The following is a 576716-nucleotide window of genomic DNA, read 5'->3' as shown; positions in this document are numbered from 1 at the left end:
TGCCACACTTGAGGGTCATTGTGTGAGATAATAATTTCTATTTAACAGTTTATAGTTGATTTTGTTTGTTAAAACAAAATGCAATAATATATTAAATTGTTTCATGTATGCGTGGTGTTCCTTAACATGTTAACTTCCTTAACGTCGAGATCTGGGTCACGTGTTGCAAGTTGTTTAACGTTCAAACTAAAACTGTAGATGTAATTTACCATAACGACCACATGATGTCAGCATAGAGCCATTTACTCATGGTTAAAGTGCCTCTCCAAGTTCTCTGAGTTAAGAGTCATCTCTTTTGTAACTATAAAAAAATTAATTACAAGAATAGCTGTGCTGGGAGTGATAATTCTGATTCTGGACCATCTGAAATCTTTTTTTTTCCCTCTTATCTTAAGACTGTCAAGGGTCTTATTCATTCCCGAACTCACAGTGCTTTAATGAAGGGTAATTAATGCATTAGATTGCAGAAAATTGTCAAGTAGTTGTTCCTCATTATTCCTTGGACATGTAAAATGATGAACCTCTATTATATTTTCAATCATTACAGCCAATGTTTGCATGAATGAGACTGCACTGGGTGCTGATAAAGGTCAGGGAGAAGTACAGTAGAGCACATGGGAATATTCATTAAAAGATGCTTAGGCAGCCAGTATTGCAGTGCAGAAACAAACCTTTGACCTTTGAGAAAATATGCCTATCAGCAAGATACAAAGGATACAGGTATTCCTTTCCAGTCATAATTAGTTATCACAGATGAAACAAACATTTTTCTGTTGTATGGTAGTTGTATACCATAGGCCATACAATGTGACAGAAGCCCCTTGGTTATTTTACCCCTGTCTTTTCCAGTTGTCTGAACCAGTAAATATACTATGGGCCTGTAGCTGTCTTTCAAAAGCATAATGACAGTAATGGACTGCTTCCTACAAAATAAAAAAAAATTGGAGCATGTGTATGAAAAAATACTTTAAGAAATGGTCAGTGAGCACTGTGTAGGATGTCTTACTGATGTAAAACAGCATCTGTGTTAGTCGGTTTGGGCGTGGAGAATGACTTTTTGTGTTGGCTGCCCTCCAGAGAGGCAGCGCTGTGGAGTCAGACTACCCACAATGAGAGTCCCCCGTGTGAGCTGTGCCAACCAGACAGACTAGGAGGAGATGGGGCTTGTCTGTGCCTGCAGACTAAACCGTATTACACACCCACTTGGAAAGTACCATTATCCAATATCCAATAAGAAACTGCTTAAGGATAATTTTTGTGATACTGAATGAGGCTAAAGCTGCATCATAATGCCTGTGTTGGTTTCTATACTAGCCAGCTCAACATTCCAGTTCAAATGAAACTGAAAGCATTTAATTTATCCTTTACAGCAGTTAGATGCCATGTTGTATTACAGCACTCCCAGGCAGGACTTTGATATTTCCAGATTATAAGTCAAGAGGAAAAGAACCATGGAACAATGATATGAGAAGTAGCATACATTCCCGGGGGGGAAAGGGCCAGTGGCAGATCCATTGGGGCACGTCAGTTTCCATGGTAACCTCTGATCACACAGACAGGATAAATGAAAAGAGGCAATCACTCCATTGAACCCTGCCAGCAGTTTGACAACAGTGATAATGAACTGATCTACCCAAAACTTGCCAAGAGGACAGCCATACTTTGAGCAATTCTATATCTCTATGCCAGCTCTATTAAGAGTTCCTGAACGCTACTTTTTTGTCTCATTAGGATATTCTAATTCATTGTGCCACTGTTGTCTGTTTATCACTTTCTGATCCGGGGACCAGCATGAGGGAATTCTTGTTGCTATGTTGTACACTCATAGTAATTAAGTACACTGCAGGAAATAAGTGTTAAGAGCCATAGCAAAATCTGAAAACCATGGTGTAATGATAAGCTGATGAGTGGATCTGACTCATCAGTTTGCCATATTGTGCTTCCTATACAAGCGTAAACAAAGTGCTATAAATATATATACATGCAATTAATGGGTAGGTTATTCCTCAAACAACTATGCTGTTGCAGATTCACTGCTGATAAAATCAATACTGCTGCTTCCTGTTGTGTTTGTAATAGCAGTGGTAGAAGACATACAATGTAGTGGATTTTGGTGTTGTTTATTTCTGTGTACTGTAAGGGAAAAATCTGCAGTCTTTGATAACACATTCTTTTCTTTTTGCTTCAAGTCATTTTGCATGGTGTGCCTATTTTAGTCAGCACAAGATTTAACTGGGCAACAACTAAATTATTCATGAAGGTGAATTGTTACTTTGGAAAAAGTTCAGAGATGATCTCATGGGGGAACTACTACCCTTTGGAAATGATGAAAGGCTTTAGAATACATTTCACCACAAGTTGTTTTATATTTACCCCAATTATTTCACACCATCACTGATGTAGTAAAACCCATTGATACCACATCCTGTAATTGCTAATTATAGGCTCATTTGTACCACTTTTCTACATGACATTATCTTTCTCCTGAATGAATGCTTCCTATATATTTGTGTTACTCATGGTGCCTCTAATCTGAATATTACACCAAACCATGCCCTACGTAAACACTAGTGAACAGTGTCTGCCATTTGTAAATATAATTTCACACAGCAGGGTTTTTGTAAGGTGAATGTCCGTCAGGCCTCACTCGCCCTCCACTGCCAGTCTGACAGACAACAATGGATGGCTGACCTACAGAAGACACTTGGCTTGTGACGAATCAGCAGTCACAGCCTGGACAATGGCAAATTACAAGCCACACAGCCAGTGGTTCACTGTCAAATGACTTTCTAGCCTATTTGTGGGTGGCAACATATGGTGCTTGTGCCTAGAGACTGCAGCTGTATTCACCCAGGGCCTAGCACTAGGTCTTAAAAAATTGTGACACTGGGGATGGATGGTGCAGCACTTCTCAACCTGCAAATTAATGGAAAAATCTGAAGTGTGCAAGGTTTCAAAACAAGCTTTGTGGACCAGCAGCAGGAGAATATAATTGGAAGTGGCTTGCCTCAGTGTTCTACATGGTCTTGCAAAGTGTCATGTGCAGTGCCACCGATGCAATTATTGCAGTGACAATCAGTTTGCTCATGGTTTCCCACTGTAAGTCGGACCACCATTTCTCAAAGCACATTTTTCACTCTACGTGGGCTTTCCAATCAAAACCGATAAGTCTATAACTGCTATGAAGCCTGAGGGACAAAACCTTGACCCCCGGCAGATTAAAGGATATTGTGAAGTTCCATAAAAGGAAAAGGTGCCTGGTAGCTCTTTTTGTTGGTTTCATTTTGTCTCTTTGAGGGCAGATGGTTTAAACTGTGTGCAGTGGCATATGGGGTAAAATGCAGAGGCTGAAGCAGCGACAGCACTCTATTTAGTGTTTTGCACTAGTGGATTATTCTCTGAGACAGGGCAGTAATGGTTTATATGGACAATGAGTAAGCCCTGCAACTGTGCTCCATGGGTACATGTGTATGGGACACAGCAGGAGTAAGAGGGAGTGAGTGAGAGAGAGAGAGAGAGAGAGAGAGAGAGAGAGAGAGAGAGAGAGAGAGAGAGAGAGAGAGAGAGAGAGAGAGAGAGAGAGAGAGAGAGAGAGAGAGAGAGAGACGAACCACTGCAGAGGACAGAGAGATGCAGCTCCTGCCGTGAGACCTGGATTAGGCCCTGGACACTGGATGATGCTGCTGCCGCTGCTGCTGCTGCTGCTGCTCCTACTGCTGTTTTTCAAATTGCTTTAAATTCTAAGAGATTAAGGGAAATGAATGAATGAACTGTGACATGATTTTCAAAACAACCATGCCATATCCAAGCAAACATGCTTAAAAGGCAGTGTACTGTACATTGGCATGTGTCCTGTTTGTCAGTGCTTGAATTCAACTTCAGACATCATGACTATTGTACACTTTAGCTGACTCATATATGCTGTACTGAAAAATAGGTAGAACATTTTTTAGAGATTTTAAATACCTTTTAAATGTATATTAATATAAATACTATGACACTTTGTTGATAGCTTTTCAGAAATTCTCTTTCTCCTTTCTCCCCTCAATGACCAGCAGGTATCTACAGTATCATTGTGGTATCCTTTGGAATCACACAAAGATGAAACTCTTGACCTGAGGGGCCAATTGATATTCCTACAGCACCTGAATAATTATTTATTCACATATATATATTTAATGTATGTATGGTCCAGTATCTTGTGTGAGATTTATCATTTGGAGATGATAATTCAAGCACCATGTGATTAAAGAAATTGCTCCCTTAATTTCAACAGATTAAGACCTGGACAGTATGGGTTAGTGGTATCGCTCTTTGAGTTCATGATTCATAGCAGGACAGGATCCTATCTGCTCATCGGCTTTCTGAACCCAACATCCTATCCTCTTTACTCTAAATTGCACAACTCACTTCTCAGATAAAGTCGTTACAGCCGTCTCTGACCATTACATCATATACTTTTATCACATGAAAAAAACTGCTTTGAACATCCAGTGCATTTCTAATCAGAACTTACAGTAGCAAGCAGTTAAAGAGGTTAGATCAGTACTAGTAGATGAGATCCCACTCCATGTCAAGGTTTGCTCTTTTTTCTTCTGTGGTTGACCAATTAATGATAGCAATAGAGCTCTTGTAGAGAAAAAAATACTTAATTCAAGTCTATTTAATACTCATGGGGTATGCTTTGTGAGATGAGCAAGCATGCTGGAGTAGTTGTATTTCTATACCCAAGGGCACATAGGCCTCCATGGGAAACTGCTTCCCTTGTGTGGTGTTTTCAAATGAGGTCAGTAAATATCACCCCTCACCCACCCATTGCTTCCCTTTGCTTTTAACACACAGCATATTAATCAATATAATTCTTGAGGTGTCTTGTATACAATAATATTTCTCACATCAGCCGTAATACTGTAATTCAACTTGAAAATAGATAATTATTAAAGAAAAAAATAGAGGACAGAGAACACATGCCACAGTTTACTCCTAACATGATTGTTCGTGAGTAATGGCTGTCCTCTGAAAGGTTCAACTGTAGCTGCGTTGTGAGTAATGGATGAGAGCTACAGATTGGCTTAATGCAACGGTGATTTAATCAAATCCAGCAGACAAAGTACTGTGGCCTGGGGAGGTCTGTGTTTGTGGGTACAAGAGGAAAAACACTCCAGGATTATCTTTCATATTTCTTGCAAAGCCCCAAAGTTGCCATCCCAGCTGAGATAAGGCTTGTGTAAGAACAAGAGAGCACCTACTGCCACAAGTTTTTGTCCTGATCTTCTAAATTTAGACTGGAAAAAACAGCAAGAAATCCTAGATTTTTTTTTTTTTTTTTTTTTTTTTTTTGGTTTTTTGTTTTTTCACCCGAAGCCACACACCTGCAGCCCCACACAAGCTCAGAGGAAGTAGTGAGACAAGAAAATATCACACCAGCCCTGGGCCACAGCCGGCTTCTGTACTTTCTGACCTAAAATACAGTTCGCCACCAGCATAAAGTTAAATTGAGATCTGTGTGAGAACTGTCTAAACTAATAATTCAAAATGCCTTGTACAACTAAGCATTGCAAACAGTTTTAGCTTTTGAGACTTCTATTATAATGATCAGGCAACATTTAATCTAATACAAATTTTAATCCTATGATGCCAACCACAACTTTGCATGTTGGGGAAAAAAGTAACTTAGTGTGCTACTAGAAATTGAAGAGATTCATTCCAAGATAAGATATACATTATTATACAAAAATCTGAGTATTCTGATTATTCTAGATGATTGATGGTATGAAGCTAAAGTTTTATTTCTGTGTGTATGATACCGTGTCATTTCAATGACACGGTATCATACAAATGTAAATATCAGCTGTTTTGATCCACGATCGATGATCTTCTCTCTAAAATTGATAGGTCTGATCCATTTAGATTAAAACATTCCAGTGTGCCACAGTTTTGGGTGATATTTGTTGAATTATAATCATTATTTAAATCGTGTTGTGTATTGTAATAACAACAGGTCCTAAAAGAAGCTACTATTCACTGATATTCGGGGAGAATGCATGATCTCTTTATATGATCTATGTTTATATCTTTTGCTTTCATTCAACCTGTTTTCTCAATGGGCCAGATGGATGATGAGCTCCTGCTGAAATACTGGGGCAGATGTTCCAGCACTGTAAGTAGGGTTTTGCATTATGCACACATTTTCATTTTTTACACCGCCTGGCTGTAGGCTGCAGTCTGCAGAGATTAACTGAATTTATACATCTCTGGGTCGTACCCATTCATCAATATATCATGAATGATTGAGGGAAAACAATCTACGAGGCAGAAGCATTTTAATGCACACGCAAGTAGGCGACTGTACATTCACTGAAGTATTGTTTCCCAGCTCCCAAAGAGAATAGTAAGTAGTACTGAAACTTCAGCACCACGGACAGCGCCACATTCAGTTCATCTCATATGGTAAATATTTTGTGTGAATTGAGGGATCCAGCAGGTAACGTTACAAGATAAAGAATATAACAGTCCACGGGATTTTTTTTTATTTTTTATTTTTTTTATTTAGCGAAGTCATTCTTGACATAAAATGCGCAGCAGATTACACTGAACAAAATTCGAAATACACCTTTGATTATGAGGATTTGAGGATTATGACATATCTTCCTACACAAGGCTGGGAATTAACCTTACCCGAGGTGGAAGAAACTAAGCCCCCAGAGAGTAACGTCACTCCCCTTGACATATCAGCCCCTGTCCGCTGTGCGCGTCCAACACACGACTACGGAGGACGTCAAGATCGCATCCATCTTCAACGAGAAATGGTTTGCGAACTGGATCTGACCCAAGCAATCCTCCCCGATTCCATGCGTTTCGGTGAGGAGGCATTTAAATGCTCCGGAGCACATGCGGGCTGAAGAACTCCCTTGCGAAACTAGGAAAGGTCATTTAAAGTGGAAACAGTGCTTGCCGCCGAGTATGGTTTGTTTTAAAGGAAATATCTCAAAGAGTCAACAACAGTAACTTCGGGATTTACTTGTAAAGGCGCTTTTACTGAAGGTCGTGGGATACTCCGTGCCCAAATATGCCTGTACGAAGAGGTCACGTTGCCCCCCAAAACACATTCCTTGGAATAATAATTCGCAAATTCGAGGGTCAGAGTAAGTATTTCCATGATAGCTACCTATGACTGCTAATAGACCTATGACTGCTAGTAGATAAGGGCATGCCACGAAATGAATTTGTTTTATATATATATATATATATGTTTATATATATGTGTGTGTGTGTATATATATATAGATAGATAGATAGATAGATAGATAGATAGATAGATAGATAGATAGATAGATAGATAGATAGATAGATAGATATGATGTATATAGTGATAATAATAGTTAGTGATAATATAGTGAAATGAGAATGAAATTATTTTTAACTTCAAACTTCAAAAATGCTTAATTTGTAATTTGTTCCCTCAAAAAAACTTTAAACATGGAAACATTTTCTTGGTAGACAAAAGCAAGACTGAGTTATTGAGTTACTGCTTTGCATTATATAATGTTTGCCTAACAAAATTATTGTACAGCTTCACTTGCAAGACATTGATGGTGCCCAGCCAGTACAGTAAGCAGTCTGCATTCAAAAATTGTGAAATTTTTTGTGTCTCCATGCAGATCGGAAATTTGTGATAGCCAATGCCAGGGTGCAGAACTGTGCAATCATATACTGCAATGACGGCTTCTGTGAGATGACAGGCTTCTCAAGACCAGATATCATGCAGAAGCCATGCACTTGTGACTTCCTCCATGGCCAGCTGACTGACAAACATGCCATCAGCCAGGTGGCCCAGGCTGTGCTGGGATCAGAGGAGCGCAAGGTGGAGATCACCTACCACCGTAAGGATGGTGAGTCAATGACCTGGCACAACATTGCAACTGTCACAGCATACCCTACAGCAGAGGGGGGTCTTTGTGACATGCTGTCCCTGAGAGAGTACCTACCTCAGCTCCTCAATATGTCCATTCCATAACGTGGCCTGTCAGTCTGATACTGACCAGCCAGAATCAGTTACAAGATGAGGGGTAGACATTGCCCTTGACAGAGGAAACAATATGGGCAGTCAGCTCAAAAATGACTCCATTAAGCATATTTATTGATGGTGCAATTGCTGAATGGATGTGAAATGTCCATTATTCATGTGCTTTGCAAAAATAAACATTTATCTTTGATCCTCCCTTAAATTAGAATAACATTTTTTTTGTATAAGAGATTCCCTACATAGTAAATGTTAGCAGTGATGGATAACCCATGCTGCAGCATATCCCTATTCATATTATTATGGAACTGGTAGAGGAGGTAACGGGAATAGATCACTAAATAGCCACTGCATGACTTATTGTGTCAGATATAACAGCTGCACATAACAACTTATTAAGACTTGACAGGCATGGAATTACAGTAAGGTGCTGTTGTTTTTGGCAGCTCGCATAAACCCAAATAAACAGCTGCTGAAATGTTGTTTTGTACCTGCTCTTGGTGTTGTGATATACAACAAAGAGCAGATCATGCCAAACAGACTGAGGAGGTGAGGTGCTATGACAACGTGATGCACAGTTTATTTTGTATTGACGGGCTGAGTGAGAGACTGTAGTAGAGACACAGGGAGTTAATTTGAGTCCAAAACTCACCTGCTGCCCTGTCAACCTGCTTTAAGGAGAACATGTATTTTACTGTGTACACAATTGCTGTACACTTCTCAAATAAAACAAAGTCACCATGTATTTAAAATGTGATATTTGTGGCTGAATACATCATGCATTCAGCCATTTTATAGTATGCAGTAAAAGAGAGATCACTAGAATAAAAATGGATCAGTTTGCTTATCTAACCATTGTTGAATTACATAAGTGTATCAATAATTCAGACGGTATTTGAAATACAGCTCAGTCAAGTTTGCCCAAAAATATTCTGTCTTTAAAGCAAACCATTTAGGTCATTTTTGGCCAAATCCTGGTCTTGGTATGAATGGTGTACAGCAGATGCAGCAATCCTGAGTCAGAGAGAATTAGAATGATGTTACTGCTCAGTGACATAAATCCTCAGATTGACTGCCACCTCCTGCCATCTTCCCCTAGCGTTCTTTATGGTCAGCATGATATAGCCCTTCAAAGTAAATGTGATGTATTTATCTTGTAGAACAGGACAAAAGGAATATGCTGTTTTTTTATTATTATTTTTATTTTGGAACTGTTTTTAGGCTATCATTTTAGAAGCAAATGCTGCTGCTTTGGTGAAATTTTTGCTTTGAAGTAACATTTGAAATCATAGAATATCTCTATTTTGGTAATGTCCAATGCATCCTGAAGGGTATGGAGAGGCTATCCCAGAAAAAAGAGCCATAGGGTTTTATTTAATCATAGAAAAAGATCCAGCGCTTAAATTTTTCATTGTGAGTTTGATGAAATTCTAGGCCATGGATGCATGTTTAATCTACCATCAGCAGCCATCAGCCAAGGCATTTTTCTGCTAATCAGGAGGAAACCATAAGCCAGCTGTTACACTGCTAGAATAGATTGTTTCAGAAAACTGCAAGACAAATACAGTACTCTGGGGTCTGCTCTGGGGACTGCTGGTGAGGAGTAGATTTTTAAGGGAACTTCACTTAGTCTTCTGTCCTGCCATCCTCCATGTGCTGTACTCTGTCTAAACTTCATATATCTATACTGTTTAAAGCATGGCAGACTAAGGAGCCACAGAAACCTTCCAACATAATCATTGCTCTCTGTCTCTTCCCAATCCTCCCTGGTGTGCATCAAGGCTTCAAGACATGACTCTTAATACTCCTCAGAGGGATCTACAGTGAGCGGCTGTGCTCATGAATAAAGATGTCAGGGCTGACAGCGTGGTGACTAGGAATGAGCAGCTTACAGAGTAAATGCATTAAACTGGTATGGAGGACACAATCCACACGCTCCCAAAGCTATAGGGGAAAGCAAATGAAACATTTATGGCATCCTTGAGAGCAATGGCCCTATTGATTCAGGTCCGTTGTTTACAAATTGGAGCTGATGGGGTGGAAAGTGGATGTGTTCCCTGTCTCTTTTATTAACTGCATTTCAAGTTATCAGTGCCCATGCAAATCAGTTAATCCCTCATATTAAACTGGTCTTTTTGCTAAAGCCCTGCATTTTCCTCACATCTACTCTACATTACAAATCACACTGCAATATTAAAAGAAAACAGAAAATAAACCAGCATTGGTTATGATGAGTTGAATATGTAATTCAATATTAATCAGTATTACATCATGTGTAGCAATTCTCTATTTCTGTCTCTCTGTCTTTGTCTCTCAGATGCAGTCGTGGAAACTATTGTCTCTGTTATAATATGCTGATGTTCCTTAAATGCCATTGTTTGCAAAAGTGACATAGTTTGTTTTAGCCCTCCTGTCTATAGCCATAGTTGGAAATCTTGAAAAGCACTGTCAGGATTTGAGGAAGCCTGGTGACATCAGGAGCAACAAAGCTTTGGCTCTTTGCTCTGCAAAGGCAAAAAGTTAAGCTGCTTATGCGTATGCTTAGAAATTAAAAGCACTGGGACAATGGGGAGCATTGGAGCACAGCACAGGCCTTCATGACAAGGGCATTTAGTTTTATTTTTGTGTTACCTTGTATTTGAACAACCAAAAAAGGTCGTGGGAGAAGACACCACACATGCCTTCTGCTCTCAAAGATAATGCATAATCAATGAGATAAATGCTTTCCCTTGATGGCTTTGTAAAACTATCCTATTCCACGGGGTGTAATAATACTTTGTAACTGAATGAGTCTTAACAAAAGGAAGCTGACACCATGCAGTGCAGGGAAGTTAAATGGATAATGGCTACATAACAGCGGCAGCTTAGCTAACCGTGCTGAATGATCTGGGACATGTGGTATGCGTGGGTGCAGGGTTTCATAGGTGACTCCCCACTGAGGGGACTGAAGGGCTCTCTACCCCTAGTGAGGGTTTAGTAGCAGGGGAGTGAAAGGACAGGGGACGCAGAGTGCCTACAGTGCACAAGGTGTGCTGCAGTAGACTTGGATAGCTGCCCTCTAAAAGAGCACATCCATTTTTCATCATTCTCAGCCCTCTTTGGTTTCTCACGGTATGTGGTGAAACACATCCAGAGCTCTCCTCCATTACATTCAGGGAATTTATTACAGTGAAATCAGTCTGTGCAAGTTATATTCACAAATAAATAAATAAAAGTAGTTCAGGTTTTCACTGTGGAAAATGTAAATTGCATACTGTAACTTTAGTTTGTGGTATAACGAAATGAGAGTACTTATAAATATCAAGTTAATTATGGGAAAATAAATATAATGAATGTAATTTATTAAACAAAGGGATGGTTTGCTAGAATGTCTGTGCATAATTGGTCTGTGAAACAAAGTTTATTAGGGAGGAGGAGCAGATGGAGCTTTGAACAACATAACAATACAGATCTCACTTTTCATACGATAGGAATTTTCATCCATGGGCTATTTTCATCTCATGGGATGTTTATACTGGAGGAGGTAATCTGATAGTCCTTTCCAAACCATCTGTTTTTTGCTTTTAATCAGTTTCTGTGTGCTAATAAGATATTTTAATAGCCACTGCATCCAGCCTGTCTGACAACATTTGTGCTGAATTAAATAGTAAGATCATGGAGCACAATATCATGCATTGATAACTGGAAACATAAATGAGATGCTCTTTGAGCTAGAGCTCCTAGTTATCCCTGATGGCTTTGGAGACACTGATTGAAGATGAAATTAGGCCAGGCTGTGTAGCTTACAGCAGTCTCACTGAGGCGAGATATTGCCACAAGGCCAAAAGACTCTAAACAAAGGGTTAGCTTGCATGCCCTCTTCCTACATGCCCCAGTCTCAATTGGCCATGCCCCAGTGAAGTTGCGTATTGGCTTAAGCAAAATAGCCCTAAACAGCAAACATGTCACATTTCATTATACAGGACTACTACCAGGCAGTAGTGTGGGGCTGTACTCTTTAAAAGATGTAGCTGTGGATAGTGCACTCGTTGCAAGCTGCAAAAACAAAAATTAGGGCTCAACAATATTACTCATGTTTCTCCCTAAAGCACATGAGTGTATTCAGATTAATGTGAAGCTCCAATACACCAATACTAAAAAAAAAGAGAGAGAGAGAGAGAGAGAAAAAAAAAGCACAAATTTGCAATAGGCAAAATGGTGTGTGTGATCTGGGTGTGTGTGTGTGTGTGTGTGTGTGTGTGCGTGCGTGTGTGTGTGCGTGCGTGTGTGTCTTCCTACAAAGTTTGGCCACATTATATGAATTTGTTTAGAAGTTATATGCCTTTTTGTAACAGGCCTTTCCCATTGCCATGCACCTTTTTAGCCTATTGGCCTTAGCACAAACTCACACTTTCACATGCACACACACACTTTAGCTCAATGCCAAATTTCAGCCCCCTAGGGCGAGGATTGTGACCACCAAAGGTTGGGAAAATTTTTGTGGACCACTCGACAAAGTGAACTGTTGAGGTGCTGGTTGCAGCTAAAGTTTGTTCAAGGTTCATATAAGAAATTTCTTTTTTTTTTAAATTATGTTTCAAAATGAGTCATGATAATACTTACATTGTACTTTACAGTCAATTTTGCTGTTTTAAATCCAACTTACCATGCAATCCAATAAAGACTCCTGCTTGATCTGTGAGTCATCATTATAATACAGCGCCTAGAGGATCGCTTGATTAAGCAGCAATGTTTTAATAATTGATCATGGAAATAGAATCTTCTGTAATGAAATTTCCATCATGAAAAGGGATCTAGTTAATGCACTGTCCATTCATTGCCACAGGTGTAAATAATGCTGCTTGGCTAGCAGGGTAACTGTCTGCGTGTTATTACTGGTCACAGGATGAATGGACATTACCTCTTTCATTGATACAAAACTGCTGCACTGTTGAGGATGTTAACCGTGTCTGGCATGTTTATCCAGTGGCTTACATACACTGCAGCACACATTCATTCGTGTTCACCAGTGCCAGACTCTCAACATGTCAAATGCAAAGGGAAAGGAGTCTAAAGATAGTTATCCTGCCAGGCGATTGAAAGAGGGGTATGGAGCGTGTGGACAGGCCTTGTAAAAATGACACAAGCAGTGAAACTACAAAGGACACTGATGGCAGATATAAAAACACTGATGTATATTATCATTCTTACTCTGTTCTCCCGTCAGGTCCAATTTTGTGAATTTATATATAAAAGAATAACTGGAGCACACTGGTATTCTTAATATAAATGCGTATGTGGGAAAAACACATTTCAAGGCAACGGACCTTCTTTGTATAGGACATGAGTGATGCCCAATATGGTAAGGATGAGAAGCAAGGCATCAAATAAAACAGCAAGAAGACAAGGAATGCTAAGGCTCCCAGTAATACAACTTTACTAATGTGACAGAACAGACATGAAGTAGACAGACATGAAGTAACAAATGAGCATGAGCCTAAAATTCACTTCTGTTACATTAACTCTATTGCATTCACAGAATAGAAAAATTAACTATACAATGATGACTTAAAAAGGTTTTACTCTTTATATCCCCATGCTTTATGATATGCATATTTACAAATGAATAATCATATTTAATTTTCTACATTATGATCTTTTTTGAAAGCCTTATGAGCAATTACTTGGAATCAGACTTCACATTTATGTCTTATAACCCACATATAGGTCAAGTCAGATAAAACTACAGTTTACCACTGAATCTGCAAAAGGCCAGATAGCCTGTCATAAAACTGACTGAATCCCATAATAATTTGTCCATCATGAAACTTATGTAGATGTTAAATACTTGCCAGTAAGAAACCAGGGCAATTTAACATCTGTCAACAAGAGGAACCACTAACACTAGAAAATTACATTGCTTCATCTGGTGTATTCAAATCTAATCATTACAGAGCAGTATTGATTAGTGAGTCAAAGTTTGGTTTTGATTCTAGCAAGTGAATGTGGCCTATCGTGTCATTTGAATTTGGGCCATCATTATAAACATTGTTTGCACATCATATTGAACATATTTATTAAAAAATGCACATTTTACAATGGCTCATATGACCAAAATTGTTTGAATGAACAAAAAAGTGTTTTTTTTTTTTTTCACAATAACTGCCACATCAATCAGTGTAAATAAATAAATAATATTTATTTCAGGATTAACCTAATAACTTAAATGATGTTCAAAATGTGGAAAAAAACGGACTCAGATTGTGGTTGATATATTTTTCCCCACAAGTAGAATACTTGTCCCTTGTTAGAGGCCAAGCAGGAAATAAATAGCACAGTTGTATTCAATCACTGTCAGAGGCTGTCTGCCCTAACAATCCCTCCTAATGACCACAGCAGGTCATGAATAGTTCTGCTGATCTGCTCCCATGGCCATGACCCTGCCACTGATTTGAGGGAAGGGAAAGCAAAGATTTCACAGTTTCATTCTCAAACAGGTCTTCCCATCTACAAGTAATTAGCTTGCAAGGTAATAAGGAATATAGTGGTCACATAGGAAAAACTGTGGTAATCTGAATTCTGCTGATTTAGCATTGCAGGTACAAAACACAAAGGCCTTCCTTTGATCCATTTTGGTAGAGGTGACATTCAGCAGGAGACCAGATGAGAGGAGACCCCCGTGGCTTAGCCTTTAAGCATGGTATTGTTGTTCCATCTGCTAAGGTAAACTCCAGCCCAGAAATACTTCTGCTGACTTCACCACTTTGGTTTCCTTCTATGCACATTCTCGATGTACTTCAGTGTCGCCTGATAAATCAATTACATCACCACTGAAAACTCTTGTGCGCAGTATTGAGTTGTCTATAACAGGATCCTTATAGTTCTCTTTAAGAAGATGAAGGGCAGTCATTTAAGCATGTAACTACAGGGAAACCCTCGCAATATTAACACAGAAACAATATCTAATTCATGCAGTGTGCTTATTGCTTTATTCAGAGAACTTCCAAAACAATTAATATTTAATGCAGAGCTTATTGCTCCATTTAGAAAACGTGAAAAAAAAAAACATCATTTCCACCTGTTCCCCCACAAATTAATTTAGGAGGAGCACAGTTAAGACTTCGCACTCTCATTTTTTATTCCCACATATGGACAACTTGTTCAATCTCCTCCTCGCTCTGCCTTTCAGTTAGAGCAATGATTGATAGCTCAAGGGAGGGAGGTGTCACATCTTGTAAAATTACCTGGAATTTAGATATACAAGGCAAAAAAAAACAAAAAAAAAAACACCTTGTCTTCATCTGCAAGTATGTGTAAACCCTGCAGATGAAGAATATTATAGCTATAACATTAGCTTATTTTCAGTCATAAAGGGAAAACTATTTTTGTTTCCTCACATGATTCTCTCACATCATCATACGTGAATACAAATGTGCTCACCTCAAATGGCCTCAAATTTCTAACAACAGATTCTTTTATTTAGATTTCTCTTATCTTAGTTAACACCCAAAATAAGTATTTTGTTTAAAACTGTTGTCTGTATATTTGTTGGTGATTCTATCATGAAAATATGAGAGGCCATTGAAAAGGGCCATGCATGGTATTGCCCCCTTTTTATATAAATTACATCATCTGAATCAAGATGAAGTGTGACCATTATATCCATAAAGTCAGAAGCCTGACATGTGGAGGCTTCAGTGTGCAATATTTTTATAGGTTTGCTTTAGACTGGAAAAAGTGGATATTTGATGTATCACTGGGAACCACAGTTTTTGTAAGATTTTCAGATATTAAAAGTCATTAATACCAAATGACTCTCTCTCTTGCTCTCTCTCTCTCTCTCTCTCTCTTGCTCTCTCTCTCTCTCTCTCCCTCTCTCTCTCTCTCTCTCTCTCTCTCTCTCTCTCTCTCTCTCTCTCTCTCTCTCTCTCTCTCTCTCTCTCTCTCTCTCTCGCTTTCGCATTTAATCAGCTGGAGCAAAACCAAAGCAAAAAATGTTCCCTTTTACAGAAAATGGTGCAGAATTACTAGGAAGTGCAGGAAAGTGGGATTTAGGAAAAAAGGATTTTCTAGGGAAGGACTCACAGATCGCGAGCTCTCTTTACCATTGCCCTCCCATTTTACAGCACACTGTAACTAAGATCCTATGACACCAGACTAGAGGGGTGTGCAAGTTTTCACTGTTGGATGCATTATTTACATACATACACTTAAGTATCGTATTTAATCAAATCAGTTCTCATGATACTGCCCAAGTGTCTCAAATTCTAAATTTTGATATTTTTGGTTTATTTCATCTCTTCATCAGACCACTTGGGGAATATTTGTCTGTGGTTACAACTGGGGCTCACTTCATGGAGGTTTGATGCAAAATCCCTCCAATAGTATCTTGGCATGTTGAGGCAGACCAAGCTTGTTATATTTAGTCAGACAGCAAGCCTACTGCTAATGAATGCTGCTGGCAGGGTGTCTGTGGGCCGTGAGGAGATTACTGTGAACACTGGTAATGTGTGTCCTCTGTGAGTTCACAGGAAGCAAGACAACAAGCAAGACAGAAAGACAGACAGGCATACATCCACAGAAACAAATGGACACAAAAACAGAATGACATTTACGTTGACTGGACTGGGGATCCCATTTTATTCCTTTTTTATGTATTTGTGTATTAATGGAGAGCAATAGGAAACACAATCAAAATGAAAAACAGAAGATTTCACAAGGGAGCCAAGAGGCCAAATGCGTTGTTTTGTGGAACTTCACCTGCAAACAAATAAAATGGCAAACACCACAAGTTTCTGTTTGTGTCAGCTGTGGGAATAACATAGTGGCCTAGAAAAAAAAAATCCAATAAGAGACCAATACATTTCTTGTAAATAAGTTTCTGAAGTATATTAACACAGGCCCAGATAACTTTGGTATTGTTTCTGCTGATTGAATGCACAAATAATACACAAATTCTGTTTTCATCTCTGCGACTGGCTGCACTGTGATATTAGAAATTTAGGAATTTAAAAAAAAATCATGATCTGATAGGTAGATGTGATGTAATTTTATAATGGACACATACATGGATGTTTGCATGGATGGATGGATGGATGGATGGATGACGGGCAGATTATCAGTCAAATAATTGAAAAGAACTGTCCAATCATCTGATCACTGGTTTACCTTCATTTTTTTTCTTTTTTAAATGCTGCTCACTTCAGAAGGCCTACATACATATCTAAAATCCTCTGTAAATCCTTGTAAATATCAAGTGTGGTTCTAGGTTATGTTTGTCAAGAAATTCATAGAGTGGTGTGAATTGCAACTTAGCTGCATTTCCTTCAGTACCTTGAAATGCACAGATATTTCCAGCTCAGGAGATAGTCATTGTGAAATGTCACTGCAATAGCTCTGCAATAGCTTTTGAATTGCTAGATAAGTTTTCCTATCAGTGAGAGTCTCTGGTGGTTAGTCGGTATTATTGGTGGGCAGTCATATGTGCAGGGACGGGGGCTTTTGTTGACCCAGCAGGCAAAGGCACTCTAGAAACTGCTATATTTTGCACTCAAGACAAAGTTTAGATCATGGATTGGTTTTCATCTCCATTGCATGGGGTGTTCAGTTCTCGTGACTACTTGTATGAACACATTTCAATCCTCCAAATTGGCTGTAATCTGACCTGCCTGATTAATCTGTTGTGCTGATTAATCTGCTGTCTGTGCTACATTGTGGCTCTCATGTCATGTCCGTCTCACCTCTGCAAGCTATCTCAGTTTTCAGCTATCTTTTGCTCATTAATATACAGAAATACATGCACGCACACACACACACACACACACACACACACACACACACACACACACACACGCACACACAGTTACCAGGTTTAACCCCTGGGCTTATTTCTTTTATCTCTTAATGGGTACCACTTCACATATTCTGACATGACCAGGCATTGACCTTTAAATCACATCAACTTCCCTTTGCTCTTCTAAATATCCATTATGTGCACAAGGTGTTAGTCATGTTTCACTTCGATATAATGAATGTTCCCAAATAATAGCCTTTAAAACTACTAGCCGACTGTGATAGTAGTTTATTTTTGGTATTAAACTTAGCAAAATAGATATTTTTTAGTCTTTGGATGAAAAAAAGTCAACCTGGGACATGCTGTCCCTTTTGGAGACATTTCAATCAGCGGCCGTAAATAAAATTAAACAGCTGAAGGATATATTATGTCATAAACTGTTTGTTTCTCTTCCAGGGTCAGACTTTCAGTGCAACACTCACATAATTCCGGTGAAGAACGAGGAAGGTGTGGTGATGATGTTTATCCTAAATTTTGACTACATCGTGGATGAAGGAAGTGATGATTCCACAGAGAAGATAAACCACACATCCCCCACAAAGTCTGATCAAAGTGAGTACACTATTCAACACAAACATTCACTAGTAGGAGATTTATTTTATTTCATCATAATAAAATATATTACCTACGATCAATGTTTGGCCATTTTCTTTGATATTTATACATTTTTAGCCATTTTGCACTTATTTATCATCACCACATCGAATTCCAAGATATCTAAAAATCAGAGGCTTCGGACACCAAAAGCAACCACATCTGATGAAAATTCCATTAAAAGTCTAAGATATATCTTTATTTGAAAAGTTCCTCCATATCAGTATTTTCTGGGCAAGAGCTTATTCCACCTCCAGAACTTAGTTATGGCACAACACACTATCATTTCAGAAAAGTGACAAATTTAGCACTGCATCTGTTGTGCGTTTGTCACCTTTTTCTTAGATTCTTCAAACGAGACTTGTGCCTGTTTTGTGGGATCTTAGACTCTCCTCCTCAGTAGAAGGACAATTACATAAGTGAATGGCTCTGATTCAGATTATTCATGCAGAATTTCCTCTATATCCAATACACACTCATTAAGTAAGCACCTCAGATTCCAAATCAAGTCCTTTTAATGCTTAGTGTATTTAGGGGTCCAAGCACCAAAGATGCTGGATCCCTTTTGTTATTGGTCAGATTATTATTAGGGGTCCAAGCTGCTGGAGCCCTGTTATGGTTGTTCAGATGATTGATTACTACTTTACATTCTTCTCTGCTAAAAGTATCTCAATCTATAAAAAAAAGAAAGAAAAAGAAAGAAATGTAAGACGTACAGTGTCCAAAGTTAAGTCTAAAATCTCACCCACTATTCAGGCAGCAGAAATGATACCAATTGTCCCAGTGGTGGCGCTGTAATGACATATTTATGGGCCAACATTTGGGCCATACAGTCAGCTGCAGGAATTTGACGTTTTCCAAATGTTCTCAGGTCACATCCAATTCATTGTATATAATTTTGTCATGACTGGCAAAAATGGGTGTGCTCAAGTATAAACACATTTTCATGAAAATTGCAGTCCACACTCCAAAAAAATCATAACCAATCCTAAAATCAGCAGAACGAGGTGTGATTTTTTTTTTTTTTTTTTTTTTTTTTCCAGAATTTTGTCACTAACTTTTTCATTGTTGTGAACATTTGAAGTTCAAACTGTACGGCTGCCATACCAGACTCGATGGCATTTGACCAAAAGGGGGTGCTGTTTTAACCTAATAATTTAAAATAGCCATCATCAGCTATCGTATGTCTAGCTCAGTCAGTAGCTGCATTTACATGGACCTTAATATTCCACTAATAATGAGAATAATAGCCCAATCAGCATAAAAATGCCTCATGTAACCACTTCAATAAGAAGAGATGGACCTGATTTGGCCTGATCAGAAGGAATTTTCAATCGGGTTGAACGGAGTGATGAAAACCTTTCATTATCTGTTAAATAGGATAATATTAGCACCTACAACCATGTAAACACTATATCTAATTGTTTTTCTAAGGCTGGAATAAATAAATTCTTTCTGTGCATGTTTTACCCCACAAAATGGCAAAAGTGGTTCCAACCCAGTCGGTTTTAATATTTACAGTCTTATGGATGATTTGATGGGAGAGCAACCATTGGCAAACATAACTTAGCTAACATTCTATTTATATTCCCAGCAGATGAGACACTTGACAGCAGGCAGACATACTTTGCACATCTAAAAAAAAAATCTTATATTCTGAGTGAATGCTTTGGGGCATGTAAACGCACATCTTATCGGGTCACTTTATTTAGTGTCCATGTAAAGAGTTCCACTGGAATCTGTAATCAGATCATGATTTCAGTTGAAGAAATACTGTCCATGTAGCTGCAGGTACTGTGGACGATACAAGCTCATTTCCAGATTGAAAAGATTCTGAATGGTATACAACTGTAAGCTCATTCTGATATTGACTTTTAAAAGCCACTGTGGTGTTTGGAGCCTTATGCACTTCCATTGCATCAACAACTTGACCATCATCTACTTAAACGCCATTCTGACAATAATGCCCAGTAACGATAATAATAATATAATGCCCCATCATAATGCATTAATGTCAGTCAGCTGTCTCTGGACCCCAAGGGTCATGGATTAAACCTCACCACACCAAAATTTCAAAATGTTTCAGATATGATATCCTCTTTTGAGTCTCAGTTGATCTCCTCTGACCTCATTATTGTACAGTCTTCATGGAGGTGCTCCCAAAAGCGACACAGTAATTCTTTAGATGCTAGATATCACATGTCAACTGGTGTTGACATGTGATATCTAGCTCTAGTACATTCCGAGAACAGCATTAGCTTAATGGTATAGTTGGATGTTTCCGTACCACAGGGTCAATGGTTCAAGTCTTGCCTTGTCTCATTTTCAAGCTGTATTAAACCTGAGGTCCTATCTTGATCAGTGACCTCCTCTGACTTCATTATTAAAAAGCAAGGTTGGTTATCTTTCTTACTTTAGGCAGTACATTTTAAGACATATTTTTGGTATACAATGTCTGCTTGTCCTTCCATCCAAAACAAATGACTTAAGATTTGTGATTCTTCTCTCTAAATCATAGACAGCTGAATTGCACTGATGGTGCTTGGATGCCTCAACTTACCACTTCTGGCTATATTTTATTAAAATGTTTACAACTTCTGATTCCTTTATTTGGGTTGCCAGTACATTACACTTTATACAGTATATACTTCACAGTAAAATGAATTATGTCAACATAGAGTACTGTTGGTATAACCCAGCCTTTATTGTTGAAAAACAGTTAATTTTTTGGCATTATGACTTTTTCACTTTGGGAGACCAGCATACACTCCACATTCTTACATTCCTCGGTTTATTTGTCTTAGTCTATATGTCAGGAGGCGTAAATGTCAATGAGAGATTCCTGCTCCTTTCTGATTGGAGGTACTAAGCATCTCTTCTCCCTGAGCACAGCACAGCTATATCCACTTCACTCGCCATGAATTTCTCTAAGGCACTGGCGTTCTGTATGTGTGTGTGTGCGTGCGTGTGTGTGTGTGTGTGTGTGTGTGTGTGTGTGCTGCTAACATTACTAATCAGAGTTGATTGCTTGTGTCCATGCTTCACTGAGGGGACCTGTGGCTAGATGAGGCAGATAAACATATGATGTGACTGAGCAGCAGGCTGAGTCCTGACCACATGCACAAATCACACGTAAAGTATGACCTTGTTGTTGTCTTTTGCACATGAGGAGCAGCCTTTAGATAGCACTAGATACACAAGTCTAATTTTAATTGGGTCTTTGAACATAGATGGTGATATTTTTTGTGCTGAAGCTGCCAGTATTCTTTATCTTTTAATGTGACCATGTTAATGCAAAACAATTGATGTGTTCAGCATTTCTCTTTGCGTTTTATTCTTGGAAACGTGTAAAAACTCTCCGAAACCATTTTGACCATCATGCAAAAAACAAAACAAAACAAAACAAAAAAACTCTCCAGTGAACCCCATATAAACAAAATTCCTTTCAGATTTTGAGCTCTTTAAAGGAGGATGACAGACGCTTGCTACTAAATGGTAGTGGGGAGAATCTGGGATACATTACTGCTTTTAAATGAAACCATTAACACACTGCACTGACAGTCCAATGCTTGATATTTATTGCAAAAACAGCCAACCAATATACTGCCCAAACTCAAATTTTACTGTACTGGACTGGTGTGAAATGTGATTTTTGGGACGATGGGTAACTAATTATAATCCCTTGTTGATAGTAGGCTAAACGCCTACAGGTATCATAGCAACTAGCACAATAGAGAGAGCCTGGAGGAGAGTAATCCCTGTTTTTTCGAGCTGGCATCCTGAACACAGCATTCAGCAGTTTAAACGTGCCACCAAGCCCTGAAACCAGATGCAATAGTTACAAATCACCTGGTGGTCTGCCTTTCATTTATGGAGAAGTGAATGCATATCTTTCTCATCCACATGGCAATGCAATCAGTGACATTAATTTAGAGCTTCCATTGCCAGAAAAATTAACTGTGTGTAGCCAAAGCGCTTCACTCTCATTATGCATCCTTTCTTTGAACCATTTATTTCTAATTTCATACTGAGTTATTCCAACAGATTAATAGCTGCTGCATGGGATGGAAAATGAATGTTTTAAGAGTCAATGACTCCTGGAAGACTTAATGGCACAAATCAGTCAGAGAGAGCTAGCTTCCTTTACAGTAGGAACAGCTACAGGGCAAATACAGAAAACTTGCTGGCTTGGCTTGGCTTTATCTGTGTTTTCCTGAGAATAGATTACAATTTAGGGCCTTGTATCTGTTTTTGATTAGCTTTGCTCCGGTTCAGGGCCGGGTCTAGCCAGGCATGTATGAGGGGGCAGCCGCAAATGTTGAGGGGGCATTGTGCTCCAGCACCTTTTACCATGTCTAACTGAATATATTTTAGGGGATTTAGTTTGAGGGGGCACAACATTTATTTGAGGGGGCCAGGCCCCCTCTTGCCCCTGCGTAGACCCGGCCCTGCTCCGGTTTTTATTTAATTTCACTTGATTGACTGGACTGCGCTTGACTGGTGACCTGTCCAGGGTGTTTCCTTGCCTTCCACCCAATGAGCGCTGGTATAGGCTCCAGCAACCCCCCATGACCCTTGCGAGGATAAGTGGTTTGGAAAATGAATGAATGAACGAATGAATGATTGACTGGATATGAGTTGAACTAATAATTGGCTTGGATGGGGGCGTCCGTCTCTCTGTGATTCTTCCTACGATTTCCTCCATTTTCCTCCCTTTGAGCTTTTAGTTTTTTTTTCCTCTCTGTTATGAGGGCTCAGTCCGGACAGGGGGGTGGTAGTGGTGGGGAAGGGGGCAGGGGGTCCTTTTATTTTTTATGACGTGTGAGCTTGAAAAGTCCTTTGAAACTGCAGAGGCTATAAATAAACTTTAACTTGGACTTGGTAATTATTAGGCTCTAAAGGCCCTAAAAAAATGCCCTAAAAACTCATGATCTTAAAGTAGTTATTCCTATACCTAAAAAGTTGAGACCTCTATATCCCTATTTTGGACCTATACATATTTATAAGGTGAACAGTGACAAGTATTGTCAGTGTGACCAGCTGAGACGCTGGATTCAGAATATCTATCTATCAGAATATCTGTCAGTGTACAATACTAAAATAACTGAACCACCTTACTGCTTGGTTGACTCCTAATTTGGTCAGCTAGAAGAAAATCTTGGCATTTGTTATTGACTAAAGCTAAAAATACTAAAATATCTCATACAGGCATGAAGTAAGCTTAGTCAGCAAAATAGTGTAGATAATCCTTAGCATGGATAAGAATCGCTGCCTGCACAGAAGGGGCACACTGGGGAGGTAGTCATCTTCTCCTGCCAGGCCCGGACATCATCAAGTTCCTGTCCCGGAAACTTGTAGAGTGTCATTTCTCCTTTGTAAGCTAAGGTTGTTGTAACATCAGCGTATGTTGCCAGGGAATGGAAACAGATGGCAATGACATGATGTAAGGAGGGTGCTGATGGATGGCTGCCTCATATTTACGAGTGAGACAGGGTTCACTTTCACCCTCTTTCTATTGTTAATGAGCCAAAAGTACCACCCTATCCCAATGGGCCATTAACATGCTCCTCTGTCCACTCTGAAGATGTTACTGCACATGAAAATCAGGCTGCTGTCTCAAACCAATGAAGCAGAATAAACAGATCATGCAATCTGCTCTTTCCCTCAAGCTATGCAACATTGACTGGAGATGTGTTACAATATGGCAAGATCAAACCTCCATCACATATCCTTCCAAATTTTATTGCCCTGGTCTTTAAAAAGACAGGAAAGCACTAGAGCATACAATAAGTTTGAGTTTACTTTCTGTTTCAATTAAAACATCTAAAACTTCAGAATGCAGACTAAAGAGATTATTGCATAATCAGAAGTTACCCCCTGTTCTTCCTGCATTTGATCAGGGCACATGACGCATGGAAATCCAATAATACAATACCATATAATCAGGGAAATGAGAGTGTGACTCTCTGCTGGCTCCACTGTAATGACCTTTTGCATTTGCTGGAAATGGGTCTGAATCACCATGATTTAGGTATGATATCAGTTCCCACTGAGCGAGCATTAGATCTTTTAAACGGCATTTTCCACTTTTCCCTCTCTGTTTCTGGCTGAAGAAAGATCTTTTTATCGAGCTATGAATTTTACTTTCTTTAATGTAAAAAAATAGGCAGATATCTTTTTTCTTGATTATTTATTTTTATTTCCAAGTGCTGCATGCTGACTAATAAAGACAACAATAATAATAATAAAAATTTGTCCTTGATGTGTAGGGAGAAGCAGATTCTTCCGATTCCGCCAGGCAGCTTTGAGCCTAATGGGCACCAACAAGCAGTCTCTTCCACAAGAGGACCCGGATGCTGTGATGGTAGATTCCCCCAAAGAGAATGAGGACTCTGTGCCTCTGAGGAGCTTCCCCTCACCCACCAAGGGCAGCTGCAGCCCCACTGAGGCAAATGACACACACGCCCTCATTGGATCAAGCCACCACTCATCCCAGGTCAGCGTGGGCCCAGAACCGCTCGACCACTCATCCCCTAAAGAGCCATGGCAGAAGCTGTACCAGATGGAGCAACACCAGTCCTCTACTTCCCTGTCAAACACCTTCCCAAGAGGCAGCATCAGCAGCATGAGGCGAGCCTCCTCTGTCCATGACATTGAGGGCTTTAGCTCCAATTCCAAAAGCCAGTTCAGGAACCGCCATGCAAGTGAAGGTATGATGGCCTCCTCTGTCAGTACAGGTTCTCCTCCAAGCAACCTGTTCAGTTAACAACTGTTCATCTTGATTTTACTGCTCATACTGCCCTTTCTTGCAGTATGTTTTTTCGATTCAAACTGAATCCAATCTGCAGCAATATTGTCTACATCCACAGTTTTGTTTCTCTTTTATCTGCTTGGGCCACAAAATGCTGCTTTTAGACAATGGTCGCCATATCAGAGGTAACAATGTGTTGCTTCATGCTTCCAGTGCTAAGCACTGCTTTGAAGCATGAAGTTCAAGCAAGGCAATCAACATAACTGCTCATCAAAGATCCACTTTTGGTGGAGTAGGTTACATGGGCATACTTCATTTACTACCATGTCATGAATGTACACTTAGTCTGCTGTGATGATTTTGTCATGTCAACAGTCTCAAAAATCCTATAATGTATGCACATCCTGAGATGAAGCTTGCTGCCTGCACTCATCAACTACTTATCAGAAGCATTCCTTTAAATACACTACTTGCATGAAGAAAACGGCTGTAACTGAATGAGCAAAATGCATCTTAATGAATATGTCTCTACTTGTCATGGCTTGGGATATTGACAAAATGTCTTTACCTCCTCCGATTAGTCTGTTATAATTTTATTCAGGTATTGTATTGACAAGAACTCTGGTGCACTATTAACATTTTAAAGTACATTCTATTAAATTAAGTTACAGTTGTCCTTTTAAAAAATGCATTCTCATGAACACAATGACTCAAGAGTAATAAATTATATAAGCATGACGCTATGCTTACGCCACGGGTTTCCAAGTCTGATTAGGTTTCGGAGCACCTTGCTGCATGATTTACATATTCATGAGCAGGAAATTATTTTCTAGAAACTGCAACTCCTTAATGCTTTAGTATACAGAGTTCATATTAATGCCTGTCATATGCAGGCAAGCATGTTGCCATACAAATATTTGCTAATTAATGTATTACCTACTGCTTAAATAATGACCTCAGACCACATTAGAGTAAACAGTAAGGTCTAGTAATAAAGATACTTGGCAGCTTAAGTGTCTTGTTTAACTACATTCATCCCATATTTAAACAACATTTATATTCATAAAGGTGGGATTCTGAGGATGCCGAAGCCACTCAAAGCCAATGGATGATGTCCGCTTTGGCATTGGCTGTGTACTAAAACCTTCCATGAACAGATACTTTTGAAATTTGAAATACTGTGCAAGATCTTACAGAATATTGTATATTTTGCCAAGATTGCTGGTATTTTACAGTAACTATCATTTTTCCCAACCCAACAGGGCCTTTAAATCACCTGAAGTCCAGTCTGCTTGGCTCTACCTCTGACTCAAACATCAATAAGTATAGCACCATCAACAAGATCCCTCTGATTGCACTCAACTTCTCTGAGGGGACTGAAAAGAAAACTCACTCTCCACCAACATCTGAGAAACCCATCATAGCACCGAAGGTCAAAGACAGAACTCACAACGTCACAGAAAAAGTCACACAGGTGAGTTGATAAACTAGTGTGGTATTTACTGGGGAGTGCACTCACCTTTGAAAATGAAGAAAATTAATAATGTAGATGTTAAAATCTATTGGATCACTGTTCCAAATGCAAAATGTCAAAACATACATTGGGGTTCAAATGTCTAAGGGCTATTTTGTTCCATCATTAATCAATAATTAATATACCTTGTTAGTTATATTTTAATTATATTTTAGTGATATCTCTCTTTCTCTTGGTATGCCCACGATTTGTTGTAATCACAGCTTACACCCAGACTGCCATCAATTCTATGTTTTTTGCAGATTTTGAGAATTCAAGTTTTTCTGCAGCCACATGCTCACATAACCTGTGGTGCAAAGTTCAAACTCTGACCCATATTTTAAAAAAAAAAAAAAAAAAAAAAAAAGCATTTCCCTCAGTCATCAGTGGAACAGTAGTATTGTGCATCCCTTGTTAAATCTTTAAACTTATAGTCAAAGAGGTAATTTGGAGGCTGCTACTGCTATTTTTTACTGTACTTTTACTAACTGGACTAGGTCGCTCTGTGTTCAGCTGGTTTTGTATCTTGGATGCAGATGCATTTCTGTCTCTTAACTTGATATTCTAGTCATCAGATGGCATATTCACTTTGAGGTATTGCTCTGGATAAAAATGACTTGGTTTGTGAAAATCTCTCCAGTTGTACTGCCCCTTAATTAGGAACTGCAGATGGCTCAGGAGAAAAATTGGGCCTCAAACTGCTTTGCTAAGCTCTTTTGACATTGTTTCAATTTTTCAACCAAAGTCCTCTTTCGAAGTCGAAGTTCAGCACTAGCAGGGATGATGCAATATCTAGTATTAGTTAAAATAATTTTTTTTTTAAATTCACACTGTATATTAGAAGGAATTGTGCTCATTTTTTAATGTATTGCTGTATATAATGTGACAACAATTTGAGAAAACTTTACCAAATGTGGTGCGAACAAAATATCCACTTTCATATAAGCTTTTCTCAAAGATGTACCAGTTTTGTTTTTTTTGTTTTGTTTTGTTTTGTTTTGTTTTTTGTGTGTATTCTTAAGTGCCAACTGCATTTAAAAATACTCTGTAAGAGAAAATATATTCTGACAGTGAAGGCAGATTTTTAGGCTGTGAAAGTGAATAATTTTGACACGACACATAAGTATTTATTCAGTGAACAGAAATAACCATGCAGTGCAAATTTGTAAACTCTGTGAAAGTCTCACCTCTGGAGCAAAACAGTGCTGCCAGTATCCTCTACACAATGTCAGCAAGCACAGGAGGAGCCCAGAAAGCTTATATTTAAACTTCTCTCAACAAGATGAGTCATCTTGACAGCAGTAAAACAGTCAAAGGATAAAACTCTCATTCATAAATGAAGACCCACCATCATCATAATTAAATGTTCTGCCTCCCTGCTGACTGTCAGTACTTTGGAGACATCGCTGAACATCGCATCTACTTCCTGACTGCCAACATGGTGAAATCTATAATTCATAGAGCAAAGATAGAGGAATGTGCTGAAATCACACAAAACAAAGAGATTTTGCCCTTTTCCTCATTGCTGCACTATTTCCTGCCATAAGACAGCCTTCACTTCTACAGGATAATTCATACAAATGTTTGCTTAGCAACATGTCTTATTTTTGAGTTAAGAACTGATTACTAAATCTAATTTTTTAATAGCGCACATACAGTTTTTTTTTTCCTGTCTTCCCTACACTAAAGTGCTGTCAGTTCCACCACGAGCACACACCGTCAGGTTTTGCAGATACAGAGCAAGTCAGTGACAATCACATCATTCATGGTACCAGGACATAGGCAATCTTCCTGTCTGTCATACTGGAGGGGTGGCTTTGCCCTAATACCGTTTGACTGTGGAGCACTCACTCCCAGGTTTGCTAAATCATAGCTGCTGTCAGATCCTTCAGCAGGGTATATTACCCAGAAGGCTTCAGCAGTAACCAGCTTATGAGCTGAGTGCACCTGATCAAACTGTCAAATGGATGATCACCAGTTGGGCTGTTCTTTTTTTTCCCTCAAAGAGAAACAAAGTTAAAATCAGAGATACAAGTGGTGGCGACTAAATCTTTCCTGTTATCAGTGCTCTAAGGCAGCTTGAGACTAAGAGGGTAACTGCAATGCAGATGATGTGAAACTTGACATAATGTAATCAAAGTGGAGCAGCACAATGAGGTGCTGTGCTTTGCAGGTCTTTATGCAGCTTGTAATTTGCATCCCTCTCTTATGACTCCTTCAAGGTACTGTCACTCGGTGCTGATGTGTTGCCAGAGTACAAACTCCAGACTACCCGCATTGACAAGTTCACCATCCTCCACTACAGCCCCTTCAAAGCTGTGTGGGACTGGCTGATCCTGTTGCTGGTCATCTACACAGCAATCCTCACTCCCTACTCTGCTGCTTTTCTTCTCAATGACCAAGAGGAGCAGAAGAGGCGTGAATGTGGATACTCCTGCAGCCCACTTAATGTAGTGGATTTAATAGTGGATATCATGTTCATTATTGACATCCTCATAAACTTCAGGACCACCTACGTTAACCAGAACGAGGAGGTGGTCAGCCATCCTGCAAAGATAGCAATCCACTATTTTAAAGGCTGGTTCCTTATAGACATGGTGGCAGCGATCCCCTTTGACCTCCTTATCTTTGGCTCAGGATCAGATGAGGTATGTTATCTCTAATTTGTGTCTTTTTCACGTGTTGTTCTCTCTCAGGGAGCTTTACAGCACATCACTCCAGCCATGCTCGCGCTCTTATCCATTTACAAAGTCCAGACTTGTGCCCCTGGGCTACTACTTAGAGCCTGAATCTTTCTGTCTCGGCTCTGAAAGGATTACTTTAAATTGCATGTTGTTGTGTTTTCTTTTTTTCTCTCTTTTTTTCTGAATGGTCCTCGTTCTAGAATCCATTTACACGGATTAATGGCTTACCAAATGGCAATCAATGATGCATTTATGTGAGGAGCAAGCCAACAGGGCTGTGTGCACAGCTTACATGCAGATGTGAGATGGCCATTGGTAGGCTGGCCGCCAGGCTCGCTGGCTTGTTTGTTAGTAGGATATGTCCCCTCAGGCTCTGGATCCACTTCAGCGCTTTATCGTGCTTTGTAGGCACTCCATTACACCAGAAAAGCTCCTGATTATAAACCATAATCATCTTTTCCACCGCTGCTGCTACTGCTGAGTCAGTGCAGTGACTGACAGCAAACCAGAAAGAAACAACTTCAGTTTCACTCACAGAATAGTCCAACATTTTTCACAATAGACTGTTATTATATATAATTAATTGCAAATAAAGCATATAATCTTTCACCACAAGGAAAAAAATACAAGCCATGACTGCATGACAGCATATCTATGATTGTTATGAAATAAAAACACCCCAACCCACCCCCACAGTAAACAGGATGACATATACTGTACTGTAATCACATGCTGATATAATTGTATCTAGTAGTCAAAGCTTTCCAGTTTGGTTTATAATTTCTAGGTTGACCAAGCAAATCCCCTCTCGCTGCATTCTGACTTAGAAAATAAAAGCAACTGAGGCATTAGCGGATGGTATTCTCGAGGCTCTTTTGATTTTTGCCTTAATAAGGAGGTTTTACTTCACAAGTGCTTATGCAATATTTTGATTAGAGTAGCCAATATATGTTAAATAGAATGTAATCAATGTCTTGTGGCTTTCAAAACAGCATACTTTCTTGACAATTAAACACACTGTGAGAAGCACTCATACAAAATCGACATCATGTGGTGTTAATAATGATGGAGTAATTATAATAATAGAATTATTTTCAAGCTGTTTCATAGTGGGTATAGTGGGACAGAGGTTGAGTGTTTTGACTTAACCCTTGAAGGGCTGTGCCCCTTTGTATTTCTGTGTAAGAGGAGGTTTAGGGTGCAGAGCACAACAGTGTACATTTAGGGTTGAATTCAGCTTTGATTAGATTGCAGATTACAATGTACACACTGCATACGTTACCTAGATGAGAGAAGCCTTACATTGCCCGTTGACACTGGCTTCCCATTAGCTTAGAATGCCTAAAATATACTGCAGTGCAACAGACTCTATGTCTTAACAAGTGCTGTTTTAATCATGGATTCCCTCTAAAGATAAATTTTGTAGAAATAAGTCAAAATATCCCAGTGGGGAAAAGGGTTGTTCTTAACTAACAAACTGAACTCAACTTGAAATTTTGCTGATATACTTGAAATTGCCTTGAGACAACTGGAGTGGTCTACTTCATTTCAAAATATTGTTGCTTGTTTCGGGGAAATTCTTACAGCAACTGAATCAATAGACTGAATGAGGAAAAAATATCTCACTCTATTCTTGGATTTCTTTTGTTTCACACTGTTTAGACTGAATAGAGGATTAATTGACTGGTTAAGAATGCTGTTTGTAGACATTATCTCCACTTTCCAAGGCAATTATATAACTGTCAGGTAAATTAATTACCACTCTACCATGGTAGATGTTGCTGAAGCCCTTCTTGATGAGACAGAACAAGTAGCAAACTCCCTGGGACTCATTCAGGGTGTGTTACTGCATGTTCTGTCTTTAATGACTGAGGATTTATCTGTAGACTCCAAGTGTCTTCACTTCACTGTTAATTTAGCTTCGACCAAAGAGCCATGGGGAGTTTCTAAGATAGAGCCGATTTAGTCAGCTGCTGAGGAAACCTATTACCTTCGTCTGTGCATGGCTGGGGGAGATCTGCAACAAAATGAAGACTTGCTTAACAGATGAAAAGTGCAACGTATTATGATAACTTATAGGTTGGTGTATTGTAAAGAGGAAATTGATGCTTTGCTTTTCAGAACATTTAAAATTCAACTTAACTAATTTTTTATGTGGTTAAATTACTGAAGCACTATGGTTATTCTAACATACTACCATACAAGTTACTATTACTAATAAAATGCCTTATTGTACATTGTGTTTAGACAACCACTCTGATTGGCCTGTTGAAGACAGCTAGGCTCCTGCGATTGGTGCGTGTAGCCAGGAAGTTGGACCGCTACTCTGAGTATGGAGCTGCAGTCCTTATGTTGCTCATGTGCATCTTTGCCCTCATTGCCCACTGGCTAGCCTGTATATGGTATGCTATTGGAAATGTGGAGAAGCCGTACTTGGAACACAAGATTGGCTGGCTAGACAATCTGGGCGTGTCCATAGGAAAGAGGTACAACTACAGTGATCCTAGCTCTGGACCCTCTATCAAGGACAAGTATGTCACAGCACTTTACTTCACCTTCAGCAGTCTGACCAGTGTGGGCTTTGGAAATGTCTCCCCCAACACCAATTCTGAGAAGATCTTTTCTATTTGTGTCATGTTGATTGGGTGTAAGTATGCTACAGTCTTCTGTTTACCATCAGCATTAAGAACTTAATTCTGTGTTTATCCATTTGTATTAGGGGATGCATGATATATATAGGCATGTCATCGATATATTGGTATTGGCTTGAAACCAAAAATTTTTGCAAATATGACAAACAGATAAGATGACACTTTATGTCTGATTGCTTGATGCTTCAGTGAATATGAGTACATTTTTAAAAGTATTTTATTTTATACTATGTGGACAAAAGTATTGGGCCACCTACACATTTCACCTACAGGAGCTTTTCTTACATCTTATTCTAAACCCATAGGCATTAATATGGAGTTGGTCCCCCCCTTTGCAGTTATAACAGCTTCCATTCTTCTGGAAAGGCTTTTCATAAGATTTTAGAGTGTGTCTCTGGGAATTTTTTTTCACTGATCCAGAGGAGCATTTGTGAGGTCAGACACTGATGTTGGACCAGAGGGCCTGGCTCGCAATCTCCATTCTAGTTCATGCCAAATGTGTTGGATGGGGTTGAGGTTAGGGCTCTGTGCCGGCCAGTCAAGTTCCTCCACACCAAACTCACCCAACCATGCCTTTATGGAGCTGCTTTGTGCACCTGGGCACAGTCATGCTAGAACAGAAAAGGGATTTCCCCAAACTGTTCTCACGAAATTGGAAGCAAAGAGTTGTCCAAAATGTCTTGGTGAGCTGAAGCATTAAGATTTCCCTTCATTGGAAGTAAGGGGTCTGAGCCAATCCCAGAAAACAAGGCCACAGCATTATCCCTCCTCGAGCAAACTTTACAGTCAGCACAATGCAGTCAGACAGGGAACATTCTCCTGGCATTCACCAAACTCAGACCCGTCCATCAGACCGCCAGATAGAGAAGCATAATTGGTCACTCCACAGAACACGTTTCCACCGCTCCAGAGTCCAGTGGCAGCGTGCTTTAAACCGCTCCATCCAACACTTGACATTGTGCTTATTGATGTAAGGCTTGCATGCAGCTGTTCCACCATGGAAACACATGCCATGAAGGTCCCGGTGCACAGTTTTTGTGCTGATGTTAATGCCAGAGGACTGCAGTTATTGAGTCAGCAGAGGTAATAGTAATGTAATAGGCTTCAGCGGTGGCATCCTATTACATTGTTATTACAATACCACACTGGAATTCAGTGAGTTCTTTAGAATGACCCATTCTTTCACAAATGTTTGTAAAGGCAAACTGCATGACAAGGTGCTTTGTTTTATACACCTGTGGCAATGGGACTGTATGAAAAACCTGAATCCAGTGATTAAGAGGTGTGTCCCAATACGTTTGTCCATATAGTATATATGGACACAACAAGAGTAGGCATAATAATGTAAATTCAACAACAGGAGAGACTTGATGTTCTCTGCAATTAAGTGGAAAAAAATATGTGCATTTATTGGTATTGGCATCAGCAATCAGCCAAAAGAGTTGGAAGATATCAGCATTTTGGATATTGGCAAACAATCCAATATTGTGTCTCCTTAATATGCGTAGTACTTGCAATGGTAAATATGATGAACCTATTCCTGTGTGATCACAGATTGTCTGTGCTCATAATAGCATTTACTCACATTCACAGTTCATAGTGTTACTGAGGTAAATATGACTCATCTCATGTCTAGGTCATTGTCTGTATTTCAGCCCTCATGTATGCCAGTATATTCGGGAATGTCTCTGCCATCATCCAAAGGTTGTACTCAGGCACAGCCCGCTACCATGCTCAAATGTTGCGGGTCAAGGAGTTCATCCGCTTTCATCAAATACCCAACCCGCTGAGGCAGAGGTTGGAGGAGTACTTCCAACACTCCTGGGCCTACACCAATGGCATTGACATGAACACGGTAAGCAACAATGGATATTTGCTAAATTAACTGTGCTCAATATGTGATCATCACAATATGTATGCAAAATACTAAAAACAGCTTTTCTCTCTTGTCTGCTTTTCACCTGGATGAACATCTCTTCATTGGTAAGAGCAGGAGGTACATATTTAAATTTGTTACAATTTTCATGACTTAATGTGTCATTTTTCCAGTACTGTCCTTATGGTATTGGTATTACAAATTTAAAGAATTTCTGCATGATCCCTTGATGTATCACTGTTTACTTTTCTTTTCATTTCACTGTTATAGCGCATTTACATATCTTAAACTAAAGAACATGTGAAAGTGAATTTTATTGCAAAGTTGTCTCAGATAAGACTCCCTTGGTCAGCATGAAACAGGGGGAATGATTTCAAACATTGAGATGGCACACAGATAATGATGGCTTTTGTAATTTTACTTTTTTGGTAACATCCTTGAATTAGGTTTTTATCAAGTACATGCATAAGTAATAAATTTATTAAATGCAACATAATTACTATTAAACTGTTTTTTTTTTATTTATAAAGCACAGTTGAATTACTCCTAATTCAACTGTAGTACCAGAGTACCTCCTCTGGTACTACTTGTCAGTTCAAGTAATACAGATTTTTCTAGGCTTAAATTCATAGATATTTGGCTACAGTTTGTTAGAAACCTCTTGGCCCTTCTGAACATTTACATATCCAATTACCTACAAATATTTTAATCAAGAAATAGTATGGTGTCTGTCAAAACTGGTCTACAGATACATGCAGCACTGTACCAACTATGTATCACTCAGTAAACAGTTTGTTTTCACACAATCTCCTCAGTTGCAAGCTTAATTCCATCTTCTCATTGTAAACTACATTCACCGTAAGGCAATTGGGGATTTGTTATACCGCACAGCTTAAGTGGTCTTGGCTGAATGCTTTCCTGTATGCATCTCACTCAAGGATATCAAATTTAGTTTTGTGTGCATCTTGCTCATGGATTATCTCTGCATCATAGGTTTTAAAAGGCTTTCCTGAGTGCCTCCAGGCAGATATCTGCCTCCATCTAAACAGGAATCTGCTACAGAACTGCAAAGCGTTCCATGGAGCCACCAAGGGCTGCCTGAGGGCTTTGGCCATGCGCTTCCAGTCCACCCATTCCCCTCCGGGAGACACCCTGGTCCACAGCGGTGATGTCCTCACTGCTCTCTACTTTCTGTCCCGTGGCTCTATTGAGATCCTGAAAGATGATACTGTGGTAGCCATCCTTGGTAAAGACAACCTCTTGTTGATCAATTGATTGTTACTGCCACGGTAGCGTAAGATCCCAGGGCATTTACTAAACTGTTGCATGAAGTATGATCATGGCCAACTTCTATCTGTTGGTATGCTACTCTCAGTCTTCAACAAAAAAAATACATTAACAAAGGTGATCAAGGTCTGTAGCAGTATAACAACAAAAACGTCTGTCTCATTTATATAACAAGCAGTTTTTAGGGAAAGTAGAATCTATCCTGTCAGACAGCACCCACGCCCTGTACCTAGAGTGTCAGATCTTGCCATCTTCCCTTTCAAATACCCACAAGCCAAAACCAACAGATATTAACATGTAAACTCCAACAGTAAAAGTAAAATCAGCTCAACCAGCCAACCACACCCTGAGCGCTTTGCCTTGTTGTTGTTTTTTTTGTTTTGTTTGTTTTGTTTTGTTTTTTGTTTTTTTGTTTTTTTTTTTTTGTTTATTTGTTTTTTTGTTTGTTTTGTTTGTTTGTTTGTTTTTTGATATTGTGTGAAGATTGCATGTTTTTACTGCTGCCCAACCAATTGCCCCTCTTGGGACAAATAAACTGCTCCTTGACTTGACTTGAACTGGGGTAGCAGAAGTCAAAGACAAAAAAGGTAAACTGTAATGTATGTGCTTTATAAAACCTGAGAAGATTTCAAGTTTGCACACAAACTTAAATTTAGTACAAAACCCATGGATTCTCTGCATTATGCTTTGACAGCTTCCAGTGCATAGTGCCGTTCCCTGTCACCCCACTGCTGGGAAATGTATTATTTAGATCTTGTGACAAGGATCAGCCATATCTGCCAAATAAGCAGCTGTGGATTTTGAGGTTATAAATTATTTATATATGTAATGTTTGTTATGATTAATTAGCAAATTACCCAAATACAGCTGAAGTCAACCTCTCTATATAAAGAAAGTCAGATTATATCATTAAAGCTTTGAAAGTAAGGGCACAAAATGGATGGTGAGCCTCTTCCTACCCTAATGATAACAGAATAAGCATATTTGAATAATCTTGGTCCCTCTGCAAAGAATAGGTTTAATTAGAGTCCAGACTGAAAATAAAATCGTGAACCACTCAGAGTACAGTCTTACATTTGCTCTACTGTTTTTTCATCTGCTCATACAGCTGTAACAGTGTATTGTACTCATTATTAGTGCCAGTAAAATGAATGCAAAAGTATTCTTTCAGTGACAGTGAAGCACATTGGAAAGATTTCTCTGTGTCCTTTGCCTCAAGATAGGCTCCTTTTTTGTTTGACCTTTTGCCAGTTTCTGTCAACAGTATCATCAATTTAAATGCCAGTGGTCTTACCCTATAGTTCCCAACCTCTCAAGAGCCAAAAACCGAGAGGTGTCAATAATTTTATCAGATACAGTACATCCCTTTTGAATAGAATATCTGTCAGTTGAATGTGTGTTAAATGTCAGCATTACACCCTGATCCCTCTGCTTATGGTCATGTTTGATTTAAAAAAAAAAAAAAAAAAAAAAATTAAAAAAAAAAACAGATTTAAGTGAGTTAGTAAGCTACTGTCATCTGAATACTAGTTACTGACCAGATATATCACACAGGCTTTGTCCTCTACCAAAATTATATTGGCTTAGCCACTCATGTAGTTGCTAAGGATGGCATTATCTCATTTGCCATTCACTAAGTACTGCCCAACCTGCCCCGGCCTCATCATCGCTATAGATCCCACCTTTGTTTTAGGTGTGTCTGCTCTGAGAATACTCTGGCTCTGAGAAATGCTCTGGAGATCCACCAGTGTGTTAAATGCCTAACTCTGGCATCAGTGAGGCACAGCATTGGAAGCACGTCCAGTATTCCACAGAGTTGCACTTGTGTACCTCGCGGCTCTCCTGAGGCCTGCCATTCTGCCCTATTTCCTGAGATCCATAGCTGCTGGCCAACTCCACCCCTGCTGAGACAAATGACCCACTGCTGCTAGAGTAAAACAAGGTCAATGACCTCTTATCTTTCTCTGCTCAAGCAGCATCGTATACCTATGCGTAGGACCAGTTGGATCTGATATCCCTGATCCAGATATAGACATATGAACCACCACACCATGGGATTGCTACTGTTGTTTGCTATGCTATGGCCCTATCCAAAGTCAGTGTGTGGCATACATGATGGAGCATGACCACCATTCAATAGAAGGACAAGGACTACTGTCTAAAGGTTTGTTTGGAGCATCCATCTCCCTTATCATTCCACACTTCCAGCATCTGGAGGACAGGAATACCCTGCCGAGACACCATCTACCATTGTCATCTACTACCTGCCATCTGTCCTCTAGCTACCATGCACCTACCATCTACCAATTGTTTGACTATAGCCTGCAAGTCAGCAGGCTGCTGGAAAATAATGCTGCTCTCCTCATAACTCTGCTGTCCAGCTGACAGTGATACCACTGAGAACTGTCTTTCTGACTCCAGCACTGCTATGAAGCAGCATGTGGATGTACTAGGGGATGGACTGCTGGATGTGGAGGAAGGTCAACAAATACACAAAATGTATTCATTGGTCACCTTGTATGACAAATGCTTTCAATTCTGCCCATTTTGTGCAGAGAAGATCCATATCATATACAAAGGCGTTCTTCACCACTCCACAACTGGCATCTCACAAGGTTCTGTTGGAAAGCGGACAAAAGGCCATTGGGCAGGTGGTTTAACAAATTAGAAAAGAACAGCAAGTCAAGGCAGTATACAGTAGTGTCATCTGCCTTCCTGGCCTCTTATCAGCAACTCAGTATGTTGTTCTTCTGGGGCTGAGACATCTGCAGACACAGATGACATCTGCAGAAGTGGTTTGTCAAGCATGGTTGGATCCAAGACGGCACAAATGGCACCTGGTGACCATTCCCCAATAGCCATGTCCTAATATGCCTCCCACACAGGGTGGGAAGTGGAGGGGCTTCCTTGCAAAGTGACTAGGTGGTGTGTGGTGTTCAGAGGAAACCATCACATCAACCTACTGCAACTGAGAGCAGTTTTGTTGGTCATGCAACGTTTCAGACTACATTTAAGGGAAAAAAATGTGTTAGCCTTGAAAGCTCCTTACATCAATGGGCAGAGCCCTAGTGGACAAGTGGAGCGCCTTGACACACTGAGGGGCAAATTCACAAAGAGTGGATTGCAGCCACTGACAGCATCATGAATTGCACATCGCTTGTGACAACTATTGGACACATCTCAAGGTCTGATTCACAAGATATTGCCCTAATGATGTTACGGTGCAAACACACCCATGTTTTGCAGCTGAGTGCAATTTTCCCTTGTCTTGAGTCTGACTGTAATTATCCATGTGGCAAAAGTATAAATGTTGCCTTTGTGCCAAAATCACTGTGGGCAGGCTAAATATCATCGTTATGTCATCAAGTAAAACAAGAACTTTACCTAGCAACATGTATCTGCAAATATTTTCAATCTCAGTTAAATCAGAAAAGATATTCTCCTTCGAAATGTCCGTTCTTGAGCACACCTGGCATGACGATGCCTTCACCTGGATACAATTATGGGACACCCCTCATAAATGCACTTCAGTTACCATCAATTCTCTGAAGACACTAATAATTATTCTCTAACTGCATGTGGCTATTAGTGCCGGTCTTTGTGTTTTTACAAGTTTGCATAGAAAGGGGCCAATTTTGCACCAAATGTATTCACATTACCTAATTTAAATATGCGCAAATAGCGAAGGTATACTATGACACTATTTGCTTGGCAGCAGACTTAGCGGTCAGACTTAGTGCTCTTACATTTCAACCTTTGTGGATGGTTTGTCAATTACACAGTTTCTTTTTGTCTTATTTGCACAGATCTAGTGGCCAAAAAAGCTGCAATTCACCCCTGAGGAGAGCACACTGATTATCTGTAAATGAAAATACATGTGAAAGTGACAAATACATGTGAAAGTGACTTGACATGTAAAAGTTGTTTTCACATGTGAAACAACTGTCATGCGTGATGTTTGGTGAAAATGTGGGGAAATGATATGATTTAATCTTAAAAACTAAAAAAAAAAAAAAAAAACATGACATGATGAAAACATGACAACATGAAAACCAACATAGATATTCAAAGCAAATGTATTTTTAATGTACCTGTGAATTCTCACACGTGATTTCTGTAATATACTGAAATCTGATGTTTTTGTTTTGTTTGTTGAATTATTATTTTTAAAAACTGCACGTCAGTACAATATGTTATGTCCTCTTTGAGGTTTTCGCAACTGAACAATGTGTTTTAAATTTAAACCAGTGATCTAAACCACATCATGGTCACACATTTTGACAGTAATGTTAAGATATACAGTGCAGAGCAGTTTTCCAAAGGCATCAGGGCTGTTCATCTGACAGACATGAGACTGACATTTCTGTTATGTGGCTTTGCAGAAGACTGGCAACTTTAAAGAGCAGAGTGAAATGGATGTCATAGTATTGCTTTACCACTTACTTAACAGCACGGAGAGATGAGTTAAAGCTGCAAAAAAAGGGATTATGGCAGAGGGCATTAAGAGGCAGTTCTGTGTAAAACAATCGTCAACTCTAAATCTGAAATAATGTTTTGTCTCTGTAATATAATGATACTGAATAGTCATTATTCTTATTAGTGATAATGTTTTTCTTCACTGGTGAACCACAACCAGGTGCTACAGGCCAAGCCTGGATTAAACTTGCCATTATTCATGAGATGAATGCTCTCCAAAGCTGCACCTGACAGAATGGGGTCTGAGCTTAGCAAAAGCTGCAGCATCATACCCAACCCACTATTAACAAATGCATTGCAAAAGTAACTGATCTCAAATATCAGCTCATTTATATTTGATTTAAAAAAAAAAAAAAAGACATAATGGCCAATCAGCACCATTTTGCACCAATTTGTTTCAGAAATTGTATGTTATTTGCCTGTTATCATTTACAATGAAGTCTCAGTCTATTTTAAAAGGGTAGTTGTTAGTGTTTAGCACTACAGATTGTTTTTTGAAAGTTTAGGAAAAATAACTGTGTATAAGAAAGTGTATTGGTTGGATTCCATCGAAGGTCAGTAGCATTGTTCCAGAGGTGAGGAATTAGTCGCTTACGCCACCATCGGAGCCAATGACCTTCTACATCTTTGTGGTGTGAGCTGTTTGTGAGAAATAGATAGTACAACTCTCTGTGTGACGCTGTCTTCTGTTGTAGAGAGGCGTCCGGTGCCTGCTGTGATAGGCACACTGGAGACCAACATATCATATCTCTTTCACATGAACCCCTGCTCACAGTGTTGGCATTTAGTGAACCCTGGCACCAACAAAGGCCTTTTTCATGATGCCCTTTAAACTATACTTCTAGTCCTTTGCAAAATGGACCTCCATTTCAATATACAGTTTAGAAGAAAGAGCTTTCATTCTCAAGTTTCAAACCTAAGCTTGTGAGACATTTTATGATTTCTTATAAGTTTGCTTAAGATCTATCTTCATTGTGTGGTAGCCATTATCTATAGAAATATTCCCTTTGAAGCGCACAACTATATCAATCATAATGAAACCCTTTTCTCTCAACATCAAAGATGCTTTGAGTTGGCAGTTATTCCTCAGCATAAATAATGGATCAGAGATAGCAAGACAACTGATGGATAGACCTGGGGAGAGTATCCATACAGAGAGAAAAGGCCCTCTGATTTCCATAATCCACAAAAACAAACAGTCATGTTTGCTGCCCTTTCAGTCAGAGAGGGATGAATTGTTATATAAGTCCGCATAGAAGACATGACAGCCCAATAGCATTGTGTACCACTTTCCTACAGATGTAATTGTACCTAAATTTTGCATGTTTTCCCCAACTGTCGGTAAATAATTTGACAAGGTGTGCTATCTGTGTCATTAATAGGAAAAAATGACATCTTTGGAGAGATGATTCATCTATACGCCAAGCCTGGGAAGTCCAATGCAGACGTGCGAGCTCTGAGTTACTGTGACTTGCACACCATTCAGAGAGAAGATCTACTGGAGGTGCTAGACAAATACCCAGAGTTTGCTGACTACTTCTTCAACAACCTGGAACTGACCTTCAACCTCAGAGATGAGAATGCCAAGGTCGATAGTATTACAGCAGTATGTTTGTTTTTAATCAGATGCAGTATTTACATTAGCATGATTAGGGATTTTACATCCCAAACACTCTTTACAATAAACACTTAATATGCACTGGGTAAAATTACTGCAGGTTGATTTAAGTAATGACCGTTTAGACTCAAGCAATTTATCAGTGTGTTGAGCAGATGACACAAACCATGTAGATTCAGCTACTATGTTTGTTTGTTTGTTTGTTTGTTTGTTTGTCAACTGAGTGTAAATGGTCCTCACTTAAATGAGCCCTTTGAAAATTGGGACATCAACATAAAATCAAATTTTATTTGTATTATACAAAATTCCAAATTAACAAATTAAATAATGCCCACTAATATTTGTATTAATTAATTAATTCCACCACTCACACTGGTACAGGCCACCTGTTCCCAAGGCGGTGATTCAGATGGTGATGGCACCAAGAGCAGGAGACGGATCTCCTTCACACCAGATCTGTCTACAGGTGAGCAGCAACGAATCTGCACAGGCTCAGCACATCTTCCTCTGCTGTTATTTTGTGGATGTGAAATTGTTCTTTGTTATTGTGCAGTGAGTAGCTAGTGTTGCTGGTGGAAGCATATTCTCTTGGGGGCAGCTGTACAGTGTGTTCCAGTGACTCCTGTTGATTGCAATTCCACAGGAGAAAACAACAAGGGAGTGGAGAAAGACGCAGGCAGGGAGAAGGAGTCTAACTCGTGCCTAAAGAGAGGTTCAGAAGAACGCAAGAACTCAGGAAAAGATGAGCTGCGGTCTCTGGGCTCAGCAGTCCTGGGTTACTCCTCAGCTGATGCCTCAGTCCTAGGCCTAGACTCAAATGTCACTGGACACATCCCAGCCAGAGACAGCTTGGAGAGAAGTCCATCTTTTGAAGGTAGTACACTTGGTCCTCTTCTCTGAAAATATGTACATAATCTCAAGTATTTTGACCGAAACACTTAAAAACTGGTTGCGTTGGTGGTTGAGTTGGATCTTATCCACAGCCCTATGCTAATCCTCAGTTAAACCTAAACTCAAACCAACAGGTGGTTATCTGTTTCTGAAGGACCGGGCAGATTGATTTCCCTTGATTTCCCAAACCCTGAGGCCAGGATGGAACAGTCCCTCAGTGTTCACACAGAAATTACATCATAGCAGCTGGAACATGAAAAAGGCCGCTGCTGCAAATATCCCCTTTAAGAGGATCATGATGAACATCATCCAATTATTCCAGCGTCATAGTCATTTCACTATAGTAGGAAAATGGGTCTATGGATTGGCTGTTGAGTCAGTTGGTGGCTGATATATATTTGATTAAGTGGTCCAAAAGAATCTCGTCGCAGAAAACTCCAATAGACAGTTACACCTTTATGAGTAGAGCAAGCCTAAATGACAAAAAATAGCACATTCATCAAGACATACTCATAGTAAATCCCTGATTAAAGCTTTATATTTGATTTCTACAAAATTTGCCATATACCTACATATCACATCCATATTGAATCCAACCTGCTTATATTTTCTCTAAGAATACATTCACTTACAGATATAGAAAACCCTTAGAAAACTGCACATCAATGGTCAATAGCAATTTTACCTCCATCCAAACCTGATTTGAAAGCTACAGTGTACTATATGTGTTTTTCTAGATCACTCGCACATCTTCTTAATAAGATTCAGCTGTCAGCCAAATACACCATATCAAGGACAGTTGGGGTTATGGAGGTAACATGTGTAAACTGCTCAAGGACATGCCAGATTGATGATTTCCACTGTTCCACTGTATTGACAATAAGGCTTCTCGAGAGCAAATACCATTCACTGGGGTGGCACACAACAGAGCCAGCAAGGGTCATCGCATCTATACAGCACATCATAGTATCCTCTCTGAGTTGTACAAAGCCACCCGTACAGACTGCTGCACCAGATAATGTAATCACACAGAGCTAACCATCACTCTGTTTAAAATCACAAAAGGAGCTCAACACAAATCAGTACGCAGGGAGCTGACTGCTAACAGGTGCCCAGTAGAGATAACAGCAGGGTTAGATTGCTAGCTGGGTGGAAAAACATTGCGTTAGCAATTCTCTTGTAACAAGGGCTTGATAAATTACGCCAAAGAACCAACACGCAGCTCTCCTGAAGAGATTAATTACATTCTATTTCGGTGTTTTCTTTCTTTTTTTGTTTAGTGATTACCTTGCTCTGACCCACATATGAGGTTGTAAAGTATGTGTGTTGGTTTTGCTCTCCAGATCTGTGCTGTGATAAATGGGCCTGTAAGGGACCCACAGACTACCTGGATGAGTCAGCACAGTTGCAGGACCTCAGAGAGGAGGACAATTCTGCGAGTGAAATCACGTACGGAGAGGTGGAACAGCGCTTAGGTCAGCTGCAAGAGCACTTGAACAGGTACATGTTTTAAGAGTCAACATACAGATGGTTGATTTTCATTTAATTGTCATAAACCATACACTACCAGAACTTAATTACCTACCTCAGCAGAAAGTCAGTTTTAAAGTTTAATGTTAGCTGCCTGTCTAGTGTTAGCACATGACTTGTTTTCCTCTGTTGTGAGATACTGTTATAAGCCCCTAATGATTTCTTTAGGCGATTAGCACAGTTTGCATTTCTTTCTTTTTCTTCTTTCCCCCTCTTTTCCTTTTTCAGAGTTTAATAATTTGGATGAGGAAGTCTAAAATGAGACATTTGACTATTGTATATTCTCAAGAATACAGATAATTATAACATCTGAAGAGGGTAAAGAGCTAAATAACTACTGTGGCTTTTTCACTTCCTTGTCATTGCAATTATCCAAGTATTACATTGTGTGTAGTGTTGGATGAAGTAAGACTGTTATTCTGAATAGCTCTCATTACTGAAAATAATCACCAACTCTCAACTAGACAACTGAGAGCAGATCTCTTGAAACAATAACAAGATGACAGAAGATAGCCTGTTCTCTAGCTAAATGTAGTCTGATTTTCACATCACAATATGTAAATAGGCTACTTGTCCAGCATCAATACATTTGATTCTCATTATTTCCTGCGGGGCATAAACACGATGAGCACAGCAGTAATAACACACCTGCAGCCAGCAGACCACCTGACACAGACAGACAGACAAACAGCAGGTGGTATTTTTAGCAGGAATTATCACAGAGAACGAAACAGTACTGGAGGGCTCCTGCATCACGGGCTGGGTTCACATTTTTTTTTTTAAATCTCAAATAAAACATTTTATGATTGCACCGCTTTTCCGCAAACAGGAGCTGTCTGAATTCCTCTGCCATTTGAGCTCAATTTAAGTGGTTTTAGTCCACTGACTGCAATTAAATATATGACAAGAAAGAAAAAATATGTTGGTAGAGCATTCTGCACTGAATGCCTACTGTATGTCTGTATTTACTGTATCTCTCATTAATCATGCCCTACTAAACAAATGTTGCACGCACTGCTACAGCAGCACAGCAAACCAGGAACAAAATTAATCTGACAGTGTCCTTATATATATTAGATAGGAGCTATGGGTAATTAAAAGATTATTCAGCATTAACCCATTTCGTCTAATGTCCTAAATATAGCCATAATTAGACTGAGTGAAGGAGTGTGATTCAGTCATTTCCACAGTAAATGCTGAATTCACACCTCCCACTGAATGCTCATTATCACTCCTCGCAAGAGCAGCAGAAATCGTCTACTACGCTGACAAAATGTGTTTCCAAACCTGTACTACCCCTTCATTTGTCCACTGTCAAAAAGCACTAGCTCCACCTAGTGCTCAACTTTCTCCTCACATTCATCATACATGTCCTCTCTCTCTCCCAGGCTGGAGTCTCAGATGATGTCAGATATTCAGGCCATCCTGCAGCTGCTGCAGAGGCAGTCCACCCTGGGACCCCCAGCCTACAGCACTGTGACTGGCAGCCCAGACTATCACAGACCTGCTGTGAAGGTCCAGCCCGTTGCTCTGACTGCCAGCCATCACTTCAGCCATACAGCAACTCATGTAAGGAGGCTCACTCACTTCATCCAGTTGATATAGATTCTGTTACTCTGTTTTTTAGCTAGATGGTTTGGGTTTGCCACAGTAAGTGCCAGAATGTTTAGACAATGATGAACTATTTTCACATAATTTTCATTTGTTTTCTGTTCATTTATTTTACCGGACATCATTTGATTTTTATTGATGTGGTTAGACCACCCATCTGGTAATCCATAAAGGCTAAAATAACTACTGTAGGGTTTTTTTTGTTTTGTTTTGTTTTGTTTTTTTTGGTGTACCATTGGTTTCTGGTCTGAAATGTTGACTTAGCTTAGGCTTAGCTTTTGTAATGAGAAAATTATCAATGAACACTGTTATGAAAGCCCTGAGTTTCTTTCTTACATTAAAATCCTTTAATTTATTTGCTGAAAAAATATGTAACCTGGATTGTTAATTCCTTCTAAAGCATAGGTTAACATTATGAAAGTTTTCATTTGGTCATGATAGTAGCACTTGTGTATATGTATGAATAAACTATATTAGCTTTTGTGGTCAATACAAATTATTGTATGGTATGTTGGGTTTGAGACGGCTGCAAAGCAGTATATATTTTATGTAACTTTTTCTTTTTCAGGGTCCCAACCATAAACTGGAGAGGACCCATCAGGAATCCAAAGACTCTCTTTCGAGCTTGGCTCACATGAATGCACCCATAGGAGACAGCCTTACAGCGCTGCTTGTACAAAGACATACACAGCCACAACAGCAGCAACAACAACAACAACAACAACAGCAACAGCAGCAACAGAGCAAAGGACATCAGCAGGCTGAATTGATCCTTCTTCCAGTTGAAACCACCTCCTCCTCTTCCTCTTCCTCCTCCTCTTCCTCCTCCCCCTCTGACACCAACCTCAACACCATGGGACTCCACAGACCTGCCTCAGACCCAGGATTTCCAAGGCCATAAATCCCTCAGCGGTACACATTCAAGTGTTCTTATATCTGGGTCGTAATGCTGTAATTACTGAAGTAGCAGCATTTTATTAGCATGCTGGCACAGACATCTTTATTCTTGATTTGCAGTTGCTTGATAATAGAGTTGTTTCATTTTAATCATCACATATGGATTAAGGACTGTTGTCTGCAGTTATCAGTGTAATAACAGCATTATAATGCAGGTGTGTGAACAATTCGCTGATCCTTTTGCCTGTCTTCTCTGAAGTGTGACTCAGGGGTTACAGACTATTGCACTGCAATATATGAAGTATACTGTAGTTTTTTTCCTATGTGCATTATTACAGTAATCAGACATGCACCCTTGATGTTTCAGCCAACAGAACACAACATACCTGCTTGTCCAGGCAGATTAAATAACATGCAGGTTGGGGACTGTTCTGCTGCATGTTTTCCTAGAGCTATATAGGCCTCTGACAAGCAAGTATGATGCAAACATTTCTACAAGGCAGTGCATGTGGTTTTATATCAATATATTTACTCTTTTGCACTGCTTATTATAGGGCCCAAACAGTAGCACGTTATAACATAAAATGATGTCCAAATACTATTTCTCTCTCTTTTATTTAGGATGCACTTTGGGGGGTGGGGGTGAAGTAATTTGGGAGTGGTGGGTGGGAGTGATTCACCATTAATACTAGATAGGCTTTTGGGCCTAAAATTAAATACAAATACAAAAATGTAAAGATAACAAGAAAATCTCTTGTTTCCTATATTGTTTTCATAGAGAATTTACAGTAATGATAATGATAATGTAATGTACATGTTGTAATATGGCCAGAATGGGGGGGGGGGGGGGGGGGGGGGGGGGGAGTATTTTTTGTAATCAAGTAAATTATATGACAACCTGGGAATATACTCAAATTACAGCACATACGTTTGTTTTGAAGCTGTGGCAGCAATAAAGTGAAAATACACTTTAGGGGATATGATTTGAGTGGCTTAAACCTTTTTTTCCAAAGAGTTCCCACATACTATGATGAAAAAAAGACATGTTTTCAACTGAAAAACTGTAGCTCATCATATGATGTGCTAACCTCAAAGTAAATGAGGTCACTTAGACATGCTGTTCCAATACAAAGCTATGAAGTGAGAGAACGCTTTGTTGCAAAGCAAGGGTTCAAAATAAACATTATTTTAGAATAATTTGAATTTAAAAAAAAAAAAGTATAATTTGTATTGTAGCCCGCAGAGATTGAAAATATGCATAATAGAGATGACCAGGAAACTATTCTTGTTTTCTTCCCTCATAACAAAGAAGTAAGCCTGATCCTATGATCAATCTTGTAGTCCCATAATCCTTACAGGAATATTACCAGTATACTCACTATATCTAGAGCTTAACAGTGTCATTGATGACACCTAGTGGCGAGTTTTATATAGCTACTTTTAATTCCAGAGAAACGAAAGTGAAATACTTTCAGTTTCCCCAGTTAAACTGGGAGAGCTGCCCTGTGTTTGTCAGTTCACTGGAGGCAGCCTATAGTTTAAAGACGTGATAAGCGCTATCACAGCTCGGCTATAGGGGAGAAGAATGGCATCCGACGATACTGAAAGAGTGATTGTCATTGAAAGCGTCAGGCAAAGGTTGCGACATCTTATTTTGGTCGACCAGGTCCTGGATCTTATTCATTCTATTGGCAATGACCAAAAGGAGCTGATCAGAAACAAAGCAAGGAATGAGAGCAACACGGCGGCAGTGGACCTGCTCATCAATACAGTCATTAAGACGCCACATCATGACGGCTGGTTCATGGAGTTTGTTGACGCGCTGAAAAACGGAGGCTGTCAGCATGCAGCTGACTATGTGGAGGCCAAGTTCCCAGATCCCACTGAGGAGGCAGACAACGATGCCTGCGTCCTCTTCATTCAGCTCATGTCCCCTAGTCTCTTGGACCGTCTGAAGACCTCTGACGTGTGTGCCCACTGTTTCTCTGAAGGAATTATCAGCAAAGAGGATAAGGAAAATGTAAGTACAGTAATGTTGAACACAAATCCAGTCCCATCAAACAAATTCATCAATATGTTCATCATTAGCACTTTGCTGTGTGTGATCTGACACAAATGTCACATAATTAATGAAACTGACAAAGAAAGAAACGAAAGAAGGAAGAGAGGAAGAGAAAAAAAATGTCATGTAGGATCAATACCGTCCTCCAGTGGTCACCAGTGTGCATTAGAAAAAAGTTTATAATCCCAACAGTGACCTTGCCAACACATCAAAAGTGGGGTTGGAAAGTACCAACAAAATCCTGCTGAAGTTTGGTCACTAGTCCGGGGTTTTCATCCTGCCTGTGGAAAACTTGTGGGCATACAAAGCCCTTCTGAGGCGGTAAACAGTGAGCTTTAAATAACCTTGAACTTGAACTGCTATGCTGAAAGTTACCTGTGTAAAAATGCATTAAGTGAATTAGTCTGTAACTTTTAAGAAAAGAGCACTGTTGCATGTGATTTGAAAATCTTAATGGAGGAGAGGACATAGTTCACACCAAATTCTTATAACTGTAACATTTGGAAATTATAAAATAAAGTGCACTAACAAAGCCATTAACTCACTGTGAATGGCTCCACAACCTGGCAGCTCACATCCATGGATCTTCTGTTGCATACTATGTAAAGCCCACAAAATTTGCACTCTGTAATGGATGTGATTTGAAATTGGAACTAAATAAATTGTATCTACTTAATGACCTGAAAAAAACACCCCAAAAGTACAAAGTACACTAAAAGACACTCATTAACTAGAGTAAATGTAATGCAATCAAAAGTTAGTCCCCTGGCACAGTCTAGGCTACAGTGACTCATCTTTTTTTTTCCCCCCTTAGTCTTTACAGCCATTGACCAGAAGATGGCAGGATCAGCCTGACACTGCACTCATCCAAGTTCCATAGCACTGCCTTTTCCCCTGCTTGTATAACCAACTCACTCCATTCATTATGTACATGTTGTAGATTGAAGCTGAAGAAAAAAACAGCGGAAACAGGAAAGGAGCTCGTGCACTTCTGACAAGAATTGTGAGAGGTCGACCCGGGTGGTTCTCCACATTTCTGAAGGTCCTGCGAGACACAGAATGCTGGCCGGTGTACTACGAACTGACAGGAGAAACACAAGACAATGGCAAAGAAGGTTACTAACTTAATGGAAGTCTTACTAGGAATTCTCTTACATTATTGTTAAGGGATAAAAACAACGATTGTATACACTGTAATGTACACCAAACACAGACATTGTATAAACTTCTACATCAAAATCACCATTACATAAGTTATAACATTGCTATACTATAGTACACTATAATGTACTGAGGTATAGTGTAGTGCAGTAAACTACTGTAAAATCTTTTTCAAATCAGTTCCAGCTATGGGAAATTGTAATGGATGGTCACTAATACAGATTAAGCTGTTTTGCTTATAGTGTATGCCCATTTTTGTATAATTAAGGAGTGTTACATTAAGGAGTGTCAGAAAAAAAAACAAGCACTGAATGTTTGTGTTTTCTTATATACAGAAACACCTGCTATGTTTGAGTGTTTGTTAAGTAGCACAATGTGGCCTCAACATGTCTTTGTGTGTGTGGCTTGGTGAGACTGATGGCCTGCCTCCACTGACAGATGAACCTGCAGGGAGTGATGTCACCGCAGAGGAAGGACCAGCAGGAGCACAGGCCCCTGATAACCTGGAGTGTCTGGACAGCAGCGTGACAGAAGAGACGGGGGATGAGGCCACAGGTTGAACACGACACCGCTCTTCTATTATATGAGCAAACTTCTGTATATACTTAATGGTAAAGTTGCTAATGATATTAGCTGACAGCAGAGAAGTGGGATCCTAGTTATGTCGGTAAATATTTGCTACTTAATATGAAAAGACAAAAAGACAAATGAAGCCAGAGAACTTAATTCGGACGTTCATCCAATGTGCATTTTAAGACATTTCATATCATATACTGTCTGATAATGCTTCACCTGTTTATTTTATACCTTGGTTGATGTATTTGCAGATTTATACAATGAAGAAAGTGTTGAACTCCAACAACTGCCAAATGACTTGGATCCCTTCTCAACAAGTAAGACTGTGTTTAATTGATTTGGGTTTCCACTGTTCAGGGAGGAGTACAATGTCTGTACACAGTGATAATGTAAAACATGTTAGTAATGTAGATACTGCAGATTTTTCTCCCTGTGACCCTTTGTCGCTTACCAGCCATGCTCCAATAGGATTAGCAGTTTAAGTCAAATTGAAATCAAAGCAGGCCTAGAGATGACTTATAGTGTGAGGAACAAATGAGTGTTAAGTGGAACGTTCCTGAGGCCTGCCTGCTTAACTCCGCACAATATGTTCCACATGTGAACCATGATCTACCACACAGAGGTTATAGATCCTAGCAGAGCCTAGCAAGTGTTTTAAACTGCAAATACATGCTGGTTTTATATTGGCGAACTAAGAACTAATGTAAAGGAAAAGTTTAATACCACCTCATTTGATTCTGTATTTCAGCACAACATGTTGTATGAATGCTGATGTCAAATGCAAAGACTTGGGTCTTTTTTATCCCTGTGAGCAGCGCCATGCAGTTTGCTACAAAACAACTGTAGATGCTGTGTTCATTCAGTCCTCATGCTGGTGTTTCACTCTTCACATGTAAAGATCTTGGTGCCTCTCCAAAATTGTGCTGATATCAGAGATGTCGTCTTTTGGCACAGTCAAACAAGAAAAGATTATTTGGCATAAAAATAATTACATGTGGATTAACGTGGCAACTGGAAAACCAAGAGGACAAACAGAGCAGAAGGTTGATGTCATGAGCAGGCCTTGCATCAGTGTGCATATTTATATGAGTGTTTGTTTGTCTGTTTGTTCTCCTGTTCTTTCTCAGTTCTACTTTTTGTTATCTTTAGGCTTACTAAAAACAACACAATCAAAGTGTTATGAAGCAAGACAACTATAATGCACCAACATTCCAACATTTACCTCATTATCTTGATTTTCTGTGCTCCCAAAGCTTTGGTGGTCTACAGTGATCTGCTGGAAGAGTAATGCTGTCTTCATGTACTCCATTTCAGCTAATACTCTGGGGTTTTGCAGCTGTACAGTAAAGACAACTCTTTGGGAACTATTTTAGAAACCCAGTGCGGCAGAGCTTCTTTATACTCCAAATCCAGAATGATGAGGATAATATTTGCATCATTTTTTGCCAATGATATTTTGATAGGTTTACTGGCTACAAATTGTTATGCTTGGCACCTCAGATGAAGAGGGAGAATCTGGCTTTCCTGTTTAAATTTACCACTTCATTAGGTCATTCCAGCATGCTCTATTTCTGACATCATTTGTAGACATCTGCTCTCTACTGTATGTGGAAAATCTAAGAAATAATGAGGCTTGAAGCCACAGTTCAATCAGTTTCAGAATACTTGGAAAATGCTCTTTGGTGCAAATTAATACTTTTTTTTTTGGAAACTCTTAAGAGATGGTCACAATTCACTCCAGTTGTTGTGGAGCAAAGCCAGCTAAGTCACTACACTGACACTCAAACTTTTTTAGCTGGCACGAGAGTAAGTCAATAATGACTTTTTTTTCTTTTCTTTTTTTTTTTAACTATTCCTTTAAAATCAGGGCACAGTTTGTCTCACTTTTTGAGTAACATCATGAAACTCATTGTGGCTGATTAGAGTGCATGGTGCAAGCACAGTCCATTATATCAAGGATTGGTAGGCCGGCCCATAAAACCAGTCACACATGTGTTCTGTTATTTTAAGATACTTGTGGGTCTTCACTTAAACATAAGGAATTTTAGTTTGCTGGATCAAGTGGAAAAACAGCCCCTGTGGGTTTTTGTCTTATTGGAATGGTATTAAGCGGGGCTAATGGCTGATTTCCTCTCTAATACGTTTAGTCTGGGAACTGCTAATAAATGACCAAGTGACCAGAAATGCCACTGTTTACTTCCACTGTTGTTTTACTGCCTCATTTCTTCATGTCCATGGTCTTGTATCACATAAGTGTAATTTAATAACTTCCTTGAGACAGCACTTCAACTTCTAGCATACCAAGTCTAAGTAGGAGACTTAAAATATGTCTGCTTTGAAAAACATTTTTGCATTTTGAACTCATTACTGAGGCCACATTTTCCTCAGCCCCCTTCCCTCAGTTCTTAGGGAAAGGGGCTATATGCACACTGTGCGGTGTCATGTTTTGCCCCCAAACTAGACACATCAAATGAGCCACAGCCTGCTAGCCTGGCAGACTCTATCTTGTCTAACTTGCTGGGCTGACAGTTTGTACGAAGTGACCACAAACCTGCTGCTATTGCAAGAGAGAAAATAATACAAACTTCAGTAATTCCAAAATAACACCAAAATAACACCATTGCATTAACCTGTGAATGAAAATACCCAGTGGAAGTGAAAGAAATGGCTAACAGATGACCAAAGCTGCTTGAATATGAAAAGTAGGAAAAAGTGTGTTATATCTAACTTGAGGTGATGTCGAATCACCTCTGAGGTGATGAATTTGAGAGGTCATCATGATCGACCTGCACATGTAGATGCTAGCCTGTGCGAAGAGAAACAATGGATGACTTTTATCTTGTGTATTTTAGAAAATTAGAGGCAATTAAATGAGTTCACATCTGTGTTTTAACATGATCTCAAAGTTTATTTTGCAATGATGCTGCAAAAGGCCAGATTCCATCTACTCATTTGCGCTTGTACTATGACATCAGACATGTGTCATCCATATTGGCCTGCTTTCTGTACCGTTTTCACTTAAAGTTGTTGGACTTTATGGCTTGGACATGGCAAAGATTGTGCAACAGTGCCACCCAGTGACATAATTTAAAGTACACAGTGTTCATGTCTGACCTGACTAACACAGCTCTTTATGTTCTAGTCAAACACCACTGTGTTAATATTCGTGTTCTGCAGGGGGTTCATTTGATGGGCTGCAAGGTTTTAATGTTTGCAAATTAGCAATGAAACACATAATAAACATCTAAATGCCTGGTGTTTACATTTCACACATGTAGGACTTTCCAGAAATTTGGTGTGTCTGAACAGTCGATGTTATTTTAATAGTAAGATTTAGGAGACATTTCACTACAAGACCAAAAACCCAAACAATGACAAGCAGAGCCTTTCTTTGCTGGGAATGCAGTAACTATTGCCTGTAATTGCAAGTTTCTGTTGTGAACAGCAGTTTTATGTGAACCTTTGCTCTGCTTTACAGATGGAACTGACATGGCAGCAGCTGGAGGCCCCAAAAGAGCTGACATTGTTCTTCGAGATTATCAGATGGACGCTGCTAGACCTGCCCTGGAGGGGAAAAACATCATCGTATGCCTCCCTACAGGAAGTGGTAAAACCAGAGTTGCAGTCTATATTACTAGAGAACATCTGGACAGCAGGAGGAGAGAGGGGCGATCTGGGAAAGTTGTTGTCCTGGTGAACAAGGTATATGGTTCAAAGTCTTCCACTCTTGACCTGCAGCTATACACTATGATGTTGGCCTACTTTTGTCCTCTTGAAGATCCAAAGAAAGTTCTGTGTTTCAGTCAGTTTATACATGTGGGTCAACTCACCACAAATTACATGCCTTAGGGTTTACATATCCCCTTTACTTTGTTACCATTTGGCACAGAAGTGTGGGGCTCTGCTTTGGAAAAATCACCGTCATCACTTATCCTATTTCATACTATATTTTTTTTTCCCTACTACAAACTCTGCTGTATGACTGAGAGTTAAAAGACTGTCTTGGAGCCACCATCTTAGAAATATCCTTATGACTGAAATGGATCTTTGTGCTTTGTTATTCATTACTGGAAAGAATTGTATAATAACTTTGTAGTAGAGTCTCAGTAGAAAAGGGAGTGTTTCCCTGAACCTCCCTAAATCATTAGCAAATATTCCAAAATTGGTGCACAGCCAATTTGAAACCCTGCCTTAAACAATAACAAACTAAATGAATACTGTCTTACAGATATGCATCTGTGCTAAACTGTTGTCAGGACAGTCCTAACACTGCAATTACTAAGATAAACAAAGGCATATTTAAACTAAGAGCTAAGAGCATGAATGTAATGCCAATTATTTCCATTTGCTGTTTTTTTTTTTTTTTTTTTTTTTTTTTTTTTTTTTTTTTTAAACCATTGCTTGCAGTGACATTTCTTTGAATGTGCTGTACTATCCTGTAGGTGCCTCTGGTTGAGCAGCATTTTTCCACAGAGTTCCGGCCATTTCTGAAGCATGCATATAAAGTGGAGAGAGTCAGCGGAGACTCACCGCTGAAAATCTCCTTCACAGAGATTGTGAAGAAAAATGATGTTATCATATGCACAGCCCAGATTCTAGAAAACTTCTTGGACAACAAAGATGATGAGGGAGTTCAGCTGAGTGGTATGTTGCCAAATTTTCTCTCCATGAGCTAATGGCCACTGTAGCAAAAAGAATATAGTACAACACATCACAATGCAACAGATGGATTGAGCATACATAATGTTACTTTTTCCTTGAGTGAAAAATTTCTTTAAGGTTTCAGCTGGCTTTATAAACATAAAAAATCAGATAAGGCCACAGCACCTCCACTTGTTAACAAATTTTCTTAAAGCCTAAAGTTACGACCTGTGCAGGCCTCAGCCGCAGACTTTGACAGGTTTTGGAATAGGAAGCCACTAGCAGCATCTCCCCTGATGATACCTGACAGGTTCCTGTCAAAGTCTTCCGGCTCTGCTATGCGCTCGCTGGCACTCACCGGTCCAAGGTGGAATAGCCACCTCAGTGGAACATATGCTGTTTGTTGAAATGCCTGAGGGCTTACTTTTTTTTCTATCTGCTGGTTTCCTGGCCACACGTCTGTTCAAGCCATCAGTGTGTAGCTGATCAAATTCACATGAGAGCCTCTATCACCTACATCAAGCTGCCCGTTCCACTCCCACACTTTTCTCCTCTAGGGACATATTTGTATTATTGTGGTTTAACTTGTACATCTGAATGGTTATATTTCACCATTTTGCTCATATTGTTGTGAAATCCACATTTTAATACGTTCTTGAAGGAATCATTTCCGGTAACTGTGGTTGTGTGGGTAAAACTGCCGTGTCAAGCTCCAAGAAAAGAGCTGGTTTTTCTGGGGAAAGCTCTCATACAGAGATGCTGTAATTTGTGAGTAAAAATCAAATGCACCACTTTATTTTTAAAAACTAGAGAAAATATGGAGTTTTTTACATGTAAGTAATTATGCCTCTTGAAAATAGTATTACACTGAGACAAGCATGAGTATAAACAATCAGAGAACCACTGGGTTGGATGTGTTTTACTGTTATTCTCAAGTATTTGCTCTTCCCATTTTGGCTTCACAGTCTTGGCACTGTAAACGCCTTTGTTCCTCTGTGTTTTCAATGTTGAGCATATTGTCCAATGTTAGTCATTAGTTTGTACAGCCAAAGCACACACCTAATGCAAGTACCAGATTGGATCACCCAGATGCATTTATTTGTTCATGTCCTCTGCTTTTTTTGTAGATTTGACACTGATTGTAATAGATGAGTGTCACCACACTAAAAAGGGAGAAGTCTACAACCACATAATGATGCGCTACCTGAAGCAGAAGCACAAGAATGTGCAGCTTAAGAAGGAGCAGAAAAAAACAGTGCCCATCCCTCAGATCCTGGGTCTGACTGCCTCACCAGGTGTTGGGGGAGCCACAAAAATGGATAAAGCTGAGGAGCACATTTTACAAGTAAATACTGTTGTAGCCTTTTTGTCTTGCACTGTATGCTCAGACAACAGCTAACATCCCCAGTCTCATTCCTTCGGTTCCACACTTTGATTCAGCAGTTTCACCTCTTTGGTTGGGTTAAATCCTGCCCCACCCTCCCTGCCTCATTCATTTAATACCCTGCTCACCCTGCCAAGCTGTTTCTAATGTTCCACATGGCCCCTGCATACTGGGCAGCCATAAAGCTTACTATGCCTATCATACTATTACCACAGTGGGGGAAAAAAATTGAAAACAGCCTTTTGGTTTTAACCCTTTGTTGGACATGCTGGAACTGAGTATAATAGTGGATTTTCCTTAGATACAATAGCCTCTTTATTGAACATACTGAAATTGAGCACAATAGTGGATTTTCCTTAGATAGAGGTGATTTAAATTAATTTGATTCAGTCTGATACCGTAAATCTTTGTGTTTCCCTTGGTAGATTTGTGCAAACTTGGATGCCTATAAAATCATGACCAAGGACAATGGGCAACACAAAAAGGACCCGTACAAGCAAATTGCTTCTGTTGAAGCCCGACAAGAGGTATACTTGTTTCGACTTTTTTTTTTTTTTTCTTAAGGAAAATGCCTCTGTTATTATTTTCACTGGAACTTGTCCTATCTATCAAAGGAATACAATTAAGAATGATACATATTTGTGCATCCAAACACAATCTCTTTCAGGATCCTTTTGGGGATGTAATCAAGAAAATAATGAATGCCATTCATATCCATGCCAGTCTGAGCCCTACATGTGACCTGGGGTCTCAAAACTATGAACAATGGGTGGTTCAAAAAGAGCGAAAAGGTGAGCACAACTTTTACCATGCTCAGTTGCCCCTGTCTAAAGTTTGTTCATTTCTTGCTGATGTAAAACAGCCTGGCTTGCATAGATCTGAGGAATGATCTTCTCTCATAGCTGTTAAAGACGAAGACCATAAAGTGCGGGTTTGTGTTGAACATCTTCGAAAGTACAACGAGGGTCTACAACTGAGCAACACCATACGCATGTGGGATGCCTTTGGATTTCTTAACAAATACCAAGAGGAAGAAATGAAGAAAAAAGTGGCCCCAGAGGAGGATGAGCCCATACAAATAACAGACACTGAGAGATTCCTCTTCAATTTGTTCAAAGGTATTTAAGCATTGTCAGTACTCCCAATTAATTCCACTTGTACCATTAAAAGATAAATGTAAGAGTTCTTCACACTTGTTGCCTTGGTCATTAATGCCCTTGCATATTCTGTAGCATTTCAGCACCGTGTTTTTGGTTAATTCTTTGAAATGCATGCCCTACAGAGAACAAAAAGGAGCTGCAGACACTTGCAGGACAACCACAATTTGAAAACAAAAGCCTATCGGAACTGAGAAGGATTATTCTTCATGAGTTCACCAGCAGAGACAGCGCCAGAGGGATCATTTTCACCAGAACACGTTGCAGTGCCATGGCCTTAAGTCAGTGGATACAGGAAAACTCCAAGTTTTCAGATGTCGGAGTGAAAGCTTCCTATGTGATTGGAGGAGGAGACCAGAGTAATGTCAAACCAATGACAGCTGTAAGAGCACACATCTGTAAAAAGTACAGTGATTGCATTTTCTTTTGGCATCCTGTGCACATCCCATGCTACTTAATCAACGCTGATTTCATTCACATTATTGTTTTACTTAGGCAGAGCAAAAGGATGTTTTGAACAAATTCCGGAATGGGGAAGTCAACTTGCTGATTGCTACCACAGTGGCAGAGGAAGGTTTAGACATACCACAATGCAATTTTGTCATCCGATATGGCCTTGTGACCAATGAGATCGCTATGATTCAGGTCAGTGGTCAAATGACTGTAGCTGGAACTATGAAAGCTGGAACTTTGGTCTGTGTTAAGCAGCAATAGCTGTAAAATCCACTAATTAAAACCATAGGAAAGTGTCACACCATTTGCTTACCATTTCCCCTGACGTTGACCTTTTTAGGCTGAGGGCCGAGCAAGAGCTGAGGACAGCAGTTACACTCTGGTTGAGGTGAAAGGCTCCGCAGTGGCTGAAAAAGAGAGCATCAATGAGTATCGCAAGGATATGATGAGCAAGGCCATTGCCAAAATCAAGAGTCTGAGTCAAGACGACTATGACAAACGGGTGTGTTCCTCTATCATTTACTTTACTCTTTTCCATTTTAACTGTTTCAAATTGTAAAAATTGAGCTAAGAAGGGTACTAACAGACTTCAGGTAAATGTTGCTGATAAATCCCGCATTGCCAGGACCATTTTCTGAAGCTGTTTTCCTCCATCAGATCATGACGCTTCAGTTCCAGGCTATAATGGAGGAGAGGGTGCGAAAGACTAAGAAGAAGCAGAAAGACAGGAAGAGCAGCAGCCCGTCTGAAGTGAAGTTTACTTGCAGAGGCTGCAGCAGCCATGTCTGCAATGGTGACGACATCCAAATCATTGAAAACATGCACAGAGTCAACGTGTCGCCACACTTTGGGTATGAATACAGTTCACTCAGAGCTGACTTATAAATGATTTCAACCTGTCCTGTAGGTTTACTAGTGTATGTACTTAAAAGAGCACTCTAGTCTTGTGTCAGTCTGGGTTAACTGGAAAAGGATATTTTGCCCAAAACATTGGAGTACTCCTTTAATGTTTCTCTTTTGAAATGAAACCCTGATGCTGAATAATACTGCCTTGGTTGGGCAGTCGGAGAATAACAACTCACTGTTTTTCAGAAAACTTTTCATCCGAAAAGAAAACACCTCTCTTCAGGAGCGGCTTCTGGACTATGAGACCAATGTCTTCATAGCATGCAAGATCTGTGGTCAGGTAAGCGTTTGTGTTGTCTGGGCTTCTCAGTCTTTGAGGTAAACCTTTTTTTCCCTGTGAGAGTTGGATTACTCGTGTTTGTTTGGTGAAAAGAGCTAATCTTATGATTCATCTTGTGTATTTGGTGCGGTAATGAACACCAGAGGCAGGGCAGTATTCACAGTTCACAGACTCAGAGGAGCCAACCATTGTCGTCTACAACTGTTTTCAAACAGAATCAAAAACGGGAGGGGAAAAGAAGATCTGAATGGTCTTAGAGGTCTTAAACACTATTAAATAAGAAGCATAAATTGTTCAAAACAAATTGTTAGAGAATCACAGCTCCCACATGTCAGCTTATTGGCATAAGTTAATGCACTCTATTTGTGTTATTGTTGTTTTGAAATCAAAGTCTGGCAAGTATATACATTGCATTACAAACTCTGTGCTGAAGCACTGAGATTAACCCCTTGGCCACTCAAGGATGTATCTACATACTGTATTAATTCAGAAGTGGGTCCACTTATGTCAGTCCTCTTTATGTCCTCTATTGCAGAGATGGGGTTCAATGATGCTCTTCCATGGGCTCGAGTTTCCCTGCCTCCATGTGAAAAACTTTGTGGTGGCATACAATGGAAAGAAGATTAGCAATTGTACCAGATGGAATGAACTTGCCATCCAGTTTCCTGCCTTGGACTATGTTCACCATGCAAGCCAAGTGGTGCAGAGCTCAGACGACGAAGACACACAATGAATTACAACCAGTACTCGAGTTGAGGGGGGATGAGGGTGGATGGCATCCCCCCTGAAATAAAAACGGTCAGAATCATCCACCCTGTAAAACTGCCATCCTCCCTTTTCATCAAGTGAAAAAAATTGACCATCCCCCCTGAATTTTTTTTTACAACTCGACTACTGATTACAACAACACAGAAGAATTACAAATAATGATGCATCCTATTCTGATTTTAAGTGTGTCTTGTACAGTTTGAATTATCAACAGCACTCTGAAAGCACTGCTTCCTTTGAGTCCTATACTGCCATAATGGTAAAGAGCCATGTTGAACTGGAAAAACACAGCCTCTATGTTATAGTGCTAGACTACAGTGTATTCATGACTTACTTTGTCTCTGGTTGTCAGTGAGGTGGGTTTTTTTGTGCATTAGTCATATGCATATAATGTTTCTGCTAAAGCAAGGGCAATGGTTAAATTTTTAGGTGAAAATAATCAGGAAATATACTTAAACCACGTATCTCCGGTAGACCTGGATCTGGATCAAAATAAAAATAAATTACCTCCCACACCCCTGAGGTCCCATGGGACAGGAGCCTCAGAGCCTGTGGTAACGTCTCAGCAGAGTGCACCTGTCAGCACACACGCTAACAAACAGGTGCTGGTAATTTTCCATTAAACCCAGCTGTTTGTGAATTAATCATAATCCTGTTTCAAACATGATTTATGTCCATTCGCATGCTATCTGTTAGATTATATTGCCTGAAAAATGGTGTTACACAATCCGTAATGGCTGGGTTCACTTCATAAGAGAGGGTATTAAGGGGCTTGAGTGTGGAAGTATGTATCAACACTGCTGGTCTTTAAGTTTTCTGTGATAGTGGGATGACTTTCTGCCTGGTTGTGGGTGTTTATTGTGTACATGCAGTATGAATCAAGAATAAAATGGAGCACCAACTGTCTCTTTCTCCAGCTTGTAATCTACAAGTCTACAAGAGGGCTGTTATTAGTGGCTATTCTCACAGCTGGACGGAATGCTGAATTTATCAGGAGAAACATGCACTGATTTTCAAATCTGTTGACTGTGTGATGTGCGGCCGGTGATAAAGCCACTTCCTAAATCCTTGCTCACAAGTTGTGCGCTCTCGGAAAGTTATGTGGGCTGCTGACTTCGAGGAGACATCCCTGTCTGCTCGGAGACTCCTCACCACTGCATCTGGAGCTATGGAGTGAGGAGCCGGACTTTAGTTGTCCTGAGAGTCAAACTGAGGCACAGTTTATTAGTAGTGTTAATTATCACAGCCTTCCTATGAGTAAATCTGCTTGTATGTCCACGAAGTGAACTTTAACTTGAAGTCAGCGACCTTATTTGAGGATTTTTAAAAGCTTGAGAGCCGCACATCCACCCGCCGTTGAATGTCGAGCACTTCATCTGGATCATGGTCAGTAAATCGATCAATATCCGAATGAGATTCAGCTGCGCAAAGTAACTTTTTGAACTGAAAAAGGAAAGCTGTAAACGCACTGTTAGGCTGCTTACCTGGCAGTAGGCGCCTGTGTAACTGGTGGAATGACTGGAGAAATGAGCTAGAAAAGGAGACAGCCTGTTGCACAAGAGTTGCTCAGTCAAAGAAGAAGTTTGTTTCGACTTTTGTTTTGTGTCCCCCTCACCTTTCACAGGGCTGCAGCAAGGTGCTATGGGGGGTGGTAGGGGCGGCTGCCGTCATCACGTTAATAGCTGTCCCAGTGGCAGTTCATTTGAAAAGTAAGTTGCTTCAGAGTAGACCTACTGTATATGTATTTATTTATTGTCCTCTTTCTGTGTGTTTGGTATCTGTTGTTACACTTAAATACATTTGATCAATCACTATTTTTGATAATGTATTGTTGTTGGTGCTTGATACTTTTTTCAGTAAGTTTAAGCAACCTTCTCATCTAATAAGCTGCACCATATGAAGTTTATTATGATATACATTTTGATCTGCTAGTCTGTTCATTCGTATGTATTCTTAGTTATTATCTTATTATTGCCTATTGTATGGAAAACTGATGAGAGTGTATTTTGTTAATCACTGCACCAAGATCATTAGTGCCATAGTGAGCCATTGGGTAGCAGGCGGTTGTTCAAATGGCGCCACCATGTGATGGAAGGATGGATGAATGTCTCAGCCCTCTCATATCTGTTAGATTCAACAGGAGTCAAAATCACTCAGTAACTGTATTGTTATTGGTGAAAACCCCAGAAATGCAGTGTTATGTTTATCTGAACTGACAGGAGCTGGTGGTGCCAAAAGAACTTACACCCTTGCAGATTATTTCAATGACACCATTAGGTGGAAGGGATACAACTTTGGATGGATATCAGGTATCACTTTCAGTCTAATCATCATGCAGTCATTCTCTGCAGCACAGCATAACGTGATGATTTGAACGCTGATCCTCTTGCATGTCTCACAAAAGGCCCTGTCTTCCTCACTCTGCAGACAATGAGTATGTGCATAAAACAAGCGAAGGACATGTCTTCCTCCACAATGCTGAAACGAAGGAGGAGTCACTATACTTGAGCAATTCAACCTTTGTAATTTTTTTTTTTCCAAAATACACACAATTTTGAAACAAACACATTTGCCAGTGTTGATATTATTTGACTTTGTACTGATATTTCCATGAACATTTGCACTGTAGGCCCAAGTGGATGCCACAACTTATTACCTCTCAGGAGATAACAAGTTTGTCTGCTTTGAAAGCAACTACTCAAAGGTGAGAAATAAACCCTGCAAACATTCTCAGGTTGCTTTGTATGCATTGGTCATGTTTTCCAGTGGTTGCACTGGAAATATCATCTTAATTTGGAGATACAGCTTGACGAGAAAGGTCAGAAACATCTAATTAATGACAGTAATGTGCTGACAATCCAACAGCAATGGAGACATTCTTACACAGCCTCATACTCCATCTATGATATGGAGAGTTCGTAAGTGTCTGATTTATTAAACTGTTTTCACTCTTTCATAAGTTGACCTTGTTATGCAGGATTTTACACTCTCTAAAGAAATGTTTGTGGATAATTCTGACTCTGGTCAAACATTGACTGTTTCCATAGTGACATTTCATTCATACAGACAGACATATCAGCCTAAAAGACAGTGATGGATTTATGTTTCATTACAGAGCATTTGTCACTTCGGCGAGGTTTCCAGAAGTTGTGCAGTACTTTTCCTGGGCACCAACAGGGAACAAATATGTGAGTGTAGAACAATTTAAAATACATCAATACATCACTGTGGCTGGTGGCTGAACCCTTAATATGCAAACATTTATTAACATGGTTAATAGCTAATACATGACATCAATTTACTTCTTTTTTTTTTTTAAATGAATGATAGTGTAGCCACTTCAGTACAACAATGTAAGTATTAAAGTGTATTGGCTTGATAGAAAACATGCAAAGCACCGTGGGGCTGGTTGCACTTGAAAAACAAAATGTCAGGTCAGGCATGACTGTTGCAAAACATCCCATTGCTGTCAACCTGAAAATAGATTTGTAGTATATTTGTAATAAAAATCAATAAAAAAAAAAAAAAATAGAACTCTGCACATAACCAGAATCTCTTCTCTAGGCTTACATCTCAGATTTCAACATTTATTTGAAATCAGATGTCACCGCTGAAACAGTACAAGTGACCCACAATGGGAAAAAGAATGAGATCCTTAATGGTGTCCCAGACTGGGTCTATGAGGGTAAGTAGCATTCACTGTGTTAATGTGTTAGTGGTGCAGGGTGTGGCAGATGTGCACATTTTGTGTGTGTCTCTGTGGTCATTGGTTTGTCGTATGTGCCAGGAGGTAACTGAAAATTTGTTTTCACTCACAATTTCAGAGGAGGTGTTCGCATCAGATCGGGCAGTGTGGTGGTCATCAACTGGAAAATTCTTGGCCTACATAGAGTTGAATGACACGGACGTTCAGAAAGTGGAGTTCTCTTGGTATGGATCTGACCAGTACCCCCAAACAGTGACTGTTCCATACCCAAAGGTGGGATGCTCAATTATGTGCCCTTCTCAAGCATTAAATCTAATATTAGAGTAATACCAGACAAAATACTATACTTATGAAATGAGGCACAAAACAATGCACACAATGAATAGAAACTGATTATTGTATACTCTTTATTTTCTCTATTTGTCACATTGCTGCATGCTTAATTCTGCTTGATTCAGCTTTTGATTGTGTTCCTCACAGAATGCATTCTCCAATGAATCATTACTCAGCGAGATGGCTATTGTATTATTAATATTTTAAAAATTTTATTATTATTATTACTATTATCAGGCTGGGTCTGAGATTCCAAAGGTGAAGCTCTTTGTTGTTGATACAGAAAATCCATCGAGCCGCACACAGGTGCTTGCCCCCACTTCCATTGCTTCTGGGTCTGTATAATCTTTGGGTTTATGTCATCAGCTAAAAATATACCACAGTGATATTGCCATGGTCTACCCTATGTGAAAAACTTGTCACTCTCGATTGGTTTTATTCAGTGATCACTTTTTGAGCTCAGTGACCTGGGTTACGGACGAGCGCATCGCAGTGCAGTGGATCACAAGGAAACAGAATTATGTGCTTGCACAGATCTATGACTTTGATGGAGGCAGCTGGAAAGAGAAGCAGGTAGGTGTCACTTACCTCCCCAGTTGAGGAAATCCAATTTTATGAGCATTACGAGCAATGTAATGACTGAATGCACATATGTGATGAGTAAATGCTATGAATATATCTACTCTTTATAGAAATTTGAGCAAACGAGCAAGACAGGCTGGGTCGGTCATGTAAGTTCTACTAAACAAATACCACCACTGACCTGATTAATTGTTCCTTGGTGTTAGATTAGAATAATAACCATAAAATAATTACTTTTTTCCAGTATAATCCCCTGCCTCTTTTCTTTGCTGAGGATAACCTTAGTTTCTACAAAGTGATGAGTGACACTTATGGCTACAAGCATATACATTATGTAAAAGATGTAAGTATTTCCAAGCACTGTTATGTAAAATATAGCTGTCCTCATATCTTGAGTGTGGAGTGTTGTACTCACAGAAGGTTTTCCCTATAGGGCAAAGCAACACCTATTACCTCAGGCAAGTGGGAAGTTATCTACATATCCAAATTAACAAAAGATGCCATGTAAGTAATGGTGCAGTATGAGAAAATTGTTTATGAAATGTCATATCATTTAAAGAATATCTTTTTTAAAAAATCAAGTAAAGCTCCTTCAATTATTTTTCACAGATATTATGTAAGTAATGAATACCAAGGAAGACCTGGCCAGAGAAATCTTTACAAGTAAGGAGGGCCTCCTCTCTGTTTGACGAATCAGAAATGCAGTTTAATCCATCCTGCCGAAAAGGATGTAAGCTGACTGCTGGTTGTTTGTTTATCAGGATTGTGATCGGAAGCGGCCACTCTGCCCCCCAGTGCCTCACCTGCGGCCTGTATAAGGACAGGTGTCAGTACTACTATGCTTACTTCAGTTATGATGCCTCCTACTACCAGTTGGGCTGTTATGGTTAGTTACCCCTCCAACACACTACATTTACCCATGAGCATGAACTCATCCATGGTCAATGTATAGGGTTATCTATGCTGGGGAATGAACTGTGTGCAATAAATAAGTCCAGACAGATATGACATAACTCATACAGAGAGTTCTGAGTGTAATAAACTGCACTCTATTTTTGTTTTGTCCCAGGCCCAGAAATGCCCTTCTTTACCCTCAGGGACAACAGAGGCTCAGGTGCAGGTATATGTATGAAATTTTCAAGTTTATTGGATTAACCCCAAGACAATGCTCCTAGATCTTAGAAAGTTCTCGGTCTGTCCATTAATATCCTATATGCCACAGTATGTTGTGATAAAACAAGCATTATTAACATCTGGCTTTGCACATAGCAACATTGTATTGCCCAACATTACACAACTTATTGATAAGTTAATAAATTAATAAAATATAAAATAGTGCCTTTACATAGGCTGTTCCTCATGGTTGATTGCAGTCATCATTAATATTGCCCTCGAAACTCGATCAGATCGTGTTCCTTCAGCAAACCTGATAAAAAATCAAATTGTTCCACCTCAACATCAATTATTCAAAGTCTATATTGATATAGTCCAGTTAATATGTAATGTTTTCTGTGCACATTAGTAGTCAGTATACATGCACTTGCTATTCTGTTATGTTTTTCAGAGCTTGCCGTTCTTGAAGAAAACAAGGAGCTGAAAAATATCCTCAGCGAATTTCAAATGCCGACCATGAAGCGTGGTACTTTGAGGATCGCGGGTTTTGGTGAGAGATTAAATATTTTAAACAAGTGAATTTTCTTCTCATTTACGATAGTCTTTTTCTGTGTTATTCAGCATTTCATAATTCTTTTTTTTTCATCAACAGATCTTTGGTATCAAATGATGTTACCACCAAATTTCAAGAAATCTAAAAAATATCCCCTTCTTATTGATGTGTAAGAAAGCGCTTCATCAGATTTCAACTCATCCATTGACAGTAAAGTTATGGTTGTGCACTGTTGACGATACACTGCCGTCCTGTGTAGGTATGCCGGCCCCTGTAGTCAGAGGGTGGACTTCCGCTACAGACTGAACTGGGGCTCATACCTCTCCAGCACAGAGGGCATCATTTATGCCAGTTTTGATGGAAGGGGAAGTGGTTACCAAGGTGATAAAATAATGCATTCAATCTACCAGCGTCTTGGCACATATGAAGTGGAGGATCAAATAACAGCTGTGAGGTAAAAAGCACTTGAACATCAACATTGCTTGTATGCTGTCACATGTATAAGGTGACATAGAATGTGTAGGCTGCTGATTTCAGAGATAAAATAAATGTTTTTTTCCTCAAATATTTTTATGCTTTTCATTGGAAATCTTTGTGTGTGTGTGTGTGTGTGTGTGTGTGTGTGTGTGTGTGTGTGTGTGTGTGTTTCAAGGAAATTCATCGACATGGGCTTTATTGACAAAGACAGAATAGCTATATGGGGCTGGGTAAGTTCGATCCTGTCTTGTTGCTTTCTGTAATTTCTGTATGATTTTAGTCAAAATTGTTTCTGTTTTCCTTCAAACTCCTAATGATGATTTCCAGTCATATGGGGGTTATGTCACCTCAATGGTCTTGGGTGCTGGAACTGGACTCTTCAAGTGTGGGATAGCAGTTGCCCCGGTGGCAAAGTGGGAATATTATGGTAGGTGCATCTTTCTATGTTTGTCATTCGTAAAACCATCTGTAAAAGGTTTTCTGATGTTGTTTGATTGTTTTTAAATACATTTCCAATTTGTTTTTTGTCTGTCTGTATTCAAATCTCTGTCTAATTGTAGTGATTACTGCAACAAAATGTTTTAATTTGTCTTGTTGCCTGATATATTTTCATAATTGACGTTTGCTGGGTTTTGTTTTGCAGATGCAGTGTACACAGAACGATACATGAGCAAACCCACAGAGAATTCTGAGGCTTATAAGGTAAAGATCAAAAATGGAAACACTTTATATCATATTAAATGTCATCAACCCTCAAGCAACCAGCATGTTTTGTCCAACTGGGCTCAGATCAAACCCCAGTTTAACATGAATGAAAAAGAAGCTCCTTTCAATTCAAAAATATCTTTTTTCATTAAGTATGTCATTAGACATGGAAAAAAAATACACACACACACGTACTTTGTTAGAATTATAGTGTATATTATAGTGTTTCAAAACTAAAAACAAAAAAAAGCTTCAACCAGATTAGTGTTAAAATGTTTGTTTATGATGATGACAACAATGCAGAATTACTACAATATCGCTGACTGACAAGTTGATTATACATATAAGCATAATCATTTTGATTTGGAGCACGATTTTACCTGGCAAACAATTTCTCCAGGAAGACGAGTGGACCTTCTGGGAGCTCTGTGTCAGCGGCTGAACTGCCTGTCTTCTCAAAAATCACATAGACAACTCCCCCTCCCCCTTCTGTGGATATGTGTCACTTGATATCTTGTCCCTAGAGAAACCTGGATTTTTACAAAGATTAGTTTGATCAGGGTAGATAAGCTGTTGCTTTTGACTGGGGTCACACGTAAGACCCCAGCATGATGTGTTAAAACAATAATCCCATCACTCCTGATAAAGGCAGAAACCTGAAACAATGGTATGAATTAATTGGGGACAAAGTAAAGAAATTTTTGAAGAATCAAAGAAATAACCTTTAGAATATGAATAAAAATATATGCCTGGGTCAGGTGACCCCAGTTGGTCGCTTGAGGGTTAAGATAGCTTTTTCATATTCTGCATTTATGGTTTTACAAATGTGTTATAACAGTGAAAGTTTTCTATTCAACAGAACTCCACGGTGACAGGCAGGGCAAAAAACTTCACATCAGTAGACTATCTCTTGGTTCATGGCACAGCTGACGGTAGGTTAAGTCACTTCATGTCCCAGTTGTTCCTCATCCGATGTGAGGGTCTAAGGACAGAGGATGTTGTACTTTCTGTAAAGCCCTTTGAGACGAATTTGTAATTTGTGATCCTGGGCTATATAAATAAATAAAATTGAATTGAATTGAATTGAATTGAATGTCCGCCTGAACATTTGGCAGCTCACTAGCTAATCAATATGGCAGGCAGCACAGGCAAATGGATGCTCCTGGCTTCATGGAAACTTTAGACCAGTAGGTAAGCACTGATGTTCAGTCAGGTAGTACAAACATTTTTTTTTTCTTTCCTGTAGACAATGTTCATTTCCAGCAAGCAGCACAGATCTCCAAAGCTCTGGTTGACGAGAAAGTGGACTTTGAGGCAATGGTAAATATTGGCTCAGGGAAGAGGACTAATATGGGCCTTAATGGTGTTGATTGAATCAGGAGAACAAATGGACAAATGGACTAAAAACTACCTTGTTGTCCTTAAACTGGTGTTAATTTAAAATATGTATAATATGACAATATACCACAAAACTTTGAATGGTCAGTTTACCTGACAGGCTTCACGTTTTCCTCTTCCCCATCACAAACTATGAAGACAAATTATCTCAAATGGGACAGTATTTTTTTGTATGAACTCTAATTTCATTTTCTGGGCTCATTTCAGTGGTACGCTGACAAGGACCACAGTCTTGGAGGATCAGCCTTTCGGCACTTATACACCCTCATGAGCAACTTCCTGCAGAAATGCCTCGTCAGTCCCAAATAGATGTGAAGAATATGAGATCATTTATACTGTATACAACCACTATATAAGATTTTTTTTTTTTCATTTCATGTACTTTTTGATATTCTGGACTGTAAGATTATGCCAGTTCAGTGTCTGTACATTTGTTAACAGTTATAATGTGCAGTGTATATTGGATTGCTCATACTCGAGTGTTTATATTTTATGTGGAATAATGGAACAATGTGACATTTAAAACTTGTAAAAGCCATTGTATGCATGTATGTTCAAACGCCTTCTTATGTGAGGATGATCTGAGTGATAGTTGTAACATAAAATAGATACACTTAATTGCACTGAATTTGTGAAGTGTTCAAATTTGTAGTCCACTCATGGTATAATGAAACTGTTTTGAAATGTTTACAGATTTTAATGTTTCATCATGTATTACAAGTAAAATGATTTTCATTGTTTTATGCAAGTGAATTTTCCATACCTGCTTATTCTATAAACCAGCATTGCAATTAAATAACTAGCACAGAGTAGTAATTACTAGGCAACATACAGTATCATGTTCCCTTTTATGAAAACACAACCATCTGTGAAATAGTCACAACACCCAGTGTGCTGTCAATATTTGGTATCACAATAAGAATGGTCATTTCAAGAATTGCAGCCTGCCAAGTATACAAAATAAAGCCTTGAACACATGAAACACACTGAACAGAGTGTTATTCCTGCCTAAAAAAAAAAAAAAAATTACTTCCATTACCTTTTGATTAAAGTATTCATGGTGTGCTTCAGTCATAGATGGATTTGTAATCGTCATGAATGGACATTGAAATCTTCCAGTTCACTTTAAATTCGAGTGGTGTATTAAATCCAGTGAATATCCTTTTGTCTATTTTCTGTGCTTCATGTTGACAGTCTAAAATGAAAAGTGATGTAACTGTTCAGTCTAAAAATCAGTGGTTTAGTTTGTCTGATGCTGTGAGACCAGTGATCTGAACACACAGGTAGGCACCGGTATCTGAATCTGTTTGTCAGGGTAATGGTCATGTTTGATTTTGACACCTGAGGAAACAGCATTCACCTCTCAGATATTCCCACTTTTTTTTTTTTTTTTTTTTTTTTTTTTACAAAGTCAAATACACCCAGCAGACTGCCACGGAAGCTGACTAATGGACTGAGAGTAACAGAGGATGTGCAGAGGTTTCTGTGATAGGGGGGCCACCTGAGAGACTCCCACCCAGCTCAACTATAAAAGACTCGGCAGACCAAGAAGGGACCATGAAACCGCTCCAGGAAGCCAAGGAGGAGAAGCACACCAAGAAATCTACGCACTTTACATCCCACCTCCTAGACGCTCGCCAGACAGGAGTGCAGGTGAGAATCTCAGAACATCTGCGAGCTCTAGTTCAGATTTTATTCACCTCAGAACGCTGCTTTACTCAAACTGTGACGTTCCTCCAGTGTCTAACTTGCTGTCATGCTTTTCATTTTTCAGAAAGTCAAACAATGAAAAGCGCCCACTCTTTGGCTGGACTCCTGCTCCTGATCATCGTTCAAAGCAGCTGGCAGGTCCCTGACCAGGACACAGAGAGAAGCTCTATGTAAGATCCCCTCCAGGCTTTCTGTCTTTCACTTAAAGCCTTCTTTTTACCCCTGCATAATAGCATCTTTTAAGCATTCAATTAGGTATCTTTTTGTAGTCTATCAGCAGAAAACTCCTTGTTCAACGAACCCAATGAGCTCCCAAACATGAAGAGACACTCAGAGGGAACTTTTTCCAATGACTACAGTAAATACCTGGAGACAAGGAGAGCACAAGACTTTGTGCAATGGCTAAAGAACTCAAAAAGAAATGGGTGAGTGTGATTCTCTCTTTACTTTGATACTAAACTATATTTTAATACATTTCAGCTCTGTAGTATAATGAAAAAAGGATTTCTCTGCATCTAAAATAGTATCTATAGGTTGCTATAGCATGCAGTATTTTGTTTTGTGTTTCAGAGGAATGTGTATTTTGCTTGTTTTGAATTAATAGAAGAAATGCATAGTTGTAAAATTCCTTATCATTCTGAAGATGACTGCACTGCAACCAAGTGTTTTTGAATGGGTCATTTAAACGTGTCTGATTTTGCAGTGGTTTCATTAGACGCCATGCGGACGGCACCTACACCAGTGATGTGAGCTCCTACCTGCAGGACGAGGCAGCAAAGGAGTTTGTGTCCTGGCTGAAGACTGGCCGAGGCAGACGAGAGTAACCAAAGGCCGCCACCATCTCTCGACACCTCAAAATAAAGCAACAAGTCATCAGATTTCACACTGCCTTTGTGCCATTATCTGTTTTACAACTTGTGCTACACTTTTCCTTGGTCATTAAACCCCCCTCGTAAGAATCTCTTTGTTGGTCCTCAGTGGTTAAAGGAAGTATTGTCGTCACAAGGCAAAAAAAAAAAAAAAAAAAAGCTGAAATGTGCACAACCTATCAGTGCTGTGTGACGTATCACCAAGGATTCAGAATGGTGTTACCATGATTTGTTTTTTCCCATTTCACATCTTGGTATTTTTATCTTCCATCACACCTAAATATGTAACCTTCAGCAATTGATCTGTGTCTGCAACTTGGATGGTTACTTCTGTAGATAGTCGGTATCTTTCCTATTATTCATATCAAGCCAGATTTAGTTTTCAATAAAGAAATGTGGACAATCTATGGGGTTCCCTCTTTTACAAATGTAATCCATTTTTACATATTGGCTTACACAGGATGCTTTTATAACAAAGCATCAGCTCTACTGTAAAATATACAGCAGGAATTGATGATCGACAAAAGAAGCAGCAGTTAACATCCACCAAGAATGCAATACAATTGGAGGTCAAATATAATGGCTAGAAAGAGAAGTTTAAAGAAAGAAGAGTTGCTGCACACTCAGCTCTGATGTACAGATTTATTAAATCAAAAAACAGTGTTTCAGCAGTGCATACCGCCTTCACCAGGGTTAACACTGAAAGCAGCATGGTGTGTGTATGTGTATGTGTGTGTATGTGTGTGTGTGTGACAACTCTTCTCTCTTGAAGTTTGATTGAGCCCTGCTGGCCAGCGCCTCACTAATGCAAGTGTATGTGTTTCATCTTTTTGAGACAGACAAGGCCATTTCCGTCTAAAACAATAAAAGTTTTAAAATGGAAGTGCTTTTTTTTTTTCTTTTTTTTTTTTTTACTCAGTCCATTTCTAAATCATGGTGCACAATTAAATCGGTGTCGCATAAAATCTGATGTCTTTCAACGTTACAATTAGTATCAACATTGAGCCAGGAAACGTGATTCTTAATTGTGTACCACTGGTTTGCTGTATTTCACCTGAAATGTGTTATCCTCTGTTGGAATTCCTCTGCTCACAGAGGTGGAACAGAAATCAACAAACATGTCACTCTCCACGGGAAAATGCTCGCTGGGATCTCTATCAGATAGCAGAGAGATGTGTTTCACCTGTCAGCTGTGCACCAGAAAAAGATTTCCCAATGAGGCGCTGACAGCAGGCCGAGGAGGGTTACGTTAAATGAAAGGAGGAAGAAATCGTGTCAATCAACACGGATTGTTTGGGATCAGTGATTGGGTTAACATTGTTCAGTTCTGCCTGGCATGGAGACAAAACAATAATTCACATGAGCCAGCCACTTGACATGCTTTGGGATGTGCTACCTCTCTTAGCTGTCATCCGTGGAGCATCAAACCATCTGTTGAGTACAAAAACCTCTGCTAGCTCCAATCTATTTATAGGCTAATTCTCTGAGGGTCACATGTTGGGCATTTATCCTTAACAAATCTCGCCTATTTAGTGTCTAGGTAGATATCAAAAGTATGCATCACCAATAGTGTATTTCTATAAGTGTATACCTAAATAAACATTTGAAAGCCCCTCTGAAATATTAGTTGTAATGTAATAATATTGAATGAGTTTGTTTTATACTGTGAAAGGGTTCGACTGATCAAGCACTGGCAGATGAAAATCTTTTTTGTTGAACATTTGATGCACAGCTGCACGGTAACAAGTCCATGTATGATGATAACAAAGGAAGCAGGACTGCTTATAGAAATTTATTAAGGTAAATTCACATTAACAAGGTATGCATATTTCATAAAGTTGTATTTAAGGATTTTCAGCAGGATGTTTGAAACCCCATGGCTCTTCCTCTGTTTTTAAACCTCAACTATAATATTGTCTATTGCACATCTCAAAGATCAGTAACAACAACAGGAATACAAACTGTCAATTTTGGTGAAAAGTCTTTATCATGGAGCTTATTAAATATTTCTGTGTCACTAAACTTCATACAAACATTAATAAATATGAGACCATTAAAATTAAAATTTAACTTTACAGGCGACACACAGACATCAAGCAGCAAATTATAATATCTCTTAGGCTACAAGGCATCCTGTAGCAAATAAAATATGAGGAACATGTCGTATAGGTTTTATCCTTCAAAGTAAACATAGCTAAATATTTTCTATAAATATGCTATTGCCATTTCTGTAAAAAAGTGCTATTGCATTTGGTTCTTAAGTGATGCATATTGCCCTTAGGAAACACTTTCCTTTCCACTTTCTTTTAAATGAAATGCAAAATGATCCCCTCTCAAAACATACTGTCAGAAATATTCATTTTACAGATAAGAGAATTTGCACAGGTTTTAAGTCTTCATTTTCAACAATATAACCCTCTTGGCTGGTCCAACGTCTGTTACGGCCAAGAGTGAACTAAAGCTTTTATTACTGTACATGTATTTGACATCTTATTTAATTACAAGCTATAATCAAAGTTTACACATTGCTTAAGATTAAATAAAGCATTAAATATGGTAGCAACACTGAATAAATGAATGATAATTGCAAACATAAAGAGTTTTCTACCCGCATCACTGACATGACTTTGTGCTGACTCCTATACAAGCTAATCAATACAACAAGGAATACCTATAGTCATTACCAGCAATACTGAGCAACGCTATTGAAACAGATGTTTTATAAATAGGTAATGAACCCAGGTTGATACTGATAAAATGAGCTTTCAAAATACAAAATATACAAAATACATACAAACAGATTCAACACAAAAAAATACTTTGAAAATATTTTCTTTGCATTTCCAGCCGCTCATCCCTTGACATTCTTTTAGGTCACATTCAGTGAAACAATGCTTTGTCAGAATTTTCTGTTACAATTAAATGCTAACAACACAAGAATATTACAAAAAAACAAAAACAAAAAGTATCACAGGTTGCATTGGTTCATGAGGAGGCAGAGTATTTCAGACACATCAAATAAATACGGTTAATGTTTAATGCACATACATTTACAGGGCTAAAGTCAAAGGGGTTGATTGATTGCAGCACACGATATTGTTATTATTTTTTTTATATATAACACAATGAAAAGACAAAAACTGACTACCCGGTCCATATTGCCCTCCATCCTCTTCGCCTCCTGCTTCTCATCTTGTACTTCAGTGCTGTGGGGAAAAAACAGGATATCAGAGCAAAATGTCAAATGATAGCTGTAATAATATACAACTGTCTGTCACGTAATCCTGCTCAGACAGGATGAAAACAATTATATTAATTTTTTTTTTCCAGCTAAGGCAGGAATTCAGTGGCATTTCATTCTCTGACAGCTAAGTGGTGTTTCAGCTGATGATGGGTCACAACCTCACTCAAGTCTCATGCAGCTCTACTGCACGAGAAGGATGTCGGTGGAATATGCTAAGATGCTGCATGCTTAAAAATACCCTTTATCACCCTGAGTGACTGGCTGTGGACGTGTTAATGTGGGCTAATTAAAGGATAATTCCAGTTATTTTCGACCTGGGCTTTATTTCCCTAGTTTTTGCCGTCATGATGATTGACTGTGTTCAGATTGTCATCACCTACTACACGGCAGAGTTTGACGTAGCTTCAGTTTGCTGGGTGTGCTGCTATTAAGCACACACCCACTGGGCAAACACTCTCTGAAGTTAAGTCAAACTGCACAGTGGTGACATTTTGAACACAGACAATTAGCCCGGCTGACACCCTCTGCATCAGTCGGCAAGGAGCTGTCTCAAGTGTCATGATGACAAAAACTAGTAAAATAAGAAGTCTCAAAGACGGAGAGAGTTTTAGCATGGACTGTTGCAACTGTTAATGCAAAATAATGCAACATTAATGTAACAGAACCAATGAAACAATGTTTTATAGTTAATAATCTTGTTTCTATTATGTATTCACAGATGTGGTTGTTGATGAAGATTCACAAAATTTGAAAATAAAAGGGAAGAAAATCCACTCTGGTTATTGCAGTTCAGTTATTATGTTTTTTCCTTCTAGTGAAAAAAAAAAAGATGTAATAATTATTACACTAACAAGAAAAAAGTTGTACATGGCACATGCTGTGTTAGTTTTTATATGGTAGGAAACTTTTATTGCAGCAAGGTTATTATACTGTTGCTGCAAAATGTTATAACAGTGGTTCTCAGACTTTTTTAATAATGTACCCCCCTTTGAAACCCCAACCCAGCTCCATCAGTGTCTGAAACAACAAGCTGATACTGACAATGTTCTGTCAGCTTTGCTTCTTTTTCACTTCTTTCCCCTTGTTTCCAGCTGTATCGCTGCTGCGTTTCAACCACTAATCCATTTACTTGATTTTTGTCTCGGCTTTCCGGTCACAGTGAACAAATGTCCTCACTTGATGACCACGGCACCAGATTTAAACCACAAACACATACATTTAACACCTTCGGGAAACCCGTAGGGAATACTGGATGCAAAATGTGATTTATCAAACTTAAATTAACATTTTTTATTGAACTTATTATAGCACAGGATAATCATTTTACCCAGTTTCCCCTCAGAGATCAACAAAGTATTTCTAATTCAGATTCTGATTCTGATTATTTTATGAATTATGCATAACTGATACATTTTAAATTAACATTTTAAAAAAATCTCACGTACCCCCTGCAGTACTCTAACGTACCCCTAGAGGTACATGCACCCTCATCTGATTTATTATGTTATTGGGAAGCTATTAACAGTTGCATCAGTGGAGTCACTTTTTAAAACAAGAGCCCACTAACTTCATTTATGGCTGACAGACTCGGACCACATGCTAAAAAGTAGTGATGATTTAATAGACAGAGAGGGGCAGTATTTTAATTAAATGCATTTGGGATACATACAGTTTGTAATTACTTTTAGTCTGGGAGCAGCATCCCATGACAGATATATAACTAAAGTATGTCAAAGGAACAGCTTCATCAGCCAAAATTTGTGTCATTTCTGACAAAAGTCCACATGGACATGTAACCAATTATTTAATTAGCTGAAGGCAACTAACCTAAAGGGTAATTACTAGCACCATCATCTGTATTATTAACTTCTTACTGGTAAGCTCCACTTCACCTAATCTTATTTGTGTCCACTCATAACACAGATTCATTCAAAAGCTGCTCAAATACATAAAATATGGTTTCTGGAATTTGAGAAAATGTTAAGTTAAAAGGAAGCTATATTTGTTATTTTTAACAAGACTGACTCTAAATAAAGTCCTACCGTGATTTCTGAGGTCTTGTTTCTTGCTGAAGTTTTAGTCTTAAAAGTTGGAATTCCAGGTATTCCCAAAAGAACCTTTGGACATTTCATCTGTGATGTTGATGATGGGTGTCACACCTCTGCGAAAAGAACAGACAGGTGACAATTCACACTTCCATCATCATGCAACAAGTGAGAATGCCCATGAAATATCATTTACGCAAAATATTACTTGTTAAATTTCACAGGTATAACATATTGCACATTAACTTACTTGTACCCTTCTAATGGCACTGCTCTCTCATCCTCTGCTAGCATGCTCTGCTCCTCTTCCTGTTAATTAAACAGTGAACAAGAGCATGACAATAATAAGCAAAATAACATTTGATATCCATGTAGTGGTGAAGCAGGCAGTGATACATGATGGAGAAGCAGGGCTAAGCAGGAAAACAAGACAGGATAAATGCATTTCAGTCTTCTGATGTCCAGAATTTGACTGTCTGCATTTATCGTCACTTAAAAAATTTCTTTGGCTGAATTTATATTAATAAATTAATATTTATAAGAAAAACAGACCTCTTCAGCAGAATCCTCAAGCGTTTTTTTCTTGCTCTCTGGCATGAGGTCATCGAGCCAGCTCAACTCTCTCTTGGTGAAGATACAGTCCATTAACTTCCTAATAAACACCAGCGCCAACACCTGTAGGATGGACACACATGTATGAGTCAGTCAACATTTGTATACTTCAAAATGTGTATTAAGTCATATTATAAAAATATTATAGCATATTTCCCATTCAGTCAACTTGGGCATTTCACATTCATTTCCATAATTAATTTTCAAAGTCTGGTAATGTCAGGGAAAACACTGCTTTCTGTCTGTGTGTGCATGTGTCTGTCTGCAGCTAATCCAAACCTCTGAAAACCAGTTTTATACCACAATTGAGTGCTAGCACCTCAGCTGTCTGTTTGCTCAGGTCCGAGCAGCAGAGAAGGGGAGATATGCAGACAGTGCCTCCATAGTTTCCCTTCTCCCAGTAGGCAAAAAAGGGCTGGTTTGTTGCCTAAGACCAAGTACCAGAGAAGCTGAGCTACACCTGGAGAAGATCTGCAATCTACTGAGTGCACTCTTCTAGTTTCATTTCATGGACTAAATTTGTTCTCGGGGAAGTGCCCCCCATCAAGGATATTTTACTGAATTTGGCCCACAACACCTTAACTTGGCTCAACGTACATTAGCATTCCAGGCACACACATCCCTTAAGCCCAGAATCAACACTCAGTATCAAGACACTGATATCAATAATGATGGGTAAATGGCTTACTTAGCAGTTCAGAAACTGAATTCTCTTACCAAATCATGCTAAAGTCAACCATAGCATGAGAATGGTGTGTAACCACTCACTGCCTCGGCCACGACCATGCCATCACATGATATCTAACTCTTCTCTTACTTATAGGATAGTTTGAAGCCGAACTTTATTTCTTTTCAACCAGAGCCACTGGCTGCTCTTTTAGGCTGCTTCCAAAGCTCATCAAAAGAGAAAAGGGACAAATAGGTCTGTAATTATCTCCACCAAGGTGAGGCATGATTTGGTGTGGTCAAGTAAAACACATTACATCAAGACTGAACATTACCTGAATTACACATTAGTCTTTGGATTTATAATCTCATGGTTAGGGCATCTCAAGACACAAGAAGAAAGACTGTCAGGAATTTCCAGCCCATCTGCAGTACCTAATGTGTTTTGACATTTATGATGAAAAGCTGTCCGTTTTTTTTTTTTTTTTTTTTAAAAATGGTGTCAACAAAATAAGAATTAATGACTGAGCTCCTGAACACATTTCAGGGCTAAACATGTTTTTTTTTCCAATGTTGTTTTCACTGAAGACACTTTAAAGCAGGATTAGGCTTAATCTGAGTTTTAATCTTGTGAAACCATTGCAAAAAAGGAATCAAGATCCCAAATGATATTGATGGCGTGACGAGGCTGTTTACACACCATCATGGGAAAGACAATGGCAGCTCTGGATGTCTTGATGACCCAGAGCATGACCAAACAGCTGAGCTGGATGATGGTGAAGAGGTGGACCTTCCTCAGCGGCACATGACGCAGGTAGATGAGGTCTGGCTGGTGCTTGGCTGGCATACCAAACAGCTTCAGGCGGTCAAAGAACTGGAGAGAACAGACGATAAACTATTCTTAAAGTTTTGCCCCAAAATTATATTTTCACCATTTTCGGAAAGTTATACTTACACCTACAAAATGATTGATAGCAAAAATATTGCTAGTTTTTTGAAGAATGGCAGGTGAGCGTGGTAGCTGCTGATAAAATGATGACACTTTAACAAAGTGCAATAGTGGTGAATGTCAGGTAAAGATATTTTTACCCCAAATAATTATTAAATTAAATTTCACATTTCAGAAGCAAAGTTAAAAAGTGCTTCATAGAAACAAAATGGGAGGATGAAATAACAGAAATAAGAGATGTACTGTAAGACTGGGGACAGTTAAAACCATATTTGGTCACCCCAATAATTAGGAGATAAATCCCTACTCTGAGGTTTGGCTGGGACTGATGGTTCATGCAGATTATCAGTGTGAGGAGTTCACAATTCAGATGTATGGGAATTACATGTTCATTCCCAAAGTGGAGATCACTTATGGCCACTGAGAACCAAGTGGTGAGGCAAAAGGGTTGTACTCAAAAGCAATATGAATGATATTATAATTAATTATAATAATGTGAGGAATCACAATTTTAGAACTCCTGTCCTATAATGAATTCATTCTACAGTACTAACTGTTACTTCTCCTCCAATGAAGCCAAACACCTCCACAGCACTCAGCTTTACTTAAATTCTCTTTTTGTGTTTTATCCCTGGTTTTGCATTGCATATGAAGACATGTGGCAATAATTTACACTTGTTGGATCAAGTTTCCATGCGATTAGGGGGCATTATGTCACTGTCATTTCAGAAGTCAGCAGGATAATCTCATCTGAGTGATAATCTGTCCTTGCCTTGTAATCTAGTGTGACTATATTTAACACTGAGACTAAACAGTCTTCGAAATATATCATTATGGGTGTGATGCAATGCCTTTTCAAAACTGGTTGAGTCCTCTAGTGTGTCCCCAGCCGAAGACAGAAACACTTTCAACTACAGAACTCAGTCACATCAAAGGTTATGTCTGCAAATCCTTGATGAATAAAATGTCAGTAACAGAAAGTGCATGAGTTTACCTGTATACCCCTCAGAGACGATGCTCCCATATAAAGGAATACTCCATACAACACAGGCATGGGAATAAACTAAAAGACAATAGAGACATTTTAGGAGATCAAAACCTGGAGAAAAAAAATAGACTAAAAATAACCTACTGCACTTAAAACTAAATCTAAGAGTAAGATGTAAGTGTAACATAAAGCACTCAGAAAGATACATGGATACTGTAATTGCAGAGGGATACTCAGTGTTGCATTCAACAATATTTTTTTTATAATATGTCCTTAAAACATGGGCCCCAGGGACAGTAACTGTACATGGACCAAACAGACAAATGAACAAATAGACACTGTCTGACCTTAAGCACAGATGTCATGAAGACGGAGCAGCCCATGAGGGTGAAGATCATGAGGCCAGTAAAGCGCTGCTCTCTGATGCCAAGGAACTTGGGCTGCTCACCAGGAGCTGAGCACTCTGACTCAAGCTTCAAGCTGTTGACGTGGGAGATAGAGAGGACGGTCGCTGCTACAAACCATGGCAGGCCCATCAAAGAGCACACACCAAGCATCAATCCCACCATGAACAGATCCAGGTGGTAACCACAACCTTTCTGAAGAGGGAGACATCAGTGAAATCAAACGATGAACAGAATTTGACTTGAAAACAAGTTGCTGTTAAGATGCAGTACAATGCAGTCGGACAGAACATATTACAACCTAGGCTAGGTACCTTAAGTTTGTGTTCCTTCCTGTTGATTATGACTGCAGTGATCTGCTGGTCCATGAAAATGAGGATGGTACAAAGTAGAGCTGGGACGACCGATATGACCACTGTCCACCAGGGGTTCGTGCCCACTGGGCTGATGAACCACCCACGATCATCTCTGGTTGGCTGTTAAGAGAAGATTGTTGTTGGTTGTTCAAAATGTTGTTTGTTGAAAACCCCTGAATATGTTATTTGGCAGCTTGTTGATAATCAGTTTAATACTTAACTACAGTTGTATAGTTAATAGTTATACTGCACAACTCACCTTAAACACACTGGGAACCTTTAGTTTTGGAGATGGAATCCCTAAGGCATAGTCAATCATGACCATGGTAAAGATGGTAATGAAAACAGCAAAGTCGCTGATAATGGATCTCACCTAACAGAGAGGAAGACTTGTGAAAATAATTCCAAAAGCCCTTGAAATGTTCTGTTTAGTAGAAACATGATTTGTGGGTCTTCAAAGTTTTCTAATCACACAGTACCTGTATATGACCACTAGAGTTCCCCACTGCACTGTGTTATACAACCAAAGCCCAGAAAAGCTCTGTTACTGTAGGCAGACACAGAGCTTCGTCTGCAACACACTGGGGTAATGATGATGCCCGATATGCAGTACCTTTGTAGGAAAGTAGCTGCTGAACTTGAACTCCTTGAGGAACGCAGACATGAAGACAGTTGAGAAGAAGAGGATTACACACCAGAAGAGAACATCAGGAACGTAGGGTCCATGAGGGCCGCATGCGCTGCCCACGAACTCCCCTTGCTTTTCAATACAAGCCTGCAACAACAGGTAGAGGGCAGAGTTAAGTCCATCAACTCACCTTGGGATTAGCTTTACACAACAGACTCAAGGTTGCCACAGACTTTAAGAGCATCTTTGTACAAAAAACTTAACTGAGTACAAAAATGTGCTTTTATGGTGATTTGCTATTAGTAATCCAATGTAATCCAGTCCACATGTCCTTAATCTCCTCCCTTGGGTCTACTCCATCTGGAGAGCATGCCACTTAAAGGGAAACAACCTAAATATGTTTTTTCAGCCTGTCCACCTCTGTCTAAACAAATAATTTCCGCTGTCCTGTGCATAAAAAAGTAAAAGGATGACTGACAGATCCTTTTTTATTAATCAAAGGGAGATTGTTTGATACCTTGACCTCCAGTGCCTCCCAGTAGATCTCTGAGGCAGTGATGTTGTTGGTCTCCCAGTACTTCAGGGTGCTATTGCTGGGGTCAGAAGGCTCAACACACGAACATCTGTGGAAGCACATGAACATCTGGGCCACAAAATAATCCCTCATCTGTCAGAGATTTACCTCCAAGAAACGTACTTAGTTATTATTCATAATTTTTTCCAGTTTTTTCACAGTTATCTTACAAAAACTACTAGATGAGCAAATTCATCTCTAAGTTGTCCTAATTTGTGTGTGAGGATAAGTGTCCACATACGAGTAAAGGGTGAGTTTCTCCAGGTTGTTTTTCTTGTTAAAGGGAAAGTGTTCCCCCAGGTGCATAAGTTTCTCCAAGGCCTCATAAATGAAGATGATGCAGATGAGTGAGGCAAAGGCCTCCTCTGTAAAGCGTGTGATATAACAAACCAGGGAACTGGCATCTGTGGCCACCAGTGTAATGCAAAGGAGGCCAGTCCACAAGCCAATACAGGCTCTCAGTGAGAGATATGACAAGCCATACTCCCTGTATGGAGACACAAAAGCAAAAATGAACATCACTGTGGAGCAGAGACCTATTCCATAATAAACCACATTATGTGTGTATTATTTACTGTTTGTAGTGTTGTGGATTAGAAGAGGCCATTATGACGATGAAATAGATTTTCATTCTTTTTTGTCCATATAATCATAACATTAAAAGGTCTATCAGAAGCCGGATGTTAGAGAGAGGATACACCCATTTCCTCGGGATCTCTCCAACTGCATAAGCATGATACAATGTAATTATAAACTGTGACAAATATAGGATGTACAGATGAAATGTAGTGCAGGCTTTCAACAGTCAATGAGCTGTATGCCATTTAGTGAGATGACTTATCATGTGGATAAATAAAGCCTGTGCTTGTTGGCTGTATACAGTGGGATGAAAATATACAAGACAAAAGAAAACATACTTGCAGAATTTGAATAATATCTTTTCAAATACAAGCACCGGCCCTGTGCTGCCCAGAATGGTGAGGGGCTGGCCGGCAAACAGGGAATATGCTATTCCTGTCATTGAGGCTCCAAACAGCGACTCAATTGCACTCTGGGGGTGAGACAGGACAGAGAGGTTATTGGTTGAAGGTTGCCTAAAAAATCCTCATGGTACTGAAATAGAGCTATCAGTGTCTGCTTGAATGGCCGAGTGTTGACAGTAATTACTCAGTCAAGACCAAAGCAGTGGAGAAATAGCATTTGCAGCACACTATGCACATTAAGAGGAAAAGGCTGGTGTCTTACTATGCGCCCTTCTGTTGCTTCGCCCAGTAGTCCTCCAAAGGTAATGACAGGGGACATGCAGGCGCAGTAGAGGAACAGGAAAGAGGCCAGACACTGCAAACTAAAGCCGTCAGTGTAGTCAGATATGTAGTGAGGTGCCTTGCGCTTTATGTCCAGAAAGAAACCCCCAAACAGCCTGGGAAATAGAATAAAAGAATGCAGAGTTTGCCATTCGTGTTCACACTAAAGTAAGCATTGCAGTCATTTTCAAAGAGATAAAGGACATTGCTCATACATTATACCATAAAAGAAATCTGTGGTGAAACTATGCTGTTTCCAAAAGGCAAACACAGATCTTTTATACCTAAACAGTTACAGGTTTCAGCCTTACAACTTTAGTTTTAAACATTTTTTGGCTATTTTTTCTTTTTCTTATTGCTGATTTGATTATTCTTCCACTGTAATCTGTGAGGTATTCAACTTTTGAGCATGGTTTCTCATGATGTGTCCCTGTGACAGAAACGTCTAGCTGCAAATAGAGAGCTCACTGCAGTGTGTTGCTATGGAAACCACTTTATGGCTACAACTGCTGCTGAGGCTGAAACAGGCAAAGTTTAACCAGAAATAGCCGAACTGCATTCTTCTCCTTGCAGGGCACAAAGGCACACACTCCAGAACATTTGGAGTTATGCATTCATTTACATCAAATAAACTTACAAAAAAATTTACATTCTTTCAAACAATGCAACCTTAAAGACTCTTCAGTTTTTTTTTGTTTTTTTTTACTAAAGCTCATAAATAGTCCCCGTGTCATCCCTATGCTCCACACCTGCATGAGTATATATTTGTGAGAGAACACACCTAAGGAACATCTCACTCACTGGCATTGAGCATATAAGAGTTAACCTTTTAAATCATTCTGTATCTGAAGAAGCACAGTTATGTCAGCCATCACACAGCTCCATATCTAACTATATAACAGAGCAAAATGGGTACATCACAATGCAAAACTACTTTTGTTTGCTGAAAAGTGAAGAAATGTCCCGTTCTACAACAGAGCGACATATCCATATAGGCACATAAAATCCATCCTACTTAACCTTTATCCCGGCATAAAGTCTTTCACAGGGCAACTGGCTGATCAGTATTCACTACAACCAAAAACAGTGCACTCTGTTGTCTTTTGACTCCCACACCTTCCAGTGCGCTGCAGTTCTGGACCTCCATGGCCATCGTGCTCCTCTTCGTCTCCAACCTCTGCTATTCCATTAGGTAAACCGCTACTTTTCTTTCTCTTCTCCTGTACGACAAACAATACACAGCAGTTGGATTCATTTCAACTGAAAAGCCAATTAGGGTTGTCATATACATTTAGAAAATCTAGGATCTGAAAAACCGTTGCCCCCAGAAAGAAAGTGTTCAAACTCACCTGAGAAGGTACATTTTTTGGTGGCTCTATTCTTATGGATGGGTCCCATTCCCCTGGAGGCAGGACGGTCACTTGGTCAAGGAACTCGTCAATCCCAGCAATTAGATCATTACGGTCTTTAGCTTTGTAGGCAACATCATGGAAAACCTGGAAATTAAAAAAAAAAAAAAAGCTCTCATGGAAGGCTAACATTTAGATGCGGATTCAAGCTGATTTTCCACTGGTGTTCTCCCTTCTTCATGCACTCAAAACCCATAAGGTATGTTCCCATCAGTGTCACGGTGTAAAGCAAGAAATGTACATACAAGTAAATGTTGAAGACTTCAAACGAAACATTAATTGCTGAGTCACAAAACTTGAAGGAAATGGATATGGCTGTGCCAAGCAGTGGATTGGTTTATCAACGTTTGGACGATATTCAAAGCAATTTGAACACTCTCTACAACTAAGCAAACAAGATGTGTCCTGCTGTCTACGTGCCAAGACATCGAAGGAACACATTAGAGCTTGGAGTGTACAAGAACAAAGTAAGAATAGTAAAAAAACACAATTTCAGAGTCTATTAAATTGGTGTGTGAAGAAGGTGTGGTCATAAGAAACATTCATGCAAGTGGCTCGTTGGTTGAGAATGTGACTCCACAACCTGCTAATCTGAATGGGAATAAGATCAAATATGTATATCTAATTTACATAGCTTTACTACTCTGACTCATACTAGTATATGTATATGCATATGCTTGTAGTATTACTGCAATAACAATAAAAGGAAGGGAGCACCAGCATTTTAAATAGCTTAAGATTTTAACACTGTAAAACACATAAGCATTGATATCAAATCAGTTCAGTTAAATAGTAAATAATACATTCTGGACTGTGTCAAAGCCTTTCCTTTATTCCGTTTTGACAGAGATGGCAGTCTGAGTCCCTGACAAAAAGGAGGACATGAGGGCTGACTAATCGCCAAATGTATGTCATTAAAGCCTTGAGTTATGTTTCATCACTTGAGGAATTTGATGAGATCGGCTGGACTGTGAAGTTATGCAAGCTGCCTCGACTCAATCAACTGTGGAGAATCTGAATATGACATGTGGTTGACATTCAAACCAAATGCAACCGCTTTGCCAAAACGTTAATGAATAAATAACCCCCACAGCGTGTTGACCCGGTAACAGAATGCTTATTGGTGAGCATTCTTACCTCATCTGTCATTAGTGTTCCAATGGACCGTCCAATCTCATGATACTGGGGCCCTTTTCCCATGGGGCCGAGGATGATGAACAAGAACCTGAAGGCAAAAAGAAATCAATGAATATGTAGCACGTTTTGCTGTATTAATCTATTTATATGGTGGGATATGGGCCAATCACATCTATTCAAAGGAACAGTTCATACAAAATACAGAAAGCTGTGTACTCCAAACTACTAATATCTATCCACCTCTAATTTGTACTCATTGTTGGTGGATAGATACAGTATGCTGGTGTTCTTCAGCAGGAAGTAGTTCCCAAAATCACTCTTCACCCTCCAAAATTGTGGATCGTGCTGGGTACTTATGTCATTGTTTTTGGAAACAGCTGCTGCTGCAGAATTTTTCCACATGCACATTTTTGCAAGTTTGAGCTCCACAAAACAGTGCACTTCCACATCTTTTGTACTGTGCTGCTGAGAGAAAGGAAAGTAAAAGCAGACTGTAAACCTCACCAAATCACACAGAAACTACAGCATCCGGATGCATAAATTACACTCAGGTTAAGTATGAACATATCTCTTTTTTTTTTTTTTTTTTTTTTTTTTTTTGGTATTTTGGGTGAGCTGTTCCTTTAACACTGTTGATCAAGAAGAATGAGGGAAGGGAACAATCAAAATAAAATCATGCCCAATAAAGTTGCAGTTTTAAGTGTTAGATAGTATTCAAAGTAGCATTCAGTTTCAGATTTATTTAAGGACCAAAATGTCAGTTTAGAGTCTCAAGGGGCTTTACAGGCCCTCGAGTTTACAACAAACAAAACAGGACAACTCCTGACTGAACCCACAGTTAAGTCAGAGGGGGATTCAAAATATCTTCCCAGAGTTGAGGAGATGTATTTCTAATGATCAGGTTTTAGCATTTTTGATTGACTTAAACCAAAATGTGCAGTAACCTTGTGGAGATGGGGACCTCAGTCAGCCCATTGAGCAGGACCGCCGGGGAGAGACGGACAAATGCCACCACCGGCTTGTTTAGAAACTCGAGCTCTCCCACCAGCACGTTACAAGCCTCGGCCCCTGGTGGGATCTTCTTCATGAAATGAAGGTCTATCTAAAAAGGACACCAAATACATTACAGATCATCATGGAAAGGGCTTAGACACCTTTTTCCTCCAGGCTTTATAAAAGCGGCTTGGACTGAGAGGATAAATGGAGAAAGGGGGAAAAAAATCATTCAAGTTCATAAGTGCATTCTATAAATAAGTGATTATATCTACTGTTTATCCTCACCGTACATTTCTAATGAAACTGTCCGGTTTGTGGGCTAAATTGACCACAGGACATCCAGGCTTTGTGTGTCATAACACATAATACTCACGACTGTACAGATGAACTGCGATGAAATAATTTAAAAGATTATTGTGTATAAATGACTGCTATGATTTCCTACATAATATTTATACGGTATGTGTTATCTTTTGTGACCCCACAATGCAAATGCAAGCTGACAGCAAATGATAAGCTAACACAGTACATCAAACTGCACTGTACAGCAGTGTGAGTAAGTGTTGATTTTTTTAGTGACAATTATTTTCAGGTGACAAAAATGTTGACTGGGCTTGTCTGTTCACTCATGCAGCTAACAGAGCTCAAAACTGTCAGAAGAGTTGTATTAACTCTGATGTGTGTGAGTTTACGTGGCATATGGTTGACATGACAGTCATAGTTAAAATAACACTGATGATTTTGCTCAATGCATCAAAGAGTTTTTCAGGCACCAATGGCCCAGATATGTTTAAGTTGTGAATGCACAAGGCTACATCGGCACTCATACCGCGTTCTTAGCTGATAAAAGGATGCTATGGAAGGTTTGACAGTATCTGAAATGAACAATGCACATTTATCTCCTCTCCAAATAATGCCTTTCATTTGCAACTGTCTTGAAACTCAGTATGTCACAATGCAAAAATGTTACAATACCGCTCGTGGGGCAGAAAAAAAAATTGCAGCATTTTATTCTGCCGTAGTCGTCTCAATTTAAAAAGGCCTCCATCGAAATATATCATTGTACTTTGTAAAGAATTTGTAAATACATTTTTTGAACCGTTTACATTCAAGGAAGCCAGTGCCACTGCTGGAAAAACATATGGCTAAAATACATATATACTGTAAATTGTGACTTTTCATTTACAATATACTGTTTAATTATATTTGTATCAGATTGCCAACTTCATATCATGCATTCAGTCATATTGTGAAATGTATTAAATCTCCTCCCTGGTGCAGAGTGCAATGTACATTTTATAAATGTTTCAGCCAACAGGACAATGTACATTAGTTTGAAAATGCTGTACAGTAGGACTTGAACAAAAGGTTGGGGTCATATGCAAGGATTTTATCTGTTTTAGCTGTGTACAGTTGTCATATAGTTGTCTTCATGGTGAATGGTGGCGGACGGATGACATGTAATCCTAATCCCCTAATAGAGGAATTTTCCATTAAAAATACCAGCTAGGACTTATTGTTTGCTATCCCAAACATATAATAAAAAATACTCTGTTGATATTCCGCTAAATGTGAGTGTCCAGAAGTCACTATTAACAAGAATTACATTTGCTTCTGCTGACTGTTGCACGTGCTACTGCATATAACTCACGTGTATATTATGATCCTCATTCTGATCATATTTCAATCAGTCCCATTTGCTCTTCAGAGGCATAACTAAAATGTATGTTTTCTGCTATTCATATAAAACATGAGGAAAGCGATATATGTTGTATGTTCTATAGGTACTATACCTTGCTGAAGTCCACAGCACTGTTTTCTCTACTGACATCCGCTTTTCCGTCCGGCCCCGCTAAATGAGACTGGGAGGACATCAGCTGACCTGGAAAATTCACATAAGAGAAGTGACAGATTAGTTTAAAAAAAAAATCTTTGACTGAGAACAAATTCTGTGTCCACAACTTCATGATCCGTTTTCACAGGCTACTTTGAGAGTGACTAAGCATAAATCACCGGGGAGAACAAAAGTGTGAAGATTGCTGAGAGATCATGACAGACAGCGACAACCATTGTGAAAGTTAATAAAGCTCGTTCACCTGGTTTTGCAGCAATGCTGTCCCAGAAAACCGAGGCAAATGTAAACATGATAATTAGTCTCAAGCATGACGGGACTGCAGGGATTTGGGAATTGTTGTGATCATTTAACAAGTGGGTCAAAATTTAATATTAATTACTTTGTTTAACATGTTCCCAAAGCATGACGTGGAGCTTATTGGCTATTATTGTTTTGAAATTAACTTGAGGATTGCCTCACTTGTGAAATTAACATGCCTCTCGATGTGTCACTCACAATTCCAGTAAACCACAAAATACTTTTTTTTTTTTAATGTAGAATGCTGGCATACTTTACACATACAAAACATGTTTGGCAATGCAAAAGGCAATTAATCATTCTAATTATTAGTCCAGATGTCCTGAAATTAATTTAGCCCAGAATACAAACAAACAGTTCCATCACCATGAAGATTAACAGTAAATATGCTCACATATTTATAGAACATGGATTAGAATATGGATTTTTCTTTTTTCTTTTCAGCTCACTCTCCTAATCCAAGCCACTCAGATGATGGTATATTTGCATTATGTGTCCTTAAAAAAAAGACATTTCCTTCATGAAGAAAATCCCACCCTGCATGCTGGCAAAAGAGCTGGAGTTTCTAAACAAGCCAGATTGCAGGATTATGACTTTCAGCTGAATGCACACCAGTTACATGTTATGATGTGTAATGATCTGAGATTACTGTGATCCCATATATGACTGTCTTATGTGTCTTGCCCTGCAGCTGCAGTGAACTTGCAGAAACAAGGAGAGAAAACTCAGCAGGACAACATTGTGTTCCTGTTCATTTTGTATTTCTATTTTTGTCTGCATGTGTACTGTGTGCACCCACCACTAGGTCAAAATACCTTGTACAAGCTGTTGACACATTGATACATTTCTGCTTCCAACTCGATTACCTTCCAGAAACATCTTCCAGTGGCTCTTCTATAATCATTTTCATTATCAACAACCTCTTGATCAAAAGCTCAAAATACAAAAACAGAACCTTTTGCCAACCAGTTGCCAATATATATTGACACACATGATGAGATTGCCCCCTCTGGCAGTTATGTTTCATGGGCAAGGAGTGGGTGGTGGATGGTTCTGGGAATGCAGAGGAGATGAGAGGAGCAGAGCTGTCAAAGGGTGTGTAATGTAGCTGATTCTCACTCTGAGAGTCAGCTGCCCCAAATAAAAAGAGATGGGGAGCCTCCCACTGCACCACCTGCCATAAGCAAACACAACACATACCCACCTACTTACATATAGACTACTACATACATATAGACACAAAAATGCATTTTTTTTTTGTTCACACACAAAAAAATGCAGACAAAAAGATACATAAGGACATTCATACAAAACCAGACACAGTAAGAGGAAGATATGAGAACAAACTCTAACTGAGACAGCAATGATTAATTGCTGTCTCAGTTAGAGTTAATGATTAATTAGATATTATTGCATTGAGCTGTATGTCAATAAGCAAACACTGCAAAACTTCATTCCGTTATTCCATTTTAAAAAGTCTTTTAGTGTCATATTCAGTGTTACAATCCTGTTTTTCTTTAAAAAGTGAAAACATCTGCAAGTAGAATGAGGTAATCCAAAATGCACACAAGCTGATTAGCACTGGACAGAGGTGGCATTTTGTCAACCCACTGGTAGTTTTCTTGACTTCTTTTGAGAAAAAAAAAAAAAAAGATTTTAACACACACTATAAAATACTTGTTAGGATGGATTTTTCAGTGAAATATACAGGGTGTCCACAAACTCTCTTTACAATTTAAAAAATCTATTACAAAATTGATGAGATCACTGATGCCATTGCTACCATTGATGAGGCTATGCTACAGCGAACATGGCAAGAAATAGAGTACCGTCTTGATGTGCTTCGTGCAACTAATGGTGCCCATATAGAGGTGTATTAAATGAGACAAAAAACTTCAATATCTACTCCTCGTTTTGTTATTATTTCCACAGATTTGTCTATTCATTTGCTTTTGTAATAAATTTGTTAAATTGTAAAGAGACTTTATGGACACCCTGTACAACACATCATGCACCTTCAGGATCCATCTACAATATTCAACTGCATCCTGATCACAGTGGTAGTAAGGAATCCAAAAGCCATCTGTATCAAAGTCGTTCAGTTTCCTCACCATTCTTGTCCAGGTGGAGCTCAGAGGCGCGTCGTCCCATGTCAGCAAAGGAGCGTACGATCGGCAAGCGGTTAGCCAGCTTCTTCTGGTTCTGGTGATGGTGCTGCTTCAGCAGTGTTTCATGCACTTTCTTCCTGAGTTCATCCCCTAGAGGAGAGTACAGCTCCTGGTGGTCTAAGACCATGTCTGTGAAAGACATAGGCAAAACTGTACAGCACAGCATCCACAGCATCCAGACAACAGGTATAACAACTATTCCCAGGTAAAAGTTAGTTAAACAGTTGAAAGGTTTCATCCTAGATGACATGAATGTTGTTGGGGCCAAAAATGAGATTTAAGCTAAAACAGATTTCTTCTTGTGCCTCAAAGGTAAAATCTGCTTGGGCTACCAAGAAGCATGACTGTTTGTTTTATACAGCAAACAGACAACAATGATCCCCAAAGCAAACTCATGGGACAGCAGTTTAGAAAGGAAGCCAATTACTCAGTTCATTTATTTCTGCCAAGTGCTCGGTTGAAATAACTGGGCTTGTGGTGCAGTTTAGGGCAAACAAAAAGAAACAAGTCTGCCTCCTGCTTGCATTGTGCCCCCCACAGTATTACCTGCAATCTCTTCAAGGGTATTGGCCCTCATGTCCAACAGCACAGTGCTATTGATAATGCAGCTGCGCAGCTCAAACAGGCTGTGCAGAGAGAGGGTGGCGACATAGGGTTTACTCCACCGCTCCCCTCCATCTTCCACGTCCTCTTCAAACTTCAGCCACCTGTAATTTTGTCAAATTGTTAGCAAACGATATCTCAGTATCTTTCTAAAATATGGGTCAATGAAGAAAGAGACAAAGAAGTAACAAAAAGTTCATATTCCAGAAAATTCAACAATGACATTACTTTAGAGTAAACTGAAGCGCTGATGTCAGACACATATCCACGTCTCTAATCACTATAAGTGGGATCACCAGCGTTACTGGCCCATTCAATCAAAGCTTTTAGTAATGACATGTCTAAGTCCTCACTGGGTGAAGAGGTGATGTGTAATCACATGACACTGCACAGTACCTGGCGCTTTCCCTCCAGTCAGAATCTTCTCCATCTTTCAGGAAGATCTCATCCATCTCGGTGAAAAGGTCATGAGGAATGTGTTCTTCATCGTCATCCTCGCAGCCCAGCAGGAACTGCACTCTCTGTGAGGGAGTGTCTGCAAGCACACAGGGAACTGAGGTGAGTGGTCAAATCCAGTGAGTCGAACCATTTATCTTAAGTGAGTAAGCTTAATCAAATTAATAGGAGTATAATTCCACTATGATTGTAATTTCAGCAGACATGCTCTGAGCCCCAGTTTCCAGTCACAGAAGCACAATAAAGAGCAACAAACCAAATTGGAAAGGCAGAGAACAAGGGCGTAAGCATGTTGGTGTTATAATGCAGGCGAATCTGTCTTACTCATGCTAGAGGAATGTGGCCAATACCATAAACAGGAGACTCTCTGCCCTCCGCCAAGGCAAAGTCTCGATCCCTGCTCCTCCTCCTGTGTTTGTGTCCATGATGGCGATGCCTGCGATGGCTGCGGTGTCTGGTGCTGCCCAAGGGGACGTGAACCCCAATGTAGAGGGTCCTGTGGCCTGGGGACACATCCCATACATGGTAGAGGAGGATCAACTACAATGTGTGTGCATGTGTTTTGAAAAGCTTAACAGACAATCATAAGGATTTTAATTATCATGGTTAAGCATTACTCTCCAGGACTCTCCAGATAAGCTCTCCATTATATTTCACGGATTTCTGCCTGATCCTGGCAGAAACTGTGTCAAAGTGCATTGCTCAGACAGATAATACATAATAACGTAATGCTTACTGAAGCTAGCATCAAGTCAATACCACCTGTTATGGTTATGCAATAAAACATTGTCAGAATTACCTACACTGCATGAAAAATAATGTTATTTATAAGGTTACAACATTTTTGCAGCCAGAGTATCCTTTTAGTAAAAGTGTAGGGCAGATAATCTTGAGGATAAACGGTTCTTTGAAATTTTTTTTTTTTTTCTGGAAGATTCAGAGATTAAGAGACTGATATATTCTTTCATACTTCATCTACACCACCATCATCATCATTATTATTATTATTATTATTGTTGTTGTTGTTATCAGTCGTTGTTGTAGTAGTGGTAGTAATAGTAGTAGTAGTTATTATTATTACTGTTAGCACGCATTATTTTGGTGATTCAACATATATTTTTGCGTGATGCTGTATCAGCGTTCAATGCAGTTCAGCAAAAACATGTCAACAGCAATCTATAGACACATCCTGTGCACCGCCATAACTGCTGAAAGGGCTATACGGTTCATTCCAACAACAGGGGTTCTTCTACAGAGAAAGCTGTTCCTTAGATAAAAATGTACATTACCAAACAATTATCTGGACCTCACCCATTTACAATGGCAGTCCAAACTGATAACAATTGCCAACTTTGTCACATTTCTCTACAATTAACCATAGCCTAATCCTCCCTCTTATCTATCATCACTATAATTTTGCTGATATAAAAGCTCTTTTAGTGTTTAAATATAACATCTAACAGAGAAGATAATCCCCTGCTACATATGGTAGCATGAAAAATGTGTTCTGAAATTACTGACCAACCTGTTAAATACATACAAACATGCTTTACTGAGAGTGAGCAGAGGTCAAATCCACGGAAAAAGTAATATTAATGTGCACAATGTACAGCTGCCAAGAGTCGAGAGAAGCAAGCCCTCTCTAGTCCAGGGGTGAATAACTAACTTGCCATGCGGGCCAGAAGAAGTTAAAGAGATGTTTCAGAGGGCCACAAATTTTATTCTCAAAATAGCTTCTTTAACTAGTTATCTATTTTTGCACAAACACAAAAAATATGTGAATTTGGCACTGATATACATTCAAATCAACTATAATGTCAGTGTAATATAATGATTTCTCAAAATTTACTATTTGAATACGACAATGAAATGCTTCATTACTGTTTTGCCGCTGCCTCTTCCAGTGTTTGTTCGGCTTATTGGGATTCATGTGGAATTTATGCCACTTACATTTCAATCAAGTTGTTTTCTCCACCCTTGCCACTATGTAATAAGTGGCACACCGACACAACCCGGTGGAGCACACCCAATTTGGGACTTGTATTAATGTCACGTGACCAATCAAAATGCAGCTGGAACTGATTAATATCACCTGTAGTCAACTGTTGATATCTGAAGTTTTGCAAGAGAGCAAGTAAGAGAGACAAGGTTTGTCTGTAGTTAGAGATACATAAGGGCACATTGATAATGTAATCAAATTAGTAATTATCATTCCTGTTGCGGGTCAGATTTGACTGGCCTCCAGGACATATGTTGTGCATGCCTCCTCTAGACTGAACCTGCAAAAAACTTGGAATAAGCAAAGAATTTGATGTTTGAGTCTGCACAGTTCTCATTTTCACTGGTCACTTATATAAAGAGGGGACTGAAAATATTTGTATTAATAAGATAAGATGAAACTTTAACAAGGCCTGTGGGAAGACAGTTTTTGGTTTGTATGTGCTGTGTGTTTGTTAGCTGCTTTGCATCTATGCACAGTTTGTCTGCCTGTTTGTAAGTGCTTGATAATTTGTGTATCCTTGCTTTTTGAATTCAATAGGAAAACTGTCACTCACTGTCTGCTTAAGCAGAAATTTGTGAGTCAAAGAGAGAGAGAGAGAGAGAGAGAGAGAGAGAGAGAGAGAGAGAGAGAGAGAGAGAGAGAGAGAGAGAGATAGGACGAGCACCTCTGTGTGTGCACTCCCATGTATTCTTCTGTTTTGTTGTCCATGGAAAGTGACTCATCCTACTCACACCTCATTATACTGTGAAATGAAGGTTCAGACAACCACTGCACACACAGTAAAATGCTGTCCAAAGTGACTGGTTAGGTTATACCAATATGCTGCATGTATACACTACACAATAAGCTGAACAAATTCTGTGCTTGGAAATATGAAAAATACTGCAGTCTTCCATTTAAAAATGAAATAAACTAAAAAAAAAAAAAAAACAAAGCATTTCCAATGTGTGATAACACCTTATTTAAAAAAAAAAATTATCTCACTTCCTGACAGCCTTTCTTGAAAACCAGACTCAAGTGTTTTCTCAGCATGCCTAAAAAATTAACTAACTTTAATATCACTGCATTCTGTGAAGCCTGGCATATACAGTTTCATATTTTTACACGCATTTTGCTGCATCTCAGTGGGATTTTGGTTATGTGTCAGGATGGTTTTTACTTGACCATATTGTAGTGTGAACTGTGCTCTGTTTCTGTTTTGTTTTGTTTTTTGACATTTCTGCTTTGTTTGATATCAACAGTTGAGAGAGACAGGAGGGGACAAAGGGCTCGGTCCAGAATCAAACCAGGGTCGCTGCAGTACAGACTTAGCCCTGATATGTGGTGGTACCAGGTGAGCCATCGGGGTATCACTGCAGTCTAAAATTGCAGTTTACAAATTGACTGAAAAATTGACTGTATTACAACTTTCCAAAGAGTCATGGTAAATTCTGCATGCTGCCTTGGCCTTCCATTTGCCTTCCAGTATGTGTTTTCAGTTGCACCGTATAAATCTATCATATATATCTATTATCTAATGTCCTCAGCCTGAATGTTCCCAGGTCTAGCAGCCCTATTAGCACATGGTTGAGCATGACAGAGCCACTACTCTGAAAGATCCTGGATACCCACCCTAAACACATGATTTCAACACTGTCATGCCATACATAGTCACAGGTAACCAGGCATTAGGGACAGCACAAAATTTGCAAGCTGAACACACAACAGTTGCTCAAGATTTCCCTTAAGACAATTTAAGACAGAACAGCTGATGTCAGAGTGATATGCAGCTGAAAAATGAAGCACATATTGTTATCTGTGCCGGTCCATCCGAAGAATTACACTGGATCCTTGTTTTATTTGTCCCTGTTTTGCAGCGATTATGAAATTGCTGATGCAGAAGCATCTCACCCACAGTTTCTACCTCCCACTCTGCTCTTATCTTCTGGGAAATATGGAAAAGCTGTCAAGAGGAAGCCGTCTTTCGAAGGGCAGCGTAGGTGGGCTCTGCTGCGGTAGCCTTTTTCTGTGCTCGAGCCCTTCCTGCATTCTAATTATCAATATGTCTGTCCACATACCTTCAAGATCTTCCTGCTCAAAGTTGGTTTTCACCTGGGAACGAGTCCCCCCCCTGTCCACCACAGCCTCGTCATCATGCCTCTGTTGGACACATGCACACACACACACACACACACATACACACAGTGATGTCAGAATACATATGATCAGACTTTGCTCACCTTTGCTGTTGCCTTTATAAAAACAAGTTTCCTGTGCACAGTTATGACAACACTGCAAACTGTACCTCCTGGAAATAGTTTGTATCTTGTAATATAGTATCCATCTTCTATCAAAGCTGAACATGAAATTCAGTGTTTGTTGACCCGGGTGTTCCCTCACAGTAGTGGGCTTTATGAACAAACACATTATCCAACTGAACAACACAGTTTCCATGGAAACTAATTGCAAGTCCCCTCGTCTTGGAGAGGAAAAAGGATCATCTCAGTCCACACAGAAAGCATTTCATAACAGAGCAACAAATCACCTTCCCAAGACTGAACTTTACTTTCAGCTCTTTTTACTGTGTTTATGAATGAGACTTTGCTTCCATAACATCATAAACCCAAAATGTGAATCAATGCTTAAACATGACTCTCTTAAAAGAAATATTGCTCTCAGTGAGCCTGGAGGATAGCCTCTTTAACAACTTTCCGATAACCCCACTGTCATATTAACATTGGCTCCCATAAAAAAATATCAATATGTCTATCATCAATCAGTGTTTTCCAAAGTTATAAAAATATAAGAGAGAGAACAATCTATTAAATTTATAGCCGTACTGTACCTAGCATTCAACCTGCATGTTCTCTGTTGCCTGTGACTGAGCTTCATCAAGTCACCAGGCCACATAAACATTTAAACAAAGAAGTGACACTGCCAAACACTGCCAAAAAGAATTTAATCCCGAGCATAGGGCTTTTATCAGATTACAAAAGGGAATACGAATGATCTCAGAAAATGCCATTACTAAGGCAGGATTTTGCGAAGTTCCCATGGATTTTCCTGTCCTAAAGCACCACCAGGTTATGATAACCCCGCTTTAAAGTGTTTGTGGTCACCCATTTCCCATCTCATTAAACTTAATGCAGTTGCCACATCCACTTACAATGTCTGACACCTCAACACAGAAACATGCAGCAGGAGTGTGTGAGTGGTGGGCCTCGGTACTGAAAAAGGCTTAGAGGGCTTAGAGCACTTAGATCTGGTTTATTAGAGTCAAATCAGCGGTGTTCATGAGAGCTGACAGCTTGAATATTTGCCTGCTTATGTAACTCCCAGGAAAGAAAATGACAAGGAGGATAGGTGCAAAGTGAAGCCAACAGAATTCCCTCTGAATCAATATCTATAACTGAGCAGGTCTTGTCAGGATAAAATGCCCTTACGAAGCAGCTCTCGCTCTCCTGCTTTTACTTAGCTCCTGCAGATAATTCTGTGTCTTACACTGAAGTCAGAAATGCTGCAAGTTTTCAGCAATGAACCACAGACACCTCTGAATCTGACCGCCAACACACTATCACAACTCAGCGAGAGCATTCACAGCTAAATTGTTTACATGTTTTATCAGATGGGCTACAGCCAAATACAGTAAACTGGAATGCTAATGAGCGCACGAGGCAGCATGGAGGTGACATAACCAGTGCTGTCAGTGGACTGCAATTTTGCAATGAGGTAGACTGAGGTGATTGGCCACTACTGTACTTGTACAGGCTGGAGGCACAACTACAAAAAGCAAATCAATCAATCAATCAATCAGTATTTGAAATAATAAAATAAAAAACACGATCCAAAAGAGCAAGTTCCAGGAGATAACACAGAAGAAGAGCAAAAGCAGAGAAATCTAGAAAACAGCTGAGAAGAGAAAACATCCATCAAAAAATAATTTTGGACAAATATGTGCTTTTGTATATGTTCCACGAAGATGCTCGCTACACTTCAGTATAATCTGGTTAGAATGAGAATAAATCTTAGGAAGTTTATGCCTAAACAACCAGGGTGATTTCTTCACTTGGTAAAATAAAACGTATTGCGTTTGAATTTCATCTCATATTTTAGGAATTTCGCTGACGCCCTTAACAAGAGAAATTTGCAAAGAGTGCATCAGTACATGCTTACATTCCTTGATCATCACCATTATTGCAGGAATCAGTCATCACACAATACAGCTGCTAAATGTTAACCGAACAATCTTCTACACAAATATGTGACATAACTTATTAATTACACTTAACACAGAAAAATGTAAATATTTAGACAGTAGAGTAATTCCTAGAGTTGTGTTGTAACTAAGTGTACCAGTTGTATAGAGTTAGTGTAAAACTCATTTGATACAGCTACTTACTGTAAACCCAAGCAGCACTTAAACCTCATATCACTGTACAGCAATCAACTAGAGCTAAGAAGCCCACCTAACAAACACACAACACTGTATTTAATAAGGGCTGCAGGATGTTCTTCAGGATGCACACAACGTGGCTCTTCCTCACCACAGATTCATTTCAGAAACATTTATTACAGTACCCAACTTCACAGATTTTGTTATTAAAATATCGTGAGCTTACACGTTATTAATAGCTCTCCCCTGACCCATCTTGACCACCCGTTGACCATCAAGGCATTATAATAATGAAGAGCACCGCTGTTCCCAGCTGCACTGCCACATGGGCTGGACAGGCTGGTGAGGCCATGCTGCTGTGTTACTAATCTGAGTGAGTCCCTGCTCTGATTAAAATGCCGATATTTGTTGCTAAAATCAAAGAGCATATTAACCCACAGTGAATATGCCCTGAGTTCACACACAATATGCATGCTTCTGAAAACTGTCCAGCACATAAGCTTCAGACTGCAACTTTACTCGCTCTGTATCTGTCGAGTTGGGCTCACCTGCTCTACCTTCACACCCTGGTCAACATATCAGCTCTGATCTCTCCAAACAGCAGTAAGAGGCAGGTGTGAAGCAACTGTGTGAAGTAACCCACAAAGCTGTCTTGAAAACACACTCTTGTGCTGTGCGAAAACAATTTAATCTGACAATACATTATGCTATGATATTAAGATGTCAGATCATCCATCTAATGTCTTGTACTGTCTGTCATTATCTGATATCTCCAAATATCCAGAGATCAATACAAGATAAGTCCTGAACCCTGGTGATAAAAAGGCAACACAAGAAAAGTTGAAATGTAGTCTAATTTATCCCTGGAAAAATCTACATCCAAGCAACATCTGCCACCTTTTAGACTATTAATAACCTATTCACAAGCAAAATCATATTAGAGCAGAAGCCTGCCATTCAAACTGTGGCAGCTTAAGTGATATCACAGGATATGTGGCGCACACTACAGATGGCAGTGGCCATTTTGGAACCATCATTAGAAGCAATATCATTAACTACACAGGCTTTCATGTAGCATAAAATGCTCTGTAATCCTTAAATGTTTTTGCCATAAACTTAGACTTCCCTGTAAAAGAAGGGCACATTAGTCCTAAGTCCATTTTTTTTTCAGAGCTGCCATTTAAGAAGGTTTGCAGACTTGAGCCCTCATTTGAGCAGAATTAGTGTCTGCATCCATCTCTGCACTCATCAATGATCTCAGCAGGAAAGGCTTTCACTTTGCACGGAGCCTGTCAGTGCAGGCTTCATGCAAACATCCTGACCCAGCTTCACCCCGTCCATGCCTGCAGGAAGCATCACTTACCCTGTCAGTTTTTTCAAATGATGATTTGTGATAGAGAACCTACACACCTCCCAGCCCCACATGGGATTGCAACAGCTGCCCTGCTTCATGTCAGAGATGAAGCTGGTGACAAGCCACTGAGCCTCATTGCTCTCTCCCTCTAACAAATGTTATAGCTAAGCATGGCACATCACACTGCAGCAAATCCTCTTGAAAACACTGGGAGCATTTCCAGAAGCTGCCACTTGGCCACTGAACCCATCCAATCCTTACTTATTAATTCATAGAACTGGATCTATGAAAAGTCAATAACCTGAAAGATTCTGGTTCTCATATACAAGCCATATTCTATTCAGTTAATTATATTAAAAATGCTGGGAATGTTATATAACTCACCAAACTTCTGCGCCCAACAGATGGAAAAGAAGGGTGGGCCTGAAAGACAATAAATCATCACATAAGTTTAACATGTATAAGAGTTTGTGAGTATTCATGGCACACAAGAGCATCAAACAGGGATATGTCACTCAAAACATTTCCTAGCATGCCTCATCAAGTATATCTCAAAATATATTGGATATATTTAAAATGTTTTGTTCCAAAACCTTTCTGATATGTTGTTTGCAAGATTCTGGTGTGTGATTTGGTCAGGTTGTTCCCTCTCATCACAGTATTCTGAAATTAGTGTGATCTGTATGAGACACTGACAACCTCAGCAGAGAAAGCCCACAGCTTGTCAGCTGACAAGAGTTAAACTAAATGGAAAATGTTTTGATGTAAACTGCAAATGGATAATGAAAACAAACCTCTGAAAAAAATTATTAGAGAGGTGTGGTGAGCGTATGCACAGGAACAGACTTCATTTTCTTTCATCTTGATTCATTTTCAAACATCGGCTACAGAGGTCATGTTGTAATTGTCACAGAATGTTAAAAAGGGATTTTGTGTGCAGTTATGCTTGTCTGCAAATCTTTCCGCTTGCATTTAACGTGTTTACATGTTAAAGCATCCTCCTCCTATCATGCATTTGCTGCATTTTATAAATGTAAACCATAATCTGTTGCCCAACTTATATAACATAACGAGAGGTCACCTGTGTCAATTTACTGGATGAGTAGGGCATCTGTCAGAATGACTTCTACGAAAATAAAGCATTAAGTAACATGACATAGGTTGTGAAAACATAATGTGCAGCATATCATCTCAGTGAAACATGACAGAGGAAGAAGAACAAGAGGATAAAAGTTTTCTACTCAGGGGTTTTCAAAGTCTGAGACTGTGGACCTTCCCTCAGACAACTTAAAAAAAAAACACCCCTTAGCTTAGCTCAATTCCTGGATGTCTATGGGATCATGTAGCCGCTCTCTGATCCCATAGACACTCAACAATTTAACACTGGTAGCCTAATACTGCATTTGAACACAACCTCAGACACAGAACACATAAAAATGTCTGGACTTCGAATACACCTATCAGTTTGTCTGACTGTGGAAAAGCAGGAAAAGCAGCAAAATTCTCCAGAACTATCCTAACTACTACCTTAACCAAGCAACAGATATTTAGGCTATTCTACAGAACTATCTCCTATTGATAACTTATTCGTTAGTTCTCCTGTTGATAATTTATAAGTTATCAAAAGAAGAGGAACATGTTTAGAGATCCCTCATGAGCATCTTTTCCACCTTCAGTCTGTGAGCCTGCCATCACACTGTGTGCAGTCACCGGGGAGGGCCACCTCCCACTGTCAAAACTCCTAGTCAAGTCATTAGTAACCTACTGCTGTTAAGTTATAATGTTTCACTTCATTTTACATTTTTTTACATTACATTTTTTATACTATAGAGACAAACCTGCAGAGCACATGAAGATGAGGTCACCTTGCTCACCACATGAGCAGCTTAATTGCACTCTCCTTCCCTGGCCTCTGTAATTACATTTAGTTAATCAGACGAAGCCTTTCAGCTGCAAGTCAGTAAATCTGTTGGAGCGCTCCTGCTCAGAACTCCTCAGGTAGTTGTGTCACTCAGACCTCCACTCGATGGACGAAAAGACTGTATCGCCATTTTAACACCAGTTTCCACACAGCACTACATGACTAGCCCTGTGATACAGAAATGGGATTGTGGCTGAACTGAAAAAGCGCAATCGGAAAACATACATAATTAAATCATTGCAGTAAAACAGCAGTGAGTGCTCTTTACCGGCGGCTGCAGCGACTCTGTATGAGGAGTTTGGTCCTTCGGCTCCATCTTCACCTCGGGTAGGAGTGACAGCAGAGCCGTCCGGCGCGTCTGCTTGGCAGGTGAAGCTGTGTGAGCGCACACACTGAGCTCACATGTTTATATAGCCGCCGGACAGCTTGCTCGGTGATCAGCACCGGCGCAGCTCACATGCAATCCCTGTTGATACAAACATGCGCATTTCTGTTGCTGCTGACGCGGCACACTTCAATTTCTAATCTTTATTTCAGGCTCAAAAGTGAAATGCTTGGCGTGCTACTAGAACCAAGGCCATTGAATACGGTTGAATGGATTAAATAACAGGCATTTTCCCCAGAAGTGTTTAATGTCCGAAGAATTATGGTGTAGAAGTATTTCATTTTAGATTTAATTTGGCTCGGCGGGTGTCTTACTCACCGAGTCTGTTTTAGTGGGAATAGCTGCCGCCTACACCTCTGGTCTGCTGTCTCTTTGGCTGTCTAAATTTCTGTAAACTTCGCTATAATTTGATGGAAATTCAGCTTCCAAGAACTGCCAAGGTAGTACACTGTAAAAAAAAAAAAAAAAAAAAATCTCCATCTAACCAAGTCATTAGCCTCATATTCAGTCTTAAAATCTTGTTTCTCTCAAACAAGTGGGGGAAAAAATCTGCCAGTGAGGTTATATAACCCTACATGTTTTCAATGCGGAGCAACTTTTTTTCAAGAATTTTCTTGAATAATGCATAAATTTCCTGATCCTAGAGAGCTGATCTGCCTGATTCTGTTTTGTTTCAACATTCAGGCTCTTCCTGTTCCCTGAAACAGGCCTAACCCTGAAACAAGGGAAACTGCACTGCAAACAAGTGGGATTGTCTCATCACAATGGCAGATTATTTCACATAATGGAGAAAAAAATTAAGGCTGAATACAACAACAACAATAATACAATAACAAAACAATATGAGACAAACAATAATAATATGAGATAAAGGGCCTGTTAAAATTGAGATATTTTTGCACTGTAAAACACTTTCTGGGCACTTAATGACACCAGTTAAATGTGTCTATTGCTAGTGCAACAGAGTCTTCATACACTGTGTTCAAAGCATTTTTGTGTGCAGTGATAAATTCTCAGAGTTGCAAACATCACAGCACTGGAGACATTTCCTATAGGCTGACACACTGCTGCCTCTTAATTGGAGTCAGTAAGGAGGAGGCCTAGTTATGTTATATGACCTAGTAGCCTATATCTTAAGTAATATGTTTGCTGACAACCTCCTATGATGCATAGAGTAACCTCTAAATGAACTGAAGTAAGGACAGCAGCCACCGCTTACGAAATGCATTACGTCCATATCATGCCTTGAAAAGAGGGCAGTCTGTGGAACTCGGTGTAAAGGCAGGAGCTCAAGGATTACTGCTCGTCTGTGAAACATGAGCTAATGACCAAGTCAAATCATCTTATCTACTCAGCCAGGTCCTTTCTAGATGGTCTGCCATGGTTGGTGGAGTGGCTGGGCATGAGGTGGACTAGCTGTGACATTAATAGAGCAACAGAGAGCCTTTCCAAAGGGTTATACCCAAAGTTGTGTGTTGGATCACGCACTATCCCTGATCGCTGCAGGCTGGCAGGGTGGCCCGGGTCAAGGCCTGGCAAGCATGCATCCACCTCTCTGAAGCTCCCTTAACTCTCTACCAGTTCCTGGGTCGTTGCTCTATCTGTCCTGTAGATGACCCCATGCCCTGACCTCCCAAGAGGAGAGCAAATAAAATGAAAAAGTCCCCAAGGATCAATATAGAATCACATTGTTATTATTATTATTGACATTTTGCAGTGTCTGTGTGAAAGCATAACTGAACTTTACACAGGTCCCTTTACATGGTCAGTCAGAGATGGCGAAAGCATGAAGGGAACCAGCCACCCAACCACAGCCCAACTTATAACACAGGATCAGGTTGTATAGTGCACGGAGAGGAGTTAGTTATTTCCTCTGATGTGGGCTGTTTGAGTGATTTGCTTCCTTTGTTGGTTTTCTTTTGTTTCACTTTTCTTTGTTGCTTTTTTCTTGTCTTCCCAGTAGCTTTCTGTCTTGGAAAAAAGTTCACTAACTTCTTTGTGGTGCTCAGCAGAGTCTGAGCATTTCATATCTGAAATGTTAACATCTCTGCTCTGCTGCACCACAGTTTTGAGTCTTGTTAACATTAACTGGCACTGGCAGAGCAGGGGGACGCTGCTGTGGTGTGGCTGGTGTGGCTGTAGTTAAGTCTTTATCGCCATCTGGTGTTTATACTTGGGAAGGTCTAACACTGACTGTCAGTGAGTATTTACATAAAGACACACACATGCACACACGCACGCACTCACACACACACACACACCACACACACACACACTGAGTTGGATTTAAAATATATTTACACCCCCTGAATTTACATTGACAGTGGTTCAGTATAATTTTTTGATTTAGGCACACACCAGTTCAGCCTAAATTACAGTAATCATGTAAAATGATTATTCTTAACTTCATTGATAACTGCATCTCAATTTGACATAAGCTATTGAACTTCAAATTCCATGATTATGAAGTAAATCCAATCATGAGGTGGAAGGAAAAATCCAACTATATGCAGCAAAAGCAGTTGCAAAGCAAATATTTTTACACAAAATTATGTTTTGTGTAGTTCATGCCAGAATTCACCCTGATCTGAGTCATTTCCTGTCTTTAGTGGACTAGTTATATTTTGGACCTTGCTGGAGAACCACGTCTAGGCGAGGCTTGTTTTGCTGTGTCACTTTCTTTGGCCACCAACCAAACAGAAAACTTACAACTTCACAATTAGTCTGGGTGGAACTATGACCAAAAAAAAAAAAAAAAAACTTTCAAGTCTTCACCCTCCTCCTTGGCAGAAAAAATGGCAATTCCATTCCAACCAAATGTTTGTAATTTTATCATGCAGTGAACACTGTTGGCCACCACAGGCCTTATTGTTGAGTCAGAAATGCACCACAAAGAAGAGTATCAATTTATCAGTTTAGTGAGGTATGTGACTTGGTAAACTGTTGCTTATAATTATTTGCATCACTTTCAGTAGGCAATTTATATAAAACATAATTAAAAATATAAAGCATTTTTGTTTCACCTATTATCCATTATCAGTCTCTACGGCTTTTTGTGTTCTCTTTATCTGACCTTTATGTGGTGCATTTGCCACTTTGAATTCTCATAATAAAATGGCATTTGTATCCGCATTGTTTAAGGTAGGGCTTTTCTCTCTCTCTCTCTCTCTCTCTCTCTCTCTCTCTCTCTCTCTCTCTCTCTCTCTCTCTCTCTCTCTCTCTCTCCTTTTCTCTCCTTTGCTTTTCTTCCATCCACCAATTTGATAAGATTTTTCAGGGACCTGTTTCCTGTTGTTCCTGATGAATATTTGCTCTGTAAAGGGTATACTGCACTGTTTAGAGAGATTTTTAAAATAAATAAATAAATAAATAAATAAAAAAGATTAGAGGATTCATTCTTATCCTCTAATTGGGATCATTTTCTTAATTAAATTACAGTTGGATTAACCTATTCCTCATTTTGACAGGTACCACTGAAGCCCTCTCCAGCACGACTGGGGGTTCCTGGGTTTGTTTTACAGCACCGTCACATAACCTGCCCTCTTTAAACCCCTAAGTTTCTCACGAAATGACGAAAGGAAACGTTAACCTACTTTAATTAAGACAATTAAAATTCAAATTGGATTTTAATATGATACTGAATAACGACATTCTCAGGGCAATGCCCTGATGCTAACATCTTTTATTATGTTTCAATCACATTACAGCAGATACAGAAGTTTGCACAAACAGCATAGGTAGGCTATGAAAAATAACCAGTTCAAATAAAAATGATGCTAAGTCTACATTATCAACATTGATAAATTCTTTAACCACATCTATTATGAATTTAGAACTGATCATATTATGGTTATGTCGTCAACTTTAACATTTGGGTAGCCTACAACTGTGATAAAGTACAAAATACATTTTTTTTCACTGACAGAGATTATTATGCCAGTATATGCTACACAAGGACATATTATGTATAGATTCTCAATATCTTTTTACTAACATTTTAGGCTACTTAACAGAATAGGGTTTGCGTCTTCAACACTATCAAATAAGTCGTAGATCTACTTAGAAATCAAATTCAATGCAGTTGTGTACATCCATTCACTATCACCAAATGGTAAATATTATGTACATTATATTCATAATTACAGCGTTTTCTGACTAAAAAGTATAGAACCAATAAAGAGTCCAAACTCCCAGCTGATTAGTCAGTGGTGGAAGAATTTACACTTTGGCCATGAACCGTGAAGATGACAGTCCATTCCTTTTTTTTTGTTTTTGAATGATAGATAGATAGATAGATAGATAGATAGATAGATAGATAGATAGATAGACAGATAGATAGAAAGTCAGACAGACAGTTTCACACCGTTTCTTTAACTGTGAGGATAGAAACTATAGTAACCAATGTCCTTTGTGCAATTTTTCTCACACTCCCTCGGTGCCAACATCTCAGATTTTAGCGGGGACACAGTCTCTGAAACCGGCGTGGCAGACGGCGAGATTCTTCTCCTTTTCGCTTGTTCAAAGATACCAGAATCGCTTGAATCGATTGACTTTATGGAGGACGGCGTCTCTATCCAGCTCGACTCTGTCAGGTCTTTTGGTTTGGTCTCCTCTGAGCCGCCGATCGGAGACCTCTCTGTAGGGATAGCGTCTCCCTCCTCGGCAAGGTAGTTGGTGCCTGCTCTGCCGCCGACAGAGTTAGCGGGCCAGCAGGAAAAGACCGAGCTCGATTTACTATTTACACTACAGTACTGCGGCGGCGTGCGTCCTCCCCAGCCTGACGGGTCTGCGTAATAGCCAAGAGGCCGGTTGGAGCAGCCTGCAGCCGGCAGGGGAAGAGCCTTCACTCCGGCCGCTGCGTAGGACAGCAAGGTGGCCGCGTTACCGGCGAAATCGGCGGCGTCGTATGCCGAGGCAGCAAAGTCCAGTCGGTTGTTGGCAGGGGTGACAAACCATCGCTGTGGGGGGGTGGCAACAGTGGGCTCCTCGGTTTGCTGCGGGGATAGCAAGCTGTTGCCGAGTGGGACGCTGCGCTCCGTGCCAGGACCAGTCCCCACGCCAGGGTGAAAGCGAGATTTGGCGTAAGTGCTGACAAATTGGTCCTGCAGGAAAGAGCTAGGCATGGCATATCTCGCACCCGGCACGATCTGTGAACGCGGAGAGTCACCCGGTGATGGAGTTAGGCGGTCGATGTCGCAACCTGTGTAGACACTGAAAAGATGGAGAGGAAACACAATTTACAAACGTAGGCTCCGCTCCACTATATAGCCAGTTCACCAAAAAGGCAAAGCCAATCTGCAAAAAAGCCAATCGCCCTAAATTATCTAGAACCCAGTGTGAAGTAAAATTAAAACCCAGTAAAATTTGGTGTTTCGTCTCATTGGGGTGGGATAATTCAGAAGAAAAATGAATCAGGTAGAAAAAAAAAATCTTGACAGCATGTAGCCACCTGTTTCCCATAAAATTATTCGAAACAGGTGAAAATGCATCGCAAACAAGTTAAATATAATGGTGCATTAGCATTTTCCAATTCCAATAAAAAATCAGAACTCTGCTAAATTAAATAACCCCTTAAGATGGACATTTCTGTAGGAGGCTATATGACAATCACTAAAACAAGAAAAAGGCCCAAAGAACGAAACTCTATGGTCGCTGAAAAAAATAATTTGAATTGATTATTGTAGCATTTTTATTAGGCCTATATGTGATAAAACAATTATAATCTACCAACTGTAAATTTGAAAGTTCCCTGTTGCTATTTCAAAGGCATATAAACTCCATTATGTTAGGCCTCTTCTATTTTTCACTTGAGTTGTCCAATTATTCAGCAGTGTGATAATGAGATGCTTCTTTGGAAATTAAGCAATGCGCGCAATGTCATATTTTGATGATTAATATCGAAAGAATATCTAAAAATCCTGAACACAGAAAAAAACATGGCTTACGTGTCATAGTTGTCCCGAAATCCTTTTGCAAATGGATTGTGGTCAATTTTCAGTTGCGTTATCTGTGGAAAAATTACGCATTGATTTTAGAGCGACAGTATGTGTCTGGAGCTCCAAACACAAACAATAAGCAATCCACTACTGAGTCTTAAATGTTCATTTTTACTGTAAGAAATTGTTAATTCTTCCAGTGGAATGAGATAATTTCCAACGCGTATCAACTTGTTGGATTTACAACGAGAATGGAGTCAGTTTATTAAGTCGTTTTCTTCAGTGATCCATTTTATTCTGCCTTGTTTCAAGAGATGGACTCAGATAACTGACATTCTCTAAAAACAAATGACAAAATGAGCCTATCTCACCCACTGGGCAGAATTTTGTCTTGTTTGGAGAATATCAGGATCTCAACATTGGATTTGAGACTACGTGACTTTGTAAAGCTGGACATGTTTTTGTGGTTAAATGTTAAAGTGTTAAATTGTCTTACGTCGGTATTCTGGTAAGCTGTAACGGCGATGAATTGTGTTTCTGAGAAGGTGAAAGTCTGTACTCTTCCTGGTTGGCTGGTGTCCTCTGTCCCATCCTCGTTTACTTCCACCACATGGAGTCTGGGCTGGTACTTGTGGAGAGACTGTAGGACCACCATCTGGAGATGAAAAAAAAAAAATCAAGCATTTCACAAATCACACATTCTTACTTCGAACTACTCAATAAAGCAAGACACAATGATAAGTCAATAAATCCATCATTCAAGTAAAATATAAAAAGTCTTTTGGTTTATAAATGATAAAACAAACACGATGATAATTCTCACACAGAAACCATCCAGGAAAAATGTGCACTAAAGAAATATGATTTACGCTATAAATTAATAGGCCCATAGCCTATCAATGCGTGAATTGATTTTCCATACTATTCCTCAAATTTATATCACACAGTAATGCCAGAAAACACCACAGTTTGTCACTGAAACATTGAATTTGATGGTGCACTACCTGCCCCGTATTGTTGGAGGCACCTTTATTGTTTGTAAGCTTCAGCTTTCCAAATGATATTTCTTGACGCATCCAGTGCGCACCGGTATTAGGTGAGTCCGGGTGCATGTACACCCTGTTTCCTATAGAGGATATAAAAAGATATATTGTTAAACATGTAGGAGAAATAATAATAATAATAATAATAATAATAATAATAATAATAATAATAATATGCCAAGGATGTTTTTTAAAATGTTTAATGTTTTAAAATGTTTAATCACGTTTTTTTTTTTTTTTTCGTCACAGACTGAATGTAGTACACTAAAAACAGAGAGAAAACCCGGCTTAATATGGGGTTGCAATTATTAATTTCCTTATGTTTAAATCATAATACCTGTTACATTTGTGTCTGCTTTTCCACATGGCACCCACTTGCCTCCTTGAAATCGCCAGTGATTGGGATCAGCAAGTATTACATCCACAAATATATTGTAGTGAGCAGTAGGGTCAAGGCCAGAAATGTTGAAGCTTAAAAAAGGAAACATTCGTCTGTGGAAAATAAATAGAAGCACATTAAGAATTGGATTTTAAAATTAACAGTAATATAGCAGTCTGTCATATTTATTTTTATATGTATGGACAGCATAAATTTCAGGTTAAATCCCCCCATGATATATACGAGCAGTTTCCTTTGGTGTAAAGCTAAAAGGCCTTTTATTCTTTTTATATATGTATATATCTGGGGGAAAATGTATTTCCTTTCAATGCGCTTTAGCTATTTTTTTTTTTTAACTTTCGATAAATGCTTCCCATTGTACCAACCCCAAATCTACGAATTCATATTTACGCACGACGAGCATGATAATGGATACTGACCGCCCTTGCTTTGTGATGATCATCTCTGTCTGGTGTCTGTGAAACTTAAGCCACAGGGCCCTGTTGCACAGATACACCTGGGCTTTCCCCGGGACCAGTCCAGCCTGCGCCGAGGAGAACTGGTAAAAAGCCGCTCCTTGGTAAGTGTGTCCATACTGCTGTGCGTAAGGGTAGCCAGCCGCTGGGTAGCCTTGTGGAGAAGTGTTGGTCAGAAGGCTGTTGTAAGCTCCATTAGTTATGACCGGGTGGTGGGCCATGTAGCGACTCGGACTTCCAATAGAAAAAGCTGGGTGCGCTGGTCCATGTTGACTCGGATAAGGGAACATGGCACTTGGAGCTGCTGAGACTGACTGTGGCTGGGTAGATGGAGAAAAGATACACCTTTCTCCTGCAGATCCATCGAAATTATGACGGATGTCAGAGACTCCGTGAAGATCAGGAGAGAGTTTGCCCCTCTGGACGTCCCCTGATGCGTCCTTGGAGTCAGGAAAATTGTCTGCCTCTGACTGATTCGTCATCTCCCTAGAGTTTTTTTTCAGAGGTGAACTTCTCCCCAGGTTGTCACTTGCAGATATAATAGGATGGTCCTGCAACGAGAGCTCAGATCCATCGGAGCTTGGAAAGCCACTGCCCACATTCATAAATTTCTTGGAGAGATCACTGGCTGGCGAGATGCAATTCTCGACCTGCATAGCTCAATAGCAAACCACTATTAGCTCAACCTATATCACAAGCTTTTGCACACGCCTTACCTAATCTAACGCTATGAGAATGGCTTGCTATGGTTTGAGGTACTTTGTCGAAGGCAGCAAATTAGCCAATTGACACCATCCTGCAATCAGGAAGGATTTTCTCTCCATCACTCTCCCTGCATTGCTAATGAAACAAGTATCGCCATTGGTTAGCTCAAGACAGTAATTTAATTAGACAGCTCTTAATTAGGACAATCTGAGGATCGCTGTGCGCGCAAAGTGATTTGTTTGTAGGGGTAGCATATATCTGATAACAGAAAATACCTTATAGTCGTGTGTTTTTTATAAAGTATATACACAATATATACTTTGTAAAAAAAAATGTCTGCAAATGATTTTTTTTCTCTAAGAGGTTGGCCACAAAATCATCTGCCTATTTATCTGCGTTATTTACCTATTTATGTGCTATGAGTGCCAAAGTATGTCTACCGAAGAAACGAAGATATATTATTAACACACCAAAAATGACAGCCTTTGACAGGCAGTGCATCTGATGCTTTAAAATGTTTGTGATATAGCGTGAAATCACTGCGTCCCTCTGAAGATGTGTTTATGAGTCCCAGTGTTGGTAAATATTTTATGCCTTAAACTTATGAACCAGTGCACTGGTAACAGGAGTCGTTCTGGCAAATAAATCGAATAGAAAGTAAAGATAAAAGTCCAAAACCTCTAAATGCTGCAGAATATTGCAGAACAAAAATGATTGGAATACAATTTATCAAATGAGTTTGGTCATTTGGAGAAGTGTATGAGCCATTTTAATGTTTACTTTAAGAATGGCCACTAGGCCTGCAAAGTTCTACTCATCATTATGAGGATATGCCAATCAATCACCAATTTTTTGTATGATTTTATTCTCGTCATTCTAAATGTTCATGCATGGCTATCATCAGTAAGATATATTTGTAATATTCTTCTCTGAAAAGAAATACCCACAGAAATAGATTCAAATACAGCTGAAGTGAGTTTGATGTCAGCACGTTGCAGGTCTCTGAGCAAACTGTCAGAGCAATGGTTTTCAGATTAAACGCGTCTCCCTTTTCTCACTGGCTGGAATTCAGTTTCTAAAAATTACAGATGGAAAAGAGCATGCAGGGCCATTAACTCCTGCACCATTTAGATTTCTCACTGACCACCTGAGGTCTTCATTGCGTCAGAATGAAATTATAAGTATGGGGTCACTGTTAATTTGGAAATTGATAAAAAGGCATTGGAAAGACATAGAAGTTGCAATGGCAGGGCAATTAAACCAGAGTCACCAGTCTCCATTGCAGTGACTAATGGCTGCAACCATAACCAACACATTCACATATAACTTATGACTAGGGTATTAGCAAATCACACATTTTTCCTGTTCAAAAGGTGCAGTTTGATATATGCCAATTAAATCCTTTTACAATTTTAAGAAAATTAAAGAGTGCACAGGCTTTAAATAAAAACAATATTTTCAGATACTGTCACCAACCTGTATAACATATCTTATTCAGGAATATATAAGATGAGGTGAGTTTACCAGAGCCAAATCAAGGCTTGTTTCAAAAGTGAGTGTATGGAAGTGAACGGGTTGATATCTTTAATGAACAGTCATGCATCTATGAAGCTAACAAGAGAGGTCATTACAGTAGGGCGATAGGGTCCAGTAATCTAGTCCTGTGAAACATGCAAGCACAGGCTTGCCTGTGCCCAAGCTAGAGAGGCCACCCTCTACTCTCCTCATTACAGGATTATGGTTCACTTCCATCACTCATCTTTAATAAGCAAACTGGGCTTTCCTTTTTTTCCTTGAACAAGCCAATTGTTGAATCAACCATACAGCACCTGAGTTTGTTTGTCCAGAACTCTGGTGCCTGTTTGTTAGCCTGACTGCTTTGTTCATGTAGCTAGTGGACCGAACTAAAGAGGAGGGGGTTGACTCCGCTGCCCTCGGCCAGCCTTGACCCCCTGGGAGGCACCCTGCAGGTTAGCAACTCTGCCCTCTGCCTTGTATAAACCTGCATTGACCAGCTAAGCTTAATGCACTGGCTCCCTATTTGTTTAAAGATGAGTGTTTGTTGCCATAGCTATACACAGAGAAATAAATCTGAATATTTTTTAACTCTATGCTATATTGGCAGTATATGTGACAGTATATCAACAATCTGTCAAACATGTTGTTGGAGTCATTGCAGGCATGGGACAGAAATAGCTCACGTTCTTCGGAGAACCTGAAAAACTACAACCTATACATCAGAGCTCTGTTTTAAAATAATCTGTGCGAACAACAAAATGGATAATTATAGAATGTGTCTGTGTAGTATCACCAGCTCAAGTTCGCAATATTCAGTTAGGCCTTAAATAATCTTCTTGTTTTTTTTTTTGGTTTTTTTTTAACAGAGTTGTATCACCATTTTTATTGTTGTGCCATAGAAATCTGTTTGCCACCTGGGTCTAATCTAATCAATGTGAATGACAAGGAGAGAAAAAGCCTGAAAGTGAGCACCAGCTTAGGGACTTTACCTAATGCCCAGTACTGTCACTTCAATGATGTGATCACAGCACACAAAATGACAACAAAATTATAGCCAGCAAGGATATGGGGACATAGTGTGCTACTCCAGTCAGGTGAAATTGCTTTTTCTGACTATGAAATGGCTTGTCTCTTGTCGGATGGGTAAACATTTCCTTGTCAGGCCAGTAATAAGGGATGAGGCACACTGAGCTGAACTAAGAGGATAGAGCCAAGGTTATTTGGGATTCATGACAGGTAGTGGCTTATATTACAGTGGCACTAAAAATTTCATGGGAATGCATTTAAGATGGCCTTTAAGTTATTTATATGTTGTTTGCCAGACGTCACATTGCAATTTCCATCAATAAATCAAGTTGAAATATTTCCTCCCTTTTTCCTGGTGTTTTGATAGAAGAAAGATGAGCCCAGTATTTACCATAAGACTTTAATTAACCAGCAGGACTAATTTGATAAAGTGTGGTGGTGCTTTGTTTGTGCTATGCTAAGATAAGTATTGCCCCCTGTGGTCTCCTGCCATCAGTGATCTGCTCTGTCAGAGGGAATCAGGGTGCTCTTTGAAAGAAAAGACAGCTGGTGGCCTGCTAAGGGGCGGTGTGGACAGTTGTGGCTTTTAAACCCTTATTAGCCATCCTCCCTGGACACACCAAGACACGCGTCTATGTCTTCCCAGAAGTGCACTCCTACACCCGCTCATTATTGATGTCCTTTAAGGGTCGCCTAGCCAGAGCCCACTGCGCTTCCTTACCACAAAGCTCAAGCAAATTAACCTCAGGACAGGTGATCATCACATACACTCAGAACACAAGTAAAATGGCTCTCAGATCTCAATAGTTAATAACTCTACCAGAACTTACACTATAAGGGCAGTCCCCCCACCCACCCCCCACCCCAAATATATAAATTATACATTTGTTCTTTTACTTGGAAAATGTTGAAATGAAAAAAACTGTGGCTCCAACTTAAAAAAAAAAAACAAAAAACAAAAAAAAAAAAACATAAGATTTTGATCCCTGGATCCCATTACTTTTCTCTATACATTTAATTACGCCCTCCAATCTCCATCCACCTCTTAATTATATAACATAATGTAGACAGTTTGCACAAGAAATTGAATTGCTAAGGTACAATGACAGACACAGGCAAAGATTATCTTTGAGATACCAGTAGGAATTCTCTATTGTACAAATTTAGATGCTGATCGGCAATTTGTTCAAGTAGTATGTGATAATTGTACATTCACTCATGCCATTATTTTCATGTTGCCTTCATCTATGTCTCTGCATTTATTCTTATGTGGTTACAAACACTTCTAAGACATTTGCATTTTGTTTATGACACATGCTCAAATTCAGCATCTCTGAATCCTCATCAAATACTGGATTACATTAAGATGTAAATGATGCACAGATAGGAGGCAGAAATGTCCTGCTCATCACTGTGTATGCATTGTGTATGTGCAGCGGGGACATAAGCAGGGCCGTAAAGCTTGAATAAAATCGTGTCATTACATATGCACTGTATCACTGTACAATATTTATTTATCTCATGAATAAGGAAGAGGTTAAAGCACATGTTGTCCTGTTGGTTGTTTCTCTGACCTTAACAAGACCATGACAGCATGGTAATTAACACACTCTTATGGATGTAACAGTGTAAATCTATGGTAGTGAGAAAAACTGTAGAAGCAGGCAGAGTGAGACATCCACATTGTTCAGTTATGCTGTACCGTTTAAAAAAAAAAAAAAAAAAAAAAAAAACAATAACACAAACACAGACGATGGCCAGTAATGAAATACACAATAAATGTTTGATTTTTGTCTTATATCATATTTATCGAGGGAACTCTTTTGAAATACCATAATTCTCCAGGTAATACAACCCCCACGAGCAATGCCTGCAACTGCTTTGTTATTTGACTTAACTAATGGCCAGGATATAATGTCAGAAATCACAAAGTGTACAGAAGGGCTAATGTCCCAACTAAAACTTCTTTTATCACCTGCTACTGCCCTGTTATCAACTGTTTGGTTTGTTGCTAGTCTCTTTAAATATTAAGGGGGCTATGTGACCCAGGGAGTGCAGTTGGGGTTTGTGACCATTTTGTCATTTCTGCTGCCATGCACTGTCAGACGTCTGCAAGTGAAGAGCATTGGCCACTGTCCCCAGTAAGCCCACGGCATAAAAAATTCAGGCTAACTCTACTTTTTAAGCCATTTCTGATGAAAAGCACACAGAAATGAAACTGACTTATGCCAAATGAATATCATTGAATCTCTGTGATTGTGAGGCTGATGTTTGTAACTTTGAAATTATTTATAAAACATCAGTTCCATTTTAAGAGCAGCCATGCCATGAAGTGTGCACTTACTCCTTTGAGACTCCTCTGAGATTTTCCAGGCACTATCGGCCCACAGACTTACAATGGAAAAGAGACAAATCTCGACAGCAACCTAAGCTTTGCCTTTTTTTATGTGAGCCTGGATTGCTTAGAATTGATGAAGATCTGATCATCTCTACAGTATATTAATTACAAAGTCATAATTGCAGTATGTTCCATTATACTGCTCAATAGACAGGTTAAAAATGTTGATGGTTAAATTGTGATTTTTCACAATATGGTCTGCAATCAGCAGCTCAGAGACACATTATCAGATTAGTCCACACCACCATTTAAATTGTCTACCTAAAGATCGTGAAACATATCCATGAAATACTGGTGAGTGAATCGTGACACACATACTTTAAAAATAAAGCAATGCAATTGATATGAATTTGCCGTAAAAGAAAACACGCAAATGCATTTGATATTTTGGGTCCGGAGTAGAATGGGAGCAAGCAGGCGATTGTCGTGTTACAAGAATAATCTTCATTAAAATCACAGGCAACAACACCAGGCCAACACGCAGCTCATTGGGAATGCAGTGTGAAAAGAGAGGCCCACAGATTATCACTCTACGTAACTCATGTTTAATTTATCCAGGAGCAATATTGTCAAGAGCCCTACCATTCCAAAGAACTAGTGGCTGATAAAAGCTAGTATAAGATCCAAAAAGGCAAGCCCAGAAATAACACAACCTAAGAGTGAAATGGCGCAAAATGGATGAGTGAGCACACTTGAGAGTGAAAGCATCTTCAATATGTTTAGCACAGCTTCACAACAGTGTAATATAGCTGCTTTAGGCTTGTTAATATTTCAAAGGTCTACCTCTAAGTGAGGCTAACGATGAAGTGCTCATGCGACAACTATGCATGATCCACGGTACTTAACCTTTGTTCTGATTTGTGCCTTTTCCACAAATATCTACACCTCCACAAGAGACAATGCATTGGATAATCCACTAAATCTAAGCGATATGAATCAAAAAACAAAGCACCCTTACATTCAGCTATGAGAGGTAACCCTAAACCAATTTCTGTGTGCTCTATGGTGAGGCTCCTTCCTCCTCCTCCCCATGGCAGAGCGAAATGGAATTGCCTCTCACATTCAAAGACAGCTCTAGGAAGGTGATAATAGAGCTACTCCCTGCTGTCTGCAGGCAGGAAATAGGAAAGTGGCATATGGGGCCAGGAACCAAATAGAGAGGAAATGTGACCAGGCAAGGGAAGGAACCAAAGGAAAGGTTAATGATCAGTTCTGAATTCTACAGGGAAGGAAACCATGTTCCAGGTTGAGAGGAAAAATAAATGTGACATGATTTTATGTCTCCACAACCTACATCTGCTCTGCTGCAAACAAACAGCTGTGGAAAGTGGTGCACCCTCTTAATAAACTTTGTCATTGTACCAGGCTAATCAGCAATTTTATCTATGGCTAAGACAGAGAGAGAAAGATTTAAGTACAAGAAAACCGGGTATATTTGAGAAATGCCAGAAACATAGGAGAATGCATCATATCGGGCCATCGTTTTTCTCAGAGATTATAAAGACGAGAAAGAAAGACAGTACCTCGTAGTGAAGACAGGATCCATCTTCACAGCCTCACCAGTATGCTCCAACAAGTGTGAACTACTGACTGGTGTCCTGCTGTTGCTTTTATAACAGTCGAACACCCTCTCCGGCCTGCAGCATCTCCAAGAGCCACGAGGAACCAATCCACTGTTTAAATGACCGGGCCACTAGCTAAACTGGCTCTAAATTAGACACTGGACACAGTACAATGATTCACAAAACAGAGAGAAAAAAATAAAGGGAAACGGGGAAACGGCGTCTATAACAAATGCAAGTGCAAACATGAAAATTAGTGCTGTGAGTGTAATATGTTAGGTGTGCTAACATTAGGGGCAATGTACATTAGCAAGGGGAGAACTTGCTTTCAAATTTTCACCCTGTTACCACACCTTGGTTGAAATAGTTTGTGCCCTTTCAGAATGAGGTGGTTTTCCCACCCTTTAGCTATCAATGTAATCTGCAGCGGAGGCTAAGAAATCAATCTTGAAGCAATTTTCACTAGCTTTGCTCTGCTGCTGAGCTTTTGTTCGTATTCATTCATGTTCATTTTCTTTTCTTTTTTTATCAAAGGTATCTGAAGAAGTAGATGATGACAATTCAAGGGAATAAAAGCATGAACACTGACTTGAAATTATGTTCAATACACTTTTTGCCAGTCAGATGTGATCTCTCATTTGTAATCTGCTATCATGCATAAATGTGGATGCACATGTAGCATTGCTGATACACGTATGTGTGCACAGACACACACGGTCATGTCTAAGGTGTAAAATAAAAGCACAGGCTTTCGTGACATATGCAAAACACGGTCTGAACTCCTGAATTAAAATGTCATGCTGCTGCAGCATGTTGTAATAACAGCTGGACATTAGAGACAAAGCAGCATCACACAGGAGCTTTTTTCCAGATCTGACAGCTAGATCATTTGAACCTGACAAGATAACACTTAAATGCAGAGGTGACATGACAGTGTCTTCAGAGCCAGATGGATCAATACTCTGCTTGGCTCGTCAGGATCTGAGCAGTGGTTCTGCAGCCATGTTTTTCCTCTGCCGATTTGAAATATCAAAGTCTGGCACGGCTCAGTCGTACGTTATCAATGAGCAGATTTCTTTTCTTATGCTCTAACCGAAATGTTGATACACTTGATTTAACAAAACAGCCCAAGAGTCCAAGGCTGTCTCAGAATCTTTTACTTCCACTTGATGTACTCAAAAAGTAAACCAAGCATTAGAAGCTGGAGTACAATTTAAGCCGAGCTTCTGATACGGGATTCATCCCACCAAGCTTCAAGGCTTGCTGTAGCAAGGACTGATATTGCTCTTAAGTGTTTGTGTAAAGCGCTTGGCTTCAAAACCAGTGGCTCTATTTCTCAAAGCCCCGTAAGCAGTTTTGATGGTGATGTCAATTTTGGTGTCGATATTGGAATTAGGCTACCATTTCAAGTGACCATAAAACACACTGCACAAAAAATCACCATCTTAACGTATCATTTCATCTTATTTTCAGTGTTACATTTTTTATTTTCTTCAAACAAGTGGAGAAAAAATCTGCTAGTGAGACTTTATAATCCCACTCATTTCCAGTGCTAATTAACTTATTTCCAGATTACTACTGAGTCAAGTGTCATTTTCTTGATACTAATGAGCTAATCTGCTTTATTCTGCTTTGTCTCAACATGTTTATATCATAGAAATTGAATAGAAAATTAACTAACCCATTCAATTTCTACAGTTTATACTTGCTCCCAGAAAAAAAAACCCTTAAACAGGTGAAACTGTATTGGAAACGAGTTCTTTTGTTTGAAGAAAAACAAGACTTTAAGGCTGAAGATGAGACTAATTAAGGTGAATATTTTTACAGTGTACCGACTGATCTGCAACATTTTGAACAAAATAATGAAAGTTAAATATTGTGAGTTCCTATTAATATTATGCTGCCTATATGATGCTCAGTAAACTGGGAGTCGCAGTCAAAAGGCGCTCGAAGAAGCCTACTTGTCCAAAACGTCCCTCAGTGTGACAGCCAACAAACCCCATAGATTGGTTAGAAAAACTCGGCAAGTTGCCTTGGCGACCAACCAGGGTGCATCGACTGGTACCATCTCTATTTCTTTCCCTTCCATCTAAATCTATACCCTTAAATAAAAAATCAAATATATCTTTCAAATATTCAGCAGTCACTTTTCCCTGGGAGAGGTAAGGAGTATTGTTGAATAATGCAGCCAGACAGGGATCTCCCAGAGCTGGTCTCTGCAGACATCACTGAGTAGTTCTGATCCCACTTGAGTAGCATCTATCAGGATGACATCATCATTCACACAAGGAGATATGATAAGACAGTAGTACACTACACCACTATTTGAGCCAACTCCAAAGCAGCCAGTAGTGTTACTCATATTTAAACCAATCTATTGGCCATCTGTTGATTCTAAAATCATGGTATGACTGCCATTTCTAAATGAAACACCATCAGTACGCCTTTATTGCTTCATATTGAAAACTAACATGTTTGTTGAAGTTAAAAAAGCTAGCTTGTGAGACACTCACATATTCTCTTTTGTCGTGTGTGATTCTGTCGGGTGTGTAAATGTAAAAACCACAGGGACGAGCAGATAACAAAAGAGGAAAACAACAACATCTACATGCAGCGGCAGCAGGTCTCTACCTTGTAGATTAGGGCATTGGGAGCACTTTGCAGGTTGTTGTCACAGGTATGACGGGGGAGAATTGCGCTCACTATCCCCAGGTTACACAAGGTGTGAACAAAATATGCAGCCAATTTGTTTTGTGCAGAATTAGAAGACAGAAAAACATTACATGAATATACTTTGGTTCATCTACGCCTGTCTCCTATGTGGTCTGGATTGCTTGTTTTCTGCCATTTGTGACTTAGCATTATGTTTTGTTTTAGTTTTATTATTCCTTTGTTCCGATCTGCCACAGAGCTAAAGAACAATTTGAAACACTCAAACTCAGACACTGAATGCACATGTTCTGGTTAAAATGGTTATTTTAACTGGACTCCTAGTGACATAAATTCAACAACTAAACACCCAACAAGGCATCAAAAAGAAATCTTTCCAATGCAAGAGGCTCAATCAAATCACAAGGACAAAGAGAGAGTGTGAGCATTGGCACAGGAATAACTGATCTTGGGGGAATTGGCGAGGCCAACAGCAAGCAAGTGCATTACATATGGCGTGCCATTTTCACAGCTTCCACAAAGAGAACACAAAAAGTGTTATATCTCACTATCTAAGACTAATAAACAACAAGCCAGAAAATGCTGAAGCTGTTTAAAGCTGTAACAAAGACTTAAGATAAATTGGGGATCCTGGAGGACAGAGGCTTTTCAATTCATATCTGATTTTAGAGCATAGCACAAGAACAAGATGATAAGCCATATAGTCTGAGCTGAGCAAAGACACTGGGTGGTAAATGAAGCCATCCTCCCACTAATTCTATGAGGTGTCAGTCAGGAAACTGGCCTGCCAGGATGACTTTCAATTCTACCCGAGCCAGATGGTTTCTTAACACTGAATAAATGAATGGATTTGTACGTAACGTCTCAAATAGGGTTAATATTCTTCCACACAGGACAAAAGAGAGGTCAGCAGAAATATATGAGATATAATGCAGTAACCCTGGGCAAATGCATGCTTCTTCAGTCTTGCTAACATGGACATGACTAACATTTTCACAGTGTATGCGTCTGTTATGTTGACAAAGTGTTAGGACAAGGCCTTTGTCGTCATAACTGTACACAGCTCACACCTGAAGTGTTATCTTCAATGGCTTACTCCAGTACAATTTATTAACATCATTAGATGGATAACTCCACCTTTCCTTTGGTGTGAACTGTTATCAATTATTCAGACGTCTTTCAATTATTGTATATTGTGAAAGCACCTGCTAATGAATTGTGAAACCGCTCTGTTATGGTGTGATTGTGGCCGAGCTCTAACCAGTTACTGTACACTTAGGCACCTTTTTCAATTAGATCTGGGAGTGGATTTTTCATTCATTAAGCACAACTGGTGTAAGGATGTCCACCTTACACATAGACAAAGGTGTTTCTGCAGTTGCTGTTAGCCACCAGCATCCTGGCCCCAATGCAAAGACACCAGTGCATGTAAGAGGACTCTGAGGACAACACAAGAGGACCTACTGTGATTTTCACTGGGGATGTAGATATTCACACCTGCACAAGGTGTTGTTTGGAGGTCTGATAAGCATGTGTGAAACTAGAGAGGTAGACTGGAACAGAGACCTTATTTAAAGGGGGACGTCTTTTCCGTCATACCCGTCAAGGACAGTATTATTTGTTATTTTCATGTAAAACAATAAGAAAGGGAAAAACATAATCTAGCGCAGTGTATCTTAGATACCAGTCATGTGTCTAATTGAAGCTGCACATGGCCATATGGGCAAGTGCGAAAATAGAATGTCCAACAAGTACATAAGGATTCATGCAGCATGTGAAAAAATAAAACATTTCCAACATCATTGCCAGTCTGACAGTCAATGGCTAAACAGCTCATCAACTGAGCTGGGAATCATCATGTTGGTCAGTGCAGCAATTTCTACAAAATGCCTCTACGAAGCAAAATGAACCGGTATATAAGACAAAATAATTTTCAGTGCATGCAGAAATCATAGACCTTATCATTACAGGATCAGAGGCTGAAAAACAAAGTGCATGAGAGCTGCTCCTCCTCTCTCTACATTGGTGATGTTCAGAGGCAGCCTGTTATTGGAGGTGTTAATTGGCAAATTCAGTACAAGTCAAGAGCATGTTCCCTGTCGTCCTCGCCCAGCAAGGCTAGGTCATTAAACTGAGAATGGATTCTTTCATGCTGCCTTAACCCTTGAAGTGCAAGTTATCATTCCAATAACATCCCCGAGCTCCACCCCACCCCCATGTGTCATGATGAAAAACAACCTACACTGATTTAACAGAGACGCTAAAATAATACAGAGGATGTCTTGTGAGCCAGAACTGAAGTTGTACTATTATTTCAAATTGGCAAAATATCTTCCAAAAGTTCCGCAATTTACAAATGTCCAAGATTTTTGTGCAGCGGTCCCAAAGTAAACATATTAAAGTCCACTTCAGTGCTGCGACTGAACGATGTGATTTTCAGAACAATGGCATCATCAGCATTACACTTCACTGCTTTTGTGTTCTGTGTATTGAACAAGCCTCTTATCCGCCTGAAATGTGAGCCTCCTTTGGGGTTCTGGGTGCGATCTCACCACTGCCTCTGTCATCACTTGCTGTGACTGCCAAATCTCTGCTCCAGAAATCAGGGCTCTCAGACCAGCACTGAAACAAACACACTATGGAGAGGGGCTGTTCTGAGACTTTGCACAGGCAGCAATGGCTTCAACACATTTAATCGAACACAAAGTCAGTTCTACCACTTCTGCACAGAGAGCAGGAGGAGCCCAACGCATGGCAAGACAACTGTGAGGTGATACACTCAGCTCACTACGCCATGAGAGTTGGCAGTCCCTCATGCCAATGGTGACCAGTGCACAGACAGATGAATATGTTTCTCTCCTAAGTTGTTAATTATCTGAACGACATTGATGTTAAGAGGGCATTCTACCCAGGTGACCTTAACGCACTTGCTATCTCTCTGTTTTGTTTGAATTTGATTAAACCCTTTAACAATTATTTTGTGCTTGTGATATATCTGCTTGGCAATGGCATGACTTACCAACATTGTATATGTAAATATATATGTTTATAACAGAGTATTTCTTTAAAATGATGACTCAGTGGAGTGTTGGCTGTCTATTGTCTATGATCGCAAAGCTTAACAGCAAAAACAGCGATATGTATGGTAATAATAAAATTGCATGTTTTGTTTTACAGTGTTGACACATTTTAAATATGTCAGGCATTCATATAGCTTGATATTAACAGCATGGTAATCCCATGATTCAAACATACAATGTAATATCTATGGGAACACAGAAACTATTTCATGTAATTGTGAATCCTGTCACCGACTCCAAATGCTCCAAAAACATGGTCAACATGTAAAGAACAAAGCAGGAGCAAACATTCTGTGCTACTGGTGAAGAGCCACTCAACTAACTCTCCAAATGTTGTAATTAAAAGATATGATGGTGCTTCCTGGAAAATCAACACTACATATTAATTCCCTAAGTATCAGACAAAACCCTCAGCCCAGTTGAACAAACATTTTTAGGCTATGTTGGTGATAAAAGCTTCCCTGCTTCACAGAATGACTGTAGATTTTGAAGTCTTGATAAAACAAATTATTTTAAATAAATTAAACCTTCATAATTTAATACACCTTAATACATCATTGCTGTGTGGCCATGTGGTACTTAACAGGTTTTAGTAAAAGCTGAGCATTTTTTTACAACACCTCAGCCATTTTTTGTTTTTCATCAACAAAGCCAGTGATAACTGAAAAGATAATTAACTGACAGCTCGTCTGCCAATCCATATCACGCAATATAGGTGCGGCAATTGGTGCTGCACTACAGTTATGATTGCAAAATTGCAGTTGTGAAATATGTCAGAGGAGGAGGGCATCATAACATAGATCATGATATTGTGACCATCTTATGACAAAGGCTGTTGCAAAAGAATTTGTACATAGGCAAAGGCTATGTTCTCCATTTTGATTAATTTGTCCTTTGCAAATATACATCAGAAAATTTTATAATATTTTATCCTTTATTTAGCCAGGAGGGTCCCACTGAGATACAAGATCTCTTCTGTCCTGGTCAAATAGTGGCAAATAGACTAAACATTAATAAACTTGACTTTTTTTTTTTTTTTTTTTTTTGTTACACTGATTGAGTTGCGGAAAGAACATATAAAAACTTAAGCCAACATACAACACATGACAACATACAACTTATTCAGTGGTAAAAACATTTGGCTATACACTGTGCAAGACAGAAATTTTCACTGCTGAAAATCTCAACCATTAACTTAAATGAATGGTCTGTCTTACATCATATTGTAATGTATTGTACCGAATCCTTTTAAAAACACTCACACATTCAATCTATCTTTCATTACCAGGACATTTCTAGTATGGGGAGGTGATAATGCAGGCCACAGAGATCAGTCTCTGCCTTGGAAGACCTACTGGCTCAAATGAGCATTGATAGAGTGCCAGCACATATATGTCAGTTTCCTCCCTCTCTCCTCTAGTTGGAAATGACTGCGGTCCCCTGAAGCCGGTGCCTTCCCTATCCCCCTGAACTCTCTGCAGCACCGACTGGTGGTGCAGCAGCACTGCTGATTAGCATGCAGTAATGATGGTGAGCTGGGCTCCATTGTTCTAACACCTCCCCTCTCCTCCGCACCAATCTGTCACCATTCAGTGGGCTAGAGCTGCCTCAAATGCTGCTCTCCACAAATGAGATGGATAATTAGTTGCCCCTCACGAATGCTGCACTCTTCTCACCCCTGATTGCTTTCACCTTTTTGCTCCTGGCAATTTTGACACCTTGTAATCAGCCTGCTGCCTCTCCATTTCAATCCATATCCTCCTTTTTCCTCTTCTTTCATTTTTTTTATATCTTTCAAATCTACTTCAAATCTACTGCCACTGGTAGGAAAAGTCCTATTGAACAACAAGATGACCCGCATATCTCTAAATGCACACTAAGAGACGGCAAGAAGAATGCCTCCCTTAGAACTAAAGTGGAGTTTTCTCAAGCTGTTCACATTACTTTATTAACAAGTGAGTAAATATATACTAAAACACCAAAGGGAAAAAAAATCATAGGCCTAGCTGTCAGTACAACTTTCCTCTTCCAAATAACAAGGAATGACAACATAATTATGTGCAAGCAGCTGTTCATGATCCCACAGAGAAAAGCATGCAGGCTGCACAATGTTCAGCTCTTCACAGATTAAGCAGAGAGAATCATTAGGGATACTGCTTACACATATTTGCCAAAAATTCAGAATAATTTCTCTCCTCAATATCCATAATGTGATGTGAGATGTGAAATTTTGTGGTTTATATCACTCCAAGATAAACACGAATTATGCTTGACACACTGTAAATGACCAAAATGTCGCAACATTAATTTTGTAAATACAGCAAATGACATGTATTTTCAGCCTTTTCCATCAATCAGATGATGTGTTGTAATTTGCTACAATATGTAGACTACACTTGCCATTCCCTATCATTGTGGTCTCAACGATATACATCTAATGATTCATGAGATGGGATAGACAATATGACAAAATCCTGTTTTTTTTTTGTTTTGTTTTGTTTTTTTTGTTGTTGTTTTTTTAAACATATCTTGCTTTTCTGAGCTATTTATGAAACGCAGTGAAATGCTCAGCGGCAACCATTGATTAATGATGGCACGTCGATCTTATCAAAGTCTATTAAGTGATATTTCAGTACTGGAAATAACTTAATATCCAACCCTTGTAAACAGAAAAAAAGCTTGTCTGCAATCTTCACACCAGCTCATCTACCCAGCACAAGTGTTACCAGCCCATAGCTGAAAGGCTGCAAGGTCCTCTCTGCACAGCGATGTGTTTCAATACACATATTGTCCCCATTTCCTTAACACATCATCACACAAGACAGGGAAAATCATTGCAATTGTTTGCAAAGCTGTGAATAAATATTGCAGAAGTCAAAAGCTGTTGCCGCTGTTTGAAAAAGACTAAGCTACGGTCAGTAATCTCTATTAAAAACTAAAGATTGCCATACTCACTATGGATATAGTGAGTAACTGAAATACTATCGCACAAAAACTAATACATACAATTAAAGGCTTCAATTCCACAATGCTATGTAACCGTTTTGTGGAAAAAATAATTATTTCTAGCTTACCATTCAATGTCTTTCTTTAATTTTGTACTATCAGTCATCTTGAAAGAGTACATGATATCACTTTTTCCAAATGGAGAATATTTTGGAACCTGACTTATCGGTTTATCATGTTCTCACTTTTCTGAACATAGAGGAAAAGGCATCATGGCACGTTCAGTTGTCCATTAAACACATCTAGATTAAAATGTACAAGAATAATATTTGCTAGGGCTAATACCATTTATGTGCAAATAGTAATCTAACTGAACAATGAGTTGGTCTCTCATGTTATGTGTACCTGCAAACCCAAAAGTTAGAATTGTTTTTAACTCTGCACTAAGGTTGCCACTGTTAGAAATTATACCGATAGATAAAAATATAGAACCTGGTGCAAAGCTGATGAAAATTCCTGTGGGGGACAAGTATCATGCTAAGTCTATTGCCAAATTTATAACTTTACATATTTTGATGCATATTGTTGGCTTTTACAAAATAAGAGACGCAAATAAAATATATGAAATCTTCCACTTTTGCATTTATGTCTATAAAGTATAAAATTCTGTTGACAGCATAAAGAGAAGGTAATATTAGTCACATTTCAGCAAAAATGATTATAAAACTTACATTTCCAAAGTGAATTCATTTTTCTTCAGTTCTGAGTGAAGATCTCCCTGAAAAATATACATTGATATATATATATATTTTTTTTTTGAGTCCTCAAATACAACTTATGAGTTTTCAAATACAAAATGCATAAACACAATTCAACACCAAAGTTCATAAATATCAATGTAACATCAGGGCTGCAAGTTCTCCATCATATTGTGGCTACACTTAGAACAGTATCCCACCCGATCTATAAACAAAGGAAATGACATTGCTAATGAAAAAGAATATTCATTGCAAGATTAAATGATGGCTTTATTACACTCATATCTAGTATAATATGCATCATCACCATTTAGGTCATGAGTACAATTTCAGAGTAATATTTAAAAAAATACAATGGGCAAGAAAGTGTACCATTCAACTCTTCAGCATTAAATAAATGGACTAAGAATGGATTCCAATCTTATTGCAAAATGCAGTGTCATTTGAAATCCAGTACAGCGCATGTACTTCATGGCAGGCAACAAAGGCATGAATACACCATGAATACAATAAGTCTTGGAGGAGTTATTGCATTGGACAGTCAGTCTCTGCTTCCATTGTCAATTGCTGGCTTCGTTCTTATGAGAGAAATGAGAATAGAGGTGGCTGTTCATACGGTCTTGGGGAACCACAGCATGGCAGAAAGCACATTTATCAGGACTGCTGCTCTGTGCCATCTCCAACTCTGTCCGCACATTAACTGCCTCACACAGCTCGGGACTCCAGAGAGGCTGCAGGGAATAATGTAAAGACACAAAATGCTGAATTATTTATACCTTTAATAATGCTTTCACTTACCCATTTAAAGTATACCGAGCCACTTGGCCTTTATGCAGAAGTATCTGTTGCTTTAAGGAATACAAGTACACGTCCTGTGTGAACCCAGTTCTGCACAAATATTCAACAGCAGTAAAGGCAAGGTGTGATTCTCAAGTGTTTAATTATCTTGCTATTTATCTGTTACTGGCCAATGAGTTCATCCAACCTATGAAAACAATCACATAATAATAATGTGCATACCCTCCTATGTTGATGTAACCCAAGGGAAGTATTGCATTGTGAGTTTTCAGAGTAAAAACTACAACATCTTATCATTATGTGACCAATGTGTTATCTGCAGAGCTTGCAACTTTTAGATTTTACTGTATATTGTGGTAAGCATGGTTATCCACATTAGCCCATGAAATCCCACTTAACTATCATAATTGTTTCATCAGATGCAGACACTGTAATGTGCTTCCATCTGGCTCACACTCTCCAGCAAACATGCCAAATATAACCAGAGTATCCATGCTAAATTATAAAAAGAATCAGCACACATTACACAGTAATACGGTTTGAGTTTAGCCAAGGGTATTTTTTTTCCACTTCACACTCTTTCCCTCATCCATTAGCAAAGACCAATCAGAAACTGATAATTTGCTACTAGTTTTCTCAGACCTTCTCCTGCGATTCTCACCTGTTGGGGTCCCCGTACACTCTCCTGGGAGAGTGAGGATGATGTCGAGTGGGAGGGGGATGCGGGGTAGTCAAAAGGCATGGCCAGTTCCACCGGTACCTCCTCTGTCAGTGCAGTAGGGACACTACTGACAGGCCGTTTCCTGGGCATGGGCAGCCCAATGTGTCTCTCAGGAGCACTGTTCAGGAACTCGTATTCACTGTCCGCAGAGGGCGGGAATTTGACACTGAGTTTGGTGAGAGAGTCTTCTAAGTCCCTGTCCTCAGGGCTGGCACCGCGGGACGCCAGAGGCATAGGTGGGTGTGGAATATCCACCGCTGGTCTTAGTGCTGAGGGGAAGGGTCTCTCCGTCTGCTCCACTGTACCGTCTGTGCACTGGATAGGCATGGAGAACCGCTGGTCTATCAGGTGGCACAAAAAGAGATTTTACATGGTTGCTCTGTCTCAGTCGACGTCTCAACATAATCCAGTGCTGGCTTTGAGACCATAAAAGCTTGGCAGCGATTTTAGAAGTTGAGTGTGTTGAGAAATATGTTAAGGGTATTTGTACTTCTCAATTTATTTTTAATGCTTATGACAGACTCATATTGATGCTTTCGTTGTATATATGAAGGATATATTTTTATTGCTCTAATTACACAACTAGTATCCACAGCCAATATCATGCATTTGTCAGTGTAATAATTAAATGTGTTTATGTGATCTTTCTATTTTCACACAGGTGGCCAGCCATGGTTCAAGAGGACAATAAAGCATTAATGTAGTTCTGGTTAAGGTGTTGCTATCTAATCATATTCAAGAACAAAGCATAAGCTGGTAAACTCATATATTTTATGCCACAGTAACTCAACATTTTTATCTCAAGTAATTGCATTAAAAAAGAAATGAATTTAAGTTCAGCTCTTCACACTGCAGGCAATATTAGGCATTTTGTAAACTACAGTATTACCATTTGAAGTATCATTTCCCCCATGAAATCTTTTTAGATGATCTTTTTGTCTTCTGGTTAGTAACCGAATCTGCTGGAATTTCCCTTGAATTGCTTCAAATACCTCCAGCATGTCTTGACTGAGAAACAAAGAAATAAGAGTGAGACTTTTTTCCCTAAAATGTCAAGGAGAAACTGGCTGGTGTGCAAGGAGAGACACATACTTGTCAATGCTGCTGTTTACTGGCAATTTAGGAGCAACAGCCACTGCAATTTCCATGGTCTCGTTCTGAAAAATAGTCACATTACATTTATAGCAATCATGGACAAAAATAATTCAATCACAAGCTGAAAATAGGTTTATAATTTTCATCTACATTATAAAAAGCGCACTTCAGTTGCCAGTCATAAATGCATTCAGAGTAATGTATTCCCACCAGCAAAATACATGTTTAACAAGCTCAGGCTGCTGTAAGAGGAAATCTTCACTGGTATTATCCTCTAGCACCATCTGGTGATGTAAAAGAGAACACATTCTGGCAAGTGAATAAACCTTGTGCAAAGTAAAACAGAGGCTGAATTTGAGTCCAGCAGGGAAACTAGGGCTCCCAATCTCTGGAATAAACAGAAAGGAGTAGGCAGGAGTAAAATAAAACTGTTACAAAAATAAGAGCAGTACCCACTTTTCAGTGAGATTGGGTGCCAGTTAATGCTACAAGCATTAAATATCATGAAAAAGAATGCAAATTGCCTTAGAGATGTGTAGACAAGGGCATGAACCACAGAGGTAGAGACAAAAGAAAAGGTTATAAAAAGGATGACGCTGAAAGTTAACAACGTATCTTAAAGCTCCCGTCACAGTAGGAAGGTTTAAAAGTTGTCTGACAGCATGGATGAACAATCAACTTTGTGGAGCGTAACTACTGCAATAGTCTGTGACAAAAGGCGTTCAGTAAATATTCGTGCTGCTATACTTGCAGTTTACATGCTTGTGTGTGGCCAGCCTGCATGTATGCTTGTTAGTGCACATATAAGAATTTAAAAAAAATCCAGAATTTCATCAGTTATATTACACTTTCCACATGATGTAGGGAACCGTGCGACAACATGAGGAACACACCAGTAGATTAAACATACCAGACACGGTATTTTCCTAGAACCACCTGGCCCATCGAGTAGATGATTGCAAGGCGAAGTCTCCTCTTCCTGTGTTCTGGGGGCCATCTCACATTTCACCTCTCCTTATGATCCAAAAAAGAGTGAAAAATTGACTAACAGTCAGCATATAACACCATACAGGAAGCATAGCTAGAAGAAATGTGTTTGTGTATTAATGTTTTGATACCAAGTACATGAAAATCTTTTACATCCTGCTGAAAAGGTCACTGCCAACAATGCAATGCGCTGCACAAGTAACTTATTTCATTAATATACAAGGGTAAATTTATGACATGTGTCACTAACCTGATGGTTGCTTTGCTGTTGACATCAACTGAGCTTCAAGTTTTAAAATCGCCTGCTTCTGGTCTTCTATCTGCTTTTGAAGCTTTTGAGTGTACTGTTGATAATATTCAGTCTGGAAAAATGAGGGTTCTGTTATAGTTCTAGCACAAATATTGGGGATCTGATCTATTTCTAAATATTTAAACAAATGTCCCATTTTATATCTCACACGAAATGATCCTGTTTATCATTATTTTCATTTTAAAAATTTTATTAACAATTTGTTCACAAACGTAATAAAAAAATAAGCTTTCTTTACACAAGTCAATCATAAAACCTTCGTTTCAGCATTAGCAATGCAAGCTACCATTTTAAATGTGGAGCCACTTTTTATTATAATTTTCTTAATATTTGGCACATGCAAATAATCGTTTTTCTCCCACATTGTTACCATTTTCTGTAGTTCCTTTTTAGCATTGTCTTTCTCAATGGAGGCCTGACGATAAGCTTCAAAAGCTTTGTTGAGCTGGTCTCCAATGTTCCTCTCCATGCCGTGTGCTCCACAATCATCACTGACACAGCAGACATGAGCCCTATGTGTGAAATCACCCAGTCAAGGATTTGAAACACAACAGCAATTTGCCCAAATTCAGTTGGTGATTGTGACATTTTCCATGTTTTTTTATTTACGTTTGTGTGCCAACATGTGTCTGCCCATCTCTACACCTTTTAAATAACAAAATCACATCAAATAAAATATTGAAGTGATCCAAAATTATTTGGAAGGCAATGGGTTGATTTATGAAGGCTGTTGATAATCAAAAAAAAAAAAAAAAAAAAAACTGTGTTAAGACTGAGTAAATATACTTTATAGTCTCTACCGATTATTGAACAACAGATACATGTAAGAGGTAATATCAAAGCTTCAACAATCGAAATACTTGGGTCTGATAAGGTGAGTATCTAAGTATGATACATCATCTGGTCCTATCAAAAAAGTGGTTAATATCTTACACTATACTTCATGCACACCAAGTGCAAATCACTGATGGACACTATGAAATATCCTGGAGCTCATAATTCATAAAAATGGTTCTTTCTATGGGCAAAGTCAAACTATAGTGCTATAGTCTGTAGGCTAAGTACAGTTGATTAGCCAGCATTTCTTTGTCCTCATCCATTTCAGTGTAAATTGTGAATAAATGAATCACAAAGTAACACTGTGTTCTCCAAGTAATGCTCTCTTGTCTCTTTACAGAGCTGGCTGTGAGTGTGGACATGTGAATGTGGAGATGGCACCGTGATGCTAAACCAGAAACAGGCTGATGTTAGTCTCAATCATCGCTGTTCATCAATAAGTGGTCCATCTTCATAAATGTCACAACAACACGGCGGCTGTCATGACGTGTAAAACCAACGGCACGGCCACGAAATGTAGAATAAACTAGTTTAGCAAATGGTAGCAAGACAGCGCAGTGAGCTACTTTAAAGTGTCGCTCGACTCAGTTCCGTATTCTTTAAAGTGTAAATGTAGGCTAGTTAGCGACTGGCTGGCCGTAGCCCATTCAACCGGTGGATACCGAGTAGTCTAACGTTACAGTACAGCTCCTCTGTCTAATGGCAGTGTGTTATCTCCTTACCTTCATTCGTGTAAAGTCAAAATTATTGTTTTGACGCCACGACACCTTCGTACTCTTCAAATGACCTGCAAAGTTACGAAACGCAGCAGAGGATATGTTTCGCACTAATGTACATTTTACATAGACTAGTTGAGTTGGGAACTTCCCTCGGGGAATCCCCCGCTCTGTACACTTCCGCCTTTACTGGAGCCTGACAATCCACTGTGTGCGAGAGAGAGAGGTCGAGCTGGCTGCCGAGCTGCTTCAGGCTTCTTCTTTCGTCCTACACGTCTGCAGGTCTGTTGTGCATGTGAAAAAAGTTCCCAAACTATGTTGATTTTACTCTACTTTTATTCTTTTTTTTTTTTTTTTTTTGGTCTCACAGAGCTGAAAGGTTTCATCCACTCATACTGACATATTTGCTGTCACTCTTCCATACTGCACAAAAATATGACAGCAAAACAAAAGTTTCCTATTGAAGCACCAGATACATAAAGTAAGCCTAAATTAAGGTGACTCTAAATGCTCTACTGAATATCATAGATGCATTATAAGCCACCAGGAGAACTGAAATTCAGTGTCATTTTTAGGGTATTTTCTGTCTCTGCAGGCCTATATTGTTTGCAAGGCATATCCTCAGGATGGGGAAATGAGAGGCTTGCACACTGATCCTTGTTGATAAATGTTAAGATGCAGATGCTGATGTTTAGACCTTGAGATATTTGATAATGTCTAAAATGTCCAAATGTATGTTGCAGTCTCATGATAGGCTAATTGAATAACACACACACACACACACACACACACACACACACACACACACACACACACACACACACAGGACAAATTGTGCAAGTCACTTGAACAAACATTCAAGCATGCATGTATTATTCATGTATGCATTTTCAAGCCAAAGTTGCTGTTTCACAATATTAGTGTAATACTAATGTAAAAAAAGAAAGAAAAGAAAGAAAAAGAAAAAAGTTAAAAGGGAAAATGTCCAGCCTAAATAAGGATTCAATCCACTGCAGAGGTGTTATATGATTGCCTGTAACTACCTTTAACACTTGACTACTTCTGCTTTCTAGAGTTCCTCTGTCATACCTGGGGTTTGAATCAAAATTAATTTTGATCAGTCTTTTGATATGATGTTCATCCTGATGGCTCAGCTATTGATTGTCTTAATTTGTGCATTTACCTGCTTGGTTGTAAATCATTGTCCCTCAATGTGTCCCCAATGTGCCACAATTCATCCAATGTAGACATCAAAGACATAGTATGATAGAACTTTTTTATTGTCTTCCAAATGTCACAGGATTATTTGTGAGGTAGAAACCTCAAGAGGTCTGGAATGTCACTGTAGTAGTCCCTGCCCAAGCATGCTTTTGGCATAAAAAGGGTCAGTATCTGATGAGAAGATGTAAAACATATCTTGGGGGGGTGTTCAGTTAGGCTGTTACATTATATAGACATCTCATTTTTATGTATTTAACTGTTATTTATCCATGAAATCTCTTTGGATACATTTTCTCTGTTAAAGAGAAGAAACCAAGACAGCAGTATTAACAAATACAGTCGCAGTGGAGCATGTAAAACAGGGCAGATAAAACACATAAAGCTGCAGTACATGATAAAGAGGAAAAGTATTGTCTGTTAGAATTAAAGTAACTTAAATAAAGTTTTAGAGTCCTGAAGAGAGGTCTAGTGGGTCCATTGTATCAGGCCTGAAAGAAAGATTGTTTGCTCTCGTGTAGATCAGGAAGTGAAGAACCTTCTGGAAACCAAAACTCAATGAGTCAAAACTGAGTTAAGTCCACTTTTATGCAGCCCTTTTCTTGAGGAAGACAGGAGTACCTAAGCTTAACAGTTCCACATATTCTGTCATAGCTCACCTGAGGGCCACAGAGAAATGGGTCAAGAAAGATCTGGCTACTGGCCAACCTTGCTCCAGAGTGGTTGCGAAGACTGCAGAATCCAACCATCTCATTGTGCAAGACCCAAGGCACCCAGCAACAAAGCTCCTTATCAAAGAGTTTGATGTACTTCTGCTGCACCCAGGCACAGAGGTGTATGCAGAAATACAAAAGATTCAATACTGGAGGGCTGACTTGAAGGTCCCACAGTCGGTGGACTTTCCACCGCAGTGCCTCAGACTTCTCTGTCCACTCTTCTAGTCAACAGGTGTTGATTGTTTTTGGCCTTACCTGGTCAAGATGGGCAGGAAGACTGAGAAGTGCTGGGGCGCCATCCTCAAGTACTTTACGACCCATGCCGTTCACATCGACCTCCTCAACAACACAGATGTGGACGACTTCCTCCCTACTCCTCATCGGTTCATTGTTAGACAGAGCCAACCAAAGGAGATACCAACTTCCCTGGTGTGGAGCAGGAACTCCGTGAAGCTTTTGATTGCAATATAAGATCCACTTCAACTTTAATCCACTGAACACTGCACTTCAAGGGAAAGGGAAGTTCATTCCATCATCAATGGGGAGCCAAGCAGTTTCTAAAGAGATCCTATACACAACCTTACTGGTGGTAGAGGGGATATTAAACTCAAAAGCACCACAGCATGTGTCAGCTGATGTCAGCAACCTTGACCCCATCATGCCCAACTTCCTTGTCATGGGGTGGCGGTATGTGGTGCTGCAAATGTCCAATGTCCCAGTGGGCATGGAGCAGCAGAGATTGTGCCGCTGTCTGATTCTCATGGACCAGTTTTGGCTGTAGTTCATAAAGAACTACTTGCCTACTTTTCAGACACAGCAGAAGTAACAGAAGCCATCAGGTACCATATCTCTTGGGCTCAGTAGTCATGATCATTGACTCATCGTTCCCCAGAGCTCAATGGCCCTTCGGGACGGTTGTTAAGACAGCCACTAATCAGGATGGATGCATCAGACCCCCAGAGATCCTGGTGAAAGGTAAAGTCTACACAAGGCCAGTTGCTTGCCTGATACAACTCCCTGTTCTCAAGGATGGTACCAAAAAAATTTGAAGAATTCTCATTGTTGCACATTTGCTATAAATATGGACAGCTGTTGTGAAATCTTCACATTCACAGACTTTATTTTGAAATCATGGTTTGTTTCCTTTTTTCTCTCAGTCCACTCGTCCATTGTTATGTGTCTGCTGTTGCCCTAGGTGCAAAAGCCACTGATGATGTAAGTTGTGATATTACTGTGATGAGGTTCATGTGGCACAATAACTCGATTCTTCTTGTATATGTCATGACATTGCATTGTTTAGGCAATGTTAAGTGTATTCATTGTTTGGATGCTTACAACTTCCACCCTAAAAACTTGATACTGCCATCTTGTGTTTTTGTGGTCTACATGCAGAGCCACCAACACAAAAGTAGAAAACATTTGCACGGGTGTAGACACCACCAGGCATGATGTTACTTGAACACTAAAATATCCCTGCCATAAGGGAGTCCAGCCTAACTGATTAACTGATAGTTCACATTGGAATATGACATTTAACATCACAATATTCAGTTGGCCATTCATAAATAATTCATGGTGAACAGTAGTGAAAAAAGACACTATGTTAATTCAGTGGTATAAGCTAATTATCATATACGCTACTAGACAGGATGAAAACACTTGGAAAAAAAGAGACAGGAATTAATTCGATATTTCATCAAGGCCACATCATTATGATATCTGACACCAGCAACATGTGACCCAGTCCTCTGGGTGCTGGAGTGAGGACCCTCTCCCCATGGAGGGACAACAAAGAAAATGTAAGGATAACCAGTAGATGGCAGCTCAGTGACTTCTTGAGACTGTAAGTATCCAGTGAATCCTCACTGTAGCATTTTAATTCACAAACCTTAATTTAAAGACAAACTGTATCAAATGAAAAAATGAAGTGAATGATGAAAATGCAAAATGTCTTTTTTCATCGTTCAAGTGTGTTCCATTTGGCAGGCACATTAAAGTGAAAATTAGATCCCCCTTGTGCTGACCTCCATAATTTCCATTTATGTTTTAAAACACACATTGGCATTAAAGGTACAGGACAGTGCTATGAGAAAGTGACCAGTGTTGCAGGATACTTTTTTTTCTCATGGCAAAGTATTAAAAGACAAAGGTCTGTTACTATTACACTTCTTAGCATTTGTGATACACTACCTCTTCATTAGAGGTATCTGATGGATCTTTGTTCTCATTAGCAGGCTTACTCATCTCTGTTATGGAAATGTGATGGTATTATTTATGTTAATTACAGTCAACTGTAAGCTGTGCCAAAGACCTGTCTGTGCTGCTGCGGGTCCATCCTTGCAGATAGATTTATAGCTTCATAGAACAGATTACTTGATACTGTTTAATATTAAGTGATTTGGAGGAAGACACTTTTTACACAACAAAAATTTTCAGTAACTGCCTGCTAAACTTCAAGGTCAGTATTTTAATTAAAGTGATCAAATTTATTGCCAACAATATATGGTGTACAATTATTTGCTCTTTTTATTTGTCTACATTTCATTGGTTTCTTTTCACGATTTGTTTCCAAGAACGGTTCAGTTCGTTTTTGATGTTGTCTATGACACATTTCAGCAACAATAAATGCTTTTTTTTGCAATCTAACAGTTGTTGACCTACATGTTCTGTACACCGTCCTCATGGACATGTGACATGTCTCACGCTGTTGTCTTCCATGCCTTGGTTTCCTCTCATGCTGTTATCTGCTGCCTTATTCTGGCCAGAAGGGGGAGATGCAAGAATTTTTGATTGACACATTCATTTCCTCTCTGTGAAAAAAATGGGTGTAAGGTCTCACTTTTGTGCTTGCCAAGAGCTGAGATTAGCAGCTTTGGTTTGTGTTTTGGAATCAGTTAATATTCATAGCCTAAATGTACTAAAAAATAGTTCACATACCTAACCTTTCCTTTCAGTTTTTAAAATTGTTGTTCTGGGAGAGGTTTATGTTGCACAGTTTCTTACTCAAGTAGTTATACAAGCCCAAATCATCACCGTCTCCACCTTAATCTGAAACTGTTGTAACACAGACTTGTCCAGAGAAGACAGAGCAAGATAACTGGATAAGCGATTCTTGTCTCCATCCTCTGTCTGAGTATGTATTAGTGGGCTGCAGTCCTTTGTGTGGCCAGTCAAGAACAGTGGGGCTCCAGGGGTTTGGCTCCTCAGACCCTGGGGATCTTCCTCTGGGGGTTCTGCCACAGAGGTTGTCCATCCATGACCCTCACTGACATTCCAACCTCAACCTCTCCCCCTGCTGAGAATAACTTACACATCCAGATTGCCCCAAACAACACCAATTCAGATAAAAGCTCTGAGAGTTCCTTGAAGGAGGAGGATAGGAGGCCATCTTAAGGGTTTCATGTGTTTTTCAGGGTTGCTTTGACCTCAGGATTTATGGCACTCTGACATAACCCTTGCCATGTGGATCTGGTAAGGGAAAATGTCTTTCGGATTGTGGGACACTGTGATAATTTGATAATTCAGAAGTGGGCAAAACATATAAATCTTTTTAGTGACCACAGTATATCATTTTCCTCAAGTGCCACTATGCCATTTTGTCCTGTTCTAGCCTCTTATTTATTCGCTGATCCTGAGGAGGAAGTTCTGTTAACTGGCTGGATGTTCATATCTTTCCTACAAGATGCAAAACAACATCCCAGTATCACAGTGAAGGTAAATAATAAATATTTTTGCCACTCATTTAATTTGAGGAGGTGATCCTCTCTTCCTGGAATGGCTGAGTGTGAGTAAACCATACTGAGGATGAGCAAATCCAGAAGGAGAAACAGATTTACAAACTGATAAGGAGAGAGAGTGAGAGAGAGCAAGAGAGAGAGAGAGAGATTTACCCAAGAACACTCTGTTCCTTTTCATGTGGCACTCTGTGTTGTTTGATCCCCCTCCCCTCTCTTTTTCTCTCTGAATTCATAGTGTGGGACTCATCTCAGAGAATCACCATAGCGAACTGGGGATGTACTTAACGACTTACTACTACTTTTGTAACACAAAAGTCATAACCGTGATTTCTCCCATAAAACAGCTGCACCAAGCAGTACTAAATATCACCAACAGGATTCACACAAATGGAAAGATAGAGCAGCATATTTACGATCAACACGTGACTTTCTTACATGTCACACTGAGGAATGTCAGTGGTTCACATATGCTTTCACTGTTTTCTGTATGACCGTAATACCTACTACTTTAATATGTTATATAATTTGTATTCAGCCAATGAACAGCAGAAGGGAAATGTAAAAGGTACTTTATGGTCATTATAAACTGTTACCTTTAGACATTGCAATCAATAACTGTTATATGCAGCCACTTAAAACAGATGTGTCCAAAGTGAGCAGGGAAAATGTGTTTCTCTGTTGTGAGAAGTGTCCCCCAAAGAGATTTTTTTTTTTTTTTTCTGTCTAATACCCTGACCTGACCACTTACAGAGGGAGATCAGTGATGCAGAGAGGCCTCATAAATTTCAGCAGAAAAGATCTCTGGGGAGCTGTGGTGTTCTTTACCAGCATCTGTCAGCTTGGCCTGGGGAAGACATCTGAGGAGGTCAGATGAGGTTGATTTTTGTCCTTTGTCTATTAGGACACAGGACATATGGTACTTCTGTGTGGTTAAAGTACCTCTTTACACGGAATGATCAATGTCCTAAATCTCCACGATTGACAAGGAGGAATAGGTTATTTTGTATTTATAATATTATGATGGTGTGCCATATGACTTGATAGTAATTTTGTATTTGCCAGATAGGCTATCCCATTGTTCTTTGTGTGCCATCTAGTGAAAAGGATACTCAGCTTCCTGTCATCGGGGGCCCTGCCTTGGATGCACATCGCACTGGAGCCTGGCTTGAGCTCTGCAGTAAATCTTGAGCCACTGAATGGTCCACCCCTTGTTTCCTCCATGTCCTGCAAAATAAACAATCTGCTGTAGGTCTGCAGAAATGTGAGATCAGACAGAGGGCAGAGCTGAGGACTCTGGCATGCCGGGGGAGGAGGAGAGGAGAGGACAGGAATGCAGGAGGAAAACTCACAGATCAGATTTCAGGAACCCAGAATGTGGCTGAGGAGAACGAAAAGAAACCACACAGTAGAGACCCACATGGTAAAAATGAGCTAATAGATGGAAACAAAACAATGATGCTGTTTCCTCTTTTTTTCCCACACACATCTACCTCACAATAAAACTCTGCATCGTGCATGGCATTGTGTTTTTGATTCATCTCAGTTGCATTGGTATATGCATATCTATCCATATGTAGCAGTACAAATCCGTGTGCTTATCTGTATGAAACAAGGATATGTAATATGGCTGCCATGGAGGCATCAGAGGAGGCCAGTGGCCCACCACGCAGAGCCTGGAGTTTGGTTTCCACCAGTAATGGAGGGGAGAGCTGCACATTATATTGTTTTGGTTGAGGATCTGGCCTCGGGTTCCTAACATCTAGAGGAATGCTTTGAGGAAGATGTGGTGAAGATACATATGTCAAAAACTGCAAAGAAGTACTCCTCAGTAGTCCAGAGAATCTCACTCCTGTGATGAATTTCATCATAATTTTAACAGTGGTGTCTGCCCTGGTCTCTGTTAATGGATTTTTAGCATTCCAAATACCAGGGAGGATCATGTTTATCATATCATATTGTTTTGTGTAAAATTTCCATTATAGTTATTTGTAATTACAGTGGGGTGTGCAATATTTTCAGCAGCATTTATTGAGGGTTCTGTTTTGTTTTGAAAGCAAAGGTCTGATGCAGAAATAGGGCAAAAGACCTTCCTGCCTGGTTGTAGAATTTCCTGATTTTAAGTGAGAGGAAGTTCTCCCCCTGTTCCTGTGAGCACAACAAGAGACCAAACAGAACCAAATAGCTAATAAAAGTTCAAATTACAGGAAAACGAATGAGCTTCACTTCTCACAAACAAACTATTATTGGCAAATCGCCTTTTGGTCATTTAAAAAGTCGACCTTAGTTTCACAAATCAGTCAAATACGAATCAAAATGAGCAAAAATAATTCATGTGTTCTAGCCATATTTGAAAAAAAAAAAAAAAAACACGGTAATAATTTTTGAAGACAAAAATAGCCTATCCCTTAGTTTTTGGGACAAAATGTGGAAGATGTGGCGGAATATTTTATTTATTTGCCAACTCGCTTAGTTTAATAGGGATCGACAGCTCTTCACCATAAACTGAGCCACTGAAATATGACTGGTCGCCCTCCAACACATGCATTGATTTCAAACTTGGCAGCGAAAGACAAATTTAGCCTTTCCGACGTCCACGCAGAATCAATGTCCTGCGTGTGGAAAAAGAGGGTCGCGGTGGTGCGCGCTTCCCAGAGAGGGTGAGGTCCGACACATTTCAACACCACGGTGGAAAACGAATGCGACGGGACTATTGGAATTGCACTACCAGACCAAATTGAGAGCTTGTGCGTCCAGTTTATATTTCTGTCTTCATGGGAAAAGTGTGGAATCAACAGATGTACCCTCAGTGCTCCTATTACTATCCCCAATACCTGCAAACGAAGGTACAGTGTGTCTGTGTTCTCGTGGGATTGGGCGGACTTGGGGCAGCCGTGCGATTTTCACAATCGACTCATCGATCGCATCTTGATAAACTGCAGCCACCAATGTGGAAAAGGCTTGATTTTGTTGTGTTAAATTTGTGTGCACTTCGACCCTTGTCAGAAATTACAAATAGGACGGACATCAGTGGATTTTGTCAGTGCAATGCAAGGCTTTGCTTTTAGGAACTGAGAACAGCCGATGACTATGTCCTGTAATGCAATTAATACTGTATAGGCTGTGTCTATTTTGTACCTTTGAGGAGTAAAAGACTTGCAGATTGATACGTTTTTAAATCACTTTCTTAGAGCAGGCCTATGCTTTAATGGATTGAGCACCACTTTGGGGTAAGGGGAATATTTAGGTTAACTGATGGTATTACCACACAAAGCATCAGTACAGGGAAAAAAATGAAAAAGAGACAGGGCATATGAGGTTGTGAGGTGAGGAAAGTCCCTAGTTGACCTGCAGGCATCTCAGCTAACATAAAGAGGCTCCAAATGCTCTGCATTACTCAGGCTCATGAAAGTTTTATCAGTATGACTGCCTATTAAATGGCAAAGTGCTGTAGGCAATTTCGACCAGCAGCAGTAAACATAAACCATGCATTCAATATGTACAGATTAGCAAAACCCCACAATATAAATGTGATAGAAATCATGCATTGGTGAATTCACAGAGGTACTTGCTACATATGGACTCAAGAACAGGGCTATTCATTCAAGTTGGCCCTTGTGATTCAAAGAGATGCCACAGTTGATCTATGTAGCCTTGATTATTCATTTGTGATGTTACTTTAATACAAAAGTTGCCTTTAAACATGGGGCATAAAGCAACAGGAGAACTGATTTGATAGCACATTATGTCGCTGTGCTCAGGTCTCCTGTGATGCCAGAAAATCAGCACTGTAATTATCCCACAGGGGGGCTCTCCTGGTTGCCCTCATGAAAATAAATGTGTATTTTATTTGTCTTAATAAGGCCTTCGACCTTAAGTACTTTGTGATAACACGTTTTAATGCTTTGATACTGGAAGACAGTGCTGATGTTCTTCCCGGGTTCTTTATCAAGACTGTTTTGCAAAAGGGCAATGTTTTGATTTACTATCACAGAATCACAAAATTCATTAGTAAAGTGTTATATGGAAAGAATAGAGGAAAGAAAAGAGGTGATCACTCAGACATCAGTTGATTTGTTGATATATTTATGTTATTTCATGGCAGCCTGCCACCAGCCAAATGAGCTTTTAATCGTTATTGAGGTGAATGCATTTACTACTATAGGACTTGACATGGTGAGAATGTGGACAATGGCATTAGCTGGCTGTGCTGAGGTTGGACAGCCCTATACAATGTTTACAATAAAGTTAGGAAAGTTGCCTGGCAGCGGAATGTACACAATGAAAGAGCACAGTGGTGCTGCTCTTTATGTCAGTGACAGGCCTGAAAAAACTCCCTTTGTGCTCATATGATTCTCATTCTAAGGACATTTGACATGGACAAAACGAGGGCCCAGGAAAACAATAAAACCTTCAGTGCCACTGATGGTCACTGTCAAGTGTTTCCTGTTTCCTATAATAAGAAGTGTCCCCAAAAAGCTTTAATATGTGTATAAAACTATCAGCAAGAAAGCTGCAGGCCTGTGTGTGCAATCAATTCCAACAAGTGCAAATCTGCACAGTATCAAGCACTCAAAAAATAAATGAAAGTATTATGTAGTTGGAAGTTCTGCCAGGGCATAAAACATCCCCAGAGAGCGCTCACTGGACAACCCAGGAACATAGCACGATTGTAATCCATGACGCTACACTGTCGTCATCGTCCTTGAGTCAGCATAGCAGAATAGTGATCCATTATGGTGGCCACAGAGCCACTGAAGCAAGATAGTGATCCGTCACTTCCAGATGTCAGCCATCCAGGATCATGTGCTACAAACAGTGATGTTAGTTTTGTGTCACGACAATTCTAATGTTTTATTAGGTTTTTTTTATTATTATGTTTAGTCTCTTAATGGTTGCTTTAATTTCCAAGTGACCTACAATGATTAGGACAGAAAGTGTTGTTGGATTGTATTCGATCTTTATTTCTCATCAAGGCTGGATAGGTCATATCCATCTCATATCTTTCTTGAATCATTTATAACATGTCTTGTCATGTGTTTTGCATATTATGAGCGATGAGAATATGAAAAATGGCTCCAAAATAAATTAGTCAGTGGCTAGAAATTTTTCTCTTGGTGGGGTTTGGCAAGGTGGCTTAGGTCACTTTGACACTTGCTGTGTTCCGTCCAGTTGAATCAAATAATGGTGTGTTTACCCCCTTGGTGCGGTTCGTTTGGTTTTGAGAGAATCGGATCGTTTCCAGGTGAACTCTGGAGTGGTTCATTTCAAGTGAGAAAGTTGACCGCACCAGTAATGCCAACTTTGGGTTGAGAAAGAACTTTATGACCTACTGTGCATGGCTGGTATCCCTCAGAATGCAGTTATGAAATCATGACACTGCTTTACTATCTCCAGATTTCTACACCTGTACTGGGATCGGATGGCAACATCTCAGACCAGTATCATCACGAACAGAGTTGAATCTGGCTCTCACACTGTTTTCTTAATCTTCCTTTGATGAGCAGCCAAAAGGAGGATGACTGCCATAACCACAAATATCAAATGAATATTCTTGTATTATGGAAAGAACCTTTTTCTTAATACACTTCTATCTTCTGAAACCTCACTTTGGTTTACATACTGTGGTCGGCTTTTATTCGAACCATGCAAAAGCCAACTGAACCAAACTACAAAAGTAGTAATGTGTGACTTGTTAGTCCAACTTGTTAGTCAAACAAATACTTGAATCACACAACCTTAATGTAAATTTGTGTAGTTTACTCATATTGGAGGTGCGATAATAATTCCTCACTGCTCCTCACAAGAAACCCCCTGAGAGAACCACTGCACAGAAAGTACAGGCAGTCCAAACCAGGACCAAGAGCTGCTGCTATACTAATCTTATTTACTAACAGAATCACAAAAAGCTACTTATCTAATTTCCGTTTTGTTACCGATATAATAGTGCAGTAAAACTACATGCCTGTAATAAAACTGCAAACACTGCAAAATTAGTTCCCTGTAACATCAGATCTCTCAAAAAAACGTTTCATGTATCTTTGACCTGCAATCTGTGACACAGATATATGAAGTTTCCAAAGAGCAGTGGTGCTGCGGTGATGGCAGAACATCAGTGCTTGGTATCAGTACCATCAGTGCTGTAAATCAAATGCAGATTACCTACCACATGGGCAGGGATTTCCGAGGATGCTATGATAATTTATGGAAGGATTTTGGATACACGGGCAGGGTGCTGTCTATCATCTAGAGGTCCCGTTACATTATCAACCTGTCACTTTTTCCCCTGCTTTTCCAGCTATTGCGAAGATATAAAAGCACATGTATTTCTCTTTTAAAAAGACACAGTGAATAATTCTAACGTTATTACTTGGCGCCAGTAAAATGACTCATTCACTTATTCATTTTTGGGCTCCTAGTCATGGATAACTGAGTTGAGCTGTTATATACACCACCCCCACACCGGCACCTCATTTAAAGGCAAGAGTTGTGGATATGTGGTCTTTCTTCCTGTGTGACACACACATATAGGCACTCACAGCTCTCTTTTGTGGCTAACCTCCACTCTTAACACTCAAGAGTCACTGGAAATGAATCTGCCGGCGCCGCAGAGGGGTTACACCTCCCGACCCCACCCCTTCCATCTAGGCAGGAAGGTAAACACTGAGCTGTTCCTAAAAGCTTCCTGGAGCCACTGAAAGGCTTTGTCCAACACTGGAACTGGTTGTGGTGTGACACTTTTCTCTGTGCTCAGAGGGATCTAACAGAGGGGAAGTGGATTGGGGAGGAATGCCTTTCTGGCTTTTACAGAATTGACTGTGAGACTTTAATTGGTGTTATAATGTGTGAGGACACAACAGAGAACAGCACTTGCTTCATATACTTTGGAATCATGTGATCATTCAATAATGGATTGCTTTCATTAGAAAAAGGAAGAGTGGAAATAAGTAGCACAGTATTTTAAACACTCTCAATTGGAAACACTGTTTATTTCCCTTGGAAATACCCTAAGAGTGAGCCTGTGTGTCTGTGTGTGTGTTTCTGTGGCTTTGTGTGTTTGTACCCTTGTCATCTTTGCATGTGCGCATGTCTGCACATGTACTTCTGTTTGTGTGTGTGTGTGTGTGTGTGTGTGTGTGTGTGTGTGTAATCTAAGCCTGCATCTGCATGAAAATCGAAAGAGTTCCCTCACATGGGGAGGAGCATGTGCCTGGGTATTTGTTCTTCTATCAGCAGAGACTGTCCTTTCATATCAAAGCAACCTGCTGTAAGATCTCAAATATGTACATACATACATAAATACATATATGTGTGTGCGTGTGTGTGTGTGTGTGTGTGTGTGTGTGTGTGTGTGTGTGTAGGCACTCTTTTGTTTATCTTATAGAAAAAGCACACAAAAATATTATATACTACTAGTTTATAATATACCAATTTACTAATAAGCCACAACATCCATGATTTGTTTTATTGGTTGCTACAATGCAGCACAAAAGCAGGAATCACAGATAACCTTTCCTTTGACTGCTTCATAAAGGGGGGTGGCTCTATTGGCCCTCTGTCTGCCCTGCTCCCCTTTCAGTCAGTGACCTGAGCAGAGTGCTGAATCAGGCCTCTCTCTTTCCTCTAATGGTGACCTATTGACTCCTCATGTTGGCCTGGTGAACTCCTTTACATGCTCTACTGGTGACCTTTGGTTTCATTTAGGAATAGGAACAGCGTATCACATATCACATCAATGGATTTACATTGAGCCTATCTTTAACACCCTGCAAAAGCACAGGAAGGGTCAAAATAAAGACCTGTACAATAAATAATTGATATCATTAGGATCACAATAAGAATCTCCCAGTGATTAATGATCCTTTGTGTGGTAAGTCCAGTTTGGTTCCCTGCTAACGTCGATGCTCTCCTCCTTGCTGTAGTGGACAATGTGTCTTCCTACAAACTGCTGGGCTTAACAGAAAACGATAAACAAAGAGCATACAGAGGGAGCACTTTGGCACAGTGGGCTCCTGATAGTAGGGCTGGCCAATATATCAATATTATATTAACATCATGATATGCAACTGGGATTTTGATGTTGTAATCTCGTGATATTGCATGTGTCGCCTTTTCCTGGTTTTAAAGGCAGCATTACAGTACAGCTGTTCTGTTATTTACCTCTACCTGCTTTCCATCATATCCACATTAGTAATGGTTGTTTATCAAAAATCTCTTTTGTGTAAATAACCTATGATTGCACCAATAGTCACCCATACAATTTTGTCATAATATAAACATTGAGGTACACATTAGACATCTGGCCCTTTGTCTGTATGTGCTTTCTCGTTCATATTGCTATAATGCACACTGGAGTGTGGTTCAGTGTGTTGGTGAAAGAGAAGCCTACACAGGTTCCTTGACTATGTAGACAAGACAGAATATTTGATTGTGGCAGTAACTTATTTAAGAAGCCAGACTGTTTTCCCAAGCAGCCAATGATCATCATCACTGACATGAGACAGACAACCGCTGCCCAGACAGAAACCAGGAGAAGCATGAAGGCAGCACAGGGGAAAGGATAAAGCGTGACGCTTGTACCTTCCTGAAGGTCGCCATTAATTCACATTCTCTAGCACCGGTGTTGGTTTTCTAATCAGCAGGTGACAGTGGTGGGTGAATTGCTTTTGATTTATAGCTCAGCATGCCCCCTTTACATTCTCTGCTGGTGTTACCTGCTTCAATGAAGTCCTCCCCTCTATCAACCACAACGATATAGCGAGGCCTTTACTATTATTGTGCACAAGTAATCATGGAAGCCCTCTGTTTCAACAGTTTTTTTTGTGTCTGCAGTCTTATCTCCTTTTGTAAACAAAAGGTTGCCTCATTACCAAAATCTAAATATGGTTTTAGAGACTTAAAGTTATTGCCACTGTAAGCTGATTGTTTGGTTCTTGACACAAGAGTAGTACATGACAATAACTAATTTCTAAATTTAGAGTAGGGCTGTTTTCATGCTATGTACAGCTGTGTTTTTTTTTTTTTTTTTTTTTTTTAATAAACACTGATGTAGGTAGACCAGGACTAGTTATAATAATTTCATTTGTGACAGGTAAAATTCTACTTTAAATATGCAGGCTTACATGCATATGATCCAGGTATGTTAAATAGTCTATATCCTGCCTTTTTTGTGTTTCCTTCCATATTTCTATTTTATCAAACGTCAGTGTGTGTGACATAGACGCCCTCACACTGACAAACTCCACTGGAATTATGGTAGCCTGTCTTGTTTTGAACTACATTCTTAGTGAGGCTTATTCTTTAAACACGACACTGCGCATTACAGTTAATATTGACTATAGGCAGTGTACAATAGGTTACATTACTCTTGTAATAAAGAGGGAATACTCGTGTAATTATGACTGAATCTAAATAGAGAAGTTGATGTTATTTGTCCTTGTTGTGTGATACATTATCGATGGCTCCTCTCTGTGTGATACTTGTCATCAATAATGTGTTTCAGTAGGCTACAAGTTATCAATTAAGGAAAAATACAACCGAAACTGGCCAAAATATCACAATGATGGCCAGCCGCACGGTGGAATGTAAGGTATGAATTCCGGACTACATGAACTGCTAGAGGGGGTGAAACAATATATTCAATTTGGTTGTTTTGTCGACATGGTCAGCGTTGGTTAGTTGCAAGCATTTGTGTACATTTTGGTGTAGAGGAGGACTACTTTTTGTATCGGTTCAATAAAAAAATGGGCAATAATTTCTATGTTTCTTGTGGACATTGTAAAAACGCCACCCCCACACCGGTTGGCCGGTGGTTTGTCCCGCCGTAGCAGGGTCTGTCCTGTGTAGGATTGACTGCAAATCAATGAAGCCAGTCAAACAGACGGGGTTGGGCAGTCGAAGTTGGGACAATATACGGATATTTCTATTGCCGGATGTTCGACTAGTACAAGGATATGTATATAATAGGTGCATAATCTTATTTCCGTGTGCTTTAATGGAATAAGGAGGAGATATATGAGGTCAAAACTGCTACTTAAACCGGTCGTTGGATGTTAGTCAGAAAGTGGTAACTAGAAGAAAAAAAACCTACCCTCTCTATTCGGACTGACGATGATTTTTGCTAATACTGGCAACCCTCTGAGGACTCCGTATCGCAAACAGGTAAATGCGCTTTTATTTGCAATAGCCTAGCCCTCAGACATCACGTCCACAAAGCTGACTTAATGGAAGTAGCAAAACAGGTCTGTTGGACACAGCCCTTCGCCTCGCCTGTAGTCAAAACTTAAGGACGTTTACAGCCTAGTCTCTGCGAGAATACAAAGTTTCCATTTGCCATTTAAAAGGACAGTAGTGTGTGTGTGTGTGTGTGTGTGTGTGTGTGTGTGCGTGTGCGTGCGTGCGTGCGTGCGTGCGTGCGTGCGTGCGTGCGTGCGTGCGTGCGTGCGTGCGTGCGCGCGTTTATTTCAGCTAGCTGCATATTGTGAAATGTTGAAGCGTGGAAAAAAAAATTAAATGGCTATTTGTGGGTCGACTGTAGTTTAGGTCAAATGGTATTGGGAGATATAATACTGGCTGTGGATGTGAAGTTTTATGAGTCATATGTAATTTGGTCTTTTTAACAGTATGGTGATCAATTGTGGGTGGATATATAAGGATATAGAGAAGAGAATATTATGTACTCTGTGTATTATATAGGAGCTGACCAGAGGCAAAATACTACTAAGCAGGAGTCAAACACAAGTTGTAAACAATTCAAATTGCTTTAGATTGCCTAGTTTGTAACATCGCACATTATGATGAACTTCTACTTTATTAACCAGTAATTAAGTGTAATATATATGTGAATTGTTCTTAGAAAATAGAGTACACTTTAGAATATTAGCTTTATAAAATATCATTCTGGCTATCTTCTACATATAAATCTCCCTATGAACTCTTGTTGCACTCTCTCAGTAGGCCCATATAGAAAATGTATGGATAGTGAAATATTGCCCATCCATGCATCCAGCTTGTCCCAGTTACATATAGATTTTTTTTTTTTTTTTAAATTCCCCTCAGCTGAAAGATTTGAATGATCATATTGGAGGGCTCTGTACTATTCACAGTCATGCTCAAGCTGTCATCCTAATAGAGCACACACTTCGAGCCTGTGGCTAGAGCTCCATGGGCGAGGCCTGTTACTGGAAGCCCTGTGTATTTCCAGCTCGGATATGACGGGCTCTGCTGGTCTGGAGCTGCCTGATAAGATGCCGTCTTCTCCTCATCACAGTCTCTCACGGTCCTGCATCTGAGTAGTCAGGCAGTTGTATGAAAACAAATACGCTTTCAGTCCCACAGAAAGGGAAGTTGCACTCACATGAAGCCCAGTCTCTGAAAATGGAGGGCTGTTTTTTTGTGGGCATTCTCCTCAAAGATTGTCTTTGTCCACATATAGCTGGAGGTAGGAGCACACTTCCTGTTGCCTTCTAGTGGGACAGTCTCTCTCTCTCTCTCTCTCTGTTTTGTGTGTGTGTGTGTGTGTGTGTGTGTGTGTGTGTGTGTGTGTGTGTGTGTAGGTGTGCATGCTTTAATCAATTACTTGAAAGCAGGTTATGCTTCACCTCTCGTTACTGGGCTGACCTGTTCACAGTTATTTAAGGCAGTTGATTGTTTTGATCACAATGATGACTGTTAAGAGTTCAGAGCTATCTTGTGTTATATTTATCTAAGAAGATACTTCTACAGCTCAGCATATTCTTCTAAATGTGTCACAATAATATGAATTAATCAAAGCAGGACTTGGAAAGTTTACCGACACATAACACCAGATGTTGATCTATCCAGCATTTCACTGTCCCAGACTGATAGGAATTTTAGAAATTCATTGCATCCTTTCTTTTCTGGATTATTTATGAGATGTTTCTAAATCACACCAAACAGCTTTTTTTTTTGTTGTTGTTTTTCAGTTTAAGACATGATAATATGTGACAGGATGTGACAGACCTTAGTATTATTTTTCAGGGATTCTCTCATTCTCTTCTCCAACAGCAGATTAATTGCAGTTTTTACTTTTAAAGCTGCTTACTCACAGATCTATTTACAGCTTTAAAAGTGTGTTTAGTTGATACTTATTCTAATACTAAAGGTTAAATGAATATAAGATTGTGCAGCAGATTTCTTATACCATTAACAGGCTATGGAGCCTGAAATGATGTTGCCAAATTGCCTGTAATTTTTACCCAAATTTTAAACTACTTTCCTTTATGATTTTTGACAGTTCATTTCAGAACTGAACTTTACCAAGCCCATAGCATGAACATGAATTGTTATAACGCATTCGTAATGCTTGAACAACAGCTTCACAACAGCTGGCTACCCGCTGGACTGCAGCTATCTGTCACATTCTGCCATATTCAAGCCTTATATCAACTTTCATTAGTTGCTTGTGGAATAAGTATGATTTGTGACATATAGGCAATAAAAGTTTCAAAATAAGAGCCCTTCTGTCAAATTGTGACAGTTACTTTGCTCACTGAAGAAATAATGCCCTTGTCTTAGTCAGGAATGCCTTATGAAGCTTCTTTTTAATTGTTATTATTCTTTTGTCATAAGCTCCACCCCTTTGTTTCACACACTTTTTGTCACGTTTCTCTTCCTCTTCTCTACATCTACAGCTCAGGCTCTTATACAGCATTTGTTGTAGACAACAATATAATGAAGATACTGATGTGAGGTATAAATTATTGTCCACTTAGGATACACCAGAGATTTATGCTTGAGCCACTCTCGGAGTGCAGGATAAACATGGAATACTTGGGTGTTGAATTTCAGCTCTACATTATCTGCAGGGTCTGTTGCATTATTCACCATGAATTGTTATTCAAACCCCTTCAATGCAGAATTACTTTATTCTGGTTATGGTTAGTGAAGAATTAATATTTTGAGATACTGAAACATAAGCTATAATTGCAAGCTTGTGTTGTTTTGAACAAATCATTTTGAATGAAAACCTAAAATTTTACACATTAAAAGAAAAGATCATGATGTCAATACTGAACTACTGTAAACTCAGTACATACCACTATTAACCACATTCCACATTCAAACTGAACTGAGTCATTTAGGAGTCATATATTAGGCTATTTTACCATTTTACTTTTTTCATTCAGAGTTGCAGCTGTGACCTGGGAGTAGTCTAAGATCCATATATAAAACTGTGATGCATGATTTTTTTTTTGCTGGTAATAGCTTCGCAAACAGCAGAATTTTGCCACCGTTCTCCTGCTTGTAAATAAGGGCTAGTCATAAGGGCAGCTGTGACATGTTTCACATTTTTAGCAGTTATCATCATCCATTTTGCTGACTTGAGCTAATTTAAAGGGATTTGGCCAAGAATAATAAAAACATTTCACCAACACCCCTGTGACTCTTATTTATTTAGCAACAACATTAACGGTTGAGGTAAGTTTTCCATGTAAGCACTTTACACTGAAAACACAGTGTGCGTTTTGTATTTGAAATCACAGAATATGCCAAATAGAGCAATTAGCTGGCGGATGGTAAAGAGGGTGAGGACATTGCTACAAAAACAGCAGGTCAAGTTGGATTCACGGCAAAGGCGTGTGAGGCCATTGGTTGGTCAGAGGAGAAGATCTCCTGCTTAGGCTTGAGTCCAGACTTGGGTTGCTCAATCCTGTCACCACCTCATGCTTGGGATTCCTTCAGCTTCCTGTCTTGTGAATCCACAGAGGAAGGTGGTGTGTGTGGTGGTGGTGGTGGGGGAAGGGGGGGATAATCAGTGTCAGACGCTAAAGAAGGGGAAGGGGAAGAGTCCTCGAAGGGGAAAGCTCTCAGCAGACCAACACATCTGTGTCCTCATAAACATGAAGCACAGCATTGCTCAATCACTAACGGGACTTTTTCCTCAGATGAGCAGGACAACAGCAGCTATTGTTAGCAATGCCCATGTGATCTTGTTACAATTAGAAAATGAACTGAAACTTAATGGCATGTAAAAATGTTATGCCAACATTGTTTCGCTGTGTTTTATAATATCTCAGAGCAATACCTATAGGGGCGATACAGCTTTTTTTTTCTTGGCTACACAGAGCAGCTGTCAGTGAAATTGCTGATTGTACAATGAGCCCTAATTGAAAATGTTTAGGTCAAACAGTGTGGTCTTGTACTGGAGATATGATTGTTTATGTTGACCTGGGAATGGCTTCGATCACACACTCAGGCTCTTGGTGTCACTGGTGTCAGAGATACAGGCCCCTGTGGACCCAGATTGCGCTGACTGCTAAGCTGTGAAGGAGATTGCTCTGCAGATATGTATTACTGCATTGTGTAATTTAAATCCTCAGGCTGGACAGACACCCACTTGATATATATGATGGAGTGTCCGGATTTCTTTATTTGCATGTGCGACTATGGGTGATTTAGCATAGCCACATGATTTATGGACCAAAAGCAGATGGTCCCTCCTCTGAGAAATTTCATGCTGAAGGGTCAGTTGTCACATTCTGTTACATCTCGCTCAATAAATATTATATTATATTTTGTCAGCAAATTGAGAGCACACTGCAGCCAAACAGCAGTGCATGTGTGTATGTTACACAGAGGAGGGTCCTCTCATGTCTGTCCACATCTCAGAATTGTGTCTATGTTGTCTCTCTTTCTTTTTGCTAATGCAGATACTACACAGCAAGTTGTTTTGTTTTGTCTTGGCTTGGACTCAACACAATTTTGCATGTTTTCCTCGCTTTTCCAGCCACCTGTTGCCCCGTCATCACACCCCATGGCGCCGCCCAGCCCAAGCACAAACAGCAGCACCAACAACAGCAGCAGCAGCAGTAGCACTGCAGGCTGGGAACAGCTCAGCAAAACCAACCTCTACATCCGGGGTCTCCCCCCTGCAACCACAGACCATGACCTGGTCAAGCTCTGTCAGCCGTGAGTACCACTCTTCCTCTTATCGTTATCAGCTATTGATCAGCCATTGATATCTGGGGCCAGTTAGTTTCAGAGCATGGTAGCAGTAATTTATTGAGATGCAAGTGGAAAAATAACATGAAAAACGTAAAAAAAAAAAAAAAAAAAAAAATATATATATATATATATATATATATATATATATCTATATCTATATATAATGTTAACATGCTATTACACAAATTCCTCTGCATATTTGCTGTAATGGAGGTTTAGAAAATGAGACTTTTTTTTTTTTTTTAAAGTCCGACAAGCAGTTCTAAAAGAGACATTTTATGATAGTTTCTCAGTTTGGTCTTCGCTAAGCCTGTGATATTCAAGAAAAATAATGTGATGGGTGATTCATTACCAGTACAGCATAGATACATACTGAGGGACTACCTTCATGGCTACAACATTATTAATTTATTACACTGTAAATTGTCACTCACTGTGAGTGAATCACAAAGTGAATCCTACCGGCCTGTGTTTATGTCTCTCAGGAATGGATTTCAGAGGTAATCAGCCATTCATGACGAGTAGAGTATTTGGCCTCGGGGTGCATGGTCAGACCAGAAGCAGCTAGGGGACTAGTGTATTTCAGATTATGGAAAATACAGCAACAATATAGCAGGCAGGGTCATTACATTTGAATATGAAATGAGACATGACCTTGAAGGCCGTGTGAGGAGGAGGGTGGCCGACAGTAAATGGGGCACAGCAGCAGACAGTTCATACATCACATGGGGGGAGAAAGGGCCGGTCTCGTCCACAGCCCTCTTTGTGTACTGAATGCTTCACATCAGATAAACAGAAAGACCACCATGGTGAATGGAAGATCTTGGGATCATGGAGGACCCCAAACACACATACACACACACACACACACACACACACACACACACACACACACATACACACACACGATATCTTTGTGGGGACATTGTATTTACTTGCATTGATTCTCTACTGCCTCTCCCTATTTTTAGCCACAACCAATTTATGCCTAACCCTAACCCTAACCTAATAAGCCAAAATTATCCTTTTTAGCTGCGACCACCAGCTCTATAGCTCGCTCTGTTGGCTGGTTGCTTGGTCCACAAAATTTTCCCAAAACTTTAGCAGCCACAGTTTTCATCCTAGCAGGCTGAAATTTGGCATGGAGGTCAAGTGTGTGAAGTTGGGTGTTTGTGTTCATGCCAATCGGCAAAAAGGGGGCGTGACAGTGGGAGTGGCTAAACAGATTCATGTAACATGGACAAATTTTGTAGAAAGAGACCCACACACACAGAGAGACAGACAGAAATGCACAGACACACTCAAACACTTTCATGGGTGATGGTTTTCCCCACCCCTACACTTTTGCCATGCCCCCACTCATGAAACCTTTGTCGTAGACTCTTGTAGGAGGTATCGTTGAACTTAGCAGAGTTCCTTTTTCATTGGTGGGGGTTTGCCATGGATGTCAAGTGTTTGTGAGGCTCTATGTGTGTGTGTGTGTGTGTGTGTGTGTGTGTGATTGCATGCACATGTGGATGCATTGGCGTACGTGGTTGCAACTATTGCAAATTTGCACTTGTTCCTTTGTGAGGACCCCCCAAAATGTTATCACAGCTCAAACTGTCGTCACAAGAACAGTGTTTTATTATTACCACCTAGATACCAGTGTATCTTGCATCTCAGAAGAACAGAAGTATTTCACAATATTATGCTGCAACTTTTTGATTCTAAGAACAATAGTTTGCAAAATATGAATAGGGCTTTTAAGTGACTGATAATATTCTAATACAGTGTGCTGTGTCATCAGTTTACCGTTAACATTCAGCAGCACTGATACTGGGTCCCTCTCACAGGGTCAAGCAGAGGAACCCTGATATGTGTTAAGCAGGACTTTAATATTTAGTTTGTCATTGAATTTAATGCATAATAACAGTAATGTGTTTATATTGGCATTGCATTTTGGCCATGTTGTACAGTTTTGATGGTACTGCCAGTGCAAAGCTGCTGTCACCATCTAAGATTTGAGATTAGAGGTCAGATGAAGGAGAGGTCGTAAGTTCATGCTCTTTTACCCAGTGTTGTATTTAGCCTAATCCCTGACGAGAATATCCCCCTATCTGACTGCAGAGTACATCCTGGCTTCTAGGTATCACTATTGTCCTTACTTCCCTTACACAGATGACCTGCTTATGAGGTGGTTGCACCTGGATAAATTTTTGAGTTGATGGCCATGCCGGGGAAAGGGATTGACACACAGGACAAATTTAGTACAACATGAAAATGTGCCATGAAACAAGTAGTCTAACTTGTACATAATTACATTGTCCTGTTTTTGTTTTTTTGTTTGTTTTTAAGAAATTATCATGTCCACAGCAATGGTGGACATTATGAATGAATGAATAGTAATGTTTTAAAGATTTTTTTCTTGGCTTGTAATAGGTCAAATAATCATATGAAAGGCTATACAGGTGCAGGACCTACGATATTTCCTAAATACTTTAGAAATGATGCTAGATTTCTGAACTGTCAATTTTACAGGACATGACTGAAGTGAGTGATGTTTACAGACATGTTTTGATTGATTTGAACCCGGCACCTGGCCATCATCTGTATGTACTCAAGATGAGTAGGAAGGATTTTGACAGAGGGGGAGTTGATTAATGCAGACACCATGCAGCTGGGTTTATGTCTGACCTGGGACCTTTGTTGCATCTCTCTCTCTCTTTCTCTGTATTTCCTGTCTGTCTCTGTTTCGGCTGTCAAATAATGACAAAAATGGAAAAGGTTTTTCACTTTGCGTTGCTCTTCTGATTGCATTTTTTCCCATCTAATCTGACAAAAAAATTACCTCCAAAATTGAAATGCTCTTTTTCTTCTTTTGTTAGCAGCTTTCTGTAGTTAACTTGAATGAAAAAGAGACTTTTCTTTTACCTTAATAGAGAAACCTTATTTTTGCAAACAGACCAAAAAATAGACTGACATACCAGGGTGACTGACAGAGCATTGGTCGTAAATAGTGTCACTAGGAATCAATAAACTTGCAGGGACTAGTCTCTGGATCCCACAGAGGAACTGGGATGGGAGAGAATCTGAGAGGAGATATGAATTACTCTCGGTGCAGACTCTGTGTCATAGACAACATTGTAGGTGATTCAAGCTCCCAGGGTTGCTCTTGCAGCATCATGTAACTCACTTATAAGGTGATAGTTGAGGGCTCCTCACAGAACTCCTCTGAATAACTATTTTTACTGAAAGATGGATATGTGCAATATGTTTTGAATACTCTCTTCTCATGGAAATTACAGTTTTCACTTAGAGCTGTTTCTACCCAGGCAGACGTGTAATGGCCTTTTGCTATAGCCCTTTTCTGGTTTTGCATAACATGATATTAAGTTCAGTGTGAGAATTGAACCGCTGCGTGACTGACAGTCAACTGGGAGTTCAGCTGTGTCCCTTCGCACAGATGAACCTCTCCATGTCCTAGATTAGTGATAGGGTGCCGTAATCCCCTGCCTACTTTAACCTCTTACTTTCACCCTTTCCATATCACATCCGTGGATCATGTGCAGAGGGATTGGGGTTGGATAGTATTGCTGGGGTTTGCCTGCGTGGTTGGAGCTGACACCGCAGTGATTCCTGTGATTGATTAATTTGGAGTCAATTAGTAGCAACCCCTCCTTCTTTGTGCTTTTAACCCACTGCAGCACAGTGTAAGGTCATGCCAGCCTAGAAAAGCAAATACAGTTGGAGGGCGGTTTTTGAATGTGTGCGGACACAAGCATGAACATTCAAATATGCAGTGTGACACAGAGAGAGAGAGATTCAGAAAAATACAGAGCAAGAGACTCAGACAGTTGTAAGTTATTCCCTCGATTTGAATGCAGCTTGATCCTGTAATTATTAAGCCACAGTCTGTCATGAGTTGCAGAGGCACCATGTGACTGTACCATTCGGTAAAAATATGCCACACATCAGATCTGTCAGAACCTTTCGCAGCTATACGTCAGTGTCAAGATGAAGGTCTTCTTGTTATCCAGCGGCCACATGCACAAAGCCCCTTGCCATGTCAGAGCTCAGCGAATCCCCTCATTAATCATCTGTCACCAAGGCTTATCTTTTATCTCTTTATGTGGGTCTTCTTTGCTGTTATTGGTCTTGATTGTCTCTGTCTTGGTGTGTTGCATTGGGTCTTGCAAAGAGAAAATTGCCATATAGCCTACACCATGGAGATGTTTTGTGTTCATGTGGGTTGAGAAGAAAAGCAGCATATCTAGGGGTCAGCACAGGAGTCATATGTTATATGTGGTTGCTCCGGTATACCACAGAGTGCCAGGAACATAAGATGTCACTGGGAAATGGGTTGCCTCTAACCCAGCGCTGTCAGCCTGTAGCAAAGTGTAGCAGGTGAGAAAGTGCCACATGCATTTTCTTCAGTTTTAATACACTACAGTACCATGCTGAATTCTTTTGTACTTGAAATGGTTTGAATATTTTTTTGTTCTGTTTAAATGTTTCTTTATTGTATTTGATAGAAGAGTTTTGTTTGGCCAAAGGGATAGGCCTGTCTAACTTTGCACTCACTTGGGGGAGATTTTCAAGTCCACATGGAAACCACTTCCTGTTTCTCATAGTTTTACAGTGATGTCATGAATTCTTGCACAAGCCTCCCTTTCTTTGTGTCTTTTATAACTGCCTCTTTCTGGTACATAATCTGACTAACAATACCTTGCCTTTCTCCTCCTCTTGTAGGTATGGCAAAATTGTGTCAACAAAAGCCATCTTGGACAAGACTACAAACAAATGCAAAGGTGAGTAAGACTGTCTTTCTGTTTACAACATAGCCCTCAAGCAGTAATTCAGTGTTTTTCTTTGTTATTAAATATACATACAAATCATGAAGTAGTTTTTAGTCAGTGTCAGTGTACAATATTGACAGCGGGCTATGTTGAAAAATGAATGATGTAGCTTGCTGCCGACTTCAGTGCAGTGAGTTTGGCAAGGGCTGTGAAGGAAATCAGCTCTGCCTTGCTTAAGTCATTCAGCAGCTATGCAATTGTCTCAGAAGGGTCGGGCAAGTCAGGAAACAGACTGACAGGCTGGTAAAAAGCTGCCACACAGCTCATGTTATTTTTAAGCCTCAGCCCTTGACTGTTGGTGTTTCACTGCTGTGGGTGGGTCCCGGGCGAAACTGGCAGGTCCCTGGCTCCTCCTCTCCTTGCTGAGTGACAGCATTGGCTCCGACCCAGTCCTGGTAGACTGCCCACCTGACTAAAGAGGGACTTACTGATTCTATCTAGCGCTGATGGGATTAAGAGAATGCTTTGTAACTCTCCTCTGGATTATACAGATGCCAGTTAATCGAAGGCTCTCAGTGAAAGGGGACACCGTTAAAGACCTTGTAAATCTCTAAGTGAATTTTAAATAGAACCCAGAGATGGCTTTGGCAACAATTTTGTTAGGCCCTAGAGTTTTTAGAGATCCTCTATTTGACTAAATGCAGTTTTATTTATCCCACACTACTATTATTTTGCTATTACTTCTGTGTGTAATAACTCCTACTGTATTATTAATCTCAGTAATAAGAGTAGAGTAGCCATTTAAGTTCTAGTACCACTGTGACCCGCAGGTCAGTTGATACCCTGTGAAAGAATACCAGCACATTCGCCATCAATGAGCTCAAAGAGGTTAAATATAGCGGCCACAGCAGAGGCCAGGGACTATCGGTCCACCCTGTTTGTACCCCCCGAGGACAAAGAGCTGACCTGAGCCATGAACGTCACCACTGCTATCTGCAGCCTCAGCACTTTCCTGCCTCCACTTACACACACACAATAACACGCATGCACATACACATACTCCCACTGAGACGGCTTTACATACATGCATGCACTTATGCATAGACATACACTGTATATATACCCACCCAGGCTTGATTATATGAAAACACACTAGCTAAACAAGTGAACACCATCATGAGCCACAGAGATGCATAGGTCACTCCACACAACACAGTGACCCTGCTTTTATTTGTGCTGGCCATAGTATATTGTGCCATAACTCTGCAATGCTTGGTCCCTCAGGATATGGCTTTGTGGACTTTGACAGCCCCGCTGCAGCTCAGAAAGCCGTAGCTGCCCTGAAGACCACTGGTGTCCAAGCTCAGATGGCAAAGGTGAGGATGCATTTCAGTCTAAATCCTGATATCACACCAACACAACTCCCCCAGTTATACTGTTTCCCCCTTGTGTGGTTGGTAAGGCAACCAAAATCTAATCCTTAAACAGCAAGGCAGGAATTGCCTTGACTGCAGTGCTTATGAGCCCCATCACTTGGTCTCTAGACCTCTCAGTGACTTGGTTGAATCATGACGGAAAATCTGAAAGCAGTGTGTGTCTCTTCACCCTGATATGCTTTCGGATACATTTGTGATTCACTGCAGGTGTGTGTGTGTGTGTGTGTGTGTGTGTGTGTGTTTGGTTGTGTTTATGTGTATGGTTTGCTCTCTGCAAGTGTGTATGCATATATATCTTTGATGGTTCCCAAAGGCATCCTGTCAGCTGAGAGCTCCCAGCCAGGATTTGGAAGGGTTTCAGGAGTGAATGGCGCCAACAGGCAGACTATGGGGTGTAGAGGCTGGTGTTGCACTGTGCTGACAGCAGGGTGACATGCTGCAGAGGGTATCCACCCCGGAGATGTGCTTCTAAGCCTCCATGGCTGCAGCAGAAAACAGTCTTTCTGTCCCCTCGAAAGCACCCTTAATATATTGGACAGTCCTAGTATAGTGCTGTTTAACTTGAGCCTTTCTAGACCTAGATATAGCAAGAGGACCTCATCCTGTAAACATTTTAGAAACAGTTACTCCTGTTACTCACTCTGTGGCTGTATGATGGTCAGTGCTGGGTTCGTACGCATTCCCAGAAATCCGGGAAATTCATGAACTAGTTTTCAAGTCATGAAAACACCTGGAAAATTCAAAGCTGTTATCTTTTGCTGTACTGCAATGCCACACATTGGGAAGGCAAAACAGGTCAAAACACAAAATGACACTTTGATCAACATGGTGTTTGTGTGAAATCAACACATTTGTGCATGTTAGCATTTGCAGTTTCATGCAGTTTTGAGCTATTTGGCCCCTTTGTCCAATTTGAATCATTCTAAGGCGACCTTCTGTGAGCAACAGCTAACATGTATATAAAACACTATGTCCTTGAAAAATGCTGTTGAATGATTTTGTTATAATAGTGTGAATTCAGTGTCTTGCAAGCCCTTGTGGAGTAGGCATCATTATGATTTAAGACACTACAATAAATAAAAATGCTAAAACTCTAAAAAAAAAAAATGTGTGGGGGAGGTTCTCATGACATGAATCACATCTAAATATGTCTTTTGCAGGTCTTGAACAGTTTCTCTTAGTCTGCTCTGAGTAAAAAGTTAAGGAAATGTCCTCTTGTTCTGAGAATCTATACACTAGGTCATCAACCATGGTACACTGTGGCCAGAAAAGCTGGGACGAAAGTAATATGTCAGGTTAATTTAGATGACAGTTATTGAAACCTCACAACACAGCTGACAGATATTTGATTTATAGTGTGAGTTTTTGTCAAAGACATCATACAGTAAACACTCGAATGAAGAGCTTTAGAATGGGACTGCAGTAATGCTAGGCAAGACATTTTACACCCTGTGACAGCAGAAAGGGAAGTAAATAATTCTGTGTCGTCATGGTAACAGGAACTAGTAAAGTCAGGGAAATTAGTTCCCAAACACCACTAAGCAAGAACATTTTGGCCTCAATTCTCTGTCAAGGGATCTGTGTAGCTTCTTGACATGCCTCTGTGCACCCATTTAACTTTTTTAATTAAAATAGAGCTTCTTTAAGGGGCATACCTAAGTTTAATCTTTGTATTGTGTAAGGTAAATGCCATTATAAAGTTGGAGCCTTTCAGTCCAGCTTTATTCTCACCATCTCTGAGGCTTGTTTGGGCTTAATGGACTCTCCAACAAAGGTCCTTTTCCCTGAAAGTGTTTTTTTTCCTACGCCTTGGCACCACTGAATAGGCATTCACTCATTATTATTTCAATGGCAGGTGGGTGGGAAATCGGCAGATAAGAGTTTCCTGTCTTTTCACCTTATGTTACTTCAATGAATAAGTGCCTCATGATAGGCGACTGTCTTTCCTTTTTAGGGATGCATACTACTTTCACAATAACTTTGCAATATAGGGAAAGTCCCGTATCTGAAACTTGCTATCTTTACATAGGAATGTTTAATCAAGCAGTGTGGTTTAAATTTGGAGAGAGCAGCCTTTCACATTAACACCCAATGCACCCACTATTACAATCAGCATCCTTCAGTCATATGGCCGAACAATGGCATCTTTGCAGTAGATCACGTCATTTTCGAGAAGATCATGTAATATTCCCTCTCTGTGAGACTAGGCAAGCAGTAACTCCCCCTCCATCAGCCGCACCGCTCTTCCTTAGCTCTCCATCTGCAAGCACGCCTGAGTCACATGACAGTTAATGACTGACTGGTTGGCTGGTGACCCCATTCACAGCACAAACAGATGTCTTATCTCGCTGCCAAATTTCTGTCCCTGCATTTGTAAGAGCTGCTGCACATGCACAGCAGAGAATTTTTTTTTCTCCCTCAAATGTCGCTCAGATGATGATGATGGAGTCAGTCTTAAAGCAGAAAGGCTATTCTGGGTGACTTATCAATAAAACATGTGGTCATTCACTCTATACTCAAACCCTGTTTAAATAAATCACAACTAAGATTCTTTTTAGAATAGGAGCTATGCGACCACAAAAACTAGGTTAGTATTCCTTCTCTATCATGGAATGGAGGATTCTATTGTATAACAACACACAAAAGAAATGGGCTTCCTGTTATTAACAATTTATCAGATGCCTCTTTGCAGTGACATTTAGTGTCAGTTAACAGGATGAATGCTTGGTCCTGCCATCAATGACGTAAACTATGAAGGGTAAAGCAGTTCTTTTGCCCTTAGATATAATTTACACATGTACAGTATATGAGCATGAGTGTATGCATGCGTGCACATGTAGGAAAATCAAGGAGTGTTAGCTATAGCTCTACTACCGCTCTCCTTAGCGGTAGTAGAGCTTCCCAGAGCCATGGTGCTGAAATACGCCCCTGCACCCCTCCCTCCATCCTCTCATCTATCTTTCCATCTCTGTCACCTCAGAACCAATCCTTCTGATTGAACACCTTCTCTGGGTGGTGCACCGCAGGCCGGGGGATCATTCCTTGTCCCCTAATAGTGAGATGTTGATTTTTCTGTCAGCGTATTACTTTAGTAATCCAATCCATCCCTGTAGCTGGCTCTGAATGCAGCAGGACGCTGATGAATATTAATGGTGAGCGGCCGCTCCCCGGGGACCCGTAGCCGTGTCTTATGTTTCTGCTGATGCTATTGAAATACAGGAAGAAATCAGCTGATGTGGGCCTCAAGCAGCCGTGGGCTGCATGCAAATCTCTATTCATCACTATTCATGGTGACCCTTTATTACCTAAAACCCCCAACAGAGTCAGACAGGAAGCAGCAGAGACAAGCAGAGACATCATATAAAGCTTAAACTCCATCACTGATGTCCATATTTAATGTGTGGCTACTGCTAGACAAATCATTTAAAATGGTAAAAAAAAAAAAAAAAAGCTGTGCTGAAATCCCCCATCTACCTCCTCCCACTATGCATTTCACTGAAATCAACATGAATTTTATACTACAAAGTGATGGTGATATGTTTCCATGCATGTTCCAAGCAAATTGTTAAGAGTCATTTTACTATAGCTCTGCCTTCCTCTATCTTTTCACCATGCAGCAACAAGAGCAAGACCCAACAAACCTGTACATCTCCAATTTGCCTGTGTCGATGGACGAGCTGGAGCTGGAGAACATGTTGAAGCACTTCGGTCAGGTCATATCCACACGTATCTTGAGGGACTCCAATGGAGCCAGCAGAGGAGTGGGCTTTGCAAGGTGAGATTCTTCTTGCAGTTTATTCACAATGTTTTGTTGACTAGAAAGCAGTAATGCTAAGAGACGAGTTTTTAACACTGCTAAATACAACATTTTACCATCCATAAATCATTACTATGTTCAATTTTACGCACTGATATAATCACCATAAATAAGAGAGCAGTTTCTACTGGCCTATACACAATTGTTTTACACAGCATGCCATCAGGTTAGATTTTGTGGGAAATCTGCTGATTGCTTTATGGCACAATGTGTGTTTTCTCATTAGCAGATGCTGGAGATTACTTTGGAAAAATCATATCCAGCACGTTTAACTTGATCAGTGAAGCAAACGATAACAAATGCATGTGGGCTGTCAGAAGGAGGAGCAGGGACAAGCAGCAACATCCTCCTTACGTCAAAAAGCAACAGTCTTTATGCTAAATGTATTATTCATTGTGAGAAACACTAACATCATCGGTATTGATGTGACTACCAGTCATCTAACCTATGGTGTAACACTGATGTTTAAAAATGCTCCATGTAGCACCTTGGAATATATTAATGATTAAAAATACTGTTGGCCATTATGGGTCTCACATCGGAGAAATTCCTCTGATATTCAATATAATGTTAAAGGTTTTCTCTCTCTCAAAATCGGCTTCACTTGCTCTAAAATCAGTGCATTAAAGCCATAACTCTGCTGTTGATGACAGAGGAGCAGGAGGAGTTAATGTATGGATAAATGGAAACTCTTTTGAAGAATAGTTTCATACTGACTGGCATGGTTTAATTATAATGGTAATGTGGGCCCATTCCAGTCATGCTTGCATAACCAAACACTTGACTGAAAAACCTGGAAGGACTGGCCAGGCTCTTTATTCACATAGCGCAAGTGCTGTCTACATGCATCATAGGAATGTGCATGCATGCGCATACGTGCATGTGCATAGATGCATATGTGTGCATGTGCATGCTCACCTCTGTGTGGCTCATGTAGTCAAGACCTTACATGCTGTTTTCACAACCATAATCACCTCAGCTAAATTTTGGGCTTGCCAACGGGCTCAGATAAAAGTCATGTATATTGATCCGCCCATTCAAACTGAAAGAAAGCATTTCTTGGAAAGCACCTTCTGTTCCTCTCACCAACATCATGAAACGCTTTCTACTGCATCTGTCACTGATTTAATTATGCTTTATGTCTTCTATGATTCCAGGATGGAGTCAACTGAGAAATGCGATGCAGTCATTTCTCACTTCAATGGAAAGTTTATCAAGACACCTCCAGGCGTTCCAGGTAATTATTTTATATTATTTTCTAATTATTTATAATTATTTTATAATTAATTTGCACAATTATTAGCAGAGGCGGCAGTACTGAAATGGTATTTTCTACAGTGATGTTAAAATGATGTGCTTTAGCCATAACCACTGTCTTTTTTTCTAAATTAGCAAGTCAAGTAGCTGTGAACGGAGATGATGGGAAGAAATAATATAATTCAGCTTGCAATGATGATTATGTGTACAATGTTAATGGGTGGAGTTGTATAGGCAGGATGAAGTGGCCAGGCAGCTGATCTGTGCTCCCAGCAGGAGTCTGTGAGTCTGCTGCCTGGTAAAGAGCTCCTATACACTCAGCGCTAAGTGGCAGAGCATAGAGAAAGAAAAAGAGAGAGAGAGCTGCCTTGTGTGGCCTCCACTCCCACTCTAAGCTTTTTAATTGGATTATTAGACTGAAATAGTCTCTGCTGGCCTTGCCTCCTTTAGGAAAGGGAGGGGATTACAGCTCCACAGCTGCCAAATTAGATGTCTATGTTCCCAGGCTGGCGAGTAAATGCCCACTCCCAGGCTTCAGCCCAGCTCAAGGAGTGATTGACTGTGCAGAGAGCATGGCAGACAGCACCCTGCATGGACAGTGTTTCTAAAAAGAAAAAAAGAAAAGAAAGAAAGAAAGAAAATAAGAGAGCCCTACCTCTCTCTCTCTGTCTCCTTCTCTCTCTCTAGCACCCCCTGAGCCCTTGCTGTGCAAGTTTGCTGACGGTGGGCAGAAAAAGAGGCAAAGCCAGAATAAATTTGTACAAAACGGTCGTGCCTGGGCGAGAGATGGCGACACAAGACTGGTAAGTGGTGTTCTCTGCCCAGATCCTTTTCCCTCAGGAGGGAATCAGTGGTAGTAGTGGTATAATAAAGGTCCTCCATAGTATACAAAATGTTCATGTGTTCAGTGTCTACATAAACTGTGTTAATGCTAACAAACTCTAGATGCACTGAAAGTTTTTGCAAGTATTGTTAGAGCTAACTTTCCACGGGTGTTAATCATGAACTGGCTTGTGTGATGATATGAGCTGGTGATACACTGGAGTTGCATGCTTCAATTTAGTTGCCCAATCTGCTCCTTCCTCTACCCCAGGCTGGAATGACACTCACTTATGACCCCAGTGCAGCTGCTATGCAAAATGGGTAAGCTAAACAGCAAGAAATTAGATTGTACTGAAGTACTTATTTTCTTCTGCTTCATTTACTGTTTTTTTGTGTTTTTTTCTTCCTGTGCCCACAGGTTTTTCCCATCTCCATACAGTATTGCCAACCGGATGATTGCTCAAACATCCATGTCTCCTTATATCTCTCCTGTCTCAACATACCAGGTTTGAGTCCCTCTCACCCACAATTTACTGTACATGTAGCTTTAATAGTGCAAGGAATTGCAAAACTTTATAAATGTCTGTAAACTGGTATTTTATATGCATTCAGCAGTTGCATGTATAGTACCTCAGTATAGTATGTTTTTAATCATGTGTCATCACCTGTCAGAAACACGTCCTTTGTGGTTTTAGAGGTGTTGGTTAAAGCAAAGGGCACTGTGGCCTTTCATGCTCATTGCTGTTCCAATCACAGAAGCATGTGAGCTCTGGAAATAGCATATGCCTTGTGCCAGTGTGTTTACTGAGTCTGTGTGTGATGATCCAGGTGCAGAACCCCTCCTGGGTGCCTCACCAGCCCTACATCATGCAGCACCCAGTAAGAACAAATTCTCTTCAATTCATCGTTTCATCATCCTTGTCTCTTCTCCCTGTTTGATCCATTAACTCCAACCCTGATTCTCTCTTCTTCTTATCTTTCCGCAAAACTTTTCCCAGTGTTTATAACAGAACTGAGACATTGTTTTGTAAACAGACAGGCACGTTACAGAAGATTAGTAGTTGTAAGCATAAGGTGGGACTGATCATTGAGGATTTAGGGTGCTAAAGGGTTTGTATAGGAATGTAAAACACGCCTGCTTTGGAGATGCTTCATAAAGCTCTGCATTTGATGACAGATGCTGAACATTTTTTAGCAGATGGTTTTGAACTGAGAGATAAATGTCCTTTCTTGCTCTGTAAATGAGCCAACCTAGATTTGAAAATACTGGTACATACCTCAGGCAGAATAAGGCTGAGTGAAGACAACTTGTTAGACGTCTGAGACTGTTCATACTCTGCTATGAGTATAGAGAGCGAAGTCTGACGTTGCTTAGTTTCTCTTTGTCTGCAATCCAATCTTAGAGCACAACCCATGATGCATAGTTTAGAAAGGGCAATATGAAAATGTTATTTTAAGCCTATCAAATTTGACCACATATTCAGCATTTAACTGTTGTGACATTCTATTGTCTTTGTTCTCTTTCATGTCGATCTTTGAGTAACATTTTTGTTTTACAGAACAATATTCCTTAACTGTCTTTTGTGTCTCCACCCTCTGCATAAAGTAACTCTCACCCACTCACACTTTTCTTCCAGGGAGCAGTGATATCGCCCTCTATGGACCCAGCTATGTCACTGCAGCCTACTTCCATGATGGCACCTCTCACACAGCAGATGAGTCACCTCTCTCTGGGTAGCGCAGGAACGGTAAGAGATCGCCGCGTGGTAGTGTCACAGTATGAGTTCACACATTATGTTAAACGTGGGAATAATGTAGAATGGGCCTCATACAATCTAGGTGATAAGTAGCAGAATGCCCAGTATATATTAAGGAAATTGTTGTGAATATGGAGTGATTGGGGTTCACTTTGTCTGTCCTTCATTCTGCAGTTTATGCCCGCTAACACAGCTATGCAAGGAGCCTATATCCCCCAGTATGCGCATATGCAGACAACAACTGTTCCTGTGGAGGTTAGTGCAGTAGTCTCACTGTAGTCTGGTGTGTGTACATGTATCTTCATTTAAGACAACAGCTCATTGTTGGCAAAATGGTTGCATGAAAGGATTAGGTTTATCTTACTCTTGTTCTCTTCCAGGAAAATGGTGCACAGTCACAAGTGGAGTCATCTGGCGATCATTCCCCATATACCTATCAACAAACTAAGTAGTGCTGAGGTAACATTTGGACAACAGCTAAAACAATCATGGCTTCCTCAAATGCAATGGACGCTAAGGATTTTTCACTGTTTTGCACAGGTTCTGCAATTATTTCCTTGTGTTTATAATACGAATAAGTAAGACTATTTTTGGTATCAGTTCCAGATGGTGCAAATAAAATGATTGATTTCATCAAATGATGCTAATTATATCAAAAAAGACAAAAAAGTTTGAAAAAAAAGTTTTATTTTGATAATACAAAACGTTTATTTTTTACCAAGGATTGCCACAGGATACAAGAATCTAATGGGTCGTGTGACTAGTTGTTAAAAGTGCATGATAGTAATTATGTCTTTTGTTTATACTTCTATGACTTTTTTCTTTTTTTCTGAAGATTTATCAGCCAGACATCTTGAAAATGATGTTTTGTGCTTGCTGTGTGAGTGTTGCTATGGTGAAGTGTTAAGTGTTTTTTCTTGTAAAGTGATTTCTCTTAGTGCTCTAGATTGATCTTGCTGTCTGATAAAATTTGCCTTAATAGTTTCCATACAATAGCTGTACAGACCACCACAGAGGCCGGCAATGAGCAAAAAATGTTGAGAGCTCCTGCCTTGTAAATCAGCTATATAGGGCTTTCCTTTATAATTAAATCTGCTGTGTTAGATGTTTTTGCTTTTCCCCCTAAAACTAACATAAAAGAAATTTTAGACAAAAAAAGTTTTGAATGAAATGACTCTACATCTGATGATTTTTATTAGGATGTAATGTTTATTTAATCAGAGGACCTTACATGTCTCTGGTTGTTGGAATGTGGTAGAAATTCTGCTGAAAGATCACGTTTTGAATCTTGCCTTTTGGATTACTTGGTGTTGTAGATTAGCTGAAATGGACTTATTGGGGTGGGGGGAATGACACGGGACAATTGTTTTTGTTTGTTGGTTATTTTTTTTGTCTTTTTGGGTGATGTTCACTGTCATTTTGACAGGGTGTGTCTTTTTCACTTTTATTTGAAATGCTAACAGGAAAACATGGACTTGTGATTGTGCAAAAACTAATCAAAGCCTTGTATTACAACCTAGGCAAAAGTTCAATGAGTTGGGGGGAAATTGAGATGAATATATGGACTTTATTGCACCTCGCTCTTTGATAGGAAACACACAAACTTGGCACTTTCAATTGTAGTTTACTTCACCAAAGACTGTGAGCTAGTACACTGAGGAAATAGCATCATTTGTCTCTTTAACCAGGATATAATTGATCTGCAAGACAGATTGCAGTTTGGAGAATGTGCCTTTTTTGTACATGAACATTCAGTTATCATAGGTATTAGTAAAGTATGGAGACACACAAGCATGAGGGAAGGCTTGGATCCAACAAGTGCCACACATGGGTTTCATCACTACAGAAAAAATGGAAAATGCAACATAAAATTGATTACTAGATAGGAAAGAAGACAGTTTGAAACTATGAAATCACAATGATATACAATAGCAGTCCAGTCTGATACGGCGTAGCGCAGCAGATCATGTTTTTGCTGTTTGATTATTCTTTGATCATAGCAGATTAAAGCAGGCTTTTTGATTAAGGTGTCTTCCAAGAAGCCTGTGATTCGACCTGGTGGTCGGTCTGACCAGTTATCTACCTCAGAGTTTCCTTTCTCCTCTGTATTAGGCCGGGTTAGCAGGTCCAGCCCGCCCTTCCAGACCAAATGCCACGCTCAGGAGCTGGCCACATACAGCTGTTTCCTTTCAGGTTGTTTTTAATATTTTTTGATTTTCTTCAAACCTATTTTTTTATGATGTATTATCGTAATCATGATGAGGGCAATTGTGCATAGAGCATATTTTTACTCATGTTCAGACATTCAGTTTCATAGTTTCAAAAGAACTGCTGCTTTCATGGCAATAGAGTCCAGAGGCTGATCTAAGTTCTTGAAGACCAATGAAAACAAAGCGTTGTGGTATTCACTGGATCTGTGCTCCTAAAAACAAACATCTTTGTTGCTTTGTCTAGCGTCCAGACAGACTTGCAGCAGCATTTCCTCTGTAGTTGGCTAGAGTGTGCTACAAAAGTAAAGGGCCGTTGTGACTATACTTGAGATTTCTGTGTAATGCCTGAGACTGAGAAGTAATACTGTTGAGTCTTGTGAGGTTTATGCTGCTAGTGGTGTCTGAACCAAGTGCCATAGTATCTGGGTCAAGAGTTGGAAAGGTGCATCAAAGAAAAAAATGCTCATATAATTAACCACCATGTTGAACAGTCATTAAGTTATATGAAAAAGTAATAATTTATGAAGAGTTTTGTACAGACAGCTTGAGGAAATAAAAGATTTTCATAGAGATATCTATATGAAAGTTAATTTTTTATTTTGTTTTACATGTGCCACACATTTGCCAGTGGTAACTTGTATGTCCAGTTTAAGGAATCCTTCCTCTGTATGTTTGTTTTGTAGTGTTTGTTAAAGCCAAAGACTTTTTTTCAGTAGATTGTTACTTAAGGTTAATTTCTGTTTATTCTTTGACGTTTTTTGAATAAAAACTTCAAAAACTTCCAACTTCTATCGTGATGGGTCCAGTTTTTGTTGCTGAGGAGAGCTGATTTGCTTTGACATCACCTTTGAATAAAACATTACATCTCATCTCACTTTATTATAGTGAGGTACAGTAAACCTCAATAACTCCTAGTGTGCAGTCAGTTCTATGTTAACCTTTTACTGATAAGGAGGAAATTATGCAAACACTTTTTTACATAACATTTTTCAACTGGTATCACACTGTACCTGTGGAAATCACCCTACAGTGGCATAATACATATGTGCATACTTTCTTTTAATGCATTAAATTTCCGATGCACTCAGAAGTTATTATTCAAAACAGTTTTGCTGTCATGGAAGTAAATGCACTGTATGCAGTTATCACTGAAATTAAATGCCTTCAACATATTTTGGATTAATGCCCAGGCCTTGGGGAAAAATAGCCCTCTGCATTATGATCTAGTTTGCTTGTACATCTTAGCTTGTAAAAAATAATGTGGTCCTCAAGATTTCTACCATTTTTCTTCCATTTTCTCCCTGGGTTTCCTTTAAGTCACAAGGAATGCTTTGATCAAAGGTCAAACAACTGAAATACAACTGGAAATAATACACAGCAAAGGTGAATATTGTGTGCTGGTATCTCCATTTGTTTCCTGTGGGTGATTTGATAGGAATCTGGATATGCCTTTGGAGTGAATATTTAATATTTTTCACTGCTTGATGTACTGTATATTGTCACACCTCAAAGGAATATGCACCATTTGCAGGATAAGCTCATTAAAAAAAAAATCCTCTACAAGATGCCCTGTTGGTCGTAGGATCATTCATGCCTTATATGGTTTCTCTAAATATAAAATTAAACTATGGCTTTTAAGTCAAGAAAGTATCAATTCCAAGAGGTATTTCATGTGATATTGGTGGAGACAACTGATTGCTTTTACAGTTCTGCTGCAAGTTCTCCATAGATTGACGTGTACAGCCAGCTCTGGTCCAGTACACGCAGAAAATGGTATAAGCAAAAACATCATCTGTTTACCTCTTCCTACCAACCAGCAGCTGTAAAAGGTCAAGCACTGCTTAACCCTACTCTGCCTGCACAGAAAAATATGACCACAGACTGAAAAGCTCTCATTTACTGAAGCAATTTTTTCTAGTATGTTTAGTGTTTCTCTATACATTACATAATAAACCATAAGAGCTGGATTTAACAGTTAACATGCTACCAAAAGTCCCACTTCCACCCAACCTATCCCACATCTAATAGGTGGAAGATGATCACAGTCCACTAACATCTTAACATATGTATTTACATCTTCAGTTATTCTGAATCTCACCATACAAGCAGAGGAAATAGAGCACAAATGCACTCTACTCCAGCATCAATTCGCTGTGCTCCAGACTCTGAGCAAGACACCAGCTAGTGGCACTGTAGCTAAGCCCGTCTGTTGTGTTGGACTAACAGTATGTATATATGACCACACTTTTCAACCCAGAGGGCGAGGACCAAGTGAGGACTATCAACACTGTCTCATGGTATTGGTGAGAACATGTATGGCCTAAACAGGGTGAGTCGGGGTACCAGAGGGTGTAGAGGGGGGCTGGGGGAAGGAGAGGGTGCTCTGTAGGCTTGAATGAGGCAGTCTGTAACCAGGCCTTGCCATAGCAGATGGGTCCCTCCGGTACCCTGCAGGGTGTTGTGCCACCCTACGGGAAGCCACCAGCTCCAGACGAGGAGTGAGACTCGCGCTCCAGCTGTCTGTGGTTGTGCCACCTGCGCCTACAAGCCATGTAGTGGGCAGCTCCTCTTCCCCCTTTACAGCACCACTCTGCCCCTGACGCTGCCAGCGTGTCCCTCCCCTTCCCGTACAGGTAAAGTGTCCTGCATCTATGCCACTCCTGACGCCTGCGGACCTCTCCTTACACTGGCAGCCTGACAAGTAAACACAGATCATACTGATTTTCAAGAAACATTATCTTATTATAGTGCTGCAAATATTCTTTATTGCAGTATAATTACAAGGGTGGAAAACAACACAGAAAAGAACTTCAGTACATGTATTTGAAATTGTTTAAACACTTAAAAAAGTACACATTGTTATTATTATTGTTGTGTTTGGTCCATAAATTGTTAGGCTACAGAACATGGACTTGCACAACAATAGCATGAGAAAATAAACCTATTGCTTGATAATGCACCCCTCCTTTATTGGCAATTGAGTCTAAAGCCACTCAACATACAGTTAAAGACAGGGGTTTACTAGTGAACTTTTGCATGTTTTTGGTATAAAGCGCCCCGCCGAAACTTAACCAATGGCTTTCTGTGTGTGACACACATAAGTCCATCACACTCATGGTAAAACACAACCCTCACCCAGGTGGTGCATCCTGAAAAACCCTACGCTTATAGCACCATCTAGAGGCCTCTTTCACTTGTTGTTAGTGGAAGACTACATTTTGTGTTTTCATGTTATGAGCTGGTAAAGGCGGCCTTTTTAGCTGTGGCTGTTGGCAGTTCATGATTGTGTTGAAAATAATATCGATGAAAGGAGAAGACAATATTTCCAGAGGGACACTGCTAACGTATCTAGGGAAAAAAATCTCAACATTATAGAAACTGTTATTGCAACTTATCCGATAAGAAATAACATTATTGCGATATTGTACTATGATAAAAAGTCACCTGACCACGACAAGCTCATATGTGTCGCTGGATAATTCAAGGCATGATTTTGACTGATTGATGCACAGGGTTTCCAAATGCTGCGACAACCGGAGTAATCTAAATGGAGTAAAATCAGTGCGGACGAACCAATTTAAGGCAGACATATTCATTTTTCAGACTGAACAGTAAGGCGCTCCGCTGTGGTGCTGTGGGTGGGATCTCCCTCATGCGGCGGCGCTGTGAGAGTTGAAAAACACTCCGCAAACTAGTTTGGTGCCATAATTTGGTGTCGCTGTCATGGAGTCGCATAAGAAATACATGTCACCTTCATTCCTATGCTGTATTGTTGTGTTGTGTATCCATCTGCAGTCATCTTTAGCGGGAGGTAAGTCGTCTGGAAATCAGTCTTCGTTGCAGGTTAGGTTACTGTGTGCGCAGACTTGCTTTCTGCAAAGTAGATAAAGTTAGTAAAAACAAATTGTACTTAGCGCCGTGTAGGCCTGTGTGTTTTCTCCGGACTGCGCCTGCATGTGCATTTTGTTTTTGGTGCATTTTCAAGTTGTTTACTGTGAGTCGCTACATTTTAGATTGTGGTAGGTTGCTCAACTCGTGACAGGCACCCTTCCCCGGATGTCTGGACACTGACGGACACATTTTCAAATGCCTGTACAAGTTTAACGCCAGACCACACTGTTAAGGAAGAAGTGCACCAGAGGCTCTGGGTTTGCCAGTGTTGCGTAAACGCAAATAAAGTCCTGCTGTCAGCTGCGTTTTTGCCTCTTCTGTTGAACTTGTAATACTCAAGTATAACAAATAACATGCATCAAATGACATTTGGCACTAAAACCTTGACTTTGAGCAAGCGGAGCAGTGACTGTTAGTGTATTATCATGTGATCAGTGTGACAAATTATGTTGCAGAGATACACACAGAAAATGGTTCCTGGGTGCTGCTCTGAAGTGATTTCTCTCTCTCTCTCTCTCTCTCTCTCTCTCTCTCTCTCTCTCTCTCTCTCTCTCTCTCTCTCTCTCTCTCTCTTCCACTTAGATTCCTTGCAGTTATTGCTTGATTTTTGCTCTTTGTAATAAGAGTAAATACAGCAAGATGAACTTTAGGCTGACTTGGGTTAAGCAGAGTTTTTGTCTCATGGCTGTCCTCAGATTGCCCCGCAGACGGACGAACCTGGGTGCCCTTTGGACAGAGATGCTACCACTTTGTCCATGGAGAAGAAGACACAATTAAAAGCTACACCATTGAAAGAGCAAAGTCTCTCTGCCAACATTTTGGTACCCAAGTCGCTGTATTTTCAGTATATTGTCAAGTAGCTATATTGTCAAAGAGAAAACTCTTTTTGAAATGGGCCGTTTTCTCAGTATGTGTTGTGATGAAGAGACAATATGCTCTCATGTTTTTTTTCCAGAACTTGTGACCATCCAGAGTGCCGAGGAGAATGATTTCATCATTAATTATAGCCCACATGTGTGGAAAGGAAAGATAAACGTGTGGCTTGGCATGTTTTTTGACACCGACAGTAAGTACCATGTGACTGCATGATGGTGAAAGATGTAGCAATAGTCATTCATAAAAAAATTTAAATAACAGATATTGTTATATCTTTTTTGTAGGGGGGTCATGTGATTAGTTAGGTAGCATGTAGAAAACGAGATGTTTCCGAAACTCATCAAGCCTCTAGTAGGTTCATGGTTGATCAAGCCTTATATTCCTCATCTTGTGCTCTAAATGTCATTTTCAACAGCTCTAGTTATTTGTCTCTTTGGTGAACAGTCAGTTCCTCTTTGAAACTCCTAACTTTAGGAAATCCTGTTCTTATGAAGCCCTTCATGGGAAGCAAAACGGGAAGCTAAACTAACACAGAAGAAACAGCCAATCAAAACCATGTTTTACTTTGATGTGTTAAACCTGGTTTGATGTCAAAGGGAAAAAGTGGACACAAATGATTTTCTTTGAACAAGGTTATTTTGTCTGTAATCACAAGTCTCTCTGCAGAAAGCAGTAAGAACAAAGGCAAGACAAAAGAAAGCACAATAAGTCCACCATTACGATGGTTCAGTGACACTAGCTGGATACAGGCTTAGTATCCTGGCTACATGTGGCATCTCAGTGATAGGTATGTCTTGGCAGGTGAGCACATGAAGTGGCTCGGTAAGGAAACTGTGAGCTACACAAACTGGGAATACAGCCCAATTCCGTCTGACCTTGCGGCCGTGGATACATGTGTGGCACTGCACAGCGACTCGGGAAGGTGGGAGAACATCAGCTGTCAGGACGAAGTGGAGAATGGAGTGATCTGCGAGACGACTCAGAGTAAGGCCTTGTCCTTCACTTCATGGTTTTTATGTGATGAATATTTACATCAGTCCTTGTCTTTGACCTGTTGATGTGCTACATAAGTTTCTCAAAAAGACCGATCCATTTATAAAGTGTGTGAATTTAGATCAATCGTTTGTTGTTTTCAATATGCTCCACTTACATGTTTGGTTTGTTTTTCAGTTACACCCGGGGAAGGCAAGCAGAGTAAGTAGACCTCTGAACTTTTGTTTGCCATGTTTTTTTTACTTATTCCTCAGTGAGCTTGTGTATAGTAGTGACCTTCCTTGCATTGTTATTTGTCCTTCTCAGAAGCTAGCCCACTGTTGTCTGCCTTAGTCATTCTGGCTGTGGTCGCTATCATGGGAATCTCAGCAGTCATTTGGTTCCTGCACCAGAAGCACAATCTTGGCTCCACCATCTTCACTGCATTTGAGTACCACCCTCCATTCCGGGCGCCGGCTGCAGACGAGTCCTGCCTGGTGATGGCTGAAGAGACAGACAGCATGCCGTAGGAGGCCTTTTCTCAGTTCTGCAACAGGCCGCCTCAGGCTTTCCTCATTGGCTACATTCACATGCAAAGGGAATTCCATTCTTAACCCAGTTACTGAACCAGTTTGGAGTTAACACATGTAAATATCAAAACTCTGTTAGAATAACCAGATAAACTTGTAATCTGATTATGAGAACCAAATCCTGCCTTACACTGATATTAAATGTGTTACTGTGGCATGTAAAAAATACTACTACTTTGAGGATAAACACAGAAAAATACAGTGGTAGGAGCACTGAGAGTGTCTCCTTTAGAGTTGAAGAGGAAGGCTATCTCAATGTCAAAACGTGAGCATTCTCATAATGAAAATGATGCTGAATTAAATGTCCTGATGTCTATGAGGAGTGCTCCTACTGACATGCAGTGAATTACTCCACTGTGTTTTGCGGTTTATCTAAAAAGGCTTGAGTGGTAGCGCTCTCTTTGGTGTTTGAACACAAAACCTTAACAAATAATCTTACTCCTTCAACTTTTGCATTTTTGCCATCTGCACAAATTCAGACTTGCCAGCATCACCTGTAAATTTCTAAGGTGAGTGGATTTACAGCAGCAGCTATAGCCTTAAGTTCTTGTCATCTGTGATTCAGTGTTTTTTAAGGGATATTTGCCTGTAACCTCAGGTTATTTGTTGGGAGCATACGGATTGCACAGCTTACTACCGGGATCATCATTTCTTTCTCATTCATTATAAGTAACTTACTGTTGTTCAGTGAAAATGAGGGATTAGCTGGTGAGCAAACCTTTCATACTTCTTTTCTGGGCGGACAGAGAAATCCTGTTAAATGGTTTATTCATGGAAACGGATTCTCAAAGGCACATGTAAATAGCTTAATCTGAGTAAGAATATAGCCAGAATGTGGCCGATAGTTGCCTTGTTTATAACAGCTAATTTTATTTGTGTGGAAAGCCATACCAGACTAATACACCACACAGACTTGTCCTGGCCAGTTTCTCTGCACTCTTTCTGAACAGATTAATCAAAAATGTTAATGTTAGAGTAGAGCCACTGTCTCTTAAAAGTAGTGCCACAATGGTAAAACTATCCTGTTACTTTCAGGCATATTTCCTAGATGGTGGTGATGATGGGGGTAAATCAAGAATGGCATTTCAGATATGCTCAGCATTTGTAAATGTTTAAGACAGTTTAATAATGTAATATTTAACTTAGATCCCCATTAAACACAATTTTAGAACTAACTATTCAGTATTATTTCCCATTATATTTCCCAAATATCTAGATTTTTGTACTGAAGAATATTGAAAAATGGGAAACCAGTGGATGTATTGTAGATCAAAAGTGAGCTATTGCATTGATGAACTGTCCCTTATTACTGTTACACAGTCAACAGCATGAATGCATTTTTTTTTTTTTTTAAGTCACTGTGCAATATCAGAGACACATTTGGCTGGATCTGAGCCCTTGTTTGTGTGTTTTCCACAGTAAAGTGTGTCTGATTGTAATTAGGGCCTGTCTTGGCCTGTTTTGAATTGATCTGAACCACGAGGTGACACTAACCCGAGAACGGTAATTGGAAATGTGTGCTGAGAATTATATTTAACTCAACTTTGTGTTGTCCAGGAGGGTTGTGAGAAAAGTAGGGGAAAGGAATAACTACATCAGCTTCCTCTCCATATTCTGTGATCCGTATAGAACATTACTGCTAAATATATATCTGTCAATGCATAATTGAATAGAAAAAGATGAATTAGGACACCAAAATTGAGCATAGAGTCTAATTAGTCCTGCAAGAATATCTAAATCACTGTCATCTGAAGGCATGAAAAGTGTCATTTCCTCTAAATGTCTACCTGGACTGCCTCTGTTGACCTCTGGCCATGAGTTAAGATGAAATAGAACTAAAGGTAGAAAGCAACAGGAGATGTATTTTTATATTCATGCACATCTATTTTTAAGTCTCTAGAAAAACAGGGAGTCTATTTCTGTTGACAAATTTGGATCTTGGCTGCAGTTGCCTTTTTGATGACAAATGTATAACACCTTAGGGTATTGATGTACTTTTATTGAGATGTTTATAAAATGTATAATTTGTAATTTTCTTTAGTCAGTATTGAACTGTCAAATGCATTTGCGCACCCAAGAATCATTAAAGTGAGCACACTCATTGAACCGTGAACAATTTTTTTTTTTTTTTTCCAGGAATGCCATTGTAATTCATAGTTATGGCCACTAGATGGGACACTGAGACACATTTCGAGCTTCAGTCTTTGGGTCCTTTGCAGCAAAGACTTTGGTTTTTTACCAGTAGGTGAAGTCCAGAAATGTGGAAAACGATCAGTTTAATGCATCTTTTGAATTACTCGTTAATACACTAAGACAGCAGAATGATCTAAAAGGTTGAAGTTGTTTAAGTTGTTTGGAAGTATGTGTCTCTTTAGCCTTTTGGTGAGGAAAAAAACAGATAAATCCATTTGAACATGCAGAGTAAGGCAAATGCTGTTATCAGATGACATTCAAGATCCAGTCAACCTGAAGAAAGCTCATTTGATCATCCAAGTAAAAGTCCTCCTCAGTGCATCAGAAAATCATCTAGACCTGCAGTGATAGCCAGTTAAAATGGTTCGAGAGTGGGAAGTGCAGATGTACAGAAGTGATCCAGTGAATGCAGACATCAGTGGAAATTGTGCCATGGACAAAGGAACTGAACCAGGTGGACAACAATGGGAAACAAATTATCCAACTGATGGACTAGACACCACATATATATTCAGAGGTTTATGTGTAGGTTGGCTTGGGGTGGGGGGATCTTGGACTGCGGCCTCACATTCACATTATTTAGAATTTGCTCTTACTTTTTGCCCAAGGCTTAGTGTATCAGAATATAACAAAACCACTTGAAATGAGTCATGCTTAAGCAGAGCTTAGAAATGGCTTACTTGCCTGGATTTCAGCAGATGTGCAATTACAGAGGAATGCTATCAGACATATCTACTTGTTAAACTCAACTTCACCAGTTTTCGCAAGACCCAATGGTCTGATTCACCCTCTTTGCTTTGGACAAGGCAGCCATGAATATGCAACAAAGCATAATTTATTAGCTGGGAATACAATAGCCGCTTGCTGTGAAAGCACTCATCTGTGAATGGAAGCTTGAACGATGCATTTAGAATGCTTGGTGAGTGATTTTAAAAGTTCCCTTCTTCCCCCAAGAGCTTACAAGGGCCGCCTGAATATTAGCTGAACACAGACTACACAAAGATTTGTCTTTTGCTTTAACACCACAGACAAGCATTTAACTCCTGTATCACCAGCAACAGACACGACAAACTAAGAATTTACAACATTTTCTTATGCTCTCGTTCAGTAATGAGGGAAAAAGACTGCCATGAAACGGAGGGTATTCTTCAATTTAAATGTGTTTTTTCTGCACAGAGGTAATTATCATAATTAATTGTAGCATTAATACAGGTGGAAAAGCTTCATTTGATGTTTTTGGGAATAATGGAATTTACTCTGATTCATAATGACCTTTTGTGGCATACCCATTTATTTTTCAAAACAGATCTTGGCTTAAGTATTTTATCAATCGGCTCTGCTCCTTCCCTCAAATTGCCTTGCTGTTTTACTCTAAGGTGTAATAGTTTCGTGTCACAGAGGGGCTGTTGTCTTATCATTATGGCAGTAATGGCCTATTTTTGCTCAAATAACGGCAAATGAATTTTATTCACACATCTGCCATGCCACTGCCTGGAGGAGGAAGGGTCTGCACTGACCTGAAATGACTAATTAAAATGGACAGTGGTGTGCATGAATAAGATATGACACAGAGTGACAGTTGGAATGAAAATGAGAGCCACAATGGATCACAAGACATCAGTTCATCAAGCCTGTGAATTATTGTGTTATCTGTGGACAAAAGATGCAGCTCACTAAAAAGATATAGTATCAAGCAAAACTTAACCCCAAGCCTGGGAATCTCTCAAACACTAGCCAAAGGTCTTGAACAGTGTGGAGGCCTTGGGTGAGTCAGTGTACACTTTAGATGTTTATTACTACAATGGGAACAGCTAATGTACCCAGTCTCACATACCATATATGTGACTGCTGTCTGCTGAATGTAAGGCAATGCTGTCATCTAAACCAACATCTTTCCTGGTTTTCTGGTTTTCCCACAATCCAGTGATTCTTTTAACTCAGTGTTTCATTAGATATCAGTCCTTTCTGCTCTTACTCATCCTCTATTCATGCTTCTAGCCTTTTCAGGGATAGGTGTCTGCGGACAGAAGTGCAGAGCATCTGTTTCTCATGTTCTGGAGGTCTCATGTTTCCCTCTCATTCACTGTCCTGGAACATGCTCCAATTAACAGAGGAAAAACAAAGGCCACTATTTAGATGACTGCTCCCTGAATGGCCATTATAAATTAAGTCTATTTTTAGTCAAGACCCCTCTTTGTGCAACGGCAAGAAACCCTGTCCTTAGAAATGGAATGAGTAGAATGACCAGCCACGGCACAGTCATTTCTACCCTTCCCCTGTGCTATCTACAGTACAAAGCGAGATTGTGTTTTAATGTGCGTGTTTAAAATGATTGCTGAAATCTGATTTTTTCAAAAATTTTATGTTAAGAGTGCTAACTCTTAATTTGGGTTTAGTGCAAAGAAAATGTGAAAAAAAAAATCAACATGTAAATGCATTGTTGAAGTCTATTAAATTGTCAGAACTTACACCAGTAAGTAATCTTTCACAGAAGGATCTGCATGAAGCTTGGGCACTTAGCTTATTTTCAAGGCCATCCTTGTAATATTTAATCATTGCACTAGTTGGTAATCTTGATTTAGCATTTCATGTTCAAGCATGGCAAAGATGCTATAGTCACTGTAAATTTTGATTAGTCATTATCTTGATAAATCAGAGCTTTACAAAGGCAGACCAGGCCGCATTTGGAGATGCATTCCATGATGTATACGACTGACCATACAAAGTTGAATATTTAACAATGGCATGGACAATTAATATATGTTTTTCTCTTGCACATGTCTTGCAACTGGTCAGCATAAAACTGATGTAAGCATTGTACAAGGGCCTGTAACTGAATGAAACCTGTGTGTTGCAAACACAGAGACACACACATAAAAAAAAAAAAACATAAAACTTTGTAGATGCATTTATCCTCTTATTTTTTTTTCTTTGAGACAATGTGCCATTTTCTAAATCAAATGCGTGTGCAATGCTGGAAGGCTCCTGTTTTAATGGGATCAGAGCACTGTGCACTGAGATGATTAAAATCTGTATTCTTTAAATGTGTCAGGCAAAAATCAGCGATGGTGAGCCCAACTCCTGTGCCTTATGGGTATCCTGGGCTTTCTGCGGACTGATAGAAAAATAATAATTAAAACAAAATCACCATCTTAATTTGTTTTCCATCTGTTTCCTGAGAGATCATCTTTGCTGTGTCTTTGGTATCTCATTATACTTTCTAATCAAGACTCTTTAAAAATCCCTTTAAAGGGGGACAGGCTGTGTGCCCTTCCCCCAGCATGCTGCTTGCATTGCAGCCATTGGACTGCCACTTATTATGTTAGAAATGACCAAGGTAAAGCTGACATTTTGATTGTGTGTGCAAAGCCCTGGCCATGAAAGGCTTTTACAGTGATGCAACTCTGATCTATTTCATTACTCACTCTCCCTGATGAAGATTCTCCAATGCAATTAAAAACCTAGGTATCCCATGGCTGGGCTGACAAAATCATCAAATCATTTTTCTTCTCTAACTATAGCCGTTGATCCAGGCCGGTGTGTGTTTCATCCAGGCCAGTCAGTCGCTCCTCTGACTGCAGTGTCTGAATTGAAGAATAAATAGGGAGAAAAATCAATGAACACAAGGGATGGTGAACAAGCAAATAAAACTGTTTTAAATTACAAATGCTGAATAAGGAATTTTCTCTGCATCTTTAATTCAAGTGTGTCTTTGTGTCTTAATTACTGTATCCAATTACCTCGACTTCATGTACAATTTGTTTTGGCAAAAGGTGCAGTCCTTTGAATTAAAACCCCCTCTGTCCCCTGCACACCGAAACAGCTGCTGTCTCTGTCTCTTTAGTAAGAATTATACCGCATCTTTAAAAGACAACTGGGACGAAGACGAGTAATTGCAAGTGACACACTGCTCCAGCTGTCAAGAAATAAAAGTACTTGCTGAACTGCCTTTGTTTTCTTTGATTCTCATATCAATCCTAACCTCCAAGGGAAAAAAACACCTTTTTCCACACTTTACAGCTTTTGATTCAAGTTATACATATTTTGTGGATATTTTTATATAATGGATCTACATCAGTGACACATCAGTGTTTCTAGTGTACTGTGTTTACTGAAATATGACCCACGCCTTGTCTACAGCCGGACTAAGTGACAAGGTCTCAGTTTAGTTGCTGATTCTCTGCTTGTTTGTTGGCAGTCCTGGCCCAGATATTCACTTTCATGAAAGAAGAGGTCTTGATCAGCCCTACTTGTATGACCTGAGCCATATATGGCTCAGGTCATACAAGCATATTGCATATATGCAATAAAACAATATTAATACTATTTAAAGTTTCTGTATCTAGTGCGGCTTTTAATCCCTAATACTAACAGCTCCCGTCCAAGTGAGAAAGGCCAACATCTGTTCCCCTGGTCAAAATAGACATACCTATTTTTGCTATACTGTTTGCAAACTGTAGCCTATCCTATTATGGCACTGTCATAGCTTAGTGACCTATTGTGGTTGCCCTCCTTGTTCATTTACATAACAAGCAATGCCAGTAACATTATGCTTCAACCACATAAAATGCAGTTTCTAAAACCCAATGTTCTTCAAGCCCTACAATTTGAAAATGAACAGAAGTACCAGTAATAATTGTTTTCACTAATTACTGGCTTAATTAGTAATGATTAGTCCATCTATTAATTGGTGTTAATCCAAACCCTGAAGAATGAAGCATCTTACAAATAGCCTACATATTAAGCTAGATTAAACACTTTGTATTCACTCGACTAGCCCAGGCCTATATGAAACCAGGGATCTAAAGGAATATAAACCAACTTAAAGCTGAGTTTAAACCACCGTTGTCAAATTGTTTACTCACCTCTAATGTACATATAGAAATAGTCAAATAGTAGTAATTAAGCAGAATTTGGCCGATGTAGATAATAAAACATTAACCAATAACATTTTAAAAAATGCATGTAATTACATCATTTATTCTGTTTGTTTGTTTGTTTGTTTGTTTATTCATTCATTCGTTCATTGGCTGGCGGTTGCTTCCTTTTTGGCGGCCAGCAACTGGAGCTTTACAGTCGCCTAAGCCAGCTTCTTGAGATCAGTTTACCCAGCGGTCATGCCCGTATCTTTGTGCACTTGCTGACAGATTCAGTATCCTGCAGTTTTGAGAACAAAAGTTTGTATTGTAGAAGCCTCAAGCTGACGTCACTTGTCTTTAGTTGCTCGGAGTGAAGCTGAGGAGAGTCTCTTCCATCTGCTGTTAGACACCAACTGGCTACACACTCAGTCACACTCTCACCCCGACTCAATTACGGACCAATTGTCTCTTCATCTCCTGCCACCGTACTCAAACAGCGCAAATTTGGAAGTAAATGAACACGGTTATTTTTTCACTTCAAACTCCAGAGGGATACGCTGACTGACGACGATAAGGTGAGTTTTATTGACCACGTTTTGCGGCGGGAAGTTTGCTAGCTATGATCCTGGTCCAGTTTTGTCATTTCACTGATTCTGTCAATTGGCTAACGGCTAAGCTAACGTTAGTTTGTTAGCCAGTAGCGGTAGCATCCCCCTCGACACTTGCCACATTGTAACGCTATCTGTTGTGGGAGTTAAGCGCCGTGACACAAAATGGTCATTTGCCTAACACGTTTACGAAACATCCCGTTGGGCACTTTGTTAACAAAATTTGACAAGTGTCGCCGTGATTAAATGGATAACTTGGTGACAAGACGAGAGTGTTCTGTCACCGGAGTTGAGCAACTAACGTTATCGTTAAACACCGGCACTTGAGATCCAGGCAGTGCTGCTCGTCCAGTCTTTTCATTACCTTGCAGCGCGGATTTTGTCTTTGTAGCCAGCAGGTCCACTTTGCGGATCCACTGCTCTCTCGGAAACGCCACTGAAACCTCGCCTAACTAAATAAATTAATTAACTTGTTCAAATATCAAATCATAAAGCTCACACACAACGCTCCGTACAGTTGGTGATATCAAATCAAAAGTAGTATCCTCCTGCCTGGGCATGCTTTGGAGTTTTTCATGACATGAAAGAATACAATAAATCAACATAAAAGTCTAGGTGTTTTCATGTTTTTTTTTTGTTTTTTTTTTTAGCTTCTTAAACTTAAGCATTTAAGGGTTTGCTGGTGGTATCAGGGTATCAAATGGGCAGTATGTCGGGTCGAGGCTCCCCCTAAATCTGCCCTTTTTTGTTGCTTCCTCATAAAGGAGAGCGCAGCTAATGCTGCAGCTGCGGTCTGGGTTGAAATTTACCCTTTGTGTTTATGACAATATCCTCCATTTTTCTGCTTTCCTATAGCTTAACAACAAGCCATTCGCCATTTTGGGGTATTTAAATTGCTATAGTCCACTGATACGATGCTTTTATGTTAAAGTTAGGAAACTTTCGAGGCGGAAAGATCAGGATGATACTGGTTTATATTCAGCTGAAATTGTGAAGAATGTCTTACTTTACCCTTCACACTGTTGAAGATTTCATCACACACGTGAGAGGTTGGTTGCTTTTTTTCATGTTACTTTGGGTTAAGTGGATGAAATTTAAAATCTAATTTGAATGGGCATTTTATGAAATTGCAGCACCCCAAACTACCATGTGGTCCACTTTATGGTGAAATATCAGAGTATGTTGGCCTAGCCTTCAAAATATATTTTTGAAATCATGTAGTGATGCTTATAGCAAAAATCAGGATGGCAGGAGAACAAATCAACTTTGAAGTCAGAAATCAGAGCAGTTTCAGACAGCCAAGTGAATAGAGATTTAATTGAACCTATCACATGGTAAAGTTGTGTCACTCTCATATGCAAGTACACTAAAGCCAAGGAACATCTTCCTTGAATGCCCTCTGCCTCTTTCTGTCAGTTCCTAGACTTGACACCTGTTTCAGTTTGTTAGGATGTTTGTTAGGATGCTTGGAAATCAGCAGCAGCACACAAAGGCACATGCATAAATACTTGGGGCACACAGCCAAAAACTGTGGAACACTCAAGTTAACTTTGATGTAAATATATTCAAGGTGAGTGACATTGTTTATTTTTGTAACATTAAGAACAAATCTACTTAATGCTACCAAGCATTGCCATACATGAATTAGTCGGTGCTTTAGAACATTAATGAAATGTGATCTTGAACACCTCTTTATCTCTTTAAATATGTCCTTAATGGCATCAACCATTCACTCACACAGTGGAGCTTGATGCACAGTAATTTGTAAATAAATACGCTTATATATTGAGTGCATGATTTACTGGTAAAAATTTCACATGCTACCTTTTGTTTATACTGGAAGGCCTTTGTTTTGTTCCACTAGAGGGGAACAGATTTGTCTTTGTAGGTATAATTGATAGTAATGAACTAGTGTGGCTGTTTTCCACACACAGTCTAAATGAAATGGCAGTAAACATTATTCCTGTTAAGGTCCATCATTTAAATGGCTTCAGTAGCCAAGGAAGTAAGATAAATCAGATTACAGCCTTGATGTGTTATGCATGCATCCAGTAACTGCCAATGAATCAAAACACAGCTAGAAGGTCACTAAATTTGCCTCATATTTATTCAGAGCACATGTCCTTGAAAACCTCTGCAGAGTGAACAATATTGAAGAGCCAGGCTACATATCACAGCCTTCGAATATGAGCTTTTAACTCTGAGGGGGAAAAAAGTCAGCAACATGGCATTTGGAAGTTAGTAATATTGCAGGGCATTGTTCTTCAAGGATGGAGAGTCTCAAATGTAGCTCATGGTTGCCAAATTGCTTGAAACAGCACTTTTAAATGTTAGCAGCCCCAGCAGAAAAATTAACAGTTTATTTTCAGCCCACTATTTTCAGAGATTGATCCACTTCATTACAGATTACTTTTTGCAAGAGGTGTAATAAGTTACTACTACTTATAATCAGTAATGTTTTTACAGTAACAACTTGTGGTTGCAATGTAGCCTACAGTTTTATTAAACATTTTTGTTAACGTGACCACAAGATACTACAAAACAGTAGGCTTTTTAACGTCCCTGTCAGTACAGCATGTGGCATGTCCACTGTTCCTGTGTGCTTGGACTTGAGATAAAGGGCTTGGCTCAGTGGTCTAATATTTCACTTTGCTAACTCTACTGGGGTTAAGTGTAACTGTGTTAGGCTTAACCAGATTTGTGTTTTTAATTTTCTTTTGCTGAATTGGTCACAGTGCTTACCATTTTGACTGAGATTTCAGATTCCTTACTTTCTTAGCCCCTTTTGACATGTTGTTGAGATATGTTGGTGGATTCCCTGTTCTTTTTTCCCCCTTTGACCCTTTTGGAAGGCCAAATAAGACCCCTCTGTAATTATGGATACTATTCTAATTGAGGACTGGTAATAGCTGTATTTTCACCCATTTCTCCCTTTGTCTCTCGTTCTTAGCCTTTCCCACAAGCTTGCACTCATTAATCAAAGACGTTGGACTCCTGCTGAGGGCTGAACAGGTTCATCTTTGGCAGCCAGTTCACTGTAAAGAATGGCGCAGAGGCTCTTAACACACAAGCATAAATAAATCTAAGGTCTTTCTATGCAAGCCCTGGAGGTTAATACTGTATAATTCAATGTCCCTGCTTTGTCTTTTATGATTGATGTTTTTAAACATTTAAGGCTTGACGGGAGTCCCTTTGTAGGTCAGGGTTGACACTTTCTGATTGGGTGAGCTTGGGGGAGAGGTACTAGGGAGGTGGATTATTAGGAATATGTCAGGGAGATTACTCTTTTTCACTCATCTTCCTCCTGGTCTATTTTCTCTTTGCCTGGAGATCCTTGTCATAATGCTTTAGCTGAGACCAGGGATGCTTCAGAGATTGAAGTCTCCCTGCTGTGTTAATGGGGCTAATGTTTGAAATGTTAGTGGTCTGGTCTATTTGTTTAGCTCTTTAGTATTTATTTGCATCCTTAGCTGGAATAGCAGACCAGCAGAGATTGGTTGAATAGACTCCAAATTCATAATTCAGTGCCAGGTGGTTGCAGGAGCAATACAGACCTTCAGTGGCTATTGTAAACCATTCCACTCACACACCAAGATTGTGCCTCAGCAGCCCCCTTCTTTATTGATCCTTCTGCATTTAAAATCTGGTCACTGCTGCCACAAACACTTCCCATTTTAGCTGTGATAGGCATGCTGCTGCAGCCACATTTTTAAATATTTAATTTTTACTCCACATTGTGTAGCCTGATAAAGAACAGGAGGGGGAAGTAAAGGAAATGTTTGGGTCAGCATGGGCCAAAATCTTGCGTCTGGCATTGTTAATTGATGACACTCTTGCCTCATCTCCAGGGTGAGACACATATGGTGGGCTTGCCTCTTAACGTAATTGTGTTGTAGACTGATGTGCACTAAGAGTAATGCAACTCTGTCTCTGCCGTAACGCCACACCACCCCCAACTTTCTCATTTGTTCATATTTTGAAGAAACATCTTGTTAAAAGTACAAAGGTAAGGGCTCACAGATATGATGCAAGACTAAAAGGATGTGCCAGCCCCTGTAGGCAAACTTCTTTTTATTGGATTAATGCTCCCAAGTGCTAGACTCTGTTTTTGCTGAGTGCTTTAAAAGGAGGATGCACAGCCTGGCTGGAGTGGATTACCAGGAAATAATCTGTACCAGTACAGAGGTCCCTCACAACAACTTGTAGGCACGCTTGCTGTAGGATTATGTACTACAGATTTTGTTGAGCAAAAAGAGAGTGTTTGCATATATGTTTGAAGAGTCATTTCACTACAACTTTGGTCACAGTAGTTATAGTTGAATGGAGTTTTTGTGGGGGACAATACTGATATCGTTTATTCATAGGCCCAATTTCAGAGTGATATTGTAACATCTTGCATGTTTAAGTCTAAGATTTAGATCTAGACTATCTGGTAGAGGTGAGTGGGTTATGTTATTGAATCATGTATAGATGTTAAGGTGGTGAAGGCCCAAATTCTGACAGACAAAATGTTCATCCTGACCTCATCGTCCAGGGGTGTAACTCTAATCTAACACAGCTGTCAAGGAAGCAGTGGAGAAGGAAACCTGCTATTAGGACAGGTTAACTGTTATTTATTACTCGCCACTTTGCGCAGAGCTTTCTCTCTAGGCAGGCCCATGTCATTGTCTGCTCTTTAAATGATGGCATGGAAAAGATGGCTGAGTAACATGAGGATGCTCAGCCGTGCAGTGGTTCAAAGAGTTACTGCAGAAGACCTTTATTTGAGGCTGGAGAGTGACCTTTTTACTCTCGGTGCTAGATGAAACATCCAAGTATAAAAGAAAGTAGTCTCTCCTTTCCACTGATATTCACACTACAAAACGACACAGATGGAGCCACAGGATGACGTACAAAAAGTGCATCTGCTTCAGTTTGCTGCTGCTGCTACTGATGTGAATGCATTAGTGTGTGGATGGAAGGCGCTTTTTCCAGCTATGGCAAAAAAATCCTCTGAGAGTTCCCATGTGTAATCTTAATATTGATAGCTGATTTTGAAAGCATACAGCAAGAGGGTAACAACATCTTATCATGAGACAACACATCCTCCTGTTTTCACATGTTCTCATCAGTTGGCTTTTCATGTTGGATGGGGCAAATCCTAAATGTGGCAGGTAAAACAGACAGTTCTGTGCATTTCATCCTGAACTTTTCTCTTTCTCTTCAATCTTTTCTCATGTGAAAACATTACATTCTGCAAGGGAATTTGAATGTTCTTTACGCTTTACACACACATACACACACACACACACACACACACACATCATTGTATAGATTTTATAGTCTACATGTTTCAAAGAAACAGATTTGGGACTGGTGGTGTTCAGACGTTTTTAAAGCAACAATTTTGTTCAGGCTGGTCAGTGTGAAATGAATTGAGCTCTGTTGTTTTCACTCCATGAGAAAGCCATTGCAGCCGTCTTGATTGGTGCTTTGATCATCAGACAGCTGAGCTCTGGAGATCTGTAGCTGGGTCAGTGATGTAACGTATTACTTGTGGTGCTGGGAAAAATCTTTCCTGAAATGGAAAAAAAAATAAATCTACTTATCATGCAGTAGTGTTTTTATATTCTCTGTTGACGCATCAAAATGATTATTGCTGAGCAATTGGAAAATCGAATACTTGTGCCCAGTATGAGCAAGAAATTATGTTAGAAAAGGAGCCAATGATAACCGTTCAGGGCACTCAACATCAAGTTAAGTCAGTTCTGAGGTACTCATATGACACTAGATTAAATTGTGAAGATGCCTGTGAGAGGCATTTTAATTCAGAGAAATGTACTTTATTAGGTTGTTTGTCTCAAAAAATCAGATCATTTTGTTCAACTACTAAAACACACTTATAAAGTATTATATCCAGTTCTGTGGGTCTAGTCATGGGTGTGCTTAAACCTTCCACAAGCCTGTGTTTTCAAACAAGATCGGGTTAGTTCATTGGAGTAGAATTAGATCCATTTGTTTCTTTTTGTTGATTGGTAATAGGTAGTGAAGGCCAGTAAAAATACTATGGCCATTAGCCTCAATGAGTTTTCCAACATTTATGCTGCTTTCCTCACATGGCTTTCATTTCCATTTACCATGACTTAGTAGCGAAAAAATGGGGGAAGGGATTGCCTGACAATTACAGTCTTCTGCTTTTGTTGTCCTGCATAAAGCTTTACTGTGTTGTATGTAACCACATCATAATCAGAAAGAGTCTAATATCAGTGGAGGATTAGGCATGTTCTGAGCAGGACTGTTACCAAGGAAAAAACAGGAAGTAGGTTTCTCTGATTATTGTGTGAATAAAACCCCTGATTTCAGCCAATCAAGATAGAAGAGTATTCCTTTGATATTGTTAATTGGCTTGAAGCCATTATAAAACTAGAATACGGGGATAACAACATAGCCTACAGCAGTCAGGACTTGACTGCTGAAAATGAATGCAAATAGCCTGAACTAAAGATGAAACGTGTAGAATATCCTGTTTTCATTTTGCAAAAGTATAAAACCCAAAGAGGGCAGTTCCTAGACAGAGTTGTATTATAGAGAGAATCAGCTGGGATGTAGAACAGAATTATTAGATTAATTTATATTTTATATATGTTATGCCACATTGTTTTAGATAATCATATTCAATCATTGTTTTTGATAGTCCTCAAGTGGTCTAGGGTTGGTATGTTCAATAGTCAGGCTTGATTTTGCTCTCAATAATAAAATGGTGCCAAGGCTCCTTGATGCAACAGTGGCTCTAAAGTATGTATATATGGATGCCTGAAATCATGCAGCACACTGTCTGTTTCTGACACTGATGTAAAACTGGCCCAGCCTTCATTTCCCGCACATTCCAAACAAAATGAACCCAGATGGAAATGTGTAAATAGTATACATTTGCTGGCCAGCCAGAAATGTTTTCAGGACTTAGAGAAGTGTTGTTGTTCTTTGTGATAAATTTACTGACCATGATAGCTGTCAGAGGAGGAACATTAAAAAAGGCGTAGAATTGATACTTCTTTACTTGAGACAAGCGCTTCAGTAGAAGAGACAGACTGCAATGATTTGCATATTGCTTTTTTCAGAAAAAATGTTTTTAATTGCTTTTTAAATTCCAGACATTTGTTTGATAGCCTTCTTTAGCAGAATGCTGTTGTTTCATCAGTCCCTGTAGACTGTATTCCAATTTCTTGAAAGTGTTTTTGTCATGTCCAATGTAAATTGCCCTGTGTTGTATTTCATAAGATCTTTTTGGTTGCAGTGCTTTGATTTGATGTTGATGTTTTGAATGGAGTTATTTTCCCTTGGGGCTTTAAGCTCTACCAAATTACCATTTTTATTTCATTTTCATGGAGCTTTCAGATAGGAATGATGCTGAATGAATAAATCGATAAAATCAAGCAGTTAAGCTGACAGTGTTGTTGTTTTGTGTTTCAGGTGCAGCTGTGATGTCACAGAACTGAGGATAGTCTCGTACAGTAAGTGTTTGGTTGCATCAGCTGCCTACCATCCACCCTACTCACCCGTCATGCCCTTTTGAAGTACCTCTCTTGATATTCTTTTGCAAAAATCAGTTTGCTTTTTTAAATTGGAAATTCTAAGTCATGAATAGAAAGGCTGGACTAAGCGGAACCCCTCAATTTAAAGTATTATTTAGGTATAGGATTAGAATTTTCCAATTAGGCTGAGATTTAACAAGGTCCTCTTTAATGGAATTAGTTTGCGCTGCATTACACTTTGCTCTCATTTTGTGAATATCTAATTAGTTCCTGTCTTGCTTAGAATTAGAGCGCCAAAGTTTCAAAACATAACACTCTTTTGAAAAGAAGTAAATCATATATATATATATATTTTTTTTTTTTACTTTTGGGTATTCCAAAGTAAATTACCTCCAGCCAAACAGGGGTAATTGGGGGGTTGGAACTGTCCTTTGCCGTTGTTTTGAATTTGAAGGGCCACTTTGCACACACAAGCTTTAAATAGTTGTTGCTTGGCTGCCCTTGAAAATTGTATTGTTGCCCCTAGACATTAGTTTGAATTGTTTGCAGTTCCTTGCAAGTAGTTTTAACATGTAAACTGGGTGTGGTTCATCTTCTGTGTCCTACTTTATAGGAACAATGCAATTGGTGCACTGTTTAGCAGCTGTAAATAAAACAGTTATCAGTTATTCATTTTCAACCAGCATCAGGGAGAGAAAAATTAGCTTCCAGTCTGATGTATTTCTTGACTATCAAGACAATGACATTATTAGACCTCTCTTTTCCACTTGGCTCCATCAAAATCTACATAGTATCAAAACAGGCAAAGAAATCAAAATTGTGTTGAAAGTGAAATAACTCCATAAAGAAATCAATTTGTTCTTACAATGGCATGTTAAAACATTGAGCACCAGAGATAACTAAGTGGTTAAGGCCCCTGTTTTTGGACCCACACATGCCCTCATTTGAGTTTTCTGTGTCTCTGCTACTTCACCTCCCTCTTTACTCTCCTTCTCTTTCAACAAACAGTGTAACACATGTGGTGAGTGGATTGCTCCCTTTCCTTTATGAAGGGAAAAAAAGAAATGTTGAAATTCTGCCTCCATGACATGTACATGGCCACCACTTGAAGCAGAGGAAATGGCTATTAGAATCTTCATGTGGCTGACCCTGGCAAGAGATGGGTCATCAGCACCGCTGTAGACAAACAGAGTTGGAATGGCAATGGGAAAATGAGTCCTGCCACAGAAATCCTATCATCTCTGAGGCTGAGCAGCCTATGTGTGCAGTAGAAGCCGTCCAGGATTTATTATAGCAGTTATCAGTAACCTTCAGTTTACCTATGAGCCCGACCTCCCTATGCTTCCGCTGAAGAGACAAGGATGAGGGAAGAAGAGAGAAAAGGGAGAAAGGAGGAGGAGAGAACTGGTGGAGAGAGTAATGGAGAAGAGAATTAAGAAGTGATAAGAGAGAAAAGATAAAAAAAAATGGTGAGAAGATTCAGGAGGAAAAGGCAAGGAGGTGCAGAAGTAGAAGAAAGACTGAATTGAGCAAGATGGGATGAGAGCAGATGAGGGAAAAAGATGATGAGCAGGAGGAAAACTCTGTTGACCAATGTTTCATTGAGATCACCATTTTGTGTGTGTGAGTGTGAAGAAATGAGTGTATGTTGGAATAGGGTTAAAGCTGCTGAAATGACAGTGTTATTTTTCTTCTTTTTTCAATATTTATGTCCCCCTACAGTTAACAGTGTGGCTTCAAAGAGTAGGCTATATTCGGTGACTTGGCCAGAATGGCAAACAGATTGCTGTGGCTGTGTAATATGATGTGGTAGTAAATACTGGAGCCCGCACTGTTCCTCCTGCTCTCCCCACTCCTCTGCCCAGAGGGGGATTAAAATACATGCAGGGCGGAAACATGAAGGGGTGAAAAAACTCAGGGCTAAATCACTGAGCAATGGATGGATCTGCATGATACAGCTATGAGACTTCCTTAGTTGTATGGATGCTAATTTGAGAAGAAGATCTGCCTCTGTATTCATTAAGCTTCTATGAATAATTGGTCTGGGCTGCTATGAATAATGTGTTTCAAAATAAGAGTACTGATCTTGAACCAGTGGTTAAAGGGTGATGGCACCCCCAGTCTGAGCTCCCAACCCCACCATTTTGAAAAATGTGGTGGTGGTGGTGGGGGAATTGATTTTGACTGAGACACACCCACTGATCAGCAGCAGAGAGGACTGAGGTCACATGGACCCATTACTACAGTGGGATCATTCAAGGTGTAGGACTTCCTTCGAACAGAATCTCCCACATTTGAAACGGACTGGGATGGAGGTGGAAGAGGCCCAGAGCCTTGCTGATGTGAGCCACTGGCTTGAGCTGCAACCCCAATGCATGGCAGAGGATGGCAACCATGGCTCACGTGGGCAAAGTAACTAGACAAATGCTGGATCACACCTTTGATTGTAGTAATCTAAACATTTTTGCCTTAATTTCACACCACAACACATTCCTGGACTGCTTGTAAATGCCCACAACAAGTAAAGTGCATAATAAACGCTCGACTTTCATTAGTGCGGGCAGGGGTTCTCAATCCCGATCCTCAGGAGTCAGAGCACTGCTGGTTTTCAATTTTACCTAGTAGTTAATTACAATAATAAGAAGCTGATAAATGTATTTATATTGGGGATGGAAACCTTTTCAGACCTTATTACATAGAGCTGCATTCTTATGACATTACAATTTATGCACTGAACTTCTTCACCAGAAAAAAATCAGTGAACTAGAGTTATTTCCTGAAACACCATCAGGTCCACATATGCATTCAAATGTTGAAATAGTGGCATCACAATCAGTGTATTTTATAGTGTGTACTTAGTTGTACTTCCATATCTGTGGTGTATTATGGTTTTATGATAATGAAAGCTATATTTTAATTACATGTAGAAGCCCAGCAAGGGACAGTTGAAAATTAGCTATAAACTCTCTGTGCATCACATCAGTCTCATGCTCTGTATTGGAAATAGGTTTCATTGCATCATTCTTATTGAATAAAATTCAAATAAATAAATAGATGTTGTCGTAACAGGCAAAACACAGATTGCAGTTAACAACAAAAAAAGTATGTTTTAACTCTTTTAAATTATACTGATATAAACCTCAGTATGATTTAACTTGGAAAGAGTCTCAGAAAAGAATTCTTAATTTTACACTTTAAATCCTGCCTGATGTCAAACCACAGGTCAAGTCAGATGACCCGTCGTGAAATGAATTGTAGGACTGAGGTGGTGTGGTGTTCTCAGTTTTGCAGTAAAGTTTGCTTATAAGCAACAATTACAAAGTTAAGAAAAACAATACAAATGTAATAAAATAAAAAAGCAAAGTAATAATAAAATAAAAGAATAAAAATAACTGCTAGGCTATATGGTGTGTCAGTGTTGGTGTCATTTGAGCTTAAACTTCAATCTGGGTGAGCATTTCTTTTTTGGAATAGGGTTTAGCAGAGGTCCGTGTAATGGTGAACTGAAAGTTGTCCTTCAGTGGTTCTGAAAAATGCTGAGAGGACATTAGAGGAGGGTGTAGTGATGTAATAACTATTGGCTGTGTGTCAGTCGCGTTCTAGTCATGAGGCTATTTCAGTGTATTTTATGTTCGTACTTTTTAGATTTTTGGAATCGTATCACAGAAATGAGAGGGATGACTAAAGCTGTGTTTCGGAAAAACAGGGATGTTGCTCACATTGCCTTATTTTAAAAAGAGGATTTGCTAAGTGATTAGCGAAGGCAGACATGGGGACAAGAACAAGAGCCCAAAGCTCAGCAGCAGTATTCACTGAGGCATCTATAGTGTGAAATATTGAAAACCCCTTTTCTTTGCATTGCTGTTACAATAACCATCCTTTTTTAAATGTTTGTTTTGGTATCAGTTGTTCATCAGTGGCAAGTTGTTTTCCCTAACCATGAACCTAGACATTTCAGTCGTCCTCTGTGATCACATTTGCACTGTTAATTATTTGAATAACACTATTAGTGTGATAGTGTTAGCTATAGATAGATGAATAAATAAATAAATAAAAATAAAATAAATGGAAAGCACTCATTTGGTACACATTACCTGTAAAACATTTTTAATTTGTGGTTACTTAAAAAATACCTGTCATTCAAGGCACTGGTATTGGTAGCCTACAAATTAATCATTTGGTGCTTTGTTAACATTGTCTGTTCTGCATCTCTCTGTTTTGTGTTGTCTCATTTTGGATTGAATGTCAGAAAACGTGCTTGGTGCATGTTGGGCCTTCTCTGTTTCATTGTAGACAGTAGTCATTACACTGTCTTTCTTGTTGCCAGGAGGTTATCCTTTATCTATGCTGGACTCAGTCTCACATCTCCCAGAGACTGTTTCCGGAGGCTGTTTGTTCTGCTCAGATGTCATTTAATAGCAAGGTTAGAAGGAACTAATCACATGTACTCACATTACTGTAACTGAGTAGCTTTTTGTGTACTTGTACCTTTAAAAAAATGTGTGTGTGTGTGTGTATCTATCTACAGTTCTGTGCATTTCATTCTGAACTGAACAATCTTTTCTCTGAAAAGCTGTGGAGCCATTCTTAGTGAATGGTCAGTCATCAAAGAGGGGAACAATAATGTGGTTTTAGGCTACTTAGTGCACTTTGTTGTGGAATTTCTGTTTTTCCCAAATAATAAAAACATGTCTGAACTTTGTTCTCTTGTCCTTGTAGAACTGCACTGTAACGCCCATTTCTAAATTAGCTACTTTTTACTGTTTCTTATGGCACTTTCACTTAAAATTAAGTCAAATATCAGTAAAGTATTTGTACTTGAGTACGATGTTTTAGTTTTCCTTCCATGACTGCTCAGTAGGTGTAAAACTTTCCTTGCTTTTCTTGAGACTCATTTACTACACATTTTACTCTTCTGAAGGGCATATAATTAGAGGAACAACTGTGCTGGACTTGACTTTATAGGTGCTAGGCTGGTGGGGTGGGTAGTGTGCATGATTGGAGTGAATGAAATTACATTGACTTTAAAACCTCCACCAGTTAACACCAAAGTGCTGTGGTAGCACAGTATTATTATAACTAAGAGAATCGCTGAACAAAATATTAAATTTTTGATGACTTAGCAACTCCGGCTAGAAAATCACTGAGCTAATTCCTCGTATGTATGTACCTCACACAAACCTAGAGGTGGCTTATGCTTGTGTGACTTCTTCTGTGTTGCTTGGCGTACAAGTGCACACTTTAGTTCCTTTGCGCAGAGTGACTAGGGCTCCATCGTAATTTGCCTAAGCCTTGCACATTGCAAAAAGTGATACGCACAACCAAATGAACCAGCCAGTAAATGAACAGTGCCTGGCTGTTACGGCAGGGCTTACCTTTTATAACATGTGTGCCATAATTCAGTGATTTCACAGTCACATTTCAATTTACCCAGTTATTGGAAGCCATCTGTAACCTGCCATTTTGAAAGGGGACATTTGAAGCCAATGGTAGATTTTATTTTGAGAGCAGGGGTGTGGGTGATTAGTTTTAGGGATGCTGTGAATTGGTAAGGGGGATACACATGGAGTCATTTAGGTTAGGGTGGGTCTGCCCAATAGGGATTTAAGACCATTGGGGATTGGGGTTTAGGAAAGGAGGGTCACACAGGACCTGCACTAAGTGCTGCCTCAGAAACCGATAAAATAGATCTCAGACACCTCTGTTAAACCTCTTTGTCAGGAACAAGTACATCATTTAGGGGATGTTGCTTTATTCCTCTGTTTCCTCACTATCCTCTGGAGTCCCATTCCAGGACCAAGACCCAGAGGTTGCGCTCAGCCAATACCCATTTAATAAAATAAAATAAAATAGAATAAAATTTAAAAAAATAGCCACCCCCAGCATTTAGAATATACATCTAGATTGACTTGGCCTTCTGTTTGCCTTGAGACTCCAAGATGACTATGAGAAAAGGGATTCATAGGGTCCCAAAGGCACATTTTAGAATTTTTTTTTGCTTCTGTATTGATGTCTCAAGGCATGGTCTGAACTGGTGATGATTTCATTCACCCCTCTCTTTCTCACAGTATAGTGGGTGTACAGTGTAGCCTTAGTAAGTATTTGAAGCTGAGGGATGATCTCTGGCCAGCTGCAGCCACAGAGGCTAATTTGTTGTCAATAAGGTAGAACTAATTATGAATGTTTCCCCTCAGAGGCAAGAGGTCAGACAGACCTGGGTCCTGGGACAGCACTAGCATGGTATACAGGGGAGCCTGTTGGAGGACTGCAGGCCCATAAGGGCTTCTCTGTGGTGTGCAGATGGCACTGAGGAAAATTGAATTTCCTTTAGTATCTTTTGGTTGTTATGGCCAGCTGCCTGCTGTTCCCCCCGTACTGCTGGCATCAAGTCTTCATCAGAGGCCAGGGGATTTTTTTCCTTTCCCTGACTACATCAGTACACAGCAGCATTGTGCATCCCAAAATAAAAGGTGCAGTGTGTCCTGAAAACAAGCTTAATAGTAATGATCTGTGCCAGTCTCGTCATTGTCGTTCTTGATATTTGTCACTGATTTCATGCATCTGTTCTACTTATATGTGGGAGAGGAAAAGATTCTGAAACCCTACAGCTGCTAGAACATAGATCTAAAAGGGGTCAAATAATATTGATGCTAATAAAATGCATGCCATTCTTGAGCTGTATAAATGCCACTTAGTTGGATGAGGGTTGCATTGGCAGCCTGGCGTGCCTACGGAGCGAAGATATGTGCCGTCAGCGCTCAGACGTGTGTAGAGGTGACACCAAGGTGAATGCCGAGTTGTAGAATGGTTGGAAATCATTGATATTCTGACTCGGAGGCTGCAAATGGCTCAGTGGCAGATGGAGTCTTTGTCAGGGAAGAAAAATGGCAGCTCAGGAGCATCAACGCCATTTTCCCCATCAGCTCGGCTGGCAGGCGGTGACCTTCTGCCGCTCACAGAGATCCCCTTGCACTTTGATCAATTATCTCACTGCCATTGTTTACTAGGCTTGTGGAAAAGGATTAAAATGTCAATTTTTAGGGGGCAGATTGCATGTGTATGTGTAGTCATGAAATTGGGTTTTGTTGTAAGCGCATAAAGAGGGAGTGAAGTGTATATGGTTAAGCTAAACTTTTTAAGGAGGGACACATTTTTAGTGAGAGAACTATGTTGCCTTTTGATTTTTTTTTTTTTAATTGATTGCACTCTTAAACAGATGACAGATAGTACTGTTGATGATTGTATGTCTTATTGCAAATAATTTTCTAATTTTTTTTTCATTTTGTAGCAAAATTTTGCACCCTCTTTATTCGAAACACATATGCCCACACAATGAGAAGTAAAGGCATTCACAGTGCACTCTTCATGCTTACAGTAACAGTATATGGCACAGCATTAATTTGGTGTTATGTCACCTTTTATAAGAACTGTCTCACTCTAAATGATTTTCTCAGTTTAAAATGTACTATAAATGTGTTTATGGAAACAGTATCAATTGGTTAAGAAATGCAGGCTATTCTCATTACCCAGAGGACATAGCCTATTCACACACACACAGAATAAGGCAGTGATATGCAGTCATCATTTTTGGCTGAAAGCAAATTCAAGTTAGGAGAAAATATTGAAAGGTCAGGGGAAAGAAATGAGGAAAATGAACAAACGATGCAAAAAGCAAATGACACGGAGACCCCAGTTTAATATGTATGTATTTCAGCTTGATGGTTGATTTCATTAGTGAATCTCATTGTTATGCATCGACTGTTCTCCTGCAGCAAAATGAATATTGTATTCACATGGCCTGAATATTCAGGAGGAAATGTTTGGATTTAAATGGCATCTTTCTGAAAAAGGGAAGTACTCCCTCTTTACCCCCAGTGCCGAAAACAATTTATACCATTATATTGATTGTCATTCATTCCAGATGTGCCATTTTAAAGGATGTTTTAATTTCCTTCACTAATTTATTTTTGTTGTCCAGGAAATCATATTGACTTTCTTATAACAAAAATGTTCTGTCAAAATAACATAAACAGTCCTGGCAAGAGCCTGGCTGAAAGACTGTCAGCTTTTCCCTGTCTTTAATAGACATTAAAACTAAATGTGTGCATTCATTTGCGGGAGAACAATCACTAATTTCCTAATTAAAATGCTATGTCCTTCACAGTGACGGAGAAATAGAGCTACTGTTGCACGCTGGCCATGCATCTGATGATGAAGAGTTGCCGGTTGACTGTGTGGGCATTAGCTCAGCACTGACTTTTGTGTATTATTCTTAGGCACGTGTGACACATCAATTTGAATGTGAAGTGTGGGCCAAACCATACTATGCACTTTCTATACACATGAGACTATTGTATACGAAACCTTCCTGGGTAAGAGCAGGTTGTTTTTCTGTCTGTGTGGTGGGTGATGTTACGCTGCCATGCCAGGCACCTTTCCTCCCCTGTTTCAGGCCTGGCTGCACACAGCTTTCAAAAGGGCAATGCTCTTGGAGATGCAGTAACAGGAGCTGTGTGGAGAATTTTCCATTAATGAGGCTCTGTGTGTGCTAGGTACTCTGTTTCACACCATCCTCATACAACTGCCCCTGCTATGACAATAATAACAAGGACAGACGCTGCCCCTTATTGGGCTTACAGGTGGTAGCCTACTTAGGAAAAAACATGTCAATATTAGCTTGGCCTCAGCCAAACCAATCTTATACTGTCCGGGAGGCAAAGGCACAGGTAACTTGAAGAGCAACAAATTTGATGCCTTGGTGTCATGCCTTTAGGTTATATTAAATAGGCTAAATGTGAAATGTTTTCCCTTTTTGTGCTTTCAGCATGACATGACAATAAACTGATGACAATCTCTCTTAAACAGATGATTTTGGATTGAGATATCTTGTTGCCTGCTGTAGTATGGAGCTAATCATGAGAGTGCTGACTCTTTGCAGCCAGAATGGGTCAATGGCACTTTTGAGTTGGGGGGTGTGCAGACATCCCCGATTTCAGATTTGAGAAGAATTATGAGATTCATGAGGTCACAGGTGATGGAGGAGCTTTACGTTGTTTTAGCACACAGATGAGCTTCGTGCAGGTCGTATAAGTACTAAATTTAACAAGGTCAGTAAGTGTGATATTTTTTTCAATTAGAGTAACTTATTTAGAGTATGACCTCTTAGTTATTTGTTCTGTCCTTGGTAATCAAACATTAGCTCTGCTTTGTGTACGTCATAGCTGTTTTTAATTTGCTGGAATCAGACCCACTTCCTGAGGTTTCTCCCAGAAATGGTGTTTTCCACAGGCAATTACGGTTGGGTTGATAGCTGATGTCTGAATCCCTCCAGCTGGCTACTTTTTTGATCGTATTTTTTGTTTTTAATACATGATGATGTAATGTTTCCAAATATCTGTCTCATGCTAAGTTTTTGTAAATGTGCGATCTGTGCATCTCCTATAAATCTCCACACTTAACGTGGGTTTACTGCTGTGCCAGTGCAGTAGAAAGGATCTGTGGTCCTGCTGTATCTCATCCAATCCAAGAGCCTCCCTTTGTGAAAATGAAAGTGGAAGTTATGCTTCTGTATTCCACACTGCTTGCATATATATATGTGTGTGTCAGACAGTAACTTGACACTTTTCGGTTGTGTGAGAGGTGTAAAATTGCCCAGCACTCAGATGTAACAACACCAGTGCAGTGCCACTCACAGACATGTGTCTTACTTGATTTGACTAGAAAGTCTTTTCTGTTATAACCAAACTCCTGAGATGTGAATTTTAGAGGGCAGAGGACATGGAACTGTCATGAATATTATGCTTTTATTTTTTAAGCACTCCATGTTAATAACAAGGGTAGCTGTATATTTCTGTTATGTGCATATAATATCTACACTAGACAGTATCACAGTTCTTTTGTTGATAGATTTTTTTTTTCTTTAGTTTGTAGCTTACATGGGCCTGGCTAGTCAGATAGTATTATAGAAGTTAGTATGAAAAGTATGGTTGTGTGGTCTGTTATATAGTTTTGACTTATTTGTTTGCAGAGTTTGCTAGCTATGGATAAGACGGAGAAACTACAGATGAAGCAGATATTTACTTGCATTTTTCAAGTTTTGTGCAAATCTAAATAGTTGTTTGTCATCAGTTATTGTGAAACAACAATGATCAATGATTAATGATCATGCCAATGACCATTACTGGGAGAGCAAGGCACGTTCGAGTACAGACACCTTGTAAGCCAGCTGACAGTCAGAGAAATGACTTTGACTGCATCTGCAAGCAAGCCTTTTTGACAAAGGGTGTGTGCCAGTTGTGCATGCAGCTGAGGGTGAACAAACCTAAACCTACCTTTACCCCCCTTTTTTATTTGTGGAGTCTACCCACATTTTTGCGTTGACATAAATCCTTGACATAAATTCGTACTATACATCAAGTACTATTAAATTGATGTAAGCTATTTTAAAATAGAAGTCAAAACTGCGGTAAATGAATGTTCTCTGAACACTGCTTATTCCACATCATTGTGTCACACAAAGATAACTATGCCTGTTCTGTCAGGGTAGGCCGATCTTGTGAATTGTTGAACTCGTGTTACTATGTTTAAAAGTCTTACTGCACATGCTCATTCTGTAAACTTATTTAGCCGATGCTGTGCTCCTCTGTGTTTGTTTAGTCCTTTAGTTTGCTTCATTTGATCAGGTGAGACAATGCTATTTAATTCATTAAACTTGGGTGCGCACCAACTAAGTGTACTGAGAGACAGTCTGAAAATTGCACATCTCAGTTCTCTTCCAAGTGAAGTGCCATGCAGTGTGCTAAGAGTGAGAATGTAATTATACCAACTACAGGAAATGACCCCAAAGTACACAGTTCTATGGTTATAAAGAGGTGGAGCGGCAGCAGTTACTCATGCTTGGAAAGCTTAGCATAGCAAAATGGACTGAGGGCAAATCACAGTCTCTACTGATGCTCATATGCAACTATTAATTTGTGTAGTCTTGACTGTTTGAACACCAGTGTAGGTAAATTGCAGCATGTAGTGCAGAACCGTCCACTGTGCATAACTTAAAATACAGGGACTGGAATTGTATTTGTTCTGCTTTCCCACTGTCAAAATCTCTAACTTTGAAGGATTGCGTATTACCAAAACTCTCTCCAATAAATGAGCTACTTGTGAGTCCATGTGACATTTATTTACAAGCCTAGGTTTTCTTTTCTATTTTGGCACGGTGAACCTTGGAGAATGAAATACTAAAATGCAGCAAAGTAAATTTGTCCACTGTGGTTTGGACAAAACAACTACCATATGTGTGATTTGCATTTAAACTTTAAATATGTCCTCCCCACTTTGGAAATGATGGCTGCACTAGTTGCTAGAACAGAGGGTGTAAACAAATTATACAGAACAGTTGTAGGTACGTATATTTTGCAAGTGGCACAACCTTAGCACCACTACTGATTTATTACATCAAATAATATACTGCTAGGCTGCTACACATTTGGCTGGCTAGTTAGAGAGGCACAAATTAATTAATATTTGGTTATTATGCAAATTTAAAACTCAGTTACATGTGGAGCAGTGACTTCTGCCAAGGAGCAGATTGATATTACTTGTGCTGTAGTTGCTGTGGCTACATTATGGCAAAGGGCATGGTTAAAAGCTAAGAGTGGATTTATCTGTAGTAATGTTGCATGGGTTTGTGATTAAATGCTTACCCAGTTGACTTGTTTTGACAGTAAATGACTAATGGAAGAGGGAAATGTGTAAAACCATTACACAAAAGGGGAAAAACTATTTAATCAGGAATTAATAGTGCTGATTTACAGCTTTGTTTGAACTGGTTCTGTAATATATTGTGTAAGTATACTTCAGTCAGTCTGCTGGTAATAGTGTACTTAATTATGACTTGCACAGTATACAGGACATATTTACTGTGTATGTGGTAAGGTAGTCTATTTTAAGCACGCTCTTGGGCAATAACTTTTCAAAACTCAATCCATTTTCCGTAAAAACCCAATGGCTCCACCATCACAGGTTAGACCTCATGTACATTAAAATACTTGTTCTTGATGCCTTTCATTCCATTGTTATCCTGAAGAATAACTGGCCAGTCTTCAGGCTGGCTTTAACTCCACCAAGGAGGTAATGTAATCACCCTGTCTGTTGGTCTGTCTGTCTGTTTGTAATATCTCAAAAAATCTAAACGGATATACATGAAACTTTGTAGAAAAATTGATCCTGAGCCAAGGAAAAGGATTGAAAATTTATTAAATTTTCAATCTTTTTAATAAGTGACATCTGGTCATATAATAGGCAACCTTGTTTGAAAGTTGAGAAACTCCTGAATACATTGGCGTCAGCCCTTTTATATCTTTCCAAAATGCACCTGTGAGACATGGGCAGAGTTTCTTGACGATTTTATTTGTGCAGGTGATTGTACTGGGTCTTTCCCATTTTCAATAGAGTTTTCTGTGAACTTTGACGCAATACCTGATCTGTCCTTTTGGCGGAAGTCTGCTCTACTGAGTATATTTTCTAGTTTGAAATATTTTTACTAATACGGACCTGTATTTTTATCGTGACAGCCTATCTCAAAGCAACTGCATTGACATGATGGTGTCATTTGCAAATAGGGCTTTATGTGTGATGGTGGAGGCCACAATCACCTCTCATACAATAATATTTCACAGCTATTAAATGACTTCCTATTAACATGGACATTTATAGCTGTCTAATATGTTTGAGTGGTCAGTGGTGTTCAGCGACACATATTCAGTATTAGTTCTACATGATAGAAGAGTACATAGGCTCTGAAATAGTGCAAGCAGGGTGATGGAAGTGTTCATTTAGCAGAGGAGAAGAAGCTCTTTTTGTGAAGATGCCTCAGAGGCAGACAGGAAATTAGTTATTTTCCCCGCACATTCATCAAAATAAAAATAGTCTGATGAGTATCCCAAGTGACTCTCACAGCTCTATTGAAGCCACAGCTGCACGCACCATGCGCTTAGTGTTAACTCTCCAATGAATTTCAGGTGTTTTTGAGCACTATTAAAATCAGCCCTCTGTTTTCGTCTCCCTCATCTCAAAGCCTTTGTCCTATGTTTCATCCCATATAACTAGCACATTCAGAATAATAAAATGGCCTACTTAATTTCATAACCTTCAACTGTTACTAGAGTAAAATCTTGGTGTGAAACACAGTTAAGTACGGGGGCCAAGTAAGAGCAAAGAACTCAGGATGACAACACTGTTAGACATTTGCCTTTGACACTTTTTTTCTGTCAGCCTTTGATTTAATGGCTAACAGAAGCAGAGTGTTGACAGCGACTGCCTGCATGCCAAATTGCTCAGTCTGTGGCTCTTGTGCAGTGTATGCACAGATAATGGAGTGTGTTTTATTTTGAGCCTCTTCCTTTTTCTGTGTTATGATGTGTGAAGTACAAGGCCACTGTGGCAGGAAATGTAGTACTAGGTTTTATCACAAAGAACCAAACAGTTTTTTGAAATTGTAAAATATTAGGGATGGTTTCAGTTAATTGAATATTTGAGAAATAAACCGACAACCATTTCTGAATGAACTGAACTATTGAACTGCTGTTACTATCACTGATCATTGTTACTAGAACATTACTGAAGCATTTTACTCTTTTATTACAGTACCAGTCAGCAGGTGAAGGCCACTACTAGAGCCGGTTCAGCCTGTGGCTTGTCCTGTTCTTTATGTTGTACCCTTAAAAGTAATTCTCACTTTGTGCACAAAGCTGTGGTTGTTCAAATTGTGTTCATGGTTTCTAAATTGTCATTTGCTGTCTATCCTGGGCCAGCCTCAGGCAAACATAAGATCTGGGTAAGTAGCTCTCAAATGAAATTAGGCCAAATGTGAGACGCAATTTTCATAATATCTGAATATGGCACAAAATTACTTCACCAAGCCACTTTTGCCTGTAAACATCTTAAGGGTTGCCTGATACTTTATTACCCCTGAAACAAAAGAAAAGTTTAGTTTTTGTGATCAGACTAAGTTAACATTGGACACTTATTTCTTGTTTGGAAATGCGGAGTCATTTGTTAAAAATCAACATTAATTCTTGTAACATTTATCTTGGAGTTGTAGTCATTTTATTATGACTTTGTGTCAACTTGATTATGTGTCACATATTTTTGAATGTGCTGTACACCACAACCCCAACTTACCAGTAAACCAAAATGGAATATAGCACAAAATGGATCAGATCAGATCAGATACTGTACATGGCATTTTACATACTTTCGTCTGCATGCCTCATCTTTGGAAAAGGTGTGGTTGTGTGTTTCAGTTTGCTGTAGGAGGTCATCTGTTTAGTACTAAAAATGTATTGTAAGTGAAAAGAGGATATGGGCACAGTATTTTTAGCCACAATCAGCAGCTTTATAGCTCACTCTGTTGGTTGGTCAGTCAGTCAGTCAGTCCACAAAAATCCCCCCATGTTTTGGCGGCCATAGTTTTTGCCCAAGGAAGCTGAAATTTGGCATGAAGGTCAAGTGTGTGTGTGTTTGTGTGTGTGAAGATGTGTGTTTCAGTTCATGCCAGTTGGCTAAAAAGGGGGGTGTCAGTGGGAGTGGCCTATCACAAAAAGGCATATAGCTTCCAAATGGATTCACAGACTTTCCACAAGATTTTGTGCAAAGGTTGGTCATGAACCAAAGGATGGCAGATTAATTGTTCTTGCTAATTGGCAAAAAGGGGGTGTTGCAATGGGAGTGGCCTGTTAACAAAAAAAGGTGCATTAACTTCTACACAGATTCACACATGGCCAAACTTTGTAAACACACACACACGCGCACACACGCACACACACCATTTTACAATGTTCTGTTTCAACTCTTGTACCAGTTGTCACAGACACTTGTGGGAAGCATCACTGGACCTGGCAATTCCCTTTTTATTTATATGAATTAGTCCCGCCCCCTATACTGTAGCCACTCCCTCCTTCATAACATACAGCCTTGCTGGAAGTGTCATTGCATTCAGTAATGACAGTAATGAGCACTTTTTCATTGGCGTAAGCTACCCCTGCACTTTGGCCAAATCTTGTGGGAGGTATCATTGGACTCAACAGCTCTCTTTTTTCATTCTTTATTTTTTCTTTTACACACACACACACACACACACACACACACACACACACACACTTTAGCCACGACCCTTTCATAAACCATTTGTCATACAGCCTTGTGGGCAGTGTCACTGGACCCAGTAAAGAGTAGTTTTTCATTCTTCTCTGTCTTTGGCCAAATATACAGTATAGAAAGAATTCATTGGACCACAAAAGCTGTGCCTTCCCTACAGCAACTGAAACTTTCTACCTATTATGTTGAAATTTGCCATGGAGGTTAATTGTTTTTGAGTGTGTGTGTGAGTGAGTGAATGCATGCACTACATGGTCGCAGCTATTGCAAATTTGTGCTTGTTTTCATCAAGTTGTGTCTCTGCTGTGTCTTTTACAGAATGTTGGGTAGAAGAGGTGCAGTGACCTTCAGTGTTGTTTTGCTCAGGCTCGCAATTTTTAATCAGGCTCTTCGAATCAGACTTGTGTATTTTAAGGCAGTTCTATCCAGGAAGGATTAGAAATCCTGCACTGTGTAGTTTTGCCCGTTGCTGGTGATAGAGATATTTCTCTTGAGTATTTCCTTCCTTCATTATGCAAATTTCTCACATTAATGAAAGGTGTTTAGTTTAAGGTTACACTGATTCATATGCTCAAAAATAATTTCTCTGTTTAAGCTCAGTGGAAAACCACACTAGTACACTCATTATTTCTCAGAAAAACTGTACACCAACATTTTTGTGCAGTGTGTTGGTTGAAAATGGAATTTGTGTGTCAAAGTTGATTCACACTATTGTGTGATGCACAGATTGCGACAATTTATGTGAAGATTTTGTGAATATTCAAACTATGTCATCAAGATGCATGAGCAGTTGTAGGAACTTCCTAGCTTGCGCACACCTTGACTTCTTGGGTACTGTGGTCTGTGTACTTAATGTTCAGTTATCGAAAGGGTGTTGATGGTAACTACAAGTTAATTGTGAAAATGGATTAGAATATGCCCATGGCAGACAATAATAGTTTAAACAGAGAACTGAAGAGAAGACAGATTGACCAGAGACGATTTTGTCTCTGGTCCCTGTTGTGTGTCCCTGTTTCCAAAGAGACACCTTCCAAATTGTTGCATGGTAAATCTGTCAGCTTGTGACAGCTCTTCTACAGATTTGCCACAGAAAGGAGAGTTTTTTAAAAATTTGTTCAGTTTGTTCATTATCTCTTTTTTTTCTATAGGCTATATTTTTATGTGCATGTGTTTTCCACACACTAGTAGTGAAACTGGGAGAATTTGATTGACATATTAAGGTGAACTGCAGGCTTGCAGGCGGTGTGCTGCAGCAGATGAGTGGGGGAATGTCGTGTGTTGTGACCAGGGAGATCTCCTTTCTTTCCTTTGTGCTGATACACAGACCATGGCTGTGCTCTGCAGGCTGCAAGTGTGAGCTGCTGGCTCGACCACATCAGCAGTGTGCACCGCTCAGCTCAGCTTAGCTCAGCCACTCACAGTACACGTGCATATCATAGAAGTTGTCACTGTCCACTTGTGGTGGTATCAGACAGAATCAGTCACAGCTTGGCAGCTTGGCAACTGTAGAAAATGAGAGAATAGGACACAGAGTGTTCAGTAAACCTCAGTCACTATATACAACAGCAGTAGCTGCTGTATGGTTTGATGCTGTTCTTCATTTATTGTGTCGTCAGTGCCAGACACCTCACCAGTCTGAAGAAATTGTCAGGAGAGCTGCAAAGTCTCACAGCTCTGCCCATCTCCTGTGTCACCCCATCTCCTTCCATATCTTAATCACACTCTGGCCTATCTGGGATTTCGAGAGGCCCTTCAGTTTCTTTGTGTGCCAAGAGTTTTGTTCCATCCTCTGGGATCATAATCCCACAGTTTTGCACACCAAGGTGACTGGTGTCTTGTTTTGTGCATCTCCATCAGAGCTCTGATGCAAATGTTCAGCTGCTGAAAATTTTAATCTTGGGCAACCAGAATGCACAGAGTGTCAATATCTGGCTGAGTTGGTGTGTTGCCAGAATTATTTTATGACATTCAAATTCCACCTTAGCTCACTTGTCTGTACTGTATTAGTGAACCACATTTAGATTTTCTCTGTGTGTATGTTCGTATGTGTTTGGTTTAGTCTAACCCGCATCCTCTGCCTCACTATAACAGTGGACATATGGACTATATGTGACGAATGTTTTGTAAGGGACACTCGGGATCTGTTTTATTGCCTCATTCGGCTCACTGCAGTCCCACACCCCATTACTGTTGATGTGTGATTTATGTTGTGCTCTTTGGAGAGTGAGAGAGAGAGGACCTTCCTACAGGAATGAGAAAGCCATCATAGTGATGTTTACCTTGATCCTGGCTGCCTTTTTAGTTCATCGTCCACACTGAAATGGGTTAAAAGTCCTGGTGGTTTCCCCTACATCAATAGAGAGAAGAGACATATTGTTTATATGGTCATTTGGGGCATTGGAAGGTCACTGATATTGCATTGTCGTACCTTAAAGACTGGCAGCAACCTTGGACTTTTTATCCCCATTGTCTCTGGCATGATTTAGTTTGCCAGAAGAATCAGCATGCCATCGGACATGACCCTGCCACTTATAGCTAGACAGCTAACACATACTTCTGCACTCACATATTGTTGAGTAGTTCTCCTACATAATCAGCCTAATTAGCTGCTTACAGTTGTTTGTCTAATGAGCAAATGAACAATATACATGATTTCATATACGATGCCTTTCCCTCTTCTTACAGTTAAATCCAAAAGTAGAAGGTGCCCTTTGCTCTGATGTGTTTTATTTAGCAGTGCGAAATGACAGATAACCTTTGCACCAGCATCCTAGTCTCATGTTTAATTTGTAGCTCTGCCTCCTGTCAGGTGATTGCATTCTATTTATATTCACGCTGTTTTCTCCTGTTTACATGCAAATGCACCCCTTTCACCACCCCATAATATTAAACTGAGGATTTCAATTGCTGAATTTATATCACACTTTGAGTCACAGTCCAGCTGCATTACCACCTTGCTTTGTGCGGATAATTGAAGTTGCAAGGTAAAGCTATGCAAATGATGTTTTCTTAAGAAGAGCTGCATTTTTATCACACGTATTAACACTTGGTTTGAGCTTGAAAAATGTTATTTTAGCAAAGGAAAGTGTGATGTCTGGGCATAGTAAACACACCCTTTGTTTTGGCAGTTTGTCATTACTGGAATGTAAATATTTTTGTGAGGCCTGTTTGAATCAGAATTTTCTAGACAGGCCTAAATTGTTTGTCATATTATTGAGAACTAACCTAAGTTTTTGGTCATCTAATTGAATAGGCCACATTGATATTTAGCATTTTTTTAACTTTTAAGGAAAAAAAAAATAGAAAAGGAAATTGATTTTTCCTGGAAATATTTTGGCTAGTCCTATTCTAATGTTTTACATTGCTTTTCGCAGTTTCCTTGTTGATTGATTGAGTGATTAAGGGTGGTTCAATGGGAGTTAGCAGATCTCTTTTACAGTGGATTCTTAAGTGAGCCCTCAATACAATATCAGGTTATGCATACACATTGTTCCTACCTAAAAGCGGTAACCATTTTCTTTTTGTCCTGCCTCTGACATACACATAATCTTCAGAGCTTTGGTATGCATTTTGTAGAACAATCAGGCAACTGAGGCCAGTTGATGAAAGAGTTTTGTTCTACTCATCCTCTCATTCCTCTCTCTGACTCCATTGGTATCTCTTTCTCTTTGTTTAAGCATTTAGATTACACTCAATCTGTTGATGGCCTAAGCTGTCCCTAATCATAGGTTGCAAATATATGGAATGAACAATGCTGTCAGAGTGAGCCACAAGGAAAGTAGTATGGACTGTGAAATTTTAACTGGAGATTCATCAGAGTCATCCCGAAGTTCAGAATATTCAGTGACATGAGGAAGAAAGTGGTGGACATAGATATATTTTTTTAAAGGCAAAGATTATATGTGGACACAATTGCATTATAGTCCCAATGAGCAATATTTATGTCCTCAGTTTTAATTATCAGCAACAAATAATCATTGTAATGATGCCTTCAGGAAATTATGTTGGAGAAAATGATGTAGGAGTAAGCCAGGAAGGTGAGATGGGAATTTGTATAATGTGTCGTAATAACACAGTGTATGCATGATTATCTGTAAGAAGCAGTGGCTTGCCATACCATCACCCCTCCTGCTTTAGAAAATAGTGCAAAAACAAGGAATGGGCTACACATAAACAATTATACTCTAACAGAGAGCTCTAATTTATACAATTATGGGTTTATATAGGTCTAAAAGAGGATGTGAAAGGATGAACAATCAACATGTCATGTAAAGATGCTGTTCTCCCTGTCTCACAATATAGCCTATAATCAGCATAGAGCTAGATTAACTCCAGGAGAAAAGGACCCAGTGTTTTTTTTTTTTTTTCTTCCAGCGTAATAGATTAATAGCAGCTGATTGGTGTATGAATGATATGGGTTGTACTTTTCTCTCTCTCCATCCCTTCTATCCCTTCCCCTCTCTGTATGTGTCTAATTAAAAACTGCAGGCCAGACTACATATTTTATGGCTAATGTTTGCTGTTGATGGGCCAGGAAAAGGCAGCAGCTCCAGGAATGTGTCTGTGATGGATGTCAGTCTGTGTGGAACATGTGGGATTCCTGTTTCCAGGCCCTGTGTTACGCCCCTGGATCACTCCTCATGGAAATGATCCGCACGCTGCACTCTGCAAACTGTGCTAACGTTGCTGTGAAGGACAAATGTATTTCTTCAAACATTTGTCATACTGAGCCCTTTGAGCCCATCATTCATCAGGGTTCATTTGCCTCCCAAACTACCACCCCTCTCCTCTTTATCCACGGTAGCATTCGATATGTGTTTCAAGCAGTCAATAGAAACAGAAATTACTTTTTTTGGCGTGAAGGTCCTTCCTAAAAGATGTATGTCCCCTGCAGAATCATGATGACAGAATGCCTGCCCTTTGTGTTTTGCGGGTAATTTTCAAGAGCAAAAAATGGATTATTGTCCCGGTAGTATGAACACAGGTTGATCTTGTTGCTGAGTGCTCTTGCACAGAAGGTCAAAGATGTGATTACAACGATGCATAAAAGACTGTAGCTGTAGCAGGTAAATCAGTGAATAGGGGCCAGTAGGAGGTGTAAAATGCTGTTAGATGAGTGCAGATTTTGGGATGGATCACATTTAGTGTGGCAGTAGGACAGCCCCTGTGGCAGTGGCACGGAGCATCTGAGAGCCTAAGTGAGGCTGTCCATTGTAACCAACACTGCTCTGCCATCTGCCACCTACAATACCCAGGATTGTTGTACCAGCTACCATGCAGAATGCTTAACTATAACCTAGCTTCAGCTGAACACTCACTGCTAACATCAGGCAAGCCTATAAGTTAGATAAGCTGTCACTGTTGTCTCTCTTGGGCCATGTTCTCGAGAGGAGAAAGCCATGTTAACTTGTTGGCCAGGCAAGCACACAATGTGATACAAGCCCTCCTTGATGACAGCCAGTATTGCCCGCATTCATGCACTCAACCTCCAGGAAGCACATGGTTTCATTTGTCTCCCTGCATGGGTCATAAACAAGAGGCCCTCGCTGCAAAGAGCAAGCCTAGTATGCATGGTAAACCAGCCCTTACTGCAAAGCATTGATTGTGTAGCAACATGCCACATGTTTTCTGTTTTAATCACTATGCTCAGCTTCTCTCTCACAACAACGTGCCTTGTGTGCTGCCCCACAATTGAATGAACTGGCAGTGTTCTCATGCATTAATAGAGACTCACAAAATGCTATGCACATAGTTCTGTATAATGAATTCAAAAGCCCTTGCCATCCCCTAGTAAGGTCAGCTACCCTTTGTAAGTTTTTTTTTTGTTGTTGTTGTTGCCAATTGTGAACTTACCTTTTGTCTGGTGACAGTTGCACTGTCACTGCTACTTGTGTGGCAAAATAGCACATCAGGGGATGTTGGTGATTCGTTAAAAGTTGTTTGAATTCAAAAAACAGAGACTTTAAGTAGTTGTATGACATTCAGATTGCCAATAAATGGTTACAGAACGAGCAGTAACAACTAGTGCATTGTTTTGAGCCACTGGTTTGCATGTAAACCTGGGTAATAAATGTAACTTAATTTAGACAACTCAGAGCTGTATGCTGGCTATATGCTGGCTGTAAACCCTCCTGCTGTGTTCAGTTGCATTATTCTATCAGAATTTCAGCTGCCCTAATATGTACCTAGTGTAATTGTTCCCAAAATTGCTATAATGGCAAATGAAAATTTATTGTAGACTGTTTATTCTCTGTGTCTTCATAACACATTCTATGGAATATAATAACGACATATCTGATCAAACCCTTTGCATACCACGTAATTGCAATATTTTGGATGTGATGTGAGTCATATAGGTTACATTTTCAGTGCTGTTTCTACACAGTCAATATAAGTTTCCCTTAAAGTCACCTTGCTGCTTTGACCCAAGTAAGTCATGCTGTATATCAGGTGTGCCCCAGGATGCAGGTCAACCCAAACTTGTCTAAATCCAAGTGGGTTGGGCAAGACGGAACACTTGATCACTGTCCAGGTGGAGTGGACGTCAGGGCCAGAGAGCCACAGCTTGTCAGTCAGTGTCCAGAAGACAAAGGCAGAATGAAATGCAGTTTGAAGCTCAGGGGAGCGTGGCATTTCAGCTGAACTGTACCAGTGAACTTGTGATGCACCCAGCCATGGCGACCTCAGACACTTCATTTTCCACCATCCTCGGCCTGTAACAGCCTGCCCCCATAGGGAGCCCTCATCCTGCACATCTAGTGTGCATACACACAAATGGAGAAAAACATCACAAATAATTACATTTTGACTAGTTTGTTGGCTGATCTTGAAGAGAGAGTACAGTAGCAAGTGAAAGGCTTTTTTAAATTTGCTTTGGTGCTGTCAACCACTGGAGAGGTTTCAGCCTCTCATGCTTTTTACATCCTTTTACTTTCTTCCATCCAGGAAATCATTCTGGCTAAAGAGTGAGTGGCGCTGCTATTTGTCCTTTGTAGCAGAAGTAATTAATTATGTTTAGTGGGATGGTGGACACCAGCAGTGATTTGAAAATGTATAAGAGGAGGCTGCTGCTGGTGTCGCCAACCAGAGACAGTGATATGGTCGTGCCTCAAGGGGTGGAAAATCATTGTCCATAACCATTAGGGCTGAAGACAATGAACAGCATTTATAGTAATCATTTTGCATATTTATGGGGAAGTGTTTTTTTTTTTTCATTCATTTGTGTTTGATTTTACTCATTAGTGTTGTAATAAGAGTGGCTCGGAGATAAACAAACAGAATGATGGAGAGCAGACTGAGGCCTAGTGAGTGACGCAGCTCTTTAACTTAAATCGGGGTCAAGGCACTCTGAATTATACACTCCTTCTCTCTGTTGCTGTTCGCACCTTTCATTAGCTGAGAAGACATTGTGTCCACAGTCCGAATACTGCTGATCCATACTGATGACTCTGTTGCAGGATTATCACTGTTAACATCAGCCATCTGTTAATATGCAAGAAAATAGAATGGAAAAGACACCCACAAGCACAGAGGCACAGACAACACTGTCAAAAATATGCACGGTTCCCTCATAAACACACAAAGATTCAATTAGAGAGAAAAAATACATGAATACACAGACTAGGCATCATTTTCAACATAAACATCAACCTTTATTATCCCAAGCATTTCAGTAGAAACTATAGTACTAGATCTGTAGCATCTATCAGTTACACACTTCATATTCACACTTCACACACTTAAGTCATTTCATATCTCACACTACAATTCATTTGATTAAACTAATTGGATATGTAGTGAAATGTAATGTAAAATTGTAAAAATACAGTTAGCTGCAATGTAACATTTTAGTTGCACAGTTCTTGGATTTTACTTTAATTGATTCTCCATTTAGTTTAAGTTAATAATCCAGTAAACAAGATCCTCAAGGCTATCAGAAGTTCAACACACCTTGATTCCATCGGGTGTGGCTATATGTTGTTGCATTTGCAAGGTAATCTTGTTCTGTCCTCTACACGGCTTCATAACCCACCGAGTGCATTTCAGATGTAGAGTCTTTTGCCTGCCCGATTTTGTCAAGCTTTTAGGTTCAAACAAATATCAGGAAACAGTGAAGGGACAGTCGTGTGGAGGTTGTAAGAGAAAAACCTCACATATTAGAAATGAAAGGAGATGAATTAGTGCTGTGTGTGTGTGTGTGTGTGTGTGTGTGTGTGTGCCACCGACCAAAGACAAGCAGCCAAAGTGATTTGACTTGTCTCTAAAGCCCATCGGTGGGAGTGGGAGTGTGCCCAGTGTTTTGAACCCGATATTCATGATTGCACCTTATATTTAAATGGTCAGTTGCATTTAGGGGTATAATGGTGCTGAAACCAAGACTAAAACCGCGCTACACGTTTTTGTCAAGAAGCTTGACTACAGTTGTTTGAAGCAGAAATTTGTAAATGTTTTCGCAGCAATATAAAATAGATATTACAGAGGGATTTATGACATGTTTAACTTCCCAACATGAATTTAACCAATATCTTATAATACTTGAAAGTAGTATGGCACTTAAAACGTTAAACATTTTCCCAAACACACACACACACACACACACACACACACACACACACACACACACACACAAACATGAAGGTATTAACCTTCATTAACTGTTGCTCAAAAATTGACGTCTGAACCAAACTGTGGATTTGGAGAATTGTTACACCCCTAATTGCCCTTAAAGAATTTGTGGTCTGTTTATAAGCCCACTGCATTTCTGCAGGGAGATGGCATGCTGTATTGTGCTTGTGGAGTCATATGTGGATGTGACTTAGATTTAGTAACCATTTCTTCTATAACTCATCTATGGGGCATTAGCATACATGCTGGTTTCATAGGAACTGCAGCCTGCTGTTTGGAATGTCGGCACTGTATGTGTTGTGTCTCACACACTGTGAGGAGCTCAAGAATGGTTACATACACCCGTCAAATTAATTTAGCTGTTTGTTGCAGTTATAAAGCCCTCAGAATACTGGCAGCTACTGTGCCGTTATGTTAATTACCTATAAAATCAAACTAATTCTGCTGCTAAACCCATTTTAATTTCTCTTAATGAAGCCAGGATTAGCTTTGTAAATGCTGCAAATTGTTTTTTTGTGAACATCTTGCCCTCCAATGACAGTTTTTCTTTTTCTTATGTACTCTGTGTTTGCTACAGTAGACTTGTCAAATGTACAGCCAACTGTAAATCAGTTTGTAAGATTTGTAAAGGAACCATTAGTTCTGGCATTATACCATTAGTCTGCTATTGGTAGACAATATCTGGGGTTTTTTTGCAGCAAAAACAAATTACCCAAGAGGAAATCATGTCTGCAACATTTCTCAGTAAAATGAAAAATTGAAGGAAAAATTAAGTGCATGCAAAATATTATTCACACACTTTTGCTTGAATACTGTCTAATTCTACCTTCAGTGTCTGAGAAAATCAGTGTCACTTTGTTGGATATTTAGTTTCATTTGTAATACACATTTTATTTGATTATTGTTAGCATACTGGACATTTAGAGTGAAGTATCCTTGTGCATGCATGTGATGTAGCAAGGTCACAGTGATTACAGATATAAATTTTTTCAAGAGTTGGATTATAAATATGAAGTCACTTTTGTTCTTTTGTAAATCAGAAGTGCACACACTCTCACACACACACACACACACACACACACACACACAGATACACTCGCTGCTGCAGGAAGCAGTGGCCCTTACAGTGAAGCACGGGTGCAGCTTTCATGTCATTTACGTCTCATCAGTGTTGTTCCTGGCGAGGGATGATACTTGATATTCAGAGGATAGCTTTGTCTCCCCAATTTAATCAGCCGCTCCTGTTTTCTTCCGCAGAGGAGAGTCACCAGGGAGATCTAGAAATTGTTTGTGTAATGTACAATACTATAACAAAGGCAGGCTGTAAAACACAATCTGGAAGCGTGTGTTAAAGAGGATTTCAGATGTGGGCTTTTGTGATCACCGGGATGTGAAGTGGCATAAATAATGGAAAAGCCAGGAAATGTGGTGCTGATGAAAGACTACTGCTAAAGAATCTCTCTCTGGCATCATTTGGATGATGGGCAGACCGACTGTGGTCTGAGTCATCAGAGAGAATGGTGGAGATGACAGCCTACTGTTGATTGAGCCAAACAGACACATGATATAGAAGTTCTGCAACAAAGAGCTGTGAAGACCCTTAATATGACTGAGTTGCCTGTATGTTGGCATGTGCGACCTGTGTGTATCTGTGCATTAGAGTGCATAATTTTACATATATGTTAGTGTGTGTGCGCATCTGCTTGATATAAGAACTTGTTTGGGATTTTATCTATATGGGTTTAATTTTTTTTGCTTGTAACATAGTAGACCACTGAGCCTAAATGTTACTTTTGTTAAAGCCATGCCATAGGCTCATATATGAGCCATATGCAGGAGCCAGTGGTCTTTTGCTAAACAGAGATCCATTATTGTTGTTAGGGTAATTCAGATGTGTGTGAGAGAGAGAGTGTCGCGGTGGGGTGCAAGGCCTAAGTGTTGGTTTTTTTCCCCTCTTCTTTTCTTCCCTTGCTTTTGTAAGAACGTTGATTGGATTGTGTTTGACAGATATGGAGTCTGGAGAGCGGCTGGCCTCCCCGTCGTCAACCCCGTCCTCCCTTCACATGGCCTCCTCTTCAGCCAGCTCCTCCTCAGCCCCTGCCCCACCCCAGACGCCCACTGCCAAGTGCAGCCCGGCCCCCGGCCCCGCAGGCAGCTCCCTCCTCACCACCTGTGGTATGTGTCCTTTTCTTTATTTCTCTCTTGCCTTCTTTTTTAATTTCTTTACTGCTTTCTTCACACACAGCGTTTAATTATTTAGAATTTTTTCATTTTATGTGACACCACATTTGCTCAACATCAATGCTTAAGATCAAATGTGACTTAGGCTGGCCTCAAGGCTAACCTAATTGTTTTGATGCCGTATTCATGTCCAAGGCATTTATTATTCTACATACATTTTGGAATTGCTTTTACACACATGTAATTATAATTTTACACCATTAAAGCACCGAAAGCACCTTCTTCCAGCCACTATCATACTTTACCAACAGTTTTAGTTGGAATTGAAAGGCCGTTGAATTAATGAATGCCAACAATTAAAAAGCTCTGTGCGCCCTTGTGGATGTCTGTTGACAACCTTTAGCTCCAGTTTAGCCTGTGTGATTTGACGTGTCTGTCAGCCTCACAGTGTGTGCGCAGCCGCGAACATCCTCTTGTTTTCTCTGAATACTAATTGTGGTCAAAGCCATTATGCATTGAGCAGCGGTGATGCATAAGCTGTCAGATTACCCCTGACCAGAAAATAACATGCAAATTTACATACTGTGGTTTGTGATTTTTTTTTTTCTTTCATGATAAGAAATGCCCCAAAAAGTAGTGTGTTTTTTATCAAGCTGTTACAGTGAAGAACACATTAGAGACATTCTCATAAATTATTCATTTTCAGACCCCCACACCAAACGTGTGTTGAGATTTTCCAGATAATTTATTTTGGACTCAATACTGAATTAAATGCCAAAAGCACAGTGACACCTCTGAAGTCACACTGCTGTTATGAGAATTAAGTAAATTGAGTTCTTTTAAGCAATTTCTTATCCTCAGGAAAATAGGGAAAAGATATCACATGCCTAGTGTTGGCAACACCCCTTCCAAGTGATTGAATTGCACTGAAGCTTTTATACTCCTAAGCTTACTAACTGCTTTCGTGGGATCAATTTATCTAAGTAACATTTTTTTCTGCAGCACCTCTCAGTATATTTAACGCAGGCAAGGTTCTAATTCCATATTGGCATCTGAGTAACAACGTGTTTATTTTTAAAGAAACCGGTTCTTAATATTTTATACTGCCGTCTGAACTACTGGTAAAGCATAATATTCTGAGGCCAATAAGGCTGAACTGAATCTTAATTGGTAACACCAAAGCAGTTTTAGGTTTTTCCCATGGCCATTACTGCCCATGAAAAGTGTAAACCCACCGATGACTTTATCACACAGCTACTTATCAAGTTTTTCCATTACTGTGCACTGGCACTTACTTCTAGTAGCAGTAAAGAGGCAAAAAAAAATGTAGTGGGTTACACTCCAAGGCTTTTGAGCTACAGACTGTTATCATCAATGCAAAAAAAAAAAAAAAAAAAAAAATGCTATGACACATCAAAACAGAGTACTGTGGCTAGTTATTAATGTGTGTGTTAGCAAGAATTTGTCCAAAATTGAAAATCATTATAAATAGGGTTTAGGGGCGATAACGTTGTCTCTCTACCCTGCTCTGTATCATACCTTTAGAGGACAGAATATGGATGACAGCATAAAACTACGCCAAATATTAGTCTTGAATTCATATTTTCGCAAGGATTGGTCAGGTACACTTAGCCATACTTAGCCTGGCAGACAAACAGCTCATACATTTGTAGTATCCTGCCACTAGTGGCGCAGCATAGCAACAAACAGCACTGTTAAGGAGGTAATGCCCTGAGTAGCTTTCTAGTCCAGTCACAAACCTGGTGTCAGACAGTAAATGTTTATATATGCAGTACACTGAAGGCGAATGCTTAAAAGAGGGATCGTTCAGTACAGCACATTACTTAGTCCTCACACATGGGCTCTATATCATAGAAGGGGTTTGCTGCAGTGACATGTGAATGTATTCCTTTTCATGCACATATTTCTGTTAGAACTGATGATAATATTTGACTTAGTCATGTAATGTAGTCTTTATAACAGCATAACTTTGCCTAATTACTGGACAATAGGCACTGTGGCATAAATACGTTATAGGCCTATACCTTAATTGTTGTTTTTTTATGCAACTTTAGGTGAACTGACAAGAAATGCAATTTTTGGACAACACTTTTCCATTTTTGCAGTTCAGCAGTCCTGTGATGAATTTGTTGAGACATGACTTTTCGATGCACGCTGTACTACATGACACAGAGGCATCACTTCAGTAGACACAAGCTCTTTGCAGTTTGTCTGTGCTCTTGAAATTTCCATGAAATGTGCTATCACTATCTGCATCACTGTGTGAGGGGACAAAGTAGGCTACATCTTGAGAACACGGATCACTTATATTTTGTATGTCCCTGATAAAACACTGTTGAGGTCTGTTGTTGTTGATGTTGTTTTTTACTGGGTCAAGTATACAATGGATGAAGAAGAGGGCAGGATAGTCAACGATTAGTCAAATGGCCCACCTCTGCTGCAGAAAAATGACCTCATACAGTGCTGTTGTTTGTTTGATTTTTTTTTTGTTGTTGGAATAATTATTCTATACATTGTACAGTGTTTATATAGTAATGGTTACCCGAATTTCTCTAATTATTCAAACATGAGCGGGTGCAACAGACCCTAAATCATTCATGATCATTGCTCTGAATGGATTCCCAGACTCCCCAGGCGGCTCTGTCTCCTATTTGCTGAAGCATGTTTGAACAGATCAAGCAGAATCTGAGTCTTAGTCTTCATCCTTATGCCCCCCAATGTCTTTATTCTTAATGCATAAAAATTAAACTAACCACTGTTGTAAGAGATCCTAAATGAGATTTTATCATGATATTAAGAATTGATGATTTTAGAAATGAATTATTGAACCATAGTATTTTAACTTCATGGCTCTGTGTGTACAGTATCTTTTATTCAGATTTTCAGTACGTTTCAAATAATGTCCTTTTTTCTCCAGGCCATTTGTTTCGAACGGCAGGTGATCAGCATTTCAACATGTCTGGCATCTCCAGTGCTTTTCCTTTAACCAGTCACCCAGCATTTGGGCTGTGCACAACAAGCTCAGGCCGCTCAGAGTTTGGAGGCCTGGGGACTCTGGGTGTGTCTGCTGCCTTGGCTGCTCACTCCCAGTTTGGTTCATTTCCAGGTAAGGACACTCACATTGCAGTGTATTTTTTTCTGGACCATGGAGTTATCCAAGAAATTCTGCTCAGTGGCATTGTCAGTAGTTTCTTAAAGTTGCCAGGGTGATTCTTTTGAGGTGTTCTTGGATTAAGTTTTTCCTAAGATACTTGGCATCACCCTGAAATGAGTAAATTGCAAGGACAAAATACCTTCTGAGAATGTCTGTACTTTTTCAACTAATCCTTGTAATCCTACCCAGTTCTCAAGGGGTCAGCTGCAACAGTATGTATCACCTTTATGGCACTTTTGTGTAATAGGAAGATTGACTAGGAAAGTTAACATCACACAAAGGAAGAGGCTTGGAAAAACATACACATTTCCAGCATAATTTCCTTTTCCAATTTTAGTTTTGCCTCTAGAGATGTGATCAGATTGACATCATGGACTAGTTGGAATTGTCTCTGAAATTCTCTGTAATAGCTGATTGTGTGCATTATGAATAATATGATGATTTGAACACTCAACATGGTTTAAATGCAAACTACTTTACAGTGCAGATGCTATTTTAGAGGGAAATGTTTCCCTCCTGGGAAACTGTGTTGTTGCAGCTGTGAAATGTCCAGCAGAAGATCCTCTGATTCTGTAGCTATCCTGCAGGATAAACTCTGCTTTGGATTTGTAGCTTTCAACATGTTTATAATAAAGGAATGAAATCACAGTCTCTGGAATGCACTGGTCATCTTTATACACTTTTCTTCAAAGGCAAAACTTTAACTTGGACCAAATAGTGCGTGCTGTTATATGGGGATAAGCAAACTGTAGTTCCAAAAAAAAAAAAAAAAAAAAAAAAACGGTTGTTGACAGATCTGATTCATTTCATATCGAGAAGGAGTGGCTAATTATGAGTCATTGTATCTTGCTCCTTCACTCCAGACTGGTGGCGGGCATCTGAGGCACATGCCAGAGGAGCAGCAGCCTTCTTTCCTCCACTCCTGGGTCTGCCTCCCATGTTTACTCCAGCCTTCCAGAACCATGACCCAGCTCAATTCCAGCTACGAACACCCAGTAAAAATGGACAAGCTGCTGCTAAAGGTACAGCGTACTCTGGTGTAGTTTCAAGCAATTCAGCACTACAAGGAATGATTCCATAAAGGAGAATTATGTTTGATTGGGCTTGGGCACAATATATAACATGTGTAATTGACCCCAGAGGCAGTAGCAAGACATGCAAATCAGCTGGTAAGCAGGTGTTAGGTGTTTCAAAGTGCATAAATTACAACCATTAAAAAAATCCTGCTAACATAATGAGAATTTTCTTGTTAAATACATTAGGTATTTTGCAAAGTCATCATTCTTTACAGTGCTCTTGCTCATTATTTTTTTGTATATCCTCTTAATACATACAAATCTTATTGCTTGTCTTCACGAGTAGCTTTCTAACAATGTGCAGTGCCTGTTTTTGTAGGAGTAAATGGAACAGTGAATGGTGGCAGCATTTCCTCTCCTTCTACTGGGAACTCTGCTGCGAACCTCTCTCCATTTCCAGCAAAGGCATCCGTTGAGAAAACCAAAGCCACCAACAGCAGCAGCAGGAGTCAAAAAAGCAGCCAGGACCTGGGCCAAGTACAACACAAGACCATTCAGAAAACTAAAGAAAAGGTCAATATTTGCCTAAGTACTTAAGTGTGTGATCTAAACTCATTATCACTGCAATACAGCACAAAGCATGAAAAGTCCACTTCACTGTTCTCTTGTATGCTCCTGGCACGTTATCACCTGCTTTATTTGAGAAATGTCAATGTTGCTGTTGTATAGAAGCTCAACAAGAAGTCACTGGAGACCTCTAGCATGAGTGGCAGCCAATCAGGATCCTCGTCAGAAAGCTCCAGTGATGGTGAGAGTAGCAGTGATCTAGATGACTTGGAGGAGGAAGATGACAATGACGAAGATGATGATGAAGATCAGAGCAATGACAGTGAGGAGTCCGATTCAGAGAAGGAGAGTCATGTGAAAAGGAAACTAAAGGTATATTTCTTTCTCTCTTGAGCTATCTGTTAAGTGTTCAATCTCAGGAATATTCATATCATTTTTTACAAATCAAAGGCCTCCACAATAGGACAAAAACATAAAATATCCTTATATGATCAAATATATGTATGGAAAAGATTATTCAGTAATTTTGAGCAGAAGGAGATGTTAGTGTTATGTATTAGTGTTTATATTTCTTTATTCCAAGAATTTTTAGGAAAACAGTAAGGATGATTAATAAACTTTTATTAATTAATCAAACTACTTTTGAAATCACAATATGGCCAAGTACAGTATCCAGATTGCAGGAGCTGCAATTTTTTTGATCAAGGTAAAATGTGTGACAGAAGACCCTTATAAATGAAGTATTGTGGTTCTTTAGAGATGCCATGGACTGCAAATTTGCATTTTCCCGACATAAGGAAATATGTTTTGTACAGGTCCTGGCAAAAATATCATCATCACCATTTAAATTATTTTTTCAGTTAAAATGAAAATTGTGATACAAAAATATGAATCATATAAAAAAATAAAATTTGTCACAATAATTATGATTTTTTTTAAACATAGTGGTTAATCCTAGAACATATAAAGTTGTGAGTGGTTGTATGATTACAATGGTAGTAAACTTTACATGTCGACATGAGGAAAAATTGGTTTTGTTTGAAAAATTAGCAAAAAGCTTAAAGTGTTGCTGTCTCAAACTACTCTGCTAGTGAATGTTTGTCTGATTTTAATGTCAAGAGCAGCCATAGTGGTGGGTGGCAAACTGGATGTGTGTGCGGGCTGAAGGAGCTGCCACTGTGAGGCTGTCTCAGTTAGAAATGACATGACACACTGTCCTCTTGCTGTTTTCCTCATCCTCCCACTCAGGGGCTGACACAGAACACTTCTGAGCGGAAAAAGAGGAGACCTTGCTCTGCTGATGAAAATACAACTCAGGACAGTAAGAGTGTTCTGGCTCAGCAACATCATGACAACACTTCTCTGTCTTCCTCCTACCTCCTCCAAACCTCCTCTCACCCTTCTGGAATGCCACAGTCTGTGGCACCGCTGTTCCAGAGCCCCAGGACTAGGGAGGAGGAGGGCAAGCAGCACACTAGTGTCATCCAGGCTACAGGACTGGCAGCCAGCAACAGTCCTCTGACAGCTGTCGCACAGTCCCACAGGGAGGCCTCTCCTCTAACCCCCAGGTCCTCACCCAAACCGTTCTCCCTCTCCTCCTCGCCTAAACACTTCCCTCCCTCCACTTCACCAAAGCACATCTCTCAGTCTTCTTCACCAAAGCATAACTCTCTCTCCTCCTCACCCAAGCCTCTTGCCCTCTGCTCCTCTCCGAAACCCCTCTCTCTGTGTACCTCCCCTAAACTCTTGTCACTGGCCTCGTCGAAGCCTCCCTCCCTTTCCTCCTCGCCTAAACCACCAACACTGTCACCCTCGCAGAAGTCCTCACATACACCCAAATCGTTGACACCCTCTCCCAAGCACACAAGGCTTGTTGATAGCATGAAGGAGAGCAGCAGAAACTTCCTGGATGAAACCTCGTTGCATATGAACAGTTTTAAATTGAAACAGGTGAGTTATCTTGGTTGTGTGTATTTGTTGCATTGGCATTCATATCCTCTTTATCTTTGTTCATCCTCAAATTCCATTCATAGAATAAAGTACAATTGAAGTTTAATACTTTTATGTAAGTTGATTGCTCTTACTCTTAGAAGTTTATTTGTCATCCTTTTTTGCAAAAGTGTGAGCTTTCATAAAATTTTTGTCATGGATATTTTAAAAACTGCTGATCATTCCCGGCCCACATTGTTTCTGGCATGAAGATTTTAAAGGTCAGTGGGTTCCTTCTCGACAGAAAATTAAACATCTAAGCACTGCTATCAGGACTTTGATTACACTGCATGTGAGCCTAGCCTCTACATGACTGGAGGAGACAGTGCATTTAGCTTTACTGGGAATACTTCACTAAAGCTGACAAGCAATTAGCTCTGTAATGCTTCAGGATGTTTGTTGTTATCAAGAGAAAGAAATCTGCCTCTTTTAAAGGATTCAATTATTGTCACTATTCTGAGCAGTTGGGATAGTGTGGCAATCTATAACAAGGTTTTTAATTCATATGATGGTGCTATATTAAATACAAGCTTTTTGATTGTCACAGCATGACAAAAGCGACAAACACAAGTCAACAACTAAACTCACAACGGCACTAAGCTGAAGGATTTAAAATATTTTGCACAGCAGCCTTATTTTCTTTATCACAGTTGACAGGCAAGAGCCTGCTCTTCATTGTCCTTCTCTCTAAACACAATACCAGTGCACTGCCTATTACACCTCCATTTCCTTCATTCACAGCTCATAGTAATGAAAATGAGTGACAGCTTGTGTAATTACCTCCTTTTTCTTTTTTTCTCTTTTTTTTGGCATTTTATTTCTCCTCTCCTCCCCCAGGACTCCTTCAAGCTGGCTTTCCCTTTGCCACCAAAGAGCCAGGACTTGTACAAAAGTCTCAAAAATTTGGCTCCCTCCTCATCATCTCTGACACCACCTAAACTGTCTTCAGAGGCGCAGAGCAGCCACATACTGCCTCAACTCCACAGCAACCACACCAATCTGTTCTTGAACCACCATCCTAATGGAGTCATCCACAACAGCACCGTGCAGGATGCCCCCTTGGCCCTCATCACTAAGCCTCGCAGCCAGAGCAGAGCCTCCAGCAGCAAGCCCCTTGTGGCAGCCACCAGCCCTCCTTTCCCCATGCCTGTTAACTTGAGCACTGGCATCAAGGAGCCCTTAGGCCCCTCTGCTGCCCCACTGAAAGCCTCTACCTCATCAGGACTGGCCCACAGACCCAGGAAGAACAAGACTCCCAGGCCTCTCCTTGGGGGAAAGAGCCTCAGTAAAAGCAACCTGTCATGTTCCGCAGTAGACCTGATTATAGGTACAGAGTCTGATATTCCTAGCAGCAAGGATTCAGATGACTCTTTCGGAGAGGAGGAAGATGATGATGATGATGATGATGAAGAAGATGATGAAGATGATGTTGATGATGAAGATTCTGTTGGCAGTCTGTCGGGTTGGTTTAAATAGATCATTCTTTAATTTGATAAAGAAAATTGCAGAAGCTGTAAGGGGAGGTTTCTTCAAGAGATTATCAGTCTTTTGTGTGGCCTGGTTGTGAAGGGAATGTTAATTTGAATATGTCGATTTATCAGCTCTCCCTCTCCCTCCCTCTGTCACTCCTGTATCCCCTGCAGAGTCAGAGAGTAATCTGGAGAGCAACTCCAATGGCTCTGAGGATGAGATGAAGGAGCATGGTGAGACAGAGACAGATACCGATGCAGAGAGGACTCCTCAGAAACTTGGCAAAGCTTCCTTCTCTGCCCAGAAGTCCTCATGCAGCCTCTCAGCCAGCTCCTCCCTGCTTAGTCTGCAGGTCATCAGGCCCCCTAGGCTGCCAACAAGTAGCATAGTCACCCCTGTCACAGTGCCCAGCTCAGGGGTGTTGACCAACCACATCACCCCATCCTCATCTGTCACACTTGCCACACCACCAGGTAACAACGGTGTTGTTTCTATGTTTTCTAAGGCTCTGTGCCCTCTAAACTGGATACATTTTATAAAAACACATTTATCCACGTCACATCATAATACCATTTTCAGAGCAGAGCATATTCAGAAAGCCTTAAACTCACATGTCAAAATGCTCAAAATCCATTATTGAGTATGCTCCCCCTTTACATTTGGTCTGTGCATGCTCAGTACTACGCCACGGCCTAAATCATGCAACTGTTCCTACCTCAACATTTTCAAAAGGTTCTGTTTAAACCTTCCCACAGTGGCAGTGGTGTATTCAGATTTACATACGTCATTCTCACAGGTGGAAAGTGTGTTAGTGTGGGTGGAATGCCAAAATGGAGGGAAAAAAGATGCCTTTTTAAATTTAGCCAGTTTCGTGTGCAGATACCACCACAAAATCCACAGCCTTAACTCTGGAATCACATGGCAACAATGAAATAAAATGAAGTAAGATTGGTTGCAACAAATGATTAATGTGTAGTTCAGCCTTCAGGAAAGTCTTATTCACTCAGATATCAAAGCAGGATTACGCCAAAGTCAGCAAGCATGGCATTTCTTGTTCCTCCACTCTGTTTTGTTGGCAGTCCAAGTTTTTATGTCCTCCCTCCTTTATGCTTAGTCAGACAATCCAGCCTGTCCATGGAAAAAGGATGCATATTTTTCCAGAATGAAAACATTTCTCAATAGTTCCAGTTCAGAATGAGCTTTGTGTTAGAAAATGATTGCATCATTGTTTTGATGATCTCCAGCGAGCCTTTGCTTTGTTAACCCAGGCAGATGTCTAATAATTCTGATACTGACTGAGTCATGGAGCACATTACACATTACTAACAGAGCTGGATTCACACTTAAATGGGAAAGGTTCCATTACTTGTTCCATGTGTTGTAATAGAACAATCATGTCACAGATGTATTTCCTGGAAATGTTATTGATAATGTTTAAGATGTGTTTTATGTAGTATGTTTGTGTGCGTATGTAAAAACAACTGTCCTCAGCAGATACATATTGTCTTAAGAGGGCTTCCATTTATGGAACACTTTACATATAATATTACCTTGATGAATAAGATCTTTTCTATTTTGGGCAGTGGGCACCTCTGCCAAAGAATGTCATTTTTTCTGCTTTGCAGGATCAGGGAAGAGGAGGAGAGTAACGGATGAACGCGTGCTGCGATTGCCTCTGGAGATGGGGTGAGATATAACACAAAGACACGTGATGACAAAGACTTAATGATCTGTGTGTCTGTCTGTCAGTCTGTGTTCAGATTGCCAGTGACTGCCTTGCTGCTTTACAGCCTCTATATTACTGCTGTTGTTGCTGCCTTTGGCGTGAAATTCTGCAGAACCAGCTTACTGTTGACTGACAGACAACCTTTCTAAAGGGTGCCAGACCCACCGTCAAGTGGGCTGTGGTGATGTCAGCGGGTTTCGCCATCATTCATTGGTCAGAGAGAAATTGAACAGCTCTTAAAAAGAGCTGCCTAAAACCAGGAAATACCAAAGTGAGAGTCGTGAAACTTGTGTCGTAGTTATGATCTATCCATGTACAAAATTATTTATTTCAGCAAATCTCTTAGTTATAACGCAAATCCCAGCCACACTGGGCTGACAAGCCGAGCCAAACTGAGTAGAGCCAGGCCAGCACATGTGTTTAGAAAAAGGCTAAATGTGTCCTTGAGCTTGGCACCTAACCCCCAACTGCTAGAGTGCTGGGGGGTAGCTCCCAATATGAATGTGTAAATATGTGAATATGAAGCAGACCATTCCTGACAAAGGGAATTCATGCTCAGAAAATTTTTCCTGGATAAATGAAGGTTTAAACAAAGCACAGTAAGAGCCTTTTCAACGATCCACATCACAAACTAGGGAACTTAAGTTCGTGTTTCCAGTGCAGAAATGCCTCTCCAGCAACATAGTAGGAGTACACCACAGTAAACATCCTTGCCTGCCTGCTAGGGGCCCTACAAAACCCAGGCTTGACCAGCAGGCCATAGTGGGCAGGAAATGAGGCACTGCAGTTTAGACACGAGGGGTTAATAGCATCCAGCTTCAACACAGACATGCAACATTAGCAGCTCCCTCCTCACAAATGCTGCAGCCACAGATCAGTGTCTTTCATGTACTGGGGATGTTTTTCATCACAAGGTTCACAGGGGAAAGAGAGGTGACAAGCCTGTATATCAGCCCCAGCTTTGCACAGGATAAGACCCTACAGGGTTTTTCTGAAGGCTATGGCTGCTCTCCAGCGGAGCTCAAGGGAACTGTGCAGTTGCTCCACTTGGCCCACAGCCATTTAGGAGAGTCTGATCACTAAAAGAGTAAGAGGCCACGCAGGTCAGAGACTACACAATACAAATCTGTAAAGGGCTCATGTAGATAGTTCACCTCCTTGTTTACTGGAAGTTATGAATGTTACACTAGAACAGTATTCTCTGGCTGCATGACTTGACATGACATGACATGTCATGACAGAATACAACTACAATTTCATACCCAGCTTTATAATTTCTGTGTACTTCAGGTGGCAGAGAGAGACCCGGATCCGGGCTGTGGCAGGACGTCTACAAGGAGAAGTAGCTTACTATGCCCCATGTGGGAAGAAGTTACGCCAGTATCCTGATGTAATGAAGGTAGATAAAAAGTGTTATTTTTGGATGTTTTTCAAAAAAGTGTCTAATTCAAAGCTTTGAATGACTTCACAGAATGCTATGATAACACAGTATGTACAGTGCCCTCAGGCAGAAAATCAGTACATGACAGCAAATGCGCTGACCAATTAACTGTAATTATTATACTTGAAAATGGCCATCCTCTGCCTGAATTAGTATGCAAAAACATTTGATTGTTTTCTCTACAGTATTTACTGAGGAATGGAATAACTGAAATCTCTCGAGATAACTTCAGCTTCAGTACCAAAATTAAAGTTGGCGACTTCTATGAAGCCAGAGAAGGACCAGAGGTAAATATTTGTACTTGTATGCCCACTCAAGTCAAAACCTGTAATTCTTGTTTTAAAGGGTTTAATTATTCAAAAGCATGATCAAAACCATACATTATACAAAATATGTCTTCTACATGTAATAGGGAACGGCACAACATATGTTTATGTTTTCAAGGCATCATTAGTGTCTAATTTTGTCCCACCTTAAAGCTACAGTCTGCAGTTGATACAGCTAGAGCACAGTGCCCTTTGGCGTGTCTACCTTTACTCATTGGCACTCTGCTTTTCACTCCATCCTTCCCCCTTGATCCTTCTACCCATCCCCTTAAAACTAGGCTAACTGAAGTTGCACACATGGAAAGGATGAGACACAAATTTGTTTTACTTTTTTTGGTGGATTTATTGTAAACCACCACCAAACCTCAAATTAAGAGCAGCCTATAACCATAAACACCCCAGGGAGGTATTCCATGAAGGGAATGAGCTTAGCTAAAAAGCCAGGCTTATTTAAGGACTTCCGGCTCATAACCAGATGATGAATACCAGCAAGAACTGCAGTCAGCCTTCACCACTATATTGTAGTCTAACATAGAGAAGTGACTTTTATTGTGATTCTACAGCATGTAAACTGTGAAACCAAAAATGTTACGTCATTACATTCTCATTGATCGTCAGCTACTTCATAGTCACATACATGTTCTGTTGTGGCACATTGGGACTTCACCTTGCCTCTGGCACACAAACAGCTCATGAGATTTAGTTAAGCAATGCGTGAATAAGCCTCTGTAACTTTTAGCAGTGCCATTGCGTTAGTGGAACCGCTTGAGCCTGGTCTGAATGTTGACGGTAGTTCACGCAAGGCATTAGCTTCAACTTCCCTGTCGTAAACTGGCTTCATGAAATACCACCCAGGTGAACACAGCCCGTTTTCTCTGGTGGATATCATACTGCCTCTTCATCTCTCTTCATGAGATGGGGATAGCTGGGTGGGCTGTCTTCCTAACCACACAGAAGAGTATTGGGGTCAGAAAGAATTAGGCAAAATAGATTAATCTCAGTAGCCTTTTTTGTGGCCCGAATCCTTTTCCATATGAAGTCATCATGAATTGATTGATACCTTAATGAAGAAGGTTAGAGGAAAGGCATGACCCATAATGTGTTCAGACAAACACACAAACAGAGCGCAACCTTCTCCAATTATAGTAGTAAGATTGCATGATGATTGATAGTGCATTGACAGCCCATGTTTTTGTTTGTTTTGAAAACATTGTACCCCAAGTTCTCACATTGAAATTAAATGAAATGGATCAAGTACTGAAACTAAGTAACCTGTGCCCAAAGGCAGAGAGAGTGCAAAAATCCCAACCTATTAATGTTCTAGGCCTTTTTTTTTTTTTTTGCACACAATTGGTTTGTGGCTTTAGGTGGTTAACATAAACTCATAAATGTGAGTCAGTCCAGTGCTTATTCTTTCTGTTTCAATTTACCAAGGGTTTACAGTGGTTCTTGCTCACTGAGGAGGAGATTATTCCCACTATCATAGCGATGGATGGCAGGCGCAGCCGTCGTACCAAGTCTGAGCACCAGCAGACAGGTGATGGTGCTGGGGCCAGACAAAGGAAGGGACAGCCTCCCAATGTTGGTGAAACCAACTTCCAAGATGTTAAAGATGCCAAGCTTTTACGTAAACTGGAAGCTCAAGGTCAGTTTATATGTATCTTAAAGCACCTGTGAAACAGAAAATCCACCCTGAGACACTTTGTTAGTTATGTACATTGCATTTCCGAGCCCATTTTGCTGTTTGGTGGTGTATATTTCTTATTCCTGTGGTTTTCTGTAGTCATTATGTCATATTGACATCACAGAGTTTAAAACATGTCAGCCCCATACAATGAAATAGCAAGGATTTTCTAGACCCATCATTTTGCATGTATGTTCAGCTTGCATACAGGGAGAAATCAATCATAGCAGAGGCACAGATATCAATATCTCCACTGACAGTATCCTCAGTAATCCATAGTGCAATTCAATATCAAAACTTGTTTGTTTAAGGGGTGTATTCATTTTTTCTCACTTGGAAAAAGTCACCCTCTTGTTCTTACTGTTGGTGTTATGATCATTATAGCTGTTGCACTTTCAGTCTATACAAAAAAGGAGGTTCTGTTCAAAACCTTCAGGCACTTTCTCTGTCGGTTGTTGAATGGCATTTTGGGAGACACAGGAAATTACTAATTAAAGTAGAAGTAGATTTATAAAATAAAATTATAAATGAATAAAATTGGCTATATGAATAGTAGCCTATAATACTTAACCACACAAAAAATGCTTTGAATTGCATTGAATATCAAAGGTTGATGATTAGCATTGTATTTGTATTAAAGGATGTTTTTTCCCTTTAAGTCTTTAACTCAGTAGGTCAGTGATTTCTCTAACAATTTTCATCTTGTTGCAGAAATTGCTCGACAGGCAGCTCAGATCAAAATGATGAGAAAACTTGAGAAACAAGCCATGGCACAAGCAGCCAAGGAGGCAAGGAGACAACAAGGTAAACATGTGGTATCTAGTCGGGTGTGCTCTTTTCTGCTACCCCAGATCATATACTGTGCACAAGCCTAATTTGTTTGTGTCTTCCAGCAATAATAGCTGCTGAGGAGAGGCGGAAAAAGAAGGAGCAGATGAAGATTCTTAAACAGCAAGTAAGGATTTCTCTTTTTGCGCATTGTTTCATGTTCTGTCAAAAGCTCCTCAACTGTCTGCATCAAGTGATACTTTTTTTTTTTTTTTTTTTTTTTTTAAATATGATTGTGTCAACAAACCAATGATATTTTGGGGTTTGTGCACCCTGAGGTGAAAAGGCTTTAAGCACAGTTCAGTTGCTTTGAAATTCTAAAAGGCAGTTGCTATCCTTCAAGATGCTGCACCTTCCTCATCTGCATAGAACCACTGTACTTCTTCACCCCCCCTCAGCACCACCACAGACACCACCACCACTCTCCGCTCTGTAACATGCATGACTTAAAAGTTAATTCATTTGATCTTGCCCTCATCCTTTTACCAGGAGAAGATCAAGCGCATTCAGCAAATTCGTATGGAGAAAGAACTCCGTGCACAGCAAATTCTCGAGGTTGGTCCTGAAAGTTATTGCAGAAACATTCTAAAACACTTCCTTTCTGCTGTTGATAGGATTTTTCAAAAAGCCCAACCAAAGGCTATTCCTAAATTATGTGGTTCCACTTTTAGTTACGTCTGGTGACTACATGTGACTAATGCTTAATTGGTTTTTTGCAAAAGTGCCATTGAATATGAAAATCTGCTCAGACCATGGTGGAGTTTAACAGTCAGAATATTATCATTTAAGTCAGGGGTGGCCCAGAGTTTACTATGGGTAGGTGAAATAGCTATTTTCTATGCCCTCACTAATAGAAGCTCTGAAGTATTTTAGCTTTTATAAATCAAATTTCAGTTGACACGCTTGGCAAGCGGCTCTTAACAGGATTTCACTGGGGCTATAATTACTGATAGAAATTTTGCTTAATTTATTCTGACTGCCTGCTGGTATTTCATAAGAACTACAGCCATTTTGTCTTTTTAGTGTTAATGGGAGGAAATAATTATCTCATTGCTTAAGATTGCAATATGTTATGTTTGACATCACCAGTAAGCCACTGGCTCTATTAGATTTCTGTGGAATTTCTGCCATCGACAGTATCAATCTTTTGAACAATTTTTGAAACAAAGCCCACTTTATTATATTTGTGGATATATGTGTTTCCCAGGTCCTGTATTCTTTCCACTTTTGATTGAATTAATAAAAAAAAAAAAAAATCAAGTGTTGTTGCACGTTGTTCCACAGTTGAGTATTTGTTCATTGCAAGCTTTTGTATGAAAGGTTTGTAGATATGTATCTGTAAAGCTTGCCTAGGCTTTATGTAATGAATTATATGTGGTTTTAAATGAGATATATAAAATCTGCCAAGAGCTTCTGTTGCATGACCTCAAGACCTGTTTTGCATGCACAGGCGAAAAGGAAAAAGAAAGAAGAAGCAGCCAATGCCAAAATATTGGAGGCTGAGAAACGAAACAAGGTTAGTTAGATGTTCTTTAAGAACTGTGATTGTTGTGGCCACCATTGCCTCCAGTCATACTGTACCTAACATTAAAAAAACACAACACTCTTCGCCAACCACCATGAATGTCCTGTGTGCCCCTGACTCTGAACCTCTTCCTTGCCTCTCATTGCCTCATTTAGTTGAATGTAATGTAATGCTCCTTGCTGCAGGGTGCTGCTTCTCAGTGCTAAAGAGAATTTCCCTGGCACCTAGAGCAGACCTTTTCCATGTTAATCAGTGTCATAAAAGAAAGTGCATCTTCCTCCTGCATTCTACGCGTATCTATAAAATGATGAGGACATTTCCATTTTCACATTAACTTGAAACCTGCTCAGACTACTTGCTTGTCATACAGAATGGTGGGATTTTAGCATTCTGCTGTTGAATAGGAAGAGGAGGCCCATTTGTTTGTGTCAGCTTTTTTTATATGACAGAAACTGGAAGTGTTAAGATGTTTTGGTTTCTAATTAAGTTAATCTTTTTCCTTAAGGAGAAGGAGATGCGAAGACAGCAAGCTGTTGTACTGAAGCACCAAGTAGGTATTACTCTCCTAGACCACACAGTGCTAAAGCCATTCTCACGTTATTTAATTTGAATTTCTTGGAGATGGGTTCTATCAATTTGGTAGACTTTAGCTAAGGAACCTCTTCTTAGTAAAAGATTAAAAAGCCTTTCATTAAATGGCTATAATAGAACAATTAAAAATTCTCACTAACATATTGAGGCCTACTGGCCTTCATTGCTAGTTCATTATAGAACAATGACACGTTGCCTTAGCTTAAATCTGTCCGATTACTATGAATGTTTCATCCCCTCAACAAAGAACACCCTCTTGACTTGTTCGATTATGCACTGCAGCACTTTCACCATACGTTTTTAATCATAACCTGTTGCAGCACTTTCACCATAAGTTTTTAATCATAACCTGTTGTAGCCTAACAGAATAACTGCTTCATTATTTCCTGTTAAATAATCTGCCAAATTATCCTCTGGGGTTCTTGTGGGTGTTTGGTTTTTAAAGGCTTACGCATTAGGCCTGGTTTAGGTTGGCAGGTTCTTGCAAACATGGTTTCATGTGTGGTTTTCTATTTCATAATACTTTGCCAACTCTTTCTGCCAGGAGTTGGAGAGGCATAGACTAGATATGGTATGGGTATGTTTGTTTCTGTACATCTAACACTGTATTGTGAACTCGTGATAAATGGTTGCCATCATAGTAATGCATAAAGTGTAGCGTTGGCTGCGGTCATACTACATTCTTCTGCATGGCTTTTCCAGAACAGTGCATTGCATATGTCTGTGCTATTTGTCTCTCAGAGAAAACACATCCATTATCTGCCTAAAATAATCAAAATGCCTTTACTGCACAGAAATTGTTACAGGATGCAGTGTACAGTATTATCTTAGACTAAAAAAATAGTAACCATCCATTGCATTTTGTTCTGGATTGATTGAATTTGGATGCTCACAATTCACTTGATCTACAGATGTGAGCCAATTTTGATTATCCATTTTACAGTCTAGAAAAACAAAATCAGTTAGTATTCTTGCCATAAATTCACACCACTGACTTAAGGTGCACTTACATTACATATTTTTTATTTGCTAATTTTTCTCATTTGAGATTTAAAGCTTTGTCATGACAATACAATGCCATGATTTCCCTCACAGAGTATGTGAAAACCATAAGAGAGAATGACAGCAATGTTGAACTCCGTAGTTGTTTCCACAGTAAACAAATCATTAAAATTCTTCTCCAGTAAGCTGTGATAGTTTCATAACTTACTTACAAATTAAATATATTTTATTCAAATTAAATCAGCTTTTTGATTATTTCTTTAACACCTTACAATATCTGTTGCTAATAGTGCTAAACTTCTCGCCATGTATCAGCTTTCATTGTGCTTGTTGCCAACATGCTCTAATTAAAGGCTTATTCTAACTTTGAGCCAATGCTTTGTGTACACAGCACTGCTCTCATACGTGCTTTGTCATTTTGCTTTTTGGTTGTCATCGCATTGCATTTGGTTCAGATATATTGTATGTCTACACGCTAACCACAGTGCAGAGTTTACCATTTTTGTGGTGAATTAAGTGTGATAAATTGTGTTTGGTGTTTCTGTTTCCCGCTGTGCATGTCATAGTGAGCTGTGCTTACTGTGTGTTACATCTGTGACTCTTACAAACAGTCTGTAACTGTGTTTCTGTGCTTCGCCAGGAGAGGGAGAGACGCAGGCAGCACATGATGCTGATGAAGGCTATGGAGGCTCGTAAGAAGGCAGAGGTGCTTAATTCCTGATTCACCTATTGTTCTTTGGAAGTGATTGGTTCTTCCTGTGCTTTGTTAACCCTTTTTAGAACTGTGTGAAAATGTGAACAAAACCGACAGTTGTCGCCAAGCATTTTTCAGTCAAGGTGCAGCAATTTGTAAGAATGCACAATACGTCACCAAAAAGATGTAGTCCTTTAAAACAATAAACTACAGCAGTGCTGATAGCCTACACTTGTAACATGGTTTTAATTTGGCTGTAGGAGAGAGAACGGCTGAAGCAAGAGAAGAAAGATGAGAAACGGTTGAACAAGGAGAGGAAATTGGAGCTTAAAAGACTGGAACTGGAAATGGCCAAGGAGCTGAAGAAGCCAAATGAAGACATGTGCTTAGCAGATCATAAGGTATTCACATGCTGTGAGGATTTGGGTGCAGAAAATGAGAGAACATGTATGTCATCATGGTAGCTGGAGTCTCCATATATAAAGTTGATCTGTACAGAATGCAAACAGCAACTCATATGTCTTTGTCTTTTATAGGCATGTTTTGTCTTTTGTCATGCTTTGTGACATTTTACAATAAAATTAGCATAGAAACTGTGGATTATGATTACAGTTACTTTTGACAAAACTATGATTTCACTGCTGTAGTATCACCATCACCAATACACTTCCTATCATTGAAAGCATCTTGAGCAAAAGGAAAGCAGGTATAGGTCATTAGACTGCCATCAAGTGGCAACTAATGTCATAGCAACAGCCAAAATATTATCAAGCGCATACTTTTTCAGATTGTCTAACCAGAGAGAATCCTGAGTTTGTTCTCAAAACATTTTAAATTCCTTAGAAGCTGAAGCCTCTATACAACCACTGTTATAGGTCACTTGACTGTACAAACTAAAGTGTGATTTAAGGTACCTATATATTGAATATTTTTAGATATATAATATATAGTTTTCAATTTACAGTTCAGTTTAGAGAGAGAGAGAGAGGCTCATTGTGAGCCTCAAATGTATCCAAAGCTCTATTACTATAATGTACTGTTATAATTTGTCCTCACTGTTTCTTTCTTTAAGAATATTAGAATTTGGGCAAAAGGAGCAAACTGTTGATAGATGATAAATGTAATATTTCCTTTACCTTCTTAAGTCCAATTCTTATTTCTGCCCAGCCCCTTCCAGAGTTGTCTCGCATCTCTGGCCTGGTCTTACCAGGGAACACCTTCTCTGACTGTCTGATGGTACTGCAGTTCCTGCGCAGCTTTGGCAAGGTGCTAGGATTTGATGTGAGTGCCAGTGTGCCCAACCTAAGCAAGCTGCAAGAAGGGCTGCTCAACATCGGGGACAGTATGGGCCTGGTGCAGGACCTGCTGGTGCACATGCTTTCCGCAGCTGTGTGTGATCCTGGACCTCCTCCAGGACAAAGGGTGAGAATCAGTCATTACAGTGATGTGAATACAATAATCAACACACACATGCACATACCAGTGCAGAAGTAAAATGCAGGAGAAGAGCATGAAGGGGAATGTCTAAGGCCATGAGCACAGCTGCAGTTTTTTACTACACAAGTGCGCATCCAGTGAACTTGAAAGTACAATCAGTGTGCTCTCTGACCTCAGTCCTCTAGTCTGAACACATAAGTACAGCAGGGTGTTATCAATACTCTGGCTCTGTGCAGCTAAATGAAGAGGCTTATCTGTTTTGGAGGGTATCAGTGTTTAGAGCTCTTAATACACGTCTACAGTTAAAACCAGGAATTTTGATTCATCCCCAAAGCAATTTTTCCATGCTATTCTGTAGGGCTTAGTCACGCCTCTGTGTGACTTTCCATTATTCTCTTCAAGGAACTCAGCTGACAGCCTCTTATTATGGAGTCGTGTACTGTGCAACATTTAGGAAGAGATTCTTCCTGCAAAGGACCATGTTCCACCCCACGCCCACTGTTACCGTCACTCATGTTTTTTCTTATTATGCCCATCATGTCTACTCTGAGGTTAAACTATACATGTGAAAAAGAAATCTAGTTAAACATCATGTACTAAAAAATACATTGCATTTGTGTGGTAACTCTTTCTTGAAATATTCTATTTCTCAGACCAAGACCGCCTTGGGAGATCACTTGAGTAATGTGGAAATCAACCGAGACAATGTGTCTGAGATCCTGCAGATCTATATGGAGGCTCACTGTGAGCATACAGATCTGGCTGAGCTCGCACTCAGTCTTAAGACTAAGGCCTTCCAGGCCCACACCCCCTCCCAGAAGGCCTCCATACTGGCCTTCCTGGTCAACGAGCTCTGCTGCAGTAAGGCTGTGGTCAGGTGAGGGGCACATGCTCGGCTCTGCCTCTTTTTGGTACTTGTGTTATGTTGGATTTTGACATCTTAGCAAAGCAAACCGGCTAACTGTCTCACATTTGATTAAGAGGAACATGATAATATATCATTCATAGTAGAGTTGATTTTTAGTACCACTCAAATAAATTCTGATCTGTGCGAGGCTTTGGTCAGTTTCGTAAGCCTTGTGTTAGATAAATCATTGCAGGCTTCTGAATATTACTGGATGCACTGTATAAACAAGTGTTCTGTAGCAGCCTGATTCAAGCAGGTTCGCTGCTATGATTGAGAATGGACAGTACTGTCTTGTTTTATTCATTGGGACTTAAATTTTTAATGTACTAACACAAGTATCAAAAGGAATAGGACAAGTTGTGTTCTGATGGACAATTTCACTGTGTTGCATCAAACTACATGTCATACATTTTTCATGAGTACCACTAATGCACTGAAACACATCTGGCGCACCTTGTAGGCTCTTATTATGCATAGAGGTCACAGAAACATTGGTTTCAGTATTCTTACATTTTTCTCCATAACTAACTGTATGTAATTTGACTGTTTCTTTGCAGCGAGATCGACAAAAACATAGATCATATGACCAACCTAAGGAAGGACAAGTGGGTTGTTGAAGGCAAACTTCGCAAGTAAGTATACGCATCATTGTAAGAAGTTCTTATATCAAGGTGCTGTGCGTACATACAAATAAGCCTGTGTTAGTGAATGAAATGCTGATGTACTGTATATAATTAGTATAATCAGAGCATTTCAAAGCAATTCGCCTTATCAAATCAGACTTTTTCAGCTAGCGTGAGTTTTTTTTCTGTAGCTAATATATATTCTTAAGTTTCAGATTAGAAATTTAATACAGAACCTAAATTCAGCATGCTTAAAAGTACTCTTCACTGTAGTAGCTTACTCATTTTTCTCTTCTGTCTTCCAAGACTGAGGAGTATCCATTCAAAAAAGACAGGGAAGAGAGAGAGCAGTATGGGAGGAGAGGACAGCCAAACCCTAGGCACCCCTACTGCTGGACGCAAACGTAAGAGGAAAGAGGGGGACAGTGAGGAGGAGGACGACGAAGATGAGGACAGCGAGGACCAGGGGGATGAAGATGATGAAGAGGAGGAGGAAGTAGGGGGAAAGAAGGGGAAGAAAGTAGAGATTTGTGAGGAGGAGGTGAGTGAGAGTGGGATCCATTTCATAAAGCCACTGACTAAATGAGTGTTTTTTTTATAGTAAGTGTCGGGCTGAGTGCTGGCCTCACACTAATGAGATTTTTTTCATCCAGGATGACAGTGATCACACTGCCAGTGTTGAGGAGCTGGAGAAGCAGATAGAGAAATCATACAAGGTAATTAAGCCTAATAAGACAGATTTTTTTTCAGGTCACCTCATCAGTGAATGTGACACCCTATAGTTCAAGTTCTTGTACTTTTCTGTCTCTCCAGCAACAATGTCAGATTAGACGGAAGCTGTTTGAGTCATCCCACTCACTGCGCTCCATGATCCTTGGCCAGGACCGCTATAAGAGGCGCTACTGGGTTTTGCCGCAGTGCGGTGGCATCTTTGTTGAAGGCATGGATAGTGGTGAAGGTGCAAGCCCAAACTTACTTGTTGCACAACTAAAATTTGTCTTTATTCACTGTTCTCCCTTGTTCTACATGTCCAAGTAAAAATTGCAAAGTTACAATATTTTTTTGTACTGTGGCTGAGCTAATGTTCATTGTTGTGCCTTTCAGGTTGTGAGGAGTTGGAGAGAGAGAGAAAAAGACAGAGAACTACACAGTTGATCAAAGTTGAAGAGAAGCAGCTGGAAGAGGAGGAGAAACCAGTGGTGTCCAGCCCCGCAGGGAGTACAGACCAAGAATCAGCCATACCAGAGACTCAGCAGGGCAAAGACACCCTCAACCTCTTCCTCCAGAAACCTGGATCCTTTTCCAAACTCAGCAAACTGCTTGAAGTAGCCAAGATGTCGCCAGAGTCCAACAACAATTCTCCCAACAGTCAAAACAGTTGTTCCACCAAAGTCTCCACCCCTGCGTCTTATCCCTCCTACCACAACTCTCAGACCAGACTCTCCTGCAGCCCTTCACCTGCTTCCTCTCAGCTGGCTAAAACAGATACTTCAGTGCCATCCCTGCTCAGTGCCCCCTACCTCAGTAGCAGCCCCTGGATGACCTGCAGCCCGCAGCTGCAGGTCCAGAACGACCAGCTCTCTAAGGTGCTGACTGAGACTAACAGTCAGTGGTTTAGCCTGCTGCCTCGCTCTCCTTGCGATGAGTCCTCTGTCACTTCTGGCTCCACTCCTCCGGCCTCCTCTTCTTCTCCACAGTCCATCAGGCCCAAGTCCCCCTCCTCCCTATCCCCTAATCCCCCAGCAACTGCCAGCTCCAGCAGTCCTGCTGGGATCAGTACCCTGCAGTTGTCTGTTCTTCAGGTTGGTGAATAACACTGTCTCCATTTCCGTTGCTATTGCTTAGTGTTATGCAGTGCTTTATAAGAGACACTGACATGTTTTTGCACACATCAGAACTAATGTAATGAGCATTATTGTCATATTGCATACACATGACAAATGGAAGAGTATTAGCTTTCCTGTTCACAGCTATTGCATTATGTCTCATTTGAAAATGGGAATAAAATGTCTGGCCATAGTTTACTGTATTATGAATTCCTCCACTCAGCAAGGGAAGTCTGGTATTCATCAGATGGGGCTGCCATTCTGTGGCTGGTCCAGTGCTGTGATGAACCCCAACCTGCCCTTCACTGGCAGTCCCCTTCCACCCATGTTGGATCTGGCCTACCAGCACACTGAGGGAAAGGGGAATGGAAACAGCAACCCCTTCCTGGCAAATAGCAACTCCATCGGCAAGAGTGAGACCCTGGAGCCCCCCAGTGACAAGCCCACTTGTGCCCCATTCCCTGCTGTGGAGGTGGCTAAGACCCAGGACTACCCCACTCCTCAGCCCATCCCTGAGGGTAAGCATGGCAGACTGCCAGCACACACAAGGGAAATGAGCCGGACTAAAGAAAATTAGTGTCTAGACAGTGCTGGAGCACATGTTGAGATTACTGTCACTCATTTATAGTCCTATGTGGCTACAGTTGAATATCATTGAAGAATGTGTGTGTGTGTGTGTGTGTGTGTGTGTGTTTTATGTTTTCATTTGCAGATATGTTGTGTGGCTGGTGGAGGGTAGCAGACATGGAGGAACTGCATACTCTAGTCAAAGTCCTCCACAGCCGAGGCATCAGAGAGAAGGTCCTACAGAAACAGATCCAGAAGCACATGGAGTACATGGCCCAGTCCTGCGCCAAGAGCAAGGAAGGTAAATACACATTTTCTCTGCTATTTTTAAGTCAAGATACAGCTTTGGGTTTTTAGAAATTCATTCAACCATTTTGCTTGCATCCTTTATTTATGATATGGCACTTGGCCTTCTTGTGACATGTTAAATGAATCGTACCTTCAATAAAAAAGTGACATGCTTGATATTTCCAAGATGTTTTTAGCAAAGAGTTGGAAGGTACTTCAGACATTGTAGACTGACTGAATCATGTATTCTGGCAACATGAAATATCATTTTATAATTGCCAAAGATAATGATGCTTCCAAGTGTATCACATAGTCTACTGCAGTGTTTTTGTTTGTGTAGTGGCAGTGATTGACGTGGCAGAGCTGGAGGAGCAGCAGGTGAGTGAGGCGACCGTAGAGAGCTGGTGTGTTGAGGAGCAGGCCATGGAGGCGGACATCAGCCTGCTGCAGCAGGTGGAGGATCTGGAGAGGAAAGTCACCTCAGCCAGCCTGCAGGTCAAGGTACAGGCGCTGAAATATTCTGCTTTTGACCAGCATCTGATTTTTACAGTCATTTCATCAATTTCCAGCACATTGTCATGAGACTATGGATTACTGTGCCACCAGTAAGTGTGCTTTGATGGCCATATTTGACTGATGTTTCTCTATCTCTGTTCCAGGGCTGGATTCACCCTGAGCCCCAGTCGGAGAGGGAGGATCTGGTGTACCATGAGCACAAGCCTTTCTCTGTCCAGGCTGTGGAGAAGAAGGGGCAGAGAGATGGCAGTCAGGAGGAAGCACCTGGCAGCATGGTGCGACGACCCAACAATCCCCTAGATATAGCTGTCACCAGGCTGGCAGAGCTGGAGAGGAACATTGAGCGAAGGTACCTGAAGAGCCCCTTAAGTACCACCATTCAGATCAGACTGGATAATGTGGGTACAGTCACTGTACCTGCTCCTGCACCATCCAGTAGTGGTGATGGTGAAGGGTAGGTTCATCCCAGACTCATTATAATGACATCTCACCTCACAGTATGCTGCTTCTGCTTCACTGGAGCCTCTTCAACGGACCCTGTCCCCTCACTGTGTGCATCACCCTTATGGTGCCTTTCTGATTGTCCTTTTGAGGTCACTGTGTTTGTCTTTATTAGATGTGTTCTGTAACTTGGCATGGTGCATCACAGTGGTAAAAGTGACTGACGATAGTCTTTGTCACCTCATCTTCTAAGTGCAGCAGCTAATTCTTGCACTCCAGAATGAACATTACAATGCATGGGTTTTCAGCAGCACTGTGGAAGCTATGCATCTTTAACCCTGGCTGCTCAAAAGTAAATACTCTTGCGCTGTTTTTATTTTCTGTGCATTTCTTTTGGATGTGGGTTGATATTCAGTTTTATCATTCTGTGTGACACTGAACAATTATTCTGACTGTTTTCTCATTGTCTGTGCCCTCATAGCGGCGAGGAGGAGTTGGCTCCGGGGATGAGACTGTGGCGGAAAGCGCTCAGTGAAGTCCGCAGTGCAGCTCAGCTGTCGCTCTGCATTCAGCAACTGCAAAAATCCATTGCCTGGGAACGATCCATCATGAAAGTAGTTAGTATCCCCAGAATTCTCTCTCTCTCTCTCTCTCCGCAAGGGGTTGTTTACATCTTCAGCAGATTTGTCAATGCATAAACACCAATTTATGACACACTGTAGAAATTTCCCACTAGGGTATAGTAACAGTTTCAAAGCATGCAGAATTCATGACATCTCTTACCAGTTTATAGGAGCTACTGTTTGAACATTAGATTATGATTGTGTATTGCCAGAGAACACACACAACATTTTAAATTATATTTTGGTGTGTTTCCAGTACTGCCAACTATGTCGAAAGGGGGATAATGAGGAACTGCTATTACTTTGTGACGGATGTGACAAAGGCTGCCACACTTACTGCCATAAACCCAAGATCACAACGATACCTGAGGGTGACTGGTTTTGTCCGGCTTGTATAGAAAAGGTATACCTTACTTGTTTGGTTGGCATGGCCTCAGTCAGCAATTACTCAGCCACAACATAGTTTAATTTAAAAAACAAAACAAAACAAAAAAAAGCCTTCACAAACTTAGCTTCCTCCGAATTCAACTGAACATAAGAAGTTTGGGCTGCTGTGACTGTACACTACTTGTTTGTGTATCTCCTGTCATTCAGGCAAGTGGTCAATCCCCCCGGCGTAAGAAGCAGCCGAGCCGAACAGCTGGAGGAGGGAAGAAAGGCATTGAGGTAAAACGGAGTAGGAAGTTTCCTGTGGTAGGAGAGCTCTGTGAGGATGAAGCTGCCAGTCCCAGTACAAGCAGCAGTGGCAGCAGTGGCAGCAGCTGCATGCCAAAGAAAGGTACCAAGGAGTCCAGAAAGAAGAAAGGAGAGGAGAGCCCACCCAGAAACCAGGCCAAGCACGACAGCCCTGTCTCCTGTGTGAAAAAAGCCAAAACAGCCAAAGACAACAGCACCAGTGAGCTGGCAATGTGTCGGTATGCCTGAAAACCCACTCAGACCACACACACACACACGCACACACACACACACGCAAACACACACACTACTAACATCTGCTTTATTCCTTCTAATTGGTAAGGTAAACGATGGAATAGGTCTCAGAACAACAAGAATAATTACATGAAGAGTGTAATCATTGTCCCAAAGGTTTGCCAACAGTATTTTTAGATAAGCCCCTGCAGTAAGAGTAAAGCATCTTAATGCATCCATGAATCTACCACCCTGCTAAAAAAAAATATCCATCTTACCATGTCATTTAGTCAAACAGTGAGTCATTAAATTGTATTTTTTTTTTTTTTTTAAATAAGTGGATAAATCTACTAATGTGGTGACATGATTCCAGTGGAAATGAGCTAGATATCATTAATGACACTGTGCAGTTGTCAAAATATGCCATTTCCACAGCAATATCCAATATCCTATGATTAGCTTGCTTCATATAAAGAAATGCATGCATTTTTAAGACTGTACATAAAAAATGGGACATAAGATATGCCTGTTCAAATTCAATTCACTTTTTACCCAGTTACCACAATACCACATAGTCAGCACTACAATGCCCAGTGGCCAGTAGAACAATAAGAAAACTGTACCAAGTTTTGAGAAAGTTGGCAGGGAGGCAGTGTCTAAACTGGAAACCAGCTCTCCAGTGCATCCATGTTGTGCCAGTAATGGAAAGTTCGCCACTTCTGCTGATAGGCACACAAAGTTTGACAGTGTAACATGAAGCTTTTTGGAAGTCATTTGCATTTTTGTGAGAAGCCACAAACGCTAATCTTACCACAAAGTTTTATGCAAATCCCTTCATAAGTTATTGATATTCTGCATGCAGACAGACATAATCGGGTGAAAAGATACCCCCCATCCAACTCCATTTGCAGAGGTAATGAATTTATTCCAGGCATTTTCTTGAATCCAATGACATTATCTTGAAACAAGTGGAGAGAAACTAGGAGAAAGAAAGTTCTCAAAACAGGTAAAATTGAACTGGAAAGAAATGAGATTATCTCACCCTGCTGTTGTTATTTCTGTTAAGGAAAACAGACTCAGTACTAGACATTAAATGGACCTGTATTGCAGTGCAGAGGATTAATCTTTGTTTACTGCATGTTCCCTCCAGAATGCTGCTGGCTGAGCTGGAGGCCCATCAGGACGCCTGGCCCTTCCTAACCCCAGTCAACTCCAAAGCTGTGCCCGGCTACAAGAAGGTCATCAAGAAGCCCATGGACTTCTCTACCATCAGAGAAAAGCTCATCAACAACCAGTATGTCTGTTTAAATTTAAGCACTTATCGTGAATTTCATATTGAAATACATTATATGTTTGCTGGTTTAGACAGTTTTTCAGAATAATATGTCTGAGCTGAACAGTATTTCTGTTATTCCAGGTACCTAAATTTGGAGACGTTCATCGTTGATGTGAACCTGGTTTTTGATAACTGTGAAAAATTTAATGAAGATGATTCTACAATTGGTCGAGCAGGCCACAGCATGAGGAGATTCTTTGAGAAACGTTGGACTGAACTGTTGAAGTTGAGATTTTAGTGGACTTTTTTTCTATCCTGGCTAGATGTCGCCACGTCCAACTCCATTTCCAGTGCGGAAGGCCCTCTTTTCTCTGGTGACACTAAATAAACACAGTTGTAATTCTAGATATTCATGCCACTGATGTACAGAGTGGGGGAAATGAACCTACTGTGGCTGGTAAGAATGTCACAAACAGTGGATGAGTGTCTTAAAGTGCAATACCATTTTCTGCATTAAAATGCACTGACTCTATAACTGTTGTAACTTGGAAATGAAGACTTCCACTGTAGATAGGTCTTTTACTTTTTTTATAAATACTATAGTGAATGTATTTATTTTGTTGAGTATTTATGTTGTAATGGTTCAGTGTTTGTTTTCTAAGAAAAAGGAAGAAATGGCAAAATTGCGTAAAAAAAAAAAAAAACAACCTCAAATCTAAAGAATGTTATATCAACCATTAAACAAGCCAATAAAAAGCACTGTTTACAGTTCTGACTCTAGGGTGCCAGTAGACTCACAATAATCCTATTAACCTGCATTTGTGAGTAAATGTATGTTTGTAATTGCTTACTCACAGGGTAGGCATCATCAACATGGGTATATATACTGTTCATTTATGCCAATATTTGCAAGTCTCATTTCTAATATGTATAATGTGTACATAGCCTACAGTACAGTCTTGTTATAAATATTGTTTATGCCTTAGACTGATTGTAGCATTTCATATGTCTTAAACTGATACATACACATTGCCTGTACTGTATATCCACTCAAAACACTGTGGTCTCCTCAGTATTGGTAGTGCCTGCCCTGCTTTAAGTGTGTGGAGGATGTTATTTCACTTTTTTTTTCCTTTCCCATTTTGAGTGTGTGTACTACAATGTCCGTACTGCACAATATACTGTAGGAAACCCGTATACGAAATTGTTTAAGTCTTGAAAGCTTTGTATTCTGAACGGAAGTGACATCAGTATGTTTCTTCTCCAAGCATTTTCCCTCAGCAAGCGAACCTTACTGGTCCACTGGTAGCATACCAAGCAATTTTGTCAAATCCAAGTCAGAGTACTTGAAGGTATTTTATTTATTGATATTGTGAAATGGGTAGCAACTTTTGTAGGAGCGTCATTTTTAAGTAGTGGGTGTGTGGCACGGGTGTAATAAAACATGTTTTTTTCCAAAATAGCCGCATTTACGCCTTACTCTCTCCCGCCTGGTGATACATGTCTAGAATACACCCAGAAATGTTCAAGTAACCTAGTCTACAATATCCATGGAAAGGCCAAAGGCAAAATATGCTCTGTACAAATAGACTATGCAAAGTGTGACGGCTGACATTTGAAAGGACAAACGCACTTTTGGATCGCGTCAAAACAGTCTGTAACTTGGAGTAATACAGGCCTATTATTTATTTGACTTCGCTCAGTGGATTTTTGGAAGCCAGCAGCTGAAAGTAATTCAGTTAATGAGTTTAGTTTGTATCGAGTTGGATCAGAGCAGCCACGTCACATAATTAGAGACGTCTCAACCAGTGTGAACTTTGGACATGAGTAACTTACTGTACCACAGCGTCACGTTGCTGATGAGGAACAGCTGCGGAGGAAGAGCTAGTGGGTGAAAAAGTTGGCCATAAGTGGTATTGACAGCCAGGTACGTGCTTTTGTTATCATTACTAATTAATTTACTATATTATAGCCGCCATTTAGAGTTTAATTAGCTTCACACCAATAGTAATGTGTCGTACTCGTTATTTTCACAGTCGAGTGTTTGGCCACTTTGCGCCACCTTGTGAGTGAAGTGTCGCCCTTGCAGAGCCAGCATGGTGTCAGTGGTCCGCTCCCTTCGACACCACAGCGACGAGGTAACCTGTTGTGCCTTCTCCCCGACTCTGTTAGCGACGTGTTCCGGCGATAAGACAGTTCGCATTTATGACACCGCTGACTTCTCCGAGCTGCCGTACTCGCCCCTGTCGGGTCACGGCTACGCGGTTCACTGCTGCTGCTTCAGCGCCTGCGGCAGCTACCTGCTCACCTGCTCCACAGACGGCTCCACCATCATCTGGAGCGCGGCGACAGGTGAGGCGGCCGCAGCGCTGCAGCACCCGGACCGCAGTCCTGTGCGAGTCTGCGCACTGGCGCCCGACTCTTCTCTCCTGCTGGCCGGAGCCTGCGATGGCACCGTGGCCATGTGGAACTTTGACTCCAAGACACTGCGCAGGTACTGCACAGTGAAACATAATAAACCGTATAGCCTCACATTGTCTTGTTACGGGCGAATCAAGGGAAACCTTTCCTGACAGCGCCCCATGTCCCGTGCTGCGTCTGATCTTCTCTCTGGCAGATGCAGTGCAGTAAGTGAGGCCAGTGTGGTGGCTTGTTGCTTCTCCCCGTGTGGCCAGATGTTTGTGACTGGCTGCACCAAAGGAGACATCAAACTCTGGGACTTAGATGTGAGTCTCCTCCATGCTGAGAAAGACGCCCACGACCTGGGAGTCACCTGCTGCAGCTTCGCACCCCAGTGTGAATTTGGTGAGACCATATGAGCTCACTCACGGGACAGATTGGTGACAAATTAAAGGAAAAAAAAAAAAAAAAGAACAACATAAAGTGTCTTAGTAAGGTGTTGGGCCATCACAAGCCCCCAGAGCAGCTTCAATGCTCTTTGGAATAGATTCTCCAAGTGTCTGTAACTCTATTAGAGGGAAGGAATGCCATTATCCCAAAAGATACTGTGCATAGAGAGGGATATTATAAAAAGTGATGTGGTGAGATGAGTCATCATCATGTTCTGATGGCGGTGGTCTCTTCCAGGGTGACAACGCCCCCATCCTCAGGGCAGGAGGGCTCACTGAATGGTATGATGAGGATGAAAATAATATATATCATTTGGATCTCAGCTCAATTTAACACCTACCAGAGATTTCGTGCTGATGTGGTAGACGGCGTTCCCCAACACTGTCATTAAAACACCAACTGAGGGATTATCTTTTGGAATGATGGTGTTCCATCCCTCCAGCAGAGGTCCGGAGACTCGGAGAATCTGTGCCAAGGAGCTTTGAAGTTGTTCTGCTGGCTCATGGTGGCCCAACACCTAAGACATTTAACGTCGATTTTTCCTTTAGATTGTTGCCCATCAGTACGTCTATCCCGTCTTTATGCCAAATACAATGCGGAGAAAAGTTTGGAATGTTAATGCTGTACCCGTCCACTTCTCAACGAGGCCAAGTTTTATTGCTTACTGTTGTTTATTGCCAGACGCCTTTTGTTACTGGGATAATTTCCTGCTTTTTCTGGTGCAACATCCAGGCCAGCATGATTGCTCTGATGGAGGGGTAAATGTGCTGTTTTCGCTCTGCAGACGGCTGCTGTGTGGAGTTTCGATTGGCCTCCTGCGGACAGGACAGCCAGCTGAAGATATGGATTGTTTCCCAGCATGGAGGAGCAGGTAGGCTGACTGACCCCTCTGCTCCCGTCTCCAGCCACAAGCTCTCTTGCTCCACCGCCCATTAGAGAGAGAAAGAGAGAAAGACTTGCTGACTGCCTCAACCTTGAGATCTTTCTGCAGAATAGAATGATTTTATTAGTGTGTAGAATAAATCAGCTGGAGACAGACTCATTAATAATGGATCACTTTAAGACACTCTGTTAAAATACAGCTGCACCAGCAAAGGACACCTCTGTGTGTGTGTGTGTGTGTGTGTGTGTGTGGACGTAGATAGTGAGAGGAAATCAGGTGCATATTGCATATTTGATGTGGCAGTTACATCTTGTAAGATCAAAAGCAGAACAAGAGCATTACAACATTACAAGTACAGTGTTTTTTTAGCTAAGTGTCTGCTGTTTGAGAGAGGTTGTATTACCAGGCAACAGGCAGTGCTCTCTTTATGGGATACGTATGTGCCATGTTGTTTTGTACGATGTATGTGTTACCGTGGTAACAGCTGTTCCTGGGAAGATTGTGATTTTTGCCCTGAGTGGTGACCTGCTGTGGTCCGCAGGGATTTTTAATCTCTGAGCATCCTCTAGAAAGGACACAGAAAAATTGTCATTGTTAATATCTCTTTAGTCTCCCTCCTTCTGCTCTTTCTTGCCACCAAAATGCAGCTTTGTTATTGGGTATGTTCACTTTATGACAAACGTGCTTTATTAAACGTGCTTCATATCATATTTGAATTGGAGGATTGGAGGCTTGAACCCCCGGCTTGTCTCATCTGCTCTGTTATGAGAAGGAGACGACAGCGCAAATGATTTGGGAAACGAGGACCAGACAATGTGCAGTCACCGTACAGCATTTGCTACTCATTGCCGTGTAATGACTGTATTGTGATGGCTCCATATTCAGAGGCAATTGTCTTTTCCAGGCATGTTTGGTGGCCCCCATGGGTCAAATTCTTATTGTCATCATTTTTGCTGCCCTCTTTTATGTCAGGAAGCCTTTATTTCACCCACCTCTTTATGCTGACTCGTCCTCTGAAGCTTTTACACTACATGCCAGATTTGTTTTATTGCGGTGTCTCAGCTGCACAGTTACATTTTGTCAGGTTTAATAATGCATTTCAGTTTTTACTTTACTCAGTTGCACTCGTGTTTCATAGCTATCACATCTTGCATATGCATACAAATATCAAATTATATTTCCAGAGAGGCTGAAAATGTAATATTTTTAGCTGATGTCTTAAATGGTTGAGATTTGTGTTAATGCATGTGTGTGTACAGGCAAATTATATATGTGACAGGTCAGTTAGTTTTGTCACATAGGATTATTGCATATAGTTTTAGATGGTACTTAGAGCAGAATATTGTATGTTTTGGTGCGTTTACCCAAGTTTTATTTTAAAGGAAACATCCTCTTGATAAAAAACTTGCTGTGCAGCTGTCAGCACACAGCAGAGCTGATAGTGAGTCAAAGACAGTTATTGACAGAAAAGTTTGCTGTAGTCAGATTGCAGGGGGTAACTGAACAGACAGAGGTACTGATGCATTTTGAAGTGCGCCTGTGTGTGTGTGTGTGTGTGTGTGTGTGTGTGTGTGTGTGTGTGTGAGCGCGTGCGCGTGTGTCTAAAGTTTGTTGTGGCTAAATTGCAGGAGGTAGGTAGCTGATCAAACGGACAGACACAGTTGGGTTTTGAAGTCTGACTAACCGTGTGTGTGTGTGTGTGTGTGTGTGTGTGTGTGTGTGTGTGTGTGTCTCTATTGATCCTCAGCCAGTGACATGAAGCTGCTTCACACTCTCTCTGGCCAGTCAGCCCCAGTTCTGTCTTGTGCGTTCTCCTCTGATGGAGAGATGGTCATCTCAGGGTGAGAGACTGTCTCATTGGGTACTGAAAACACATTATTATTATTATTATTATTACTGCAACAGCCTTGATAGGAACTGATAAACACGACTTTGATTGGTAACTACATGTTTTCCAGTCAGTCTTATGTGTCTTATGTAATTTGTTTTTAATACTTGCCATGAAACCAGGTGCCTGTTTGCCAGAAAACACAATTTGAAACTCATCTTCCAAACATCAAAAATCTTTTAAAGTGCTAATTTTTCCAAGTTACAAACAGCAGATGCCACTGCTGATCTGTGATCTTGCTGTTTGCCTGTGTGGCCACTAGAGGAGTGTATTTTGTTCCGCTGGGCTCCTGCTGGGTTGTGTCTAAGATCCATGGCTTTAGTACCACACATCCAGTTTGCTGTTTGTAGCAGTTTGGCTAAACATATTAGCATAATGCAGATCTTTTGTCTGACTAGAATATTGTTTTCCCTGACTGTTCTGTAATGCATATCAATACACATATTTGCAGTAGTTTTTTTCTATGATTATTCAACAGCTCGGTGGATAAAAGTGTCACAGTGTATGATGCGGTAAGTCACTCACACTGCTTCGTCAATTTATTGAAATGAGTTGAGCTTTGTGCTGAAGTGAATCACTCTAAAGATTTCTCATGTAGAAATCACAGCCTCCTTAAACACAGAGATGCCAACCAGTCCTGTTTTGTCCATGTCTGTTTGTACTTATCTTACAGAACCAGGGAACCCTTCTCCACACTTTGAACCAGCATGATAGGTACAAGATCCGACCAAATCCGACCATGAGGTGTCAAACAAACACCACAATAGTACTTGCAGTGTTAGGAGATCAAAATGTGTGATTTACGCTTGATTAATTTTGCCTGAAGCGATGGATTCGATGGTAAATTCTCTGTCGCTGCTTGCCAGACAGTCATTCAAGTGGCACTGCAGGCAGGCACCAGCCGAGCGCTTTGAAGTGCTCGAGGAGGATTTGAGATATTGTTTGATCTAAGGCTGGATTTTTAACTGCAGAGAGAAACCTGACTTTTAAAGATCAGCCTGTCTGTTCCTGTGCAAACCAGTATTGGTTTGTCATGCACACCCTGTACGTTTCATCCCCGTTCCCATTCCCTCCCACAGGTATGTGACGGCTGTTGCTGTGTCTCCCACCATGCCCTGGATTGCAACTGGCTCCATGGACAAAACTGTGAAGGTGTGGAGAATAGGAAATGGAGACAGTGGAATTGGTAGGTACACAACATGGAATGATTTAGGTTGCTGCTGTTGCCCTTTAGAAACATTCAATAATTCCTCTTTAAGGGAGAGCATTATCTGTAGTCCAAAGCCATTTGGAGAGCCAGAGCTCCCAAAAGAGTGTTTTGGGAATGAGATATCCAGCAGGAGCAGCTCCTAATACATGTATATTGCTGTCTGACTGCAGCAGTTAGAGGAGGAATTGTGATTGATGTTTATTGGAGCAGCAGGGCAGAGTAACTTTGAGCCTCAGAGAGCTGTTGTCATGGAGCTGAGACCCTTTAAAAAAAAAAAAAAAAAAAAAAAAAGTTTAAAAGCCAAACTTGAAAGGCAATGTTTGGAATACAAAATAGAAAAGGTTCTGGACCAGAATGCAGTCTTCAGTCATCAGGAGGCCTCTAGGCTTCATCAGGGCAGCTCCCCATCTGCCATTAGTCAGGCTGATGTTGACGAAGCAAATTCCTGACTGTCAGCCTGTGTTTCTGACTCTCTCTCTCTCCCTTTTTCTTTTATCTTTACACCACTGGCTTTAATCGTTCTTTCTGTCTTTCTTTCTTTCTTCTTTCATTTGTCTTTTCCTTTGTTTGTTCTTTTTCCTCTACAAAATTAAAGTAATTCCCTTTTATGTTTTCCACAGAAGCCGAAACAACACAGACTGTGTGCCAAGGTAAATAAATCTGTTAACTGTTTTGCCCTTATAAATCCTTCACAGTTGCTCCTTTAGATTCTGTATTTTCATATGAATGTGCAAGTGTGTGAATGACTCAGATATTAGTGTCCAGCACAGGAGCTGGTCAGAGACTTGGGAGTGAGTTGTAAAGAGAATGGTTGGTAGTAAAGGCTGTGTCCAAGTGATGAAACATTTTGGTCTGCAGTGAGGCTCCAAAAGGTTTCCATGCTCTTGGCACAGTCTTTTCATGACTCAGCCTTCTGGACAGGCAGAGTCCCCGCTCTATCACAGAGTTGGAGAGAGGAGGTGTTGCTCTACATACTGTCCATGCCGGCTTGATAAGTGGGGCATCCACTGCAGAGTACAGTGGTCTGGAATAATATATCCACTGATAGTGCTGCTGTGCTGTCACAGTGCCACAGGGCAGCACTGCCGAATGATTACAGTATGCAGTATAGACTTTGCTAGTTAAAGGAAAAATCCACCCTACAACACTAACATTGTTGAAAAAGCTGTTGGCAATGGACAGTGCATTTCATTTTGTTGTGTGGTGGTGCATAATAGTTTATCACTCATTGGCACTGAAGAAGCCTTGAAGGGGGAAATGTCTGTCACAGCATCAACCTTTTACCTGCAAAACATGAGTGCATGAGTAGACACTCGGTGCACACTTGGTCAGTGCACCTCCACAATCCAGAAGAAACCCCCCATCCTCTCCTGTGCTGTATTTGTCCCCTACAATTGAAGATTGGGCAATTTCTCAAACTCTGCTTGCTCCTTTTGGACAGAACTTGGGGAGATGATGGATTTTGACATTGGGGTCCTCCTTTTTGAATATAAATCTCATGGTCCCCCACAGCACCAACACCAGGCCTTCAAGGCCCTAATCTTCACTCTAAATATCTCAGATACTGCCGAGTCAACTTTATTGAACGTTTGGGGAAATGCATTTTTACACTGATATCTAGTGTCTACCAAATGATTTACTTATTTCAGTGGTTGGTTATCAAGACATCTCATGGAGATATTTCCCATACAGCTACAATGGAGTTAGAATGTATAAAATGCTTAATCAGTCTAAAACATAAATGATAAGGTCTTCTGTCCAGGTTATTTTTTTTCGATGGATAGACATTTTGCACCAACATTTGCACATTGCAAATGTTTGTGATACAATGAGTGATACAATAAGAAATCCACCATATAGGAGGCAGAGGTGACCAATTTCTTCACTGACAGAAGCCTTAATAGTCCAGAATGCAATGCAGCCACAAGATGTGCACTCTTCCTGACTGGAAAACCTTGCTGTCATGCTGTTTCAACACGATTGCAATCACCGTCACCATTATACTGTCACTATTATTGCAATTACACACGCTGAATGTGACAAGTTCAGGCACATTCTCTTGGGGCTGTCAAAAAGACATTCTGGGAAGTAAAGGAAATCGCAAACTAGAAGTAGAAAAGGCAGTTTGAGGGAATAGTGAGTGCATCAAAAAATTAAATTACTACTCTTTATCAGAAAATAACTCCTGGAACACACTCAGCATCACATACTGGTAATGTTTAACTATGGAGATTTTTCCAGTCAGAGTATAATCCTTTGTGGAGACAAAAATGCATAGATTGAGAATAATTTATCTGACAGATAGGAGGATATTTAAGCAGAGGAAGGTGAAGGGGAAAGGTCAGAGAAAGCAAACATGTGGTTGGCGTAGTAAAGCGACACGCCTCCCAGTCCTCAGGCTTATCAGTCACATGGCTAATGATGGGAGATGGGAACCATGAGGGTGCTGTGAGGCGTCATTAGTAGGCCCAGCACACCACAGGCCAGTTTATCTCAGCCACGTATGATAAATGATAGCTGCTCACTTTGCAGGGTGTCATGTGAAGGTTGATGAGCTGCGCGCTGGCACAGTTTGAAATAACACAGCCCTGGGTTTGGTTTTTTTCCCCTCTCTTTTTGGGGGCTACGCAAACAGGGATGCATCTGGAGTGCACTTGTGTCACAAAAGTAAGAGCATCACTGATTTCCCTATCAGCCGAGAGGGAGGGTGTCCTTTGTGTAGAATGTGTGGGAAGTGGTTTGCTTGGATCAGATAAGTTGTATTGCAGGAGATGGGGGTATTATTGCAGAGCACTTCCTCCCTTCCTGTTGTGTGTTCTGCAGGAAGGAAGTTGCCGGGTCACTCCAGGCTGCTGGTTGCTGATTGGTCGGAGGAGGATGTGGGGACTTGGCTGCGTGAGGAAGGGCTGGAGGAGCTTGTCAGCATCTTGAAAGTCAACAACATCGATGGACCGGAGCTCAGCCAGCTGAACAAGGAAACAGTGGCTGAGCTGGGAATTGGTAAGAATAAAATAAACAGCACAAACACATACAGTAGTGTACAGTACACAAACACACTACAGCACACAGATAAATTAGGATTTTGTGCTTTGTGGGGATTTACTTTTTTGTCCTAAAAAAATGATCAGCTTATATCAGAAAGCATGATGCAGGGGGGCTTTTATCGATGCTTTGATCTTAAAACGTCTCCCTAAATAGTGAATGTGATTTGGGAACATCAAGCTACAATGTTACTATCTGCTTATATAATCACATTGTAAGGACAGTAGCCCACCAGATGACCTTTACAGTGTGTCACAAACAATGATAATCCTTCTGAAAATACGATTAGTGGATTATTTGGACTTGGCCAGGGTCTCAGTGTTGAAACGTCTCCATACATATCCAGAAAACAAAAGCACTTCTGTCTGTAGTGGACAGACATGTAGAATTACACGTAACGCAATAGCATGAAGTATACCAGGGTTCAGCGTGTGGTATAACATCATATGGTGATACTGTAATGATGTTATGACACTAGACATCGTCTGAGATTTTGGATATTATAATATGATATGACGTGTTGTCTTTTCCTAGTTTAAAAGGCTACAGTAAAGGGATGCAGTTTGCTGAATTTAATGGACTGCTCTAGCTGTTATGTTATTTGCGCCTATCTACTTGGTCATCATATCCACATCACTGATTATATATCAAAAATCTCTTATGCGTAAAGCACCAATAGCCATCGCTACAATGTTATAATAGTGTCTTAATACTGATATCAAGGATTTCAGTCAAAGCCGTCTTGATAATTGATTTTGTCTGTTTTGCCCAGCCCTTGTACATTAGTTTAAGCAAAGTAATCTCCTGTCTTTTCAGTATGTACGCTCCGACAGGGCACAGGCATTGCCAATTGTTGTATAAATGCCATATTGGCCAACAGAGCTGACTGTATTGTTATTATTGATACTTTGGTGTGTGCCAGCAATACTCGAGCTGCATCACAGTTACACATGTAATCACAGTAAGAAACACTCTTTCGGCCACTATACCTGTATTGATTTATATTGGAGACCAAACCACCTCCACAGTGGCAGCTATCATGGGCTGCTCAGCTATGCAAATGGTGTCCCATGGACTGAACATCTCCTTTCCATGTCTTTAGTATGGAGAACAGCTCTCCTCATCGCCAGATAATCAGCACCAGGGAAACAGCAGATTGCCATATGTACAGTCCTTTTTCTGCTGTGCACCTAACCAACTATCATTTTTTATGCATGCTGTTTGTGTACATGTGGGCACATGCATACACACACACACACACACACTTAACTCACACACACAACTGAAATTAGATTCCAGCCCACTGTATGAAATATTCATAGATCTTTTGAGTGAGGGCGAAAAAAGTTCCTCTGCGATTATAATTCAATGCATCTCTGTGGAGACTTAGGCAGACTCATTATGTACTCCATACCCCCCCTCCCCCAAGCCCCACCACCCGCCTACCATCTTCCTCCCTCTGGCCTTCGCTGTGAAATAGTACAAAATGTGGATCCCATGCCTGCCTCAAACTGCAGTTTTATTGTAACATCTCATCAAATTACCAGTTGAAATGTAAATCGGACAGTGTAGCAGTTAGGAGTGTGCTTCCTGACTGATCCTATAAGAAATATGGCAACTTATAGGAAGCTTGAAAACAGACTGCTGTGTTGAGCTGCACAGTTCTTCCATAATTATAGAGTTGGATGATGTAACGGGTTGAACATGTTAGATTGAGAGAAAACAGTTTTGACTGAGCACTTCTCTCCATTCCCGTGAGATCACCGATTGTGATTGTGACAGTGGGCCTCGGCTGCTGTCTCTGCTTAACATTTCACTCTTACCGCAGCTCCGGAATCTTCTCACCGCTGTTTCTTAGGGCCCCTCCACATGAATAGAGCTTTACCAAGGCACTGAAGTCATCATAACCTGCTGCTGGATGATGTGTGCTGGCACGCACTCACCCTGTCATGCCAGCTGCCTGCTTGGTGTATGTGTGTGTGTGTGTGTGTGTGTATAGGGGAAAGACAGAGACTCAATTAGAAACACATTATCCCACGAGTGCCAAAGCACTAAGCAACAGCATTTCATTTCCTGCTGTATTCCAAGTGAAAGAGCCAGCGCTCAATAAGGACAGTTGTTGATTGCAAAGATTTCTCCAGTTTGTCAAAGTGGGAGGCTTTTTGCCCATTTATTTGTTATTTTTCATCACTGCAGACTCCAGGCATTAAAATGCCACAGTAGCTGCTCTCACTGAATCACACCCTGTCTTTGCACAGCACTATCTGTACGAGACCCGCGCCACCATAGCGGTGCCACTCGACACTCACATGCCACTACTGATGTGCAGCTGTGAAGACGGCCTCGGTACCAGTTGGTTGTGAAATTGTGAAATGGGCATCCTGCACATATTGTCAGGGTCATTTGTGTTGGTCAGGTCTGTTCATATGGGTGGGGAACAACAAACTGAAAGGGTGAAATTTCTCTCAGTAGGGAGAGGTCTGCTGTGTTCAGAGTAGTTTTTTGGGGGGGGTGGGGGGGCCTGAATGAGTCACAGCTCTTTTCTTGAGCAGGACAATGAGAGATGTTACATTGAACTACAACCAACATAAGTCCTCAGGGAAGACTCCTGCCTGCTGTCAGACAGCACGGTTGTAAACCCATCGACACGTCGCGAATGTGTCTCACTTTTGTCTCTGGGCACAGATGGATGAAGGAGAGGTCCAGATTTATTCCTTTGTCCATGTTATCTGAGATACCCAGAGAGGACGACGTCTTTCTGTTGGGTGTCTGTCACCTTGCCCATCCTGCAGTTCCACACAGAGATACTGAGGACTCGCCTCTCTGTGGAATAACATTAACATAGCAAAGTTAAATTTGAGTGTCAGTAGATTTTGAATGCGGCAGTAAACATTTACAACATTTTCTGAGTACAAATAGTACAGATGTTGGCAAAATTCAGGTGTAAATAATTCATATTGTTTAGTGGTACTTCAAACAAGTAGCTGTATCTTTAAAGATAAGCAGCACATATTTTTTTTTAAAGTATTCAGACTTTAGTTTTTCATTTGCCCAGGTTTGTATGAACTACTGTTCTGTCTAAAATGGTAGATAAATGCACAGTTCAGTAAAAATATTGGACACATACTTTTAATTCACGAACATCTAAATATTACAAGAAAATGTGCTGCATGTAATATTATTCACCAACCATGAATACTGAACAGAGTGTTGCTTTTTCAGAGTCAGTGGGCCTGCGTGGTCGGCTTCTGAGGAAAATTGAGGCCCTGAGGGTGGAACAGAGCGGTTCAGAGGCCCCAGATGAGTTTCTGTGCCCAATCACTAGAGAGCTGATGAAGGATCCAGTCATTGCAGCAGGTTAGACAACCAGTGCTATGAAAATTTCAGCTTTCCAATGTCCCAGATTATAAAAGTAAACCACACAGTAACAATTTTTTATTCTGGTGTCTGCTGTTGAATTGTTAGTCCTAGACAGCCACAATTATCTTTCCTATATTCTGTATTCTACCTCGGTATTTCAAATATAAGGTATAATGTGTGTCTAATCAACAGATGGGTATTCCTATGAACGAGAAGCCATTAAAAGCTGGCTCACAGCCAAGAATAAATCCAGCCCCATGACGAATTTGCCCCTCCAGACAACGCTCGTCACCCCGAACAGATCTCTGAAGATGGCGATAGCACGATGGAAGTCCAGCCAGTAGACTGCGGCTCATGTTAAGCCCATTTTTCAAAAACCAACCATACAGGTACTTCATTATTAACAGTACTAATTGCTCATCTGATAAGAAGTGCCCTTATCTTTTGAGTGAGGGGAAAAATGAATGTAATAGTTTTTGGAAATCAAAAGGCTAATGGATATTTGCCCGTTCTAATAACCAGTCCTGTTTATAAATTATTGCCTGCATGGCTGCCAACTGTCTGGAATGATACATCCAAAGATGCCATCCTTTAATTACATTGAATTATGTGTTGATATATCACCTACTCTTCAGGCTTTTAGATGGTAACCAAGCACCCATAGACTGTTGATATTCTCTTCATGTGAAGTGAAACTGTCTCATAACTTAGAATAAAAGCTAGTAGTCCTGTATTTTTTTTCCTCAATGGGTCTTTATTTCTCCCATGGTGGCTATGGCAGTACTGTTCTATTACAGTATGTGATCACAGCTAATAAAGCTCACAATACTGAAAACATGGCAACAATTGCAATTGATACATAATACGTACATACATATTAAAATAGAGCTGATGGCAACGCGCCCCAAAACCATTTTTGTTTTATAGATTTTTTTCTCTTTATTATAAACTGCAATTGTAGCATGCACTTAAACTCAATATTATTTAATCATAAAATGTCTTAGTAGCTGTGCAAAAATAACTATACAAAATATATTGCTTTTACAATTAACCAAGCCATAGGCGCTGTAAATAAATTAAACTAGACAGCAACAACAAGCAGATAACAGAAAGACTTTGATTTCAATGTTAATGGCTGATTCATATAATGTACAAACATATTTAACAAATTCTTTTTTAGAATCTTTAACACCATCTGAACAAAATTGTGCATAAAATAACTCAAAATACACAGAATTTTGAACAGGTCAAAACATTTAACATAGACCTTCACTCCAAAGAAGAGAAAAGTACATATTTATAATATACACATTGTGAGGATCTACAACATCCTTCGTAAAACACAGGAATGCCCATCCTTTATACTTCCTTACACCTCCCATGTGAACAGAAACACTCTTCCTTATTTCTCTCCTCTCAGCACCATGGACAAAATGAACACAGTTCAAACCCCATTTCAAATCACTCATTTAAAATAGTTCGTAATAACATTACACTTTAACTGAATACGTTGTTTAAGCACTTGAACGGCCTAAATGCATATAAAGTGCTCGCTGTCACTGTTTCATTGATGAGGACTGTACAGAACAAGCCCAATGACTTTCTTCAGTGCAATGTCTCCAGCTTGGCTGAACGACAGGAGACATGTCATGTAACAAAAGCTGACATCCACAAGCGGTAGTTTTAGAGGAAATCTGGAGCAATCAGCACGCTGCATGTGGTCCATATTCACTCAGGAAAACAAACAGTTTGCATACTTCTTACAAGGTTTAAAATCAAAATGAATTTTCTTGCGCTGGTAAAAAAACAAAAAAAAAAAACAAAACAATTTCTCCTTAAACTTAACATTTTTGCTAGTGTGTGCAGTGTGTATGAAAAATAGGATAAATATCCCTACACATTTGACTCTATAAATGATCGCTTTGGTTTCATCGAAGCTACGTGAATGGCGGGATTATCTCGGGACAGGCCAGGCTGCTTGGGCTTACTGTCCATAAAAGTGTGCGACATAGCCAGTGCTGGCTTGGATTCTTTGTAACAGGTGGCAGCTTGGCAGAACTTCTCTGTGAATTCCTTGGCATGCATTCCGTTTTGCAAGCTACCAATTGCCATAGCACCCTGAGGTGGAGGAGGTTTGTGCTGCTCCTGGTAAGTGCTCGCTGTTTTGGCATAAGGCAGCTCACAGTTGACCGGCTGCAGGCCCATGGCTGACATGTTGTGACACACCAGTCCCTCAGAGGAATGGTTCTGCCAGTTGCGGCCAGTAGACTGCAGACCCTGGTGGCTCTGATGCTGCTGTATTTGCTGCTGCTGATGTTGCTGCAACTGCTGCTGAAAGCGTGCTGTCTTGTCCATGATGCCCATGAAAGGTCTGGGTTTGTACTCTGTAGAGTTGGGCTGTTGGCTGTGCTTTCCTTTGTCGGTGGTCTTGGTGCGAACATCGGGGCCCAGCTTACCGCTGTCTGATAGACTGCTGCTGGAGGCCAGGCTGCTGGTAGAACTAGACACCCGCATGTTGCTGCCTCCACCCTGGGACCCTACTGCCCCACAGCCGGCTTCCTTTCCTGGGTCGATATGGTTCCCCTGGGGCCCTGGGCCAGAGCAGGCCAGCCCATCCAGAGAGGAAGCAGAGTGGGCAGATAGCCTCTCTGGCCCCTGACCTTTTGAGCTACTGCAGGATGAATAAGAGGCCTGGGATGAATGGAGGCTCTCATTGTCGCAGTGGTGACCCATAGAGGTGGAGGCAGCCGCCAGTGACATGCGGTCGCCGTACACAGGCTCGTCGGCTGGGGTTGGTAAAGGGCTGATATCGATGCCAGGGCCTGGCTTCAGCATGCTGGACATGTGCCTGCTGGGCAGAGGGCTGGAGGGAGCATACTGAGACTGAGATTTGGCTCCCACTGAGCGGCCCCCACCTATTCCTCCTGCAGCCTGCATGGAGCTCATATGCTGGTTGGTCTTGACTATCTGGGCTTGTTTGGTCGACTGCAGAAGCAAGCCCTGTTGGGCCAGGGCCTCACGGTGCTCCCGAGGGTAACGATGGGAGGCCAGCCTGCTTGGGCCTGGGGGTGAGCTGGGCCTGGGACTCTGATTTTGATGGCTTTGGTTGTTGCTGAGTGAGTCAGGTGGCAGGACTCTGTTAAAAGAGTAGATATTTTGTGTCCAGCAGGCCTCAGTTCTCCTGTCATGGTGTGAGGTCTCCTCCTCCTCTTCCAGTATGTCTCTTTGGCCTTCTAGGCTCCTGACAAGGTTGTGCTCTGAAGGCTCCTCCTGCCCTTCTTCCTGCTCCTGGTCAGACTCATGGCCTCCTGATGCCTGGCAGGAGGCAGCAGCAGCCCCAGCTTGGCCTCCCTTGGTCTGGCTGCGCTGGGTCTGTTTACACTCCTCTTCGACTCGAGCCAGAAGACGACGAATCTCTCTGTTATTGGGGCACAGCTTGGCAGCCTCATGCAGGTCAGCCAGGGCCGCTGTAAACTGCCTATGGAGGGGAGGGAAGGAGAGAGACATAGTTACCACATATAGAACACATAATTCAACCCCAATAACAACCACTGTTATGTCCTTTATATGTGCCCCTTGGGCTGTGTTAAGTAGCTTTACCTGCTGCTCCTCTTAGCTCTTGCACGAGCGTAGTAGGCCTCGTAGGATTTGGGTTTCAGCTCCAGTGCCTTTGTTGCAAACTCCTCAGCCATTCCAAAATCCTTCAAAGAGAACAGAATCAAAACAACACAATCAATCACTGCATGTTCTGGCAACTAACATAATGGAAGCTAAAACTACCTCTGTAATTCAAGAGCATGGTATCTTTGTTGAATGTCCCAGACAGCCACAACCCCTTAACTGAACATTACAAATAGACATTTTTGTTAGGTTTTGTAGCTGGTAATATGTTAATTTCACCATTTGCTGCTGTTAATCAAGGTTTTTCTAATCACGAGCATTGTAGTACTGTAAGACAGTATGTAATAGCTGCACCGGGTCTGTGTCACACTCCCCTGTGTCTAGAGCGATAAAATACCAGGCAGGCTCCCAGCTGAGGTTACCATGGAAATGGACAACAAACCTCATGGTGCCTGTTTCGCTCAAGTCTCCCTGCTAATTCACAGCATGTAACCGCAACAACAGCTGGCTCGGTACAAATTGTCAAAACCTAGTTGCTAGATCCAGACTTACATGAACACTGATGAAAGAAACTTTTGTTAATGCAGAGATATTCAGAAATATGTTCATAGAAAAAAGCATGAATTGCAATTCTCTTCATGTTTGATCCACAGACTATGGAAATTAACCTCTGAGCACGCAGCAAACAGTCATTTTTCTTATCACTCAAGTAAAACATTTTCTGACTATTCAAACTTATAAAGGAAATGGCATTACTGCTTTACACAGTGAAACTCAGGCTCACTGAGGCATCAGGCTGGCACTTGCTTGAACTGAGATTGTTTCACAAGAAAAGTTCACAAGATTTAGCCTGCTGTCCAGTGTGTTTGTAGCTTTCTCTCCACCTCCTCGCTGTCTGTTACCATCTGAACACTGACAAGCTTTTGGCTATGCCCACACAGCTTAATCACTTCACATAGCTCCAGACAGAGATTTGTTCCTTTGTAACTTCTCAGAACTTTTTGGGATAGTATCCTGCAAAAACTAGTTTATTCTACATCAGTTATCTATACGTTGATGCCCCATGATAAACATGACATTGATGACACAAAAAACACTGGATGTGTGAAATCTTTTACCTCTTCGTCATTAACTGAGCAGCCTATAAATGTCAGTGACCGAAGAACATAGAAAAAAAAAAAAAAAAAAGTGGAGGCTTACATTGGTTTTTCTGCGACAGCGAGAGAGATTGAGGTACAGAGAGACCCTCAGCTCTTTAAATGCCTTCAGGTCATCCCCATACCCTTCTCTAGGAAACTTCCTCAGGGCGTATTGGTACCTCTGGGCCGCCTCTTTCATCTTCCCTTTCTGGAGGACACATAGAGGGCAAACAGGCAGTGAGGAGAAGATAGAACCAGAGGGAGAGCGGCAAACGAGGGGGAGAGAAAGAGGGCAAGGCATTTGCCAGATACTCCCACAATAGCTGTTCTCCAGCTCAAGCCCTCCCACCTCATCAATCACACACAGCCCATACACAGCCAACCACCTAAATCAGAACATCCACACACACACACATCCACACACACCGCTTGATTGGATCGTCCTTTCTGCCACAAAACTCAATCTGTTAAATGTCAGGCATCAATCATGGCTCCTTGTGTGAGCAGAGCAGAACATACACTTCCATAAATTTTTCTGCATTTCACTGAGCCTGTAAAAGATGACTATCACCTCATTTTTGTAAACTGAATTAAATTACATGTAGCTTCTGTACCTTTTCACTTCAATTTCAAATGAACGTAAAATAAATAAAATATGACATCGGATAAGGCTGTGTATTTCTCGCGGTGTAGTAGCAGTTTACAAGTATGAAATATTTTATTTACTCATCAATAGAGTGCTCTTAACTGTTGATGTTAGTATGATTTTTGTGTAAATGGCCTTGTACCTTGTAAAGCAGGTTGCCCTCTTCCATCAGCTTCTGAAGGAGGATGATCAGGATATCAGGCTTGGAGGTAGCCATGGCCCATGCAGCATTCCCTGTGGTGTGGTTGATGGGACAGAAACAAATAGAGGGATCTTGTGTTATATGGGTGTTGGTCCCAACAGAGAATGACTGTATTCACTGCAAATTGATACAAGGTAAAGTTACCTAAAGATTATACCTGATCGATCATAAGGCGACGTTCTGTAGCCTTAGATTATTGAAAGCAGTTAAGAAAAGAGTTACAGATGAGAGACTGAAGAGATAGGAAATCATGCAAAGACAAAGGAGAATTCATTTGCAGTGAAAGAAGGAACATGTTAAAATGGTCAAGGCTATCTCCACTCTAGTTTGGCAAGATACAATCACGTGTGCTAAAGCTTTTCACTCCTATTGTAATTGCCTCATAATTTAGCAGTGTGCGTGTGCAGCATACACTGTTAACTGTGCTAAAGGAAAATTTGAGATGCTGCCCATTAGCAATTTTCTGAGACAGTGGACTGCACTGCAGATAAGCCGCAGGCCCAGATAGCTCTGTGAATGTCATTTAGGTGATAAGTCACATTCTTAAATTACCCTAGCAGCACACCTCAGGGAGAAATGGAAGGACACACACATGTATTGACACACCCATAAAAGTGAACACACACATGTTCTCACATACACGTTCTCACACACACACACACACACACACACACTGACAGTGAACATATAAAAAGGATAGCAGGAATGGAAACAGGGTTTTGCCACAACATTCCACAACATTAGCCTCATCTTATCCCCAGTAACATGAGACACTTAGCAGGATAGGAATAATCCCTACATGGAGAGAGAAAAAAATAGTCTGCTCTTCAGTCTGTTTTTCTCACCGTTCATTATGACACAAAAGAACTCTGCAGACCCTGCAAGGGTCAAGGAATAGCAGCTGTCTTTGTGGCATTTAGTGATGAATGAACTCACTGACTTAACATTCCTTATCTGAATGTGGTAACATGACTGTAGGGGAGACCAGGGATGGTTGCAACAATTTTCGTTTTAATAGCTATGACTCAGGGACTGTTTGATACATCTCAATCTTTGGTACAAGGTACAGCTGTTGGTCTACTACTTATACTCGTATCAAGCACAGATTATTTAAGGTAATATCAAATACAAAGCTGCGCTGCTGAAACTGACCCTGCTACTGGGGTGAGTTGATAACAACTGGGGATAGCGGTCTCAATAAGAATATTTGCCAAAATGAGGCCTAAAAAAAGTTTTGAAAAGGACTGAGGTCAGGGAATCAGACACTGGAAAAAGTCAGACAGTTGACTTGGAGGATAGATGTCTGAAGGGGAAAAAAAAAGGAAACCTCTTTGTGTTGGATGCATTATTTCTTCTATGAATAGTCCATGCAAACTATTTTGTCTAAAAATCACTTGGTGATCCTTTAAAATTACCCTTTTGTAACATGTTCAGTATTGCATTTTCAAAACTAACATACAAATTTGCATTTTCTCTAGCTGTTTTGAAAGCATCCCTGGTAGCCATTCCATAGCTGTTTTAGCACATGCATTTGACATTAGCATGAATTGAAAGCATCAAATTTAACTAAAAGCATATTGTTATGTTATAAGTTGTGCCATTCCATTTACAACACTGTCAACCTGTTTCACACACATGGCTTAAGTCTAGTTCTTGTTTAAGGTTCAAGTTTTTTGTTAGGGTTAGGCTTAAGCTGTGTCTGTGAAACCAGCATTACAGCTGCTAACCAAAGTATAAACTTAATCAGAAATTTTACTTTATTTCAACCATTTGTTTTGGTGAAAAATTCCCTGTTGTTGTACACTGAGCCATGAAGCTTCTCCTGAGCTTAGGGAGGAAAATGGGCATTAATATTTGCAAACACTGATCACATCACCATAATGTAGCTCACTGGATTACAACCAACACTACATTACAACCATTCCCCGTCTTCCCTACATATGTGTACAGTGCCAATGCACTAACAGTGTAGAAAAGATTGTACATATATGTACTATGAACAGTACAGCAATGTGCAGTAAGCTGTACTTCTATATGCAGTGGACTATACATCTAGTGTGCATATTAAAAACCAGATTTCTTACCAAGCTTGGCCCCCTTCTTCAGCAGAGTTACCACCACTGAGGTGTTTCGACAGCCTATAGCCCGATCCAAAGGCCTCATCCCACTGTAGTCAACATGCTCTATCACTGCTCCTCTTTCCACCAAGTACTGGACCTACATGAGAGTACAACCAGTTAAAAATATACAACTGTCTAACAAACCTCATGTCTTCAGTAGAACACTTTACTAATGGACTGCGGCATGTCTTCAATAATGACAGAGTGATGCTTTTAGTTAAGACTAACTGAGAGGTGGGGTCAGTGTGCTTGTGTGTGTGTGGTCTTTGTATGTGTAGGTCTTCAGCAAAAATAGACACATTTCAGTGAGTGTATCTTCACGTACAATCTCAGCATCTCCATAGAAGGCAGCAAGGTCCAGCGGTGTTCGTCCATTCTTGTCTGTGTGGTCAATGCCCGCACCTTTCTCCACCAAAAACTGCACTACGTTCTTATGTCCTTTCAAACATGCCCAGCTCAGGGGCGTCAGTCCCTCCTTGTCCATCGAAGTTAAAGAAGCACCTTGGAGAGGAATCATAATCATTACAACTCCATAACAAAATACAAACTACTTAGCTTATTTAATACATCATCCAAATATTCATTGTCTTTAAAGGAATATTTCACCCATAATGCATAATACTGTAGCCACATGACGTCCAGAAAATCTCCTCATGTACAGCCTTATTGTGTCTATGAAACATAATTAGCATATGGCTGGATAGTGGATACCAGAAACTTAGATTATACTGCATGCTGAGTGTGTCACACACTTCTGCCACACAAAAAGAATACAACTTGGTGAGTACTTGATACTGACATGGAATTCTTTACAAAAAGAGAGAAGAGAAGTAGTCTTTCTTTATCTAATATTGCTTTAATATTGCAATATGGAAGAAGCAGTACACCAACAATGCCAAAGCTGCTAGTGTAGGCTAATTCAAAGAATATGGGGAAAGTACCAATGCATTATGTACCTTAAAGTTTAATTGTCAATTTACATGGTGGTGATAATGTTGTTGTAGCTCACCTTTAGAGAGCAGGAAGTCAACAGTGCTCAGGTGGCCCTCACAGGCAGCCACCATGAGTAGCGTCCTGCCCTGCTTGTCACTGATGTTCACATCAGCACCGTGCTGCAACAGCAACTCCGCAATCTAAGACACAGACAGAAAATGAAAATGACAGAAATGACGCACACACGTGCATGAACATGTGCTCTCAAACACAAGTGGTCACATTGATTACTGTATGTCCCGTGCCTTGCGGTGAAGTGTAATTGCCTCTTTGAAGTGTAACTGTAGTTTGGAGCCGTGTGGGTACGGTGGGAGAGCTTGTCTGGTAAAGAGGAGTCACTCAGTGAGTCTCACCTGCCAGTGTCCCTGTCTGACGGCACAGAACAGAGGAGATACCCCCCGCCGGTTGACCTGCTGCACCACGGCCCCCTGCTCCAGCAAGAAGCCACATACCTCCACCTTCCCCCGGCCTGCTGCTGCTGTCAAGGCTGCGGAGACGAGAGAGGGCACACATAGCTTTTAGGATTGACATGAGTCTAATGGTTTTATATAGACGGCGTGGGAGAGGACGATGCAGAGGTGAAGACTACAGTTCAGTGGTGACATGGCAGTGGAATTCAAGCCATTCCAGTAAACAACACTCAGCCAAGGAGGACAAAGCACTGCAAAAAGATTAAGGCACAGGATAAAATGTGTGTGGCTGCTAAAGATAGACCACTGTATGTCACTACTGAAAGCACAATCTGAGTGATAGGAGTACACAGGGACCGTTTATGCCCCTGTAGCAAGGTATTGGTATAGTCAGGGTTGGCAATGCTGCAAGCCCATCTATTCTTTACAGAGCAAAAATTATAATGGAGAAATTCAGGCTACTGTCTTGAGCTAATTGAATTTAAAACCAACAATTTTGTTACTTATTAAACTCATTAAATTGCTGCCTCAAGCTCCCAAAGCATTGTACTAAGAGACTCAAGAATTCAGTCATTTTATGCATCAACAGACAAACATTAGATAACAAAGTCAAACAGCTCTGTTAAACACCCATTTTATTTATTTTTTATTTGGAAAAAGCTTAACTGGATTAAACTGTGTCGAATTCATTGTAAACAAAAGTAAAAAAAAAAAAAAAAAGTAAAAATTTTCAATAATTAATTGGTGCTCGTCTTTGAATCTTCTAACCAAAGCTTAAATGAGCCATACCAACACAGGCTCTTGAGGTTGTTTGGAGCTTATTATTAATCAGTGGCTGCCAATGTATGGTAGCAGATGGGGCAGTCTTAAATGAGTGCTGGTTGTCCAAATAGAGTGAAATTCACAATGAGAATGAGAATAGCTCTGCTCTCTGATTCACCTAAGAGAGATTTAAGGCTCTGAGCCTCTATGGCTGACTGACATCATCCATCTGGAAGGAACAGTCATCATAGCCAAACAACCCCACCCTCCATCTGCTGCACCAAAATATGGATCCCGTCAGACACAGCGGAATAGAAAACAATGATTTTCGGCAGGCCTAAACTTGGACTGTGTCCGTCCTCCAGGGAACAGCAGTAGCAGAAGCTGGGATTGTCCTGGGATACTTTGGACAAACTCTTGACGGGCCATATGCTTTGCTATGCTTTTTTTTTTCCCGTAATGCTTTTAGATAATTTCACTATACAACCTGTTGTATAATGACAAATAAACTTCCTTGTATCCTTGTAGATAAAACTCACTTAATACTTTAAAGCTCTCCACGGCTATTACCAGTCACATATAACCTGATTAGGGAACCATGCCAACTGAATACAAGACATTAAACTCTTCAATTTCATCTCACCAATATTTATTGTTATCCTAGCATCTCACACACCCCCTTCCTGTTTCAGAGAAGGAACTACTAACCTGGTCATCACTTTTATAAGCAATTCATAAACCTTGTCTCAGTTCTGCTCTTCCTACCTCTTCAGCTCACCAACACTGTCCTGAGACTATCTTGATGAGGAATCTCTAAATCACTGTCTGATAAACAGATTAACAAGGTAAAGTCTTCGTAATGTCCTCATTCACCACTGCTCTGAGGCTGATGAAACTCTAGACGCTAAAATATTCAGCAGAGAGGTCCTGTCCTGCGACCCTGACCAAACTAAATGCCCAACGCCTGCACACACACAGCCTAATATATCAACAGACTGGGGAGGCTGTTATTCAGTGAGTCTACTGGATAAGGACAGAAAGAGAGTTTTGCTTGGTTTCAATTCAACACAGGCTAAGAGTGGAGGTGTCTGTAACTAATTTCAAGATTTAAGTGTATTTATTTATTTTTATTCCAGTCAAGGTCATTTCAGCATATCCACTAACTCTGTGTTGACACTGTGGTGATGACCAGTGCTGTGCTCTTACTATAGGCAGATTTACACTTTATGCAACAGACTATCATGCCACCCTGGTGCCCTGGTGTAGGTGTGAAAGAACGATACCAGAGCCCTGCATGGAGCCAGCACACAGCAAATAATGGAAGCGAACCAAACACTTTGAACACTAAATACCACATTCATTATAAATCCTAAACCTACCAAAGGCAAGATTTTATCATTTAAATGGATTCTTGCCATACTCACAATTGACTAAAACAATATACACAGAACTGCCCACTAGCTACAGCATTTGTTGTGGTAATAAGTTTATATTATTATCATCATTATATTACCCTACGTAAAGTGGCTGAGGATTACCTTGAATTGATAACTGCATTATTAATTCAGTGTGGTTGTGGTTTACATCATACTGGTACAGAAAGCTTATCTTTTACTATGGAGAAAACAACCTCCATTTTGTTTGTATACACATACCATATTGCAAAAACACTCTATCACATTTTGTGAAATACATTCACTAAATCATAAAGATTATGTTATTACTCCCCCCCCCCCCACACACCCTACTCTGCTGCCATGCCCACATGCATGAGACACTGTGGAAAACACAGGCTATAACAAAGTCAAATTACCTTTCTGCGCACATGAGGGAAGCTTCTTGCATGCTGAGTAGGGATTTTAAAAGATGAAGCCTGCACAGATGTGCAATCAAATCTGCTTCAATTCAAACACAGGACACACTGGGCCTATTTGCACAGAGATGTTATTTTCCATTGAATTTTATATGATATTTCACAGAACACAGGTTGTTAAGAGAGAATTGTTTCGGCGGCAGCAATGAATGACAATTTTAAAGGGGGGCATTTCACCAAGTGTGTCAGTTTTGTTCTCTGCTCCAGAGCATAGGCTGCTACAAGGTTAGATTATTAAATGTGCTCACTCAATTGCAGAAAAGGGGCTTGGGGTATAATAGTGATTAAATATCTCTCAGAGCCAACCATTCTTTTTGTTTGTCTGCTCAAAAACATGAGATCACCGCCTTGTGCTGAACTCCACTACAATGCTACCATCCATGCATGCCTGTAATAAAGCGCTAAGTACTCTTTGTCTGCTGAAAATGCCTCTTTTTGCAGAGGACAACGCAGTGCAAATCATCAGTATTATTGTCGCAGTGTTTACCCATCTATTTCCTTGGAATACAGATAGTTCCTGGGTTTGTTTTAAATTAGAGCCAGGCGAGTGGAATGATATTTGAATATGCGCTCATGAGGCAAGGTTGTGGCAGCATATTACTTTGTTTCAGGTCAGTGCTGCTGTTGCCCAGTGCCTTGCTATTGCTACCTGTGACCTGCTATTTCATTAGTTTAGTATGGATGCCAGGAGGGGCGTCACTGTGATTTAATATCCTCTGTTTAAATAGAGCTGGGAATTAAATATTGGATTGCAGTTACAGGTGGTTCCTATGACTTTGAGGAAGTACCAGAGTATGACTACTATTAGTCACAATAATAGTCGTGTCTAAAGTAGCCTGAGCTCTTTAGTAATATGGCCCTCATGTTTCCAATAACAAGAACAAGATATGGTGACGACAAACACTGCATCACGTTTTTTTGATTGCTGAACAAAGATCCTGATCAAAAGGATGACAACAGAAAAACAGCGGCTTCCACTGAGAAAATACTTCAGAGGGACTTTGAAATGTCCAAGGGCTGCACCGGGGCCTCAAGTCCTGCAGTAGTTTAGCCGGGCACAAGCACAGGCTAACAGCACTGTGGACAGCCTCTCCACTAATAGGCTGACCTACATTCCTGAACCAACTGTTAGTGTTAAATCAAGCTGGAACAAAACTCAGAAAGAGACAAAGAGACTATTATTAAAATCCTCTTATTATCTATTCTAGTATGTTTGCACTAAAAAAAAAAAAAAAAAAGAATGCATCAAACATTGCTGCCAAGAAGATGGGGTTGCAATTTTGACATTTGCAGCTCAGCTGTTGAGCACTAAGCTCTCAGGGTAAAGGTTGATAGTGAAGATTAGAGACAATAGTTTGCAAGTAGTTAAAAGTTTATGCTCAGTCCTATCACTAACAGACTGCAATTACACTGGCTATCTTCACTACTGTACCAACCGGGGTCTATATTGTTGCACCAGGCAACAAAGCACACTTGTGACATCAGTGTATCTGTGACTGTTTTTTTTTTTTTTTTTTTTTTTTTTTTAAATTTATGGGAAAGGCAAAGGTGACATCAAAAACAACTTGGGAGAAAATGTGACTGTGTTGTTTGAGGAAACACCCTAATAAGCAGAATTTATGGTGTACAGTAGTAATTACACTAATGTACAAATACCGGTCTGTCAGCACATCTTAAAACGGTGGTTAAATATCAAGAGACTTGTGGACCCACCCAGAGTGTGTGATGATTCTACTGACATGCTTTGGGGTCTACTGTGTATTCTCTGTCAAAGTAAATATTGTTCACTGACACTCTGTTCAGCATTCATGTAACCAGCTGTACAGCTGACAGACAACTCCTGCTTTTACACTTTATTCTTTCACTGCCACTTCACTTGGCCTTCTGCACCATTTCCACAATCAATCTCAAATGGTTTTGACTGGGCTAAAAACATAAGCCAGCTTATTCATCGTCTACTCTCGACTGGCAACCTCTGTCTCTTGCTTTTATCTTCTGCCATCACTTCCTTCAGCTTTAATATGGCAAAGCCCCTCACCGATATCATTCCAGGGGGGAAAAAAGGCACAACAGTTAACAACTGCTACTTGTCTACATTAAAATTAATTCACACATCTACGGCTAAGTGCCCACTAATCAATACATCATTTCATGAGAAATGTTCCTGCTATATTTAATGGAAATGGCTATGTGCACAGTAGGTAGTGCAGTGATTTGGCATGGTCTAAGCTGTAATTCTTCTGGATGTTTCAAAATCTCTGTTAGGGGAAAAGATGGTCTGACCAGTTTCTAAGTAAAAGCCCATATGACCACGATAAGTAATTCTTTTACCAGGAGGAAAAGGACAAGGAAAATTGGAATAGCTCTACAAATTAGAGCACATTTGGGCTGAATGTGAACCTCCACATCACACAGAGCATTACAGTGCAGAAGAAAGACAGAAGACACACTGCAGGTAATAACACAAAAGGGAACCACGTAATGCAAAAAGATGGATGAAAACGTACCTGTTTCTCCCCACAGAGTATCATGGCCATCAATTTGCACACCATGCTCATTATTCAAATCCAGCAAGCCTCTCACAACCTGCCAAACAAGAAACTTAGATTAATGGCGTAGTGTTTCAGTTTAAGATATCAAATAAACCTTCGAGAAGTTATATGACATGCTGATTATGCAGCAGAAAAGAAACAAGTGGAACACTGAAACAAACTTCAGCTGATCAATACAGAGCGGCCCAGGCCAAGTTTGGCCTTCTAGCAGATGATCAATTAATCACAGTAGACTAGAGAACTGCAGATTGCTGTACCAGGGGTTATGTGAGCAAAGGCCAATCTGATTACATGAGTGTTGAGGGGTCTTGTCTTCTCTGGCTACAGCAGAGGTTTATGTGGGTCAATACAGAAGCTTAACTTGGCCCACTTCTAATATTCTGAGGTGCACCGAACCAGACCCGAGGATCCCAACCCAACTAATGAGCAAGCCAAAATAAACCCAGAGCCCCCACTGCACCTGGACAGCTGAAGGCACGGTGCTGTGATGAGTCCCCTCTCTATACTTTCAGACAAACACCTCACACTGTACAGTATGTCATCATCACTAAGAACAAGATGTGCTCAGATTTGTCTGTAGCTCCTTCTGCTTTCGATAATTCTCAGTGGAGTGTTGTTGTGAAAAGATACAGAAAAGGAGAGGTGTGATGCTGTTATAAAGGACAAGGGAAGCAACTGAATTGGTTGCCTCCACTGTATTGTGTGGAGGGTATATTGTATATTATATGTGTGGATCGATAACAGGCTTAGGTTTTCTTACTACATTCTGTAGAGTGATGAATGAACTGAAATAGGCATTGCCAAGCAAGGAAAAGCAAGAAAAAGAACACTTGAATAGTACATGCACAATTCAAGCATTTCTATATGTTCTTGTACATATCCTCAGATGCAAAAGTTCATAATCACTGTTTGCTTAGGACCATACCAATGATTTTGAATTTTTGGCCCATTTACTGCAATTTATCCACATTTGACATTCCGAAAAACATTTTGCTAATCATGTGGAGGTACTAAAATTTCAAAACATATAATTAATATCCATTGTTTTTTAAATATTTTGCTCTGGTTGAAACACCGACCTTATAATGTTCTGCTTCTGTAGCTAACCCAGACATTGCCATTCATAAACCGCAGCACTAATAATTTGTTGTGTAAAGCAAACATTTCCTTAGACAATTTTTCGGCAGAGGGACTGTCCGCCCAATTTCAAATAATCAAAACACAACTGTACTGCTGCTATTTGGAACCAATTGTCAGCAACTTCATTACGGTGATCAGTGTGAAAAAAGTTTAAAGTCTTTTAAAGTTAATTTTCATATCATAGTGGAATGATAAAAGGCCAGATAAAAGGTAAGAATAATAAAAATAAAATGAGTAAAAAAAGAAAAAAGTAAAAATAATATTGGAGTTCTAAAATACGAGTGCTTGCTTTGGGAAAAGATGAACAGAAATATGAAATATGTACATGATGTATAGATTATGCTAAACATGGAGCATGTGTGTGTCAGTCTGACCTGTGTGTGCCCCATGCTGGAAGCTGCTATCAAAGCCTGCTGGAGAGCTTTGTTCTTCAGCCCGCAGTCCTGCTGCTGGCCCTCGGCGCTCCACTCAAGCTCCAACAGGTACTGGATGATGTCCGGGTGTCCTCGCAGAGCAGCGTGGACCAGCGCACACTGGCCACTCTTATCCACGTGATCAACCTGGGCCATGACATGACACCGTTGGCTTTAGAGGACAGAAACTGTGGCAGTCTACTCAACACCTGGGATCAAATCATGTTCAAACAGCCTAAATTTATACTCTGTGTCAGAGCAGTGTCTGTGCTAGTAAAGATGGCAAAGCTGAAAATGTGAATTTTCTGTGACCACAAGCTAGAGGATTACCTGAGCTAACCGTATGATAGCTCTAACTCAGAGTTTCTTTAGGCAGAAAGTTACAGAGGCAGGCCCCTCACCTTGGCTCCCCTCTTGCATAGGAGACTGACAAGACCCAAGTGTCCTGCAGCAGCTGAGAAGCAGAGGGGGCTCATGCCGTTTTCAGAGACCACATCCACACTGGCCCCAAACTCCAGCAGCAGGGAGGCCATGTCCTCATGTCCAAGGTGGGACTGAACGCAAATTACTGGGGCGTTGTTCAGGACCTCCGTACGGTAGTTCACATTTGCCCCACCTAGCATCAGCAGCCGACTCACCTGAGTGTCCAAACGAGAAAGCAAACTGAGAAAATCTGTTTGGAGTTATGGAATTCAGTTAGTATCGAAATAGAGGTTAATTTGGCTCACCTGCAAAAGCGTATGGCAAATATCTGTTTTCAAGACTTTGTTTTAATCCTTCCTTGAATTTAACAGTGCACTATGCAAAATTGGCTTGACTCACTGAAATTACATGCTTCTTGCTTATTCACAGTTTTTTGTCAGTTGAGTTTAAAGGTTTTTAATTAAATCTTCTCTCGGTAATTCTGTATAGTGCACATTTAAGACCCATTTAGCTAAACAGATAAACAAAAAGCTCTTAGACACAGCCTGTCATGTATATGTCACTACAAAAAAGTAAAAAAGTAAACTTCTATTAGCTATTACCTCTATTTAATAACATTAAGCTATTTAGGACATTTGCAGATACCCTGGTCCATGGCTCATAACATCTAGACCTCAGAGAGGCCAGGTGAAATTATAATCTATCTTTTTTTCCCTCATTTTACTGCAAGACATAATATCTCCTCATTCTGATATTGAGCTTCTTTTCTAATGAAAGGTCAGGCATTCTGGTGGTCACATTCTATTAAATACAGTAATTAAGTGTCTTGTTCTTTTCCCAAAAGAGGAAATGAATAATAAATGCTTAGTCAAACAGAACCAAGAAATCAAATGAGTGTTAGAAAACAGGAAATGAAGTTGGGTTTATTTATTGGAACCATAGTGAATAAATTTACAGTGGTTCCCTGTTTTCTCAGAGGACGCAACGAGGCCATTCTGTACCTGTCTTTTTGAGTGATGATATACTTACGCAAAATAATTCGCAAAAAGACAATGAGGATGACATCAAATGATGGAACCCCACTGAAATGCTAAAGCTAATGACAAAGACAAATGTATGATCACTTCGCTTAAAGCCAGAATACATCATTCCAACATAATGGCCTTTCCTGAAAAGGCCAGTGATTTTCTCTCCTTGGAAGCAAAGCCAGAATGTACACAGGAAGTTGGCATAATTTAAGGAGGGAGGAGGGGGGTACCATTAACGAGGCCTTTTGTTTATGAAATTAATACTATTATGGAAGGCCCTTGGTAGTTACTGAGAAGGACATGGGCTTATCTGCCCTACAGAGAGAACCAGAGATAGCCATGGATCAAGCTAACGGCTAGAGAGCAACATGCATCAATCTAGGCCAATGAGCATTTCTGTGCTGCTCTTCATGGTGGTATTAATCAGAGCTGGGCTCACACTCATCAGTGCAAATGAGTGCTTCCAGGAACAGACCTAATACTTACCATAACAGACAACTTATAGTGCTGTTTAATTAAGGGGAATTTAAACACATTCCAAGAAGACATCTGAGGTAAGAGGAGATTGCAGGAGTGCAACTGTCTGTACATTTTATCATGAAATGTGATTAGAGTTTGGGGGAAATGTCATTTGGAAAGTACCGTCACCATGTGGAGTGTGTGTGTTTATGTGAAGTGGAACACAAGAACACAAGATGGTCTCACCTTCACATTTGGTGTGTATAGGTTCCTCAGAGAGGCCAAGGCTGCAGAAAGGCCGTCGGTGCTGCAGTTGATCCACAAAGCCTGCAGAACACTGGATGACACTCCTGTTTTCTTGCTCAGGCCCTGTACATACACACACACACACACATCATATATGTATGTATATATGTATGTATGTATATGTGCACACATACACACACACGCACACATGCACGCACGCACGCACACACATCAATGAACCAGAGCTGTGTAAGCTCTCAGTGCTTTTCTCCACATCCAGGGGCTTATCCTCTGGTAATACCGTATTCATAATTCATAAATAAACATAGAGTGCACACCATGAAATTCCTAGAAGGGATGGAAGCCAACAAAAGATGGATATAGAGGGCATGTAAGCGTCACAGCTATACCTTGAAGATGTGTGCTTTGAGGATGTGGTGCCCCAGCTCCATGGTCTGCTGGCGATTTAGTTTCCCCTCTTGGCGGGACAGCATAAAAGCCATAAGGGCGTGGCCGGTTCTGGGTTAGAAAACAAGAAAGGATATTCAACTGTATAGCAAAATAGATAACCAGTAGGGAAAAAAGTAGGAGACTAGGAAAAATGTTCTCTTGACCTATGCATATTTAAGATTACTTTATTGGCACTTCTGCTTTATTCAGTAGTAACAGCTGAGAGCGACAGAAAAGGCAGGGAGGGAGACAGGTGTGTCATGCAGCAAAAAGGTCGGTCCAGAACTGAATCCTCTTGATACCCGGTGCACACTCTACCAGGTGAGTCCTCCAGGGTGTCCTGATCGTATGTATACTGATACATTGTTCATCAAGGTGTCCTAAATGGCCTCATTTTTGGTCTTCCATCTCAATAGAAACTTTTTCATACTTTGGTATTTATTTATATTCACTGATGGAAGTGATTGACATAACTCATCACCTATGGACTGAGTGCTGATGGCAGTATTCCCCTGCTTCACTTAAAACTAAAGTCTTGACTTCCTCAGGTGAAACAGCTCTGGAACACGTTCATTTCAGTCATGAGGAGAGCATTTTTGGTTCCATTATGGAGAATTATTCCATCTAGAGCTAGTGTGATTATGCAAAAAATGCTGTCTAGACAGCATGGGCTTTGCCTAAAATTTCTTGGGAGGGGTAGAGGAATACAAACCCCTGGGTGTTCCTTTTCTTCCTCACTGAGCCTCACTCTGGTGTTAATTAACGCAGAACTTCATTAAAAGGACATGCATGATTGCAGTTCACTTTGATCTGGTTAAAATCCTCTATTGGTGCTTCCACTTTGTGTCGGTGTGTGTGTGGGTGTGTGTGTGGCAATGTGTTCACTTCTAAAATGGGGAAAATAACAAGGCAATGCAGCAGCTTCTTTGTAGGTCTGCCTTCCTTGTGCCAGTGCCTCAGCATTTGTTTCTAATGATGGTGCTGGAAGGCTGTGAAAAGCCTAAATCAAAAGGTTGGTATTGGTCATTTAGAGATGCCATGATGTGAGCAGAGGTGAGACTAAAGCATGATGGGGAGGACAAAAGCAAGCTGTAGTGACATCATCCAGTTTATTAAGTGAGCATGATGTTGCTAATGAGGATGAAAGGGCTCCAGAATTACAATGAGGTAGCACTGCATTCCAAGTACATTTGCCTGTCCCACAGGGCAAAGAGGGCATGGCAGGAAACAATGATCTTTTTCTCCAGACTGCAGTTTCCCCTGAAAGCTCATCTAAGCTCAAGTGGAATCAGCAGATCACTTGTTAATATTTCACGTGGCTGCATGCATTATTCAAAATGTTGTAGCCAATTTGTTCCTTACTTAAAAGAAATTTAAGTTTTGACATTTCATTTCAAATTCCATAACATTTCACTAGACATTCATATGTCCAATTCTGTGTTTACAGTTAACAATACAATATACAAGACGATATTAGTGTGATCTGACACATTCTACAAATCATATTGTTTTTAACAAGTCATAAGTCCTATTTGATTTAGCGTAAACAGTGTGAATCCAATATATTTTTGATGTCCATCCTGCTTAGATCAGTCAGGCAGCTAGGGCTGACCTGACAGGACTGAGTGCTAGGATTTATGGTGGCACTCAGTGCACTGCCAAACACCTAAAGCTTAGGACCAAAGGAGGATATATTACTTGTCAGTTTTTGTTCCTGTATGGAAGCATAAAGTCAGTTATTCTGTCTGCAGCAGAGATCCCTGTGGGTTAGTAGTGTCCTTATAAATGGTTCATTGCTGGTAACAAACTAGGAGACTATAACGGATCAGTGATTGAGTTTAAAAAAAAAAAAAAAGTGTATCTCAACCCTAATTTCCTCTTGAGGCCAAGGAAAATCTCTCTTGCAGAAATGAGTCATGTTGAAAGTATTGATTGGAATTTTCACCTTCATGTCTACACAAACAACAAATTAAAGACTGTTTTATGTATGTTTACTTGTCAGACAAAACAAAGCGGCAGGATTCACAGCCAAAAGTGATGGTTTCTCAAACATCTGAACGCTATCTGCGGTATCCATTTCCAAGCATGCCCTAGCAACCCTTGTGTTCTGCTCACCAGGTGGAATTTCAAGCAGCGCTCCAAATCACATTTTCACAATCACAAACTGTCATCCCTGTAATATTGAAGCTTATGTTGCAACAGGTATTGCAGTTACTCAATGTGATTAAGAAGAAGTGGACTGACCTGGGGTCGCAGAGGAAGTCAGTACTTTCTCCATCAGCTCTCCACACAAGCCACTCTCTGAAGGAAGGGTGGCAGAACATGCGTGTCTTGTCTCTTCGCTTGATGAGGAAGCAGGACAGCAACTCCATGCGCTGCTGAAAGTCCTCCCACTGCAGCTCCCCTTGGACGCTGCCAGCGTTGATGGCTTGGAACAGCTGTTCATCAGTCATGGGATGCAGTGAGGCCAGCGCCACGTTAAGGATGGGCAGTGAACGCTCAAATGCAGAATTGGTTATGAACTTCATGTTGCACTGCAGCTGGTAAAGCTCAGCCAGTGAGACAGGCACCACCTTGTAGCTGGCACTTTTGATGACTAGGTGACCTTTCTCGAACAGATCCAGGGTGAGTTTGAGGTACAGGTATGAGCCCTGGCTGCGGGAGATCAGGTGGCTACTCAGCTTGCCCACAATGATAGGGTCAGCTTTGCCATTGAGACTAATGTTGTTCATGATGTCTTTGCTGCCGTTGATCCGGTACTGGATGTATGCATTGAGGTCATTGTTTATCTCTTTATTTTCAGAGAAATCATCCAAGGAGATCTTAGAGAAGGGCAGGAGGCTGGTAATCTCCTATGAAAGAATGAAGGTTAGGATATTATGAAAGTGATGCAGTATACCGGAAATTACATTTGAGGAGTCATGCTGCTTAATCTCTTTTTCCTCACAAATGATTAGGCCTATGTTAATGAGAAAATATGTGGAAAATTAATCAAACCTCAATGCCTGACTATCAACAATTAATTTAAAATGTAATAATCTGCCATATAATTTTATCCCTTCTGCCCACACCAAAAAAAAAAAAAAAAAAAAAAAAAGGATTCAAGGCTAAAAGCATTCCTCTCATCCTGATGCCTGGCTTGTGTCTAGTTTATGCTTGTATGTGTGTGTGTGTGTATTATAAGAAGGGTCAGAGAGCGGCAGGGGTGTGGACATATGCTGAGTGACAGAGCTATCAGGCCACTGCAGACACTTGCCAATGTTGGAAACATGCGGCTATGAGGACAATAGGACCAGGAAACTGAGAATAAAGATATGGGGGGGCAACAGGGACACTTCTAGCAAGCAAGCAGAGGCCTGAGCCAGATCCCACACTTCAATCTCCCTCCTAGGGGCTGGAGAAATCAATGCACCTTAATCCTTAAATCCCCTGCCTGTCTGAGGCTAGAGAAACATTGCCTTGGTGAGATAACACCTTCTCCTCATCCTGACAAGACAGAGAGATGCGCAAAAACACACATATGTGCGTACATGCATGCACAGATACACAAGAAACACACTCGTCATAATCCTCAAGATGGTCAAAGTGTCAGCAACACCTCGTACAGAGGCCAGGTATTAGTGTGGCCAGCAGTGAGCAGAGGCCATTATCATGAACCCGTCCCCCTTCGGAAGATCCCATTTGTCTGCAGCATGTGTGAAGCAACACTATCGCTCTTTCATGGCACTTCTCTGCAATACTATGTCACTGTGGTATGAATTTAGCAATGTTCTCCACAAAAAAATGCTTTGTAGCACAAGTATTCTCCAGCTTTTCTTATGCTAGACGACTGATTCATCCTCCTTTTTGTATATGTGTCAAATTTCTCTGACATGCTAACATGTGAAACTAACTATAACTATAGTTAAGAGGTTCTGACACATATTCCCTCCAATTTAAAACTGCTTCACTGTGTCCATCAGAGCCCAACTACAATCCTTTCACGGCAGGGTTTTATCCAAATTGCATTGTGTGTTATACACCAGGGGATCCAAAAACTCTTTCCACATCACAGACTCATCCTAACCTTGAGAGGATTAATGGAACTGAATATAAAAGACCTGAATGTAAAATGTGAATAGCCACTGCAATATATTGGCTTAGCAAAACCATTAAACCTTGCCCTTAACAGAATTTCAATTATGCTTTGCAGGTGCAGGATAAACAAAAGCGTAGCACTCAGTCTACAGTGTAGGGCATATGGATGGACAGTGTCCTGGGCCTGGCTTCTGAATGGGCATTAATAACTTGAGTTCTGGCTGTCAGTCAGTCAGCTGCCACATTATCCCAGGCTCAGGCTCAGTGCTCTGTCCCGGCAAAGACAATCAGCCGTCATGTGGCTCATCAGGCCTGTCAAAGCCTTAGCCTTCCCCAGTGTGAGTCCCAGCTCATCTCCTCAACTGGTGGACTCTGTGTCACTTTTTGCGCCAAGCTAGCCGGCTCAAAGCACCTCACTTCCCTTTCCCTGTCATGCAGTCTTGCTTCCCGGGTCAGTGACACTTCCATTCCTTGTCTAATGTTCCTGGATACACTTGACAGAAATTACTCTTTGTAGAATCTGACAAGATGGAACGCCTCATGAAACCCCTTTCAACTTTCACACTTGTCAGAATCCAAAGGGTCTGATGTCAGTCAGTGAAAGGGAGTATCAAAAATTGATACCAGATTTCACTTGGGGTTTGCTACTCAGTTGTTTTTCCACTTGGCCCTGTCACATTCTACATGCATACTGGGGGAGTTATGAAATCAAACTAACCTAATAAGCTAAATACAACTCCCTCTTTAAGGAAAAAATGTCAGCTGGAAATTTTAACATATCTGAATGATGAGTATTCATTTAGATATATTCCAAGAGATACAATACAATACAACTGTGGAAGACCTCAGCATAGACTCAGTTCTTAACAAGCTCTTCCTTACCAGCAAGTTGACCCGGACTGTCACCACCAGTTTCAGCCAGGAGGGGAACTTAGAAATGATCTTGGTGATAAAGGATGCAATCGTGTCTCCATAGTCAGGCTTGTGGAACTCTGCTTCATTTAGCCCATCAATCAAGATGATGTGGTCCTCTTCTGAAATCTTACGCTCTGGACAAACACAAACAGACACACACAACGGTAATGTACAATGCGTACAGCTCTTGGCAGTTTTAGCTAAAAGCAACTAACATTCGAGAATTAAAAGGCCTATAAACCTATGACGCCCTTTTTTTTTCTTCAGGTGGGCAAGATTTTCCTGCAATACCTGCAATGGATTAACATTTCACTGTAACACCTTTACTCAGGTTTTCTCCTGCTGCATCTCTGCAGTGAACGTGAGTGGTATTAACTCCACAGCCGTCCCAGCTCTACTAAACTGCTCTGTGGTGAGACTGCAGAGATGCTTTTTACTTCACTGCAGTAACTAAGCCAGGCTCTATCAAAGATGGGGTGAGCAGTAGGGGCCTTTCTTGGACTCATCTACTACAATGTAGCCGCAATGTACTTGTTATACTCCCCACTGGAATGTCAAATTACATTTGTTCTGTCAAAAAGAATAAAGGGGGAAGAAAAAAACTGATAGCAGCTAAGATACTGTGAGCAAACAGAGGGGAAAACAATTATGATTATTCTATCAAAGCACTGCAAGCTTGATTTAAGAATTCTACAAATGGATGCAAGCTGATGTATCTCTATGTGATGGAGCAAAATTTAATTTCCATATAAGTCAAACGCATGAGGCTGTTCAATCAGCTAGATTGGTGAGAGAAGAAGAAATATGGACCATGCAGTCATTGGCCCTGTGCTACCCACATTGATTCACATTCTTTACCAAGACCCGTCATATAAACAGGTACCTCATTTATCCACATCTATAAGCACTCTTGATTCAATTGTCAGCCAAGGAATATGGTATATACTGTCTGTGAAACAACTCTGTGACCTTGAGACGGGCAGCTGGATGGCTTTTTCTCTTTTTACACAATGTTCATCATGGCTGCATGCAGGGTCAAAAATGAACACCATTTACCCAAATTTGGGTAATGCTGGTAAATTTTGGGTTTGGCAGGTAAATAAACTGGTCATCAGCCAGCTGGCCAGTAAATAAGTTGGGTAGGGCCAGGTTTACATCACTGTGTTTTTTATGTGTATCAGATAAGGCTAATGTGACCCTCATTGTCCACCATACCAATCATAATGTCAAAGCTTATTACTGTTTCTTCTTATTAATTCCACTTTCAACAGCATGCTTGTCAATGTTTCTTTATTGTAAGAAACATTTGCGTTACGTGATATTGGAGATGTGGTTACACATTTCTGGTGTTAAGCCACAAAAAAGAAAACATAAAGGCAAAGGGAAAAGTCACAGAGGTCAGTGCACTTGCGAGCGGTGTCGTCTGAACAACGCAGGAGGAGATCCTGGCTAAAATATGAAGCTCAAAATGATAGCATGTAAATAATGCATGATGCAGTTTTATGGCTGGTAAGAAATGCTTTCGGCTGGTAAATTTTCTCATTTTACCCATCATTGGCAGATGAGCCAGAAACTTAATTTTGGACCCTGACTCCATGTATCCATCCATGCATACAAACACACGCACACGCGCGCGCGCGCGCACACACACACACACACACACACACACACACACACACACACACACACACACACACCTGTCCTTGGTCACTTTGGAGAATTTCTACAATAAAAAACATTTAATGTGTACAATATCAGAGAATCTGGTGTGTTTCAATATGAAGCAATTACCTCGATGTAGAAGCAAAAGGTAAGCCCAGGTCCTGCTTTTCACTTTCAATGTGTGGGCAGAGTTTTAATCTACCTCACTAGATGGCTTCACAGGTGACCTCACCTAATGCAGTTAAGATGCTGAGGACTTGCTGCTTCTTGGATTTCTCACCTCACTACCTGCAGTTTTAGCCCCAGCATGTGCCTGGGTTACTCTCAGTTTTACAGAGGAACATGCTTGGTAAAAACAAGCAAGGGGAAACTAATTTAGTGTTGCATGGTTACATGCTTATTAGCTGTGATGTTGATAAGTAATGTTAAAACTCCTGTGCTTACTGTCATGGATACAGACAAGAAATATACAAGGTGTTGTTGTAGCAACACCTTTTATTGAGATGTTAGTAGAAATATGCTAATGTTATTTTATAGTCTTGTAAATCTCACCAGACAAAGCTATTTTGGAATAGCGACTAAATATTTGTTGGAAAAAAAAAAATCACTACCATATTCACATACTTTCCTCATCAGATAACTCACCAAATGCACTTACAATCCCCAAAATGTATATAAAAGTGCAGTGCATTTGCAATCTCAAATAAAGTAAGAATGGACCAATATCAAGTGGAGCCATATCCGCTAAACTTCACATACAAAATACTGCAGCCCTATGAGGCTTTATGTCATTGATAGTATATATTATACTGCTGAAGAAGCCAATCACCACTAATTTGCTGACCTATAGAGGTTCACCACATGAAATAAACAAATCAAAAACAGCCTTCAGATGGCACACAAAGCTTACCACCAAAGTTAATTCAGACAAGCATGGTCCAACATTGACTTCAACCAAGTTCTACAGACACTGCTTGCCAAATCATGGCTGCAAAATATAGAGGATGTTCAATTTCATATAATACCGCAAGTGTGAGTGTGACAGTTGAACAAGTTAGCAACTGAGGCACAACAGGAGAAGCCTAAGGAATATTAGAACATTTGACAGTAGTGTTTTACCTTTACGAAGGTTGGCCAGCGGCTCAAGTACACCCCTCCGGAAAGCAGCCATGGGGTCCTGGACGCAGGAGCGCAGACTGAGCATGCTCTGGAGGTGTGGCTCTTTCAGCAGCAGCTCACGGTAAGCACTGAGCTGATGTGCTCTGCACAGCAGGGCTGAGATACTATGCACAAACTCTGGGACCAGGCAGGTGTATGTATTATCAGCCTGGCAGTAGTGATATGCCACCACCTGGAAAACAAAGGGGAGAGGGAAAAGAGAAGAAGGCAGGGGTGCAATTTATTGAAAGTAACTTGAGACTTGCATATTATAGCGATAACTTTGAAGAGCTTATATTGTTGTTGGCTTTAGCCACAAACAACCCGTAAAGCTGGCTGCAGTAGTGTGACCTCAAAGTATTTGCAAAAGCCAACAGGCTTGTTGACTAAAGGGCATTTGATGCGATACAGCAGCCTGGTACTCTGACTAAGCCGTTGTTGCCCTCATTCCAGCATGGCATTACTATAGAGCTGTACATCTAAGGTGGGAAATTCTGAACAGTGCTCAACTGTGTTTGAGGACTCAATATTCGCCTCTATAGACCCAGTTAACTTTACTGCAGCAAGTTGAGAATTATCTTTTTATCTGCCTTTTATCTACATTGCAGAGGGAACGATGAACTAGCTGAGCAATGCCTGGCCACCTCACATAACCTCCACCAGCAAAGCAGCCAGTGATTCCCAGGTGGAGCTCTAAAAGTAGGATCTTCTGCCTCTGAACAGGTTACTGCGGTGTTCTGTGGACATCTGATTTAGAAGGAAAGGGGAGGGACAAAAAGGAGGAGTAGGTACAAGGGAGATGCCCTGGGGATGTGTGACTGTTCTAATTACAGTCCAACCTAGAGGAGCTGACACATTTCCAGGGGCAGCAAGGGGAGCAGGTGACCAGCTCCTCCACCAGCTCTATCTCTACAGCTCATGGCAGGCTGCTCCGGCTGGCTGGGACACTACACAGCAGCCTTTTCCCAAACACAGTGATGACCAGCTTCTGCAAAAGTCACAGACTAGGCTCCAAAACTGAATGTTCATTAATCAGATGTGGTTTAAAAAAAAAAAAAAAAAAAAAACTCCCATATTTTATTTTTTAAGTGCACTGCACAGTAAAATCTTTTGGATGCAGCTTCCTTATAAGTCACGCCAGAGTGACATCTGAAAGTTCTCATTTGTAATGGAGGAAATATTAACCACATGGACTCATAAATCCACAGTAAGTGCTTTGGCTGTAACAGAGCGATGCCCCTCGGTCATGCCGTAATGTCATTTCTATGGAGATCGACTTGGCACACAGTAGGTTTGCAGGTAAAAGAGGGACAGGGGAGGACCTTGAGGCAGGGACAAATAGACAGATATGCTACGCCTCCTTTTTGGACATGTCTTAATTACTTACTATGTATTACTGACATCCCTCGATTTAAATGACAGCAATCATCTATGTTCGGACATACAGAGTTACAAGCACTGGCTTGTTCTTCATAATAGCAGGGGTAAACTCTGCTCTGGCAGCCATGAAAGAAAAGGCAGGCAGAGGATATCAATCAGAAAAGTGGCCAAAGTGGCATAAAGTGACAGGAAGACAATCATTAAGCGTCAGTCAAACTAGGAACGAGGGCAAATGCAAGTAAGTTATTAACACAAATCCACTTTAATTTTATTATTAGTTACAGTAGTAATATATGTAATTATTGATTGTAGGGCCACTTTGTACACCAAATAAAATAATACAAATACGAAGGCAAGTCTCAATGACTTACTTTCTTATCCTACTTAAGTATACACTTAAAAGCAAAATATAAAAACTGCAGGTGTGATAATTTGCTTTAAACGTTTGTGATTGGTTGTAATTCACTTTCCCTTGTGCTATTTTATGTGCCAGATAAACTCAACGCTTTCTACAAGGAATGCAATAACAATTGGGAGCTGTGACATCATGTACAAATACAGAACAAATGATTTAAATATGGCTGTTTTCCCCATTTGTATATGCAGACAGCACCTCTGGAGAAACACCTGAGAGAGAAACTGCAGTGATGGACTATTTCAATATCCAAGCCATACAGACCACTACCTAATCAATGAGCCATACGCATCTGATGACAGACACATTAAGAAGTAAAATTCTGCAGTACAGCTGCAGTAGTTCGACATTTAGGAGACAGCAGTGAACCTGTTATAGAGAAACAATACCTAAAAACATGCCCGTGCAATATGAATAAGATATTAAACTTATGATAAACCATAGAAATTAAGATGCAGTGCCCCTGTTATGAGGGCAATTTCAAATCAGTGATTTAAAAAAATGGACAGAATATGACAGAAACTGCTCTGCGGTGCATCAGTATTCACACATCACAGGAACAGAGCTCCTGTGAGAGTGCCTGTTGGAAACACTTTACAGAATAATTGGCTTGAGAGATGCTGCTTGGGTTTCAGAGATATTTAGATGTGCTTCAGTGGCATAAAGTGAGCTGTCTGGCACATGAACTATGGCATTCCCAATGGCAGAGGCAAGCTGTGGTTGTCTCATGCATCATTTCACTGTTAAGTAGGGATCCATAAGAGGCCAAGAGTGTAAACTCTGAAGATGGGTTGGTTACAGGAGAGACGGGATGCAATCAAAAACATAATCAGGGAAAAAGCAGTAAACAACAATCTCTATATCAGAGACACACTTAAATCAGAAAGTTTAATCTAATGACAATTTGAAAACTGGAAAAAAGTCAAAGAGCACATGCACCAATCAAAAATACAGGCTTACTTTACTGTTATAAGAGATTCAAACAAGGGAACAGTTAACTGATCAAACTAACAACCTGCCATCATGAAGCTATCAAACCCATCAAATGAATTCCATTGTGAGTCCCATCTTAAAAGTCTGTTTCAGGCGTAGTACCTCTAGATCTTCCCTGTTAAACTATCAGCAGGGTAAACATTCCCAAAGTTACTAAATGCCTCTGAGACTTTCAGCCAACTGTAACTATTTCTAAAATGCACTAAATGTGCAGCTATTGTGCGCTAAGCAATCCATCAGTGTGCAGCACTCAGCAGTGTTTTTCTCTAAACTGCACAAGAGAATAGACATAATCACACAAGGTGCAACAGTGAATGGCAGATTCGGTATTCAAAATGCCACAGCCAGAGAACTTTCTGGAATGGAAACAATTACATGGCAACTACTTGGACTGCACAATTGTACTGAGGCTTAAGAACATAGGGCAGCACTGGCAATTTGGCAGTTTTAATAACAGCACCCTGGCTGTAATTACTCTAAAAACACCAAATTATTTGTTACACAAAGCAGGTAATAAAATTCTGAGTGAATTTTATTGACAATAACTGGATACTTAATCAGTGATTATGGCCTGCTGTGCCGAGAAAATGATGACAAACTATGGATTGTGTTTGTTGTCTTGCCTTTCTGTAGGACTGCAAACACTATTGAAATGTTTCAGATTTAGGGCCTAAGGGGGAGTGAAAAAATCACGTGTAATGACTGACCGAGATGATGAAAACTTGCTCAGGTGTAATAGATGGATGATATGAAATATTTTTTAAAAAAGGATTCTCAAAGGTGGCTTTCACCCCGGGAAGCTGTCAAGGCTACTTCTCCTGTTCTGAACTGTAAAGAACAGTGTGCTGTTGAGCACAAATGACTCCATGTGAGGCTTTTCAGACCATACTGTTACTGTGTTCCCTTGGCAACATAGAGAATTAAACTATGGGAGTCTTCTCCTTGCATAGCGTGATGTGCCGCCCTCTGTGAGCAAACACAGAACACTAGGGGCCCTATCTTACGCCAGAGTCCCTAAACCCGTTATTTGGGGATTTAGCATTCTGCAAGAGGCGTTCCCCCGCAAAAGTTGCTATCTTGCGCACCTGCCGTTATCTGTAAAACACCTGCGCTACCCGCTATATTATGCATAGGCATGTTTTGGGCGTTACACCAGTTAAAACGATCAGTGTGCCAGGTGCCATTGCCTTTAAGGACAGACTGCGTTATCCTAAATCCGCAAACCGAAACCCGTGATGGAGAGAGGGAGGTAGATTTTCTCAGGGGTTCAACTGAGGCTAAAGCAAGTTGGCTTTATATATATACATATTATATATTATATTATAAGCGAGTTAATTCGGGAGGTGGAGCCACATGTGTCCAAGTGGACGTGTCACAAGGTTGTACTGATTGAGTAAAATCCCCGGGTCACACCACACAGACACAAGAGGCAGAGGTGGAACTAATTTGTGTAAACTAATTTATTGACAAGGTAGATTGGGCAAATAAAATATTAAAAATAAAAATATAGCACAGCTGCTGGCTTATGATAAAACAATAAAACGTGCTGGCGTAAGTGTCCAATTAAAACAGTCTTTCCTCTAAACAGTCTATATGAGTAATATACTCAGTCCATTCCGGCGGCGTCCCGGTATCAGTCCGACCGCGTGCGTGGCGAGGCTCCGTCGGGGCGCGCATTGAAGCCGCCGGCTCTTGTAAAAGCCCAAAAGCTTTCCCTAAAGTGTGTGCTCAAGATAGCAATTTTAGGGATAGCGCATAAAACACGCCCACGGACACACCTCCAGGAGCAAATAACGGAGTCGGCATAATGTATAGCGGGTAGCATGGGCGCAAGATACCGTTTAGGGATAGTGGAAGCTCCTAAATGCACAATTCACGGGTAGTGGGTAGTAGCAATGGATAGCAGGTGGCACAAGATAGGGCCCTAGATACCTAAACTGAAGTTTTCCATCTTCAAACTTTTCTTGATATTAACACTGAACTTGTGGAAATTAAATACAGGCAACTCTGGACTTTGCTCTCACAGCATCTTATTTAACTTAACTTGTTAAGTTAAAGTTTGCTGCTTCTCAAATCAAACAAGCCTACGACATGATATGAAAGGTCTCGAACAAAGATCGATTGTGGGATTGTCTTTCATAAACTCAGCAGATCTCCTCAGAACATCCTTAATTCTTCACATCAGGCTTCAAACTAAATGAATATAAACAAAAATAAATCAGCTGAGTGCACCCAGTAACATGTTTCTGCAATGCATCTCATACATACTAAAAGCAACACTGCTCACCATGAACACCTTTGTCATGGGGGAGACTATCTCTGGAAAGTCTGCAGGGGGGGATGAATGAGATGAGGTAGATGAAGGGCACAACAAATAGACTATGGGAGAAGAAAAAGAAATCGGGAGCGAGTAGACCCAGCACATCAATACACAACAGACCCCCACAATCATTTGCTAAAATTGAGACTGATTCACACAAAAAGATAACACGCCTTGCCTTTCATGACAGCTGTAATCAGCCAAATGTATTACACAGCCAACTGGGATAATAGAGAAGTTTTACATTTGTGTTTGAAGATGGATCTAACTGCTGCAGACCCCACAAACTCTTAAAGGACCTCTAGCGTAACTGGAGTTCTTGCCCTTTTTGTACTAAGACTCTCATATTAGTTGTTTTTTAGAGTAAATATGCCAAAATAAATGTTGTAAGCCACAGGCAGCATTTCTGTCCCAGGTCGCAGGCTAAAGCTAGCAGAAGTGCCTTGGTTTGGTCTGTCTTTATTGAGAAAATGTATTTGAATGTATAATAAATATACTCCACATGAGAGTTTGTCCGTTGCTTGTATCAATTTCTTCAGTACAAACTAAAGATCACAAAAAGGTTCCTATTATCAGAGGCTGGTGAATGCCTGCTGACATAGAGATATGAATTTCCAAACCTATTTTTGCTGCATTAGTAAGGAGGTAAGGTACAGTATACTGTGTGCTGAGCAATGATAATTGCAATTTTGTCCAGATAAGACAAAATCTGCTGGAAATCTGTTAGAGTGACATACAAGGAAACAACTGCTGTATATGGGGACTTTCAAAATGTAAAACTTTATACTACTGGCACTCTGATGCAACTTAACACCAGAATGCTACCTGCCTCAACTGGATCACCTTTACTGACCAAATCAGAAGTCATAGGAGTTGGTTTCAATGCTGCTTGGAATTAATGAGAATGGGATTTGAACTGAATTAATGGGAATGAATGAATGAATGAATGAATGCTGGAGTCTTAGATCAAGCTCTACCTTGGCAGCCAGACGTTTGACAGCCTCCTCCCTGCGTCTCTGGATCTCAGGGGTCCCTGGACAGCTGTTGTTCCTCAGTGTGTTGGTAGCACTGGGAGGTGGAGTGGGCTGTGGAGGCTGGCTGAGAGGAAGCTCTGTGTTTGGTTCTCCTCCACCTGGCAGATAAACAGGCATACAGTCAGTCAAATCTGCATCTAATGCACATAAAATACACTGTATATGGACAGTATCACTCCATGTTTAAAAAATAATTTTAAAAAGCAAATGTAAAAAAATAGTCCCAAACAGACAGTGAAAACTTTCAGCCAACACTATGTTTTACAACAGAGCACACATCCAAAGGCAAATATTAAGATCATTACTTTTGGGGGAGGCACTGGGACTGTTGGAGGCAATTTGACGCATGCGGCCTCCATGGCAGCTGAGTGCAACTAGCCGGGAGATGATGGCTGTTTTGCCGTAGCCCACGCTGCCCACTACAACAGCGCCGTGGTTCTCAGTGGACTCGTTGGCCTTCAAGACGTCCTCCAGCTGCTGAAAGAGCCAATCGCGACCCACGAATACAGAGTCTGTGGTGATGCTGGGCACCTCAAACAACAGAGGCTTGAGCATGATGTCCACAGGCTTGTAGGGAGCAAAACGAGCTGGGGGGGATGAAACAAATTAGTTCCCAAAGCAAAATGCATCATTACTCTGCTTATGGAAAATGTTTCAAATTGGATCATAGAAACATTACCATCTAATTCCCACAGGCATGAAGTGAAACACACTTCACTGCTCACTGTTGAAATTAAACCAACCTTTCTGCCAGTAAGGATCACTTTTTTCAAATGTTTACACCTCTATGGTTTACCTATAAGCTCTTTTATATTCTCTGAAGGATGTGGAATCACTAAAATGATGCAATGAAGACACAACATTCAACATTTCAGGGTGGAAAAACTGAAGCTATGTCCTGACCACTGGTAGCTACAAACGCTCACACTGACTTATGTTTCTGTGTTAATTTATCTCAACATAATTTATCATGGTTTACCATTACTCAGTGGGACAGTGGGTTTACTGCCTTCTGCAGCTGCTACAGTATGTGTGCCAGAGGCACAGCTCTAACAAAACACCAACTTTTGCCTTATGCAATAGAGATGATGCATTGATGGATAAGATAATGTACAGGGGCTACTTTTTTAGTGTGCTGAGCAATGATAATTGCAATTTTGTCCAGAAAAGACAAAATCTGCTGGAAATCTGTTAGAGTGACATACAAGGAAACAACTGCTGTATATGCTATAAGGATGGGGCTTTCGCCCACATCCCGCCTCTGCAACAGTAGAAGAAAACAATACCATACCTGATGTCACAAATCAATTAAATGTAGAACTTCTACTGACTTTAACAGGGAGCAGCATAAAACTGTTTACAGCCCCTGGCAATAATGGAGGCGTATAGTTAAATATTTGCAAGCATATAGCACAAAAATTCTGTCTCAAGAGGCATAAATAAACTATGGTCTGTTCCTCAGTACCAATGTTTCCACCCATTGCGATATGAAAACTAAACCACTGACATAATGCCAGCAGCTTCATCTTGAAAGAAATGTGAAAAAGGAATAGGAGGTTTTCAAAAGAAGGTTAAACTGTTTGAGTATCTTATCATGTCATATTAAATTATTCATGTTTTCATTAAATATTCACTGTAGGATTTTGCTCTGTGAGACTAAGGTCTCAAAACATATAGCGAGAGGATATGGGAGGGTGAACCAAAGAATCCAAAAATGGAGCCTCAAAAAAAGTTTTCATGTGGAGGAGCTAGTCCTTTAAATATTCCGTTTGATAGAATGAGGAATTAACACTGTCGAGTGCAGCATCAATTATATTCCCCTGAATACTCTGAGACAATCATGCAGTTGTCCTAATTCATCACCAGTGATGTTTTGGAGAGCCCAGTATGCATTTGCTTGTTGACTGAAAGATACACACATGACATCCAAAGTCTCACAAGATAAAACAGAGTAGCAAGCAATGGTACCATCCTAATTTTGACTGATGATTTATTAATGCCTGTTAGAATTAATAAATCATCAATTCTTATCATTTTTCAATCTGTGTGAAGATGCAACAGACAAATGTATAAAAGTTGGAAAACAAAAATTGTTAGAAAAAATAGATGTCTAGACAAAGATACCACAATAGTAGACTGTGCAGACTGGCTGGAAATGAGTATGGATCCCACTGACATGTTTTCCTGTTTTACCCAGGTAGAATGTATGGCGCATCTATGCAGCAATACTGCATGGCACGGTTACCTTTAGAGTCCTGAGGTGGCCTTCCTCCTGTATTATGCCAGGGTAGGCGAATGGATGTCCGCAGGGGTGTGTTTCGCTGCTCATCAAGAAAACTCAGGTCTTCGAGCTTTGTGGAACTGGTAGCTATAGAAAGACAGAAAGAAAAAGAAAATGTGAGGCAAACAAATGCGTGCATTGAGAATTTCTGTCATAACTGCTATAAGAGACTCGCATCACATGCGAGAGGCAAATTTTGGTAGACACCTGACATCCCTGAGAGGAGGAGCATGGAAGAGAGTGCAGGAGAGGTAAGCCAGTTTGCCCTGGTATTTGTAGTTCTGTGGAGGTGGTTTGGGCATGTGCAAGTATGAGGACAGAAGAGCGGCATCCCCAAGCCAGGACAGAAACACCCCCTGTTCCTCTGATTCAAGCTGACAGCTACATAGAATACAACAGTGAGAGGTCTGTCCCCACAAACACTCCCCCCAGGCTGTACACAGAGGCCAGACTAACTGAAAAACACCACTTTTACTCAAACTAGAGGGTTTATTCAACTGTAGCAGGCTACAAGAAGATCACACTTCACAGTTTCACAACTGTATTGCTGCAAAACTACTCATACATTACATTCTATCTGCTTATAATTACATATTATTGTCCCCTCAGCGCCATGACATTTGAAAATGCCCAGAAGGTGTTTCACAACAAAATCAAACAGAAACAATACAGATACATGAAATGGTTCTTATTTGCACCATTTCATGACTACTATTAAAATTGCTGAAAACTATCCAAAATGCTATCTACGTCCATTTTGGAGGGAGGAAAGCATGTTCATCTGTCAGTTTCTTGGAGGTACAGAATATCCAGACCAAAAAGAAAGTCTTATGTTACCTTCTACTCAGAATTTGTTTGGGAAATCCATCATTTTGTAACAGTAGGAATAATATGAGTCTATCAGTTGGAGTCTTCTCCCTAAATGGTGGATGTCTCATTTTGGAGCTCAACTATGCAAATAAACCATGTAATGAGCTGGTGATTACAAAGCAATTCAGCTCCCAATCTGAAGTATGAGGCATACTCTGCAAACACATGAGAGATGTGCATTAGTGGAACAAGGTCTCTCCTCCGATCGCTGTTCACTGTGCAACAATACCATCACCATGGAGACCCATGCTCTCCTGGTCCTGTTGAAGAGGAGAATCAAAGCCTCTGCTTTCTACTTCATCAGCCTCAGCTGGGAGAGATAGTCACAAACACTCGCTCCCTTCTTCATTCCCTCCCTCACTTGGCCGCTAACTTCCTCCCCGGAATGTCCCACTAATTAGAGACCGTCTGTTGACAACGGAGCAACTGAGGAAGCTACCATCAATACAACTTTGACAAGAATAAAAGGCCTGCATTGCACTTTTAATGCAGTGAATGGTGCTTTGACTAAAATTTTTAAATGGACAAAGCCAAGCCTAACACAAACAAATTTAGGGAAAATTCAAACCCACTCTAAATCATTCAATGCGGGATAACCCAGAACTATCACTAACACAAATCCTAAAGCTGAGGTGAACAGCTACTTACATCCAGCAGCAGAGCCAGAGAGACAGGAAGGCCAGCAGGGATTTTATAAGCCTGAAGCAGGCTGGGCAGGCAGACAGGCAGGCAGGCAGGGCGGAGGCCCTTAGCGAAAGCTCTGGAGATTTCTCCCAGTGGATGAGCTCACCGGGGGCACCCAAGTGATTCTTCTGCCCCAGTGCTCCCATCCAGGCACACTGGCAGCATTCAACTGGTGAGTAGAAGGCTTGGCTGTCCTCTCACTAGCGCTCAGCCAGTCACAGCATCCACAGCATTAGACACTCGCTAAATGAATGCAGCGCTTTCCGGGAGAGTGTCCCCCCACCCACCTATCCACCCTCCCTACTCATGCCTTCTCTCTCTCTCTTGCTCCCTCTCTCCCTTTCTCACACACACACACACACACACACACACACACACACACACACACACACACACACACACACACACACACACACACACACACACACACACACACACACACACACACACACACACACACACACACACACACACACAAATGCACACATTTTGGCAAGCAAGGGGAAACAGGAGTGAATAAAGAAAAGAAATAATGTGAAAAGCAGAGAGAGAGAGATCTGGTCTCCGGCATGGCTGATTATAGTTTTCACTGGGCAGCCGGTGTAGCATTAATCAATGATCCTCTCTCTCGAGGGGTGGGGGGTGGGGGGTGGGGGGGGGGGGGCAGTGAGAGAGAGGGATCCAAAAACGAAGTGGTGAAAAGCAGGAACAGAGAATGATGTAGGAAAGCATATGAAAGAAGCAGGTGACACAGACACAGTGAGGCGAAGAAAAAAGAAACAGAAAAAGAAAGAAAAAAAGAGAGATCAGGTGTATGCAGCAAGTCAGAGCTAGTGCATTACTGAAGTCTCTCTCTCTCACTCACTCTCTCTCTCTCAGGCTAAATTGTGTATCCAAATTTGAGAAGCCTTAACTGCAACGGGTAACTATGGAGCACCAAAAAGCCAGCGTGAATATTGTAATTTTGGTATATTCTACACCTGGTGGATCTCTTTGCCCATGAGTCCAATAAAGCAAAAGATAAAGGCATAAATCAGTTGGACTTACTAAACTAGTACAGGTGCACACAGCGATTAGGTGTTCATTCATTCCTGTCTGTAGTAATGCATCCTGCAGCATCAACATTTCTTTCCCTTTGAAAAAATGTTTTTTGAAGTCATATTTCTTTTTTTTTCTCTGCACCTTTTTTCGAGGCCAAAATTTTCCCAAGGGTGCCATCATCCCCCCTCCTCTCCTCCCCTTCAGTTTCTCTCTCTCCCCAGTCTCTCTATCTCTACCTATTCTTGCAGATCCCCTCCTCATTGATAGTGCACACATATGATACCTTGAAGTCTGTGTGCTTACAATACTTTGAAGCAGTACAGATGTGTCAGACTGTATTCTGATGAAAATGGGGTTCTCTTTTTCATTTTCCCCCCCTCTGGCATGTCTGCCCTTTGTTTCCTGGTTCCCATGACAGAGCGAGAAGGAAGGCAGAGCTCCTCTGTTCCAAGCATTGCCTCTGCCTGTTTGACTTGAAATCTGCACCAAGTTTCATTCACCCTCTTTATCTGCATCAGTATCCATTTAACACGCTCCCCTCACCCTGCCTGGCTCCTTTCTTTCTCAAGTTGCAGGTGTACACTGGAGCCATATTGTGTGATGACTAACCCTGACAGCTGTATGCCTAACAGAGAAATTCCATGAATTCTCTCCAAAAATGCATGGCAAAATATTGGATTGTAACAGATCAAGGTTTGATTTCCGCTCTGTGGTATCTGCAGCAGTCATCCTAACCCTGCCTGCCCCCTTTCTTTGGTTAAAATTCTGTGATAAAGACTGAATTCTGCACTAAATACCTTAAGACCACCTCTGGCATTTTCTAGCTCCAATCCCTCTCTGACCTGCTATGTCAGAATCCCCTTAGCTTGAGATGAGTAAGTGCAAAGTAGAATTTAAGTGGCTTGCGTACAAATTTGGCTCGTCACCAAGGGAACTTTTGAAATTCCTCTAGCTGCCGCACACCGCTTTTTTGTTCAACCTAAAAAGGGGTGAAAATGAATATGTAAAGCAGTTATGATTCGGAAGAAAAGCCAGTGTAGAAAGGTAATAATAGATTTTAATCTGTGACTTCAAGAAAAACAGCAAACACAAAACTTGATGGGAGTGCTATTTGTTCCACCAAACTTGAGAAAACCAGAATAGCAGATACTATATGTGGGCTAAATAATATGGTTTTAATCCAAATAATGCATATAGTACACTCAGCTATACAGTGTATGGTGCAGAATGTGTTATTCCAGTGAATAAACTGTGCCTTTTCCCTCTGCCAGTGTGTCACATTCAGACACAAGACTTCTCAATGGCTTTTATATCTGGGAATGCCCGGATAGATAAGCATTTAGCACAGACTCTTGGGCACTCCTATGTCAGATAGTAAGGTTTGTTACTATCAGGGGGCTAAAGCCCAGACACAGAATGTCTTCACTCTAAATACAATGTGTCAAAATATAGTGAAATGCAACTATTTTTTATTTTGCTGGGGGAAATGCCTCAGGGGCTCTGGGTGGCCCCTGAGCCACAACTTGACGAACAGGATTACACTAGTTTTATTCTTACCCATTAGTGTGGAACAGGTAGGATACTGCAGACACTGCAGGGCAAAGCACAATACAGGGCAGCTTCACAGCAGATTTTAACAGGAACTGCATGCACAGCTTTAACCACAAACCAGACTGTTCTTCACTGCAGACAAACTGTGCCAACAACTACAGTCAAAAATATGAAACCTAAGTTGATGTGCAAACAAGAACAATGACATCAGATAGATGGAATTAATGCAATACCAACAGACAACAATTACTCATCTACTGGGCTGATTTATAGGTTTCAATTAATCTATTATGTATACCCAGCTGAACATTCATGCCATGATAACATTTGCTTAGCTCCTGAAAATCTATTACACAATTCTCAATCATGGGGTGCTATCAATCAATCTCAGCCAGATGGCTTGGTGGTGGCAGATAGTAGATAGCTAACACACTGCGTCTTAGAGACTGGGCACTCGGCTGCATCTTGGCAAGTTCTCATCTGTCAATGAGCGCCACTGAGCTGAATGTTAAATGGTTGTTAAAAACTGGAGTTGATCAATCTCTCCAAAGGATCTTTATCTTACTCCTACTGTGACCCTCAGGCACTGACAATTGTCTGAGAATAGACATTTTAGCAGATGTCACTGTGACCTTTCCATGGACCTGGAGAACATGGAGGGATATTGCTGTCAATCAGTGTCTTTACTGTCTCTAAACTAAACCAGTCAATGTCTGCACATGGCCAGAGATGAAGGTGACTAAATTGATTCCATGGCCACCTGGAGACACCCAAACAGCAAGCTGACACGAATCAAAAATTACAGCAGAAAATATTGTCTCAAAAATATGAGCTCACAGTTTATCTGATAAAACACAGTCATGTCATGCCTTTCTGCTTCAGCGCTGCAGCAGTTAGAAAGACATGATCTTATACTTTGAGAAATCACTGTCTGACCTTAGCCAACCCATGAAACATCTGGGAGTCACTGAGTGTTTTCACATGGACCAGATGCAGATGACTTCAGTTTTCTAACAAAACACAGATGTGACCTCTACTCATACTTTACCTGGTCACTAGTATTCGCCTTGATGGATGAAGAACCAAAACATCCTTGAAGCTGCTTGTTGCCCGTCTGTAAACTTGCATGAAGAGACAGCCGGACCATGAAGAACAAACAAACACTGGGTGTGTCCTGTACCTCACCATGACTCTAACCCCAAAAGATTTGTCGGAGAGCAAAAGACCACAGATATACTGTAGCACCACTCCTGAGCCACAATGACCCCTAACTCAATCTCCCTGTCTGTGCAACTCAACCACAAGCAGCTCAAGCTAAGATTTCAAAACCATGGAATTCCAGTGGCCAGACTTAATGTGGCCCTTTGACTCCATAAACCCTTTTAAAAAGCTTAACTCGAATGACTTAAAAATAGAATTCTTATTATCTAAATGTAACAAAGAGTAAGGGTGGCAGAGTGTGAGAGAAATGTGAAGCTAAATTTTGTCACTGATGCCTTAAGTCTGCACCAGATGTGGAGGCAAATCCAACATGACACACGTGTTGACTAGCCAAAATTGAGTAATCACAACAGTGTAGAAGAGAGCCAAACAGCATGTAAGTACATAAAATGGGTTGGTGAGCTTTGGTAGTGAATGAGAGAGGGGTAAAGTCTGTCAGCAACATCAGAGGTTTGACTACTCCCCTCCTCATTTGGTATTCACTTACTTCCCAGAAGATGCCACTTTAGATGCCATATTAACATTTACATATTTGGCTTAACTAATCGTTAATGAGCTTGTGTCAAAGAGGGGAAAAAATCCATTTAACGAGTCAAGGCACTTGTGAAGTTTGTACTAGAAAAGAGCCATCCAACTCTCAGAAGCGCTGTTAAGGCATAAGATATACCAAATAATAATATATCATATTTCTAAAATGAAGATCCCACAAACAGCATGGCAATAGTGGAAACTGTGTACCATGAGCTAAAAAGCTAAAGTGAATATTAGTTGACGTTCAGCTGTCACTGTAGGCTTGGGATCTTGGGCTGGTGGGAGAGGCAAAGCGTTATGGGTGGGAGGAGTGCATTAGGCTATCCGAGGAGGAGGTTAAATGCAAACAGATTGCTTGCTGCAAGAACATGGATAAAGTATGTTCTTCATAGAGGTGCTCTGCTCGGAGCAAAATTGCCTGATTGCCTACAGTGTGACTGTGCTACAATGCCTAATTTGGTGCAGATGGACAATTCAAATTCTCCTCATGTAGTCTGCTGTTTTCTGTAGTTAAAAGGTTTGACACCATAGCCATAACAATGTGTGGCTGGAAAGTGGTCAGCTATGAGATCAGTATGTGAGCCGGTGTGACTTACTGGATGAAACTGAAACAATTTTGAGGGAGCATCCAACATTTCATTTATTTAAACTTGACGGTCCTGTTGCATGTTCGTTTTCCAGTTTGATGTGAAATGGACAAATCTGTGACACCCATTAGTGTGGCATTGTGCCAAGTTCGCAATGCTAAATTCCAGGAGAGATTTGCTATGCAGAAAAGTGCCCAAACCAGCTCCTCAGACATGTCCTCCCAAGTAATAATATAATTACATGCAGCCCCCAAAGAGCCATTTTGCATTCAGCTCTGTCCCATGTGACAGGTGGTGCATGTCAACATTTGTGCAAGTAGCCACAGCAGATGCGGGCTCCACACACTGCCGCTCGAGTTCCCACAGCAGCCAAATGACAAGCCCGTCACTGTGTGTGTGTGTATGTATACGTGATCACCAAGGCAGTGCAAATGACACTTCAGAGCAACATGCAGGCATTCCTACTACATAGCCAACATTCTAGAGGCCCAGTGATACAGCCACTGATTGGCATTAGACAGATGCACAAAATCCTCATAGCCTCTGGGGACATTTGGCCTTTGTGCCACAGCGCTCTACAACTTCATGTTGTTGTGTTATCTCTTGTAGTCACTTTGATGTTAATGTGCACAGGCAATCACGTTCATAAGAGTAGCATTGTTTTAGAATTAGGCCTAAGTTTTGGGAGTAGAGCTGAAAAATTAATTGAAACAGTATCAAAATCACAATATGGGGATTAAGTGCAATATCCGTATTACAGGAGCTGTAGTTTTTTTTATTTTTTTGATAAAAGGCAAAATGTTTATTTACAACAAAACATTAGTGTAAATATCATGTTATAGTGCTACAGAGATTCCCTATCCTAAAAATTGAAACATGAAAATCATGATGCAAAAATGATCATTCCTACTAAAATCATGGATCATATCGCAACATTATTATTATTATTATTATTTATTTTATTTATTTATTTATTTATTTTTTTAACCATATCGCTCAGCCCTGGGTAATAGTGTCCAGACAGGCACAATATGGCTCACGAGCTGCGCTAACTTAGAAGTTCTCATAGGAGCTTGACACAGCATGTGAGGACTCTACAATCAATGGCAGCGTTACTTCCACTACTCTGACATCAGTCATTTAGTGGACTTTCATTAGGGCTGCTCTCAGACAAGGCTTGGCATCACAACCTCATCCACCTACCCCCACCAACACAGTCCATCTATCTCTAACTCTCTTTGGCTTCATAGTGGGGCCCTTTCTCTCTTTTGACCCAGTTTCTTTCTCCCTGTCTCTCTCGTTCCTCATGCCATTCTCCCTTGATCAGTTAGTCACATTCATAGTGTCAGTTGAGGGCCAATCACATGACAGAAGCGTCATGTTTCGTGTGGAAGTTAGCTCTTTGTGAGTTTCTCCAGCTGTACTTCAGAGCTGAGTGGAAGAAAGACAGTATGGGGCTGGAGGCATGAGAATACTTGGACTGACTGGGACAGACATAACTTTGCATAACATGAACATATCAAGGTAAAATTACAATGGGAAGGGCAGCTGTAACTCAATTAAGGCACATTCCAAAAATATGTCACCGCAATACTGATTGCACTAATAATGAACTCATACTTATTATGCTTGTGCTCTCTCCCTATCATATATGAGGCTAAAGAAAGAGCCAAAACTGAGCAGCATGCTATGACATCACTATCTTTCTCATATGGTGACAGCAGAGTATTGGTATAGGCTATAAATGAAGTTATCTTACCATGTCCCTGATGTCCTCTCCCACGGTATTGTCACCCAATGTAAAATCTAAGGTGTGAATCCTGCAGGGCAACACTGCATATGACATCATCCCATAAACTCCTGAAGCACGCACACACACTGGTGCACATCTGCGTACACACACATACACAAACATGTGCACACACACCTAAACACAGCCAAACATTTCCTGGGCTGTTAGCTTTACGAGCCAGTTTCTGTCTGTACCATTCGGGCTTATGTCAGAGGGAAAATAATGACAAGACGTAAAACCAGCGCGAACTGTTGGAACAACAGAACGGTTAACTGCAACCACCCAACAGGCTTCTTCAGCACACTGCTGTGTGTGCACTTCTTTATGTTTACAATAAGGCTATAGATTTGTCTGTGAACTGTTAAGATTAACATCTTGTGCAGAGTGTGAAATGCGCTATGTGCAAGTTTGTGTACTACAAGTTACGGGGTATACTGTATGTCTGGGTGCAAACTATATGACAACCATGTGCTCAAATTCATTCTGCCTCTCACCCTTAGTCTTAGTTTCTCTCACCCTTTTAATCTTAGTAATAGTAAAAGCAAAAAGACCAACAGAATGACAAGTATGAGTAAGCTTAATTAAGTAGATATCTGGGCTATTGGCCAATTTGCAAAAATCCTTAAGAGCTTTGAAACAAACATGACAACTGAAGAGAAACCTTCAGCCCACGCTGATGAGGAAACAGATCCAAGTTAATAGTTATTTCATCAAGATCAAAGCCCCAGGAGTGATACTGCAAGGAGGAGTGTAAAGCATTGGAACATTTGTGGCTGGTTAAATCCAGGTAAAACCCTCTAGTCATGAATATATATGTGTCCATACTGTCAGACTCCAAGGACCACAAGATGAAAATAGAACGGCAGCTCTCCGCTAAAAGCACATGTTCAGATGTTTAAGTTTTAAAGAGAGATGGTGAGCCGGGGGCCATGGGGACTTAAAGAAAACAGGGCCAAGGTCAAGGCAGCAGTGGAGAAAGAGGGAGGCAGCATGAGGAAGATGAAGTGACAGAGACAGGAGGAGGAAGACAACAGCAACTAGAGTAGGAGAGAGCAAAGGAAGGAAGGAAATGGAAAAAAGAGGGAAAGCAATAAGGGGAAAATAGGTTGCAAGGGGCACCAAAAATTGTGACAGCTGTGTGGATATGGTGAGCTGAGCCACAACAGGGAGGTTCCAAGGCAGGAATGCAGAACAGATCAGTCAGACAGCGGCTTGCACTCTGGTCTGACATGGCAGTGCCAAGGCACAACACACAACAGCTGCCTAATCCCCCACTCCTGCCTAATATCCCTTTCCTCCTAGAAAAGCACACCAAACTGGCTGCTAAATAACAAAGCTCTCTGTTCTCACTTCTCACTCCATCCCCATCTTTGTCTCTGTCATTCCAAATCTCCTCTGAGCTTCACTGAGTCTCCTGAGTAGGCATGTCATGGATGTGTCCACCCGTGCTTTCTCCCTTCTAACCTAGTTCAGTGATTTGGGCAGGAAATGCCTGGACATGCTTTTTAACGCATTTTTGGGGGGCATTTCTGTTTTATTTTACAGTGACAGTAGAGAGAGGGACAGGAAAGGCAGGGGAGAGAGAGTGGATGATATGCAGCAAAGCACCTGGGTCAGATTCAAACTCGGGCTTGCAATGCAAGGACTCAGCCTTGACATGTGGTATGCACTCTACCAGGTGATCTGTGTGATGCTGTGAGGCACCCACAAACTCAAAACAAAAAAATTTAATGGTGTACAAGAAGATGTCTAAAGCAATATCAAGTCTGAGACACTGTGGAATCACACAGAGGACCCAAATTAGAGCTTACAGTTCATTTATGAGTCATCATAGTGAAGGAAGCAAAGTCTTTTCATTCATGTAAACGGGTGACGGCAGACAGCAATCCCTAGGTTCGCTTCTTATTTGCATAAAGTTGAGAATGTGTGCAGCATTTGACCAATCGGATATATATAACTCAGTGGAGTTATATATGTCTCTGTATGAATACAGAAACATATCACAACAGAGGACCAACTGCAAATTTCCTTTTTATATCTTCAGTGAGCAGGAAATAATCACTATGCATCCTTGACTTGTTTGTGGCACAAACTGGCAGCTACTGGCAACTAACTGTTGGTGAAAAAAGACACACTTCTTGCTCTCACTATGGTGAAATAACAATGTAGTGTTAGGGCCTACTCACATTAGCCCATTCGTGCCGTGCCCAAGCACGTTTGACCCAAAAATCCAGATTATTTGATTAGTGTCAGCGCTCCGCTCCGTGCTTCAGTATAGTACACTTACACCTCCGCTCTGGCATGATTGGAGGAGGGGTGCTTCAGTACGGTACGGGCGTTCATACATGAGCACATGCACGGTCACGCATGCAGCATGCGAACGTGGATATGACGTAAATCACGCGACCGTCCCTCCTGTGTTTCCTCCTGCCCCCGCAAAAATCATTCTATGCGTGCAGCGCAATTAACTGTGAATCGCCACCTTGCACAATCAATAATCAACCATGTTGTCTGTGTCATTGTCCATTGTGCTGCTGCAACAAAACAAAAATCGATTTATGATGACGTCGGGCCATGCGTGTGTCGTATTTCAATGTGATGACGTATGTACCAGAGGCATTCGCGCTTAAGCACGGTTGGGCTTTGGGTAATGTGAGTGCAGGCCAGCGAGGGACTGGGGAGAGGGGGGCATTCTTGCTTCAGCATGATACGGAGCAACTGGGCCTAATGTGAGTAGGCCCTTACAGAAACCTGTCACGCCTTCTCTGTTATGTGCACAATTCGCCAAGAAGTCTTACCTGCAACAGAGTTTGGCCGAGGCATCATGAGTGAAGAGGAGGTCTGCGCCGGGTATGGAACTGGCCCCTCAGATGTGTGGCTTGGAGGTTGCAGTGGCCCTGTAGACCCTGCTGATGTGCTGGGCTGCTGCTGCTGCTGCTGCTGCTGGTCTGTTCTAGTTGGGGTGTCAGCTGGCGTGGCGCCGGCACTGCTGGAGTCTTCCTCTGCCACAGGAGAGCAGGTGTCGGCCCGCACGCTCGGTGCCAGGCCATGGCGCCCGCTGCCTCTCAGGCTGCCATCTTTACTCCACTCCAGGCTGGAGCCACTGCGGTCATCATTTTCTGAAGAACTGGTGATGGTGGCTGGGATGAGAGAGGAGTGGGAGAGTGGAGAGGTAGAGTCCAAACAATAATACAGAGGAAGAAAAATACTGAAAACATAGCGAGTGAAGGAAAACGTATGAAGGAAAGAGGCAAGGATGATGAGTCACATGCTTTCTGTTTTGAAAATATCTCTTGTATGAAATGCTGAGCTAAAATGGACAACTTCTGCAGCTCTATCCCCTTCTTCTCATTGAATTTACCCACACTATTCACCACCTGAACTCATATTTACAGCTATGCTTTGCTCACACTAATGAAAACTTGACAGCTGTGATGGGGTAGATTTATGGTATTCATTTCCTCAGTCCAGACTCACATCTTTTATCCTTATCAAGTCTCCTCAGCAGAGGGATGCAACATCATACAATAGAAAAAAAATACATAGCCCTATGACAATGAAACGCTACTCATCAAACAGAACATACATACAATGACTGGATTTTGTAACGCAAAACAAAATTCTCCCTTGTACAAAGCAACACAGAATGTGAGATTAAAAAATACGGGAGGGGGGGCTAAAAACTGTGTTCCATTTTTTGACTTTAGACAGGTGTTTTGCTTACATGAAAGCAAATCTTTTAATCCTTTCCTCAGGCCAGCCAGCCATCTAGCACAATCCTAAAAGCTGAGTGGAAGGCCAAAGCCACACAATGACAGGCAGCTGGATGCAGAAAACATCAGTACAGTCAGAGGACTGGGACTGATGGCCAGCTGGCTGTGTCTGCATCACACACTGCTAATCTGGATTTCATAATGCTGCAGTGCATTGCATCATCGCTAACATTAACATAACAAACCCATCCTGGACCCCGGGACTCCCGTGATGTTTGCCTGTGCAAATATTAAGTCATTCGTGACACAAATGGCTTCGAGCCCTAGTCTGAGCTTGGCAGTGAGGGCACCAGCAGAGTCACCACCATGAAAAAGAGGTTATGATCGACACAGTAATGGTTCTTTAGAACAGGCTATGGTTTAGGGTCATAGGGGCATGTTGTTATTGAGTGAACTTGTCTTTTTATAGCTTGAGCAACCAGGTATTTCTATTCCTATATGCCTATTAAGTGTCTCCTCCAGGCACCTTAGGAGGAAACTCCTCTCAAAGCAGCTGTAAGTTTCTTAAATGTAAACTCTCCTTGCAAAGGCCTTTGCACCCAGAAGCCATTCCAGCAGTACACAGCCAAATTAATGTGCTTTTGAAGTCAGAGATTCTCTTCTTTCTGTTATCCTGACTTTTTCCATACTCCTTTTGTAACAGACTTCAAAGAACAGAAGACATTAATCATAGCCTGGAATCTGACTTGTGGACACAACACAGCTTCATTCTTCTTCATACCTGCACAGCCTTATTCTCCCAAACGGGGAGGTAGAGGGGGTTTCTTGTAGACGAATATCCCATCATGTCACTCTCTCACAAACAGAATTTTCAGTTTGGAGTAGATGAAAGAGGCTGAGCCACATATTGATTTGACAGGAGAAAACTAGCTCCACAAAGAGATGGCCTTGGATACATGGCACATGACTGTGTATCTCTACCTGGGTGGCACCATGGCACAGTGTCAACGCTCTACACCAGCAGATACAGTATCACAGCATCCATTAATTATTGAGCAGCTAGATATGATATTGCTCTGGGGGCACAGAATGTGAGTCATGGTAATCAATTATGTCAGCTGTGAAGAGTTGGCTTTATGCAAATTTTTGTGCTTGGTCTCATTTTGCCACACACAGCTTTTGATGATAACATATCAAGACTTCCATATTTTTCTTTAGAGCAAAACAATTTGAGCCATTTTTTGGTACTTTTTTTGCATTAAGTGATTTACCCGATTGCACATAAAATGAATCAAATGTGATGCCCTAGTTTGTGGACTCGGGGACAAAGAACAGGTAAACAGCTACTCTGTGCCTCCAATTTTCTTTCTCCAGAATCACCCATGCCAACAGAAATGAATGCAGTTCAATTGAGGATAACGGGGAGCATACAGAGCAACAACGCACTACAAAATCTCTATTGAATCCTCACTGAAAATATTAAAAATCCATTTTCAAAATGAATTCCTAACATTTTTTACAGGCGTTGGAAGCTTTGTGAGTAGCAGTGTCTGAGGGATTAATGCATTAATAGACTAAGTCATCTTCCTGTCAGCTTGTGTAAATCCCCAGATGTCTTACAGGCCTATTACTAGAGATACAGTACAACCTCAAACTGCGGCAACTGTCACCTCAGTGCTCTCTGATACCGGAACAGCTCAATACAAACCCAATTACTGACACATTGTGGAGGATGAATACTATTTGACACAAATGCTTTTCAGCCCCACAGAAAATGCAGCGGATTAAACAGAATACTGAATGACTGACATCGTGCAGGCATGATCATTTAGTCTAAATCAGAAAGGGCACATAAGGTAACAATTCTGAGATTGCTGATGGCACGCTGACAGAGGAGCATCTAGGGAAATAATAGCTGACACTGAAAAGGGTGTCACATGTTTCTGTGTCTATTGAGGAATCAGTGCTGGTGGTTACTGAGGTGAGCCAGTCAGGAGTGGCGGGGGGGCATGTGACAGTCAGCCAGTCTCTTTCCATCTCTCTCTCCTTCTTTCTCTCTGTGTCTCTCTCACCTATGATCCCACTGTCCTTGCTCTCAAGTGTGGAGCTGGGGCTGGTGATGGTCCCACAAGGGCTGGAGCGGCTGAGAGGCGGCCGGCTGGTTGTGCTATTGAGCGTGGAGCACGGGCTGTCAGTGCTGGGAGATGCCGTGCTGCTGGTCAGGGTAGAGCAGGGACTGATACCCTGGCTAGTCACAGAGCACTGGAAAGGAGGCAAGCCGGGGGAGGTGAGAATAGAGGAGAAAAGGAGATGGAGGAGAGGGTTAAGACATACAAAGAATACACTGTACTAATAAAATATGTCTATGAAATCAGTCCTTTATAAACCTCTGGCAGCACATTACACATTTTTATGTTGTTTTTTTTTTTTTTCTTTTTTTTTCCAGACTGAGCAGCAACAACACCAAAAAAAATTGCATTTTTCAGCCTTATTTGGAAAGGAGAATTGGGAGAATTGCAAATATGATTTGATTCAAGTTGCCTATTTAACCCAGATCATGTGAGAGCGGGCCAAAAAAAATTCTGCACAAATAAACAAGGCTTTCACATGTGAGCATGACACACAGGCTGAAGGGCATAAGCTCTGTAAAGGAAGCACGGCTTGCAAATTGCACAGTCAGGCCTCGAGGAACACAAACAAGCCTGTAGAGAATGTGGCCAGGGAAGAAAATTCTCAACTTTGTTCTGACACAATAGATATTCTCCATACCTTTGTTACATTATCAAGCTTCTCTGACAACCATACAGCAGCTGCATCTTTGTTTGAGTGAACAGACAACCACAGACTTGAAGTGAGGTTGTCCTGTGTCCCCAATTCCTCCAGCTGCCCTGTTGCTGTATATCGATGCTAACAGTATAGGTCAAGATGACTGTTTCCAGGTAAATAGGGTTTATACAGATGCAGCAATAAGGGAATCGGAAAATGCAGTTCCACCTTATAGAAATCAAGCCTGGTTATGCTCTTGATTAAGAACCATCTCCTCCTACATCGTCTCCCATTCACATTAAGCACAGCATCCTGGAGTGTTAGACGACATGGGGCTAATGTTTTAGGCATGTAGGGAAATGCAAAGCTGCAGCCCATAGATTATGAAACCCAAAATACTGAACTGACAAATCTAACAGCTTAATGACATTTAATAATTTACTGTAAGGCAGAAGTGAAACCAACATTCAGACTTGTTCCCATGTTGTAAAACAGCAGTACAGCGGAAGAAAGAACTGTTGGCAGATGAGCTTAATGTGCTCCTCCTCCTCCTCCTCTGTTTAAGCTCTATGTGCACACAAACACACACACGACGTGTGCGTACACACATACACACACAAACTCACACGAGTAGGCAGACATGCACGTGCACACACACACAGAAAATCACAAAACCCAAGTAAAATCCATTGTGCACTCATTCAACTACTTTCCTCATTTGACATCTCAACTAATGAGCATGATTCATAGAATACTCTGTAAGCCTCTTACAAGTTCCTCAAATTACCGGTTCCATGTCAAAACGTGTCCAAGGCATATGAGATGAATGAAGGAATCAAAGTGTGCTGGGCTGGGCTCTACTCTCCACACAGCCCCAGCTTAATTAGTAGAGCAAAACCAACTGAGGCTCAGACCTGACATAACTCTATATCTGGACCTGGACTCGGACACTTCTGTTACATGCTCAATAGCCTCTAGAACAGCACTCAAGTTACTGGGAGACTAACGTGCCGCACTGGAGAGCTTGCAATGAAAACAAACCAGGTGCGGCTGATTTTAAATATCCAGTCCTTCACTTTGCCCACATGGAAACAGTTAAAACAAAAAACAATGTGTCAGAGTTACCCTTATTTGTTGTGACAATAAAAAATAAATAAAAATAAATAATTCCCAGAGTTGCGACTTAAATCCCAGTCTGAGGATAGTGCACAAGGGCAGAAATTGATCAAGGTGCAACAAAAAAAAATCCTTCTTCTTCTTCTATTATTGTCTGAACTCCCTCCTTCTCTCACGCTCCCTCGCTCTCTCTTCTCTATCTCTCTATCCGCTCTATCCGTGTGCTGCAGTAGTGGTAGCAGCTGCTGTTCACAGGAGGGAGGAGGGGGGTGGGGGAAAATGAAATACCTTCTTTTCATTCTTGTCGTCCATAGGTATGCGTGCCGTACCCGGGATCCCTTCTCCCAGTAAGAAGCCCAGCCTTGTCATCAGTTCCTGAGTTGCAGGGGAGGAGGAGCTTGGCTGTTTCTCTGCTTGCAGCTCTGGAGGAGAGAGAGGCAGAGAGAGACAGAGACAGAGACAGAGAGGGAGAAAGAGACAGAGAGGGGGAGAGAGAGAGAGAGAGAGGGAGAGAGAGAGAGAGAGAGAGAGAGAGAGAGAGAGAGAGAGAGAGAGAGAGAGAGAGAGAGAGAGAGAGAGAGAGAGAGAAATGACTCGGCGTTAGTGGATAAATTCCCTCTCTCTGCACTGGACGCTCCACACAGGGCCACTCTGCCTGCCCTGCCCTACCCAGCTCTGCTCTAAAATGCTATGCTGCACGCTCCAGCTGCTGCTGGTATGGTGCAGACTCAGAGAGAGAGTGAGAGAGAGGGGAGGAGGGGGGGTGGGGGGCTGAGATAATAATTAATATCTATATCTATGTTATTATATATAAATGTAAGTGAATTATACATGAATTTTCCTCAGGGACGCAATAAAGATTGATTGTTTGATTCACTGACTGACAGAGAGAAAGGGAGAGAAAGATAGAGAGGGAGAGAATAGGAGAGGGAGGGGCCAGGGGGCTATGTCCTGTTTGTGTGTATGTGAGTGCAAGTGAGAGAGTGAGAGAGAGAGAGAGAGAGAGTGTGTTTTAAAGAGCCTGAAAACATGTGAATGTCCAGCATAATTACAAAAGGATGACTGTGTGTATGTGTGTGTGTGTGTGTGTCTGTGTGTGTGTGTGCCTCCTGCAACATGCCTAGAGTGCCAAGTACTGGGCTCTCTGGTTGTTTACAGCTCTCACTCACAGAGCCTCTGAATATCAATGAGAGGACATACGTTTTCTCCAATACAGCTTAAACGGTCTGCAGTATTCACTCTCAAGCCTTGATACTTGTTTGGACTGCAATTTCAAGGTTGGAATGCTATCAACAAGGCAAAACCCACTTGCAATCTGTTTTATAATGTTTGTGCACACTGCCTGTATGGCATGTTAAGGAAAAAAATCCAAACAGGGTGAGGTGGCGTTGCATTGACTTTGCAGTGGTGCAACTAGCAGTGCTGACACTGAGGAGGAATATTTATCATGAACCTAGCATGTTTGTTGTATGCAGCTGAAATGTAGACATGGTTGGAGAGCTGAATCAAGGGAGCACCGCAACATCCTCTGAGGGCAGAGAGACAGAGGGAGAAAGAGAGAGAGAGGCAGACTTCTGAGGTACAATAGCTTATTATACAGCTCTCTGTCATCACCTTCTCCTCCTCCCTCCTCCATTCTCTCCTTTACTCTCTCTCTCTTCCACAGTTATTAATAATGCTGGCAGTCCATCTGATTAAATACAAACCAGTCGAGTGGCATAATGTACTGCCAAGCTCTAATGAAGTCAACACTAAGGCACCTTTCACTCTCTCACACACATACTACAGGGACACAAATGCCTATGTACAATCAGTATTCATAACTGCTGAGAGCAGGGTATGTGAGAATACATTTTATTCATTTGATCATGCTCACCTTTGGGTCCTAAACAAGGCTTAATTATTCTACAACATGCAATATGTAAAAAAAAAGCGGAGCTGGGGTAATTCTCCATCCCAGTCAAATGGATTGAGAAACATGAAGATAGACATAGAGAAGACAGATGTGGCAGAGGAAAAGAGCGCTAGCTGGACTGATGACTGTGCTGTAGTGGTGAATTACAGAATGTGTTTTTCCTCATCACCTCAGAGGTAACCTCCTTCATCTAAGACACTACTTGCAGTTCCGCCATAACTTGCCATCTCCTCCTCCGTGACCACCCCAACCTTCTTTTTTGCCCTCTAACTCTTTTCCTCTCTTTTCCATTTCACTGCCTCCACCATGCTAGCACTCGGCCGACTTCCCTCCTCTCTGAGCACAGCAACATATTTGCACACTAAAGACTGAGCTACCCATCTAAACCTGCCCCTATCAAGGCTCTACACTGTATGGCCACTGTATGTCTAAAGGAACTGGAAGCACTAGAAACATGTGAAGTCCTGCAGTTTGGAGGTGCATGACTGCTTACTGTACTGTATGTCATGATAATGCAAACTCACCAATGAATATTTATATTTTTCCATCCACTTGATGCATAATCATGTACAGTGTGTTATGCTCTGATGTCTGCCTTGGCAGAAGAAACCAATCACAGCCCACATGGACCTGGATGCATAACCTCAAGCCATGAATATTTATGAGCATACCAATCAACCAAGGACAGTCACTCTAACATCATGCAGACACAGACACCACCCAGCACCCCAAAGTCAGATATCATCCACCTCACCATCTTGGGTATGACTACATCAGGCAGGGAAAAGGATGTGTAAAAGGCCTTGAGAGCCTTGTTTCTTGTCATCTAAGGCTGGCAGCCAGGAAGTCATTGTGCCTGCAGACACTGAACAGACATCTGTTCTGTATTTAACATCACCAAAGTTGTTAAAGGAATAATTCACCACAGGAAAGATGGTCTTTTCATAAAACAGGACTGTCTAAGCAGCAGAAAAGGTGCAAATATTTTTGAAATTGGTGCTACTTGACCAAAGAAAACAGAGAAAAGCGGCTGTGATATTCCCTTGGGCTCAACAGGTAGAAAACCTACAACTAGAATGCACTGCGGCAGATAGCGCCACAATTCGCTGCCGGGTAGCAAACTGGGGCAGTGTATGTGCTAAGCTAGTCTTGAATAGGCCTCATAAAAAACACGTATTGGATGTTTACACACCGTAGCTTCAGACATCCATTTCGACCCACCGACAAAGATGCCTAAGCACAATCTGTAGTTCACTATAGTCTTGAGTCATTCGGTGGTAAGCAGGGGGACATCGGGGGAAAAGGGAAAATCGAGTTGATTTGCATATACTACTGACATTGTAATGATAAAAAGCTGGTTGAAAATCAGCAAAGTCCTCCTTTAATAATTGGCCTTTCATTGCCAGAATCAATATTAACTATACAGTTGCACAACCTAAATAATGGGCCCCAGAAAGAAGTTCTTGCTTGTTTTCTCATGAAGACTGGGAGCTGCTGCAGCTCCACTGACATTAATAGCTACTACCTATTTGAACAGCTGGGCTGTCCATGTATTTACATTGAAGACCATTTATATTTTGTATCTAGCCAATCAAAGCACTTTCTTAAAGTACATCTAATCAAGCTGATTGCACATACAACTTTTAAAACATTAACTGTGAATTAAATAGTGAGTACTGATTTGCTGGAGTAAACCCTGCAAACTTCTTTAAACTTCTTGGAAAACTTGCACTGGACATGATTAAAATACATGCAGCTGGTGCTACTATGACCTCCATCGCTGTTTAGTGGAAGGATGAATCATGCCAATGATTTTTCAAAGACATCTGTTTAAGACAGCATTGGTCAGTGTGGCTCTGTTTCACAGCTGGCATGTGTACATAAGTCATGCACCGAAGACCTTCAGCCAAGACGAAAAAATTACACAAAACAAGATACTATTCTAGCTTGTGTCACGCGGGATTGTAGCACTAAAATTGAACAATGGAGGGGAGAATATTTAAATCAGCGTTCTCTTGCATCTACCCACTGGGTGGCCAGGTTTGTGACAAAAAAGTTTTTGTGGACTGGCAAAAAAGATGTATTCCCTTTAAGAGAAGTTCTTGCCTTCAATTTTGAGGAAATTGAAAATTGTATAGGACAAAAAGAAGCATAGCATAGATCAAATGGGCGCAAAAGCTGTGCCATATTTTCAATAACATGTTGCATTTTAGTATGTGGAATATTATATTGTCTTGTATCGTACTGCTGATATGTGGGTATGTCTGTATGTAACTGACAACATTTTGTCTATGGAAAACATTTTACAAATACTTTTGCAGTTTTGCTTATCAAATGTGTAATTCATTAAGTTCAGGCAATTTTAATGCAACTGCAGTATTACATTTTGGTATTAAAATTCTTGATATTACTAGTGGATGATACAGTTATCCTGAATATTTCAGGACTGCAGTAGCCTTCCATACAATCTCTATTTTTGTGCTGCAGTGGAGGTCAGTCCTACACATTTTAAATCATACCAGACAATATGAATAGACAATATGAATTCCTCAATTTACACCATGATGGTCTAATTTTTCAACAGCCGTTATACTAATAATATATTAAGGTCAATATTAATTAATAATTTTGTTGATTTAGATGACATCTTTGGTGATAAGACGCCACTGCTGTGGACTTTTTCAATGCACTTTACTACTATATGAATTTTCAAAGGATTCTGCTCATGTTGACTCTACAATCCATGTATTGCAAACAAACTGTTGCTGGGAAAGCAAAGCACACCATATGCAGCACTGGGTGTTAGACCAGCAAATGAAAATCATGATCTGGTTGAATCACGAGTGTGTTATCATTCATTCGTCATTTGGTCCAAACAAATTCATCTATAATAAATGAATTTGTTTGTCCTTATATAAATTTTATATAAAGATTTGGTGCATTATTATTTTAAAATGACCCTACACTTGTCCAGTTCCAAGGTAGCTAGATACAATCTTGTTGGAATGCAGATTTATGAATGCTATCAATTTGCTGCATGCTTCAGCCACATACAGTACCTATGGATATCCATAGATGTAGGCCTACATATCATAATGAGTATAGATCATGAAAATAGGTCCTGTTTAGAAAGGGCACTTCACACATAACACATTTACATCATCCTCTGCATCTGTGTTATGTAATATGATATGGAAAATGACTTAAACTGTTGGTGAAGTGCTTCTTCATGCCTGCACCTTTTCCTGTTCCTGCCCCCCCTCACTCCCACTGTGAACCCACCAGCCTCAGCCACCTAGCAGGCACAGCTGATGGTTTGGGGGGGATACCTGATTAAATCCATCAACCAGCTCTTTATTACTGGGCCCTGACAGGGCCGCCCTGTCACTGGTCCTAAACCTCTTAAGCCCACCTGCCTGTAAGGAGCAATCAGTGGCCCTGGGCTGTGATGGAACTGTGCTGGGGCTGGGAAAGAGCTAGGGATCAGAAAGATAGATACACCACCTACAGACAAACAGAAAGGCTGAGGTAAGTCACCCACAAGTCACACACACACTGACACACACACACACACACACACACACAGAAAACACTCACAGAGTGCACACACAGATGCACATGCACACCATTACAAACTGTAACTCCACTCTTCTATCTATCCCCAGACGCCTTCACATCAGTTCAGTTAGGGTAGACCACACATGTCAAAGACAAACCACATGGGCCACATTAATACCGCCAGACATTTTCAGCTAGCCTGCTGGGTGAAACTGTCTGCTGGTTGACTTGGTTATCAAGTCATTTTAGCCAGCAGTCTATCCGCAACTCAATTTAACCAAAATAGAAATCAGATGCACCTCCCCTTTGGTCAATGCAAACTCTCCACATTGCAAGCAAATTCATAAAGTATAATCTAACCATGTTTGTGTATGAAAATGCACCACATAAGAGGAGCAACCAATGTTTGCCTTTCATTGTACTCTAGGTTTTTATTTAAACAATTTCGGCTTTAGTTTGTCTGATGTTTTCGGATAGATTTGGGCAGTGCATAGACTCAGCTCATGCCTGTCCTTTATTTCTCTCAGTTCCACAATTTGGAGCGTACTATATTGCGAAATAATATTATATTCTAACAAAGTCACCAAACAACTTTCTATTGAAAAAAAGGGGCATGGAAATTTGTGTGTGTGTGTGTGTGTGTGAGAGAGAGAGTGTGTGTGTGTTATCTCTTTTGTGAATGAGGGACACTTCAGTCTGTAATTATTAGCCTTGCTTGCCAGCAAAACATGCGCATGTACAATTAATTGAGGTCTAATTAAAAGGCGGCAGATCACTAAAAACAGTCCTGTAAAGCATAAAATAAGCAAATGTCAGACAAACACATTAAACTATTAATAAACAAGATAATCAAAAAATTTACCCCCACCAAAAGATGCACAACTGTATCTGCCCAGAGTGTCATCTGCACTTTTGAATGTGGTAATTGAGTTTGAAACCCGATTTAGGGCTCCTGCTGTACTGCTCATTGATACGCATCATACAACAGGCACTTAGCATTACAAAAATCATAATGCAATTCGATATTACACTATGTTGACAGCACAGACAGCCAAAATGTCAAAAAAGACTCCCAGAAATACAAAAGAAATTTTTAGATTTGGTTAACTGGCACTCAAATTATGTGGTTTAGTATCTGTAAGACAAGATAATTATTGTCTATCTATAGGCTGTCCTCAATCCTGATGCCCATCCAGACCCAGGAAGTTGATAACATCTGAAAAATATCTGGTATTGCATTCAATGTGACATTGCTGATATCAGCGTAATCTCAGCTGCTAATTCTTGTTGCTAAGGATGGGATAAAGATGCTCATAAAGCAGTCAGCATTTGTCCCATCAGACTACTCTCACTGCTGGTAAAATGTCCTTCAACACAGGTGAGCGCTTTCAAAAAACAGAGGTGGGATGAAGTTTTGGTGTAGGCAGTGGTCTGGCATAAAGACCTTCAGTCTTGAGTGAATTTTTTTGATTTATCAGTATTTTGTCTATTCCTGGATGCTTTTTCAGTGACATTTCTTGAATCGAGGACATGCACTAACTGTACAGTACAGAGTGCTTTACCCTTTGGATATTTTAACCAGAGTATATGTCTCATATTCAGGCTGGGCTGGAGGCCTTATTACTGTTATGTCCTGTCCAATAAACTGTGGAAATGAATGTCACCTATAACACTTTTATCAGATTATTTGCACTTTTAAAGGAGATGCATACTACTCTTAAGGGAACTAAATTCATAGAAAGGCATAAATCATAGTACACTGGCATGCACTTAGAGGTCTGTTCGACAACTATTCTACTCCTAGCAACTTGATGAGAGTACCTGATATACCTGCACTACCGCAAAAGCCTCACTGGCTCCTCTATCACAGTAGCTTGTTAAATGTGAGACACACAAAGACAGCAGGCAGGTACAGCAACACTCTCCAATATCACAGTGGAGTATCTTATTGATGACCTCCTCATACATCAGGCAGAGGATTTCCCAGTCCAGCCGTATCAAATCACACACTGCAGTCATATAAAGCCAAAAGACAGAAGTCAATACACTGTTTATCTGTTTCTGTCATGCATTCCTGAGAAGGGACGCATAAAAGATGGCTGCTACACCACGGTGATTTAGAAAGCTATCAGCAGTGGAGCACTTCCTGACGGCAAGAGGTCTACCTGTCTCCCAAGATAACCTGACGGTAGGCTGAATGCCAGCCGGAGCCGCTGGCTTGCCCCACAGTGTTCAGAGATTATGTCTGCACTTGCTCCATGCTAATACTTACTGGCTCTTTTACCTGGGGCACTGCAGGTTAGTCACATACACGGATCAGCAGCAATGTACATATATGTGTGTGCTCTCACAGAGACACACACGCACAGTTACACAGTCAAGTGACAGGTGAACTCTCAATTCACCTCCACTTCAGCCCCGATTAAGAAAGTATAAATGGGTGTGAAGGCACAAGTCTGTTCCTCTGTCTCTGCCAGTTTCTGTGTGTGATGGACGCTGGCAAAGCCTCTGGCTGTTCACAGGCCAGAGGTGGACCAATCACAGCTGCCACATTCTACAAAATACACAGTTTTTTTTGGTGTGTTATCATAGCCAGTACAAATAGATGTTTTTGAAACAGACAAGCCATGCATATATTAAACTGTGCATTTCAAATTTCAGTAGCATCAAAATGTTAGCCCCACATAAACGGGCTAGGATGAGGCCCAACCAGGACAGGCCCTAAACATCTCCTGGAAATAATTTTATCAGACATATTCTATGTCTCAATGTGTATGTCTTGGTAGATAGCAAGCATTTAATCATAGTTTATGGAAGCTAAGGTATGAATGTCTGAATATTGAGTCATTGAGTTGTAACGATATTGTAGTTATGTTTTAACATTTATTTCCATTTTTCATTTATTTTAGATGCAAAAAAGGGACCAATGTTTTGATGCTGCTTGCATCTTCAGAGTCAAACAAGTGTGGAGGAACTACCTGGTAAGTGACTCTGGCATTTTGAATTGCATCAAAATCTAGTCATTAACCCCCATCCCACCCCACCTCACCTCATCTTATTTACACAGAAATGGAGATTTGTGTCAGTATTACTACTGATTATTTACACATAGCTGGTTTTGACTCACACACATGCCCAAATATAATTAATTTCAGGTTTAGTTGGGCAACGGTGGTTGAATTACGCATTGTTTTGTTATAATGAAAAAATATATATACACTACTCACAAAAAGTTAGGGATATTTGGCTTTCGGGTGAAATTTACGGAAAATATAAAAAGTTCACGCTACAGTGATATTATATCATGAAAGTAGGGCATTTAAGTAGAAGCATGCACTGGTGATTTCCTCATCTCAAACAATTTATTGAAACAAAAGCCAACAACAGTGGTGGGTATACCACAACAAAAAATGTCAATGTCTCAATAACTTGTCATGTGCCCTTGAGCATCAATTACAGCCTGACAACGACGTCTCATGCTGTTCACAAGTCGACTTATTGTCTGCTGAGGCATGGCATCCCACTCTTCTTGAAGGGCGGCCCTCAGGACATTGAGGTTCTGGGGTACAGAGCTCCGAGCCTCTACACGGCGACTCAGCTGATCCCATAGGTTTTCTATGGGATTCAGGTCTGGAGAAAGTGCAGGCCACTCCATCTGAAGTACCCCAGTCTCCAGCAACCATTCCCTAATGATACGACCTCGATGAGCTGGAGCATTGTCGTCCGTGAAGATGAAATTAGGCCTGTGTTGTTCATGCAGGGGCACAATGACTGGATTAATGATGTTATTCAGGTAGTATGGGCTTGTCACTGTACCATTAGGGCAGTTCTGTATTGACTAGACACACCTGCCCACACTGTAACACCACCACCACCAAAGGCTCGTCTGGTGACAACAGTGGCTGATGCATAGGGCTCTCCTTGACGTCTCCAACATCGTTGGCGGCCATCATTTCTGCTCAACATGAATCGTCTTTCATCAGAGAACAGCACTGAGGCCCACTGGTCCCTCGTCCAGCGTAAATGCTCCCTGGCCCATGCAAGACGATGACACCTGTGCCTGGTGGTGTGGTCAGGTACCCTTGCAGGTCGTCTAGCACGCAGACCATGCTGATGTAAACGGTTTCGAATGGTCTGACGTGACACTTGGGTGCCTCTCACCTCCCTTAAATGTGCCTGGAGTTGAGTGGCATTCATCATCCGGTTCCGCAGGGCACTGTTCACAATGAAGTGGTCATCAGTGTGGGATGTGGCCAAAGGATGTCCACTTCTATGCCTTTCTGTGACTCTTCCAGTCTCTCTGTATGGCCATCTGTATGCAACTTGCTGATGACACTCTGTGACACTCTAAGCTCAGTGGCCACTTCCGTCTGAGAACATCCTGTTTGAAGCCTCGCCATGGCGAGGTGCTGCTGATCAATTGTTAGGTGTCGTCTTGGTCTCATGATGTCAAAATGAGAACAGCATGATGAGGAGGACTGTTTAAATACCAATTTTAATTGAACCAGGAAATTTATTGGTCGATTCATGGATCAAACACCTGTTGTGAATTTTGCCGTTAAACTCCTTGTTAGAGGACAGCAACTTGTGCAAAAAGTACTGAAACATTGAACAGTTGAACATGTGCATTCAAAAGTTTACAGAAGGTCACATTAAGTTCACCTGTAAAGGTTATAATGCATTTTAGGTTCATCCTGAAATTTCACCCGAAAGCCGAATATCCCTAACTTTTTGTGAGTAGTGTATATTTTATGAGAAGATGCACAACATCAACACCTGCCAGATCTCAGGAGCAACATTTTTAATATAGTTTAATATAGTAGTATAATTTAATATAGTTTTTTTTTCTTCTTTTTTTTCTTTTTTTGCATTTCTGTTTTATTTGACAGTCAGTCGAGGGAGACAGGAAAGGCAGGGGAGGGGGGGGATGACATGGAGCAAGTGGCCTGAAGTTGGATTCGAACTCAAGACGCTGCCATCAGGACTCAGCCTCAACAAGTGGTATGCACTCTTACACGGTGAGCTACCAGGGCGGCCCCCAAATATAGCTTTTAAAATATTTTAATATAATCAAATAATATGAATACGATTTCTCATTTTAGATGATTTTACAAAGTACTTAAGTTGTAAAACGATTAGCAAAGTCAATTTAAAATCCAGACCCTAACAAGAAATGCAGAGTACATTTTGACACAGACCTCATTTCCTATGCAAAACACTGAATCACCTTTCCTAATGGAAATGGGAACCTGTTATCATTTGCAAACAAGTTTGAGACTGGTTAGTTGGGACAACCAACAGATTCTGCCTGCTGAGGGAAATTGGGGTCACAGCACTGTGCCAAGCACTTTCTGGTGTAATGATGCAGCTGCCAGGCCAGCCTGACAGCTGGTAGCATTTATTAGAAGCAAAATACCTGTAATGAAAACAAATATGCACATTAAGAATGAAATGCAGCAGCCTTATATAATTTCTATGACAACAAATCAATGTTAATCAGCGCAAATGTACATGAGAAAATTCCTCCTCACTACCGAGCCACACATGAACGGATAAGGAGCTTGGATTGTTTCTAGAACCAAAAATGTTTTTTTTAAACACCTCCTGAACTCATCAAAAAGGTGCTTTCTCCACAGCAGGTTGAAAAATAGCCCGCATCTTCACAAGAATGGGAAAAGATCAACATATCCAGCAGCCACCAAAGAAAAGAAGTCAAGAAAAAAAACTAATTCTGTATTCTAAGTTTCTTCATGCCAGTTTAAGTCCTTTAAAGATGCTTTCTTTGTGTTTTTGACATGTTAAGTTTATGACTGCTGAAATCTTAGCATGCACTGGAATGCTCCTCACATTTCTCATGGGCAGCTTGGAGCGCACTGACTTGGCAGAGGATAAAAACCTTATTGGAAACTGGCCCTCAGTTAAGTGTTTTAACAGTCATATGAAATAGCTAACTGAAGTGTGGAAGTACATACCTTGATCCTCTAACTGAATTATCTAATTAAAAATCAAGTGGCAGATACTGCACATGACATTAATGTGTGTCTGGGTATTCATGTGAGGGTAAACCCAGTATACATCTGACTGGTGGATATATTCCTACGAGGTAACCATGGACAAGATTTTATATTAACAAGGATGTGGCATGCTGAAAAAAAGGGCAATGGCATTCATCATTCACCAGGTGCAGTTGGTCAAGTATTACTACTATCTTTCTTGCTTTCTCATGTTTGTCATTGATTTTTTATTGTACTAATTTGGAGCAAATATTTCAGACAATGAAAACTTATAAAAATTATGTTACCAACAAGTGCATTGTCAACTGTTATTTTAAGAACTGTGGTGATGTCGTAGCTACAGGCCCAGCATCTGTATCTAAAGTAAAGCATAAACCGCCACAGTTTTCTAAACCCTGTTCTCGGCTCTTGACTAGGTACTACTGTGGCAGAAATACAGCTGGAGATCAGGATAACACATCATGTCACTTTTGATTGAGTACCAAGCATGCCTAGGTGGTTTGGAAACATCAGAAGTCAATATTCCTGTAGTAATTGCTTCATTAGCATTAATCTGTCCAATAATTGCAATGAAGTCAAACGCTAATGCCTGTTGGCTCCTGTACACGAAACGCTGCAGGTTAGTATATACACATTCTCAGACACATATGAGTGACCACATTCAAAACAACAGAAGCTCAGTAAGTGTACCAGAAGAAACTATTTCATCTGTCTGGCAAGAATACAGGTATGAATCAAAATAGCTACCAGATCAAGAGCATACCAGGAAGAAAATGAGTTCCTTGTGCTACATATCTGATTAGACCTCTATATCTCACACTAGCCTGGAGATATGGAAAAACACAGGACTTAGCTGGAACCACTTTGCTATTCCAATAACGGTGTAGAAAATAAAGGAAAAACAAAACAACATCATTATCCTCTACCTAAGGAAGTTTATGAGCAGGTGTGAAATGGCAGCCTTGGCGGTGATGTGATGGAGGAATGAAGAAGAGGAGGCGCAGAGGGAGGACAAGGAGAAGGAGGGGAGCACCATGAACGGGCTGGCTCCGTAAAGCTGTCTGGGCTCTCTCCCTGCCGAGAAAACAATCCAGCCGGTGCTCATTAGCAGCGGTTCCATTACCACAAAAGTGGAGAACGTTTAATGAACCCTAGATGAGCACACATCCAGCTTTCCGATCACAGTTCAGAGGTACAGGGGTGATGTGCCTCCCTGAAGCATGTCAAGCTTTCTTGTTACACATTCCAGAGATGAAGCTGCGAGGCACCTTTGCTGGATGCACAGATGGGGTGTGCAATGAGACAGCGCAGCATATTGAGGCAAGTGTTGATAGTATCCCCAAGTGAAATCGGGGTGGTAATTGTGATCATGGTTTGATTGACATCTCATCTTGATACCATACACAAGTTGCTGTGTTGTTCTTATACTCGCTACAGATGGCTTTTTATGAATATTATCAACAATCAGCAGAGCTAAAGATGCCTCATAATATGATTTAGCTCGTGATGGCAGGTTCCTCGAGCAGATGCGCAGCACAGATTAATGAAGCTTCATCCTTAAACAAGGGTATGGGAAAAGTACACAATGATACAGACTTCAGATGTTGATTAAAAGAGGACATCAACAAAGGACTTGACATGCCAGAGACCGGAATTAAACTATCGCTATTCAAAAGCTAACTTAGAACAAATCCATCCCTGCTGTCACAAAGTTACTATTTTCTTGACAGTGAATAAAGGCTGTCTGAGTGCAATCATAAATTCTATTTAGTGGTACTGGAGTAACAGTGGGTCTTGGATTATAACTTTGTTGAGCCCTGATAACTGATGCAAAGCAGTCACTTTGCAAAGCCACTTGGTGCTTACCAGATCCACTGGGTTGATCATTGAGTAAAAAGCCTCTCTGTGTACCTTCCCCCTCATTCTTGTTTATACATTTGCCTTCAAGTTCCTCAAAACAGTATCATATCAATAGCAAGCCAATAAAAATAATCAGAGATGGGATGTCCCACATATTACATACTACTGAGGCGAACTTGGCCCCAGCCTGCCTTCGGGTTCGCCCCAGGCCCTTTGCTGCATGTCATCCCTTCTCTCTGTCCTGTCTCTCCTGTCTGTCTCTACGGAGCTTGTCTAGTAAAGCAGAAATGCAAAAAAAAAAAAACGTAGAAAAAAAAGAAAAAGAAACAGAAAAAATCAGAGAGATAGCAAAATGAACTGATTATATCCTACTCATCTATAGCCACTGTCTCTGTCTGTACAATAGCGATCAGCAGTGGGTGTCATGCTTTCTCACAGTTGTAAAGAGTTTGCTTGGTTGTTCTTTGCCAGGGCCCCAGCCGTGAAATCCTGGGTTTGACCGCTTACTCCTGCCTGATGAGAAGTTGTAGATCTCAGGAAATGAGCAGAGGGTCATGGCTGAGAGCATATTAACAAAAAAATTCAATTTCATACACATGGCCACACATGCACACTAAAAGACAATATTATGCAGTGTCAGTTAAATGGTGCATGCTGTTATAGATGTACCACATGTTGGGCCCACATCGTCTCAAAAATGTTTTACACTTGTCCCTGAGACATCCATGATGTCCTATTAGGACCAAACGAAAGTAAAAAAGTGAGAAAGAAAAAAGAAAAAGAGGATGAGGATGAAGAATGACACAGCGTTGCCCTGTTTTCTGTTGGACAGGTAGGTGCTAGCAGAAGTTTTTTTCCTAGGTCACCGAACTAGGAAAAAAACGAACCACAAATAAAAAAATCCTGCTCATTCTACCTTTAACTTATAGCATCACAATAGTGCCCTAGCAGTTAGATTAAACACCTCCTAAGTTATTGAGCAAAACACTGAATTCTACTTGATCAATGTAAGTAAACTGCATGTTTTCATTGTAACCTCTGCCTTTTAGAAATTATTTTATTATTTAACAGTTAGGATGATATCCTGCCACAAATATCAATAGCAATGACAATGAATGAATAGTCCAGGGACTACTGGTATGGTTATAACCCAATAAGAAGCTATAGTATATCACAGACTGGTATTTAAGATACATAAAGTAACAGAATTTCGAAACAACACCTATTCTTTCAACCAAGCCAACAGTTACTACACAGACATGAACTTCTCTGGTGAGAGAAAAGACCTGCAGTTCACTCTTGATTGACAGAGACAGAGCCCTGAGACCACAGCTGAGACAACTTGTACCACTGTTGTTGCCTGTTGCAAACACACTGATGTACATGCACATGCACACGTGCACACACACACACGTGCACACACACACACACACACACACACACACACACACACACACACACACACACACACACACACACACACACACACACACACACACACACACACACACAGACATACAGACATACAGACATACACACAGACACACACAAACTCATTTAGATACACATAATGTGACACAAACAAAAATTACACATGCAGACACACAGACAAAACAAAAACAGGCACTGCACGCACACAAACACCCACACACACACACTCACACAACCAAGCACAAACACATATCCCTGGCCTGCAGGAAACTGTATCCTTCCTCAAAGACAGAACAAAGTGAGATGCCTCAGGCCCAGGCGCACAAGTTTCTTTTCTTAGCCTGAAGCCCATCATGCCTGTTCTGCAATGGAGAGCATTAAAAAAACCAAAGGCCCAACCCAAGAGGCACAACTGAACACATTCACTCTGCAAGTGGGCCCAAACCATGTGTCTGGGGATAGTGAAATGAAACACAAAACAGTACACTGCGTGAAATTATCTTAAAATTGACACTCACCATTTTAGACAATTTTAAGACTGAAGCCTACCAAGTCAGACATTTCACAAAACACCCTCAGTTGCACTCACGATGCATCTTTCTCTCACTCTCTGCCTGACTATTGTAGTCTTGAATGACGTGAACCATGGCTTTCACAAACGCAAGACAGGCATCCCTCAGCACACTCTGAACAAAAAGCCCCTTCACAACTCTTCAGAACTCATTTGATCAGGGGCCTAAATGTCACACAGTTCTCATGCTATGAACTTCCAATGGATTTTCCAACTCTGACTCCTCACAGCGTTCCAGCGCTGTATCAACATTCCTGCCTGACACTGACCTTGTAACAAGAGCTCCAATGTCACATGACCATCTTATCCTGTCTCAGGAATAAAATAAGAAGAAAAAAATGCATTGTTTAATTTCTTTGAAGCGGAAGACTACATAAGCTGTACCAAACACACTCTCATTGTTGACAAAATAATGCAGGATATGTCCTTCCCACACATATCCTGTGATGCATAGTCAAACAAATAAATCCTGTTCACCAACTGAAATGTGCCTAAATGAAAAAACGATAACACAACAGAAGCCAGCGTGACATGATAGTGATTTTAACTTAAAAAAAAAAAAAGTGCACAAAAAAGTGAATCAAAAATGCACAGGAAAGGAGAGAGAACAGAACAGAGAGAGTGTGATTGTGCATATTTTGTCATGTAGAAAAGTTCACTCCTAGCTGAGCACCTGGACCTCATCCTGCTTGACAGTGGCATCATCACAATAAGCGGCATCATCACAATAAGCAGTCGTCAGGCTAGTTTTAACACAGTGCCTAATTGTACATGATTTGATACACTGGCTCATTCCTCATGCTGGTGTTATTTCTCAGCAATGAGCACTTCTTTGCTATACCTGCTAACTGGACTGTGGGGAAGAAGGCGGCAGATGGCTTTCTCTAGCTAATGTGGCTTTACTCTTGGCATACAACATGCAATGGCAGCAATTAAGAACACCACAGGTGCCTAGCTGTCTGACAGAACTCACACATGTTATTACAATGATCTTAAATTTCTATGAGAGCTAAGTCAATATTTCGGAACATGTTCAAGTCACTCCCAAAGCTAGAAAACAGAGACTCAAGGCTCCAATCTCTGATGTTACCACGAAACCTGGTCCTGCTCAACTGGAGACTGACTTTCACTGTGGCGCTAACAGTGCTGACAAAAACATGCCCTAAAAGTAGCCTGGGTGCAGTCCACCAATTTGTCTCTCGTTCACCATCAATGGACCAGATCCAGAGCTATTCTCCCAATGACATCATCTAGACAGTCTCAGCTCAGACTCAGACTCAAGTTTCCCAAATCACAAGAATAACATAATGTAAATTCTATTTTTAGGATGGTTTTCCGCTTTCAGTACTCTCCGTGCTTGGCACCAAGGCAGTCGAATGGTTCAACTCCCAATGGTCTGAAGTAGCACAAAGATGTCTGGAGGCTATGCCTGTAGATCTGTCACACACTTGTGAGACGTTTAGGCCTGCTATATCAACTGAGGGGTAATTTTAGCCTACAACGAAATCTGAGGAGAGACTGAATTGGGCACAAAGCTGGAGCCCTTCTGTAAACACAAGTCAGCTATATTATTTCTTCTTCAAAACAGGGTGGACAGTCCACTCACCTGCATTTTTTTTTATTCAGACAGTTGAAAAGATGACAGGTAGACAGGGGAAAGACAGCTCTGTCAGAAATTTTGACCCTTGGCCAGTAGAGGCATATGTAGACAGTGTTTTTAACCAGTCAGCCATCTCTGAGCACAAGTCAGATAAATGATGTGTGTGTAGGTTGCCAATGATAGATCTACATCTACTAGATCTACTAGAGTGTGTGCTCTTGTTTTCCACCTGCTGAGAAAGGTGATCCAGGGCGAATAGTAGAGGTGGGTGGGGTGTAGAAGTATGATAAAAATGTGCAAAAGGGGGGTTGGGGGTTACTGGTGCAACCTCCAGCAGGTTTATTTTTGGGCTTCACTGATGTCATTGCACCCATGATTGACCCCACTGTACAGATTCTCCCTGTGTTAGGGAAGGATTGTGAGCTCTTGTCCAACCTACCATACCTCTATCGGAAAAATGCCAGCCAGGTCTTTTACAAAACTCTTCTCAGCAGTCCGGTGGACAGCAGCTACAGCCAAACAGCTAGAGTAGCCACCTCTAACCTTCTGGGCACAGGTTTGTAGTAGAAATAGTCTTCCATAAGTATCAGTGTCAGTGTACCGCCTGGCACGAGACAACATTTAGCTGGCGCCCACTGTCCACCAGTAGCTGTCTCTAAGCTGTAATACTGCTCTGTGCCAGCCGAGTGTCAGACACACCCTCCTACCCTGGTATGTAACAGTCAACAGTGACTGGGCCGCACTGAGTTACCACTGCCTGCTTATGTGAGTCATATACAATGAGAGGGCACCTCTCTCTGTGTGCTGCCTTTTGCTGAAGATAACACAGCCCATAACTCCACTTAAGCCTATGGGAGGAATTTGACCCCGCCCTGCTCTGCTGGAAATCAAAACAGAGCACTTGGTGGAACATTAGCCCTACACACACAAACACACAGGACCAAATGCTGAATAAAATGGGTTACAATAACATTAAATACAAAGCCTCGCATAAACGTGGACACACACAGAAACACACACACACACACACACACACACACACACACACACACACACACACACACACACACACACACACACACACACACACACACACACAGAATGAGAAATTAAAGGTTTTGGAGTGCATGAAAATCATTGTTTTGATCCTGCTTCGGCAGCCAGAGCTCCGGTCTGACAATGCATTGCCACACAGTGGAAAACTTCTCTGTAATCTAAACAAACAATTTTCAATAAACTAGGACTCAATCCTGTCTTTGTATAAGGGGCTGCATGCAGAACCAGGACTTGTATGAGCTGGCATTCAGAAAGAAAGAAGTCACACAGCAGCTGACACTTCTTCAAGCCATAGAGAGACCTGTGCCTGAATTTGTGAACATTGCACTGAAATTCTACAGCAGGCACAAAACACACACAACAGTGATCTTAGAGGATGATGGCAAAGTTTTGCATTCCAGTGGACTACATGTAGGCTACTCACTCCTTTTATGGCAACTCTTTCTCAGTTCTGACTATCTCAAATGTCTCTGCAAGACACACACGCAGACCCTCATACTTGAATGTAAAGCTGACTCACCATTGTGGGAGGACTCCTTATTATCAGCCACCTTCCTCAGCGCTGAGACGATGGCGTCCGAAGGAACGCGAGGACTCTCCACATACTTGGGCTTCCTGATTGGACCTGCCAGCACCAGCCAAAGATACAGAGAGAATGAGAGAGAGAAAGAGAGAGAGGAAGAGAAAATGAGAAAGAGAGAGAGAGAGAGAATGAGAGAGTTCTTGCTAGATTAACGTGTTCCAGATGGGACTGGAGATGAGAGGCGGCAGTGTCCTAGTGGGACAGGCTTGGCTGCACTCTGTAGCTCACATACACTCACACACACACTCCAAGGCAGCTCCCTGCGCTGATAGCAGCTCTGCTCTGTCTGACAGCCGAGAATATCGACTGTACGGTGGGAGACTCCCAGTAAAACACTGCTAGCCAGCTCTGGGAATGTAAACTACAGCAGGAAACCACAGCAATTAGCCTCTTAGCGAACTTTAAATGTGTGCGCTCACACACATATGCGCTCTTATGGATGTGAAAGACATAGAAAGCTTTTGTAAAAGCAGATCAGTAGTGTAGTCCCTTGAAAGTGTGTCCTATTGCTGCAAGGGCTTTGGGTGAATTAAAGTCCAGGCGTCCTAGTACAAGTCAGATGATATATCTGGGACAAGAGCGGGCTCCTCTGAGGGCTGTGTTTGTCTTCAGTGAGAAGCCGAGGTTAGCTGGCTATTCTTTTCCCTTAACTCGCACTCCGACTAGATTAGAACAATTCCACAGCTCAACATAGAATGCGAGCTCAATGCGCCTCTCTGCCTGACTTTATGATAAATCATTGACGTGCTCACTGCACTTGGGACAAAGCTCCTCAGAAACACTGGCACAATTGTGTTTGTCTGTTCTTGACGGCAAATTGAAGAGCCAGCTACTCCAAAGACCTTCTTTCTTCGACAGCACTGTTGTCAACAACATATTCTGTAGCAATCGTCTTTCCATCTGCCCTGAGCAGATACAGATAAGACTGTTTCTTTGAGCAGAAGGAAAATGCTACAAAACCTTCCTAAAAGTGGAGGGATAATGGTTTATGCACACAGGAAATGCAGCAGACACTAGACTAAATAACAAGCCACCAAACAAACATCACTGCAGCAATCAAAGTTGTGTACATCCCAAGTTTAGTGGCCTGCTATTTCTTGTTAAAAACATTGCAGAGGCCAAGCACAAGAACAGATATGAAACTAGAAAATAATCTGACAGCGGGCAAACAAAGAATTTAGATCTATAAATCCAGATCATAAAGCACCAGTATGGTTCTCCTCACTCCGGCTTTGCATTCAACTCTAGCCTTGACCTACTGTAACCCAATCCAAACCTTCCTCCTCCTCCAGTCTCCTGTAATCAGATGAGTGTATGTGTAACCCCAGTCATAACATATAGATTAGATGGGAGAAGGGAGATAGCCATTTCCCATTACCACATCCTACACCAGCCCCCCATTCCCCTCTCTGTCTCACAAAAATCTGGAACAATCCCTGAACCTACAGCTGTGATCTTGGCCCGAGATACTGGCACTGGAGGTGTGGTGGAGTGTTTGGGGGTGGGGTTGTTGTTAAAGCAGCCATGTTAAAAGCAACTGATCTGGAAGTGTCACTGTAAACCACATGAGACTCAAACTCAGCTTGATGCACACTGCCATCTATGGATATGTGACTTGAAATGCATAGAGAGGGGTGGCGCTCCTGACACGTGATAATCATGGATGCGCTGGTCTCTACTATGGTAACAGTCCTGATGAACCTGAGATAGCTCTCTGTGCACACAGTTGTTCTTTGTATGCTTCTAAAAATGGGGTCTTGCCTGGCCTAGAGCAATTCTCTGAGCAGAAGGCACGACATAAAGATGGTCAAAGAACTCAAAGTAAAGGCTCCAATTCCCAATATAGTAGCCCTTCACAGCAGCTGGAAGCTGCAGTAGTAGTTAGTGCCAGACAGAGGGATCTATTTAAAAAGCACCATCATCTAAAGGCTGGATCTCTATTAAACACATGTGAGCTGCTGCAGGCTGACTCTGAACCCATATGATGTCTGTGGATAGATGGGGTCTAAGCTCAAAAGAACTGATCCAGCCAAGCATCCAAACCAGTCATTCAAGCTGGCCTGTTGTTTGGCAAACACAGACAGTCTGTGCTGAAAAAACTCCATTCATCTGTGGATGGTCAGGCACAATCTATTAGCAAGGACACAGACCCAATTAAAGTGAGACTACCGGGACAGAGAGGGCAGTGTGTGAGACGCATTTGGTTCAGGTAAACCAAACAATCACACAGGCTAAAATGTTCTCTTGACTGTATTTCATCTAACAACAAGAGGAGGTATAGTTTGAGTAATCTAAACCATATGCTTATTCAGTTTAAACAAAGTGCTAGGAAGAATTCACACAGGATGTATGCATGCAATAACAAACATGCCTCTATGTGAGGGGTAAATTTAGGCCAGTCCTAAGGGCTGATAATGTAACAGCCAGTAAGTCCTTCAGCAGTACTCTGGAGTCTGAACATTAAGATGTCAAAGACAAAGCACAGACAAGTTCTTTGCCATCCAAAACCTCATCTTGTAGTTTAACAGGTTTTTATGTTTACGCTTTTATCAATGGTTGCATGCATGTAAGTACCATTACTCCTCTGCACTAAGACCTGATGAATCAGTAACTGCATTCTTTAATAAGCATGAAAAGGCCCGCAAAGCAGGAGGTGTCAGCAGTGTGACACAGAGAAGGGGATGTAGATGTTGTTTTTTAACACTTACTGCAAAATCTAGAATGTATCCATTCCATAAGATCATTGTGGGCCTGTACTCTGTTCAGTAGGGTCCTTCAATTTGACCAAAAATCAAGGAAAATGATGGGTGAAGAAGGAAGAATGTGATGATATTCTGGCCAAATATCAGCTTGGTCACATCTACAGGAGGGAAATCACATTTACTCTCAGAGTCAATCACAACAAATTAAAATGCATGAGGTCTCAGCATACTGCACCTACCCCACGCCGAGACGACAAATAAGTATTATCTCAGCGTGATGTCCTCCAAAAAGCAGGCATGAGCTCATCAAAGCAAGGAAAAGCTGGCAGACTGATTCAAAATTATGTTGCTAGCTCAAGAGAGATAAAGAAAGAAATAGGTGTGGTGGAGAGTTGGTTTTGGCAGCTAGAAATAGCAAAAGCAATGGCAAGAAAAACAAGTACAAGTAAAGCAGGTTCCTACTTTTCTAGTGGGCCTCTGATGGTGGAGGGGATTTGAATGCCTGGTAGAGGCTTAAAAAGCTATAACAACAAGACAGGCAGAGGGAAATGTTGCATTCCTGTGGTATTCAACTGAAATTTATTTCACTAATTCACTTGTATTGTTCTGAGATGATGAGCACTATCAAATCACCTGAGTCCAAGTAAGGGTTATTTTTGTATTTGGTATTGAGAGAAGAGATTTACTGAGTTTCAGCATTAAAGGGGCATGCCAATGGTCAATAACTGCAACTGGAACAATATTAAATGGACACCAATATTAACTGAAGTATATTAAAAATTAAATCATGTAAAGGACAGAGAAAAACATACAAGACAGGTGAGTAAAATGGAAAAAGAAAGATGGTAACAGGGTAGTGCAAAGATTAGAGATTCAACATCCAAATACCCAAAAGGTCACAGGATTTATCCCCAAAGTATCAGTGTCAATCTATCAGAGGACAAGAGCAAGACACTGGTTCTCATTCACGGTAAACTGCTTTGTTTCAGGGCATTAGGCCGAGGTAATAAGACAGGATGGGGTAAAGCAGGCTTGGAGGTGCAGGGAGAAAGGCAACACTGTGATGGAGACAAAAAAAAAAATTCAGAGAAAGCAAAACAGAAGGAGAGAGATCACTGGGGTGAAACCACCATGCAAGGTGTGACTGCTGAGAACTCTCTGCACTGGAACTCACAATGAGACTCGGTAGGCCATGACCAGTGTGCTATCAATCAGGATGCAAAACCAAACACACACACACACACACACACACACACACACACACACACACACACACACACACACACACACACACACACACACACACACACACACACACACACACACACACACACACACACACACACACACACACACACACACACACACACACACACACACACACACACACACACACACAACATGGCCCGAAGTCTGCAAGAACCATTCACAATGTCCAGTTGATGTCAGTTTTAGTCAGAAAAATGGGAGGATTGTTCATGTTTAGGAAGTGATCAAGGAGTTTTCCCAGCATTCTTCAAAATGGGCTCTGGCTTCTTCACATTTGAACTTTTCAGTGAGACAGTGTGGCCTCTCTTTGCAGCAACTAGAGTGGAAAAAAGTGACAGTACTCTTCTTTATGTTCCCAAATGTCATTCGGCAACTCAAAAGTGAAATGTAATCTATTCAGGAAAATGAGACAGCTCTAATTGGTATTTTGTGTGCAATATGCCACACTCAGTAAAAAGTGTCATTTATTGAAGCTTTCATAGAGAGCATGAGATATACTCATTGTTGTGAGCTATACTCAGTCAATAAGATGATCATCTTTTATTCACTATGGCTCTAAAATATTTAGACAAGGTTTTACTTGTAAGACGCTACTTTACATTATTTTACATCATAATAGCTGATTTATATTTCAGCACATTGCCATTATCCTTTTTGGTAATGCCATTTCTGAACTCTACAACTGTGAGAGATTGGTAATCCTATTGATGCTACATGTTTAATAATCAAGTCTAGTCTCACACAAGCTGTTTTATGAGGTAGTATGAATTATGCATTGTTCTCCACTGAGAACATGGTCATACATTTTGCAAAGATAACCCCAAACTCAAACATTTTAACATAAGGCTAGACTGTGCAGTTCCCCTCACCATTAACAATCCGGTATGGCATGCAACTATGGTATATGAGCATCCTGAATCTACTGAAGCACTCAATTAAGAACCAATAACAGCTTTAGTCAGTGTTGGTTTCTGAGCCAGCAGGTGACTTGGGATTTCACTTGGGATGAAAAAGTGGATTGCATGTGATAAGGAACCTAGGGAGGAGTGCAGTGAAGTGTAGTGAAGTGAAGAACTGGTAAGAAGTTTGCACTGGGTACCCATCAGAGTACCTTTCAAGGGGTCCTCTGCAGCATCACAAGATTTTATAGCTCAGCTCCCAGAAAGGCATCAATATCCCCCCAGGGCTGCCTAGCTACTGCTAATACCCCAGAGGTGACCTGGGGAGAGCTCACCTAAAAGGAGCCACAACTGGCTTTGAAGAAAGATCCTATCCTCTTGACAGAACTGTAAAATAATTTGTAGATTCATCTGGCAATGTAGAGGATGATGAGGAATGCTACTTGACAGAACACCCTTACATATCATGATTTTTCAGGGAACATGGTTAATGTATAATTATTGTGACTGCAAATGTCACTTAATCTATGCTTCTGTAAATTATGGATTCACTGATTGGAAGTGAGACAAAAAAATGATTTGGCAGGGGTATGTCAAAGATAATATTATTTCTGAGGAGAAAACGTAGTTGAAAATGAATGTGGAAATGAAGGCTACAGAGGGATGAAGAGATTGCTATCATACTCAATCCCATGATAGAATTCTCAGTTAGATAGAAGAGGTGGGTTCAGTTCAAGCAGAAACTGTCCTTGGAAATCACATTATGTTAATGACTACTCTTTAATTATCAGGGATAGTGAAAAACACAGCAAGGGTGAAATTGTTAGGGCTTTATCAAAAACCATCAGCTGTGACATGACTTTCCAAAAGTTCTGGGTTGACTGGAGCTTTTTTGGAGCTCTCTGTTATGCTAATATCCTGCTAAGCTATCATCAACCATTGCTCCAAGAGAAGTATGCCAATATTTGGAAATAATGACTTCCCTGCACCCATGAAATCCATACTCCCACAGATGGTCTTTTGTTTTAAAAATCATGTTACTGCCAACTCTAATGTTTTACTCTGAAAAGAATCCCCCTGACATATCAAAATGTGAAACGGGTCAATAAACCACAGGAGTGAAGGGATCAAGCTGCATTTAGCTATCAAAAGGGCATAACAAACAACCACAGGTCTGTTCATTGTAAAATAGAAATATATAGTCTCAATCTCTGTCTTGGTCCTGACCTCTCCAAATGTATAATCTTCCAATCTACTGCTACTGTTGGTATATCTGGGGACCTCAGCTAGCTTGACCTTTAAGTGATGCCCCTTCATTGTGTCTGATAATGAAGGAAGCAGTGGCTCAAACAGCTCACTGTTACTCATGGCTGCCACTCAAGGAACTCTTGAGTGTGGGGCTCCAGACACAAAGTAGAGATAAGAAGTGTAGAGTATTCAGTGTAATACACAGGTAATACGTTTGCTGAAAGAGAACAGGCTGTTTCGGTTTAATGATAAAGAGACTGACCATTAAGCTAAAGGTCAAGGCGGGTCAAGTGTTATGATTGGTTACTGCAAGTACCTATATGAGGGCATTATACATTTTATGCCTTGTTCAGATAACGGCGGCCAGCCAAGAAAAGCTGTGATAATCTATTGTGTGATGTTACTGATTTGTACTCAGAATAAAGCAGCAAAAAGAAGTAAATTGTTGTCAGTTTCTATATTTAAAAATATGATGACACAACAAGAAGGAAATGAACAAATTGTGGTATTAATCCACTATCACTGAAGGCTGTCACCTGTTCGGCTTCCAAATTCAGTTGGATCTGGATCTGGTGTTTGCGGAGGTGTTTAAGGGTGCAGAGAAATCCCTTCAGGTTGAAAATGGCCTACTAAGTGGAATTATCTCAGCAGTGTTTTATTACAGCAGGATTTTTCACCCAATCTTGCACTATATACCAGCAGGGTCACCTCCATGCCTGAATGCTCAAAATAAAAGTTTTTAGGGCATTTTCAAATTTTTTGACAGAGGTATCACGCCAGAGTTGGAAAACATGCTCTCACTTACTGATCTGCACATCTGCCTGGTTGATAAAACAGCCTCTGAACCAGAGATATAAAGTCTTCCAATCCCCCCACCCCCACCCCACCCCCATCAAAGCATAAAACTTTAAATGATTTCCATGTGAAACAGCCTACCAGAGACCCACTCTCCCCATGCCTCATTGCATATATACCAATTAAAATGATAAGCTGCCCATGATAGCAATAAATATGATATGAAGTGTTATTTTATGGTTCCTTGAAGGCTGACAGGGAGGCAAAGCATGGGGCTAATTGTTGCTCACATGACTTTAGAATGGCCATACACCAAACTACTTCAGAGGATGTGGCAGAAATATCAATTGTGTCCACCCCTCTTCATCATCTTATTGGAACTGCACTGCATGTCCTCTGGTTTGTCTTCACTGCATACAAGTCTTTCACCTTTTGACTTCCATGCAGAGTAACGTCAATGAGGTAAATGCGTTTTTATAAGATTTGACTCTTTGGCTGAGCCCTGTTTTTTTTGTTTGTTTGTTTTTCTACCCAATTTCCCCTCAGGGATCAATTAAGTATTTCTGATTTCTGATTTTACTGATTTCTGTCACTAATAGCGAATACCATTGAGCCAGGCCAGTACTATTACAGGGCTCATATTTCAGGGAAGCACAGTGAGTGCAAATATGAGTTTGGTTAAGGACTATTTGGACATGGCTCATTCACCAACAGGCTCAAGAGAGTCATCATAACAAAGATGTAATCCAGTGATTAGCAGCATGACCTTGGGGACAAAGATGCTACTAACTCCACTGATGGCACAGTGACCCATCATGACCAGAGGAGGTCACTGTGGAGATGCCCAGGAGACTGTCACAGTGGTGGAGCACAGGGAGGAGGAAAAGTATCAGTCTTAACTGTGCAGAATAAGTATTTGTAACCTAATCTACTGTCTGGTTAAATGTTTTACCCACTTAAGACTGAGGTTCAGATTGATGGAGAGAGCTGATCTTTGACCTTTACTGGGATGGAGCATGTTATTTGCGGCCATATAGACAGCATTCCTGCAGAACAAGCCCCTTTACTGGGCCCTTTGTGGACCTGTAAACTGTTAAGACTGTAAAGTCTGGGTCCTGTTCAGCACATGTCAGGGTGCTGTATTTCATGGTTAAGCTCTGGGCTTAGCTGATCAAAGCTGCGACAGCTAACAGTGCCAGGCCTTTGTGGCTCAGGCATCCGTCACACTCCTAATTAACTCAATGCTTCTCTGTTGTCCCCTGTGAAGTTTTCATAAAAAGAACAACCATTAAGTTGGGGTGTTCCACAGCACTGTAGATTATCCAGTGTGTCAGGAAATGAATAAAAGCCACAAATTCTACCTTTCCTGTTAAACTGTCATGATCAAAATTTCATGAATCAGAATAATCTACATATACATCTCTGTTCCTTTCTGACAGAACATAATCATAATACCTTTAAGTTTCTGTGTTATCTCTATTCTGGACTAGAAGCTAAAAACAGTTACATCCACAGAGATGATTTTAAATTGAGTATGACCCTTTGTCATTTCTACAGATTGCAGAAAATGCAGGATTATGACCCATGTTGTTTTTGTGGCAGAGCTGAGACATTTCCTGCAGTATGTGTTTATTAACTGAAGGTGTGAACTTTCTCCCTATGGGTTTTCACAGTTACGTGCGAGGACAGTGGAAGAGAGCATACAGACAATCCCCCAACCATACCTCACTTACCGTCCTCCATAACATCCTATCTTGTCAATGCATTTTTCTCCTCTTCCGCTTCTCAGAGCATCCCACGTGGGAATGTTGCTCTAATGAATGTTCCTTCTTCTATCTCTTGGGCCCTTTTCACCTTCACAAACCCTGCCTCCTCCCTCTTCATCCCCACCCCCCACCCCTTTGTCATCATAAATGTGCATTTCATTATCTCTCTTTGATGGTATTACAACAGTCTTGGCAAATGCCAATAATGTCTAAGGAGGGTAAATAAAGGTGTTTTAACTTGAGGAGAAGTTGAGCATATGGGATCACACTCATATGGCATTAAGATGCATCTCAGATTCCTCTCCTTGACTATTTTCCGTTACATGAAAAATATTGCAGCTTGTTTTTGCATTTGCTTTTCCTATATTTGGCCCTCTGAACTACAAAGTAAGCATATCTGCAATCACAGGACCGTTTTCAAATAAACATTTGCATAACATATACTGTTTTACAATTTAGGCCTGCTAGTGCAATGTTAGATTTTGAGAGTATGTGGACGGATTTACAGAAAAGTGCATAGCAAAAGAGGTTTGAGAGGAAAAAAAGGCTGAAGCAGCCACAGTCTCCCAAATGAAAACAGTACGGATCAGAGGGGAAATGTTCCCATGCTAATCTGTAGCTGAAATTAGAATAGGGTCCTCCCCATTAGAAAGCTAATTCAAAACAAATACAGTGGAATCAAGATTAACACCCAAGCAAATGAATGAATAAACAACGACAACAAAAACGACAACAACAACAACAATAATAATAATTATAACAATTTAACCTCAAGGTGGCAGTTCTACAACTAAACCATAATTTCTAAACTGAGAGTTGAACTTGGTCGACAAATAGGCATATGCAACCAGGCTCACCAGATGTCTTGCTGTGTAGACCAAACGCTACCCATCAACACATCTTACTCTAAAGAACAGATCAAAGCCTTAGCTATTCTAAACAAAGGCTAGATAGCCCACAGATGAGTCCCAGATGTGAGAGGGGCCAGAGTGACCACTTTAAGGATTTCTCTCCTCTTTGCTAAGTCTCTAGAACACAAAGCCTCAGGTTGAAACAAGTCCAGATACAACTGTGTCCTCCGCTTTGAAGACATCACAACACACAACTGCTGACAATGAAAAGCTTTCAACATGGTGGGGACAAGGAGCCAGGAAGGACTGACAATTAGATACAGTGTCAACACACGTCCATTAAGAGCCAATAAAGTATAAACATGGTGTGTGGCTGTGGGGAATGCCATTTTCACAGAAGCTGATCAAACACAAAGATGGAGTGTCAAAAACAATTCTCTATAAACATTCTAAGCTTACATTTACACTCCAGCTACCAGGATCCACAATCGTCCAGCTATCCTTATTATCAATCTATATATTATCAATCTATACCTCCCTTCCATCTGTTTTTTTTTTTTTCTAACTCCCAGTAACAGCTACCCAGAGTAGTTTGACATGTTTCAGAGGTTGCCAAGCTAAAAGCTAGAGCGGTAGAGCTTTGAGGCTGAGAGGGACTGTCAATTCTTGAGTGCCGTCAGATGTTCAACACTGACACAATAGCACCTGAAGGTAGACAGGAAACTTCACTTTTATAGAAGTCCACAGAGACAGATGTATTTCCCAGTATGGGATTGAAATAGTGTGCAAAGAGCAGGAAAAACACTAACGCTTGCAGTACAGTAAGCTTATCCTGACTGACAGCAGTGACGGTCTACAGTAAGGAATAGAGAAATTTAGTTATGAGAGCATACAATGAGGAGGATGTTGCGTGATGACAATGTTGCATGGAAAAAGTCAAACATAGGGTTTGAAGGAGGAGGATTGGGTAAAGTAAGGGTGTGGAGACAGAGCTGGAACATGACATGTAGAATGCTAGATCAAAACAGAAAAAAACAGAGTTTCTAACGCATAGTTGTTTTTTTTAAGCAAGACACTAATTGTAGAGTTACACTTCTAATGTGTCTTCTAATCAGGTTTGGTTGTCAATTGACCAATGAGAGCTTGTATTCTCAGTGCATCTTTGGGCTTCTTTTATCTGTAAGTCAGTTGAAAACACCTCCACCTCTCTCTCATTAGCATGACAGGCTATGTTATTCCAATACCTACTCAATGCAATTGTCAAAGTTCATAACATTTAACATCAGTTTAGAACTAACTGCTGTACCACTGGACACTACATAACCTGTTTGTGACAGCATTTTGGGTCTAGAAAACCTGTGCATCACAGTAGTCAGGGAAGACAATTTAGCTGAGATGTGTTAAGGTATGGGATAGAAAGGTTGTGGTTTAAAGTAAAATTTGTACCTGGTGATCTCTTGCTAGGGCGTAGGGGCATCATATAGGACTGGCGTGGCAATAGAGGTGAGGATGGCAGGGACATGGATACCCCCTTGGCCAGGCTCAGCCTGAACATATCATCCTGCATATAAGGGTGACCACTGCTACTCTCCTGAGGCTGGGAAATTCCTTCAGGTGGGCCTCTTCTTTGGGCACTGTGGCTGTGGACGTCACTTGCTGTGGAACAAGAGGAGATTGTTTCGTATGTAAGATCAATTAGTTTAACATTAGATCATGCATTGACATTACCAGGAGTTATTTGATGAAAGGGTGTTGTTTTGTTTAGCCGTTTAAACTTACAAGTCAAGTCTGCATCTGCTTGTATTGTTTATTACAAAGTTGTGTGTGTCAGTGTTATTCAGAGAGAGAGGGAAACAGAGTAAGAGAGGATCATTTATGATGGTCCTGGATGATGTGATCTACAGATTTGCATCCAAAACTGCCTTCAGAACGCTGGATACTGTGTACCACTCAGCCATCAGGTTAACTACCAACACTCCCTACAGAACACACCACTGTAACGTCTATTCTTCCATTCACTAGACATCACTGCACAGCAGGCAGAAAACACCACTGGGTCATATTCATCTACAAGTGCATGTGGGGCTTGACTGTGTGGTATGTATCTTCTATGCTGAAAATATCTGATCCTGCCAACACCAGAATCTCCAGCAACCCCAAAGTCAGCACTACGCTGGGCTGCTCATCTTTTCAGTATGCAGCAGCTGCAGATTGGAACAAGCTGCAAAAAGCCCTGAGATTTTACAGTTTTATGTGAGTCCTTGTTTTCCAGACATTGATCAAGGACATTTCATCAAACTCATTTCTCACCATAACTGGTGCATAGTTACCATGGTTATTATATCTCAGATCTATGATATGTTTTAACCTCTTGTTTAATTTAATCTCTCTACTTTTGTGGTGTCCTTAAATGTGTTGGTTATTTTTGTATTACCTATTCCGTGTTTGGCCTCTTGGCCAGGCTGTTACTGTAAAAGAATTTGTTCTCAACTTGCCTGGTTAAAGATTGGTTATATAAAATAAATAATAGCCTTGTGGGCTCAAAATACTGCTTGAATAAAATAATTTATTGGCCTTCCAAGCTCAAAATGTTGCTTGAATAAAAATTGCTTACCGGGAGCATTAATGTGCGATTTGTTACATTTTCTTCTCTTATATAAAATTAAAAACATGGACATGGATGGTAATTTGTACATAAATCAATTAATACCCATCCCAGGCCTGGATTAGGCTTTTGTTCAGACTTCTGATCAATGTCTTATGAACCTGAACCCATTCAAGTAATGCATTTGTATTTACTAGCACCTTGAGTTTGAATGCAACCAGTGTATAAGCTTTAAGAAAATCTACAGGAATGGCAACTGGTTCTGACAAAATGCCTTACTCTTTGAGTATACACATAACAGACATATCACTATCAGATGAACATTGTGTATCTCGAAAATATCAACACTTCAGGAGCTGAGAAAAACAGCCCTGTTTAATAATGGTCCATTGTATTCACTTTATCTACTGGGTTTTCCAAGGTATTCATATGTCATAGGATCATGAGACTCTCAACACACAGAGGGCCATGTAATCAACAGAAGTAAAACATAAAAATGACCAAAATTAGTTTTAAAGTTTTTGCCTGATAAAAAAAAAGGCTTTCACCCAATGATGGCAATATGTGACCTTGTGGCTTCAGCATAAACACCATGTTTATGCTGTTGGGTTAATGGTGGACTTCACTTGAAATGTACTACAATGACTTCTGAAAATATTATTTTAAGTGTGTTTACTGTTTCATGTACACTCACAAAAATAGGATTCTGGTCAGAACCCCCTTTTTTGACTACCAAATTCTTGCTGCCTGGTAAACTGTCAAAATTCCCCCCAAGGTAACTTAACCTACTGGTTGTACACAGACTCAAGATCCAACTGTAAAATCACTTCAGCAACAACTTGAGGGCTTTCAGTCTACAGATGGATCTGCCCATGAAATAGATTATATGATGGGTACAGAATGATAACAGATAAGTGCTTTCACATCTGCTCACAAACAAGGACACAGGGATTACTGGTGGTGGTAGAAAAAAGAAGTACACAGACCTCGACAGATTCATGAGAAAATGGTGCCACATGCTGTGTATTTAAACCTAGGGTCATGGGCCAGTGAGTTTCTCTCATGCCATAGGGGCATATGAAGAAGGACAAACCAGTTAGCGGAGTAAATATGGCTGTGTCATTGACCACTCAGTTGAGATAACGTGACTCACTGAGCACACAGGTTGATTGCTACATACTGAAGAGGCCTGTTACCTAAACTGAGCAAACGCATTCAGCGTTGACAGAGTATTTTTTTATTTCCTTGAGAAAAAAATCTGTTATCAAAGAGGTGACTCAACAAGGTAGAAAATCGATTCCTGCAACCCACAAAATGAGGATGATTTTGAGCAGGAGTTGGTAAATTTGTTAGAGCCACCAGACACCGTGGCACATGGTCAATGTTTGTCTAAACTGTCGGATAGAAAAAAAAAATCACCGGTTAGTTAGCAGACAATTTGCAAAGCACAGGGTCCCATACTGACAGTTGAGTGCTGTCCTCTGTTTACATCTGATATGCTTAATTTTCTTCCCATGGCCACGGAACTTGGCAACAGTTCCAAAACAAATCCTTTTGATATGAAATCCTGTTACCAAGGAAAACATGAAAAGGGTCTCACTGCTTAATACGTTAGTTTAGCTTCCCTAACCTGAGGTTAGATGAGTCTGTCAAGCTAGAAGCTAAATGTGTCAACACACTATTGGAGTTAAGAGGCTTGCACACAGATAATAAGAGAGGTGGTACATTGCAGGAAGCAAAGGAGTCATCAGAGCCAAAAGTAAAAAGCGATATTTTACTGAGAAATGGTAACATGCCAAGCAAGGCAAGATGAGTGCATTTTGTGGTTTGAAACCATCTAGCCAACCCATATTATATTTAGTCTTTAAAAATGATTTTTCAGAGTTGCTGGTAAAAAAAAAAAAAAAAAAAAAAAAAAAAAAAACTACCAGACAGGATTGCTAAACAGCATTGCTAGATGCCAAGGGCAAAAACTGGCTTTATCTATGCTATAACAGTTTCTATGGCAGAATAGCACAGAGCTCAGAAGGCTATGGCTTAACGGAGATAACCTTACCTGTGGGAAGGTGCCCTCTTAAATATCCACTATGAGTACAAAGACCTGATAAGCCATCATAGCTAGAGCAGCAGTAAAAGCAGTTCAGTAGCCTAAAGACTAATCTCTAAAACATGAGCCCTGATGATATGTTTGAGAGAGGGACTTCCATTTTTTCAAGCAGCCTCCAATCAATAAGAAAATAAGGGTAAACATAGTTCTCTGTTTCCCATGGAAAACTCCCCTCTGCAACTCTATAGCAACCTCAAAGAATTCAAAACAGAACAACCTGTTAAGCTGGTCATGTTGGTGTGGAATTGAATCCAGTTTTGACATTCAAGCCAACACATTTTCCCCCCTCACAGAAGTGGGTCCCTTGGGCTCTCCAGATGACCCATCTCACGACTTGCAAATGACTTTACCTGGCTACTAGTTAAGGATATGGATAAAACATAGGTCCCACATTACTGAGACTCAATCCTGCATGGAAAGTCCATTTCAGCCATGGAGCCGGCAAGGAACGAGGTAATCTTTTCTGTGGCATCAAAGTTGCCCACTCATCATGACCACAAATTAAAATGTATGAATTATCAACCTCTAATAATACAGCTCATACGTCAGCAGACCCAGCCAGATCATAATCGCAGATGTGGCGAACCACATTAATGACAATTAGCTTTGGTCCTGTTTTCAGGACCATGCTCGTTGGGTCTCTTGTTGGGGAGACTTCAACAGATTAGCAAAGACGCCTGTCTGCAGTCAGAGGTTTGAACCAATCACAGAAGACAGAAGTGCAAGAGGCAAGCTAGTATTAGCGTTCTGCTTCTCTCCTCAGGGAAATGAGTGTTGTTGGCTGCTGGGCTAATAAGAAACAGAGAGCCATTTTCTCTTTGCCTCTGCCTTGCCACAGGGGACACAAAGCTGTCCTGTGTTTTAAAGGCCACCTAAACAAAGACTAATACCAGAGTCAGGAAGTGACAAGGTTGCAACGACACCTCTGCACGCCCTTAGACACTTTGAAAAAGTTGTGAAGCGATCCACTAATCACTCAGCCAAGGCCAGGACCTGCCATCACCCTGACCTGAGTGGGATCTACTGCATCCATATTCATCAGGTTCACTTGAGGAACAAGCAGTCTCACAAAAGTGATGTTCTTTTCTATCTTATGAAAGGACATATTTCATTGAGATGCTTTCTCTTTTAAACTCAAGATATTGTGTGTATTTCCACAAGGAAAAAGTTAACCAGGGTGACAGAGCTGCCACCTCTCCTCACCTCTTAGGCTTTGCAACAATAGTAAATGGATTACAGCAAGACTAGTTCAGAGTATGATTTTGAAAGCTATTTACTTGAAATTGCAGCTGTAATAATCCAATTTGTATTTACATTATTTTATTTGTAATGTAATTACTGTGGGCAGTTTTTAGTATTCTCATTTATTCAGACTGCTGGAAATTATAAAAAGGTGAGATGGAAGTCTCCTGCCTAAAAGCAGAATTCCATCTCATGATTACACTTAGAAAATACAAAACTTACAAATACAAAGTATGTTGCAACCACTGTTGAAAAGCAACAAAAAAGGACACCACAAAACAAAACAGCATATACAAGGAGCCCCAGCTCCAACAGAGAAACCCAAGAATCATCTCAACCAATCACCATCCTGTAGCCAGTCTGTGGGCAATGGGGTAGTGTATGGGTGGCAGGGTGGTGCAGTATGTAGGAAGGCTGTCCTTCAACTACAAGGCCAAAGCTTTAGCCCCCATGACAGCAAACATTAACCCAGCTGAAGTTTCTTTAAGCATGACACAGAATCCCTGCAACAGGCAATGCCCTATTGCTGATGCTGAACTCCTGACTTCTCTGTAGGGGGAAAACAAAAATAAAATAACCCCTTCACTAGAAATCAAAGTATCAAAATTTCACATTATCCTTGGTAGAAAAAAAAAAATTCAACATTTTCGGAAACGTAGTGTATTCACAATGTGAACTACACTCATTCTGTCCCAATCTGCAGAGGTTGCAAAAGAACATTAAAATTTATTTGAGCAGAAACCTATATTTTGTCCTTTTGTTACCATATGTTGTTGGAAACAAAAACTTACTATAGCACGACTTCAGTATATCTTAAAGTCTGTGCAAGCGAGTGCACAGTATACAGGGTCAAGCAGGTACAGCAGTTTTTAACAGATTCATCTCAATAACTTGAGCTACCAAGTGACATAGACTACGTTTACATGCACACCATATTCCGATTCGGCTCAATATTCTGGTTACAGTAATTGTTCGAACAAGGTGTTTATATGCGCTGCAGCAACTGGAATATTCTGTTTACATGTTACTTGGCATATACCCGTGTTTCGATGTATCCCACGCTCTTATTTAATGTCACACTCAACCTGCGGGGGGCAGCAATTTGCCTATAGGCATCTGGTCTGCCGGAAATACAGAAGAAGAAGAAGAAGTCGCTATTTCTGTGTTTTCTCCCATCGATATACTCCATGATATTTAGTCTTTCATTAGCTGAAGGCAGACTGCAGTCTCCTCCTCACTCCAAAAATGCTGGCTCTTGCTGCTGTTCGCCATGTCGTTCTCCCCGCTTGCAGTAGCCATAACAACAAAGACGTCCAAGGATTCCTTGTGAATTGAGCATGCGCAGATGTAACTGAATATTCCGGTGCGGGGCATTTTCCGATTAAGGTGTTTACATGGCACAACATTCTGGTTAGAACAGGCATATGCCAGGGGTCTTATTCGGAATTTTCCCCAACCAGAATATGACCTTAATCGGGTTCAATACGTGTTTACATGACTCGTGCGCAACTGGAATATTGAGGATATTCCGAATAATACAGGAATATGGTGTGCACGTAAACGTGCTCATTGTGACTGTGTGCTGCATCACTGCTACTGTATTTGTGTGCAATAACCACGTCAGTCTGTGTGACCACACAACTTCACCATAGCACCAGGGTGTTATATGACAGGATAAGGGTGATGAGGGGGAAGGGCAATGAGAGAAAACACCACTCAAACAGAGTGAAAAACAACTAAAAGGGCAAATAACCTGACCACTTCTGTATTCTGCACTTCTGCTGTATCTGTTAAAATTAGTAGTTGTTATAAGTCTCTATATTTAATTTACAGTAAAATGATTTTTTTATTATTATTATTATTTTTATTTAAAGATATACAAGAAGCCAATGAGTAGTTCACTCCTTGTGCCTGTGATATAGTAAGTATTACAGCCCACACAAGCCTTACATGAGCCTATTCTAACATTTTCAAGTGCTGGTCCATTTAACAGTCTCAATATATATGCACTGTCACAATATCTTTACAACTTGTAAAACAAAGAAAAATCGACTAGTACCCATCAACTGTGTACATAATATAAGCTTCCTCTGAAGCATTCACTTGCTGTAACCACAGCAGGTCGTGATACAGGTTTTAGCCATATTGCATGCATGCTAAAGAGATTATGACAAAGTTGTAATTAGGGTTGATGGTTCTGAAAACAAGAGCCGCCACATAAAAGCTGGTCGTCCAAATGCTGCTGAACAGGCTGCAGTGTGTCACGGTGACTGCGTTGCCATCTGACCCATGCTATATAACACAGAGGGACACAAGGACAGAAACTCGCCAGCGCTATTTCAGTGTCTTTCCTAGACTCCTGGTTGGGGCAAGGCCTGCAATTTTAGCCCCTGCTGTGGTCAAGGAAATCAACCCTTTCTAATTATACAGTGCTGCCCCAAGATGATGTAAAAATGATTACAGTCCCTTGCATGCTCTTTCTTCCTCATCAAAGTGAAGGGCCAGAGCCCACGAGGACATGCCCTACCCATAAAAACCCTGAATATTATTTCAAGGCATTGATTTAGCAAAATAAAAATTAAAGCAGAAATCAATTATTTGAGCTGGATTATTTGAGTCAAACTCAGATGCTCAGTCCAACCCATGGCCTCACAAACCCTTTCTCTCACAGTATTATGCAGATGGAACAATTTGTATAGTAAGTTGTATCACCATTTGTAATACCACTGGGTATTAAAAGTACTGGAAAAGGAAGTAGAAAACCAAAGCTAGGCTAACACTGATGAGGATATTTCATTGTTTGAAAATGTATAAAGGACAATAAAGGACAATACTTTTCCTCCTCTCTGTTGTAGTGAATGGTAGTCCATGAAGGCCCATATTCAGGCTAGAGTATGCAAGAGGCTACAGCTGGGCAATATCTCAATATTATGTTGATACCGTAGATACCATCTGGGATTTTGGATATCGTAATCATGATATGACATAAGTGTTGTCTTGTCCTTGTTTTGAGGGCTGCATTACAGTAAAGAGATCCAATTTCCTTCACTTACAGACAATTCCGGCTGTTATATTATTCGTCTCTACTTGCTTGGCCAGCGCATCTGCATTGCTATTCAGTGTTTACCAAAAATGTCATTATGTAAATATTTTGTGAAAACACCAATAGTAATCGCTACAATACTGTTTAAATATCAATATGCAAGTATGTGGTCAAAAATATCAAAATTTTTTATTTTAGTCAATGTCGCCAACCTATTAGAGACTGTTTTTTTTTTTTATTATTTTATTTTATTTTTTCACTCTTATAGCACGTTAGATAATAGTCACACAACTGAATGCTTCAAAATTTTTGTGCAGATGCACACACGTTGTAGCAGCATTAGTAGTAGTATTGCAAAAATATCAGGCGCATCAACTGGTTACACTAGAAAAATCTGCTATTTTCTCTGAGATTGCTATCAATATTAATTGTAATATTGCCACCCTGCAGGTTTTCTATTCAAAAGCAAGATTCTGTCTATGCACACACGCATGCGAACACTGACGCTCTATTAGCTTCTCACTAGTTAATTTGATTAACCACAGAGAGAATGAAGAAAGGCTATAATTAATGCAGATTCTTTTAGTCCACCCACAAAGCCGCATGTCCATAGGACACTCCACCAAAGGGGAAATTCTCCCGCTAGACTGAGTGCCAATGTGGATTCCCAGTGTACTTCCGAGACCGGGGTGACAGTCTCACAAAAGCTGTCAGGGTTAACACACAGGCAGCCCACAGAGAGAGGAGAGCGAGCCAGACAACAAGCACACAAGACAGAGTGGGGGAGGGTCTTCAGTACAAGTTGCCTATGATAAAAGAGCAAGAGGATTCAATATGAACGTTGAAAAACTGTCTGGATCAAAATCCACCAAACAGCATGGCAAAACTGACTTGTGAACACAAAGCCAAACAGTCAATCTGCGATTCATGAGAGAGGTATCAGTGTTTTTGTCAAATAAGGCTATTCTTATTTGAGACCATTTCATTCAGCCAATGGTATCCAGAAAAATAGTCAAAATATACCTAAGGTAGCTTGACAAATACCACAAAAGACAGACTGATGTTAGTCATCAAAATAATAAGGCATACTGAATGTGCCAATGTCTTAGCAACATACTGTTATGTAATATAATATATCCCCTCAGGCATCAATAAAGGATGTCTGATTCTGTTTTTTCTTCAACACAATTTTTTCTGTAACCAACTCTGAGCATCAATATCCTGGGAAAAATGAAAGCTTCAACAGCAAAACTGTACCAGTTTAATGTTGGTGACACAGAGTACAAACAAGTATTGGTATCCTGGAGGTGTCATGTTTTCTGATAATTCAGAGAAAACTTGAAAAAGTGCATTCTGGGAAAACTCTCAATGGTCATATAACCATGTGGGATAAGTGGCTGGTTAAAACAAATTTTGGCAGATGAAAGGTCTCAACCTTATCTACATTTTGAGATCAGGCTCATGCTCTAGCCATGATTCCTTCTGTGTCAAAATTATTTTCTAAATCAGGTATATTTTGGCTCCCATGAAATGTAAAATTGGAAACTGTATTAACTTTTGAAAGGAATATTATAATGCTCAGTGAGTGAACACTATATACACTGTATATAGTTCTGGTAAGTACTTCCATTTGTAAAGTAACATCACAAGCAGGGCAGTGGGGCTGATCTCCATCTCTCTAGCTTAAGTCCTTGCTCAGAGTAAAGAATGTACAGAAAAACAGGCAATCACAGTTGTACGTTCTCCTTCTTGCAGGGTCTCATTTTCTTAAATTCATTACATTCTCTTGTTTATCAGGAGCATTAAGAAACTGTCTGTATCACTCCTGTAGGCATGTTTTTTTTAAATCATGAAATATCAATTCTGTCTGTCAGTGATCAAATTCCATCAACTCCACAAGTGTCCAGAGAATTTTCCTGCTGGATTCACAGGCTTACTCAATTCTGCTGGTGGGCCTTGAGGAGAGAAACCAACACCGACAGTCTTTTTAGTTTCAACTTGTCAGGAACAGGAACAGCTCCTGAAGCTCTGAAACCTTCAGCTCAAATTCATACACACTGGCTAATGAGAACAAATTAGCTGCTTAATGCAGAGCTAAGCTGCTGCGGGCAAGGCAAGACTGCAGAATGGTTTGGATCCAAAACACACACTGTATCTCTGTCTCTTTCTCCTGATGCTCAGCTCTGCAGTGGCCTGTGCTCTGGAATGTCTTCCCACTGGCCCCAGGGGAAGGGAGACCGACTGGGAGGGGTTTATGTGTGTCTTTGGAAGCAGCAGAAGAGGAGGAGGGTAGCAATGGGCAAGAGCCATGACATTTCCCATTCCTCCTCATAAATAGCCAGTTGAGGAAGATATGGGAAAATTATTTTACCAGGCAATAACTTAACCATGTTTTATTTCATGTGTCCTAAAGGAGCAGTCACATTTGAATATGTGAGACAATTTCTGTTCACATTCTCTTTGAAAAAGGATGTGGCATAATCTAGCAGCAAGTTAAGCCCCTAATTAGCTATCACTTGATTCAAATTCAGTGCTATCTGGATAGCAGTTAACCTTGTCTGAAGCTATGCTGTGTGGTTACAAAGCTACCGTTGACTCATCGCATCACAACAGTAAAACAAAGAATGCATCACAGACCCCTGTCTTGTAGCAAACTGCAAACCATGCAGCTTGTCTTTGTTGAGTGTGTGTAATGTGACACTATGAACACCGTAATTTTTTGTCTGGTGTCATGAATTAGCAGGTTAAAGTTCAAACTCTGAAGGGCAGCAAAGTGTGAATTCAATTCATAACCCAGTTGATTTTATTTGCCCTTTGCATGGTTTTCAATGGACATCAATGGGAGCTAAACAAATCTCAGCTAAGGTTTGTGCTAATGATTGTACTTACCTAAACAGAAGGGCAATAAGAAGGGCATGAAAGAGGCAGACAAGGGAAAGATATTATGTACCAGATGATCAGTAAGAGGCAGAGGGAAGCAGATTTTAATTAAACCATCATCTCTGTGTGAGGAGATACAACTGTGAATACTGATGAGCTGCTTGCCCTACCAAAGAATCATCTACAAAAGTACAGGCATGCTATAAAAGAACTGATTCCACACACACACACACACACACACACACACACACACACACACACACACACACACACACACACACACACACACACACACACACACACATACACACGGTAGTAGTGTATGACTGCACACATTTGGTATCTCAAAGACTTAACAGTCCCACCTGCACTTAAAGAGGAAAGCTGATGGTGAAACAATGGAAAGCTACATGCGCTCAGAACATTTATCAGTCTCAGGGTTGCCGTTGAGCAGAGCACAGTTAAGCCATGTGCAGGAAGAGCATCACTGGATTTGCTTCGCTAAAGTGCACCGCCAGATCTGTTACTGTCTTAACATGTTCAATCAGGAAATTAAAATGTGGAATAATTCTAAAGTCATGGAAAATAGCAGCTACACACATGCAACAGCGTCTTCATAGAAACATTACATTACAAAGACCACTGATTTGTTTTGTATTACAAAGTACTGCTAATGACATGAACTAACAAAAAAATAACTGTTTATTATTTTAAGTTGGCCAAACTGAGGAAGAACCAAAACACAAATGCTAACTTTGCATTGTCACTGGAAATCTAACTGTAATGAGTTGCCAAGTTGACTTGCCAAGAGTGTCCTTATTTCATCAAAGCTTTGGAATATATTATGGCAGATCCACTGCTGACTGAACTGGTTGGGGAGTTATTGATATTCATACTGGCAGCATTGTGTGTGAGGTTCCCAGTCTGAATGTCTCTCTGCAGGCCTCTTCAGTCACAGACTCTGGAGAAGTGGGGCACACTGATTCACTCCCACGGTAGGGGGAAAATAGCCCTCTCACCTCCTTTTCATTCCCATCCACACAAAGCTAATCCTAATCAGAGCCCTTTGATTGGTGACAGTAGAGTCAGCTGCTGCGTGTGCTTTGACACTCTTCAATTGAGGTACTGTATGACCTGGCCAAAGCTGTCACGCTCTGAACATTCCAGGGTGTACTCAACATGAGGACTAGAGAGGCCTGTTTAAAAAGGGCTATTATATTAAGGCTTGGCATTAAAGATAGGGCTCCTCTTTATTGAAGTGTTTCTCAACTCACACAATCTGGTTAGCTAAAAGAGGACACATTTTCATCCCATCTAGTCTATGTCTGATCCACATGTTAGGTGTTTAATGATGACCAGTGCAAAGCCCTTGAGGTTTAGGCTCAAAAACACAATTGCATGGTTTCTGTAGAGAGCTACTGAGGTATTGATGCTTCCAAAAATAGCTCACATGGGGTTAACATGGGGCTAACTGCATGAATGTCCTTCACCTATCATGGAGACGGCTGGTCTAAACAAAGGTCTAATGGATGATGAACGACCCTCAGCACTTTTCCATACTATGATCAATCATCTGATGACTGTGAACAGAACTCAGGGGCCATGGTACCTCAAGGTACAGGATTCACAACACAACCCCCTGGAGAGTGGACAAAAGAGTTGGGCCTAACTCATTCACAAAACATCTTCTGTTTTCCCTTTCCAAAATGGAATTTGTTAGCCTTGGATCAATCATGTGTCTATCATTAGCTAATACATTCAATTAGACAAACTAGTCATAATTATAGTATGAAAGTGTAAAAGCTAAGCAAACAGCCTTAAGTGTGACGTTAAAAGTGAGTATGCATACTGGTAATCATGACAGGTTGTTACCAAGCTGATAAATGATTCTTGGTGTTTTGGTAAGGAAATCTAAGTTATTACTGTTTTCCAACTCAGTGCACTTACATTTTCGCCAGGATCATCACCTACATCAGTTTCTTAGTTTCTCTAAGGATGCTCACTGGTCTGCCTTTTTTGTGGCAACAATTTAATGCTTCCAAAGGTCAACATTTTTGGACTGATAATTTCTACCTATTGACAATATCTATAATGCAGCTCTGAGATGGAGTTGAGTTTATGTCCATGCACAAAATGCAGTGGAGTGTGTTCTAGAGTCCTAGGTTGCCATGGAGATCTGGTTCAACAAGAGATGTGGATTGCCATTAGCACAGATCATTAGGCAGCGCTTCTTCTAGGGCCAGGTGAGGTCATGAGAACATCACTAACAACTGGACAATTGGAAGTCTCAGCTAACGGTCTTTTCAGTAATGTTAAATGGTAGAGGTTATAGCACAAAGGCTGTCCATCCAATCCCTTCCACAGAGCCTAATCCCATACGCAAACAAGGGCCCAGGCGAATCCTGCAGCTTTGTACCCTGTTTGAAAATCTGTTATCGGTGAATCCTTGTGAGTTTAGCATCAATCAAAGTTGCACCATTTGTTACTCTTAGAGAGCAGACAGGGATTTGTTTTTGTACCATTAGAAATCATGTGCTAATGGACTGATGAGAAGTTGATTGTTTTTTAATGATTAATTGTAGGGCGAAAATGACATCGAAAATGAATTACCCTTTTTGATATTCCACAGATCTCTCCCACACATCATGAAGCCTGCTCTTTACCCTGATTCCTATCCTATTCTAACCACTCAAGTTAGGCTTTATCGGCAAAGCTGCAAAGTGTCCGAATGGCTATGCAGTCTTCAGATAAAGAATGATGTTGAAACTAGATGAGGGAAAGGTGAATTTAAAGATAGACCATGTCAGGCAGTTTGCTCTTCTTTGCTCCTCCTTGCTCCTCATCCCCTCTTCCTTTGAGGCAGGGCACAAAGGAGCTGAGGTCATAAGTTCATCCAGTCTCAAACCTTCCTGAGCTAGGGAAGGCAAGGCATTCATCCACAGACAATCACAAAAAAGCAGCTCTGTGTGCCATTCAGAAGCGCAAAACAGAGCAGAGTAAAGGCAAGAGGAGAGAGAGGGGGCCCCAAGGCTCAAGGCCGAGCAGCGGTCTCCACAGACACCCACACAGACCTTTCAGAAAGTCAGACACTGTGACAGCAAGGCTTGGTGTCTGTATAGAAAGATGAAGCTAGATGGGAAATCCATAAGCTGTAAGCACTTGGAAAAATATTATCTAGGTAAACTAATACAAAATTCGGGAGTAAACAATTTGTATTTTCTATTCCCTATAGACAACAAACACCTGCATGATAAAAAGTCACCCTTCACGGAGAGACACAGACAAGAAAATGCCATATTAGGAGCAGAAACTACAGGGGCGTGTGGACGATGTCAAAGGTACAAAAGTGAAAGGGAAATCAGACAGAAGGAATGTGTCTGCCCAGGCAGGTCACGCTGTAATTAGAAAAGCCTGTGGCCTGCTGACCCATCCAGCCAATGAACTGCCACAACAGCCACTAGCACCCTTCAAAAGCCATCCAAAAACACCTTGGGATGTTAACTGATAAACTGTCCTTCCCGTTCTCTTTGAAGTATCAAAAGAATCCAGCCAGGGACGGGGGAGAAGGGGGTGCTGAGCTGCTGTTGTAATACAGATGACATCACCCCCTGCTCAGAGCCAGTTTTTATTTATTTGTTTGGCTTATTTTCCACTGCTGTGGAAGCAGTTCCAAGGTCACAGACAGCATCAGTGCAAAGCAAAGGGGAGCTGGAGTGGGGAAATGGAGAGTGGTCGCCAGCCGGTGCTCTGGCAGATACTGGGCCAGTGGGAACCATGGAAGCCTCTATCCAGATTCCTCACAGCCATTCACCATCATTTCGGGAGAACAGAGCACCACCAGTTCACTTAGCGTCCATATGATCTTCTCATTCACCCCATTTCTCTATGTATAAGAAGGAAAAAAAGACTCACATTCCTTGCCATTAAAAAAAAAGTCAGATAGGGAATTATTTGTTTATTGTCAGTGCCAAATAACATGGCAGATTGTTTTTTTTTTGTTTTTTTTTTTTAAATCATTTGTATTCAAACACTATCAGTATCAAAATGACTTACAAGACTGGCACAATAAATTTAATGATCCATAACAAAAGTTTTGGGTGCAGTGGAAAAATCCTTCACATGTCTCCTTGCCAGTGTATTTAATATTACAGCAGTGAGTTGCTGACGTAATTTATATCTGCAATACTTGTGAATAATAGAATGTCACGACCCAAGGAATAGCTGGAATGCCAAATGCGGATACCAAATCATTATGTGAATTAAGACCATTTCTCTAAATCGGCACAATGGAATTACATACTAATAACACTTTTAATATCAAATGGGCACATTGCAACATCCAATGCTGAATCAGATTAGTAAAGCTGCATTATTCTCAAAGCTTTTTCTACTTAGAAGTCTTGAGTCATGTGATGTGAAAGGAAAATGTAGCTAAGGTCTAATGTTTGTTGTAAAAGATTTTGTAAACAGATAACAGTGAGACTGGCTGACAGACTTATTTTCCCAAAGTGCCCTTATTTTGCTTTTCAGAGGGACTGAAAAGAGAAAGACAGGGAGTGCCTCATACACCTGAGGTCTGAGCAGGATGGTGTATTTGTGTATATATACACTGCATATATACAGCATGTGTGTGTGTGTGCGTGCTTGTACATGTATGTGCGAATCTGAAAGATGTGGTTTGAGCTACACCCTGCTAATCATTGCCTGCTGGCTGCACTGTGCTTTGATAGTCATGTAGGTCTTGAGCTTCACTCAATGGTCTCCTTTGTGAATCAGGTGCGCTCTTTTTTTAAGGGTTTTAAATCCCACCAGTACTGCCCGGACAAGACCATGTAGACAAACATGATAGGGATAATAGGTAGGAACCTTGGGCTCTTGCCAATAGGTATTTCACAGTTGTCAGCACAGTTGTTTTTGGCTAATTTAAATTATAAGAAAAGCCACTGGATGGTAACAGAGATGTGAGCCAATGTCTATGCAATTTAAGTGGAAGTGATTTTGATCTTTCTAATCCTAACAGCTTAATTTGACCTTGGAGCTCAAATGACAAACCAAAAGCTAATCTAAGATTCATGAGCTTACTTCAGTTTTAAGTGCTTTTCAGAAGGAAAACCATGAGCTTATGACAAAGAAGTTAGTCGTTATGGTTTGAGCACTGGCTGTTATGGTTAACAGTTATCAATGGATGCTTACTGTGCAAATGGAAAATTCTATATTGTGGTTATCTCTTTGTGTGTGTGCGTGTGTGTGTGTGTGTGTGTGTATGTGTGAAAGAGAGAGAGAGCAAGAGGGAAAGAGAGGGAGAATGTGTACAACTAGTTATATATATATATATATAACGTCAGTTGTCTAGACACCCTGTGTCTAGATCTGTGTTGTTTGTCTGTCTTGGTTGAGCAGTCAAAACTCTTAGTTATGTGACTCCAAATTTATAAAAGCAAAATTATCCTTGGTTTGTTTACAAATTCCCCTTCTTCCCCCTCACCATCACAGCCTATAAAAGAACCTGAATATACTCTTTTCACTGACGCTCTGTTTCCTCTTGTATTGTCACTGTACCAAAATGCTGCACAAACTACTCTGAACCTTTTCATCAAAACAAAAATCAAAAAAAATCTACCAAAATTGATGTGAAATGCACATTAGTCCTCAACTGTGGGCTGTCGAGTCAAGATTTGTGTGCATGAACAGACTCTCCCTAAATTAGACACAGACACAAGAGTCAAAACTTCCTGTCTGTGATTTTACCTAGGAAGAACCATAGAACCACAAGGTGCATTCCTGTTTCACCTGGGCTACAACCTCAAGTCAGGCAAAGGAACCATTTTCCTAATAGAGGATTTTTCCGCTGCAACCTCCACCCATCATGAAAGAACATAAGGGAAGGAGTTTTCCCCGAGTTCTCTCACAAGCCACAGGACAAGGAGGGAGCGCGTCTCAAAATGGCTGCGGTTGATATGGTTAGAGAGAAGGCTGCCACACAGCTGCTCACAGAGAGGGAGCGAGGCTGACATAGGCAGTCTCAGACTGGTACCTGTGGGCAGACTGTGAAATGTACAAAGGCCTTTTAATGTCTGAGAGGAACGTCAGCCACCTGTATCAGAGTAGAGGAGTTCATCTTGACCACACATTCAGTTTATGTAAGACTGCAGGCAAAAAAAGGCACATGACCCTAGAAAAGAAATTTGAGTCACATCAGTAACATCAGGCACTTCATTAGCCAATCAGAAGGCAATGACCTCCCGCTGAAGCTACAGTTGTTGACATACATAAATAAGACAAATGGGGAGAGAGCACATTTCAGGGCAAAAGAAAGCTTGCTGAGTGGCTGAGTATTTTTTTCTTGGTGCTACACTTAAAAACCAGCATGTGCAAAATACTGAATCACAGCTGAGCAAAGATGAAAGATTTCCATTTCTGACCTCCCAGCCCCAGAGGAAGCGGCTAAAGTAAACCTGGGGAGCAAGGTTTGTTGTAAGCTGACATGATGTAGCTGCACGGAATGCTGAAAGGCCAAAATCACATTTAATTGCCATTTTTTATGAGCTAGGACCTTATAAAAGAATGCCATAGTTGAGTAAGCTTTGGCTATGCTTATCACTAATAAAAAAATTTTAATCTGTGTTTGTTTTGACAAACAAGTGTCCGTCATTTTTTTATATTTTCTGTTTGGACAAATAACTGTCCAACCATCTGCTGTTTCTGTTTCAGAGGGAAGTCCTTCCATAACAGTAAAACTTCCTGATGTGAAACCCCTGTGGACAGTAGAAAGACAGAGAGAGAATATAAAAAACAGGACAGGAATCTCTGCTATGTCGGCTGTTATGTTCAGCAGTACAACCCAACAAACAGCCTCCTCTGAACTAAGCAGCGGAACATCCTTGCGAGCGATTAGCCTACTTTATCATCACTGTGATATTCACAATTTAGAGAACCACGGTAAAAAAAACAAAAAACAAAAAAAAAACGCTTGCTTTGAAACAGATTTCCTGCTGTCTGACCCTCTGCAACAAATCACTGTTGCATGTCACAACAAACACACAGAAACTGTTGAGACAGCATGTACCAATCACCATCACAGCTGAGACAACACACCATAGCCCTTAATTCTCTCTTTATTTGTCGCTCTCTCAAAAAACATTAGTGGTCAAGTAAACTATGAATATTCCTCTTGTCTTTCACTTCCTGAAATCTAATTGAGGTTGCCCCTAATCAAAACACTCTGTCTTTAAAAATTGCAGAGAATTAAATTTTTCTAAGGCAAGAAGCCAACGGAGCAGCACACTCTTGTCTAATCTTGGTTTATATCTATCCTCTGGTTTTTCTCAGTTTAAAAAGTCTCATTATGATGAGAGTTTTGGTCTAAAGAGCAAAGCCAACCCCTGTTGTGGGTGATCTTTGATGGTAAGGGCAATGTAACCACATGTTCACTCTTCAAATGCAAGCTAAGGTGCATTTGATAAGAATGCAAAGGCTTCAAGGAAGAGTTTTCGAGGGAGGTGTCATCAAACAAGCTATATACTCATGCACGTGCATTAAAACTTCTCGCTGACTCCTGGCTAATCTGTAAAAATGAATGTCATGTCATTGTTGTCAGCATGGTTTAGACCAATTACCATCCTAGTGGATCTACTACTAGGAACTGTAACTCGAGTAGGGCAGTATGGTGGATCCCCCTCCTCAGTGCTGACAGGTCAGCAACCGATCTGTCTGCCATTCGTCCAGCCAGGTGCACGACTTCTGTCTCCCTACTGCCAAACAAATGAAAAGAAGCCCTGCCAACTGGTGGTGGTGACTGTGTGGCTGAGTGTGTATGCGGGGATGTGTCTATGTATGTGTGTGTTGGGAATGGGGTGGGGGGGTGGGGGGGTAGTAAACAGCTGAAACAGTTGTCGCCTCAATGAGTGCATGGCAATGCATGCTAGTGTGATTAACACTAGGTCAGCCACAACAGACAGACAACTTTGTCTGGCAGCTGGCTCACGCAGCCCAGCCAACAGAGCAGCAAGCTCAAATCGAAAGCTTTGGGAGTTATCAGCCAGCCCACACAGTCACACTCAGTCATTCCAGCTGAGTCCAAACTGCTTTCCCTCAGCTCATATCACAAACAGACACCGATCGAAGAGGCTGGTGATACTCCCAGTACAGTAGCTATGGTATGTAGAGGTAAAAACGTACTTAATACTTCAAAAAGAAAAAGCAGCGCCCAAACCAGATACAAAGACTTGTGACAGAGACAGAGCCAGCAGAGGATGGCATGAAGGAAAACAAAGAAGGCAACAGGAAGCTATCCCAAAAATCTCAATGGAAAATTCAGACTATGTTCATGTGTTTCATGTCTACCACAGGGGAAAGATATGGCCTGGAGTTTAGCTTCACTCCATTTCCAACTCATATAATTTATGAGATATTCAACACATCTGCACCGGGACTTAAATAAATATGGCTCATGTCAAAAGGAACAGTAAAAAGGGCCCCTCTGTGAGGTCTGATGACAACAGAGGAGATGACTGTAATTTACAGTTCAGCATTCAAGATATAACAACATGGCTGAGAATAGTTAGAGGGAAGATTGACGGGGTAGTAGCTGCACAGGTAAAATATGAATGGCATGTTTTAAAATTAAACTTTAAAAGAAGAAACAGAGACTACTGCATGTTGGGTGAGACAGCCCACCCTGCATTGTGCTGTAAGTTCTTCAGAGCACTGTCTCCTTATGGCAACAAAGACAGGATAACAATTAGGCTAAGACTTGGTACATGCTGAGCCACTCTCCAAATATAATTCCTCCATTTCAGATCCAGTGATATGTTGTAAAATGAACTACAAGCCAGATACTGCTTTGAATTAATAGTAAGCAATAGGTGGAAGTCACAATGAAACTGCAGGAGCTTCTATCCTCAAAGAAAGTACCACTTACACCACAACAGTTTAATTTTTTTTTTTACAATATAATCCTCTGAGCTCCCAGTGCCATGAGTCCCAAATCCATTAACGTCCATGAGGTCTGCTTGTAGTGTGACCTTTCTCAGAAAGTGTTCACATCAAAGGCAGTGGGTCACAGCAAACCAGTATCCCACTTCCGGAATGCCAGACCATTAAAAAGTGCACTTAAAGGGGGATTAAAAGGGCCAATTCCAAACAGATTCCTTGCAGATTGGGACCAAGAGCAGGCAGCAAGCAGGAGGAGCAGAATTGTGGAGGAGTGGACGATGCAGAGAGACTAAATTAGTAAACTGTATGTGTGTTTGTGGGTCTTGGCGATGTGGGGATCCCAAAGGAGAGCTAATGACTGTAGTGGTATCTGGCATGGGGGCCAAGTTTCCTTGACTGCTTTAAAGTTGACTCCAGCCCATAGCCACCATGTCATGAGCAACATATGCTGAGCTATCATGCAATTATACTATTATCAAGGTCTTTCCTCCCACTGATTTCCATTACATTTTGCTGAGCAGGTTTTATAGGGACTTGGTCCTTCTGCTCTTTTTGAGGCAAATAATGGCTGAGTCGTTTAGCCTTCAGGGATGCAAGCAGGACTGGGAAAAGCAGTGAGTTTTCCTAAAGAAATTCTAAAGGTTGTGCTATCAATACTGATAAATCTCTGGAAAATATAAAATATCACTGCTGCTACATCATCCATATAAAACTACTTTCTCTTTGAGTATTAATTCAGTGAGAATGTAGCAGGAGGATAGCATCAAATAATGTGGACGACTAAACTGCACTGCACCAGACAGCAGATTTGAACACCAGTTTCTATCCCAAACCATTTGGGAGTATAATGAAATCTTTATTCAAGCCCAACAGAAGGTGCAGTGAATATTTTATGTGCAATATGGTACTATCTTGTCTCAGAGACCATTAACTATACTGCAGTGTACCCAATTTGATTAACATGCCCTTCTCCAGCAGGGCCTCTGTGTTACTAACCTCATTTCTGCTCCTAGGGGGGACCTGAATTTACAAACAAATAATTATCTTCAAGGACAACAAGGAAGTATTTAACAGAACCCAACAAAAACCAGGGAGGTATGATGTGCCACTTTACACTTTAGCTGACAATATGAAGTGACATATTCAAACACATCCTTTGGCTGACCAAGAAATTCAATGTACTGAACCAGTTGACGAGGAATTTCAACATATCATGTCAACTAACTTAATCAAAATGTTTGCATGTGTAATCCTTAATTCCTAATAGGTCATTTGCTGACCATTTGACAAAAATTAGTCAATGTGCCATTAAACCACGCCTGCCCCTTAAAGGCCTGAAAAGAATGAGAGGTGCAGTAGAGATTTCTGTTCAATGCAGGGCCAACAGTGGGGCCAAGTGACCACCTCTACCCGTTATATCTCTGGGACCTCTCATCTGTCTAAAGGTCACTGAATAACAGAGAGGAGTGGCTGGATTTTATTGTCCCAGCATGAGAAAGGGAGAAAGAACTGCTTGGGCTTGATGGATGCCTCCAACTGCGAGAGTGAGGCTGGGAACAAGGAGCTATATCCCGCCATAAAAATTGCCCAGTCTTCACACACATCGGACCTCCTGTGTTTGTGTGTGTGAGTGTGTCTGGTGAAGAGTAATACTGTATGATCTCAGAGTGATTCATACATGCTAGACAGGTTTCAACAACGTGGCAGAAAACAATGCACAGACAAGCTTGAAATACTCAGTTTCTCCTTTGTCAGCGCAAAGGGGATAATTTTAGTGTGTGTGGTAGTGCGTGAGCTTACGGGACATGTGGGACGTGTGAAAAGAGGCTTGATTAATTGAAATACTAAATCAGTCGATGGAGATTATGAATACCTCAGAGATCAGAGGTGTGTGACTGTCAGCAGAGGTCTATCATCAGGACATGTAACTACTATACAGAACAACTGATGAGACCACACTACCTGCTACTACCAGTCCTGAGGTGGTAAAGGTAAAACAAGTCCAGGCTGGTAGAGGTAGTATTAGTGCACACTGTCTGTCTGATATGTGCAGATGGATCATCGGAGGAGGCCACTGCATGTACAGGAAAGTAATCAACAACCTTATTGGTGAGGATGACTCAGGTTTAGTCATGCTGACAAATGCCATGGGCTGCCAAATTCACAAAAAATACTGTTGTGAAACAAAAGCTGACTTCATTATAGAGCCAGAAATAGAAAAAAGGAGGACTGAAGGTATTGCTCTTTGAACCAATAGCTATAGATGTCACTGGTGCTCTGTGAATACTGGATGGCTGCCAATGGCCTAACACTAACTTCCAGAAGCGGTTGCCAGGCTGGCTAGGTTAGCTTTTGGTTGTCAAAATTTACTTAAGTTTTCCATATTTTAATTAATTTTATGTTATGGTAAATAAGGCACCATTTGGCACACACTTCGGGTGTCCAATAGCCCCTTTCACAGACGTTAAATACAGTGTGAAGTGCATTCATCAGGGCCATCTTCAGCTTGAAAAACAGCTATGCAAAAACTACACACATGGAGCATTTGTATACTGGCACAGGGGTCAGTATGCAACCCAAATTTAGCATGGGCAAGTTGAGCAGGCAACCACAAACAATTTATCTCAGCTGAATAAGCGTTATTTTGTATTTTGTTCTGGCTGGGTTGCTAGCTGACTGCTGCAGCAAGCTAGCTAATGTAACCAGCAATGTGGAATCAGCTTGCACTGCTCGTGTGCACCTCCGTCCAACAAGAAAGAACAAACAGTGGTTAACCATGAAGAGTGCAGGCACTCAGTAGGCATTTCAGCTAGCAATTTAGCAAGTACAGCTCCATGCACAGTAGCTTTTCTAAGGCTGAAAGTACAGTCACTCTATGAAAACAGCTCATCACCTATAAAAAGTACCAATAACAGAACCCGGTCTATTGTACAGAGGGAGCCAACAGTGCCAGGACACTTGTCAGAGCTAGAGTTAGACTGCTTAGGGCAGTGTTGGCTGGGAAGAAAACATTAACATGGATGCTAAGAGAATACAGGTGAAACCACAACTTTGACAGGAAAGATAAGGGCCAGGTGGGTTTGGCTGGTTGCAGCCTTTAGAGAACGATGTAAAAGTAAACAAAAAATGTAGCTCAACATTTTCCACCAAGAGCCTACTACAGAGATAAGAAGAGAGGGGGACTTCAGCATTTGCAGGTGAATGGAGGTGATGGAGATGTGTATTTGGCTGCTGATTTCTTAAACAAAACAAAACAAAAACATCTAGAACTGCCATCAGTACCTGGATAACAAAGGTTTATACATTTATACATTTTAAGTAAGCAGCTATCTGAGCTTTTATTCAGTTGTTAACTTTCAAGCAAATAAATCAGATGCTGTCTGGGTCCATCTGAACCAGAGGTCCTGGAAAAGTTTGCAATGCAAAGTTTTATATTATGTTAAAATGCAATGTTTTTTAGCCATGTCAAAAAAGGAGGCACAACTTAACAAATTCATATTGTATTTAGAATTGTGATGTTATCAACCAAAATGCAGGTAGCTGGGTTCAAGTGTAGGTTTCTGAGAGTGGGAGAGTTGTATACCCGATGAAATCAAGATTTGGATGCACAGTTATGTTAAGGAAATGTGTGGATTTGTTGTTATAAACACTGAACATGCACATGTGCCATAAGGATAATATCTGGTGTTAGGCACTGCTTGTGATCATAATAAAAATGAAAAAGAATTTTCATTTTTCATCTTCAACGACTATTTTTCCCTTTTTCCTCAAACTTAGATCCTAACATTTCATTTATTCCTCATTTCCAAACATAATTTTCCACTAAAACTGTGTATGTGGTTGTGTGTGCATGCATGTATGGTGCGGCCTAACTCTCTGAGCAACAGAAACATTGCTCACAAATGTGTCACAGGCAGTGGTGGTGACACTGGATTACTGACCATATATGTTCATGCTTTTTGCTGCAAATGCTGGCTTAAATGACAGCATGTTTGCCAAGTACATGCTTAAAATGTAGCAGGGCTTGTGTGCTTTCATCTCAACTTTATCTTCAGTTTACACAAGCTTTCGGTAACTCACTTCAAGCCTCACATTCTAACTCTTTAACTAAGTAGGAGGTCTGTGAGAGACACTTCATAGCATAGTACAGAATGAATTTATAAACATGCAGTCTGCTACAAAAAAATTGGATCTTCCACATACCTGGTTCTTTCTTGCTCCCCTTCCCTCCATCTCTGTTCTTCTTCAACACTGCCTTGAACATGGCGCACTTCCTGGAATCCTCTCTGTAGCAACCCTACAAAAAAACAGTCTTTGTAGTCATTCAGTCAGGACAAGACATCAGAAATGCTTCCATTCTCACTCAGAGTAAACCATGGAAGTAATTCAACAGTTACAGCTAACACAGCCATTTCTATGCAAGGGACAGAATATGAGCCTCTCTAATTCCCCCTGCAAGAATAAACACATGTACAAGTCATTTTCTCCCCAAAATGATCAAAACAGAGACAGAGCGAGTCCCTAGCAACTTAACATAGCAATGGCACCGTGTGCCTGCATTTCAGACCTCTCTGGTGGCACCAGCTTGGGAGTTTTCCCACAGCACTCCCAACACTACAGGTCATCAGTAGAGGGTCAGCATGGAAAGAATGCTCTAATATTTAAACAGAATGGACGCGTTCTGCTATCTTGTTATGCAGGAAAACACTCTGTCAGATGCCCTGAATTCCACATCTAATTGATGCTATGTGGCTGAACTTGGGCCTTTGCAACCACTTGCCATGGTTATTGTAAAGCTGGTGCACATTTTGAATCCTTTGTGTTAAACGGTGTAACATTAAGTCAAGCCTGAGCCTGAATTTGCCCACACACACTAGTTTTCTTTGAAACTGTTTATATATTTTGAGGTAACAGGCAAGTGGTCAAACAGTAGAAGAAGCACTCCTACACTAAAAACTTAATAGATTACCTCAATGCACAATTCTACAGTATTTCATACTCCATTAATAGAAACAGACTACTCTTCTGCAACATAAAGAGCCAAATAAGGACATCCCTTCCTACAAACAAAACACATAGGCCTAGCATTGGACCCTGATCTCCAGACTTGGGAGACAGAACTTAGCCCATTAGCAACACTAACATAATTGCACAGTTCAGTGGAATGCAATGGTAACCTAATGTCTGGGTCCTACTACAATAGCTGTGAGAGGTTTGGCAAGGCTTTACCAAGAGTAAAACCTTTCTGGTCGTTGCAGGTTTGGGCCCTTGCATGAAACAAACTATGCCATTCTATAAAACTGTAATAAAAACACAACCTGTTGCAATAAAATTTTTCTAAAATACTAATTCATCTCTCTAGATCAAAACAGATAGATTTATCTAGGGTCAGAATATAATGAGACTGAAACTGTAGTACAGACATCCTGCATGGTTGAGCATGTGATCGACAGGAGGAAAAAAAAAGAGGCCTGCAGGAGCCAGTCTAAAGTCAAGATCAGGTGTTTTTTTGAGTAAACATAACCTCGCCTACTTCAAGCAGCAGCATGTTTCTCAAACAAAAGGCTTCCATGTCACATGCCTAGCCCAAAAACACACACTGGAACTTTGAGGATTGCAAATGAGTTATGATGCTGCTCAACCTGGTGTGCTCAGGTGGTGTTCTAACATAAATTGTGTAATCTGAGGTAACTGCACACAAAGTTGAGCATACATCTAGGTAACACTAATGACAGACGAACAGATCCTACTCATAGATTCCACTCAGGCGCATGTCATGTCCTCTCTCCTGCAAATTAAACAATTGTTAACCTGTGGCATTTCAATCCCCCTTTCACTAGACAGGAAGACAACTCTTAATGAATGCACAAAAGAACGGATTAGGGCTGTTTGGGGGGAGGGGGTTCATCACAATAGACTACAGTCACCCCAATCCTGCTCAGCACTTTGTACAGTTATACTGTTTCCTACTCAGGCCTTATACTTTTCCATTTGTCTGCTGCAGTCCACAGACACCACTTCCTCCACACAATCGTAGTCTTTACTCTCAGCAAGGATAACATTTCTAGCTGAATGATCATGTTGCTGTTCTCTCTCTCTCTCTCTCTGCATCCTATAAACTACAAGTCAAAAGTGTTGGGCAGATAAAACACCTTCAGATTAAAAAAAAAAAAACTTTCATTCAGGTAAAGATGCTCACTATGCAAGCAATCACTCAAAAATTTAGATCTATTCAGCTAAGCTGTACAAAGCCATCATCAAAACTTAAGTACACTCTGATATGATCAGCGTGTAGATTAGCAACTGCAGATGTAATGAGGAACAGTTAAGAAGATCATGTCTACCAAGATCCTCCTTTACAGCATATTAGCCAAGTGAGCGGGACTGGTGACTGCTGTGTGGGAGCTAGCTGCTCATCACCACAGTAACAATAAACACAACCCAGTTTAACCCAAAGGAAATGAGAAACAGCCTCCCAATACTCTATAAGCTGAAATGACAAATTCTTGCCACCCCACCCACCCACCAGACACACACAGTCAGTACCCACTGTGAGATTGAGACACCAACTCCTCAGCCATGATGTAATCACACTTTTTTTTAGGTATGTCTCTGTGAGTTGTCTTGAGTGAGATACTTCTCTGGAAGAAAGCCTCAAGTGTTACGTGACTGTGTTTCAGTAATATAGCTTAACAATGACACAATTACAGAAGGCAAATGATGACATAACTTGACTGACTCAGCCAACCAAGTTTGACTCTTAAGTTGCTCATCATATAAGTCAGGGTCTTGTTTTGGTCTCAATGGTTGGTCTGAAAGCCAACAGTATTCACCAACATCTCTTGGCATTTTAACTCTTTGGGGTGGTGGGATTTTTACAGCAGTTGCTCTCAATCTTGGTCCTGCTAATTTTCACTCCAGCCATCTAATCAGGGGGTGATTTAAAACTGAGATGTAAAGTGAATGCAATTAACTACACAGACGGATAGAAAACTACCAGCACTCAGAGTCTTGAAACCTGGAAGACCCTCTGCTCATACAGTACAGTATACAGTCTCTCAGTACAGTCATATAGTCTCTTTCCCATATTTACACCATATGAACAACACTGAATTCCAATAGCCACCTTTTAGCCACCTTTACAGATCAAGATTGTCCCTATATTGAGGAAAATTTGAGCAAACAAACATCTGCAAGAACAATTAGGAAAATTAACAGCCTCCAAAATTCATATAGTGCTGTGTCCATGCATTTAGATGCCAATGGGCCACACTGGCTTTCCTCCTAGACCATGTCAAAGGGAAAGGTCTGAATATTCACACCAATTCCTCTCTTTAAAATATCCTGAACACGCATTAAGAAGAAATATATTGTTGTAGCCTAAACCTTGGACTTCTTCCACTGGGGAAGATTTAAGATTTGGTCAAAACAAGTTAACAAAAAATCAAAAGATGGACCTTACCAGAGAAAAGGCACAAAAAACGCCATTAAATGGTGCAAAGCTGTATGGGGGTTATAATAGTGACCTTTGTAAGAAAAAAATCTTCAGAGAAATTCAGAAAAATGACTATGTGGCATGCAACAAAATTGGCATCAAGAACGGTCAAAGCCTCAATCCAAAATCATGTCCATCCCCCTGCATTTAAGTTTTGTTTGGGTATTAGCCTCAAAGTAAGGCCCCTTAGAAGGGGCCTCTCTATATTAAAACAGAGCAGCCAAAGTCCCACTGTGGCTGACGGGGCTTTGAGGACACACACTGGCTCAATAGACAGAGTCAGACACTCAATATTCACATTTGCTCTGTGCAAGACACCCCAAAGCAAGTACAAGTCCCAGATAAACAACAAAGTATTGTGTTCTCAGTGCTGTTTCTCCTCCTGAGGAGACACCAACAACCCACAGTCTCAAGACTACAGAAAAGAAATGATGCAATACAAACCAATCATCATATCAGCTAAGATGGCTAAACATGTGAAGATGACTGCCTATTGCTGCTGTTTTCAACCAGGGCTATGTCACTTCCATTGCCTTCAAAAGTAGGCTATCTGTGACCTCAGGCACAGCTCAAGGTAACAATAAAAAAAAGATTACTCCAGTCTATGATACAATGACCTATGACCTGGTAGAGAAAGTACCCTTTGAGTGGAGAGAAATTGGATAGCATGGTGGCGAGGAGTGCCTCAGGTTATCACCATGTGGGTTTTCACAGGTTTCTCTGAGTTGATAGAGTTCAAATCCATACAAGTTGAGAACAAGAAAAGATCGTCACCTGCACAATGCAGAATGTGACATGTGGTTAATGGGGCCATCCAGCTAAACCACGGTCATCTGAGAAGATAGCTATATAAAGAACGGAAACAGTATTGTTTTTCCTGATTGCCTCAAGCAGAAAAGCATTTCACACACTTTGGCAGTTGGGGAGTAACAACCTGCTTTGTCCTTTGTCAGATGGCAGACAACAATAGAAAGAGCAACCTTCATCTCTGTCCAACTTCACCATTTCCCCAGGATTGAGAGGAATGGCTTTTTGTTTTTTTCCACCCAACGCACTCATCTCTTGCCTGGTAACACCCCGGCCAGCTCTTTTCATCAAGCGATTCTACATGAATGATTACTCTCAAATTTCCACACTGTTGTCATAGTGACATAGAAATTCTCACCAGCACCTGACCTTCAAGTAGGTTTACTAAGCCTTGCCAGAATAACACAAAGATTCCCTGTTAAGTTTTAATCATGAGATCACTTAAATCCTCCTGTGAACTTTACACAGGTTAATAACATCTTTTACTATCCAATATTTTGCTGTCCATTCATAGAGAGTGCAGGAAATAGGCCTGGCCTTGGCTGTGATTTTAAGTGTTCCGTGAAACAATGGGAAGTTAGCTAACAAGGCTGCTCATAGCCATAAAGGAGGAAGTGTGGGGAGCAGGTATGAATGAGAATGGACAGCACAGTCTCCGTCTCCGCTATTGTAAACAAAGGGTGTTATTCACAATGGCATGAAAGGAGAGGAAATAACAAAGAACAGACATTTTTATTCAAGTAGTCTACCTGCCAGTCAGATTTTGTACTTCCTGCGGAGCCATCCAGCCCATAGCCCAGGATTTAATCTTTTACCAAGCAAAAAATCATGGTTCACTGATTTCTTGCAGACCTTTTAGAGTAAAGGCAGTGTTGTACTTGTTTGTTTGTTTATTAGTTTAGAATACAGAGACAATGCACGTTAATAAACATTTCTGTAAACATGCTGGTTTAGCCAAGTTGGCTCATTTTTAACCGTAGTCTCTGGGGCAGGTGATTTGAGCACTACAATACTAAACTACATGTCTAATAGAATACTATAATCAACTTGTGCCATCAACATGCAAACAGTTACTAGCCAGCACGCAGGCATATCACATAATTGCATGTCAGGTTATACTTCAATACCGTCTATTCTTCATTCATGCCCGCATTTCGTCATCCGTTATTCTTGCTTTGTTGATTTTGTTTTTTACTTTACTCAGAGCACAATGTACCATCAGTGCACAGTAGGGCTGGATAATGTATCAATATTATATTGACATTGTGATATGAGACTTGATATTATCTCAGATTCTGTATATTTCATATGGTAGGCTATGTGTTGTCTTTTCCTGACTTCATTACAGAGAAGCAATGCAATTTTCTGAACTAATTTGACTATTCAAGCTGTTCAATTATTTGCTTCAACATATCCACATTACTAATGAGTGTTTATCAAAAATATCTTGTCTTGAGTTCCAGTGAGAGAGTAAACCTCTAATGCCCATAATATACCAACACTAAGCTCGACTCATTAAGAGTGTGATGATCATAACTTTATTATAATATCACATATTGTTAAACCATGCAACCTGAGGCTATTTATGAAAATGTTTATAGGTAGCTCATCTTATAAAGGTATGGGAAAGCTCAAGGGAGTTTTCCGGTAAGCTCAGCCTTGTCCAATGATGGGAAAACAGGCTGACATTCTCTCAGATTAAAGCTCTGCGATTGTTCACCTTCACCTGGGGGGGAATGAAGTCATCCTGTCATGGGCAGATTCAAAGTCCTGACTTGGAGCAAAATTATTTAGTTTCTTATTGAAGAGGAATATCCACATGGCTCAGCTTCAAGTTAAAGAGGACAAAGGTTTTAGTGACCATGGAAAAAGGACTGGCATACTGGTCCACTCGTCCTTGTCCTTTCCTAACATGACAGATCTGTCAGTCTAGATGTATAGTATATGCTGGTTCAGCAGTTATGGTGTGGAAACTGTGTCTTTCTAACCCAGTGGGGTTACCCAAGATCGTTTAGGTGTCAAGGCATGTTTAAGAGAGCAATCATTACTCTGAATTTACAGTTACGCCCCAGGCTGTGGAAACTGACTAAACCTGACATGAGTGTCTGGCCCTCTGAGAATGCTAGAATCAGACAAGACATTGCACATCCCGTTCCCAATAAACATCACCCTTCCTGCTTCACACTGTTTAAAATCAACACTACACTATGCCTAGGTTTACATATGGCCTAAATAAATTCAGATAATAAGTGTCATAGGATGAGTTTATGACTGAGTTTAAATGTACAATAAGCCTGCCTTATAAGCTTTCACGAGCTATCTAGCTTCTCCAGTCTCAGCCTGTCTTTTTCTGTTCATTAATATATTGTTAGGCATTTTTCCTAAACAATCACAGACTCCTAGAGTCACACCACATGAATAACCCCTCTGTTGTGAAATCATCAGCCAACAACAGATTTAACTATAGGGTAGGTAACACCAATTATCTCATCAGAATTGCAATCATTAACTCCGACTACTGCGGCTGATTAAACTTTATCATGTTTTTATCGATGAGTCACAGCAATCAAATGTTCGTTAAGGTCTGGGATAGAAAACAAAGCTTGGTGCACGTTTTTTCAACTCACTTCAACTTTTGCCGGCCAAGTAACCTGGTATTTGATTAAGAGTAAAACATTAACAAGGATGGTTTAAAGTCGACAGGAAGTTCCTTCAAACACTTAAAGAGATTCTTCTCATACTAGGATTTGTAGGTCAGGAGACCGATTATCTGCATCAGAAAGCAGATACTATTTAAGAATGGCAGGACTCCAACAAAATGACAGACACGGATTTTTCTCCAAAGTAGCACATCTAGTAAATCACTCCAGGGTTTTAGCCAGTATATATTCACAACAGGTGTTTGCTCTAGAGTGTTTACAGATACGACTTCAGCACCATCAGTCAATACTGGGGTGCAGGTTTATTAATTAGCCTAGCTCACTTTAGTTATGGGTGAGGAACACAGCTTGAGACTAACAGTGTCCTGGTGTCCCAAGGACAAAAAAAAAAAGCAATGTGTTTGGGTCTAACAAACACGTCTAGCAGAACACTTCTGGAACAAAAGGCGATATTTTGGGGTTTTATTACTATTTGCCTGTCACTTGTAAATTGGCAAATTATTGTTCATAATCAATGGCTGTAGCTTTCATTGACTGAGGCACAAGACTTGCAAAAACCTAATCATTCTGAAACGTTCCCGCAAGACCAACCATTTCCCTGGTGTTATACATGTTATACTATTTAAGAGTAAACGAAGGCACTGTCGCAGACGACACAGAAACGGACCATCAACACATCAGACCTGTTTATGACCTGTTTAACTTCCAATAATCCAACAATAATTCTAACTAATAGCTTAGAGTACATAACTGATACTACAAATGCCAACATTATTTAAAATTGAAGCAAATATTTTACTAAAGATGTGACCATTAATTTACACTGACTCTGGGACAGTTAAAACTGTTTGTCAGGATGGTTCTGGAGTTAGTCTGATGCTTGGTAAGAAGCTAATCAGAAGGGGGGAAAAAAAAAAAAACAGTAATTGACAACTGAACAGTCAAGTAAGCATATGACCAGAGGAGAGCACAACTGACCTCGTCCATAGATACATAAAGTCCATCCAGGTAAAGTTAACTCACCTGTGACCAGCTACCAATATCTCTTGACATGCACTGGCATTACAGTTTCAGGCTGTAACCAGCTTTCAGACACAGTTACTGCAGAGATGAAGAGAAAGGTTGACACAGCTGACACTGAGACAAGCTAACAAATCCAAACTGGAAGATAAGACTTGTTTGACTGATAATCTAAAAGATTTGTGGCACACCACACAAATGTACCTCACTAAAATAATGTTCTAAGCCCCGCTTTCTCTACATCCTCAAGTTTTGATTTTAAGGCCTTGCTCACACCTGGCATTAACGTGCGTCTGGATGAGCCGATCACAGGTGGACAGCTCTAGGTAGTTCACACCTGGCATTAGAATGCGTCTCCCCCTGCATCGAGTGGCCACTTGTGATAGGATCTCACTTGCTATATGCAAATGCATGCATGCATGCATCATTTGTGTTTGCAAAGCCCAAATGCATTGTTGCTTTCAGCCAGCGGAGACTTAAACAGCCTGTTTTGTGTGTATGCCATCCACAAAAATCCATTTTTTCCTGTTGTTGCTGCCTCTTCTTGTTGTTTCAGTCTTAAACATGACACCACTGGCACACAAATGTGTGCGTACTTCTTACACAGAGGACGTCAGTTGAGTAGGCAGTCCTTCAGTGTGGCCTTGGACATATTTGTGTACACACTGCTAAAAGAATGTGGCAATGTGCAACCAAGACTACCTCTGAATGTGGTCTGAATGATTGGATCTCAATGTGTCCTCAATGCAATACTTATAGCTGTCCATCTGTGATCAGATCACCCAAGACACATTTTAATACCAGGTGTGAACATCGCCTATGTGTGTAGTTTTTAGTTCCCATCTTGAGTCTTTTCCAGATGTGGCATTTCCTTGTGGACCACTGGCCCTGGGAGGTGAGGAGTCCCTATATTACATAGTCATACCACAGCGAAAGCTCTGCAACTCTCTGTCTTTTGCTCCCTCTGGGGCTTTCAAAAGGCCCGACAAAAATGTAAATCAATAACAGATGAAGAAGTACTTCTGAAACACACAAGTGCCTCAACTGCACACACATGCAGCCAAGTAAGCACGCGTGCACATAAGCGAAAGCACAGACCTACAGGCTTGGGATTCGATTCATACTACAGCACAGACCGTAGTTTTTCTTTCCTAAATAAATTATTAGCATGTCAATTCAGAGAAATGCTTCAATTGTTCAAGAATAGGTTAATTAAGGCCTATAACCATAAAAGACTCCTGGCAGGCCAAAATAATTGAGGTTTCAACTGTATTTTCCTCAAAGGAGCTCTCCTCATATAAGAAACTAACCCAAACGCTCACTGAAATACTAACACAACTCAATATGCATGGCTGTCATTCAGTAACATTTTAATAGACAGCCTGAGGGGAACCAGGGCAATTAAATGGTAAGGCAAGCATTTTGATACAGAAACTGCCTTGATCCCTTGAGAAAATTGGGCTAATGCAATTACACAATGCCACATTGCCAATAGGCTAGACACTGGCTAATGTGTATGATGCTGCAACCCAATGCAGTAGTGCTGAGAACCTAATGGCATGATTTGACTGCATGGTTTGATTATGTAGTCATCTTGGAATTTGGGGGTTGCTACATGATGACTCTTTCATTTATGACATAATTTTTCTCTTTGAGGAATAATCTAGCCTATGGTAAATGATGTAAACATATGGAATATTTAGTTAACATAATCACTTCAGCTCCCTTGTTGCAGGAGATTGGCAGCAAACAGAAAACAGCGCAGAATGAGCCTCTGCTTTGTTCATGGCTCCAGGAGCCCAAGGGCCAATTGCTTCTGTTACTGTAATTTCACAACAGGCAGTGTTGCTGCCTAAGTTTGTGGTAAACAACCACCTGCGCCTCTGCAATATAGCTAATGTTATTATCAGTGTCCTGGCATCCTGTGACCATAGAATCCCACACCTTTGCATTTAGGGCCCTATCTAGAAAAATAAAAATCATGGCTAAACCAGAGTCCTGTTAGCAGGGACTGTCTAGTGAACTTCTGCAGAAAGTAGCCCCTTTCAGAAGTTGAAAATCATCAGCAACTCAGTGTGAGTGCTGTCTGTCAGGTCACTGGCTCCAATAACTCTCCCTCCTCAGCCATAACAATGTGACTCTGGTGCCAGCATCTGTTACTGGCCAACTGGCTAAGGACCATGGGAACCAGGTTCTGTAGGGGCACAGAGACAGACTCTAGTGGTGCTTCAATGGATGAGTGCCATGCAATACAAACCTCTCCTAACATTGCAGTTGGTAGACAATTGGAGCAGCTAATGCCTTGGTATAAAAGCATGACAATCCAGCGTAATAGTTACTTAATCAGTGTGAAATTGTCTGAAATGTTGTGAGAATGTTAACACCATCTCTAGGTTAACATCGCACTCAGTGCAAAGGCACTTGAATACAGAATAAAAAATAACTCCATATTGGCCTAAACAGCTGAATTACTCTTATGTATTTGCTCAGATCTGCCATTGAAGACTGGAAATTTGTTCTTTCAAGGTAAAAGGTTCAAGCTATTTTCAAGTTGGCCTTCTCAACACTGTTCAGGGAGTACACTGGGTCAATGACCTTATTTGCTCAAGACGATCAACTAAATCATGACACATAAGTCCAAGCAATTTCTCAGAGGGAACAACCATCACCTCTTTTTCAAAGAACCTAACTGAATTATAAGGGTAGGTCCATTCAGCAAAATTTGACTGAAAAAGAAAGTAAGTCTCTTATGTAAACAGTGGTCAAACTTCAATGACTCAGTCCATGTGGGCGAACAAGATTACAGTCCCTTAGCCTACTACATCTGGGTTGGGTCCCGATTTCAAAACCACCGCATCCAATCTGAAATACAGCCTAATCTTAGCATCAAACACAACCACACATTTATAAGAGGAGTAATGAACTGTTTTTTGGTAAATCTGCATCCTGGTGAACAGGATGTCACCCCAAAATCAGTGGGAGTGTTTAGTCTTCAAAGGTTCTCCAGTAAAGTATATTCACTCCTTGAAAACATAAGACAGGAAGTAACAAACCCAGTTTCTGCTTCCCACCATGGCAGGGTGATGTTTAGACTGGGCATAGGTAAGATTGGCATCCCAGATAGTTCCAGCCTCAGATCCCTTTGAAGTATCCAGGCCAGATTATGTAGCAGCATTTAAGTCCAACAACAACCTCAGAGACCATGAAAGGCGGTAAAAGCCTAAAAACACCATTCATACATCAACTATCAGACTGTTTAGGGGGAGATGAGTGTGAGGTGTGGATGCTGCTTGGCGCAGTTCACCCAAAGCAGAATGGAAAAGCAAGCTAACGTTACCTGAAGAGTAAAAAAAAAAAAAAAAAGTTCCGGAGTTCTCAATTTTAGCTATATTGAGTTTTAACGTGCTGGTTTTTGAAGACGTCTATCCCTTCAACTGTGTAGCCGTGCAGGAAATAACTCGACAAATTAAGTCTGAATAACGCAGGATAAGTTTAAAATGAACTGTCAGTCCTGCTCGGTGTGACGGCTGCTCGATGGGCATGTCCCGACATTCCTCCCCACCACCAGCCACAAACTCTTCAACAAAGTTAGGCTACTTTCTGCGGCTGTGAACCAGCATACTGTGCGTCGCCAAGCTGGTGAGTCGATACAGCAGCTTGTGAATAAGTGGAAGGTCTTACCTGATAAATGTCATGGATATCCAAGTCCAAAAAGTTTTCCTGCCGCTGTCTCCCGGACGAATCCCCCTGCTGCTGGAGCCAAGGTGCGGGACGCCGCTGGGCTCCTCCTCCTCCTGACTCAACTACATGAGGTCATTTGTAAGGAAGGCACGGCGGCACAGGGCTGATAACCAGGAGGCTGCCCGCCCTCCTGCGCTCTCTGTGCATGCCTCATGTGCATGAAAGGATGCTAAGTTACATAGGCAACGTGGAGGAACACCACACTGGGGTTTCTGGGGAGCAGTCAATGATGCGGTGGAGGGTAAACCCACCAACACTCTTATTTAACGACTTTGTTTATCAACAGACTAAAGTGTACCCACCATTAAACTCCTGAAATCATGTTCCAGTAGCTGGTCCTTTGTTCTGATTGGCTGAATCATCACGCACGCAGCTGTAAATAATATGACAATCAATAGGCCTACTTGCGACCGGATAAGTTGATTCAAATATCAATGCGCCATAAAACGTTTTATCCTCCTGCCTCATTTTCTCAAAGTTCATCAAAATTTCCACGTTGCATCTAAGTATATGATGTCAGCCATGGGAGGACAGGGCTAAAGGCATACCTTCAATTGTTTTGGAAGTGTGATTTCATTGATAGGCCTATTGTTTGTTTGTTTGTTTTGCCGTGTGACAATAGAGCAAGAAGTAATGCGCAATGCACCTTTTTGTTTACAGCTGCATCACTGGGTGAAGTGCACACGTTTAAACTTTTAACAAGACCTTTTTGCATCAGGCCTCACTGGTTGAAGAGATTATCTCGTTGTGCAAAAACTGCGCAAAAAAAAAAAAAAAAAAAAAAATCAATATGACAGGAATTACGGAAAAAGAGGCTATTAAAGGTCCACGCATGCATGCCCAATAATAATGTAATATACGGTATCCAATTCCATCTAAATTATTGGATTCACCCTTGCTATGGTTGTCAAAGCTTACAAATTAGAAATAAACTTCGCTCATAAGTCTATAGCGACCTCATGAGGTAGGGTGCTGTGTGACATTTATTTCATAAAATATGTTCAAACAACAAAAACATCAACATTTTTTGTAACAAATTCATTGATCTCGCTCTCCTGTTTTAATTGTACTGCATTATTAATCTTGTACTGTGGAGTGGAATGTATTGATATTGCCCAATAGGTGTAATAGTTGGAAAACCTTCTCTGTTTAATAAAGTTTTGTGTGTATTACTGACTAGAATATATTCCGGGACTGCACACCGCATCTTTCGAGTCTCCCCTCCTCTCTGTGTGAGGCAGGGTTATGCAGTTGGTCTGCAGTGTTTTCTCAGCAGTCTAGTGGCTGTCACAGGGTCAGTGAGGCTCTTCAGATGGCTGGGAATGGGCAGTCACTGGCAGTGAAATGCACCATGTCTGCAAGTCAGAAGACCACCAACTGCTCCACTACTCAAACAGAGCATCAGAGGTCTCTGTACTTCATACACAGATGGTATCAAAGGCATGTGTGAACAGCATGAGCATCACAGAGACTTTAGGGTCAGCCCATTTTGTTTGCATGGCTATCATCAAGTATTTTCTTGGCAAACAAACACACAGATATTGTTTGAGGACATTCAGATGCAAACAGAAATGTGCATGTACACACAGACACAAACACACAAAGAGAATGTGGGCACACATTCACACAACCTGTTGAAAGCTCTGCAAGAAGAGCTATTGTATTTTACAGTTTTACCGACAATCAGTGAAATAAAGGAGCTTAGCAAAGACACACACACACTGCAAAGTCAGTGAGTGCATGTGCATAACAGTACTAAAATGTGTTCATTATCCATGCTCAGGTAGCCCAAACCCCTGTGGATCAAACAGTCCTGAATACAGACTGAAGGATTAAGAACAAAGCCAGCAACGCCTCCAGTTTTAGCCCAACCCCACCATCTGGTGGAACGGACGTTGGCTCAGACTCTGACAGCTGTTGAAAAACATCTCTTTGCAGGGCTATACTCTACCTCATCTTGCAAAATGCCCCAAGGTAGTGCTGTAGCCTATCTCAGTGTTTCTTGCCACCCATTATGGTTTATTTTGTAGCAAAGGCATGGCATAGCAGAGACAGGGGAACAAAAAGTGTAATATAAGCAGGTCAATGCATGGAAAGTGGAGACCAGTGGAAATTGTTTATGATCTGGTTTGGCTCCCTCAGTTCCTCTTTCCCAGCCACTTTACAATACACTCTAGAGTTACATTTCTGAATTCTTTCACAAAATTATCATAGATCCAGGAACAGTTTATCAAGCATTTATAGGCTTATAGCCAAAACTGTTATGTTTTAACCTGCACCATACCCATGTTGGCACCACATTATATGATTCCTCTATTGTCTTGGTATGGGTGTGACAGAAGTGGTGCCATTAAGGCACCCAGACATGTTTTGCACTGGCCCACATTCAAAAGAGTGCTGGCAGGATTACAGAACATGTTATTTTCTGCATTCTGCCTTCATACACCCAGTAGGGCACACCCACTCAGTAATCCCACGAAAGACCAAAGAGTGCTGACAATGTTTAATACCCATGTTATATAGTGCAGAACAGTATGGATAAACTGGCACACCTACTGTGTGTAATCCTGAATTATTGTTTATATTTTGAGGGTGCAATACACAGACTACCAGACCATTCTCAATTCGTGCAACACTAAGGCACTTTTATTTCTTAAGTGCTTGTAAAAGTTTTATATGCTTTATTTAGCTGGTTTAAAAATAAATAAGGGAACCTTTCTCAGTTATAGACAAGGCCCAGCTAGCCTTTATGTTAGTCTTCAAAGAGCTCTACCATTCAGACAATTTGGTGTGAGTTTGCTGCCTCCTCCTATGAGTGATAGCCTAAACATGCCGAGAACTTTCTACAAAGAGACATTCAGTTCAAGGTATGTCTAAATAAAAAACAAAAAAAAAAAAACAAGTTGATTACACCAGGAATTACGTATATTTTGTTCAGGGATAACTACAGAATCAGACATCACATTTTTGGCCCAAGTTTAAAGGCAAGCATTTGCTGCCACCCAGTGGTTATTTAGGCTTACTGAAAAGTAGACAAGCTGAGGGGAAAAAAACACCACAACTGGTAGGCGATGCCATGCAATGCCTTTATTCAAGCTATGCACAAGTGCCAAGCAAGTCATAGTGAATCTTTGACTGAAGATACAGAAAAAGTTCAAAAGCCTCACCTTTCCCCCCCAAAACGACTTACTGATATCCAAATGCCCATGTACTTTTAGTTGACTGGTTATTACAAATGCAGCAATTCTCATACTAACACTAAAGGAAGGCACATTAAATGCTGGTTTATATAACTCAGAGACAGTAGCCTTGGGAAAGCCAGTTTTCACCTCTAGAAGTAGTAAGGTCAGCACATACAGAGCTTGAAACCTATACCTTTTCCATAACATTTAACAGTGACACTTCATAGACAACATGGCGGTGCCTTCATGTGTCTGACACTTCCTGTTTGTGTCCCACAGGTGGCATAACAAGGTTCCCCTCAGGGCCGCGCTCAACATGTTGGTTCAACACTTGCGAGGCTGCTGGATGAAGAAGGTCCTGGGTGAGTGGGACTTCTCCACTGCAGGCCGCACTTTGCTGTGCCTCACACTCACTGGTGTTTCTGGGAAGTCATGGCCGAGCTGCAAAGACGGCAGGCAGAAGCATTTCAGAGTTTATTACCCATAGGTTTCTGTGGCACAAGCAGCGCTCCTGTCTGCTGTGGCCAATCCATTCACTCAGCTGGAATAGAGTTGGGACATGCATGACAAGCAAAAATTGACTTTAAAAATGGAATCCGTTTCGATTTACCTTATCGAGCGTTCCTGCCAGAAGGATACTAACTTGCTGCATCCTGCTGGAGGTGGCAGGGGACCTACAACAAGAGGTTTCAATAACAAATCCTATTTAACCTTGAAAGCCACTTTCATTAATCTGCATTGTAAAACAGCAGCATGGCATTCTAGCACTACCCAAAAGGTTTTAAGCAAGAGATTAGCCTACATTGAGAGTTACGGGTAGTTACACAAGTATCCCCCCCATACTGTACCTCAGTTTATCAGGCCTCTTGGTCTCTTTCTCTGGAGTCCCATGGGTGGCATTCTCTTCCAGGCTCTTCTTTGCCACTCGTTTACCTCCAGCTTTTACTATTTGCCCACAGAAAGGAAAAAATATGATTAAGTATCTGGGAAAAAAAAAAAAAAAAAAAAAAAAAAACTTAACAAAACTTAAATGTAGCTCTATAAAGAAGCAGGCCAACTGAAGGTGCCAGCGGCAACAAGGGAGGCACGCAGCGTGACTTTGTATCACTGTATGCATAATTCTGCAAATAGGCCTGTGGGTCTAGCTGAACTCCAGTCAGGAAAACAAATCCATTTCCGCTGAAAAACAATCATAACTCGGTGTAGGAGAAGCTACAAGAATGGCCGACAGTTTGACCGACAATCCACTTATCACAACAAATCACAGCAACCAGCAGCCACAGTGGCGGTATGAATTTAATATTGCATAGGTGACAGAGGAGCGTCTTCTTTGTGGGCTTATTGCCTGAGATTTTGCTATGAATTCCATATAAAAAGCGAGTGGAGGCTGTGCCACATGAAAAGTGGGGATGCATTACATCATGATCTGGTATCGCCTTGCAAATCTAATTCCAAAACATACAAAGCTGTCATTTACCTGCTTCGTTTTACACTTTCAATATTTTTTATGAACCATCTGTGATTGAATCGTTAACCCGCAAATCGAGGATTAAACGTGTGTGAGCGGTGGACACAGGAGCGGTGATGAGAGCACACAGTGTACCATGAGCTGCACGGCAGGATTTGGACCAGACTTTGTTTTGCACGCACTGAAGCTGTGAAGTATTCTGCTTACATTTCTCCATAAAACCCGGAGGCTTTGCAGCAGAAAAAAAACACTCGAATAAAGGCGATGAACGTCACCAGTAGAGTAATTAGCCTAGTTTACGATCACAAGTTGCACATGCGACGGCTGGCAAACAACAACTCAGTGCTGGCGCCGTGATTTATTGCAAGAATGTAGCAAAATATTTGTTTTTCAAGGGGACAGAGAAGCGGAAGTGCATGGGGGAAAAAAAGTTAAAGTGCAGTTGATGCTCCTCACGCGTTGCCATAACTGGTTAGATCGAGCAGCGAAAACAACAATAACAATGCCCCGACTGAATATTGTTAATAATTCAGCATCCCACTCCATATGGACCCAAATAGCAGCTTACCTGCTGGAGGGTGGCCAGCTTTCAGTAGAGGAGACTCCTTCGCCCCAGATTTCGAGAGTTGCTGCACCATTTTTTAACTTTCTCAACAAAAGCAAAGCACCAGCCACACAACGCCCACTCCGTAGTTTTTATAGTGAAACGGCAATGACGTCGTGCATAGCTAATGCAGGAAGCCTGCGACCTCAGCAGGAGTGGGAGGGTAAAATCATTACAGAGAAACGCCTGTTGTTAGAGTAGATCTGACTGATGTGGAGCATTTACTGAAAACTGAAACTGAAAGAAGCTACAAAACTAATTGCATTATTTATCTACCTTCTATTTATTGCTTATTTGATGATCATATGTGGATATTTTTAATGTAAATTCTTTGTATAATCCTCTTAATGACTTAAGCCTTTTAATTGAATAGAAGGTCTCTTTTTTTCTATTTCTAATGAGGCGGTCCTGGTAAAATAGAACAGAACCACAGAATAAAGTTTGGTCAGCACCATCAAAATGTCTATGCGTGCATGTCTTTGTTTGCGTATCCTACAAATTAATCCATAGGCACTGTGCAATAAAAGCCACCTCAATAATATGTAGGGAAATTAACGGCTCAATTTGTGATACCTGCGCTGAGACTATCTGTTCACACACCACTACACATTGCACACTAACGATTTATATTAGGCTTCTGTGAAATTAGTAGGGGAAATTAGGGTAAATGCTATACAATTACCCTTATTATCTTGTGAGTAAAATAGCATGCTCAAATGCAAATTAGGAGATGCAAACCTCTAATTTGAAATAAAGGCCAATTAGTTTGGGCCTGAAAACCATTTTACCAATACTGACAGAAAAGAGGGGAGGATTTAAGTGTGGTTTGTTTTAACATTTGTGTAACTTTTAGCTCCACCCACCTTTAAAGCCCTCTGGCCTGTGTATTATGAAGAGCCTATACACAGCAGCAAGATCATAGATTTAGCAGATGTAGATCTTAAATGCAACAATGTGGTGTCTTTCTGATTACAGCGAGCTGGACTCGAACAGGCGAACTGGGCTCTCCAGCACCACTTCTCTGATTAGGATGCTTATAGTCTGGTAATGTTCAGGGATCATTTTCGTCATTGTCTCTTTTGGTGTAAAAACATTAAAAGCTCTGTGTAATCACGGGGCTGCGGGAACAAAAACTCTGAAATAAGAGAGAAATTGTCTGAGGAAAGATGTGTCTCAGAGAATGCACTACCAAAGGCGACTGGGACGACTGCACGGCACAACATAAATCCTGCAGGCTGCATGTTGCTTATCGCCACCTAGCGGCCAGTGCTTTCATAGTCCTGATAAGGATGTGCTGGTGTAAATCCTTATGTGAGCATGCATGCGCTTTGCAGGAGCACCCAAACTCTCACCAGCGCGCCGAGGAGGGTGGGAAAAGGTGTGTCCTGAATCACTTTGAGGAGCTTCACGTTTTTGTGATTTCTTATGTCAGTTTGGAGGGTTTAGTAGTTTATGCAGACCTATGACACCTATCACCTTGCCTAAAAATATTACTGTCAAATCCATTTTGTAAAGATTTATGCACCCTCATTGTTCATAACTAGTGTGGATATTAGTGAAAAATCCTACACAAACAGATTATATACCTTGTCAGTTAAATCCTTTTTGAGTGAAATTATATTTTCTGATATCTCAAAAAACAAACAAAAAGTACCTTAGAGGTGAATTAGTTTCCATAACATGAAAATGAAATTCATGTACATTAATACCACATAATGTACATGGCAAGATACATGAAAGACCCTGAAATACTGCATGAAATTCTAATGTTTTTTTTTTTTTTTTTTTTTTTAAATGATGGATCATGTGATTTCCAGTAGATTCTCAGTTTGCCACCCTGCCTCTCATGCATGAATGCCCAGATGATTCAGTCCGCCCAGTGTTGCCCCATGCAGGTAGCATGCACATAAATTATATCGAATTAAACGTTTTTAGTAGGTGAACACATGCAAAGACATGACAGCAGAGGAAGATGAACAGGAGAAGAGAAGAGTTAGAGCTCTTCTTGGGCCAGAAGGTCACATTTATTTCTGTCGGTGTGCATAAAAATGGCAGTGAACCACCCCTTTGCGAGGTGAGGAAACAGGGAATGGAAAATATTAAAAAAAGTATATATATATACTGTACCTGTAGTCACAAAAATGTATGCAATTACACAATGCGTTTAAAAAACAAAAGTGAACTTTTATTATCTTTGCATGGTTGTGTTATGCCATTTTTTCCCACATCTCTTAGTTTCTTCATATATTTATATATCTATAGAGATTTAACATGGCACAAGTTCATTTTTACCAGTGCTGATGAGTGTAAACCAGGTAACATGTTATTTTTTCTGTATTTACAATAAAATGAAGGAAATGTACAAGACTCCATGGCATACACAACTTCAACATTACGTACGAATACAGTTTGCTCCCTCTGTACAAACTAACATCATTAGTTTAGTGTTATCGTTTTTTCTTTCTTTTTTTCTTTTTTTTTTTTTTTTTACAGATATGAGTTCATGATCCATTTTGGCTTCGGCACATACACATACACATTCCCTATCTTGACTCTTCATCGCATACCCTTCCTCACATGACTCACACCTTCACCGTGCTATCACAGCTAAGAGTTTCATAAAGAAAATAAAACTAACATCTAGACAGAGCAGGACGCACGTATTTCACGATTGTGTCCGGTACCGTCCCTCAACAAACCCTGCATGATTCCATCTGCTAATTCAAGAAAAAAAAAAAAACCTCAACATTCCTTGATTTCCTTCTGTGGCGCACATTCCATTTTCCATCTGCCATCGCTCGGTTGAACTCCTCCCCTCCCCCACATTCACTTTAAAACAAACACACTCACAAAGAAAAGTTCATTAAAGAGTCCGTCAGTTGTAGTGCCCGCTCCTCTACCGCAGGGTGAAGATGCCCCTACATTTGGAGGTTCCCCACTCCCTGACCTGACGATCAGAGGTGAAACTGGTTCTTGACTAAGATGTAGGAGCATCTTGACTCCCACCCCGCCCCCCACCCCCTTGGTGCCGCCGGGCCTATACCCAGGAGTCAGGAGAGCCAGGGTACTGCTCTGCCCTGTAGGAAGGCCTTCGTGTGCTAGAGTAAAAGTCCACATAGTTGGTGGTGGATTTCAGTCCATGAGGCTGGGAGCTGTAGTCGACCGTGGGAGGGTAGGTGATGACCTCCTCCAAGTACGGGTCATCGTAGCCGTGAGGGTGCTGCAGGTACATTCTGTAGGTGTCATAGTTCCTCCTGCCCGGCTCCTCTGTGTAGTACATAGGCTATGGGGGGGGCAGAAAAAAGACAGAAGGCTACAGTGACCTGAACTTGAAAGGGAGCTTACCAGGAACACAAAACAGCAGGAAAACACAGTGAAACAATCACCCAGCTCCAAGGAAATGGCTCCAAAACATTCCTGTTTAACAGTATGACTGGATAAAAAGCTGTCTATATTGCCGGTTATAGGGGTGCAACAATTCATGCACTAATGCACTGCTTATAAATTCTGTTTTTTCAACTGCATCGATCTACTACACGAATAAATAGAATGAAAATGCTCGGACTTTGGCCTGAATCAATATGAAACGTGTTGAATAAAAATCATAGATGGTTATTATAAGAAGAAGATTGTGTTGTGTTGATGAAACAGAATACTATGAATTGCAACTATCTATCTCTTTCTCTCTATAGATGGATAGAATAATGCAGAGATTTAAAATAAATAAATAAATAAATGATAATGAGGTAATTCTGTTGTTTGATTTTTTACCCTCTAATTCCACAAGAAATAAAAATAGCCTTACATTGTTGTGTTTATTTAATGGATATCAAATTTTGGCCAAAAGAATTGAGTTGTGGTTTATAAACTTGATTTAAATCAGTGCAAGAAAAGAAATCATTCTTATATTCAATTGCTAGTGAATCATGATTCTAGTTCAACATCTGTTCAGCCAAAGATTCACACCTCTAGCCAGGTACAGAGTACACTAGTTAAGCGCAATGATACAGTTTTTAACATTTCAAAAGTTTCTTTGACATGCAATTCTGTCTGGCCGAGATTTTTCAGCCAGAAAGTCACAGGTCTGTGACAGCTAATGCAACAGATAGCTGCTTTTTATCAACATATATATGGCAGAAATCCTGAGGATAGGTGGAAATGTGTTTGAAATGAGTGGGGTATAATATCCTCACTGTCCTCACATGTTAACTGGTCTGCCTGTGATGGGATGAAGGACACAAGGGATCTCTCGCTCTCCCTCCCTCTTTCCCTGCTCCCTCCTTCTCTCTGTGCCTGTTATCTGAGTGGGCACGCATGGATGTGTCCCACAGTGACAGGTGCCTGAGATGCACCCAGACCATCCCTATCCCAGCAGTCACATTCACTTTTGCTCACACAAAGGCTGATGTGCTGGGTCACTCCCAGCGCCCTCATTCATCCGCAGTGAAATACGCGTCAGTCTCCTTGTATTAGTCTAGTGGGGTGGAAGAGCTGGTCATGCTCGCCAAGTTTATACAGTACTGTGGAGGGAACTCAAACAAGGGCCCTGTACCAATAATATCAAATATCTCCTTGAAGAAACCCCTAATTTCCTATGGGTGAGATCACACATATAGTTCATTCTGTTTGGTATGAATCATAATGGAAAAGTATACTTTGATTTGTTTAGGCTCACAGTGCTCAAATAGAGCGTAATCCTCTGGCAATGCTGAATAAATTTCCACCTTGCATTGCTGCAGCCTCTGTGATGGTTTATGTTTGTTTATCATTTGTTTTCTGAATTTAATTTTCTGAGACAATAGCATCATAATACAATGTTGTTTGGCAGCCAACCTGAAAGTCCCAGATGTCAGACCTTGCCACCAGCACTCAAATCGACTGCAATAGTTATAGCTATAAAACAGGGATCATCTAGTGGAACGAAATCCCAGATCAAGAACGCCACCCAAATATAGTAAAATAATCCTGGGGTCAAGGACTATCCGTCAATTCAATTTCGCTCAAATCAAACGGAGGTGAAAACAGATTCATTGGTAGAGCTTTAAAGTCACATTTACAGTCACGTAGCTTGTTCATTGAAGTTTTGGTAATCTGTCATACTGCAAGGTCAGACAATTTTGACAACAGGGGGAGTAAAAGCACATCTGGATTGCAGTCCCTGTCACTTCAGGTATGCGTGATGGATTCATCTGTGTTTATTTGCTGTAATTTACCCCCTCTGGTGTTCATACCAGTTAAGACAGACCACCTTAAGAAACAGCTGAATATGAGCAGGAGACGTGACTGTGGTTTGCCCTTGGTTCATGCTAAATGTTTGGCTTTCCAAGCATGAAGCTATGAGATGTCAGTATCCGTCTTCCTATAACCATACACCACACATTTTGGGCTTGTTTCCAGTTCCAGATTACAAACAATCTGGTGGAAAGTGAGTCTCTAGTTGCATTTATTTGTGGCACACACAAGTTTGAATGCTATTGTTCTCACCTGCCTTTATCACCTGAACTAAAGGAGTAACAATGCAGAGAGTTCAAGCAGTTCAAAGATACCTGATGTGAAAAGAAGCCCAGTGGCTAACCTGGTTATGCAGAATCACAACATACCAAGAGGATGGAGAGAGGAGGAGTGAGTGAGTGAACGAGTGCGGGAGAGAGTAGGAATGCAAAGCATACAATTCTTCTGTGCAACCAAAGATTTATGTGCAGTGATTATATTCACCTGTGTTCTCCTGGGCTCCTCTCTTGTGGGCGATGAGTAATAAAACGAAGAAGGCTTCCCAGACCCTGGAAAAATATATGAGCATTGCTGTACATCAAATGGAAGGGCTGGCTGCAAATACACTTAATAACATATCAGTGGAAGAGTCTACACATCCCTGTAGAGCTGATGTCTGTATTTTGATAAAACAGGATAAAGCAGTGCTAGCTATGCCAGGGAGAAGAATAACACCAAATAATAGAGCAGGCTACTGCTGTTCTGATGTTTACTTTGCCCATGAGATGGGTATTTTCCCTGGCACTTTATCTGACCAGTGGAATCCTGAAACTCTATTTCCACTTCGCTATGCAGAGGATGGTTTGTTGAGGCTGTGGCTCACTCTGTTTACTCTGCCCTCCCAGTGCTTGAGCCAGCCAGCGTGGGCTAGTGAGAGCTCTTGTCTGGCTGTAGTACGTCTGGGTACCCACCCACCCACTGTCACTGCCCCAGCCTGCACAGGCCACCCTGGGCCCACCAACAATGGCAGCTTTGTTGAGTGCCCAGAAAAGAGGCGTCCTACTGTGGTAGGCCAGCCCACTCTACTGCCGGGCAGACCATTTCCAGCACATGGAAAAAAACACTCAAGTGCTCCTTTTTAAAGTAGCCGACTGTCTGAGGGCTAGCAAGCCTTGGAGGAGGTGATAAGAGAGGGGGAACCATCGTGATGATGGTGGTGCTGGCACAGAGTGGAGAAAGGGCATGGGAGTCTACTTGGAGCGTTGTGTGGGATAAAATGGATTACAGCCTTCACAGAGAGGCCCAGAGGGTATCCTTTGATTGCAGTCTGGTGCACACAGCGGATATGGTTTGAATTAAATTCCAAAGACTTTACTGATATGCAGGCTGTATGCAGTTCAATGGCTTCAATGTGTGTAAGTGTTCATGCTTATAGTACCTGTATATTGTTTTTTATGGACATTGTTGTCCCCTTGATAATTATAAAATTGCATAGTTGACTGTGCCCTCTGATAATCTCTGATAATGTCTCTATGCTCTTTGAGGCCCAGCATGGCAGGAGACGACGTGGCACTACCAGCTGTGAAAAGAAAAACAGAAATGCCAAAATTATGTTCCAGAGCATTTCTTGTTTCACTGGCAGCGTTGATCTGTGGGCTATTTTGATTTACATTCTATTGCACCTCAACCATTACAGTCTGGTAGGGCTTGCAGCCAACTGAACCTACCAGGGTGGCTGACTGGAGACATCTGTATGGTGCTGGTGGGGAGGGTGGGCTGGGACTTGAACCTGTCCCGCTCAAGTGTTGACACTGGAGTGAGGAAGTGGTTTTGGTTCCATCCATCCTGTTAGAAAACACAAAGGGGGAAAAGTGGTGGTATGAGGGACTAGACCAATGCTAGATGTTTTAGAAGTCATTTTTGCTTATTATAAAGAGAGCTGTGCTGGATGAACACACAGAACCAAAAAATTGAAAACAATCTTGTGATGCACCACATGGATTGTGGTGTTCACCGCAGGCCCTCCCTTTTAAAAGGATTCAGTTACCTATTTTTTTTAATGTTGAAATCTTGGGTATAGTCACACATATTCAACTAGTTTAGCTCTAAGGTGGGAATTAATCTTATGGGAACTTTCTTATCATAATTTTCAGATAAAACACAGAATTTACCAACATTACTAATGAAACTAACAGTTTCTAATTACATGTAAAAGTCATGTCTTGCACTCCAAAAGTCTTTCCCAGTATTAAAAGCAGTCACAATATCTTCACCTTCTTATAGATGGTACGCAGATCTCTGTACTGCCACAGTGTGTTCAGCACCTGGGCGGCCGCCTTTACCACCTTCATAGAGTACCTAGGAGACAAACAAGCAAACACATTGTCTTTGAGTATATATACAAATCACTTCAACCCCATTTAGTATGACAGTGCACATTAGCATGACTGAAGGAAGAATGTGCCTTCAGGCTGTTTAAACCTGGAACACTGCTGAATATACAATAGGCTAGAAATAGCTGCAATTCCACCAGTCCACTGGGAGGTGTAACCTCGGCACATACAAAACCACTTTCCCTGCGGCTATGGGTTCTCCTTCTCCAAGCATTTATAGGCATGAGTGTGAGTGTGTGTGTGTGCCTGCATGAGTGAGTGACTGTGTAAAAATCCCAGCGATGTCCGGGACACGGTGTAGGTCAAGGCGTCACACAAACACACAGTGCAAGACTTTACGTGTGTGTCTGTGTGTGTGTGTGTGTGTGTGTGTGTGCAAGTCAAGTTTGTATCAGCTTATACGTAGCCAGCCGATGAAGGTTGAAGCTATCGGACATTTCAAACAAGCATCCACCGCTGTAGCACACCTGTCTCCTCTGCCCTTGGTGATGTTGACCAGCTTCTCGATGCCGCCCGTGTCGGCCAGGGCCTTGGCGTTCTCCATGTTTTTGCTGGTGACCTCATGCAGAGTGCAGCAGATGGCTGCCACCGTCTCGTCTGACAGTAGGGTGGTGTTTCCCCCAGGGAGACGATTGACCAAGTCCCTCATCGCATACTTCCCTAAGAGGAGGGGAGGGACACAGAGGAGAGAGAGAGAGAGAGAGAGAGAGAGAGAGAGAGAGAGAGAAATGAGAACACAGCAAGTTATTACAGGCTAATATATTGACATGAGTGTAACATATAATCTGGGTTTGTGAGTAGGCAGGGGTAGGGATAGATACGTACCACAGAGACACTCAGTGCATTTTTTATGCATGTTACATAATGTATTAGTGGATGTCTGCCACAGTGACCTAGACTACATTATGTACTTCCTATATCATGAATGATATATTTGCTCTGCTTGAGGCTGTGGTAAGTGTTTTTCCTAAATGACATTGTGTTTTTGTCCCAAGGGCATTGGATTCCATGCATCTTGGTGTTAAAAAAGCCCTCTTTCCCCTATCTGTCCTTCAGCAGAGAAGAGCCGTCCCACTGAAGGACCCAAAAGACACACACATACACAAACAGAAACCACGCCAAAAATAAAGCCTCCCCCTCTCTGCCTATAGGCGTTACCCCTGCCTTGCTGGAACTCTAACTCCTCATTAATTTCACGCAGTGAGCACATAAAAACGTGTTTTTCCTGAAATGAGATGGTTTCATGAAACGGAGAGGGCTGGAATACCTCTGGAGCCTGACGACGTGAAAATAATATTCCATGGTTAAAACAGCTGAAGCATGCACTGGTCTTCTGCTGCTGCATTTCATTAAAAAGGTGGGCTTAAAACTTGTTTCACCTTGCTCTTGTCCACAACTGGCATGCAGAGCATGGTACAGGTTGGAGCCACATGTATGCATAATATATACATGCAGCGTGAAAAATATAGTCAAATAATGTCCATAATGTCTTGTACTTGTGTGTCAGTATAAACCTTATTTTACTGAGGTGCCACTATGCTAATGTCATAAGGACATAATCTTAAATACCTCTTGCACATGGCAATTTGATTCTGATGAGATGCTCTTTAACAACAACTGTCATGTTTATGTTTCAGTTTACAAAGTGCCTATAACTATAACATGTATTCTGGGTGTATACTGTAAAACAGCGCAATATGAGCAGCAGCTACAACGCTCAATAGGGCACAGCCAAGACAAGCAGAGCAATGTGAGCATTCATGTTGGTGTTTCACGTTACTCGACCACAGCAAACTGCCAACTGAACGGTTCATCATCAGTCAGTAGAGGTGAGTGCAACAGATTTACAGAACTGATTCCTGACCTATGAGCTCCTTGTTCCTGACATCTAGTGCCATGTTTCTCAGGGCGGTGGCCACAGAACACACAACGCGGTCGTTATCCATCCGCAGCAGCTCCACTAGGATGGGAAGTCCTTTCTCCTTTCGCACTGCTGCACGGATGTATGCTGCAAACTGCATGCCCACACACACACAAACACACACACAAGGAAGGCATTAAAACTTCAAAAGGGTCTAGACACCAAATGGGACACACTTTGCTGAAAATGGATGGTTTTGAGGTGTGTGTTTTAGCGTGTGCAATGTTGAGTGTAAAACTGACGTCAGCTTGACTAACACAGAGAGGGAGGTGAGCTGTTAAATCCTTTTTAAGAAGCTGAATAGATGGCATGTCTCCTAGGATACGCCATTTAACAGTGCTGCCACCAGAAAGCAAGAATGCCTTTGTTTTTCTCTCTATGTGTGTATGCATGCACAGGCATATGAAACACAGACATCCATACTGTACCTTCCAGTTTCCGGCTGACAGATTCTGCAGGGACCCTGCAGCACCCTCCAGAGTGGCCGGATTTGAACTCTCAGCCAGCAGAGTCAGGTAAGGCTTGACCACAGCAGGGTGCCACAACATCTCCGCCCCTTTGGGAGACTTGGAGAAGCCAGGGATGGGTCCAACACCATCCCACTGGACACAAACACACACAGTGTTTAGCCAGGTTTTACACACGACTGCTAAGTCCAAAACAGGTTGTTCCTGTGAGTTTTTCTATGTATGTTTTGTACATCTTATAAATAGGTGACTTCCTTTCAAATATGAACTAATAATAAATAAATACTCTGTGCCACGCATTGACTATACTGTTTAACATATTTAATTATCTGCACACCTCAAAAAATCTCCATCTTAGCAAATCCTGCAGCCTCATAATTATTCTTCACAATGTTGAGTTCATCTCATTTATTTCCAATGTATATAAGAATAAGGAAGACCAGAATAAGGCAGATGAGTCCACTGGTATAAAAAAAAAAAAAAAAGACACCTGAGTCAAGAAAATTTGGTACTCTAGATTATCTCATTCCACTAGCAGATTTTTTTTACTTTTTTTTTTTTTTTTTTAAGAAAAACAAGATTTTAACACTGAATACTAGACAAAGGATGACAATAAACACAGATGCTGAATGACTGTGTACAATGAAATATAGCTGCTAATCTGACCACGGCTCTGACTTGGACTCAACAGGCCCGACTCACCGTGTCTTCCTGTGAGCTTTTTTTCTTCTTCTTCTTCTTCCTGCCCCAGCAGCTGGAGTCTATCTCTTTACTGGGAGACTCACTGCCCAGCAGGCCATCCAGTTCGTGCCCCCCCATCAGTCTGGACGGCGGCATCTCCAGCTCCAGACGATACGACAGGTTCCTTAGAGTGCAAATACAGTTCTCCACAATCTGATGGCAGGGAGGAGGCAAAGGGTGGGGTGGGGCGGGTGGGGGTAGATATAGCAGCAGCTTTCTCAATCACCATTACAAAAGGCTCAATACAATAAAAGCAGCATAGCACACTACAGTATCTACAGCCAATGCGCGGTACGTGGGCCTGGTTTTTGCTGCGGTACAAATCAATTAGGTATGGAACCCAAGGGTCTTCAGTTAGAAAGGAGATCTGGACCCTGACAAATGGATTTAATTCCACGCTGTTTGAGTTCTGTATGGGCTATGCCTCACAGAATGTCAATGAGCATATAGGCGTGACAAAATTATGGGGCCAAATTCCCAGGGGAATCGTTCTAGTCTACATTACCGATGAGCCATTTGACTTTTCCTCTGTCATCTTACAGTGTGCAGACGCATGTTGAGGAGATTTGATTTTCATTTGAATTGCTTGCATAGGGAAACACACCATGTTAACATATACATCAGGTCAATGAGCTATTTGATTGTAAATGTTTACCATTGTGCATCTGTGGGCTGCATGCTGGATGACACAAGACATGAAATAGTTGTTTCTGGCTGCTGGGAGGGCAATTTAGACAGAGGCAATGAAATGATTCAAACAGGCTGGGTAAGATTTCACACCCAGAGCCTCTCATCATGTGGCGACATGTTTTCCTCTTGGTTGTGTGTCTGTGTGTGTGTGTGTGTGTACCTTGCTGTCGAAGTCAGAGGTGTTGACACAGGCTTTGATGACATAGAGTAGTGAGTCAACTAGGCCTTCACAAGTACGCATCTGTTTTCTGGCCTCCTCACCAGCTGAGCTCAGGTTCCTGTCAAACCACACACACACACACACATTTTAGGCCGTTGATTAAGGGCTTTGCTCAACAGACAGAAAGAGTGACTCTGAAATGTACATAAACAAATACACTAAATGAGAACAGAGTGTGTGTTTGTGTGTTCGGCTTGAATGTGTTGTGTGGGCTTCACCATCCCCATGCACCATCCATTATGTATGAACTGTGTGTGTGTGTGTGTGTGTTCTGACTGAAGTCATTATAAGCACTTTGCTGAGTAAATAAGGAACTAACCAAGGGTACTCACATGCACCCACACACCACTATGCATGTGCATGTCCACACACACACACACACACACACACACACACACACACACACACACACACACACACACACACACACACACACACACACACACACACACACACACACACACACACACACACAGATGCACACACACAAAGACACACATACTCAGCTCAACTGGCTGTCACCAATTAGAGCCTGAGCTCCAAATCCAGCACAGCATCTTCAAAGGAACAAGCCCCAGGAGACTGGCTGGGAACACTGCACCATCTCCGACTGTATTAGACTGTCTATGAAATCATGATGGCTTTACAACAGACGGGAAACTGGAGCCATTTGGCTAAAACTGACCCGATGGATTTTCATTACACATTGGATGTTGTCACAGTTATCGCTGTGTATGGCATAATCAACCCTTCAGACACTGTTAGTCAAGCAAGTTTACTGTTTGTCTCTAATAATTTATCCTCTTTGTTCTCTTGTTAGACTTGGTTTACAATAGTAATCCTTATTTATTCAAAGCAAACACTACATTGTTCCTGATTTAGAGAGGAACACGGTATCGGCTTATTTCACACCAGATGCAGTAGCTTGTATTGTCCACACAGGGGTGATAGTGCTCAGTCTGAGCACCAGGTGGTTACCTCAGACAGCCGGTGGTGTTCCTCAGCACCAGTGAGGAGTGGAACTTGAGTTTGCGATCGTCGTCAAAGGTGGAGCTGCTCCATCCAGAGTGAGGGATGATCACAGTGTTGGTCATAGTCGTTAAGGCGTCCCGAATGATTGTCATCTTGACGGCATCACACGATGACAGGTTCCACAGCACCCCTGCAGAGACACGTGCACGCAAAGCACAGACGCACGAGCTGAGAAACAGGCTTGCAAACCCCCAGTTATGTCAGCTGTCATGTGGAGTTAGGGTAAACCAACACAGATACCAACAACTTGGGTTTTTTATAGCTTGGCATGTGTGGATGTGTGGCCTCCACTTACAAATGCATACAAACCACCAAAGACAGACAGACACACACACGCATGCACACACACACACATACACACACACACACACACAGAATCCAAGAGGAAACACTCTTCCTCTTCACAAAAGAAACCAGTTGTCCAGCATCGAGGCATCAGACATTCATATCAAATATCATAGCAGAATATCCCTTGGGCAAAGATTATTTGCTTGAAATGAAAAAAAGGAGGAGAAGTTCCATATGGCACTGTCTAAGACGCTTGAAATGAAATATGAATAATGTAAAGTCACCAGATATCATGCCATCATTTCTTTCATTGAAAATGCAGTTTTGGTAACCACTGATAATCATAGGTAGTCCTAGCAGCCTTTGATGCTTCATCTGTCAAGGATTAGCCAGCATGTAACCAGCATGAAGCATGTTCTTCTAATTAGATTGCTCTTACTGCTAGGCTTATACCAAGACCCAGGCAGCTTCCTGCAGGCTACCAATAACCTTGGATGGTGCTAATGCTGCAAGAGCTTGGGTCTACTATGCAGAAGTGAAGCTAATTCTCAAGAATGCTGCCACAACAATATGACTCCATGATCTCTCCTGAGGTGAAGTATGTTTGCTTTATAATTTATGCATATTATCAGTATGATGCAGAAACAAATGTCCAATTTCACCTGTTTTTACTGTACATGACTTGCTCACCTTGGCGTGTAAAAGTAAAACACATTACATGACCTAAACACCACCTCTGAGATTGGTCAAAAATAAATATACATCTCTCCTGACTTCAATTTCAACCCCAGTGTTTATTTCCTTTCTATTCCTTGTAACCCCCCCCTCCCCACCACCACCCACCCACCCTCTGTAATTAAACCAATGGAGATGATAACAGTGTCTAATATGGCCCAAGGGTGCTATTCAGACAAAGTGCCAGCAAGGCACTGCAGACTGATATCTGTCCACCAAACAGTACCTCTTCCAGTCATTTAATCGACAGTAATTTCACTGGCCATTATCCTTACTCACACTAAATCAAAGTACTTTAAAAGCTGTTAGTGGGAAAAATCCTTACATGAGGGAAGAAAAGGTTTGATTCTCCATCTTCATGTCAATGAAATATCAAGACAAACTCCACAGCTGAGAATGAAGTGCAACTTGGCTGTTGCCAAGTTAACATGCAGCATGTGCTTCTTATCTCCGCCTGCCAGTGTTGTGTGTGTGGGGCTGCATGCCGAGGTGCAAGAATCAGCTGGGCTAACGTCTCTACTCTCTACCCAGGCTGTGGGATTTATTTCAATCAAACCTTTCAGTGGTGATTGAGCGCTGCTCCTCGCTCAGGCCGCCTCTGCCTCTGTGTGTGCCTTTCTCATGGGACACTTTAGGAGGGCTGCCCTGAAATAGAGCCTCTTATGCGCTGATAACATATAAAGCTTGGTGTAAAATGCTCAGGCCAGCTGACCCAGTTTCCTGGTTGTTATCAACTGTGCAATCCACCAGCCCCCTTCTTTAAGTTTCTTCACATCACTTTTAAAACTCAATTTGGAGAGACGACTTGTTCTCTGCAGGCTGGCTTGGTAAAGGCTGCCGTGTGCTGGAGACATCGACAGGCGAACCCACTGAGGTGTGACTGACAGTGCTGTCAGTTGTGCAATGCCAGCAATACCCATAAGTCAAATCTGACAGTCAGATGGATAAGACCTGTGTGTGTGAACTGAGTCCTAAGTCTTGATCTCAGCTCAGCTGCATGCTGGTAAGGTAAATGTAAACAATGCTGTGACATCATGGCCAATATTCTGACTCTGTCCAGAGCTAACTTTGAGAACAGCTCAAGGAGAGAGAGGGAGAGAGAGAGAGAGAGAGAGAGAGAGAGAGAGAGAGAGAGAGAGAGAGAGAGAGATGGAGAGCAAAAGAGTTTGAAAAACATGAAGGTGTTAATAGCCACTGAAGCTTTGATTCAGCTAAAAAACTCTATTCTAGCCATAATGACATTTTCAAGCAGCCTATTCATCTTCTGTCTGCTGCAGCGAATTAAAAATGGCTCGTAGTACATATTTTTGCCTTGAGGTGGCTGAGATCAGGTGGTCTCACTGGCTGCAGAGAGAGTGGCCAGGCACTTGATAAGCTGGAGATCATGGATCAGGAGCTGGAAGGTCAGTGTGAAATGTATTTGCCTGGGTGTATTACATGTTAGCTATGCTACTGCTACATCAGTAGCTGCATCAATCAGCAACAATCAGATTACAGCAGCTAGCACAAAAACACTGAGCTCAAAAATGACTGACTCTTGCTTATTCCCTCTCCCATTCGCCCCAAAAAAAAAAAAAAAAAAAAAAAAACTATACAAACTTAGCATGGTCTTAGCAAGATAAGGCAAAAAAAATTAAAAACAGCTAAAGCCTGATGATCCATGTGGACTCATCATGGATCTGGATCATCTGGTCTGATCAATAAAAAGAATAATAGGAAAGAGAAGGCATGTTCTTCAATTGGTGTACGTATTTAACATTGAATAGTATTTTGCATTTAGTCCGGGAGCTGTATAAACCCATTTCCTTTTTTAGGGTGCAGCTGACTGTTAATGCATCAGCACATCTTGACAGTGACTGCAGGGTGAGGCGAGATGGCAATATGTGAGCTGTCCTGTATGGCAGACAATGAGACTGTAGCATGTCTCGCTCCTTGTGTTTTGGTCAGTATTAAATGGAGCCTGCTTGGAGCGTAGCTGGGAGAGAATTATTTCCCAAAAGGCCACTGCTAATATAAACAAAGCAAGGTTTGTCCCATGGCAAATTGTCAAACATAGACGGTCTTAGCCCAGAGGAGGAATGCTGCCTTGGCTTCAGTGCAGTGTAGCAGGCACTCACTAAAAAATAAATTCAAGACACTCCTCACTTGGAAAAAATATAAAAAAACACATTCACTTGCTTTTTTCCTGTTGTGAGAAAGTAAAGCTCCAAAGTAACAGGACTACAGAACTATGTACCTGGACTCTGCTGTGATCACAGGCCACAGAGACACACTCATAAACACAACAAAATCATGCCTTGATCAGCCCGCTTGATGTGTTTGTGTTTGCCAAACTAAAGTCAAGATAAGACCTGCAGTACATGTAGACACAGAGTAACAGAACACCGTCTGTATGTGTGTGTGTGTGTGTGTGTGTGTGTGCACGTGCCAGCTGTAGCTGACGTTAACGGCTAATGACAGTGCTCGGAGGCTCGGCCTTTTGATCTCAGCGACTGTTTGAGGACAGAGCAGAAACCACAACAGCTGCTGGGAGACGAGGCAGGTTCATACTGCCTCGTGTGTCCCCACAACATGACCCTCTGACCCGGGGCTGTGGGACGCAGCCTGGCCCTGCAGCTCGCCCTCATGGAGCAGCGCCGGTGCCCAGGCCTCTGAGTGGAACTGAAGGAATAATTAACCCTGGGGACATCATTATCTAACACTCACATCCGTCTGAACACAGTTGAGGTCCATCGAATTGTTGAGGGAGCTACTACAAATCCATTCCAGCTTCCTCTCAAACAACTGACAGGTATGGGGTCTTAGGTGTTGTGAAAAAGTGCATAATATGACTATACAGTTTCATACAGCATAATCTAAACATTTTGTTGCCACACAATGCCACCATGAACCCCCAAAAACCATATTTAACCCAAGAATTCTGATATGCACCTAAATGACAAGCTTGTTATTGAAAGCGTAAACAGTTAAACACAAGACAGGTAATAAAAAACTTTCCTTTTGACGTAAAATATAGCGTAAAAAACATATAGCGTAAAAAACATTCCTTTGAGAAAGAGCCTCTGACGCAATGGGAGCCTCATAGCCTCTCAAGCTACATTCTAACTAGCTGGCTTCCTTGCCAGCATCTGCAACATCTGCTTGTTTTAATGTTAAATTATGTCTTGATTTAAATTATGAATACTGCCCAAACAGTGTTTTACAAGTAAATGGAGATGTTCGCGGGGTGCTGGGAAATGATTTCTGTCAGCTGTAATTAGGGCTCTGGTGTGGGACGCCTTTGCCATCCAGCTGAAAGCTCTTAATGTGAATTGTTCTCATTGGCTGTGATTAACCAGAGGTGATGCAGCAGCACTGACCTTTTCTAATTGCTCCCCATCCTGGGGCCTTTACTACCAATTAGCTACTGTGGGTTCTCTGACTAGTGGCTGAAAAGAGAAAAATTGGACGAGCTCACATCAAAGCTGTTGACTCTGATTGGGTGACACACATCTCTAGGGCTGTTAGAAATTTGAATGAAAGGAGAATACAGAGGTGGAAGCAGAAATCTTATTGGTTTCCATCCATAAATCCCCGTGTTAGAGACAAAAATGATCCGGCTAAAATTACTTGTGATGTAACACTGGCAAAGCTCTCATTAATAAGCAGCAGCAGCAAAATCTTTCTCAAATATTGCCTAAACTTTGAAATGAGAAAGCTCGTGTTCTCTGGAAATGTCAGTCAATTATTTTCTCCTTCGGCGTGCGTCAAGCTGAAGCAAACAGAAACTTAATTGAAACAGGAGACTGAAGGCAATCTCCTCCCGGACATTGTACAACCACTACAATCAGAGTGTTGTGCCGCTGCCCCGTGCTCGCACTCCGGCTGTATTGTTTGCCTTCAGGGGACTGTTGGACTGTAACCTGAGACCATGTTAGAGCGGGGGCTGGGGCTGACTGCAAACAGCTGACTCAGCCACCTGGGAGCCAAACGTCTTGGCTTGCTTATTTCTGTAATGCTCTGTCCTGATCCTAAACAACATGGATTTATACCCTGTTAGACAAGACAGAAATGCAAGCGAACTGCTCAGTGCAATGCAGAGAGAAAGAGAAGAGGATGTCAGGGGCGGTTTTCCTCCGATGGAGAAGACACTGAATCTGTCCACAGCCTAATGAACAAAAAAAGTCTACATCATTTATTTGGAACTGTGGTTTCATTTATTTTCTCACATCATATGAAGTACTGAAAGCAATTGCTGCAACTCAAGAAAGAGTGCCATTGATGTACGACAGACTCAGTGACTCAGTCACTGAAAATGCAAGACAAAAAAACTTCATAATATTAGGACAGAACCTGAAATATGAGCCACCAGGTTTATTGTTTGGTTGCAGAACCTTTATTCCTAAGTGCACAATCACTAAAAACAACTAGGTACCATAGACATTAATAAAATAATTCACCCAAAAATGAAAATTTTGTCATTATATACTAACCCTCATGTTCATCAAAATAAAGGATAAACCTCTATGTCCGCATAAGACATTTTTCTCAAAAAAAAAAAAAAAAAACAGGCACAGAAGAATTTTTTTCTTTTAGAGTCTCAAAAGGGGCAAAACATTACCATATCATTACTTCAAATATGCAGCATAATCCATGTGTCCTGAAGCCAAACGACTGTACTATGGGTCAAAGAGTCCACTATTTACCTCAGACGCTGCCTTCAAAAAATTGCTGAAGGCAATGGCACAACTGAATTAAATGGTAACTACAAATAGGAAAGTCAAATTTTATATGATATACAAGATGTCAAAATGTGGCATTCTCAGGATTTGTTTATTTTCTCCACTGTCAAGCATATAAAGAAACTCCAAAAAACTAATAATAACAATTACAAAAACTGTATTTAGTATTTTCTCTCATTCTGCCCTAGTTACATAAAGTAGCTCTATACCACCAAAATAGTTATCATACTTTGATATGGAGCTTTTTTCCTGACTAAAAAGTAATTACCCATTTGCTGTGTTAGCTAATTTCTAAACTTATATTTTTGAAAAATGAAATGAAACACTGGTGAAGTCTGTGCGGCAACACGACACACAGCTCCGTCAGTGGGGAAAATCTGGGAGACAGACCCACAGTACAGTTGTTTTGTGTCATAAGACTTGGATGATATTGTTGGGAGTATTTCATGGTAACCTTTTGCCCTTGGTAGATCTCGAAGGAAACGGTCTCTGTTCCATCCAGTTGTTTCTGAAAGGGCCGATACAGAGTTGTGATAGCTAACTCTCTGTATATTGTACTGACATACAAACGGCACCAGTGATTCAACTGCCATGAGTTTGAGTAGATAACACCAAATGTTTACTGTTCGGGTGAACTATTCCTTTAAAGTGAAACAACACATAACCTTGACAGCCTCAGAGAATCATAACTGATATCCAGAGAGACCAGATCAAGACAAGTTAGGTCATTGGCTCTCCTAAAACACCCCCAGGTTAGTCAGGCTAAAAACTGAGCATCTCCTGCCCGTGTTGTGTGATGTTCCTGTCCTGCTGAAACCCCACAGCAGATCTGCTGGGAATCTGATGTGAGCACAGGCCACTGAATAATGCAATAGTGAAATGGTTTTGGATAGTAGGGAACTTGACTTTGCATTCTCTCTGTGCCAGACGGAGCAGTATGAAGGATGAACAACACTGCATGAAAGTTACACTTGGGGGGGCTAAAGAAGCAGCCCGAATACAGTGTACATACAATCCCATTCACAGATGAGGGCAAACACTGTCAAGCTGAGAGAGTTCTCTATACATACCCCCGCAGCACATACACACATTTGTTACACATGCCCACACTTACCTGTGACAAGCTCCCGCACTTCTGCGTCCACAGTCTTCCTCAGCAGGCGGAGCAGGGCAGGTATGCCCCCTGCGTTCCTCACAGCAATCTTGTTCTCATCCATAGCTTTGCCATAAACTAGGTTCCTCAGAGCTCCACAGGAGTTCCTCTGGACCTCCAGCACCTTGTGGTCTAGCAGGTCCACCAGGTGTTTGATTCCTCCCAATCGACACACCTAAGAGAGAGCCGTCAATGCAAACCATTATCAGGCTGGGCAGCAACCATCGGGGCAAGATCAAGAGGTCGTACTTGCTGTTGCTCAGCTACACCCTGGAACCCAAAAATAGATTTTCGACATATTTTCCAGCTCCAAAAACTTACAAGACAGTGGTAAGGGGACACAGGAACCAACTGGGTGACATCACAAAAGCTACGTCTATGTTTATCTTAAATAGTGTATGGAAAAGAGCCAGCGCACTAACACTGTTTGTTCAGTGAAACACCAAAGAGTTGAAAGCTGTGGATAAAAGGTTCACACAGTAATTTAGAATCAATACCATAATCTGAAGTAAAAGGATGGACACAGATGATGTGTAAAATACTGTATGTTTTTGTTGCAGTAAGTCTGACCTTACCATTAGACAAAATAATGGGTCCAACATGACAAGAAAATCTATGCATTTATTAGTGCTTGAGACGAGTACTCAATGAGAACTGTGTGTGTGTTTGTTTATTTGTGTCTGATGCTTTTCAAAGCACTAGATGCTGTATGCAAGCCACCCGAGCATGTGAGGAGCTGGTACACTTCTTCATGTGATAAGAGCATCTACATACAAAGATTTATTCATACCAGATGCCGGTTATTTGGAAAATGTAATGCTAATCTACAACCATAGAAAAAAAAGCCTGAACCACAGGAGATTATAAACTCTTGAAAGACAAAATTTTTATTCTCCATCTGCGGTAAATAAGTGAGAGAAGCCCGAGAAACAGAAAAAAATAGTTCAAAAGAAGCTCCCTGCTGTTCATGGTATGGTATGAATACATTTTAATATGTTGACATTTCTCAGAGTGCAAAGTACATCCCTCCTATCTGCAGATGTGTCATTCCCCATATGAAAGCTAATATTTTCTGCTTCTTATTACCAAAACTCAATGTTGTTTCCCACAAAACGCATGGTGTCTACATAGGCAAACATAAGGTGTATGAAAGGCTGACTGCTGATGTTTGAGGGAAAAAATGTCAATATCTGTGTGTTCTGCTGCACACCTGAGCGTGCTTTTGCCTGTGGCTATATGATCTAGGTGTTTATTTTGTTGGCCTGTGGCATGACTGAGTAGTGTGTGTGAGTCTATGTGTTTGTGTGTATGTCTGTGTTTTTATTTGAGTGTGAAATTGCAGTAGATCTAGGTTTTCTACAAGTGCTGTGAAGCCCCTGCTGAATCGTAGAGTTTGGCTATGCTTTTATTTTTTTTCCTTCAGCAGACACCTCCGGAGGCAGTACAAGTTCCCTGCCAAGCCATGAAATTCCAGGGGGAGTGTGCAGAAGGATTGAGTGGCCTGGGAAAGACTCACTGAGGCTCGGCGCACACATACACACATACGTACATACACACACTCTAGCACACCCGGGAAGTGGCTCCATGACTGGTCAGCTGCATGTTGGAAAAGGGGGGCTTAAACACTATATGATGGCTGTTAATGAGTGAGCAGAGTAAAACTAGAGCCCACTGGGTAGTGATTATAAGAAGCTGATGTGACAAGTGTAGGTGGTGAGCAGTGCATGCTGGGTACTAACGAAGCAGTGGTTTGCTGCCTACCTCGGCCTTGATTCGGTTATCGCCAAAGCACAGGTGCTGCAGGAAGGCGGCTGCGTTGGCCTGCACTGAGGGAAACTGGTGCTGCAGCATGTGAATCACCTCTGGCAACTCTGGGTCACGCCATGCAAACTCCCTAGAGACACACACAGGGCACAGCAGGGAATCAGCATAACAACAGACAAAGAAACAAACTTCTCTCCCACACCTCCATTGACAGACTTTCCTTTAAAATGAATTTCTAACCCCACCATCTCACTTCAGCTCCTTAGAGGAGACTGATAACTTTACGCCCTGGAAATGACATTCACAGTCAGTTCTATATTACAGCCCATCTGGATTGTGCTTGCTTTTCTGTATACAGTATCCTACAAAGGCTAGACCTCTTCTTCATACAGTTATATTTGGAGACTTCAATAAAGGAATACTTTGCCTCAAAATATAATTTTGCATATTTCTATTTTACACACAAAAGCCATTGAAATGAAAGCCACACATCTATTGGGATGTAACTTCTGTAAGTTCAGTTTTTGGGTACAAGTGGTTAACTGCAAAAAATATAAAGTTTGAAGTGAGTGTGAGACTCAGCAGCAGCAAAATACCCAATAGCAGGTGACAATTTGGGATAACTGATATGTGGTGTGAGGCAGGAATGTTGTTGGCCTTGCTCAGTGCGTATTCTGGGCAAACACTTTTCATCTAAAGTATCTCAGGATGCAAATAGCCAGCGCTGAGAAATACATCGCTGTATTTCCCTTGGTAGGACTCTGGTTGAAAAACACATTTTCTGTGGGGACCTGTTTAGTCCAATGCACTTTGTAGAATGGACTTGGGTCATGGCGGTCCCCCTGGTGCACTCGCTTATTGTAGTTTTCCCCACGACAGCAACATACAAGGGTGTGAACAGAGCTCCCAGTGTGCAAGGTCAGGGGGTTAGCACATAGGCCAACCCCCCGTCCCCCTTCACTTACACACGCCTGTGTGACAGGAGCAGACGCAGCACTTCGGTGTATGTGAGAATCTATTGTAAGTGGCCAGGCGTAGTGTGGGCAGCTTAATGGCTACAGCCGTGGATGGCTGCCCATGGGGCTCTCTGTTTGAATAGTAAGAAGACACTAGTGTTGACCCAGCAGAACAGAGAAGCGTTGTAAGCATTAGTCGTCCCTATGGGTGACTGGTTCGTGCTACACTACACTGACCACTGATCACATCCTGGAGCTTAATAGTAATTCAAAACCATTTAGAAACACAACACTGAACTGAAATATGACCAGTGCCTACCTGGGATCCTTCTGAATGCTGTCTATGGAGGGTGAGCGGGTGGCACCGTCGTCCATAACAACAGCCTGGCGAGTGTAGTTGGCATCAGAGGGCCGGTACTGTGTGGAGCGATAGGGCTCGGCGTAGGTGGCTGCTGTGTTGAGAGCGTAGTTGTTTCTTTGGTAGGTCATGGCACTGCGCTGGCTGGACGTCCTCTGGAGGCTCCCCACACCTGAGGGCCAACAAACAAAACCTCCAGAGTGAGACTGTAGTCAGAACAAGCACATAGGCAAAGTGACCTGGCTAGGTTAGTCGAGATTAGATGAAAAGGTCTGAGCACCAGCGCCGCTAAACAATAAGCTGGGCACACCAGTAGCTTGCAGCTTTGAGCTGAGCTGAAAACACCCACACGGTGGTTCTGAGGCACAGCAAATTCTCTCAATCTGGAACCAATTAATAATGAGGATAAAACACAGCTCCCATGGTTCCACAGTGCAGAAGTCTTCCTCTTCAAAGGCCTGTTTACTTGTTGTTTGGTTTTTACAAGATAGAGCTTAACCGGTGGGATCCTGCTAGTTTTCAAAGGGGACAGGAGGCATCAAATCAGCCCACTGATCCACAAATTCCTTCCCCATCCCTTTCTTACTCCATTCCTCCACTGTATTCTTAGGCTAACTTTGCCCTACGCAGCAGTGCAGCACGAGTACACCGTGACCAGCTCCAAAGACAGACAGGGAGGCACCAGCTCTGTACGAGTTGAACGGAAGCATCGCAGACACACAGAGGACATCCTTCCAGATCAAGTCCAATATTCAATCAGAGAGCATGTTGCTTCTATCATCTTCTTTCCAACTGCTTCTATTTCCTTCACCCACTGCTCCTAGTGATACTGTGACCTAGTTTTTTCACACAATGTGTCACAAACACACAGAAGTGCATACACAGGCTGGCCGAGTCTAGCCCTCCTCCTCCTTCTAAGGGCCACGTGATGTGTGGCAGCGTGACTGCTGCTCTGGTCAGATCTCTATCAGCCTTCCAACAGGAATGGGCATGTGCGTGCTAACACTCCCTCCCACCAGAAACCAAGACGTCAACTTGCAGCCCCGCTCCAAAAACACAATTTTTCACATCAATGCACTTCTATGCATGGCAGCACTACCCTGCAATATGATAGTTATCTCCAAATCCAACAGAGGTCAAAGACATTGTTAAATGTAGCTGGTGCTGTGCAGGATAAGATTAAATAAAAGAAAATGGCATGTCTCAATATGTCATTCAGTTTCGTCATGGATATGACTGATACATTTGAAGTTTGGTGACAGCCGTGTAGAGCTTCATCAATAAACCACACAAGGCAAAATTCCCCAAAACATCAATTTGAGCTAATCAGATTTCTCTTGTGGCAAAGAAACAATGCAGCTTTGTAATCTTACAAAATCTATCTGCATTCCATACCTCATCTTTCTAAGCCAAGGATCAATATTTCCATTTAACATAAAAACCTTGCTCCAACTTGCACAAAATAAATGTACAGTACAACCTTCCACAAAAAAAAGATACAGAATGCATAGAGAGCCAGCGGGGGAAAATGGCCCATTGAAATTCCATTTCACACCATAACAAAGAATGCGGTGGGATCAAATTGGATTTTTTCTAATGAGGTACTCTTACAAAGACTCCACACTGCACCGCTCCCACTGCCCTCCAACCAGCCCCCCATCCCCTCTTCTCAATATAGCTGCCGTAAACACATTATAGAGGCTTATCTGTGTGGCTTCTTCACAGCATCAATGGCATTTATTACTGGACTTATCGAGCTAAGCAGATCTCCGGTGTGCCAAGGAAGAAGCTGAATGTAGAGTGTGTGTATGTGTGTCCGAGGAAGAGGTGATGATGAGCGTAGAATGCCAACATTGCGAGGGCTGGCAGAGAGCAGGCCGTGGGTACCAAACTGTCCCCTGGCCCCCTCATCCTTCTTCCACTCTCAGTGTGACACAGGTAATGAACTCCTTTTGTGGCTGGATGACATATCAGTACCTGCCTGTTTTCTCATATCTCACCCTTTCTGTCTGACTGTTGTGGGATGGAAGAATGATAGAGACAGAAAGAAAGAAAGAAAGAAAGAAAGAAAGAAAGAAAGAAAGAAAGAAAGGTAAGAGTGTGGTCTCCAAGGGGGGGTGACAGATCAGGGGAGACAGGAGTTGTTGAGCTGTGAAGATTAAGTGAACACTTTAGCAGGACAACATCCAAAGACTTCCTCACCAAAGTGCCTTTACAGTCATGAGCTGTTGTATTAACCATAATCCCCCCCCCTCTGAAATGAAAAGATATGTGAAAGCAAGAACTGTCTTTAGGGTTTGTCACCATCCCCACTCTCTTGTCAGATTTGCCTCCGTATCACTTAACCGTTTTCTTAATGCTTTGAAGATGGATGCTGCTGAGACGGCTGTGAAAAGCTCCTCAGTGACTTCTTGGCAGCAATCACCATGGCACATTTTGGATCGAGCCCGTTTATTGTTTTTGACAATTACTCGTTAATTAGACACATCCATCCTAAACTGGGACTGGATGACTCCTGCACCAGCAGCAGAAGCCTCAAAAGTCCATGATGTAACACAGATATAATTTTGTGTTTTGAGTAAGTAAGGCTTGAAACTCATTTTTTTTCTATTGCAGTCACTGTTGCTCTTTACACTTACAGTATAATGCACACCTCAATACAAATACAGGAGTTACAACACTTCATCAATTCCTGGAATAGATTAAACTTTGAACACTGATGACACACAACAATTTGAGAGTATCTGAGGGTGAAATTTTCCTTTAGTAGTCTATCACCAAGTTTAACACTGTATATGAAGGAAATACTGCGTGGGTGGGTCTGTCCCAGATCTGGTGTGAATGATAGTACTTTGGCAGTCCCGTTAAAAAAAAAAAGCTTGGTGTCATCTCCCTCCTACACAGGATGGTCCTGGATCAATATCTTCTAATATTCTTCAGGCCATGTCTGAAAGTGGTATATGCTCCTCTTTCATCACTTGTTTTCCACCTAGTAACTATTCTTTCATGAAGAGGCTTTAATACGTGCCTCTGGATTGCACAAACAAGTGAGACCAACCTGAGGTGCTCCTGTAGAGGGTACCCTGCGGAGGGTGGTTAGGGCTGCGGTACAGCGGAGTCTGGAAGGTCCGGTCCTCATATATAGGGGTGATGTGGCGGTCCGGGGACATGGCCGACCTCAGGTCCTGACCCAACTGGCTGTGCTGACTGGCATATGAGCTCCGTATTCCTAATAGGAGTTATGGAGAAAGCAGTTAGAGTAAGAACGGTCTTGTAACCGAAAGGTCACAGGTTTCAGTCCCACAAGAGCCAAGATATGTCAGTCACTCCCCGAATGTCCTGTCAAAGTGCCATTTAAAAAGACAATGAACCCTTTCCAGCTAACTCACTGTAAGCCGCTCTGGATAGGAGTCTCAATTAAGTGTCTGAAATGTATCAGAGTGGAAAGGAAGGGGTGAGGTAGATGCAGAGAAGCACAGAAATAAAGAGAAGAAGAGGGAGGGTGGTTAGGGCAAGAGAAGACACTCAGGGTCAGCAACACCCTTTGGGAAGTCCCTTAGTCACTGGCTATCCCTGTGTCATGGTACCACTGTTAGTCCACATTTGCATCACAGAGTGACAGCAATAAAGCGACAGAAAACCCAACCACCATAGCTCCGCTAGATATTTACACCCAAGGCAAACACACACACTGGAATCAAGGGCAATGCAAGTATAGGAGGGTAGAATATCAGTCTGTGTTATCCCTATTTGAATTTGGCAGCTGAACCGCTACTAAAGACTTAATTAAAATATATTTAGCGCTCATTTCCAATTCTGTGTAAAGCTAAAGAGGCCGTTTGTAGTTACTCACCCCAGCTTGCCTAATCTCTCTCTCCCTCTCTTTTTCTCTCTTAATGATTCTGCTCTGAAAGCAATGATTCTGAAAGCAGTCGTTTCTTTTTCAGCTTTTCCCTTAAAAAATAACTCTGAGGCAAAGTGCCAATTTGACTCCCTTTGCTTACAGAGAGGAATACCTCAGTTTCTACTCACTAAAACCAACCAGTTTAAAATCTCCATGCCCATAGGTAAACTGTCCCGGCTACACCACAAAAAAGAGGGGGATGTGAACCAATCAGAGCAGGACCTCTGCAGATGTTGGGAAATGTGTCCTACAGCAAACAGCCTGGGCTTCTGTAATCAACCATAGGCTCACCTGCCATGGGCGGGAAACCCCACAGAGGTGACTCCTCCAATTAAAGCTCCCAGCCAGATGGGTTACTATGACAACAAGCTGTGAGGGCGGAGTGAGACAGCAAGTCCTGTCTGACTCAGGCCCAGGCAGTCCAGATGTGAGACAATAACAGCAGAATGAGTCGGCAACAACATCTGCTGCTCTGCATACAGCCGTTTAAATCTGCTTGGCAGGTATTACCATTCACTGTCACAAAGTGCCCTGGCTACAGGTTCAACATGATACACACCCAGTAGCAGCCTGGATTTCCAATTACAATACAGATAGGTAGTGTGTGTGTGTATCTAACTAAAAGGTATTTTTGTCTATGGCAACCATTCAAGTTACCTCTTTGTGATTTGTCAGCATTTTGTGACCATACATAAACATTTCCAATGGATCTACTCTGGGAAGTGTGCTCCCTTTAAATTCCATCAGTTTGTTTCATTTGAACTCATTGTGAACACCAACTGCACAGGAGTTCATTTTTTTCACTTATGGAAGCCATTTCTTCATGAAATGGAAGTCTGGGTCAGCTGATGTTATCGATGGCATTATCTAATTCTTATTATGGATACATTATATGGCTGGATTGCAGCACAAAATGCATGTTGCCTATGTAATGGTGCCCTCTTTCAAGACAGGATGAAAAGCACCGCATTAACTTTGAATTTCACTCTGTAAGAGATGAATAACGGGACGAAAAGGTTCTATCAAATTAACTCATAGGCTAATGCTTTAAAATGGACTGTGATTAGGCCAGATTCACCCAATGATTAGCCTGATCAAATTAAACTGACTCTGTGGCATGTCTCACGATTACGATAAGCTCTCCTTTTCATTAGGAAGCATACAAACGGTGACTCACTGTAAAGACTTTTGAAGGAAGATGAGAGTATGAGTGGAATGTGCACTGTGTCTTCTTTCAAAGCTGAAGGGAAACAGAAACAGACACTTGTCCACTTGACAAGGAAAAGAGCAATCTGGGATCTATTTATAGAAACCAATGGTAAATAAACTCAGTTCAAGTTGTTTCAAACATTCTGCATAAAAACCCCTCCATCTTAACAAGGCAAAAAGTCTCATATTGAGTCTTTACGTTTTGCTTTTCTTAAAGCAAGTGAAAAAATCTGCCAGTGGGATGAGTTAATCTCACTTGTTTCCAATTAAATTTTACTCAAATCACACTCGTAGTTTTTCCACTTGTGTTAAGAAAAACAAGATCTTAAGACTGAATATAAGGCTAAATTTCTTGCCAAGTTGGGTTGTTGCAGTGCGCTACATGTGAAATCAAGTGTTGCCAGTGTGCATATGTGTCTGTGCATGTGTATGCTTGTGTTCAATGTCGCATCAACGAACCTCACTCAACTCTGAACCCCAGTGGACCGGCGTACAGTTGGAAATTGACTGCTCATTGCACATTTCACCAGACTCCCAACATCATCTGGGTCTTGTCCAACCGCACCAGCCCAGGCGCAGACAGCTGCTAAACACCAATGCTGCCATGCAGAACAGGCTAAATGAGGGATTCTTATCGTACTCTGAGACGGAGGAAATGAATAAATAAGCTTGTTTGCCCCTGGAGGGCACAGGGGCCCTCTGAGGGCAAGGTGGGTGAAGTTTTTTAGACGCAGAAAGCTGGGCAGAGTGAGGTTGACCTGTTGAGCTCCATGCCCTCAGCAGCAGACAGGCCAGGCTGAGAGGAGATGATCCTTCTCTGGGGCAGCTGTGGTTGGAGACCCAGCTAATCTCTGGCTGCAGCACCAAAGATTATGTGGAGAATCCACAATTGAGCATCAAACAACTCGGTTGATTAATGATTAATGTTTATAAAATGGATGGCTGTGGTCCTGATTTCTGATTAACTGAGATTTGTTCATGCTTATGAGACACAGTCACACTCACAGGCATTAATTTAAATATTAATGACTTGACTGCAAATCACCACTCAAATTAACAACCTAGGTGCAAGCTAGGTGGAAAATCAAAATATTATTATTATTATTGTTGTTGTTATTGTCGTCCTTGTTGTTGTTGTTGTTGTTGTTGAGTAATAACTAGCAATTAAAATGATTATATTTGAGATCAAAAAGACTAACACTTTCAGAAAAGGTTAGGGGGTTTTAGGCATTTTGGAAATATTGTCTTCTGTAAGCACATACTGTTATGGCTTATTGCTTAAGTGAATTACTGTAGTTGCAATATATGAATAACAATCAATATCAAGGCACAAAATGATTGGATTGTCAGTGGGTTTGATAATAGACTCAGATTTATTAATCTACAGACCAGATATTTAATAGAATATATTAAAACAGAGTTGAAAAAAGCAGATTTCATGAGAAATGGCAGGCACATTATAGGACTATGCAGGGTAAAGAGGATAAAAGAGGGATTCGTCACCACTACAGAGGGGTGCTGCTGCTGCTGCTGCTGTGTGCTGTAGTGGCACATTCAATGGCCCTGGCAGCCTTTCAATCTGTGGCAGTGCACACAATAGCCACTAGCAGTGGCTTGGCAGGAAATCAGTTCAGCTTCTCTTGTTCAAAGGTTTCAGGGGGGGCGAGGATAAGGAGAGAGAGAGGGGAGGCGGGGAGACAGAGAAGAAGGCAGGAGAGTTGGAGGAAAAAAAAGAACCTGAAAGAAGGGAAAGAAAGAGAGGATACAAACGAACTGGGGGTTAATGAGGCACAGTCAGACCACATCAGAGACTTTTCATCCCATGTAAAGTCTGACCACATGATCAGGGCTTTCGGCACTGCTGCGCCCGAGTGAGAGGGACAGAATCTCCCAGGCACAGGAGCCTTCATGCATATCTCACCCACTCAGCAGCATGACTCTCTGTAAGTAGCAACATTAAAACAACCTTAGAAGAGACTAATCCTTCTGCCTTCTTTATTTTGCTCCCATGACAGAAGTGCCGCAGTCACTTCTAAAGGCATCTGCAAACTGTCCGGGAAAAATAACATACTGCTGTCTATTGAGGATGAATGGGCCACATTCCTGCTGCCTTATAGTCATTTAATTCTCCCCTCAGCTCTCTCTCACTGTGGCTTTAACAGATTGCACTTGGCAGAGGCTAGACAAAGGGCGGTGGCGGCTTGGCGCACGCTTGCTCCTGCTCTGGAGAAACAAACATTTAAATGGATGCAGCCGACTGCATTCCTCAACAAAAATAATTTTCAAAAACCCTCTCCAAGAACAAACAGAGCACAACGAAAAAAAGCTCAACAGAATATGATTACACATGTAAGTGAGAAAAAGCTTGGAAACTGCACATGTACACCACTGTTCGAGCTACGGCAGCTCTCGGGCTGTGAGGCCCCACCTGCAGATGTGCCGTTTCCCCCTGTGCTTTTTATTTTTTGTTCCCCCGTTCTCTAAAATGGACATCGGGAGTAATGACCACATTACAGGGACAATTTGTCTTCATCTTCAGTTTTCAACAGCAGGAGGAAGGTATGACTTCCTGCCAATGACAGTGCAGGGAGCAGAGCCAGGGTGGGCAGAGGAAGAGAAGGAGGTAAGGAAAGCATGAGAAGAGGAGAGGAAAAAACAGTATTTTTTTTAAATGTGGAGAAAAGCACAGGAAGCATGTAGGTAGAAAAACAAGAGTTCATGTGTAATTGAGAGAGCCAGAGACAGGTGAGGAGATGAAGGTGGCATATTCTGGAAACAGAGTGACAGTAAACCACCTAGAGCCACGATCTCAGGCCCGGGCTTTCAGGTGGCATTTGTCAACTGCATGAAAATGGGTCTGGTCATGTGATCGTCCCATTTCCTTCCACTACGGCTTGTCAAGCACTTGTGACAAAATGCCTGTGTCAGAGGCAAGGCTCCGGTGTAGGAAGGGCTGTGTGTACATGTGTGTGTAAGAGGGAAAAAAGGAGGCAGAGAGGAGGGAGAGGGAGAGAGATACAGAAAGAGAAAGCCGAAAACAGGAGGGTGAGGGAAAGAACAGAAGACAGCGAGGAGAGCAGAACTAGCCTGGCTAGGCTGGGCTGACCAGTGTCTCAGTCTGCTTGGAGGAGGAGGACTGAAAACCCATTTGTGACTGCTGCAGACATCATCAGTCATAGGCATAGCGCTGTGTGTGTGTGTGTGTCTCTGTATGTGTAGACTGTTGCCGTCAGCAGAGGCTCCAGAGACTGGCATAATTGGCTCCTTCAAAATGATTATTCCTAATTGTCAGTTGAAGAAATCAACAAGTATGAAATAGTTAAACCACAGAGCTGTACTTGCTCTTGGATGTGATAACACACTGCAATTAACGGATGCACATTTAATAAAAGATGCTTCCCAGCGGCCGTTTAAAGTGAATGGGCGGTGGGGGGAGATAAATTCGGGTGGTGGAGATGATGAAAATGTGGAAAACGTGCACATGCAGCAACACCAAACACACTACAGAGGGGATAATGGGCGGGAAAAAAAAGTTCACCTTGAATGTCATCATCAACCAGGGCGTCTGAAGATATCCCCAGGCAGCATGAAGTTAAGCAAAAAAACACACTCCATTAATCTCGTAATGCAGTGACCTGCTGAATAAGTAGTGTTTTCAACTTTTGGAGGAAAACAGAAAAGGCGGTTGGTTTGAGGGTGGAATCCCAAGTTCGCCAACCTCAAACAGCTACCTACATTTTCCATTCCAACCGCAAAACCCAGCTATTATGAAAATGGGAACAATTGTGTAATTTGTATAATCTCTCTGCTCTGTAATGGCCGTCATTTCCATTATCTACCCGAGCCATATTCTTATCTACAGGAGATACTTAAAAAAGTAGCAGGCGATTAGTTTTAGGCTTGAAGGGCTGAGAATGAATGAACACAGCCTGACCTCTTCCTGTTACTGTGCGGATAAATGGTTGGCTCCAAATTAGGACAAGATACATATATCAGTGCGCTGATGATATCACCTGACAGTGGCCTAGCACAGATACAAGTATTGGCATATTTTCCACACCTGCATGTGCGTAAATATGCCAGCAGCAGAAGCCTAAAATAAGATTTCTGCTTGGGTTTGGACACTACTTGGGTTAAAACAGGATTGCCTGATTTATCATGACACTAGAGGACGCTTTCAATGGCATGTGGTGATAGAATGCAAGTAAAAGCAGACCACAGTCTGTCGTACAATTCAACCAGGAAGGAAATTCTCAGTGGCAAATATACTGGCTTTTGTTCATTTCCCTCCTGAATGGTTAACATCAGCATCAGACCCTTTATCTGTTTTTCTGTTTTAGCAAAACACATAGCAGTCAATACATTTGTGGGAGAGCATGCTTGGATGTCGACTGTGTAGACATTACCGCCAGTTCATCATCATAAAATCTCTCTATGCATTCCAATCTAGAAAAGCATGAGAACGACGAAATAATCTGCAGTGTAATATTTTTAAGCTCTCTAACCACAACAGGCTTTATTTGTTTTTCCCTCCCCTGCTTTGCATCTGGAGTGGAGGGCCTGTAGCGAAGAATTATAGGAGATACTAAAGAACTTAATTTTATTTCAACTGTTTAATGCCAAAGGCAACCACACTTCTCCAAATAGGAACAAAACACAGCAGAAAATTAAAGATAACACGAGAAATGTCTCCATATGGCGCCTTCATTTCAGAGGCGCCGAGCACGAAGATGATGAGCAAGGAGGACAACTGTCTTACAGGCTTTGAAATGTCTCAATAAGCTCAACTTGAGGCTGACGTGCATGTAGAAAAAACACAACAGATCTATCAATCATCTGTGGAACATGTGAATTACTTAGAGAGGCTGTCAAGAAACATACGGAAATGCCACTAAACGAGGCAGTTCAAGCGCACTGCACTGAAGCGCTATTCACTTAACAAGGCCTACTAGTTAAATGAATGACTAATCAAAGAGCTAAAATCTAAAGGTGGATACTTGGCATTTACTTGCAGCTGAAATGAGTTTTGGCACCTAAATTTTAGCTCTTGCAGGAAAAGGCAATGATTGCAGAAAAAAAGGAGGGGGCTCATGGGCTTCATATTCTGCTGGCTACACGAGTAAAATATTTCGCACATCAGCCCCTGGTGCGTGACCGTATACGACTGGGAGTGTTGTCTTGCATAAAAGCATTTCCTTTCCTCTTCTAGTTCGCTGCCTTTGTTAAGAGCTTTTTTTCAGCTGTAGATAGAGTAAAACAGCTCCTAAATGTTCAGTTTCCTCACTTTCCTGATTCATCAAGTCGTCTTCAAAGAAACCAGCACCGACCAAAGCTGACAGTCAGATTGCTTCTGTCCTCTCACGTCTCATGCTAAAGGCACGAACATGAACACACCACATAATCTACAGCTGACATTTGACAGGAGTGCTTGTTCTCCACCTGCCATGACAGGAAGTAATTCTCCATGCCAGGAGTGGGCAGTAGTCTCAAAAAGGTAAACCAGCAGTCCCGAGGACGTGAAAAGATCAGGGAAAAAAAAAAACACTGCATGAGCCCTTCATTTTCAAGCCACACTGAAGCTGCTCTGCTATATGAATGGGAAATACAGAACACACTGGTTATTGTTGACCCCAGAAGGCCCAGCCCCCTGCGTGCCAGGGGCTTTAGCTATCTGTCACTCTCTCACTGCAGCCATGGCTGTTTTTCCTCTAAGTTTGGCTATTTCTGATCTCCCACAGTTACAGATGCCTCTTTAATTTTTATGTGCATCCTACTGGCCTGGCATGAACAGAGCCGCTGTGAGTAAACAAAAGCTTGTTATATGGTACCATATTCAAGTACATTTCTGTTCTGGTTAAGGTCAAATTTGTTGTTCATATGCAGCCGTCTTAACGTTGCTCAGTTGTGTTAGGATACATAACTGTGAAGTGTCACAGTACAAATAATTACTTTCCTTATGTGAAAACATCTTTTTAATCTAATATGACCTTTACGCTTTGAATTTCCTACCACTCCAGAGAGTTTTTCTCAATGGATGCCTTTCCATTAATACCAGAGGTGTGGCTCTATCAAACTGTGGAGGCTGCTGGAAACTACAGAGTCTAATCATATGGAAGCCTTTGCCAAGCCTCCTGTGCTGCCCTTCCTCCAGTGGTCTGAGGGCCACGCTGTGAATCCACATGAGAGGAGCTGGCCTTGGCCCATACCACACACACACACACACACACACACACACACACACACATACATACAAACACACAGTCATGCACACAGTGACTCACACAGCTGCGTGCCAATGGAAAAGACAGGGCAGCAGGGCTAAAGAAAGAGGAAAACTATGCAATCTCTTCCTCTCTGATTCCAGGACAGAGGATATTATTTTACTGTCAGCGAGCTCTGACTTGGGATGTCTAATATTTTTTCCTCATGATTGTCTACAACAGTGTGTTATAACTCTAACAATGGTACAAGTTATTATTTCCTGATCTGAGACAGTTGGAGTAACCTGTTCAGCAGACACACTCTAAATCTAAATAGATCAGTGTGTGTGTGTGTGTGTGTGTGTGTGTGTGTGTGTGTGTGTGTGTGTGTGTGTGTGTGTGTGTATGCACCTGTGAGGCTGTCAGGTCGCGTCATCCTCTCATAAATATCGTAGCTCTGGGCTCCATAGGGGTCGGTGTCATGGAGCATGGAGCGAGGCAGAGTGGAGCTGTAGTGCTGTGGCACAGCCGTCATACTGGCCCTGACTGGAGAGGACGACTGAGTGGGCTGCTTTGTCAAAGGAGGGTTGACTTCCGTCATGGTGAGAGGTGAGCCCATGCGGCCCGACGATGACCCTGACGCCTGGTATGGCGAGGTGGTGCGGCTGACACTGCCTGAACGTGAGTTGGTGGAGCCCATGCGTCGCAGGGCGGCAGGGGAGTTTTTCTGCGTGGAGTACGGCGAGCCACCGCCGCCGCCACCGCTGGTGCTGCTACGCTGAGCGGAGGGCAGAGTGGTGGAGAAGATGCTGGATAGGGGTTTTGGTTCGGTGATGACTGGGGAGCCATAGCCGCTGCCCGCTGAGGTGCGCAATGAGCCGCGGGAGGGGGACATGCTGCTGGCGTAGGCCGGCGAGTGGGTGCGAGAAGGCACCGAACTCACCCTTCGCATGGCCCGGCCCGGCACGGCAGTGGTGACCGGCGGAACCTGCAAGTCGGGAAGAATGAAATAAATACGCCTTCATTCATTTGCCTCCTCAACCTCTGAGGAGCTATAAAAATCGATTAACGATCATGCTGTACACCCAGCTATAAACTGACTCAAGTGCAATGAAAATGAAACGTAAGTAGCAAAGCATTACATAAACCAATTCATTATGGGGTATGGCTGTATTCTGGCCCATATTTATTTTCTCCTCTCATTCCCCCTCAGCAGTGGGCAGCAGTGCCATGTGGTCTCTCAGTGGTCTCTGTGTACAGTGACGGATGAAGCATGATTGTGGTGCAGTGCTCAGTGCACCCTGCACCCCCTCTGCCTCTATGCATTGCATCGCTGCTCTCACAGAAAAAACATGTAACTGCAATGTTGGTGTTTTTCCAGTTATGGCTTGAATTTAAAGCTTGTTTAGCCACTTATGTGACTGAATGAATTCTCTGACCCTCAGGGCACTGAAACTTGCTAGAGTGTGACCATTTAATAAAAATGAAAAACACAGGCATTGTTGAGAAAATGACTCTGCAAGTATGTGTTTTTTGTCTGACAACAGCAATATGTTATATGTGCAGGAGCTGGCAATACCTGGGCTGAAGTCTGGCCCTCGGCCCTGGCATTCCTCAGCAGGGTACCTGTGCCAGAGCCGGTGCCGGGGAAGGAGTGCTGCATCCTCAGCTCAGCCTTGCCCAGGTTCTGACTGCTGTAGTAGCCACTGCTAGCATCCTGGTAGCCACTGTCTGAGTACGAGTTCATCTGAGTCGAGCTGCGTGAATTCCCTGCAGACCCTGAGAGAGAGTGAGAGAGATACGCAGACAGGAGGTGATGTAGAGACAGAGAAGAGAAGAGGGGGAGAGGAAATAGGAGAAGAGGAAAGAAAAATCATGAGTGGTTTCATAATTGACATGACCTTTGTCTAGACTGCATCACAAATGAAAAAGTGGGACAGTGGGGAAGGGCTTCCACCCTACAATTAAGTGCACCATGCTACATCATCCAGGCAAGCTGTGACGAGCCATCCGTTTCATCACTTAAAGTATCATCAGGGGAGGTGAAAAAGGAAAGAGACAGGTACAGAGTGGAATGGACTTTCTGTGGCATAAAAGATGTGAAACAAAAACAGAAAACAGAAGAGGAGAGCCAAGTTGGAATAAAACAAGACTACAGTAGGAAGAGAGAAGGCAATAACAGACCCTCACTTTCATGGAGAGAGGACTGCTCTGGGGAGTACAGAGACACCTGCTCCGACTCTGTCCTGATGCGGTAGCTGGGCGACTGGGAGCTGTCAGTCACCCGAGACTTGGTATCCCCTGAGGCGGAGGCATCTGGGAAAATACAGTAGAGCAAAGAGTCAGAGGGAAGGAAATTTAGTCTGTCTAAAACTATGATAGAGATTTAACTTTGGAGGGAAAGATTTAAAAAGTTTTTGTTCTTCTTTGGTTCAACAGGAAAAACATAGACAATAATTTCCACAACATTAATTTCATGCTCATGTATAGTTGGAGTTGTTAAATTTTATTGTCGTACTAAATTAAGCAAGAGAAATTAAGCAGTGGTTCACTCCACAGTGCCAGCAACTATGTATACAGCCCTGTTGTAAACATTTTCACTACTCTAAACAGTTCCCTGAGTCCCCTTCCCCTCATGCATGACAACAACAACAACCAGTGTGGCAAACAGGAATTAGCCCTCTAATGTCCCTGCTAAACTCTGCACAATGTTTCCCCACAATCACAATCTAGTTAAGCGTGACCAGCGTCAATGGGCTTCTCTGCAATCACTAGAACAATGGGCCGCAAGCGAAGGGGAGCGGCGAGGCAAACACTGGCAGTCTGGGCCTCACAAGTCCAGCCCGGCTGCCTGGCTTATGGATGAGAGCTGAATCCCGTGGAGAGGCCGCCTTGTTGCCCCGGCTCGCCTGTTTGCATAGATCTATTGACACAGAGGCCTAGTGTGTTTGACAGCCCGACGCCTTGTGCTCTTACTCTTGACCATTTAAGCAACCTGCCTTCCTGCCAAGAGAAGCTCTGTTCGCCTGCCTGGCCCCTCCAGCCATACCAACTGGCTGCTGATCCTGTGCAATAAATTTCCCCTCATCCAGTTATTATTCCTGACCCAAAATTATTGCACTATCACTGTGAGGACACTTAAAACGCTGGAGGATAGGGCCACAATTGTTGTGACTGGTTATGCTGGCTGTGTTTGTAAACATCATGAAAAATTCACATGGACAGTTAAAGGGACTTCTTATAAAGAGTATTAACAGTACAATGAGACATTTCTAAAACAAGGGCATTTGTGATTGAATACTATATATATGCCCAACAAACCCTAAGCAATAACAGCCCCGAACAAGTCCTCTGTTTCTAAAAGTAACAGTGATTGTTTCTGGCACGCAGTGTGTCATTTCAGACCACAGGGCTCTCGTACTGAGCCTTGACCCTGTTTGATGCCTGAAATGCCAAAAAGCAATGGAAGAAGGAGAGAGACAAAGAGACAGAGAAAATAAAAACAAGAGAGAGAAAGGCAGGAACACTGAGACAGAAAGAGAAACAAGTGGAGCAAGACAGAGACAGAAAGAGGATGCTTGCATACTGGTGTGTTTATCCTCTCCTGTCTCAGTGGACTTGAGGTGTGACTGCATTGTCATTTCCTGGGGCTAAAAAGCTTGTTTCCACAGTATCACTTCCATCCTAAACTCTTAGGTACAGGACACATACAGAGGCCTGTGAGTCCAATAAGCCTCACAGACAAACCTGGACCATTACCTTCTCTACCTCATCCTTACATTTGAATTCATTTAGACTGGGAAAAGTACATTACTGCACCTGACTATCATTTATCATCTACAGTACAATGAGAAATCAATGCGAGTCAAAATAGCATTTGCGATTACTTCCCGGCTCTGTTCCAACACTAATAAAATGCATTCAGCAAGAAAATGGGACCGGGCAGCAAATGAGAACACCATGTAGTATTAATATTCCCAATGCATATGTACTATCATAACCCCCCATAGGCTCCTCTGACAGGATCGACAATAAAAGATTAATGACCACTGCAGAAATTCAGTAACTTCCATTATACAATTAATAAGCCATGAAATACATTAGTAAATGCAGTTCATTATCTGTTCTATTCTGAAGATCCTTCAAGGATGTGGGCTAAACAAATAGAGACCCAGGGGGGTCTGAGAAGCACCCCCCCGCCAACCCCCAAACCAAACCCACCCCACCCCACAGAGTCTTGTATCTGAGTGGGCAGAATGACTTAGATAAATATTAGAATAGGAAGATGCCTGCGGCAAACTGTTATCTGTTATTGGTTGAAAAGGTTCATGTTAGCAATGATTATGGAGGAAATGTAAAACATGCCTGTTGTGCACATCAGACACATATAAACACACCAACAAACACAAACAAATGCACAAACACAGTGCTCATCGAGCCAGTATTCAATAATTCAAGGAACACTGCTGAATAATTATGCACCTCCGCTGTGATATTAATGATCTATCAAAACTTGTGATACTAAACAGAACTGCCTCCTTCATTGTGTCAGTTTCTCTGTAAGGTAAACCAGGTATACGCAGCTAGATGGATATTCAAGTATGGCTGTATTTACAGGCCGCTGACCAAGTATATGGATGAATGCATGCATACACGTTAATGAATTCTGAGTTGACAAAACTGTAAACGTTTTGACATAAACAGCAATTAGAATAATAGATATCCAACCATTTTCATCCTTGAGTTAACATACCTGCTGTTCTCCAAGGGAGGGACTTCTCAGATGAACTGTACAAGGAGAAAAAGAGAAAAGAGAAATTTAAAAAATGAATATATTCAACAGAAAAACAATTAACAAAACAAAACAAAACAAAAAAAACTAAGTATGACATGAGCAAAATAAACTGGAAGAGACACCTTGGAGATTCATATACTCTCTACTTGGCCCTTTCAGCACAGGGACACCAATACTGAACATGGTGCTTTGAGATAAAACCAACTAGAGGTGCAGCATATGCCTGAGTACAGATGTTGGCATCTTAGATGTAAAGTTCATTTGAGGTGATTGTGTCTGCTGAGATCTAAAGGTGCCCTTGGTGACAGCTGGTGTTTTGAGGACCTGGCAGCTTCGTCAACAACAGAGCTAGACGAAGAGATCCGCGTTTCTGTCTGCTGTTTTACACCTGCAGCGCTTCTTGATAAACACACTAAGGCTAAGCCAATAAACGGAGAAGGCCAAGGGATGAAATCTATCCTGATGGGAGCTGAAACTGAGCACAACCAAACGAGGCAAACTCCTGGAGTAAATATAAAACCCATTGATCTTTGTTGGAGAAATGCCACAGTTCAGTACTAATCACAGAGTACACTTATGAACACTCAGTGTACAGTACTCAGATACATAGCACAACAAGCTTTCCTGCATGTTGATGACACATAAACCTGAAACCTGTTGTGTATGCCAGTGTATATTCCAACAGGAGAGAGCGATTCTTAGTCTCTAAGGAATAATGAGCGAGCCAGCGAGCAGTCAACACTCATAACGCTGAGCATGCCTAGATGCCTAACAAAAGAATGAATCTAGAGGGAGAGCAAAGACTCTGGTCACGCTTGGTTTTAACATTTATCTTAGATGTTATGATAGAAAAAAGGACAGCGCTAAGTAAAGGTGTGAAAAGGGTGCGCTGCATCTTGGAGCTGCATTGTGACCCCATCGGTCAAACCAGCTTCAGAGCTGGGGTCACATAACATTTGTTGTGTGAATGCTAATGCATCGCTGACAACACAGGACAGGCTAGTCACTTTATGGAAGAAAGGAATATTTGATAGAGGGGACAGTGGGCAGTGAAATTCAAATTTGCATGAAGCCTGTTTTTGCTGTGAGATGACTGCATTGCCTCTGTTTAATAAAAAAAAAGTGGTTGGTTAGGCACAACTGCTTTGATAATGGGCCGGAGATAGGGAACAGGTGTGTTGGGTGTGGGATATAGAAATGAATAGGAAGAAGGGGTGGGAGGGAGTTGGGGTGAGGTATAGAGGAATCAAAGTAAGAACGGAGAGGAAAGAAGTAATTTTGAAGGATCTGAGGGTGATCACACATGCCGTCTCCAGAGACTGGAGATGAATTTGAGGTGCATGACAATGCCAGGTGTGAACGGTGATCTGTCTTGGCTGTCCACTTGTGATTGGATCAACTGAGACGGATGTTAATACCAAGTCTAAGTGGGGTTGAAAGGTGTGAACAGGCTACATTGTGCCTTGGAGACTCATTGTGACCCATTTACTCAAACTAAACTCTGAAGTGGTCAGGGATGCATTGGGCCACATACATTCATTGTGTGAATGCCAACAAGATAAGAAGGACCACCTAGTTGCTTTGTGGAAGGAACGAGCAACGAGATCAAACTTGGCAGTAAAATACAAATTTGAAGTTTATTTTATTGGTGAAATGGTAGCGTCTTTGTTGGGGAATCCAAGAGCTAGTGTGGCTAGGCACAACTGCTTCATGAATGGTCAAGCAATACGAATAGGATATGTGGGGAACTCTGGGAAGACAGTTGAAGCATGGAGTATGCAGTCACAAAATCCAATCACAAGTGGTCACTGGAGATGGATTTGAGATGTGTGATAAAGCCAAGTGTGAACTGCAATCTGTCACAGCTGTCCACTTGTGATCAGATCACCTGAGACAGATGTTAATACCAAGTGTGAAAAGGACCCGAGTGACTGATGCTGAGGGTCAGTGGTTCTTCGTCTGAGGCAGGAAGGGAGAAGAACACAGACCAGCAAGCAGGCAGATAGCTCAAAATAATGCCAAGCCCAGATGAGGAGATGGGTCAGTGGCAACCATCCAGTAGCGGAAAAGGCTACAGGCAAGTAGTGCAATGGGAGAAGGTTAGCTGCAGCTTTACTGATGAGCCCATCACGACTGAACCCAAGCTTGGCCAAACCCGAGAACGCTATGGGAGGAAGAGCACTTCTGCCCACTCTTCCATGATAGAGAAAACAGAGGGGAGTGGAGCGATATATGAGAAAGCAAGAGAGAGAAAGGTCACAAGAAAGAGAGAAAGTGAGATTGAGAGAGAATGTGATATTGAAAGGGAGGACAGAGACGAAAGAGTGAGGAAGGGATCGAAAGAGAAATGTATCAGAGAATGGGTGATTGAAGAACAAAGTAGACAGAGAGAGAGAGAGAAAGAGAGAGAGAGAGAGAGAGACTAATAACAGCAAGACTGAATAAGCTGCCGCAAAATGCATAGCACTCCAAAATGATTATAGGGGAGGCATGGCAGAAAGGAAAACGCAGCACCAAGACATGTTAGCCCATAGCACATAGACATTTTAAAAGCCACCTGAAGAAATTCAACTTATGTAAGTACCGATGAGCCTCTTTCACAAAGTGAAAGCAATCCAGAGCTATTTTTCTGAGGGTTATTATTATGACGGAGATTGGCCAAGCGGCAGACCTTGGAGCAGTGTTCCCACCCCTCTCCTTTTTAAAGCCGCGCGTTGCTGGTCATTACTATCAAGCACCTGCTGTTGCCACTGCTCCTATTTTTCCATTTAAGGCGACACTCAATGAGCTTAAAGAAGCAGGGCAGGGCTCTCAGAATTTTAATGAGCATGCAGGCAATTAAAAAGGAAGAAGTTTGGTGAGATGTGCTCCACTGAACCATGGCAGATGAAGTAAAAGACTGACTACTATCACGATGATACACCATCCCATCTCTCTACATACGGACGGGCTTGCTGGCTGGTGTAGGGAGTGTAAAGAGGCCATAAAACCCTGACAGGACACTTTATTTCCCGGCATTCCCTTTGGCTAGAGTGGAACTGGCCAGGTGGGAGGTCTCATTTTTTAGGAGTTTTGCCAGAGGTCAAGTTTGACGACTGCCCCCCACATGCTTGTAGATATGTAGGGGTTGGTCAGTTCTGGAGGTGCCACGAAACATGATGACTCCCATCATAACCCTTAAGTGTGCTGTCAACTCCATTGTCCTGCAGAGCTATTGAACAAAGCGGTGTGACTTCCAGCGCCTGGGCTAATCCTCTCCATTCAAGCACAAACGTTTTAGGGATTGCTATCTACCTTGTCCTTCACTGCCTTTTAAGAAGGTGTGAAATGGTGTTGCATGCTTTCTTTACAGAGTTGGTGGGTGGTGCTACAAGGCTACCAATCCCCCAGTGGGAAGTCAATGAGTCTGTCCGCAGACTGAGTGGCTCTGAGGGACCACTTAATAGCACTACAGTCTCTTCCACAATCCGATACCTGCTCACTATGCCCACTGCAGAGACAATAGGGAGGTGGATACAAGACACAAACCTTGTCTCACCTACTAATTTGTTTCAAATTACCAGGCAGTAGGCAGCTAATCCTAGGTATAAGGTTTGCTAGAGGCTAGGTACAATATAAAGGTAAAGAGCATCCCATAATCCACCATTGTTAAAATAGCAATGACTTTTCAAAAGCAGATTGCCATGGCAAGGTTTGCCAGACTAGTGTTATATACCATAGCTGTAAACATGGTGCAAATTGCCAGAACTAAGAGAAGTTAAATCAAAAAATAACCTTGAGGCACTGCTGACAGTTTTGATGCATGTTTGTTGTAAACGATGAGGACAGGACAACCAATGGAAATAAACTGTGTTGCTACCATGCTGCCATCTCATGTCTCCAAATGTGATCAATGGTGTGGCTGGACTCACTTAAGCGGAGGTCTAAAAAGCCTCTTGAGGAGGAAATAGAGGTAAATAGCCTGGCTGCATGTATTTATGAAGAGCTGTTGTGTCCAGACCTTTTTGTGGCCTGGCAGCACTCGAACCTGCTTTTTGCCAACACCTTTCAAAGCAAGGAGAGGGGAAATGGACACTTGTTCTCCTGAATGCAGCATGCTGCTGGTGGTAGGTGGGTGCTATTTGTAGGTAAGTGGACTGAGGTGCTGGTATGCTTCATGTAAGGGCCTGGGGGTTATTATCACCCAGCCAGAAAAGACCACAGATGGCCATTATAGATGCAGTACAGATTACTGTTTCAGCTGGAGTTTCACTATTATAACCATATATGTAACCATAAACTTTCCACTGAGACACAACACATTAGACTAAACTTAACTGCACCTGAATGGAATGAAAAATTAAATAAAAAAGGGAAATTATGGTTGACCAGCAGTGAAATACCTGTGCGACAGTTACTCTCATCAGCACAGTGCACCTGGCAGCCTAAATCAAAGCAGTGATATGCAAAAGCAACAAAGAACCACTGTATTAATAAATGCTGCTAAAATGCACCCATCAAGCCATTTCTTAAAATGTCACAGTCCATTAACCTCTGCTATAATTTCCCTTGCCACAATAAGGAATTAAAATTCTAACCAGCCCTAAAAGACAGTCCATGTCTAATTTACTCTATAAGTGCACTTATAAGTGTGATTCCATTAATTCATTACATAAGTTACAAAACATATACACATCATCACACACATCATCTTTCATAGTAAATTTCATGTCTTACAGGGCAACCCTATGAAAGTCATCATATGAAACAGGCTCAATGCAGCAGACAGGATGGAGCGTGTGGTAAGGTGTAAGGTGTGATGACCAGGCAGGATAACTGATAACTGAGGGGGGAAATGAGTTCCCACTGCAAACTGCTCCTTACCAGCAGCAGTGCTTCACTGAGCATGCGACACCCCAGTGTCATGGCCCACCACAAACACAGACACATTCTCAGTGACAAACAAAATTTAGCATTTTGTCTACAAAGGTGTATTTCATTTTAACTGCAGCTCAACCTAGAGGAGAATTAAGCGGATTAATCACAACAAAGTCCTGTAAATTACATGTACTTCATAACTGCAGTGATTCTGTTTCTGATTAGCTGAGATACTGGAACAATTTTGTCCATTTCAGTCCAGTGGGGCCAGAAGTGGAAAAAAAAAAAATCTACTTCCAAATTTACAGTCCAATCGGATTTGAGCACACTGCGCTGCTCTGCTACTATGCCATAAGGTTACACTATGGAATATAGCTACTGCTGTGAAGGATGAAAAAGCCATGTGTTGGATTGTGGGTGATTAAGAACACTGTGTGTGTATGTGTGTGTGTGTGTGTGGTGGTGCACCTTCTCATTACCTGCTGCTAGCAGCGCCTGGCGACTCGGCCCCAAGTCTGCATCTTTCCAGCTGATTGGCCACAATCTGTCTCTCCACCTCCAGCTCCCTGGTTAGCCGCTCAAACTGGAGCTCCTGTGCAGCAAGTGCATGCGTACACACACACACACACACACACACGAGACACACAGCAAAAAAAGATGAAGGGACTGAAGGTCAGGAATGCAATCCCATCAAAGTGAGCTTTAGGTACTTCCATTGGCAGATGTGACAAATGTGAAGTCAATAAGGGGGAGGCAGTTTGACAGTTTGACAGCTTGCTCCAACAGCATTATGCTTCATCATGGCATGTAGGTTAATGATGACACAAAATAGACCCTTGGGTTGCTGAAAGGAAAGCAAATCCAAAAGTAAAAGCTCCTCCAACATTGAGTAGTTTGAAAATACAGACCAATGCACATCTCTGTGCACACACTTGGGCACTCGTACACATGCATGCTCTCACACACATGCACACTGATGCACGCACGCTGCACACATATGCAAAAGCACACACACACACGCGCACACACACACACACGCGCACACACACACACACGCGCGCGCACACACACACACACACACACACACACGCGCACACACTACACAGGGTATGTGGTACTGACATTTTATCCAGCCCACACAGAGAGATAAGCACCACTTTAGTGGGTGATATTCAGCCTTGGCGGCACTGTTCCTATGGGAGCCATGCAGGCATCAGCATCTGACTACTCTAATTATCTAGCTTGAGCAGGGCTATGACTCGCACAGCTCTCTGGCTCTGAGCACTGCATCATGACACACGCGCGCACACACACACACAGGTTCTTTTACACACAGCAATATGAATGTCAGTATGCACACACAATATGTGCACACATACCTCACAAACACCTCTCTCTCACCCCAGCACCCACTCTGTCATCCTTGCCAGTATTGAGTTTCTCACAAAAGCCCTTACTTACCGTGCCACCACGAACATCTTACTGTAGGCAGTATCCTAGCCTAGCTGTCCTCAGCCGTCCTTTGTAATCTCCATTAGCACAATCATTTACATCCACAGCCAGCTGCACACACACAAACTCATGCATGCACATACACACGTGCAGGCTCTCAGCTCCTTCTGTGCCCTGTCTGAGGAAGTTTAGCGACTCTGTGGAGCTTGGGCCAGCCCTCTTTTCACGCCTACCCTCCACCGCTCATTTTTTAACCTCTGAGTGTGCTCAGAAAATTTTCCCTCCACACATTGAAGGCTTGGGAAAGTAGAGGCACCCCCACACACACGCACACTCTTCTCACCCATCCCCCGGTATATTGCCGTGTCCCCTCCCCTGCTGTCCTCTCCTCTCAGTCTCCTGACTCAGTTGTAGTCATGTGTAGCCCGACTGCAGTGAGAGAGCGTTTGCAGGAGGGAAAACTGTGCTCAGTCCTGTTTCCTCAACCTCAGTCAGTGTTGTGCTGCAGATTCTTCAGGAAGTGCCAGGGAACATCCCAGTGTCCGCTCACTCTTGATACCAATACTTGTGCACGCCAACACACAAACACACACATAAAAAGTATGGATACAGCTCTGGGAGCAGAACAAAGATAAAGTGGCTACAACACAGATTTACTCACAGGAAAAGAACTATCAATCCAATGTGTGACACACAACCCCGACTGAGAGATTTAGTCACACAATAATCGTCAATTTCAACCTTCCATTGCAGCCAATCATCCCTGTGCTCCATTCATCCTCTTCCTGAGCGAGAGGCAGGATGTGTCCAAAAGTGAATGTCCGCCAGACTGTATTATGAATGTATTTCAACACAAGGAATGTGCAGCCTTTCAAGGGGGGGAAGGAAAATTCCATTCCTGTTCTGCCTTCTGCACAATAACCATATTACAAATTGGCTGCTGGAGAGATTAATTTTTAGCTTATAAATCATGAGATCAGATTTGTTTTAGCAAGAACTAGAACATATCCAGAGGACATCTATTAACTGCTTATCCACTTCAATGCAAATAACATGCACACAGATCTGCACAAGAGCTCAACAGCGAGCAACAATGACCACTCTAATCACTCTAATGTGTGAAAGAGAACATAAGGTGATAGTGACAAGAGAGAGGGGTGTTCCACATGGACACATACACACAGAAAGAGGGAGAGAGAAAGAAGAGGAGAGAGAGAGGGGAAATTTTAACTTTCAGATACTCAAATACAGCCTACTGCCACGAGGTATGAGTCTGAACTCCATTGATATGAGGGAGGAGATCCCTCCTGCAGAACAGAGCAGATGGGATTCATAGAAACACACACACATATGCATACACTCAAAAACCAAAATATACACATCCATGTATCTTCCCTTAGTGTCACTCCCACACATACGTGCATGCACACACCTCGATGATGGCAAAAGGCTTCATATACATGAAAAGGATATTATGAGTCATTCATGAATATGTAGTACATGCTAGTGAGGAAGATGACAACCTATATGGTGAAACAGATATGTATATCGAACTCCTTTGTTTTTGACTGAATGAAGACATAGATGGCCTATTTCTGTAACTGGCACTATTCTTGGCCCACTGTTTCTCTGCCTTGCTTCCTTTAAGCTCATAATCCAATTGTCTTGTTTGGCAGTGTGTAGACGTCCAAGGTCTAGCGCCTTCAGCTTAGGCAGCACCACTCACAATATAGTGCTACAGGCCAGGGTACAAACAGCTATGTTTTGCTAAATACTTCACACACACACTGGCTGGTTTTCAATCCCACTGATTAGAAAGATAGACTGTGATCTTGATGAAACGGAGCAGGGAGAGACATCTGCTGCAGCCATAAGGCACCGAGGTCTTTGTCGCTACCAATGATCGGAGCTGCTCCAGGCCTATAGCAGGCAGGCATCCTGTCTGCGTGCCCGCCCCCGCCCAGCCTTCCTCTTACTATGGAGAAGCATGGAGGCGGTCCAAAGCTTGCTGTGTGGAGCTCTAAGCTTCAAGGGCTTCATTTATCAAAGCATGAGTGCAAGGTCTAAATGTGTGCATATGAACTGCCATATAAACTGGTATGAATTAGTATTTATCAAACATGCATTCTCACTGCTGTATGAAATCAACAATGATAATCCTATTTGTTTTATATGGCTGTGACTGTGCACGACCCCATGGTAAAGTTTTCCTTTACAAGGCCACTGGAGATGTAGGTGTAAGGTTTAACAAGAAGAGGAATGTCACAGACAATGAAGTGGAAGTACTTATAAATAAAGTAGTGCAACACCAAAATGTTATAGTTGGAAGCTCTGGAAGTGGTTTATCCAAAGAAAAAATGTAGCAGGGGTGCAGGTGGCCGAGGCTGTTAATGCAGTGTCGCTAAAATCAAACAATTTTTTCTTTACTTCTGGTGCTGTTGCGATCTCTAAAGTTTCTGCCAGGGAGAGAATTGCAGCCCACAATAGGGACACTGGTGCTATGAGAGGTTGCATCACGTTAATACAACTATTTAGCAGCACTGGCATTGATGCCATGTGCTTACTGAACATTTCAAGTTTCATTTGTGGTGCAGCCCAGGAGAGCTGTATTACCTACAGTTCCATTTTTCTCCAACCAGTTTGTATATATGCAGGGTCAAGTCTAGCTGGTGATGTGTGCACATTTTCATGCATGAATATAAACTGATTAATTATGTTCTCTGCTTGGAAACATGCATATGCATGGTTTACACACAAAGCTGTGTTCATACAAAGTTGTTAAATAAGAACAAAGGTCTTCATTGTTCCTTGACAAATTGGCTGCAGCTATATTCTCAAGCATACAATCATTGGCATATATTACAGTATGTGCTTTAGCATATTAAGTACACTAATAAAATTGTTCTAGTAATGAAATTTAAAATTGATGGCAATTGCAGATCTACCATCATTTGGGAGGTTGGCAGTATTGAAAGGCGGAAAGATGACGAGTCAAGTGGCCCTCCCTCTCCCACCCAACAGACAGACATTATACAACATGACACTCTGTCTGTCATGCTGCGTTTACTATCCTCTCAGGTGGCATTGAGGATTATTGCCATGCTTCTTTGCTATCACTGTCCTCAGGCTTTAACGAGCAAGACTAGTGAGAAAGTCTTTTTATAGCTCTCTTACTCTCTTCTCCCTCACACATTACAGCTGACCTTCCCTACTCTGCATGACTCATTAAGACTATTACAAAAGCTACGATGAATATGGATCCAATACATCCATAATTAGCTTGTCATAGCACATGGCTACATGCCAAAATGGGCACCGGACTGATGAAACATGGGTAAGGATCACGGCTCTTAAGTGGGGCTCATATTGGCCATGGAGAGAGATTGCTCTGTACTCCCTGGCCTGTGCAATTGATTGTGTTTTCAGTGCTTGGCCCCTACGCAGAATGGGACACATCTATTCAGCTTAATGATCCACCACGTCAGGCCGAGCGCAGCAGTAATGACCATTAAACAAGGCCTGTGCTTATTTAGCCCATGTGGGCCCAGACCTGGTCTGTGCCAGGCTTAGTGTGGAAGAAGGGAAGGGACAATGGGTGGCCGGCTTTTCTGTACCAACAAGGCAGCTCACTTCATTGTTTGCCATTACAATGAGCATCAGTCTGCTGGAGCCTGTCAGGCCTGATGGGCCTGTAGCTGCAGAGCTGAATCAGATCCTGTCCCCTTGTATCCCTGGCTGGGATTAAAACAAATAGATGACTCACGGCAGCAGGCCACACCACAAACACACACGCTCCCATGTCATTTTAATAAGTGCTGACAACACAAGACTCTTCTGAAAGGCCTGAGGTGGCCTCTGCCTTGGTGTGTTGTCTGCTGCTGGTTCAGCATGGATCACAGTGGCCTACCCCCTCCTGAACCCCAAATATCAGGCAGAAATAGCCTAGACACAAAGTTCTTGAAAAGGTTGCACAGTTGTAGGTTGGCATTTATATTTTGTCTGGTATTCCTATTCAGTGACTTGAATTTGGAGATGATCAACATTTGCAAGCCACCAAAGGGCAAAGAGTGCAAAGGTGAAAGCTGCAATATTAAGGCAATAGATGTACCAAATATATACGATGGCCATATGTCACATAGGAGTTAAGTACAGGAATACTAACCAGGGTAAAAAAGTTAAAAAGAATGAATAACAGTTGAAACACGACAAGAGCATGAGCAGATGCCAGTGGTTTGCACTGCCCTAGAAAGACTTAAGCCTGGATCACACATTAGATTATCTCATTTCAAAGACACGGAGTTGGACAGTGTTTGGTCCAAGGTTGCGTACAATGACACTGCAGAACCACTGCACACCAGATGAGCACTGTTGGACAATGTACAATCTGCTCATCACACTCATGCAGTGTGTGTGTGTGTGTGTGTGTGTGTATAGATATAGATAGATAAATAGATAGATATATAGATAGATAGATAGATAGATAGATATACATATAGATAGATAGGTAGATATGTAGATAGATAGATATGATATATTTCTCATTTTGTAAACATTTGGAAACACCGCATAAATAGATAATCTCCAGTTTCCAAAAGAGAATGCACCAAGTTATCAATCCAGCCAAGCCCTTAAACACATACAGGTAAGATTGACTGCTTTGTAATGAAAAAATGTGTCAATCTTACACAAGTTTCACATATCTTCCTCATACTAATTGGTTCAAACCACACACCTGATGCAGGGCCAGCACTGGAGACTGGCATGTTGCTTCACCCTTGTGAGAGCTTCTCTATTGGATAGCCACGAGAAATGATAACAAGTGTCAGCACATTGCCCTGGCATGTGTATTTCTGCTTACAACGTCCAATTCCAGGGAACTCTTGAATACATTATTCTCTGCTTTTTAATGCATAGCTAATGCTTTGCCAGGCGAGTTTGGGTGCATGATTATGAAGACTGATTGTGGAAGATTTTTCTCTCTTTAGTCAAAATGAAATCTTATGACTGGAGATGTACTCTTCTCCAGCCATTTCCCTTTGCTTTCAGCAGACAAGGCTCCTGGCCAATTAAGCAGACGACAGGAGACAGGAAAAGACTGCAAAAAGAAATCTATTTTGATAAACCATGTAATCAGGCTCATTATTTTCACAGAAGAGAAGCTTTCAAATTTTCAAAACAGGGATGAACATGAGAGCAACTGTTCCAAACACACAACAACATGCATTTATCATCATGTTGGCAGAAGTATACAGGAACTCTCTGCCAAGCATTCCTGTTCAAGTTGTTTTCACCTGATGAAACTCAAAATTCAGAGTGTAGCAGAGTAGCAATATATACTATTTGTTAAAATAGCCTCATCTGTGTAAAACAAATTCCTCAATCCAATCCTTTACAGATATAGTCACTCAACACTATTAACCATAGTCAATTAAAATAGAAAATCAGAGATTTTAAGCTTTCTGATGATAGCTGCACCATGATCCATTTAAACTGCCAAGTTTGGATGGTAAAGCCGTGTTCATGTCATGTCAGATTTACCGCAAACACAGCCTGCCAACAGAAAAATCATTGCAGCATCACCCCACCTCATGTACAAAAAACATGGAGCCTACAACGCCACAGCTGGCACTCATGACAGATTAAGAGAGTGTGATGCAGTGCCAGTGATGAGTAAAAATGATACTCAATTTTGTCTTGGCGATTCAGCACCTGTCTATGTGTGAGCAAGCAAGAATAGTGAGGTATACATCAGAGTAATCTACGCCTTGCCCCTGGCAGTGCATGTCCAAATCCCACTATTAATTAAGACTGGAGACCTTATCGGCATTACGTTTCTCATTACCTCCAGTGCAGCCGATCACGTGACTCTGTGGTAAAACACACGGGAGGGGAGCTTTTTATGCAGCCATCTTATTTAAGTCTGCACATGAACATAAAGGGCTTCACATTCATTTGTAATACTAAGATGCATTTTGCATAACTGGTGCAGATGGCTTTTCTTTAACTGGAAATATGTTTGTTCATTAAGTGGCAACGAGGCCTGACAGGCACCCTCACTGCAGTGTGGTAGGCGTGTTCGGATGAGAGCCGGAGCCTCATGCGCAGTGGGAGAGTGACAGCAGAGGTTAAAGGAGATCTGCAGCAGCAGGGACGGAGAACCAGGCCTGAGGTGTGAGCTGAGAGAATGGGCCTCAGGAATGAGCGGCGTGACCAGACCTGGAGGAACCACGCAGGGCAATTACTCACTCAAACTGCCACAAAGTCACCTTGTTAAAATACTGAGGTTTGGGGAAACTGGCTCCAGCGTCATACCAGCATGGCAGAATAATAATAAAGATAATGGATATAAAGACGTTTTAAAGTACTGTGTAAAATAAAGTGCTACACTGCAGTAAGAAAGCCTACATACTGTGACAGTTATAGCTATAGGCGCACAGGATGGAGAAGAATTGTCTTGGCACCAACAGCTGCAATAAGGCTTTATACAAGCTGATAAGTGACAACAGACCATAAACAGAAACGTGAAAAATCATTCACACTCAGATAATGGAAAAGCAAGTTTATAATACAACATCATTTCTGCCGGCGTTCCAGCAGATTTCTAATGCGGCTTTACAAGCGTTTATAGTGAGGGCTTACAGAGTTACTGAAATGACTTTAAAATTCTTCTTCTGTTGAGAAAGATTATAGAGCAAATTGACATACTGTCGTTGTGTACACACACACGCGCACGGAAAATAAGGTCAAAGCAAGGTAATCCTATTGGAGAAATAGAGTTCCTGAAAGATTTGGCTCTCTGGAGCAGCTCTGACGCATTGCTGGCTGCACAGGTCGAGTCATGCTTAACCAGCTAACTTACATTGGATATAATTCTGTGACAAAATGACAAAAATAAACAATGACAATATAGTATTCATTGGTTGTATAGTTACAACACGCTGTATGAAGAGCTGCATACAAAAATGAGACTCAGGGCACAAACCTCTGCCAACACAGTCATTTTCCTGCTTGTTACACCCATCATTCCTATGAGAGGAATAATAAGTTAATTTGATTTCTTGACTCTGTGAGCACAGTAGGGGTTGGAATCTTCGTTAGTGTCATAGTTAGGGCTAAAATACTTTAATCATCTAACACTGAGATTCCAGATGACCTGGATCATCACCAAAATCGAATAAGTTCACTCGTCCAAATCCCTTCACAATTTTTTTTTTTAAAAAGAAATCCTGCTTATAGAGAGACAAATTAACAAATGACAAAAAACAAAACCTCCTCAGCAGAAGTAATGAAATCTCAACAATCTGAGCAGGAAAAAAGAAAATAAAGACACTGCAAAACTTAAAAAGAAAAAGGGCACTCCTCCCAAACACAGAACTGGGCAAAACTAGACCTCTATATTTTAAAAAAATGCAGAATAATGAACTTTTGGTAAAGGAACTAGGAAATCCATGGTGAAAATAAAGTGTTTTGGAATACCTTTAAGTACACTGTTCCAGTAGTCAAAACTGTAAAAACTATAAAAATATCCTGTCTTGCTGAGCATTCTACTGGAGCAGAGCTAATCACGACTTAATTTGAGAGGCATTTAGAATATTAATATGGGTAAGTGAGTTAGCATCAACAGAAGAATAATTTTTCAAAACTGGTCTCCTATGGCACGACTGACAAAAATAATTCCAAGCTGCCGACATTTCAGATGAAACATGCCGTTGGTGCAGATGAGTATAGGACCCTCGAGAACATTTTTTCTTTGTCCTCCCTATCTGAAACATGAAAGCGGTAGTTGCAATTTGGTTCAATTCATTAAAATGCCATTAAAGACGCTGTCGACTATGTGGTGCTGTCACGTGTGTTGGTTAGTGCGGCAACAAACACCTGACGCATGACTGACTGTCAACAGCGAGTGAGACTGACGGACTGGCTTCCCCGACAAAGAATTTCTCAAGAAAGTGGTTTGTTGTGATGATTTCCCCCTTGCGTTGTTGATTCTGGTTGGCCGCATTGCATGGCTCATCTACAATCGCTATGTCAAGTCAGAGGGCATCACGATGGTTTAGAATTTTTTTAAGCCATGCATGAAAAGGCGTGGGAGGCACAGCAAGCAGATTCCTCACTTACCAAGGGTAGCTTGTGTCCTGCTAACAGTAGGTAAACATTACATCGAGAAGCACATCAAACTATTGAGGTGAGGGGAACAAAAGGGGAAAGTGGTCTGATTCAGATCATGTCCACAGTAATCGGGACAAATGTGAACACAGAAACTGAATGGAGTAGAATGGTCATGCAACTGTTTGCCTTGGTCATTTGTTTGGTAGAGAATAAAATGTTGATTGTGGTCAGCTGCTATGATGAAAACACAGGTCAGTAGGATTGTAAAGTGTGTAACACAACCTTGAGAACTGAAAAGATATGTATGTGCTGTAGCTGTTAGCTAAAAGCAGTAATCAGTGTTAATGGTTACCACCACTTGGACCAATAGTCCTCAATTCCCCTCTAGCAGCGAGGCAACAAAGATGGCACACAAGCCGCCTCTGCATACTGCACTGCTTGTTTGGTCATTGCTGCAGAACCTCTCACTTCAGCGGGTCAGTGAGTTGCCACAACTCGGATTATATGGAAGTTAGCCCGGTACAATGGTTGCACTTGTTTGCAAAGGCAACGATACACATAAAAATGGCCACTGCTCAGTCCATCCTGCTATAATGATCTGAATGGGAAAGTGCATTATACTCCATTCAAGTGTGAGCAATGTGAAAACACAATTTTGGTGTCCCACCCGCACAACACACTTATAGTGCCCAACGACCATTTTCCAAAAGCCCACTGTCTACACTGAAACGCCCCAAGTACCTTTTCAATTACACACAAGTCTAAGCAAATGGCCTGGTCATGCTTGACACTAGACTACAGCCCAGATAACATAACAGTCCTACATCAGCATTTTCAAAACATTTCACCAGATCGGTGTTTCAAAAAAGCCATGTTTTTGTGGTTGGATGGTGTGGATGGAGGCAGGGTCCAACATTAACACCATTCATCAGCTGAACGCAAGTAAATTTTGGGTTTGGTAAATTTTTTGGGGTCACCAGCCAGGTGGCAGGTGATTAGTTTGGAATAATGTAATAATGTCCAGGGGCAGGTTTATATTGCTGTATTTTTTTATGTGTACTGAGACTAATGTGACCCTCATTGTCCATCATACCTATCATGACGTCAGTTAATCAAATCAAAGCTGCTGACTACTATTTTGGTGCTTTCTACACTATCTCTGTGTATGTTTTTGTTTCAAGAAATATCTGCATTGCATGTTATTAGAGATGGGGTGACACATTTCCTGTGCTACACCACCCAAAAAAAAAAAACATGACAAGGAGAAAAGTCACGGAGGCTGGCATTCTTGTGAGAGGTGTCATCTGAACGACACAGGAGGAGATCCGGCTAAAATATGAAGCTCACAAGCACAGTATGTAAATAATGCATGGCACAGTTTTATGGCTGGTAACAAAAATTCTTGGCTGCTAAATTTTGTCATTTACCTGCCACTGGCAGACGAACCAGAAAGTTAATTTTGCAAAATGTAGAAGAAAAGATTTGTTTTCAATTTTACCTGGCTTACAATAGACAATGGAACAGAATATAACCTTTATTTACCAAGTGAGTATCTTGCGCAATCAGTTTCACTTGGTGTCGTTGTAGCTCACAGTGCACACAACAATACACAAGAGGGGCAATACATGTATGAGTAGTCTACACTTCTCCTTTAGCTGGAGTGAGGCAGCTTCACTGGCTGGATGCTTTATGGTTAAAATGAAACAATTTGTCACTGTGTGCTATAGCCTGCTTGGTTCTCTGTAGCAGTTAACAGTTTTTCATTTTTTCCTCTTTTGTTTAATGTGGGACCTGAACAGTTATTCCATAGAATGACATCTAAATTAAACCTTGCTTTAAATGTGCCACATGACAGCTGATCATTGTGTGGTGCTGCGTCTGTCATGCTGTGTGGGCCCAGGTTTCTAAGAACACTATTTCTAATCTAACAGCAGCATCTTATCATTTGGAGTATTTATCCCCTTACAGCTGTAAAGTGCCTCTTACAACAGATAAAACTCTTTCCCTACATTTCAAAAGGGTTTTTTCTCCATGCCGTTATACTCTTCATCGGTCTGAGTTTTATGCTAGAGCTGCTGTTGTTGTTTTGCCTGGCTACAAGCTGCTGCACCACAACAAAAGTTGCTACGTGAGGCTGCCGATGGCACTGCCAAGGCCTAGTGCCAGTAAACGAGAGCAACCCACAAAGGCAATCTGTATCTCCATGATTGGAACAAAAAGCCGAAATGCTGCAGCAGTGCAATCACACAGCCAGTGCAATTCGTGTAGACCTGTGAACATACATTTCCACTGAGGGATCAATAGTGTTGTGTCAGACAAAAAGAATATTGCTCCAGGGTCTCAATGAGGAGAGCAGGCAATCTAAAGACTGTCAATCTTCAGGTTATTGTAGTGAACAAAGCATGCAGTGGCTGTGGCATTGTTACATCAGGACCGGTCATTTGGAGAGCTAGAGCCACTCATCTGAGAGCTGTTGGAGAAAGTGGGTGATCTAGAGAACCAAAACCTCATCTGTAATCTGCCCTGGCACAGAATCAACTTGCTGAACTTCCTTGGTGGATGCATGCCATTCCAAGGACGGCCCGATAGCATTCGCTGTTCCTTCAACTTTCTAAATGTAACTGCTTGCTTCCTGATGACTGGGGCCTCTGTGCAGGCTGATCACAACGACACTGATGATGATGATGATGATGGTGATGGTGATGATGACAGTGATGGTGATGAGGATTAACGGGCCAGGTGGGGAGGGATCTCCCAAGGCTGGGTTCAAACCGTCAGCGCTGCACCGAAACCGAATACGCCGCTCCTTTGACATCATGTCACGTTGGGAGCAGATTATCTGCTCTCCCTCCCTCCATCTATTCTGTCTGCCTCTGCGCTGACAGCCTCCTGCCACAGCACTATAGAGCACCATTCACAGGTGACAGCTTCTCTTGGCCTGGGTTTTCCTGCTTCTCCATCATGCTCACACTCTCATTTTTGTCCTTTTCTCTTCAACCCCCTCTCCCCTCCCCCCACCCTTGCTCCCTCCCTCTTTATCTCCCTACATCTCAGAGTGCTCTCTCTCTCTCCTCTGTATGCCTAAGCTCTCTCCTTCACCTGTATCCCTCTCCCCCTCCCCCCAAGAATCTGTCTCCCTCTTTCCCTCTCGTACTTGCTCTGCTCCCCCATGGGGTAATTGCTCGGAGCCAGGCTTCCATTTTTATGACTATAATCGAGGCCAGAATGCTTATGCCTCCAGATTTCTCCTTGCCTGTGTCACAGCAGCGGCACCGGGAAGAGGAAGGCAGATAAGACCCCGAGGAGTGGAGAAAATCACCAGTCGATTGTAATTAGGGCCCTTATTTCGCCTATGGAGGTGGAACAGACACTATCACCAGCAGAGCAAATTCAACCTTTCTGCAGTGCTTACAGCATGGAAATGCATCACGGCAAAAATACTGCCTTAAAACTTAACCATGACCGCTACTTTTAACTCCTTAAGCTGGGTCACTTAGGAAGAGATGACTGTGGCCTCATTAAAATTAGAGGAATAGAGGTTTGCATGGGTATCTCAAGTGGGTAATATTTCAGCCAGCTCATCAACGCTTTAAGAGGGTGCTGGAGTTGTAGCACTCAAAGCAAGGTCAACCAATGAGCTGCGCAAAGAACACTCAGTGCAGTGTGTGTGTTTGTGTGTGTGTGTGTGTCTGATCCAGACAAAAGCGGGGTCACAGTGACTGTGCACCAGTATGCTGGAAAGAGGCAGGGGGCAGATAGATCCTTCATGTGTAATGACTCCAACAAAGTGGGAAAATTCCACTATGGTGTTTTCTAGAAGGCGCTGTGTTGAGACTCCACAGTGCAGCATGCCTACGAGCCCATTTCTTTCCCCAGTCTCTGTGGTGCAAATAGGCATGCCCGGGCACAGCTAATGACAGTGCTACTCTGAGGGCACGGCCTGAAGAAGGAGGGGGAATAGGAGCACACTGAGACACCCTGGCCACACCAGAGATTTCCATGGCATAAAACCACAGAGTTGGACCACTGTGATCTGTTCAATACTCTCTTGTGCTGGGGGAACTAATTTAACCATAAACTTCAGTTATGACACTGAATGAAAGTGAAAATGAGACCGAACCGAGTTTAACTCCTCCCCCAGTGAGATTCTTTTTATCATGGTAAACATATCCAGTGTCGTTGGAAAACAGTGGCATTGAACCCAGGCTGGAGGGCTTTTGTTTTCTTCCTGTACCGACAAAGAATTGAAGTCCAGCTCCAGATAGTCAGAAACTCCAGTTGACAGGATGGAGGACTGGATTTCAGTTTACCGTGACCTAAGCCAGCATTCTCCAACAGACATCATTATCTTAGCCACAAGGGCTGGGTGATATGGATAAAAAACAAATATCGCAATAGACCTTTGACTGAATATCTCGATACCAACATTGTGATGACAATTTAGTGATGATTACTGATTACAAACATTAGATGGATACTTGATTTTTGGGGTCGATACTGATAACAGTATTAGGGAATAAAAAAAATTCCCACACCAATATATCGGCTGGTACACACACACACACACACACACACACACACACATAAACACCCATTTTTTGCAGTGATCCCTCAAATGCAGTCATCAAATATTTGTGACAAAGATATGTAATAGAGAGAGGATATTTTATACTTTAACAATAAACTTTATTATCCAAAATGGCATTGTTGTACTGATGTCAAATAAACTTTACTGGGAATTTATAAATAATAGAAGTAATATACATTGAATTAGGAAAAACGATATACATTACTGCATTTTTCTGCATTAAAAAAAATGTGTCGGACAACATATGCACCAACACCAGTCTATCTGTGATAGGACAATGTTAGCCAATTTTATCAGCTGACCTATATATTACCTACAATTGATGCTGTCATGAGATATTTGTGGACAAAACATCTCTGATCAACAGTTATTAACATGGTGGATATAATGACCAAGCAGGTAGTGACAAATAATAGAACAGCTAGTACACTCTTAGTCCATAAAATTTCATCTGTTCACTGTAATGCAGCCTTAAAAATCAGGTGAAGAGAATATTTTCACCATTTTACAATATTATAATGTCCAAAATCCCAGAAGATATCTTGTCTCATATCAAAATATTGCTGTAACATCAATATAGCACCCAGACCTAATGGCGTGTGTGTGTATGAGCAAGAGAGGGAGACAATATGTGTGTGAAAGCCGCACTAGTCTGCCTGAGTGTGCTATGAGTTTTGTAAACCTTGTATAAGTACAGACAGAGGGCACACGCAAGAGAGAGACCTTAGTAGCAGGAAGATACAAAGAAAAAAAGTGAGAAGTGTTTTTTTTTCCTGATTAAAGTTAGGTAATCTGTACTTGCGAAAATTGTTCTCATCACTGTGGAGCTTGAGGCAGTGTTTATACTGAACTTTACCCAGCTGTTCTTCCATGCAGATTACACTGTTAACCTCTGATATTAACAGAAAAAGCACACAACAATTTGCTCTCAGATACCCCTCTCTATATGCTGTCGACCATATAGCTGCAAATGGGCAATTTTCCTGCAGGAGGCCTTGACATTTCGAGGGTTAAGTCAATAATCTGCGGCATGGGCCTCGGCAAAGCCAGGCATACATCACTGAGTTTACTCTCGGGCGACGTGCAAGCTGTCAGGAAGAAGCGAGCCACGTAGTCCGCCCAAACACCACCCATGACTCTAGCTCTAACAGTCCTCCTGGCCTAGTGATGATGCTGCACTAACATAACTAAAAATAGGCATACTGTGGAGTCATTGAAGAGGTGTGTGTATATTAGCCAGTGCTTGGAGAGGACAAAATGAAAGCTGACACATCTGAATGGCCTGTCTTCCGCTAGCTGCTCCTCTCCTGGGAGATGCGGTGGGAAGCAGAGATGAGGGCAGAGTGATCAATGCGACGCTCTTTATAGAGGCCTGACCTCATATTCACCAATGCCTGCTCAATCAGCGCCACAGGCTCCCTCACTACAACAACATAACACAGAACAGCACCTACTGTATGGACAGATGCGAAGGGACAAACAATGTTATATTAAGGTCCGAAGAGATACACAGCCTAAGGCAATTACATATCAAAGATACAGCAATAGAACAATGGATGAAACAAGAATGTTTTCTGCCAACTGTCTCCAAGGTTAGCCCACATGAAAAAGACATGATAATACCATCCTACTCTTATGTTTTTACCACGTATCTGCTATCTTTCAGCATCTATCCATCATCTTTCCTCACCCACGTGTAGAAGAGTTTTCTCTTCAATAGTGTTGTTTTAATTAGAAATTTCAACCGATGCAAATTGTAATCATGTGCTCTACTGTTACTTGTTATGTTTTTTAACCTTGCAGAAAACCAAATTCCTGCTCTGGGACAGAAATTTGATGAATATAATTTCATCATACTGAATATCCCCAAGCTCCCTCTACAGAGGCTCAAACAGGGCCTGGCTACGCAAACAGTCATTCATCCAAAGAGTTGTAAACTACTGGATGCCAAAGTGGTTAGCAAGGCACTCAAATGTGGCCTTCAATACCAAGCACTGAAGTGTCACTGAAAGCTGCACTGAACCCATACTTTGCGCTCCTTGTTAAGGCGCAATGGATAAAAGGCATGACCTAAATGTAAAATATAAATGTATGATGCCATGTTAAAACTTGAGGAATTCCTCAGCTGTTACTGACATTAAAGGATCCGCCCTGTTACTCACTGACCGGGCCAGGCCAGACAAGGCCAAAGAAGGCCCGGTGGAAGAGTGATTAAATCATGAAGTAGCCAAACCCTGAAAGGCGGGACTTCAAAAAAAAAAAAAAAAAAAAAAGAAAAAAAAGCCACACACAACTTACTTCCTCCCTTCCTGCTTTTCTTTATTCTGCAGCACATTCTAGCTTCCAGCCATGCTCAACATCTCCCAGCAGAGGTTTACATTAAATCGGCCAACATTCACAGACCATGTAACATTTCTGTTCCTCTGACACACACCCCCACCCAGCCTACATTTTCCAGCCCAGCAAGCAGAGAAGCAAGACTTATAGAATGGAAGATAAGACAGAGGCTTTTTCTTTCTGCTAATTTCCTATTTCCATCTGATTTTCTATGTGTGATCCAGTTGTTGTGACAAAAATTTAGTATTAGGTCTGTAACAGTGAAGCAGTAGGGGAGAGTGGGGTAAGTAGTGCCAATTTTTACTTTAAGTGCCTTTAAAGCGAGGGGATTACAGTAATGCCTCCAACTAAAATATGCACATATAGTTTAGGATGTTGTGCATCCCTGGGAACAATCACTTTGGATCTTATATAAACTGTTTGAGAAATATAGCTGTCCAAAAAAAAGTGGTTTTGTGGCACAACTTGCCCCCGGTGCGGGGTAAATTGTGCCATTAGAGAGAATACACTGGGGTAAATTGTGCCATTGATAATTGAAGTAAAACAGATCATTTTAATCTCACAAATGATAATGCTATATAAAAGCAAAACAAATTCAATACAAAATTATTTATTTAACATTTATTTATTATTTTAACAAGATCACAGGCCACTTTTCTATAACGAGGCCTAGCGCCACATGAACACATACCCAGAACAAAATAAAAATTCCAAAATGAGCACCTGCAAATCATCTTCATCTGAATCTGAATAGTTTTAGTGATCAAAGGTAAGAAGATAATGTACAATAACAATAAAATACAATAAAGTAATATATAGTATATAATCACAAGTTGTGCCACTGGCACAACTTACCCCAGGCCCTTTGGCACAAATTACCCCAAGCCCACCATTTTGAAAAAAATGCATCCCCCAGCTGTTTTGGGCTAACATCATGCTAACTGTATAGACTCATGGTGTAGCTTACTAAAGTACGAAAACCTGTGTGAACTGTTTTCAAAGTTTTCTATAATTGTTCAAACACAGCAATCAAAAAACATTGATCATAGAAATTTTACTTTGGAGGGCAAAAAAATGTTTTTTGAACTTAAATGTGCTTTCCTCTCAAGCCATGTGTCTCCCTTCTTTGCAGGATGAGTGAAATGGTGCTTCTTCAAAAATATGTGGTCACATGACCAACTTCTTCTATGGTTTTCTAGATAACAGGGGTGGCACTACTTGCCTGTTGGTACAAATTACCCCACTCTCCCCTATCCATCATATATGTCTTAGTACAAAAAAAAACCCAAACATAGTCAAAGAGGAATCACCTCCGTAATGCAGAACAGCCCACATTAGAAATATACACAGCAGCTTTTTGGTTGCAGAATCTACATAACAGAGACAGGCTGACTGGCTGCTTGCCAATCTAGAGCTTCCATTACTTCAATTACACTTACGATGAAACTAAAAAAATAAAATAAAATAGGCATTTGGAGAAGCTACAAAACACCCCCTTCATCTAAATAAAAATTTAACAGGATTATAAATACTGGAGAATGTGAGTTTGTAAAGTTGATTTTTAACTTTTTTTTTTAATTTTTTTTTTTTAGGTTTTGTGGTTGAGTCGAGGATGAAAAATGCTATCTGAATAACTCTGAATAACGAGTAGGAAGGCGCAGCAAGAAAAATTGACATTAAAAACGTTGAAATGGGGTCTGTAATAAGCCATTATGGATGTGTCATCCAGATGGTGGGTCAATGCCATTAAAGAGCCACTGAGCAAAGATAGGATTCTAATAACCAGGAACTGCAGCGTGACAGAGCCAAATCTTCGCTTTAATGGCAAAAAGACTGGGGCTTGTTAGTAGTCAGGAGGGGAGAAGGAGAGAAGGCATTAGTCCAAATGAACACACAGGGAGAATTCAATCAAAGAAGTCCTGGCAAATCTGCCCTTGTTTGGCCATCTGGGCAAAGCCTGGTCAGCCCAAACTAGAGCAGAGAAAGGCTCTCCAGGAAGGAAGTTCCTTCAGAAAATCGAGACAGACAGCAAAAAGAAGAGACTAGGACAATTAAAGTGAGAGAAGTTAAACGGACAGGGAGGAAAACGGGTGCTAAATGAGAGAGAGTGAAAGGAGCACATACTCACCACACAACCACTCATGCTAAGCCCCAGCCCAAGCCCCAGCTGCAGCTCCAGCACAGTAGTCAAGCATGTTTACATCGACAGCAGGATCCCTCGAAGGTCTGCCTCTCTACAATCACAGGAAAACCTCACGCAACAGCACAAAGGGGGAGGAAAATGCATACACACACACACACTAGCCAAGCCTCTGACTTCCATAAAGCCTCTCTGCCTCTCACTAACCCTCCATTTAGCCTCTCCAACTCCCTTAAACACTATGGAGAGCGATTATTTTACAGTCTCCATTCTCCTAAAGGAATCCCCTCTGAGGCATGTCTCCAGCTACAGTCACTCAAAGTGCAAAGCTCAGGATACTTGCTCTTCCTGTTCGCCGGCACGTCTGTCTGCTGGAGCCAGACGAGCGGCAGAGGAGCAATCCAGGGAAGGAAGTGACATCGACAGGTGCTCCCGCCTTCCTGTTGACCCAAGTAAACAATAACCACTTTCCCGCAGTACGCTTAAATGAGGATTTCGAGGGCTAGAACTAACTCGTTACAACATAATGGAAAGCAGTAATTATTCATTATTCATCATGGCTTGTTGTCATCCAGGCAACTGAAAGTATGACAGATATACCACTTAGGAGAAATATGTTATGGTAATGGAACAATGTAGTTTTTTGAGGCCATAGCGACATCTGATATCTTCCCACCTGATATCAATATCAATTTTTCTGAAAAAAATTGGAACAAAAATGCAAACCTTTTAGACAGGCCTGTGTTAAAGCGATGCAGAAGTTTAGTAAAACATTTGTTTGTTTATGTTCTTGAGCTCCATATGAGTCTTTGTGCTGTCGCTCACTGCTGTAGCTCCAGGGATTTCTGCATGTAAAACACGAATCTTTCATTTTTCACCTCTTCATTCAGGTGTACTGCATTCACAAAATGACTCTTAAAAGCATTAGCTGTAGTCTAACATGTTTTGAATGCTGAATTTTCTGAGCATAAGAGCTGAATGAGAATCCGGAGGATACGGAAGATTGGATCACCGGATTCAGCTCCTCATTAAACAGATATATTATGAAAACTCAGCGGTTAGACAACAGCGTCCATATGTGATAGTGTCATGATTAGAACTTGTTTATATTTTGGTTCTAAGTACATTTCTGAGAGTCATTTTGTGCATGCAATACACCTGAATTAAGATGAGATGAAAAAAATGTCTGTGTTCTACATGCAGGAATCAGCGGAAGTACCAGTGAAAGAAGGTGGCATTATACAGACTTATACTAAGCTCAAGCAAATATACAGGCAAGTGTTAAAGAAATTTCAACATCACTTTAAGGTAAATGTTTCGTCAACAAATTATCAGTTAACATCTATGCTGCTAATACCAAGTTTGCACTACATGACTGTCAAAGTCATCAGATCGCTGCGCTTTTCACACCACACAACTTGTTATCTTGTAGTTGGGAATCTTGAAGTCGTGGTTTGCACACTACGGGATTGAGCAGCAACGGGGGGTCACACATTACAACATCTTTCACAAGGAGGAACTGCTAATGGTCTCCAAACTACATTGCTTTATGAAAACACAAGCAATAGCCTAAGTGACAAGCGAAATGAGCACATGAGAGAACATGGCTCGGGACACACTGGCAGCAAATTGTCCGCTCTGCAGAGAGAGTTGGAGGTAAATAAATATTTTTGCAGGGAAAACGTAGGTGGCTGCCTGCTCGTGTTGTGGTTCAGCAAGGACAACAAGGTTACGATTACTGAAAAGCTTGTTTGTATGCCGATGTCTCGTACAAACTGTTTGACTGTGCCTAGTGTGAGAGACAGAAATGGATGGGTTCATGGAGGGAGCTGCTGTGGATGACAGCAGAGGCATCCCGTGTCTTGCACTCTCATTGGCTCATTGTCCGTAGCTTGTCGCTGACAGATCCAGATATTTAGCCTGCTAGATATCTGGGATGTGTTGGTGATGCATCGGCAAACTTTTTGGCTCGCGAACACTGAGCGAAGGCCGATTGTTTTGTCGGCGAGTTCCCAAAACCATCAGCAAGTGGAGAATCAGGGCTTAAATCGGATACTGTGAACTAGGCAAAACTACAGTTGTAGCCTATTGGTGACACACTCCTGGAAAAAAGGTCCAAAAACCAACAAGCTTCACAAGCCAAATATCACCAGTAAGATCACTTTGCAGACTAATGCCAATATTGCTTTTTGAAGCTGGTATCAGACAATATTGATAGTGCTGATATATCAGTCCAACCCTACAAAGTTAATAACATCATTAATACTGAGCAAGATCTAGTTAGCCCTGTTTGCCCTGTATTGGAACCCACATTAATGGAGGGCTGGACCTGAGCCAGAGGAAGGGAGTAGTAATCTGTGTGTGTTGGTTTGTGTGTGTGTGTGTGTGTTCTGGAAGGGAGGGTGGGGGTGAGGCTTGAATGAATCACTGACAGGCATAGTTGCAGTGAGTCAGAGGACATGTCCCTCCACAGGCTCACAAACTCCACATGATCTTCCTGATTATGAATCAATGTAAGCTTGTACATGACTGAGCACTACAAACCACCAAAAGCTTCTCGTCAGGCATCTTCCATCAATTTCACCACAATAAAAAAAAAGCAGCAAACACAGCCTCTTGCTACAAACAAAGTCTTCTGATCAACCCACACCTGGAGATATGTCAATTTGCCACTCACACTTTTGGCCGTGTGTTGCAGGTAGCTGATATGGGTAATCTGACTCACACGATGTAGCCTGTGGGTATAAGCCTGCCACTGACCGACTGTTTCAGTTGGAATTCGCCTTTCCTTCCGCTATCTGCATGTTACCCTTTTCAAAATCCCGACAACCTCCGAGCTAGCAACCTACACGCTGAAAATGGCACGGCCATCGTCAGTCGGAGCTGATTTGGCACATCCTTTCGCTCTGGCAGTGACTTGAGCCGGTGACATTGACTTGACCAAGGCACTGATCCGTTCCACTTCACAGGAGCTTCTGTGATACCGGTTTAATAACGTTCTGCAAGAGCTACATACAGCTATCAAATCGTGTGGTTTTAACGAGTCCACTGAGCTCCTCCAGAGCTAAAGTACAGGCAGGCTTTAACTCTCGGGCCCCGGTGATCAAGTTATGTTTTTTAAAAAAAAAAAAAAAATCAGTAAAAGTCGTATCACACACTGCCTTTTACTGTTTTTATGTGGTGTTTTCTTCCATGGGGATTTAGCCATTTTAATGCCAGGGCTCGCCTTCCCACACGCAAATGTACCACCAAAACAAGTCCCTTCCAACATTATTTTGCAACGGCACCATCGCTGCAACCTGGGCTTAGTGCTGCCAAGGACGATTGTGATGGGTTTAAAGAAATACAGACAAGCTAGAGTGTTTCTTTCCCTTGTAGCAGAAAGGTAAAAGGTTCAGCCAGGCCTTTCTCCAGTGCTGGCACGGTGCTAAAACAAAGTGTGGGGATAGGTCTGGATATGCAAGACTAGATATGGGTGACAGTGTTTTAGGGCTGCCCCCTGAAAGCCAACGAGTTGAATTGCCAGTCACTCAATTCAGAGGGACAAAGAGTCATAGTTACCCTGTGAATATCCTCTTATAATATCAAGGGTTTGTGAAAATGCTGATGCCTGTCATTCAAGTGTTAGTCATGAGATGAGAGACCGGTGCAGTCCATGTTACCTCATGATGCAGAGCGGAAGGAAGCATACCTGCTCTTTGACGGAGGCCAGGATGTTGTTGGCGGTGTTGTCAGGCTCCATGTTGTGGCCGGTGGAGCCCTCTCGGATGGTCAGCAGAAGCCCCTCCTCCGTCACTGGGCTCTGCTCAGGAGCTGGCATTCCTCCTGCACGAGGACACGGGGACACACACACACACACGCACACAAACACACACCACAATCTGGTCACTACAGGCGCTCTGCTGAGAAACACAGTCTTGCACACACAAGCCGGAGTATGCGTGTGCATGTGCAAGCACAGTCTGCAAATAAACACACACTTGAGTCAACTCCCCTCTCCAATACACAACAGGCAAGAGATACTGAGTAGTGGTCACACGCCACCGGTGTTACACAAACACACACCCACACATGCCATATGGCCCAGAGAAAAAGACTGTCAATGTTTCATGTCTACGACAGTGCAAGTCAATGCCATATGGCCCCGAGGCAACAAACGAGTTAAGTAATGATTTGTGTATTTAATACAGCATCATGAAACACACTCTCCCACACAGACTCACACAAACACAACCCTACTGACTAGGAGTCAGTCATTGCATCGATTAGATATTCTGCCTTTTCAGCTGAATCCATCTGCTAAGAGAAATAAACAGAATAAATCGCTCTGACTTTGGCCTGAATTGATATGGAACATTTTGAATCGAAACGTTCACAGTTCTTACACTGAAGCACTCTAAAAAAATACTATAAATTGAAACTTTGTTATCCATAAAGTTTATTTTACAGAAATAATAAGTAATTCTGTTGTCTGAATTTCTTCCCATTTCAGAAGAAAAAGAATAATCTTACATTATTGGACATACAAATTTTTGACTAAAAGTACTGATTCATTGATTCAAATGGTTTCCAAACTTGAGAAAAACAAATCACTGTTCTCAAAAAAATAAAAATAAAAAAATAAATAAAAAAAAATAAAATAATAATAATAATAAAAAATAAAAAGTTCTCAAATCTCAAATGGTGAAGCGAATACAATCAACATGCCAAAGATTCACACCCCCATTCACACCCATGCTTCCAGTGAAGCCCCAACAGATTTGAAATTCTGATTCTCACAAATGTTAGAAACCTCCCACAACACCAGGTATGTGTGTGTGTGTGTGTGTGTGTGTGTGTGTGTGTGCATGAGTGAGCGTGTATGCATGTGTGTGCACTCGGGTGGGGGCTTCGATGGGGGCTGTAGGAAGTGAGCAAGAGCAGGTCTTGTAAGAAAAAAAAAAAAATCAGCAGCCCAACAGAGGAGATAAGGTGTTCCCTCTCTCCTTCGCTCACCCTGGTTCTCTTGTCCGGGATTGAAATGAAAAAGGAGGACGAATAGTTATGGCCTCATTATATCTGTTGACAGGGAGAGTGTCGAGGGAATGCTGCTGACGGTGGATCCATATTTACTAGGAGGAGCCTGTTGAGCGAGACGGGGTGGCTAAAAGCTGCTATAGAAGGCTCACAGCGCAAGGCTGCAGCACAACACACAAGCAGGGGGTCTAATAACACAGCACTTATTTGACTTTGGGGAAACAGGGATTTTACCATGACTTTTATTGCTTTGGAAATCCACTGCCGCTGTCATCTAACAGCTAAGCACACAAAGACACATTCTGCCCCCTGTTTTCTCCACATACACACTGACCTACATGATCCCCTTTTCAAGAGAGAGAGAATACAGCCGAGATGTTGCACGTTGTGGCGAGGAGAGCAGCTTCCCCTCCTGTGAATACGCGGCGGAATATTAGCTGCTCAAAGCATCATTAAATAACCATATGGTAATTTACAAAATAGCCCTGCCACCAGCGTTATAACTCAATATTCCCACCATGAAACTGTCCATTTTAATATTCTAAATTCATTACGGCAGCCAGCGGGTGATTGGAGCCTTATATGGCTTTACTGAATGAGAAAGTCATTTTAGCGGGGGGATAGCTTTTCAAAAGGTACAAAAGGGCATACACTGTCATCCGTCATGTAAATGTGCACAGTAACATGCACCTGCACACACACACACACACACACACACACACACACACACACACACACACACACACACACACACACACACACACACACACACACACACACACACACACACACACACACACACACACACACACACACACTCATACACATGTGCGCAGTTAGGGAACCGTTAAACTCAGGCTGACAGCCAGTTTGTGTGAGCTGGCTGGGTTGTTTACAGTGAGAACATAAAAGTTGTGGGCCCAAGGATAGGAAGGGGGGTGGGGGGTAAGCTGTGAAGTATGCAGGAGGTCCCCCAGACATTCGGACGAAATGTGACCCTGAGGTATTCTGGGATTCTGTCACCACGGTAGCATGAGCATTTCAAGGTGTCTGAGCTGAACTTGGTCATGCGCCAGCCAGGGTGTCGGGTACCAGATAATATGCTGGCCACAGGATCACAGGATTTACTATATACTCTACTATCAGCCTCCAAAATTCCTTGCCCGCTCATTCATAGTGCTGCAAGAAGTTACCCCCCCCCCCCCCCCCCCCCCCCCACCACCACCACCACCACCACCACCACCAAAAGAAAGAGATGGTACAAAATGTTTTCCTAATTGTTACACAAACCCTTTGAATCAAGGACACTGCACTTTTTTTTCCCAGAAGCAGAGCATTAACAGGAAACGGGAGAAGCTGCTTCAATCTGACAGCACTCCTCCTCCCTGCCTTCCACATTCAAGACACTACAAACAGATGAGAGCAGCACAGACGAGACTTGACTGAGTATTTTTTTGAAATCTGACAGAAGTTGCCAACCCAGTCGGGGTGGACAAAACACTGCCTGCTTTCTCCATCGAAATCTACTGGTTCACAAAGCACAAAAAGAGGCATGCTGCTCTGGAAGCCTTGCACTATATCACAGTCATTCTCCATTTACTGACAGTAAAAGAAATATGGAATGGTGCCTTTTTTTTTTTTTTTTTTTTTGCATGTATGACTTTTCTTCAACCTTTTTCTAAAGCGCCACTTTTATACTGACAATATGCAACAGCGCTAAAACACAACATCCTCACATCGCAACACGAATTACAAGGTATCAGAAAATTCAGAATGCCTCACATGACCAAAATCTATGAAAGGTATATCACCTGTCTGAATTAATATTTCTCAGCAACCTAACCTTGCAAGCAGGAAATTGCACACTAAGCAAGAAATGCAACCACTGAAAAAAGCAATATACAGGAGGAAAGCAAACCATATATGAGGTGCCCCTTAAGCAAAGGAAAATTGTGATTTCTATCTAAGCTTACCTCTGAAATTTCCCATCCTATCTGGGCCAGGGTGACTTAACTGCTTGGCTCGGGGTTCTCAGCAGCTCTGCGATAGGAGCGTAGAGAACATTGCTGCCGCCAGCCTACCACAGTCTTACAGCAACACAACCAGCCTATCTGGTTCTTCAAGCTTTCTCGTCTTGTAACTCTTCAAATGCTGAGGCGAAAACAAGATCCCCCAACGAGCCTTGAGGCTGTCTGAAGGATGGTATGTTCAAAGAGAGCCGACAACAAGCATGACGACTAGGTAAGATGCTAAGCAGGCAGCCACAAACGGTGCAACTTTCAAGGTAGTCATTAAGTTGATGCCTAAGGACCGTACCAGGTATTTCCCAGGACTTAGGATGAGCTCATTCTACCCTAAACGAAGAGACGGTGTGTAATTAGTGGTCATTTCTCTTAACTAAGCAGAGAACAACAATTTTCCATACAACAGCAGAACAAGAACTATGAGCATCAAATATCTCAACATTTATTCAAATCAAAGCAGTTTATCTCAAGCTTGTGCTTTATTGGTTCAATGACATGATCAACGAAAGATTTTCTGAACTGATCAACCAATTAGCATTTCTGTTAGCAGACTCTATTTCTGCTCAGGCCCAAAAGCCTTTCATGAGAGTCAAAGCCAAATCCCCCTTTTAAACCATTACAATCCTCATCGTTTCAAAGTCTGCCAAGAAAAAGTCTCCGTCTGACCCCGCCCTGATTCACCAGATCACATGGTCTGGTCCACTGACCTCAGACTCCGGCCACTCCTCAGAGCCTCTTACGCAACCTCACTTTCCTTGGTTCTCTCCGTCTCCCCTCTCAATTAAATGTAGTTTATGGTGCATGGAAGTAGAGGGGAAAGGAAAATGGAAGCAACTGTGCCAAGGCGTTTAAAACTTTGATCTGCTGGGCTCTGCTGAGGTATCAAATCTGAAAGGATGAGTGGGTTTTCGCACGCAACGTCGATCAAGACATTGAGTCTAGACAGCTTTACGGTTCCAGATTCAAATGCTGCCCCTTTCCATGAATCTTTTTTTTTTTTACAGATATATGGATTCGTCAGTTATCTGAGTCCTCTGAGAGCCACCTGTGCCTCATGTCACCTTCCCTGTGGAGCACCGCAGAAGCAAAACAAATACCAGCCGTAAAGCAGATGTATTACTTTATCCCTCACTTTGAATCCATGAGGAGATGAACTGCAGTCACCTGACCACATGTGATGTTCTTGTAAGTCAAACACCCACTGCCTGTCAGTCAGCAGGAGGATGACATGGAGGGGAAGTGTTCAGCAGGCTGAGTTAACCAGGTCACAGGCATTCAGAAAAGACAAATGGAGGAGATTAAAAAAAAAAAAAAAAACGATCAGAGAAATAATTATACATTAGCCTGAATTTCAGAAGCAGGGAGTCCCGGAGGAGCAGCAGTTCAAATGCTGATTACTCTGACTAGCTGAGCTGAGAGGCCTGGGAAATCTACAGCACAAACAGAACTGAGACCTGCCTCTGGCTGCCTTCCTGCTATGACTTGTGAGAACCAACAGTCTAGATGCCCTGTATGTTTTTAACTGCTGGTTCATTCACCAAATAGCTATAGTTCATTGTAATTATTTTCTTCTTTAGATTTATCAAGTTTAAATTCCACATATGGAACCAAACACGCAACTCAATGCATATTCTGCAACCCTAAAAGTACAAGCATACTTGCATTTATGAATTAAATCACAAAACAAGCTATACTGTGAAGGATTCACTAATATGTGTTTTACATTAAGTTAAGTCTAGCATCTTACTAAAACTTGACTGATTGATGCCATGGCTCTCTGGAACAGGGACATGTAATCATAAACCATGGAGGGCTGATAATCTGCATTCTGACCAAAGAGCATATGAGTTGATTTCCCTAATTAACACACCTTCAACCAGAGAGGATGAACTGATGAGTGAAATCACATGGGCCCATTTCTTGTTTCCCTGCCTTCCTCCCAACAAGCGCTGGGATAGGCTCAAGCAACACCCACAACTCTTATGGATAAAAGGTTTGGGAAATGAATGAATGAATGAATGAAATCCTCTTTTAGCAATCCAAGATTAGAGTCATCTCAATCTAAATTTGAATCAGTGTTTTATTTACTGAAAGAAATGCAAATATGCAATACTACGAATCAGTTTTGAGTCCCCTCAAATGCTCACCAGTGAAAATTACTTGAAAAACTAGATGGCACTCAGCAGAACACACATGTCCACCAACGCTATGCAATTGTCAGGATATGTCAGTTCCACATTTTGCATTTTCACCAAAAATTCATGGGAGTTATTTTCTTCATCCACACACATTCACAGACACAATGGGCCATGAGATATGCCCGTTCAAATTCTAGCCACTTTTAGGCATTGTTGCCGGTTATCAGAATACCACATGTCACACTAATACTAAAGTTGCTGAGTGGCCATTAGGAATGGCCTTTTACCACAGTACCAAGTTTTGGAAAAAAAAAATTGGCAGGGTGGTTTAAACTGCCTAAACTGGAAATGAGTGCCTCCAGTGCCTCCATGTTTGTGGTAAAGCCAATAGTGGAGGATTTGGCTTTTCTAAAGTCTGCTGATGGGCACACAAAGTTTCAGGGTGTTATATGAAGCCACTCAGAAGTTACATACCTTTTATGAAAGTCCGCCCCCATTGCCAAACACCCCTTTGGCCATGATAGTGTGGAAAATTATACAGTTCTTCCTTGCCACAAGACCAACATTTCCACAAAGTTTTGTGCAAATCTGAACTTTCTCAGATAAGGTTGCAAACAGACAAACAGCCGGGAAAGGGGCAAAAGTCATGTTAAGCTCTGCTGGTGGAAGCAGCAAGGCTTATCTTTTTTTTTTTTTTTTTTTTTTTTAAATCAAAGCAAAATCCATCTCACAAGTCAGATAAAGGTTATGCTGATTTTTATTTATTTATTTGTTTATTTGTCTGATCAAAACTATCTGAAGTTCTGCCCCAACTTAAAAAAACAACAACAAAGAAACAACAGTTAAGCTTGATTAAAAAAGCAGGAATGGATAACCAAATCTAAACCGTAGTCTTCAAGATCAGCATCGATCCGTTCTGAAATACCAAATTTTGAGATCTGTATGTTCATGTTTGGTTCAAATCAATACCTGCTACAACTGGTTCTCCATGGCATGCGGTTGCCAATTCCTGATCTAGACAGAGCCACCTCACATAGTGTATGAATGTTTTGTAGGGAGAAGGAAAGTCCCATTACTAAGCTCCCAGCAGCTACAACAAAGTCCCCAAAGACCCACAATGCTTAATTGCTTCTTTCAAATAGCATATTGACTTCCCTAAATAAAACTGATATTTGTGGTCCAGAGTTCTTTTTCAGACTACACCGGGCCTGATCAATACCACATTTCAACCCCAATAAACAAACAAACAAAAAGAAAAGACTGAGAGGGAAAATAACATTTTTGCATCAACTCAATGAACACATTCGCAACAGCAGCATTATACTTTTTAGAAAGACTCTGCCTCCAACAAATTCTGAAATCCCCCTGCTACTCACAGACTAAGCATTTATGTTTGGGAACTGCTGACAAAAGCCTTAACTAACACAAGTAATTGCTTAGAGCTGGGCTTTAAATGTGTGTGATACATAGGCGCCACAAATTACCTAAGCATACTGCAGGGAATACTGCCAACACTGCCCAAACATCGAGCCAATTTTGCCTCATGCAATATTCCCCCAAATCTCCAGATTCTGTGACTTCCTGGTATGCATCACGCAGACAACTCTTTTGAGGAGGATGCCTTCTGAGTTGTGTGCATGTGTGTCCTGCATGATGGATTGGACGACAGCAAAACACAAAAGGTTATTATTAGAACTCTGCATGTTTGAGTTTCTGTTGCTCTCGGCAGCTGAAAACGCTTTGCTCACTGACACACCCGACAGCTAAGGAATGTTTCCTATCCAGAGCTGAAACTGTCACACTTGCACACACAATATCAATCATTAACAATGGGAAGACAATGATAAAGCTCCTTTTAAAGAGGCACATACCTTGTACTGGTGATACAGGATTAAGAGAGGGTGAGAAGTGTAAGGTTGGACAGGTGGACTGTAGCTGTCCCACAGTATCTCCTTCAGCAGGAAAGAATGGAAACACAGTGGGCATGCAGAGGAATCCCTCAGACGCTGAACCCATGCCTACCTTAAACCTTGACTCATTTCCGACCAAGTGGTGCAATAACTTGGGGCATATCTGAGCATGTGTGTGCACAGGGCAGGGCTTGGCTCTAAGGAACGGCAGGAAACGGCGTCATACTACAAAACACACACAGACACACGCACACATGTGCATCTGTGCACACACAAGTACTGAACACCTTATGCATACTGACTCTGTGGTACTTTATCTTACCACAGATGTTTACTCACTAAGGACAAGGAGAAGATGTCTGCACACCAAACAATCTAATCCATGTTTACACTGTGCAGCAGTGAAAACAGAAGAGTGCCCTTCCATGAGCAACTTCCTGCAGTGACCCTTCACCATTAGCATCATTCATCATAGCACCACAGTAAATAATAAGTGGAAAAGAGGCTCCATTGCAGTCCTATCAGCTGTTTTTGGCATGTCACCTGTTATATGTTGTGACAGAGTGGGACATAAATTATTCTGATCAGATGGAAATCCCTCCCATAGAATTAGAGTTAGCACTAGGCTAACATATTTCATCCTGTCACACTGGGTTAGTAGCACATGTTAAACACCCTAATGCCTCTGCATGCGGTAACAATGCTCCCAAGAAGGCATTACAGGATAATACTTCAGTTACCTCCAGAGACGTCAACACAACACACTCATCTCTGGAAATAAAACTGCCTAAACACTACTGATAAACACACCAGTAACAATTTAGAGGATTTCATGCAGTCATGTTTATTAACTTATTGAATAAAAATATGACTGGAAAAAAATTCTTTGCTCATGGCTTTGGAAAGTTTATTTAATATGAAACAACATAAATTCAGCTCCATCAGTGCTAAGCTCCCTTCCTCCATGCACGGCATTTGCAGCCGCTAATTCTTCCAATTACAGACCATATCAGCTGGTTATCAAATTACAATAAGAAGAGTGCACTGCGCACAGGATTGGGAGGTTGGGGTTGGAAAGAAACACCGAGATCATCAGAACGGGATGAATTGAATACAGTGTAAATTACCATAACAAATGTCCTACCATTGGCAGTGTCCAGGCTGCCACAATGCAAGGTGTCTAAGGAATGAATAAATGCGCTCACTCAGCACCTTGTCTTAAGACCGATTACAGCAACAGATGAAATCTCGCCAGACAAATGATCTATAAAATGGCCATGAATCGTACCTTAGCATTACCTTAGCAGGGCTCCAGATGGCGACTGAAAGGATTGCCAGTGCACCTAATTTTGTGACTAGTTTTTACCTGATAGTCGCCAGTGATGACTGTCCCCCACAAGCAAAAAACACTGTAAAGGCACACATAGCAGCACACTTTAACTCTGTGGTGAACTCTCTCATCTGTCTGCCTGCCTTGCTACACTATTGCATGCACTCTTCACTGTCCTGCTCTGTCCAGTGACTGAAGCACACAGGGATGCACAGAAGCAGCAAGTGAATTGCAAAAGAACGAGACAGATTAATATAATGTTTAATTAGGTAGTACAATTTGAATAGTGCTAGCTTTATTAACTACATTAAATTAAATCTTTTCATTTTTATTTTTAAACTAAGCACTTTTTGAAACTTGCCCAAGTGCAGCGATAGGTAACATGCACTATGTAGTCACATCAAGAAATATCGACAACTGACAGGAAAACAAAACAGCCAAACAAAAAATGACTGACATTTTCTCAATCCCTGCCCATCTAAACCCTGCCTTGACATTTGTCATTTAAAGAGATTTTGGCTTCAAAAAGGTTTACTTGGCTTTTTTTTTTTTTTTTTTTGGTGTACAAAGGCGTTCTTGTAGGTTTGTTGTGAATAATTCAAAGACAAATGGAGGCCAACTGCAAAAGTTACTGTCATACATACATCTAAGAATGAAGTACTTCATTCTCAAACTTTGAGAATGTATGGGGCCAACTCTCTACAGATCATTAACAAGACCGCCTATCCATTCCATCAATTTTGCTCATGTCAAGTTGTGTTCTTCCATTGGCAATGACAGGCCAAGAGACATGGGCAGAGAGCCCACAGCTCCTGTGCTAATCATCCCAGTTAGTCCAGCCGTGAGAAAACAACATGTTTTGTTATCACTGGCAGCATGAGCCTCAAGAGAGAGCTTTTTATCACTCGTGTCAGTGTATCGCCTATCCAACTTCATCTCATTTAAAAATGAATCATGTACAGTCAAAGTTAGTTATTCTTAAGTGGTTAATTTCCCTTTGCAAGACCTTTGAGTGCCCCATAAAAGTAAATTGACGAATGATAATCATGTTAGTAGGAGTTAAAGAGTGAAGGTGAATTGCATTGAACAAAGAAAGTGGTCAATAGAACAAACCAGAACACAATGGTTTCCATCATGACAGGACAAAAGGCATTTACTTATCCATCAGGCAGCAGCCGTCGCTATTTTGTTTGTGGAGGTTAAAGGTGCATTACATTTTTAAAAATAAATAAATAAATAAATAAATAAAGCAACACTTGAAAAAAGATGCTTGACATTAATGCTGGACCAAAATCAGCTTTTAACATTTCTCTTGCACTGAATATGTACTAATGTCTCCAACACCCAGAACCAAGAGGTTCTGGGTGTTGCATGATTGTTGCATGCAGTTTGATTAAGAATGAATTCAAATGGGTGGAAAAGGTATCTGCGACAGTGACTTGAGGTGATTTCTGGGGATCATAATTGTTGTTCTGCTTCAGGATGTAAAATTTATATATTGCCACACCACCACTCTCTTCTTTTTCATTGGGAAGCTCTAGACTTTAACCTCATATGGCATTACAAAAACAAGTTGCGTTTTTCAGACATCTAGTTTCAGTAATAAGTTATTCAGACAGTTGAACAGACTGTTTTAGACCACAAGTATAAGATGTTCGAATTCTTCAGTTAAGTGATACTGGCCTTAGAGCTTAGGTAAACTTGGAAAAGCTACAACATGAGAATCGCTTTGCGCCCGTGAAGCATTATGGAGGCTGACGAGGGAGATGTATAAACAGAAGACTGATGACAACAACTTTCCTGAGGGCTGATTTGCATTGACACTGCTTACTGAATACTCACTGCATCGAAGTGGGTAGGCAGGGGTCAGAGACACCCTGCTATCCATTCAAATTACAGGGCTGCTACTGATAACTGCATGAACAAGCTTTAAACAGAATCATGATGTTCGGCATGAATACAGCAGATTCCTCCAGGGTTGTTATATGTTCCAAGCCAGATAATCAATAAGGCAAGGCTTTGGCGCAGTTAAGTTGCATGGCTTTGCTGGCTTTTTAGCACTTGTAAGACCCAGGACCACCCAGAACTGGGCAAAAACTCCGATTTTTTTTTTTTTTTGACATAACAATATTATGATATCAAGATACACAATTCTGTTGTCTAAACTGGTGAGGCACAATGTGTTTGAAAACTAATAAAAAAAAAATGAGGCAGTTTTGTTTTAAATCACATTTTCCATGCAGTTCAATGCATTTGATTATTTAATGTGATTTTTCCTACATATCATGTAGAATATTGTACTATGTTGAGAGCCAAAAATCTCTCATGATTACAGTGATATTAATTTCAACCACATTTCCCAGTCCAGGCTCACCACTACATCTATCACTTCTCCTTAACTCCCCTGCTGTTGGACTGCAGTTTGGAGGTAGGAATTTTTTCTGTTTTCAGATCAGATTCAGATATGTGGGGTTTGGGAATCGGCCAGTAATGAGTACCAATCTGATACCAGAACTATTTTTTATTGATTATTATTAATATCGTTGTTATTGTTGTTGGTGTTTTGTGCAAGGTTACATGGCTGTAGAAAATCACGTAAAACTTCTTAAAAGAGCAAGAAAATATAAAATGCATGCAATTTAAATGTATTCGAAATCAATTTACTGGAACTATAGGTTAAGTAGGCTTCATATGCAAACAGGTGTGGGACTGCAAATTGCTATGGCAACTGCTTTAACGTTTTGAAAAACTTGAAATACAAAAGCATAGTAATGCATTATCAGTGTCTGGTAAGTAGATTTCACTCATAGTAATGACCACAATAGATTTTTCTAACTTGACTGCAATACCAGCACACTCCACTGTGATACTATAATGTAATCAGCTCAACCCACACGGAAAGGCACTGCTGAAGAAGGAAACCTCTGTTTACACTAGTTACAACCAACTGTTGTGGAGGCAGTAGCAGGAGGTTAACTGCAGAAATATTATAGCAATACTAGCAATGCGTCTGAATTGGCGTGCGATACTGATATTAGATATCGGTGCATCCCTGTTTGGAAGGTGACCACTGAAAGTCTTGGGGGTAAAACTCATAAATCTCAACTTATTGGCCTTCTGCATTTCCTCTTGATCATCAAGTTCAGCTGCTTTCTCTCTAAATGTAAATACGTAAAAGGCCAGAGTAGACTTGTTGTGGCAATCACTGCATTTCTGGACAGTGATAATGTTGCTATTGCTATGAAGTGGATGGCTATATTTGACAATAGTCAAAGTTGGCAGGCTACAACAGATGAAATACCACTGGTGAAAAGGCAAGGACTAAGGATATGAAGGTATAAAAGTGAAATAGCTTTCACTACATGTGAAACCACCGAAGCAGAATAGGTTCATTCTCAGAACTCATTCACTGCCGTTATCTCTGCTTTCCTTTCTACATTTTGCACAAACAAAAGCTAACGTGCTGCTGTCAAACTGAATCTTTGAAGTACATGCCCTGCAGAGGAGTTGTTACAATGAAAGCCACCGCTGACCATAACCTCTGGCTATGTAATAAACCTAAACATTTCAAAAGCATGAATTGCTAAGTCATCAGCTGCTTTTACTTTGCGTTCCAACGTGTAGTGTCCTTCAGTAAAATTAAGCCAAAACAACTGCAGAGAATACGATTCACCTTTACCATAGGATTGTTATCAACAAAATGAGTTATAAATTGAAGCTATTCCTTTAATGTAGTGCAAAGCTGAAAAGGAAACTGAGTGCCTTACAGATCAAAAGTGCTGTGATAATACATCTGATAATACAATCTGAATGAACCTTGAGGAACCAGCAAAATGAATGAAACATTTAATAGAAAATCCTGTGCCTTACCCAACAGGGCACTGATATGCACTGGGCCATGATGCAGAAAGATGGAGGGAAATTAGTTCCTGTGGAAAATGTCAAACATCCCAACCAACTCCTGTTGGCCTTTTAAAACAATTATGTAGTTGAGGTCAGTTTAGATTGTATTGGATATCCAAAGTTTCACTGATTAATTAGCATAGTTTAAGAGAAATTCCTGTACAGGAAATTTGGAATTCAGGGGCTATGCCTTAAGCAGACTCTCAATTCCTGCAGTGCAAGATCGCTGAGAGCTGAAAATGTGGAGTTGTTGTTGGAGGGTACTATGTGGATAATCTATCAATGGGGGTTTAATTGAATAAATAAATCACAGCCCACAGGTTAGTAAAATAAATTCCCCCCTTAGTTGTACCGTGTGATGATTCATGGAAGGCATGCATAACTTTACAGCTCTGCAGTGGTATGTATAGTTTTATTCGAGGTATTGGCTAGAATTTATATCCTTAGGGCACTTCAGACCACAAACTGTGGGGTGCTTTTGTGTTCATCATTCCAGATCGAGATGCTTCTACAGTTCTCTCATATCCAAGGTATGACATGACAAGATGTGATTTCTTATCCCTTTATCCACTTGGGTGGAACTGAGAAAGTCGTGTACCTCTTATATCAAGTATGATTAACATTTTTCAAAATGTCTGGGTTTATTTCAGATACATCTGGGGCTCCTAAAAGATGTGTGAGCACCTGGGAATGAATCTCCATCCAAATAGAAAAAGAGGCTGGCATTGTTCATGGTTACTGGTGCATGCAAGGGAGGCTGCCAGAAATACAGTTCTATCTGAAACAGACGCTGAAAATGAACCCTTTAACAGGTTGACTGGGCTTGATGTTATATAGCTGTTAGCATAGCAGTCATAGTTGAATCACGCTCCTGCCAAATGTCAACTCCTCAGACATTACACTGAGCAGGAGAAAATTGGTGGTTATTCTGGGATATTTCTCAGCCTCTTGGAGTAGGTCTGCTAACTAAGCTTTGAGCTAGAGACGGAAGAAAACCTCAAGAGCAGTGTCTGATTCATTTAAGGTGCATCAGTCTGTCCACGATTGCCTTGGAGCTGCAGATTTGTAGCTTTTATGTTGTTACTATAAGACGCTACTTTGGCAGATACCTTTTCAGAGGAAGAAAGACATCAGTTTGGATATCGCAGAGCCCACATCTGCCTCTCAACCAATGCAAACCTTAGGATCTATAAAATGCCATTTCAAATGTCATGTACTTGAACTGTATTTGTTCATTTCTATGTCTACAACCCCCCTTTTCAGAGTTAATTTTACTTTGCTGCAGGCTTTTAAATGCCTTGACATTTAAGAAGTGAATCTTCTGCTCCTTGGCAGACTTTTATGGAGGCAGGTGAGGCGGAGAAATCCTGCAGGTCGTCTCAGGTTTCAGTTGTAGTCTGGGAACAGGCGCAACCCTCTGACATCAGCCCGCATGGCTGCTAGAATATAGCCTGACACTGGGGAGATGCCTTCACCTTGTGACTAAATCAAGAAGCCCAGCATAGACACACATACCACTTTGGGATGACACCTGATCCCACAAGTAAGATATCTGAGCCTGACACGGTCTAAACCAAGAAACCACGGCATGAGTATGTGTTTGTGATTTATGTAACAATATATCGCATAATGCTTTCATTGTGAAGGACAGCTTATTGTGTAAGGACAAGTCCCTTAAAGAAGCAGACACAGGAAAATGTAGGCATATCACTCAAAAACACTTGGTCACTCTGGGGCATTATTTACAGCAGTATGGCATCAGGTTCAACAACTGCCTATTCATCATGAGGTGTCATTCCAGGTCAAGTCATACTGTCAAGCTGTAGAGGCTACAGCAGTATATTCAGGAGACCTTATTTGTTATGTCATGCACTCCACTGGGATACAGTCCTGTCCGCTCCTTCTTTCACAGTCAGTAACTAGAGAGCTTTTGCCTGGGGTGATAAGGTAACGAGGACTTTGAAATATTCAGCAAGGCATTCTGAGTCCCGTTGAGTAAAACAGCGACTACATGGGCCTGGGAAGATAGATTATGTGAGTAATGAGCTATCAGGAATACTCCAACAGTAAGGCCACATCTGGAGCAACTGAGAATGGAAAAGCCCATTCCCATTCACCGCCGCTGTCCACATAGCAGACACTGAGGGGGGCCGTCTTTCAGACTCAGCATGTCAGGACTATGGAGGGCTATTTTACTGGACAAAAATCTATTGTGCACCTAATCTCTAAAAGCGCTGACATGCTTTTTGTTCTTTATTATCTTCAGCCGTCCTGGATCCAACCAAAGCATGAAATCTGGAGCTCTTTCAGGAATTTATCTACATATCCAGTTAGATCAGCGATGAAGCCGCACATGCCAAGCCGTAACTACACAAGCCTTTGCAGGGCTGAATGCACTCTACACATGCAGCATGGTTCTTTAATTAGTTTGATTTTACATATGATTTGAAAGAAAAGCTTATTTTATCTGATATGGGACTGCCCACACTCAGCAGACAAACTGCATAATGCATGAGTAACCGTTAAGCTGGGAAACCTGCTGAATGTTAATACTGTGTCCATCGCTTCACAATATAATACAGATACTGACAATAAATACACTAGCATTTAGTCTGCTTATACTTTTATCTGATATAGTAAGTGTGCTGTACCACCAAAGATAGATATTACCAATTCACAATGGAATTTCCCTGCTCTACTACTTGTGGTTTGTCATCAAGAGGCAAGCCAACTCTCTTTAGGCCGCACCATGCAAATGTGGGATGGAAAGAAGCTATGTGGGGTAGGACTTGGTGGAAAAAGAGGGATATTTAAGCTCAAGCATAAATAAAAGCTCCTCACTAGTTGATGCCTTCAATGAGCTATTATTAACATCCCGCAATGAGGCCACACCACAGTGGCTGAGAACCCATCCAAAAAAAAAAAAAAAAATCAGAGAAACAAATGACTACTTAATATCGCTCACAGGTTTGGAAGAGTCTGCATGGCAGTGCAAACTCCCACAAGTTTTACTGTAAAATATTTATTTTTAATGTAAATCAGGACAGACACTCGGCACTTCATGATTGCATTAGTCTCTACAGTATACCTGGGAAATATGATTCACTTTTATTTATTAAATATTTTCTTCTACCCAAAATGACTACACCTTGTTTACTGATAATACATCAATTCTGAATTCATGTTATGAATAAAGCATCAGCTTACAGATGATACACGATGGGCTTGGGGAGAGATAGACTAAATAAAGCACAAATAGTTGACAGCCACTCAGTAAAAGCTCCACATTTAAGAGCACTTGACTGATGGTGAACTGAGTGAATTGTGCACAAGGGATGCTGACCTTCTCTTGACTGGCTGAGGAAAGAGGCATATATTCGAGCACTCAACTTAAATATACAGATGCACACACAAACACAATAAATAACCATTTTTTTGCAGCCTTACAAGCTCTGAGTTGAAGATTGGAAATATTATACCTCTCTCAACAGGCGCAAAAAAACTTGTGTACATGGCAAAAGAAAGCAAAGCTGACATGTAACCCAGCGTGAGGGCTCAAGTCTTGGCAATGGCACAGAATTAAGGGGGGGAAATTACAAGCAGGAGGGATCCTCCAAGAAACGCTCAACTATTCAATTGTTGTCGATTCCTATTAAACATAATTCACCATGAACACTGGGTCAAATAAACACACCAACATACAAAAAGGCCTTTCTCAAGCATGGAGTTTGAGTTTTTTTTTCCGCTGACTATGACACAAGACGGCTGTTCTCCAATCAAACAATACTCCCTTTATGTAGTTATTATCCATATAACCAATACAGAACAGTTTATGGAAAGTGCAGGACTTGATTGTATCTAACGTCAACACAACAGAGAGTGAACATGAGTGATACTGGTTAGCTGCCATGACTGATTTACTTAAACCTCTCTTTTTGTGGCACTGCTTATACAGTGCGAGAAAAATCTTCCAAAATAACAGTACAGAGGGTCATTCTGAGTCTTGGGAGTCTTGAGTATCCTGTTATTGTCATTCTGCAGAGTGAACTCCCTCAATAGATGTCAGCTGTGTGGGAGTGTGTGTCTTGTCTAGTAATGTGAATCACGAGGAGAGTAACCTATGAGTGTGTGTGTGTGTGTGTGTGTGTGTGTGTGTGTGTGTGTGTGTGTGTGTGTGTGTGTGAGCGAGAGAGTTCACATCAAGGTCTCATTTGCTATATGTACTTCCACTCTTCATTGGCTGAAATCAAATTATCCTGCAGCATGGTCACATCATGGAGGTAGGCGGACAACCTTTCCACCTGCAATGCAACAGGAGAGCCACACACCACACTTCTCTTGACTAACACTTTCTAAATACCCATTTTACCAAGCCTTTGCAAACTTTGCATTTTCCTTGCTTTGGTTTTAACCATGACACAGAGGGATTAAGGTTAAATGGTAGATTGCCCATTCCCGCTGGCAAAGGCATTTTCCCACAAAGATTAAAAAGTGACACTGCATACAGACAAGCAGTAATAATGGATTAACAGAAACGTGAGATGAAGAATCAAACGCGCTGCTGTAGCTTGGATATGAATGTGACACAGGTAGACTAGATCTGGGCATTTCAAATTAGACCCACATTTTGCAACCCTAAACGGGACATGGTGATGAACAAATGTGAGATTGTAATTTAAGACATAACAAGGTCAGCTCAGACAATATGCAAGAGGTCATAGCATTTGGACTATTTCTTGTGCAGCCTCCGGGGAGCAGGGGATGGTCTATCCTGTTAGAAAGGTGTTCTACTTCACAGAAAAGAGACACGCCCCTCCTTAAAATGCCACATGAATTGTATTTACCACGGCGTGATATGTATCGATTAAGTAAACGAGAGAATAAAGGTAAGCTTATCTTGCGGGCAACGAGCCTGGATCTCCGCCCCTCGGCGACCTCGCATTCCAGAGATTCCCACACTCTAAGCTCACCTGCCTTTTCCCTCGTCACTTAAGCGCTTTCAAAGGCGATATCGTGGAAAAGTAAGGCTCTCCGGCACAAAAAGAAAAAACTAGCGTTAACAGGAGTGGGTAGAAACAATGTAGCCAGGAAGTTTTCATTACAGCGGTGAGGGCGCCCTGAGCTGAGAGCTCGACACTGAAGACAGCGAAAGCGAAGGTCTCTCAAAAGGTGTGTGTTGTTGGCCGTGTATCGGTCACAAGAGATAGATTAGTGTAGCATTAAATCTTCCCCTGCGTTGTCAGTCCCAAGGCGACTGTGTCTTGTACTGCAAAAAAAAAAAAAAAAAGCCACGCCACTTTCTTTTCACCATGAACTCGCTACTTTTGAAAACAATTCCCTGCCCATTCCCTCTTACGCACAGATGCTTTATTTTTTCAGCTATTCCGCAGTTAGTAAAGGAGAAAAAGAGCAACTCAGTACCTTGGGAGGACTATTGTGGTGCTGCCAGGGATGCGGCTCGGATCCACATTGGAACATGTAACTTCATCGGTTAAGTCCCGTCGGTTTAGTCCCATGCATGTGGAAGAGTGAAACTCGCCTCCATAGTCGGAGAGAAGAAGACGACCCTTCGCTGTTCCCTGCCTCCAGTCCGAGGCAATACGAGCGTGCATTACGTCAGTGGTACTGTGGGATAGCACTGCGCACTCCTGATTGGTCCACTTGAGAGAAAGGGGCGTTTCCTGCAGGTTCGTTTTGTCGAATCAACCAATGGTAAAAGGAGACGATAGTTTCCTTGGTTACAAATTTCATACACCATACGGAGAGGGATACCACAAGGTAGGATACCGTGGTTAAGTACTCACTTTACTCGAATAGCGAACACATTTTACTGGTCATTTAGGTATATAACGAGGCTGTAACAGCTACTCTACTAGACTTTTAGTTCAGTTTCTTTGACACACCGTATAACTCTTTGTCTGACCTCTCAAATGTAGCTTTAACCTTAGGCGAGATCATAAAATTACATCTCCTCCTTGATTCTCTCTATAAAATGCTAACATCTTTCCACAGCTGGTCTGCTTTTTATGAATTACCTTTTCCTGTGCAGTTTTCTACCCCTGCTTTGCCATCCCATAAATATAACTGTAACCTGCGGTCACACTTTATGTATCTTCTAACGCTAAACTATAACATGCCACTGAAAGTCTTTTGAGTTTCAAGTGATACTAATAACTGTATGAAATAGTATAGATTTTCACAGAGGCTAATGTTAGGACTGAGGTCAGGGTTCAGGTTGAGCTAGGTTTAAAATGGGGTCAGGTTAGAATTAGGTTAAGGTCAGGGTTACATAGTCTGATGCACCAAATAGGCCAGTGACACTTTGAACATATTATTTTTGTTACCTGATAATTGAGCACAATGGTGAAAGTAACATGAGCTCGCTTACTGTAATTGGCTTTTCAGGATCTTTTAAAATGAGTCATTTCACATTTACTTAAGTATATTTTGCTAAAGTAGGTCTTTTGTACTTGACTGCGCATTAATCACATCCATTACAGACTGCCACTTTTGTAGGTAAGCATCAGAAAGTGGACCAATGTACAATGACACATTGTGGATCCGACTAATAGTCACTTTAGTTTGGAATATATATATAAATAATTAAGTTTAAACTTTGAACTTTGTCCTCTTATCCTTTTTAGAATTGCATAGGAAAGACCAAATCTAGCAGTGTTATCTTTTCTTAAAAGTAACCCTCACTCTGAGGACTTTTATAATGAAGTACTTTTTATTTGCAGTAGTACTTAAGTTGATTTTTGCATTAAGTAAATTATCAGCAAAGTCATAGCACTGAGCAGGATGTTTGAGTGCTCTTTTATACCCTTTGTTGAGTATTAGCATTGGCCTATCCAAATAGTGTTACCTAGCCTGCCATAGAAAAAATAGCTTTGAGTATGCATCCCCATGGTCTGTATGTCCTCCTCAATTGAGAAAAAATCAGCAACTAAAGTTCACCTGCTCTAACCTTCTGAATCCTAACTATAGGATGCCATTTGGTCTTATTATGACAAAAATATCATCTTGTGCTGTGATGCACAAAAGCATTAATGCTCGCTGGTGACGTGAGGGAGAAATAGAAATTATATCCAGTGGGTCCCGAGCAGGGTGTCAATTCTCATCTCACTCTTAGATGAAATATCAAGCCTTTCCTGCATATTTCACGCCAAGCATCTGAACTGAGACATGCCTATGTGGCCAGAATTGTCAACCTCAAGCCAAAAGACACAATTAATATGGTATGGTATGGTGGTTGGAGTATCGAAAGAGGCAATCATGTACATGAAAGAAAATGTAATTATAATTCCCAGTGGCTTTGGCCCCAACTCCCTCTTTTATATCCAGCATATGAAGTTGATTACCACATTAAAGTGCATTATGATGGCAGATTTGTGGGGAAGGCTGCTTCTGTATTCAATGTCATTTTACACAGAATGGCAACAAGAATGGGTAAATAAAGGATTAATTCCTTAAGAGCTAGTAAACCAGGTCAGACTCTTCAATTCACATTATACGTTTAAAGAGACATAATCGTATTCAACAGCCAAATGAAATGGACCCCAGAGATGTTCCAGCATATCTGATCACACTGGGTGCACCATCTGTCTCCTACTGTTCTTCACAGACACAAAAACCTGCAGAGACTCTAAGAATTTTGGACAATATTTTTGCAATGTCATGCAGACCTTGACAGTAAAATTCACTTTTTTTGGAGACCTCCTGTAATGATGATAGTTTATTTTTACACCCTTTGGTTTCGTGTTATCTATATGAGGTCACGAAAGCAAGGAAACTGTGAAGAGATGTTGGCGTTTTTATCAAACTTTGTACAAACTTTGCACTCTTTTTGATATACACACACAGACATTTTTTTTTGCATATAATGCAAAATGCACATATTCATTTACATCAACAGCCTTGCAAGGATGAACGGAAGGGAAATGCGTGGCTTCAACACTCACTATAGACCAGAGGATATAGGTAAGTCTGTGGGTAACTGGATCTGAACTATTGCTGACTTGTGATTTAATGGCCTCGTGGCCTGTTGCTCTTTTGAGCAGATTTGACCTGAAGTCTCAGTGATATGAGATGCTGAATTCTCAAAGTACTGTCAAGACTTTGATGCTGTTGTCAGAGGCAGTCTTGCTTGTGTTTATTCACCTGTCTCCTTGAGTCACAGCTGAACTACTCAACAAACTGTCTGACATAGCTGGTTTGCCTTCTGTTTCTCTCCTCTAACTCCCCCATGCTGAAACTCCTCCACTGAATTCTCCATACACTCCATTAAGACCTAACATGTGCTATTTCTCCGTCTTGGCCTCTTTTTTTGCTGCAGTCAGCATCAAGACTATACCTCAGACATCAGAAGTGATGAGAATCTCAACAATTTCAGTGATCCTAATTCAACCGTATCATTTGCCTCCATCCATGCAGAAAAACTGACATTGCGGATAAAAGATGGTGTTGGCAGCTCAAAGTACAAATCGGCTGAATATGAAAGACTACAAGCCATCGTTGAAGCCAAGCGTCAAGAATCTGATCTCATCGGACAGAAGGTAGATCTGGTCATCATCAGTGTTGTGCCTGTGCTTGTAGTAACAATGTAATTATCACATCAGCAATTGTTTTCACATTTTATAATATGGTGATTAAGCAGTAGATGGAGCAGAATGCACACTAACACTATGATAAAGGTGTTTTTTCCAGAGAGAGCAAAATTACCCAGCATTACCTGTTTATCTTGGGGAAGTGCTTAGCCTGATAATGACCCTTGATATAAAGGGTGTGAAACGATAAAACAGCATAACACCAGTTCTTCCTCTTTGTCTCCCTCTCCTCCTCACTTTTTCTCTCACTCACACACACACACACACACACACCCCACACATTCTATGAAAGGACTTCTTTCCACATAAAACACACAGTCTATTGCGTAACTCTCATGATTTGTCCAAAAACATTAAACAGAACAGGGATATCACCACCATAAAGCAAAGCAGTGGCAGTTTCATGAATATTCATTAGTGTGCCTTGGGTTTGACCATAAAACTGTTTGAAGTTCATAGTCTCCTGCTTCTCTGAATCTGTGCTGAGCAAGAAGTTAGCGCTACAAGCAATGGAGATTAGGCTGTTAGACCTGCGGTGTTTTAATTGGTAAACTGTGGCAGGAGCTTTTTAGTATCTCATTACAGTTGCCCATGGCTGGTTCCAATCCAGCTCTCTGCATTGACTAGATAAGACAGGCTATGTTCGCACTCAGCCGCCTTGCTGAAAGGCAAGCTTTCTGTGCATCTCCCAGTGGTGACAGAGGGTAAATAAATGGCCATGAGTCGCCACAGGCATGGGATCACACTTGCTCTCAAGGAAGGGGTGGCAGCATCTTCAGCCTTAAAATGTTTCTTATTGATGAGATACTTCAGTTAATAGCACTGTAAAAGGGAAGATGTGTATGTAACTGAATTAGGGGACTTGGAGGTGCATTCATTGATATTTGTGGTTATCCAGAGCTGCGTTAAAGTCATTCAATGCTGAGCCTTCAACATAAATCACAGGTGCATTAGCTATTTCCTTCAAAGGTTTTGAAACTACGTATTACTGCATTTTTCACCGGATTAGTTGTTATTCATGTATGGTAAAACACTCCATGCTTCATACGTGTTATTTCTACAACACTTTGTCCTGTTCCACATCAGAAAAAACGTGAAAGCATGCTATTAAAACATCCCGTATCATCCTGTCGGTGATTCTTCACTGTATAATTGTTGTATACTTAGGTGAGATTTTTTTTATTGTACAATTATCTGAGCCAGTGGCCTGTGTAAAAAAACACTGATAGAGGATAATGAAGCGCTGCAATAAGACAGAGAGCTGGGAAGGAGGGTCTTGTTCTTTCATGATGAAAAAGGCAAACAAAAGAGAATAGATTGACTTCCACCCCCTCTCCTTCGCCTGCTATAGCATGCTTTGTGAGTGTCTTGTATGCTCTACTTGATTATTTTAATTTGCTAGTGTTTATATTACTCTCAAATTTTGTAACAGTGATACTGTTTCACATGAATTCCCTGAGATTATGATGAGCCTCTCAAAGTCAGTCTTTCAAAGACACAGTCGCATATAATGACTGAATCAAATCTTTGAATAAAATTTTCTCCCAGATGTGCAAAGTGGGAGCGAACTATTTACCCTTGACTATAAGATAAGAACATGACCTACATATGCTTCAGGATAAACCATCCTATCTCATTAACCCTCAATACCATGTTTTACTTCCCCTTACTTCACTATGCCATATCCCCTTATATTTTTAAAATGGTCAAGGTAATGAGCACAGCACAGCACTTCAGAGATAAACTGTATTTTCTACGTGGTGAAAAAATTGTCTTGGCTAAATACATAATAATGCAAACAAAATGCATATCACACAGGGAGACCACAGGAGTTCCTAGCTACACAGAAATAGGTTTTGTTCAGTTTTTCAGGCCAGCCTCAGTTCTGGGGAAAGTGTTTATTCATGCTCGGCACTAACCCTTGTTTAATAGGTGCAGAGGACGCTGTGTGTGGCCAAGGCGACCAAGGAGAGTGCCATACTCCGGCAGCACAGACAGGTGTGGAGCAGAGAGTACCTCAGGCTGGCAAAAGCTGAGTAAGAGGCCCCTATTGCTCCCCCCTATCATCCACTGCTGTTTTCTGAATCTGCAATTACACAACACAACCATCCCACTTAAGTCCCATTCAGCCTAGGCAGTTTCCTGCCTAGGCTGGATGGGAGGGCAAAAAGAGGACAAAAAAGGAGAAGAAAAAACCAAAAAGAGAGAAAATAAGCCTCTGAAAACTAGAGATAGGTGATTTAAGATGGTTTTCTTACAACAATGACATTGAATAAGAGTAGGAAAGGGAGAGAAACAGAGGGAGGTTAGAGGAAGTGTTACACTTTTTCTTCAGCGTGCTGAGGCACAGGCGTGGGACTAGGGCCCCAACGGTGTCATGCGTTGTGAAGTGAGAAGGGCAGCGCTTGCTCTGGGGTGCAGCATGTTGGCTGCATAATGACTGTGTCTGAGCCACCCAAGGTTAATGGTGTACACAACCGTGAGCTTTAGTAATGAGCCTAGTCATAAAGATGTGCTACTGCTGCCAATACTTTATACACATATAGCCAGATAAACTGCCATAAGGCACAGTGCAATATGGGAGACAGGCAAGTTTGTTTCTATGGTTACACTTCTTCTATTTACATTCATCAAGTGTGTATGAATGCAAGAATATGGGGGAATGTAGTAATATATGATGCACTTTTCTCTTATTCCTTGCCACAGGGAAAAGAGCAAGACTGACCTGCATGATTTTATAAGGCAGATGAGGCCAAACAGTAGAACAGACACGGCTATCTTCTCACTTCAAGATTATGGTAGGCTACACCCCAAGTACTTAGAGATGCACTGTACAAAACTAATGGTTTATTGAAGTGAAGGGTCTATATACTCGACCGACAAGGCAATATATCAGTGAGGCGGATGGGATGAGAAACATGACTTAAGCATCAAATTTTGTGCTTATTCCATTTTTTGTGTGAGTTGAGTCTAAATGGTCTGCACTTGAATTGACCCTTGGCAGTTTTGTATTGTGCACAATTTAAATTGTATCTGTACAGTATATCACTACCACCAACATCAGTCTCCACTGAGTACCATGCTAAGGTGTGTGTGTGTGTGTGTGTGTGTGTGTGTGTGTGTGTGTTGATGATTAGACCTGTTCTTGGAGAGGGAGCGAGAAGCGTTTAGGCTTGCCACAGTGGAGCCTGTTCATCAGCTCAGGGATGACCTGTGCTTCAGACTGGGTGAAGCACAACACCAGCAGCTTATTGCACATCCATCAAACTGTGACCAAGTGCTACAACAGGTAACTGTGTGACATGAAGTAAAGACCTTTCTGTATGTCTGTACGTCTACCGTTGGAGACATGGTAACTTCTGCAAGGATGATTTCCTTAAATGAGCTTAATTTCTAAAAGGACAGCAGGGTTTCAAATGTTATTACAGGGTCACATCAACATGAGCTGTTGTTGACTGAAAATAGATTGATATAGATTTTTGCAGTGTCTTCACTGAAAAGGGGAATATTTGGGCCTTTGTTTACCACATACAGCTTGCAACTTATATCCTTGCCTCCTAGTGAACCATTTGGCAGTATTTTATCCCTTCAATAGACTCCAAGCTCTCTGCCATGAATCTTTGCTGTGCTCACTCTCTACAGGTACCAAAATAATAGAGCCAATTCTGCAGATCCAACAGAGAGTTGAAATAAATCACACTCCTGCTTGCTCACACAAAGGTCTCTGCTTGCTCACAGGGCTGTATTCACTCTTCATGGATCTGCTGTTTGTTAGAAATCTGCAGTTCCTAAGTCACCACTCTTAAGTTAATTCTGCCTTTGACTCCCAGAAGCTTTTTTTTCATGCTCAAGAAATGAATGGTGAGATTAAGGATCAGGCAGGGGGGACATGTTTGAAAGCAGACCATACTGAGAGGGGTGAACTGTCTGCCAGCCATTTTGCCTCCCCAGCGTGGCGCACTCATCCTTGTTTTTCCCATGCCCCCCTCTCCCAACTTTTTCAGGCTGGCCACACTGGCCTATTCAGCTCCCATCATCTGTGTGCATGGCCACAATAATGCAGATCCCCTTTGCCTCTCCCTCGCTACTTTTCCTTTTACCTCTGTATCTGCCTTTGTTTTGCTCTTTGTCTTTCAGTCACAACAAATCAGAGATACCTTTTTCAGATCAAAGCTCTTATGGTCACCATGGAATGGCACTCTTATGTCTTTGATTTTATGTATTTCTTGTAATAACTGGATGTTGGGACGGGACATGACGTGGGGGTAAGACCATCCAGAAGTGTAAATCAGCAGGAAGTCAGTTAAGGGGAGAAAGACAGTTTTATTTGATGGGATAAGTAGAGGGGCAAAATTGTTCAAAAATTGGTTGAGGTTTCATTGGTAGAATTTTTTTTTTATGTATGCCCGAGGTCACCATTAAAGACATTCTGAAAGTAGAAATCATGGGATTTCATATCATGATATATTTAATTACAGCTTCATTCTTTGCTGACTTGTATGAGTGCTTTAAATGAATCTGTGTTAATGTCTCTTTAAACTGAAGTACTTTCTTCCTTCCATCCAACCATCCATGCATTTATTTTCTTTTCACTTATCTGGGTCATGGTTATGGTGGCAATAATGGTGACACATGAAAGCAAAGCAGCTCAGACATTCTTTTCCCAATTAACTTTGTCCAGCCATTCCTATGGGATCCCAAGGTGCTCCCTAGCTAGCTGGGGGATGTAGTCCCTACATCGTGTCCTGGGTCACTCAGTTCACTGTGTCCCATATACTTCAACTGAATCCTCTGCAGGCCGAGGAGTCGTGGCTTGACTCCAGGCTCCTTTCTGTCAGGCAGAGTGAGACCCATCACCCTGCCGAGCGTCCTCATTTCTGCCACTCCTATCTGCAGTTTGTATCCCCAGTCCGGAAATACTGAAGGCTATCAGTGTTGTTTTTGTGTCATGATCATCTCCTCCGTATTATGTCAATTACAGAAACAGTGCCTCTTAATCAGCAAACAGGCGCGGGGATCCCCGTTTGACTGAAGAACCACACAGCTCAGTTTCCTTGGATAAAACTAGCCAAGACGTTGGCGAAGAGACTAGATTAGACAAGGACTCCTCTTGAGCAACAGATATCTTAAGGGGAATGTTGGACCAAAAAAGTGAATTCCATTTCTTATAGGATTCTTATAGAAGAATGAAGTCGGCACGTACATTAATCAACAATCAAAAGGATGGATGACTTAGATTCCACTAGTTTTCTGAAGAGCACAAAACACGAACATATTTTAGCCCTTAGGTTTTCTTCAGATCATGTGAATACGGTAACAAAGAAGTCAGGGCTTCTTTGATGCAATGTATTCCAGTCAGAAAAGAGAGTCTGGCTGATGCACAAGCCTGAGATACAAGAGGAACAATGCAGATTTTGTTTGGTTGTGGGACAGAGGACCAACTCTTGGCCTTCTCACAGATAATTTCAGGGGTCAAGAGAGTTTCGCGAATCCTTCCTACATGTGATTTGTGGATTTGGAAAAAACCTCCCAACATGCTCTCCAAAGGATCCAATGGGAGACACTGTAGGAGTATGGGGCACCAGCGTCACTGCTGCAAGCTATTTAGTCCCTCTTCACTCTGTGTTTACAGTGTTGGTATTGAATTATGCTAGGTCAGGGTAGGTGTCACACAAGGGTGTCATATCCCCTCTTCTCTTTGTGACATTCATGGATTAATATGAAAGTATAGCAGAGCTCTGGAGAATGTCAATTTTGATGACATTAGGACGGTATCTGTGCTGTTTGCAGATGATGTCATCTTCAGAATATGATTTCTGATGTGCACTGGAGCAGTTAAACAGTTTAATAGCCGATTGTACGTGCTCAGGATGAGGATGAGTACCTCTTTCACTCTTGGATAAAAGTAGCCAGTTTCATTTAGGTGGGGACTGAGCCTCAAATGCAAGAGTTCAGTTCTTATTCATGAGAGGGGAAGAAAAAATGTCACAATGACAGTTACAGCAGTATGTTAAGATTTGTATTGGAACGTGACGGTAAAGAGAGAGCTTGATTTACTGGTTGTTTTTTGCTACAGCCCTCGCCTATGGTCATAAACTCTGGGCAGTGACTGAAAGAATGAGAATCTACTTTTGTTAAATCATATTCTTCTCAGTTGATCACTAAACACTGGTAATGATAAGGTCTGTAAAAATGTAAATATGACTCTTTCATTTGTATGGCTAAGACCACCTTCTGCTAGCATCGCTTTGAATCTTTATTTCACTTTTGTGAATACTGCAGAGAAACAGAACTAATTATTCACTTAGCATCGGTGTCTGGATTTCTCTTTCTGAAGATCTGGGGAAGTAAAGAGGGAACAAATACTTGCTACTGGTGAATCACACTAATGATACATGTTTCTGATTCCAGGTAACTGAGAGTACAGGGAGATAGGAGATCAACCATAGACTGTGGGCTTTTGATATAGATTTGTGGGAAATGAGCAGTGTGAAGGTGGAATAGGGTAGTTTGCTGTTTCTTTTTGGTGTACTCCTACACAGTTCCCATCTTGATTACATACTTGGAATTTCATCAGAGATCCCTTCCTGAAGCATAATGGATATGACAAGAAATCTTAGTATTTCTTGATAGTAAGGACAAGATGTCGAACTTTTGTTCACAGTATTTTGGTTCATGTCTAATCTAACTGTTTAAATCTGCTCTTTTGTTTTTTGTTTTTTTTTTTCTGGGCAGCATTAGGTCAAACCATGTGATTTCTCCAAGACTATTTTTTTTTTTTTACTGTTTTACTTTGTAATCATTAGGTAAACTTTGTGAAAGACCAGCAGGATGACATCATCAAGAAACTTCATGCAGAATACCTGGCCTTGGAGGAAGAGATCACAGCTAAAGGCTTGGAGGTAAGTTTCTCTGGGCTAGTTCAAGATAGCTTTCTGCCTCAGTAGATAAACAGGCTAGACCTCCATGCTATACATTTCAAATCCAACCATATTGTACTGTGCAGGATTATCTTAATAGTACTTCAGACAATCTGGTAAACATGGAGCAAATTCCTGAGGATGTGTTGGATGCAGAGTGCCCCTACCCAGAACTGAAAGACTCCTTGGTCCAGACCTTCCACTCCCTGTCAGAAAAGTACCAGAACAGGCTCCATTGCCTCCGAGAATGCCTGCAAGGATTGGATAGGTAGGCCTGAAGACTAATGAAGTTCCACAACTGATTGCAATCTTGCTTCTTTTTCCTTTCCAATTGATTATACATCAAATGAAAAAAAAATGTTGCGATTTCTGCAGCTAATATGAAAGAAGAGAGTAATGACAATCCCTTCACTGTCTTGCTGAATCTCAATCAAAAGAGGGTTCTAATCGTATGTACAGACATCCATTTTGCTTGAGAGAGCAGCGTAGATAAGGATGAAAGATGAAAAACTCAGCATGACATCAGCAGCATAGTGGCACAGTGATTTCTATCCCCAGGGAAGCAAGCTGTTGAACAAGTACAGTCACATGCAACAGGAATTTAATAACGCCAGTATTTCATCATTTAGTCATACTTTGACGCTTATTTTCAAATGGTTTCTATACACCATGGTGCATTTTGTCACTATGTTCACTCAAACAATGCTTGATGTCTAAGTGAAGGAATTCAATCTCACACATTGATAGTATCACTTGTTTTACTTTATGGCAATGATTATTTATGCTCTTGGTTGGATGTCTGTTCAATCTGCACAGGTTCTGTGGCTGGTGTGCAGATGACCACCTACGCTTCCAGCTGACAGTGGGTCAGTACACTCATGACATGCCCAACAGCAGAGCCCTGTACATGGATATGCTGCAAAGACTCTTCCCTGAAAAAAACAGACAGGAGCTGGTCAGTAGTTTGTCAAAGTTTGATGATGTGTGTAAAATGAAATTAGAGGGTATAGAGTAGACTACAAATGATGTTACAGTAGACATAGGCCTACTGAAAGTACATAAACAAGCATATTTTCAAGTAGGCATACACACATTCACCACTCTGAGTGCAAGTTCTCTTTCTCAGTCTGTAGCACCCATGCAGTGTGAGTCCCAGACTCCCTGGTCAATGTAACTCAGTGGCATGAACAAAGCAGACAGATGAGCTTGGGCAATGATCCGCTCAACAGGCTGCAGGATGTGCCATGTCACCCGCTGTGGACAACTCCCTCACGCCACTGCCTTGCATTGCCATGACAACCGCCAGCAACCCCCACCCCCTCCCCTCTCTCCCTCCACACCTCCTCCCTTTCCACACCAACACCCAGGGACCTGTCCTCATATCAGTTCCAGCTGGGTGCTGCATTTAGAGCGATGGTCGTTCAGCCTCAGGAGGCTGCAAGAAGGAGAGCTGTGTTTCCCAACACTTTTTTCTACACTCTTCACTCTCCCATAAATAGACCCAGAGTCAATGGAGTGCTGACTCCACCTAATTCAGCTATTAGTCATAATTAAGCTGGCTTGCGTGCTGTCTGAATCGTAGATGGGATTGCCGAAACCCCATTTAAAAAGTGCTTAAATTGAGTTCTGATGTCAATATACATCAAAGAGTTTTGATTTCCTGGAGTGTTTTTTTTTTTTTTTTTTTTTTTTTTTTTTGCATAGGTAAATTCTGTTTATAATTTAACTTTGTAGTTTTAGAGTGAGTGAAATCTAAATTATGTCAATAAGTTCTGACTTTGCCAGTATACAGTAACAGCTACAGATGCACACAGTCACATGTAATCCACCAGTAAACAGCATATTCTGTGCCTGTTAATATTCCAACTGCTCCATTAGACAGTGTGAAAAAGACATGATATGACAAAATGAAAAATGAATCCTGCCAGTGTTTGGCAGCCACATGCTTTGGGCAGATATGTCCCTTGTATGGGCTCTGGTAGACATAATTCCCATTTGCTCATACATGAGGGTCTATTGTAAATTCTAATAGTTAGAACATGAATTATAGAAGTCATATTATTAATATTTTCTATGGAGTCAGTATGTCTTAACCCCATGCTTCTTTTTTGCTGGATTTTCATTTAGAGAACTGGAAGCTGCTATGTGTGAGCTTTAACATTTTTTTTTTTGCTCAATTGGCATCCAATTCAATCCACATTCAATCATTTAGGGATGATGGCATCATTTTCTGCTGCTGTTGTCAGTCTTCCTCAAATTCCAATGCAAGATGCAGCAGTGCTGTTTCCTAGCTGGATAGTGGGGGAGACATATTGCCACAGTTAATGGGTTTGTCCAGTGTAACAGCTCAAAGCCTTGGTGATAAATCTACTCCTGTGTTCTCAGTTGCCAACATTGCCCATTGTTTTGAGCGTTTTCCTATTTTTGTAGGTCCAAAGGAACAAAGAGAAAAAATACACTGAAATGCTTAAAAGGCTGCTCTGCTGCTTTGATTGTGCAGACTTTTAATTCAATGCAGACATTTCAAAAGCATGGCCGCAAGAATAGTTTGAGAGAGAGAGCCCTTTTAGGAGTTTGACATTGTGCTCCCTATAAAAATTGCTTTTGTGAAACTGTCATTTCAGTTTCTCTCTTTGACCTTGCCACAAAATATTCCAGGAAAAGAAGAGCAGGGAGAAACTGATGGTTTGGGTTTGACTGGATGATGACAATGTCTGACCTTATTTTGTCCTCTGATTCCCTAGCCATTAGAATATAAGACAGTTGTGATAATTTCTTACACTAGCATGTCAAATCATGAACTCGAGTGACACTGCACTGTCTCAACAAAATACCACATGATATCTGTCTGTATTCGTGTTGATGATTTACAGTAGAGTCAACTTCTGATGATCACTTTCAGATGGTGCTATCCTCTACCCTATAATAGTGGAGTACGCCCCCTGCTGGATGAGGCTCATTATTGTCTGTGATGATCTTGTTGATGAGCTCATCACAACAAGATGTGGGAGGCCAATTGACTGCCACAAGGATTTGATAGTAATGCCCTTATAATGTTCAGTGGAAATAGATGAAGTAATTCATAGCGTTAACCTTTTTTGACATGGTCCATAAAGACATTTTTATTCTCTCCCATTCTATGGCTCACTCCTCTTAGAGACAGCACTATGCAGGGGGAATGTGGATGCAGCAGCTGAACTAATAGTGTCATGGCACTTTAAGAGTGCTTTTCTGCTCTCATACACTCTTTGTGCTCTGCGCAGAGACTGCAGTGGACACTTCCACAAACAAACGTGCATATCATGCGCCAGCATGCATGCATGCATACACACATGCACACATTTTGTGTCATGCTTCAGATTTTAGGACAAAAATGGCAAAGGTAGTGAAGGAGAGGGTGACAGAGTAAGTGAAAAACAAGAGATGGGTCTTCCTCAAGTTTTAAAGTTGCACAATAACAAACAGGATTTGCTCGGCTGCCTCTGGCACTTCTATTCTTTTGGCAGGTCTGTCAGCTCACTCATTTTCAATAAAACCAGTCAGCCGTCTAATGCCTTCCCACCGTCAGTTAGCCGCTATTAGCCCATAGATGAATATCATTCCCTCCGTTCCAATGAAGCAGCCAAGTGATGCTGCCTCTGTGAGCTCTGACACAATGATGAATAGCTACAGGCAGCCCTTGCACAGAACGGAACTGTTTTCCTTCAGGACATTTCACAGCCAGGAGAGAAAGTCCATTTTATGCAGCAATACATCCTGAGCCAGATCTGACACAGACTGTTTCCCTATAAACTTTGGTCCTACTGCCATTACCATATGCAATATTTCATGTTGGGGTCTTGATGGAGTTCTGTTTGCATGCCATCAGTATGGCACAATCCTATATGTAACAGTACAGGGTTTGCCATATGGGCCATAGCACCTGACTCTGGCTTGAAAACAATGTGTTCTTCATAACCATTTTTTTAAAAAATTGGTGTAGTCGGCTATTTTTGCTTGATGTTTATCATGATGTTAACAAAAGCAAGTATGAAAACAGAAAAATTAAGAGAATCAGTAATGTGTTTGTGTTATACCACAGGCAGGCAATGACCTCACTGTCGATCTTACTCTTCCAGATTGAGCATGAACGTATGTGGGACTGGCAGCGCTTCACCCAGGCACAGCTGAGAGTGGTGGCCCACAGCTGGCAGCGGGACCACGAGGAGCTGCTGGCCAGAGCCCTGGTCACTCTGGAGGAGGCGAGGCAAGCCCACCAGGAGGAGCTGGAACTCCACAGAGACCGCCAGCACCAGCAGGACATCTGCTCCCGTCTCAGAGACAGGGTTAGTGGAATATGTCCTGTACTTTTTCAAATCAGTATCTAACAGTATGCAGGAACCTCAGATCCCCTCCAGAGGCTGTACATTTATATCATCGGTTGTCACATTCAACAGAAACAGATATTATGGCTCAAGAAGTACTTTTTTATTTTGGCAGTCATGCCACAGTGTTGTGCCTACAGCCCATCTTTACCTCCATTAGGAACTGGATCTATAACTTTAATATCATTTCTGCATATTGTTCAACAGCTCAGCCAGTATATATTCTCTGTGGTCTCCTTTTCTACACTTCATATTTCTATGGTGCACTTATTCACTTCTACTCGTAGACTGAACAGTATGGAACTGGTTTCCTGGATATTAGATGCCTGTATCCTTTCCCCAGCAGTCCACAAGGGAGGGTGTGTAGAGGTGTTAGTTGTTCTGAGAGATGGGTAGAGCACCAGACAGACGGTAGCGTCTGCTTGCCTGCCCATGTATATCTGCTGAGTAGGCTGCAAATTACGCCAGCGTGCCTGCCAGCATCTCATGCTTTAGCTGCCACTTGGGATGGGCTGTGAATGCAAACAAGCTAATAAGGATGGCCTTGTCTTGCTAACATGATGTAGCTGTCTCTGAGGGGTATGTGTTTGGGTTTGCAAAACAAACAAGTTACTCATACTAAAAATCCTCATGTTGTTATTGCAGCACAAGTCAGCGTTAGCCTTGCTTGGCAGTTTGTTGATGGTTATCTTCTCTAACGGGTTGATGCTTGTTATAAGGGATCAGAAGGGCTTTTTACTGATTAGATAAGAGGGCACTCTGACCTGCTGAGTTGGGGGTAGTGTGGGTCACCGTCAATGATATATGGTTGTATTTTACAGGTTAGTTTTCTCAGATAATATATAGTGTACAAGCTTTGAGCAGCAAGAAGGTCCTGGGTTCAAATATCATCCTTTCTACCTGGAATTTGCAAGTTTTATCAGTGGGTTTCCTCCAGATGCTCCAGTTTACTCCTACAGTTGGGAGTGCATTTGTCAGTGTGTTCACATACACTTTAGTGATCGGGTTTTTCCTGCCCATGTAAGCCTTTACTTGGGCTGAGAGGCTTTTTACGCTCGCAGAAGTACAAGAAAAGAGAGCTGATAAGGAAATTGACACAATAAACATAAAATGGTCGATATTTCCATTGATGACGCCATGTGTCTGTCTGTCTTTGTTATTCCTGTGATGGACTAGTGACCTGTCCATGCTGTTTTCCTTCCCAGTGCTCTCTGAGATAGGCATGGGCCCTTTGTGACCTTCACTATAAGGAAAATAAATGAGTAAGCTTCAGCTTTGTTTGTTTTCAACTTGTTTTACCTTAACTGGCCCAGATTGGTCTCTTCTCCTGGAAAAACAGGCTTATGGAAGCACAGTAGCAATGTATAGCATAGTGAGTCCAACCCACAGATAAAGAAACAAAACTAGTTTGTTAATTGCAAATACTTTGATTGATAACTGTTGATGTTGTGAAAAGCAATCGTGGTAGGTCAAAAACAAAAAGGACAAAACAGCAAAGTTGCTCCTCGCATCCCATCAGGTCAGCAAGTTGGGACAGTGGAAACAGGACTATATGAATGTAAGGAAACCCAGATAAACCAAGATTTCTGTTCCTCCTTCAAACATGAGGATGAGGATGAGGATGAGCAGTCTGGATCAATAATAAATTTGCTGCCACTTGTTGCATTTGTGCCGTTTTTTTGGATATGTCTCACAAGCGCAAACATTTTACTGCTAATCTCCTGCCATGACATAAGGTGTGTGTATAACCAAATATCTGTGAAATGCAATGCAATGCAATGTTTAACACATTTATGTGATGCGTATACTGCATGTTTGCATATTTGAGTGTGTATGCAGAGGCTCAGATGGACGCCTGTTTTCATCCAATCTTTCCTCCCAGTGCTTTCATTATCCCAGAGCAACGACACATCGGGGAGACAGGATAGATTCTCCTTCCGTTACATCTGCTTCTGTCAACGCTTTGTTTCTGCAGCTGCTGCCTCAGACCACAACAACTCCCCTGAATCGACCGTAATTTTTCCCCCCTCCTGAGATCAACTCTGTTTCTGCGCTCTTATTTTATTCCTATTCAATTATGTGTACTGTATGCTTTGGTCGAAGATCAACTTTGGCGTGCAATGTAGCTGGCCCATTACTCTCAGCAAAATATATTTCATGGAGGAATCATAGTCACCATCATGACTCATATTGTGAGATGTCCGCCCTCATTTGTCCAATTTTTTCTCTCTCCTGTTACAGATTGACATGGAAATTAATTGATATAGCGCTGATTCACTTACAATCGTTGTCACAAAGTAAATGTGGCATTGGATAGATTATTTACCAGTCATATTTTCTATCATAATGAGTATGCAAATATCCACCATCCAAATTTAATCTCCTCTGTGCAAGCTTAGGGTCAGATGAGTGCAGACCTGTGGAGATAAGCGAAACTTTGGGTCTCTGAGGCTCATACCTTGGGCATGTACAGATGGCTGCGGCTGCGGCTGGGTCTGTCCATCTGGACATGGACGACGTCAGCAACCATGCAGTAGTTGTTAAGTTTCAGAGGGAGTTTCAGATGGAGGGCTATAAACAAAAAAAAAAGTGTTGTCTTTCGCCAGATGGTATATATGACAAAAGGTATAATGAAAGGGATGAAAAAGACAATGGAAGTGGCCAGTTATTTTTAAAAAGTGAGATATAACTCATTTCACTTCAATTCATTATGGGAAGATAGAGTCTAGTTTCCCAAATCAGCTGCCATTTGTTCTACAATATTCTGGTAAAGGGTATTGTAATCAACTAGCATTGTTCTTGGTGTCGCTTTTTATTCTATCCTTTTATCCTACCCAAGTTTTCATTTTACCTCCCACAGATATCTCACTCTCAGATACCTTTGATGAGCCATTGTGTCTTCCACATTGGCAAATAACACACTGAGGGATGGCACATTACAGTGATGAGTTCAGGTGGGCAGGGGATGAGTGGGCCAGCAGAACATGAAAGACAAGAATCAAGACAGAAAAAGAAACAAGCATTTACACAAGAAAAGAGGCTTCCTTTTCATAGTGAGAGCTCTTTTTTTTTTGTTCTCTGGAGAACATTGCAATATCAATAACATTGTTACAGATTAATTTATACCCAGCAGATCTGTGTGTTCTCCCTGAAGTAATCACAGTCTAGTGAAAGCAGCACCTCTCAAGGCATTGGGTGTTAGTGGATCCCCTGTCACTGAGTGTTAGCGGTTCTGTGTGGGCGTGTAGCACTTCATCCCTCTGGTGGCCTGATGGACATGGCAGAGTCTCAGTAGGTGAGAGTGTGCGTGGGCTGCACAGAGTACTGTACTTCCCAACTATGTGAATAATTAATTGTTCATATCTGTGTCATTTGTCTCCCACAAAGGGCTGTACCTGAAAGGGACCTTAGAAACATCCTTTTGTGCTAGGTGTAGAAACACTAACACTACTGTTTCTCTTTTTCCATCTTCTAATGAACATCACTTCTTTCCCCTTGAGACTTTCTGTAAAATCACATAAGTCACTAATTCAGCTCCACAAATAGTGTAGTGCAGTCTCCAATTTGGCACTTTAACTTCACAATGGTATTTTACTGGGTCAAGATTACTTAGATGGAATGTTTTTGCATGAGCTCATACTTAATCAGGTTGCTCATCTGTTATAAATATTGAGTCTATCATACGTGACCTGGAATGGAAAACTTATTATAGCCCCGGCCATGACCAATAACAGAAGACATCCTTTGAACTGTAGAGTGATACTAACAAAGGATTTGAGCAGGCTGGGGTGTGCAGACAGAAAAAGGCTACCATTCTTTTGTTACTCTGACATTTCTGTGGTCTTTTTTGTGCTGCCATGAAAAAGGATGGTGTCCCATCTCCCATTGAATTCACAGAAAATGAGATTCCAGTGACAAATTACTGTAGACTGTACATAATGAGCATTTTATTCTCTTTGTGCTGTCTGAAATGCCCTTTCATCTCTGCCTAAACAAGAAAGACATACTGTACCAAATCAATTCAGTGATCGACTGCGGCTGTGCTCACACTGTGGCAGGGCTATAAAGATATAGTCCAGATTATCCTCTGACCTTAAATGACCATGTTTCATATAGCAATGAATGAAGTAAGACAGGTGTGATGTGTATATATATGACAAACAATTTTTAATACTACTTCTTACAAACTAGCTTGTACATCCTAAATATATGCACACACATACACACATACACACACACACACACACACACACACACACACACACACACGCAAGTTGTTTATATACCACATCTTTCAAGCAAGGTTCCCATCAACAAACACACAGGTATCTGGGCCAGGATGGAGCTTGATTGATGGTGCAATTATGTGTGATACTTATCCTGGATTTCAAAAACCCCACAGCCTCTCTAGTGTGATTTTTAATTACGCAACACAGAATCCATCCATGACAGCAGTTTCCCAGGTTGAGAAATGGTATGATGCAGAGTTGGTATTGATCAGCAGAGATGTAGAGACCAGCTTGGGCAAGTTGTTTTTGAGATATGGATAGTTATTCTTTCATGTATGGAGACCATAAACTTTATATAGTATTAAACATAGAAACAAATCATATCATCTATATTGTTACAGTTCCATTCTTTTTTAACTTTCAGCAGTGTGCATGTTTCAGTACTGAAGGAAACACTGCACATAGAGTGATGGTCAATGTGATTTGTTGCTCGTGAAAATATATTACCCAGAGATTCATAAGGCAGTGTAGTCACAAATGAAGTCATTTCCTCATTAGGCTTTATTCCTCTGACTGTTGCCTCTTTCCACATAATAAATGTTTTTCAATATCTCCAAGGAAAAAAAAAGACGTGGCCGACATTACATATCAGGCTGTATCTACATGAATCTATGAACATAAAATGAATATATTTTCCATGCTGTTAAAGATTTTCTATTTATAGAATTCACTGACTTCAGCACAAGCTAAAGTGCACAAATTCAGTCTGTCAGTATATATTCAGTGCATTACAATTTCAACATACCATACGGAAGCTCAAACACTGACACAACTTCATATTTTATTGCTCATTTGCTCATTTGTCATAGCATTATGGTTAGGTTTTCAACTTATAGACAGTATTTTCCTAAAGCCAACTTATCAAATAAAGTATTAAACTGAAATATATTATTATGGCATTTTAAATATGTTGATGCTGCATTAGATGCCTATTAAAGCATTTTAACTTTAGTTGTCAATTAAAACACCCCTGATTATTCTCTGATAATGAGTTTTTGGTAGGGCCACACCCACAGTTATTGAAAGCATAGCTGTGACCTTCATATCACAAGACAATATAATGCAAGACGATATTAGAATAACAACAGCTTAGAGAGATGCACAGCACATACTGACACGCTGTACAAGGGCAGCAGGGAATCTGCCAGAAGACAGTGGTAGTCTATACATTAAATGTCTGTACAGACCTTGCATGCACCCTAACGTGAGAAAACTGTTTGATTTCCAAAGAGGAGGCACGTCACGTCTTCCTACACTATTTCAAATGGCACTAGATTAGAGGCAGGATTGTCTCCCTAAGCCCTCTCCCAAACCAACGTGCAGCCAGTTGTTGGTTCTTTTCAGGCAGGCATCAAGTATGATTGACTTGATGATACTGCTGGTGCTAATGTGTGTTAGACCATGTTAATTTGCAGTTCTCTCCTACGGGGCCTCTTAAGCTCTCCACTGATAGATCTGTGAATCTGTCTGCCTGGTCGGTATGCACCACTTCAATACCCAGCATGCCGCAGGGAGGCTGCTGCATAACGAACCTGTCACTCACTCCCCAGCAACTGTTTGCGTGGGTCTGTCTTTACATGTGTGTGTATGTGCACAATGTGTGTGTGTGTGTGTGTGTGTGTGTGTTGTAAATGCATAGACTGTCTGTTTCCAGATGTCTTGCCGGATATGTGAAGATTACACTCCCTGCCAACTTGTGAAAGCGTTTTAAAGGAACCCAACATGCAAGGAAGGATATTCTTCCTTGTACTCACATAGGGGAGTTTATCCATCCAGGTAGTTCCTGTGTGATTTTGCAATGTATCCATCACATTCTTCCCTGTCTCCCAGCACCTCAATAAAGTGGGATGGATTTTATTGAGCTCAACCTGCCAAAAGCTTACACGTGAAAAACTCAACTGTAACAGTTTTTTCCCAAAACTGATGACACAGATATGATAATCCACAGCCCTCTGTTTTTAAATGTATTTTTGACCTGGAAATTGACTTGTTTATCATTTCAAACCTGATGGCTATCAGTGTTAAAATGGGTCTGTTTTTGCTTCAACTCTGAAAACTTTTCCGAATTGTGTACACAATCCATGATCTCAGTTAGTCCATGCTGTCAGTGCTTTCCCAACTAGAATAAGTATTGTTTTGCTGCAGGGCTCAGGACGAGGGGTTTTTCTCTGCCGTTTTCAGTGCTTTGTCTTGTCCGGAGGTGTTCTAACACAAATGGAGTGTGTGAGGCTGTTTTGATGCCTCCCTCTAAGTTCACACCGCACTTTGGCATATTGGCACTGGGACTCAGCTGGATGCCTCTCTATGTGATTTAGTGTGTCAAGACAGCTGCTGCTTTTTGTTCCCCTTCGGTGTTTATGTGCGTGTGTGTGTGTGTGTGTGTGTGTGTGTGTGTTTGTGTGTGCTTGTAGCTGCAGCAGTGGCATGCCCAGCAGGAAGAAGTGGCAAGGCTGGAGGCGGCTATAGCTGCTAGACGACAAGAAGAAGAGGAGGAGAGGCTAAAGAGGGAGCAAGAGAAGGAGACGGCCATCAGATCACAACAGAGAGAAAAAGTAAACAGTTTTTATTATGCTGCAGTTATTTCTCCTTGCAGCACTTAGCTACCCAGCATCAGCACTATTTTATGGGTGTGTACAAGCTAGAAAGCTAGAAGCTGTGTAATTCTGTATGTTTCCCAAGACAATTGAATTATCAACATATTGGTTAATTGATATTCATGAATTTTCCCAGACTCATTTGGATGATGACACTCCCTGGATTTTAAGCTTGCTAAGTGTTGTCAGGGAAATGGGCTGCTCACAATCTGCTACTCAACCCTCACCCCGCTCACCCATGAGTATCATCAAATAATGTCTGTCTGTCTGTTGGTGTGTGTGTGTGTGTGTGTGTGTGTGTGTGTGTGTGTGTGTGTGTGTGTGTGCAGGTGCGTGTGTGTGTTTCCTTCTTGAAGCCAAATATCCAAAGGGCTTCTCACCACACTGTGATAATTAATATCCAACCTAGGCAAACACTGAACTGATGCGCATACCCAAGATCTCCATAATCAGGTACAAGCAATTAATAAGCAAGACAACTCTTTCTAGACTTGAAAAAATGAATATAATTTATGTCTGAAATAAAACTGCAATTTAGAATTGGAGAAGCTAAATTGCCCCTAGGTGTGATTGTGTGTGTGGTTGTCAGTGTTTGTCTGTCTGCCCTGAGATGGACTGGCGACCTGTCCAGGGTGTTTCACTGCCTTCTGACCTATGTGCGCTCGGATAGGCTCCAGCAACCCCCCGCGACCCTTGTGAGGATAAGCGGTTTAGAAGATGAATGAATGAATGAACTGCAATTTCATTTTTTTTCCCCCAATGTGTGACTTGGAGTGCACACAACCAACAGTTAGCAAAGTTTCTTTCAAATATTATAAGTATACACGGTGAACAACTTCAGTGTATTGTTACCATCGTCTGGGTATTTTGATTAATCAATTTAGTTGACATCCTCACAGGTGTAACAATAAAAGTGTGTGTGTGTGTGTGTGTTTGTGTGTGTGTTTGTGTGTGTGTGTTTAATTAACTCTTCCTCAGGGGTCTGCTAGAAGAGCATGGGCAACCTGAGACAATCTCTGATTAATGAGAGCATTTAGGCTGCATTGGATTCCATATAATTTAGCACAATGGTCTGGCAGACATTGAAATATCATCTCATTCTCTCACTTTACACCTATCTGATTTGTGCACCGTCCGAATCAATAGGACATGAAGATCTTAGACTTCCACCGCAGTCAAATTAGTGGGAGTGTGGCTGCTTGTTTTTGCTAACTTTTTCGCAGTTATTCTGTATAAATGGTTGTTTTTTCCCCAGGTGAGGCAGTTTTATTTAAAGCAGCAGAGGAGGAGGGAGGCGCTAGAGCGAAGGGATCAGGAGAGACTTGCCCAGCTGAGGAGCATTATGGAAGAGCAGGCTAGGCGAGATAAGGAGAGGTGAGTGATACACCATGGGACATTTAGTTTCACTGCTGCTTCCTGCATCAAGGTTGCTAAAGGAGTATTCAGAACCCTACACGGCATATACTGGCCTGTGTCTTATGGGGTTACAGAAATAAATTGTTTTTGAAGTGGCAATCCGCGAGATTCTTGTTTTTTTATTTTATTTTTCCCAATATGTTTGGTTCCAAGTAGCCATCGCTGTCATGTTTTGCTCTGCACCTTCCAGAAATCATTTGGAAATGAAACAGTGTGCCCAGTACTGTGATGTGTCTTTCCTTGGATTTTACATGAATGATGTTTGGGTTTCTGTAGCAAGCCCCAAGCGAACAGTGCTGGAAAGAGTGCTAAAAATTGCTACTCAAGTAAAAATACTGTTACTTTGCTGATATTTTACTTAAGTAGAACTACTGCTGTAAAAATCTGAATTCAGAGCAAAAGTTACTGTATGGAAATCAGATCTTTTTCCATACTGCATACAGTTACAAAAGGATGAGAGTACACGGTTCAAACTAGATTCTTTTAATGAATGGAATACGCGCATAATATACTGGTTTAGTCTACATGGTTCTCATCACCAGGCCAGCTCACTGATATTTTTCACCTTTTTTTTTCACACTTATACCACATTTTTGCCCATTGGGTCTGAATAGTCCTCGCTTCCATCGACAATCTGCATTGTGTGCTTTTTATTGGAAGCTGGAAACAACAAGAAGTAGAACAAACAACGCAGAGGCAGATTTCTCTTCTCATCTTTGCTGACTGAGCTTTTATTGTGAAAGGTTTCACAATCTGTCATTGATCATTTATACTCTGTAATGGATATGATTTAAAATTTAGTGAAGTACAAAACTCAAGCAAAATGTACTTAGGTACAAGCAAAATTACTGACTTTAAAAATACTCAAAAAAGTACAAGTACACAAAAAACTACTCAATTACAGTAATGTGAGTAAATGTAATTAATTACTTCCATCTCAGCAAACAAACAACTGCTGTTGCATCTGGCAATATGAAATGTCAAACTTCCTGTGCACCAGAAGTTTTTTTTTTTTTTCCCCCCATGGAAAGACCTGCTCATTACCAAACAATGAGAACAGTAAATTTAACAATTGTGACAGCTTCAGTTAGCTTACTATTGTATTATATAATTTGGTGACATAAAGCAGCAAAATAGAGATGTATGCATACAAAAAGGAACTGATTATTACTGTACCCTCTGCAGTGATAACCAAGGCTTAGGAAAACAAAAGGGATGATTTTGCCTTAAAAAAAAAAAAAAAAAAAAAAAAAAAAAACCCTTTTGGTCTGATTTGCTTAGGTTTTCTCTCCAGACTATGGCTGAGCAACAATATCGAAGTCGCAGGAGCAGTACTTTTTGATAAATGTGTGTGACAGAATATCATTATAAATGAACTAATGTGGTGGTACAGAGATGCCCTGGCCTGCAAATTGTATTCTCCAGACATGAGGAATCATGTTTGTTTGATACAGACCACAGCAAAAATCACATCATCATCATTTGAACCTCTTCAGTGCTGCAGGTCCCATTGGTGGGTTCATCATTACAAATACATGGCTGAGCTTTGCCCAAACCCACAGAACTTTATTTTAAATTCTAGCGGAGACTCCAAAGTTTCCAGAGATACCAAGTAAATCCTGTTTAATTAGAAAATGTTCAAAAAATGATGCATAAGACACCTAGATATTTTCTATTGGATGTAATGGTGCAATAAAATATAGTGCAGTTTGAGTATTTCATTCTGTATAAGTGTGATGGAGCATCAGTGGAATTTTGCAACCAGCAAATACAGAAAATGCATATAACATTGTTGCAAATTATGGAAAAAACAAACAAACTTTGTCTAAATTTGAAGGTACATAAAGTGAAATTTAAGGGAAATTCAGAGTTTAAGGTTTCTTTTAAGTAAAAATTAAAATTATGTTAATTTTGTATCATTCTACATTAAATTGTGAATCATCTTGTAATTGTGATATCTGACAAAATAACTGCAATATGATTTTCATTCCACATAGTTCAGCGGCACCACTCAAACAGAATGGCGTTGATGCCAGTTGATGGTACTGAGACAGGTATTGGCACTAGAGACTTTGGCCATGAGGCTGAACTCAGGCAAGTATGAGAGGGGGGATCAAGAAGGGCTGAGTGAGAGATGAAGCAGATGATGAGACAGGAGCTTCACTCTGGCAGCTTCATAAAAATGTCCACAGCCCCAGGGCCGCCGGCTGTGTCAGGAGAGATAGGTAGTGGTGGCGGTGGCAGTGGCACAGGAAGAGGAGGCTCTGTTAGGTCTGATGTCCTCACCCTCTGTGCTCGCCTCAGGGTGCAGTTTCGGGAAGAGATGTTGCATCGTCGCAGGGAGGAGAGGGAGGTGCGGAGGCTGGAGCGCCAGAGAGAAGAGGAGGAGAGACAGAATCGTTTGGAGTCTCTCAGAAATCAGGTGGATCATTATCTGCCCTTAACCCTATCAGCCACACTGATTAGGCCTGTCAGTTAAAATGACCCACTGGGGGAGACTTAGACTCTCCCTATCCAAGCTGAGGCATTACTGCCACCTTTTGGAAGTAAATCAGAATACAGCTGCACAGTGGTGCAAGATAAAGACGTTTTGCTATTAATCTTAGGTTGCGGTGGTGGCAGAAGCAGATCCGGGAAGGATGATGGGAGACACAGAGGCTTGGAGGGGCCGGCAATGGAATGTAAATAAGGAGTTTGAGCTCCAGAAACCCCTCTACAACATTAACACGTACACAGACACACAGGTGAGGCATGAAATCTACCCTCCTGTAACCTTTACCTCTTGTTATGATGATCTCACTTTATCAAAGGCAACCCAGTCTGGAGGTGATTTGCCATACATCCCTCTTCGGACTTCCTGGGGATATGAAACTACATGGCCTCTTTCTGCAGCTGCCTCTGTTAGATGCACAAGTGTACGATGTTTGGCCTTATCTTCTGGGAGATTGAGAAATGACCCAGTAGAAGAAATTATGCAAACTTTGGCTGATGTTTGACCTGAAGCTAACTTTCCTCATGTTAAAGACCTTTCCCTTTCAAGGCCACCCAGTCAATCAGTGCATAGTGTGCGTGTGTAGAACGTTTTGACAACACAGTGCAGACCAAATCAGAGTTCAACCATGAGGGATTTGTTTTTAACTTTGGTTAAAGTATGTAATGTGTAGTAAATCATAAACACAGACAATGTGAAGAAATAAGACAAGACTGGTCAATGTTTACTTTTTTTTTCTAGATTGTGTCTGACCCAAGAGTGCGGATTGAGCAGGCTCTTCGGCAGGCTGGTCTCCACCACGTCCAGTATGCCAAAGAGGTCCTGTCTGCTGTCAAACCCCCCAAGCCACCTCGCCGAGACACCAAGTCTACGCTCAAATTTTGAGACATCATCTGTCCAAATAAAACCAACCTGGCTCTAGAATTGGACCTTGCATCTTGGATTTGCTACCACAGGTTTGGCTAGACAAAGTTAACTGATTTGCTTTTTAACACATAAAGAGCAGTACTCAGGAAGTAAACTGATTAATGTGATTGTTTTTTCAGTCATAATTTAGGTTACCAAGTGACACTGTACAAACAACATCATTATAATTTATTATCGGCTTTATACTCTGCTGTGCCTCATTAGAAAATGTAACAGTGTCTTTGAGTGATGATCAGCAGTGTGTCCCACAAATGAAAATTACCTCTCTGCACATTTGTCTCAATATTTGTTGTGTCTAATCTTTCGATTAGGGTGTCTCCATGTGTCCTACACTGAATGTTATTCTTTATATTAAAAATACTGTATGACAGGAGCTACTTATCTTAATGTACTTTTATCAAAATGTAATTATCAGCATATTTATGGGAAGATCCACCTTGTCTGCCTTCACCTCAAGGGACATCACTAAGGACTGCAAAATGTTGTATAATGTAGCTTAGTCTGGCAAGAAGACTAGAGTAAACACATTTTAAATAGGCACTCATAGAGTGCAAACCTCCACTAACACTGAACAGTTCTCCAAATTGCTGTTACACTCACATTTCAATTCAATTTAACTTTATTTCAAACGCATACATCCATATCAGGATAAAAATAATAAAATACAAAGTTATAAACATTGCAGTTCACAGTGGTCACATTACACATACAGTAGTTGACTCAAAGATGTGATTCCTAATTTTTAAAATGAAATATATATCTATATCTATATCTATATCTATCTATATCTATATATAGATATAGATAGATAGATATAGATATAGATATGTATGTATTTTTATTTTATTATGACTTGACCCAGTAAACATGACCTTACGATTTGGAATCAAGTTTCTGTCTCTTTTAGGTTCATTGCTGTGACTTAAAATGACTTAAAAACCCATGACCTATGTGTCTGCCAAATTTCATGGAAAAGGCATGGGTTTTTTAGATATCCTGCAGGGAGACAAAAAAAAAAAAAAAAAAAGAAAAATAACAGAAGTAAAGTTTACAGAGGTAAAATAGGAAGCCAGATATCAAAATTATTGTGTAGAACACTTTCTTTATTTTGAAAATTACATGGCTTTGACATGACAGTATACATAAGAAGCAAAGTATTAAATATAAAAAGATATAATACATATAGCAACAAACACAATCTTTGTTCTTCATCAAAGAGAACACAAAAATCGTCACAATGTCTGAAAGTAAGTATTAAATAATTCACATATCAACATGTCCAGTATGTACACTTATCGACATATCATTTTGCGGCTACAATATATACACAATGGAGGCCTATGGCAGGGACGGGGTTAAGTGCAGGAGTCTCAGATAATTAGTCCCAGGCGTTTCTTGATGAAGTGGGACACCAGGACCTGAGGTCTCTGCTGGTACTCCACCAGAACATCATGAGGTGTGGTGATCTGGTCTCCCTCAAAACGGTTCAGCAGTGTTACACAGATCACAGCCGCTGGAGGGGAAAAAAAGACATGTTAGAGGGAATTGCCGGTAATTTGTTGAGTACAAGCCCAGATTATGTAGTGTTGTTTCAAATCCCTAGGAGTTTGTCCTGCTGATTGTAGAGATGTGGCTGGCAAAGCAAGGTTAATTGAACTAGTGTGCTAAAAGCTTCTCTGTTCCTCACAGTGCTGTCACCATGGCACCATGGACATCAAGGAGCCAAACTCCAGTCACTCAAGGAGGAGTGAGGCTTTACTACATTTCTACAAATCATGCCATGACCTCCATTATCAAATCAATGAATAAAAGTAGTTCCACATGTGAAAATTTGTCCCACTGTCAATCTTCTATGCTGCAAAGCCACAAATACATCACGGCACCACACAGAATGCAATGCATTACATAAAACAATACCTTTGAGGCCACAGACACGGCACATAGCGGCAAAAACAGTAGATTCCATCTCAATATTCCTCACTCCCGCCTCATGGGCTTTCCTCAAATACTCCAGTTTTTCTTCTGGAGAGAAGGAGCAGAGAGCCCCATCAAGTCGGCCTTGGCCTAGAGAAAGAGCACAGACTGTGTCAGTATATAACCAGTGGATACCACCTGTTGGAGGTCAAGCAACTTGAACATCAGCCATCAATTAAAAATTAAAATAGGTGAGGGTGTGAGGGGCTGCTTACCTTCATAGAAGTCATGTGTGCACATGGTGTTTCCTATCACTGTTGGCAGGTCTTGGAGCTCAGTTGAGTACTGCAGAAGCTCATTGGCCAGTCCCTCGTCCAGTTCAGTACTCCGGGTGATAACCTTGCCCAGAACCACCTGCTCAAACTGGGGGTGGAAGGAGTGATCCACTGCTTTACTTGAGATCACCACGGTCCCTGGAGCCAGACCTACAGACAATGCCACAGAGACATTTTACATATATTCTTGGTTTCACAACCAGAGTAGACAACCTACACTGAGGGCCCCTTTTATGCAGGCCTGTTTTGACCCAAAAGGCAAAGCAGCTGTGCATCACCTTAAAAAAGAGGAAAGCTTACCAACTCCACCAGATGTCCCGATGCGAAAGAGGACCACGTCACGGCAGTGGGCATGATGCAGCAGTTTGATTAGCTCATGCAGCATGATGGAGATGGAGGGGACACCCATACCATGCTATAAAGGTAAAAATAAGATTGGGTTTCAGCTTAACATTCAAGCTGATTCATTATTACACCTGTCTTTTCATATGTTAAGTATAAAGAAATAAAATTTGTTTGTACAATGGTTGTCACTACCCCATGCAAACAATTGAAACTGCTTATGTAAGACCACTTACACTTATGGAGAGCACTGGTCCCACTTTATACATGCAGTAGCGATCTGTTCCCTCACAGATATCTCTGATCTCCTCACTGTTTCCAGGCAGCTGTAGCTCCTGGTGTATAAACTGGGCAAAGGCCCTCATGCGATTTGCACTTCCACCGACACACACAAACTATGGTAGAAAGAGAAAGAGAAATATAGCATTCCATTTTTTTTAAATTAGAGCTAATTCTAACAGAATTTTCTCTCTCTGACTGTGTCACACTAACCTTGATATCTCCAAACATCTCTGGAAGGTTGTGAGTCTTGGTGCCTAAGCTAAAGTGGTAGAGAATATCCTCTTCCATAGTGTCCAAGTGGGGATTTTTCACCTGGACCTGTTGTCTAAGAACAATAAATTTGGAAATATTTAATTAATTAAATACTTTAATGAAAGCTCAACTGTACCGCCTATGTGATATGCTCTGGGGGGGTTGTCACACACAGAGACACTGAACATTTCTTGAAGAAAAAAAAACTGAGCAACAAAAAATTGGGAAAACATATAACTCACTTAGGTGCCACTATACTCACTTGATATACTCATTGTGGTCATTCCCCAAGCAGTTCAGCAAAATTGGTGCCATGACTGCAGAAGACTATTTGAACTCCAAATGTATAAATTCTCCAGAGAACGTAGTTTTGCTGTGAAACTCCAAACTCTTGATGCAACTCGTTGAGAATAGGAGCTGCGCATAACTGCACAGCTGATATAGCTATGCCCCCTGACCTTGTCTATGGCATGATTGGCTGCAAAAAGAGGAGTAGTGCCTGTCCTCTGTCTCTTGAAAAATATTCACCAGCCCCAAACAGATGACAGTGAGATAATGTTTAACTGCTGGCCCAGTTCCAAAGTCAAGCCTCAGTATATCTTTAAACAGAAAGTCATTACGGAAGGGTTGAATATAACTTATGTGTCTGTTATAAATACCTGTTAAAGTAAAACTTGACATTTTTTTAGCCACAGTGTGTAATGCCATATTACTAGTTTCATTTAGTCAATTTCACAGTGTATGCATTATGAAACATTTAATCACCTGTAACTGTTGTTTCTAAGACCATTGTGTTTGCATTTGCATCACTGAAGTCACATTACATAACCTGTAACACTGATATGCAACACATTGGTCTGTAAAAACAACATACACACACAACACACACCTGTGTACAGCCCCCCTTGTAAGAATAAACATAACTACACCCTAGTTTACTTTAACTAGCATTATGCTTTCAGTGTATCCTCTAAAATGGACCATCACTAGTTGCATGTTACAGATTACTCATGTTCAAATTTAAAACTGAGGGCAAATGTGACTTTTAATTGTTCATTGAACAAACGTTTGAATTATTATGAATCACTTTATTTGAATAATAAAATGTTTTTCTTCCAATAAATAGCCTTTTACAGATCAATAACCACAAGCAAAAAAGTAACACAAAAGTTGTAAAGGGCATAAATTGAAAAACATTTAAGATAGGTTGGTATCATGTAATTTTTGTGTAACTGAGGCACCAGTAATGAACACAGCAAATAACAGATGCCAGCTTTGATTCAGTGGAACAATTTTCACATGAATATAGAGTACAACAAAGCTGACATCACAGTAGAAAAAAACAGCAACTGAAACAAAGTTTTAAGTGACCGGGAATAACCAGGTGAAAAAAACATTGAAGAATGTCAAAGATGTCAAAGTGTACTCCCCCCTTGGCCTTTGAGTTTGACTCTTGTCCCACTGGCAGTTTTCTAATCTGGTGACACTGAAGGACACACACAGACATAAACACACACACTTCACAAAGTCAGAAATTCATATAATCACAAGCACAAGATCTTAAGAAATACAAGTCAGGATTTTAAACCTCTCTCAAATGTATTGTCAAGAGGAAAATCATTATTATTTCTAAATGATGGAAGCCTTACATCATTTGACTATGTAGAGCCATAGATATACATCTTATAAAATCAGCATGTTGCTCAATGGTTTGACATAGTTTTCATTTGGGTAAATTTTGCCAACAGATTGTGAAAGCAATGATCCCAGTCGATTACAATGACCACGGAGATTGCAACTCACTCTGTGATCAGACACATCAGCATACTTACTTGACACATCACTTCTGGCTTTAGGTTTATCGTCTTCAGCGTAGCCAAAGCTCAACAGTTTAGACATGTTGACAGGGGCTGGTCTCTTGTCAAAGACTCTGCAGAAGACAAAGAACACAATGTCCAAAAATAATGGGGACTGCATGGTACTAGCAAAAGCAGGGAATATTTTTGGAGGATAAGCTTTAAGTGAGTATCAAACCAGATGATGCAATGTAATTAGAAATAATGTTATTTCATCATCACCACATATTGCCCTTGAGATTAACCATAGACTGCAGCAGACATCACCAGACTGGAGTGTTCATTATTTAGTAAGGCAAACACTTATGTAATGAGTAGCCAGAGCATGTCCCAACTTAGTGTGGGTTGGTTAAGGTCCAAATTCTGTGTTTGCAAAATTTCACTAACATGCTACTGCTGTTCCATGTTTCATTTATGCTTACAACATGCATTTGTGCCTTGGTCATGTTGCTTGTCATCAAATACTTAAACACCAATTCATGGTGGACCTGTCAACATCCCATAGCATACATGCTCAAACTGTAAACATAACATAATTGATCTGTCATGTTCCTACCGAATTTTGTCCAGCAGGTCATTATGAGTTTTTCATGAGTCATTGGCATTTAGGTAATTGGCATTAGCTCTGGCATTTGCCCAAACTGAAAAGGAACATTTGTACAAAACAACAGAAGGCCAAACCAAATACTGAGGTGAACATCCTGTACACGTATAGCTGCAATAGTTCTGATTGTTGTTTCACTTGACCCAGCTGTGCAGCTAGCCCATATTTTCAGTTCCAGACATATAGTCTGTAACTATTGATACATTAACCTCCAAGAAGTATTGTAATATTGTAGCTCTAACTGCTCCATATACTACTGGCTAGTTTCAGCTGCAACAATAAATCTAATGTTAAGACTGTATGTATGTTTTGTACATAAAATCTCAATGTAACTAGTGACTTCAGATAATGTTACAAGATAACATGGTAATGTCAGATAAATGTGGTGGAGTAAGAAGTCTAATATTTCTCTCTGGAAGGTCATGCATAAAAGTATAAATGCTCACAAAATGTCAAGTACCAGTAGGGCACTATGTTAGCATCGTAGATATCTTAGATGTCAGCAGCAAAAAATTAACATGAACTACCTTGTGTGAGGAGATGCAAACAAATAAAACTATCAAAAAAAAACAGGCTAGATATATTTTTTTATCTTCATCTCTGGGCCATTTCTGAAAATGAAGACAACAGGATTTACAAACAAAACTCACTTTCTTAAAACCCAGTTATTGATGCTGTTTATGTTATTTCACCAATGTAATGGCAGAGACCTTATAAGAATACTAATGGAAAAGTATAACACTGCCAGGAGCTTGATAAGTTATAATATTGCTCATGGTCATCAATGAAACAATACTTCAGTGAACTACCTTGTAGAGGTCAAATATATCAGAAAAATTCAAATTCAATTCACTATTCATAACTAACAAACCTATACTGAAGAACTTATATTGTTTATACAAGATAACTAATTATCTGATACAGTTCACAGCTTTGTGTTAATTTCTCCAACAACCGTGTGTCCCTCCTCCTTTGTTCGGTCTCTTAAGATGATATCAGTCTCAAAATGTGATTGATAATACCTCAGGCATTAAGTTCACTGGCCTGTACACCCTTGTCAGTGATATAAAACTCTTATTCTGAGAGTTGTGAAAAGGTATAGAGATGCCAGCCACCTATTCTGGGTACAATAAAAAACACAACAGCACCATCTTGTGACCACATGAACTTACATCCTCTTGAATTTGCTGGCCTCATGTTGACTGGATATGGGCAATGTCTCCATCTGGCTGGTGGGATCATTGTTCAGCTGCTGAGCACAAAACAGAGACATAATTTCTGGTGTCCATGGTATGAATATAAACCAAGGAAAATCTGTTACAACTTGTGCTATGGCTGGTAAATTTGTCTATTTTTTCCAGACTAATTCAGTTTACAACCAGCCATCACTTGCCACATCCTTTATATTCTAAAAATACCATCTGTTAGTGAAGTAAATGAAAAAAAAATGTTGCTGAAGTGAATGTGGCCCAGTGTCCTTTCATTTGAACAATAAGTCCTGAGACCTGACCTGACCCTACCAACACAGTACGCTTGTCTGAACAGGTCCACTGTCATTAGCATTAATCACCAACAATTTTCCTCTTGCACTTTCCTAAAACATGCATGGGGTCATTAGACAGGATAAACCAACACAAGAAAAGACAGACGTGAGAGCTGCTGCTGTAGCTCATGGCTAAGTGACTTTCAAAGTGACATTGGCATTTCTCTGTTTACCTTCTCCTTGCCATTGCTGCTATCATCTCTCTCCCAAGCTGACTTATCATCAGTCCCAAAGGGGGGCTCTAGAAGCTGAAAGGCTCCTGGGGTTTTCTTCTCTTTATTTTTAATGAGGCTGATGGGGGGAAAACATATATGTATCTTTCACATTATGATTGCTTGAGTAGATAATGGAGTTACTAATTGAAGTTTTTCCTTGACTATAGTTTAGTGTTGATATATTTCTTTTGTTCCTGCTATTTGTTTTTGTTTTTTTTTTCATTAACCTACTAATAGTTGAAGTGGTAGTAGGTAGTAGGCTTCCACTGTTATCATAAACTGTGATCAATGATATTACAGCTTACTAATGATAAAATATTCTGGAGAATAATGTGATGAAGATTACTGCGATACCTTGGGTCATCTGTTTCTGGTACTGTAGAGCAGAACCATTCTGGGGCCTTGTATGAACGAGGTTTAGCGGTAATTGCCTCCTCATGCCACAAAAGGTCTGTTAGACAATGAAAAAAGAAGACAAAACCAAATGTAGGCAAATGCAGTGACCAACAACTGAGCATGATGTTCATGTAGGTAAGGCAACAGGATGGCACTACCCTTCTGCCCTCCTTGTTTTGCAAGTTTGACATAGTCTGAATCACTCTCTAGGATGGCCACCCTGCGCCCCCGGGCCCTGGCCTCCTCGGGGACACTGCTGACACCCGGGGACAGCCCAGGGATCTGGGAGGTCTGGCCAGTGTTATGATAGCCTGTTTTCAGACCTGTGAACACACACACACACACACACACACACACACACACACACACACACACACACACACAAGTAAAGAAAGAAAGAAACATGTAAATGGTTAGGGCTAGAGTTAAGCTGTATTTATAGGAGGAGGACAGAGGTCTACATGAGGAGGGGAAATTAACATTTACTGGGAGCAGCATGTTCCCCCAATGGTCCAGCAGGTCATGCCCCCTTCAATACGGCCCATACACAATAGCTGTAATGATGATGTACTTGCCAGATTTGGTCGGTTGCAGATCGTTACTCATGTCTATTGTTGCTTCTCTACTGGAAATGGAAAAGAAAGCCCAGCACATTGTCAAACTCTGTATTCACGTTACAGATAGCTAACCTAACATTAGCATAAACGCAACCCTTAACGTATACGGGGGCGCTGATTAGTTCCTAAAACAAACACAAAAGTTAAACGCAACAAAGTCAAAAAAGTACTTCAGTTCGTAGCTATGTTTCCTACTTACCCTGAAAGTATTTTGTTATTTGTATTTTGTATTTTGAAAGAAGTTTGCTGAAGAGGCATGAGCTGCTAAGAGTGGAGTCGCGCTAACTGACTCTGTTTAGGACTTGGGACCGTGTTACCATGGAGACGGTTCTGCAGCGGTTGTCCACATAGAACTGGTGTTAGTAGAATGAACAGCACAGAGTCAGTCTCTATAGTAGAATGTCTTCTACTGACAAATGTACGCAGAGTGGGTCCAGCAGATTACATTACCTTTTCTCCGTGTGATAGAACAAACCTACATAGCCTAATGAAAACTGTCTAAATGTTGAAATAAGCTTTCCTTTACTCCAGGGAAGCAGGCCTGCATGACACTCAAGGCTAAAAAGCATCAAACACAATGTACAATGGGGCAGACAGCACAAAAGTAGCCTGCATCTAATGCCCTAAGATAGTGGAAACACGAAACCACTTCTTGTAGGACTGCACAAGTAAAAACAGGCCATATGAAATATTGAATAACGTTAAGCTGCCTATGCACAATGAGAGTTGACCCCCCTCCTCAATAAAAAAAATAAACAAGTTGAAAGCATCTCATGCTTAATTCCATCACAACAGTATTAAATGAGCGCACCAACAACATGATCACGATTTCTGCAGGATACTCTGCTCAGATAATTTTAATGTGTCAGCTTGAAGCTCCTAGGCATGATTAATCTTATTCCACATCCCAGTAAAGCACTGAAGTGACAAAGACTGTGAGGAGAACCTAAGCTCGAAAGAGGATGATTTTTTAGAAGTTCTTTGTGGGGAAATTGCTTTATGGAGCAATTACTATGTTAAATTGGGCTAACTGATCGCTTCCAGTTCAAAGTGGCTCTTTACTGTTATTTGAGAAGTTCTCCAGTGATTTTTATGACACATAAATCACAAACGGTTCTTTATGGGGCTGCTGTCGGCTCATAATTGCTTCTTTATGTATGCCTCAGTCAGTCTCCATAAGTATTTTGACAGTGACACATTGCTTAATGTTTTGGCTCTGTATTCTGATTTGAAATGACACTATGACTGAGTGTATGTCATTTCACGTAAGTGCCGATTATATTCTCAGCCTTTATTGTCTGAACAGTCAGAGCCCTACTACCACATTTAACATTCCATAAAGTTGTAATTCTTGAAATGTTTTCATAATTGACGGGCCCTATGCAACTGCGGAAATTATAATAAAACAAAGTTAATATGAAAAAATAATACAAATATAGTAAAGAAAGAAAGAAAGAAAGTAAATAGTAAAATTACTATCCTCTATCCCTACTATACCGCGCATAAATATTTGGATAATATGACTGGAGGCGCATTATTAAGTAATTAAATCATTATTCAGTACAGTGACCATGTTTATTATTAAATACACTGATCATCTTTATAGCCTGTATGAAATATGCCTTAATATAATCACCCTTAGCATACTCTTCATTCCCTGGTGGCAGACTTGGGAACATGCGCAGAGGAAATGATGTGGTAATGGTCCTCTAATTACCGAGCTGCGTCAAGTGAGACAGAGACAACACGCATATCACCGGAAGTGTAGTAACTTTGCCTTTAAAATAAAAGCATGCACTTCACGAGGGATTACAAACAATAACCAAATTATAAGTATTTGAGAGTGCACAATAACAAAAATCGTATCAAACCCCGGTGGTCTTTAGACTACACTCTATGAGGAACGATAGCCGAAATTTGACATAATACGATATTTTTGTGTTATTACGAATAGTCTCATTAGCTTAACGATTTTGACAAAATAAATACCAAGGGAAAACAATATGCTGGCAATCAAAGCACAATAAAATTCACACAGTGGAGAGAGTATTGCGAAATTAAGAGCAATTTACGCTATCATATTTTGCTTTTCAGCATTTCAATGTTTCCATCTTCTTATGACAATAAAATGAATAGCTTAATGTAAAAGAAAGAAAGAAAGAAGAAGAAGAAATAGGCCTATATTTTGAAAATGAAGACCGGAAGTCGTGTTTTTTACTGTGTGTTTTAACGCCGGTTAATTACAGTGAGTTGCAAGGTAACTTCCTCCTCCAATCCAGGCTTTGCCGTCGTAGCGCAGCCGGAGCGCAAGCCGCAGAAAACAGTACTCTGTGCTAATATGAGAAGAAGGACAAAGTTACAGAATGCAGCTTAATTTTTCAAACGCGAATGCTGATTAACGAATAAATTTGTCACATTGTGTCGAGCCGACGACGGACAATAATGTTGGCTGTGCGCAGACTCTGCTTTTTAGACTTATCAAAACAAATAAGGTTAGGGTATTGTCGGTGAATTCTCGGGAGATGGCAGAATAGTTCGTTTTGCGCCAGATATCGACCCCTCACTAAAGCACTTTGGGAAAAATAATATTAATAAAACGCAAGGTAAGTTTGCTTATTTCGTGTGTAAAAAAAAATGTTTGACTCCAAAGCGGCTTTCAGTGCTGTTTTACGTACAATCTTGGTCGGAATACTTGGAAGTTTGTTGTTGCCTGTGACTTGGAAAGGTGTCGTTGACGGAGAATGTAGTCTTCATTAACTTTAAGTGTTTTTGTCTTTTCTTTTTTTCTTTTTGTTTAGCCAAACTGGTTCTGGTTTATCTTGTTTAGCGCAGACTGTGAAAAACGCCTCCAACTAGCCTACTGTAAAACTACACTGGATACTCAGAGATAATAGGTGTACTTTTCGTGAGCTATACACACACGTAGCCTTCAAGTTGTGTTGTTTTTAATTATTTGAAGGCAACACTACTGTATTCGCCTATTGGTATATTGGATGAGCTGGGACTGGAAATACGTCTCGGCTACTTTCTGTGGATGTACTTTCTACTCGAAGGTACAACATTGCAGCTAGTTGTCACTTTGTTAGAGCTGTTTGTCATGCAAACTGTGTTGGGAGGGTCGTTCCTGCTCGATCGTGTGTCCCCATCATCCCATGCTGAGCGGCTTTAACATTACAATCACCCCTCTGGCCCCTTGGGAGCGGGGGCGACCATTAATATTTAACACCGTCAGTGAACACCTATGTGGTTTTTAAGGATCTGTGGTTTAAATCGGAGAAAATTGGTCAGGAGGGAGCATTAAAATAGCCTCTGAGTATCCCTCCAAGTGGGTCTGTTCTTAAAATTGTTTGTTGACTTGCTTCCCTCAACAAAGGGACACTTATTCCTAACAGGAAGCAAGCCTAGAAATGTGATAAGATTGTTGGGACAATCTAATGGAAAGCCGGTAGACCTGCTGATGAGAAGGTGCAAACTTCATTAGAGAGGTGGGAATGCATAGTGAAGACATTCAGAGATACTTACCCTGATCAAAAGGTGTATGCAAGGGGGGGTGTCTCACACTGAACTGCACTTCCTCTGAATCAACTCCTTACTCCTAGACATCTCCTAGTAAGATATATTCTCACCCACAAGTAAGGTTTCCCTTTATTAATACAGGCCTATGTAGTGATCAGAGGAGTGTCTGAGTGCTTGTTTTCATTGTTCATTACTGTTTTGCCATTTTCACCTATATGATGGAGAAAACGCAGCCAAGCTTCTTTGGATGTTTGCAGCATTCAAAGCTAGACATGGATGAATGAGTCAGTTGATCATACTTTCTTGTATATGCTTGACTGTCTGACATGACTAATGAGGTTAGGGTGTCTAGAATGGGAGATTACTTGTATGAATCATGGTGGGTGGGCCTCACAGCTTACACCTTGAAGATTGTGGGGGGCTTAAGGCTGACAAACCCACTGTTGACTTTGTAATGTGTGAACTGTGGTAGGTGACTTTACCTGAGACTTATCAACAGATTTGGGAATACCCTACTGTTGGCGGTGTCTGTGGTTTCTTGCCATTTCATGGCCTGGCATGAATATTGGACAGAAAGAATGGAGATTTACCAGTTAATGGAAAAAAACACAACAAAGGAGGCTGTGACGTGATCATTGGTGGTTTCACAGCAGTTAGTGGTAGTGTGTAAGTGCCAGTTTATGACGCTGTGTGTTTGTGTGGTTGGTTGGTGATCTGAAGAGTGTCTCACTAGCCCTGTAGCTGATTCTCTTGCCAGTCAGTGAGGTCAGGCAGCCTTTTGTGGGTGCTTGGTGTGCTTAGTGGCTTGCGTCCCGGAGTCTGGCTGATAGTGGTCAGATAGGAGGACGTCAGTCAGTCTGGGCTTCAGCATGGTTCAGCTCCAGGGGATCACAGGGCTTCTGTTCCTTTCAGCTGAGGTAAAGGGCACCGGCTGGATCATGGCCACTCACCCAGAACTCTCTGTGATTAGCCTGATCTTCCTTTTTCTCGTCTCTTGGTCCATAATAGTGTCATTGTTTGGCTTTGGCCCAATGACTGTTTAAAACACCCCGTGTGTGTTAGCCTTGTCCTCAAAGAGTTGAATGGTTATCTGCGCCCCTTATGCATAACAATGCATTCACAACAATGAGGCCAAGTTTGGATGTCGTAGCCTATCATACTAAACCTCTAAAATACATTCTTTCTATTATCTTTTGCTACCAAATGCATTTTGGTTTTAAAGTCTTTAATAATGTATATATTTTCATAGGGTTTTTTTTTTTTTTATCATATTCATTAGTCAGTAATATGTGGTAGCTGAACAACTCCTTGAAAAGATATTTTGGATTGTGGTAAGTAATAAATTGTTTAGATCTCATTTGAATTCTCACGGATAGCTTCCAGTTGGTGAATTTACAATATCATGTTAAAATAATCACATATTTTGTGTATCATAAAATTTATATTGAATAAAATTATAGTGAAGTTAAACTATTCCTCATTTTGCTGAGGACCCCCTGGTAGCCCCTCAAGGACCCGTGGTCGTCCTCAGACCCCACTGTGAAAACCACTGCTTTTAATTATTTTTTATTCTCACACACGTTTTTATTTCTGTCAACAGCAAGTTATGTTGAGCATGCCACATATTAATCAGTACTTGTCAGACTTTTACAAATTGGCCTGCAATATCAATCTGATGGTCAGCCTCATCCAAGTCGTCATGTGTCCAGTTCCTCTGCAGCAAATATGTTGGCCTCTGCATCAGAACCTGTCTGTAGCCTCTTGTTCTGAGGTCCATAAAGTGTATAATTTGCCCACAGAGGCCCAAACATTTCTGAAAGCAGAAGCTAGAGGGGCAGACAGAGAGGGAGAGAGGGGAAAAGGGAAAAATAGTCCTCCGACAGCAATCATTTCTCCGTGCACAGTAATTTGGCTGTCAGAAGCAGCTGGCAGTATGGGCTGGAACAATGTGAGAGAGCGGAGGGAGAGGGAGAAGCGCTAGCTCTGAAAGCCCTGCGGGAGGGTGGGGGTTGGAGGGTTATGTACATATATATGTGTGTGTGTGGAGGGGGGAGGGGGTGGAATCAGGTTACACACTCTGTCATTAACCAGGGAACTGCAGCCATGCTTTCAGACTGAGACGGAGATATAGACGACTTCAAGTCTGAGCAAGAGTCTGAGGCTCAGTGCTCTGCCATGTAGGTGGCTCTCAACTTAGAGGAGGGAGGGAGGGAGGTAAGGAGGAGGAGATATGTGTGCCACTGTGTATGACACTGTATGAATGTATGTGTGTGAGTGGCAGAGGCTGAGGGAGAGAGGGGGCAGGACATGGCGAGTGTAGCAACAGAGTAGCAATCTCCTCAAGGATCCATCAGCTGTGAGGCTGGAGCTCCTGGCTGTTTATCTGTGCCTTTGCCTGTGTGTGTGTCGGTGTGTGTGCGTGCTGACATGCCAAAAAGTTTGCGTCTTCCTTTGGACTAGCTGAGGACCTGGCATCAGATGAGGCGGCAGTCTGCAGAGGAACACAGCATGTGGGTTGAATTTGCTTCTGCTCATTGCTTGTGTCCAGTTTTTTAGAATGGGGCCCTGTGTCTGCAGTGTTATTTTTAGTAAAAAAAAAAAAAAACCTTCAGCCGTTTAATAATCATAAGCCGTATGTAGCCCAAACATATCACTATGAGAGGAGCCGTCTGGGATTGGCAGGCACTGCAGTCTCAGCAAGAGACAGGAAGTAAGAGGGAGAAGGAGAATGGGAGAGACTCCTTGTTTATCTGCCAGACTTTCGTCCTGTCTCGCTTTCTGCTTTTGGGGGGCCAGTGGTGCTCTCTTCCCTCTTCCTCTGGTGACTCTCCACAGAGTTATTGATTTCTGCTATTCTGTGTTCAAATGTGGATGAATGCGAGAGGAGACAGAGAGATGGAAGGCGAGACTTTACTGTCTGCTGAGACACGCACACACACATACATCTACAGTGCTTCTGGCTCCCCTCCTCTCTCCACACTAACCCCAGACTGCACTGGAGACAGTCTGCAGTACACATTTTATGAGCCCTTCACTTGCTTCAGTGCTCTTGTCTTATCGCTCAGCTGTTAGGGTGGAAGTTATGGCTTTGTTTCAGTTGCTCTGTCTCGCTGCTCTCATTCTCAGTCTCAGGGCTGGGGTCTTATTTTGTTGTGGGCACTTTGTCTACGAATGATCTATGTTTTATTTCTAGCATTGTGGAATTATAAATTGATTTATTCTTGTTAAGATGGTGGTTACTCCAGAGGCACACTGGGGCACACACTGGTTTTTATGAAATAGTCCAGGCCATGTTTCAACAAAATGGGGTATATTACATAATTAAGTTGTTTTGATGTGCAAGTACATTTTATGTCATCATTTCTCATTTGAGACAATGTCATTACAATTGACTGAAGACTATTTATTGTTGGTCCTATTCTTCATAAGTCTTTCCTCTCAGGAAAGGCCAGGAAACTCCCGGCCATGAAGACTATTGGCAGCAGAATACAATGGCCCAAGTCAGCGGTGCTAATAGGCCGCGTGGCATATAGACATTAATTGTTAGTTGCAAGCTGTTAGTTGAGTGCCTCTCAACACTGTGGTGGATGGTTTGGTCGACATTTGTGGGTAACGAGGGGAGAGTGGTTAAGTTCACCCTCTGAATTGTAGTTCTGCAAGGCAGAGCGGAGAATCAACCAGAAGTTAGGACTAAATATTATCTCAGCTGTGAGCAGTTTCATGAGTAGTTCTCCCAAAGTAAATTTTAGTTTTTCTGGCTTTAAGACTAAATCCGTCTGCCTGATTAATTGTGTTGTGAGGGTGAAAAATGTGTTCGCTGTGACACAAATTAGGGTGTCGTTCAGTCAGTGCAGTGAGCTTTGTGAGATGGTCGTTTGGAGCGAGACTGTTTGTGCATTCCTGTGTTTGCAAACATAGCCGAAGGCCATAAAGACAGTGTTTGAACTGGCTGTTGCAAGTATGTGATTGTGGTTCAACAATTAATGTCTAAGTGCCATGGTGACCACTAGGTTGCAGTTTACAACACCCGTCAACATGCTGTCTTTCCCACGCTATAAAACCTTAGTTATAGAACCTAAATCACTTCTATTTCATTCTTCCTGACTTCCAGAGACAGTATAAATACTTGGATATGTATGGTGTGCATGCGCAGAGGTTGAGACATAATACCAACAAAGTCACACGTGTGACCTGGGTGAAGTAAGCAGCCTGATAAAGGGGCCTGGCACCCAGCAATCGTCTCCTTTTCATTTTCTTGCCTAACTACGTGGGTTTTGCATGTTGTTAGCATTAGGTAGCCTCAGTGCTTACTGCTTATGCCAGTAGCCTCCTAACGTAACTGTTAGAGCTACGTTCCATCCTCAAGAGGCTGCATAGCTGGTGGTGCTCACCTCCACAGGGACTTTTGCCAAAACTCCCACCTCAAAGCGTTGGATTTTTCCAGATAAGTAGCCACATTTATTTCCCCAGGAGATGTACCTTGCTAACATTGCAGCTTATCATCCTCGCTCATTGTGGGTGAATTGCTATCATGTGCTGTTATATATATATATATATATATATATATATATATATATATATATATATATATATATATATATATTGCTTCTAGTTTTGTACTTGACCAACCAGTCACGCTGCTCTTTTTTCTTGCTCGTTGGCTACTGACCGAGGGGAGTTTTAATTGTAGCTGCACTTGTCTTGCTCTACCGTCCTCACTAGCCTTACAGCATTATAGGTGCTGGTTACTTTGGATTTGTAAGCAAATGTGTTTTGCTATTGCCATTATCTACTGCAGGATGCTTCGGTGCTCTCGCCTAAGCAGTGCCCTGTGGGGTAGGAACTGGCTCATTCCCTCACCATGTTTTAGAACATTTTATCTGTCGGGCTGCGCTCTTGGCTAGTTTATGACAGAAACTTCGTCCTGAATTTGATTATGCTCTCCATTTGTAACCCCTGCTTGGTCCCTCTCTGCCCAGAGGATGAGCATGACCAGTATCCAGTATTTATTGCATTGAACACCTATGGCAGTCACTGAGAGATGATTTTTGCATTAGTTGCAGTTGCATGCCATTAGCAGAGAGGAGTTGTCCAGGTCTGACAGCTTTGCTGGGGCTGACTTACTTCCTTCAGGAACGCATGCATGCAACCCACCTTCAGGTTCTACTATCCGCCTTTCCACTATTGTGCCACTGCAAGCTAGGGCTATCTTGGAGCCAGATGGTGTTAGCTTCTAGCTGTGAAAGCAAAAATCATTTGTATTTTCACCGTTGTGCCGATAGCCCTGCTGTCTCGTCCCGTCCATGCACATGAGTGGGAAATAGGCAGCAAGTGGTTAAAGTCTATACACCTGGCACCAACTAACTACTGCAGAACTATGTACCACGGGATTTTTTGTCCTTTGGATGCCACTTTGTGCGTTGTGTGCTGTAACTACCTTGTACTGAGACCAGAGACAGTTTTTTCAGTTTTTCGCAGACCCTCCCCATTGTGCATTGGATCTCCACCGCTGCCAGCCTTTATATTGGATAATGTCCTCATTTCAGCAAATACTGCCGATTTGATGTTGGACATTATCCTCTGCCCAGATAGTGAGCAGAGCCCTAATGTCCTCATTTGACTAGTACTGCAAGTTGTTCTCCATGTTTCTTTTCTCTGTCATTTACTGCATCTACTGCAAAAGCAGGCTGCTGTGCTGACATCTGTACTTATCACCTGCACCAGTCTCCCCACTTATCACCCTTAACTCCGCCTCAGACCTTGGTTAGCCCTGTCTGGCCCATGGGTATTTGTGGGCTATTAGCACCCACAAACTGGCCCTGACGTAGCTGCACCGAGGCTGGTCAAAGACCGGAAGTGACAATGGAAGTGCAACTGGCCTTGGCAAGCACTAGCATGCCCACGTTTGGCACAGCGGTTGAAAGGTGGCTATCAAATGTCTTTGTTGGTAGAACCTCAGAGACACAAGGCTTACTTGTGCCATTGGGTTCCCTTGGGCTCACTTCTCTCCTGTTGGGAGATAGTCATAACAGACTCCTCTCTCTCATGCTGGGGGGGCTGTGTGGAACCACAGGAGAGTCAGGAGGACTTTGGAGGCAGAGGCAGTATTGTTAGCCCTCAACCCTTTTCTTACTTTGGAGAACATGTCCTTGGTCCAGTCTATCTCTGCAGGAGAAACAATTTTTCCAGTTGATGTGAGGATCAACACGTGGACCCGGAGCATTGATCTGTCGTCCTGGGATCTCTATGTCCCCACTTTTTCAGATTACTATCTGGTAAGACTGCTGAGACCTTTTTTCTTGCTGTTGCATCTGTGAAGCGAGTTGGTGCATCGTTCATGCCCCGACCATTACTAGGGACTGTTTGCATTGGAGTACTGATTGGTCCAGGTGTATGTAGCCCAATCTCCCTATTTTTCCTAAGAGGCTTTCAGGTTTTCAGAGTGATCAACCTATCAATTTGTCAGTTTTCGTCCTGCAGCCGGGACAGGGAAACAACAATCTAATGTCAGCCTAAGTTGTCCTGTTAGGTCTCTAAGACAGTGCAGAGTTGTGCCGAGGGGTTCCGTAAATCTGATGCACTGTCTGTTTGTTATGGAGGACAGAAGGGTTGTGCCTTGTCTAAACGGAGACTCTTGAAATGGGTTTTTGACACCATATCACAAGCGTACAGGCCCAGGGGCCTTTAGGTCCCCCTGTGAAATGTCTTTCAAACAGGCATCTTCACATCATGGGCTGCCTTGAAGGGTGTTCCACTGAGTGACAGCTGTGCTGCAGCTACTTGGGATTGTAACTGTAGCTTTGCCTACTTCTACAGAGTTAACGTGGCCACCTTTTATCCTGTGGCAACAGCGGTTTTGCTCTTTCGTTCTGAAACTGAGGCACAGTCAGTACTGATTCCTCGTGAAATTGTTGGTTCCAGTTCCTCCAGGTAATTCATACCATCTCTAATGGTCAGGGAGAATGAGATTGAATGAGATTTATGAATGTAACTAAGGTTCTATGAATTCTGGATGACCGCCAGAGTTCGTTGTTACTCACAATCTTGATGTGAAGATTCTGTAGGAGACGGCTGTTGAGTGCCAGACCCTTTTATCAGGCTGCTTGCGTCACCCAAGGCACACACGTGACTTTGGTGGTATTATGTCTCGACCTCTATGCGTGAGCGCAGTGTATATCCAGGCATTTTATATCATCTCAGGCGGTCATCCAGAATTCATAGATCCTTAGTTATATTTGTAACTCTTGTTCTGTACCAGAGAGTTTCATGAGACTTTACATATGATGGTTCATAGTAAACAAAATTGAATTTGTTCTGCTCTTAAACATGTTGTCAAACATAGCATTGTGAGCTAATGTCTGTATGCTTGCCATTACTTGAGGTCTGTTTGTTTATTGGCAATGCCAGGGAGGCCCTGCAAGTCGCTGGGTTAACTATGAGATAAGAGATGAGGAAACTTGAATCAAATAGGATAGTTAGGGTAAACCCCTGGTTTGACTCACAGCTTTCTCCATGCTGTGTTGCACAAATTAGGATTGCTGATGCTCAGTTTGTTTGGGATTTTCCCTTAGGAGTTATCTATTGGCTCTGTGTTGTTATAGTCTGCTTGTAAATGGGATGTCATGATACAAAATATTGGTAGTTCATATCAGTGCCAGTGAAATCATGTGATTCATGATGCTTGATTCAATTCTATAAAAGAAATACCCTTCAGCACACACTCTTTTATTTGCAAATTTTGTAGAAAGACACCTAAGGTCATCTTTCATGTAGAAAGATGACATTAGGTGACAGATAGAATATACGATAATATAAGATAGAAACAAAATCAGCTTGACAAAATTTAAGAAATGTCCTGCTGCAGCAATAAAAGATAGGATAGATAGGTATACTTTATTGATCCCAAACTGGGAAATTCCCAATAAATACATTGCTTTGATGATGTGCTCTCATTTTAATGTGTAGTCCCCTGTAAGCATGACTGCAACAGTTTAGACATAGCCTACATGCTAAGGCTGCATTAGAATGGCAACTCTGAATTACAGAGTGAGGGATCAATTTGTGTTGATAGCACTGATACTAAAACCACTAGTATTGTAGTAACTTACAATTTTTTGGTATTGACTTGGTACCTAAGTATTCATTCTTGTGGCATCTATAGCCTGCATGGTCATGTAAGTGCACATATTCTGTCCCAACTTTTGGTAGTCCAACCTCAAATTGATATTTTGATAAGCAGAAAAAAGACAAACGGGGTGTAAATAAAGGAAATCAACTGGAAATGTGGCTGGAAGGACCAATGTAAAAAAAAATCCACAAATGGTGTTGACATTGTTGACCATATTTGAGCAATACTCTTATTAGAGAATGTGGGTTCAAAAATTTCTACAAGTTTTGTTGGCAAGCCTGTAGACATTACAGCAATTGAAAACAATGGGACACTTCATTTTGGTCACAACTGGGCAATTTTGATTGTGTAAACAAAACATGTGATTTTGTTTCTACCATAGTGCAAGCCTAACATAAGACCATACTTTGCTGCTTATCAGAGCTCTGACAACTCTTATTCTTGCGTAGAAATTTAAGCCTGCTTACTCTGCTTTAGCGTCTATTTAGAAAATTATTTTTTTATGTGTTCTGTCATGATGGTATACACTTTGAACAACTGTTGTCTGTATGCCAGACTCTCCCAGACCCCCACTGTTTTCTGTCTGTCTTCTATTGGCTTCTTTATTTCTCACAGTGTTGCCCACGGGTGCTGTGTCTTGTCTGAAAGAAAATCAAACTTTGTGGATCTAATGGAATCTGATTAGAAAATAAAAGTCAGCTCAAGAATGCGTATGTATTTTTTGAAGGGATCTGGCAGTTGTGCAGACTGTACCTAGTATTCTTGGTGCAGAGGTGGAAGGTATGGTAGGACTGCAGCAGAAAGAAAATGCATCAGTTGTCTCTGAATGCATTTGATCTAACACGTAGTGTGTATGGTGAATACACATGGAATGACCCTCAGTTGCACTGTAACCAAGGAACAAAACCCTGCTGCGCCGTCACCAACTACAATGAGTGTGTGTGACTGAGAATTGAATATGAGCAGGGGGGCATTTGCATTTGATTACATTCCTCACATTGTGAGAGTAGGCGGCCGCTGAATGATAGCCCAGAGAGAAGGAGCCTGGCTGGACGTGATGGGGCACTACAGATTCCACAAGCTCTACCAGGGGGCCGTGAAAGTGTTGGATGGGTGGGGTGGTGGGATTCACTCGATTTCTCTAATCTTCCATTTGATGGGGCCTTCGGCCAGGGAGGAGGGTATCCATAGGTTAATGAGCATTTTCTTCCAATGAGCAGAGTCACTGTGATTATGTCAGCTTGCCCCGCTGTTCACTGGCTGTCTAGAGTGCTTTAATTAATTAGCATAGCAGAGGCATTCTCAGGCCTGGATTCTTTAGACTCTTAAGCGTCACTGAGCACCCCCTCTTCACAGATGTCTCCCAAGTATTTTTTGCATAAGTGCATTTGTGTCATGACAAAGTCACACTAGTATGTCCCTAAATAGCATTATGATTGTGGAAATATACATGTTAAAGATGCACTATGCAGAGGGCCCATTTAAGTGAGGACCATTTAGGCTCAGCAGACAAAAACTGGAACAACTACAGAATTTGATGGTTGATGCCACATGGTTCTCATCATTGGTCTGACTTACTCATAAATTTGGTGCCTATTTCAGTGTTATTCTCAACTGAATCTAAATGGTCCTTGCTTCAATGAACCCATGTCAGATTTGCATACTGCACATTCAAACACAAGGAAAAGAACATCAAAAACAGATATTAGGCTTATCATAGAATTAATTAAATGGTTACAATTGAGCGGTGACAAATGTTGCCCTTGTTTTTGATGGAAAGTACTTTCACGAGGTAAGGTCCTTTTACTTTTGGAATGCTTTTTTTTTTTATTAGAGCAAGGATGCTGTCTTCCCTAATACTTGTTAAATGATTTTTTTTAAAATTCCAACATCAATGTTTAAATCACGACAGCCTTCTATTTAAGGTTATATTTGTCGAAATGTTAGATTCTCCTGAGCTCTTATGCAGCTTTTTTGTTGTTGTTATGAGCTGTTGCATCAAGTGGACCTTGTGTTCCCTCATAACCTACTTAAAAGTTTAGGTTGTTGTTTCCCATTCTCTTAGTTTTAGTCATCCCAAGTGTTGTATTTGACTGTAGGCAGAGAATGCTTTTTAAACTGAGGTGAATGTTTTGATCTGCTGAGCTGTAGTGCGAATATGAGTGTGGGCTGCTGCAAAGAGGACAACTTTCGCCCTCAGGTCTGTATTACACCCACATCCACCTAGCAGCGAACCATCTGTGTGTCCCTGATGGCATGCTGGCACTTTGGCTGTCTGGGTCTGGGTCGGGGACAGGGACAGGGACACAAATGCCAGGATTGACAAGAACACCGCATTGCCCCAGTCTCTGCCCGTTTCTTCCCCTGCCCCCCTGCAGTTCGCTGCAGTTTCTTCAGTGCCCAGGCTATTTGTGCCATGGTAACTGTGCCAGCCTGCCAGCTCAGACACAGATTCCACCTCTTGTCTCCCTCCTTGCCAGCATGATGACTCAGCAGCTCCTACAGGGCTTCCAGCCTCCTCCCTCCCCAAGCTCCGTGATACACAATGCTCATCAGACAAAATAGTGTTTTGTCACTCTCTCCTCCTTCCTGACCTGAATGCGAAACAGACCTAAATAATAGAGCACCCATCTAGCCTTAAACAATCTGGCTAGCTAATACAAGCTTTTTCTACAGAGTCAGTTTTGAAATGCCACCTATGACATAACTAATGATAATCAATGACATTTTAAGATGTTTATCAGGGTTGCAGGTGGAAATGTTAATCAGCTCTTGAGTCATTGTATCAGTGTCTCAATAGTGTTTCTTGGGTACAAATGAAGCAATCATAGTGTTTGAGTTACATGTTTAATCATTTTCAACTAATCTCTGTAGGCATTGCTCGGCTTCTTTGAGCACTGCATGACAAGATAGCTATCTGGAGTGGAATCACTGGAAGGAGTCTTGGGAGGAAAATGGCGTCATAAAGTGGGAGCTCTGATCTCGTATCACTTTCAAGCCCCTCTAGCCTCTCACCCACTCGGCAGCATTCAACCCTGGGATACTTTAGACAGGGCCAGGTTTATTTCTGCTCTTTCTCTTGAATCTCCCACACCATGGCCACTTTGTGTTTTCGCTCAACATGGTTTTCAACTCGTCTCCATGACCACGCTGCCCCCTGCTTTTTCTCCCGGGTCGCTGTATATGCATCATCAAAGATATGTATTTGATCCTCTTCTCTCATTCCTCCCTTGGCTGGCAATACTATCATGATACTTGGATAAATACTGGCTCAAGATGGTCAGAAAATGGCAACCAGCATGACCTGCTTGACCCTTCAGGGATTGAAGGAGGAAGGCACCGGTGATGGCAAAGGAACAATCTGGAAGAGAGAGGTGTTGTCAACACTTGAGTCGAGAGTAAAGCAAACGCAATTTACTCAGTCTTTAAATTTGAAATAGCACTTTCCCACCTTTTCCAGCTAATCTATAAATATTTGATCGAAGGTCTATAGTCTGTATACTAGCAACAACTGTTAGACTGCTGGAAGTTACATCGAAATAAGGAGCAAACAATAAAATGAATCAGTACTTATTGATGATCATCATCTGGAGTTCATAGTTTACCACTGTAGCACTACATCACTGCAAGTGGAAATAAGAGGAAAGAAGGGGGTTGAGGCCGATAGAGGGGGGAAATGAGAGCACACCCTTGGCAGGATGTCAGCTCTGTGAACGCATACTGCAGAACACTGCCAGAGAATTCAATACACAAGGATAGAGGGCTGCAGTGCACGCGCGCACACAGACACACACACATACACACGGTGCCAAAAAGTTGTCTGCTCAGATCGCAATCGGTTCTGCAGATGCTAGTCCTGCCTGTCTCGCTCCCAAGAATCCCATCCATGGTTTCCTATATCAGGGTTAGTTGTAGCTTTTTATCTATCAAGGAAAGCTGTTAGGCTCACACCAGTCAACCTCTTGTAGTTTCTGTTTACTGTTCTTTTGAAAAACAGTATAAATGGTGAAATGAACAGTAATACAGATAGAGGAAATTTTACATATATTGGACATCTAGGATTCAGAAACTGTAAAAATCCAAGAACAATCTTTTGATTAGGGCTGGCTATTGGCAAGGATCTTTGTTACAATATATAGCATAGCATGATGCGATATGTATCCCAATTACTACACAGAATTTACCAGACATGTATAAATAGAAACACATTGGTAAACTGGGTGACAAAATGAGAATTAAATTCAAAACTCCCTTTCTAGTTTATTAAAACAGAATTAGCGCAGGGCTCAAGAATCTATGCATTATTGTGAAAAATAATATTGTGATGATTAGTTTCTCAGCATCTTTTTTTCATCTTTTTCTTACTTTTGCCCTACCTGGTGTGTGCCTGTCTGCTTTTGATAACTTACTTAGTAGTGAAGGTGTGTGAGTGGGGGACGGGAATCGTGACAGAGATCATTTGAATGCCCCGTTGAGGGTCTTTGAGTGATAAATGTAAACAAAAATGCAGCAGTCCATTTACCTACACTGATTGAGGCCATTAAGCGGAGCCTTGTGACATGCTCTACTTAGTTAATTGAGGTGAGTTATTGATTTGTCAGCAGGGAGCGCTTCAGCCAGGATATTATGCGCCTTGTTGTCCTCCTACATGATTGATGGGCAAATCTAGGGTATATGAGTCAATACCAAGACCCTAGGATATTTTTAAGCTCTATTGCATGTACCCTTGGCAATGCTGAGCACCAGACTGTTCCCTTGTTGTCTTACTCTGCTACTCATCTCTTTGTCCTCTTCCTTCTGCCCTCTGGCTGCACCCTGGCTCAGCCTGGCTGCCCCACCAGTGCAGTGCCCTCCTTCTCACTGTCCCCCTGGGCTCTGACACTGGACACCGCCTTGTCCCACTACCCTCCTTCTATCTTACCTCACTGTTGCAGCCCATCCTGTCCCACTTGTCTCTCATTTCCTCCGACACTGGCTCCACTCTCCCCCTTCCTCTGCACTGTTGTCCTCTGGTTGCCCCCTGGCTATACCTCCCTTGCCCCTTTGGTGCTCCCTATGTCTTCCCACCCCCCCCTGCCCCCGCAGGTGCTCCCCTCTCCCCCTGGGCCAGAGCTAGCTGACAGAGCTTCTGATTATCTCTGTGTGGCAGCTTCTGTTTTGTGCTCTGATTAAAGGAGCAGCATGTGGTCTGTGTGCGAGCGTCCCATACAGACGCCGCCGTTGGGCTAATGCTAACATTACGTGCTTAATCATTTATGTCTGGGAGACGGGCACAAAGGCTCAGGAAAAAAAACACACTGGGGTATTTATCAGTGGCAGAGACGCGCCCGGGCGCACACACACAAGCTGCCAAGATAACAGCCCTGGTGCTTAGTATGGCGTAAACGGGGCATGCTGGAGGCTATGATGTCTGCACAAAACCCACATATCATCTTTATAAAATGGGTGGTTTAGAGGGATTTCTTTTTATTTTTTTTAAGAGAACGCAGTGTGATGTGAACTGCTGGTCTGTTTAAATCAGTCACTGCGGGAGAACAGACAAACATAAATGCACAGTTTATGTGTACATGTCTGCATTAAATATTGAAGGATTAGACAGTCTCCAGCTCTCTAAACGATAGTATTTGGGCACCCACATTCATCCACCTCGCTGCTCTCCTCTTTCTCCTCCTCCTCTCGCGTCTGTCTGCTCTGCTCCCCTCACTGCCAAGCAGCCTGTCCTTCTTTTTCTAACACACACACACACTCACACACACAGAGGCAGCCAATAGGAGAGCACCAGTCTCCCCATTGCTTGCCACTCAATGCCTTGTTGCCAGGACAACAGGAAGGCATGAGACCCACTTTACTTGAGCATTTTAAACTTGGTGTTGACTCTTTTTCTGAAAACAAGGAAAGGTCTCTCTCTGTAAAATTGCTCTCTGTAATGCTCTTAGATCGACAGTAAATCCTGTCTATGTCTGTCTGTCTCTCTTGCTCTTCCCCTGCTGCATCTCTGTCTCTCTGTCCTCTCTCACTGCATGGTGTCCCGAAGAATGTTCTGCAAATACTGCAAAGGTATCCAACGTATCTACGCAGAAGTCGCAATCCTCTATTTCGGAAGTGTAGACAGTTTTCGCCAGTTTATGGCGCACTTGCCATGTAAAATGCTCATATTTGCAGAATGGTTTCATTGCAATGCTAATGTCAACGCTGTTTTTTTTTTTTTTTTTTTTTTTTTTTTTTTGCCTAGGTCTACAGCAACAGACGGGGACATGTTTCTTTTGGTCTTCATCGTCCTGGTCCTTCCCTATTCCAGCATGGAAGGTAAGCTGCTCCTCCTCCTCCTCCTAGCATCTTTTCACAGGCCCCTATTATGCTGGTGAAAAATACAGCTTTTCACCCCAGAGTCTCAAGGAGGGCTTTAGCTGAAGGGGGGAGAGGCTTCTGCTCGTGTAAATGGGCAGGATCTGGTTCAGCTGTGGCCCGTTACCTCCGGGCAGGGAGTTAGCCACCTCAAAGCCATCAGCCCAGCCACTGAAAAAGAACAAAATTACAGTAGGTCACACTCTGTCACCAGGGGTCCCAAGTACTCAGCTAAAAATGCATGTAGTGGTTGACAGTCTGCATCAGTGCTACGGTCTGCATCTCTCTCTGTCTAGCTGATATACACACAGTATCTCCCATAGTCTTTTTCTCTGTCCCCCAACTCTTTCTTTCTTTCTCTCTCTCTTTCTCTCTCTCACACACACACACACACACACACACACACTTTTGCTCTTTTTTCTGTGAGTCTGTCTCCCTCATCTGCTGTCTCTTACTGTTTTTCGAACAACTGCAGTGGTACGCACATTCAGAATGGAGTGAGAAATGGAGGTTTCGCACTCTACTGGGCTGGCTGGTCACACTGGAACCCCCCTTGCATATGCTGCTGTTATCCTTTCAAGGGAATAAGCGCCAAACAAATGTTGTCGCCAAATATTTTTAGAATTTTGAGGTGTCCTTCCTTTTTGTTCAAGTCGTGAGGATCAAAGTCTTCCATCGCTTGTTTTGATCTTGTTCCAAACACACAATTATGACCTGTTCTGAAAATTGTGTTTTTCGTGTAGATGAGGGCAGAGTGAGTAACTATGAGTGTGTATGACAGATCATGCAGTAGTGGGGAGTGATGTTTTGGTCAGCATTGCTTCGCCTCCCTCCCCATACTGAATGGGACGTCAGTCCGGCAGAAAGGCTGCATTGTGGGTAGTGGAGAAAGTTCCATAAGCTGTGGACGCCCACCAACTCCCGAGCTGGTGGTAGAGTGCTCCAGTGGCAATTTGTGTAACATGAACGTCTCCATGGAGCTGCCAGCCAGGGGTGAGGTGTTTGCATTGGTAGCATCATTAGACACTGTGTGCAAAAGACGCTGCCTGAAACGCTGCAGAGAGGCTTTTTATTGGCAGTGTCTAGCGTCACCAAGATTTAGAGCCAATTCCACAAAAAATGCTTACCCGACATTCATCATTCAGCGTTTGTAAAATTCATAGGGCTGAGCAAAGGGGCATTTTGTCAACCCACTGTGCTTTAAAAAGTGCTACAGTTTGTTTTCACTTTGTGCTGAGTCATTTGTTTGAGTAGGTGTTACTTTTTAAATCCCTGAATACCTCATTTTCGATCAAAATTCATAGACTTAGACCAGCGTCAGTGACCTCAGGGACTGGCCACAGATACATTTTCATCTTGTGTGTTTTCCTATCTGAGTGAATGTCATTTAATTTAATGTGGTGATAATGGTATTGCTCTAATGGATTTCCTCATATCTCTGATTCCTTTCATCAGATGTAGAAGTGTCCTCTGGCAGACCAGTCCTGAGATACCAGGAATGTGTATGTGAGGGCAGTGTGTGTGAGCGTGGCACTCGCTGTGCGGGCCAACAGTGTTTCTCCTCCCTGAAGATGATTGACGGGATGGCTGTCCAACAGAAGGGCTGCCTGAGGGACGATGAAGAGGGCAGAGCCACCTGTGCCACGCCGCCCTCACCAGCCCATGTTGTCAAGTGCTGCCAGGGCCATCTGTGTAACATGAATGTCACTGTGCAAGCTGCAGGGAAAGGTGAGTTATCTTGTACACATTTCTCTTGGCTGCCATTTCACATAGGCTTTAATGATCTCACTTAAAGACGCCATTAAATGAAGTCCCATGCCTTCTACTTCCTGGAAGACAAAATACCTTTAGCGGTGACCTCTTGGCACCCTAGTAAGATAAGTACAATCATGGAGGAAAGATGCCATTTCATGGTTTGTTTAAGCTCATCCAAAAGCTTAGCATTTGATCCAGTGTCTTATAATTTCATTCATGCTTCACGTTACCTTGGTTTGCTTTCTAAAAAACATCCTGAAAAATAAAATGTGTGCTTCTTGTGATAAGGATACAGGAATAGGTCCATCGTGAGTAGTTCAAGGTCTGGCTCTTCAGCTGCGCCAACTTTGAGTCTTGCACATCCAGAGTTACTGTCAGTGCGGATGCGTTTGAGCATCAAAGTTCACATTAAAGATAATGTATGTATTGTTTGCAAGAGTGGTGTGCGGGATTATTATCTCCTGTCTCTTCAACTAGACATATCTTTTTCCTGTTTCCTTTACAGAGGAGGAAGTGAAGCCCCAGGTCAAGGAGGAGCATGAGTGTGTGTGTGAGGGAAGCTCGTGTGTGACGGGGGAACGCTGTATGGGCCACCAATGTTTCTCATCTTTGACGGTGAATGGTGGCTCTCTGGTGTACCAGAAAGGTTGCTTTAAGGTTTATGAGCAGAGCAGGATGACCTGCAAGACCCCGCCCTCCAGAGACCAGATTGTGGAGTGCTGCCACGGGCACCTGTGTAACATGAACAGCACTGTGGAGCTGCCTGTCCAAGGTACTACACATCCCGATATACATCACATATGGCCCGTCTCTGCTTGAGAACTGTTCTCTGTACTGCACGGGGGGTAGGTGCACAGTTAACCAACTGATGCTCAAAAGCTACACCTGTTGATTTCAGCTTTCATGTCTTCCTCTGTCGACTTCATTGCCAAACCCAAGCCACACAAATTACTGACTAGATTTCCTACAGTTAGGAATTCCCATGTAGTTTAGTTCTGCCTTTGTTTGGAGTCAAGGGGGATGCACATTTCTTCCTCTCCACTATTCTGTACTGAGCTGGCCAGGTCTTTGGCTCTGAGATTGTCTGCCATGGCTCTTTTGGGCAGCTTCTGTTGGACTGTGTTACAGGTCTGTGCGGTCACACTCCTGGCACCTCACAAAACAGAAATAGAGGAGACAAGAGGGAGGTTTTGAATATTGTTTAGTCATGGTCCACTTCCCCTCTGTCCTCTCAGAGGCTGTCAGGGCTGGCTGACAAGAGACCAGCGGGTGAAGCCTCCAGGGAATGAGGAAGGAGAGGCAGGCGACTATGCACAGAGCTGTTGTCGCCCTCTTTTACTCTCTTTCACCTTTGCTTTCCCTTTGCCACCAGTGGACAGACAAAGAGATGATTGGGCTCAAGAACTTTACATATATATTTTTTTTTTTAATTTATGCTGTATTCATTTGTTGATTTTTTTTTTTTTTTTTTTTTTTTTTTTTAAGCCAAAATGACTCTTGTGTGTCTTTCTGGGGCTACATGTTGGAACAGACCAGACTCAGATAATATTTGCAAATAAGCGGTAACATTTGTATTAATTTAGGTGAGTTCAATCATAGTTTTATTTCAGACATAAAGTCCATAGAAGTAAAATACATAAACACATAGAGACATAAAATACACAAAACATGAATAGTGTTAACCCACTCGGAGTACCAGATGGGTGCGGTTTACCACATCATAACAATCGTAAATCTTCTCACAATCATTGCATTGTCCTATGGTACATCTTATACCACCCAACCAATCAGGTTGAAACAGGAATTACCATATGACCCAGATCTGCTTTGGATATGAAGGCATCTGACTAAATGCATGCCCTTCTAGCTATGTGTTTGGTTCGAGTCTGTTTAGCTCTCAGACTGTGTTGCTAGTTCTGAGTATGAGGGAGAAAGAGATCAGTATGTGCGGGGAGAAAAGGGGAGCATTGTCCGCTGGAGGCAGAGCAGTGCAGTCGTTTCCCTGGAATGTTTGGAAAGTGTGTGCGGTGGTCAGTTCCTCAGGCTGGGCTCTGCTGCCTGGATGAGCTCCACTCGTGTGTGAGTGAGTGCTATGTGCCCTCAACCTTGTATGTGTGAGTGAACATTTGTGCACATGTGTATCCCATGTGCACCTCTGCCCTTCAATGGTTTCTTCCGAAGGTCTGCATAATGCTGCAAACCTGTAATCCATGCACAGCTGTACGGCTGGGTGTTGGCCTCAGCATGTGTGGTCCAGTCAGATCAGTAGCTACAAGGAGGCAAAGTTTCCCCTTGCCTACTAATTATCATCACCTCTTCCTGAATGATGGCTGTCTAAGCCCAAGATTCTGGCTGTGGTTCACCTCAAACAACTGCACTCACTCACTCACCTGACTTGTCTGACCTGGCCTGGGACATTCACCACTGCATTAAATGGAGTTTGTATTGTAAATAGAGAATTTAGGAAAAGCTTTTGTTAGATCAAGTTTTTTGTGATGTATTGGTAGTCTCACCTGATTTCCAATGCACATGGCTCAGCTGATAAAGCGTATGAAAACTTAAGACTTAGTTCACTTTCCTGTCTTCACAGCGAGTCAGCTGCCCAGCTACAGTGTGGCCACTCTGGCTATTGTCATTGTGGCACCTGTCATCGTCCTCATCGTCCTATCTGCTATCGCAATCCTTGTCTTCAGACGTATCCACCACAATCAAATGGAAAGACTCACAGCACGAGATGCTGAATATGGAACCATTGATGGCCTCATAGCCTCCAATGTGGGGGAGAGCACCTTGGCGGTGAGTAGCACTAAAATGATTTTTTCACCCGTTAATTGCTTTTTTTTTTTTTTTAATGAACAGTTAAAGTCATACTGAAGTTTGGGATGTTTGACATGACAGAGTTTGGTCGAATTTGATCCCAATGAGCCACATGGTGGTGTTGTAATTTAAAGATTTCATGTAGGCCTAAAACTTTATAATGTCTACACCAAGTGTGAATACTTTTACATATGTAGCTGGTCTTTTAATAGGACCACTAACAGTTGCCACCATTATAAATTTGAAAAACATATTTTTAACATACTTATACACCAGTAGCACATTTGCCACCGAACTCACAAATTTGGTCACATTATAATAGTATCATTTAAAAAAAAAAAAAAAACAATTAGCCAGTGAGTGGCACAATAACTTCAAGACAAAATTGGTACCATAGAAAAGGAAATAATTCCAGCAGTTTTTTACTTTGCCACTGAACCACCAAGGTCTTCCTTAATGGATTTTCCACAATTTTCCACAATGTTGAATTTTTTGGAAAACACATTTCCAACAGTTTCTCCTACACCATAGGTCTTATCGTCACCAAACAAGAAAGGTACTTGAATCTAGCCCTTAAAAAGTTGTTGCCACATTTTTGTTAACTTTTATCATCTTGCTATAAATTTTTTTCTGAACTCGTTAAGATCTTAATTTGGAGCATGCTGGCCAAATTTTGTGCAAATTGATCAAAGCAGTGCAGAATGGCTGCAGATACCTATCAAAGCGTAGTAAAAAATAAAATAAAACCTATACACTTTATTCTGCACCAGTCATTGTTCAGATGTTTGAGGAATGTCTTCTACTCTTTATCCCTTCTTCACCCGACCACGAATTGCAAGTTATTTGCAGAAGGGTTTATGTTTTGAGGCCTGCTAAACTGATCCAGAGTTTAGGTGGAGTCCTGTGGTTAGCATCTAGCCTGAATGACAACCAAGCACGCTCATTGGCACACACACCATATAATCAAGTTCAGCACAAACAGTATGCAATCTGCCATGTGCCCTCAAAAATACATGGTTGTGACAGTTTACAATCTATTTTGTGATCTGTAAACTCATGAAAAACGACTCATTTTGAAACATAGAAGTCACCTGTGTCCTTATAGCCGTTATTTTTGAGCATATGAATCTATGTGCTTTGTTGGGCTCTCATTAATCTTCCAGCTAGGCTACATAGAGACTTGGCTTGTGCTGAGAGGGTGTGTCAAGCTCTTATTCTAATCAGTGTGGCTGTCTAAACTCCGGCAAAACTTTAACATCCCAAATCCCAGACTATCGGTTCATCTTCAATTTTGATGCTTAAAAATAACATGTTCAATTGTTTATTTTACATTGTGACCATTTTTGTCTGTGAGTGTGCAAGAGAAAAAACTGATATTGGATCTGTTCAAGGCATTTTCAGAGCTCATCAGAATACTTGGCAGTGGACAGCCTAAATATGGAGCCGCAGAATGTTTGTTTCAGCATAATTAAAAAGTGCTTGCCAGCACCATGCGAAAGGTTATTAGAAACAGTGGTGTGGCTGTAAAAAGCAAATTGGACTGAAGCATGTGCTTGTCCCTCTGTAGCCTGGGGCTCAGAAGTCGGCTCTGATTATAATTATATTTTAATTTCTGATTGCATTCTGCTTAACGGCCTGGCCCAGATGTACTGTCCCATACATAACAGGAGGATTTAAACTCCGCAGAATAACTTTTTCATTTTATGGCCTCTATCTTGCGTTCCTGTATTGTCATGATTCCAAAGTGTTTCTCGGGTAGCTGCTGTATTATGCATCTGTTTATGAAGCATCACTCTTTTCCTGTTGTTTTCAGTCCTCTCCCACCCCTCCCAGTATGATAGTTCATTTTTTTCAGCTGCCTCTGACTGGCTGAATGACAGGGTTGCTGTGCACTGCCCCCTTGTGTCAGCCTTAGGATATTGCAATATCCTACAGAGGAGATAAAAATAAAAGGCTTAGCAGCATTGCGCCTGTTTGGCGTCTGGCACTTGGATCAGATAAAATCTCCAGCCCCCACACCAATCACCAAGGAGGGGGTGGCACTGCTGTTGTTTACTCAGCAGGGGGCACTCTACTCCTCCAGCAAAAACACACTCACGCGGGTGCACACTCATACACATATTCTGGCATTCTGAACACCTTGCACAGCTTGCCCCCCTTCATCCCTTGTGGGTGCCACATCAAAGGCGGCCTGCATTAGCCTCCATCTGAGTCCCAGATGCTCCTTTTTTCATCATCTATAGTCTCTAACACAGGATTCCTTTGGGAAGGCTGTGATTCAGATAACGCAAACCCACACAAATATACAAGCCCTTTTCACTCTTTCTCTCTGTTTTTTTTTTTTCTTCCTCAGGATCTGCTGGATCATTCCTGTACTTCAGGAAGTGGCTCGGGACTGCCATTCCTTGTTCAGAGAACTGTTGCACGACAAATCACGCTCAGTGAGTGTGTGGGTAAGTGTCAGCTAAGGGTCCATTTTCACTCATGGCACTGGAATCTGCTGCGAGCATTAATCACATGCAGGAGACGTACTTAATCCACAAGTACTGCCCTTTTGAAATAAATATTTGGGTTGCAAAACAGGCCAGCACTGTGGGGATATTCTGAAATGCAGCCAGAAGGCAAGTGCAACTGTCCCAGCAATCATGTCCCCAAAGCCAAAATTGCACAAATTGGATTGTTTTCATATGAACAAATATTTCACCGTAGTCTCTCATTGGGTTGTAGTTATCAGTGTGAAAGGTTAAACCACTAGAATTGAGTAAAAACAAGTGAAGAAACTTTTCTGATCAGCACTTCACTTCACCACTTGTATTTAATGCTATTACATCCAGAATATCAAAGAAAACCCAAACACTTTCTCATCTTTGTTGAAAACTAAAGTAATGTAATGCTCTGTGGTGAAATTTAGATAACTATCTGTTGTGCTAATAAATAGAATCTGTCATCACTAATCTATTTGTGAGTTTTAGTTTTTGTGTCTGTTGTGTAGTAATTTCTGCTGTGTTTCTGTCTGCCAGGTAAGGGCCGTTATGGTGAGGTGTGGAGGGGCCAGTGGCAGGGAGAGAATGTTGCTGTCAAGATTTTCTCCTCCAGAGATGAGAAATCCTGGTTCAGAGAGACTGAGATCTACAACACAGTGCTGCTGAGACACGAAAACATCCTGGGTATGTAGCTTATTCTACATCATCAGGCTTAGCAAGCTGGGAATACATACTGCAGGACACTGTGAATATCATAGATGTTTTTATGTTCTGCCACCATGGTACATGTGGGACATAATCGTGGTAGTCATGGTGGTGTCTGTCTGTCATTCCTTTGAGCACAACATAAAGTTTCTCGTATAGAAAAGTTTAGTTATTTTTGGAGCACCTTGTTGCTCCTAATGCTTCAAGGTGCAGGATGAATATTAATACAGCCTTTGTGTTATGTGAAGTATGCATTCTACTGAATAGATCACCAAAGGTTGCTGCAGAGCACATAATCTCATTAGATTTTACATCATAAATTTGTGTACTTAGGAAAAAAACTGATATAATTCCTCAGTGCATTAATATATGGAATTAATATGAATGTTTTGAAAATATGTCTTCACATATTTGCTAAGTAAAGGCTTTGTTGGTATAACTCGTGTTGAGTAATTGATTTTGGCAGGACATTAAGCAGCTCAAGTATCAGGGGGATTCCTCCTCGTCTTTACTGGCTTAGTATCAAAGACAGCTGAACGATGTGGTAAAAACATCATATTGTAACTATTGACAGATATTGAGATTGCGACATGATTAATGTTTTTGATGAAAATGCTGATTTTTTTTTTTTTTTTTTTTTTTTTTTTTTTTTTATTCCCATTGGCAGGGCATCTCCAAAGCACCACTTTTCTTCATTTATAATTTTTTTTTTTTTTTTTTTTTTTATCTTTATCAAAAATTTGCAGTGCCTGTGATTTGGATATTGCACTTTGTCATATTGCATTTTAAATCATATTTTGATATATTTTTGTATTGATTTGTGCATATAATCTTTTTTTATTTATTGCACTTATTTATTACATTTATATTACTTTTTCAACTCAGGGTTCATAGCGTCGGACATGACCTCCAGGAACTCAAGTACTCAGCTGTGGCTGATCACTCACTTCCATGAGATGGGCTCCCTGTATGACTACCTTCAGCTCAGTACCCTCGATGCTTCCAGTTGCCTCCGCATGGCACTCTCCATTGCAAGTGGCTTGGCACACCTCCATGTGGAAATCTTTGGCACTCAGGGCAAACCAGCTATCGCCCACCGAGACCTTAAGAGCAAAAACATACTGGTTAACAAGAATGGACAGTGCTGCATTGCTGACCTGGGTGAGAATAATACTGATGGATAAGGGTTATATTAATGCAGCTTGTAGTAGTGGATATTTCCTAACTCTTTGTAATGTAGCCTAATAATTGTCAAAGTCCTGCCTCATCTTTCATAAGTCAGGGGTTGGATAAGATGTGCTTGAGATACATCTGCAGCACTCTCTGTACTGCTCTAGCCCTGTTTCTCTCATCACTCCATTTAGCCATATTTGTCATTCATTTAGAAGAAGAACATCTAAAGCTCCAGGTGCCACCTCGCACTTAACTAAAAATACATTAGGAAGCACTCACACCATTTGATCTAATACCTCAATGTTCCCTGTGCTGAAGCTAAAACATGAACTAATTCAGGTTCCAGCTCGAACCTGAGTACATGCTGAAATGTTCATTTGCTGGTCTATCCTTTTCTGTCCAAGGCTGACGTATTCTCCTGTCCTCAAAAACACAAAGATAGTTGTTTTTGTCCCAATAGAGTTATGCTCACGTAGGAGTACATCCTGTATCGAGAAACAGAGTTGTTTTTGACAAAAAGCCACGTCTCAGCATTTTAATACATTGGGTCATATTGTAGACCTGCTCTGCTTTCTTCATCTGATGAAGGCCTAAGGTTATCTGTTTTAAATGAATTCATGCTATGCATAAATGAGATTTGAAACTAGAGGTGCTCTTTGTTTTCATGTCAGGTCTGGCTGTCATGCATTTCCAAGACACCAACGAGTTGGATGTGGGGAACAACCCGAAAGTGGGCACAAAGCGCTACATGGCCCCAGAAGTGCTAGATGACTCCATCCAAATGGACTGCTTCGAGTCCTACAAGAGAGTGGACATCTGGGCCTTGGGTCTGGTCCTGTGGGAGGTTGCCAGGAGGACAGTCAGCAACGGTCAGCACATGTTTTACTCAGCATACTATATTAATGTTTTACTGAAGAAATTCCTTTCCTCCATAATATGCATTGTTTCCATCAACTACCTGTTATGATTGTATATCATGTAGTGGTTCTGTCAGTTATACATACTGTAAATAGTAGGTTTCCACACTTTGGATAGTGCCATTACAAGCAGAACAGCACCAGAAATTCATAAATCTCATGGAAGGTGAAGACTCATCATGAATAGCAGGGGTTTTATGTTGGTGGACAGAAAAGACACACAAAAAAGACTCATCATATTATTGCATATATTGTTGGACTAACTAAAAGCATCTTTTCCCTTGATAAAATCACTTGAACTTGATTGATAGATCTACATCCACTATCTGTGGTCTGGGGGAAAGCCAGTGGCATCTTATCTGAAATGGATCCGTCTTTCTGCTATCTCATAGTTAAATGGTTTTTATAGCTGTTTGTACTAGAGGCAGGGCTTTCAACAGCACTTTATAATGCCAACACAGAAATCTCACATTTCCGTTACGTTATGTAATTGCATCTGTGAGCAAATTAAGGACCTATGGACCTAAGAGCCATGCCATGAAACAATCCTCTTGTATAGTGATATACATTTATACCTGTCAGTCATTATTCAGTAAAACATGTGCTTTATACTTTGCTCTAATGGATGTGATGCCAGTGGCTGATTCTTGCATTCTTCCTCTGCTCTACATTCAGGTATTGTGGAAGACTACAAGCCACCCTTCCATGACGTGGTCCCTAGTGATCCCAGTTTTGAGGATATGAAGAAAGTTGTCTGCGTGGATCAGCAGAGGCCCAACATCCCAAACAGATGGTTCTCAGACCCAGTGAGTAATCTTTAAGTGGTATAAACAAACAAACAGGTTTCTATCCTGTGTGCAAGGTTGTATCCCTAAAGCAATTTTAAAAGTGCAGTATGCAAAATTGAAGTAAAGACTGTTAAGACTCAACTGACAAAAAATGTAAAAGCACATAATTTATCAGTGAGTCAGGCTGATGACGAGATCTGAATCTAAGGCATCCTCACTTTAATGCAATTTTACATAGTACACCTTTAATCATGACTCTTATGTGGTAAATGTGAACACAGGTAGCAAGCACAGCATGCTTTGGGCATTCAGATGTATTGGCATTACCTGATGATCAGTATTCATATGTTGGCACACTTCTAATAGTGTTTTTCCCCTCATTATTTTTTTCAGACTTTAACTTCCATGGCTAAACTTATGAAGGAGTGCTGGTACCAGAATCCTTCTGCCAGATTAACAGCATTACGCATCAAAAAGACTCTGACAAAGATCGACAACTCTCTGGACAAAATCAAAACAGACATTTGAGCCTTCTTTGTAGAGGTGTGCAGACGCACTAAAGGCCTTTTAAGATGTCCAGAGAGTGGACCATCGAGAGACATCTCGGAAGACAAGGGACTGGATGGGCTGAGTGCCCTTATAGCGGCACATTGTATTTATTTTAAAACACTTGGCGGGACAACTTTTGGCATCCAAAGATGGCTTACAGGGCATTTCTAAGACTGCAAATGGTCTTGGATATTAGGATACTATCTATTCATCTTAGGACATAGGAGCTGAACTGCTAGCAATGTTCTTCAAGGAAGAAACTGTTACCTGGGCATTTGAGTAGGCTTGCTTTTGTTAAGAACTGCAGATATTGTTTGACACCTTTTTAGTTTGATGCCTGAATGTGTTTCATTTAGTAATTTCACTTTAAGTCTTCCATTGTGCTGGTAGTCTTTACATTCTTAATTTGCATTGTGGTGAATGTTTTTGAGAAAGGATTCAACCTGCCAGTTCAACCTGCCAATTTACATCCTCCATTTCTTTAACAGTGATCGGAGCAAGGAAACAGAGTGTTGTTTTACTTTGACTGCATCTCATGCACCACTGTTTACGATGCTGACAGAACACGTTTCTTGGGATTTCATCAATCCTGCAACATGATTTACAGCTGCAGTTGTACAGCTGCAGTTACAGGCGCTCTTCTTTTCCTGAGATGTTATCCAGCTGCACATACCCTGTTGCAGAACTTTTGTATATCATCATGAATTTTACATTACATTATGTACCTGTTTTATGTTTTGTTTCTTCAGCTTTACAGAGACAAATGCTAAAAGAACAAATAAAATATTTGGTAGATGATGCTGAACTCTATTCCTCCAGGGGCAGAAAGTAAGCCTGTAAAGCTATACTGTCTTAACGCGTGCATTGTTGTCTTAATGCGTGCATTGTCAAGTAATTGAAGTCAAACTTCAGCCTTTTTTATTTCTTTAATATTTTATATCAATTAGCGATTTCTATTAATTAAATAGAAAAAAAAACAAATTTGTCATCTGTTTCATTCGTCTTGGTGCTTTATTTTTTTTCTTCTTGTGGGTTACTTTGGATTTTCTCATTTTCACTTCTCATTTCGACACATTCTGTATGGGCTTTGATGTTGAGACAATATTATTATACTTGTGACTAACAACAATACCTCATGACAGTACACCTATAATTCATTCAACACGTTAATTATTTCTGTACATTTTTGCCTCAAATCCAAACCCATCCTGTGGCCTTCCTAACTCTGGGTTTTGGATGACTGTTCGCCTCCATGCCAGGGACCAAATTTACCCCCAACTGAAGAGGCTTTGGCTGTTTCTTTCTCACATCATGTCCCACTGGCACATGGAGCCTAAGGATGGCTTGGTTGGTCAGTCTATCTGAATGTCCATTCAGCAGTTTACTCGAAATCTGCTGGTTGGTTTGCTAAGAAATTTTGTGAACACATTCATGCCCCTCTGAGAATGAACCCTGTCAATTTTACTGACCTCATTACCTTTCCTCTAGCGCCTCCCTCAGGCCAAAATGTCAACTCTGCACACAAGATACCACAAGATGTAATTAGTGTATTGCCATGACATTTGGTGAGTGCATTCATACTCCCCACAGGAAGGATCCTCTCGATTTTGATGACCATATGACTATTTCTAGCGCCACCCATTTCCCAAAACATCAAAACTCGTATGTTAAAATGAGTCAAATTTTCATGAAAGTTGGTAAACACAGTTATGCTACCTAGAGTATGCAGCCTTTTCATTTTGGTGACCCTATGACCTCTCCTGTAGCACCACCCTCAAACTGTCAACTTGAAGTCACTGTAATTTGTGAGTGCATGCTTTCCAAAATTTTCTTTTGATTATGTTAACCTTATGATCTGTACTATAGCACTGCCTTGTGGACAAAATATGAAATTGATATTTCAAAATATATTGGACAGATTTCCATGAAATTTGGTGAGCTCTGACCTTTCCTTAGCAGCAGAGTCAGGCCAAACATTTGACTTGTATTCAACATAAATGTAATGGATGGTAGTGAATACATGGGTTGTGTTTTTGCAAATCTGAGTTTCAAGTTCAACATGAAGAATGCTCTTTTCAAAATGCTTCTTCATAGAAAGCACCATCCTTAACCACGTATGCATACCCTATCATACACCATGCAACACAACATGTGGTAACAGCAGCAAAACCTGCCCAAACAGAAACTGTCTCCAGCATGGCTTATGACACTTCCTGCACTAATTAATATGCTAGAGCTGACATGGGCCAGACGATGAAAACACAACGATGGATGTCTGCTGTCTCACAGAGCTGAGCACCCCACTTTCATGCATCAGCAGCTGTCAGAGGACGTCTTCATATTCAGTGTCATTTTATCCATCCCACACCCGCAGTGCACAGACTGAACCACCAATTTTAAAATCCCTTCTTGTTTCTTCATGTTTGTGACCATGCTGTATAGTCAGTAGAAATGACAAGTTACTTGAAAAGTTCCCTGTAATCAAATTATACGATAACACTTAACAGTAAGGTATACAAAATGCTGAGTAGTTACCTGAGGAAAAATGAGGAACAAAGGAGGTACTGTTTGAAAACAATTAGTATAAAGGTAAGTAATGATGATGGTAACAACTCAGCATATTGCACCACTCTAACAGAAAAAAACTTGGTAAATAATAGGTAAGTAATAATGAAGTAATCATTTGTTATTGATGAAGTGCAATTAGTGCATCATTCAGAAGTAACCAAGATCTATGCATTAAGTAAAGGACCATTCTAAAGATTCATAAATGTCCATGAACAATTAATCACATAATAGTTAATTACACATAACATCCAATGTTTCTCAAGCAACTAATCACCAGCTACTCTGTAAAATTATCAGGTGTTAAAGTACTGTCTGATAACTAATTTGCTTTTCATTTGGTCTCAGGTAACTACTAAAAATTTTGTGGACTTAAAGTGTTACCCTTGATATTGTGTCAGCATCTACTGAACTGATGAAAATGCCACAAACTTAATTTACTGGCACAATCACTAATGAGATAATCCATTATATATATTAGAGAGAGAGAGACAGACAGATACATATGGTAACAAGAAGATGTCTGTCACTAAAATAAGATTATCACCAAACTGACAAACACACTACACATTAAGATTTCTCACTGGTTGCCAGTGTTGGTGCTCTAAATCCTCCACTGACTGGACCATAATAAGGTTTGTTAACCCACTGCACCATAGATGTGGAATACCATTCAGTTTTTGAATATAAGTAAGAGAGGAGCCCTGTTTGGTATTTTCAGAGGCCGTAACAGCCAAGGTCTGTGGATTCAGCAGTTACATGCACTGGCACCTGATTGGCTTTCTCTGTGTGTGTTTCAAATCCCTTGTCCTTCCTGTTTACCTCTGAGGCAGTTGCATGTGTAAAGAATACAGTAACCAGTTTGGCTTTGGATGAATATATAGTTTATGCTTTGTGCTGTTTTTTATGCATATAGTCCTCGGGATTAAGTCTAATTCGTTTGATCTGCCTGGTCAAGTTGGCAACTTTTGTTGCTATGGAAATTTAGCAGCAGAAACGGCTTAGCCACCCAATGACCTGCTGTAAAGGACTCTATTACATGCAAGTGGGTTGAGCTGGGACTCAGAGTGTTTTTTTTTTCTCTCTCTTTTTTTCAGTATTCTCTCTGTGACAGTGCTTGCTGCTGGGTTGGTTAAAGTACTACTATTTGCACCTGCTTATCATACCTCCATTGACTGTTTGGCTGACCCGGCTGCTCCTCACATCCAAGAGGGGGAGTTGCAATGGCAATTCTCATACATGAGAGGTGTAACAGGGTAAACATGTTCTTGTTAATCGTGCTAGAGCATGAATGAACTCGTAAAATGCAGTGCAGTGCGACACATAATGGCTTTCACAAGGCAGCAAAACATTTAGTGCGGTGCCGCTCTGAGAACTGCGCTTGGGAGCTGACTGAAATGAGGTTATTGCCTTTGATTGCTGATATTGAATAAGCTGACGTGAGGGGGGCTGTCTTACAGGACCTGCAACAGTTAAAGGGGCGTCCAACACACACTTTCCCTTGCTCTCATTCACATGTCTTTATCAGTGGTCTGGAGCGTTAATCCTCTTAAATTCCAGTCAACAGAGGCGGGGCAAATCTCTTACTGCGTTTTCAGTTTTCTCCACGGTTATTTAGAGTGTGAGGCAATGTGCAGGGTGCATGGCCGACGGACTTAATGCAAAACTGTAATGTTTTTTTCTTCTCTAGAGTAGCTGTGTAGACAGTGCGTCCGGGAAAGCGGGCAGATGCGGCTCCGGCCATGACTCGTCCCAGGAAGCACGGCATTGAAGCGGCGTTGATCTTCCTGTCTGTCGCCCAGCTGACTGCAGGTACTGCCAGGATGTAGCCAGCAGCACCTATAGTTTCCATTGTATTGATTCCATGTCTTATCTAAACTGAATTCACAAACTTTTCCACTGTGCGATTTCTCTGTGGGAGGATTTTAAAAGTTGTCATCGGATTCTATGAAGTTTGATTGGATAGCAGAGCAGCAAAACAAAATGACCATAGCTTTATTTACCTTACTCATAGTAATTAAATGTAGAAAAAACACTGACTAGTCCTAACCTATCATAGAGAATTTTTTTTTGCAAAACTATAAATTATAACTTCACTCCTCTGCTTAATAGTTCTGCTTAATCCATAAAAATAATTAATTTCCCTCAATATGTGCTGTGCTGTTTCAAAGCTGTGAATGCAAAGATCAATAATATATGAAAAATAACAACAACAACAACAACAACAACAACAACAACAACAACAACAAAAAACTGTCTACTATAAAAGGCCTGTTTTTTCATGATGGGTCACATAGGTTAAGTGTTGTCTGTTGTCCACAATAGCCTAGTCAAGAAATGAGACACTATTCACTGTTGAAATTACTCAGCAGAATAATCATTGTCATTCTGTAGGTTTAACAGAACTGGGATTTACACCAAAATTCAAGAATATGTAGGGAGGTTGTATTAGATTTGTTCTTAAATGGCAGCTTCTGTGTTGTATAAGTCATGCCATTGTCCATGTTATTGTGCCACTGTCATGGATGAACCTCACAACCCATCAGTGTAATAAGAGTTTGCAGCAAGATGGGCGCTTTCCATTTGCAGATCTCCTCGTGATTTAAAAAAAGTGTTGGTGGAGAAACTGTAAAACCATCATTTATTCCAGTTTGTGTATTTTCTGTCCACTAATTTCTATTGCTTAGTTAATACATTTTTCAGTATTAAAAATGATCCACCAATCTCCTGTTTGACTGCATAAAGCACACTCAGCTGATGGCATGAAGTTCTGGTTTCAAAGCAGTTGAAATTTTACATTTGATATAATCATTTGCATCAGAGGTAAACTATGTCAAACCATTTCAAGAATCAGAGAACACAGACACATTAAAAACAGGTCAAAGTAAATGTTAATGTTTTACTCCTGAACCATAGGCAGTGAAAATCAGAGTGAGAATGAAATGGTTACAACGTGTGGGGCTGTTGTATTATGTGTCCAGTGGGGCAAGCAGATAGGTGTAATCACTGTACAAAGGAACATGGTTTAAGATGCATTTTGTGAGCTGTATGTTGACTTACAGTATATTTTACAACTTAATAGTTCAATGTTGGGCACAGTTTGAGCAGTAACGCGAAGGCCAGACAAATGATTTGTCCCATCCGTTTGTCACCGGAGCCGAGTTTTGCCTGTACAGAAACATCACCTCTGCTTGACCACCCAATCAATAGGCATTTCTTGTCTAACTGCAGTAAATGAGTGAAGTGCAGTACTTTTCTTCATGTGCACTTTCTCTTGTTAGATGTAATTGAAAACACTCATTCTGCTGATCAGCAGAGTGGTTTTCTCTGACAAGTGGGCTCCCTGCAGGCCTTCAGCTGCCAACACACGCATGGACTAACAATACAGACGGCAAATGAGGAATATTAATTTTATGTGGGGGGCTGTTTGTATGTTTGTTTGCCTCAATTATATTATAAGGCGTCATTATGCTTTCTGTAGGAGAACTCAATCATGAACATATTATGCAGAAGTATAAGCCTGTCACCAGTGGACTTCAAAATGTATTGTAACATTACCACTTTACAGGTGGTGAAGAATACCTTATTTTCCTTATTGCAGTTTTTCTGTATGCTTTTGTATAGTTTTTTTTCATACAACACAAGCACACTGCAGATTACAACAGTGCATCTTGAGAACGTATCACTGTTTTGCTATATCGACCTTATTTGCATTGTGAAATTCCCTCAAATGAGCGATGGAGGTCACACAGCAGACCCAGCTCAAACTGATGTATTCAAAATTGGCTAATGTATTCTTTTCCCATATGGCATTACATTATATGTTATAGAATACAAAAGAAATTCAGGACAGTCCAGTTTTTTCATTTTCGCATCATAGGTGGCAAGGAGTGTCTGAGACGTTTGTGAAAGACTGAAAAGAAGTGTGTAACTGCACTGTACAGTGTACGTTAGGTGTGTTTGAGTTCCCCCGAAACACATGTCAAAATATTTAAAGCTTTAACCAGTTTGAAACTTCATGACTTTGGTAACCCTCTGTGTCCTTTATAATAGTAATATGAATATTATTATCAGTATTAATAATAATAAACTTAATTTACAAGAAATGCAGCTCAAAGTGCTTTACAATACAGAAATGATGTGCACCAAGTGCTTCATTTGTAAATAGGCCTAAAAAGAACATAAAAACAGGGATAGAATGTCATAAGTAATGTAATGTAAGATGGAAAATTGGCATGGTTTTCCTCAGTACTGTATCTTAATTTATCAATAATGAGGAACGAGGCAACTGTAGTGACCTGTAAATATTTTAGTTATGATGATTCCAGGTTTGATGTAACTTCAGCTGCAGCAACAGGTGATGCTGCACACCTAGCTAGGCACTGTGGAACTGAGCATGTTTTGGATTTATCTATGTATTTGATTCCATACAAACAAGCAGAGCAAGTCAAAGTGAGTCTTCTGTTTTCTGTCGATCCTGCCCATTTTGTGTCACATCATATCCTGTGAAAACAGAATTAACACAGACACAACAACACATAGTTGTAACTAATTTTCACTATAAAGGTCTTCTTTTTCTAAAGTCTTTATGCTGTGCTATCAAAAATAATTTGAGAATGATATACTTAGGTAAATACATAGGGGCTTTAATATATACTTGCCTCCAATGCATTTGAATGGATTCAGCAGTTCCACTAACTGCTTACTGGCAGTTATGGCTCATACATTACGCACATACATTTATGACTCATACATTCATGTATGTTCGTGCACTTGAATATGTGCATTTTGAAAATGGATTGTTACTTGCTATTCAGTGCCCAAATTTCAAAAGTACAAATAAATATATTACTGAAATGTATTATGTTGATAGCAAAGGACTTAAAATGACTAATAACTCAGTGAGTTTTACTTACATGTTAACCGTCATTTTGTTTGAGTAGATGTCACACGTTTCAAATTGTGGCTATCTAAATTCGATATTTGACCCCTGGCTCCTGATATGCTAAGGACAGCAGGTCCCAAGTTGAAGTCAAAGTCTAATTCAATCAAGTAGAACATGCAAGCATAATTCATTTTCAGGTTTTTTCCTACGAGGAGGCAGGGCAGCTCACTCACAGTCTTATCAAATAAAGCTGGACAGCAGCTCCAAGAAGAGCACAAGATTATCTGGGTGTTAAACTAAGAGGCATTACTCTGGTTCCTCTGGTCCAGCCATTTAAGAGCATGGACGTTCTTACGTAACAGGAAGCTCCTGCTTCAAAAGAGTAAAAGGCCACCAGCCATGGAAGTCTCTAGAGCGTACCGGGTTCCATCATTACCACAGCCCTTTCCCCCTCAGTGAATTAACAAATTAATAAACTAATTGGTGTGTACTGGAAAGTGTCTGTGGGGTTGTGTAACGGAAAGATTGGTCCATGTAGTAGTCATTTACTTCCGTACTAAAATATGCTGCTGAAGATCTTTGTAACACCAAGCAGAAGTAGAAACTCAGTACTTTTCCTCAAGTACTGTACTCCCATCAGTACTGAGGCACAGGCACTTGAGTATTTCCATTTTCTGAGACTTTATACTTTTCCTACACTACATTTCAAAGGGAAATATTGTCCTTTTTAGTACACTACATTTATCTGATGGTGAGAATTACATGCAAAACATAAAATATAATGTGTTGCAGTTAGATCTACATCACTAAAATGTTCTTACATTACTCTTGCATCAATAATTCAATACTCTCAAGGGAGTAGTTATCTTCACAATGACTACTTTTCCTTTCAGATACTGCAGGAAATTTTACAGCTAATACTTTTATACTTTTACTTAAGTAACATTTATATTTGACTGAATATATGGCTCCAAAATGAGGATCTTGTGGTGCTGAAAGTGCCCAACTTGAGTACGGCAATGTGTTGCAGCTCTGAAGTGTGTGTGCCAGCTGTGTACCAACCACACCTGCGAGACGAGCGCGGACGGGGCCTGCTGGAACTCTGTGATGCTGATTGATGGGAAGGAGGAGACGGTGAAGTCCTGCCTGTCACCCTCGGAGATGAAGGGCCAGGTCTTCTGCTACAGCTCCCGTAACGTCTCCAAGAGGAACTGCTGCTTCACTGACTTCTGCAACAACGAGACTCTCCACCTGTATCCAGGTACAGCAATGTTAAACTTTAATGTAAGAAAAATTAAACACCCCACGCTATTTTGAACCGGTGTTGTTTTGCAACTGTTTTTGCCTGTGTTTTAATTTGCTTGTAAAGAAACTGAAGAATTTGTTTTGATTTTGTTTTGACCCGTGGTTTGCAGTGGTTACAAAGAGGAAAGACGGATGCATCAGATGAACTTCGACAGCTCGGTTGTTATTCAGACAGTAAACTGAAAGTGTTTGGGATTTCCCACTCATTCTAGACTGAGTCCCTGGCCAGACGATGTGGATGCTGATCCTACTAGATCCTGTGACATAATAAAGCTGGCAGAGGCTATGGGATGCCGATCAGTGGCCCTTCCCCTCCCCCCTCCCTCCCTCCACCCCTCCCATTTATAAATACTCTGGCAGGCATGTAGTCTCGGTGCAAGTGAAAAGCCTCTCATGGGTCTGCTGGGTTGAAGTTGGCCTTAAAGCTGTAGGGCTCTAAACACTTAATGGTTATCAGTGGGAGGTCACACACCCTCAGTATAGCAGCCCTCTGTGTTTATTGTAGCTGAAAAGTATGTTCCAGTGAGCTCTTGGGTTGGTTTAGATGCCCTTTGGCAAAGTCAGGTGATGTCTCTTGGAAAACCATTTTCAGGAATTAAAGGTTAAATTAATAGTATGGTATGTTTCCCCCCCCCCAGTACATTTCTAACATTTCATTAATGTTTGTGGTAATTCAGATTCAGCCACAGGACTGTTTATAGCAGATGAGTGTGAATCAAATTTGTACTGTAATTTGCAACTGCTTAATGGTGTAATGCTCTCTTTGTTAGACAACTGAGCTAGAAAATTGGATGCAAGAAGTTTCAGAGAGGTAAGAAATTAAATCACAATCTGTAAGTGCAGTACAGTCAGTGCCTGGATTTATTTACACTTTGGGGTTGTTAGATTGAAGATATTTTGACTGAATGACCGTCTGCAATCTTGATAAAACAGTCTGAAAATGTGTTAAAACAAATTATAGGTCTTAAATACTGCAGATGAGCTTGCAAAGCTTTTTACATGAGTTATCATTTACTAAAAACCTGGAGACAAGCGAGGTTTCTTGGTGCAGTGTGAGAAAGTACACAGGTGTTCTTCAGATGAATTCAATTTAGTGGAGTTACCCCCCCCCCCCCCCCCCCCCCCCCCTCCAAAAAAAAAGATAAAATCTTTGGCATAGACTTGGTTAGTTAGCAGATTATTAAAAAATAGAGCTCTGAGCACTCTACCTTCTGTGTAAGAAACACCTTTAATTAATCATTGGCAAGCGTTAAAAACAATGGGCCACCAGCAGCCCATTCCAGCTTGACTGAGCTTTGGGTCAAACATGTGAGTGGAAATAACTATATGTCAGCATATACCCACAATATTCAAATGATATAAAGTCAAAGAACCAACAAATAGCTAGCAGTAATATAAATTCTGAAGACAAATATAAACTCATTTCTTTCAAAAAATTTAAAAACAAAGAAACACAAAGAAAAAAAAACTTAATGGGATCATACAGTCAGCATTTATTTCAGTGTGTGTTTGCAAACAATGAAATAAAAGAGACGTGATTTTGTTGAATACGTTGTTATGAACAGCATTAGAGGATTTGGCTATGAAAATCATGATACAGTAGGAGTAAGCCAACATCAGCCATATCCCAGTATAGCTCAATGTCCAAGAATAGGCTTTACAAATCCGGCACTCTTTTTTATCCCATGGCTGACATTTGATCTTTGCAGCTGAGGTATTACAGATACCAAGCAGTGGCTGGAGAACATTTTGATATAAGGCCTGTGTATCCCAACACAGCACAGTAAATACCCTGGGAACAAACTAACATAAGCCTTATCTGTTTCTCCACTACTCTTTACTTTTAGCTTCAATTCACTGGGTCACTTACAGTAGACTTAACATTTAATTAACTTTATTACTTAATGCGTTGATTAGAGGTGTTTATACAACAGTTGCTCATAATGATATTGAATATGAATCTATTTTCTATGTTTTTTGAGGAGGGCAGCCTTGACTTCAGCTTTTGTTAATCATTGGTTCTCTCCAGGGCTGTAATGACTGTTTCCCTGGTTACCACATTGATTTTATGGACAAAAACCCAGATATACAAGTGTGTCCAAATTGCCAGGACTGCTGACGAATGGGCATGACTATCACTGTTAACACACTCATAGAAAAAGCACTTAAGTTAGATGGCAGTGTTTCTATAGAGTGGGATGTCTGATACTTCGGAGTTGGCGGTGGCGTCAGCTGTAGAGGTGAGAGATTAAAAGTGTAAGTGTGCGCTGTCAGCTTGTGCTGTGACTGGTGGGATAGCACCCTGAGGTGCACAGTGCGGTCTGGTAGCAGAGGCACAAGAATCAATTTGCTCTACTGCTCTGCTAAAAAAGTCTGATTGAATAAGAAGAGTGCACTGCAAAATATCTCTATCGTAAGAGGTTAAAATATTGTTTTTCTTAAAGGAAGTGAAAAAAATCGGCAAGTGGGAAAAGAAAAATTTTTGCTGTGTATTTTTAATTTTATTTATTTATTTATTTATTTTTGTGTATTGCTGGAAAAATGGTGAAATGAAAGTAGATGTAAGCATTCTAAATGTTAAAAAAAAATTGCATTATGAAAAAGAAGACATCAGTAGTGATAATGCATAAAGAAATACATTACTGGTTTTGTGTATTTGTTGTTAACTCTAGTATCCTAGTATCCTTTAACATTATTGTATTGAAATCCAGACAGAAATACCATGTCTAATGACTATATCCATACATTTATTTAGAGTCATATTATCAGATAAAAGGCAATAAATAACAATTTTAAGAAACATTTTTGAATATCACTTTCTTATTTCATGCTTGAAAAGCAGTCATCTCACAGCCAAAAAAAAAAATTGGCATATGATTGTATCCTTAGTTAAACTAGCTGATACACATGGTGAAAAACAGTTACAATATGTCATGACTGTCATTGGGTCAGAGGAGAGTAAAGGCTTCACTCTTGTTTTGCACCACATCTGCTTTGCTCTACTTGGATATATGGTAGAATATGCTTTTAGGTAAAAGGCTAAAGATGTCTTAGGAAATAGTTGACTGTGGATTAGTTCACATATCTCTTTGCTCTTTTAGACATCTGCAGATGTCGCAACATCTAAGGCCCTCTGGATGAGGACATTTCTTGCTTTAGGGATTTGAAAAGATGAAAAAGGCTAAAATGCATGAAATCAATGTTTTTCTCTGTTGTTAATGCTCATCAAACTGAGATTCATTCATTCACCATTTTAGGCAGTGATGATACTATGTTCACTATACCTTATTTTGTCAGCATGTCTTGAAATGCCATACAGAACATAATGATATATAGTCAGTCACAAGCACGCTCTAATATTTTTGTTTGTATCTAGGCCTTCCCTGTCCACCCACAGAAAGAATCAAGGACAGAGTTAGAAATGTCAGAGCTTATTGTTTTTCCAAAACCACAACATGCTACCTAGTATCACTGCGCACCTGCATCTGTTCAGTCCGTGCCCTGTCTTTTAAAGGCAGATACATGTATATTCCTACAGTGCATTTGGATTTTCACTTTTTGCAAAATAGGTTGCAGGGAAAACAAACTACAATTTATCGGCAGTAACAATTCTGCCTCGGTATCTCGATCAATTTTGATTGTGACTCTGAGTGCCTAATGACATTTATGGCCAATGATGAAAACTTCTTGCCTCTTCAAGGCAAAATGAATTTCCCAATTTGCTGTTTAATGGCAGTCATAACTTTGCTTCTGCCAAATTCACAATTTTCATCACCTTAAATCTTGCAGATTGTAGACTAGCTGAAGTCTTGGCTTGGCTGAGCTTGTCTTAAAGATTTATTCTATGTTCTATTTGGCAAGGCAGCCTGGATTGGTAGGTAGTATATTCTCTGCTTGAGGGAAAATCTCACAGTGTTACCAGAGATTTATTCATTTATTTATTTGTTTATTTTTTATAACCAGTCATCCTATCTTTAGTGCGGTGTCATATGTTAACTATTTTACTGAGAGCTGCTGCAATAAGCTAGTACCCAGTGCTGAAGAATAATCACAATGCCATGATTGACAGTTGACCACCAGAGGGCGCAGCAAGTACAGGGAGCTTAGTTACAGTGAGTGTGTTGTAGGTCTGTCTACAGTTGCAAGGTCTTTCTCAAACTGATCTCTTGTCACAAGAATAAGAATTTTTTTTGCAAAATTTGGATACTTGATATGATGGATTTGCATTGTGGGTTTTGCTTTTCCCTGTCACTATGCTGTATATATGTGTGTGTTGTCAACAGAGAGGCCTTTGGCTGAGCCAGGCTGGGGCAGACTGGAGCTCGCCATGGTGATCCTGGTTCCCTCCTGCCTGCTGTGTGTGTGTATCCTGGTGGGGGTGTTTGCCGTGCAGGGCCAGCGCTGTAGTTATGGCAGAGCCCACAAGCAGGATGCAGAGGAACCTTTGGATGACCAAATGCTCATGTCACCTGACAAATGTCTCAAAGATATGATTTACGATATGAGTACGTCCGGCTCTGGCTCGGGTAAGAAGCATTGCTACCCATCTGAACTCATATGACACAGGCCATGACTATTTATTGCTTGGTTTCCCCTGGGTGAAATTTCACAGCATTGAATAAAACATGTAGCTTGAAATGATTACATGTGAACAACAAACATTCTACAAGATTTTGTGAAATTAAATCATTGTGGTAATGATAGCGGAAATCTTTCAACATTAAATACAGTACAAAAACTCATATTCTCTATTTCACAGTCCTGCCAGTGGTATAATTTGTTTTGCTTCTTGCAGGTCTGCCACTGCTGGTGCAGCGGACCATAGCTCGGACAATCGTCCTGCAGGAGACCATAGGGAAGGGGCGATTCGGGGAGGTGTGGCGGGGCAAGTGGCGAGGAGAGGATGTGGCTGTGAAAATATTCTCCTCCAGAGATGAGCGGTCCTGGTTTCGTGAAGCGGAGATTTATCAGACCATCATGCTCAGGCATGAGAACATTTTGGGCTTCATTGCTGCCGACAACAAAGGTAGGTATAGTGCTACTGAGATCTAGGGGGTAAATTATTATCTTAATGGAAACTAATGTATACACCTCAAAGGTCCAGTGCAACAAGAGCTGCATTTCTCAAGTTCATTATATAATTTAGCAAAGGACTTCTTCATAAAAACTTAACCAAATTATTGTGATTGTCAGCGCTGGGGAATTTTGACAAATGCCCTTTGAAAAACTCCCTCTGATTGTCAACAGAATCAAAACATGTAGAATTATAATCCACATCCTGGTGTAATTGATGTGACATACAAACAGGTTTTAATTAATCAAATTAGTCAAAATGTTACATTTAAAAACAGATATATGTATATTCTTACAATACATTTGGATTTTCTCTTTTTGGGGAATTGGTTTCAAGGGAAATAGACTACAATTTTCTGGCAGTGAAAAAATGCCTCTGTATATCTTTATTGATTTGGATTGCGACTCAGACTGCCAAATGAGATTTAAGTCAAGTGATGAACATTTCAGGTGTCTTCAATGCAGAACAAATTTCCCTGTTAGCTATTTAATGGCAGCCATAGCGTTGCTTCTGCTAAATTCACATTTTTCATCTCCTTAAATCTTGCAATTTATCGACAAGCTCAAGTCTAGGCTTGGCTGAGCTTGTGTTAAGGATGCCTCTATTTACTGCAAGTTACTGAAGGGCAGGTTAGGCTCTCTCTTCTTGTCTGTACTAAGCTCCTAACCATCTAGCCACCAAAAGATCTGAACAAATTCTACTTCTTTTGTTCAAAATCAATATGAAACCTTTCCTTTCTGACATAAGATGATTGCACTGGATCTTTACGTAAACACATGGTTCATCTTGCAGATGATTGTGCCAACATGTGACTGTATTACGTGCTGTGTGCTGCAGATAATGGCTCGTGGACTCAGCTGTGGCTAGTATCCGAGTACCATGAGCATGGCTCCCTGTTTGACTACCTGAACAGGTACACGGTCTCTGTAGAGGGCATGATCATCCTGGCTTTGTCCATAGCCAGTGGGCTGGCACACCTCCACATGGAAATCATCGGCACTCAGGGTGAGGCTCCCTTAGTGATTGACAATATTCAAGGGCACTGAGCTTGGGTTTTGTGTGTAGTAAATGCTTCATACACAAAAATGTGTTAGCTATAATGGAATTTTTTTTTTTTTTTTTTTTTTTTTTTATCCCAGACTCCCCTAGTAATGGTCAGCTAATATTTCCTAATTGAAGGAGTAAGTGAATGCAGATGGACTTGGCCAATGTGTGGCTATCTTCAGAATTAAACTGCTTTTTCATAGAAATAAAATTTCATAGACGGCTGTGATATTGTCATGATTTGAATAGAGGTCCTCATGCAGCAGTTAGACAGGAGTTGCCCTAACATATGTTTTTTGACCTATTCATCCTGCAAATGTTGATCCTTGTTTTATTACACATACATGAAGAACCTGTGTAAATATAAATGATGTTTGGAGGGGGTTTATAACATGATTTGTGACCTGCTCGGGTTTAGGGAAGCCTGCCATTGCCCACAGAGACATCAAGTCTAAAAATGTGCTGGTGAAGAAGAACGGCACAGCGGTCATCGCCGACTTGGGGCTGGCAGTGAAACACGACTCCAGCACCAACACCATAGACATACCGTCCAACCACAGAGTGGGAACCAAGAGGTGGAGTGACACTACACTGCAATATATAAATAGTACAAATCAACAGTACATATAAGATGGTAGAGCTCTCATTTTAAATTATTTGTTACACTTTACCAAGGGCAGCTTTCTTATGTAAAACTATTGATTTTCAAGCTAAAATCCATATGATATGCATAAAAGAGCTAAAAGTGACTCGACTTCAGAGCTGGTCAACTGCATTATATGAGCTGGATTATCCATGGTGTAATTATGCATTTTAATCAGCTTCTCTGACTGAACTGCTCTCAAGCTGACATGTTTAAAATGAGTTGCCAGTACCTCTCAGCGTCTTTTGCTGTGTTTTGTTAATGGAACCCATAACCCAGATCACAGGTTCCTGCTTTCACGTGCCCCCCTCAGTGCCACCGGCTATTCCTAGAACAGCATATGTTGTGTTTGTTAACACAGCCATGAAACTGTGCCAACTGCAGAGGCCAGGATCTGTACGTTGGCGGGACAAAAACAAACTCATCAAAAATCATTGTAGAAATCATTGTACTAAAACCGTAGCCTACTTGTGTAATCAGTTAAGCGGACTTTATTTTATCATACTGCACTACTCAAACTCTCCCCAAAACTAAGCATAATTATTGTATTATTGGTCAACATCGCTTGCTGCATCTGTGCAATAGTATAATATTGAGAAATTTTGTGTTATTGTAGAGTGCATTTAGAGAGTTGAGTGAAAAAAAAAACTAATAAGATATGCTGGACAAAAATCACAAAACAGTTGTATGGTAAAGCAAGCCAGATGATGGCAGAGAGCAGTGACATTTTAGGAATGACAGAACTGGCCTCTGTAACGACGTTGCAAAATCAGCACTGACTAATTTTTTTTTATTGGTATAAATTCATGAAGACATTCATATATATATATATATATATATATATATATATATATATATATATATATATATATATATATATATATATATATATATATTCACACATATATTCATATGTACCACAAGTAAGCAGTTTCATGTTTTCAGTCCATGTTAAATGACACTGTTCAAAATAAGCACCCTCACAAGTGGCATCAAATCTACCAATAGAGGCAATAACAAATCAATAATATTTGGAATTAGTCCACAGGAGTTTGAAAACAGTGGGCGACAGTAGCTTGTCCAGAATGGCAGATAATATGGATGGTAAAGAAATACTTAAAATTTGTTTGATTCCCTAAATGTTAAGTAGGTTTAGGTTCAGCCTCACACAAAATAATAATTTATTAGAATTGATACTGAACAGTTAATTATGGTTCTTATGAATGAAATGGTTTGATTCCTTAATGGCTCTAAATTGTGCAAAATCAAATGTCCATGAGTGACCCTGGTGAAAGTGCAGCCAGACTTCTGGATTTACCCTGATGCCGTCTGTCCCTTTGCTGGACCTGTGTGCTTTTGTGGGCTCAGGACATCACATTTTCCCAATAAACGGGACAGAGGCATCATTATTTTCTCTCTCACCCTCAAACATCCAAAGGAAATTGGCAGAGGTTTCTGCTCATCATTATCTCTTATCATTGCTCCTGTACTTCAGCCCCAGCCAAACAGTTGTGTAATACACAGCGTACATTCTGTGGCTCATAGGATCCCTAAATCATTTTGAAACTCCCATCAAATATCCCATTGACAGATATCCTTGTCAGGCTAAAGCCATAATCCATCACTGTGTGTTGTCCGTGTTATTTTTAGAAATGGCTTTATTCCGGATGATAACTAGGAGCAAGCTCCCCAAAAGGCGCTTCGATCAGTGCGCCCAGCTAGTCCACTGTGGAATTAAAATGTGTAAACCTTTTTTTTATTTATTTTTTTTTATGAATACACAGTTGCCATTAGTATCACTGAGTTTGTCACCCAGTCCTTAGTGTTTTCTTGCAGTTGCGCCTTATTTATGATTCAAATTGGCTTCAAAGACCTAAGCCCAAAGCTCCACAACAAAGCCACACATCAGAAATGGTCTGTGAGTAAGGTAAACCATAGGTGTGATGGAGGAAATATTCTAAGAAGTGACCACACTGCCATCTCCTCTCATTAGGCCTTAATGATTTTGTCCTGTGTAGGTACATGGCCCCAGAGATCCTGGATGAAACAATCAACATGAGCAGCTTTGAGTCATTCAAGCGGGCGGATATCTACTCACTCGGCCTGGTGTTCTGGGAACTGGCTTGGAGATGCTCCGTCAGGGGTACCTTAACACAAACACACACGTACACAAGCACACACACATTCATACCTGCTCATTCAAGTGGTCAGTGAGGAAATGGACAGTCACTAGCAAAGGCATATTACGGCACTAATCGTACATATATGGCTCTAATGGTGAAACTGAAATACTCCCAGTAACACAGCCAGTCATCATTTCACCTGTCATGTCAGTGTGATCCTCATAGACACTTACTCAAGGTTGTTTATGCTCACTGTTTCTCAGTACACAGTCACTCTCGTGCGTCACACAGCTAATGAAAAGAAGTGGTTTTAGTCATGGGGTGATAAACAAAATCTGTTTACTTGTTATATTGACAGGACTTCATGAGGATTTCCAGCTGCCTTATTATGACCTGGTGCCTTCAGATCCGTCCATCGAGGACATGAGAAAAGTGGTGTGTGACCAGAAACTGAGACCCAACATTCCTAATCAGTGGCAGAGTTGTGAGGTAAGACGGACCGGGAGTGTGTATCAATCTGTTTGTCGTATCACCATGCAAGGCAGTTATGAAAGCTCTTACTCTGCAATGATAACCCAGTGCATAACCTTTCCACACAGAAATGTACACATCGAGGGTTACCTTATATATATACCTCATGTATGGACATACAGTACATCTATTACAAATACCCACATCATGCTGAGTCACCAGTTGTCATATACATCATAGATAAGTTATTGTATACAAGTTATATATATATATATATATATATATATATATATATATATATATATATATATATATGAACACACACACACACACACACACACACATGCAATGACATGTTATAAGTACTAGTACTAAATATATATACACATACATACATACATACATATATACATATATATATATATATATATATATATATATATATATGAGTGTGTGTGAGTGTGAGTGTGTGTGTGCATGTGTGTCTCATATATGTACATACATATATCAACATATCCAGAGGGGTATGTATGTTTGGTGTATATGACTATATCTGTAACATACAGATGTACATATGTGTTCATGTATTAGATTTCCATATAGTAAGATATAGTAAGATTTGACATGCTATAATATATTTAATGCGTTACATGTCTAAGTTATGCAGCATGTGCAGCATTACCTTTTTCAGCTTTGGTAGACAATTTGGTCAAAGTGGGGTTTTATTGCTTTTGGACCGTGCCCTCTGAAGGATATAATGTATATTTCTGTGTCACTAACTGAAGCTGGTGTAATTTATGTTGTAAGTAAGCAGGTGATATGCAGACTTATTTTCCTTGACTTTTTGCCTTTTATCTAAATGATCCTCTCTCCTTGTTGACTCAGCAGGCTTTGCGTGTGATGGGCAAACTGATGAGAGAGTGCTGGTACGCCAACGCTGCAGCTCGACTCACTGCACTGCGGGTCAAGAAAACACTCTCTCAGGTGACTGTCATCAAGGACGTCAAAGATTAGCTAGACTTGTTCCGCCGCAGATCAGCACCGGTGCTGGCACTGGTGCAAACAAAGTGACTGAGAGTTGTTGGGAGCAAACTGTCCTCTCTAGCTGCCTGAGGCTGCCCCCCTCAGGATGGGACCGCACTGTACAGCCTCAGTGAGCGTGATCAGGTTGTTGCTCGTGCCAAAGGATTGCAGGGGACTTTAAGGCAGACTTGCCTCGTTTTTGAGCTGAACTGCGCCTGTAAGTTCAGCTGAACGTTTGACAGGAAGAGCCATGTGAAGAGGAATAATATGTACAAAGGATATACAGATTGTTTTGCTACCTCAGATGTTGAAGTGCCCAAAGCTTGAAGTTGCACACTGAGATGTATTTTTGTGCCATATCTTGTAGCAAGCAGCGCTAGGTAGTGTGCTAACTGTCTGTCTCAAAGGATAAGATGCCCTTGCTGCTCTAAGTGGCCCCACAGGACACACAGACATGCATACAGACTGTCCAGAATAATCCTTACTATAAAGTTTACACACTCCCCACTTTTGCTCAGTTATTACTATCTCACACATTTTGTAGTATGAAACCCATGTGGATGATTTACTCCACATTTTCCCCGATGACAGCCTCTTGTATCCCTTTGCTAAATATTTTTACTGTGATCTGATCCAAGTTATTGATTTGTCTTTATGTCAAGAGAAGCACAGCTGTGAGCATGATTAGTTCTTACAAAAATACTGCAGATCTAAAGCCTTCAGTCAGTTAAACGAGCACTTTGTTGACTAACCATTTAATGCTGATGTGGTGACAAGCAGTTTATTATCAACTTACAAATGTACATGTTTGTATGTTTTGCATTTGTGCATACTTTTTAAGAATGTTATTGATTGATTCAAATTGTGAAATCCACACTACCCCATGTACACGTCAATATTTCAAATGACCTACATACAAGTTATCATTATCATTGGCTGATGTAGCTGTTTGGGATGGAATGTGTCACAATATGATGATGTGATTTTAATTGTGTAAATGTATATTGGTATCAGCAGTCAATCAGTGTAATTGTGTTTTCTTGAATGCCTTTCAAGAGGAATCTCACTTGCAGAGCACAGTCCTCTGGCTGGACAGAGATGGTCATCACTATGATTCATATGATCACTAATACTATAGTCACACATGGCTTGTAAAGCCTTGTCTTAATAGGCTTAGGAAAAGGGCCCACGTGTGTGTGAGCATGCCTGTGTGTGTGTGTGTGTGTGTGTGTCTGCATGAATTTGTGTGCGTTGTGTGTGTCTGTGTGTGTTCATTTCATATCGCGGATTGATCCTGTATTTAAAGATTTGAGTTGTCATCATTGTGTTTTTAAAATTTTACTGTGGGAAAAAAAAAAAACTTCTGCAGTTCCTATCCACCACAGCTTTTAATTTGTCTAGTTTTACATTTGATTTCTTTGACTTGTTTACTTTCTGTTGTTGCTAAAGCACGTAAGCCACTTCTGTAGCAGACTACATTATTTGTGTTGCATCAGTGTTGACGTGTACATATTCTCTTATTATGAAGGGGTGTGGATGACTGGACAATGTGCACAAAGTCAGTGTTGCATCAGCAGTGTTACATATTGAAAGTAAGCCAACATAGGCTACTATATTGGCAGGTCAAATATGAGGATTTTACAGTTTAATCACTCAGTTAATGTTCATGTTCAAATGTTTTTTTGGAGGGGGCAGAGGGTCAGAGAAATTATTGGTTCATTTTATATATGGAATTATTTTACACTGTGTTACAAGACATAATCGTAAATATAAAAAAATGCAGTATTGTGGCGTCTCGCTCTGCTTATGTCCATTGAAGATGAGTTCATTTTATTTGTATAGAGTTATGTGGGGCCAAGCTTCTCTTGTGGTCTATATATCTGGTTCTCCAAGAATCAAGTGACAGAGGGCACAGAGACGTATACAAGAGGAAATGTCTAGCTTATAAGATTCATCAGTCATTCCAAAGAAAGTTGATGACTATGTGCAATTTCTGATTGGGGTCTTTTTTATCTTGTGTAAGACACATCCTGAAAATTTCCCCATGAGTAATGTGATGTTACTTTCATACAACAACAATCTGCAAAGGATTGTTTTTTTGTTTTTTGTTTTTTTTTAATCCTCCACTTAATTATATCCATACTTTTGAGTGATGTGTAACTGTTTTTGTGTTGTTAGCTCAGTTGTGGATCACTTATAACATGCCATTGCGTTGTATCTCTGCACTATTTATTGTACATTATATAGAAATATGTGATATCAAGAGTCAATAAACTATTTTTCATGAATGTACCACTTTTGTACATTTATTTTTTTTCCACGAAAAAGGTGCTTTTAGTTTTACTGAAAAATGTGCAAAAAACCCTGTATGCAATCATGATATGCTGACCTGCATGCATTACAAACTGCACGTAAGACAGGATTCCCCAAGGTGACTTACCTGAAACTGCTCATTTTATCATCAAGCAGCTCCTTCTCTTCTAATATGAGTCATTGCTGCTCTACTGCTCTATTTGTATACATCGCTTAAACGGTAGTTGTGTCCGTTAGACAGAGGAAATGATGCTGAGGCCATTATTACTACAGAGATGAGTCACAGCCTTAAGAATGTGCTGTGTCTCAGTATGTTGTAAACCCAGACATGGTAGATTATAATCAGTCACAGGAGGTTAATGGGACACATCTGGAAACTTTCCCATTGTGATTACACTGAAAAAAAAAAAAAAGAAAGAATGCGATTGCCTGGAAATACCATGCTGAGAAAACCAGTGCAGCATTTTCAGTATTGCTGAGTGATGCAGGATAAGGCGGCTGTTACATCAGGTCCTGTGTTGTGGCAACCGCTTACGCTTTCAGCTGGTCACATGAAATAAGCAAATTTATCATAGATATTACAGAAGCATAGGCATAATTGCGTGGAGAGAAAATGTGATGGTATTCTGTTGTCTACCTGCCAAGAGAGCATGTGGACTGATACCTGGGAAGAAAACAAAACATACACTTTTCAACAACGAGGACCGAACATTTGAGCCGACTACCAAGGAACTGTTTTTCATTTTTTGGTGCTAAATTCATACTTCTTATTCAAGAGGACATTATTATAACCGGTGCACATTAAAGTACTTAGATTTCATCTAAAACTGATGAAAGTTATCAAAGTTTTCTCGTTTTGTCACACATACTCTGTGCTTCGATGCCACTACCACTAGTGCTTTCACCTTGACCAAAGACTTTCATTAGCATTAACATTTTGCAGTTGTTGATAACAATGTCAGAACAGTTTAGTGAAGCACTCTGGGGGCAAATTGTTCTCCTGAGTGCTGACTCAGAAGATTTATCAGTCATCATCCCGGTGCCATATTGCAGCTAAAATGAACATTTTTAGGGGGGCAGTACAATGCCCACTGGAAAGATTTTCACGACCGGCATTATATCTTGAATGCAGCTGCTGTTCCATCTCATAATGAAGCAAACATCATTATGAGACAGAACAGCATCTGCATTCAAGGTACCAAACCAACGGGGCAAACAACACTCCACTCTGGTTTGTGAAACTACAGTAAAGAGACAACTGGAAAATTTTGCCCTTAGCAGCTTCTGGACCATTTTTGACAAAAAAAAAGCAAGTCTAAATGTTTAGCATGAGCCACACCATACCAAAAAAAAACAAAAAAAAACACTGTTGAAGACTGTGAGAAAGTCATGTTTTAGTGATGAGTCAAAGCTTGAACTTTATAGTTGCGGTCAAGGAGCTTATGTGAGGACATGCTTGCATGACAGGTTTATACAGCAGTGAATAAAACCTAGTGAAACAAGTAATGGAAGATATAATTTCTATAATCTATCTATCTATCTATCTATCTATCTATCTATCTATCTATCTATCTATCTATCTATGATGGTGGAAAAATTCAGGTGTGCAGATGTTCTCACTGTTTCCACAGTTTGTGGCTTGACAGTAACAGATACATATGACCAAAGAGAACCACCATTCGTCTCTGCAAAGGCATGCTGTTTCTTCTTGCTTAAAGTTCTGTGGTTTCATTTTGCAGACAGTGGAAAGTGACACTGAACATGCATTGCAGGTATTCCAGGCCCTCTTAAAGTCCAAAGAAGAGAAAAAAGTGCTCCATGGTTTTCGTTCCACAGCCACGAGGCCTTAACCTTATTAAACATCTAAATAATGTATATTTCTAAATTCTGCTAAAAACCTAAGGCAAACAGTGGACATATCAAATACTGAGAAATGTGGAATTTTGAATACTAACAACGATTTTTCTCTTTGAGAAAAATCATATAATCCTGCTAGTAAAAAGTCACCAGACTAAAATTATTTATTTATATACATGATGAACTTAGTGTTCCTGGTAATGGACTCAGAGTTATGGACCCCTCTGTATGTTGCAAAATACAGAGAAATTTGCAATAATCTGCATGTTTGTTTAGACTGCATATCCTCTATATGCACCTATTCTATGCAATTTTTGAGCAAATACTTTTGCATATAAACTGGCTCCCATCTTGCATTTTTAAATTTACAGTCTTTGGCCCTGTGGGAGCCCCTGTTCTCACTGATCCCTAGTGGCTGCTTAATAGAAATCCAGAAACTCGGGGGCTTGACGCTCTTAGTCTGCTTACATCTGCAATGTCCTGCTGGAATGGGATAACTGTGTTCCAGACAGTCCCGTGGTAGCTTGGCTGCTGGCACTGCAGAGGGTCACACACGTTCAGTGGGGCAGAGGGGATTGTTGTGAGTCAACTGGGCTAATACTGTATAGCTTTAGATGGGTCGCCAGTTATTCGGATGCTGTGGTCATACTTATAAAGGAGTGTAAAGAAGTGCCTCTCTCAGATAACATCACTTTAACAACCTTATGTGCAGTGTGAAAGATGATATTGTGTGCAGATAAAAGAGAAGGTATGGGTGTGGCAAGTTAGGCTTTGTGGCCTGCGGTTCAGCTTTCTTTAACTCATCAGATGTGTGTTTTTGTCTCGCTGACCGCTGGCCTCTGTGTGTGATTTCTCTTTTGATCCAACCATGTCTGATGCCTTCGGCCCAATGACCCATGCTGTCTGTTTGGAGAGCGTGTCACTGGCCCCGAGCTAAATCAGCCTTTTGTCTGTCCTCATAAGACGAGTCTCCCTGCTTGGCAGACCAAAGGGCTGAGGCTCAGGTTGAGGCCGAGCCTATTCAGAAACTGAGAGTAGAGAAGCTGGAAGCAGGTGCTGGTTGAGGTGGCAGTTTCTCATGCATTGCTGATTTTTGACAGACCATAAATTGAAGTGCACAGACTGCAAAAGAAAAGGGACTGTTTGAAAGGGAGAGAAAAAAGCTTAGGCAGGTTCATTCTCTATTCAGTGGCAGACTAGCCATTTTCAAGAAAGAGAAAGAAGAGAAAAGAAAGGATAAAAGAAGTGAAAAAGAAAGGAGGGTACGTGAGGCTGTGATCTGCAGATGCAGGTCCACCACAACCATCACATGACTTGGATTTCCGCTTTGATACACTTTGCTCTCAGCTGCACAGCAGGGCAGGGCCACACAGTCTATGAAGAACTACTGCAGAAGGACATGATGGTGCTCTAAGAAGGACTCTACTATGCAGTCTACCATGAATTTCAATGGACTTCATCGCCAGAGCAGCCAGGACAGTTACATTCTGGACAACGCTGCAAAGAAGAAAGGTGGTCTTTGGTATCGGCGTTCACTGAAGGGAAATAATGACAGACACCGCCAGAGCACAGGGACTCTGCCCAGGGGATGGAAACAGGTGAGGCAACAACCCAAGTGTAAATAAATGCATGTAAGAGCTAGTTTAAACACTTCTGTATTTCACATCACTGAATTAAAGTTGGAATTTATGTTGTAACTGTGAATTTGTGGCACACAGCTGTAAAAAAGATTTTTCTCTCAGATTTGTTGGAGACTGAGAGGCAATTCACTGATTTGTGCTGTCTGCATAACCACAGTACAGCAGTACACTGCAACAGGCATAAAGCCTTTTAACAATTTTAATCTCCTGAGTTATGTAACAGACTATAGGATCAACAACTTCTCAAAAAAAAAAAAAAAAAAAAACAGCCCACACTGAAACATTTTCTATAGGCGCAGAGTGATATGAAACTCAAATGTATTACTGTATATTGTTGTAAAGAGGAACTCTGTGTTTCTCCTTCTGCAGACCAAACAAACCAGCTTCAACTCATTGGTTGATTACTCAGACCCTCTAAGGTAAATATGTTAGATTTGATTGGCAGTGCAGTAATTCAAATGACAAATAATTTCACTATGTAATGGTGTGCAAGACTGGCATGGTAACTGCATTTTTCTCTTGCGCAGGACCACTGTTGTGTTAGAGAAGCAAGACAATGAAACATTTGGATTTGAGATTCAGGTAAGGCACTTCTTATTTCATCAACATTTCATTGTGAAATACACATGAATCTCTATAATTCTATTTAACCTCTAATCATATAATAATATAATAATTTCATGCACTTGCAGTGGTTTCATTCATATTTCATTTTGAGCAGTTTATGTTTATAAAAGTGTTACACAAGTGTGGAGATATTGCATTGTTTTTGGCTGTTCTTGTGACAAAGGGTGTCCTGTTGCAGACCTACGGTGTGCAGAAAAAGAGCAGCTCTGCGGTGGAGATGTGCACGTTTGTGTGCAGGGTGCAAGAGGACAGTGCTGCTGAGAGTGCGGGTCTGACTGCAGGTGAGCTTCCCACATCCTCCCTGCAGGCCTGAAACAGGGCTCCCACACACTGTTCAACCAGAGGACCTTGTATTACCTCTCTGTCACATGCACCACTGCACACAAACATGTACAAATGCTATCTCTTTCATCTTAGGGGATGTTATCATCAGCATCAATGGGACAAGCATCGAAGGATCGTCTCATCAGCACATTGTTGAATTGATACGGGAATCCACCAACCTACTGAGGTGAGTCATAAGCAATGATAACATTATCATGCTGATAAAGTGCATGCACTGCACATGAACTGTATTAGAAATTCATTATACAGTACAGCGCTCTGTGATTTAGTATTTTCCAGTCAATGTAGGCCAGAACACGTTCATTTATGTGTTTGTGATTGCAGGATGGAGACTGTGTGTGGGACAATTGTGAAGCGGATTGAGCTGGAGAAGAAGCTGAACTTACTTAAGGTGTGTCTCTTTGACACTACCCAGGTTTATTATTGACATTGCTCTGTGGTGGAGTAGGAGCGGCCAAAAAATAGTTCCTACGAAACCACAGAAACCCACTTTGTATAAATGAGAGCGCAAAATTAGCACACTGTGGGTGATTACTGGGTGACCTTCTTCATCACGTGTGATGGGCTGCTCTCCTACAAAGCAGGACATGGAAACACTCATTCTAGCATGTGTTCTCATATACAGATATGTCTTTTTTAGTGAGTCTAAACTTAATTTACTGCACAACTGACAGTTATTTTTGTTTTTTGTTCATTCAGCAAACACTACGAGAGAAACGGGTGGAGTTGCAAGCACTAACATTACAGGAAAAACGTCTTATGCGAGGTGAGAGGCTTTGCCCAGCTGTCAAACCACGACACTTCCTTTCACACAACCAGACTCATCTCTTTTTAGCTAGAATATGTCTTATGTGAGGTGATGTGTGAAGTCCAAGATATAATGCAAGAAGGAGTTCCCCAGAGACATTAACTGAGAAATGTTGACAGATTTCCTGTCAATAGGATGCAACAGCTTAAAGACCTGTATGACGTCAAAACAGTATGCTTTGCATCTGCCGCATCCTTTACAGTTAAACGTGCATGGTTCAGCAGCCACCATGGCTACTCAGCCTGTTCATCAGGCGTGTAAGTCTTTGGCTTGACATCACTTTCATTTGATGCATGCTTCACCAGCAGGCAAAATGATTTTCAAACAGTTTTCCCTTGTGGAACGATTCAAGTTTGTCAACCATTGTTTGAGTCAACACTTTGATTCAATAAGCATATTCAGTGATGTAAGACTGTCATATTTCATAAGAAATATGATAAAATAAGACACCAGAATTACTCTAAAATTATTTATTCTGTCAATAAAACTTTACTGACAAAAGGCTGTAATAATCTGTAATAATTATAATCAGTACATCAGTGCACTGAATGGAGCAATATAGCCTCATGTTGCATCTAATAGAGACTCCTTTCTTATGTTTTCAGGTAACTTGAATGACAGCAGCCTCCATTTGTCGTTAGACTCCCCACTGTTTCCTGACTCCCCCACATGCCACAGTAGCCACAGATTTTCCAGTGTCAGCAGCGACAGGAGCGTGATGACTGATGACAGCGACCAGGTCAGCGTGTTTGACGACCTCAGCTCTCCAAGCCCCTGCAGTACAGCCAGCACCACAGACAATGGCTGCTTCTTCTCAAAAGATTTTCCAGCACAGGAGGGCTCCAGCAGGCTGCCTTCTGGTTGGAGCCATCATCGCATCCTCGGCCGCGCCAGCAGCTCCAGTCTGGCCGGCAGCAGCAGCTCCCTCTCTCCCACCTGGGAAGAAACCAGGGCCTCCAACTTGTTTGGGACTCTCCCCAGGAAAGGCAGGCGAGGCAGTGTCCGCAAACACATTCTCAAGATGATTCCTGGATTCAACCGATCAGTTGAAGAAGAGGATTTGGGACCAAACACCCAGGCTGCAGCTGCACTGGCAGCCCAGCCTTCTTTGACCGCAATAAACTATTAAGTGAGTTAGTTTGAATCAGCTCTGGTCTCTATGTGATGCTGACAAGCTATCATGAGCTCAGAAACAAATTTGAAGACCAAAAACTTGACAAATGAACATAATGAAGTATTTCCCCTCAACTGAAGAAAGGGGTAATATCTTTTTGAAAGACTTTTGCTCCTTCAAGGGAACACAGTGATGAAAGACATTTTAGCACAAGGACACTGTCAAAGTCAAAGTTTGACCAAAAGGGTCCTGAGTCTTGAAGGTGCAGCTTAGCTCGCTGCATGACTCAGAGTGAGTCTTGCGGTGCCAAAAAGCATTATGAAAATGGAAAATGCTCTTCCGCTGAACAAGCCTTTCAGTGAATGGACATATAACAGGCCAAGGTGAAAGATGAATGAATTTATGTAGCCATCTGCTTTGAATACAAGAACTGAAAAGTCTCTGCTTTGCCATAATCACAATGGATAATCAGCATTAATTATTATTACAAGAACTACAGTACTGTTCATGTCATGTGCATGTGACCAATGTGATAGAAAGTATGTAAGGCTTTGACCGATAAGTTTTCCAGTCAGTTGGTAAGTTAAGGTTGACATTAGCATCTCTGTCACGTTAAAAGTAAGCTCTCAAAACCATCACGCCGCACCACATAGATAACGGCTGAGCTCAAAACAGGATGTGGGTGGGAGAGGCGCTACCCTGTGAAGTATTTTCATTTCCAAAATCATTTTCAGGTTATATAGTACCTGCTCTCAGTGTTTATAGGCATGCTGTGCTGCAGAACAGCTTCCTGTGTCTCGTGAATGTGTTGAAAGCAGGGTTTTATTCTCAGTGGCAAAAGGGTGCAATGAAACTTTGTAGAGATTGTTTGTTTCCACTTGATCTTTACTTGCAATTTGCTTGATGTTTCTGATAAGACAATTACATCAAAATTCTCTGTACACAAAAGAGTATGATTTATATATATATATATATATATGTGTGTGTAAATAAAAGTGAATATTCTAGAATTGGTTTGTTTTTATAGATGCTTCAGTGTTTTTTGTCAGATATTATAGTATATCCAGCAGATGGTGACACACACTGATTCCATCCTTAAAGTGTGAGCTATATTGCAGATTTCTGTTTTTACATTTTAAACACCTAATTTTCTCATAAGCAGAAACAAATAGTTTTGTGGCAAACACAACTTTGGTAGTTTGTGAAACTGAAGCCAAAATAGATCAGATAGGCGTGACTGTGATGGGCTGTGCACATGAAAACCACAGATCAACGTCAAATCAACTTCTGTTGTTTCATAGGAAGTAGTTAAAGGAAGTCCTTCTTATTTCCTGTAAATAATCCTACCTTCTAGACTACCTGTTGCTGTTAATTTACAGAGGGGAGATCTTGGAGATCCTGCAGCTGCAACACTTGCAGTGGGACAGAGGGATTATGTTTTGTTAACTAGTCATTGAAGACCGTTGCTCATTATTTTGAATTAAAATAGAGGAAAACAACTAAGAAATTTATGACCAATATATCATTTCTATGAATATTAAAAAAAAAAGAAAATAAATAGACTCAGGCTTTTTAAAATCATTAACCCCCTCTGCAACATCTTTTTTCAAAAAAGGTTCACTATTCAAAAGTTCCCCAAAGACAGTTCTACCTAAGAATATATATATATATTTTTGTCATTTCAAAAATGTTCTCAGATAAAATAAACAAACAAACAAAAAACTTGGTCTGTATGCAGCCTCCAGTCAGTCAAGGCACTAGTGAAGTTTGTATATCCATGTAACACAGAGGCATTCAGCTTGAACACCCCTGTCTCAGCCTCCTGAAATACAGCTAAAGTTAAAGATTAATTCTTTATTATTCCAAAAAGGGCCAAATTCAATCAGAAAATTACTCCAAACAGCTTGTGCAACACATTTGAACTCAACTCAGTGTTTGTCCAAAGCACCTAAATTTATGATGGCACAATTCTTTGCTAAATACACTGTTTTTTAAGCATTCATGCTTGTTCATTCACACCATTCATTCACACCTGCATGTTGCATGCTCACAATGTACTCAGTGTAACATGTGACCCTCCATTTATACTCCTACGCAGAGGCCTATGTCACACAAACAGAGAGAGCTCTGCTCCAAGTGACTTATACCAATAACTGCTTACATAAGAGATGTTCAAAAAAGAAATAAGTGTGGGTCTTCTGCCGCTGGTGCCCTGCCGACCTGGTGCACGTTGGGGGAATGCAAGAAGAGGGGGCATGAGGGTGCCCCCTCATGCCCCCTAGTTGGCCCAATTTGGCATGAGGGTGGTGCTACAGGAAAGGTCATGAGGTTACCAAAATTGTTGGGGTCAAATTGCTAGGGAACATGAATGTGCTCGTAAAATGTCATGGCAGTCTGCCCACTAGGTTGTGAGATATCAAATGTAACATGTAAGGGTGGTGCTAGAGGAATGTAATGGTGACACCAAAATTGATAGGGTTCATTCCCTGAGAAGCATGAGTACACTCAGCAAATAGCTTGTGAATCCTGTCATTACTTTTAGAGATATAATTTATACAAGCCACATGTTTGGCCTGAGGGTGGCACTAGAGGAAATGCCACGAGGTCATCAAAACTGACAGTGTTAATCCTCTGGGGAGCATGAATATCCTCAATAAATTTTATGGCAATCGGCCCAATAGATTTTGAGACATAGTGTACAAGCCAAAATTTTGCCTTAGGGATGGACTGATGCAGCCATCATCAGGCCCCAGCTGCCAGCAAGGCTACAATATTCAGTGACTTTGATAGAGAAGAGGAACAAAAGTTGTTTGCCCAACAATATTTGTTAGAACCTGAATATACAGAAATAGGGGAAGGTTGCGGTTCACATTGAGTATATTGTGAATATGTAATGTGTTCATGGACACATGTGTGAATACTTTCAAAAAGGTGCCATGCCATTGGACTACTGGCTCATTATTCCAAGACCTCAATAGCCTGAAAAAATTGCCATTGAACCAAAAGCCCATTAGTCAGATGGTCCGTTAAAACAAATGCTATGGTGCCATGAAGGATCATGGCTCTGAAAATACACACAGGAGTTGTTGGAGCTCAGTGACTGCCACTGTTATGCAGATTTTTGCATCCCTGCCAAGAAATGCATCCACCCCTGTTTACCCTCAACCTAAAGCAAACCCCAGCCAAAACTTGACTAAATTTATTGAGTGGACATTTTTTTCGGAATATTAGGGTTTCTGAAACATGGATGTTTGTTTTTGGGATAGCAGGTTGTCCAACTAAATGGCTTGTGGTTCAGTGGGACATTATTTGGACTGAGACATTATTTGGGCTGGTACCTGGACTGCCTGTTTGGACCAGCAGGCAGTCAAGGTACCAGTTAGAGGCAACCTGAGCTAAATACTTGTGTAAATTTAAGTCTTTTGGACTGACAGTGCAAGTTGTTTCAGCAGTTTTATTGTTATTTTTTCCCCTTTTTGGATCTCGATAAAACCAATTGTCAGTCACCTCAGTTGTTCTGGAAAATACTGATGTGGAGCTAGCTAACTGGCTGTTTATTTTGTGGCCATACATACTTCACTGATGTTTCGACTGACATGAGGATAATGACAACAATTACATTTTTGAGTAAACAATTGTTTTAAGATTTTAAAACTTTATGTACATTCAATTATTTAAATTAAGCTTAATACATAAAAAGGTTTACTGTTCAAACATGCAAAAACGTTGTATGCTCATTAGCTTAAATTGCTGTACAATTTGGTAAACCTATAGAGGAATTTTAATCTAGACTCACAACGTTACGGGAAGAAAGTAGTCACCCAAGAAAGATTAAAGAATTTGTACAATCACTCCATTTGTGGATGCCAAGGCCACAAAGAGCCTTTGTTGGTCCCACAACAAAACCCCTGTTCTTCAGGGGCTGAGCACGCACACAGAATTACATCGTACACTAGCACAAAAAGACAGCCTGACCTTGCACCATTGATTAAAATGCTGGATGAATTCTCTCTTCATTCTATGACAATGTAGGGTAAGAATGAATATTTTGATTACACAACTTGGAATGGTCCTTTGCAAAAGCAAGCTGACAATGCACAGATGCTGATTCATTTTGGATTCATCCAAGGATCATCAAAAAGCAACCAAGGACATTGGAGCAGTTACAGTCTTTCAAGCAGCATAGAAGACAAGAAATGATGGAGGCCACCAAGAGCACAGCTCCTCCAGACACCATGGATCTCACAAAAGATGAAGATAAACTGGCATCCCAGGTGGTGGAGATCGTCAGTGCAATCACTCCTGGGGCCCCGCGGTCTCCTGAAGAGCCTGAGGAAAAGGGAGATGAATCTGTGTCCTATACCAATGAAGACCGTGCTCTTAAGGACATGACAGAGACTGCATCTTGTGCTTTTGGTGTCAGGGAGTGCAGGGATGGGACTCTAGTCAACAGTGAAGTGGATGACTTGCCAGTCCCACAGATGAATGATAGGGCACCGGACACCATTACTACCAAGGACAATTGCCAGACAGAGAGGGACACAACCGAGACAAGGCAAGATCTTCAGACAGACCAAGAAGAAGACAATAAAGAATCCCAATCAAATTCTGCAGATGCAGGCACAAAGTGTAATCTAGCCCCAGAGGAATCAGTGAGCACCAGTGGGGAACCTGTTGAGGCAACCAGTGCAATCACAGAGTTACAAGCCAAGCCAGATCAGAGTACATCACCAGGGAAAGGTAAGAGAATTGTAGCACTACATCAAGAAATGAGATTAATGTATTGCTTAATTAAGCAGTTTGATTTGATAGAGGGCATTTTGTTAAAGATTTTTTTTTCTTTTTTATTTGCATATACCAGATGAGGAAGAAGAGGTGGTATTATCACCTCAAGAGCTGACAGAGGCACCGACACCAAAGATAGAACCTTTTGATGTATCTAAAGAGAGGAGGGAAATGAAGCTGAATGGGGAAGCTGAGGCCCCAGAACAGATGTCTGGTGATGAACTTCAAGCACGTCAAGCATGTGGTGACAGTCAGGATGAGCAGCACCAGGACCCAGAGCAAGACCACAACTTCCATGTTTCCTTGGGGTCCCCTCAAGACCCCAAACCAGGCTACTCCACTTTGCCTCTGCCAAAGAAGTCTGGTCGCACCGTCAGCCACAAGACATCCTTCAACCACCACATCTCCTCCAAATACAACACCGTCTCCTATCGCAAGATTCAGAGGGGCAACACCCGCCAGAAGATAGAGGAGTTTGAGTCGATGATAATGAATTTATAAGGGGATGGTTTGAATGCGCAGTTAAGGTTCCAGGTAGATATGATGCGTAACGAGCAGGATCCATTATGTATTCAAAAACAAACATTGGGGAAACTGGAATAATGATCATTTTAGTTGTGTGTTTGTGCCAAATGTGCACAATGTTGCTAAAATGCACTTGTAAGTAGTAGGCCTACATGCTTACTGAAAAACTGTGACGTAATGCTTGGGTTACACATACCTTATACATGTGGCCAGGATTAATTACAAATGAAATGAAATGCTTTCTAAATGAAAGCATAAGGCATACTATTCAAAGCGTTTGCACAGTAACTGGGTGAACAGCAATCCCTAACACCTATATAACATCCACAACCTATGTTTTGCATTGGATAGTTTTACAGCAGGAACCGTCTTATGAGGGGCAGGTATTTGAACAGCAGATTAATTATTAAGCAGCTTGGGGATAGCATTCCTGTGTAAAGCAGTGTAACTATGAAGGTAAGCATCTTAAGGAACTATTTTCAAGTGATTAACACCTAAACCTGTGCCTGTGGTTGCCACTGCAATTTGAGCTGTTTAGGTAACACATAATTCAGTAACTTCCATATAAAATAACCTCATACAGCTCTTAATCAAGCTCTGTGAGATTACATTTTTCTCTTTCAAAATGTACAATACTTGCATACATATTGTGCTGGCTAGTGGAAAGAAATTAATGTGCAATAAACTGAAAAATGGCACAAAACTGTTAATCTTAAGTCATCTTTATTTCTACTTTTGTAAGAAAATGCATTGAAATTTCATTGATTTGTGGGTAAGATTTTGATCATCAGTCAGAAAATAACTAAGTCACAGCACAGCTTTATTGGGTACCTTGAGACAACACTCCCCTCTAGTGGTAAGAAATGTATACCAAACGGGAGACACCACACTTAACAAATCCTAAACCTAAATAATGTAGCAATTACAACCCCCAAAGTAGTCATTGATCCCAGGTGCCTCATCAAACTTAACACAATGTACACGGCATCTAGAAAAAGTAGATGTCTCATCATAAGATGTGACATGCAGAGTAACGAAAAAAGCTTTTGACACACAGCATGCATTTTAATTTTACATTAAATTCATTCTCTACACTGAACACAGCAAGAAAATGCTGTCAGGCTTACTCTGAGGCACCATTTGATCTTTGGCAGTCAAACTGTAAGTGGTAGTAATAAACTTATCAATATAATGTTTTTCCATGGACATCATCTGAAGCTGAATACAATACAGTCCTCTCGGCCACATCTGTGGTCCATTTACCAAATGCCTGTGTAGAAAGTCTTTTCTAAAATTAGCTTCCAGACCACACTTTCCAGCATGTAAAACCAAAAAACTGTTACTTTGTCACAGTGACTAGATGCTCTCTGTTCTCTGACGCTAGTGTTTAAAGTCAGGGTCAGTCAAGGCTGATACAGAGAAAAGGGCTACAATAATGCACATCCCCACACCATCTCCTTCACAGCAACACAACATCAGCAGTGAACGTATTACTGCCAACAACACTTGTTTTGGACAGTTGAATGTCAGTGCTGCAGCACAGACTTAGAGTCCACTGAGAGTGCATGTTGAACACTGTAACTCCTTCAGCCCCATCATTTAGCATAGTAGTGTGTGAACTGCCACTTTTGGAAGGCATTGCTGGATTCACACTCGCTGAGGTGGATAGTGTCACCATGATGCCCCGCCTCCAGGCACATATGGTGAGGAATAAACTCTGCTAAGATGTGCTCGCCCTTGGTAAAGACAAAACAGAAGACATGAATCAGTCAAAAAACACTGCTATAAACATTAAAACCAATTTTTAAAATTTCAATATTCATCTGCTATCAGCAACTTTTTGCTTGTACGTGGACTTAAAACAGATCACTAGTAGTGGCACAAGAGCTGCTGAGACGAATCCTGCCTTTTGAAATAGCTCTTGTAGAGAGCAAGAATTTCTGAATGACAGAGTTGTGGAATGAAAGAAAAACAAATAAGGAGGACAAAGCAAATACCGCACCCAAAGTCAACCTACCAGTGCTGAGTTGGAGGCCTTGTGGTACCAGCGGAGATTGGGCTTGGCACTATCACATATTTCTAGAGTCAGGCCAGTTTCCTTGCCCTGAGGAGCGACACATAAATCTTGCTGGCGAATGAGCCTCATCCAGGTGTAATTAAAGTGCTGAGTCTAAATATCAGAGGGAAAGAGAGAAGGGAAGAGTGACAGGCATATAATTAGGCTTCATGAAAACTATAGGTTTTTCAAGAGATTGCACAGAGGAGATGCTTTGAATTCAACAAGACCACATTTTGAAATTCTTGGTCTTGTCTTGGACTCTACTCTCATTTGTCTTGGCTTGTATCCCATATTGGGCTGCTCTAGGCCTTGAACATTTCTGTATTATGTCTCCTTTTTCCCTTTCTCCTGTGAAATCAAAGCCAATCATTTCAAGGACTGGTGTCAAAATTTTAAAAATGTATTTTGTAATTTGTATTATATGACATATTTGGATGAAAAACACTCTTCTGAAAAGATGGAAGATGAGGCTAGTATTTTGGTGTTACTATTCAGTGAACTGCTCTGGACTTTACCTTGGTGTATTTGTCTTTGCCTGCTTTGTGCACATCTGGTACTTCATAAACAGAGTATAAAAACATCTGAAATCAAAAGGGGCAAGATACTTACCTGCTTACTGAGATCACATATCTCAAAGGACAGTGAGCTTTTCTGCAGAGCGAGGCATTTCCTTAAGCCACGATTGAATATCTAAAAAACAAACAAAAAAAAAAAAAAACAAAACCAAAAAAACATAAAACAACAAAAATATAATAAACAATAACAACCTGGAAAAACAGCACTGAAAACATCTGAAGGCTCATTCAACATGCCACATGACTGGCAGGCCTTGTTTTGCCTTGTTGGTTCCTGCAATAAATCCTGACAGAGAGCCATCACAGGCTTTAAAAGACAGCCACTCATTGTTTTGTAGGAGCACAATCAGTCTCTGTTTGGGCTGAGTTTGCTCAGGAACTCTTAGCAAAGATTACAAAAGCTTCATGGAGGGCAAACAAATAATTTGCCTTCCCCTTTTCAAGGATGGTTTAAGGAAATGTAAACAACATTTGAGTGGACATATAAGACACAGCATTGTTACTCACAGTGGCAAAAGAACGTCTAAGAAAGCATTTGCTGTCAAGTATCTGATCCACATACCAGGCCCTCAGCTTTGACCAATGGTGCCTCCATATCTGGATACACATTCTCCAGGTACCACTTGAAGCTCTTGCATTTGAGCCTCTTCCTGAGCTCAATCTGCTCAGTGAGATTTCCAATGTCAATGACACTTTTATCCAGCAGGTGGTGGTAGCCGTGGCCGTAGAAAATGTCCTTGTACTCATCCAGCCACACTTCAGCCACCCTAGCCAGGTTGCGCTCCACAGTCTTCTGACGGTCCTTAGGGAACTTGTAAGGGTTCTGGCCTCGGAAAATGTGTCCCACTCGAGAGCAGGGGATAATCTCTATTTCCCCTCCGCACATCCACACCTGTCCAAAAAGCAACACAAAGGATAGTAAAAAGGCGTGTAAACATGTGAGAGACATCTTGTGGGATCTCTGAATGAGTATAACCAATATCCATGTATGTAGGTGTATGAAATGTGTGATCAAATGAGTGATATACCTTAAAAGAAATTTCCATGTTTTCTCCACCCCACACATCCAGTCCAGGGTCATAGGAGCCAAGTTCATAGAAGTATTTCTTGTCTATGGAGAAAAGGCCCCCAGCCATAACTGGACACCTGCGCAATTGAGGAAAATAAAGGAATAAATAAGAACTAGCATAAAAAGATATAATTTCAACTACTGAACGATTCTGAAAATTAAGGGCCAGCATTCACTTTGTGCCATGAGAGTCTAAAAGCACAGCATGGAAAAACTTCCAGCTTCTTATCATATCAAGTTGCTGTGGCCAATTGTTTGTTTCAGTCAATATATATGGAAGAAATGTCACACTTCATTGTGTTTAGATTAATTTATAAATATGTGTTGTAGGTGAAATTGTGGCACTTTAATGTATTTAGACATAGGCCTATATTTTATGTCAATTAATCAAGTTTATTGGTCACATGTAAACATATAGGGTACAATTATTATAGGGTAAAATCTAATTGAAAATAAAAAGATATGTTATGTGAAATGTAGGATTTAAATGTGTTTAGATACATTCATAAATATGTATTATAAGTTGGCATTTTAATGTATTTAAACCTAGGCCTTTATTTTATACATGTGAAATGTGTTATTTAAATGTGTTTGGATGCATTTGTAAATATGTGCTTTTGTGTATATGTGATACCGAGGCATTTTAATGACAAAACAAATTTCTTGAGACAGGTACCTGATGGGATCTGTGATGCTCATGTTATTCTTCTTAATGTACTCGTCTGATAATGTGTTCCAGCCAAATACCAAAGGCCATTTGAAAATGCCTCTTTGGAAGTTGTCAACCAGCACATAACTGAAAAGAAAACCAACAAAATAGGCCATAAGATCATAATGATTTTCCTCTCTAAACATTACACTTCATTTATCTAGCACTAAATATTACTCAAGCAATACATGATCACATCCATAGCAGCACTCCCACATACGCAAATATAGTACTGTTGACCTACCTCATATCCTTATCATTGATGACTTCAATAACAGGACATGGAACTTTCTTCCTATCCAGATAGATCCTCTCTAACAGTGGCTCTAACCAGCCCACGTTACATTCAATGTGGGAGTCAAGAAAGGTGAGAACCTCACCTACGAGGAAGCAGACAGGATTTACAATATTTACATACTTAAGGCTGAGCATTAATGAGGCAGTTTGAATATGACTATTTCCTGGAACATTTTGATAAGGCAGTTATATATAAACACCACACATATACGTAGCATTTACATAGAGCTTTAATATATACAAAATACATTAAGATGAACAGTGGTTCTTAAGGAAAATGATTGCTTTTTCCATATGCCAAACTGTGATGCAGTGATAAAGGCAGGACTTTGCTTACCTTTGGCAGCGGCCGCCCCAGCCAGCCTGGCCCTGATCAGGCCCTGCCGTTCCTTCAGCCGAATGATTCGCACTTTGGGAAACTGGGACATGTACACATCCAGCGGCTCCTTCAGATAGTCTGCAGGAGGGAGGGAGAGTGGTTAAACTGCTGTGCACATATTATTAATTTAATAGTCCGTATTTTCTAACACCATGGCCCTCATTTACTTTAGGTTGACAAAAGTGCAAAAAAAACTTTAGCACATGCAAATCCAATGACATAACCCCTGACTGATCAAGCAAAATCTGGGCCTGAATGTGCAGACAAAGGTGCAGGCAGCTCGACATTGTAATCTAAGGCACTTACAAAATATGTGCAATCATTATTAGCATTCCTGGAAAACTTTTAGTAAGGACTAGGACACTAATATTAGCCAGGTAGAGTTGTGTGTATGCAGAAATAAGGCTGACCCCTAATAAAAGAGGTAAAAAAAATGGTATAGATTAGAAATTTTTATAAAAAGTGTTAGAATGATGTTAGAATTAGGAGAAAGTAGTCTTAATTCACACAGTATGTATAACCTAAAATATAACTAGGCATTGGTACTGTTATTTGAAATCAGCTGCCCATACCACTAATATTTTTAGGCTCTAAGTAGGAGATTTTATAATTCTGAACATAAATCTTGACACAGTACTGGTAAATTGTATCACTTTTAGGCTTACTGTGGCCCAACCAACAGCAATAATGGCCAGTGTCTAATAGTAGCCTCTCTATGTAATGGTGGTGCTGTTTTATTGAGGTAAATAAAGGCCCTGGCCATAAAGATTTTACCATATTTCAGCTGTTTGCACCTGCAATATTATCCACCTTCAAAGACTCTTTCAAGGCCTTACGATCTACCCGTGAGGCAATATTCCCTCTGTTACCTTTGGTGCTGAAGTCATCCACCAAGATGATCTCTTTGAGGAGGTGTGGTGGAGATCTGTTGAGAACACTGTGCACCGAGCGCAGGAGCGTGGACCATACTTCATCCACAAAGCAGAAAATCACACTGGTCGAGGGCAAGTCGTCGTGGACCAGATTCTCTGTGCACCTGTGAAACAGCACGTTAAGACAATTTCACACATGCTTGTCAATATTTGACATTTGAGGTGAAGAAGACTGTGCAGAGGGACGTGGTGTATTCAGTTTGCGGTTCAGTCGGTGTTTCTCTGTCCATACCTAAGAAACCCTGACTCTTAAAGCTAAAGTGGTTATTCCAATAATCAGCCTTTTGATTCATTTTACCAGGTGAAAATTCCAGTGTGTAATATGCCTTGCTAAGAGTGGAGTTTGGAAAAACTGATCAGCACTAGGGCTGTGAGATGTGCTGATATTGTGACGTGAGACAAGATATCACCTGGGATTTTGGATATTGTAATATGATATTGAGTAAGAGTTGTCTTTTCCTGGTTTTAATAGCAGCACTACAGTAAAGGAATGCAATTTAGACTGTTCTAACAGTTCAGCTATTTGCATCTACCTGCTTAAGGACTGTTTATCAAAATCTTGTGTGTATATATCTTATGAAAGCACCAACAGTCATGCCTACAATACTGTGACAGTATTGATAGAGGTATTCAGTCAAAGAAATTCTGAAATTTTATTTTGTCCATATCACCTAGTCCTAATCAGTTCTACTTATATTTAGTGAAACTCACGTCTGAGGCCTGGTGTCTGGGATGGCACGGTCCAAGGGGATCTGGTCACTCAGGTAGACGTTGAAATGCCCTTCGCTCCATCTCTTCTTCACCTCCCCCTCTTTGTTGCTGGGAACCATTGCTGCATGACCAAACTGGCCCACCGCAGTGGGATCTCTTGGAGCCACAGTCACATCCAGAGAAAGCACTTTGTGGACACCTGGTTTCCTTACAGCAGTGGTGTTATCCTTGGAGTCCTTTCCCTGCGGTAGCTTCGGCTTGATTGCAGGTTTCACGGGTTCCCTTACTGCACTCGGGTCACTGCTGCCGAGCGCTTTGACTTGTTTTTCCTCTTTCTTTATTTTCACCTCGTTTTCTTTTACATCCTTATTTGAAAGTTTAGAAGACGTTTTGACAGAATGCACGTCGTTGGCCTTGAGCTGGCTCACTTCTTTACCGCTCTTGGCCTTAGGGTCATCCTTGACATTTGTTTTTGAATCCACACCATCTATAATTTGTCCTATTGCATCTCCAACTTTGGAGGGTTTCTTCTCTGAGGTAGGAAGGGGGGGATGTTTTTTCTCCTGAACACCAGGTGGCACTTTGGTTATATCAGGCACTACGGCAGGTAATGTCACTTTAATGGAACCATGCACACTTTTCTTTACTTCTGATTTTGTCTCAGTCAGGTCTACTTTATCTACTTTATCTACTTTTTTGGCAGGTGCTCTTGTTTTCACAGGAAGACCCTGCTTTGATGTGGCATTGTGCAGGACAGCTGCTTCATGGTGTTCAGAAACAGCAGATTTAGAGCTGGTGGGCTTGGGTTCATTGTGCCCTTGTGGCTGCAGAGAGCCCAGTTTGGTGTCCTTCGGTATCGGGTCATGCTTCTTATCTCCATGCCTGTACACTTGAGCTACTTTGTTCCCTGGATTGTGTTGCCCCGTGTCTGCATGGTCAACATCCAGGTCTACCCTCTGCACTGGGTGCTTAAACCCCCTTTTCATCAGCTGTGTCACCTTGGCAGACTGCTGTCTAATCAGCTCTCTCTCCTGTATCACACGCTCCTTCAGCAGCTGACTGTTCACATCATTTATTGATATGCGAAGCGCAGCCATGTCAAACAGTAACCAAATGACAGAGGCGATGAAAACAAATGCCAGTACCCTCCCACTCCCCCTGAAGTATCTCCTAATCTTCATCTTCCTCAGTTTCAAAAAACAGAAAAGTGAATCCAATGCAGGAAGAAATATATTGAATGTCAAGATATTATAATGCGCGGGCCACACATACTTGTCAGCTGCAGCCAAAGTTTTCTTGTATTTGGTAAGGATAGTTGCCTGCGTGGCATGCTAGGACTGTTACATTCAACAGCATGGCAGTCAGTAAGTTACACTTCTGACATCCACGGTGTAATGTTATTCTGTCACATTGTAGCGTTATCTCTTCCTGGTCATTTTCAGCTACCGTAGGATGTGTTTGTTTCGCAAAACTCACCAAAACGTCCCTCAGTGAAAGAACTTTAAAGTCTACGTTTCCCCACTTAAGGTCCACGCCACAAGACTGAAACACATATTTGTAAGGAGGACGCCTACTTCAACTTTGCACTTCCAGAGTTTCGCTGTGATTGGAGATAGGCGACAAAGTCTCAGCCTACACGGAGGAAACGTCAAGCTCGCCGCTGTGCACAGAGACAGCTGTATAACACCGGAACTTAACTCTTTCTGCCTTCAAAATAAAAAAATCATTTCGTCGCTGCTCAAATAAACAAAACACGTATGCACGGGTAAATATACATAATCTTGAAATACTCAAGGTTATTTTAAAAAACAGCTGTCCTAGAACTCTGGGGGTACAGCATATTTATATGACAAATGCAACACAATGGGGATTTTATTTTGTGAGCTGTGACCGGATGTTTTGTGTTAATTTCGACAACATGACAATGACAAGGATGACAAAGGCGGAGTTAAGAAAAAAAGTATCCGTGTCCAACCAGCCCTACACTCAATACATAGGCTAATATCAAGCAGGTAAAGCAGTTTGATTATTATCGATGTGGCGTATAGCTTTTGTTGACAATTTAGTTGGGCGCATTTGCAAAAACAAAACAAAACAAAACCACACAAAAAAAAAAAAAAAAAAGAAGAAGAAGAAAAGAAAAGTTGCACTGTCAACTCCGTATGTATGTGTTTTACGTTATATCCACTATAATCCCACTGTAATCTTACCTGAACAGTCAAAAATATTCTGAAGCAAGCGAACTGGTCTAACCTGTGCTGCTGACCCGGGGTGACACACACCTTGAAACGCAGAATAACTTGCTTCACCACAGGAGCCGTGCCACATAGTATTGTTCCGTAACGTACGCTAATTAAATAGTGACTTCACGCCTCATAAACTTAGAATTCAAACACACCTTCAGCACACGAAGTAGCCACACACTAGTCACTTGCTTGGTGCTTTGCCAGCAGTAAAGCTGTACCCCTGATTGGAAAGAAAAACTCCAAATGCAGGGTGTTTCTTTATAAACGCGAATGGTCCTTTGGAGATTTTTTTTTGCGTTATGCACTCTGTTTATTCTGATTAGGGATCATATTTTTTTCCACAAAGTTGCAGGAAATACTATCTGCCCGTGCCAGACCAGGCTGGAGTCAAGTGATTGTGATACATAGTTTGGCGGTGCAGTGCAGGCATCATCATGTGGTTGGATCTGAAAGGGAAATACCACACAGTTTACATGGCAGTGTAGTTGCCTTGACAAATCTACAAACAGGCAGGCAGGCAGGCAGACAGACACACACACACACACACACACACACACACACACACAGATTGTATGACCCAGTATTCTAAAAATAGATCACCTAATATCTGAAAACCTCTATCTTATTTGCTCAACTTCACAATGTCACAATTTAGCCATCAGCCCACTCTCTCCCTCCACTTCTTTTCTCGTCTGTCTCTGCATCTCACTCACTCACTCACTCACTCACTCACTCACTCACTCACTCACATACACACACAAACACACACATACACACATTCATAAAAGCTGTATTACTGCGGCCATTAGGCAGTGATTAGTGAAGGCGATGACAGGTTTTCCTCTTCATCAGCAGGCATCTCCTGGGAGTCCCATTGGCTCCATCCAGCCTATTAACAGTCCCCAACACGTGGAGGGAGGGGAGTGGTACCTCCCATGGTGGCTGCCCTTAGCCACACTACACAGGCTTTCATTAGTGTGTTAGCTAAATGATTGGCCTCAGGATAGCCCCCAAGCCCTGCAATGCATGTGTTAGTTTATATGTTCCATCCACTGGGCAATTTATTCATTTATTCATCCATTTCTGCATTCGTGCTCGTGATGGCATTATTTGGTGAATTTGATTGTATTTTCTCGAAACTGAATGGGCAAGAAAACACTAGTAGGACACAGGTGACACTGGGTATAACTGCAAATATAGCAGTGATGGTATATAATAATACACATTTTCATTTATAGGTGTGTTTCCCGAGGTGGCACAATGGGCACAATACAGGTATCTTTATTTTCCTTGTATATTATATACACAGTAGCCCATTGTTGTTAAAGGACGGTTGCTTCAATTATGAATTTTGTATTGAGTAATTTACACTACATTAAATCAGACTTGCTTTTTACATATCTAACACCAGCTACTGTCCCTGCACCCTATAGTAAATGGTCCTTTGGAGGTTCTCTGATGGATGAACTATGCTTTATAGAATCATTGCAAACTTAAAACAACACCAACACCAGCCCTTAAACATAATCTAAACAGTGCTTTAATGCTAAGAATTATCACATGGCAGTAAATGGTATTTCAGTGGTTCTGTTCACAGATTTTTCTTTATGTCTAACTGGTTTAATATTAAACCACAAAATGGCTCCATGATGAAAGACATGTTTTTTTTAGTCAATCATCGTTTCATTTTGATCACGCTTGGTACCTGTTGACCTTAATATGATAGAGTGAGTATAATCGGGATGAGTGTAACAAAATTTAAGAGGTCCCATATGCACACACCTTTCGCAGAAATACCATCCTAATTCAGTCCTAATTCAAGTGGTTTCTGGATGAACTCAGTCAGCAGCGCAGCCTCTGTAATACTTGCAGTCACAGAAGTTGTGCGTTGGAGAGTATAGTGAGACTCACCCGACGAGAAAGAGCAGAACTTACTACAATGAACAAAAAGAATAATGGCCTTTTTGTCATGAGTGACATCTGTAAGCTATCTTGACGTTTTCTATCTGAGGGATTATGCAGAATGAATTAGAGGCAATTGAAAGTCTTACAGCGACACTGGCATGTGTAAAATGAGCTAAATGTAGTTGTATGATATCTTTAGAACATGTTAATTAGACCCTGGAATTAAAATTACAACAGTTGGTCTCTGTAATTTACATAGAGGTCATGTTTTGCTAATATGGCACTCGTTGAAATAGACAGCCAGCAAGAATATGGTTAAGTCTGACCCACTGACATTTTCAGCTCCAAATTATGCACATTGTGTGAATTAAATTAATTAGAGAATTCATTAAGAAATATGGCTTGCGGAAATGAGTATAATATTTAGTTATGTGATGTAATTTTCTTTCATTGTTAAAGCTAATTTGTTTCATAACAGTTCCTGCGGTAGTTTCCCCCCTGTACTAACTATGATGTATGTAATTTGTTAGCCATTTAATTAATTATGATTAGAATTAGTGAATGTACAGCTTGTTTTGACAGATGGTACCCATCAGGGAGACCTTTGCACAATTAACTTATAATCAATTACATTCCATTTTTGCTGTTTGTTACATCTTGAAGTTTGTGTGGAAAATATCCATGGCATATGCATCATATGCATACGCTTTACTCTGAATTAATCAAATGAGCCATTATCTATAATTTGCCCACCAGTACAAAGCAGATAAACAACTTTGATTCATTCCACGCTTTGTGAGATACCTGTACGCCAGTGTAGATTTCTCACTTTGTGATTATGAATTTACACACTGTTTAATCGTGCTGTTTAGCTGCTGATGTCCTCTCTGTCACACAAGTTTCTCATATCATTAATCTTAGTCAATTCCAAATTAGGTTTTCAGAAATATCCAGTGATTGATGTAGTTTGGCTTTTACGTTTTCTCAAAAGCACACAAGGGTGCCTTATTAATCTCCAGGAAACTAATATATTTAATTCCCTGATTGTTGTGACATGTTTTCCTGCTGTACAGGCGTTTAAGCTTACTGATCAATCTGGCTGGTGTATTGAAACCGTGTCTGAAACCAAACCTCTAAGTGGAGGACAGTTTAGGAAAATATTTGAGAGCTCTGTGGTTCTGTACTCATTTGAGGCCACAAGATGGCGCTTTAGCTCTGCTCTTTTTGAGCAATACCAAGTGGGATGATCATCCTCTGGTCTTCGTGGGAGAATGTGAAGCATATAACAAGGAGTTCTGCACTCAGATATAGCAATTCCCTGTGTAATATAGATGCATATATACCTTGGAATGAAATATAGGGAATGGTGGTTATGAAGTGTTGATAAGTGTCACATCAAGCACTGGTGTATATGTTAAATCAATATTGTAGTAATATGTAGTAATATGTGTAATATGTAGAACCATTTTCAAATCTGCTCTAATTGTCATAAAAAGTATCATTGATAGTATGACATACAGGTAAGTGCTTTATATTGTATCACTGCTTACAGGCCTTATAATTTATAGCAGAGAAATTAAGTGTTTCTTTGCTGTAGAGTCAATCATTTATGTTACTGAAATCATTTAAATTAATTATTTGCTGATTTACTGACTACTTTTTAAATTTATTTCATTCATTCATTGTTTTTTAGCCTCTGAAGACATAAAGATGATGATACAACAAAGTGGATTGTCAGACCATCTACATATTTACAGGTAAAGTCATCTGTGTGGCAGCTGTGTGACAGTTTTCATATTCTAGGATCCAGAGAAAGATGGCAATAGATAGAAAGGGTTATACAGGGGGGTGATGTTGATCTTGTCATTGCATGTTTTATGTATTGTTTTGTTTTTGTTTTATGGCAAGAATTAGCAATTAAATTTCATTGGAGGAATTTTAAATTCCAACGGACTGTGTTTTTCTGGTTCACAATTCATAATATCACTTCTTACTGCTATCGGAGACCATGTATCACTGTATTAAGACCATCAGATCAGAACATAATTTACGTATTCTGTGTAACTGTGAAAGACCAGAATATTTCCCAAAATAAGTAGAGTATAATGTCGCTGTTTAAGAAGTCCACAGCCTCTGTTAGATCTTTTTTTTTTTCAGGTGACATGAAGGTGATACTGATTTGGCTCCCACTGGACATGACTTAATGTCTGACATAAAAAATAACTACATAATTTGTCTCAATCCAGAGGGCTGACTTGGCATGGACAGCAGCAGTCCTAAATGTCACCCTATAATGAGTTCTGGCCAAAGGTACACAGTTAGGACAGTGCCCGCTGGCACCTGGGATGCCCACTGGCGAGCCTTTTACCCCACAGCCATTTGGACAACCCCAATTTTGTTTGTGCACGCTGCCTTACACCATTTGCATCCAAACAAAAAGTTTCAGTGTTATGAACTTTCATTTTAGCAGTTTAGCACAGTTTCACGTTGGGGAATAGAATGCGAATAGAATTGGGAATAGAATAAATAGAACAGCTTTAGTTAATAGAATAGAATAGAATAGAATAGAATAGGTTTAGTTAATGGTAATAAAATTTGGAACCAAGTGATGAATAACACTGATAAAATACAATAAAAACAGAGCAAAAATGAGCACGTGACATAAAATTCCTTAAAGGCGTTTATAAAAAACATCTCACCTTGAGTAGAGTCGAATAAAATAGAATGAAGTGGAACAGAACAGAATAGAATAGGTTAGTTAAGTTTCACAGTAATAAAATATGAAAGCAAAGTGATGGATAACTGTGATAAAATACAATAAAAACACAAGAGAAAACTGAGCAGGTATAAAACCCCTCAAAAGGGCCTACAAATACATCTCACCTCCAGCACAGTAGAATAGAATGCAGTGGAACAGAATAGAATAGATGCAAATGATCTTTTTTGTTACATGTTGGAACCTCCTGTGACTCCAGTGATAAACTTAAAATTTTGGGTGGGTACTGTTTTGATGTAAGGGAGAGATTTGTAAGGGCTAGATTCATTGCAATGATCATATAACACTTTGAAATATCCACTGAGTTGCCATCCTCTCAAAAATGAATGCAGGAAGACATCTAGTTTTGAGAAACTTGACTTCTTTTGTTGGGCTGGTATGAGACCTATTGGCAAACACGTTTGCTTTATTATCTTACAAAGGCACAGGAGATGAGGGAACATTGTATCTAAATTAACTTTTTCTATTTCCTGGTAAATGAAATCAATTCCATCCCTTTATGTTACTTTTCATCTGCCTTTTGTCTTGTTGCGGAATCTTTTCTCTTTCTCTCTCATTCATCTGTTTTGCCCTTTCCTTGATCTGATAGCATTAAACATATAATTAAGTCATAAAGGAGGGGACTGATGAGTGTAGCAGATGGTAATTGCGTCCTACATTTGAATGAAATGATATGCATTGCTACAATTTACAGCCTTCGCCTCATATTTTATTCAGCAACCTTTTATCTCTTTTCCTGCAGAATTATTCCGCAATAAATTTAGACATCTTATCAATAGCTGGAGTGATAGAGGCAGAAACATGGAAAAAATGAACCTCCGCCATTTTATGCTGTTTAAAATAATTTTCCATAATAAAGGAGCTATCAGAGCTGCTCCATCACTGTAGAGAGGTGGATATTCTTATTTCTAGTGAGGCTGCCTTTAGTTTGTGGACAAGCTGTCACTCTCCTGTTAGTCTGAAGAAATGCAAAAGGACAGAGAGGGATAGTTTTAGTTAAGTTCAGCTGAGGACTATGAACCTGAGGGATTCAGTCACAGAGAAAAATCATCAAAACAGCAAATAAACTAGATATCTTGCAGGAGCCATAGTCAGGAGAGAGGGCATTTGGCCTAAAATGACAATACCTGAGGAATGACACACAGTCCATAAGTATTCTGCAGCATGCGTTAATGTTTCTTGATATATTTTAAGTGTGTGATGACTGGAATAGCGTACAGTGCTCACTTTCTTGATCTAGTGTGGTACTTGTGAAATCAACAATAGTTTATAATCATGGCAGTTTTACTGGTGCGCCACTATTTGATGTCTAACATGTAGATGTGCTTCAACTTTGGGTAAAACAAAGTGAAAATAGCAACATATGTGTAATCTGAAAGTTGAAGAGGTTGTTTCTCTGAGGTGTCTTTTCTTGGAGAAACATTTATTTGGAGCACAGGGCCAAAGTGTAAATTATTTTACATACGGATCAGCGACAAAAAATAAATCCAGCTTCCTGTATACCATGTAATAATGGTGGTAATTTGATATTGATCAGAAGCAAACATGTTGTTAAAATAGCAAGACAGTATATTTATCATTCTAATCCCTCTGCTTAATGCCCAGCTTTTTTTTTTTTAAGGTAATGCATTTTGTCTATGAAACAAAACGTGAGCAGCAGTTTGTTGTAGCACTTTAACATGCATTCCCTGTTCATGGGCTCCTCCTTGAGAACACAGTTTCTGATGAAAACTTTTCTCCTGCAGTAGCTGTCAGCAGAACAGTTGAATGGAGCGATGCCAGAAGGAGCTGTTTGTACCATTGACATGCTTTCCTCTCACCAGTCCCTGGTGAAGTGCTGGACTCCGCTGATATTTGAGAACTGGTAGCTGGGGCAATATAGGTTTAATTCTCATGTTCCCCCCGACCTGCCAAGTACAGGAGCTGGATGCCAGCTGGAAGGCTTTGATGTGTTTTTTTCGGGGGGGTCAGAGGGGGTATTAGCAGGGGCAGAAGAGAGGACGGCAAGTATATACATACACAAGTGTCTGTAGACCTTGAAGGTGCTACAGAAGTGCTTTCTATATCTAGCCACCCCAGGCACTGAGCATTTAGTCATGATACAGGTCCATTACCTTTAAGTACAAGTGCTTATGTTTGGTCGCCTGTTTTTACAGCCCTTCCAGCTCGAAGGGAATCTACCCGGGGTGACCCGGCTCTATTTATTGATGCCTCTTGAGTTTCCACTTGCTGGTAATAGACTGGAAAACACAGATAATGCATTTGATCGATCAGCGTGAACAAATTTCATTTGTTGGGATCAATAACAGTTTACAGTTGACAGAGCCCAAAGAACTACATTTATTTGAGCTTTTTGATTGAAGCTGTGTGGGCAAGCCAGCAACGCGCGGCAATCCAGACTGGGCTTGTGTGGCAGGCATGGAGTCTTCTGTTCTATTATTGCCAGCAATCTGTATTTAAAACTAATATCAGTGTGTGCTGCATGGCTTGGGGCAAAAGGCACCAAACCAATCTGATACACAGAATGTGTTTCTTTTGGGTTTCTTGTGATGTGAATTAGAATGTGAAAAATAACAATTCCCCTACATTTTTCACTGGCTATCCATTTTTTCATTTGAGGGTGTAATGATTAGATTTTTTCCAGCAGAGCATGATTTGTATTATGTTTTCAATGTGTTCAAAACATAATAGAAAAGTGATGTGGAACCAAAGGGAAAAAGAGGAAATTAACTGACGTGCAGAAGAAATACGTTTCCATGGCTCAACCTTTTACAGTTTTCCTCGTGTTTCTGCTTTTCATGATCATGCTCTGTGGAACGCCCTGCAGACATGAGAGCCCTTGCTCTGTGTCACACAGTTATCAGGCAGCCCTCTACCTTCTGCACACACAGACCAAACAGCATGAGATGGGAAGTCCACATGGATAAACATTTACCATGGTAGATGATGCTCCAGGCAAATGCTATTCAGTGGGAATTTACTGTGTATACACTGGTGTTATGGCAATAACCTTCTTATAGAGTGGTTTTTGAAGGTTTTTACTCCTGTCTACTAAATGTGTCCAATACTGAGCTCTTGTCTTCAGCACGAGAGGACAATAGCAGAAATACAAGTATTTAGATATGAATCTCAAACCTTATATGAAAGCAAATCTCAACTTAAAAATACAGAATTTTAAATCTGTTAAATCTTAATTTATTTAACTAGGCTTGTAAATTGTATCAAAGCCGCTCACCAGGACTATAATGACTTGTATGAGTGTAGACGCTTAGAAGCTGGCGCCTCTTTGCAGCCTGCTCTCACTGCAGGCTCTCGCAGTGTGATTGCTGTGTGGTTTTATTCAGAGGGAAAGGCAGGGACTTGGATCGGAGGACAATGCATTAAGACTGCTGGTCCCTATGCCTTATATTTGGCACAGGTTAGGGAGAGGCATGAGATGCATATTGTTTGTGTTCATTTGAATAAGGACAAATGTCAGATTTCCATGGCTGCAGGCAGCCTGCATGTTAGATGATCAACTCTTTTGGGCCCCTGGATGTGGGGTCATCAGTAGTGCTTCCAGGTCACTGTCACTGCATGCCGGTTTGGGGCCATAATTGACCTTTTGACAGAGCGCAGGGAGACAGCCCTTCTCTAAGGGCAGGAATAATCACTTTAGATTTACTTGTGGTTGTGCTCATGTAAAGTAATTAAAGTGTTTGTTCGGTTAAAACAAAATTAAATCTGCAGTGTATTATTTTTTTTCATTGATTTTTTCATATTTCTTCAGTTATTTCTTTAAAATAATCAACAGAACATTGCTATATCTGTACATTTAAAATACATTCCTAATTTTCTCAAGTGACAGTCTTTAATATTGAAGAGCTTATCAACAGTGCTGTCATTCCATCAGGTTTTTCATCTTTTTTTTCTTTTTTTTGGCAACCCAGCCATTTATATACTTTATTACGTTTAGTTCACGGTTCTCCTCTATGTTGGCTTGTTACTAAAGCGGCCCATTGATGCGTTGCGTGTTCCATATGTTTAGAGGAGTAAGAAATGAGTCATTACTTCTCATGGCAAACTGTAAAAGTGCCATCATTTGCTGGTGTGTGGCTGTGTGTGGCTGCAGAGAAAGGTTGAACACAGCCTATATCTCAGAAGCCCCTGAGCTCCCTCAGGGTTCCTTCCGGTCCAGGATCTCCAAAGAAGCGTGCTTTTCACCCTTCACTGTGCTTGTTATTCCTCACAACACAGCACCCACGGCCATGTCTCTGTCTTCATAGCCCTTAACATTAACTTACATTCACACCATGTACTCTGCTTACTTGGAATATTGTTTTTACCCCCTTTCCCTGCCTGCTTTCTGCTGTTCTTTAATTCATTTTCTTCCTTTCTCGCTTACTTTGTCTCTCTTCTTCTTCTTCTTCTTCTTCTGCTATTAATAGATCTACCACTACTTTTTCTTTTAGTTCATATTTGCTTTAATGGTACCATGGACCAAAGTAGGGGCCAAATGTTCTGTTCTATGTTCATGGGCTATCACAAAATGGTAAAAACATGTTTCCATTTATCCACAGAATGCCTGGAAAAATGCTATAGTGTTAGATTCAAACATTATGTATCCAACTGCATGAGTCGGGGTGTGCAGAAAAATGCTCCAAGCATCTTTGCTGGGTTCTTGAGAGTATTTACAAAAAAAGCCGCAAGAATGCCAAGGGCCAAGCCTTTGAGACTAGGGTATTACATTATTAATTAAAATACAAGTCGCCCTGTTGCCCATGGGTATACAATGTAACACACTTGATTGAATCAGGTAGTGGCAGCCTAGGGTTTTTGTATTTTGCGCTTGAAGGGATGAGAGAAATTTGAGCTTGGCTGTATTACTCCACACACAAAAAATGTTTTGGGAAACGGTCGTAAGCTGTCATGGGAAGCCGAGGCAGATTTAAAATGCAGTTAAATCCCAGGCAGTGGCCAGATTTGACTTGAGGTGTTTTTTTTTCTTCATTTTGAATTTTAATCTATGCTCAACCTGCATCTGTGATCACATGCTATATAGTTCTTTCTTCCCAATTATTTTACTGGACAAATCAACCCAGTAATAATGAGTGGAGTAATCATTTACCACCATCC

General features: G+C 41.0%; 21 protein-coding genes and 2 long non-coding RNA genes across 37 annotated transcripts in view; 13 read left to right on the top strand and 10 right to left on the bottom strand.

Annotated features, from left to right (window-relative positions):
* The first annotated feature begins 6777 nt into the window (after positions 1-6777).
* kcnh7 (potassium voltage-gated channel subfamily H member 7) lies at positions 6778-47207 on the top strand. The gene is made up of 16 exons (XM_030081362.1): positions 6778-7145; positions 7662-7892; positions 18252-18407; positions 24719-25159; positions 26463-26674; positions 28936-29361; positions 31645-32044; positions 33704-33903; positions 34042-34044; positions 34918-35170; positions 41070-41275; positions 41687-41771; positions 41949-42179; positions 43540-43696; positions 45115-45295; positions 45906-47207. Exons 1-16 carry the CDS (start codon positions 7070-7072, stop codon positions 46236-46238), a joined length of 3591 nt encoding a protein of 1196 aa, XP_029937222.1. The 5' UTR covers positions 6778-7069; the 3' UTR covers positions 46239-47207.
* Positions 47208-47738: 531 nt separating this feature from the next.
* ifih1 (interferon induced with helicase C domain 1) lies at positions 47739-60516 on the top strand. The gene is made up of 16 exons (XM_030080168.1): positions 47739-48254; positions 49237-49411; positions 49896-50012; positions 50285-50350; positions 53512-53735; positions 54476-54677; positions 55802-56019; positions 56484-56585; positions 56726-56849; positions 56961-57176; positions 57341-57597; positions 57711-57860; positions 58009-58170; positions 58326-58519; positions 58761-58854; positions 59390-60516. The coding sequence occupies exons 1-16, from the start codon at positions 47820-47822 to the stop codon at positions 59585-59587; spliced, it is 2934 nt and encodes a 977-aa protein (XP_029936028.1). The 5' UTR covers positions 47739-47819; the 3' UTR covers positions 59588-60516.
* On the bottom strand, positions 56356-61262 carry LOC115379471 (uncharacterized). The gene is made up of 3 exons (XR_003930252.1): positions 61107-61262; positions 57982-58075; positions 56356-57548 (listed from the first exon to the last, which is right to left on the bottom strand). It is a non-coding gene; the product is annotated as an uncharacterized LOC115379471 (long non-coding RNA).
* fap (fibroblast activation protein, alpha) lies at positions 60756-69479 on the top strand. Its single transcript, XM_030080169.1, has 26 exons — positions 60756-61008; positions 61247-61331; positions 61842-61931; positions 62050-62144; positions 62252-62326; positions 62488-62540; positions 62738-62810; positions 63187-63307; positions 63447-63601; positions 63899-63996; positions 64105-64234; positions 64354-64392; positions 64488-64586; positions 64677-64747; positions 64853-64906; positions 65005-65129; positions 65313-65363; positions 65808-65906; positions 66009-66078; positions 66169-66363; positions 66562-66616; positions 66714-66813; positions 67030-67088; positions 67951-68023; positions 68338-68411; positions 68697-69479. The coding sequence occupies exons 1-26, from the start codon at positions 61006-61008 to the stop codon at positions 68796-68798; spliced, it is 2244 nt and encodes a 747-aa protein (XP_029936029.1). The 5' UTR covers positions 60756-61005; the 3' UTR covers positions 68799-69479.
* Positions 69480-69940: 461 nt separating this feature from the next.
* gcgb (glucagon b) lies at positions 69941-71441 on the top strand. The gene is made up of 4 exons (XM_030080170.1): positions 69941-70142; positions 70264-70369; positions 70469-70624; positions 70903-71441. Exons 2-4 carry the CDS (start codon positions 70275-70277, stop codon positions 71021-71023), a joined length of 372 nt encoding a protein of 123 aa, XP_029936030.1. The 5' UTR covers positions 69941-70142; positions 70264-70274; the 3' UTR covers positions 71024-71441.
* Positions 71442-72847: 1406 nt separating this feature from the next.
* slc4a10b (solute carrier family 4 member 10b) lies at positions 72848-101772 on the bottom strand. 2 transcript variants are annotated; one of them, XM_030080165.1, is made up of 26 exons: positions 101677-101772; positions 99872-99910; positions 95819-95900; positions 92110-92262; positions 91700-91856; positions 91247-91407; positions 90644-90829; positions 88174-88262; positions 86329-86486; positions 85385-85472; positions 84188-84334; positions 83955-84058; positions 82780-82954; positions 82452-82585; positions 81776-82021; positions 81478-81583; positions 80946-81107; positions 80592-80705; positions 80291-80452; positions 79920-80171; positions 79579-79647; positions 78336-78509; positions 76910-77032; positions 76608-76666; positions 76355-76473; positions 72848-74274 (listed from the first exon to the last, which is right to left on the bottom strand). In XM_030080165.1, the coding sequence occupies exons 1-25, from the start codon at positions 101722-101724 to the stop codon at positions 76395-76397; spliced, it is 3267 nt and encodes a 1088-aa protein (XP_029936025.1). In that variant the 5' UTR covers positions 101725-101772; the 3' UTR covers positions 72848-74274; positions 76355-76394. The 2 variants fall into 2 exon arrangements, with proteins under 2 accessions (XP_029936025.1, XP_029936027.1); XM_030080167.1 differs by having other exon boundaries at positions 91700-91838.
* A 3767-nt stretch (positions 101773-105539) lies between these two features.
* Positions 105540-110283, bottom strand: tbr1b (T-box brain transcription factor 1b). Its single transcript, XM_030081660.1, has 6 exons — positions 109592-110283; positions 109110-109264; positions 108734-108855; positions 108226-108384; positions 107739-107800; positions 105540-107004 (listed from the first exon to the last, which is right to left on the bottom strand). The coding sequence occupies exons 1-6, from the start codon at positions 110281-110283 to the stop codon at positions 106164-106166; spliced, it is 2031 nt and encodes a 676-aa protein (XP_029937520.1). The 3' UTR covers positions 105540-106163.
* A 15855-nt stretch (positions 110284-126138) lies between these two features.
* On the bottom strand, positions 126139-131917 carry tank (TRAF family member-associated NFKB activator). The gene is made up of 8 exons (XM_030081661.1): positions 131761-131917; positions 130572-130713; positions 130142-130253; positions 129815-129918; positions 128902-128966; positions 128699-128817; positions 127750-128150; positions 126139-127021 (listed from the first exon to the last, which is right to left on the bottom strand). The coding sequence occupies exons 2-8, from the start codon at positions 130668-130670 to the stop codon at positions 126851-126853; spliced, it is 1071 nt and encodes a 356-aa protein (XP_029937521.1). The 5' UTR covers positions 130671-130713; positions 131761-131917; the 3' UTR covers positions 126139-126850.
* An 8279-nt stretch (positions 131918-140196) lies between these two features.
* On the top strand, positions 140197-169255 carry rbms1b (RNA binding motif, single stranded interacting protein 1b). Of its 2 annotated transcripts, none has more exons than XM_030080571.1 (13): positions 140197-140268; positions 152172-152353; positions 157121-157179; positions 158452-158543; positions 162221-162378; positions 163578-163657; positions 164365-164480; positions 164771-164820; positions 164918-165005; positions 165328-165378; positions 166137-166247; positions 166431-166511; positions 166637-169255. In XM_030080571.1, exons 1-13 carry the CDS (start codon positions 140197-140199, stop codon positions 166706-166708), a joined length of 1212 nt encoding a protein of 403 aa, XP_029936431.1. In that variant the 3' UTR covers positions 166709-169255. The 2 variants fall into 2 exon arrangements, with proteins under 2 accessions (XP_029936431.1, XP_029936432.1); XM_030080572.1 differs by lacking the exon at positions 140197-140268 and adding an exon at positions 147274-147583 and having other exon boundaries at positions 166637-166708.
* Positions 169256-171984: 2729 nt separating this feature from the next.
* Positions 171985-176908, top strand: cd302 (CD302 molecule). Its single transcript, XM_030081387.1, has 6 exons — positions 171985-172277; positions 173053-173178; positions 173313-173423; positions 174035-174217; positions 174404-174427; positions 174533-176908. The coding sequence occupies exons 1-6, from the start codon at positions 172190-172192 to the stop codon at positions 174733-174735; spliced, it is 735 nt and encodes a 244-aa protein (XP_029937247.1). The 5' UTR covers positions 171985-172189; the 3' UTR covers positions 174736-176908.
* A 68231-nt stretch (positions 176909-245139) lies between these two features.
* On the top strand, positions 245140-257338 carry LOC115380284 (WD repeat, SAM and U-box domain-containing protein 1-like). The gene is made up of 12 exons (XM_030081386.1): positions 245140-245299; positions 245409-245866; positions 245990-246177; positions 247007-247093; positions 248853-248946; positions 249472-249505; positions 249667-249707; positions 250073-250179; positions 250824-250853; positions 253027-253203; positions 256468-256602; positions 256798-257338. Exons 2-12 carry the CDS (start codon positions 245469-245471, stop codon positions 256947-256949), a joined length of 1443 nt encoding a protein of 480 aa, XP_029937246.1. The 5' UTR covers positions 245140-245299; positions 245409-245468; the 3' UTR covers positions 256950-257338.
* A 1061-nt stretch (positions 257339-258399) lies between these two features.
* Positions 258400-372054, bottom strand: tanc1b (tetratricopeptide repeat, ankyrin repeat and coiled-coil containing 1b). The gene is made up of 26 exons (XM_030081385.1): positions 371782-372054; positions 360322-360415; positions 336754-336963; positions 325715-325819; positions 307478-307611; positions 305380-305569; positions 302393-302734; positions 291282-291404; positions 289342-289623; positions 288980-289134; positions 282856-283087; positions 280042-280208; positions 277327-277934; positions 275043-275151; positions 274633-274755; positions 272878-273114; positions 272438-272623; positions 270879-270957; positions 265680-265813; positions 265343-265466; positions 264659-264834; positions 264298-264430; positions 262154-262245; positions 261427-261573; positions 260206-260306; positions 258400-260083 (listed from the first exon to the last, which is right to left on the bottom strand). Exons 2-26 carry the CDS (start codon positions 360380-360382, stop codon positions 258499-258501), a joined length of 5835 nt encoding a protein of 1944 aa, XP_029937245.1. The 5' UTR covers positions 360383-360415; positions 371782-372054; the 3' UTR covers positions 258400-258498.
* Positions 372055-374908: 2854 nt separating this feature from the next.
* On the bottom strand, positions 374909-377210 carry dap1b (death associated protein 1b). The gene is made up of 4 exons (XM_030081676.1): positions 377060-377210; positions 375872-375968; positions 375634-375697; positions 374909-375464 (listed from the first exon to the last, which is right to left on the bottom strand). Exons 1-4 carry the CDS (start codon positions 377127-377129, stop codon positions 375348-375350), a joined length of 348 nt encoding a protein of 115 aa, XP_029937536.1. The 5' UTR covers positions 377130-377210; the 3' UTR covers positions 374909-375347.
* A 2048-nt stretch (positions 377211-379258) lies between these two features.
* On the bottom strand, positions 379259-461206 carry LOC115379560 (plakophilin-4). Of its 4 annotated transcripts, none has more exons than XM_030080269.1 (23): positions 461079-461206; positions 443028-443161; positions 421190-421302; positions 415812-415846; positions 413243-413374; positions 412638-412837; positions 411470-412046; positions 408397-408423; positions 402804-402974; positions 399707-399917; positions 398429-398561; positions 396629-396842; positions 389717-389900; positions 388679-388796; positions 387790-387981; positions 387049-387222; positions 386564-386714; positions 385167-385359; positions 384580-384664; positions 384034-384151; positions 383745-383885; positions 382811-382875; positions 379259-380378 (listed from the first exon to the last, which is right to left on the bottom strand). In XM_030080269.1, the coding sequence occupies exons 2-23, from the start codon at positions 443154-443156 to the stop codon at positions 380133-380135; spliced, it is 3609 nt and encodes a 1202-aa protein (XP_029936129.1). In that variant the 5' UTR covers positions 443157-443161; positions 461079-461206; the 3' UTR covers positions 379259-380132. The 4 variants fall into 4 exon arrangements, with proteins under 4 accessions (XP_029936129.1, XP_029936128.1, XP_029936130.1 ...); XM_030080268.1 differs by lacking the exon at positions 461079-461206 and adding an exon at positions 446326-446376; XM_030080270.1 differs by lacking the exons at positions 408397-408423; positions 461079-461206 and adding an exon at positions 446326-446376.
* Positions 461207-461218: 12 nt separating this feature from the next.
* On the top strand, positions 461219-489626 carry LOC115379562 (coiled-coil domain-containing protein 148). 4 transcript variants are annotated; one of them, XR_003930257.1, is made up of 16 exons: positions 461219-461344; positions 463573-463637; positions 464091-464212; positions 466196-466299; positions 466970-467061; positions 467401-467552; positions 471070-471165; positions 471270-471451; positions 472000-472138; positions 475302-475508; positions 482248-482388; positions 483686-483804; positions 486151-486268; positions 486453-486590; positions 487079-487293; positions 489503-489626. XR_003930257.1 is itself a non-coding variant. In XM_030080272.1 (15 exons), the coding sequence occupies exons 2-15, from the start codon at positions 463583-463585 to the stop codon at positions 487220-487222; spliced, it is 1809 nt and encodes a 602-aa protein (XP_029936132.1). In that variant the 5' UTR covers positions 461219-461344; positions 463573-463582; the 3' UTR covers positions 487223-487574. The 4 variants fall into 4 exon arrangements, 2 of the variants coding, with proteins under 2 accessions (XP_029936132.1, XP_029936133.1); XR_003930256.1 differs by lacking the exon at positions 489503-489626 and adding an exon at positions 488954-489076; XM_030080272.1 differs by lacking the exon at positions 489503-489626 and having other exon boundaries at positions 487079-487574.
* On the bottom strand, positions 488635-490704 carry upp2 (uridine phosphorylase 2). Its single transcript, XM_030080275.1, has 7 exons — positions 490652-490704; positions 490348-490462; positions 490092-490250; positions 489814-489928; positions 489454-489663; positions 489182-489328; positions 488635-488777 (listed from the first exon to the last, which is right to left on the bottom strand). The coding sequence occupies exons 1-7, from the start codon at positions 490702-490704 to the stop codon at positions 488635-488637; spliced, it is 942 nt and encodes a 313-aa protein (XP_029936135.1).
* Positions 490705-491538: 834 nt separating this feature from the next.
* On the bottom strand, positions 491539-498404 carry LOC115380413 (uncharacterized protein C7orf57 homolog). 5 transcript variants are annotated; one of them, XM_030081589.1, is made up of 8 exons: positions 495820-495909; positions 495579-495625; positions 495162-495326; positions 494962-495058; positions 494566-494683; positions 494022-494101; positions 492222-492319; positions 491539-491875 (listed from the first exon to the last, which is right to left on the bottom strand). In XM_030081589.1, the coding sequence occupies exons 1-8, from the start codon at positions 495876-495878 to the stop codon at positions 491862-491864; spliced, it is 678 nt and encodes a 225-aa protein (XP_029937449.1). In that variant the 5' UTR covers positions 495879-495909; the 3' UTR covers positions 491539-491861. The 5 variants fall into 5 exon arrangements, with proteins under 5 accessions (XP_029937449.1, XP_029937451.1, XP_029937447.1 ...); XM_030081591.1 differs by having other exon boundaries at positions 495579-495620; XM_030081587.1 differs by having other exon boundaries at positions 495579-495628; positions 495820-495904.
* Positions 497900-525773, top strand: LOC115380411 (activin receptor type-1). Of its 2 annotated transcripts, none has more exons than XM_030081583.1 (11): positions 497900-498223; positions 513497-513570; positions 515065-515337; positions 515870-516136; positions 517955-518160; positions 520535-520634; positions 521202-521348; positions 522255-522530; positions 523214-523411; positions 524135-524265; positions 524641-525773. In XM_030081583.1, the coding sequence occupies exons 2-11, from the start codon at positions 513519-513521 to the stop codon at positions 524773-524775; spliced, it is 1785 nt and encodes a 594-aa protein (XP_029937443.1). In that variant the 5' UTR covers positions 497900-498223; positions 513497-513518; the 3' UTR covers positions 524776-525773. The 2 variants fall into 2 exon arrangements, with proteins under 2 accessions (XP_029937443.1, XP_029937444.1); XM_030081584.1 differs by lacking the exon at positions 497900-498223 and adding an exon at positions 514353-514602.
* Positions 525774-528189: 2416 nt separating this feature from the next.
* On the top strand, positions 528190-546221 carry acvr1c (activin A receptor type 1C). Of its 2 annotated transcripts, none has more exons than XM_030081586.1 (9): positions 528190-529173; positions 533277-533507; positions 537835-538077; positions 538347-538577; positions 539463-539630; positions 540088-540244; positions 542331-542455; positions 542794-542924; positions 543795-546221. In XM_030081586.1, the coding sequence occupies exons 1-9, from the start codon at positions 529104-529106 to the stop codon at positions 543918-543920; spliced, it is 1482 nt and encodes a 493-aa protein (XP_029937446.1). In that variant the 5' UTR covers positions 528190-529103; the 3' UTR covers positions 543921-546221. The 2 variants fall into 2 exon arrangements, with proteins under 2 accessions (XP_029937446.1, XP_029937445.1); XM_030081585.1 differs by having other exon boundaries at positions 543792-546221.
* Positions 546222-549466: 3245 nt separating this feature from the next.
* On the top strand, positions 549467-553541 carry cytip (cytohesin 1 interacting protein). The gene is made up of 8 exons (XM_030080099.1): positions 549467-549697; positions 550109-550158; positions 550267-550321; positions 550530-550647; positions 550784-550877; positions 551036-551102; positions 551411-551477; positions 552125-553541. The coding sequence occupies exons 1-8, from the start codon at positions 549527-549529 to the stop codon at positions 552646-552648; spliced, it is 1146 nt and encodes a 381-aa protein (XP_029935959.1). The 5' UTR covers positions 549467-549526; the 3' UTR covers positions 552649-553541.
* A 3016-nt stretch (positions 553542-556557) lies between these two features.
* Positions 556558-558646, top strand: LOC115379610 (ermin-like). Its single transcript, XM_030080361.1, has 2 exons — positions 556558-557373; positions 557495-558646. The coding sequence occupies exons 1-2, from the start codon at positions 556830-556832 to the stop codon at positions 557917-557919; spliced, it is 969 nt and encodes a 322-aa protein (XP_029936221.1). The 5' UTR covers positions 556558-556829; the 3' UTR covers positions 557920-558646.
* Positions 558647-558655: 9 nt separating this feature from the next.
* On the bottom strand, positions 558656-566254 carry galnt5 (polypeptide N-acetylgalactosaminyltransferase 5). Its single transcript, XM_030080356.1, has 10 exons — positions 564675-566254; positions 563901-564067; positions 562990-563109; positions 562600-562735; positions 562323-562442; positions 561606-561723; positions 561140-561469; positions 560612-560692; positions 559961-560113; positions 558656-559679 (listed from the first exon to the last, which is right to left on the bottom strand). The coding sequence occupies exons 1-10, from the start codon at positions 565853-565855 to the stop codon at positions 559539-559541; spliced, it is 2547 nt and encodes an 848-aa protein (XP_029936216.1). The 5' UTR covers positions 565856-566254; the 3' UTR covers positions 558656-559538.
* A 1902-nt stretch (positions 566255-568156) lies between these two features.
* LOC115379611 (uncharacterized) overlaps positions 568157-576716 on the top strand; it is a 39644-nt gene continuing 31084 nt past the window's right edge. The window contains exons 1-2 of the long non-coding RNA XR_003930261.1: positions 568157-568195; positions 570519-570582. This is a non-coding gene — a long non-coding RNA (uncharacterized LOC115379611). The remainder of the gene's footprint in view (positions 568196-570518; positions 570583-576716) is intronic.

This window comes from Myripristis murdjan, chromosome 21 (genome assembly GCF_902150065.1).
Source record: "Myripristis murdjan chromosome 21, fMyrMur1.1, whole genome shotgun sequence".
Taxonomy (NCBI): domain Eukaryota; kingdom Metazoa; phylum Chordata; class Actinopteri; order Holocentriformes; family Holocentridae; genus Myripristis; species Myripristis murdjan.
This window is presented reverse-complemented; position numbering and strand designations above follow the sequence as displayed.

Excerpts from the sequence above, each read along its gene's own strand:
- LOC115380411 (XM_030081583.1), top strand. The coding sequence starts at position 513,519 with ATGTTTCTTTTGGTCTTCATCGTCCTGGTCCTTCCCTATTCCAGCATG. Across the intron at positions 513,571-515,064 it reads TCCCTATTCCAGCATGGAAG|ATGTAGAAGTGTCCTCTGGC; the intron begins GTAAGCTGCTCC and ends TCCTTTCATCAG. Across the intron at positions 516,137-517,954 it reads TGTGGAGCTGCCTGTCCAAG|CGAGTCAGCTGCCCAGCTAC; the intron begins GTACTACACATC and ends CTGTCTTCACAG.
- kcnh7 (XM_030081362.1), top strand. The coding sequence starts at position 7,070 with ATGCCTGTACGAAGAGGTCACGTTGCCCCCCAAAACACATTCCTTGGA. Across the intron at positions 29,362-31,644 it reads TTGGCTCAGGATCAGATGAG|ACAACCACTCTGATTGGCCT; the intron begins GTATGTTATCTC and ends CATTGTGTTTAG. Across the intron at positions 41,772-41,948 it reads CACACCAGATCTGTCTACAG|GAGAAAACAACAAGGGAGTG; the intron begins GTGAGCAGCAAC and ends GCAATTCCACAG.
- LOC115379562 (XM_030080272.1), top strand. The coding sequence starts at position 463,583 with ATGAACGGAAGGGAAATGCGTGGCTTCAACACTCACTATAGACCAGAG. Across the intron at positions 464,213-466,195 it reads CTGATCTCATCGGACAGAAG|GTGCAGAGGACGCTGTGTGT; the intron begins GTAGATCTGGTC and ends CTTGTTTAATAG. Across the intron at positions 471,166-471,269 it reads TCACAGCTAAAGGCTTGGAG|GATTATCTTAATAGTACTTC; the intron begins GTAAGTTTCTCT and ends TGTACTGTGCAG.
- tanc1b (XM_030081385.1), bottom strand. The coding sequence starts at position 360,382 with ATGTTCAAGGCAGTGTTGAAGAAGAACAGAGATGGAGGGAAGGGGAGC. Across the intron at positions 274,756-275,042 it reads TCAAAGCACACATCTTCAAG|GGCCTGAGCAAGAAAACAGG; the intron begins GTATAGCTGTGA and ends GTGTATGTACAG. Across the intron at positions 261,574-262,153 it reads AGGGCAACCTGCTTTACAAG|AAAGGGAAGATGAAAGAGGC; the intron begins GTACAAGGCCAT and ends TGTGTCCTCCAG.
- LOC115380413 (XM_030081587.1), bottom strand. The coding sequence starts at position 495,878 with ATGCCTCTTCAGCAAACTTCTTTCAAAATACAAAATACAAATAACAAA. Across the intron at positions 495,327-495,578 it reads TCTGCAACCGACCAAATCTG|GTCTGAAAACAGGCTATCAT; the intron begins GCAAGTACATCA and ends GTGTGTTCACAG. Across the intron at positions 494,684-494,961 it reads CCAGAAACAGATGACCCAAG|CCTCATTAAAAATAAAGAGA; the intron begins GTATCGCAGTAA and ends TCCCCCCATCAG.
- LOC115380284 (XM_030081386.1), top strand. The coding sequence starts at position 245,469 with ATGGTGTCAGTGGTCCGCTCCCTTCGACACCACAGCGACGAGGTAACC. Across the intron at positions 245,867-245,989 it reads GACTCCAAGACACTGCGCAG|ATGCAGTGCAGTAAGTGAGG; the intron begins GTACTGCACAGT and ends TCTCTCTGGCAG. Across the intron at positions 249,506-249,666 it reads GTGTCACAGTGTATGATGCG|AACCAGGGAACCCTTCTCCA; the intron begins GTAAGTCACTCA and ends CTTATCTTACAG.
- dap1b (XM_030081676.1), bottom strand. The coding sequence starts at position 377,129 with ATGGTGCAGCAACTCTCGAAATCTGGGGCGAAGGAGTCTCCTCTACTG. Across the intron at positions 375,698-375,871 it reads AAGAGGCCTGATAAACTGAG|GTCCCCTGCCACCTCCAGCA; the intron begins GTACAGTATGGG and ends CTCTTGTTGTAG. Across the intron at positions 375,465-375,633 it reads TGGCAGGAACGCTCGATAAG|CTCGGCCATGACTTCCCAGA; the intron begins GTAAATCGAAAC and ends CCGTCTTTGCAG.
- upp2 (XM_030080275.1), bottom strand. The coding sequence starts at position 490,704 with ATGGCACCAATTTTGCTGAACTGCTTGGGGAATGACCACAATGAGTAT. Across the intron at positions 489,929-490,091 it reads GACCAGTGCTCTCCATAAGT|CATGGTATGGGTGTCCCCTC; the intron begins GTAAGTGGTCTT and ends TTACCTTTATAG. Across the intron at positions 488,778-489,181 it reads CCGTGTCTGTGGCCTCAAAG|CGGCTGTGATCTGTGTAACA; the intron begins GTATTGTTTTAT and ends TTTCCCCTCCAG.
- LOC115379610 (XM_030080361.1), top strand. The coding sequence starts at position 556,830 with ATGATGGAGGCCACCAAGAGCACAGCTCCTCCAGACACCATGGATCTC. Across the intron at positions 557,374-557,494 it reads GAGTACATCACCAGGGAAAG|ATGAGGAAGAAGAGGTGGTA; the intron begins GTAAGAGAATTG and ends TGCATATACCAG.
- rbms1b (XM_030080571.1), top strand. The coding sequence starts at position 140,197 with ATGGGAAAAGTGTGGAATCAACAGATGTACCCTCAGTGCTCCTATTAC. Across the intron at positions 164,821-164,917 it reads GCAGCTGCTATGCAAAATGG|GTTTTTCCCATCTCCATACA; the intron begins GTAAGCTAAACA and ends CTGTGCCCACAG. Across the intron at positions 165,006-165,327 it reads CTCCTGTCTCAACATACCAG|GTGCAGAACCCCTCCTGGGT; the intron begins GTTTGAGTCCCT and ends GTGATGATCCAG.
- galnt5 (XM_030080356.1), bottom strand. The coding sequence starts at position 565,855 with ATGAAGATTAGGAGATACTTCAGGGGGAGTGGGAGGGTACTGGCATTT. Across the intron at positions 564,068-564,674 it reads CCAGACACCAGGCCTCAGAC|GTGCACAGAGAATCTGGTCC; the intron begins GTGAGTTTCACT and ends GCTGTTTCACAG. Across the intron at positions 561,724-562,322 it reads AGCATCACAGATCCCATCAG|GTGTCCAGTTATGGCTGGGG; the intron begins GTACCTGTCTCA and ends TCAATTGCGCAG.
- LOC115379560 (XM_030080268.1), bottom strand. Across the intron at positions 389,901-396,628 it reads AGTGCGGGAGCTTGTCACAG|GGGTGCTGTGGAACCTGTCA; the intron begins GTAAGTGTGGGC and ends GTGTCTCTGCAG. Across the intron at positions 386,715-387,048 it reads TGTCAGCCGGAAACTGGAAG|TTTGCAGCATACATCCGTGC; the intron begins GTACAGTATGGA and ends GTGGGCATGCAG.
- tank (XM_030081661.1), bottom strand. The coding sequence starts at position 130,670 with ATGGAGAGGAACATTGGAGACCAGCTCAACAAAGCTTTTGAAGCTTAT. Across the intron at positions 130,254-130,571 it reads AAAAGGAACTACAGAAAATG|ACTGAATATTATCAACAGTA; the intron begins GTAACAATGTGG and ends TCATTTTTCCAG. Across the intron at positions 128,151-128,698 it reads GGGAAATGATACTTCAAATG|ACCAGCGGTTCTCCATGCCT; the intron begins GTAATACTGTAG and ends GCCACCTGATAG.
- slc4a10b (XM_030080165.1), bottom strand. The coding sequence starts at position 101,724 with ATGGAGCCGAAGGACCAAACTCCTCATACAGAGTCGCTGCAGCCGCCG. Across the intron at positions 91,857-92,109 it reads CAGAGAGTCTCCTGTTTATG|TTCCCTGTGTGCTTGCAGAC; the intron begins GTATTGGCCACA and ends CACTCACCTCAG. Across the intron at positions 81,584-81,775 it reads GAGAAACTCACCCTTTACTC|ATGTTCGTGTGTTGAGCCTT; the intron begins GTATGTGGACAC and ends GTGCTTCCACAG.
- cd302 (XM_030081387.1), top strand. The coding sequence starts at position 172,190 with ATGGAGTCGCATAAGAAATACATGTCACCTTCATTCCTATGCTGTATT. Across the intron at positions 172,278-173,052 it reads GCAGTCATCTTTAGCGGGAG|ATTGCCCCGCAGACGGACGA; the intron begins GTAAGTCGTCTG and ends GGCTGTCCTCAG. Across the intron at positions 173,424-174,034 it reads CATGTTTTTTGACACCGACA|GTGAGCACATGAAGTGGCTC; the intron begins GTAAGTACCATG and ends ATGTCTTGGCAG.
- acvr1c (XM_030081585.1), top strand. The coding sequence starts at position 529,104 with ATGACTCGTCCCAGGAAGCACGGCATTGAAGCGGCGTTGATCTTCCTG. Across the intron at positions 542,456-542,793 it reads TTGGAGATGCTCCGTCAGGG|GACTTCATGAGGATTTCCAG; the intron begins GTACCTTAACAC and ends TTATATTGACAG. Across the intron at positions 542,925-543,791 it reads ATCAGTGGCAGAGTTGTGAG|CAGGCTTTGCGTGTGATGGG; the intron begins GTAAGACGGACC and ends TTGTTGACTCAG.
- gcgb (XM_030080170.1), top strand. The coding sequence starts at position 70,275 with ATGAAAAGCGCCCACTCTTTGGCTGGACTCCTGCTCCTGATCATCGTT. Across the intron at positions 70,370-70,468 it reads GACACAGAGAGAAGCTCTAT|TCTATCAGCAGAAAACTCCT; the intron begins GTAAGATCCCCT and ends ATCTTTTTGTAG. Across the intron at positions 70,625-70,902 it reads AAGAACTCAAAAAGAAATGG|TGGTTTCATTAGACGCCATG; the intron begins GTGAGTGTGATT and ends CTGATTTTGCAG.
- tbr1b (XM_030081660.1), bottom strand. The coding sequence starts at position 110,283 with ATGCAGGTCGAGAATTGCATCTCGCCAGCCAGTGATCTCTCCAAGAAA. Across the intron at positions 108,385-108,733 it reads CCTCCAACAATACGGGGCAG|ATGGTGGTCCTACAGTCTCT; the intron begins GTAGTGCACCAT and ends TTTCATCTCCAG. Across the intron at positions 107,801-108,225 it reads CAGCTTACCAGAATACCGAC|ATAACGCAACTGAAAATTGA; the intron begins GTAAGACAATTT and ends ATTTTTCCACAG.
- cytip (XM_030080099.1), top strand. The coding sequence starts at position 549,527 with ATGCAGTCTACCATGAATTTCAATGGACTTCATCGCCAGAGCAGCCAG. Across the intron at positions 550,322-550,529 it reads CATTTGGATTTGAGATTCAG|GGTGTCCTGTTGCAGACCTA; the intron begins GTAAGGCACTTC and ends CTTGTGACAAAG. Across the intron at positions 550,648-550,783 it reads GAGTGCGGGTCTGACTGCAG|GGGATGTTATCATCAGCATC; the intron begins GTGAGCTTCCCA and ends CTTTCATCTTAG.
- fap (XM_030080169.1), top strand. Across the intron at positions 62,811-63,186 it reads CACCAACAGGGAACAAATAT|GCTTACATCTCAGATTTCAA; the intron begins GTGAGTGTAGAA and ends TCTCTTCTCTAG. Across the intron at positions 65,364-65,807 it reads CAACAGAGGCTCAGGTGCAG|AGCTTGCCGTTCTTGAAGAA; the intron begins GTATATGTATGA and ends TATGTTTTTCAG.
- ifih1 (XM_030080168.1), top strand. The coding sequence starts at position 47,820 with ATGGCATCCGACGATACTGAAAGAGTGATTGTCATTGAAAGCGTCAGG. Across the intron at positions 53,736-54,475 it reads TTGTTGTCCTGGTGAACAAG|GTGCCTCTGGTTGAGCAGCA; the intron begins GTATATGGTTCA and ends ACTATCCTGTAG. Across the intron at positions 57,861-58,008 it reads ATGAGATCGCTATGATTCAG|GCTGAGGGCCGAGCAAGAGC; the intron begins GTCAGTGGTCAA and ends TGACCTTTTTAG.